Consider the following 440847-nt stretch of genomic DNA (forward strand, 5'->3'; position numbering starts at 1 on the left):
TGATAGTAACAGGTGATGTGCACCCTTCTGGCCTGCTACCATTGGCAGTTTGAAGTGTTCTATGCTGGAGGTAACAGCTGATTTAATGGGCTGAACACAGAAATACAACTTTAATGTTTAATCCCTTTATCACAAGTTCAAATCTTGATAAACCAAACAATACAATTTAAAATCTTTAATTGTACTGGATTTACGTCACTAATTAACAAAATAAATAAATAACAATAAGGAGGAATCACCACATTGGAAATGTCCTTTACAACAAACCGGATCCCGTCAGAGACAGAAGAATAAACTGCTGGAGCGTCTTTGCTTCCATTGTCTCATCGTCCTAAAAACTCCCACAATTCCTCACAGTGATCCTGCAATCTGATTGGTTTAAAGGTGTCAGGTCTGGGACCGAAAACTCCAGATTATCCAGTCGAGGTCGATTCTGATGTCACCGTGTAAAAACATGAATGTCTCTGCATGTTTCCGTTGAAAAGACGCCGTGGCCGCCGCCTGCAAACAGGAACTTGCCCCCCAGCTCATTGCCGCGGGCTGACCTCACCTAAGAGCCAGACTCCAGGTGGCGATGAACACACCACCCACAATTCCGGTGTGTCATGGGTAATTTTTCGTCCCTGCATCCGGGCTACCAGTGGTGGTTCTTGGAGAGGTAGGCGATGAGCGCCACAGCCACGCCCACATAGATACCTGTCCCGATGGTGATTGACAGCACAGCCAGGAAGAGAGCCCGCCTTGAGCTGGAGCTCGCCAGGTGGAAGTCTCCTTTAGACACTGCCTTATTGGTCTGGGGGGTGGAGAGAAAACAAAGGAAGGAGAAAGTTAGCTGCCATGTTTAAAGGAGCTGAAAATATCACGCAGAAGCCCAACAGCAGGTCTGAGAGGCTGAACTCATTCATGTGATGATGACAGAAAAACATAAAATAGGAAACAACAGATACAAACAAACACACAAAATCACAGAAGAGCAACATCATTTCCACTGCAGGATATGACATCACAACAGCAGGCCTCAACACAGCTCTGCATAATATAATAAATCATCCAATACCGGAAAAACATATGCTGCCTACACACGGAGCCAATGAGCTCATGGGTAGTTGTGCACATGATATGCTCAACGTTTAAGTAGTTGCAACGCGAAACACTGTTGCTAGGCAAAGGCAACATGGATGCCAAAAGACTCCTCGCTGTCAGTGTCTACATAGAATGCATATGCATAGATGCATAAAAAATGTATGTTGTCACCATCTTAATAAATTATATGATTATTAAATCATATAAATTGCTAAAGCACGGAAGAAAATCACAAAACTCTCTTGTAACCTTTTTTTTATTGACTTATTTACATTTGTGATGTAGGAATGTGTGTTTATCTGCAATTGTATTCTATCCATTGACGGCCTTGAAGGACACTTTATAATTGCTCGCCTGGCTCTAAAAACTGCAGCCGTCATGATCTCGCAGGGTTTTTGTTGCCGGCACTTGCATGATGTCAGAGCAAGTTGGGATCAAGTCGACACAAATTTAACTGGCATGCATTGTGCAATGAACGCTGGTGATCGATTCTGCGCTGGCCCGGATCATCCCGAACGAACCTATTCACACACTGTTGGCAGGTTGCAAACCCTGCCAACAGGAGGAAACTAACCATTCACATACATTCACACACTGATCCTATGAATCAGGAGCAATTTGGGACTAGAGATTGAACCACCGATCTTCTGATTGGTGGATGATATCGAAGCCACAGTGTTAGCATTGTGACTTGGGTTTTGCCCCTGCAGGTAAAGATGGGCGGGGCTATCTAACCTGATGTCTTGCACCTCTGCTGGCTGGGCCCAGCTTATATTTGATCTCTCTGTCCATCATTGCTAACTTTTTTGTTTGGTCTTACCTTCACAACGTCACACATGCACTCAACACTTACAGGCTACAGACTTATAGATTTATTTTGAAAAAGTATTTTTTCTCTCCAAAGGAAGTGAACCTTTGAGTTGAGATTATTTTGTTGCACAGCAGGTGTAAACAGGTGTGATGAAGTGTGGTCATCTGTCTCGACTGCCAACTGTGCTCTGTGTAAACCCTTATTCAGGGTGACTGATCGTACTCCTCTTGGTGTCTCTGTTGTCATGACAACTGCAGCTGGATGAAACCCTGAATGTGAGTCAGATGAAGATGACTCTCCTTCCTCTCTGTGTTCAGCAGCTTCAGATCATCAAACCAGCTACACAAACTGAGACATGATAACATCTGCCTGAAACTAGAACCAGACCCTGAAACCTGAAACCAGAAACCAGGTCCCATCCAAATCTTACCAGATCTTTTGACAGATCTTTCTGAGACAGAGGCAGCTAATTTTCTCCTCATCTGTCTGTCTGTGTGTCCAATGAAAACTGGGTCCAATATTATTTTAGTGATTATGGGGCACAATAACAACTCGAGAAAAGAGACCATCTGCGGAGCACCTGAATGCACCTTTCAATGTACTTGGATAGCGCCTCTCTAGCCAGCAATCGGATACAAACACATCTTTCACACTTCGGGGTTCAGTAGCTGATGATGAACAGCAGAAGTCACTTTGCTGAAACTTGTTCATTATGGCTGGTTATTGTCTCACATGCCAGTGCCAGTGCCCGTAAAGTTATACTGATACCAGTAGACTTATTCATTTGATAAAAGGAAATATTTGGCAGAACCAAAACCAGCACCTGAATCCAGAGGCAGAAACTAGAACCAAGTACCAGAACCTGAACTAGAACCAGAAAGAGCTATTATATCTCTCTCTTCAAAGCCACCAGACTCCATTAATGGAAACAGTGATTCTACCTCTCAGAACACAGGAGACTGTGTGACTTTGGTGCTTTTAAGGATTTAATCAGATCTGAACTAACTCTTTAAAATCTTCCGTCCGTCACATTCACCGTGCTCGACTTCCCCACTGCAGACTGTATGGGTTGTAGCTGCTGTGGTTGTCAGCCAATCATACATCACACTGAATCGAAAAACACTTGCGGTGATTTTTTTCTAGATCTTTGTACAAAAAGGATTGAATGCAGGTCTTGTCTGACTGGAGAAGCTTTAATACTACCTGGTACTGGGTTATTTCTGTCCGAGTACTGACACAGAGCCATATTGAACCCTATTGAAATATTAAAGTTAACAGTTAAACTCTGAGCTCAGCAGTTAATCCGCTTCACAAAGAACTCCTCAAAGGCTGGTCGAGTCTGTTTGATGGCGGAGGCTTCATGAGGTTAAAGGACAGCAGAGGAGGAAGGACAAGAAGAAGAAACAAGATTATAAAGCAGAGGAAGAGCATCAGAGAGCACACATCAGTCACTCTACTCTTTAATCAGTTTTTTAATAAAGCTGATGCGATCAAGAAGCAAAACATCCTGTTTAGTTTGAGACCTCAGGGTGCTGCCAGGACCTGACGTACAATAAATATCTGTCCCTGATCTGTGTCTCTGCTCCTGCATTGACCCAATCACAAACATGTGAAATGCCCTTAAAGCACAAATCTCCAGACTGCACTGACATGCTGTCTTCCGTAATGTCATGTCCATTAGGCCTGGGACCACAATGAACAGCCTGTAACGTCTGAATTCAGAATTCAGGACAAATCAGCTGCAGAGGTGACAATAGAAACTCAAATCATCACTAATGATGACTTTTATAGTGACATCCAGTCTGCAGGTAGAGGTCGGCCTCCCAAACGGGCTACAGTGGCTGTTTTAAAGAGTTTGTTCCTATCCTAATCCTAAAATCCTAATAAAACCTTTAAAACACCACAGTCTGGTGGCTTTGGGGAGGGCGATAAAACGGCTGTTTCTGAATGTTGTGGAGCATTTAGCACCTCAAGAGCTAGATATTTCCCTCAGGAAGTGGTGGGGACAAAAAAATAGCTAAAAGAGGGAGAATATATAGAGAATATCAGGTGACAGAAAAATGACAATAAGACAAACTATCCACACTTTGATCAGGTACAGTTGGAGGGTTTACGTTACCGGATGAAGTGATCTACTGGACCAATTCCAACACTCTTTGTACCTACCAGTAATTTAGACACCAGAACATGTACAAATAGGACCCAGGGTTAAACACACGGCAGTAGTCCTTTAATGATGCTGTCAGTGTGTCTTTGGATGTAAGCTGATGATCCTCTGTGTGCAGACAGTAAATAAATCTCTCTCTCTTAGGTGAGTCTCTTAATGAGCTGAATTAACTGTGTAAATATGATTAAATGGCTTGTTGGCAGGAAACGGCCCTCTATAATCACTGCTTCACTTCCCGTAAGATTTAATTACACTTTCAGACCAATCAGGCATCACCCATCACTCAGAGTCAGCAGGGGCGGGGCGTCCTGTGATTGGTCCAGTCCAGAACAATGAGGACTCTCTGCTGAATAAAGAACAGCATCCTTGTAGATCTGAGCAGAGTGTGTGGAGCCAGAGAGTTACGTAAAGAGCTCAATGTGTGTGTGCGTGTGTCTGTGTGTGTGTTGGGGCTGCGGTCTAAAGCACCCAATCAGATTATCCACACCGGTTTAACAAAAACAGATTGTTTCAGTCTGCCACCAGCACAGTTTACTGTCGGGACACTTCACTGTCCCCACAGTGAATCGTTGACAATTAAATGTCCTGACAGCAAACTGTCTTTTGTGAAGCTAATGTCTATTAATGATGTCTATTAATCTAACTGATGTTTTTATTAGTTTGTTTGCTTCCAGGTTTCCACTCTGCTTTGTTTTTAATCCAGTTATTTAAATCACTTGAGGCTGCATCAATGAATGATAAAGAGAGATTCAGGATTTTTTCCTGTGCATGTTCCTCCTTGTTTTCTCTTAAACATATTTTGATGTGACCAGTGGAGTCTGTTTCCTGTAAACTAAGCTCAACTTTTAATGTCGGGGACTAACAAATTGGCTGAAAACACCAGATGCTGAGCTTATTTTGTGTTTACAAATTGAACTTGATAACACTGTCAGCAGGACAGGAGGAGGAGAGATGATGTCCATGTTTTTGTGTTTCTGCTGAACTATTCCTTTAACATGACTCACCTCCTCTCTGGCACTACTAGACTCCCCCTCCTCCTCCTGCTGCTGCTGCTGCTTCAGAGCTTTCTGTTTTTCAGTGATGGATTTCAGTGTAGGAAGTGTTGCCATTGGCAACCAGCCCTGCTTCCTTTGAGCTGTAGGTGTTAAGTTACCATGGAAACCACATCCACAACACATGGAGCAGACCAGCTACAATAAAGAGACGACTGTTTACAAAAAAACTCTCATCCTGATTATTCCCACATATACAATACAAAACTCCGTTTAAAATCTAAACATTTTTGTTTAGATGACATCAAGTCTTTTCCCCCAAAGGTTCCCAAATATATAGTTATATATATAGTTTACAAAAAAGAACTATCATATACATATACATATATATATATATATATATATATATATATATATATATATATATATATATATATATATATATATATATATATATAAAGTTTTTTTTTAAAAAGGTTGCAAAAATTCCAAACAGATTCAATTCAGGAAGATATTAAATCAAAAATCTCAGTAGAGAAGCTGATACCAAAAATGTTTAAGATTTTTACTCAAAAAATAACTAAAAACTACAAATCATTATAACTCTCACTGATTGATTCTCCATTACAGTTTAGTGTTTCAGTAATTCCTAGATTTCAAGCAAGAATACTCAATATTCAGCCTTTTCTTAAAATGTAGACAATCTCAGGAAGTTGCTCTAAAATATTAGCAGATTATCTACAGGACAGACAGACGGGTGGACAGACAGAGTGATCGTCCTCCTCCGGCTGACTGCAGATCAGTTATATAAGGTGTATTGTGTCAGCATGTGTAGGAGCAGCTTTATATTAATGACCCAAAAACAGAGAGAGAAGAGGAAGAAAACTGCAGCACCAGAAAACATAATCTGCAGTCTGAGCACACAGCACTCACATTCACATTACACAACCAGCTGTAACACACAATACACCAGCTGTAACACACACTACACCAGTTGTAACACACAATACACCAGCTGTAACACACACTACACCAGTTGTAACACACAATACACCAGCTGTAACACACAATAAACCAGCTGTAACACACACTACACCAGCTGTAACACACACTACACCAGTTGTAACACACACTACACCAGCTGTAACACACACTACACCAGCTGTAACACACACTACACTAGCTGTAACACACACAACAGCTGCTATAACACACAACATTAGCTGTGACACACACTACACCAGCTGTAACACACACTACATTAGCTGTAACACATACTACACCACACGTAACACAATACATTAGCTGTAACATACACTACACCAGCTGTTACACACTACATTAGCTGTAACATTCACTACACCAGCTGTTACACACACTACATCAGCTGTAACACACAATACACCAGCTGTAACACACACTACATCAGCTGTAACACACACTACACCAGTTGTAACACACAATACACCAGCTGTAACACACAATAAACCAGCTGTAACACACACTACACCAGCTGTAACACACACTACACCAGCTGTAACACACACTACACTAGCTGTAACACACACAACAGCTGCTATAACACACAACATTAGCTGTGACACACACTACACCAGCTGTAACACACACTACACCACACGTAACACAATAAACCAGCTGTAACATACACTACACCAGCTGTTACACACTACATTAGCTGTAACATTCACTACACCAGCTGTTACACACTACATCAGCTGTAACACACACTACACCAGCTGTTACACAATACATTAGCTGTAACACACACTACACCACTTGTAACACAATATATTAGCTGTAACACACACTACACCAGCTGTTACACAATACATTAGCTGTAACACACACTACACCAGCTGTAACATACACTACACCAGCTGTAACACACACTACACCACCCGTAACACAATACATTAGCTGTAACATACACTACACCAGCTGTAACATACACTACACCAGCTGTAACACACACTACACCACCCGTAACACAATACATTAGCTGTAACACACACTACACCAGCTGTAACATACACTACATTAGCTGTAACACACACTACATCAGCTGCTGGTCCTGGTGCCACCGATTATACCTCTACTATGATACATCTGTTACAGTGTAAAAAGGAAAATGGGAACTTGTCAGTTTTTCAATCACAGATTGCTGTTTAGCAGCGGACCCCAAAATTTGTGTGAGCATCCCTGTGTAGGCCAGGTGTGTAGGCCAGGTGTGTCAGATCAGATGTGTAGGTCAGGTGTGTCAGATCAGGTGTATAGGGGCGTCAGATGCGGGTGTGTCCTCACCTCGTGCGACAGGTAGAAGGCGGCAATGCCGAGCGGCCAGAAGCAGCAGAGCATGGAGAAGACACTGAGGCCCAGGTGATCTCTGGGAGGCATCAAAAGGAAGGTATCCTCACTCTCTGATTCACTAGAGTAGTCACTCTGATGAAACACACACACGCACGTACAAACACACACACATTGGTGAGAGTCTAAACTCAGGTATCATATGTTAATGTACTGTCTATAGTGTTTTTGACAAATGGTTTTTGACCTGGTTGTTTCCTGGATCTGTTGTATCTCTAACCTTCTACCTCTGTTCACAGACATCTACACCAGTAATGTTTCTGCGTCTTTTGTCATGTGACCCGACCAGGTGAAAGGTGTTTCCTTGACGCTCAGGCCCTGAGAAAGACCAATTCCAGACCACGTAACTTACTTTATGCAGGGACATTTTTAGTAGATTTGCTCTTAAACCTCAGAATTTTTTCTGTGAATTTTGCACAGAGATCCAAACTCTCTGAACTGCATTAACTTATAACTTAATTGTTTGAAACTCTCTGTTTCCATCAAGCTTTCATCAAACCATTAGACATGGCTGAAGACTGACTTTATGTTGCTCATACGAGCTACAAAAGAACAAATCTGTTTGTGTTTGTGTGCGGTTCTTCTATGAAACCTGTTCGAAGCAGGTATGAGTCTGTCATATTAAAAATGAAAACTTAGTGTGCTGATGGATGCTGTTGTCAGTTCCAAAAAAACAAATATTTATATAGCAATATTTGGACAACCATTTTGCTTTTTCTTCATAAAGTTTGTTTGGCAGTGTTGGAGCCATTTATGTTTGTTGTTGGTATGTTACATTATGTTTTTTTGTATTATTATTTTGGACACTGGGTGGCGGTAATTAGATGCACTGGTCTGTATATGCAGGGGCAAGGGTGATTGGTTGGTTAGTGTTAATATGTTACTAAACTGTTAGTTTGGATTAGAACTAAGTGTTAGTTCATTGATTAAGGCAGTGGTAGATAAGTGAACATCTTCTGCTTGGTGAAATTGCTGTTTTCTGCCATCTATTGTAGCTAACACACTGACTATGGATAAGGACCTCATACAACCACACTTCTGATAACCTGAACTATCTCTTTAATGATCTATGTATAAACCCCATCAACATCCTTACTTCACCACATAATCAGTGTCACTCTGACAAAGCTCTTACTCTCAAAATTGTCACCTGGGCTACAATAAAAGTGACAGAAAAACAGTTTGCATGACAATAATTCATGCACATTTCACCTACGCTGATAAACTCTTACTAGTATGGAAGTAGTATAAGCAGGTTTGCATGCTACTTCAGTAATCCTCCCCTCCCCTGGTATTACAGGGACAGAGTAGATTAAAGCTGGACTTTATAGAGACGAAATCACAGCACTTCCAGCTAATCGTCTCTAAAGCGATTGGCTGTTAGGAGCCAAATGTGTCATTCAGAGAGATAAAGTTAATCTCATTCTGCTGGAAACTCACAACTGGAGTGAGGCCGAGAGGGAGGGGTGGATGGATCATGGATGTCAGAGCTGTCAATAAAATGGATTATAAAATGTGCTTGCTCTGAAAAAAGGTTAAAAATTACGACTATTAGACAGTTTCCTCCTGCTTGTTGTGCGAAGCTAGGCTAACAGTTTCCCACGGCCTCAGACTTTGTACTAAGCTAGGCTTACAGTGTCCCCAGCAACCAGTCTTCGTGCTAAGCTAAACCACAGAGGAAGAGCACAGAGGACAGGGTGGAGGACCCAGAGCTCAGTGACCTGTTGAAGGCTACATTTTTGTTCAGAAGTTGGAGATTTTTTGGTCTCAGCATCCCCTGCTGGCCCCTAGAGGAACTGCAGTTGCTACTGCTTTACCATGTATGACCTGCAGGGGGAATCTTTAACATGTCTGACCTGCAGGGCCTGAGTTTATCTGGCTTGTGTTAGGACATGGTTTTATCTGGCTTCTCTTTCTTTGCTGATGACACTGAAATGTTCATGAATAAAGATTGTCACCTCGAGCTCCTGGAATTCATCATCATCAATGTCGTATGACAGCGTGTGAATCTTTGCATCCTCTCCAGAAAAGTCCAGAAATTTCCCGTCCGCGAACAGCAGCGCCTCCTTTGTGGAGGAGGAGGCAGCTGCAGATAAGGAAGAAGAGGAGGGGTCAGGGCTGAGACCCTCGATGAAGGTGGTCTCACAGCAGTCTCCAGCCCCAGTCTCCCCCCACGCACGCAGGACGCTCTCTGGGCACAGCAGCAGGCTGGGGGTTGGTCTGAGGCGGGGGTCTGCCACCTTCTGGGAGGGAAGGAGAGCACTGGGATTCAGGAGCTGCGGAGGACCCCCTCCTCCTCCACTGCTCCTCTCATGCTGAGTGGGGGCATTTACCACCACATGACCCTGATACTGAGGAGCTGAGTACACCAACAGCAGCGCCTCCCGAGGCTCCGCCCCCAACCTGTGGGTGTTGATGAGGCCATTTTGTCTGCAGGTGTCTGCTCCTCCTCCTCCTCCTACCCCCCCACCTCCTCCTCCTCCTCTTGGTGAGGCTCTGCCCTGCTTGGAGGAGATTTCAGTCTCGCCTCCCTCCATCCCTTCTCAGTGCTCCGCTGGTTGCTTCTCCTCCTCCTCCTCCTCTTCTTCTTCCTCCCCCTGCTCTTCCTCTTTCTCTTCTTCCTCCTCAGAGGTGTCCCTCAGAAGGGTCAGGGGTCAGACATTACAGGCTGAACTTTCCTAAAGACAGAAACAGGAAGATGTAAAAAAGGTTTATAAAGCCCTAAACCACCTGTATGAACATGACTGGGTGTTATGAATCAGCTGGTGGCCAAACAGATGATGCACCAGTAAGCGATGATGATCGATATGTTTACACGATGAGTGATAAAGCTACAAAACAGCCATTGGCGGAAGCTACACTCAACCACAATTTGCCATTTAGAATGTACATTACATACATTTACGTTACATGAACGTTACTCCTGCAGTTGGCTGCCACGCTCTGCCAAGTTGCATTTAAGTTTCAGTAAATAATAATAAATAGCACAGGGAGCTTGCTAATGGCAATGGAGAAACAAAACCATGTGATTGGTTGATGCGTCATGCCATTGGAATGCTTAAAAAAGTTGAGGCCAGACCAACTTTATTTGCAGCGTGTCACACAGCGCTAAGAGTCGGGCGTCACTTTGCTGCTTGATGTTGCAGCTTCTATCAAAAATGACTCACATGATGACACTTTTGACACTTGTAGTGTGAACACAGCATGCTGAACTTCATTACCAGACACAATGACAGCTTGACCAGAAGAAATTAAGAAGAGGATGAAACACATCTGATCACTCCTCCTCTGTGGTGCATTCAGGAGAGGAGTTTTGTTATTTGAAGCAGCTGAGCCTCAAAATCCAGGTGTCAGTGTCCTTGAATGCACCAACAGGAGACTCACACACACACACGCACACATTCACACACACACACACACACACACACACACACACACACACACACACGATCACTGAAGCGTCTGATGGGGTCCAGGATGCTGCTCAGCAGGTGAATTATCTCACAAACATACACACACACACACACACACACACAGTCAAGTGTGTCTGTAAGTGTGTCTGTGTGTGTGTTGTGTTGGCTCAGGCTGTAAGGCTGAAGGTTAGACTGTTGTTAATTAGCTTGTTACAATAGATCAAGAGTAAGCACTATGTGTTTCTGTGTGTGTGTGTGTGTGTGTGTGCATTTGGAGCAGGAAGTATGAACACTGACTAACAGTTGTCTGAGCAGAGATGTTTGATCAGTTTTTACTACTCATTGATCTCAGGGAGGTCAGACTGTTGACAACATTTTGGATGGAAGCTGTTGGGACGTCCCTCGGGTGAACACAGAATCACTGGTTAGTGTGAACATGTAAAATCAATGTAACAGAAATGCTCTGAGAGGAGTGGGTGCTCTGAAGTGACGGGGACACGTGGAGGGACTGACTACTGGGAAGCAGCAAAGATTATTTCTAAAAGTGTTGTGGGAGGAAACAATTTAATTCAAATGGAATAAATGATGACGGATGATTGTTTTCTACAGAACAGGCCAATGATGGGAAACAGGCTCAGATGTTATTACGTCTTCTGTTAGAAAAGGAGACACATCGATCAAAAGGAGCAGGAGACATTTGGCTTCATCATTTATTTTCAGTTTAGAAATGTTCTGTGACAGGAGCAGAGCTCACTTACTCATGTACGCACGAGTGTTTCTCCCTCTACAATACCAAATGTCATTGAAAGTACTGTACTTTTTACTGCACTACATTTATCTGGACAGCCTGTCTCTTTCTACTGCCACTGTAAAATGAGGAAAAAATACCAAAATGAAAATTCAAAAGATTAGCTGGTTTTGAATATTTTAATATTATGGAAACAAGTGTAAAACAGGATATAGATGCAGTAAGGATGCATGAGAAAAGATAAATGATATATAAAAATACATATATACATAAATGACAAGCATTGTGAAGGATTCACTTTGGATTCTGGCTCATTATGACAACGTGTTTCACTATTTTCACCATTTTTACAAACCACACAATGGATTGATGGAGAAAATAATCAGCAGATGAATCCAGAATTAAAATAATCATCAGATGCAGTCTGATACTAAATAGTTCAAAATGAGCTCCACCTCAACCAACTCCAGCAGTAAAATCCTGCTTTTCCATCAATAATGAGGGGGGGGGGGCACTTTACTGCTTTTCTGCTTTAACTACTGTTTCCTCATTATAGGAACAGACTGGGGAAACACTTTCACTGCACCACAGCTACTGGAACACAGTATTTTGACTGTGTGCAAATAGTACTTTTAGTGCAGTACAGACTCTTAGTGCTTTCTCTACTTACTGTGTAGGTTCAGAACACAACAGTTTTCCTGCACATTTGACTTACTGGAAATTCCTATGTAATATCAAATATAATGTTTCCTACAATTAGTATGTATTTTGTAATTTCTTTTACTCACCTCCTTATCTGAATCATCTAGATAATACGCAATAGTGAAAGTATTGTTATGTGTAATTCTATTCTTTGTGATATTAACATAATATTTTAGGTGGCTGAGGGGTGCAGTTTATTCAGATATTAATATTCTGCGAATATATTTATTTTCATATTGTCTTTTATATTTATATTTATTTTGTTGTTTTGTGTTAAAGGTCTCAAACGACCTTCAGCTCAGTCGTCAAAATCAAATAATCCATGAACATTGATAATAACGCTGAGTTTAAACCCACCCGACACACACACACACGCACGCACGCACATACGACACATGCACACGCATACACGCATGCGCACATGCACAGATATTTACATTCCGTTGATTTAAATATGATCGTGTTAAAATCTCATCACGGCTGAATACCGACAGTTTCACCGGCTCTGACGTCACCCCGGTGATGCTAAACATGTCGTGTGATCACGGGAAAACAAAACACACACACACACACACACACACACACACAAATACTCACTTCCCAAGGTGAGACACGAGAGGCTGCATCCATCCATCCAATCAAAACATCCAGGCTTCACACCGATCCCTCCTCCGCCCTCCAGCCGCCCTCCGTGCGCTCTGGGCGGTTTACAGAGCCGGAGAGTCCCAGTGCGATGGTCCGGTCCTCCAAGACAGATGGACCTGAGAGAGAAGAGAGGCAGTTGGGTAGGCAGGTGTCCGTCCGATCGGAGGATGATTTTCCTGCAGAGAGAGGAGATGAGGAAGAGGAGGAGGAGAAGAGAGAGAGAGAGAGAGAGAGAGAGAGAGAGAGAAAGAGAGAGAGAGCATCAGCTTCTGTAAGTTTACTGACTGACGTTTTATACATGGAGGAGGCATGTGCGCTGCATACAGAGGAAGTGTGTGTGTGTGTGTGTGTGTGTGTGTGTGTGTGTGTGTGTGAGAGAGAGAGAGAGAGAGAGAGAGAGTGCAAGCGTGCATGGTGAATAGCAGCAGAGATTCCCTGCCCATGGTCCTAAAGCCCCTCATAGCCTCCCTGATAGAGACAACAGCCTTTCATTTCCACTAACTACATTTGGGCGACTTCCCAGTTCCCTTTTTAACTTAGAATGACTTTTCACTCACACACTCTTGCAGAATTTAGTTTGAAGAACAAACTAAAAACAAAGCTGAACAAGGACGGTCAAAATATATCAAGATCCATCATCTACATAGCAGTGAAAATAGGTGCAACTCCCTGAGCTGGTTCAGAAAGTTCAAGTTCTTCATCTGTCATGTGCCCAACAAGGAAACAACAATGAAGGCTCCTCTAGCAGTGCTCACACAGACATGCATAAAAACAGAAACTTGCAAGTACAAGTGAAAAAAGAATCTAAGATTTAAACATAAAGTTGTGCAGATGTTAAAATACAGGAAAGAAAGGTATAAATAGAATAAAATAGATTAGAATGCACTGGCAGCAGGTGTACAGTAATGATGAAATGTAATATAACATACAGCTTGTCAACAGGTAGTAAAGTAAATATATTTGTCTGTGTACTATAAAGGTCTGAACAGTACATATATGATGAATGCATACAAGTAGAGGAGCACACATCCTCTGCTGGGCCTTTATAATGATGGCGTTCATGTTGTAACATCCGACAGATCAGTGTTTTCAGCGCCTTCTATTGGACGGATTGGGACCTTCTACAAGCAAGCAAATAACTCCAGTTAACATCTGCAGTTTGGTTAGGTTTAGGCACAAAAACTACTTGGTTAGGTTTAGAAAAAGATGATGGTTTGGGTTAAAATAAGTACAAGCTGCGTTAAAAGTTATGTTAGATATGTGAAAGTTAAAAACAGTATGATTCTGAGGCCGGTTCTGCAGCCTCTGTTTTCTCTGGTTTCTGAGCTGATTTCTGGAAGTTTATTCTGGATGAATATCAGAGACAATGATGTTCTCTGTCAGTGGAAGTCAAACTGAAGGATTCAAGATGAGCTGACGCAGTTAGGAGGAGGAGGAGGAGGAGGAGGAGGAGGAGGAGGAGGAGGAGGAGGAAAGGCAGAGTTCTGATATTAACTGTCTTTGTCTTTCGTTGTTGTCCTGATAAATGTCTGCTACAGACCAGGTCCTTAACTGAAAGATGAGCTCAGTGAAGGTATCGTCCCCGTCTTCCTCCTTTGATGTCCACAATGTCTGACTGAGGCTTTAGAGGAGGCAGATCGATGGGCCACCTACCATTACAGGATGCATTTGTTTTATTCAAAGGGTGTCGACAGGACTGACAAGAAAAAGCTATCTAGTTGTCATGAGGCGGGAAACGGGACAATTTGAGAAAAGTCAAATTTGTGTTGCAGAAATACATTTTTTACTGCTCATAAAAACAAAAATATCTTCACCAAAACCAACAACAACAACAACAATAATAATAATAAACTGCAGATATACAGCACAGTTGCAGTTTGTTCTCATGACCGTGGAATCTGCATTCTATTTAAGGTCCAAAAAAACCCCATAGAAAGTTGAAGAATATCTGTTGTTTGAGCTGCGTGTGCTCACCACAGCATGCAGAGGAAGAAATGACCTGCAAACACACGTCGTCTTGTAGCTGTAAATCAGCTAAAACTGTCCATCAGGATAATGTTAAATGTTTTTAAAATATTTGGTGTCATTCGGTGATGGTTCCTCAGAACCTTCACTTGTTAATGTTCAGCATCCTCTACGTGGACTCTGGTCCGTCAGCGCCCTCTGCCGTCCAGGAGAGATGACTGCAGCAGATCTACGGACAAGATCCTCACAGGACGTCATTATGAGTTTGGAGATTGAAATATTTGAACAAGTTGATGTACCATTCAGGTAACGACTTAATGCTAATATGGTCTCATAATTCAGTACTTGTATCGTAAGGATTGATAAACTCTCTTTCCCGAGAGAGACCGGGCAGCTTTAGCATTGTTACAACAACAGACACAAACAATACAAATACAACTGCTATACTGTTATATAAATATGTATTTATGTTGTTTACTGTGACTTTGCTGTAAGCTTTAAACTTTATTGGTTATTCTGTTTTTTCTTATTTATAGTTTTATTTTTTCAACATGTTCATTTTAAAATGTTAATGCTAATTTAAAAAACCTATTTGCTATTATTATTAGTTATTTTTATCATGTTAAAAAATCTACTACCTCTAGTACTACCACTACCACTAATAATAATAACAATAATAATAATAAGGATAATAATAATCTTGACTAATCTTATCCTTACTCTCCCATCCAACAGGGGGCTCTTTGCTCTTTTTGCAGTGATATGTGATTCCCTAACAAACCCAGCGAAGAAGAAGAGGGAGCAGCACGGAGCCGTAGAAGAAGAAACCGTCCCTGGTGCTGCTCCTGTCACAGTGCGCAAATGCGCATCCAACAGCACGGAGCCCCGGTGGAAAACGGTAAAACTAACGTTACCAGGCTGGGAAACGACGCGTTAGGGCGGAAGAGAAAACAGCGCCTCAGGAGCAAGACAGAACCGAGGGGTAACGTCTGTGACACGGCAGGTAAGAGCTCACCTGGCGTGGAGCCGTTTCTTCAGGCCGGTGCGTGTGTCAGCGCAGCCTCTCTCCTGCCTGACCTGAGCGGATATGTGGGCAGGCCCGCCGCGGCTCCTCGGCGCTGTCATCCATAGTTACTAAGCACACAGCTCACTCCGGCATGTGCCTTGGTGAGAGAATGACACACTAAACTGCGTTCCCAAGCTAGCTAATTAAGCGCAGTTCTACTTGTGATTTTAACCTACAATATGTGAGGTAAACCACAACACTATAAAGCTATTTGTGATCTTTCATGGCTTAACTGGACATACATATATAAACAGATATGTATACAGACAATCAAACATCACTTAATTCAACTTAGAACTAACTTTAGAAGCCAATTTGCTCTGTCTTCAGCAATATTGCCCCACTAACACAGTACTAACGTCGTAACACAGACGATGTCAGTGGCGTCCACAAGTTGACTTTTTATCTAGTTTTGGTATCTACATGCCGAATTTTCCAAGTGCTTCCGTGGAATGGCGTAATGGAATTAAATAGTGGTCAAACTTAATTTATCTTGGCCCTTAATAGAGGCAACTTAAATCTGGGGATTTTGATATGGAATTTGGTGTGACGTTCACTGTAAGGTGTCAGTACTGGTCGCTATCAACAACGATTTAACTAGTTGACAAGTCGATTATGTGGACTAGTTAACTAACGCTATCTAGCTAAACAGATAAGGATACAGTTGTCGTGTTTAAGTGCGCAGAAGTTGTCTGATGACGTGAGCTTAAAACACAGGAGTGGAAGGAGTGCTAACGTTAGCAACTGTGGTTAGCCTGGCAGTCTGTTGCGTTCAGGTAAGGAAACGTAACAACATCAGGGTCCGAGCTATTTACTGAAATTAAATAACTTCACTACCTTCAGCAAACGGAATACACAAATAAACGACGAGTAATGTCGGCAAAGGTTAATTTAGTGTTTCATAAATAAAGCCACGCTAACGTCATTATTGGCGTGCTAACTTGTTAGCAGCACCGAGTCAGTGGTCAGTCAGTTTCATCAGTGATTAGACGGACCCCTGGTGAAGCTAACTGCTGGGAGACAACACGCCCAGCAGCACGTGTGATGTCCAGCTTTCACAGAAAAACGAAGCCGTGGCAAAGAAAGAGGAAGCGCCTGTCTGCAAACCGAAAATGAAAACCTAATTTTACATATTTTATACTCCACCAGGGTTTCTGCATCCGGCTAAATACCGCAGCTTTCAGACATTCCACAACTTAACAGGCATTTCAGTTTTGCTGGTTCCCACATCCCAGATGTTCCTTCCAGCTGTGGGTGTTTTGAGTTTCCAAACATCTACAGTCAGCAGGGGGCAAGGTTCACAGATGGTTTAAATGTGATCAAATATGAAATAACAATATTTTCCAGCAACCAGTTGAACATGACACATTTGGGTTTGTTGATAGAGTGGCTGTTAAGCTGATTGTTGGGTTGGTTGTTCGGGGGTTCTTGGGCTGGTTGCTGGGTGGTTGTTGAGGGAGGGTGACACATTAATAATGACGTTCACAAATTATATTCATTTTCATTTTGTGAACTTTAGTTTACACTGAAGGGATTTAAATAAAATGTGTGAATATCAAATTATGACCTCTCTGTGATGGTGTATTAGGGCCATCGAAGGTAAAAACAAAATATGGGGATGGGGGTAATATTGTGAGAAAAAACTCCGTGAACCACATGGCTTCACTTTGCAAGGTTGGATCGACCTCATGTCACCACAGATGCCACCTCTCACCATTTATTCTTCCTGCAGTGATGACCTCATCAAACTATACTTTGCAATCAGATTTAGCTATGAGGAAATGCTCTGGTTTTAGCCCAGCAACAGTGTGTTTCTGAGTCTATTTCTCGCAAATTTACAACTTTAATGTTGTTTTTTTAAATACCCACGATGCCCCCCTCATGCCCACCCTCAGGCCTAGCATCCAATCACCTCTTATGTTTCCACAGCAACCATGGTTGGCGAACGCCGCAATGGAAACCTGCTGGTCCAGCTCGGCCCGAGGCTGCAGGCATATCCGGAGGAGCTGATCCGCCAGCGCCGCAACCATGATGGCCAGACTGAGTACCTGATTCGCTGGTGCCTTGTCACCATCGACGATGGCTCCAGCTCTGGGGGTGGAGCCAGCGAGGCAGGCGGGACAGGCAGTGGCAGCTCTGGGGTGGGGGGGTCCGGCAGCTCCACATCAGGAGAGAGCAAACCCGAGAATATCCTGATGTGGATGTCAACGGAGGATGTGTACGCCAACTGCCCCACTCTTCTGGGGAAGAGGAAAACGGACACACAGCGCCCCCTGCAGCAGCAGGAGAAACAGCTGGGTGGTGAGACATCAGATGGAGGGCAGAGGAGTGGCAGCGAGTTTCCGGCGGATGTCACCTTTGATGAGGTGGAGCTGTCAGACATGAAGGAAGACGTGAAGAACCTGGTGCGCCGAGCCAGGAAGCAGATGGCCAAGAAGAGCGACTTCTCCATCAGCATCACACACACCATTCACGTGCTAAGCGCCTACGCCAGCATTGGCTCGCTAGTCGGCGTCTTTAAGGAGACAGGTGCCCTCAACCTGCTGATGGAGCTGCTGTGCAACAAGGAAACACAGACCAGACGCAGTGCCGGGAAGATGCTGCGAGCACTTGCATCACATGACGCAGGTAAACACCACCTGTCTTCATTCTAATGATGATAATAATTTACTTCTTTGTGTCATTTCCAGTTTCATGCTTGTTCTGATTGGTTTTTTAAGAGCAACAGTGCAAAACCCAAAGATGTTCAGTTTCCTGTCATGTGACAAACCTCATTTGAAAAGTTGGAACCACAGCGCAAAATATGACAGAATCAACCGGTCAATTGATCACGAAAAACTAATATGACACAAACTAACTAATTAACTGATGGAGGGAGCAGTAAATAAGCAACGGAATCTCCTTTGTAAAATGACTGTTTTTGTCAATGGAGTCTGGTGCCTTTGAAGAGAGTGATATAACAGCTGTTTGTAGTTAAACAAAAAGGATCTTACAGGTCTATTTTTGTAGGGATCCTTTGTTGTCAAACACTTCAAATAAAAGCCTGAGCCTGTCGGTGGCAAAACCAAGCACTTTTCGTGGACACTTTTTGTACCTACCAGTCATTTCGGCACCAGAATATGAACAAAATAGGATCCATGTTTAAAAACACTGGAGTTACCCATTAACAAAAACCCTCTTTATCCTGTGTAACATTGATCCTGATCTGCAGTGCGTTCAGGTCTGATGAAACTCCTCTCTGCAGCCTCCTGCTGAGTCCTGCTGCTGGTGTCTCTGCATTGAGGCAGTAAAGTAGCATGAAGGTTGTGTTTAGATGAATTTGTGAGGAGGGAACTGAAGCTGTGACTACATCACACCTTTTGTTTTCTGTATGTGTGTCAGGCTCGGCCACCTAGTCCAAAGGGCTCCTAGCCTGTTGTTCCTGCTGTTAACCATTGACCCAATTCAGTGTCGTCCCATCAACAACAACAACAACACACTAAACCTGTACACAGGTCTGCCCTCACATGACACAAACATGTAGCCAAACCCTCACTGTGGGGTGTCTTGTTACTAATACTGCAGCCAGCCACTGGGGGGAACCAGATGTTTTGGCTACACTTCTGAGGAGCTTATATTTCGTCCTTCTTTATACACAGTCTGTGGTTTGTTCCAGTGTGTTCTTCTTGTTTTTGTGTCCGACAGTCTAAATATTGGGTCCTGTAGCCTGGCTCTGAACAACGGGTCAGGCCCAATCTTTACTGTTTGGCTCTGCTCAGGGATGCTCAGATACATTGGCTGCTGCCTGGTTGGTGGTTTGGTTACAGGAGGTTTTGTCTGTTGGTGGTAATTTACCTCTGACCAGCACTCTCCATCTTCCTGCCCTCTCATCTGGAGCTATGCTAAGTAATGTTAGCATTAACCGACACAGAACCACTTAGTCAGTGAGCTAGACGGTCTGTCACTGGGCAGGTTTCTGATGGGAACATTTGGGTCTTCTTCAGGCAGCTTATTGGTGGTAAATGATGCTACAAGCTTAGTGAGGTCATCCAGAGCAGGTGGAGTAGATGAAGGAGAAGTATGAGCCCTCTCACACTGTTATGTTATTATAGAACAGGGCTGTCCCTACTCATTATTCTTTATAGTCACATCTGATTGGTACTCATTATTCTTTATAGTCACATCTGATTGGTCAAGTCGTCTGTAGTTGACTCATTTTTTTTCTATTTTTGCTCATTGATCCATATTTTTTTATCTTCATTTGCTTTGTTTTTTCCTCACCAGACAAGAGCTGAAGCGCTCCCACAGATCACATAGAGGTGTTCATCTGATTTAAAGAGAGAGACAGAGACTGAGGTCAGGTCATACAGAGACACCTCAAAGACTGTGTAGGTCAGGACACGGTGCTGTCCGTGGTACTGAAGGGACTTGAGACAGAAATAGATGGGGCTTTCACACCGGCAGGGCTCCGTGTCGGTTCCCGAACCTATTTTGAACCGGCCGGCGCGTTAAAACCGAAAAAAAATTGGTTTGGAACCTGAAAAGTTGGCTGTCAGCTGGAACCAAAAAATAGTTGGTTCTTCCTATCGAACCGTGACATCATCAGTGGGCATGTCAACGAAAGCTTGCAGATAATCCATTCGATTCGCCATTTTGCCGGTGTTGTGTCTACTTCCGCCCGCGAGTAACGTCCTCCCACTTTGGTTCTACTTAAATTGGTGTGAACACTGGTTCGCCAGAAAGCACCAACATTCTGAGACTCCAGAACGGAGCCAGAACCAGAACCGTGTCTGTCTGAAAGCACTGAGAGAGGACAGACAGACAGACAGACAGACTGACAGTATGTGACACCTACATATTCAGTGCACGAGTAAATGTATACAACATGAGAGAGCTGTGTATAAAGTAAATGTGAATTGTATGTAAACTGCTGTCGCAAAAACATATTTTTTGTTCATGCCATTAAAGCAAGTTTAATTGCATTGACAGAGAGACAGACAGACAGATTTCTTCTGTGTCCAGTAAAGTGTCTTCCTGCAGCTGTAAACAGCAGACTGTCCTCTGAATGTCCAGTTGAGAACTCTGTGGAGTGTTTTCTCGCTGAGACGCTGCGGTTGCTGTGATACAGATTATCTGTGGAGGTAGAAATGTGGGCTCAAGGTAGAGCAGTTACTCAGCATTAGTCTTTATATTGATGTTGTACTGGACATGGACACTCAGAGACCACAAGTGTTTAGTTTTTCTTCTTTCAATGCTGTGGTTCAGCAGTATGGAGATTTAGAGCTAATAGCACAAGATTAACAGTAGAGCACATATACACTTATGTAATGAGTAACCACAGCAGTCAGATAAATGTAGTTTAGTTAAAAAAAAAACAAACACCATGTCCGATGAGATGTCATGGAGAAGAAAAGTACAGGTACAGTAAAGTACAGGTAGATCAAAATTGTACTTAAGCACAGTACTTAGTGTTAGCATGATGATTGATGTCAGTTTAGCCATGTTAGCTTAGCCTTACTGCATGTGATGCTGTGCGATTCTCAGTGGACTGTAAATTAATTTACTCCATAAATCAGGTGAAGGTTTCTGACTTCAGCTAATTGACTAAGATGCGCATTTAAAGAAAAAATACTTCAATAAGACAGATAATTGCTGAAATATTAGATGTTGCTCATTAGTGCAACAGGTAAAGCAGCTGTGGAGGACACTGTGTAACCAATCAGGAGCTATAGTTTGGGATTTCGCAGGTCACTGAAGAGTTGCTGGTCTTCTGCTGCCTCTGTTGATTAGTCTGTTTGTGTTGTTGTGTGACTTTGTTGTTTTTAAAGGGTTAGCTCAGATCAGAACTAACTAACTAACCCTGTAAAACAGTAAAAAAATGCTGTTTTGTTAATGTAGTCTGGTGGCTTTGAAAGTGGCGATATAACTGCTCCGATTAGAAATGTGAAACATTTCATCAAATTTCTTGTTTTCATTTTATTTTTAGTTTTACTGATGTTCACACGGTGGCTTGTGTGTCTTTTAGGACTGTGTGTGTGTTTGAACACTTTCTTATACATTTTTTCTCATACATGCAGGAGTCTGTAACCTTTTTACAGTGAACTTTTTAAATTAAAGTTGTGCAATCTCCTACTCTCAGACTCCTGCATTTGTGGCTCCAGCTTTGTTTTTTTCATTCCTCTCACCATTTCAGTCACTACTGTTAGTACTTATTTGTATGTGATCGAGTCTAAGTTGGCCCACAAGTCAAGGCTGAAAGTAACACAAGTATTTGAAGGCTGTTAGCGAGCTGTGTGCAGCTGTACTGGCTGTGATCAAAGGTGGGTCACATGTTTGAAGGCAAAACTACTTTTCCGTTTTAAATAATGCAACAAAGCATCTTATTTCCTGGAGTCCCGCTCCTCCTAGCCTGCTGTGGGCCGGACAGATTTTTTTTTGTTCATATGTGGAGAAAATCCTGGGCGAGGAGCAGCTGAGAGTTTTTCCCATGAGTCATCACAGCCGTGGGGAGGAAACAAACACGCGAGCCTTGTCATAGATCTACAACACACAGAGTGCACATACACCAAAGAGGAGAGCCCTCACTCTGGCTCAGTTTCTAGAGACCACTGACACAGCAGGGTTAACTTAAAAAGCTGCTTTTTTAGCATTTGATTGATTTGTTGATTGCTTCCACCGAATGTGGGTGTCAGGGCAAAGTTTTAAACCAATGGGATGTCAGGTAGGCAGAGAGAGGCAGCATGATTGGATGGCAGAGTTGGAGCCTGCTGCTGTAAAGGGCCCCCATTAAAGACCGATGTTGCTCCCAGATTGACTTTGAATGTTGAGGCAGCTGTGATGTGACTGACAGACTACAGATCAGAGAGTTTACTGACATGGAGTGTAACATCTGTCAGAAACATACATGAGCTGTTAAAGTTGCTCGTGTAACTTAAAGGTGTACTCAGGACTGTGTGATAAACAAACATGGAGGACAGAGAAGGTGAGACTGACGCCACACAACTGACCAATCACTGTGTCAGGAGGTGGCGATGATGTTGATGATGAGCTCAGTTCTCTCAGATGATTTGAATGACGCTGGCTCTGATTTCTCATCCATGTTGGTCAGATGAGCCATATGTCCATGGGCTAACGTGAATAGCATATTTTAGCAAACAGACACCTGTCCACCTGCCACCATACAAATTAGATACAGATGTAATCAGACCATCAGGCTCATTTGAAAGTAGTTTTCTGCACAGACGGAACGGACAGGTTTAACCTCCTGCACTGTTAGCATGTAGAGAGCATTTTGCAGTGACTAACGTATGGAGGCTGATTAGTCTTCATCATCTCTGTCAGCAGTGATACACACTGGACCAAACAGGAAGTGTGTTAGATTCATACAGGGGCAGGGCAGTCTCCTCCTTACCAGGAAATAACATCATCATCCTCACCAAGGAAGCTTTGTTTTCCTTTTTGGTTTCGAAGCAACCACTTTTTTAGCAGCTTTGCCCCTGCAGTGTCTGCTCAGGGAAAACTGAAACCACGAGGCACAACTGCAGAGAGATTTACTGTGAAATGAAACAACTGATGGAATTCCTTACCAACAGCAACCACTGATACTCCAGGAGTTCTCCTATAAACTAACACAAGTTTAGTTTAGGCCTGTAGATCATTGGGATAGTGTGAAACCGTCACCAGGAATGTGGATTACATGTGTGCTATTAAATTAAAGGAGAAATCCAGTATTTTTAAACCTGGGTCCTATTTGTACATATTCTGCTGTGTAAATGACTGGTAGGTGCAAAAAGTGTTGGAATTGGTCCAGTAGATCAACTCAGCTGGCAGCCGCCAAACGGGCTGCAATGGCTGCAATGTGATCCTTTTGGGTAACTACACCTGACCAAAGTACGTCCACTAAAAGAGCTTGGGTTTGCCACTGACAGACTAAGATTGTTATTCTAAGTGTCTGACTACATAATAGAAAGGATCCCTACAGAGACAGACCTATGGTCCTTTTTGTTTAACCATAAACAGCCGTCATATCGCTCTCTTCAAACACACCAGGCCCCATTGACAAAACAGTAATTAAAAAGTAAAAAAATTAAGACAGGAGTTGCTGTTCTGCTGCTCCCTCAATCACTTAATTTGTTTCTGTTATGTCACTTGGGTGTGTTTAAATTGTTAGGTTTGTTTCATTACAATATTTATCTAACACAAGGCTCTGCAGATTTACAGTTAAGTTTATTTTACGATAAATATTTGTCTTCAAAGTTAAAAGTAGTTTATGTTTAAGGTGAACAACAAGGACAAGGATGGTATCACACGTGTCACCGTGTGATGTCGCCGCTCTTGTCTCATCTGTCCCGGTTACACAGAGGAGGAGGAAGTTCAGAGTGCTGCTTCATTGTGGTTAAGAAAGCTATGAAGACATGAACCAGCATGAGTCAACAGTTGGCCCCCTCAGCTCCTTTTACAGTTCAGCTCTGCTTCTGCGGGATGCACTCCATTTCTCTCACTGCAGAGGGAGCATGAGACCACTGTCAGGACACATTTGATCAAAGTACTTGTATTCATTACAAGTAGCTGCAGGACAGCAGAATACTCCAGTGGTGATCAGGTGTTCAGACAGGTAACGTCCTGCTCTACGTCCTCCTTGGTGCTCCAGGTGTCCAACCTCAGATCTAATGAGTTGCAGTGAGAAGGAACTGGGCCTCAGTGTTGTTTGAAATCGTTGCTGAGTTATCTTTTCGCCGGCTACTCACACCGTGCATCTGGCAGCTCATTCAGGATGAAACCACAAAATAACAGCTCCAGACTCACAGGGCACTCATAGGTCTGTTAGCTTAGCATAACATGTGACTGCAGCAGGTGTAGTGGGTGAGGCCAGAGGTCAGACACCGACCACATGACTGAAGGACTCAGGTTACAGCTCTGTGCAGGTGTCCTCAAAACCTTTTCATACTTTTCCTGGGGACTCTGGGGACAGGGAGGGTCTGAGGACAGAGACTGTATTTGGGTCCCTGTCTCTTACTGTGTCCTTCTGTCACCTGTGCAGGAAGTCGGGCCTACGTGTTGCTGTCTCTCAGTCAGCAGGATGGCATCGAGCAACACATGGACTTTGATAACCGCTACACTCTGCTGGAGCTGTTTGCTGAGACCACGTCTTCAGAGGAGCACGGCATTTCCTTCGAAGGGATCCACCTGCCTCAGGTACGCACGCACGCACGCACGCACGCACGCACGCACGCACGCACGCACGCACGCACGCACGCACGCACGCACGCACGCACGCACGCACGCACGCACGCACGCACGCACGCACGCACGCACGCACGCACGCACGCACACACTTTTTGATAGTTTTTGAACTTTACAAAACAGAAACATGACCAGGACACAACATGTTTCTGGTTTTCTCTGTCTTCTCTGACAGTAAAATACATTTGAAACAGTCAGTTGGACAAATGAAGACATTTGACATTAATTACTTGTTATCTTTAGTCTTGTTTTGTTGGTCAGAAAAATCAAGTAATTTACTTCATTTTGGCATTTTTCACAATTTTATGTTATGTTCTATTCCAAATGATCAATGATCTAAGCATAATAATCTGCTGATGAATCTATAATAAAATTATCACAAATTGGTGTTATTGTTACTCAAGATTGTTGACTGGTTCTTTGTAGGAGGTAGCTCCTGTAGAACCATATTCAGGTCACCTTGCTCCACTTCAATCAGAATAGATCAAAGAGAGAACAGTAGATTTATTTTGGTGTCTTGACGTTGACTTCCTGTCTCTGTTAGTGGTTTAGTGGCTTCTCTCCATTCATATTACTGCTGTCTCTGTGTTTGTCTTGTCTGTTCAGATTCCCGGGAAGCTGCTCTTCTCCCTGGTGAAGCGTTACCTGTGCGTCACGTCTCTGATGGACAAACTCAATACGGCGGGGGAGTCTAACTCTGATAGACAGGATGCTAGTCCTTCCCCCGCCACCTCCTCCTCCAGCACCGCCCACCAGGCAGAGCATTTACGCGTCCAGCGAGAGTTCGACTTCACCATGGCCATGGCCAACCTGATCTCGGAGCTGGTCCGTGTGATGGGCTGGGACCGGAACCGTCAGCCACCAGATGGTTCTTCCCAGCGGCCAGGAGGAGGTGGGGTCTGCGGGGAGGAGCAGGGGGAGGAGGCGTCCCGTCCTGTCCTGAGATCCATCTTCCAGCCTCGGTTCTGCGCATCCCCCGTCGTCCTCACCAGCACCTCTGCTGCAGCTGCTCCCGTTGCCACACCACCAAAGAAGAAGACGGGAAATGGATACAAAACACGCTCCGACTTTGCCAGCCGCTCGGCCTATGTAGAGTACGTTCAGGACAATCTGAAGAGCGGCATGATGGTTCGCATGCTGGAGGACTACGAGGAGGTGAGCGCCGGAGACGAAGGAGGGTTTCGCTACAGCAACGACGGCTCACCACCTCTTCAAGTAAGGAACCACTTTCACAGGAAGCAGGGGCACCAACTGGGATGTATAGAGTCCTGGATACAGTGTTGGAGGCAGGGCCCCGGTCATACCTTTTGCCATGAAGCCAAAAAAGGTCGACTTGGCTGAGCAAGCTAACTTAGCCCTCCACTAACTTGAATGGGGATAATGTGATTTAATTGTGCGGCTCTTGTTGACTTTTCAAATTTCATCGGACCAAATGGATCAAATTCTGATAGTGAAACAATTCTTTTCACAGGTTGTGACACTCAAAAAAAAATCCAGAAGGCCTGGATGAAGCTTCCAGGAATTGTGCCAAGCTTTGAAGCCAATTTGATATAGTGGCGAAACCGTGTAATTACAACAATGGTGTCTGTCACGTGATGCCATTGGGCCTAAAAAGACTTTGTCCAATAACATTTGGAAAGTCTAGAAGAGCCGCACAATTAAATCATTTTAAATCATTCAAGCTGGTGGAGGACTAACAGGAAGTAAGCTGGCTCAGCTGCCCCAAGACACTAGTACGCCATGCTCTATGGGCCCCACAATACAGAAGATCTGGGTCTTCTAATACCTAGCAAAAGTTGTGCCTCCAACGCTGTATTCAGGTCTCTGTGTACATCCATCAGTGACACAGAAAGCAGGGCAATGCTGGACAATTTGAATAGTTCATACGAGGTGAGCTTTATCTCTTGTTTTTTTTTTGTTAGAAGGAGATGGAGATGGTTTTTAAAACTTAATACACACACAGGACAGAGGATGACAACATGGCTGACCACAGTGCCCCCTGTGAGGCACACCTGCAGAAGTCCTTGTTGTTTAGCAACAGGGACTTTGTCAGACCCTGATCTTTACCTGAGTTCCCCTCCTATCTATGTGTTGTGCTCAGGTATACTGGAACTCCTTGTCAAGGACTTACTGGGTCCACTGGCACATGGTGGAGATACTGGGCAGCGGTAGCAGCAGTCAGGCTGAGAAGGAGACGCAGGAGAAGGCTTCGTCCCTGACAGAGACACTTAAACTCACTGCAGGTATCACTTAGCTGGTATCTGAGAGGACACTTGAAATATCTGCCTGTTTGAGAACAGGAGGCCAACAGGTTTCTTCTTCTTCTGCTCCCTCAGTGAGTCAGACGTTCTTCTCAAAGCCACCAGGGGGTCTGTACTCTCTGCCGTACCTGTCCGAGGGTCTGCAGGTGGAGCCAGTGTCCCTGAGCAGGGCTGAGTGGTGGGAGGTCCTCTTCTTCATCAAGAAACTTGAGCCCAAACAGCAGCAGGAGGTCAATGGCATCCTGCTGCAGAGCCTCGACGACCAGGTGAGGAACACAGAAACAAAGGAGCATGCTGGGAAACTGAGACTCACCTTTGTGTTAAATTCCAGGTTCTAGTTCCAGTCTAGACCTGGTTATTTTTTGTCCACCTGTTTGTAAACCACTTTGTCCAAGAGGGTTTCTGCAGATCTTTAAAAACACTGATTCACTTTTGGAAACTAGGTCCCTCTAATCCCTGAACCTGATCACAGAAACCAGGGTCCCTTTAATGTCTTCTGTCTGTCCATCCTCCAGGAGGCCGAGCTGGACGACTCTTCTCTGATTGGCCTGTCCGTCCCTGGAGATGTGGCGAAGAAGCTGCTTCACTACCTGAAGCAGAAGCTGCCATCGTCGTGCCTTAGCGACCTGCTCTGCTCTCACGCCTTCTGCAAACACTACCTAAGGAGAGGAGGAGGAAGCCTGGAGGATGAAGAGCTGCTTGGTGAGGACACAGACACAGAGACGACAGTCTGAGTCAGTGAGGAAGTGTGGATGAGTTTGACTCTGCTTTGTCTTCCAGCTGAAAGTTCTCTGGCTTCATCCGGAGGAGGAGGAGGAGTTGGCAGTGGGAGCGGGGGAGGACAGAACTCTTCTTCTTCGTCATCAGCTTCAGCAGCGATGGGTTCCGTCTCTAAGAAAGCAAAGAAGGAACTTCCTGCTGACTCAGGCTGTGGCAGCCCAGAGACAGAGAGCGAGCTGCCCTCAGAGGATGACAGCAAATACCCTGATGACCTAGAGGACAAGATGAAAGGTGGGACACAGGACAGATGGGGGGGGGGGTAGGTATCACTAGTGGGGACATCCGTAAACGGGCTGCAGAGTCTCTGTTTCTTACACTGAGGCTCACAGAGACAATCAGGAGTAACGCTGGTGTGCAGGAAATATACTGTGGTGCTGTATTTAAACCTGCTATCCTCTCCTGACCTCCATACAGTGTTCAACAACCCACGGGTCCAGGGGAAGAAGACGGTGCTGGAGAAGCTGGGGGAGGTGGTGGACATCCTGAAGAAGGGGGGGTCAGGCTCAGACCAGGCCCAGCAGCTGGCTGCTGTCCTCTTCATGACCAGGCTGCTGGAGGAGAAGGGGACCCAGGAGAAGAACTCCATGAGGAGCGACTCGGCACAGACCATACGGTGAGACACCCCTGCACAGATGGGCCTCCTCAAGGGTGAGCTCCAGGAAATACACACAGCCGGGGGGTAGCTCAGGGAAGGCAGGCATCATACTATAATACATTTCACCCTCTATCCTTAGACCCAGGAGTATTGTGTGTTCTAGGAAATACACAGAGCCAGAGGGCAGCTCTGGACTGTTTCCAGAAGCTTTTTTTTTTCACAATATTGAGGTGAATCCCAAATACCCTGACGGTGTGTTGGAGATGTCAGTGTCACTGTGATGTTTGTCTGTCCTTCGTCAGAGACAAGATACTGAAGCTGCTGGTGGAGCTCCTGGGCTCGTCCTCGAAAGACCTGGTGATCAGCACGCTGAGACTCACTCACTTCCTCATGCTGAAGTACGAGTGGAGGGTGTCCTTCGCCACCGAGGGTGGAGTCAAAGCTGTCCTGTCCTGCATGCAGGAGTTCTCCACGGTCACTCACGTACAGCAGTTGGCGCTCGCTGTGAGGAACACATCCACTGAAATCTACTCAAGTCCACTGAAATCTATTAAGATCTATTGAAATCTGCTGAAATCCATTAATGTCTACTAAGACTTATTAAATGTATGCTAATCAAGTGAAATCCACTGAAATCTACTAAGATCTACTCAAATCAACTGAAATGTACAAAAATTTACTGAAATCTGCTGAAATCTACTAAGATATGTTGAAAATTAGTTAAAGTGTAATCCACTGAAATCAGAAATCAATTTCGATTCACTCTGAATCAGGAATTGGCTTGTTACTAAGAAGGCTTCATATACAAGGAATCAGTTTAGGTGTATAAAAGAATATGAAAAATATATCTGTTTTACAATGAAAAGAGCTGGATAGTGTTTGAAACGTAAAATACTGACTAGACCTCCAGTTTCATGTTGCTATTGGCTGGAGGAGCAGCAGCTGAACACTGTCTGGTCTCAGGTCATATGGATTTGGTCTGAGTGGTCTACATGCTGTTTGTCTCCCTGTCAGACCCTGAAGGTGATCACTGGAGCCAGTAAACACGACCTGCGCAGCGCTGGCAGCAGCCTCCCTCTCTCCGAATCTGGTACTCAGATGATGCTGGAGATCTTTGCCAGCATCGGCTCGGCCACGCCCGAAGGCTCCAAATGCCTGTTGGGAGCCATTCCTGCCGCCATCGACCTCATGCTTAGGACTAAAGGGTAAGTGACCACTGTGGGGTTTAGGTTCTACCCTCTCTGGTGGGCTGATTCTGATGGTTGGTGGTCTTTGCAGCTGCAACTTGTCGGTGCACAACGGCCTGCTGGTCATCATCATGCTCATCTCCAACCATAAGAGCCTGGCGGAGCAGCTGGTGGCCTCAGACGTCACTGCCGTCCTCAAGAAGTGTCTCGCTCTGTCCAGAGCTGAGACCATGCTGGCCATCATTGCCCTCAACCACATCTCCATGGTGCACAAGCTGGAATGTAAAGGTAGGTGGACCCTCTGCTGGTTCGGCATTCATTGTTTTGTAAGGTTTGCACATGTTGCAGTGTCTGAAAGTGTGTGTTTACTGTTTGTGGTCAGAGAGTCGTGAGCAGCTGGACTTCAAGGACAGGGAGCTGCAGATGTTGGTGGTGAGTCTGAAGGAGTTGACGGCTACTAAAGAGGTGATCCAGACTCTGGAGCAGCTGCTGTGTGACGACACCTCCCAGCTGGAGGAGGAGCGCAGTCAGGTACACAGTAACAAGTCTGTCAACTCATTGAAGTGTCACTGAAGTGATTTTAAACCTGGGCCGTATCTTTACAAATTTAGGTACAAAGTTTGTCAGAGTTGGTTTAATGGATCACCTCAGCCGGCAGCCGCCAAACAGGCTGTAATGGCTCCAAAATGAGGGTGAGCTCTGGCTGCAGGGGTTGGTTAGTGTGCGCATAAGTCGCAGCAATCCAGCACTGACATCGTAAAGTGTTGTGCAGCTGCTGCTATGGCCACTGAAGGTACATTGTTGTCAGCACACACATCTTGTGTTGTTGGTCCTTGCTTTCCAGAAGTTAGCATCTAGCTTAATGGTGCATTACCACATATATCAGTAGCATGAGTCACATACGGTATTTGGAAAAGAACATGATGGTGGTGGTTTCTTGACGTCCACCATGGTTGGCTTGTGCGTAGCGCAGTATTGCCGTATTGCAGTTATTGCCACACTCATAGTTCAGTTTCTATGAAGCATTTTATTTGTGGGTTTTTTCTACAAAGCATGCATGAAATAAAGTTGTGATTTATCAAACGTATGTCTCTTTTAAAAGGCTGCTTTACCTCTTCACATAAAGTGCTTTCAAAATGGCAATAAAAGTGGTCAGAAACATTAATTTATGAATAAATTCGTTCTTCTCGTGATTTATGAGATGAGGCCTGTTGTGAATTGGTTCGTGATGGTTTGTCAGTTTTAAAAAGTGGATCCCCACTAAAATCACTGGCCTATGAATATAAAAATATAAAGACATATATTGCACAGTTGATAGACGATAAACCATGATGCATTGCTGCAGATTAAACCAGCCAACAGGATATAAAGGAGTTAAAATGAACTCTACTTTAAACATCTACAGCAGTAACACAAACACATAAATGAAACAGCAATATTGATCAAAAACATCTGATAGAACAGTATTGATATATACAATCTAATGTAGTTAAGCAGATGAATAATTCTCCTTTAGCAGGTAGAGTCCGGCTCCCTTATAGACCCTGTATTGATCAGTATGCCTGTGTTTGCCAATCATTGAACATTGATTTGTTTGTTTGTTAAGGTGACTCACAGTCGAGACACTTATCAAGAACTGGTTCGTCTGATGGAGCAGCTCCGAGCCGACCGGGCCGTCCAGCTTTCCATCCTCAGGTACTGACCGACTGTGACCTTTGACCCGATGATGATGATGATGTTGTTAAGGAGCTCATCTGATTTGCTGCTTGTTCCTGCAGAATCCTGAACAGGTTCCTGGACAACTACCAGGAGGACGTGCTGCCGTGGCACGAGAGCATCGAGCCCTGCCTGTCCTCCATGACAGCCTTCATCAACGACAGAGAGGTCAGTACAGACCAGGAGCAGGTGGGACTAACCTCCCTTGCTGATGTTCGCTAACCGCCTGTGATTGGTTGTTTAGGTAGTCCAGCTGTTTATCCGCTTCCTGTACCGGCTGGCGTCCCTGAACAAAGACTACGCAGTGGTGATGTGTCGTTTGGGAACCAAAGAGGCTCTGGTGAAGGCTCTGGACAAACACAGCACTAACCTGCTGCTGGTCACTGAGCTGCGAGACCTCATCACCGACTGTGAGAAGTACGCCAGCCTTTACAAGAAGATGACCACAAGCGTCCTTGCTGGGTGTATCCAGGTATATATGTATATTTTTTATTTATATTTATAGATTTATATTTTGTGCTGCTTATCTGAGTCCAGGTGAGGTTAATTGATTGAGTGATTTAAATGTATATAGACTGGGGTAAAATTGGGCCTGTTAAGTCCCAATTTGACACAAAGGTGACTGAGCCTGTGGCCACTGATGGTATTACAAACTGGGTGTCAAGTCAACATTCCCAAGTGTTGAAAAATTCCAAGCAGTGTCCATCACCCAGCAGTACTTGTTCTGTCAGAACAGGCAGAGGCAGTGTACTGTTTTCTTTGGTTTCTGCTGAGTAAACTGTTACAATGGCCAAACAAAGAAAAGATTAATGACTACACAAGATTAAACTTCAAGAACAAGTGTAAATCAAAGAAAAGAAACAAACCTGGCAATGAAGAAACAGTCCAAACTGTCAGCATGGACGCAGTTTTTAGATCTGTGTTAGAATGGGCTAAAAAAAACACTGCAACTGCTACAGCCTGTCCGTCCTTGGGAGCTGGATCTCTCCTTCATTGTGGTGCTCCCGGAGGTTTCTCTTTTCCCACTGGATTTTTTTGAGTTTTTCCTTCCTGAACAAGGAGGGTCATAAAGGGATCCATTGGCCTCATCGACTGCTGGACTCTTTATTAGATTGTTTGTTCGCTGACACTTGTTTATTTCAATGAACTTTGTAAAGAACTGTGAGACAACTCTGTTGTGATATTGGGCTATACAAATAAATTGAATTGAAATTGAATTGCAATGACCACTGATTGCTAGAGGGACCGCCTCAGAGCACTAATCAATCAAGATTGATTCTTATATTTTTCATGTAATTACTTGAGGCCTCTTCACTTTAAAGTACCAAAGAGTCGCTGGTAAATAATTGGTTGTACTCTGACCATACCACAAACTATGAAATACTTCCTGTAATGCAGTGTCTTACCTGGTCTACTTCTTGTGTCCTGTCAGATGGTGTTGGGTCAGATTGAGGAGCATCGGCGCAGCCATCAACCAATCAACATCCCCTTCTTTGATGTGTTCCTCAGGAATCTCTGCCAAGGTCTGTTCACATCAGATGACATGTCTTATGTTTCTGTCTGTGAGATCTCAGTTAAAAATGTAATAAATATAAATAAGAAAACAAACCACATATACATTTTGTAGCGTTTACCTTTCTGTTAGCGAACCGTAAATCTAACTGGTGGAGCTGCTGCTGTGCTCAGGTTCCAGTGTGGAGCTGAAGGAGGATAAATGCTGGGAGAAGGTGGAGGTTTCGTCCAATCACCATCGAGCTAACAAACTGACTGACAAGAACCCCAAAACCTACTGGGAGTCCAATGGCTGCACTGGCTCACACTTCATCAACATCTACATGCACAAAGGAGTAATCATCAGGTATATAGGATAATGTACTGGTGGCTGTTTGTTGGCTTCTTTTCGGACACCTCCGTTTTGGCAATTTGGCTGTTGCCATCTTGGCATTTTGGAGCCAGAAGTTGACCATATTTGGATGAGAGGGTGAAACTTGGTTAGCGAGGTGCACTCATAATTTACATTAGCTGTGATAGTCGTGGATATCTGGTTATAGTTAAAAGTGGAGGTGTGTGATTAGTGATGGGCAAGGGGAGGTATAGCAGGAAAATTTTCATTTAATTAACACCTGAAAATGCCATGCCAATAACCAACAAAGCTGCTCTCAAAGCGTGCATAATGCATACACCATATAATTTGCAAGTACAAATTGCAAACCTGCTTAACTCAACTGGACATACAGTACCTGTCAAAAGTATGGACACACCTTCTCATTCAATGGTTTTTCTTTATTTTCATAAAAATAAAAAAAATAAAAAATAGAACTGTGTACCAACCCTACCTCTGCACAACACAACTGATGGTCTCAAACACATTAAGACAGGAAGAAATTCCACAAGTTTAACTCTTGACAAGGCACATGTGTTTGTTGAAAACCATTAAAGGTGACAACCTCATGAAGCTGATTGAGAGAATACCAAGAGTGTGCAAAGCTGTCGTCAAAGCTATAGGTGGCTACTCTGAAACATCTGATATATAAAACATACCCTGGGTTGTTTACTACATAATTCCATGTGTTCCTTCTTAGTTTTGATGTCTTCGATATCCTGAAATATTTTTAAAAAGTAATTTTGTTTGATCATAAAAGTAATGGTGTAAAAACACGTTTGTTCCCCCAGGTCTAATGGTAGGGGCGCAGCTGCTCTGCCGGCTCCATTGCTCAGGCAATGGATGCTAATTGAGGCTAGAACAGGCTTACAAATGCACTTACTGGAAAAACTGAACACCCGGCTGTTTACACTGAAATTCCACAGGGTATGCACTTGTCACAGTCTGGTTATGGTCAGGTTTTGTTTTGTTTATTTGCAGTACACCGATACTACAAACTGTAATACACAAAAGACACATAGATCACTAATGACAATAAACAGGCAACTGTCCAAAACTTGAAAGCAACATTATTACAATTTTTGTGTGTGTGTGTGTGTGTGTAGACAACTGGCCATCCTGGTGGCCAGCGAGGACTCGAGCTACATGCCGGCCCGGATCCTGGTTCTGGGAGGGGATGAGCCCACCAACATAAACACTGAGCTTAACACGGTGAGTCTGCTGCTCCTCTCCAGAGCTGTGTGAGAGACACTGCACTGTGTCACACACTAATGTTCAGGTGTCGTCATGTGAACTGTGTGTGTGCAGGTGAACGTGACTCCCTCCGCCAGTCGGGTGGTTCTACTGGAGAACATGACCAGGTTCTGGTCCATCATCCAGATCAGGGTCAAGAGATGTCAGCAGGTCAGACTCTGAGCTCCACTCTGTTTCCATCTGTCAAATCCTGATCTGCATACACTTTCTGAACCCCCTCTCCATCTACTGACTTCCCTCCCTCTCTGACAGGGTGGTATCGACACTCGGGTCCATGGTTTCGAGGTTCTGGGTCCAAAGCCAACGTTCTGGCCAGTCTTTAAGGAGCAGCTCTGCTGTCGGACCTACCTGTTCTACAGCACCAAGGCCCACACCTGGTGTCAAGAGGTGATGGAGGACAAGACCCAGCTGCTGCAGCTCTTCAACAAGTAAGGACTGCGCTGACACTGGTAGTATTGCGCTACACTAGTGGTACTATAGACTGTATAACATATGACGTAGTGTCCATGACGTCACCCAGAGGCTTCAGAAGAGCCAAAATAAAGTTCAGTGGGTGGTTCCATAGTCGTCAGCATGACTCCAGTGAGTGACTCGGCCTACTCTCGGCTAATACTAAAATGAGCAAAGAGGGGGAGCTGAGGCGGACTGAATGAAGCCTGGTTGCTGAGACACTCCCACCTAGATCCACGCTACTGAGCTAGCTAATGTTAAAGCTGTTAAAGCTAGCGACTGCAGACTGGGGGCTTTGCTGTGCAAGCTTTCACTCTCTGCCGGTCAGGGACAGACTCCTCAGCAGCAGCCTAGGGCAGATAAGTTAAGACAAGCCATTGTAACTCTGGTTATCGAGCTTGATTAACTCCAATGAAAAAGACTAAACTGGTAGGCTAGGCTAGGTAACATTACAGTAAGAGCTACCAGCAGGCTACAGCCCCTTAGCTAACACAAAGATCAGTTCAATATAGATGTATCAAGTCCAATGTGATCTAACACTGCACTTATCGGCTTAAAGTTAGCGGCAGTAAAGTATCAGTGAAACCGTATCAGAGAATGAGCGGGTTAAAACAGACGTACGCAGAGGGAGATCCTGCCCTGCAACTAGCCATAAGTCACATCACCTGTCTGTCACTTAAAGAGGCCACGCCCTTATTTATGCATAACTTTGCTCCTCAGTATTATCTAAACATGTGAGTTATATGAAAATTCACCCCCTGTACAGTTGTCACAAATGGAGAAATTAGCTATATAGGCCAAAACCTACTTTTTGTTCCAGACTGTAAACATGTTTATTTCTGCTGTGAACTTAGACATTTAACATCGAGGTCAGTAGAGATTGACTCGCTTTTAGAGCCTCAAATGGCCAGTCAAGGAACTGTAGGTTTTGGCACTGCATTGGCTTTATTTTCCAGCTAGTCCGTTAATACCCACTGTATGTGTGTCTGTGTGCATGCGCAGACTGAACAGCGCTCTGAGACACGAGCAGATGTTTGCAGACCGGTTCCTGCCGGACGCCGAGGCAGCTGAAGCTCTGGGTCGAACCTGCTGGGAGGCTCTCATCACCCCCATCGTCCACAGCATCACACTGTCAGGTACACACACATACACACAGAGACACACATACACACATATTCTTTCTTTCTAGAGTTGTGAGGAAACTCACTGACCCGATGCATTAGGCTAAGGGTTAACCCTAGCACTAGCCCTAGTGTTAGCCCAAGCCCCTTACCCGACCCATAACGATCACAACCAAATGCCTGACCCTAACCTAAACATAATTCAAACCTTAACCTTCAAACCAAGTTTTAACCCTCAAATGGTCCTTAGAAGTTGTGAGGACCAGACAAAATGTCTAAAATGTCAAAATGATAATGATGAAAATTTGTTCTCGTAACTGTACAAAGAGGAACACATACACACGTTCACACAGCATCACACTGTGAGGACATACTGGCCAGTCCTCACAGTGCGATGATCTGTGCGTGTGTGTGTGTCTGCAGAAATGTCCTCATTACCATGGTGTCCAACTGAAATTGGTCCTCACAAAGGTAGTAATACAAGCTCACACTCTGTCCCTCTCTCTGCTCCCTCTGTGTTTACCCAGAATCCTCTGTGTCCAGCCCTCTGGCCTGGCTGCTAAGTGAGTACCTGGATAACGCTGAATCAGCTCGCCGCTGTAAGAGCCGGGCAGCCATCTTTAACTCCAGAGTGAGGCGCCTCACACACCTGCTGGTCCATGTAGACACAAGCCGAATGGACGGTGAGGAGCTCAAACCCCCCATCAAATCAAGTGAGTCTCCGTGTCTGCCCTCACACAACTCTGGGCTTACTATGATAGTTTTGTTGTCCATCATTTCTACCAGTTAAAACAACATTACACACCAATATCTGAGGTGTGACATCACAAGACAAGATGTCGTCATAATCCAGTGGAGCCAGGGCCAAATTCACAAATAAGACAATTGTTGATAACTAGAAATAACCTACAAACAATGATCTTTAAAATCCTTGAACATGCAAGGATCAGTAAAACCTCATAGTGACACCACAGGTGAACAGCGAAAAAATGTTATTAACAGATATCACAATTAAACTCCCCCATAGATAGGTATCCATCCAAGCACTAAGTCATTTGAATTACATAAAGAAAAGAAAATCTAAGGATATATTCTTGATTCTCTCTTATTTTTCTTACAGCTATAACTATATACTATTATTCACACCTTTTACAGTACATTTTGGCTTCTGTCGGAGTACAGATTCAGATACAGTAACAGAATATGTTACCAGTGGAGCAAATTAACGGACAACACAGAGGGTTCTCTTATTTGCACACTCATATAAACTCTGGCCCTTGCCAATATATAATCAAGCCAATTTTCCCAGAATCTGTTAGATTTGTCAAGTTCCAATTTTCTGATAACTTTTTTTACTTGCAAGTGGTGTAATTCTAAATGTATATTTTGTGAATTTCAGTCAAACAGTGATGCACACTGATCTGGACTCTGTGTTTGTTGATGAGGTCTCATCACAAGAGCCGACTGATGAGCTAATGCTAGCAGGGACCACGCGTATGGTCTTTCGTGTTACTGGGCTGAGTCACTAAATTTCTGACTCTACAATGTCCTCATCTGACACAGAGACAGATCCTGGAGTCTGACCTGGCATCAGTTCAACCTGGTGCTGACAGTCTGTCGCTGTAGGATCCCCCTCCACCGGGGTAGTGAGATTCTCATCTCAAACTAGTTTTCAGCAGCAAAAGATCCAGCTCTGGTTCTAGAGGGGCACCAAAAGGCCAGTGGGCGGGATTATGGTAACCAACCACGACAATGTTTGTGACGGCCGTTTTAAAAAAAAAAAAAAAAAAAAACAGAACTCAGCATGTGTGTAAAATGCAAACAACACCGGTCTGTGGAGGACAAAAAGCTTGGCGCACTCTCTCAACGCCAGGAACTAACGGCAGTTGTTGTGCTTGAAGGTGGCGCTGGTGCTCCTGGGAAAGCAGAGATGTACATAGTGACATAATGACGTGGCTCTCTAGCTCTTAGAATAGCTAATTGGTTCTGAAAACATAAACAAATTGAACCAAAAGTGAACCAGAATCCGGTCTGTGAAAGAAAGGGGGTAGCAGAACTGCATGTTCTCAGCATGCAAAACAATGACACCATTGCAGTTCAAATGTTTCAAATGAAATTTAAAAAAATGGGATGTTTCAATTACATATTGAAGTGTCCCCAGACTTGAGATATTTTTCAGCCATATGGCCAGACCTGTCCGTACAAGATGGCTGTACAGGGATCCTCCAAAGTGGTTGCCATTCCGTCATTTCTCTTATAATTAAAAATGTCAGAAGTCTTAGATACGTTTCTTGATCCCACATGCTAAACAAGAGGGTCACTTAGACCAAGAAAGAAGACAAAAAAGGAGTAAAGTGTTGTTCGAAGGCAGAATTTATCAGTTTACACAGTAAGACAATAAAACAGTAAAGTGTAATGAATTAAGGTGCCGTCACTCATTAAAAACAGTCAAATCTTGTTATGGAGAGAGGTGTACATAATGAAAATGATGATGATAATAAACTAGCTGCACAGGTAAAGAGTTCAAGGGTTAATGCTGAGTGTGTCCTGTCGTCCCCTGTGTTTAAAGAGTGTTTTTTGATTTCAGAAGGTCTCAACCGAAGCAAAGAGCTGAAGAGTAAGTAACAGCTGAGTTTAGAGGCCAGTCTGCTGTATTTTGTTTGTTTACACTGCTCTTACATTTCATATGTCCAAATGAGGACAGGAAGTGGCCACGTCGCCCCCTGCTGTTTGATCCCACAACCGTCAGTCCATTCTGACACACCGTCTCCTTCCTGTTGGTTCACAGTCTTACATGATTTGCTGACATTTAAGTTTACGGCTCTCAGCCCGTCTGTTCCTCCTGAAGACGTAGATCTGTAAAACCACCTCACAGATATATCGTTCGATTTCACTGTAGTAAACAATGCATTTATATTATATTTCCAGCGGCAGATGGAACCACCACCACCACTACTACAGTGGTGCTGTAGTGAGTGTTTGGGGCAGCAGGACAGTGTCAACTGCATCTGATCAAAGTAGTCAACTATAAGTGTTTGTTTTTGCCACTGACAGGCTCAGGTTGTTATAAATGTTTGATAACATTATGGAAAGAATCCCTACAGAGACAGACCTGTAACATCCTCCAGTGGTCTGTGAGGTAAAATTAGTGTTTTTGTCAACGGAGTCTGGTGTCTTTGAAGAGTGTGATATGAAAAGACTGTTTGCGGTTAAACAAAAAAGTCTGTCTCTGTAGGGATCCTTTCCAAAATGTTGTCTCTGAACATCAGGCTGATGAAAAGATGTTTGATTGAAATCCATCCAGCAGGGGGCGCCAGCTGACACTTTCTCCTCCTTGTCTGAACTTACTGAAACATTCAGCTTCCTTCAAACAAACCTGAAGTCATCAGGATGAGTTCACACGCCATCTTTTTCTTTCAGTTTGGACTGCTCTTATTTTGACTGCAGACTTCCTGTTCCCATTGTAGTCATGACACTGATGTGGTTTCTTTTCAGATGGAAAAGAAGGACAGAACAGAGGCACTGCTTTATCTTTATGTTTCTGGCTGCAGTTATCATTTCTGTTTCATTTTTCTGATCTAAGTTTATTCAAACTTCATAAAATTCAGAAAATCAACCTCTTTTTAATTTGTCTTCCAGATGGTAAAGAAGGTAAAAACAAAGACACCGCTGCGGCCTCTTCTTCCTCCTCCTCCTCCTCCTCCTCCTCAGCCAAGCCCAAAGTGAAGAGCAGCAGCAGCATTGCAGGCATCGCCCTCTGTTGGCAAGGAGTGGTACAGCGCCAGGTTAGACACAAGCAGCTTGAATACCAACCTCATGCATTAGTTTCATTGAATTTCAAATCAATAAACACATACATCTTTCAACATCAATATCAGAAATAGGAATATAGGAAAAACAGAAAAGTTTCACCCCAAAATAAAAAGTGTGGCAGTAGATAACATGTCTATTATATGTACATACCTAGATTGTACTGGACTATGACAGGAAAAGAATAAAAAGTGCATACTGATCGAAGCCAATGCCTTCTTGGGACAAGCGAGTTTCTGTAAGAAAGAATGTAAAGGCGTCCAGAGTCTTCAATATTTGTCTGATATATCAGTCAACTTCTCCAAAGGAAGAAGAGCTGATATTGATGATATCCACTTACTGACTGCGTGGTGGACCATCGCAGCAGGAGACATTTTTTTAGCCTAAAATGCAAGAATTATTACAGAAGAAAGTCTGTATGTGTCCAACCAAGTGGATAAGTGCACCTTTGTGTATTTTACATTCATAACTTCATAATTAAAAATGTGTTCCTGTATAGAAATTGAAGTGCATTCCTGGAAGATACCAGTGCTTGTTAGAGTTTTAAAAGCTCAGTTTTTTAAAAAGAAGTCACCTTCTAAATTGTTAAATTTACAATAAAATATGTTCTTTTTTGGACATCTTTACAGATCACACTAAAGCTAAAGCTGCTCTTAAATACCTCTGGATTGCTATCAGATTTGGTTCTTAGAGGATGAATCCTGATGATTTTAGTGACCCCTCCCCCCTCAGGTGAAGAAGTTTCTGGAGTCGAGCTGCAGTCTGCCGGACTTCGTGGAGCGTTACCGGACTCTGTACCTGCGGCTGAAGAACGCCATGGAGGAGCTGTTCGGACAGCAGACTGCCTTTGTCCTCGCCCTCCGACACGGCTTCTCTGCCGCGCTTCTGCAGCTGTCCATCCTCAGAGCCATGCACGTAGGTCCCAACCAGACCAGGAGTCTGGTTTATCTCTAACTAGCTTTAACTAACTGGTTTAACGATCTGCACACTAGATTAAAGCTTCAAAAATGTTACTGTGTAATGGTTAAGATGGTTTACATAGAGTAAGCACTTTCTGAGTTATAAAAAATGTACTGTAAATAAGAGCTGAACTGATTAAGTGATCAGTTGATCACCAGAAAATGTTGTTCATCATAAAGCAAAAATTCCCAAGAATTTGTCAAATGTTAGGATTTGCACTATTTATTTGTCTTAAGAAAAAGTAAACTGAATATCTTTAATCAAAAATTAGCAATGTTAATAAGCCACATAGATTTTAGGACATGATGACATTTTATTGACAAAGAATTGATTGAGAAAATAACTGAAAATCCAAATAATTGTTAGTTTGTAATGTGTTTACTTTCAAAATTTAATTGGAGAATAAACCCTTTGAGATGCACCATCTCATTTTAAAGCACAAAAGATGGAAGTTAACCTACATTTAGACAGGAAAATAAATAGATAAAGAATGATAATGATAATAAAATGAAGCTATATATGACATGGTTTGATCCAGATGTTGTCCAGCTTTGTCTCAGGTGTCTGTTGACCCGCACATGTACCTGTATGTGGTGTTGTGTTGTGCAGGTGAGCGAACGTTTTGCTCAGTACATAGACCAGATGATCCAGGCCAGCGGGGCGGCGTACGGCAGCGTAGAGACTCTGGAGCGGCTGCAGCAGTTTCTGGAGCCGATGCTCTTCCTGTCGGGCCTGGAGCTTGCCAACACCTTCGAGCACTTCTACAGGTGTGAGGCCACAACACCAGACTGAAAACAGACACCTGAGAGCACTATCGGGAGGTTCTGACATATCACTTCCACCACCACTATCACTACTTCCTCTCTCTCCAGGTACTATTTGGGTGACCGGCTGCTGGCTCAGGGGAACGTGTGGCTTGAGACCGCAGTGATTGATCAGATTGGCAGCTGCTTCCCGAGCCGCTTCCCTCAGCAGATGTTGAAGAACCTGAGCGAGTCAGCCGAGCTGCAGCAGGAGTTCCACCTGTACCGCCTGCAGCAGCTGGACCGATGCCTGCAGGAGCACAACCAGGTCAGCAAGAACCCACAAAACCTCCTCGAAGTTATTATTATTGATTCCACAGAATTCTGAAGAGTGTGATTCTCTCCATCTTCGTCTCCTCAAGCTTTTAACGTGTAATGAGTTATTTGCTGTTTTCCCCTTCATATCAGTTATTAATCAGAAACTCGCGTCTTCCGTCTGAAAACGTTCTGCTTTTAAAACAAACATTGTGCACAAATGGAAATACACAATACATCAGTGATGAATGTGACGTGAGAAGGACAAACATGTTTGATGCAGTTTGTCCTTTTGTTGTTGCTGTAGATGATGGAGGAGGAGTGGGTGGAGTCAGAGGAGGAGGCCGAGGTTCAGGTCCTGGTTCTGTCTCCGCGCTGCTGGGCTGTCTCCTCGCTGTGCTTCCTAGACGAACCCTCGAAACATTTTCCAGCCGAACTCTGCTCCTACTTGAATGAGTTCACCCAGTTCTACACCCACAGTCAGTACCAAGTTACCCAGTTCTAAATTATTATAAACTGTTCTTACTTTTGTTATAAGCTAGTCTTATCTGTAATGTGTGTGTATATATCTCTTATGTGTGTAACGTGTGTGTGCCTCCTTCAGGTCAGTCCATGTATGGTCTGAGTCACTCTAAGCCTCGCCGGCTGCAGTGGACGTGGCTCGGTCACGCTGAGCTGCAGTTCGGCTACTGGACACTTCACGTCTCCACGCTGCAGATGTTCATCCTGCTGCAGTTCAATAGCCAAGAGGTCACATACAAACACACAAACACTCCATTACAAATACAAGTCCTGCCGTTTAAGTAGAGGTGTTCTCAGCTTCATGTAGTTGAAGTGCAAGCAGTTAAAGTTCCCATCAGGCCTCAGCAGTCTGAGTCAGACACATCAGATCTTTTCAAAGTTCCCTGATGTGTTCACTGACTGTCGCCTCTCTATGTATCTGTGCAGGAGGTTCCAGTGGACGCTCTGCTGCAGGCAACCGGCTTGTCGGCTGCTGTCCTGCTTCACGCTCTGCTGCCGCTCATCAGCGAAGGAGGACCACTGACCTGCAGCCAGCCCACTGAGCCCAGCCAGGGTCCGACACTCACAACACACACACACTGCTGTCTGTCATCATCATCATCCTCCTCCTCTCTGACTCGTGCCTCCCTCTGTCTTCTCTCAGGTGTGTTGCGTTTGAACCAGCAGGTGGCCTCTCGCAGTCTGGAGGGCATCCCCGCGTCTGTCCAGCTTTTGCCCAGACAAACGTACCTGAATGTGGACGAGGACGCTGCCGGCACGCTGGAGAGGAAGAGGAACTACATTTACTGTCTGATCGTCCACATCATGAAGCAGGAGAAGGAGATGCACATCGACAACCTGGTCTTCAAGGTCAGAGGTCATGGAGAGCAGCTGCAGGTCTTCAGGAGGACTTCAGTGTTTTCAAACTTGGGTCCTATTTGTACATATTCTGTTGTCTAAGTGACTGGTAGGTACAAGAAGTGTTGGAATTGGTCCAGTAGATCAACCAGCAGCCGCCAAATGGGCTGTAACGGCTGCAACATAATCCTTTGGGACAACTGCACCTGATCAAAGTATGTTCACTAAAATCGTTTCTTTTTTCCACTGACAGGCTCAGATTGTTAAGGATCCCTACAGAGACAGACCTGTCCTTTTACTTTAGCCACAAACAGATGTTATATTGCTCTCTTCATCGTCATTTTACCTCACAGAACACAGGAGTCGCTGCTTCCTCAAGTAGTTAGTTTGTTTGTGCTATAAACCTCTGTGAGTTAAAATGACTGTTTTTGTCAATGGAGTCTGGGAATGATGGGGTGCAGTTGCCCCAAAGGCTCACGTTGCAGTCATTGCAGCCCATTTGGCAGCTCCTGGCTAAAGTGAGCTACTGGACCAATTCCAACACCTTTTGTACCTACCAGTCATTTAGACGCCAGAATATGTACAAATAGGGCCCAGGTTTAAAAATAGCAGTTACCATTTGTCAGGAAATTATTTCTATAAGACAAGAACTGTATTTTCGCTGTTAGTTCGTGCCATTAATTTCCCAACACACAATATAAACTCTGAGACAGAGATCTCAGTTCAAAGTTTTACTTGCAACAGGCAAAGATCTACATCTGCACTGAGCAGTCTCAGTGTCTTTCAAGCATATATGCAACATGTATAAGCAAAGTTCCTCCTCTCAGCAGTCCTCCGCCGCACCCTGCTCCCTCTCCTCCTTGCAGGGGCGGTTGGTGGGAAGCGCAGGTGTCCTGGCTTCTCACTGTTCAAGGCCTTCTCGAACTCTTCTTTATCTCAACAATGCAAGCACAGTCTGATACATCCTACACCAACACACATCTCTTTGGTCTGTGTAAAGGTCACAGCAACTATCACACAGTCCTGCATCAGGCTAAAACGTCATGATAATAAAGCATAAATGTACTAACATAAAAATGTATTAGCATAAGCGTGTCTGCACATTTTCTATTTCCTAACACCATTCAACAGACTGATGCCACACCCACACTCATGGAGATGCGCCTGAACGTGTTACTATTTCTTTACGTTAATTTTGGCAGACAAAAAAAGAGAGAAAAAGTAAAAACTCCACCCCCTCCTCTTCTTCTCCCCCTCGTTCTCTCCACTTCCAGAGGACATCAATATCTCTGATTTCCATCCAGAATAGACCTCCAGAAATCAACTTAGGAATCAGAGAAAACAGAGGCTGCAGTACCTGCCTGAGAATCTTACCATGTGACACTGAAGTTTCCTTTAGTGTCACACTAATCCAGTGATAGTTGTCTGTACATCTATCTACTGCAGACAGGAGCTGCTGACTGCTGGTGCAGTTCACTTTAGTGGTGCTTATTTTACTAAATGTGAACAAATGTAGGCTAAAAGTACAAGTAGTAGTTGTAAATGTTTCTTTTATTTTTTGCATTACTGAGGTTCAGAGTGTCAGGTTCAGATCAATTTGCCCTGCAGCACCACCCTCAGGACAAACCTTACATGTTCAGCACCACCTCTGGTGAGATAAACCATCAAGATGTTGTTCTAATACGACTCTGGTCCCTTCTAGGTTCTGGACTCGTGCCAGAAACAGGAAGCGTCTCGTTCACCGGGCGCAGGGCGTTTCAGCTGCAGCACCAGTGACGTGCTTTCCTGCATCATGCACGTCATCAGCAAAGGCTGTGTCCGACGCAATGAGGAGAACCCGCACATTGTTGAGTTCCTGCCGGAGGATCCGTCCACGCCGCAGAAAGGCCAGGCCCAGTTCTCCTTCAGCCGGGCCGAGACCAGGAAGGACGGTGCCGACAGCAGGGCAGACATCAGGTGTGAGCGTGACCTCTGACCTTCCACAAACCGCCAACTCTCTTCTGTTTATTTACTTCATTTAGTTACGAGAAGAATCTCTTTCTACTGTTTGCCCTTCATTCCTTCACTTTGTAAGTCTCATCATCACCACCCTTGTCTCCATCCATCCCCCCGTTTTCATGGTGTTTAAAAGGACTGTACGCTGTTTTCCTGATATTTTTTTTTTTTTTTTACCCTGTAACCACATATACTGTTAACTTAAATTGTTCTAATCAGTTTTTAGACTTCCCAGCCAGCATTCAGTCTCAGTTTTGTTCTGATCAGTTGTGGTTTTGTATTAAACCAGTTAAAACATTGGTAAAGCTTCGTTTTCTGGGTCTATAATATCCTCTGAAGACTTATTGATTTGGTGCTAATGGTATGGGAAAAGAAAAAGTCTTTATTTTGTTGTATTAGAAGCTTTATTTTTCATTACATTGAAATCTTTGCTCCAACAGACACATTTCCTGTTTTTTTTTTTTGTTTTTTTCTGTCGACCTACTGAGCTCTGACCAAAAGACTCTCTGTAATTGAAATTAATGCACAAGAAGTGAACCAGTCACTTTCCTTATAATTACCACCAAACGTTCCCTCCAACAAACTTAAATTAATGGGAAATTACAGATTGAGCTGTAAAATAAAGTTTTACCGAAACAATAAACTTTTAGCATCAGTTCTCTCCAATTAATAGAGATCTGAGTTCAGTGTTTTTGTTGTTCTTCAGTATGGCTGCTGCTCAGTTCAAATTCAAACAACAAAAAACAACTTGGTTAATGAATCAAACACTCTGACAACCTGTGACTCCTCTAAAACAGCCAAAATGTAAAATGTTTAATTTTCTACAAGAAGAAAATAAAGAAGACATTTAAACTTTGAACCTGCTTGTTGCCTTTTGCCTTATTTTGTAAAATTAATATTATGATTAATTGATAACTTTTTAGTATAATTTACCTTTCAAAACATCAAAACCTAAATTACCTTTTTGATTTTGATCAAACTGAGCTGCAGCACGACTTTGCACGCAAATAAACAGAAAAATAAAACTAGTAATAACAGGATTTATATTCAATGTTGTTGAACAACTGTATGAATTTCATAACTAAAACAATTTATAAAAAATGTTTAACACAATCAACAAAATATTGTGGCAACATTTCAAACTAACAAAGTGTTTAAGATATTAAAACGTGAAGTGCTGCATCTCAGCTCACTCGTGTTCCAGTAAACATAATTCAGTGTGTGGGAAGCCAGTGAGGGGTCTTTTGGGGGATTGTTTTTGTCTTCAGGCGGTGGCTCTCAAACTTTATCTATCATATCCCCCTCTGGAAGCAGTTTCAATTCAACCATTACCAATATTAAGGGAACAAATCAATCAAATCTAATTTGAATACAATCAACAACATAATGAAAGTGGAAACCAAACAGAAATAAAAAGACACATGAACAACTTCATATTTACTTCACAGTCTGCTTAGTGAGAATCACCTGCTGCCTGTCAACAGTCTGTCGGCATGAAACCAACTGATAGTAACTTAAAAGTAACAGTTAACAGCTGTTTGTCCAGTGTTTCACAAAGAAAAAGAAAACAAAGTAAACTTGAACATCATTTTGAACAAAATAATAATTAATAACATCTCCACCAACAAACGGCTCTGCAACCCCCCCCCTTCCGATCACTGCTCAGTACGAACGTTTCTCTTTGTGTGTGTTGCAGTCTGATGTCGGTTCCACGGAGGTTTGAGGACGGCGTTCTGGATGCGGTTCTGTTCTCGATGGGCCGGACGATGACGCAGGAGGAAGTTCGTCAACTCATGCAGAGGACCGTCCAACAGGTCAGACTGTTCAGTCTGTAAGGTTTGTTTGAATCCAGCGTCTGCAAAACAAAACCTCAAAGGGACACAAACAACCACAAGGACGCAAAACAGCTGAAGACACGCTAAACCACAACAAACAACTACGAAGAGGCGCAGAGTGACTGAATCCACATACAAATTGACAGCAAACGAGCACAAAGTGATACCAGTCAGGTGATCCTGTCTCTGTCCCCTCAGGTGTCGGGGACTCTGAGTCTGGACCTGGACCGGGCCGAGCACCTTCTGGTTCACTGTAAATGGAATGTGGACCTGCTGGTGCAGCGCTACACCGACGACCCTGACACCCTCATCATGGCCGCCGGCCTCAAGTGCCGAAATCCTCAGCCGCCACCAAGCCCCACCTCCACCTGCCCCGTCTGCCTGGGACCCCGCACCAGCGCCATGGAGACAGTCCCCTCACTGAGTTGCATGCACTACTGCTGCAGGGTGAGACCCTCTCCCTCTCTCTCAGTCTGACAGATCCAGGACATGGTGATGGTTTCAGGGTGGTCTCAGCTTTCTGACGGTCCTCTGGGTGTCTCTGTTTCAGTCCTGCTGGCAGGAGTACCTGACGGCAAGGATCGAGCAGAACCTGGTGATGAACTGTAACTGTCCGATCACAGACTGCCAGGCCCAGCCCACCTCACTGTTCTTTCTCAACATCCTCACCGACAAGGACACCATCGCCAAGGTAACGAACGAGTGGAAACAATCCAGGTTTTAACATCGTTGTAGATGAAATGATGTTCCAGTGTTACTCATGTGGTAGTTATTTTATTATTTATGTTTTCTTTGTATTCCTGTATTTTATAATTGTAATTATGTTTTTTTGGAGCAGTTTCCTGCAGGCGTAATAGCTTTCTGATCACATGATGCGATCCAGCCTTTTTTACTGGAATTAATCAGTTGTCAATGATGTCGGTGTGAACTTGGACCTGAACACTTCCTCCCTCCTCCTCCTTGGTGTCAGTATGAGAACGCCCTGCTCAGAGGCTACGTGGAGTGCTGCTCCAACCTGACGTGGTGCACCAACCCACAGGGCTGCGACCAGATCCTCTGTAAGGAGAACATGGGCAGCATGGGGACCTGCTCCAAGTGCTGCTGGTCCTCCTGCTTCAGCTGCAACTTCCCCGAGGTCAGAGGTCACAACACACACATACACGCACACGCGCGCACACAGCGGACAGGAGAGGGGAGGGCTGGAGAAATGTCAGCAAGACAGGTGGACTCCTTGTTAAATTCTGAAAATGTGTACTTTACTTACTAGCTTTCGGTTGTACGTTACTATGAAGCAAGTTTGCTCAAACATCAGCCCCAACTCTGTAACTGTGTTTACTGGCTCAGGTAATGCAAATATTCGCTTTGTGTGAAGACCCAGTTTAACTGTATATGTAGTTTTGTTTCATGTTTGATGGGCTAACATAGTAGCACCCCCACAGGCCCACTACCCAGCCAGCTGCAGCCACATGTCTCAGTGGATGGATGATGGAGGATATTATGAAGGGATGAGCATGGAGGCTCAGAGCAAACACCTTGCCAAGCTGATCTCCAAACGCTGCCCGAGCTGCCAGGCCCAGATTGAGAAGAATGAAGGCTGCCTGCAGTACGTACACTGATGGGGGGGTGACAGGAGGTAGGCGGAGGGGGATGGTGATGATAATGATGATGTTTATTCTTCTGTCCTTAGTATGACCTGTGCCAAGTGTAACCATGGTTTCTGCTGGCGGTGTCTGAAACCCTGGAAACCTACACACAAAGATTACTACAACTGCTCCGCCATGGTTGGTTCACACAGTCACATGATTGCAGCCAGCGATCAGTCCCTGATCATTTATCCAGTATTGTTTGTGTATTTTTTAATTTGTCATGTTGTTGCAGGTGAGTAAAGCAGCACGGCAGGAAAAGAAGTTCCAGGATTATAATGAGAGATGCACCTTTCACCACCAGGCCAAGGTACCACGCCATTAGTATTATTAGTGGTAGTAGTAGTAGTCATAGTAGTAGTAGTAGCAGCATTGTTATTAATATAATAACAATGCTGCTACTACTATGACTGCTGCTGTTTTCACTGTGGGGAGCAGTTAGTCCACAGTTAATAGTTAGTCTTACTTTAGCACGAGGTATGTTAGTAGTGATTCAGTATGACGTGTAATAGTATTTAGTATGAGAGCTTCATGACTCGACCAGTCTGGTTCTTGTTGCAGGATTTTGCCATCAACCTGGAGAATAAAGTGTCGTCTATTAATGAAGCTCTGCAGATGAAGTCTTTGACCTTCGTCATCGACGCCTGTAAAGTCCTTGCTCAGGCTCGTAAGGTAACATTGTCATCATCATTGTCATCATCATCATCATCATCATCAACAATCACAACCAGAGACTGTGATCTTGCTGACAGTAGGGAGTTATGATAATTGTGTTAACTGTGCCCTGCTCTCTGCCTGTAGGTGCTGGCCTACTCCTGCGTATACAGCTACTACAACCAGGAAACAGAGAAGATGGACGTGATGGAGCAGCAGACGGAGGCTCTGGACCTGCACACCAACGCCCTGCAGATTCTGCTGGGTGAGACTCACATTCTCATTGTCACAAACAGAGTTTCTGCTGTTTGGGCTGATCTGACCCTGTTGGCTGGTTGTGTTCTCAGAGGAGACTCTGCTGCAGTGTACTGACCTGGCCTCGTGTGTCCGGCTGCTGAAACCTGAACACCTCAACACCGGACTGGAACTGATCCGACGCATCCAGGAGCGCCTGCTGGCCATCCTGCAGCACTCCACCCAGGTAACCAGCCTTAAGTCTGTCTTATTGACATCTGGCCCAAAACCAGCAGAAACTGGTGTGGAACCAATTAACATCTAATTTAAAAATCAATCTTAAAACTGGTTCATAACCAGAAAGTAAATAAAACTGATTAAAATGGTCTCAAAATGATTGTGGACTGGTTATAGACTTATATCAACCATTGCCAATCAGTCTGATTAAACTGATTAAACACATCTGATTTAATCTTTTTTAATGATCAAATTCCCTCTCCGTTTCTGGAGTTTCTTTGCATCAACATCTTGATAGTTGAAGTTCTGAATCTATTTTTTTTTTAGTTTCATCACTTTCAGTTTCCTGTGTTTCTGTCTGATTCAGGACTTCAGGGTGGGTTATCAGTCCAAGAGCAGCCAGGAACCAGAAACCACTCAGGCCTCCAACCTGTCCAACCACACCGACACCAACAAAGTGTGAGTACAGCACCAGATAACCAGCGTTAACGCTCACAGAGGCTAACAAGCTAAAATGTGTGTCATTGTAGACAAACTGCACCAGTTTTCAACCAGACAGATTTGGAAACTCAGAAACTAAACTCCACTAGAGTTCAATAAACAGTCAGGTCAGTTTGGACAAAAACTGGACAAATAACATGAGTTTAAAAAAGACCTAATGATTGTTTTCCATAATTGTGGTCCATAATTTGGCAGAAAAATTTAAAAACAAATGCAGATTTCAGTTGCCCAAAACCCGACTTTTACACATTCAGATTGTTGGCTTTGTTCAACAAGAAGTTGAGGAAGACTAAATAACGTTCCAAAGTCAGGCTAAATATTAGCGAGGGAAAAACTAGCATAGCCACTTTCACAGGAGTCCGTTGACCTCTGACCCCGATTTTCAGTGTCTAAGAAATGACGTCACAATGAGCAAAAATACCAACGTAGGGACAGGCAGGCCATTTAAATTACAGAGTTCAAAGGGCTAATAGATAATGAATTGCTTACTGAGTTTATTATTGTTATTATGTAGGTATGTTTGCAGGTTGTGGGTTTATTGCGTGTATTGTATTGTATTTCTTTGTGATGTATATTTGTATACACATGGAGAGGGTAAGGGAGGGGTAAAAAGAATCAAATGAGCATTGATACCAATACTATATAATAAAATATTTCGAAAATGAATTACACATATGACAGCCAGAGCGTTTTTATAAAACTATCTAATCCCACTTTGCACTAGAACACATTTTTCCCATTTCATATTGTGTGATGCCACTTTGTAATAGTTTGAAGCATGTGGAATGTGTTTTCTGCTTTGTTCTCAGGTCAAAGTCGGACCGAGCGTCAGACTCAGGAGACTCGGACAACAACAACAACACGGGTGAGGAGGGTGGAGAGGAAGCGGAGGATGAGGACGACGAGTATGACGAAGAGTATGTTCCCGAGTGGCACGAGGACTACGACGAGGACGACATCGACGAGGACGACTTCTTCTCCGATGACGACGAGTCCGAGAACCTGGAGAGGGACTTCAGCCCATTCGACTGATCCAGACGGGCAGAACAAAAAACCTCCCAGAGTCGAGGGAAGAGAGAGAGGATGAGTTGGGTCCCGCCATGGCCCGCCCCCTCCTCACATCCATCCGACGCCACCTGAGAATGTCAGGAAGGACGGGAGGCGATCAGAGGGACGTCCTCCTACCTGAACCTCCCCACCCCTAACACAGCTGCACTTGCTTTTTCACTTCCTGTATTTTACCTTCTGTGTTTTCATAAAATCAAAGTATGGGAGGAGACGAGGGTCACATGAAGACAAAAGTTCTGAGTTTAATTTTTCACTTCTGAGAGAAAAAAACGAGACTTGAAAGAAAAAAAAATCCTTAGTTTAGTCTTTAAATAATGAGAGTAAATGAGAAATAAATTCAAAGTCAACTTTGACATTAAAGTCATGATACATGACTCCTTTTGTTCTTTTTCCCTTTCTTTTCCACCCTGAAACCAGTCTGAAACCAGTTTAAACCAGTCAAAAACAGTTAAGACTCAGTCTGAAAACTGTCCAAAAAAAGTTTAAAAGTCAGTCTAACAGAACTCAAAATACAGTTAAAACCATTTAAACTTTAAACTCAGTGTCAAACCTGTTTTAAGAATGTTAAATACCAGTCCAAACCCACTTTAAATCAGCCAAAATACTCAGTCTGAACCCTATTTTAAACCACAGTCTGAAACAAGTGTGAAACAGGTCAGAACCAGTTTAAACTCGGTCTGAATCCTGTGTAAAATCAACTTAAGACCAATATGCCAGCGATACCAATCGGTCACCAGTCTGAAATCAGTCTTAACCTAGTTTGAATAGGGTCAAAACAAAATTCAACAATAAGTCCGCAATCACTGTAAACCCACTGTCAAACCAGACAGAAACCAGGGTAAAACTGGTCTTAAACCAGTTTAGTTAGTTGGTTAAACCCCTTTTGTAACCGGTATAAAATCTGGTTCCAGTCAAAATGGTTTGAAACCTTATGAAACAAACTTTTGTGTTAATAAAGTTTGTTTGAGAGCGTCGACTTTCGCTCTCAGAACTAAAGTTAAATGAAAAAAATTCAGATTTCTGGTGGTGATTTCTGATTTGATGATTCTGCCTTCAATCTCAGATTTGGTTTATTAATCTCAGAACTTTTTCTTTCTCCTCTTCGTCGTGGTCTGATGCCTTCTGCGTACTGAAGCACCCAGTCTTGGCCCTGGTTCTGGATCTCGGGGGTTTTGGCGTCCGACAGCGATGAAGGATCTTTTCCTGAGGAAGTCTGTTAGTTTGTGTTCACAGAACAAAATCTTTGTGTTTGTTTCCTGCTGCTGCTTTTTGGAGTAAAAAAAAAAATAAAACAGAAAAAAGGGATTAGTAATCTGGAGTCAGACTGTTAGTCCACATCTCAGTCTCCTTCTCAGCCATTTGAAATATCTTTGTTACGTCGTCACACGTTCTGCCTTGATTTATTTTGACGCTGGAGGTTGCCTTCATGTGAGAGTAAACAAAAGAGAAATGATTAGAAATGCATCTTCCTCTGTAACAGTTTTCACATTTAGATTTTCTCACTAAAGTTTTTTTTTACATATTTGTTTGTAGAGTTGGATGTTTCTATGCATCTGAAGAGAGATTGTGGCGGGTTTAGCCCTGAGCAGAGTGTCTGCAGGAGCTGGACGTTCTGACATCAGCCTCCCAAGTGTCACTGCAATAATTGATCGATCGATTTATCGGCTCACCGTCGCGACATTTGCCGAGCAAAGACTCTGCCAGTCACCTGCTCTGTTTTCTGTCTTTAAAAAGGACGTTTGTTAGAAGACATTAGGGTTTGCTGTCAAGCAGTCTGCGATCTGCAGGAGTTGAGGGATATCTGATATTCCAGCTCCTTGTTTTGGTGTAATTTTGAGAGATCCTATATTCATATTGATGTTCTTTCTGGTTTCTTTGTTGGAGTCGGGCGACTTCAGCCAGCAAACTAAATAAAAGCTTTTTCTGCTTCTGCAGGACGACTCTGATTTCATGCTCAAATAAAACACTTTATTTTAGCCTTTAAATGTCCTTTGCTTCTCTTTTAAATCCAGATTCATTAAATTTAGCACAAGTCTGTGAGGGATTGATTCATAAGGGCTCCTGTTATTGACTGAATCATTTTTAATCCTTTTTAAATTGGCTTCAATCTGTCAGTTGAAGTATTGTTTCTCAGATTTTCCTAAAATGAATTAAAGACAGAACAGTAATAGTAGAGCCTTTAATCGGAGCCTTGTTTTTTCATGTTCTGGTGTCTAAATTACTGCTAGGTACTAAAAGTGTTGGAATTGGTCCAGTAGATCACCTCTGCCGGCAGCCACCAAACAGGCTGCAACATCATCCTTTGGGGCAACTGCACCTGATCAAAGTACGTCCACTAAAAGTGTTTGTTTTTTCCATTGACAGGCTCAGATTGTTATTCTAAGTGTCTGACAGCATTGTGGAAAGGATCCCTACAGAGACAGACCTGGAAGATCCTTTTAGTGTAATGTCAAACAGCTGTTCTGTTGCTCTCTTCAAAGACACCAGACTCCATTCACAAAAACCGTCATTTTACCTCACAGAATACAGGAGTTGCTGGTCTAGTGCTGCCCCAATCAGTTAGTTGTTTATTACATTGCGTTGGTTTGGTGCTTTAAAGGTTCCAAACTAATCTTTTAAAACACAAAGGTAACACAAAGTCCCAAATTCTGCATGGTAGAATTACTGTTTGGTGGATTTGAAGATATTGCTTCTTACCAGACTCCATTAACATTTTACCTCACAGAACAAAGTTGCTGGTCTAATGGCGCCTTAATCAGTTAGTTTGTTTGTGTCATTGTGTGTCACATAAATATTGTGTTGTATCTGAACTAATCTATCAAAGTCACACAATAACACAAACTAACTGATTGTGGCAGCAGGTGACCAGAAACTCCTGTGTCCTGTGAGGCCAAAGGACAACTTTCTGTCTCTCTCTCTCTGTCTCTCAGGTTAAATAGCAGATTACCGAACAAATTGAAGATGCACACTACCACCTGCTGTACAGGAGTGTGTGACATTGCTTCATTTCCACCATGTGTTGGTACAACCAGCTTGCAAATCAAATCAAACTTCCACAGTATGAGCTTGCACTGTGTTGCACAGCTCCGGGCATTCAGACACCAGTAGTGTCTGCTCCTCGCTCTACACTGACCCATGATTCGTCGCCTCCTTCTGTTTGATTGGCCAAAAGTTAATGCATTATATGGACTATTGTTTTCCATTAAAGGCGGCAGATGGTTGTTGCATTGATGCCTTTTGTCATGAAAGATTTCTGTAACTATTTATGTGGAAGCTTCTCTGTGGCAGTGTTTTGAGTGTAAAATGTGCGTGAAAACCGAAGCACCAAGATAACATTTCATTTTGTTTTACTTTAGGTATCAGCCATACAAAAGTGCTTTGGGTGGATTGTTGATAGTTTTGCTCAGTAGCTATAATATCAAGATCACTCTAACTGATTTTCCCAGAGGTCAGTCTATACTTGCAGTAAATGCCTTATTTTCTAGAACCAAAATAATACAAAGTGAGATAATGGGAAGCATCCAACTGTCAGACTGATCCCTCTGTTCATTTAATCATGGACTGTCATAGATATGAAACAGGAAGTTAGGAAGGCTGGAATCAAGGATTTCAATAGAAAGACAATAACAAGCATGGCAAATGTTTCATGCAGGTGAGTTTGTTAATTGTATTATCTGACTGTATCACAGAGACAGGGTGTATTGGGAGGATCTAAGCTGGCCCACATTGATGCAGAGAGATGTAGTGATGCACAACACTGAGGCTGAGAACAGGAAGGGACACAGCAGATTTACTTTTCAGAGGAAGCTTTGGTTCTTTAACGTGGACAGCAACGTGTCTGAAATGTGCCAGTCGATTATGTCCATCGCTGTAGTCTTTACTGCCATCTGCTGGATCAGCAGCATCAGATGTGGAGAAGACCAAGAGGGAGGCCAAGCATGATGCAGCTAAAATGCTCTGGAGTGAGCCAAAAGAGGTCAAGTAAAATAAGACGGACTTGGAAGAGAGCACTCGTACACCTATGAAGCATAAATATATGAAGTGTGACAGTATGATTAATACAAGCAAATGCTTAAACAGTAGGCAGTAACATCAGTCATCACAAGCATGATTATTTATCATATTTATGCTTCTGCTACTTATACTTTTACTTTGAAGTCTTCTATTCCTAAGGGGGAACTGCGTTTCTCGCATCGACGTCACGTCAGTGGAGAAATCGAAACCACCAGGGACGCAAACACGCAGGAGTGGGAGCTCAATTAGGACAGAAAAGGAAAAGAGAGACACAGTGAGCATTGTACCTTCGTCCTGAGCTCGGCCTGGTGTGATGGACTGGGACAATTTTCTGCGCTGCTGTGAGCTCCAACATGAGGACCCGGGCTCCAATGAAATGTGAGTTATAAACTGTTCTGTTACTGTGCGCATCTGGTTATACACTGTTCGGGGGTGGGGTTAGTTCATGTTATGGATGATAACTACTAAAATACCGACTTCTTAGACAGAGATAACCAACTAAATACAGAACAAAGGTGTCCGAAAATGGAACTGCGTGATGAAACAGAGGCCAGCTCACTCTTTGGACTTGTTACAAGTTGTTTTGTTTTGTTTTCTTATAACTTTTTACACCGCAAATAATCATATATCTCTATATATGTATATATATATCATCATATATATATATATCTTCAGATTAGGTTGGACAGTTGGAGTTGGCTCATTCCCTGTTTCCGGCCATCCTGTGGGCGCGACAACAGGATGGACTGATACGGTCCTTCAACTGCGGCAGGAAACATGGCAGCTAAAAGAGCCATTTAGCTGAAATGGACCTATTTACCTCTCTGTACGTTTTCAATTCAAGTCAGTTGGCTTTATTGGCATGAAAGTTTTAACTACAAATAAAAAGCAAAATACAATTTTGAACAATGTACATTAATGTGAATTAATGTACATTAATATGGTAACATTCGCAGGATGGTGGAATAACGAGCCAAGTTGTTAGTAATGTGATTTATTACTAATCTTTGGTTACTGTCGGCCATAATCACGCCAACATAAATGACAGTACCGGAACAACTGAGCTGCTCTCTCACTCTCCAAGCTCGGCGATAAGAGGAGGACACCCGCACACACCGCACTCAAGCACACACTCTCGCCCCGCCCTCCTCCTACTGTCAGCCACTCACATGCCTAGCTCAACACATTCAGGAACAGTGGGACTTTTCAGAACAGCATTTAACACAACAACAACAACAACAACAGGGATGCTACAATATGAACATTAATATGACATTAAAATTCTCCATCAGTACACAGTAACATTAAATGTATTAGTTGGATATTAATACCTACTGAGTGAATACTTGATTCTGATTGGCTGCTGGGTGTCCGTTAAAGGGTGATAATGAACACCTATGAAGTGAAACTGTCTGTTCACGTTGAATGAGTAACCATAGCAACAGGGACCCAGTCAGAGCCTCTGTTTACAATTTATTGCCGCAACCTTAACAAGCCAACTTATTTCCACGCTGGTCCTTCAGTGTCTCATCCTCCGAACAGCACAGGATGGAGACTGTAACGCACAAGCTGCACATCGTCGCTGTCTGGTCGCATCTGACACAGTCCACTTATAGGGATCACATTTTGAATCTTGCTAGCATAATGTTAGCTTTCTGGCTAACAGCTGAGCACATGTGATCTATGAGCTGAGTGGACTAGAAATATCTCCTGTCGCCACGTCGTTTCTATGATCTGTCCTATTTAGTGGAGTAGTGAACGACATTTCCATTGCATAGGAACAACAGGATGGTAATGACAGTTCCAGGTGTTAGTTAAATCTATATATTTTTTCTTTTAACAGAGGTTCTCTGCCTTCATGTCGTCCATTAATTCCTGATAATGGACACCTCATTCGACATTATCCCTTACATACATGTATATAGATAACAAAGATGTGCCTGTTCCTCCACAGATTCAACCAGAGGGCAGACTTAAATGAAAATGTCTATCCTCATGGAGTGGGGATGGCCGATATGGAAGCCCGGAACTCAGTGGACTCAGTAAGATTACTGTTCCTCTTTGCTTAACTAATGCATGTTGGATTGGAGGTATTTTAAAGGAGCATGCAGCAGAAGCTTCTGCATCAGTTCATCAGATGAGTGTGAGTAACATCAACTATATGTGCTGTCTCAATGAATACAGTCAGAAGAACAGGGTGAATACAAGGACTATGGAAGCAACAAGACCAGGACCAAGTAATGCTAATAATGTTTGTGTAATATTAGATGCTGTAGATTTGGGGTTGGTGTGATGTCACGCCAATGAGCACAGGAGACTCAAAAATATTCATCAGTTTCATCAAACTCTTTCAAGACCCAAGTGTGTTCTCTCATAATCCTGAAAAGTCTTAAGTAGGCAACAAGAATAGTCTGCAAGACTGCAGCAGAGTAGCAGCCGGATGGAAAGTAAATTTTGCTCTTTTAGGAAAAACTGAGGCCTGTAAATATCTGTAAGTACTACTACTACTGATGATCTCACCCCACCCATGGAAAGACAATATACTGCTCAGCTGTTTTAATGTTACAGCAGTCTTTAAGAATATACAAGTTTTTAACAACAACAACATTTGAAATGATTTGTATTCTTTCTATTTTTAAGAACAATGTCAAGAGATTGAGAGATTTGCAGTGGGACACATCGATCCAGTCAAGGTATGAAAAAAATGTAGTGTGCATGTTTCATACTGATATGGTCTTGAATTCATGTCCCAATACATTTCTGTGTTTTTTACCTTTTTGCCCAAATAATGTTAATCTCAACAGGTTTACTTCAGATTTTACTCCCATTGAGTGTATTGGCACGGGATCCTTTGGTTGTGTCATCAAAGCAATGGATAAAATGCTGAAGAAGTATTATGCTGTTAAGATTGTCCGCTGTCATGAGTAAGTTTGCAGTAGTGCGGTTCCAGTGTGCACGGTAGCATGTTGAGGGTTTATGCTAGCACTTCGTTAACTGATTCATTTCCTCGTTCTCGTTTGGATCAGGAAATGCCTACGAGAGGCAGAGGCATTATCAGACCTCCACCACCGAAACATCGTGAGATACTACACGTCTTGGATGGATGATTCAGAATTCCCCCTCGCTCTTGTGCGCCACCTGTAAGTCTTGTGCACTTTAAGCATGTGAAGCTGTGTTTCCACTACATGGTTCCAGCTTGATTCGACTCTACTAACTTTTGGTACTCGTACTTTTCTGGTTAGATAGCGTGCCCTCAGTGTGTGTAGGATTCTTAGCTGGTCATCCTAGCAAAGCACCATTAAACTGCTGTTACATCATCGTCAACGTGACGTAACCCCCAGGAACTATGGAGGGATTAACCTTCGTGCCTTTATTTACAAGCTGTAACCTAGTTCTAACCTATATTTACTGCTAAACTGACAACCTCATTGCTTATCTTTCCCTACGTCACTACGTCCACTACCTTCACTATACAGTCAATGCTCTTGACCACGGTGAGGTTTTGTCAGCTACCTTTTTTAAAAATATTGCTCGAGTGAATTAAAAAATGGCAATTGCTATTGATGGTAGCTTTGTGCAGGACACCCTGTGTCGCACTAGTGACCATTCTTTCTCACCACTCTCAGTGATCTGCAGTTTTTTCACCTCACCTTCTCATATCAACTCTGCTCAGTTGGATACCAAAAAAGTACAGCCTATCAGGTATTATGAACAACTTTTGCTTCTGGAAAACCAGAACAAGTGAGTAGAATCGGGTCGAGCCAGTACTAGGCGGTGGAAAAATGAAATGAGACTTTTATTTCAACTTAGAAGTGAATTATATTTCTTCATTCTTAATAATCCTCTTCCTTTTCTAGGCAACCAAGTTCATCAAGAAAGTTCCTCTATATTCAGATGGAGTTGTGTGACACCAAGACACTTCGACACTGGATCAATAAGAAAAACACTGATTCTCTGCAAGACTCCAAGAGAAGAGAAGAAAGTCTGAGCATTGCTCTACAAATACTTAGTGGAGTTGAATATATTCACCTCAAGAAACACATCCACAGGGACCTTAAGGTGAGACCAGACACTACACTCTCAAAGCTGAAATAGAGGCTACCTGGCTGTGTGTGTGTGTGTGTGTGTGTGTGTGTGTGTGAAGAGAGTATTCAAATATTCTTTGAATAGTTCACAGTGCCTATTGATTATATCTTTGCTTGAAATGCACATCCCTATAATGAACCTGTCAAAGGATGGAGGACCTAGAACCAGTATGTTGTTCTGGTGCTCACGTGTGCAGTTACAGCACCACTTACTAGATGTTTACCCCTCACGACCATTTACCAATGAACACATGGTTATTCAGCTGGCGTTCGGTATTCAGCTGGATCCTGTCGAAACAAGCTGGTGGTGAAAATGTGCTGTTTGAAGCTACTGAACATGATTTAGTAGCAACACACAGACACCAACGTTAGCTGACAAACAGACAAATTGGGCTTTGCACACATGTACATTACTTGAACGTAACACCTGCAATACGCTGTCACCGTCTGCTAAGCTGCATTTTTTTGCATTACATGAAACTTATGGTTAAATAGCAGAGGGAGCTGGCTAACGGAAATGATGAAACAAAAACAACATGACTGATGCTTACCTGTGTTGAGGCCAGCTCAGTTTTATTTGTACCGCGCCTCCCCATCACACAGCAGAAATTGCAATTAGAAATTAAGAAAGTGGTGTTCAGAGGCTAGATTTTTTTATTTAGAAATAATCATTTGGGTAAGCATGAAGCTGCTAATTGGTAATTTATCTACTCAAACTGGAACAAGACAGCTCTTTCTAGTAAAAGCCACATACTGACTTTTGGCTTTCAGCCACAGGTGCCTTTTTTAAGCTCTAAATTCACCAGCTCTTGTGTTACTGTCCAACATGTGAGGAAATACATGTTTATTTGTCTCAATTTCTGCTTTTGTTTTTCACTGGTCAGCCTGAAAACATCCTGTTTGGACTGGATGGAGAGCTGAAGATTGGGGACTTTGGTCTGGTCACTATAGATGACAAAGATGAAGATAGCCCTGAGTGGGCCACCCATAGAACTCCAAACATAGGAACCCCAATATACAGGGCTCCTGAACAAGTGAGATGGTCATTACAGACAGTTACTTTTAATTTGTCAATGTTGTGGTGATAATGGGCTTAATTAGACTGTTTAACCACCATACTTAAGAATACTCGCAGATTTCCTGAAGCCCAGCCTCATCTATCTTTACTGTTGGCAGCGAAAGCTGTAAAATCAAAAAGTTTACATCCAACATGTGACAGCTTTTATGGCAATGCTTTATTTTAAAATGAATTGCAAATTAGAAGTCGAAACTTGATTTGCATCATGAGCATTATTAGAATAACATTAGGCTACTGAATGTTCCTTTAGTCTGTACTGTGATTTTATTCTATCACAGGAGAGGGAGGAGAAGTATGACCGAAAAGTGGACATATTTCCTCTGGGGTTGATATACCTTGAACTCCTTTGGAATCTCTCTACTGATATTTTCACGAGAGTAGAGGTGAGTCTTTCATAAACAGAGCCCAACGATTATTAGAATTTGACAAATTACTTGACCACAACATTATGTAGACCTACATCTATTATATACACCTAAAAACGCTGCTAAGTTTACACCAGTAGTTTATTTCTTTTCAGTATGATATGTAGCAAAAACAATGCACTGTAGATACTGTAGCAGATTTGATGAAACTTTATTGTTCTCCTTTAAATCTGTCACATATAATTTACGTGTTAATTTGTAACGTTTGATTTGATTCATTAATGAATTTCAGTCTAACAAATTCTTTCATCTTTTCATCACCGGATGAAAACCAGGTTATGGGCGATGCCAGAAGTCAGAGGCTTCCCAAAGAGTTTTCGCAGGCTTTCCCCCAAGAGGTAGATTACCATATTCCTCAGAGTCCGAATCAGCTTTATTCTCTAAGAATGTGTATACAAACAAGGAGTCCGCCTCTGGTTTTTCTACTGCTCTCATGTACTGACAGGAACAGCCATACAGCAAAACAAGGACAACAAAGCTGAACAAAATCAATGTAAATTAAAGGCAGAGTCTGCAACGTTGGAGAAACTAGCAAGAATGATTTTGAAAGTGTCCAGCTGGAAATACCCCAGGCCAGACTTTCTCTGCCACTGTTGTGCGACTAGCTTGCTAGCTTTAGTCTTCTGCAGGACTTTCTCTTTGTGCGCAATTAGTGCACTTGCAGCGTGTATAGATGTTTTGGTATACAGGCAGGTCGGCTGTCCGGTCACTTCGCTCAGGCCAAATGAAATGACAGGAAAATTTTAATTATAGCCCAGTAACAGCAACAGACACTGGATTTTTTTTCTTTCTTTTTCTTCTGTTTTGACTATTTCATTTACTGATTGCCGTCACACTGTTATGAGAATTTCAACCAACAACAACCAACAAAAACAGCTTCTGAAATAAGTTGCAGACCCTGCCTTTTAGCATATACATGTAATTGCTATGTACAGATATATAAAAGTATAAAACAGCTAAGATGCTTGAATAAATATGGGATGATTATGCACAGGTTATTGTATATACATGAGGTAGGTGGATATGTCAAGAACTGAATGTATACAGTATGTACAGTAGATACAGAATGCTTAGATTTGTATGCGACAATGGTGGTATGTAAAAAAACTGTTTAGAAACTGCAAAAATATAATTCAAAATTTAAAAATATTCTATTATCCCAAATGACAAACTTGCCACAGAAAACAGTATTTCCCAGAGTGAGTGAAGATGGTTGCCAACAGAGAAGCAGGGAGGCTGACATAAAGGAGTTTACAAAACATTACTGTCAATGTGAATGTTGGAAATACTGCAGAGTGAAGCTTCAGCAATATTGTGCTGACTGCATAGACCATATTTATTACTGTTGATACAAAGATGTCAGTACCAGTTATTTTATTTTTTTTTTTTTTGCAGGACCAGATCATTCGGTCGATGCTGAGAAAGAAGCCAAGAGACCGACCTGAAGCAAGTACACTGAGGGCAGAGCTGGACAAGTGGACTCAGACATGCAGCGCTCAAAATCAGTGTCAGGACGATGATATTTGTCTCTTGTGATGTCTGCTCTGTGGTTTAAAGAAATGAAATGTGTTATTGTGCTGCACTTATATCGTGCTTTAACCTGAGAAGTGTACAAAATGCTTCACAAGACCACACATGCACATGCACAGCAGTGAATAGCACTTGGGGGATCACTCCCCAATATATTTGATATAAATCATACATTGTATAATCAAGTGATTTTAAGACTTTTACATTAATTCACATCTGTCTAGCTCTTGTTCTAAAGAGAATGTGTATATGTGTAATTATTATATTTATATCTTATTTTTTCATGTAATAAACCCACAGTATTATGTTCTCATATTTTTGTGCAAAGACTCACAACATTGTTGAGTCCAAGTGATTTTCCCAGATTCCAGGAGTTTTATGTCCTTTCAGGAACTGAGGAGGACTGAAAATGATAATAAAAAAAAAAAAGTTGATCAAATAACAAATGTGATGGAACATGAAACCAATGTTGTTTTAAAAACAAATGCAGTAAGAAGAAACCAGAGTCAGATGGTGTAAATTGGAGTAAGTACTTTATTTAAAAAAATGTATTGAGGAGGAAATGGAACCTAATGGTGTCAACAGGAGGTGCTGTAGGATAAAACATAATAATAATAACTGTCCAGGGGGACTTTCCCCAGGCAATCAGTCAATGTCAGGCCAAATTAAGGAGGAGCAGACTCCACCTTGAACACTGTGTAAAGTTTGGTATATTCTGACGGTGTAAAACCGGTAAGAACCGGCTGGGTGCAGATGCAAGAGGACAGGCAGATGAGATCATCCTGCTGACTCAGCAGATTTTGGGCTATAAAAGAAGGACCCTTGTGTTGTGTGTTCGAACTGTTCAGGATCTGATCGTGTTCAAGTCTCAGGCTTTTGCTGTCGACAATAAAACTCTACTGCGCTGAACTCTGAAGTCTCCTGGTGCCCATTTGATGCTGATGGTGGTTGCATAATTAATATTTCTTCATTACAGAGGTGTTCTGTAGTTATATGTGTTCATACTTCAAGTCTGAGTCACATAGAAAACATTTTTAATTCTAACCAAGGTTTCTCCATGCTGCTGTCCTCTTTAGTTTTCTCTTCCTAACATTACCAGCAGTCCTTTACAACAGCGAACCCTGCTGATCCAGTGATCAGTTTCGATTGATCAGATAAAGTGAAACCACCACACATCACCTAGATGACGTTTATTTTCGAGGAAATTGAAACTTACCGTCTCCTCAGGTCGGATGAACCGAAACAGATCGCGGATATTCGCAGAAACGCCGGCAGAGGTAAGATCTGAACGGAAAAGAGGGAAAGTATTCTGAGCTTTGGACTTTGTTCTCTCAGGTTTATGTTGACATGCGGCTTGAATTCTGACAGCTTCACGATGGACGCAGGAAACTCCATAGCTGAGCTGAATGAATACGCGCAGAAAAACTGTCTTAAGCTGCGCTATGAGGACCTCGGCTCTGCTGGCTCTGACCACAATAAAACGTGAGTCAAAACACTTGTGTTGCCCCTGGGTTGTAGCCTGCATTCCTGCGCTTCTGGGTGACAGTCTCCTCCATAGGGTGATGGTGGTCCCGTATCTAGGTAACAGGGGAGACCTGGGGCAATTAAAACAAGGGGGGACAACCAACAAACTCATCATGCTGGTCTGGGATGATCCCCCTCTGCCTGCCAAAGGACAAACTGGTGTCTCACACTTGTACATACTAGTAATACTCTTTACTTTACCCTTAGTGTCTATTAAAGGCAGGGTATGCAGCTTATCTTAGTAACAGTTGAGTCGATGTCATATGCGTTGAAATTCTCATGACAACCCGAGAGCGATCAATAAATCAAAGCTTGTAAAAACCCCATCCAGTCATTTCATTTGGCCCTACCTACCTGCTTACCTGCTTGCCTGCACACTCACTGCCAGCACTTCCACAAGTCAGCATTTGATGACTGTTAACAAGTAGAACACAGTTGCCTACATAAGAATTGTGTCCAGATAATTTAAGAGAAATGAACATCGTCATACAATATCTGTATATTAGAGACAGCCGACTAAATACATAACTAAGGTATCCAAAAACAGAACAATATGATTTTCCAGAGGTTAACTCACTCACTTGCCCACGAGAATGTGCACAACTTCTTATTTACAGCACAAAGGGATACTATTCAAATACGCTGTTTTCCAGAGCACAATGAGAGCATAAGCTGTTTTAAAGAATAAGATAATAGCAGCAGAAAACATGGCTGTAAAAAACCTGCTTGCTAGCTCAGAGTCAGTCACCCCCCTGTGGTCTCTAAAAACTTGATTTGTGAAGTAAATAGTAAATTGTTGTCAGATAAATTTGATAGAAAAGAGGCACATAGAATGGAAGTACCTCAAAACTGTACTTCACTGCAGCATTTGAATAAATATTACAGTTTCAGCCTACGAATGTAATCACTGGATCAGCTGAACAAGGCTTTAGTTTGTGAACATCCTGGTTCATAGCAGTGGATATTTACATTACACAAACCTGATTCAGAGGAATGGCTGGTTATCGGGCTCCTGCAGAGCTTCACGATGACCTAATCATCATCTGAATGAGGTGTGTTGGAGCAGAGAAACATCTAAAACACACAGCAAAGTGGGCCCCCAGGACCAGGATTGGGAGACACTGCTTTAGAAGCCAGAGCATCATTTAAAGTCAGCCTGCCTGTACAACAACGATGTGCCAATTCCTGCACAGGTTCAAACAGCGGGCAGTCCTAAATGGTAAAGTCTATCCTGATGGAGAGGGGAAGACCAAGAAGGAAGCCAAGCACAATGCAGCTGAAAATGTCCTGAAATGCTTGTTGGCGAACAAACATCAGAACTCAGAAGCTTCTTCTGCATCAGTTCATCGAACGAGTGTCACTAACATCAACTATATAGGCTGGCTTAATGAATACGGTCATAAGAACGGGGTGAAAATAAGGACTATGGAGGAAACAAGATCAGGACCAAGTAATGCTCCTCAGTAAGTTTCTCAACCGCATCCAAATTCGTAGCTTTTTTATGACAATTTAAAAGTGAACAACAATTAATACAAGTTTTGTTTGCCATTTAGATGGTGTAGATTTGTGGTTGATGATAAGGAGTATCCAGCTGCCGCTGGGAAATCAAAGAAGGAAGCCAAGGTAGAAGCAGCCAAGCTTGCATATCATGAGTTATGTGGCAGTAAAACTACAGAGGTGAGTAGCAATACACACATGGCTTTATCATAGGCCTAAAAATGTATAGTGTTGTCGCATACTCTGCACCATCTCAAAATTCTACGCTTTTGTTATTGTTATCAAGACTGCAGAGGTCATACATCATTCTGGTCATACATCAACTCAGCAAATGGAGGAAGTGAATCAAAATTTCTGGTGAGTAAGGCACAATGCAATGCACTGTTTAATTTTCATGTCTTCATCAGTGTGAAATGTTACTGGCTTATTACAGTAATAAAACAAGGTGCATGACTATTAACTCCAACAACAGCTTCACAGAGACTAATTACATCGGACTTCTCAACCACTACTGTCAGAAAACAAACATCTCCCATACATTTATTGAAGAGACGAGATGCGGCCCATCACATAACCCCCGGTGAGTATGACCCTGAACCTCTGTAACCTCAATAGATGCTGTATCCAAACTCTTAATGTTCAGTTCCAAACAATGTTACAACGTTAACACAATGATTGAAACTATTCCCTCTTTTTTCAATACACGGCACAGATTTTTGTACAGAGTAGTGATCAACCAAAAGAAATACCCTGTCGGTGAGGGTAAGACTATCAAGGAGGCCAAACAAAATGCAGCTCGTCTGGCCTGGTCTGCTCTTCAAGAACAATCAGACTGGGACAGCAAGGTATTTCATAATATATTCTCCTCCCTTTTGCAAATCATCAAATATACACTCATTTGCCAGTTCTTTAGGTACACGTAACTAAAATGTAACTGCAGTCTGCCACTAATCCCCCCTTCATGAGGGAAGTGTTTTAGAGGTGTCTCATAAAGAGTGGACAAAACATTACAAACAATTCAATACGATGGCAAACTACAAGCCTCCAAAATAATTTAAATTGAATCAACACCCAGTAATAAACTGTCAGCTAACGGTAGTTTGGCAGAAAAGCAGACATCTCATCACAGATTCTTCCTGATGCGGCCTCCAAATGTGCTGCTGACAGGGATCCTTCACCATAGCCTACATGCTTTTATTTTGAAAACCCTGTTTCATTAAACATTCAAGCAAGGCATTTTCTTTTGACTTCTTTAAAAGTTCAAGTTATTTGTCATATGTATTACATGTATTACAGTAAAGCACTCATTGGAAATTAAAATCTTGAATCTCAGACTCCCTCCAGCAATGTTACAGATGTTAATAAAAGAGAAACAGGCGAGTAAAAGTAATGTAAATTTAAGACGTAACATAAAATAGTGCAGAAGTTAAAATTCAGGAATAAAAATTTAAATATATGGAATAAGTTGTAACACTGTGGTAATGTGCTACTCTGGAAGCAGGTGTACAGTAATAAATAAAAACAATAAAATGATACGAAGTGTGTTTATATACAGAGATCTAAACAAAGGTGGAGTATTCTGCAAGTTTGACGCACTTTTACTTTTTGATTCAGTCAGCGTTTTATATTGTGGTGTTTTTTTTGTTCCCGTATGTTTAGAAAAAAATGCAGCAGGCTGTAGTTAATGATATTTCCTAATACATAATAATATAATCATGTGGCAGCACATCTCACCCCAGTTACTTTTGAAGGAAATGATTGCACTGAGCTGAAATTAATGTCCAACATTGTGACGAACACCTTTTTTTTGCATTTTAGGTATCCGTCAGATCAACAGTATCTGAAGATGGTGCACCACTGATGCCATCAGCTACACCGTAAGGCACTTATTGTTGTTGGTAGTGGAGTAAGCAATGTTGTTAAATACTGAGAGTGTTGTATGGTGTCTGTCATTGTATTTCCGCAGGGAATCCCATGAAGAAGCATCACAAAGCACGTCCATGAGCACAAGTGACTCAATAGTATTCACCAGTTCATCAAACCCTTCCAATGATCAGGTCTGTTCTCTCATTATTGTAAAATAAAAATATGTAGAAAGTAAAGTAAAGCAAAGATCTACACTTCTGATGTTTAAATGAATTATGCAATCTAACAATTTACTACTTTTGTGTCATTTGTAGATGTCTTTATGGTCAGCTGCGTCTGAAGATGATGCACCAAACGGGTTGTCATCACCACCTTCACTGTAAGGCACTTATCAACACTAGTATTCAGATTGCAGAGTCAGTGTCAATACAAAGACACAAATAGACATGCATTAGGCCTCAGTCGCAAGTCTTACGACCTAAGCGAAAAATTTGCGGAACAGAGAACCCACCCTGGGTGCTGCAGCTTCCTGGGACCCGGATCCTGTCCTGATGTCATGACACTGAACAAGAAAATGGAGGATACACTTACTGAAGGCAGAGTCTGTGGGCACCTGGCGCTCTATGATACCAGACGCACACAGACACTGGACAACAAAGGAGTCAGTTAACTAAATTAGGTTGTACTTAACTGTGACCAAGACAGCTAAACAGCAGGCTTTCCCAGTATCACTGATGTGCGTGTTCATGTTAGGGTGTGTTTACTCACGCAAGTAACAAAACCAAATGATCTGGGGATCAAACTTCTGTGAGTAAGGTGAAAATTTGCTTTGGTGTAAGCAAACAATAATACTGAAATGCTGAACTCATGTCTCATATTATATTTGTTTTTTTTGCCCTAGTGGCAATAATCTCAACAGGTTTGCTTCAGATTTTATACACATGGAGTGTCTTGGCAGGGGATCTTATGGTTGTGTCCTCAAAGCAAGGAATAAACTGCTGAAAAGATGTTATGCTGTTAAGATTGTCCGCTTTGATGAGTAAGTATGCAGTAGTGCGGTTCCAGTGTGCACTGTAGCATGTTGAGGATTTGTGCAAGTACTTTGTTTACGGATTCATGCTCTTGTTCTCGTTTGGATCAGAAAATCTCTTCGAGAGGCGGGGGCATTATCAGACCTCCAACATGATAATATTGTCAGATACTACACATCTTGGGTGGAAGATTCAGGATTCCAAACGATTCAGGATTCAACTTACGGTTCCATCTCTTTCCCGTACGTTTCGTGCATTCACCAGATCTTAACTTTTTATTTGAAGTTAAGGGAGAGTCATTCATTTTTTTCAATCTCAAACATTGTTTGTCTTTCTTTCCTTCTCTAGGTCTACAGATAGTTCACCAGGAAAGTTCCTCTATATTCAGATGGAGTTGTGTGACACCAAGACACTTCGAGACTGGATCAATAAGAAAAACACTGATTCTCTGCAAGATTCTGAGAGAAGAGAAGAAAGTCTGAGCATTGCTCTACAAATACTTAGTGGAATCGAATATGTTCACTCCGAGAAGCGCATCCACAGGGACCTTAAGGTGAGACCAGACACTACACTGTCAAAGCTGAAACAGAGGCTACTTGGCTGTAACTTAATGGTGTGTGAGTGTGTTACATGTCCTCTGGTTTACCCTGATGAGGCCCCAAGACAGATCCTTGTGCTTCCCACCCAATCAGGTGATAGCATTCTTTTAAGGCAGCATCCAGACAACAGCTCTTCAATGAAAAGCCTGGAAGACGCATCAGTCACCCCTCTTATCATACCGGGCTGGTGTGGACAGAGTACTGGGCTCATTTTGGACTGTCAAAACCTCAGTGAGAGGACACTAGAGATCTTTCTGTGTCTGTACATTAGTGACAAAGGAAATTAAAAAGAAGGGACACGTTACCACCTGATTGGTCAGTGAGTGCAAGGATTGGATTGGCAAGGATTGGTCTGACTGAGGCAGTGCAAACCAGTAGTGAAGCCGGTCAGAGGGTGAACTAGTATGTTGTTCTGGTGCTCACTTATGCAGAGCAACAGAACCACATACTAGACTTTTACCCCTCATGACCATTTACTAACGAACACATGGTTATTCTAAGTATTCTGGATCCTGTCTCACCAAACATCAACAGGTAGTGGAAATATTAAACCCATAAGGATTTGCTTCAGATACACTTTTCTGCCTAGTAAATGACTGATGTAACTTCATGGTGTGTGTGTGATGTCTAATTATTTCTCAACTTATTTTATTCCTTAATTATTCCATATAGGAAGCTTTCAACAGTATTCAGACCATCAGGTTATGAGACCCTAGCATGAGTAACACAAGCCTTTTAGATGAGCTACTCCAAATGAAAGCCACATGCTGACTGTTAAGATTTGATGCTGCCTATCATATGAAGAGATGTTTATTTGGTTCAATTTCTGTTGTTTTTCACTGGTCAGCCTGAAAACATCCTGTTTGGACGGGATCGAAAGGTGAAGATTGGCGACTTTGGTCTGGTCACTAGAGATGATTCTCTCATGGACAGAACAGTGGACACAGGAACCCCAAGGTACAGCGCTCCAGAACAGGTGAGATGACAATAACTTCCTTTACAATATTGTTTTAACAAATGTTTTTCCAGTGGTCTTAATTCAGTAGACTACACGTGTGCCCACCACACTTACAATGCTCCCAGATTTTCCTGAAGCCCAGCCTCACTTGTCTTTACTGCTGGCAGTGACAGCTAACACTAATTTCAAGTTACATTATAGTAACATTCTGGATCACTGCTGAAAACTTTCACAGATTTCATGTGGACCCCATGAGCACAACCAGTTAATCTGATGAGTAATGAAAGGGCATCATTCGGCTGCTGAAGATGCTTTTTGTCAATTCTGTGTTTTTAGGGGAAGAAGAAGTATGACCGAAAAGTGGACATATTTCCTCTGGGGTTGATATACCTTGAACTCCTTTGGATACTCTCTACTGGCCACGAAAGAGCAGAGGTGAGTCCTTTGTGAACAGAACCTGACACTTTGTGTTATTGTTAAATTTAACAAAGTTTGCTTCATTTTTGTTGTACTGATTTGTAATGTTCAACAGAACATAATATGAATTATTAGTGAATTTCAGGCTAATTAACAAGTTGTTTCATCCTTTTATTACTGCATGAACACCAGGTTTTGAATGATGCCAGAAGCCAGAGGCTCCCTGCAAAGTTTTCGCGGACTTTTCCCCAAGAGGTAGATTACCATATTTTTATTATCCGAAGTGATTAACTTATCACATGAAACAGTGTTTCCCACAGGGTGCCAGCTAGTCATGATGGTAGCAGGGAGGCTGACTGAGCGGTTTGCACTGTTACAAAAGTTGACCATCTCTAAAACCTCAAAGGGCAGCAAGTGAAAACAGGAGTGCAGCTGTTTGTGAATGTTAAATATCAAGCAGCACAGATAACAGCATCTCCAAAGTCTCAGTTTCCAAAGATTTACACTGGTCAGTTCCCTGAGCAAAGCGCACGTGTTGGAATTACTGTGGAGTGGAGCTTCAGCAGGATTTATTTATTAATGTTGGTACAAAGATCTCAGCAGCAGTTTTTGTTGTATCTTGCAGACCCAGATCATTAAGTCAATGCTGTGTGAGAAGCCAGAAGACCGACCTGAAGCGAGTACACTGAAGGCAGAGCTGAACAAGTGGGCTCAGACATTCAGCCCACAAAACAAGCCCCAGAAAAATGCAACTGTGTAATTATCACAGCGAACTATGGAAACATATGGAAATCTGTCTGTGATTTAATGAAATTATTCAACATACTGTGGGAAATTTGTTTACGTACTGCACTTTTATAACGTGTGTATGTGAGGCCGGTACAAGGTACCATTAAATCACTAAACAACCTAAAAAGTGGAAACAATATTAATGGTTTTATGTGGGAATGAAAAATGAAATCTAATTTTATCGTGATTTTAAAAAGTAACTTTTCAGATCAGTTTAATTTTTGTTCTGAACAATCATTCGTTCGTGCATGCAGCATATTTGTAATGTGGCTAATAAGTATGACAGTTACATGTAATTAAATTTTTCTGCAAAAGACTTGGTGCTTGACAGAACCATATTATAACTAAATGATAGCTGGTTGAAAGCTGCAGTTGGTCTTTATTTTGTTTCTACTATGGGGCTGTCTGAGTCTGATCCAAACCCTCCTATCACAACAGATAAAGACCACAGCCTATAGTAAATACTGTTGGAAACCATCTGGAAACCCTGAACTGTTCACATATTCATCCTCCGTTTTATCACTGCATGGATATCAGACCTCAGACAGTTGCAGCAAACAGAGACTTCTCTAAGGGTTTTCTTTGAATTTTCCCCAACAGATACATGAACATTAAATTTAGTTTAGTCGTAATATGAATCAGATGTTGCATATTGTATGTGTCCATGGTTCTCTGAATCAGGAGGACCATGAATATTGCACTTACTGTAAATAGATGAACAGATATATATTTGATATAGTGTGGATAAACATTTGGCTTTTTCCCTACTTTTGGTCTAACTGTCCCTGTATGCCCCCTACCTTTTGTAATGTCAAAGAGAATCAGGGGTGGGCGATACCATGAAAAGTGATTCTGATCTGATTCAGATGAATGAAGCGTCAGAATCATCGATGTTGATACCAGTGCTTTGTAAAAGTGCCTACTGTACCATCATGTTTTATGGCCTTCATTATTTCATTGAACGGCTTTTGTATACAATTTTACCCATATCTGTTATTGCTTTAATCACATGCATATTAAAACGTGTCTGATGGTAAATATCAAATGTTTTTTTGTGTGAATTTTGTGATCTAACAATGTGACAACTGGACACAACAGCAGCATAGAAGTGGACAGAGCATTCACCAAGATGTGATCTAATGTAAAATGGATAGGGTTTTTTTTTGTATCAATCCTATTGTCACTAGTTTTGAATTGAGTTCAGTTCCTGTGTGCAGGAGGGGACAGAGCAGACTTAACTTTCTGAGGAAGCTTAGGTTCTTTAACGTGGGCAGCAACATGTTGCAAATGTTTTAGCAGTCGATTGTTCCAGTGCTGTATGTCTGCTGGATCAGCAGCATTGGGTGTGGTGAAGACCAGGAAGGAAGCCAAGCGGGGTGCTGCTAAAAGGCCCTAAAGTGCTTGTTAGAGAACAAAACATCAGGACTCAGTGGACTTGGTAAGATTATTGTTCCTTTTTGCTTAACTAGAGCATGATAGATTGGAGATATTTCAAGGTAAAAGACTAATTCAGGGCACATGCCAGCTTGATATTATCATCTTGAAGGAAGTAGAAGCTTCTGCTGCATTTTCTGTCCATCAAGAACTGGTGCAGCAAGAAGTCCTAAGAAGGACTTCTTGCTGCACCAGTTCATCAGAAGCAGGAAGCAGCCAAGCGTGGGTTGAGTTATGGGGCAGTAAAACTACAGAGGTAGATAGTAATACACACCACTTTCTCTGGGCTTCATGCAAGTCTTAGAAAAGTGTAGCAGGAAGGAAGGAAGTGGCATGCTGTCATGCTGCATTTGACTAGAGAAGCTGCATTCCAGTCAGTGAATCACAATTAAATCATTCTTTTTTTGTTTAAGATGAGAAACACTTCTCGCCAAGTCAACCAGAGGAAGAACTGAATCAAAATGTTCCGGACATTTGGTGAGCACAACCCAAGACAACGTATTGATTCTGTTTATTTATCAAAGGTTTTAATTAGTAACTGATTTGTCTTGGTGTCACAGTGATGAGACAAAGAGCCTTAGTGTGAGAACTAATGGAAACGGTTTTACAAAGAAGACAAATTTCATAGAAAACATCAGCCAGTTAATCAATCTACTGTTAGACAGCAAAAAGCTGTCATTACATCTGAGAGAAAACATGCAGCCCACCTCATGACCCTCAGTGAGGGTCCTCCAATAAATCCTCCCATCATCAACATCAAGTAATGTTCAGTTTTGTTGAAACTGTTTTAGGGAAACTGTGAGAGAGGTGTTTCTGTAGTTTAGCCCTAATGATATTAATTAGGTGGACAAAATACTAGAAACAGCTCTTTATATAACATAATATGTTTCAGTTCAAATACATCCTACAAAATGACAATGAAGTTGAATTAACGCAACATTTTCAATAAAAACAATTATAATAACTAACTAATTATAACCTTATGGATGGTACGTTTTATTGCAGGACTTATATTAGACTGCATTAGTTTTAGCTAGCTGTACTGTGTGGGTTGTCTGGTGGATCAGTGCAGATTGTTCTTGATGCTTTTAGTTGGCCTCTAAATGTCCTGCTGACACGGAGCATGTTGACCACAGCCTACGTGCTTTCACTCCGAATTTCCATTAAACATTCAATGCATTTCCTTTTTTTTTTTTTATTTCCAGGGATTGCACACGTTATACTTGCAACTTGACTGGGTGGTGGAGGCGTACAACTGAAAGATTTATTTTCTTTTCAGTAAAGGGACTACTACTAAATTTCACAATAGGCTGTAGTTAGTGATATTTCTTAATACCAACAGATGGCAGCAGATGTTGTTGTGGGAGGGAAACCCCCAACCTCCTTAATAATTTTACTATAATAATTTACTCCAATTTCCACCATCAGATTCTGGTTTCTTCTTACTGCATTTTTAAAAACAAAGTGTAAAACAATATATTTAAAACTGAGTATGTGATATTTAGTTACATTTCTAGTTACATTGTTTCACACTCATTTTGATTGGTTACATGTTCTATCACCTTTGTTATTTGATCAACACTCTTGTACTACTACTACTACTACTAAACCACTGTGTTACATATCTTGATCAATTCATACTACATCTTTATCAACATTTACTCAATACATTATAATCATTCTGTGATATCTCAATATTTGATACCACAATGTCAGCCCCCAATAACATCTAACATTATGTCAATCGTTTCTGACATTTTTTCTCTGAATTAAGGTGTCTGTCAGATCAACCATGTCTGAGGTGGGTGCACCAACCACGCTGTAAGGCACTTTCTGACACTGGTATTGTAGATTGTAGAGTGTAGTGGTGAAATCGTGTTATTCACGTCTTTTTATATTCTCCATAGGAATCTCTTGCATCATTGTGGGCATCGTCACAAAGCATGCCAGTGGTCACATGTAGCTCGAGAGTTTTCACCTCTCAGGGATCAGGTTTGTGCTGTCAATTACAATCTAAAAACTGTGACAGTTACAAGAAAAGTTCACCTGTTTATATTATTTTCTGTGATTTCACAGACGTGGAAGAGACCCAAAACACTGCAGGACAGAGGCAGCAGGACTGATTATTAAAAACAGATCATCTGATTAAGAAAACAAATACATCTTTTTGATTTAATGTGTTATACAGGAAGATAATTTGCATTTTCTTGCAAAAAAATGTTTATTAGTCGGATTTTGCAACACTGCAGGTACATTTTGAGTCAACACACCGAAAGTCGTGCCTTTTGTGGTGTGACCTGTAGGGGGAGCTGTGGCACTGTGAAGCTCAGGCTGTTCAGAGCGTGGCTGCAGACTCCAGGCCTCCTCAGCCTGTGAGTGAGAAAGGTTTATTCACAGCGAGAGGGCCAAAACCGAGGGAGCTGTGTGACATTTAATCATGCCTCCGGCGCATGCTTGATGATTAGCATCCCTGTGGAAAACAACAGTAACAAGTGCCAAATGCAGGATCCCACACAATCACCTGGCAGTGGAGCACACGGTCACATAGGCCCCGATAATCAGCACAAATCAGCTACTGCGGCTCAGTATGTTAACCCAACAATCACTGCACTGCAAAGAGCCATAAAATTTGTTTAGTGCCCATGGCCAGGGGCCCTACTGTAGGTGGATCGACTGCTTATGAGTAGATTGTAAATGTGGCTGAAGTAAATAGTGTGCAGTTCCAGGATTATCTTATCCTCCCTGTAGAGAACAAAGGATATTTCGAACCTTTGGAAGTGTCTTCGCCAGGCCAAAGGCTCAGACAGTTCTTCTGATTTACAGTGCTACCCATCGTGCTGCCCTGTTTCAATAACATTACAAAATCATTTAAAACCTACATTGGTAAATTTTTTTGTCCAATGTCATATAGATAAATAAAATTGCCACTAGGGGGCACAACCAACAGAAAACACAACAAAAAGCTGATAGACATTTGCATGTATTGCAACTGTGTTTGTGTTTATTTGATAAATTTAAGTAGAATATTCAGAAACTTCTTAGCTGCTGAATGCTCTAGTATCTGGTTGCTAGCTGTTTTGCGGGTGTGACCAAACAGCTACCTGCTATGTTGGGACAGAAATTTCAGACGGTTTCATTGTTTTGATTAAAAATAATTTCACTTCCTTAATAATGAATGCAGGGTAATCACTGCTCCACCTGCTAGATTTTTGTCAAACATCAGAATGTGCAAACTGATCACACATCTAGATCTATGCAACGTATCACTTCATTTCTGAGCTTTTGGTCTATCAGACCTTCATCAGAGCATAGATCTTCACTTCCTCAATAATAACCAACAGTTGCCAGCTGATTTTTTTTTCTTTTTTCATTTGATTGTGTCATTTAGGTATCAACTGCATGAGAAAACGCCTTCCCTTGTCATTTACACCACCACAACAATGCACTCTCTCATTTTAGCAGCGTCCAAGATAAGAAACCTGGTAGGTTTCCAATCTTCCACAGCTGTCGTGCTTGTGCGAGCAGGGTTATTGGATGTATTGAGGTCACTTCCTCTGAGAGCTGTGTGGGCACTGAAGCAGTGCTCTAGTCAGTGGCCTGGACCATGTAGCTGGGGGTAAAATGGACTCACCAGTCAGGAGCGGAGTGTCTCACTGGAGTCCCAGGGGTCAGAGCAAACGATTACTCTACGCAGCCTCATTGCAGAAGCAGCAGCCAGAGTTTGTTCTGCTCTGTGTGTTTTAGGAATCAGCCCCGCTGCAAAGACGAAGCCAAGGCCCACCGGCAGACATCAAAATCAATATGACAGTTGAAGAGCCACGTGAGTTGTCAGATAGTGTTGTCATCTTCCCTGCCTGTCCATACATTTCAGAAGTTTCTGTTGTTAAGTTATAGCCCACTTAACCTCTGGTGAACTCCAGTTAACTGGAGCGTGACCACATGCTGTGCCTTGCCAGAGGCCCCACTTGGCTTTTACTCCGGACTTTCCACCTCTTCAGAACCACATCCTGCCACTGTCCACTCCACTTAAGCAACTCCGCCAGTGTTGTTTAAAGGGCCATACCAGTGATCTTGCATTTTTTATCCTATTTACTGCATCTCATGGAAACTTGAGATCACATCACTCCTGACCATTTCAGAGTTTCAGGTCTGCTGTTTCCTCCTTTCCAGGCAGCCCTTGGTGTCCATTAATTTTCCCACAGTATGAAATTCTTAAGAAGTCTCATAAAATTGTGTAACTCCCATTATCATTGTGTGGTAGTGCACTTTCACTCCCTGTGTGATCTCACAAAGCTAATGACAATCATAAAGCGTCTCTAATCAATATCTGTAAATGAAAAATGGATCAAATGACTACATGTTGTGTGAAAAGGCTCATTGCTTTTGGTTTTATGAGCTGCAACTTTACTGTTTTGATTCACTCTAACTGCTAATGAGGAAAGCTCTGATACACTGTACACTACTGTGTAACATCCTATATCCTAGGACCCTTAGGATTAACATTCCTGGTAATGGATTTAAGAGGTGTCCCTGTCCCTGCTTTGACTATAAGTCAAACAGGCAAGGCAAGTTTAAACAATGCACATTCAAACAACAAGGCAACCAATAGTGCTTCATATAAAACATTTAAAACATTGTGGCAAAGTGCAAAAGAAACACATTACAAAAGGACATTTAAATACAATAAAAAGCTGAGAGACATTAGAAAATGAAAAAGCCAAAACACAGTAAGACAGGTATAAATGAAATGAATAAAAGCTGCAGTGCAGTGCAAGAGATGATGATTTCTTTTTTGACTTAATGTGTGACTGTTGAAAATGGATTCAGTATTTTCACACCAAATAGTAAACCTGACTGAATAAGTAAAATACAAAAAATTTAAACAGATAAAATGTGACTTTATGTCTGGTGTCCTGTCAAAAGGACACCAAAGGGGGGGCAGTGCATTGTGGGACCGTGACTCATGAGCTTCGTATTTGTAAAATCCTGGCTGGGTTAAAATTTACACTAAGATTTACATTATAATGGCAGTCAACAGTTAGCAGTAGCAGGAAGAATGTAAATGCACAATCAAAAAATAATAAGTCGAAATAGTAAGTATTCTGTAATTTACTTCACGCTGTGCTCTTCACAGACAACACCAGGTCAAATGACAGGGGAATGTTTCACCACATACAGTTTGGGGTGCTTTTCTTTCCCCTAGAGATGATACTGTAAATAGGACAAAAAGTCCTGCTGTCGCTTTTCCTTTCAAGCCATTGCAATCAAGTTCGACTTGTGCATCTGAGCTCCTGTTTTAAAGAAAAACACCATGTGCTCACTCACATCCCCCTGATTGAGCTGCAGTCAGCAGAGGAGATCAGATCCTCTTCAAAACACCTACGGTAGGCGACATCCTCCCCCAAGCTCTTGTACTCCAGTTACATAAACCTCATTTCATGTTTGAACAACTGGTCCACATTAAACGTGCTGTAAATCAGCGACGGCAGACCTAGCAAACTTTACACAGTCAAATTTTCATCCATATAATACAAATATTCATACTCACTTCTTATATTTACTCCTCAAAAATACCACCTCGCTGTCTCCTGAGAGTAGGCCTCTCAAGATAGAAGAAATAATATTTTCACATCACAGGATTTCTTTGGTTAGCGGCTGTTGTTCATCACTGCTGGGTAGACTGTGGCAGCAGCTGCCTCTCAGCCTTTTCTTCTTACACTCCTGTCTTGGTTCGTCTTGTCAATCTAATTTTTGCGAACAAATTCCCCTCTACTGTAATGTATTTTTATTCTATTATATCTTAAATTTGTCTCTGGTGTAATTTTCATGGAACCAGGGGAGATGCACCATTTCAAACAAGAAAATGTCACTTGATTCAAGAAATAAAATGAAATGTTCCCACAACGCAGGTACAGTTTTTCATCTGATTTAAGAAGATTTTACAAGTGAGCTTGTGCTAAATTTGATAAATTACTGAGCCATTATTCCGTAAAGAAATAATCTGTTCAATTTCACAGGAAATGTCAAAGAAAATAGCCCTGGAGTTCATGTAAAATGGATCTCACCGTGTATCTCATGTGTGTTTTGTTTTATTGGCACATGTGGGTAAAAGCGTGGTACGTGTCTGAGTGTGGGTGCACTCTTCTTGGCTTGCTGAAGGAGCTGTCAGAACAACTTGACTTATGCAGCCTTGTGTCACTGCGTGTGGGTTGGTAATTGACTACAAATGATACTGCATTCTCTATGTTGACGGCCTGCCAACGCTGTCAATTGGCAAAGCCAGAAAAGTCGTTTGTCAGCGCCTTTTCCCCTTAAATTCCCCAAACGCTCCCTGCCACACGTCGCAGCTTTAAGGGTCAAGGGCACAGCAGCAGACTCACCTGGTAAATCTTTAATAAGTCAAAGAGTCAGCCCCATCTGGGGTTCAGTGGTTCATAGCAGAGCAGCAGGGGAGGAGGCAGTATGTCAGGAGGATCCTCTGCAGCCACTTATGTCCCTGTTTTCTCTTGCAAAGATGACACCCTCTGACAGCCCAGCTGTTGTGCCGATTTCATGCCCACAGGAAAGATGTGTGTGAGGTGATGCAATCATGATGTTAGCGTAGGTTTCTCAGGAAAGAAAAAAACAGAAAGAGACAATCCCCCCCCCCCTCCAAAAAAAAAAACAGTGCACTTAAACAGACACCACGGCGCTCTGTGAAGAAATATAAGCGGCACACTTGGTGTCAGAGTTTGTGTCTTTATCTGTGACAGGTGTTAGAGCTGAAGGTTACAATATGCACCCACTGCATCCTCCCACGCTAATGTTGTTTACTGCTAGACGGATTCCTTCCAAATCAAGGACGGAGACATCTGAACATCCTCCTCATTGCTGTCATAAATATATCACAACCATGGTAAATACCAGGCAACAGGCAGTTCTGAGGCAGGCAAGACTGAGAAGGTACAATTTTATTTGCTTTTAAATGATTCAGAGGGAGCTGTCTGTTTCTACACCTGCACCTGCAGACTGAAGCTATGAGACAGAGAGATGCTCTATTGCTGCTATTAAAGGCTCTATAGTGAACTGTTCATAGCATAGAAATTAGAATAATCCACACAGCAGAGCCAAGAAAGGTGACTTCATTGCATAATTTAAATGATAAGTGACAGTAAATTCAGGTAGTGTGATGGCAGTGGTAATTAACTGAGCCCAAAGCACTCTGTTTTTTTTTTTTTTTTTTAAACAAGGTTGCAGAGAAATAGACAGAAAAAGGCAAGCTCATCAAACTGGCTGATGAATTGAAAGATAGAGTCAATCGACAGGAATGAATTACTTTTGTAATGTTTGCGGATTCATGGTTGCCTCTTCCTCTTTGTGTCAGTGGTAATTACACAGGCACCTATGGGAGAGGCACGGAGGGAGATGAAAGCGCCGTGAAACCAGGACATGAACAAAGCCAGAAACAGAAAGAGGGGGCCAACGCTTGAACACCACGCCATGACAGACAGCCTTTGGGGCTGTTTTATTCAGCTGCCAGGAGCTTTTTAGGATTCGTTTTATCTGCTCTGCCTTCCAACCCACCCACACGCCCACCCCTCTGGATGGTGCTCCAGATGATTTGTGTCCAGTTTGGCTTCACTCGAGCCAACACAGCCTCTAAAAGCAGACACACTCTGCCTCCTTCTCTGCAATCAGCCCGCCTGTCTTGTATTTGAGAGCTGTTAAACCTCTTTTCTGCCTGAGTGGGTTTGCTCGCATTTAAGTGAAAGGTCACTTCAGGTTGTAGGTTTCAAAGCTGAATTTAAAAATATATATTAATACTTACAATTTGATCTTTTTATCTGGATTTTCCTTTTCTTGGAGGGGGTGTCGTTTAAAAACATCACCATCAGCTATTTCTAATTTCAGTCACATACATTTTTCATATGTTTTACTTTCTTTTTTCTTTTTTTCTTTTCCATCCTTTACTACTAAAGTTAATCCTTTTGCTTAGTGGATCTTTCTCTTTAACTCGAGCTAATTGTTCTTCATAGGGGGCTCGAGGCTCTTCTTGGCTGAGCTAAATGCTAATGCCAGCATGCTAGTAACATTAGGATTCAGCCTCTTGGGACCATGAATGTCAGTACAGCATTTCATGGCAACTCATTTTGTAGTTGTTCAGATATTTCAGTCTGGATCTAAGTGGTGAACCGACGGACCCACCTTGCCACCCCAGAGCCCTGTCACTAGCTCGACTAAAATCAGAGTGGGGGAGATGGGGTTGATCACAGCTCCATTCACAGAAGATGCTGTCCCAGACACCTGTATTGATTTTTATTGGAAAGAGGCCTATTCTGTCTGGTACCTCTGAAAAATCAATACCAGTCAAAGTCAGTGAATCCTTCGTAAGGCATAATTTAGTATGTCAGCACTAAACAATCGCGCAGTTAGTGCCTGAAACCAGATTGCACGTTGTCATTCTTAATCAGTGGTGGAGGACCTACTTTTACTTACGTAAAAATAGCAATACAACAGTGTAGTCACACAATTAAAATGTTATTCAGGTAAATGTACAAAAGAATTAACATCAAAATATACTTTAACTACCAAAAGTTTAAGTACTCATAATGTAGAACAGCCCATTTCAGAATAATTCATCACTTTCATCACTTGAATGTTGCAGCTGGTTAAGTTGGGCCTGATTTTAATTATTTTACATACTACTGTATTCTGTGATCCCATGGGAACAATAAAGTCTTATCTTCACCTCTATAATATATCTCTTGATTATTTGGTATTATTAATCTGAATGTACCAAGTAACTAAGGAAAAAGTACAATATTTGCCTCTGAAATGTAATTCTGTAGAAGCCTAAAGAAGCAGAAAATGGAAATAATAGAGTACAAGTACCTCAAAATTGTACTTAAGTGCAGTATCTGAGTAAACATCCTCAGTCCCGTTCCACCACTGTTCTTAATATATGTGATTCAATTCACTCATATTTCAACAATTCTTTGGGTGATGTGATGTGATGAGTATTTGGGTGTCTGCAAAGCATATATTCATACTGCTGGTGCATTGACACGGTGAAATCACTCCTAACATTTCTGTTGTATATAAAAGTCTCTAAATACTGAATGTAACCTGATAAGCTGTCCTTTAAAATGCCCTGTAGGGATAAACACAGTTGAATCAAATTCAATGCACGGCACATCTGGGCTCTCAGAAATCCTTTTAGGGATGGTTGAAAGGCCCCGTCGCTGGCACGTGGCTCCTGTGTTCTTCATCAGACCCAAATTTGTGGCATTACACTCAGAGAGCCGTCTCATAAATGGATTTCTTGTTGTGTGTGAAGCCTCATAGGGGAATCAGTGCACCATGTGGCCATCTGTCTTCGTACTTCCAGCCTCCTGAGCCACTTTCCCAGAAATCAACACCCTGTGGTCTGAGTCACCCTCACCATCCTGTCACTGTTTTTTTTCCCCCCTTTTTGGTCTGTAAGCACTATCAAGTGTTTTTTCCTTATGAGTGCATCATTACAGGCATGCTGCTGTGCAGAGAACATTACAGATAATGCTGTCCCTAAGAGCTTTGTCCCTGCTGTACATTATCTCCAGTGAAGGACATGTTGGCAGCACGAGTGGGGAAATGCATGTTCCTTCTTTCATTGCTGGGAAATGCTGTAATCAGTGGTAGCCTATAGATTACTAACATCACTTGCGTTTCTTTATGATATTTCAAGGAGCAGTGCATCTGTACCCTCTTGCAGCATGCTAACAGCATTGTGTATGATAAACTCAGTCTTTAGGTTTGATACTAATAATAATGATAATGATGATTATGGTCTAGATAGTGTGCAAGGAAGCCCTTCGCTTTCTTCAGTTCAGTGTTTTAGGAAACACCAGTTCATTAACCCAAATGAATAAATCTTTTAGCTGATGCAACAGCTATGCATACAAATCAGAATCCAATTAATAATGGATTTTTAAAGGAACAGTTTGATATTCTGGGAAATATGCTCATTCGCTTTCTTGCTGAGAGGTAGATGACAAGATAGGTCCCACTCTAACAAAAACTCATTAAGGTGTTGACTAATTTTAGAGATCAACTCTTATCTCGGTAACGGAGAATAACAAGGAATCAGTGAAATAATTACAAAACAAAGCAAAATTCACCTGAAGACTCCAGTAGAGGAATATTTTTTAACCTTTTGGACACAATTTACACATGTATATACATTCAGTTTAAATATATATAGAAATGTGTTATAATAGATACCAAAAAACTCTCTTTAAACTATACTATACCCTTCATATTCATATGAATATTCAAGTTGTCTGTTTTCCTTTTTTAAAACAGTTGGATGAAACTGTAAAAACATAATGAAACACACCTTTACAAAGATGAAACAAGGCAAGAGACCAAAGTCTGAAGACAGAAGATGATTTAATTTCTGATCATGGACAAATATTAATATTGATGTTATGATATTATCGCTCATCAGTCACTGTCCTTCTCAGCACCTGGCCACGTTTCTCTTCCATCTGCTGGCTGCCTGTGAGGACAATGACTGGCCTCACACACCAGTGAAGTCACTGGCCAAATTGGCCAAGTCCATTTGGAGCCACAGACCAAGTTGGCCTCCCTGTGGAGTGGCACTTGGATATTTGGTGTGCCCACTGTTCTGCTGCTAATTGTGTAGCAGCAAAGGCCGCTCTGGCACATGAGTCCCTCCATCACTCCTTTGTGTTTTCCTGTTTTGCCAGTGACAGCGCCAGCCTGGTGGGACAAGGCCGGGGCACACAAAAGCATATTTGGACAGTGTGGCTTTTGCCACTCTTTTGTGTGTGTGTGTGTGTGTGTGTGTGTGTGTGTGTGTGTGTGTATTTTTTTTTTTGGCTTGGTCATAAGCCACTTTGACACATTTAGCATTCAGCACAGCATCTGGTAATTAGACAAATGTTCAATTAAGTGTATCATAGTAATTACATAAACATTATATTCAGAATAATGTTCGCTCTGTAAAAACACCTGGATTTGCCCCACAGAGACTTTGACTGACCACAGTCTGTCCTTTAGGGGGCACTGTTGTATCAGCCTACATCCCCACCGTTGGAGCAGAGGGAGGAGGGAAGTGGCATGGCTGTCTACCACGCTACAGTAGCTGTGTTTGTGTTCTCACTTTGTAAGACAATGGCACTATATTTTTATCCAATCTAACCTCCACCTAAAGAAAGTGACAGATTGCATGGCACTTTCCCTTCTGCCGCAAATTAAAACAGAATCCTATTATAGAAAAGCAGATAACACTCCCACCGGTCAATACCACCATTGTGTGACCAAAACAGGAAATATGGTGCACGTTGACTACAGGATATATATAATTTCAGAGTGGAATACTTGAAGGATTCTCAGTGAGTCGAGTCCATTAATCGATACCATGCGCGATTTTGAATGTTAGCCGCTCTGCTAGTGGAACAGATGAGCTCATTTGAATTATGGCAGAATTAGTGGAGGAATGTTGATCCCTGCGAGAACAATAGGTCTGATCTCAGTCCAAGGAACACTGCAGTTTTATAAGCATATGTAATTAGTTAGACGTTACATATGTTGTCTATGTTTTAGAAACAGAGCTAGAAGCTTTTAGACAATACATAATGTGCTGTATAATTTCCTTGACCTTGCCCTGACTATTTTATTGCCTCGCTCACCTCAAAATCTTTGATTGGCCTGCCCCTGACATCTCACCCCCACTCCTTTCACTAACTGTTAAACCCACTCGCTCCTCAGGTATTTGAATATGGATACCATCTTTCACAGTGTTATTGGCCTGCCCCCCCGTCCTTCATTACAAATGATCTCTCAGCACTAATGAGTACATGTCTAAAAATACCCTCCTTGTCCAGAGAGCTGGATGTGTTGTGGTGCGTACTGGGCTTTAGTAGATGTTAATGGTTATGGAACATCAGAGTGGTGTAATGAATAGAGGCGCAACTACTCCGACTTCATTTAGAGAAAATATTTTAATATTCAACATGCATCCGCACCCACCCACTGAAATTCTGCCGCCACGGATTCAGCTTAGGCGGCCCCTTCACCCCTCCTGGCTACCTTTTTAACATACCGGTGGTGTTCTCTGTTGCCTTGGCAACACTGCGTGACCTTTCCTGGGAGGTCGAGCTCATGTCAGTGTGTTGCTCGAAAGATTTCATTCCAGCTCTCCACCCATTGGTGGTCTTTGCTGTTGGAAATGCTTTCCGATTTGACGGATGAGGGAAATGTTCCAACTGGACTTCTCAGACTGAAAGAAACCGTAAGGTGATGGATGGAGGCGTCACCACCCTTGTCTAATTAACTGACAGGGTCCTCTCTTTGCCCGCATGAAGTTCCAATGCCTCAATTCTCTGAGAAATGCATGGGCATGGCCATATTACCCTTCTCTACATAATAAATACACTTGAATCCAGTTTGTCTTCACAGAGATAGAAAAGCAAACCATTACTGTTGGAGAGTATTTATTCAGTAGCCTTAGCTGTGGACATTGTCATTAATTTGCATTTAACAAAAGTTAAAGCTTGACTTGTTGTGCGACCTGAAATTGCTATTTCTTAAAAAAAATGTTTAAACATTTTGTGAAATATACTTCTTCTTGTGTCAAAGTGTGTTTCCCCCAAGAATAGTTTTTCCCACCGCGGTGCTCTTCTTGATTGGTGTTCGGGCTCGGTTTAGGAAGACGTAAGGTTATGATTCAACAACATGACTGGTTAGCGATGAGGCTAAATTGGGTTCAGGCTAAGCACTACATGAAACAACAGGTTTGGTTAAGGTTTTGTGAATGAAGGCTTCAAAGTGTATCTTAGCATAAGGATTATCAGGCAGCCTGGCTCTCACCTACACCAGTCAACACACTGTATTTGTTTAACACGGACACAAAGCCCAAATCTCTGATGTGTTCGTTGATTCAAATAGGTCTGATGTTTTGCTCATTGCCAGCTTGTTCGGCCAGTTCGAGTTGTTCAATATGAGTTTTGTAGTCAGGATTGTGAATGTTGCTATGATCTTCCTGCATAGCTTGAAAAAATGTCCACAAAACTAGTGACATGAGACATGATGAGACATAGCTGTTGTAGACCAACTTGCAGAAATAAAAACTCGGCTGTTAGCAACAGCTACAAGAGCTCTGTAGATTCTCAGTCAATTTCATGGTGCGTTTTGGCGAGTGAAGTGAAGACAGAGAGAAGATTGGAGCCATTAACCAAACACCTGCTGTGGATGAACTAGTCATGTCTTTGTCTGAATCAGGCTCAGCTGATGAGTGTCCAGACTTTCCGCAGCCAGACAGCAGTAATGCCACTTTGTAAACCTGGACATTACACTGTGATGCACGATGACTGTATGGCTACGTGGGGAGAAACTCTCTGGATGATTTCATCAGACCCGTGAGTTCATTATGATCAGATCAGAAGTGCAAACCCAGCAAAATGTTTGCAGCATGAGAATCAGCTGTGAGATGGACCCCACACCCTTTCCTCCCTCCGTGAGAAACCAAGGGAAGACGTGGAGAGCAGACCTCCCCCTGTTCCTGCCCAAGGGTTCGAGTCTAATTCAGACAAGATGTTGGATGCTCAACAGCCTCCTTTTCTCATTTGCGGTGCAGATCTAGATGAAAAGGTGGTGAGCGGCAGGAGCAGACCTCTCTGGAGGGGTTTCATTAGATATAACAATCTAAGCTTCCTCCAAGGCCACGGTCAAAGATGGCTCCTATTTGCACCTTATTTCATGGCCAAGAAGATAATCGACCCACGCAGAGTCCAGCTGGTTCACATGGAGGCCTTGTGTAGGAATGGCCTTTGTAGCACGCAATGCAGAACAACTCACACAGCCACTAAACGAGAGGATGAGGACTGTAAGAAAGAAAACAAAGAGCCAGTAACTTCAGCTTCAGCATTGTAACCAGATGAAATCAGAACTCTATTTCTCTCAGCTTAGTGGGTTCAGGTTTGCAGACTGCAACATGTGACAACCTCATGAGTTATCAGGCCCCAGCTATCAGTGACTCTGTTGTCTTTGTACAGTCTTGCTGAGCATGATAATGCCAGTGTAACCTCCCCTTCTGTCCTCATGGTCTGCTTTGTGTCCTTCACAGGCGGTAATCAGATACAGTGGACTGATTGTGAAACAAACGACCCGGGGCAGTCCAGCTGCACAGGAGTACGGTTTCAACCCTTAAATGATGATGATGTCACCGCTCCCATGTGACGGGGCTCAGTTTCACTGTCAGATCAATTATTCACAGCGTTTAATTGGATCAGCTGAATCCAGATCGCTCTGGGGATCCATTTCCAGTAACAGCAGCTGCAAATAAACCCTGAGCCAGCACACAAGACATAAGGCTCCAGATCAATATCCGCAGACTACAGCACACCTCACTGACTTTATAAAACTACCCACATGACATGTAAGTTTACTTCAATGGGAGGAAATAATCCATATGTTGTATGAATTTCCCTTTTTAGATTAATCTTGGCCACTGTAACATAGGAGCAGGAGTGGAGGTGATGACCTCAGAGTGTTGGGTGAAGGCCAGTCTGGGATGTTGCTGCATTCATTAATCACACAGTCGTGTACAGTGGCGTTCGCAGCCTCTTAGTCATCAGATATTCCCCCGGCCTCTGCTCCGCTCCCGCCTCTAACTCATTACAGGCCTCCCAGTCTTTGTGCGGGGGGGTCAGAGCCGACCAAGACTGTCCTACTCCCCCCCCCCCATTAGTAGCCTACTGGGTTTCAGAGGATAGTGTAGAGAGCCCATTCCATTCACGGGGATCAAAACACAAGGCCTATATCTCTGTGGAAAAGGAGAAAGAACAGCCCATTTATCTGTGGTCTAAGGATGGTAATCACACGTGTGAAGGTCTCGGGAAAGTTGCTTTTCCAATTAAACACAGTCATCTCTGTTTTCACATGAAACCCACAGTGTTTATCTTGTCCTCTTTCAAATGTTTACCAAGTGCTACAGCATTTGTTCCATTTATTTTACACCTGACTCAATCCTATCAATACACATGAATTGAAGCAAACTTTTGCTTTGTTTAGTAATCCAGTGTACATACCACTGAATGGTCATGCTAGTGATTGAAAGCCTATAAATTGCTGATTAACAAGACTTATAAAGCCCCAGGCTCCCATGACCATGAAATTCACCTAAAGGCATGAATACATCTCTTTCATTCCCTCTATGTATGCAGTCCTATGGAAGCAGAACTCACACAGTCCTGAGTGTCTTTTGGCAGGTTTTCAGACATGTTCTTGAGTAAAAAGGTAACAAAAATGGGCCTAGCTGTGACTCCATTCATGTCATATCCTTTGACGGGAGAACATTGCCTTCTTTGAGTGTCATAGATTCTTTTTTTCCCCGTCATCAGCTCACACCTCACTGCTCAGCCTCAGGCATGCACAGAAATAGTCACAAATGGAGGCTTATTGCACTTATTGACCTTTTACAGGGTAGCAGCAAATTCTTGAAGCAACGCTCATCATAAACCTATGTTTAAGTTTACATTTTTATGGGTAGAAAACTACTGTAGGGATTCCTTCAAACATTCATGTTAGCATTGCTCCAAAAGGGAGCTAAACATGATTAAAAACCAATGGGATTTCTGCTTGGATCAGAGCGAGCACATGTGCCGATCAATGTTTCCAAGGGTCTAATTCTATTAATCATATGTGCTGAGAGGGTGAGGGCTGCCTCACTATGTACAACCGATGTCTCCACGGGGCACAATGACCTTGTGACTGCTGACCTTTCTCGTGTTTCTCCTCAACCTGAGAAGACGTTCTGTGGAGACACAATTAATCAGCTTTGGTCACCTCTCAACTGCAGCTCTAATAAGCCTATTGATCTGGATACTCATTGATCCAGTGATCAGGCTGGAATCGGGCTGGGTTAGTGTTTTGTGTAGCTAACCGGTGAGGGGAGACTGGCTTTACCAGTCAGGCGTTTTTCTTAAATTTGGTATTTTGGTTATTTTTTAGGGAGCAAAGCACAGAGACTTCTATGAGGATTAACTTTGGTCTTAGCTAGCTTGGAACAAGAAAACATTGGCTCAGTATGCGATTTAAATGCTTAACATCACAGACAGTGCTTTTATACAGTGGGGCAAAAAAGTATTTAGTCAGCCACCAATTGTGCAAGTTCTCCCACTTAAAAAGATGAGAGAGGCCTGTAATTTTCATCATAGGTACACTTCAACTATGAGAGACAGAATGGGGGGAAAGAATCCAGGAAATCACATTGTAGGATTTTTAATGAATTAATTGGTAAATTCCTCGGTAAAATAAGTATTTGGTCACCTACAAACAAGCAAGATTTCTGGCTCTCACAGACCTGTAACTTCTTCTTTAAGAGGCTCCTCTGTCCTCCACTCGTTACCTGTATTAATGGCACCTGTTTGAACTCGTTATCAGTATAAAAGACACCTGTCCACAACCTCAAACAGTCACACTCCAAACTCCACTATGGCCAAGACCAAAGAGCTGTCAAAGGACACCAGAAACAAAATTGTAGACCTGCACCAGGCTGGGAAGACTGAATCTGCAATAGGTAAGCAGCTTGGTGTGAAGAAATCAACTGTGGGAGCAATTATTAGAAAATGGAAGACATACAAGACCACTGATAATCTCCCTCGATCTGGGGCTCCACGCAAGATCTCACCCTGTGGGGTCAAAATGATCACAAGAACGGTGAGCAAAAATCCCAGAACCACACGGGGGGACCTAGCGAATGACCTGCAGAGAGCTGGGACCAAAGTAACAAAGGCTACCATCAGTAACACACTACGCCACCAGGGACTCAAATCCTGCAGTGCCAGACGTGTCCCCCTGCTTAAGCCAGTACATGTCCAGGCCCGTCTGAAGTTTGGATCATTTGGATGATCCAGAAGAGGATTGGGAGAATGTCATATGGTCAGATGAAACCAAAATAGAACTTTTTGGTAAAAACTCAACTTGTCTTGTTTGGAGGAGAAAGAATGCTGAGTTGCATCCAAAGAACACCATACCTACTGTGAAGCATGGGGGTGGAAACATCATGCTTTGGGGCTGTTTTTCTGCAAAGGGACCAGGACGACTGATCCGTGTAAAGGAAAGAATGAATGGGGCCATGTCTCGTGAGATTTTGAGTGAAAACCTCCTTCCATCAGCAAGGGCATTGAAGATGAAACGTGGCTGGGTCTTTCAGCATGACAATAATCCCAAACACACCGCCCGGGCAGCGAAGGAGTGGCTTCGTAAGAAGCATTTCAAGGTCCTGGAGTGGCCTAGCCAGTCTCCAGATCTCAACCCCATAGAAAATCTTTGGAGGGAGTTGAAAGTCCGTGTTGCCCAGCGACAGCCCCAAAACATCACTGCTCTAGAGGAGATGTGCATGGAGGAATGGGCCAAAATACCAGCAACAGTGTGTGAAAACCTTGTGAAGACTTACAGAAAACGTTTGACCTCTGTCATTGCCAACAAAGGGTATATAACAAAGTATAGATGAGCTTTTGTTATTGACCAAATACTTATTTTCCACCATAATTTGCAAATAAATTCTTTAAAAATCCTACAATGTGATTTCCTGGATTCTTTCCCCCCATTCTGTCTCTCATAGTTGAAGTGTACCTATGATGAAAATTACAGGCCTCTCTCATCTTTTTAAGTGGGAGAACTTGCACAATTGGTGGCTGACTAAATACTTTTTTGCCCCACTGTACATTAGGCCTTGTATCATTGTCTATCTGTATGCAAGTGGGGACATCCCAGTGATGAATGCAGTGTATGGCTTTTACATTATTGAAGATGCTCAGGGTGGTAAGAGCAGGGCAGTTTACATATTCAATATATGTATATGATGAAAGGGGCATTATGTTACGTCAGCAGAGACACCCCTGTGGAATTCACTGACTGGCTCTGCAATAATACAGCGGCGTCTGAAATGCTGCGTTTGTCAAAAGCTACTGTTCATTCATGTTATGAAATATGTGATTCAATTTTGTGCTTGACTGGCCGCAGTATCCAGCATAATGTTTAGTAAGTCATATGGGACATCATATATGGAATGCTGGGTTTGTGCTGATGTTGCAGGATTGCAGCATGAACATTTTCCTGGTTCCATGAGTACACACCCTCATTTGCTCACTAGCAGTGAGGGCAATCTTGGTCAGTAGTTGGAGTGAAATTTTGTTAAGACATTCATCGTCCCCAGAGGATGAATCCTACTAACTTTGGTGAACCACTGAACATTAATCTAGAGCCACCATGAGGTTGGCAAGAGTGTTTGTTGGATGGGTTGTCTTGATATTTGGTGTAAACATTCATACCCCCCTCAAGAGGAACTTGTCCTTTCCACATAGTGTCATTGTCAGGTCACGATTGACCAAGAGTGTTCATTACTTTGTTTTATTAAGAAATACCTGCCAAACTGAAAATGTTCCAATCAGCATTAGTCTACTTTGTGTTCAGTGTGAATTTGTTTGTTAAATGATCGTTGTCATTTTGAATAGGCTATGTTAGCAGGCAGCCATTAGTGCGTAGCCCAAAGCAGTAGTGTGCCTAAACACAGCATCACACAGCATGGCTGTAGACTTTTAGTCTCATTCAGAAATCAAAAAAGTCAAGGCCACACTGAATAATGGCTGGATGCTGTCTTGAGAGAGGTCTCCTGACTAACGTTAAACATGACAAAATGTGCTGCCCATTTCTGAGTACTAACATAAACATTTTCTGTTGTGCCCTGAGCCCTGACAAGACTGTTTCAAAGCATCCTGCCAGAAAAGGCTCTGGGACTGGGCTGCTGTCAGTGCTGCACACAAATCCTGGGAGAATCCTAAAAACAAAACAAAACTGAATGACTCAGAGACTGATTGGACAGGCAAATGCATTTCATCTGAAAATCATCTCCGCAGAGCCACACCTTGTTTACTCATGGTCGTTCTCTCCTCTCCTGACCAGCATTCAGAGAGAAGATGATTGCTGCCTCACATACAGTAACTCAGTCATCATAGCTCTGATGTTAACAGCGTTTCCCCAGACAAAAAAAAACAGCACTCAAGTCCTTCGTAACAAACATGACCTGACAGGAGCAAAGGCTGAGATAAGAGAGCGAGGGTAGTCACAGCTGACATTGGGTTAAATACATTTGAGTTGCTGAAGTGAATTGGGGCAAAAAGGGAGCTCAAATGGAACAGACAAGCCTCGGTTCCTCCAGGGTGATTATGAAACTAGCCTTTACAGTGAAATGATTCCCCATTCTGATGTTTTCATGAAACATTTCTATTTCTGGACTATCCTCCCCTCACCCTCACTAACCAAGCACACAAACATCAGAACATACTCAGCACATTGGACATCACTCCGAGGGTTATTGTGGATGGCAGATGTAGTCAGCCAGACATGCGAAGAGTGCACAAGAGTGTGTTCCTCCGATAAGGGGACATATACTCTCACTCATGAACATGCATGTATGCACAAAGTGAAAGTACAAAACAGTAGAGGCACTTTGTGAGTCAGTGAGACTGAGAGAAGCAGACGTTTTGTGCAAACCCCTTTATGTTTTATCTATTCATTGTATATGTACACACGCCCTGGCACACAGTACAATCCTTTTCCTGGTGTTCACATGAAGGACTGTAATCAGGGTTGGGTAACATTTGCATTGCGTAATTCTGCTTTGTTTCTCTGGGACCGATGTGGAAACTGTACTGCACAAAAAGTCATACAACAGCTATGTTTAATTCCACTCCCCCCCCCCCCACACGCACACACTCTTTCTCTCTTGGCCCCGTGGCAACAAATACTTCATGTTCGCCTTCCCTTACATAGTGAGATCATCAGTCCGTGTGTGTATGTGTTGCAAATATTCTCAGCTCCCCCAGCCAAGTCTGCCCTGCCCCCGTCAGACAGCAAAACGCTTGCATGTGTAATTTCTGGCCCGGAGGGTTGATGAACGAAAAGTAACAGTTGGTGTGCATGTGTGCGCTGTCTACTTGTGCCAACATGTTTTCTGTTTCTCTTATTTGTGGATGTGTGTGAGCCTGGAATGCTTTGTGTTTCTGGATAGCAAATCTCTGAGTGCTCTCTAGCCGCCGCCTCTGAGCAGGGTCGGAGGTCACAGCGCATATTGTCCCAATATGGAAACCACTCTTCCAGCTCTGCAGCACAAAGGCTGGCCACATTGAGCTCTTTGTCACGACTGCCATAGACCAAGTCAGGTCAACAACACTGCCTCTGAAGCAATTAATAAAGGATTTTTATTTTTTACGTGTCCCAAATATACACATATGAGCATACATTTTTGAAACTGGCTGCAGGAAAAACACATAAAAAAATACCTCTGAATCTTTCGCTCTTTTGTCTGTCTGTGATATTTAAAATAGCACTAGAGAGATCTGGCTCAGCTCCAGCTGTTATGAGAGGATGGAGAGGAAGAGATGTAGTCGCTAGGAAGAGGGTGGGGTGGGGGAGTGCATAAAAGGATGGAAATGGAGGGAGAGCCACAGAGGAGGAGGGGTATCTGCTGTAAAATCCTGTTATGCAACCCCTTTTCTGTGGCTGGCGTATTGCATCTGTTAAAAATGGAGGAGAAAAACAGCTTTGCAATTAGCGCTCAGTGTCCTGAGGGTCCTAGTCTCCCCCAATCACATCGCTCTGTCCTGCTCTCCCCAGCGTGTGTGTTGCTAAGCAGATGATGTGACTAAGGAACACACACTGCTATTCTTATAGTGTCAGCGTGGAGCAGACATACTGATAGCAATGCTCTGGCTCTGCCTGCATGCGCGGTGATGTTCGCTGGAACTGAACAGCCCTCCAAATTAAACCAAGCTGGGTTGTTGTTTTTCTCTGCCTCGGCCGCTCCCATAAGTGCTGTGAGAGTCGGAGATTTGGACAAAGCTTTACTCCACTTTTTTCTCATATTTTGGGCACATTCAAGGTTTACAGCAACTTAGGGTGTGGTCCCCATACATGGGTGCTTCCTCTGTGGTGAGTGGAGTGTTTATGGGTCTGGCCCCGTTTCCTGACTCAGATAAGGACCACCCAGCAAGGCTTCATCACTCCAAATCCGTCAGCAGCTAATGATCCCCGGGGAGACTCAAACAGTCTTATAGTGGAGCAGTGATGTAATTACTCAGCATTTATCAAAGCAACATGATTGCTAAGAAAATCATAAACAGTAATATATTATAGCAGAGAAGTGTTTCCTTTAGCTTGGCGCCTTGTTAACATACCATTTTATACACTGTGGTATCTGTTTTCAGAAATACAGCATGGGAGCATGCGTCCCCTCAGGGTATGCAGTTAAGAGGGGCAAAATACGTCAGGTTCAGACAACCTAGCTCAGGCAAGGCCTTTTATCTTTATTGTTCCACTAATTGTTATGGAGTTCTCTTCAGAGGTTAATCTGAGCTGAAACTAGGCGGATGTGTAATCAGAGCCTGAAAAGATTGGATGTTGAGGTTGTTAAATTAGGTCAGGCAGCACTAAAATGATGCCTCGCAGAAGCACTCAAGAGAAGGAAAATGCTCTATCTGCTGGTTGTATAAAAAGAAAGAGTACACAGGGGCTGTATATCATTGTTCCACATGGCCATGGCTAATGGTCTCCATCCCTAGTGTGAATGGAAGGTATTTGTGCGAGAGTGTGATGCATTATTTAAGAGTAAACATGGTGGAGACAGAGAGGCCCAGCGGTGGTGGGGTAGTATTGATTGTGACAGGCCAGAGGAGACATGCACACCTCTCTTAAGTGTCTGGGGCTTCTCACAGTGCCCCCGCAAATCAACTTTTATTGCTCCAGCTTTGGAGTCTCCACAGTCAGCAGCCTATCAGGCAAAGCAGCTTAGCAGAGATAGCCTGCGGCAGTCCCACTGTGGGCCTTAACACTATCAATCGATCATTCATCACTAGTCCCTAAGAAACAAAAACAAGCAGCCAAAAGACGACCAGGGGAGGCTGAGCTGGACTGTGTCACACAGTTCTTGGCTGGGTGGAAAAACCCTGTCAGGTTTTATTTGGGAACAGTCCACGTCCTGTTCTGTGCAGCACAAATTGAAACATTTGAGGAGGAGGAGAGGGAGAAGAAAAGTAATGAGAAAAACTTTCTGAAAGAGGTCGAATGAAATGTGGCCCCCCGGTGCCCCCCTCTCCTACCCACTCCCTCCCTCCTCCAGCCCTCCTGCACATTCCTCTCCTCTCAGCAGATCTGGCATGCCCCACAGGAGGCGGCGGCGGCAGCAGCACAGTAATCTTTTCAAAAGGGCGGATTTGAGCGGCCGCCAGGGCAGCTGGCCAACTATTTCTCATTTGGAGCTGGCCTGGAGATGACCCTCCTGTTGGAGCCCCACTCTCAGGAAAAACAAAAACGCCAGCACCGAGTAAGGGAGCGCCTTGGCAACGCTGGAGAGTCGGGAACAGACTAGCAAAAGGAAAACAGGGAAACCGCAAGCCTGCTCTCAGGAACATCTGCACCGCCTTCCTGTGTAAAAAGAAAAAAAATTAAACTTAATACTGTCTGCATGAGCCCAAGGGACTTAACAAAAACATGGGAGGGCTGTGTTTCATTCTTCTTCTTCTTTTTTTTTTTAACTCTGTCTGCATGTCTTTTTTTTTCTTTGTCCATTTTCCTCTCTGTCTAACAATTTCCCGAGCCCCCCCCCCCCCCCATCCTCTCTTCCCTCCCCGCAGCCCTCCACTGAGCCCTGGCCTCTTGTACTTTCAGTGGAAGCCCACCCTTGGCTTGGGAGGAGCTGGTCTGGGTCCCTGTTATGCTTGCTCAATGATGGATGGACAGGAAAACTAAGAATCCAAGTCCAGCATTCCTGCTTTTACAGTGGGGTGAGCGGGTGGAGGGAAATGCAGGGGAATTCCTAAGCGTCTTTGTAATCACTATATGTTTGACAGCAACTGCAGCGACCTTCATCCAAACTTGCGGTCAACCCACAGACGAGAGTGTGGAGAGTCATTATCTGGGTGTTTCTTGCAAAAGTAGGAGAAAAAACTCAACTTCAAGAAAAAGTGAAACAGAGAAAAAGAAGGACAGGACATGTGGAAATGTTTGGAGGCTTAAAGGCTTTGTGAGTCAGACCTAAGACATCAAATTCCACATGCTGGGTTCAGATATCGTGTCTATATGCAATGTTTACTGCCACACTCAGCCCTTACTTGGCCACTGGGCCAATAAGACGCCCCTGTGGCCAGCTTTAGAGAGGGAGCAGGGGACGACAACAAAGAAAGCCCTTATGTTTTCCTCTAAAAACCCGTCTCTCACCCCCACCCACCCCCCACACACATACACACCACTCCAAAAAAAAAAAAAAAAAAAAACAACGCTCCAGTAAAAACTCATCACACATCTGCCAGATCCACTGAGGCCTGCCTCCAATTATCCGCCCACCACACTGGAATCCCAGGAAGGCTCTGTCCGGCAGAGCGTTTGATGTTGCCACGCAACATTTGACAGAGAACAGGGCGGCTTTGAAAATCTGAGTGTAAACTTGCCTGCCAAGTTTGACGTGAAGAAAGAGGGGATGGTGGTGGTGGTGGTGGTGGGGGAGGAGGAGGAAGGGGGATGGCGTTCGGGGGGGTAGACAAGGAAAATGCCACTAGATGGAAAGCAGCTGCTGACGGCTGGGAAACATTGCTTTAAATGGGCCCAAATGTAGCGGAGCCCCACCAAATCTCTGCCAAGTGGTCAGCATTTACCCTTCTAGGGCCTTTTGCTGATGTGTACAGAAGAGCAAGTTGCGAAAGCACTTGTGCATACTAAAAACTTGTGCATATGAATTCTGGGGTCAAGCATCTCAAGCATAGGCTTTAGATATTAATTCTTTCTGTCACGTTTGTTAATGCTGCGGCTAAAAAGCACATAAGTGTAAAAGTGCTGTTCTCATACTTCCAAACAGGATCAATATGGCCAAATATTATGCAGCAAGTTTGATTACTTTGATTATATTACATTGGGCACAACGTAATGCTCTGCATGATTAAATAATTTCTTCTAATAAGGTTTTAGCAATAAGATCCTGATCATTTCTATTACCGAGAGGGAAGCTTGACCAGCTGCATCTGAATCATCTTTCTCACTAATTATGGTTTCAGAGCACAATGATGAATGTAAAGTGAAACCACGGCTGAGCGCTGTGAACCTCCCAAGGCAAATGAGGTCACTCCAGCTCCAGTTTGTTTGCAGTCTTTCCCCATTACAGTATCAACACGGCGATCTGGAAAGGTGACACCTGGGACTCATGGCTGTCATGAGAAGTGGTGGCTGCGCTTCACATAATGACGCTGCCACACCTCTGACACAAAGGAAAACAAGTACAGTAGAGGAGCTGCATTCTTTCCCACGATTACTGGTAGAGTGAGGTAAGGCGAGACAGATTAGTTGCAGTGCAAACAAACGCCATCATGCACACACCAACCCACACCCACCCCAACCTTTCACTGTTGTCAGGTTAAAATGTCACACCTTTAAAATGCCATTCTCTGGCTATGAAGGGACGGTAAGATTTTCCATTTGATTTTTTTTTGAGATATCAAGTAATTAGCTTGAGATTTACTGGCCCATGAAACTTGTAAGACCTCAGCTTTCCTTTCAAACTATAATAACCCAAAAGTGAAGGTCCATGCAGACGCACCTGTGATGGTAGATAATGTACGTCTCACCCTTACTGAGTTCCAGCAGCTATAAACAAATGCGCATTACTCAAGTCGACTCCCAGTCAAACAAGCTCAGCAACATTTTGCTACTGGTATAATTGCCCTCAACTGTGACTGATTAGTTCTGAAATAAAATGCGAACAAGTGAGCAACACTACTTCTGCATATCTCAGTTGTAGTTTGGTATTCACAGATAATAAGGTGAGGTTGGATCACATGGTGTAACAATATCATTCATGACTTGCACAAAACAGCAACTAGAAACTGAGCGATGACACACACAGTGGCAGTAGTGATACATGACGATCCCCTGTCTCTTTGTCTCGCTCCATTTAAGCTGCGGATAATGTTACACACTCTCTTCCGGACCAGAAAAGATCACATTGTCCTCTTTGACGTGCTGTGCCGCATTATCTGTTCAAACAGGCCCGATTCACCACACAGACATCGGCCTGTTGGACAGAGACGGCATGTATAACACACGCAACATGTGACTCACATTGCGACATGCTGAATACATTAACATGGAGTGTTACACATAGACATGGGTTTTGAAACAGAGGACCCCTTTACCCAGGAGCAAGAAGAGTAGTGATGTGGGTCAGCGCTTCAGTTAGGTCATGTTTTATCCCCAAAATATCAGAACATTGTGAAAAATGTTTTGTTTTGGCTGACCGACAGTTCAAAGCCCAAATATATTCAATTTAGGGTGATATAAAACTGTGTTCAGCAGAAAATACACATATATATGAAGCTGGAACCAGCAAATGTTTGGCATTTTTGCTTGATTCACATTATCAATTTCTTATCAGAATAGTTCTTGATTCATTTACTGGTTGGTGACTTAATGATCGATCAGCTAACTGCTGCAGCTTTCTACTGATGTATTGTATTTCTGAGTGTCACAATGATACGTTTTGATGTATTTCTTGCTGGTTAAATTCAGTGTGTGATTTCCACCTTCGTCCTCTCACTGGGTACAAAATGGCGGAAGCGATTTGTGTGCTGTGAGGGGCTTTCTCTTCGCTGAAAGAGAAATAAATAAATAAAGAGGCAAGCAAATCATGTTTGAAAGGATTTACCCAAAGGGCATCAGCTGACTGTCTACAGCTGCTTTTAGCCCCTCGAGTAGTCTCCATGGCAACAGTCCTTCCAAATCTGGCCACTGCCAGCCTCGCTCCATCATAACAACAAATCCCATTGATGTGTCTCTGGAATGCGTTGGCCTGTTTCTAGGGGAAACCTGAGGCCATTTGCGCAGCTGCTGAGTGAATGTACAGTTTGAGTGTTGATTTCAGCTCACTCTGCTGAGAGTAAACCACACTGAAAATACAAAGGTGAGCCTCTCACAGCCTTACCGGCATGTTTGAAAAGCTCAGAAAACTGTCACTTTAATGATTTTCCTGCTGCCCTTCAGTCTGCTGGTCTGAAATATTGCTCTTCAGTCGACTCTAAAATATATAACTCACTGAGCACAGGCATCAGTGCGCCAACATAAATCACAACGATAATGTCTGAAGATGAAAATGTGTATTTATGCCTGCGCATGTTGTCACTACTGGCTTTTCTGAGGGCTTAAAAGCTATTTAGCAGCAATCCAGCTGCATCTCAATCATTTGACGCTAAGCTTTTCACTCATTAAGATGTAATTGCTGTTGTCAAGCAAGTGGCACATCATTGGTCAAAAATTAATTACTTCTCTGTGTAAAGCAGCCTCTCAATAATAAGTCAATGTGTAAATAAAGACTGAAGGTGGTCTCGAAGTCAGATGAGTCAGGGTGAGGTACACACTGCGAACCCACAAAAGGATGAGCGACAAATTAATAAACCTAATGAGAGAAAACATACGCCAAAGCAATTCAGAGATTGGTTTGTTTGATGGCTGTGACAGGTAGTAATTTCTGTGCGTACAATTAATAAAACCTGCCTCAGATCTCTGGGGATCGCACATTAAACTCTGTTGCTCTGTTTCAGTGTAAGCTCTGTGATTGCAGCATGAGTCTAAGGTAAATATGTGTCACCAGGATCCCTGTTGGGAGCGATGAAGTCAATCCTACCTTTATTCATGGTGTGTGGAGCTTGGCAATGACTCTGTCTGCTTCAATGAGCGACAGACAGAGAGGGCCTGATATAGCTGCCCTCAGCTCGCTCTAAAAGCATCTCTGGAAACTTAAGTCGTAATATTGAGTTACTCTAATCAGCTACTTCATGCCATTGATCTTGTTTCCCTCACTGGCTGCTCGAGCAGTGAATGGATGTGCAAAGAACAGTATGGTCTTTGTGTGAAGTCCCCCTTCCCTCCACTCGACCTCCCTCCCTCCACCATGCCTAGTAACCCAAGCTTCGAAGTCACGAGCTCCCCTCCTTCCCCCTCCATGCAGGTAACAAGACCAACTGTCGCCATGGTTACAAGCCACAACCAGTATCCAGATGGGAGGGGAGGCTGGGTTCCAATCACAAGGACGACTCAATCACATCCAGCATCAGCTCGGCTTCACACAGGCAACCTCTTTCTCTGTGCAACATTTCTGCAACACAAGATTTAATCATCTCGCTGCCATTCTGCTAAACGCCGTATATCAAGGGAAAGGGAGCAACGCCTGACCACCGCTCAGGATAGCATGATTAACAGCCTGTAGTGGAGAGCAAAGCCTCGCTACCAGTTACTGTGAGTCAGCTGTGAATGCTCACAGGCCATCTGGCCGCTAACTCACTAGCAATGCTATCAGCCAAAAAGGGAAAATATGTAAAGGGTGTCATGACACGATGAGTGTGCAGCAGTTTCACTAGATATTGGTTCACCAATCAAGTTGATCTCTTCCTTGTGTAAAAGCAGGGTCTGTTACAGTGGAGAAACCAGGAAGAGTAGCTAGATTTTGAAAGTATCAAACCAAAAAATTGCCACCCCCTCCCCTCAGGCTTTCCCCAAAGCCACTCTACCTCAGCACATGAATGCAAGTTGCCAGACCGCTGATGGAGTTCACAATAGTGAGGAGAAGACTGGCCGCTGACTGACTGCCTCAAATAAACAACTAACGCAATAGCCTTCATGAATGTAGCGATACCTTTAGCTTGTAGCAGCTGCTCACTGTGCTCATAGGCTGTCCTTTGTGCTGTTAGCTCACTATACGACTGTCTGTCGCAGTCAGCAGTGGTTATCTCTTGTTCTTCTGCTCAGTGGATGTGAGCTTCATGTCGGTACCTCACAACAGTCTGTCGCTGAGCCACAGCTCAAATTTTGGCCTCACTTTCTTTGCCATTCTTTGGCCCTCTTATACAATTAGCTTGCTAGCTGTAGTTATGTGGAAGACTGCGGTCATGACCAGCGGATACATTTGCAGCATTCGCTCAGGTAGGCAGGTATGTAAGTAGACAGGCAGGTTGGGCTGATTATAGGCCTGTGACAGCCACAGACAAGATTTCTTTTTCTTTCTTTTATCAAGCTATTTCATTTATTGATTGCTATTATGAGAATTTCATTAAAATGACTTTTATTAGTGGCTTTAAATAAAATGCTACCAACATCTGCAGTATAGATCAGTGCTCCCTGCTTTGGATCTGTCCGTCCACCCATCCATTCATCTAAACCCAACTCTGTTAGACTGTTGCCATGGCAACTGGGAGAGTGAGGCAGCTTTGAAATGTGATCCCTCCTTAAAATTACAATGAATCCTATTTATATGGATTCCTCATCGCCTCCACAGCATGTGAGGAGAATACACATCCATCTGTATAGGTGATCTATACTGAGAGTGCCATGTAAGAGGTGGGGATGTGTGAATCCCTGTCAGCTAATTATCCAGGTGTTAGTGTTTTTCTCAGTCATCGTTGGATCCACCTACCACCTGGCCATCCACCTACAGCCAGCACTCCTCCCCCAGATGTTAGCATCTCCATAACATTTAAAAACAAAGTATCATACAACATTATGAGGCATTATGAAAAATTAATCAACTCTAAGAAGGAGCCCTTCTGATTATAATTTATGAAACCACACAATTAGCATCGGTTAATTAGCATTGGTAACATACCAATCAATTCTAACAACAATACCACAGATTCTCTTTGAAATGCAAAACCACTGGAAATGCTTTGTCCTGAACATGAAACACATTTAGACAGCAAAATAATGAATTCCCCACAATGCTTGTCTCATCAGTATTATCATTATTCTTGTGCATAAGGAGCAGTCTCTTGCCGACATGTATGAGGGATGGATCACTTCCATTCCCAACCCATGCTTCCTCATGCATAAATTCTCATTTGTTCCTGCATTAGGGTCATTCTGCAGTAATTGTTTGTTTTACTTCTGATGATTGAATAACAACCTTGCGGCGGTGCCATGCTGTGTTTACCACATGTTGCTATGGTTCATGGGCTCCTTTAATTGGATTTTGTTGTTTCCTGGGAAACAAGGTAACCCACTGTATTGCTCAGCAACCTTACCAATTTACCCTGTGTGTGTTAAGATGCACGCTGATGGGTTTGTATTTCAGATTCGTCTAGCTACTCCTAAATATAACCAAACGAGGTACTGGAGTGCAGAAAATCAAAATTCACAATGGAAACGGAGCCCGATATTTGTGACACTGAGCTGAATGTACAAGGCCGCATCCATGTATTTAAATTTAGCTGTGCAGTGGGTGAACTCAAGCAAGAGCATTGGGTGGGTGTTTGAGCGCAGTGAGACAGGAGAGTGCAGTGTCCATGTGAACCGATGGGTGAATCATTACAAAGATAACACACAAGCTGTTAGCTTTTTGCTGGCGATGGCCAGGGCAGAGAGAGAAAGCGCTGTGATGAGTGGCATGTAATTACCATGGCTCACTGCCTCAATTCGGCTGGACACTCACGCGGCCCTCCACATAAACAACTGCAACAAACAGCAACAACAACACTAAAACGTCCTTGAGTTTGTCACTCTGGCTGCAAGCGGTCCTCTATCAGAAGCTTCCAGACTCTTGGTCCACTCGATGCCTGAGTGACTAATCGCTTTAGAGGAGCGGGGACCAGCAAAGCCCAGGGGCAGTTCTGCAGTTCTCGAGTTTAAGGAGGGAAAACACAAGGATAGTGTGGAGCGTGAGTGACAGAGAGGCTCTGAGAAATGAAGGGTTGGCAGGAGAATGGGGGGGAGATGACTAGGATATGAAAGCAGGGACTGTTTGGGGTGCCGGCAGCATATCAACACCCACCTGAGTGCAGGAGAAGATATCTGCCATGTAGGCGTTCAGTTCCTCTCCACTTATACGTTTCCAATAGTGTGCAGGTGCCTCAATTTGAAATTGGTGAATTCTTCTGAAGAAAGAACAAGAGTCTGCGCACGTCGTGAATCATGCAGGATGAAGGGCATGCAAAATTGATGCTGCTGCCTGCAAACTCCTCAATTATATAAGTTGCCTGCTTGTATGAATCTATTAATGCGTCTGCAGTGCTCTGTTTACAGCTGTATGTTCATGTGTGGATGTCTCACGGCTCTGCGCAGCTGGTGTTTTGAGAGATGAAGAGGAGTCTGTCTCTCCCCTTTATCTGATATAGGAGATGATTGGAATATTAATGGCCTACGCAGAGCAGAGCAAAAGCAGTGCCCAGGCAGATTTATTCAGCAATCAAGAGGATGTGATGCAGCAAAGAGTGAATGTGAATAAAGTCAAACAGTGTTGTTAGTGATGTTCAAACTAGTAGAACTGGGTTTGGTGTTTTTATGTAAGCATCTGTCCAATGCTTTTACTCCAAGTTTGGAAAAATGCTAGAGGTAAAGGACCAAATGAGAAATCCCACTTATTCCACACGACTCTGGAAACATTTGAAGATTGCTTTTGGCCTCAGCAGAAACATGAAAATAAAAAAAGTTAATAATGAACCCTTGAGGTAGGAACAGAAATAGATTCCTTTCAAAGGCCTTGTTTCATCACCTATTCGTTTATCATATGCCACCTCCATCATCTCGCGGCACCGCCTGCTCCCTGCTCCACGCTGTACCAGAGCCACTGGCCCCGCCTGTATCAATCATCCACCCTCCCACACTCCACTCATCCCCGTGAACTGGCCCTGTATGGGAACACAGGGACAGGAGCACTGCTGTCATGACGAGCGAAATTAAATGAAGGGGGATGAAAGAGTGAAACCTTCAAAAGAACAGATGCGGACAAGCCGGACAAATGGCACTACTGACATGGATTGCAGGCTAAAGCACCACCACGCTGACAGGATTTCATTCGTTACCTCCAGTCGTGCAGCGTGGTGTGATGCTGGTGAAGATTAAACACACAACACAGTGCTAAAATGTCATCTGTGTCTAATTTTGTTTCATATGCTGCCTCACAGTCTACTCTATATTTGTCCACCTACACCTGGTGGATATACAGCACTGTATAGCTCACACGCATGCAGTGCGTCACTATGATCTATGAAGTCACTATGAGGTCACTGTGTGTTTAGCACGTGTTTATCACTTGTGTCTGCGTCTGCCTGAATTCTCTCTCAAGAAATTCTTTTCAGGTCTTTTTGTACATATTTGCACGTCTTTTATTGTTCCAAATGAGAAAATTACTGACGGCAATTATGTTACTGCACACAAAAGATTCTTACTCCTGTGTGTGAGTTTACCATGGCAACCGTCTCCTCATCGTGCTGCATCATTGCATCACTGCATCAAGTGACCACTAACAATAAGAGCTGAGGAAACAAACCACAGAACATATTCAGGCAAATTCGATAGAGGATATTAGGCAAAAATATTTTTCACAAGGGTGAGTCCCGGCCTGTTTTATATTCATAGTGCAGACTTTATCAAGTTAACATTTGAAGTGTACTTGTCCAATTTCATAGCACCAGTCTGTGAAGCAATCAGCTCATATTACTTGACAAGTTCAGCTTCACATTTGACATCAATTAGTGAGCTCTTGTCAGGGGTATTTTTAGCAATGACAGACAGTGACCGCTTCGGAACATTAACAGCTGTGAAATGATACTGAATGGCGGCATTTAACCATAACACAGTATTAAGCTGCACACAGACAGCCAAGCGTTGCTGTGTGTGTGTGTGTATGTGAGGCGCAGAGTGAGCCAGCTTCAGAGATGCTAGCCACTGCATTGGTCTTTGCTGGAGCTGGGCCAATGTCATTTCACAGCGCTAAGCCTTGTAAGATAAGATGGGGGACATCAGACCCTGACCAGCTCAAATGAATGGGATGTCACTTCTGCTTAGAACCACAAGTCCACTGTCCTCTACACCGGTGAGGCTGTGTGTGTGTGTGTGTGTGTGTGTGTGTGTGCGTGTGTGTGTGTGTGTAGAGTCTAAACAGAGAGGACATATCCAATCCTGAGGAAAGGGTTCCACTGTCCGTACCTCGCCTGGTGAGATGTAATAAGACCCCCCCCCTCCTGCTGAGAGAAAGAGCCAGGACATCTGCTCAATGATAGTTGATTTTTAATCTGGCCGGGGTAATTGCCCTGAAACAATGGTGCTGCCTGGTTCCTGCAGGATTTCTGAGTTGCCTCGGGCAGGTGCAGGAACAGGTGGGAGCGCTCTTTTGCCTTAAGAAATCGAGCACATCTAATTTTAATTTTCCACAAACAGATATTTACACATAAAATAGGTACAATGTGAACTTGGCAGAGATGTAATTAGTCATGTCGGCGGTGCCAGCACAAGCTCAGCCTGGCCACAGATCATCTAAAGGTTACCCTCCTCAGATGAGGTTGAAAGGTTGTTTATTTCAGACTGTGGGGCCGGGGGTGTTGCCATGGCAACCTTTCATGGGTCTGGCACTAGCGGGCACTAGGGTGGAGCTTGGCGTCGGCCTGGGAGGCAGCAGGCACACAGGTGCCCCGGCCCGAGCAGCTGCCTCCCCTGTCAGATAAAGAGCTGTTTGTTGTTTTCTCCCTTTTCCCCCCAACATGCACGTCAATCTCCCTCGCCCTTTTCACTTCTCTGTCTCCTGTCTCTTCTCTTTCCCTTTTTTCTCCTTGGCCTTTGATCAGGGATTGGATTTGCCGGTAGAATGACAGAGGCAGGAAATGCTCCGAGGCATAGGAGGGGCCCCAGGGCCGGGGCCAGGGCTGTCTACAGTGCTCTCTGTTTCCCCAGGCCTGCGTCATCCCTGGCCTGGCCTGGCCCCGCAGTCACAGAGCCTGGCTTTCAGCCTTGACTCTCATCATGGTCTATCTGTCAGACTGGCCCAGTCACAACAGCCCAGGCCCACTGATCACAGAGGGGGAAGGACGGCTGCAGATTGAAGTCCTGCCTGGATACAGCCCAGGGCACAATGGCATCATGTATTTATCCACAAATCACAAAGATGACCTTCCCTGTGTCCTCAGGCTGGATCATGACCTGTGACCCATCCATTATGCCCAGAGGATCTCACTTCTCTTCACTCTCTAACTTCTTGTTCAATACTTTTGACTAACTTAAAAATCAGCGACTGGTTTCTCAAAAACAACGATAAGGAGCTCTAAATTAAATACCAGCAGGGACTAGACCAACCAAAATTCAAAAAAACAGACTCAAGCTTAGAGCAAAATAAATTATTTGCGCAATGAGAGCTCAACATCCTCATGTATGGTCCCTTTAAATTCAATTTATTAAAGTAAACTGTAACAGGATTTTGAAAATGAGCAGCTATTCATCACATTATAATATTTTAAGATAACTTAAGTGAGCCAAACTAAATTGCCTACCACTATGAAGAAATACTAGCATCTACATTATTCTATAAATCCACCTGTGCAAACAGGGAAAAGATGAAATACAGGTGGACTGTGCTCCGTACCAGTGACATTACAGTGTATCTCACAACATGTACAAATATGATTCTGTAACATAATCCATGGTGCAAGATTATGTTACATGCAGACTGGCTGAGTGCTACTTCGCACATGGAAGCAAGCACATATCATGACACCAAAAAGAACAGGGACAGAGGTTAGACTTGTACTTTGCTATGTGATCAAGAAGTCATGACCAAAAAATGGCAAGGCACACTGCATTGCAAATATTAGCCTTAAATAAATGGGCTTAACACCTACACATGGGATTAAACAACATTTCCCAAAATGCCAACTTGTGTTTTTAGGTTGTAACAGTGTTTAAATGCTTTCTAAGGCTGCAGAATTTATAGTATGGAGGAGCATAATGGGAAAAAAATGTTTTTTTTATTAACAAATGTTATTTTCCCCTCTAAGAAACGTACACAGAAGTGTAACAGCATGCTTGTGTATGTTACCGTTCATGTGCACGGGGCCACTGTCAGCAGGGTGGCTGACCCACACAAACTTTCTGCCTCCATGGCATGGGTGGAGCAGCACCTGAGACGCCTGAGATCTCCTGCGGCGCCCTGCCCTCCTTCCACTGTTTACTGGGCAGCTTATCCTGTTTATTTGATTCAATTACAAAACACACTCTGTGTCTGATCTGTTTAGCATGGCTCGCTGCCAGGGAAAATAGTCATGTTCCCTGCAATTCCAAGAAACCTAGCATAGTGGTCATGGAGGCCATGATGATGACATGTCAGCACAAGGCTAACACAGCGCGGCCCTTATAGTCACAACTCAGCACAAACTGTGGCCTTGACAGTTTGCACAGGCTGTACTCACATGTGCTTTCACTGACTCAAGTCAAAAGGAGATAATTGGCAGAACATAACTGGTGGATTTAGATGAAACACATGAATGAATTTGTGACCCACACGACGGTAATGTTTGAGGTACAGCCTCACTTTATCTAATTCTTAATTCATTTGAGCCGCACAGATTCTGGCAGCAACAACGTCTCTGTTTCTCTTCCCTTCCTCTGGGAGAGGGTAAAGTTCAGTTGATCTCTCCTCAAATCGTTCCAAATATCTTTGGCGCCACTTCAAAATAAGCATGGAGAATTCCTGCTCCGACATTGTAAAAATCCAAGGCAGCTGTTTTGTGCTTCTAAGGCTTATCTTCCCCATGTAAAGACATCTCTGGGCTCCCAGCAAACACAATAGCCAGCTGTGGCCAAGTCGATATAAAAAGCAGCAATTTAAGATCATGAAATTACTTTTCTGTCTCCTGCAAAACTCTCCCCACCAGAGTGAAACACTTTGGTTTATATGAACGTAACACCATAACTACACAGTAATTTCTTTGGCAGCAGCCTGAGCTGGCGTGTTTCTGAGAGCCATCTAGCTGCTGAGGGATTACAAGCTGTTCAAAGCCTCTGTAGGTATGTGGGTTTGGACGGCTGATGTTTTTCCACAGCAGTAAATGGTATTGCAGTTAATTCTGTATTCTGGCACCGATCTGCAGCTGGAAAACAACTTCTCAGTGCCAGAAGCTGTTTATTATTGCAGAGAGCTTTTACCCAAAATGGCCATTCAGCTACTGTGGTGTCCGTGTTGTTCTGACCTGGTTGCATAGTAACCAAGCGAGAACGTGGCAGACTGGAGGATAAACTTGAGCATGAGCACAAGCCCACATATGCGCCCACACACGCACATTATTACAGAGTACAAACACGTAAGCATTTGAGAAAGTGTGAATCTTTACAAACAGGATCTGAATTCTAGTTTTATCTGACACAGCATTTTCCAGTGAAGTCATGCATGCACTACTATCCCAAGCTACACATTAAGTAGACCACAGTTATTATGTTCAGCTGTGGCGCAGCTTTTTCACCGTGGCTTATTTGGAGCAGCTGAGATTTGCTTGTATTTTTAGCTGAATCCTGTGCGCAGGTTATTTTTTTCCCCATACAATACATGAAAAGAGCCAACATGGTTACAGCCTGCCCATATAGATACGAATCATCATCAAAGCACGGAAACAGCACGGTGGAAAGCAGCAGGAATGCACAAAATAGTGGAGCAGAGTCCCAGGAATGGGTTAACAGTGGACTCTGGCTTTCATTTCCTCTTCTGTTCCATCTGAACAAACAAGGCGGGTGACCTGACAGAGCACAGAGGGGCGGGGTCGGTGGGGTGGGGAGGGGTGGGATGGAGGAAGAGAGGAGGGGAGGGGGGTGCCGTGACTGGAATATAACCAAAGAGGAGGGAGAGGAAGGGGAGGGAGAGGACAAGCAGACCACGTGATGGTGAAAAGCCTGCAGGCTGCTGTGCTGGGAAAGGCAGACAGAGACATCCCCCCATATTGACGCTGCCGTTTCACCACAACAACAGTTCTGGGAAATGGCCGCCGTCTGTACTGTAGCTACTATTTACATGGGACTGATTCAGCCCCGCTTATCGCATTTCATCATCAGCTATGGTGGCTGTGTCTGACCCTAGCACTTCACTCCTCCCATTGATCCCCTTTTGCACCAAGGCTCACAAGGCTTCTATCATGCATGAATGAAAGCAAAGGCAGAGAAATATAGAGCAAGTAATGAAAATTAGAAAGGTGAGATAAAGCACAAAAAGCAAGTTACATGGTGGAAAAAGGCGGTGGTGCTCAGGGATGAGAAGGAGAGAGAGAGTGCAGTCTGGACCAGAAGCACTGGAGACATGAGTCATGGCGAGCAATCTCCCAGGGGGCTCGTTGGTGCAGTCTATAAATGGAAATAGCAGAAAAACAGCGGCTTCCCTCGCCCACCCAGGACTAGGTTATGCCTTATTAGAATTTGATGGCTTGTGACAGCGGCTGCTTTGCTTAGCCCCAGCCTGAACTTCACTCTCTTCTGCTTTCTTGACCTGGCAAAGGCAATGGAGGAGTGAATGTATATGTGTATATATATATATATATATATATATATATATATATATATATATATATATATATATATATATATATATATATATATATATATATATAAAGTAAGCTGCTTAGTGTCAGAAAAATCATTCTGGGATGTGAGAATGTGTTACTGAAAACAGGTCATGGAGTGTTTTTAAGTAGAAACTCTTGGTGGAAGTGAGCTGCCTTATTTTTTTTCACATAAATGCAACCTATATCTGTTAAAATAAGTTGATGAGTGACATGAACCAGTTAACTTGGCTCCTTGGTTTCCCCTTGGCTACCCTGCTGTGGAGCTGGCCTAGATCAAATGTTGCCAGATATCTGGGACAACCTCCATAAAAAAAGAATGTCTCATATAGTGACCAAGAAGGAAGCATCACCTCAAAACATTCTACAGTATTTGACCTGAAATCTGCAAGAATACATGTTAAGTGGTGAAAAGTAAGTACTATAATTAAGCACAATTTTAAGGCACTTGCACTTTACTTTACTGGTTTTATTTGAATGATCGAAGTTCCAAACAAGTAAATGTATCCAATATTTCACAAAAAACAGAATTTTCCAAAAGCTGAAAAGAAGAATATGAATATATGTAAGCTAGTTTTCATTTTTCTCTTCCTTTGTTGCTTTTTTGTTTGCATGTCCCTTTATTATTTCTTTTCTCTGTAAAGGTCTGAAACATTAATCACTTTACAATCGCTCAGATTTATCATGTGACCCTTTGGAGGAAGCTCGACTGCTTGGTTGGGAGCCACTGGACTTAAAAAATCCTATGTAAGTTTATAATGTCATATATAATAATTCATTCATCACAGGGGCTGTTTTTCTGGATAATAACCTATTTTACCTTTGATACTTTGATATATTTTGCTGACTAGAGATGTTCAATGCTTTTACTTGTAGTGCAATAATTTGAGAATGTGGTATTGATATACATGGTATGTATGTTTATATATGTGTTTCTAAGGATGATCCATGAAAAAAAGCACTAGCCTGTAGCACAGAAACAGGTGGTTATAGTCAGAGTAGCTTTGAAAGGACGTATTTGGACAATGTCAACCCTCTACATTCACGGGCCATGCCTTTGTCTCTCCCGTTGAAAAGGTGACGCTATGTGTCTACGCGATTTCGTCAGCAGCAGCGTCAGCCTGGCGTTCTGTGGCACCACACCACCTGCTTTACCTCCCTCCCCTCCTTTCCACCTCTGAGTGCAATCTGCCCACCTGCTTCCATGGTGAGCAGACACACCCTGCCCACAGTTCCTCCCTCTTAGCCTGTAGCTAAAGTGGAGCTAGTCTGCACAGGAGCACAGATGCAGACAGAGCTCCAGCATGCCTGGCCACCATTCCAGAGGAGGGAGGGATCTACGTTGCTGTGGGCCTTTTGTTTAGCTGCCACCACTAAAAACTCCCCGTCAGGTCGTGTTTGCTCTTCTCTTTTTTCACCTGTCGTCACACTGCTCTCTTTCATCTGTAGGGTTCATCCTCGAGATCATCCCTCGAGGCGGTGAAGACATTATCTCAGTGGAGTAAAAACGAGAGGTAAAGTGACAGAGGTAGCTTTAAGTGCCTTCCTGAAAACACCACAGAAGCCCTTTGGCTGTTTTTTATGAGGCACACTGAAGTTTTCAGGTTGGACTAATATGAACAGAAGGGGGATGCGGGTGAGGAGCCGTGGCTCCCCGCTGAAGGCTACCCCCGTGTTTGTTGTCGGGGTTGTTGTTTTAGTCATAATACTGTGTGTTTATTTGGAGCTGATGCTGACATTCCCTTGGTGACTGATACCAGCCAGCTCTGCTGTTCCATCAGTGGCTGTTGTTATGCTTCAAGAAAGAGAAAGAATAAATGTCTGGGACAATTTGCCTTCTGTGTTTGTGTGTGGATTTCTTTTCATAAAAGCATTTAAAAGGGAACCCAACTTTACTCATGTTCTCATGGCGGGCCTCCTGATATTATTATTATATTAGGCACCAGGTAACCCTAAATATTAGTAGAACCTGTTACTACAAAACAAACTGTAGAAGTCATTCAACATCACTGCAAAAAAATATTTTAAGCAATCATTTAGTTTGAATATATTTCATAAGAGGTGCCACTAGAATAACTGATTTCAAGAAAATGACTGAAGCAAACCAAACTGCAAAAGAGTGAAATGATCTCTCCAGAAAAATTGGTCTTCAAATCTGAATATGAAATAACAACATGAATTGTTAAAATGTTTCTCTGTGGATTTTGGTGGGTTTCTGACAGATTGTTACAATAAACACAAAAAACTACAATTCTTCACATGAATACCAAAACTTCTCCTATAATTTCAACAAAGAAATTACATTAAATGCCCTGTGACTGACTGGAGGTCAGTCCAGGGTGTGACCCTGCCCTTGCCCAACGTCCGCTGGGATCAGCTCCAGCACCCCTCCGACCCACTATGGGTAAGCTTCATAGATAGTGGATGGACGGAATTACAATAAATGAGCATGTTCAATGAAATGCGTCCATTTTGCACCATATTTTGTTCTGTCAGATTGCAAAACACACTTCAAGCACTGTGACATAGTTTGTTTAGTACATGATGCAACTGACAGCAACTAGTAATAATATAGGAGGACAGCAGTAATAATGTGTTTTTTAGTTTCAGTTTATGGGCTTTATTTGTTTTTCCTCCAGCTAGATGAGCGTAATGCTGGTTCAGCACGGCGTAAACAGCCCACAGGGGCTCATTCTTAAACATAGTCCTCCTCCATAAACTGATCTCACCGCAGGGCTTTGGCTTTCCATTCCAGCAGCCCTCTGGCCCGCATGACAACGGGAGGCCTGTTTTTCCCTGCAACATAGCAACACCGCCCTGAGCTAACTCTGGCCCTTGACAGTCAAAACATATTATTGGCTCAGGTGACAGGAGCTTTACACATAAGCAACACAAATACTTCAGGGGTAGGATGCTGTGAGTGTTCACACCGGCTGTTGAACCAACATGATGTCACTGGAGGAGATTTGAATATACAAGGTGAATAGATACTACATATTTGCTTTGTTAAATGACAATGTTCCACAGAGGGATTGTACACAAAAGAGCTCGGCGTGTGAACTCAGGACCGTGGGGAGAGCAGCAGAACCACAAGTTTGAATCTCATATTTCAAAGCCACATAGACAGTTTGGGCCTCAGCTGGGCCACATCTACTGTAAGTCTGATTCATCCTGACATCTTTGCAAGGTTAAAGACTCGGGAAAACAAATCTACAGCCCCTTACTCCAGGGCGTTATCCATCCAATCTATAGCTGCGGGAAGATAGAGTTGTTCTTTTTCATTACCGCTGCAGGGGTTTGAGTCACTGTGGAAGACTTGTGGCCCACTGTGGCGCTGCTGCACCAGCATAAGTCACACAGAGACAGAAAAGAAAGCAGGATCATGTCCTTACACTTCCCTCAACAGAGTCTTGTTTGTCCTCAAAGACAATGTGCTTGTGTTTATATGCCCTCATACATATCAATTACTTTACGACTTGGGCAGCCTCATCCTCAAGGTGCTTGAAAATTAGGTTTCAATGTCAGCTGAGAGGCACATTCCAGACGAAAATAACGGCGCTTTCACCTCCAGGCTGTTCAGCCTCCTCGTCAGCACGCAGTGACTGAAACTGAAACCCTCCCATTTAAATAACAGTGAAATCCGGGCTTACACAAGCAACGTATTCCTCTTGCATCAGCAAACGAACTATTTCCACATAACAGTTCAGCTGTCAGCAACTATGGTGAGTGTTTATGAAGAAAAAAAAAAAGATGAGGAAGTGAAACCTCTCTGTGCCTCTTTGTTGCTTGAGCACATGGAGGATTGGATTCCTGAAAATTCGGACAGCAAAAATGGCATCACCCTCGCTCTGAGTCAGAGACACAGTGTGTGCCCTGGATGAACTTCCTGTTTCAGTCTGCCACAGATATAGGGTTTCTCCAGCCCAGCCACACACAGGAAGTGAGTCACACTTATTCACCAGTCGTCTGCAGACTGCAGACTCTTCGAGCCCCAGAGTGACAGGCCGTGGAGGGGGCCAAATTAGCTTCTGAAACTTTAATCTCCTGCAACTCAATTATTTAATATCTGAGCCACCCACTTCAAAGGAATACCTCAGCTCCCCTCCTCCCTGGCTGCCTTGATGGAGGCTTTCATTCCCGTCTCCTAAAGGACTCACCCATTTTATATCTCTGCCCTGCGGTTTGGATGACGCTGTGCTGAAATCTTACAGTGCTCCCTGAAATCAGAGATATGCCGCACTAATAAACCGCAGTGTATTAAGAGCTGTGTGAGCTGGAGGTGAAATTATAGTATGAAACTTCAGTTTTGTCACCATGCATTCACACATCCTAATTTTCCCCTTCCAATTGTAAAACAATCATTTGCAGCTGCAGAGCATAATCTCTTCAGACTCAAAAAGGCAAGAGGAGGAAGCAATTACTGTGATTTGGAATGGAGTGTGAATACAAAAACCTAATAGAAATATGCAAAACAAGCTTATGTAATAAATAGGAGATGAATTTTAATGCTAGCAACACAAAGAAACTTAAATATATTGGACAGCTGGATCTGAGGCAAAGGCAGGTTTTTTTGTACAATAAAATATGTCCTCTAAATATAAATGATGTCCTTGTTTACGGCAAGATTCATAATGGAGATGAGGTCATTGAAATGAATAGGCAGCAAAGGTAAAGAACAGAAATAACCTTGAGACAGGGGTCATAAATTATTTTGGAATTGGCCTTGATTTTTGTCTCACCCAGCCACATAACACATTTCCAGACCTGCATAGCTATTGGCTCTGTGGAAAAGTGGATCAGAGAAGTGGAAAGTTAATCCCCAAGACCTTCCCAGCCAGAGATGGGGGGGGGCTAGTGGGAACTGCAAAGAGGCATGGGGGCTTTGTGTCTTTGTGAATTCACATGCACGCACACATGTCCTGCTGCAGTGACACACACACACACACACACAAACTCAAAATACAGACAGTCACACAGATGACACAGACTTGGGAGATAAAAAACACTTCCCGAAACACCGACCAAACTCAATTTGACATTTGAATCTCATTTAGTATTTTTGTGAAAATACAGAATAAGCCACATATAGTTGATACACTGAAGTCAGCTGCAGAATGCTTTGCCTTTCTTATACAACACTGATATTTCAAAAGCTACAGTTAGTTATCAGTTATATGTATCTGGAGTATGGGTGTGTTATAAGACCTGGATATGACACCACAGCCTTTCTGTTGTATGAGCCATTAAGAGGCACGATGGTATATTCAGTTCACCACAAACCTGCCCAGAATTCTTATTGGACTGAATAGGTGCCATCAACTTGATAGGTTTAGCAAGTTCCTGTAATACACCCATCATCTGGAGCCAGCTGAAAGTTAGCTTGGCTTGGTATAAAGACTGGAAACAGCTAGCCTGACTATTGAGTATATGTTAATGAGTGAGCTTTAGAGGTGCTGATAGTTGGATTTTGTTAAGTTTGGACAGAGCTAGGCTAGCCTTTTCCAGTCTTTATGCTAAGCTAATCCAACCAGCTAACGTACACACGCAAGAATGGTGTTGATCTTCACATCCAACTCTCAGTTAACTCTCTGAGAGTGATTCAATCTAATCAATCTAATATTACAATTTTTTGTGGCAACAGCTTCCTTGTTTATCTACTGGGTTCCTTATTGAACCTTTTTTTTATACGATTTTTAAGACTATAGTCGAGCCTTACCACATAACAACCATCTATCAAATGGTAAACAGGAGCAACCATGGCTGCCAGCATCACATCATATCTGGCACCATCCACATGGAACAGATGGCTTTCCAGGCAGACTACATTAAATGTACCTAATGAGCCAGAGCATGCATGATCTCATGCTAGCCTACTTCCATTTTTAATCTCCCTATATCATGCACGTGTGTGCGGGTGTAAAGTGAGTGGTCCTGCCAGTATGTGTGCTAATTCGCCGGCTGCATATACAAATGCAGATGTGTCTGTGCGGGCGCAGGATGCAGGATATTCTCCGCTCTCTTAAAAGCCTTTTTCTAAATGGAATGACTCTATCAAGGGAACAATGGGTATTCTGAGCCCAGCAATGTGACAAAGGTTCACACTGACACGCTTTCCTAAATTAGGCTGTTCATGCACAGGAGGGAAGTGAGCCCTGCTCCTATTCTTCTCCTCCACTCGAAGGTCATTATGTTGACAGGAAAGGCTGCACAGACATATGACTTGACATACTCTCTAAAGTAGGTTAAGGGTACTCTACTTGCAAATGTAAAAATGCAGAGGAACACTATTTAAAACATTAATCAAAAGAAAAACGACTTAGTGGCACATTTAAGCAAGATTATTCCTTTATTATCATGGATGACATCGATCCCTTAGGGGTTTGGTTAAATTGGGGTTTATTGTTACAGATGGATGTTTTGTCACACTCAGACGCTGCCAGTTAAATTGACAGTTTAGACATTTAGTTGATGGTCTTATCCAGTGACAAAATAATAATTCCCAGATCAGCAACAATACATGAAACCTAAAGTGTGCGTGTCTTTCACAGACAAGCCATCTATCTCTGACAGATGGAGAAAGAAACCTCCCACCTCCACTTCACCTTTTCACCTCCAAACATGCCGAGTCCTTCAGCACGGGAAAGCCAAGACTTTGACTGATGTCATGATGAGATAACCTGCATTACGTCAAACCCTGTTTTTCTACAATGCTTGTTTTCCCCTTCACATAAACACAGGCTGCTGATGAAGATGTTGCAACATTGCGGTGGGGAGCTGCAGATGTGAACAGAGAGGCCTTTGAAGGAGCAGAGTTGGGGCCTCCATGAATCCACCGCCTTCCCTCCCCGGCCTGAACTCCCACCGCACAAGTCTGCTTCCAGGAAACCAGCTGTTGGACTGGGGAGAAGGGAGGAGGTGATATTCTATATCAGGGCTGTGAATCACAGTTCCATGCTCTGTATTTTTCCTATGGTGGTTTTGCTGGCTGGCTGGCTGAGTGGCTGGCAGGGTACATGAGGAAGAATGTGTTGTGGAGCTGGCCCCAGAGCTGAGGGACTGACTGGGAGACTGGGACAGGGGGTTGCTGGGTTATTACGTGGCCCCGGGGGTGCTTATTTAAACCAAAGTCCTGTCTGGACTGTTGCACTCAAACACTGTTATTGTACTGCAGCTGCATGAGAAACAAAGGCAGAGAGTTGGAAATAGGGAGGAGGAAGAAGAGAGGGAGTCAGAAAGAGAAAAGGAGTTATCATGGGAGGGGAAGAAGCGGGAGGAGAGGAGGTCTGGACTATGTCATCTCTCCTTCCCAGGAAACAGCACAAACAATCAGTAAAAATGAGAGAGCCCAGTGGAGCAGATGAAGGAACAGCACGGAGACGAGCCATAATTAGGCACTGGATGACAAAAGTGTAATATAGAGTTCAAACTGGAGCTAGAACAAACATACGCTGTAAACGTATCTGCAAGCTGAAGGTGCAGGATGTTGGAGGTAAAGACAAACACTGCAGGTTTGACTGAGTATGCATATTTAGGGGTGACACACATTCTGAATAGCATCCGGTCTGGAAAGATTTATCATTCAGATGCAGAACAAAGAGCAACAGCTAGGCAATAATTTTAATGGGAGGAGATGGGTCTGTTTTAGAGATGGAAAGTTGCACGTCATGCAAGACTGGGATGCTGCGAGCATTAGTGAGGATCTGAGCCGGGGATTCGTGCAAAGTGAGAGGACAACTCAGAGAGTCTGGCCCACGCTGTGGAATGGCGGAAATCCTGGTCTGATTGTGCAGCAGTGTTTGCTTGTATTCAGACAGCTCCTAGGAAAGGAATGTGTGGCCTACATTCTCTGTGGAGCCCCCGCCTCTGCTTCTCCAACACCAACACTCACTGTCAGCACGGCAAAGTTTAAGAGGCTGCACACCAAAACCAATAAAGGACGGAGACTTTCAAAGCACACGGCCCTGATTTACTGGCATTTTCTAGGGGGGAGGGGTGCAGTTTCTGACGAAAAAAAACGCATGAGACGACGCACTGCTATGCAATCGTTTGTGTCTGACAAAGGAGGTAGGAATGGGTTAAGTCTACTGCAGAGAGAGAAAAGGGAGAAGAGTGGAGGTATGGGGAGACAGAGGTGGGGGCAGGAGAGTGTGTGTGTGTGTGTGGGGGGGGGGGGGTCAGCACTGCATTCAGATGAAATTAAATGGAGGCTAAAGTGCTGACTCATTGCGTTCAGGCCCTTTATTACCTGCTCCGTCACCCAGGCTTTATGGGGTGGGATGCCAGAGGAGGGCTGGGGGGCTGGGCAGCAGCAGGCAGGCAAGCAGCCCTCATTTACAGGAACTCTTCTGGAGGCAATAACACTGCAGTCAGCCAGCCAGCCCCATGGCTCACCTGCACTCTGCAGAAGTACTATTTAGGAGAACCCCCACCCCCCACCCCCCTCCAAAACACACACTTACACATCCCCCACCTCTCTCAATTTTGGCTAAACAGGAGGAAGCCTGCTTTTGCTGCTAATGAGACATCAAGGGGAGCTGGGGAATCTGGGCTCGCTTTGTACAGGCTGGTCTGGTGGGCTGGTCTGTCATGCTGTGTGTGTGTGTGTGTGTGTGTGTGTGTGAGAGAGAGAGTAAGTAAAGAGCCTTTGTTTGCTTTTCTGTACTTCCTTGTGATGGAGTAGTACTGTGGTTTACCCCACAAGCAACATGACAAATAATGCGCCCAAAGCGCATTCATTTTGGACATCTAAAAAAAATGTTGCGTTACAAAAGTTGGCTGCAGCCTAATCAGTGTGCGTCATCGCCCCGAGCATCCGATCACATTCTAACGCTGCTGATGTGTAAGCTATCACGGCAGCATCATTTGCATTGCAGCTAGCACTCACCTAGCAAGGTGATAAGAGTTGGTGGTGGTGTGAAAGCAGAGGTGGTGACACAAAACACAACAGACGGCAATTGATTTTTTTCCCCAAGATCCAGGATGTTTGAGGGACTGAGGAAGAGCACGTTTTGACTTTCAGTGCAGTTATAAGCATCCAAAAAACTTTAGCATCTTCACCATTACATTTCCTGTAAGTGAATGTGTGCAAGCTTGCAGTCACAATGGATCACTGATGTTAAGACTAGATGAACAGACATAATATGAGTGGTTACACAGTGTGCATGATGTATGGTTGCGGCCAGCCTGGAGCACTCACTGGCTGTGGAAAGCGCTTATTGTTGCTGATCAGACGAAATGGACTCCAGCACTGTGTCAGGCTCCAGTTTGTCTCAAATGGTCTGGGCAATCAGAGCATACAGCCAATAAATGGATGCATTCTCTCTCTGTCCTGGCTCTGCTTCTCCATCTCCCTCATTACTCTCATTACTCTGCAGCTTGTGGGTTATCTAATGCTCTCCCCATGGCTTACGGTTTGGCTGGGGATTAGACTCATTTTTCCAAGGGCATTTTATAAACAACCCTGTGTGCCTCTCGTTCCCGTGGGCTGAGCTGATGTAGTGGCAGAATTTACGACCTCGGAGGCCTTGTGGCCTCACTCCCATTGCAATACATTATTCAAATTCATTCTCTCTCTCACACAGAGCGGAGGGCAATTATTTGAATATCCGCAGGAGTGCAGCTGGAGTGCCGCGGCTCATCTTCAACAGCAAAGACGGCGAAATTGCCTCACTCCGGTGGATCAAGGTTGTAGGCAATGAAACACTATAATTTATGACACAGTTTGATATTTCAGTGAACTCATTGATTCCCTCGTGTCAGACCTTGGCAAGGACGGCTCCAGAATTCACAGAATGTAATTCCAATTCTGCCTCGATGAGGATTTTTTTTTTCACAGCACTAATTGGACACTTGGCTGGGTGCACATGCTGTAAAATGGATTTTTCCCTGAATCAACAGAAACAGCCCTCAGAAATTCAACATCGTGCCCCTGCCCTGCAAATTATTTCCAAAGCTTCTGTACAGTGTTCAGCGAACAAGAAGCTACATTTGTGGACTTCCAGAAGAAAAAAACACAGGCTGATATCATGTATGCAGCAAGTTACTGAAGCTGTCCCACTTTCTGCAGGGAGCAGATGTAGTGTCCTCATTTATTGTGTAGAAAAGCTCTTCTCTGTCACACACCTACATCATGATGTAAGTGTTCTTCGCACCACAACAACACATGCGTTTGCACCATTCACAGATTCCATTGCAGTGCCTCACTGAGACAGACTATAAGTCACACTGGTTTACACACCTCCTCCCCCTGCATGATGACATACTAATACTGTACACTGCATGTGGCTCAATATCAACAAAGAAGGAGGTGCTATAGTCTTTTTCATTTAAAATTCCGCCTCACTCGTCACCTCGCCCTCCCAAGCCTCATTTAGTTTCCCCTCATAGCTTCAGTTAATTTGATGCATAGCTGTTCAGACTGTATATTCCTCTTTTTAACTTCTTACCAGTAAGTTTTGCAAGACAATAATGCCACGGATCACCTCATAACATGCTTGATGAACATGTTACACAGGATTTGTGTGTGCATATTTGCACATCCAGCAGACTTGGAGCATTAGCAAATGTTTTTGCTGTGTTTTGGTCTCCACCAACTCCTGGGTGAAGTATTGGCTCCTTTGTGGCTAAATATATCGTTATATTCACCAGTTAGTTGCTAACTTTCTCTCTCTGCTGTTTGATGCTGGTCGGGTAAGTTATCAGCGCTCTCTCTCTAAAAAAACAGCTGTCTGCTGATACAGAAAACAATGTTAGTGAGAGCGCTGAGAGTGAATCACAACAGTAAATAATGAGCTGAAAGACGCTAAAACGCACCTTTGTTCAGCAGAGTCCAGTGATTTGTCACTGCAAGCAATGCTGTTGACATCACACATAAACGCTTGATTCATTGTTATTGTAAAAAAAATATTGATCAGTGCAGCTTTAAAAACAGCTCTGTGGCTTTGATGTAAAGTAGGTGAAAAATCAGTAGTCTTCAGTAGGCCAGAAAATGAAAGAATTGAGATATCAATAAACATTTGGCAACACTTTTAGTCTTTTATCTCTCGGGTACATGGAAATGGGGTCATGTGTGAGAAATCTGATGGAAACAGATGTGTTATTCGTCCTGAAAGTGTCTAATTGCTAATTAATTGTTTGTAATTGTTTCGTCCCGTTTCCTGCCACACATATTGAAAGTACACAAATTAGATACAAAGTTGTATACTGTCTGTGTGTGTGTGTGTGTGTGTATGCACGCATGTGTGTGTGTGTGTGTGTGCTTGTATGTGTTGGAGGCAGGGATAACGTTTCCAGTAGCACATCTGCCTCAGAAAACCTCATGTGGCTGTATCCAGTTCCCGTCACCGATACCATGAAAGCAATCGCAGAGATAACAAAACCTCATTCAAACACTGAAAGCAGGACAAGGACAGGTAAGAGACCGCTCACCATCTTTCCCACAAGTGCACTTTTTTATACCCTTTTGGGAGAGCCTTTGGTGTTAACTGATGAAAACCACGATGATGCAACTGCGTCTTTATTCATGACAGTACGCAGTGGGAGGGTTTAGCTACCAACGCCTGCGGCTTCGTAAATAAATCATCTAAACTCACTGAAGAGAAAAAGCTCCAACAATAAAAGATTTTTCTTCCCCGACGGGTGAGTCACCATTCAAAGGAAAACGAGGCCCAGATTCTCCGCAGTCGAACATTCAGGCATCAATTTCGCTGGTGTGAAAAGCCAGCTGACAATGGAGCTAATTGATGAGGATTATCCAGCAGAAAAGGAGGAAGCCTTGTGACGTGACTCATCGTGGCCATCTGTGTGCTGTGTATTTCCACAACCATGCCTTCGAGAGCAGAATAACTTCCTCTTTGGCACCCAGCCCCAAACACACATCACTCTTCCCCGAGTGGTTCTGCCTCTGCCTGGATAATAATTTCACATGCACCTGTACTTGAAACCGCCCTCAGTGTCTGACTAGATGTTGCTGAGGGAAGCCAAGTGCACCCACTGAGTGCGATATATTGAGGGAAATTTGAGTCATACAAAGGATCAAAACACTTCCTTCAAACCGCTGAGACCTGCAGTCACACGATCTCACACACACACACACTCTGTGAAATTCCCAGTGAGTCGACTGGCTAATGACATTTCTCCGTTACCAGCTAATCCAGACACAAAGGCACGACAGAGGGCTCCCAGGAACCGTTTTTTTAATTATTAGAGAGAACCTCTGCTTCACAATTAAAACTCTGCAAGTTTACAATCATCTCAGAGGCCTGAGAAGCCAGACATCCTGGATATCTGTGACATATCAGTCAAGCGGGCATTGCTCGGCGCTGCTCTCTACTAGACAGCGATAATGAAAGCCGAACTGAACACCGAGTGTTTGGTCAAGATATGCAGCAGAGCTTAAAACTCGATCACGTCTTTGTCTTAGTGAGCTGATGCTCTTGTTCTTACATGCTTTGTTTTCTTTCTATTTTCCTTTCATTCTTTGTCGGGGCTGTACATACGATCTCCATCGTGACGCATTACCACAAACTGGTAACGTCTGTGTCACTGCGGTAAAGTCATTCGGCTTGTGAGAGTGGTGCGTCTCAGTTTTAGAAATCAGCGGGCCATTAGATTTGTGTCTGAAAAGCAGTGCGCGGGAGCTAAATGTGCCGCGGCTCCGAGTGAGACATGTAGTGACACAGCTGGCTCTCCTCACAAGGGGAAATTACAGTGTTCAGTGGGTGATTTTCTGATTCAGTCAAAGTGAAAATACCCTTTAACTTCAAAGTTATCTTATAGGAAGATCAAATTGAAACACTGGAGGAGGAGTTCATGTCTGTGTCTGAACACTTATAAACAAAAATACAGACACACACACACACACACACACACAAACTAATGTTGAATAAAGGAAAGTGATGAAATAAGAAGCATAAAGCTGCTCTGGCCTTCCCCCCAACACTCACACATATACCTCCCCTCCCCCCAGACGGTTCCCTTCTGACTCATGGGGGATTACTTGTCTGATCACTTTGATCTGCTTGCCGGTGCCAAAGCTATTTTCTCCACCCAGCAGAGCAGCGTGCAGGCTGCTTTAGCCCACAGGCAGGAGACACACATCCAGGTTGGAGTTTCATCTGCCCACTGACACCCAGACTGCACCTACTAAACCCACGCTGCACTGCTAAGAGCTAACAGGAGGCGATTCAGAGCCAATTTCAGTTAGGATGACCAAGAATCGTATCTGGTTATTTGAGGATCTTGCACAACAGTGATGATTAACAGTCACTAACCACAAACGGTTTGCTACTGATGCAACAGGATCTCCCACACATGATAAGCACTCTGATATGAGAGGAAGGTCAAAAAGCTGACACAGAGAGCTGCAATGGAAAATATAGGTTGCAATGCCACTGCCAAGCGATTGTAAAGCAAGTGGCACGAATGCAAAGTCGAGGAGGAAAGTATTCTGACACATGTCTGTTTGAAGGAGTGGATAAAAGAGTGCAGCAGATGGTGGCACATGAACCTCTCTTGGAACATTTCTCTTACCCTCACAGCCAAGGCACAAAAATTTTATAACACTTTTTTTTATGACACATGAATCAACATGAGGCATGTGAATCACGCCGGCCCTGATGTGGCTGAGAGCCGTCTCCGTTCCTGTCGCTGCCTGCTTCGGTGCCAGGTAAACCACTCCAGCTGGGAAGGAGAGGCGAGCTGTGCTGCGGTTACGTGACTCAGTTTCAGCAAGAAATAATTGTCTTTTTGCTTTCTCTCTCTACATTATTTCTCTCTGCAACCCCTCAGCCGCCCACCCACCAGCCCATCCACCCAGCCATCCTCCCTCTCGGAGACTCGGAGGAGCCAGCGTTATCAGCGGGTGTCATTTCACGAGAGCCATCATCAAAGGCAGCTGCCTGGTTTCCATGGAAACAGCCCACTTCAGGGGAGGTAGATCGGAGGAGGCATGTGTTAGAATGCTGCGGGTTACTATGGAGACTGGAGCGACAGCTTACATAAGTATTCACTGCGTGCGTCTGTTGCACCAAGGCACATTCCACCATATAATTAATGCTCAGAGTGTTTGCTCGTTGCTGTCGAAAATTACAACAATGTCATTTCAAGTGGCAGGCAGCAGCGCTCGTCGGCCGCGCCGCCGCAGTCAAGGTCAGGCTAATTTCCCCGCCAATTAAGCCCAGCTTGTGCATGGAACAGCTGTCAACTGCCATCTCCAAGGTGACACATCAAATTATTCCTTTTTACCACCCAAAAGCCACTCACGAACACTTTATCCATACTCCCAGATGTGGTCCATGTTTGCTTGAAAGAAAACTCCACAGAACCCACCCATCATGTATTCTGGCTGAACGTGGAAATTATACGTGTTCCCTGAAATGTAATGGGAGAAATGAACTATGAAAGAGCTCAGGCCGGAAAGGAAATAGGATGCAAAGGTTGACGTCAGTGTCTTATATTGGCTCTGAGCTATTCTGCCAATAACTAATGGATCCCCGCTGAAGAGAAACACTATAGTCAAATTGCTTTGAGTGCCCGGGCTCCAAATGGAAGTAGACAAATGATGTCCATCTTATCTGAGCTGTGCACAATGCATTTTCTCTATCTCTGATTTATGCGCTCATCACATCATATATTCCGCCATTTCCACTGAGCTGCAGCCTTTTAAGTCCTGATTGCAATTAGGTTCTGTATATATGCTTCACTTTCATCTCTGGAGTGTATAGCTAACCAATGTTCTGCTGCAGCTGTCATGACACACCAACAAAGCAGGAGGATTATTTGAACAGCGAGGGATCACAACATAAATAAAAATAGCTCCTTGTCTTTGTCTGAAAAAATAGAATAAGCCTTAATTGGCCTCATGTGAACTAATATTCAAGCTGTATATTCAAAATGTAATGATGTTGGTTTTGCGGGGCATGAAATTGAACAGCACATATTGAGATTAGTTTCAGTTTCAGCTAGCTGCTATCCTCACAACATGCTGTATTAAGAAAATAATGAGAGGTAATTAAAGATCTAGCACTAAATCTCACCTTTTACCCACTTCCTCTGACTCACAAAACTGTGGTCGTGTGAGTAAACACATACCCAAACACAACCGAGCATTTGCACACGCATGGAAAAAGAATCCATGTGATTGCATGCAAGACTGGTATAAAATCTGCAGGATTTTCATACCTTTCGCCCTGCTTTTGTTAATCATTTGGCCTTGAAGAAGCTGTGTACACTGCTTCTCCAAAGACAAGGCTGCAGCCTGGTTATAACCGAAACCATGTGCTCTGCGCAGCGTACCATGTGGTGCCTTCTCGACTGCTTCCGAGACTGTTGGAGGACAGAAGGGGGGGGGGGGAGTTTGAAACACATTGGTTAGGAAACCGCAACATGACAAATGTTGCACTAATAACACCAGCCAGTGCCAGGCGGGGAAGACTCAGTATGGGGTAATTGTTTGACACATAAACTGCTATATAAGGACTTCCTCTTTGTACTTTTACTGGAGCCTGGGTTACTGCTCGCTCTATGTTAATAACAAAACATATTAAACATATTCATCTAATTACGATCAAAATTGACTGTGATCATGCCGATTATTACGAGGCTGATGGTGCTGGCGCTTGTTTGTGTTTCCTATTATGACTTCCAGCTGGCATTTTTCATCATAACCACATTCAGGATGCTTAGTGAACTAAACAAAGATAATTTGGACACGTGGACAATATTCATTATTAAAAAGAAGATTGCTGTTGTTTTTGTGGCTCCAGCATAGCTCAGTAAAGCTTGCAGCCACCTCAGAGCAAAGCTTGAACCTCTGTGACGTGAATAACTATCACATGCGACTATAATGCCAGGGACAGATGGCAGGAGGGGAATGCCGTCTGACTACGGCAACCCGGAGTGTGACAGGGACACGCTCTAAGTGAGAAGAATGCGTTGTGACACTCCTCCAGGGCACCTTGTGAACTGCGTGACAGTGGCATGAAAGCGTCAACATGCCAGTTTTCACAATGCACCCCTCTCTGTGCAGGCCTGCCAAGACTACCGATACTGCAGTTCAACTTCCACACCACAGGAAAGGCCGATGCTGCAACGTTTTGCCATCAGGATGTGGATTTGTTTTGTCTTGAAAGAAACATGCCTCTGTGAGCAGTGGGATGGTAGATAAGCTCATTAGTTGCCTGAGGTTGTTGTTGTCATTGAGGGCTGTAAACGGCTTTTATAATTCAATCAGCTCCACCTTGGCTGTGCAGTGAGTCAGCGCTCTGCTCTCCATGAACTGTGTCAGAGCAGCTGTTGCACCAGGTCATATTCTGATGTTACGCAAAGGCCGCAGCAATAATGTGACTAGCATGCATTGGTATTTTTATGTTGTGCACCAGCAAAAACAAAGATGGCTGTGTTGGGTTGGCCCAAAACCACCCCACTAGCATAATTTGATGAAGTGTGTTCAGTCACTGGTAGCTTTCCAGGCCCAGCCCTCTGGAGTTCAAGGCTGCTTGTTTTGGCAGAGCGACTGTGTTTTGGCAGACTCAGACAAACCTGCCCACCTGTAATCAAACCAGAAAGGCCAACACCCTTCTTTCAAGTATCAGAGTATCAGTCTCACCATCTCTGTGTTTGCTAGTTACATAAGTACACAGATAGCACAAAACCATTTCCAGCTTTACCCACTAATCAGTCCTGCGCTGCCTATTTTAAGTACGGAAACAAAATGACCATCAATGTCATTCACAAATAATGAGACTAGTAATTTACTTGTCTTTCCTTTGAGGGGAGTCGTACATGAAATAGGCTGCATTCTCTCCAGATGAATTATTACCATTCATTCTGGTGCCCTCCAGGCGGCTTACACATCATAGAGACTCATATTTCCTGGCAGCAAACATATTAGAGTTTGAACCCCTGTCATGCCTATTCTGCAACCTTACTGATACCCTGCAACCACCTCTAGTCATAATCAGAATGTCAGACTGGTGCAGGGAGGGTGAATAATTAATGCTGTGTCTTTGGGGTTTGCTTATTTCACTAAGCAAAAAAGAAGTTTCTTGCCCTCATTGCCTGCGGCGGAATACTTAGCTTGCCTGGCGCTGCGTTCAGCTTCTAAAGGGATGATGCCTTGCTAAGAGCTTTTTTTTTGCCAAACCATCACATAAGATTCGACACAAGGAAAAAAAAAATAAAACAAACTTGTGCAGGGATAAAACTCCACATGAACTCCTGCAGCACTGAAAACAGGAGGGACACATCAAAGCAATTTTACAACTCTCGACAACACTAATATCTGCGGCGGCTAAATCATATCATTAGCATGTGAGCTGACGTTTTCTTGTCAGGAGACAGTCCAGGGCACACAGTCTAGGAGGTGGAGGTGGCTGTGAGGCTAAAGGGTGTTGGCAGAGTCGTCCATGCCGCGTCACTTGTTTATCCAGGCCACCGGACAGACAGACAGACAGCAGATAGTGGCTCGGAGCTGAGAAGAGCAGGGGTGCCCTGTTGTTTCCATGCTACCAGGAAACTCTTGAGTGTCCTGTGGTCCGTCCCTCTCACGATGTCCTGCCGTCTATCTCCTTCCACTTTGGAAAAAAAAACACCATTCACACACACTGTCTCAGAGTGGCAAGATAAAGAGGAACAATATCCATGACCTCAACCTCCCTGGAGATGGAAATTGACAATTCGCTAAGCCTCGTTGCCCTTAGTTACTGTTGCTATGCCAAGCTTTGTGCACAAATGCACCTTACAGTGACAGTGGCAGATGTACCACATGAAATATGTAGTCATTTCTAGAACAATGATTCTTTAATTTCAGACAGAAGACAAAAGCAGGCTTTTCATTTCTATTCAGCAACCATCGATTTTTTTCATTCGATGTAGCTCCCTGGATAAATAAAGCAGTATCAGCTCCACCAGTTGGTTAAAATGGTGTCTCTGGCTGACTCTTTTTAAAAAAATAATCTTTAAAACCTTGCAAAAGTGGTCTTAGATATGCACTTAGTGGCTAGTAACATTGCATATTGTGCTAAAAGACTGAGGCTACTACAGCACTATGCACACAGCTTCAACATGTGGGGAAGCTTGACAGTATTGCCATGACGAATTGCTAAGCTAGTGGGCGATCACTGTTTGAGGGAGGCCTTTAGCAATTGGTTGAATGCAAACGTACTCCCGACTTCTTGACCTCCCGTTTAAACGTACAGTATATCCGAGGAGGATAATGTTTCGGAAATCGACTCCATCTCTGCGGCCAATGTTCCAGAGCAACAGCAATCACAGCTTTTCTCTTCTCATGGCAGATGCTAAACTTAGCCTCTGTGGCCTTATCTGCACACAGCACCACACCTGACTGTCTTTAGCCAGCCCTATCTCCCTGTCTACATGATCTACAGCACCTGCTGCCTGTCACAGATAGACTTAGCCCGTCCACACTAACGCAAACACGCCACAAAGTTCAGCAGCATTATATGCTGTGGCAGGGAAATCAATGATAAATCCCAGTTTTCATAATGAAAAATGTTCAGGGAAGTACTTACTGCAGAGCAATAATACTGTGGATGCTTTATTGTATTTTCTCTATTGATCCTGCAGATTTATGCACCCACATTTGGATTTGTTGTGTGTTGCTGAAAGCAAATAAAATGTGTCTGGCATAGTGAGTGAGACATTTACACAAAGCCTCTTTAGTTCTCAGCGGGTTTGATGTTAACTCTTAGAATGAAACATAAATTCATTCACATCATCATATTGTCACTGTCCATTGGGGAAGGGGAGATATGCGTGTGTTTATCTGTGTTTGCCTTACAGTCACTGGTAAACATGAAATCACGGGCTCAGCATCAATTTGTCAGCTTGTCTGGATGGGTCTTAAAACGTGTCATTATCACAGCGGGCGCAAATCCCCCCGATTGCCTGAGGTTGCACTGCTGCGGCCACCCAGCGACTTCCAAAGCCATAAACTTATTATAAACATTCAACAGGTTCAGACTGCTGCATCAGTCAGAGGAGAGGGACGAGCTAACCAGGAATCTGTCACAGGCCAGTCACACAGGGCTTATATGCAGCTGCGGTCATATGATCTGGAGTGGCTGACTCTTTTAACCCACATGTTGAATAATCAGAATTAGGTCTGCTGTGTTTTCAGTGGCTTTAGAGATGTCAACAAGTAACTGCGGGCAAGCTGGTACAGAGGAAAAAAATAGGACAGTGAAATGTTTTATTGCCTCTTTGTTGATTTGCTGTCACTGAGATAAGAAAATTCTGCTCAGCTGTATCCTCCACCGGGAAGAGAACACTGATAGCGGCCCAAAGGTCTGGAAAAACACAGCTGAGTTAATGGAAACTAACCAATCTGTGCTTCATTGTGTAATTTCTGCTATTGCATCATCAGCTATTGTGGAGTCAGCTTGGTGTCACATGACTGGTCATCTGTTGGAGATGACGCCTGGTGCATCTTGTTCAAAACAGAAACTGAGTCATCAGGCAATGACATCCATGCCTAAAACACATCTTTAACTGAGTTTGCTTTCATATCCTGATAACTTGCGAAAATGATGGATCTGTGTTTAGAGTTCTCAGTAAAAATAGAGAAGCAGAGTTTGTGAGAGAGTGACAGAGACTGTCAGATGCTTTTAAGGTTACAGCCACTATCAAAACCGTGACATTATTTAGCAAACAAAATAACTCACAATGAACCACATTAGATGCAAAACCAACCTGATATGAAAATTTAAAAAAAAAAAGTGTTCAAACCAGTACGGCTGCAGTTGAAGCTTACTAAAAATTTAACAAGATTTTCCTAAGAGGTTATAGCTGGGAAGTAACATTGATTTTTCTCCTCAGCTAAATATTACTTTATTATGACTTTCAAAATAAAAGTTCTCTATTCTGAACTTGATTTTGTGTGATAGCACACTATAAACCTCATTAAACCTCATAAACCTATGTGTGTTTCTGACCCACCTTCTCCAAAGCATGCCTGCATTTCTGGAGGGCACTGTATGGTTCAAGACGAGGGTGGGGCGTGTAGCTTGATGTGTGTGTGTGTGTGTGTGTGTGTGTGTGTATGTTGCTGGTTTTGTGTCTGAATGAAACAGAATGGGAAAGAAGAGTGGGTGTGTGGGTGGGGGGGGGGGTGAAAAACGTGTCAGGCTTTTTAGTTGAGAGACTTCTTGTGTTGATGAATAATTGAGCTGTAGTCAGGCGTAGAGCTGTTTCATGAGCCCCTCTGTCTCCAAGTTAAAATTAGACCCTTCTCTCTATGCAGACAGTCTCTTTGAACCGCTACTGTCTCAGAGCATCACTCAGCTCTCTCTACAACCCACTTGGGTCTTTCAGTGCAATATGCCTCAGTAGATATGAGGAGACACATAAACATGCATGGCGGACAGGGGGAAGATCTATATAATCCAGGGAAGAGCACCAGCACTGAAATTTTCGATTACACTGGGCTTTGCCTTATCTGAATTTCCTTTAATCAAAACGTATAAAAACGAATATATGATAGCACTAACACTTTTGCTTGTTTTGATTGGGGACGTTCATCTGATATTCAAAGCTCCTCTCTGCAGCACATATAATGAACTTCTGTCCCTGCTCGGTCTACCTGTCATACCAAGATCCCCCAGGCTTTCCTGTCTTCGCCTGGCCTCTGAGTACCAGCAGCCCATCTCAATCTGTCACTCCTGTCAGGCCCACGACGCCACCAAAGAACCCGGAAAGTAGGACACAGAGAACTCATCACACACACATACACACACTGGGAGAAATGCTTTATAAAATGTAGTGAAAAATACACATTTTGCGACAGAGGCCTCAGAGTCCGTCATTGTAATATCTGCTGTTATCTACGGGCAGCCGGCTCTAAATGGGGCATTCAGTGACTCTTCAAAGCCCCCGTTTCTGCAGGGCAACTCAGGCAGCATTGTTACTGTTTTAATTAGAACTGCTTCTTGCCTGCTCTCTGAGATCCACCCAGCCTCAACATCAAAGCGCTGCTCTGAATAATGATGTACCCCTCCATGCCTCAGGTACAGCCTGAATCTCAGAGCCCCCGCTCGTCCTCCTCACCTCCCTCCAACCCTCCCTCCACACCTCTTTGTACCTCTCTGCTTCCCAATTTACTGCTACTTCTCTACGCGCTGACATAACACTATTTTGTCGTGTTCGGGGCAGCAAGTTGATGGTAGGCTTTCTGTGTTTTTGTGCTCGATGTGGCTCCAACAGCCTGGCGGTTACAGCAGTCTCAAAGGATGAGTTCTTTTCATTTGTACTGAGTGTGTGTCCTGTAGTTGATGGTACCAAATCACTTTTACTAGGATTCCAACATCGGGGGACTCTTCTTTCCAGATGGCATTTTTACATTTGTGAAAGGCAAGTGCTAATACACTCCCCATGTTTAGATTATAGGTGGAATATTAAGGCTGATAATAGATTTCATATTGCTGTTCTATCACAATAAATAAGGAAAGCAAGCAAAAATAAATGAATATAACTTCAGCAGTATCAACAAGCTGAAATAATAGATTATGGAAATAAAACCATAACAACAAAAATGTATATATTGTTTTATAGAACAAGTGAGTTGGGATCGTTGTATAAAACAATTCTCCTCCAGAGCTTTCAACAAAATGAAATGGTCTTCATCTGGATGGAGATGGAGATCAGATGGAGTTTGCTCAGTTGTAATGGAGATTAATCCATTGACGTGCATTTATCATGCTTTTTCCTTGTTTAAATGTTATATTAAATTCAATAGCTTTGGGTTTTGGATCAAACAAGACACTTGTTGGCATCATATTGGTCTCTAGGAAATGACTAATAGATTAGTCATTTCAAATAATCAGCGCATTACTAATAATAAGTGGACCCTGAGTTGGGATTGTTTTGTCAAAAACAAAAAAAACTTGTGGCAAATATTATATTATGACACAACTGAACTGTTTGTATTATTTAGACTGCAGGGACATTACCAGGCTCTCTTTTAATGCCTATTTTATGAATACTGTTACTTCTCACCCATTTACAGTTCATGATCAGTTTTAGCAAAGCTGCATACTAGATGCCTACAGGCCTCATGAACAGTTTCAGTAAAAACTGGCTTGAGGTACCCTTTAGGAATTTAACAGAACATGCTGAACTGATGACGTTAACTCTTTCTTTCAAACATCACCTTGTATAATCTGACCTCGCTCTCATACTGACTTTCACTGCCGTTCCTCTGTGCTGACTCACTGCTGCATTCCTCATACGCTCCCTCTGTAAACACACACAAGAATGAGGCAACACCAAAGAAGTCTCATGAAATATAGCGGTTATGCAATCTCTGGAATCATGGTGCACTCAGCTGATTACGCACAAGACGTGACGCCCATTACACCAGATTACATTTTAATGAGTTGAAAACATTGTATGAATCTAGGAAACAATTCCTTAACCTCCCTTGCATTGCATTGTGTATTGTATTCAAAGCAGGTCACAGAGCATCCTCCAGTCAGACGGCAGCTCACTGTGGGAGCTAATTTTAAAATCTGATTTACATAAAACTGGAAGGGTTACTTAAAATGGCACAGCCTGCTTCATTCAGGCCTTCGGCTGATGTGGCCCGGCTGTGCCAGACACGCTGACGTAAAGATATATTTTAGGACATGTCAGAAACAGCTGCCACTGTCATACATAGAGGTCTGGGCTAGTTTGGCCACCATTCCTCTTCTCACTTGACTGTGTCAGGTACAACTTTTTACAACACACGGTCACAATAGTTCTACTCAATAATCAAGTCATAAACAATGTTTTTCCTCACTTTCAGTCAACATCACACTCAAAAGTGGAAGTTCGTTGAGCTATGCTGGCTAGCTAGCCAGCTATCTTAGTAATGCAGTACATTCAAACAGCTGTAGTTGTGCTCAGCAGTTTATTGATCAAGAAATATACTTATTGACTTTTCTGATAAGATCTTAGATGAGGAGATTGATACCGCTTTCATATCTGTACAGTAAATATGATGCCAGACGGTTTACTTTGCTTAGCATAAAGGCTGACAGCAGGGGGAAACAGCTAGCTCTGTGCAGTAGTTTAAAACCTAGAAAGTCCCTGTTCCTGGACAAGAAATACACAAAACCTCTCGTAAAAGCACGTCCTGTTTTTTTTGGTAATTTTGGAGCTGCTGTTTTTTTCATTTTACATTTTAGGCAAAGACAGGCTACCAGTTTCCCGCTGCTTTCAGCCTTCACGTTGAGCTAAGCTAACTGTCTCCTGACTGCTTCATATCTAACATACAGACATGAGAGTGTATCGATCCTCCCATCTGACTCTCTGAAAGAAAGCAAGTAAGCATATTTCCCAAAATGTACAACTAATCCTTTAAGAAAAGAATTGTCAGTTTTATGCTTTGAACGTTATATCCGTCTTTCAGGTAGTTTTAACATCGAGTCTTATGTAAATTAAACCTGACTAGCGTGGTAATAAGGTCAACTAAAAAAAAAACATCTTTTCCAGTATAAATCTCATTACCAAGCATTGCAGAAGGGGGTGAAAATGCATGATTTCTCCAACGTTCACATTCCACCTCTTCTTTTGTTACAGCAAGCTTACCAGAGTAATCCCACTTTGATCACACTGCGTTTGAATTTTTAATCTTAGGTAAAGACGGTGTGCACCCTCGCTTATTAGGACGATAACTGCAGAGCTACAGCTAAATTAACATCTGGCCCCTGCCACTGTCATCAGGAAGTAAATTGCCAGTTTTGTTTGTTGTTCGGATAAAGGCCTGTCAACTTGTTACCAGGCAGAGATTAATTGCACCAGTTGAGGTGATCCAGAGCGTTACTTGGTCGTGTATTGATGGCGCCTGCTTTGGCCCGTTTAGCCTGCAAGGCCTTTGGGGAGTAGAACATTCAGTGCAGCCCAAGGCCAAAGCCTGACGCATCTATCATGAGGATTACATCATCAAAGGTCGGCCGCATTAGGAGTTCACACAGTTCCCTGTGTGAAAGAGTGGCTGCAGGTTTCAGCCTCGCTGCGATTTTAAGAGTTAACTGTAAAATGTCAGATTGCTTTCTTGCAGTATAATCAGTTTGATGTCACTCAGCCTGTCTTCTGCCTCAGATAATTCTGGCACACAGACAATATAGCAAATATCATAGAGTTCTGTGCAGCTCCTGCAAGCAGAGAGTCTATGTAGCACAGCCTCCTGCTGGGAAAAAGACCAGATTCAGAGAACAGTGAGCTCGCTGATCTATTTTTGAGCTATTAGATGAATACATGCATGTTTGTGTTTGCGTGTGTGTGTGTGTGTGTGTGTGTGTGTGGGGGGGGGGGGGGGGGGGGGTGTAAATACGAAAAAGAAAAAAAAAATCAATGCTCTAATTGGTGTGCACCTCCTGATGAAGCTATTTGAGAATCATCGGCCCAGAGGTCAGGGAGAGGATGAACCATGACGATGACATCACAGCCCAGAGCGCAACAACAAACGCCGTCTTGTTTTCCTGAAAACAAAGGATGTTTGTTTGCGGGCCTTTTTTCTCTGTCAAGATTCGTCCTGTGAGCTGAAAATGTGACGACACAGTACACTGACCTTTGTTTCTCTGGTAACAGACTCTCTCTGTGTCGGTCCGCAGAGGATTGGAGGGGGAGCAGGGGCCCTTTGGTGTTGAGTGCTGATCACATGAGTGGCTAAAATAACAAAGCAGTCTGATTCGGGCCTTTGTCTACACACAATCACGTGACTCAGATCTCCAAAGAACTGAACCAATGTTGACATATGATAAGCAATATTGTAACCAGAGTACTGGCTTTGAAAGCTTTGTCATCTGATTGCAGGAGAAAATTAGGCTTTATATCCCAGTGAGGTCTGCTGAAGTCACAATGCATAATGCTCTTAATGCACACGCACAAACACACACACACAGTCTATTCTACTAAACAGAATCCCATATCACTCCTTATATATGGCTCAAGTAGGGAGAGCTTGATTTTCTCTCTCAAGGTTACTATAAAATAATCAAAGACTCATTACTGCATTTTATTGGTGCAAAAATTAAATTAAAGCACTGATCAATGCATCATTTACAGGCCTGCTGTGGAAACAGTTTCAAATGACTCATTGGTATTTAGTTGGAGGCAGAAATTTGCACCATGACTTTCATTTTCAAACCAGTATAACTTCCTCCATAATGTCCCAGATGTCGCGGATAACAGCATCAGTGAGTCAGCACAGTTATCCATCCTTCTAAGGTTATTGTCAAACTCCTCTGAGGATAACGCGACAGTGAAGCCTTCATAAGTCCTCTACCTCTTCACAGAGGTGTACACTGTTATGAGGGGAACAAGATGCAAATTGCAGTGTTAGACCAACCATGAAAATGCAAACAAAAATGATTTATGGAGCAATCTTCAAGTATCCCTCTTAATTAATATAGTGTCAGATTGTACATGGACAAGGCTTCTCTGATGAAGTACAGAACAAGAAGACACTGGGAATCCTCTGCCATTTTCAGTAAGCAGCAGCCAAATAAATCAAGTAGTTTTCAAGGTGGGAGCCGTGGGGGACGTGTAATTAAGTAAATGACATGGCATCTTTCTCTCACACGCCAAGCCAAACAGGGCGTAATATTACTATCACATGTGAGTTGAATGGAAATGAGAGCGTTGTGCAGACGATAACATTCACGGGGAGAGTTTAATGCCCCAATGATGTCTGACATTAACATTTCGGGCATGAAGCAGCTGCTATTATGCAGCCGGGTTTCTAACAGATGCAGAGTGAGTCAGAATAAGTAGAGGGAGGTAAACTGAATGTATTCCTGTAATTACAAGTTAGAATACAGACTGCAACAACAACAGCATCGCAGTAATAGACTAAGTTAAAATATTGCTGTGCTGGTCAAACATTTGGATCTTATCAATCATCAAGAAATGTAAAGAGAGACAGTTCTTAAAGATATTTACAGAAGTTTGTTATGGCACTACTAACAGTATCAGTATTATAGAAAGGTATATTTTAGTACGTATAAATTGCTATTTCTAAAACTGACACGTGATTTGAGATGAACTACATTTCTGTTGTCTGACTCAGTGACAATAAAGCTCTTCTGAATCTCTTGACTCCTGAATTGAAAGGATATGTTAAGATAGATATGTCATTTAGTAGGCATGCCAGACATTACATGACTAGAAACATGAGCATAAAATTGTACTAATATTAATGTCAGTACTTGTGAACCCCCCATAAGGTTGCACAGGATCGCTCTGCTCCTCATACTACTATGACACATACTGTGAACATAGTTAGATTATATCTTGTAAATCAGCACAGTCCATCAAGTTGCTGTTTAGAAACTCTGGAGATTTTTATCGTATTGGATTATTAAACTCTTAAATGAACTCTGAAGTGAGTAACTTTGGTTTCCAATGTCAAGACGGGCTTTGAAACTCGACAGAAAGTGTTGTTTGGATCAAACAATGTGTAAAACTTAGAGCATGACAGGCCATCAGCAGCACCCCGACCCCCCCACCCCCTCTCTTCAAGTACAAAAGATAGCCAGAGATGCCGCCAATCATCAAAGACATCCATCTTTGTGCTCGTGTCTGTGCCCATCGCTCAGCCTGGTACTGTCAGCAATTCCACACCCCTTCAGGATTCCCACAGCGGCATGTGGCAATGAGGGTCACATTGCATTCTGGGAGAAACTCTCCGCTACAATTCCCTCTGGGCACAGCCCCACCCCCACATCCCCCTCCCTAACAATCTTGCCCGGTCTCCTCCAAAAATTCCTTGGCCTCCAGGGCACCGCACAACCCAAAATAACAGGACACATCAGCACTTTCATCTGCATCCCTGAGCAAGCTCAGACACTGCAGCAGCAGCTGTTAGACCACTCACAGGCACAGATAGACTTCTGAAAAGTACTAAGGTGCTATAGTTGGCACACCCCCTTTCCCCTCCAGTGATACGAGCACAGACGGAGCCAGACTTGGATAAGAGTGCCAGGCTAGGTGTGGCTGACAGAGTTGTCCTTTAGCTGTCCTTCAGCTGCACACAAATATCTAACTGAGTGAAAAAGACACCGTACTGTACGCACTGTATGTGCATATGAAAACAATTTGCAGACATTGTATTGTAATCAGGGTATCATCAGGTTATCAGATTGTATGTGAGGCATATGCTCAAACGTATTTACATTTTATCAACATATGGCCACAAGATACATAGTGCAATTCATTTGTATTCATGCATTTATTTGTAAATCATGTCCTAAGAACAAAAAGCCATCATTGGTACACACAAAGCTGCAGTGAGAAAAAGGAGTAGTGATTTCTTGCTGAGGTCACTTTAGACAGCTTGTATTACAAAGTATATGCTTTAAACCGAGTACGATACAGGCTGTTCCAGAGTGTATCACAGCACAAAGGAAGCATTGAGATATATATATATATATATATATATATATATATATATATTTTTTTTTTTTTTAAATGTATCACTATCAAATAAAAAAAAGCATTATGGCATTTACAAAGAGATACAGAGTGTAGCTCCGATCAAGGTCATAGCTTGAGACAGACTGATTAGGTTGCTGTGGCACTTTGTGGCTCAAACGCATGACTTATGTTGCAAGTTGTGACTTTGCAACAGAGCCACCGCACTGCCTGATGTATCTGAGGTCATTCTTTCACAATGCCTGATGGAGGAGTATACCCATGCCAGTAATAACTCACGGCCAAGCTGTTTGCTGCAGGGTACAATCACCAACCTGATAACATGTGCAGTGAGGACACAGAGATTCACAGCCTGCAAAGGGCATATCTTGATCATGAAAAGGCTGAATGTTTAAAAAGGAAAGCTAGATTTATTTATTCTCTCAAAGACATAACTGGATTTTATTTTTTAAAGCAAAGTATGTACACTAAGACTTAATGACCACCAAAAATAAAAAGTGTGCTAGTATTTCTTAAGTATTTCCAGCATTTCCAGCTCCTGGGTGGCTAAAAATCCTGTGTGCTACAGCACCTGTAAGTCTGAATGTATCCAAATTAAGTCTGAAACCTTACAGGCCACCACTGCCAAGACCCCAAATCAATCCCCAGCAGTGATACTTTGGGCCTGATTATGCATTCATTGAACACAATTGTCTACATCCATGGGTGGGAAGCCAGTGAGGGATCATATCTATGTTGTTGCACTAGCGGCGACTCCTACTGGTTGGTTCTGGCTCCTATGCTGGGAATGGGTGGCATCAGGGTCTGGACAAGACAGGAGAGGAGAGGAGTACAATTTTATTGAGCATTTTAAATTGGAAAGAAAAGGCTGTAACGATAAGGTTTCATGGACTGTGTTGCTGTGTGTGCTCTCCTTGTTTCCCCGGCAACGGACATATTGACATGCTGCAGTGCTTCTGCTGGAAGTTGGCAGGCAGCCAGGAAGCCCCCTGCCTGCACACAATCTCACATTCTGTCTTTTAGCTGCACTATCACCTCAGCTTCACGCTATTCCCATCTCACTTTTTTGTTCTCCATCTCGGTGGGTTTCTTAGACCAGCTGAATGCCAGTCTGAAGACTAATGACTTGGGTGGATTGAGTAGTGTGTGTGAGGGAAAGAAAGACAGCACGACGGGGAGGAAGAGCGAATACGAGCCAGAGAAAAACATGGAGGAGGGAGGGGCGAAGCCTGTGCCATGCAGTGCTCGCATGTTAAGATGAATAGAGGGAAAGGCGAGCCTCGTGTTATGTTACAAGAACATAGTAGCGGCTGGGGGGTTGGGCTCTACATCAACAGATGGATAAACCCGGGAGAAGAATGCGTGCCAAGCGCCAAATGTATCAGCGGCTTGTTGGGGCATGAAAATGTCAGGTGTCAGCGACGAGCCACGCGGTCGCTGCTATTCATACAATCCACCATGTGCTGGATGTACACATAAGGCCGTGTGGACGGGGATGATGGGGGTTAAGGCTAAGAGTATTGCCAGGCAGAGGAGGAGGAGAGCAGGATAGATGAGCGGGTGACTCATCTCTTTATCTACCATGAATACAGACAGCCTGAGAGGAGCCTCCGCGGCCCTATGTGTTCAGACAGGTTGGGCAGGGAAATGTCAACACCAGGGAGGGTTGTGCATGGCTAACAACCTCATGGACGGATAAGGGCTAGCATTATCTCATCTGCAGCGCAACACTCACACACTGCTTGGAAGGCTGTACTTAGACAAGTGTTGACTAGTCATGTTAGAAACATAGCAACCACTAGCTAGTGCGTGCCTTTTCAACTGCAGGCTTTGTTTTGCCGCCAGTCTTCACACAAGGGCATATATGACACAAGGAAAGGAAATTTGCAAAAGCTCCGTGCTGACTGAAAGCAATTTAGTGGTTCTTACTCTCCAATTAGTGACTGGCTGGTGAACAAGTAACCCCATCAAAACACATCAGTTGGCATTTTGTTAAACAGCCTTTTCCAAAGCCCTCAGGGTCTGTGTCAACTGCGTCCTTGTCCAGACAAAGCCTTCTAAACCCGGGATTTCATTTCCACATTGTGCCCCGGTGTCCCCCTCATTGTTGATTTTTCCACTATGTGCAAGGCCAGGGCATTTGTACCAGTCTGTTAGGCCCACGTCAAAAGAAAAAGTATCCGCTGTTGGCGGCTAGGCCATTCTTGTTATTCATGTCATGCCTGGTGGTTTAGTAGGGCAGGGTGCAGAATTTTCCAGAAGCAGCTGTGTGCTAGTGAAGCTGACAGTGCGCCAGCCCAAAAGGGTTTCTATCTCTCTCCTCTCTCTCTCTCTCTTTCTCTCCAAAACCCTCCCGCCCCTCCCCTCCCTTCCCTTCCCTTCCATCGGCATGCTTGGCTTGGTGCCCGGACTTACTCAAACTCACACTCAACCAGAAATATCCGCTCTCCCCCCCCTCCCTCCCCTGAACATATCCCCCTGGCTCAACAGAGAAGCTTCCATCACTCCGGATGACATTGGATCATTTTTCTCCCCCTGCACATTCCAGCCAAAGAGGAGGACAAGCGAGGGGAGTGGCTGCTGTTTCTGCTCTGTGATTATATCATTACAGAGCAGCAGACATGTATACAGTATATCAAGCACAACCTGTCATTAGCATACTTCATTTGATGATGGCTAAATACAAGTGTGCTTTTGTTGGATCCAACCAACTGGATTGCCTTTGTGCCAGTACCGCAGAATTAAAGTCGGGAATGCTTTCTCCAAGCGCTCCAAATTTGAGATCAACCTTGAGCTATAAAAACCCTCTCCCTCCCACCTGTTGTCACCTGTTGTGACATGCCTGCCCAAGTTATCAGATACTGCGAAGGCTCTAGCGTTCTAAATAAACCTGTCCAAGCGACACAGTTGTGTAATACACTCGAAGTCACCGGCTCAAATAATAGCACACACCTGTCAAACACAGGCCCTGCTTGTTCTCTCTGTTGACCTGACCTCCTCTCGCTCCTTAACTCCAACTCAAATGTTCCATGGCAGGGAGACAACGTAAACACTTCTCCAGAAAATTATTTCCAACAAACGTAGACACACGGAGAGCGAGGAACAAGAGGTGGAGGTAAAAGCAAGAGAATAAAACATTTTGACTGGCAAGGGAGAGCGAACAAAGGCGATAAAAGCTTTATTCTGCCTCTGCAGAGATTGTGCAGTGGCAGCCACTATAAAGCTTTGATTGACAACAACATTAGCACTCAGAGGAGAAATAGCTCCCACTCACGGTTATGTAACACAGCAAGATTGTGGATGAGTATTAGCGTACATGAGCTTGTGTGTGTGTGTGTGTGGGCATGAACACATGTCTTATTCCCTGATAAAAACAAAAGAGACAGAATATCTAAGAGTGTTGTTCTTATCCTCTGACAACTGTATGCCTTCAAGGACATGAAAGGCGATGTACAACACACTGAGGATCTCTCAGGAATCCTGGATTTATGCAGCACATAAAAGTTGTCTCAGACATTTTTTGTGGTGCTTTGTTGTTTGGCAAAGCGATGGTGAAAGTTTAATTGTGTGGTTGCGGTGGAGGCAGCTGATTTCGTTGCACGCGGACACCGAGCGCTGTGTCCCGGCTTGAACTGGCGATAATTGTCCGTGGCCGAGGCCCTACGGAGGAGCAAGCGAGGAACAGACAGGGACAGGAGGAGATGAGCATCCCATAATACATCACCACAGATCTGCTGACACACCCCAGAAACCGAGCCATTCGTCAGCTCACCAGCCCGTCCCCTCATCGGGCCCTTCATGAATGCAGACCAGTAAGGCAAGGACAGTTTGCACTGTCACATGGTCAGCTAGAACATTTCACTACATCACATCATTGTCACCATTTTGATCCCCCTTAATCTTAACATGCATCTCTGTGCCAGCCCATTAGGTGAAATGATCTGCTTAACCTCTGTATCGTCATTTCAGGCACATTCTGCGTTTCCCAACATGGGTTTTGTGTGGCTATTCATCTTAAAGGCTGTGCACAGATGGCCCTCACGAGACATCACAATCATTTGAATCCAGGCTCTCAGCTGACTAAACAAGCACCTCGGGGTGAGGAGGGACAAGACAGTCACCTGCTTCCCCACCCCACCCCCACCCCCATGCCTTTACACACAACAACCACCACAAAGCTGACCCATTCACCAGCCATACAGAGACATACAGCACTTCTTTGAGCAACACACAAGCAGACAGTCAATCATGGTGATTGCATCGGTGTTTTTGAAAAGGTCTGGTTCACTGTCTTTCAGAATACACGCTGCATGTTGATGAACTGTAACTCATTTGTGATTTGCCAAAGCACGGCAAGTCTACAGCAGAGCAACTGGCTGAGGATCCTTCCAGAGCAAAGCTGTGCTAGCTGCTCACATGTTTACTTTTAGCGAGGCTCATATTGACAGCTAAATCTAACTTTAGCTCCGAGTGTCAGAGGTGGCAACAAGCATCTTACTACTGTGACTGGCATGCCCCTCCCACAGGCCCAAAATATATGTCTGAAAGGTAGAGTTCAGCCAGAGAAGCAGGGAAGTCATGACTTTTGTTCAGTACAAGTGGATCTCTGTAGCTGTTAAAATCTGCAGGAGTATTTTTACATTACAAATTTCACAAATGGAGCACATTTAGAGCCCCTTACAGGCTATATTTTACAGCCATATTGTTATGTACAGAATATTCTCGATTGCAGGAGATAACACTCCCCTCTCTTGCCTCCTATTTTTCATTTGGCATAGTAGCAGCACGCCATCTTATCAGCTGATCCTGAGCCAGAAGCTAGGAGTAGTTGCTCAGCAGAAAAAGGGGGGATTGTGCTGGGCTCGGCTATAATATGAGAAAAAGCCCAAATGCTCTTGGATCAGTCCCATGCTTTGTCCTCATCTCTCACGTTGCCTCTTTCCCTTGTTCATTTTTCATCCTCTCTCCTTTCATCTTTTTGTCCTGCACCCCCCTCTCCTTCCTCTGCATTCTGCTCACTCTCTTCCTCCACCCCCCTCTCTCTCTCTCTCTCTCTCTGCTCCACTTATAAGATTTGGCAGCACTCCAAGATCTGAGAAAAACATTGGAGGCATAGCCTCGTTTTGATGTCTGGAAAGAGAGGGAGACTGAAAGTGAGAGAAAGCAAGAGAGTCCTCATTTCCATTTCACAGACTTGATTCACAGCAACACCACAGCAGAAAGAAAAGGAATACAGGAATATTGAGAGCGTGAGCGTAACCGCCAGTCCGAGGGAAAAAGACGAATGGAGAAAAAATAAAGCAGACACAGATCTGAGATTGCAAGAAAAAAATGGAAAATTAGCTTCACAAAGTATGATGACAATGTGCATAAGGAACTGCAGAGGCAAACATAGAGGACAAAGAGGGGAAAGGGAAGGAAGCGTCGATAATATATCTTAAAAGCATAATGAAGAGATGCATTTTGTTTGTGTGACACTTTTTTCACTTTTTGTTTCTAGCTGATCCTCAACGTTCAAAATAAACAGCTGTACAAAAAGAGTTCAAACTCTTTGAACTCACAGCACAGGAAAGCTCCAAAAGATTCACGGGCCCTTTGCAGTAATTAGGTCTCATACCAGTCTGAGAGAGAACAAATTTGGCACTCAGCATTGTAATCATCTTAACTTTGCAGGCATTCATGGTAAACAGGCCAGACCAGTCCGATGTAAACCCCCCTCTGTGGACCGAGCCAAGAATCAGAAGGGAAATTTTACACATCCTGCGGATTCAGCCGTGCTCCTCCTAATTGCTGGTTGGAGCTCCAGCTTCTCCCCCGGCGCTGAGAGGAGAAACTGTCATTACTAGTCTCACAGGAGCACCGAGCCCAACTCCAAAGGGAAACTTTGATTGATGAAAAGAAAAAGAGGCAGATCCGAGCGTGTCCTCGATACAACATTTGCTGTGACCTTGTTTTCCCTGACAGCTCTAAAATTAACCAAGCGGATCAGTTATACTGGGAGCGGAGAAATGTGGACCAGATTCTCCTTTTGGCGCGTCCCTGTCTCCGCTCGCTTTCAGGGGATTACAGCAGCACGAGCATGCCTTTTGATTTATTGTGCTAAACATAGGTTCATTAGTGAAACAGCTGGCTACATCCAGTGCTTCACTGTCTCGCACACAGGCCTTCCCTCCCTCCACCCACCTACTGGACCATATTCAACGTTTTAATGTCAAATAAACGCCTAAGGATTAGAATTTATGGTGCTCTGCAACGAAGATGTTGACAGTATTGGCGTGATGGTTAACTGTTCTACTTCCTCATATTACCAGTTTTAAGGCAGCGCGATTGAAGCAGAAACATCAAACACATGCTTATCTGTCAGGAAAGCGCTAGAAAAACTGCACCGCGTGCTCTAAAGACAACAAATGTGAACTCTGACCGGCCCAGTTACGGCTTTACTGTCACATCAACATCTTTGCGTAACACTGCATACCAGTCTACAGTTTAGTTAACCATTAAAAGGAGTGGCAGGGAGGCAACACACTCTCTGATTCACCTGATCTGTTATTGCCTTTCACTTAGCTTGATTAACAAGACTGTGTCAGGTAAATCAATCAAACAGCCAATGAGGGATTTTATGACCATTGATTAGCTTATGAGTTGCGGCAGCCTGATAAACAGTGTCTGGGTTGGAGAGATATTTCACAGCTGGAGCATCTCCTCCTGCAAACTACACGCCTGTGAGCTACACTGTGCTGCAGCTCTACACAAAAGCTACTACCATAAAGCAGCGGAAGGAGGAAGAATCTAAATTAATCTTTGCCCGCGGTGATATCAGTTTCACCTGGACTTCACCTGGCTCAGCCTCAGACAACATGTCTTAGTAGGTTTCCCATAAAATGGTTCCAGGGTAAGAGCACATCAAAGTCAAACAATGTTTGTCTCATAAGCAGGAGCTTAAACATTAAAAATCCCTGAAGGGTCTTATAAGTAAACAAAATGAAAGCCTGTGAGTCATTAACCACAAATGGCTCCTGCGTGATTATACTGAAAACAGAGGAGATGTTTCGCTGGAGCAGTAGTGTAAACACAAAAATATATAATCATAGAAATTAAAGATGCACTTTATGCCATCAACTCTGTGTGACCTTGTCTTCACATGCTGGTTGTTTACTGAAATCTCTCCATAATGTTCCTTCCTGCATATGAATCGGCAGGCTGCACCGGAGCATCTGCTGTGCACCGATTTCACTGGTAACTATGCAGCACCAGGGCTTTGTGCTGTGACAGAGCCACTTCCAGGGATACATTATCACTGTATTAGATACAGTGCATGCTATTTTAGTCAGCACTGAACAAACAGGTATGGGCTCTGCTGTGATAAATCTTTACAGAGAGACAGAGAGACAGAGAGAGAGAAAGTGTTCTTTTGTGTCTTGTTGCATCATGCATCACACCAGGTTACACGAACCTGGCCTTCGTCTCTGATTTCCTCAGATGTGGCAATTTCAATTTGGCTCCCAGTACGCTGTCATAAGGAACAAGTAGGTCAAAGTGCCGACTAGTAAAAGACAATCTCTGAGAACACTATGGAAGATGGAATATGGAGTGGGTGTGTTCCTGGCAAGCACAGTAAAGTGTTAACCTTTATCAAAGTGGGCTGCGATTAAAGTCCAACTGATAAGATAACTTTCCAAAGAACGGAAAAGGACCATAAACAAACAGCTGTCTTAAAAAAGCGTACCCATGAAAAACAGGTCTGTCGGTCAAAAGCTACTCAGCCTCAAATCACATCGTCAGAGCTGTTATTTGCTGTACATGTTTTGTTATGAGGGTTAATGTTGTCCATAGCAGCCTTTTAGTGTTCTCAATTAGGGGATGATAATTATCCATGCCCTTCTTAGTTGGCTAAACAGTGGGGTGCCAAGGCTATGTTTTCATTCAACATTATGAATCAATCAGTTAATCAGGACACCATGTAGCTTATTAAAGAGTGGGTAATCCCTGTTAAGTCTTTGAGGTGTCTACCAGAATACATTTAAAACAGTGCAGCGAGGACAATAAATCCCCTGTTAATTGAACAGATTCACGTGCACCAAGTGGACTGAAGCGTAATAAAGCAACAATGGCAACCTGCTTTTGGATGTGGACGTGGATCTCTTGTTGAGTTTTGGGTGCAGCACTGACAGCTCGGTTAAACACGAGCAGGAAGCAGATTATGTCTTGAATAATTACGCAACCACCTACTACGCCAAGTCTCCCTCTCCACCAGATATCAACCTCCACGTCAGTGTCCGCTTGGTGCAGTGTCAGCTCCACAGGAGTGACATTTCTTTGTCTGAGGGAGCAAAAACAGCCTCACGATTGCTTCTCTTTTGCAGACACAGTAACTGCAGTTTGTCGCCTAACAACCCCATAAGCCGCTCATTGCTCGTAGAGATGAGTCTGGCTGTCTGCTAGCCATTACGGGGACAGAATTGCTGTTTTTATGGCCGTGCTGCCATGAATCTGCAACAATCAAATTTGCATCTGAAGAGATACAGACTGAGGTTGGTATGTAAGGCGCCAGCAGCGTCATTGTTTACCCTGAAAGAGCACACATTGCACACTGAGGCAGAAATGTGTTCTTTGCATGTGAGAGAACACAGCATTTATCAGTAGCAGTGTATATTAGCGTGGCACAATGTGCTACACACAATGCTAAAATTGAAAGTAAAAGGGTTGTTGCTGCAGTGCTACGAGAGCTTATTCGTGTTTGGATGCTGATTTTATTCACAATTTGTGATTTGGGGACTACTTAGGGAACCAAAAGTAGGGTAGTTTGAAAATAGCAGGTTTGTCTAAAATAAAAACCTTTATAATGTCACACAATCTGCATGCAAGCTTGAAAATATGCTGCGGCACTATAAAAACTGAGATTATTATTCAGGGGAGACTCGTTTCAGCAAAAGCCCTAATTTGTCTTTGCACAACGTGGTTACGCTATGTTATCATGTTGACTATCATGCACTTTCTCACATTACTGACTCAACAGATTCCAGCTGACTGAACATGACTTGGCACCTATTTCTGTACGCTGCAATCGGTTACAGTGATGCACAGACTGGAGCAAATTTGGGACAATGTGTCTGTGCCCCCCCCCCCATCCATGCTTTTCCATGAATCAGGAAAGGCATGCGTTGCAGAAAAGCCTCCGTCCTTGCAGAGTGAAACAGTAGCCTATTTATGTTGTGCAGCGTAAATCAAGTCTCCTGAGCCGTCACAACAAGCCTGCGTATCAGAGCACCGAGCCCTATCTCATCATCCGTCCACAGTCCTGTGTAACTTAATCACTCAAATGAAGCAAGCTCAGACAATAAGTTCATACAAGATCAGAAATTGTATTTGGCAATTTTTAAACAAGTGCATACAAGTACAGCTAAAAGCATTTCAGTTTTGCCAAGTGCTCGTAGAGTAGCATTAGTCACATTCTACGTTAAACAGGAACTGCCACCAGACCTAGAAGTACATCAAGAATTTTGTTAAACATCAACAAAGAGGAACGTAGTCCATTATAATGAGTACATACCTTTATCTTCAAAAATATAGAAACACAATGTATTCAAAAATCAAAAATTATACAACCATGTTTACGAAGTATACTCTTCCCTTGGGTCCAATATGTACAAGTCCGTTAGTTTGTCTGAATGGTATGTACGTGATATTTATATATTTATACTCATATTTTTGCTTCCCCTCCCCAAAGAAGTGTTCAAACAAAATCAAGGGTCCCTCTCCTTTTTTACTTTGACATCTCCTGCAAGGATGGTGGCGATTTCTCCTTGCATGAAAGCCCATGGTACATTTGAGCCAACCAGGGGACATTTCTCTCCACTTGGACAGTACACTTCACCTGTGGCACCTTGCTGCTTTATGCTTTCCCTCGAGCACGGGAAGCAGAACTTGTGAGAGGGCACAGACGGGCACTGAACAAAGTGTGTGTCCTCCAAACGCTCGTGGCACAGCGTGCAGCACAGGGGTATGCTGCCGGGTACCGAGGAGTCCGGAATGCTTTGGGGGTGCACTTGGTCCATGCCTGGCACGTGGGGGGTTCCTGCACCAGACGCGTCTCTCTGCGCCAGCCGCCTCTGATTCATGGAGGACGGCGACAGGGGACTGCTGCTGTTCCTGCGGGTGGTGGAGTGGACTTGGTTGGCGTCCTTGGGGGAGCTGTTCCCACCTGCATTGTCTGCCGCCATGATGAGCGCCGCCATGGGGGACTGGCCGTTCTGGGCCGCCTCAGGTGGGGTGGTGCGGGAGTGGGGGGATATTGTGGAGGGGGGAGAGGCGAAGCTTGGCGGGGGAACTGGAGGCATTTTCAGTCCATCAGTAGGTGGTGGTAACCACTGCTGTCCTTCTCCATTGAGCTTGGCAGCTGTCCCCTCTCCCTCTGGTTCAGGCGAGGCTTTTCTCTTCATGCTCCTGGGGTGTTTTCCTCTGTCTGGAGGTGGGAAAGGGTTAAACAAAATAGTTGAGTTGCACAGCTCAGATAAGGATCAACAATTACATTGGGATGGAGACATGCATTTTTGCTGCTCCATGCTGCACCATGGGGCACAAAACAATAACAACAAACACAACATAGGAGCAAACCAACGTCGCTTATGTAACTTGGGTTTTGCAGACATGGTGCTACATTGATCATTTGTCCATTATTGGCCCAAACCTGAGCTGCAGCGGGTCAATCAAGTAAAAGTAAAAGTGAAAATTACGCAGAATGACAAAATATTGTTGAATTTAAACACTACGGGGCGCTTACCTGACTTAGAAGCCGTGGCGCTGGCCTCGTAGCCCATAACCCTTTGTTGCATGGCCGCATGGTCCTTCTTGAACCTGTTGTCGAAAGTGTGCAGAGCCATCAGGTCCCTCACCGTTTTGCCCTTGCCCATCCAGTCCGCGTCCGCCCTGTTTTTGTGGCTCTCGGAGATGTCCGGCGTGAGGCTGTCCGGTCTGTGCTTCTCCTTCACCTCTCTGTCGTGCTCGGTGCTGGAGACCGAGGCGGGTCTCTTGCCCAGGTCTGCGGGGCTGCCGCCCGCCAGTGCGGAGGGCAGCCCCATCTGGCCCGGTCTGCCATTGACGGCGTGCACCGGGGGCATGTTCCCGTTAACCAAAGGCACTAGATTCGGGGGCACCGCGTTGTTCCTGCGCGGGTTGGGGCTCTGGCGGTTCAGCTCTGGAGGCTCGTCAGGCTTAGGAAATCCATTGGGGACGGGGATGCCGTTCGCCTGCCTGCCAGACTGGTACTCTGGACCCAGCCTGGGCGGGCGGTCGGAGGACAGCGGGTAGCGGTCCAGCGGCTGCGGCGGCCGGGAGCCGGGGTCCCCCGCCGCTGCGTGGTTGATCGCCTGGATCTCTTTCCCGGAGAGCTGCGACTTCCCCGGCCCGGGAGACCTGCCCTCCTGAAACCCGTGAGCCCTCTTGAGCTGCCGGGCCGTCTCGATGACAAACTCAATTCGGTCTGCTCCTTCGTAGTTGACACATCCCCTGCAGACGGGCTCGGTAAAATCCCAGATCATGGCCCACGGCATGCGGGGCAGGTCGCATAAATAACACGACTGCCTCCTGGAAGAAGCAGCGACCGCCGCGGACGACATAGCGCTCGTCGTCGACCCCCCGAAAACAAACCCAAAATGTGTCTTCTTCTCCTGCTTTCCTTTAAAAGCCAATAAAGAGAAGTTCCCGTCGTGGAAAAAAAACACAAACTCGTGTTCTCCCGACTTTCAGAGCAACAAGGTTGAAGTTTTAGAGGGAGAAGTTCATGTCGGTGTGTACTTTACTACGGCGCTCCTCTATCTATCTCCACTGAGTCTCTACTACTGGCTCAATGTGGAGCAGTGACGTCACCACGGACCTCTAAACGCCTGCTTCCACTTCAGTTTCTATTGACTTGATTTCTTCGACAGACCCCCCCCCCCCCTCCCCCTCCCCCTCCCCCTCGGTTTACTGCAGCCTCTGTCACTCACTGCTTTTTATTTTTTCTAAATTTTAATTTAATCACTTGAACCTCAGCCAGAGCTGCACCCAGCTCAGCCTCACCGCCTCCGACTGAAGGGAATAACCCCACCGCTGCTGTTTATTGTTATTATTATTTATATTATTCTTATCAGACCTGCAAACAATAGGGCTCCGCGTCCGCCGATACCTGCCACCTGCCTGCCTGCAGCGAGAAAGAGCTGGTTTTTTAATAATAAAACGTGGCTGTAGGTTAGCAGCAGACCGCCAGGGGATTCATATAAATATATATTTTTTAAAAAAAAGAGTCGCCAGCTCCTCCAGTTGACTGCTGCTTTGTCCTAAATTCACAGCATTATCCGGTTCAGGCTGAAAAACGCTCGCTGCAGCTTGTTTTTCTCAATGCACAGCGCGTCGACGCCATGAGCTGCTGCTACTACTACTGCTGTGCAATGAATGAGGTGGGTCGACCCTTCAAAAACAACCAGGCTACTGTAATCAAATGGCGATTTTTTATTTTTTTCAAATAGAAGGAAAAAAAAGGTTGTGCAGCAACATTTTAGTTTTTTTTTTGTTATTGCAGCATTTAAAGTTAAATAGGATTTAAAGGGGGACTATTTTATGATGGTTTGAGGGATTTTACTACGCGGGTCTCTACTGCTCAGCCTCTAGATGATATTTTTCCCGATGTGTAGATATAAAAAGAAAGAAAACGAGGCGCCTCCATTAGCCAGTAACCAGGAAGCTCTGTCATGAGGTGGGGATTTCCAGCCAGTGTGTTGTAAACTTGAATGGATCGGGGTGACAGCATGAATATAGCTCTGCCCACATTTTATAGTCTAGTGCACTGAACAGTCAGTCATCCACCACTAAACGACATTACACCGGAGTGAATCAGCCAGTCAGACTCTCCTTTTAATAAGTTAGCCATCAAACTGTTGAAAAGATAAAGGAAGTGTTATTCTGAGAGCTGCAGCAAGACTGATGACTCCACTATGATGGAATATGTGTGTTTAACATGGTGTGTGTGTGTGTGTGTGTGTGTGACAAGAATCAGGTTAAACAGCAAAAACCCCCCTGAAGTAAGAGTGTAGGTTTGAACTGGAGGAGTGTCCCAGTAGTTTGGATTCCTCCCTCTCATCTGGGCTCATTCCAGCTCATTGCAGCTTAGCCCCGGGCTTTGGGTGAGGCAATGCGTCTGTAACCTGCAGACACAAAGCAGGATATGTTTGTGCAAGTCCATGTGACGTTGGAAAGAGGAAGCAAGATGTTTAGTCACGTACCCTCATCCGCCTCACCCATCTACGGGACATCAGGCTATTTGGCTCCCTGCCTGCGGCCATGATCACGCTCTGTGGCATGAGGCTTTTCTTCAAAGGGTTTCCATAAACAAAATAGCTCAGTTGTGTTGCGGATCTGTTGCCACCAGCACATATAATTGTAGTGCTGTTACATGTGCAGCACTGTGATATTCCCTTTACAACATACAGAGACGCCCTCACTTTAAACTGCCGTGTTAACACACCGTTTCCTCGTTGGGCGAACAACACTAGGAAGTGTTATTGGGCTTTATGACACAGTTAGGAAATGACTGTCATGAGGGGCAAAATAAATAAATTCTTGCCTTAAGTTTGGTGGGAAACTGTTGCCTAATGCTTTGATCCTTCAGTTTCCATTCACTGGGTGTTTGTGCAAGCAAATAGCTACACACTATTATGCAAGATGGAGGCATGCTGAGATTCAATTAAATCCTAAATGAGCTGATTCTATAATGGGAAGATCCATTGATTAAAAACAACAAAAACAAAATGCCACAGTGGCTGCAGAGCAAAGGCAGGATTGTACTGAGCAGAGGCGACAAAGGTCTGAGAGGAAGCCAGACGAGCACAGATGGCTCTGATTGGCAATATGAACAGTGTATACAGTAAAATCACCACAGTGTGACCCGGCTGACAGCAGCTCGTTTGAGTCTAGCCACTAAACCAGATGGAGTAGCTGTATAGTGCTGCTTTGAGCTTCTTTTTTTCGAGCGGTATGTAAATTGAGACATGAAGTTGCTAAATAAAGAGTGAGAGGTAGGTGACGGCCAGGGGAATACCCAGCAATGTGACAGCATCGCAGGCCTGACGAGATGACGTTATTTTTGTTCTGTCGCTTTCTGAGCCTGTTAAATTTTATATTTGCCATCTTTTATTCATGGAAGTGAATCATTACAAATTCTCTCTGAACTTTTCTGCCTAAGCAGAGCTCAGCAGTGGATGTTTTCAGCTGCCCCCCGCCCCCCCCCCCACCCCCCTCCATGATAACAACATTCATGTTATATCACCTTTTCAGCACAAGTGCTGAGGCTGGCACCGAACTCAGCTGTAACATGTTGCATAGACAGAAAAGGAGGTTTGAACAGGACAGTGTGAGGACGTATTACTGAAGTTAAACAGCTGCTGTAGTGACCTGCCATGTAGATTAATAGCTACGCAGAGTGGCAGAGGTTGGAAAATGTCAGGAGAGCGAATGTAAGGACTAATGTGGACGCTTTACAGAGCCTGTATCCTGTATCTGTAACAGGGAGAGGTAACCATGGAGATTATCACAGCACCCCAACTACCATATATATCCTGTTTACTGTGCTATTTTTAGCCACAGATTTGCACAGCAAGGATTAGAGCACAGATAAAATTTGGGGAGCTCTGGGAGATAATGTCAAAGCCTCCATCTATCATATGAGCAGCTTCCCATTTTTGTTTTTTTGTTTTTTTTCCAAATAAAATGTAAGTATGAATATGTTTTATTGATTTTCTGAATGGACTCATTAATTCTGTGGCTGCCCGATGCAGAGAAATAATGCGCAGCACGTGCACAGAGACACAAATAAAGACATAAATGAGGCATTTTAAGGAGTCTGCTTTGATATAGGTATAAAATGGTGGAATTCAAATAAAATGGAGGGTCGACGGCAAAAGGGAAAAATGTGCTGGGCGGCTGGAATCTGGGGGCTGGAGGCTGCAGAGGTGATGTCATTGGGCCAGAGCAAGAGGCGAGTGAAAAACAAGTCTCTCTCTTTATTCTGATCCTCTTTGCAGTTCCAGTGGGGGTGGGGGGGGGGGACTGGCGGTCGGCCAAGGCAAGGGCTGCTGGGAAATGGCAAAGGATGCCAAGCAGGCCCCACCGCCAACATTAGAAGCTCACATCTTTGTTCTCAGAAACCTGGTGTGCTGCCAAAGGCCTCATTTCGGCTCCATGGCATGATTACACTGGATGTAGGCCAACTACTGAGAGCTCGCTCGCCCTCTCTCTCTCTCTCTCTCTCCCTCCTTCCCTCCCTCCCTTCCTCTCTCGCTCTCCCTTTATGCTCCCTCCCTGGGCTCTCTCTCTCTCTCTTTTTCCACTGCCTTCAAAAGCTTTCTGCCAAACATGCAGCAGTTGCCATGGCTGCAAAGAATGGAACATAAAAAAGTGAGTAATGAGTCAGGCTTGGACCCAGATGTGCCACATGTGTAACCATTTAAAAAAAAAAAAGAAAAGATGGTAACATATCCCCTTAATCTGCTGGGCTTGACAGGGGACAGACGAGTCAGTAAATAGCACAGTTCTAAGATGGGAAAGTGAAAGAAATAATCCCTGCAGAAAAATGTAAATGAACATTGCTTTCACATCCATTTTTAAACAGAAGGTGGTTTCAGAATCAATTTTCACACACTGGAACAGAAAAACCTGAACTTTGCTTCTGTGATGTTGCGCTCAAGTAAGCATGCATGCACTGTGAGCTGACGCCATCATTTCCTGTCCAGTGGAAAACCCCCCCATGTATTTTCAGTCGCAACCTGACGTTGATGTAAACAGAATTTTCCTGGCCTCTTGTGGCAAAATCAGCACCCTCAATACATGCATTTGACATTAAGGTGGCCCAATTCAAAAGCCACCATTAGAATGAGTAACGTTACCTGCACATATAAATGGCTTCTTACTTATTGGCCTTAAAAGGCAGCTTCACGCCTGACTCACAGTTGTTATGTTTCGCATACTGAACTGCGCTGTGCAGTCATTCCAGCTTCGACTCAGACAAAATGTTCAAAATGTCATTCTGCTGCATTCTCGCACACACACGCACACACACATTTATAATTCCCAGAAGGACAGCACAGTCCACAGCCACTCCTACAGCGGCACTGTGCTAGTTTCTGTGCAGCTGGTTTATTCTTACACCTTGACACATCCAGCTTCATTAGAAGGATCTTTGTTCTACATACAGTAGCATAAATATGTATGTACAGCAGGTGTCTGAATGTGTGTGTGTGTGTGTGTGTGTGTGTGTTTTACAGGATCATCTTTACTCGCACACGTAGCGTCTTATCTTGACAAAGGTTATGTTTTCTGTCATTGAGCCAAGGAGAGAGAAGGAGTATTTCATGTGTTATGTAACCTCTTCCTCCGAGCCAAAATAAAACTTTCCCAAAGTAGGCTTATTTATTACCAGAGCTCCTGTCTATTTTTGAGCTGCCTTGCTAGAAAATGGACTCTGACATCCTCCGCACAGCAGTTAACACAGCACTCGGATGTCATGCACCAAAGCGGGGGCCTCATTTTCACAGTGCTGCCGTCCTTTTTTGCCATTTAGTCAGAGCACCCGAGTGATTTTTTACTAACTCTTTTGCATATATTAATTCAGCCAAACAGTTGCATAAAAACCCCTGGTGAATAATACATAAAAATATATGAGCATGCATATTTATTACACCTTTATTTAGAAGATAAGTCAGTGCTGCTACTGGAAGAGGATCAAAGCTACTCCTTTTCTAGTAACATTTGCCTTGAAAGCAAAATGGTACACATAGTAATGTCTGTGATGTATAGAATACTAAATAACAGGACTGTGAGAGGAAGGAGAACCAAGAATAGCAAACACTGACCTAATTGGAAGACCTGAAATCTCTTAATGTTGGGGGAAATTGTTCATATATAGCATGTGGCTTATTTGGATCAGGAAAGTAGGGAAGATCATGGATAAATGCAGCTGTAATGCATCGTTTACAGATGTTGTGGTTACATTTGTTAAGTGATATTTCTTCCCGCAAGTTAAACTCTGAACACATTTGCTTGGAAACAGCCCTTTTTTGGTAGTGGTCATAAATCAGCGGAGGTTCCCGTCCTGGATTCCACAGATGTTTTACTGCCCTCGCTTTGATTGTCTGGTTTATGGAGGATGTTTCATCATATGCTGCGAGCGTCTGTGCCAGAGATGTCCTTCCACCCCTTTCCATAAAAGTGCAAGTTGTCACGATGGTGTGGCATTCATTATCCGCCTGTGGTTTTGCAGGCCTGGCCCCTGAGCAGCTGGGGAGCATTGGTTGTCACATTCAGCCTCCCGCCGCGGTGAAAGATGGGAGGGCAGGAGACGAGTCCTGTCCCTCCCGTCTGTGTGATAAAGCCCCCTTAAAACCACAGTGTCTGGGCATCTGGGCACACGATGCCTCGCCTCCCTCATCTACTTCAAAGCCTTGTCTCAGAAAACAGCTCGCTGTGAGGAGCTGGAATGGAAAATGGAGCCGGAGTGACAAGTAGAGCCGCGTGTGTGTGAATTCACAAACACATCAGGAGAAGTTAAAGGATAATCGCAGTTTATTACGACCTGTGTCCTATTTTTATGGTTTGATTCTTTATGGTCTGATCTGCTACAATATTGTACTTAGAAAAGCATCTCAACATTTATATTGCATATTATATAAGATATATAATTATCAACACAAACATTGTATCTTGGGGTTTTTATGTATTACAGGCCTTATTTTTTTTTGACCAAAATGAAAGTGATGACAGCCTTTATGTAAGAACTTAAGATTACCTCAACTTGAACTTCGTCTATGACAAACTAGTTTTGCAACGAAGACAGCACAAGATGTTGTCATACATACAGTCATTATTATTCCTAACAGGCACATAGTGGATAGTTTAGTCATAGTCGCCACAATGAGCTCAACTGAAGTGGTACAGTAATACTGTGGGAAGCACACGGGATGAATAGCAGAGCCTTGACGCAACATGTAACGTCCCAAAGGGATACAAAAGGACGGAGCGGAGTGAGCGCTGTGGGAAAGTTCAGTGCCCTTGAAGGAGCCTGATAAGCTCAAGGTGATATGAACCCGCGTGGTCGTATTGTGCAAATTTGTAACAACTAAAAGCTCGCTGCTGATAGTGAGCCGTCTTACGCCATGTTGTTGCAGAAAATCTGCCCGTCCAAAGGGCACGGCGAGCAGGGAGTGGTGGATGTTATCTGTGTGATTTCAGTTTGTGATGGTAATGTGACACTGGGCGTATAGTGGGGTTGTTTTACACAGTTGACATACAGGTTTGGGCAGGTTTCAAACTGCTTTAACATATGAAAGGTTGTGATTGACCCCCCCCCCCCTCCCCCCTTATGTTAAGTGCTGGGATCCACATTGTTCAGCAGGCCCACAGATGTGTAACTTGACCTTCTTCTATGCAAATTATTAAAGAGAGCTTTCACCCAACAAAGAGGGATAAAGTTCACCTACACCACGTTGCCACACAATGGGAGGGAGGAGCCAGACGGCCTTGAAGCGGAAATGGTTTCACACTGACTGACAAGTCTGGCTACACCCAGGGTTGCCCTGAAGGACAACAACCCCCCCCATCACACTTTTATTTTCACATGAACATATCTACACTGCTCATCAAGCAACATCTTTACAGACAGATCATTTCTGTTACTCCCAGAGGCTGTGTGACGTCTCTCTGCTTCTGTCCTCGCACGATAAAATCACTCTGATCAAAAGTGCCGTTGCCTAACAACAAGACGAGCAAAGTTCACCTCCCATGTAACTGCTGAAAAAAAAAGCTCTTCAGCTCTCACATGATCCGAGCCAAGTTAACCATTTACAGGAGCAGAGAGGGGGGATTATTCTGGGCAAACACGGTGCTGTGTTTGCTGTTTCAACTAGTTAACCATGCTCATCAACACGCAACGTGCAGGAACACGAAACTCGTCAGGCTGCAAGTCAAACTACACCAAGACAAAGCTCCTTCCTCCTGCCACAGAACAATGCTTGTGGGCAGTCAGAGCAGTGCTCCCATTATGAAACCGCTCTGTCACAAGACGAGTGCCTCACAGGAATGCTGTTGTGACACATGTGTGCTGTTGACACAAGGGTTAAACATTGAACCGCTCACTCACACACACACACACACACTTCAGCTGCCAAAAGGGCGGGAGCTTTAACTGCTGCAGCACCGGTTGGTCGTCAGTTTGTATTTATCTTTCCACTTTGGCCGACCGCTTCCCCCACCACCTCCCAACGGTCGTCAGGTTTATCAAAGGAAAAGAGCTCTCTCAAATTGCAGAGAGGTGCAGCACAGTGTAATGATTCACACAGCAGATACAATACTCTGCAGCAGATCGCCTCGTATGGTTGGAGTTTTGCAGAGGTCACTGGGTGCATGAGTGTGTGTGTGTGTGTGTGTTGGGATGTCATGTGCTGATCTCTGGCTCGGTGCTGGTGCAGAAGGTTCAGCAGGAGTTCAGCACAGATTCATTATTCATGCATTTCTGTGTATCAAGTGATGGCACCGGGGAGCCGCTTTTCTCTCGGAAAAGGTCCAGTGTTCCCTCACTATTTTCCCCCCTTTGTGTTTTCTCTTTTTCACATGTGGAGTAACAGAGTCCGTGAGGAGGTTTATTTATTTTTGCGCTCAGCGGGGCTCGATTTGAAAAAGTGTTTGTTTCTCAGATTTAGACGTTGCCATGTGCGATAAGCGACGGAAATGTATCGGTGTAATTCTTTACAGAAGGGTTTCTTCAGTTTAATGTGTGTTGGCAACGCTTTGAAAAATCCCTGCTTAACAATTCGAGGAAAGCCAAGCCACCTGGAAATCTCATGACTTCCTGAATCCAATTCCAGGCCGAGCTATCAGACTGTCTGACTAGCAGCTTTCATAGAGGGGTGTAAACACTGAATGTCAGGCATGTTTGCCAGAGCCAGTGTTGAATCAGGCATTAGTACTCATGTAATGCCTGCAGTGAACTCAAATGCCCCAGCAAAGCCCTGATTATATTTTCTCCCTGTCTAACAGATTTATAGTACACTGCGAACTCCAAGAGAAAGCTGGCACGAGCTGGACTCATGAACAGGCCTCTACATAGTCTATTCTTGTTTTCAAACGCAGTCTGCACTTTACTCCAACCATGTAATAACAGACGTTAGCTAAGGCTTGCAGTTTTTGATAACCTGCAATTGTAATGTGAAACGCGCACAGAGCAAACAAGGCAACAGACAAACAGAGCAAAGGTATGACACCACCAAGGGAGAATCCAGAACAAAATCCCCTCTCATGTCACAGCGTGCTGTGTTGGCGGACCGTGACCTCATCCAAAGTTTACACGCAGCCGCCTCATGCTGCTTTGTTATCTTCAAAACTTGCAAACCAGCACATTCCACCCCTCAGCGGCAACAAAAAAATGTCAGCACGCAGATCCTGCTGCGCTGTGAGAAACACGATAAGCAAATAAATGAATACTTCACCAAGTGAGCGGCAGCACATTTCAGAAAGTAAGAAAACACACACTTTTCATGAGCAAGAAGGGCAGAGATGTATATAGGTCAGTTGTGGACTCTGATTGGAGCTTTGCGTGTCCGCTTACTCAGCAGCCTGCACCAAGCTTAGCTCGCTTTCAGTCTTTTTTTAAACAGACCACAGTGTAGTAAATAGCTACGAGGAGGATCACAGCCTTCACAGCTGATTGGCTTGATGCTCGCCTGACATAAACAGGAAGCTGGCCGTGCAAGTCAGAGAGAGGCGAGCGAACAAAGACGGAAGGACCAGAGACGAGCAGAATGCGGTGGCAAGACAAAGAGAGAATGTGTAAAAAGCCCGAGGGATTTAGATTTGAGAGGAAGAAAGAAAAAAAAAAGCTCTTTCTGTTTGTGTGTGCCATGTGACTCACAGAGGAATTCAGCCTGTGATTCAGTTCTCTGCATTGTCAGCAGGCAGTGTGCAATGATAATGGTGATGAGGTGTTTGTATTGGTTACAGTAGGGCAGGAGGCCACAAAATGATGCCACCTATTAACTGTAGCAATATTCATAGTGCGCCTGCAGTGCCTTTATATCTTTACACATCACGTGGTGAAACATAAACTAGACTGTAATAATGTGAATAATGAGATCCCAGAGAAACTGGAAATGTTACATTGCTGCTGTGACTTTTGGAACCAGGCTTCTGTATTTATTTGCACCTTTTCAGAAAAGGATTGCACCTACAGTTGCACACTACGTGTGATATGTGAGACTTCAGTTAAAGTGACAAAATTATCACCCATTTTTATTTTTATCAGACTGAACGACATGCGCGCTACGTACATGAAGCACAAGGTGACAAAAATAATGTCACTTGGCTGTAATTCATTACATGAGTTCCCATTTTACATCTGCTTAAATACAGTATATTTGTCTATTTTTTGATAATGTTAAGAAGACATTTGATTATGTTAAGAAGACTCATCTGATGGTTTAAAATCAAACAGACAGGAGTTAATGGAATAGGCCGATGGTGCTAGTGTGCTGAATTTGGTTGTCTCCTGTGATTTCTAACCATTGTGGAGCCTCTGCTGGCTCTGCGTGCAAGGCACTGGGCTGTTGCATGAGAGCTGTGACAGAGCCAAAGCACAGAGTGGAAAAAATGAGTGACATATCAGCCCTGCTACCCAAAGAGCTTTTCCTCCCCTGTCAACCTACTGTCCCCGCGCCTGGCTTTGAAGGTCAGATGAGAAACAAGAGCGAAGCACGGCCGCCACCTCCGACTGACTGGTTCAAACAGGCCCTGGGAGGAAAGGGGGTGGTGGTGTGTGAGGCGTGGCCCACTGAGCATGCCCAGTGAGGAGGAATGCCTTGTGATGGCAACACAGTGGGCTCTCCCATCTGCTGATGGAGCGTGCACTTCTCGCCCCGGGCCCTTTTCCATCCAGTCTAGTGAGCAGCCAGATCAATTTACTGTGGAATGAACACAAAGTCAGCGGCTGACACACACACACACACATGTTCACACATTCTTTATGTACAGCAGCGACGCAGAGCCCTGCACTGCAGCAGGCACACAAGCACGCATAGGAATTTACTCATGCATGCACAAAATAGTAAGACGGAGGTTGAATCGAAGGGCTGATATATTATTCAGGGAAACTCCCGCTCTACTCCAGCTGAAGTTTACAATGCCTCATCTTTTAACCTCGCTGCACGCAAACCATCAGAAACAGTACAGTCTGGCTACTTTCCTCAGTCCATATTCCTGTAACAAACTGCTGACTCATCCGATCCACACAGACTGAGACGGCTTCATTTATCATCAGGGCGGCTGGTGATGGTGTTTTTAGGACGAATGACATTTTCATTGTTAAGCTGCGCATTGTTTCATCACCTCTATTTCGCACAAATGCCAGAACAAGAAGCATCATTCCCGGGGAATGCACTCATCTGTCCCTACACACACACACACACACACACAAAGTGAGACCACATGTGTGTGTTTTCCCTCTAATGAATAATTGAGCAGCCCTGCCTTGTGTAGCAGGCGCTGACTAGGCACCCAGGGTGGCACTTTTAACTACTGTGACAAAATGGTGTAGCGTGAACAGTGACATTTAAGGCATATTGACGCTGAGCCGTATGGTCGGGCTACTTAATCGTCCCAGTGCAACAAAGCGGGCTCGAGTGAAACTTCCAAAATGCGAGCTGGTTTTGAGCTTGATTTGCTTTCAGCTAATTTCCTCAGCTGGAAGGAAATCAAGGTGTGACTCGATTCTGTTTGCTCACTCTTACGTTATATGAATAATTGAAACATATTGTGTGTGTGTGTGTGTGGGGGGGGGATCTAATGTGTTCTTCTATTTGCAGAGTCACGCCTGTGCTTTCTGATATGCTAATGAGTCTCCCCTTGAGAAATTGAGCTGTGCTTTAGAAAATCAGCCCAGGCCTAATGGTGCATTGTCTGGAGGACGATCAAAAAGCAGCCGAGATGAGACTGAGATGCTCCCCGATGATCCGCACACGACACTGATAATGAGGCCCTTGAAGGAGTTTTCAGGCGTGGCGGCCATTTCAGCCACAAAACCACCAAGGAAAGCTTTTGAATTTACCTCCCAGATTCGTCTCTCAACCCCTCAGTCGGGTGAGAATGTTTTCTAGCGAGTGAGATGTCCTTCGCGGCCACGTTCTTCGTCTCCCTCCCCCTCTGTGACCCTCAACCCCAAACCATAACAGCCCACTCCAGACTGAGCGCTGCAGCCTCTCTGCCACCCCACCCCTTCCCATCTCTGCCTCTTGCTTGAGGGTTTCTAAATCAGGAACATCAGACATACTCGCCACCTACTCATGTGTCCCTCTGCAACTCCATATGACCTCAATCCACCCTCTTACACTGGAATATTGTACACACTAATCTTCCTGTAACTCTTTATAGCAGTCCCATGTTCAAACACAACCCGTGACCACATGTACACACAAAAAGTGCCAACGGAAGACAGACAGCTGCAGTTCAAAGCTTAGCAACAGCTGTGTTTCATTGTCTAAGCGGGAGCTGACTGACATTTGAAGCCGGTGATGGCTGCCTATTCTTTCTCTCGCCCTCCCTCTTATTTGCTCCCTCCATCCGTCCCTCTTTGTCCTCCACCGGCGAACACGTCTCATTCCAGTGATGTTTTTGGTATCGCTGAGGTCTGCCTAGATACCGCAGTGTCTCCGATTCTCACACATTAACCGGGGAAGCGGAGAATATGCTCCTTATTTGCCTCCCACAGGACGCAGACACTCAATGCAACCTCTTCCCTGTCAAAAAGGCGTTGGAGATAAACTTGGCAAGCTGTGTTTTGCCCCTGTGTGTGTCTTTCAAGCCCTTCATTTCCCAGAAAGGAACCCAGGATTTATGAGTGCATGAGCTGCCGCGAGCGACATCTCCAGAGAAGGATGAGTGTTTCCTGCAAACAGTTGGGAGGGGAGGTGAGGGAGGTGCTGCTGTGTGTGTGTGGGTGGACAGCTCCCATAGAAACACTATCCAGTAACACTTGAAGCACGTCATCAAAGGGAGGTGTGTTGTGTGTGTGGTGCATGGAGGGGGCGTCTTTCTGAGAAAAATCCCATGAGGCCTGCAGACCTGTGATTGACAGTTACCTCTGCTGATTACTGCCCCTCAGGGACAGACTCTCAACGACAGCTGCTGCTTCAAGCTCACCATGAACTGTTGCTAACTTCAGGTTAACTAAATATGTCCAAGCCCGAGTTGTCAACTCAGGCATAGCATCCAAATCCATCTCTCTGTCTATGTTTCGAGGAACTCTTCGCAAAACTCTGACACAGGAGGTCCGCACATCTCCTAACAATCCCGCTGAACTGACATGTATCTGTGAAGTAACCAAGCCCTTCATCATCACTCTATCCTCCGCCGTCGGGTGCGGACGTGAGGAGTAAAAGTGACTTCATGGTGAGTTGTGTAAGAGCGTTGGGCGAGGCTTGAAAACCGAGCCATGTGAGACAAACGAAAGTGCTGATGTGCCGAAAAGAGAGCCAGTGTTTCTGGAGGCACGCAGATACAAAAAAATCCCCCCCCAGCAGAAGTCAGATGTCAGAGAGGACAGACGGGGGTCTGGATCGTCAGGGCTGTGTGGACAGTGCGTGGTAAATGGCCAGATATGGAGGGTGGGGGTGAGGTTTGGAGAGGGGGATCTATTCCAGTAGAGAGAGAAAGGTCACAGTGTAAGCTGATAAAGGCAGGAGGCAGGGCTTGGGGCTGCTTCCAGGCCAGCTAGTCAGCTGACGCCTGCAGCTGTGTTTGGAACATCAATATGAGCCTTGTTCAGCACCCCCACCCCCTCCCCTTCCTTCCCTCTAAAACTCTCTTTCTCCCTCCCTCTCCTGCTCACTCGGCATCCCCTCTTACCCCTCCTCCTCCTCCTCCTCCTCTCCCCTCACGCTGTTTCCCTTTTTTTTTCCAGCTCTGATTTATGAAAGTAGGGCATGTGCCCATAACTGCTGCATCAAGGCACATGGCTGAGCCTCCAGAGGCACTAAGGCTCTGTTTACATCAGCCCAGACAACTGCACCGCATTGCACAATCGCCACAGGCAAGCGCTGTTATATAAAGATGGGGCCACGTTGGCTCCATTGTTTTTGTTTTTCTTGTTCGCCCGGTCTGTAATTCCTGAACTGCACAAATCTGGACAGACGTGATGCCTTCTGATCTTTGACATGTCAGTCAACGCAACCTTTAGCTGAAGGTGTCAGCGAGCGTCAAATTTCACATTTCCCAGCCTGAAAATTCATCAAGCATATTTGGATCAAGGGTCTTGGGAACAGCTCCAGGGGCTTCAATAGCTGTGTTGTTCAGTGGAGTTTGTTGTTTTCAGCTATTTCGCTCACTCCTGTGCAGCATTTCGGAGGGCTTTGTGTTCGGAGGTTTATTGTTGAGAAGTACTGGAGCATGAGAATATTATAACAAAGAGAGCGACAAATACAGTGATTTCAGCAGCGAGTCTGAGTCTAAGAGCATGCGTGTTTGTTTGGGGGTGACAATTAGTCCCAAATGTAGCACCAAGGCACTTCATGATCAGTTTCCATGGCGACAAATCAGGCTGCTCAGCTGGTGCAAAGCAGAAAAATGTGTTCTTAATGAGCACGAACAAAAGCGTTTGAGCCAGAAGCCAGAGACAATACTGATACGACCGTAAAACTGCATAATCATGAGTATGAAGGAGGAAGGAGGCAGAGATGCAGATTAAATGTTGGGTAGAGATGTTTCATGGGAGTTTCTGTGTGAGCGAACGGGTCACAGGCGTATATGGATACTAAGAACATATCGTCATTCTTTGCTTCTAATTATCTGACACACAGATGTGGTTTTGTGGCTGTCTTTGAAAGAATCCTGGTGGCAAAACACGACCAGCTGCTGTTATCACAAACCATTAACTCAAACAACTTAATGGATTACAGGCCACATTTCCACAGCAGAGCCATGAAACTGAGCTCAGGAGCAAGTTCAGCGTAACCTTCCCCGTCTGTATGCTAAACCAGTGCTGACTCAACAACGGGGCCTTTCGCTGCAGCTCCGTGCCTGAGCCTCCTGGACTACAAGGACACACGATCATTTACAGCCAAGGGCTCTGGAGCTGGACTGTTTCCGATATTTCTGGCTGCTTGTGAGTCATTACAGGCTGCGTGCCCTCTGAGTACCCATGTTAGAGGCAGGGTCAGTGCAGCCAGGCCTCTGCACACACAGTACTACTCTCATTACTCCCATTTTCTGCTCACGAAATTATTAGAGTTGCTCTGCTGTTATTTAGTATGGCGCACATCACTTATGTTGCTGGCATGGCTTACATTGTTTGTATGTCTTTTTCAGAGAGCAGAGCCGCTTTGTGATGCACCCAAGTATTAATATTCTCTGGCAGGAAAACGCAGAGAGAAACGAAAAACATCTTTATGTTTTAATCCGGTGCCCTAACCCAAATAAACGCTTTCTTTTTTTTTTTTCTTCTTTTTTTTAATGTACCCACAGAGATATTTTCTCCCCTCATGCTTGCAGTCTTTGTTGCTCGTCGTCTTTGTAGAAGCCCTCGTATCCTCGGCGCTCCCTTTGCCCTCTCCCCCCTCCCAACGCCCACGCTCCTCTCCTCCACTCTCATAACTCAGCTGTTACTTGGCAACATGGTCCCAGCTGAACCCAGCATCAGCCGTGTTGCCACGGCAACAGAACGCACACACGCAGACACGGTAAACATGTTGGTTTCTGGAAGCCAGCGCTACATGCACACACACACACACAAAAAAACCCACGTGTGTTCAGTGCTATAACACCCATCGGAGGAGGACCACCCAGATAAATCGATGTGGGAATGGTTGCTAATATTATCTCATGCATTTTTGCATCTGTGCTCATGGTAAATGGAGAAAATAGAGAAAAATAGATAGAGTAGGAATTTCTATAGCATGATGTGAGGAATTTCTGATTGTGTACAGTGATTCCTCATTTGAGAAAATCCATCTGGCTGCATTAATCCACCTCTTAATATTTTCACCACCTTTATTCGTCAAGTCCTGGATCACCATACATGTAAAGCCACTTTCCACTCACAGCCTTGAGTGCACGGTTCTGGGAAACAATCCTCTTCTCCACGGTCTGGGTAACACTGCATCTGTCGTCATAGCAACCCGATCCATCATCTGCAGGGGGATCAATTGATTCATTATTAAGTGAGGCGCAGCCCTCCTTCTCTGCTTCCAGTTCACGTCTACTTACTCTGCCTTCAAGCATCCATTATTGACGTCTAAGCCTGCCCACTCACTGGGCTGAAGAATAGAGAGCTGTCAAGTCTCCCTCATAGAAATATAATTCAGATTCTCCATTTTCTCTGCAAAACAGTGTGCTTGTTTGTTGACCTGCGTGACAAGGCACAGGGCCACAGTGCGAGGCAGGTAGAGGATGCAGTCTGTGCAACATGCTGTCTTCACTCTGACACACGTCTTAACACGATCAAAATCAAAAGCGGGATAAATAATTGAGGAGGATCACTAACCTGAAATCCTCCACAGGCCATTCCTACACGTGGTAAGAATTGTAAAAGAGGTGGAGGAATGAGAGCGGGGGGGTCTTTGTTGTGCAGAAAAGATGAATTAGCATTAGCTGGGGCTCAGAAAAAGGGTGGGATAAATGTAACGCGACACACATAGCCTGTTCAAAACACTGCTTTCTGGAGCAGGGCATTCATAGCTGTAGGGGAAGACACGCTTTGATGATATCCCCCCTTATTCCTGTCTGTCCTCCGTTGTGTGGTTGCACACCTAAGTAGAGCCTGGAGGCACTGGGATGGGTGGGGAGCTCCAGCTTCTAGGAAGGAAAGCTGAGGGAAGGGAAAGAAAGGAAGACAAATTGATATTATTGGAAAATGTGTGCTAAATGGATGATGTCAGCTGCGGCACTTTGACATTTTAATGTCATCTCTCTGGGAATTACATCATTAGTCCTCTTTCCTGGCCTGGCTCAATGCTGGGAAACCTCCTAATGGATGTCAACAAGCCGTCCCTCTGGAAGAATGGAGCGAGGGGGGTTGGGGAGTGGAGAGGGTGTAGATGGTGGTGCTTTCACTGAGCTTTTCACTGAGCTATGTGAGAGAGAGGCCTCACACTAAGCATCATCTGGACTAAAAGCCTGCAGTGCATTTCTCACTACGAGATTAACTAAATCTGCGTTACCGTCCTTATCAGACAAAGTTCAACCATCCGCAGGCTCAACCAGTCCCTTGCTGCTGACCCTCAATGACCCAACGGTGTAACAGCCTCACTGCAGAGTTGTTTGCTAATCATTTCATGCATTTATAATTACAGTAGCACATTGAGTTGGCAGCATGTGAGTCTTCGCAACGATTGTGCTTCTTTCAATTTGAAAAGCTGTCAGCTGCAGCCACCCAGACATCAGATGCTGCATCCAATAATTGATTCATTAATCATCTACAAGTCCATTAAATTCAAATCAAGTCCAGGAATGTGCACATTTCTTGGTGAAACTAAACGGTAAAGAACTTATCGGTCTGACTGACTCCCCTACTCTGTGAAATCATTTACGGGGGAGAAACACCTCAAACTAGATAAGGATATCAACAAAAAAAAAAAAAAGGCCTTTTATATGCTAATGAAAGTAGTAGCGCTGTTTGAAAACAAACAGAACAAGCCGCTCATATTTTGGGTAATAATATCAAATCATCACAGTAGCTGCAAATAGACTCCAAACAAACATGGAGGGAGATCAAGGCTTTGGTGTAAAATAGGTCAGATGGATATTCATGGAGCTCAGTTGAATCTCAAAGCAAACCGGGGATACGTTACTGCGAGCTCACGCGGCACGATGCTGACATAAATCAACAGCGTGCGACCGAGCTGGCGCTGAGGGCTGAAATGTGAGAGATGAAATGTGGAGAAAATTGTGAGAACAGTCCAATGAATTACATGTGCAGCGGTCAGACAGAGAGAGCAGAATAACAACTGGTCTCCTGAGCCGCTGCTCTCATCTTATACTGATGGAGAATTCAGCTGCATGGTGGATCATCTCAGCCTTGAAGAGGATTTGGCAGGCGGGTGAAAAGCTGAAGGATAGGAAAGGAGTGGCGTGGCTCTGCAGCTTAGGTTCGCCGAACAATTGCAAGGCTATTTCAAATGGATTGGGGGCAGAGGAAAATCAAACTCCCAAACGACATAAAATGAGCTTCAGTCGCAGTGTGAGAATCAGATGTTGCGTATGACGCGTCTCTATTCCCCGCGTCACCCTCTTGAGGACTTTCATTTGAGAGCCAAAGCCCGACTCGCCGTTATTATCTCACTGACTATGAGCCTGTAATCTCCCTCCCCAGTTCATTGAGAAAAGCAGATTTCATGTGACAAATCCAGGGCCCCAGATGACAAATAAGTCAGGAATTTGCTATCATAAGTACCACTCACACCACTTTATGCTGAGGGCTCCCTCAGACTGGAAATGGGGGGATATCTTGCTCTATTTTCTGCACTCTGCTCTCCCTCCTGTTGAGACATGAATTAACATCTAAGCGTGACTCAGAAAGACCCACGACTGGCCAGGCTTGATCTGTTTTTTCTTCCTCTATGACAGCTTTGTTGCAGAACATTACAAACTGTGCCTTTAAGTATGAACAGGCCCCTCACTTTTCATCATGCATCCCACAAAAGCAACCACTGCTTTCTGCCCCTCATGTAAAGTTAAGAAGTTACTGTACGCACACACACACACACACACATGTGCAGACGGATGATGGTTACATAAACAACTATAAATGTAAAATAGCTCTGCGTGCACAGCCTGTCATAGAAATAGTGTGTATGAATGAATAACATTAAACGAGTGGGGCAGATAAGCTACCCCCGTATGTGCTCGCCTCAGATTCAAATTTAGCTTTGCGTAGGGAATTGATGAGACACAGAGCTCAAAGCCAAAGTCTTCAAAGACCGTGGTTACACAAGATGCAAGGCGTCAAACCTACTTTGTAGTTCTCGGGTGTACGAGTGGGTTGTAGCTGCCGAGCTGCGCAGGGTGATACGGCAACAGAGCTCTGCGAGCCCAAGAAAATATGATAAAATACAAGTTACACCAAGGTTACATTATGTGTAAAAGGGAGCACAAGTGATCTTTTTTCCCTTTTTTAGATGATTGTAGTTGTGGGAGTTGAGGTTGCGCTATCATGTTTCAAGGTTAAGGTCCCTTTTATCGTTGCCATAAAACATAGCAAGTGTGGGAGAAATAAAAGAGCTGGAAAGCCAAGGGAGATTGAGACGAGAACGACACGGAGAGATGAGGAGAGAAATAAAGAGCTGATGGTATAATGGTGCAAGCGGTTTCATCACACTGACGGAGGGTAACCTTAAAGAATAGTTTGACATTTCGGGAGATGACAATTATTTCATTTCTTTCCGAAAGTTAGACGAGAAGACCAATGCGACACTCACTACTCGCAGCTTAGCTTAGCATAACCGGAAACAGCGCCAGGCTGGCTGTTTCCAGTCTTTATGCTAAGCTAAGCCATCTCAGCCTCATCTTATTCTCAGAAAGAAAGAAAGCATCTTGTCAAACCATTTATTTAAAGGTGTGCCAGATTTGGAGGAACCTATAAGTAAAAATGGAATATCGTATTCATAACTATGTTTTCAGTAGTGTACAAACACCTGAAACTAAGAGTCGCTGGGTTTTTGTTACCCTACAGTGACCTCTTAACATCTACATAGGGAGAAGGTCCTCTCCCAGAGTCCACCATGTTGCATCACCATGTTTCCACAGTAGCCCAGAACAGACAAACAAAAGCCTTTTGTGTTTTTATGTTGAAGAGGAAGCTTAAATTCGGTGGTGCAAATGCACCGCTTGCAAGATGACGAACAACAAAGGGGAGGAATGCCGTTTTGTGTTGTGACACATGGAGGATCACACCTATTATTTGACTCGAGAAAAAGCAAGAGAGCGTGAATCCTTCGACCAGCGTAGCTTCTCCAATGGGAGGGGTGAGCCGAGGGGGTATTCGGTTGGTCGGCAATCCACAACCTCACTGCTAGATGCCACGAAATCCTAAACGCACGTCCTTTAAAAAGAACATTTCAGCCTAGTTGAATATGTGGAGAGCAGTCCAACATTAATCTGACTATTATCCTGTCCTGCAACTGAAGGACTGGTTTGTAGATTCCAAGTTTTGCTCCTCCTGGGAAACCATTTAATCCCTTCCAGCCCCCAGGCCTGTTGTGAAATAGCATTTCACATGACCACATCATTATTAACATTGCATTATTAATGGCAGTCTGCAGCACAAACTATTTATCTTGGTGAAACTGAGCGGAAGTAGAGGATTGCTACATTCTTGCGGAGGCCCTACATTCCCCAGAGCACCACAGCAGGGTTGTTGTAGCTCGTACGGTTCCTCCTGTGTGCCCCCACCCCCCCTCCTCCTATCCAGCTCCCCACTTCCTGTGCAGCAGCATGGCCGCTCAACCCTTCCCTTCCCTTCCCTGTTCTGAGCGCGGTCAAGCTCCAGCTCCCTCTACCCCACCGCTCCAAATACATTATTTACACTCTCCTCCCCTCCCTTCAGCTCAGCTCAAAAGAATCGGGGCAGAGGGAAATAACACCACTGTATAACCCCCCCCCCCCCATGCACTGACACACACACTGCACACACAAGCTCAACCCTCCCTCCACCAGCACCACCCCACCTGCTCGCTCTTTTCTCACTCTGCAGGATGAAAATACAGTGCAGGGCTGGGCTGCGACAATGGGAAACTCTGTGAGGCCCCAGCCCTCCCATTAATCCCCTCTGACATGCCTCCCGAGGGCAGGGATTTGCTACAAGTCAATGCAGGAGACCTACAGTATGCAAAACAAGCCTGTCTGACTCTCTCATGATTTTCAAAGCCACTGCACTGCCTGTGAGACAGGAAGGCAGACCAGAGAGGAGGGGGGGGGGGGGGTGAATAACTGTGCACACAGTCTGCTTAGTAGTTAACCCTTTCTTCACCCTCCTGTTCAGAGTACGTGTCACTTCCTTCTTCTAGTTTCACTCCCAGCCCAGATTGCACAGATGATGCTGATGACAGATGACAGGATGAGAACCGATGCTGAACGTTTTTTTTTTTTTTTTTCTACCATTTGGCTCTGCTGCCGTTATCCGCTTTGTCTCCCTTCGTGACAAATTTAGCTCCAAGACAACCTTGTCACCAGACCAAAATATGAAAAGCAGCGTAAACGTAAACAGGAATTCACAGATCATGTGATGCACTTACTCCTCTCAGCCAGAGTGGTGCTATTGAATTTCCAACTTATCAGGGATCTAGTGATGAGGAGATAGGTGGAGGCTTGGGGGCAGGGTCGGGGGCAGCATGACATTAGAGAGAGGCAGTCAGGGTGGTTAGCTCTTGGGGGAGGGGGGGGTGTCTGTCCACACCCTGCAGCTCACAGGGAATGTAAACAACAGAGCTGAATAGACACATGGAAGAGGGAAGAAACCTGCGTGGAGGAAGGGCGGCAGAAGAAGTTAAATTACCGAGGGGGGAGCAGCAGAGAAATGGAAAAACAGATGACAGCGAAGCATTGCCCCACAGAGGAAGAGAAATCCGCCAGGATTTGTAGCCTGCTTTAGATTCACGTGATTGGCTCCACTGCTGCCTTCCCTCCCACTCCACCAACCCCCCTCCACCCTTTTCTCCAGCCTTCCTCAGACCCTTCAAGATGGAAAAATGGGTCATCTGTGTGGAAGTTAATACTCTGAGCACGTACAGTGCCGCTTTATTTTAAGGACATGCCTTGGAAATTTTTCCTCCTCCCTCCCTCACTGGTGAATGACACAGAGAGTAATTAATATACCGTGTTGCTGCTGTGCACACAAGTGGCAGTGCAGGAGAGAGCAGCAGTCTTTATTATAGCTGCTGGCACAGCCTGGACACGTCTCATATTTCTCCCCAGCCTGCCCTCTCCATGACAACGTACAGTAGTCTGCAGACTCTGGCACCACAGCCATGACATCAGCAACAGGGCACAGACAGTGTGGCTCTGAGCATCATGGGGCGGTGGGAGAGCGTGTTTAAAAAACACAGGAGGGCTCCAGGCCTCTGTGGACCCTTCTCCTAACTGTCAGTGATCAGCAGCCCACAGGCAGCACATAGCTCACTGGGAGGTTAGTGTTCGGAGCGAACACCCACAGGACCTCAAATGTAGACCGGTGCAGGAGAGAGTCTGCTGCTTTGCAGAGCTACGTGAAGCTGCCATAGCAACCCCATACAACAGAGTTATTTCTGGCTGCCTTAAACTCCCAAACACAGCTGCTCCTACATAACCAGACATCTCCACCCGTCAGATACCCAATCTGTGTATGCTCGTCACTTGGTATACAGAGCAGTAATCAAGCTTTGACATTCAAACTCACAAACCGGAATAACGCAGTGAAGGTAATTACTGCTGTGGATAATTTGCTGACAGGATTTCCAGTAATGACTTGTGGAGCTCAAGTGATTATAATATTCCCAATACAACATTTGACACACGATCAGAATCAATGCAAACAAATTACAAAGGCAGTCAGACTGCGTTGGTAATAGCTGGTTAGAGCCTCTCTGTGCCTAATCCTGGGATTTTAATGTTGCCTTTAATAACAGTTTATTTCCTGCACCTGTAATGAAGGAACAGGGTGCATCCGTCATCGCGAGCACATTAGAAAAAAAGGATTACAAACTGTTAAAAATCACCCCTCCCAAGCACATGGTCTCCGTGCTGCAGGCACAGCCATTGTTATTGCTGTCAGTTGGAGCTGTTATGCTCTCAGCCTGCTCCATTCAGTTGTCCTTCAGTTGAACGCCACAGAAGTCAGCGAACACTGCCTGGAGCAACAGTTCCCCCTACTGCACAACAAGAAGTAGTTTCTCGACTTCCTCCTTTTTTTTCCCCCACTGCCTGCTTCATCAGATATGGAGAGCTGACTCATAATCCATTCATACAAACTCTAATAGAGCAGGAATTCACTCAAAGGAATGACCGTTATTTAAAAGAATTACAACAAATACCTCATATTACATTTTCTTTCTATTCAGGAGTGAGGACACTTCCTGGTAGATAAAAGCGAACAAAAGATTTGCTGTGTCATGCTGAAATTGAAGTGTCACAGCCGTATGTCAAGGCCTCTTTCAGTTGGTTTACTTTTTACGATGGCATGCTTTCAGAGCAGATAGCACCGCTGTCCTTCAGTGACCCCTCAGCTCTCTGCAGTCTGCAGGGGACGGAGTACGTGGCCAGCGGCTGAGTGTTTATTTACAGGAGAAGCAGGCCAGTCGGACCCCGTGTGCAGGGGTCTGAACCTGTTCCTACCCCCCAGCGCCAGCAGCACACCACAGCTCCACCTCCAAAACAGTCTGTTATTTCTCTCCTCTGCCTCCCCAAAGGGCACATTAACGAGTCACTTCTTCTGCACTCACACAGGCTGACCAGCAGACTCTGCAGGCGTCTTGACAGGTTTTCTCCTTTTCCACCAAATGGCAAAATAGCAGGAGTGCTGAAGAAAAGACCGCAGCGTGAGCACATGAGTTCATGGAAAATGGAACACTGTCTACCATTTAGTCTTCACTCGACATTTCTGGGCCGCCGTTCAATTTTCATTTTTCATTCCTAATGTAGAAAAACTATTTTCCCCTGCTCTTGTTTCCTGGCAACCTCAAGGCCCGAGCTGCTCTGGCCAGAACCCTTAGAAAAACAGCTGCAGACAGGGATAAAAATAATTACAGCTCTATTTGTCTTCCAAGAGACACACTTTGAACCAGACCTACTCCCTTCCCCAACGAGCTGCTCCACTTTCACTCTGCTGGACGCACAATGAAGCCATTCACAACAAAGACACCGTGGCTCAGTGTACTAACACATGCTCTTATGTTTCACCAGGCTGCTTGGAAAGAGAAATACTGTTCTCTCAAGATGGCAGTTCAGCCTTGTTCTGGCAGCATGTTTTATTGACCAGGGTCAAGGATTCATTCACACGTCGGAGTCTGCACTCATTTAACACAGCCATGGTTCCCGGCTATTTGGTCCTATTACAGCACCTTCCTCCACGTTACCAAACATACTTTTTTCCCCCCCTGTGGTATCATTTTAAAAATCCTATGTAATATCATACACGTACACACATATCAATAACACTTTCCATTCAGCAGAATGACTCCAGATAAAAAAATAAATAAATAACTGCCCACACACCTTTAATTCCAAACTGTAAATGCCTCAAATTCTCCTGTGCATTGCTACTGCCATCTACTGGTGGAATGAACCTCAGAAGCTCAAAGTGTGTTTATGATTTGTGATTTATTTTAAAGGATTTTGCACACAACCAAAAACAAAAAAAAAAAAAACCTACAGATATGAAAGACTGGAATATAAAAATAACATTTAACATTGCAACTTAAGTTTCAGACAACTTGGACAATATTCCACAAATAAATGTTCCATTCAGTGTAGACGCTCTTGGACACATTTCACATGTATATCAGCTGTGCAGCAATATGTAAAACATTTACATAGTTTTGTTTGTTTAGTACACAACATATCAGCACCCCTCTCCTCAAAAAAAAAACAAAAACTCCACAACATACCACTTAGTTACTTTTGACAGAAATACATAGAATAAACAAGAGATCTGGTGGGACCAAGATTAGAGAGGGTGGAATGTGTTTAAAATTACAGAGAAATGTAACCTTGAGGAAGTTCCTCAACCTCAGAGAGCCACAACACAGGGGGGGGGGGGGGGGGTCATCCAATGGCCAAAGGTCAAGCTTTGTCACAGTCAGACTCACAACTGCAGCCACTCGAACCAAACAGAGCAAACATCAGTGTCTAAAATCCTTTTATGAAACACTAGATTTCCATCTCACACACACATTCATTCAACGTCATCTTCTGATAAATTCTGAGAGCCGACGATCCGCTGAAAAACAGAAAAGGCATCTTTCAGACATAGCGCCAAAACATGTATGTCTTTTTTATTTTTTAAATGTCTGGGTTTCTGTCTTAGAGGTGAAATAACCGAGAGCTACTGACACTTGGCTCTCAGCTTTGGATGGTTCTAAGATTGTTCTTGCACCCTTTCTTGTCCCAGAGACCACAAAAGGTAACTGGGGGGTTTATTAAGGATGCTCCTGGCAGCAAAGCAAAGCCACCACACTGAAACTGTCAGTGGGGGGACGCAGGAAACCCTCACCTGGCTGATGCTGGGCAGTTTGGTGAGCAGCATTTGGAAGACTGGAGGGGGCAGAGTCTGCTGGAGCACCTGAAGCAGCTGCTGAGGCTGACCGCATACCGCAATGGCGTTGGTCAGGTGGTCCACGCCTTTCTGGAATTCACCTGGTTAGGAAGTTTGAAAAAGGTTAAAAGACCATCTAGAAATGAGAACACAGATCTGTAATATATGAAACACGGTGCAGGTTACTTAGAGATGGCTACAGTGTTTGGAAACCACACACTGGCCTACTGGAAACTTTATTTTAGTAGGTGTGTGTATGTATGTGTATTTATTTATTTATTTATTTATTTATTTATTACTAGCTACAGATGGGGAAAACTGCTGTCTGAGCCTTCTGTACAGTACAGTCAATACAATCAGTAGACAGAGACTTGGCTCACCTTGTGACAGGAGCTCCTCTCCCAGCTGGATTTCCTCTAGGAAGAATTTCTGAACGGCTTCCGCGTCCTTCAAATCAGGTAGCTTCAAAGTCAACAAATTAAGTGCCAAAATGGATATTTAGTCCACAGAAAAATACATCTGTAAAAACATGTGAAATTTATTACTCCCACTCTGTCCTACCCTTGCAAGTCCAGACTTCTCCTTCGAAACATTTTGCTTCCTTCTACCTGCGAGACAAAAGTGACTTTAAACTGTGTTGGTAGGTTTAGTTTGCTGCTGGTGCGCAAATCGAGAAACACGTGGTTTCAAGTTAAGCTAATAGCTGTAGCACGTTTGTTTCACGAGTTTCTGTCCTGCGACGTAACTAGCGGAGGATAATTAAGTTAGAGTAAGTGTTAGCACTCTCTATATTGTGAGAAAATAGGAAAAAAGAGTACAGCGCTTTCTCTGTTAAGACTTCTTTGGATAAACAGCGTCCTTGCGGTCTGTCTCCCCAACTTCCCCCGTGCACTCCAACTCAAACACTTACGTTCACGTAGCTTCTCCTTGAAGCGGGGGTCACTCCGTCGCTTTCTGTCGAAGTAAATACAATATGCAATGAAAAGGACTCCACACACGCCGGCGAGTACCGAGCTCGTCCTACCGCTTATCATATTTGAAACTGTTCATGGACACGGCACGCAGCACACTAGCTGGCTAGCACGCTGCTAAGGAAGTGCGGAGAGGAAGTACGTCACTAATGACGCAAGACGTAATGTAGACGGCGCAAGCCTCATATCAACTTCCTGTATTAATACACACTGAACATAAATATAAACGCAACACTTTTGTTTTTGCTCCCATTTTTCATGAGCTGAACTCAAAGATCTAAAACATTTTCTATATACAAAAAAAACAACATTTCTCTCAAATATTGTTCTCAAATCTGTCTAAATCTGTGTTAGTGAGCACTTCTCCTTCTCCGAGATAATCCATCCCACCTCCCAGGTGTGGCATATCAAGATGCTGATTAGACAGCATCATTATAGCACAGGTGTGCCTGAGGCTGGCCACAGTAAAAGGCCACTCTGAAATGTTCACCTTTATCACACAGCTAGTGATGGCTGATCGAGGGTTTGTTGAAGCTTCGACACTTCATTCAAAAAATGGTTCATTACTCAAGGCTTCAATGACACAGTGCTCGAGTAGGACATCTAGTGGTCAATAAAATTAAGTATAATCGAGACGTGTCATTTATTGGTTCATGGATTGTTTGGGATTTGATTCTCCATCCACATTCCTGTTCGACTACACTACATGGTTGTATGGTTTCAAGCTGACACAATGAAATATAAAATAAACATGAATGAATGAATAATGAATAAACATGTTGTCTTATTTGGCACGTCTGGTTGCATGAATGAATGAATGAATGTCTTGTCATTGCAACGGGTATAACGAAATTGAAAAGTAGTAGGCTGTAGCTTATATATATACTTGACATCAAGCCTAAATAGCCCATAGCTTAAAAGATGTTGAATAGTGGGCGGTCAGTAGGCTAGCTGGCAAATGTGATCTCATTTCAAATGTTTAATTAGTTTTAGTAAAGTGGGTGTGCTTGAAGAAAAGGGCAGAGGGTGCTTGTGTAACTGTTAATGAGCTTTTATTAAGAAAGAAGAGTTTATCCACCGTTTTTGGACTCAAGCGGTTTCTTTTTTGCAGCGGCTCCATCTATCTATATACACTACTCACAAAAAGTTAGGGATATTCGGCTTTCAGGTGAAATTTCAGGATGAACCTAAAATGCATTCTAACCTTTCCAGGTGAACTTAATGTGACCTTCTCTAAACCTTTGAATGCACATGTCCAACTGTTCAGTGTTTCAGTACTTTTTGCACAAGTTGCTGTTCTCTAACAAGAAGCTTAACAGCAACATTCACAACAGGTTTGATCCCTGAATCGACCAATACATTTCCTGCTTCAGTTAGAATTGGTATTTAAACAGTCCTCCTCATCATGCTGTTCACATTCTGACATCATGAGACCAAGACGACACCTAACTATTGATCAGCAGCACCTCGCCATTGCGAGGCTTCAAGTGACTGGAAGAGTCACAGAAAGGAGAGGAGTGGACGTCCTTTGGCCACATCCCAGTTTATTGAGACACTGAAAATGTTTTGTTGTGGTTTACCCACCACTGTTAGATTTTCTTTCAATAAATTGTTTAAGATGAATAAAATTACCATTGCATGCTTCTACTTAAATGCCCTACTTTCATGATATAATATCACTGTAGCATTCACTTTTTACATTTTCCATATATTTCACCTGAAAGTCGAATATCCCTAACTGTTTGTGAGTAGTGTATATAGATCTGTATACACACTGTTGCCCATCAAGTTGGAACAAAATGTTTTTTTACCTCTTCTCATGAAATGATTGTAACAATGTGATTTATTCTTGATAAATAAAGTGTATATCTTCTCAACGTTATTGATCAAACTCTTCCAAACATATCACAGTGAAACTTAAACCACAATGAACCTTTGCAAACTGTGTATTCAGGCTTTAACAAAATTGGGGGTATTGAACAATTATTCCAACTTTATGGGCAACAGTGTATCTAGCAAGATAGAATCTATCCATCTATCTATCTGTCGTTATTTAGAACTATCTAAATATATAACTATGTCTATCTAGCGTTATCTAACTATGTAACTAATGTATCTATCTATTTCTCTCTCTGTGTGTAGTTTACCATCTATTGATCTATCGACACTGATCCTCCACAAGATACGCAGTCTGATTCAACACCACTGACTCTCACAGCACTGAACAGGGACAGGCTATCCTGTGCCCGCCAAGTGAGTCACATGACAAACCGAACCAATCAGGTGATTCGTATGACGTCCGAAGCACTCAACTGCTTCGGACGTCACTAAAGTGCTTCAAACGTCACTAGTCACGTGACCAAACCACGCCTCGGCACAGTGGTTCAATACAACTGTTTCATGAGCTACCGCGCATGTGTCAGAGGAGCACAACAACACTCAGCACGACGCCACAGCTGTCGCAAGTTTTGAGGGAGCGTGTAATTGGCATGCTGACTGCAGGAATGTCCACCAGAGCCGTTGCCCGTGGACTAAATGTTCATTTCTCTACCATAAGCCGTCTCCAAAGGCGATTCAGACAGTTTGACAGTACATCCAACCGACCTCACAACCGCAGACCAAGTGTAACCACACCAGCCCAGGACCTCCACATCCAGCATGTTCACCTCCAAGATGGTCTGAGACCAGCCACCCGGACAGCCGCTGCAACAATCTGTTTGCATAACCAAAGTATTTCTGCACAAACTGTCAGAAACCGTCTCAGGGAAGCTCAACAGCATGCTGGTCGTCCTCATCGGGGTCTCGACCGGACTGCAGTTCGTCGTCATAACCGACTTGAGTGGGCAAATGCTCACATGCGATGGCGTCTGGCACGTTGGAGAGGTTCTCTCTTCACGGATGAATCCCGGTTTTCACTGTTCAGGGCAGATGGCAGACAGCGTGTGTGAGCGGTTTGCTGATGTCAACGTTGTGGATGGAGTGGGTTATGGTATAGGCAGGCGTAGGTTTGGACAACGAACACAGGTGCGTTTTATTGATGACATTTTGAATGCACAGAGATACCGTGACGAGATCCTGAGGCCCATTGTTGTACCATTCATCCATGAACATCACCTCCTGTTGCAGCATGATGATGTACGGCCCCATGTTGCAAGGATCTGTACACAATTAATGGAGGCTGAAAACATCCCAGTTCTTGCATGACCAGCATACTCACCGGACATGTCGCCCATCTAGCATGTTTGGGAAGCTCTGGATCAGCGTACACGACAGCGTGTTCCAGTTCCTGCCAATATCCAGCAACTTGGCACAGCCATTAAAGAGGAGTGGACCAACATCCCACAGGCCACAATCAACAACCTGATCAACTCTATGCGAAGGAGATGTGTTGCACTGCGTGAGACAAATGGTGGTCACACCAGATACAGGAATGTGGATGGAGAATCAAATCCCAAACAATCCATGAACCAATAAATGACACGTCTCGATTGCACTTAATTTTATTGACCACTAGATGTCCTACCCGAGCACTGTGTCATTGAAGCCTTGAGTGATGAACCATTTTTTGAATGAAGTGTCAAAGCTTCAACAAACCCTCGATCAGCCATCACTAGCTGTGTGATAAAACTTTCAGAGTGGCCTTTTATTGTGGCCAGCCTCAGGCACACCTGTGCTATAATGATGCTGTCTAATCAGCATCTTGATATGCCACACCTGGGAGGTGGGATGGATTATCTCGGAGAAGGAGAAGTGCTCACTAACACAGATTTAGACAGATTTGTGAACAATATTTGAGAGAAATGTTGTTTTTTTGTATATAGAAAATGTTTTAGATCTTTGAGTTCAGCTCATGAAAAATGGGAGCAAAAACAAAAGTGTTGCGTTTATATTTTTGTTCAGTGTAATAAAAATAATTCTCACTGGTAAATATGACCAGTAACTCTTCAAGATTTGACACTCAACACAAAATCCTACACGTTTACATTCAGAAAAACAAAAGTATTACAAGTACAATGTACTTAAAGTATCATTAGCAAATGCAGGAGCAGTTTTAATGACTTTCAGTTAACAAAGTCTAGTTTGTCTATGCTGTTGGGTAGTTAATCTTAAACAATGAATCATGTTTTATAAACTTGTCATATGTTTTGTATGTAGAAACCATCTATAGATTAACTACCTAATTTAAGAATTTCAAATAAATGTAAGGGAGTAAAATGGAAATTTTCTCTCCTGGAGTGAAAGAGAGTAAAAAAAGAGAGTATAATAAATTATAAGAATTAAAGTAAAAATATCTCAAAATTGCACAGAAGTATGGTACTTGAGCAAAAGTGTGATGGCAAGAGACACACAGAATACTTCACAAACTATGGCATTTATTTCAAACAGAGGCTTCTGCTTTGCTTACATTTTTACAATAAATTACACAATGACCATCATCAGATGAGCCTAATAAATACTATCGCGCATTTTTCAATAAGCTCCATTACTTTCTCTTAATCTATGATCCAGACTGTTTTCCATGAACAGTTCAGCCGCATCCAAAACCACCATTCTTCTCTTAAAAGCACAAGCTATAGAAAAACAAAACAGGATACAAACTAAAGCAAAACATTAAATTTAAAAAAAAAAAAGGAAGAAAGAAAAAAAAAAACCTTCTGAAACTGATGAAAGAGGCAGAACGAAACAACATAAGTGAACTCAGATAAATGTGTTCCTACGAGAGAACAAGAATGAGGACAAACGGGAGAACAAACATGCTGTAACCCTCAGTATTTACACTCAAACTACAGTTAAAACCGTAAAACTGTCTGTACAGAAAAGTACATGTTATTAACAGTGCAAGATATTAAATAGCTTGACTCAAAACACTTCTCAATATACAAATGTATAACAAAAGCATACAATTACATACAAGTGCCGAACAAAATGTAACTTCAGGTTATCGTACAGTAGAGGGTCTATACAAAGGAAACACCGGAGATGTCTTCAGAAATGTACACACATACGTCACTTGATATAAATGCACATTTACAATATCTTTACCTTTAATCTGGTCATAGTACAAGAAACTGAACCAAACATTTTTGGTAGGGATGAGTATGAGAGGAAGCTGGCATGTCATGATTGATCTGAAGTAAAATTAGAAAGAGATGCCGAAAAAGGAACGCGTTGCTTTAATGAAGCAAAAATATACGCAAGTAACTTCATGTCATTTGAAACACTGCAAATGTGGGATTGAGCTTCATTCGTGCGTCCTGCAGTACTGAGTGCATGCTGCAAATAGCTCTATATGGCTGCCTTCACGTTAACTTGATCCAGTTGCAGATGTGCATGGTGAAATCTTCAGTGAAGATGATGGGACTGGGGGGACATAATAAAATAAAGCAGATGGGCTTTTAAAAGGCTGATGAACCGAAGTAATGTGACCACTTCCATCATTGCACATTTTATACTGCCAAAGCCAACAGTTATACCCAAGCTGGATGAGTATTCAGTAGTAGATTACAGGTGATCCAGTATAAGAGTTCTGCTTTTACAATTATACTTCCTTAATATTATCATTTGTTGATAAAAGCCATCATTATGTGTCAGACTCAGCCCTTCACTGCCTGCTCGCTCATACAGCATTCTTCAGTCTTTGTAAGGGGCACATTATTCCAGCTGACCCTCTGATTTGAGAAGAGGATCAGGTAAAAAAAAGTGCTGTCCTTTCTCAAAGTGCCCCATGGTAAAGAACAAAAAGGCACTACAGTATCATTCCATATTCATCCACTGAGGCTGTCAGTGGACCTGTGATGGTCTGAAACCCTATCCAACAACACCTACATGACTCGATGCCAACGAGTACAGGACCACACGCCTGCACGTGAGAGAGAGAGAGAGAGCATCGTCAAAGCGCTCGAGGTTTAACCACGTGAAGGCCTTTTTTATTCGGGTGGACAGAAAACATGGCAGACTGACATTTCCTACACCCTTGATGCCAATGTGGCAGTGTTCCTCTGAATTCCCCGTAACATGGCCAGCACAGGCTGGACCGCGTTGAGCGATGAGGACAGAGCACAGAGGGGTCTTGGCTGGAAATCATCCCTTACAATACAACTTTATCAAATGGAAACAATTATTGCTTGCAAAAACAATTCTTATAAATGTTCAATTAAGGAGAGCGAAAAAGACAATTTTGTAGAATTTTTTTTTTTGGACAAATTTCATCCCCATACACAATCTTCAGAAAAGTGCACTTAAGTGCCATTAGCTTGCCAAGGAAACAGTTGTCAATAGAAAATAGTGCTTGTTTCTTGTATTTTTTTTTGTCTCTGGTCTGGTTTTTGTGCCCCAGTAGTTACAGTATGTAGGTTGACTTGTCCGTCCTGTTGGAAGGGAGCGGGGGCTGTGACCCCAGGGTGCTGGTTAAGTGCTTAGTGCGGTGGCTCTTCGCTGGTTCGTCCTGTCACCTGCACTCCACTGAAACCCCAGAGTTCTGAGAAGAGGAGGACGAGGATGACACTGGAGGGTCGGCCAGTGTCAGCATGACTGCCGCAGTCAGTGAGCTGGAGGACGGTGAAGAGGAGGAGGAAGAGGATGAAGAGGAAGCAGCCACCGTGCCTGATGAAGAGAGACAGGATTTATGTTATGGTCACTTCAGAGGTGGAGACTATACGCTGGACTCCGCAAGAGGGGGTTCCTCTTAAATGCAATCTTATCCGTCTCTTCATCTGTTTACATAGTTCACTGCTTCTAATTGGACAACGCTACAGATGCTTCCTGTGACCAGTTTGCACATTACTAAAGGTATTTACTTGCTTTTTTTAACGGTGCAGCCAGATTTCGTAAATCACGAGTTTGAAATGAGCTAATAGTTACCGAGAACTTAGGAAGGACTTTACACACAAACTGATGAACGGACTTAAGAGGAGCTGGTGCAACACGACCCCGGTAATCAGAGAGATCACAAAGAGGTGACTCACTTTCCCGTTCCTTCTTTTTCATGCGTTTTCGTCGTCTGTCGATAGAGGCCACCTCAGACTTGAGGGAGAGGTAGTGGTTCTTGATGTCTTGCAGCTTCTCCTGAAGAAACGAAATCCTCTCCAGACTGCTCATCTTTTCCAGGTCAGCTAAGTGGAACGCGAATTAATTTCAGAAAATAAAATGAAAAACAGTTGCTGACCCTCAGGCATAACAAATGACTCTACAGTTTGGTTTCATGACAAATTAGTTCAATGTGCGACACTTACACATCTGGAAGCTCCACTTGTACACACGTGGCGATCTTCCGTGGTTGTCTCGGTGGTGGGTGTGGTCGGTGTCGCCCTGCTTGTGGTACTTATGGCTTGAAGGGGGAGATCGCCCGTGACACTTGGGCGAAGTGGCAGCCTTCACATCTGCTGTGTTGGTCTTGGAGGCAGTCGGTTTGGCAGTGCCCTCAACAACAGACTGGTCTTCACTGTCACTGCTGTTGGCTAGAGGAGAGAAGACAGAAAAAAAAAGGATGATCATCAAGCAAAGCCATTTGTCCTCTCCCGCCTGAAATGTGTAATTTAATGTTATGAAATGAGTAAATATAGTAAATATGAAATAGAAATTCTACGGCTAATAAAAGTACTCCCGGCATGTAAAATGGGAAGCTAGCAGGGTGTCAGCCATTCTCTCTGCAGCCTCCCTACCTGTTTTCCTATTCTTTTTGGGAGGCACACTCTTGCGGTTTGGCTTGTGTTTCTTTGAGGTTCCACCTGTCTGTGATTCTTTCTGCCGCTTCTGACTCGCAGACGCTACAAAGAAAATACAAGAAGACAGTGAGGGAACAGGCAGACTGTGAAATGAGTTGTCAGCATGTATTTCTTTAGTATTCCAGCTTAAAGCAAAATAACTGAAAAGAAGATTCACAAGACCTGGTATAGCAGATGAGTGATTATTTGTACCTTTGGACTTCTGCTCACTCTCCTGTTGGCTGCTGCTACTCAGCTCTAGGCTGCAGCTGCTGCTGCTGTTGCAGGAGAGGCTGACGTCAAACACCTTTGAGGGGGAACCTGCCCCTTCATCCTGAGGGAGGTCTTGCAGCTCCCCGCCCAGACTCTCCACTTCCACCGTGCTGCTGTCCGTCTCGCTGCGCCCACCTGGCACTTCCTCCTGTATGGGTCCTGGGGGAAGCGCGTCAGAAACCGGCTCTGAAGGCAAGTCGGATGGTATGGATGGTGGCGGGGAGGAGGGCTGCGGTTGGCCAGAGTCTTCCACGGCGCTGCCTCCTCCCGAGGGGGACTCAGGCGTTGTTGGTGGTGTGTTAAGAACAGAGTTGCTGCCACTGCTTGGAAACTCCTGTAGTTTGTCGTTCTCCATCTGCTCCTCCGAGGCTTCGTCCTCAGGTCCAGCTTCCTGCTCGACACTCGGCTCCTCCAGACATGAGGGTACGGGTGGAGGAGGAGAATTGGCGGCCTCTGTGTCCGAGTCGGAGAACAGCTCTTTGAGAGTCTTCTTCGGCCACTGGGCCTGGATGCTGGACCACACGTCCTTCTGGCCTTTAGAGCGGACAGCTGGCCTCTCCTCTGCATTCCCAGACATTTTGGCCCTCTTTTCAGGAATCTCCCAGAACCCAGCTTGTCTGCCCGTTTTGGTCTTCTCCTTCATCCCGTTGTACTTCTTGGAAGGGGAACCTTTGGTTTTTGGGCGGCTTCGCTCGCTTTCCTCAGTCTGGGATTCGGCCAGTGCTGCACCTTCATCATCTGAACTGCTGCTAGACGAGCCCCCCCTCTCCTCCGCGGGACCAGCTGCTCTCTCCTCCAGCTTCCTAGGAGAGCCTCCAGGCAACCAGTCGGCGCTCCGTGTGTTCCTGGTCTTGGCTTTGGATTGGCCTTTCGCCGTCCTCTCTACTGCACTGTCAGATTTCCTCTTCCTGGTGCTCACCTCCCCCTCCAACTCTGGTTGGCTTCTCCGCTTCCCAACGTCAGCGCTCTCTGGACTGACCATGTCCTGGTTCTTTCCTGAGACGGGACATGGTTTGGATCCTTCAGGAGGGGTTCCGCTCTCCCAGCACTCTGACGTCTGCGGAGGCTCTGGTGGTGCCTTTCTGGGACTGCCTCTGCAACCTGGACGATCCTCTTCATTGTGGTCTCCCTCCTCATCCTCGTGCTCACTTTCGTCTGTGGACATCTCAGAGGCTGAGGCAAACAAGACAGAACGTCTGTGAGTTTCAGCAGGACATCAACAGGCATAAATAAACCACTTTAGAGTCAAACAGTCCTGATCTGCTGTAAGTGTGCATGAGGACTACAGGCTAATGAGTGTTGCTACCTTGCAGGCCATTGAGGATAGAAGTAATTTCTATAGACTTGACTGGAGACTGCTGAGTCCCTTTGTCCTCACCCTCGTCCATCTTGGAAAAGACATCCTGACTCAAGCCGCATTTGGAGCGCGGGACGCGGTTGGCCGAAGGGCCGAGGACTTCTCTGTCGTTGAGCCTCTCCAACCTGTCACGCTCCCTCTCAGCTTTGTTCTGTCAGAATTTAACACAGTCAGTGATTTACTTCATCACATCAAACCGGGTTGAAGTTGAAAAGTTACCACTCTCCAAACTTGTACCTTTATTTTTTTGCGGTGCTTTATTTTTGGTACGTTCTTATTGGCGGGGCGCACGATCTTGTCTGCTTTGATCCATTCATCATATCTAAAATCAAGTACAAAGACAAGAGGCAGTTTCATCATTCGGGTCTTTGAAAGGAGCCAAGAAATATCCTCTCACACCACCCACCACACAGACACCTCTACTGTCTGACCCCGACATGTTGCTGTGACACAATAAGCCCCAGCAGCAAAGGAGGAAATCCCATGGTTTTATGTGGAGAAAGACAAACCTTTACGATGAAGAAAGAAACAATATTAACACCGACCACCACACAAATCATATTCCACAAAGTTCCAACAGTACCAAGGGTGCTGCTTGGGTCGTATGAGGAAAATGAAAAGTTTCACAACATCGCACACGACAGACACAATGCAGAGAACATCCCACTGTCTTTTATAGAGTGCTAGAGGACCACACAACAACATTGAGACAATGAATTGCTGGTTGCACTAGTTAACCTCTGTGTCATGGTACCCTAACACTCTACTTAACACTGCATTAACCCTGACCCACTGGGGAGGGGGGAGAGGGTTGAGAGGTAGAGGTGAGTGTAGCAGCACTTTGGTTGGCCTTTCAGAGATCCAAACGGTGGTTCACATTAAAATATCATGCTGTAGGATCTAAAGCCACTGGTTGGCTTTATCCAGAGTAAAATCGGTTCAAATTCAGCCTGTCTGTAGATTTGGTTGAGAGACAGACAGCTGGGAGACAGACAGACAGGGGATTCAGTCAAAACTGAGTGAGGGAAGCTGAGGAATGATCCACGTCAACCCAACGCTCAGTTCTGTTTCTGCCACTAGATGGCCCAGTGTTCTCCATAATCGGAGTACTGACCATGGGACTGGATCAGGTGAAGCAGAATTGTGAGGAAGGGATGAGTCTGTAACTGCTGCGGGGATACCCATGTAGCGGTGATCCCTTGAGCTGAATTGAAGGTTAAGAGGTGTCTTTTTTTTCTTTTTTTGTCTAGGGTGGATATAGACGTTAGGTGATTTCTCCCCAGGTCCTGTCTTACCTGACGTTCCAGCCACAGTAGTGCACCAGGTAGAGCACCTCTCCCCCCTCCACGTCTGCCTCTTTCACAGTGGCCTCGTACGTCTTCAGATTGCGGCCTCGCCCATACCTCACCTGCACCTTCATCCCCGGGGGGTAACACTCAAACTCCTCCCCTTCCTCCCCCTCCTGACTGCTGTCATCCCTGCAAGAAAAACAGTTCAGCACTTCCTGGCCCTAGGCTGCCCTGTTGAACACCACAGAGCCCCACCCACGCCCACCCACCCAACTCACTGCCTGCTGCTAGGAAGCCTGTTTTCTAATTAATTTGCTCCACCTTTGCATCCCCTGTCCCATTACAACACTAGGCCCTTACCTATAAAAGAAACGTAAACTTCCCATTTCCCATTCTACTCCAGTGTAACCTACAGCAAGCTGCAATATAAACAACTGAATCATTTACAGTCAGCCAATCAAAGAACAGTACATGGAGTGTTTCAGTAAATAAAACATTCTTTCATGGCAAAAATCAATCATCTTGATAGGGAAATAACACTACTGTTAGACTATCTAACCCTTTATCCACACACAACAACATACTACATACTTGGGATCGTCACACACACACACACACACACACACACACACACACACACACACACACACACACACACACACACACACACACACACACACACACACACACACACACACACACACACACACACACACACACACACACACACACACACACACAGTAAGAAACAGAGCAGCCACAAGAAGGAGCTAGTGGGAAACAGTCAGGAGATGTTGCAGCTGAAGGGTATACGGGCAGTGCAGGAGTGCCAGTAAGTGGTTTAGGCGCAGGGGCCGCAGGGGCCACCGGGGCCACAGGGGCAGGTTAGCACGGCAAAGCACAACTTGGCAGGCAGCGCAGCAACTTAAAGCGAGACTACAGCGTTGGGAGGAAGCACGGTTACCAGATCCAATTTTGGTCTGACGCCACAAAGAACTGCTACAACACGGTGCTCCACACAATCCCTCTCATACCTGCCTGCTCCAAGCATGAGCTCTATGCTGACAGCTAATGTCGACAGACCCCTATGAAGAAGACGCGCACGTCTTTGTGCAGCAATCCTAGTGTGACAACTGAAGAAGCTGTTACTGCCCTGAGACTGGGGACACACCGCACTTCAAATATCAGTGCATTTTAAAAAACACACTGCACATAATCGATTTCATCGACCTTTTTCCCCCTCGGTGATAAATATGGCCACGAAACACAAACAAGCACAGAGAGGGTGTCAAATGCTGAGACATAACACATTTAGAGCTGCAACAATTAGTCAAAGAACCAGTGAGTTAAAACGACTGAAAACAATTTGAAACTGCTTTAATCACTGATTTATCCTCATTTTTCAAAACAAAAATAAATAAATAAATAAAAAAACATTTGTAGGTTACAAACTCTAAAATGAGAAAATGTGCGGTTTTCCTTAGTGTTACATAATAGTAAGTGAAATATTTTGGGCCGCTGACAGACGAAACCTGACGTTTTATGATATCACCTTAGGCTCTAAGAGCTTCTGATGTGCATTCTTCTGTTTCTGATGTTTTACAGGCTAAACGATTAATCAACAGAGCAGCAGATTAATCAGCAATGAAAACAATCGATAGTTGCAGCCCTAAACAAGAATTATTTACATCAGAACTTCTAATTTCCTTAAAACCTGTACAGTGTACAGTACCAAAACAGTGTTTTATTGTGCACGGAAAAAGTCACCATGAACGGCTGGTGAGGTTGTCCAAGTCCTTTTCAACAGAACAGGCGAGTAGGCTTCATCAGGAAAAACAAAAAAGGCAAAAAGTGTGACAATTACTTAACAATCACTGTAGAACAGGAGTTCCCCTCTATGTAATTAACTGCTCTCATTATCATAAATGAAAACACATTTAAGTTAACTGTCAACTAACACTCTTTGGGAATGAAAATGTGATCCACACACACACGTCCCACCCACACCCACACACACACACACACACACAAGCACACGCCCCACCAACACACACAAGCACACACGCCCCACCCACACACACACACACACGCCCCACCCAGATTACGGGTTGTTAACATTGAACAGGTTTGATATCATCTGGAAAGCTCAGATCAGATCAGCCCCTCACACTACCACATAATCTGTGAGGACTGCTGATCCTGACTAAGCCAAACGATCAGGGAACGTCCCGATTGACAGACAGTCCACATGTGATGCTACTCGGCATGATCATACTGTGGTGTGCCCGAGGCTACGGGAGATAAAGACTAGAGAGACAGGGATACTGGGAGCAGCAGTGTATGATCAGAACACCCTAAAGTTGTAATCCCTCCAACTGGAGACATGAAAAACTGCAGTAGACCAAGTGTGTGGACTGTTTTCTAAACCTGTCCCCAGTAGCCCAAGCAATCTTGACACAAGTGTCAAACTCTAAACTAGAGAGCGACAGGAAACACCAACAGCATCTAACTGAGATCAAACCATCCAACTACCCAGAACAAACATTTTTCAACACTCAAAGTTACTTTTTCAACTTAAAGGGTCACTGCCTCCAAAGCATTATTTTGCATCTAATGTGCTGACGCATCGGTGACAACACTCACACACATGGAACATTTAATAAAGCTGAACATCAAAAAGCCAAAAAAACGACAGGAAAGACAGAGAGAGGGGGCAGAGAGACAGAGATCAGGGAAGGGCAGAAATCGAGAAGAGCACAGCCATGTCGTGTGAGCTGAGTGAGCAAGGCTGGTTGCGGTCAAACAATCCCAGCCAGAGAGAGAGAGAGAGAGAGAGAGAGAGAGATGGAGAGAGGCAGAGAGAGAGAGAGAGAGAGAGAGAGAGAGAGAGCATGACATGAGAGGTAGCAGTCAGGCTTTGGTGTTCTAAGATGTCTCTGCCAGCTGATGCCGACTAAGCCACGAGAAATAATAATAGCACAGAGGGCAGTGAGTAAGAGCTTAGTTAGAAGAGAGAGGGGAGAGCTTTCCCCTCTCTGGTTAGCAGGTAGAGGTGGATTGTGGGTACACTGGGAATTAGTGTCATTAAGGTCAGAAGGGTCCTCATCTGCTAATGGTCTTTTAGGTTTTTACTGCCACCAAGGAAAGTGAATGCCTCATGTCCTTTTGTCTGGAGAGACTTTTAAAGTTCTTAGATATAGAAGGTCTGATTGAATATAAACACAGTTCCACCACGCAGGAGTCCTGCGTGGAGCTTGTGTTTGTGCCATGAGGGTATTTTTACCGCCCTGGTGGAGGGAGCATCCTTTCAGACCACCTACCCAGAGTTGTCTTTGCTCTCCTGCTCCTCGTCGCGCTCCTGCTTCATGTTCTCTGCTCCGAGGCGAGCCGTCGACGAGCCCTCGTCTGCGTCTCCCTTGAGGGGGCCGTCGCTCTCCTCATCCTCGTCGTTTCCACTGTCCTTTCCCTCTGTATTTGATGGTTCAGGCTCCATTTTGTTTCGGGTCAAATCGGGTTTCTCGTCCTGTGAGAGGAGGATGTTTTTGTTATAGTAAATTAGAAAAATGTTGGAGAAACATTTGACATAAGTAAAAAGGGCAAAGATTTTAACCAGTATTTAAAGAGTATTAAGGAGAATGCACCTTGCAGACAACAGACTGCGCACTACAAGGTTCTACATCTAGCTGGACTTTCTGCTCCTCAGAGCTGGAGGATGTGGCAGCTTTTCCTCCCGCATCCCCCTCAGACTTCACCTCCCCCTTAGGAGCCTGCTTCAGCGGGAGGTCCATCCTGAAGGTGATGGCGGTGGAGGTGCAGTATTCCTCAAATCCATACAAGTACCTGGATGAGAAAACATGGCCAGTAAATTCCTCAGGTTTGTTTTTATTGCTCCTCTCAGAGACGTACACATTCCATCACACACGGTACTGCTAAGATTTCTTTCTTCTTAAGGACTTTGCAGAAAACAGGTAAAAGTAAAATTTGTACAAAAGCCATCCTGATGGGCAGAAAAGTAAAATAGACAACAAACTGCATGCCAGGGTTGCATCTGCTCAAAAGAGTTTAAAGCTCTGAGGAGAAGTGGGAGCGCCTGTACGTACTTGCGGTAAGCACATTTGACATTGTAGCCAGCAGCTGAGTTGAGCACAGGGATTCCCAGATCCTGATAGACTTGCTTCCAAACGGAGCCACTTTCAATCTGCTCAAACATGAACACAGAGGAGGATGCATCCAGAGTCAGTCAACATCAAGCACAGACAGGTGTGGCCAAAAATGAAACTACAGGAAGAGGAGCTGCAGTTAAAGTGGCACTCACGCTGTCAAAGCCTCTCAGTTTGTGCACCAGCCTGTAGAGCTTGAACAGGTTCAGGTTCCTGTAGCCCAGAACAGGCCGTTTGTTGATGGGAGTTCCTGAGGAGGGGAAACACATCGCGGGCTCATCATCACATTTTGTTAGCTGATCACATGTTTTTGTGTAAAATCTTAATCTGAAAAGTGAGTAAAGCTGTTAAATAAATGTAGTGTAGTATAAAACACAATATTGCCTCCTGAAATGAAGTACTGTACTGGAACACTGACTTATTATTTCACTTGTTACATTCCATCACTAGTTTTCCAAACATTTTAATGACCAAATGAGCCACACATACAGAGATATTACTTGTTGTATCAGATCAAAGTTATGAAAGCACACATAAGCCATATTAGACTGGAAACTAGAAAGTTAAATGTTTAGAGACAGCCTTAAAGGCTGCAAAGTGGGTGATGAGAGTATGAGTATGGGGGGTTGTAAGAGGGTGATGACAAAAAATGTAGAAAACACATGAAATGTGTAAATTGTCTCATTTTAACTCCATCTTGAGCTCCTTTAGTGTGAAGAATATGTTACAACAGGTACAAAATGAAAAAGCAAAGTTCTAAAACTACTGAGCTATTTGTTTTGAGGAAAACCTTGTAAATGTAAATCTTATCTGTACTCTGAGCTCACCTCTGTCTTCCATGAACTTGTAGAGCTGCTGCAAAAAGTTCTCTCGCTCTTCTGGGAACGGCTCCACTTCCTCCTGCGGACAGGAAACAAGACAGTTTGAGCATCTTTTTTTTTTTACACTCTGAGGTTGTGGGGATAAGTCTGTGTGCGGCATTCTGCTCACCTCCTCCTCTTCGCCGCTAGCATCTTCTTCCTGCTCTTCCTCTTCATCATCATCGTCGTCCTCGCTGCTAGAACTTTCTTCTTTCACTTCTGTCTTCCAGGCGCTGGGCACGACGAAGTGCTGCTGGAACTCCAAGGCTGCGTCCAGTGCTGTCAAACGCACACAGAGTGAATAATGTTACCTGTTGGCCACACCCACTGAGGGCTGCCTGGCATTCCCTGCTGCTGTAATCTAACAAATGGAGCTTGCAAATATCAAGCTAAATCATTTTGTAGAGACAGAGCACGAACAGATGTTTCAATCAGATTGCTATTTGCATCTTGCACATGAAATATGAACGACCTGAATAATGAATCAATAGAAAACAAGCCAATGTTGTAAATGTAAGACTTTCCTTCTTTGATTTAGACCTCATGAGCTCTGTCCCTGGGTGTTTGGAGGATATGATGGTGCTGGGTGTGAGTGTATGTGTGTGTCTGCACATGTGCAGGTACTGAAGCGATCAAACATTGTATTACACTAAAGGAAACCAGAGCACCGTCAGGCGAAATACTATAAGTGACAATCGGCATTGATTTAAAGAAGCTGCTTTGCTAAAAAAAAAAAAAAAAATGTTGATACAACTGTTAACTCTAAAAATAATGGTAACGTATATAAAAATAGGACAGTATAAAAAGACTTTTTGACACAAACACGAGGAAAAGCAGCCACGGAAGAAAGCAGCATGGAAATCTGTCAAGAGTCTTTGCAGTGAGGCACCGCAGCAGAAGCATTCAGCCACAATGTCGCAGGTGGGTTTAAGTAGCATCTAACCACCTTGGCAGACGCTTGTTTTACGCTTTTGTAATGCAGGAAATATCACAGTTGTGAGTCTACCACCTGTGAATACCAAGACTGGGATAACACAAAGCTGTTTCCTAACTGTAATTATGACGGAGTAAGAGCTCTGCAGCAGAAAAACGGGGGCACTTTATAAAAAGGCTGGTGAGGACTTCAAATAAAAATAGACTGGAGAGTGACAGGAGCTCTTTGCTGCTGCATTCCCTTGAACAAAAACAAAACTTCTCTTTCTTCAGTCTGTCCCGCTGCAACCCACTCTGTGAGCGTTTTCACACACCAGTCCACAAATGCAGAGGACTAGGTGCTACACACGCTGTGCGTCAATTCTGTGAGATTTACCTCTTTAAGCTTTACTTTGAACTCACCTGGTTTGAGCCCTGCATCGGCTTTTGGGGGACAATCGCTGTTCAACTCGCGGACATCCTTCCGCAGCACCGTGTAACTGCAAAACACAGCGACTTAGATGAATATGTGCTCAGAAGTGACAGTGTGGACAGTAGCGAGTGTTACTACGTCAAGGTTCAGCTCTATGGTGTGACTGGAAGTAAGGCCAAACAGAATCTAAGCAGATTTTCTGTTTTCTCAAAACAAAAGTCTGACTATAAAGATTAAGTGTGAAGCAGTGAAGAGTAGGCAACCTAAAGTCTTTTTACCTTACAGCTGCAATAACAACCTTAAAACCTGAACAGACAAGACTGCACCCTGCTTTGTTACAACATCTCTGCAGCAGCTGGGCAAAGTGTTGGTTGTTTGGCAGATAGTTGGATGAGTGGAGCTTGTAAGCTGAAAGCAGTCAGAGAGACGATTTGCTGTAGTGTCAGCAGTCAGCTGAGCCGATCCAGTGACTAGATCTGTCATGAAGTAAATAAAATTAAGAAAAAAAACCAAGAGGTGATAGAAAAGACTCTTCAGTTTAATGATATTTGTCATCAATAATCTTCTTTAATTGTTATTAGTAGATTGGGTATGTTATCAGAATGCTGTGCAGCTGGATGGAGACTCAACACAAGATTCATCCTCTGGGGACCATAAACGTCTGAACAGAATCTGGACCAAAGTGTTGGACCATCTGACTGTTGCTAGAGACGTGCCGCTAGCACGGCTAAAAATAAAGTCCACACATTGAAGTGCTGCTGCCAGACATTTCTCCAGAATAAACTTTACCCTTTGTTAGTCATTCCAAATCGGATGTTCTGTGGTCCATGGCATAGTGACAAATGTGAGGCGAGCAAATTATTGAATTTGAAGTTTTCACATATACACCACATGTTACAGTATTTACACTTTATACTTCTAGTTCAGACTCTTCCTATGATATTCATCTCTCTTTTAAGAAGTAAATGTTTGCTATTTTTTTGCCATTTTGACTCAAACGATTACTCAATTATCAAAATGGGTGATTCATTTTCTGTCTACTGACTATTTGTTCAACTGACTAATTGTTTCAGCTCTAAATATGAGATGCATGAATGAATACGTCCAGCGACCAATTTTGTTTAGCTGATAGTGAGAGTCTTAGTTAGAAACTTACTCAGTGATTACACTGTCTTTTTCTGTATTCGTCAAAGGCAGCTTTCATGCCGGGCCAAACAAAAAATAACAGACATGGCTTCTGTTTCCATTGTTACTACAGTAACCAGATTTGGCTAAATGAGAGAAACCACTTCCTGGAAAGTCCCGTCTCCCCTTTGGATGTGACCTTGCTTTCCCTAAAAAAATGTTTTCCAAACCCATTGTTTTTGAAAGGCACGCTGAATGGTTATCACTAACAATACCAAATCCTCCAGAGGAAAGTGAACAGGCTGACCCCGGAGCAGTGCGGGAGAGGTCGTATGGCTTTTGGATGTGACCCCTCTTCAAACAACACATCACACAGGGAGCAGCAACTTAGAATAACTCGGTAATAATAGACGAAAAGAGGCTGGCGCAGATGATAAAAAGTACAATAACAAACAATGACAAGAGGAGTGTGTGTGCTGTGAAAGAAAAGCACCAGTGCAGTATTCTAACAACTGTAGCACTGCTGACATGAAGGTATAGAAACTAGTGTTGAAAATCAGAAGGATCAGAGGGAAACAGACCTGAAAATCTCATTAACAATGATATAGATTTTCCGACATATTTCCTGCATCTACCACTGGATACACTGAGCTGATTTCAATGAGTGAAATCAAATTGCTACAGAACAGAAAGGAAAACTGCTTCAGAGCAATTTAATTTGCAACAAAAGTCATCACAGGATGCCAGAAATAACAAGTATATGACTTCCAGCTCTTCTCTGAATCATCATCTCTTCCCTGTCTCATCACCCCCACCCTTCACCTGACTATTAGCCCAAATGCACGTGATAGGCGGGACTTGTCACATTTCTTTTGTGCAGATTAAGGTCACACTGATGAGTTACGCAGGGTATCTAATAAGAAATGTAAAGTCAAGACTGTTCTGTCATCAATTCAAACAATACCCAAAAGTAGACTTTGGAACAGCAAGCAAACACCAAATTCACTTAATGTCGAGTGCGGTGTAAGTTTCTACCCACGAATGACTGCAGTAGTAAACGGTTATACTACTACTACATCGCTTATAGCCTATGGACATATAAAATCACAACAACACACAGGCACACAGCGTCTTAGAATATAAACTCTGTTTGTAGCTATAGAAGAATAGAGATCTGAGGATATATTATTCTACTGCTACAAACAATGTATATTGGACACTTCACTTCATTTTTTAAAAACATGCACAGTTAATTAGTCAAGCAGTAGAAATGTGATGATAATAACTGAAACCACATTGTAACAGTAAATACAAATCTATAAAAGGCAAAATAATAAGAAGAAAAAAGTACAGATATTATCTGAAATATAGATAATATAGTGCAGGTTCACTCCCAATAACACACTTATTTAACGACTCCTGGTGGGGATGTTCTACACCAGCACTGAAAGATTGGTTCTCTTCTTAGTCTAAAAATTATAAGTCATGTATAATTGCAAACTAAAATGTCCAAAGTGTCGACTTTTTCAGCTATTTATACCTGGTCCAGTATGATAATTTCAAATTCAGATCAATGTGGGTGTGATGGCTGAATGAAGGCAAAAGGCGGTGTACATTAAACACAAAATATCTTCTTTGCAACATACGCCTGTCTGTGCAAAATAGTGCTGTTGACTAGTGATACCCGGGTGCAAATAGTACCTGCCTAAAATGTCAAATGGTGCAAATGTAGTTTTCAGTACATTAACAATGACTCACAATTTTCCATCCTTGAACGAGCGGACGAAGATGTTGTCCTTCTTTAAAGTCACGTCTTCATGGCAGTCCGGGGAGATGACCTTGTTGCACAGAAACAAGAGACAGTGAAGAGGTCAGATGAGGTGGTGTTTTGTGTGTGACAGTGAAGTGGAGGAGGGCAGGGGGTGTCAGAGCACGAGTCAGTGACTACAGTAATTTCAGCAAAAGGCCACACTGATGGATTACAAAGTCTGCTGTCTACGAAGTAAAGACAAACAAGCGAGTGAGATGAGGAGCGATGTGTAAGGCGTGTGCGCCCACACGCAGCACATGTGCTGCTGCTGTTTACTGGCGTTGAGAATCACAACAGTATGAGCTGTTCCATTGCCAGGGTCGAACCCGCAGGAGGCAGCACTGCTGTTATGGAGATTTGATTTTCACCAGGACTTCTGCTCTCTTTGTTTATACAGCACACACACATACACGCTTGCAGGGTGGATGCTTTTACTTGAACACTATGACTCATTGTGTTATACTGTTTTCCTCTCTGACACATATGCTGCGTTGCAGATGTGCAAATAAGCGCACCCAGCTAGCACATGAAGATCTTTTGACTTTTATTTTGCCAGGTCTTTAAGGGCAGACTCTTTGTCACAGCCATGTATCATCTGTTGCATGAGACATCTACCAGTGCACTACTCCACCCCTCTGCCACACGGTCACAGTGTAAACAATGACAGGCTACTGTGTGATGTACTTCTCTGAACTGTCACAGGGAGGCGACATGGAGCTCGGTCAACAGCAAGCCAAGAACAACCAACCCTGGAGGAGGGGCCCTGCTGACTACACAGTTAAAGGGACAGCTCTCCCCACCCTCTCTCATTCTTCCACTTGTACTTGTAACACTTACATAAACAACCAACGCCTGTCACCATTTCATTGTGCGCTGACACTGGCTGAGAGTTAACGGTGGGTGGAAAGACATGGACAGGAGAAGACTTAAAAATCAAAACAGTGTTTGTGCTGCATTGTTGCCCTGTAAAATAAGAGTAGAGCTGTTTTGCAGAGGTCAGGTAGCTGCTGCAAAAACTTTGTCTCATTTACAAAAATCAGCTATTTAACTGCAACAGCGTGCATATTTCCAACATGTCCTGGTGGGTGCAATAAGATAATCCTGCTGAGTGCTGAGGTTACACAAGCAGGCGTTTAGATGAGATGGCACAATGCTGGAAGTGTACTGGGAGACCAGAGGCAGTGGTGCCTGTTTGTTCACAGTGAAGGAAGGGAGACGATGAGCTCACCAGAGCAGGATACCACGTGGTCTTCTTTTTGTCCCCGGTGACGACCCCCTCCACACACACCACTTTGCCGAACAGATCCTCATTCTGCCGCTGATCGCTCTCCTCTTCTTCACTGGAGGATGAAGACAACTCTTCTTCTTGGCTGTGGGCCAGTTGGGAAAAGGACAGTTTACTCGATGGACCGCACCTTAGAAAGGTACAGTCAGCATGTTCTTTTACCTTCATTATGTCTGCTAAATTCAGTTCAGTTTATATGCAACTTTAACAGTGCAATGAACTTCTACTCCTGTGTGAAAGTTCGTAAGTTACAAGTAACAGTGGAAACAAGTCAATTTTTGATCAATCAAACATGTAAGCAATTTTTCAAGCAAAAACACCAATCATTTCCTTCTTCCAGCTTTGCAGTTGTGAGGACTTGCTGCTTTTTTAAAATCTTTTCTTTTTCGTTTATCGTGACTCAAAACTTTTTTGGTCGGCTGATCAGACACACCATTTTCTAACATTTTAGAGACTAAACGATCACTCACTTAATAAAAGGAATAATTGTTAGTTGCAACTGTATTAAAAATATTCACCTCCTCTATTTCAGAAGAATGTATGAAAGTGGGACACTGAATTCTGAGGTCCTGTTCAAATTGTAGACACTTTGTCATCAAAACACAATCAGGTATAATACTGTTGACATTTAGTTTTCACAACTGTATGAAAGAAAATTCACATTAAATCCATGCTGTATGTAAATTGGTTAGGAAAATGGTCTGTCTGAATACAGGCAGGCAGAGGATTTCGGCTAATCATTAATCTTCTCATTTGACCATTAAAACATCAAAACGTGTGTAACCAACAATCCGTTGCACAACAAAACTTTCTAGTCTTATCGTTATGTAGCGCAGCGAAAGACAAGGCCAGCTCTACTGATGAGCTCACTCATTAGGATCGGTGTACTGACGAGGCGGCTCGTTCTCTGCTGTCTGACAGTCATCCTGATGCCCAGGATGACGCCTTGACTGCGGCCAGCAGACAGGCAGCCATGTGATCATGCAGGCAGCACCAGCAGGCAAACAGATCCTCCATCCTCTTTATGCCTCACTGGGCCTGCTCTGAGCACAACTCTATGTACACACACATACACATACACACACACACACACACACACACACACACACACACAGAGTCTGGCACGACTCAGGAGCAGTAAATCAGACAGGCTGCTACTACTACTACTGCTACTACTACTACTACTACCACTACTACTACTACTACTACTACTACTACTACTAAGCTGTGAATCAAAGTCATAAACAAAGGATTCTAGCTTCGCAGTGAAGAATCATGTAGGAACAAGCGTGCTCCGTGCATGATGACTTTTGCAGCAGGCAATGTTACTCTTACTCTAATGACTTGTGATTTATAAAAATGTGCTTTCTTGCCGCAAGTTAGATGAGAAGATGGCTTCATATCCAACACACAGACATGAGAAAGTATCGCTCTCATCACGTAACTCTTGGCATGAACGCTAATAAGCATATGTCCCAAATTGTCGAACTACAGATTTACCATTAACAGAAGAAGAAATGACAAATGGCAAAGTAGCAGTTTTCTATCTGCAGTAATGTCAATGCGTTGTCAATCATTGTAATCCAAGAGTTAAGCCACTATTCATGCACAGGAAGACAACAGGTCTAAGGTGCTAATGTGCAGCTGGGAGTTCAAAGTCAATATTGCATCAGTGTTTACAGTAATATTGACTTTTCATTGAGTGCCATTAGCAAAGGGTGTCAGAAACTGAGATTATGTAGAAGAGTGTCGTCTCTATAACATAGAGGAGCCACAATTATATGCAGCTCCAAGAAGCCCTCAGAACTTCCCATTCCCTGATGTAAACTCTGCAGTCTCCCAGGAGTAGGCACATCAGAGCATAAAACACCCAGTGGAACATTTCAGTCAAAGGAGGGAAAGAAAGACATGATATTCAGTAGGACCTCACACTGCCTTTACAGCACGCACGCACACACGCACGCACACATGCACAGGAATCCGGCGTGATTTAGGAGCTGGAGGAGGCGAGTAGGCTCTCCTCTTCCAGGCCTCGGGGGCTGTTTATGAGCGGATGGAGATGAGAGTAATTCTTTCATTTCAACCGCTGTCAGCACACTTAGAATGAGCGAGCCTGTTGCTGATGGCTGTGGATTGCTACAGAAAATCCTTCCCCGGCAGCATCCCAGCATCCCCTCTGATATATTAAGTTTGATATGAGCCCTGCAGGACGCACAGAGGCAGAGGATGACACTCACATTGGGTTTGATCTTCGGCCGCGGTTGCCCTTCTTGCCGATGACGGGTGTGCCGAAGTGCTCAGGGTTGGTGAGAGGGAGTCTGTCGAGGGTCTGCAGAGGAGACAAACAACAACAGCTGAGAGCCTCAGTGCCACCTTCTCAGACAACAAATTGAAAGAGAGAGGATTTATCTTCTATACCTGGAAGAAATTCTCTTGGGATTTCGTCAGTTACAAATGGGAAGGATTTACCAAACACTACAGATACAGTTTAAACTTGGCAACTTTGCGTTGATATCAGTTTCCTTGAAATACTTCACAGCTGAGCATTCATAGACTTTCATTTGACCACTGTGAGTAGAGGCGTGAGACTGTTGACTAAATAAGATGATCTTTTTTCCCTAGAAAGCAGAGAGATGCAGCTGGTGTAAAACGGCAGGACAGCACAATACTTGCCTCGCTCTCTGCAAAGTGACGCGCTCCTTTCAGGCAGAGAGAGGAACGCCTCAGGGTCTTCTCATCGCCGTCGTCAAACACTGCAGATATGAGAGACAAACTATTAGACTGCTGTATGCAGGCTAGGAGTCCACCAACACATGCAAACACACACACTTAAGCGCAAATAAACTGCTGCCTCGGTAACAAAATATCTACTTGATTTGTGATATGTTAAAAAAAAATTAAGCACGTCTTTTAAGGCTTACAGAGAGATCCTTCAGCAGGCAGCTCACAGCTTTATTAAAGCTTCAAGCTGCCTCCGCCAGACAGAGTGCAGTAAATGGTAAAATAAAAGAGACGTGGGGAAGTGTCTGAGGATTTACTGATTTTATTCATGTATCCAACTTGCCTGATATCAAATCTCCAGACACTAACTTTTACAATAAACACTCATATTAAAATAACACAAATTATAATAACATGCATCATATTTAAGAACTCAGACGGATAAATCCTTAAATTCCATTATTCGTCACTCAGATGTTCTTGACGACAGCAATGAGGGGAAAACAGTCGAGGTTACTTTAACAGTGACTCATGATTTTGTTCCCTCATTGATGAATGAAAAGAATGAACATGTGCCAAGAGTGAGTGTTTCGGGATGGAGAAAAGCCCACGGGCACTCTTAAGTGACGAGCAGCTGCTGAGAGATACAGAACTATACTATACTCTGTATACTTTTCATTATCCGACACTAGAACTGTGTACTCTTGAAAGAATTGCAGTTAGAAATTGCAAAGCAAAAATTAAAAAAAAAAAAAATCATACAAACAGTAATGATTAGGATTGAAACAGAGATTTGGATTATCTGAGCATGTCAGGAACAGCAACTTTTCACCATGAGAGACCGTTTCTTGGGAATCAATTGGTGGGTTTTGCAACAACTTTGAATATACTGCAGAAAATACAAACCCTAAAAACCCCTTTCAGATTTTTCATTGTAAACAAACATGCTGTTTACAAGCTAGCTGTGGAGAGAGACAGACAGAACAAGAGTGAGGAGGGTCAGCAGACCGTTTGTTTCTGACTTACCAACAGTATATATACTAGCATCGGTCAGCTTATTGATTGTGGCCTCCTGGTAAACTCCATCCTGATTCTTCACCTCTACAACAGCACCCACCTGTGGGACGGATACACTGCTGTTATTTGGCATCCTAATATGCTACTAATGGCAAACCTAATGATGTGTTTTAAAGTAATGAGACAACCATTTTGCTGCTCCAAGAATCATAACTGACTTGAAATGAAATTGCAAAGCCAATGCCTCATTGACTGATTCTCTGGTGCATATTCTACATTCACTATGCTCTTGGAGCCTGAGCCAAAAAAGACGAAACAAAGGCAAACAAGGGAAAATAATGACAATGTGTGCGTTATGACGGTGTCCTAGCTGACTGAGGGACAACATCAGTCTCCTCCATCTTTCCTGCCTTACCTTTAGAGGTCCTTTGATGTTTTCATCATGAACCTCAGCCGTGGACAGCTCTGGTTTAAAGGTTACCTGGGGAAGGGGGAGGCAACAGGGGAGGAGAATCAGTAACGAGGATAAACAAACAATCCCCTAAAGGCCTGACATGGCCACATCAATTTTCCACTTCACAGAAGCAGCACGTCCCTTTGAACGCTGCTGGACTTTATAACCACAATGCACTGATTACAATGATGGACTTTCATGCAATACTTGGCAGTGAGATGGGTTTGTTGCTTTAAATCATTTTTGGTTCGATATAATATACTAGAGGGGGCTTCTTGGTGTCATTAGGTGAGCCGCATGTAAGTGAATCTTAATACTATGGGTCATTAATGGCGTCGTTGAGTGAGTGACCCCCAGTTGTCAACTGCGCTGCATCTGCTGGCGCCAACTGTGGTGGATTTCTGTTGCGAATGTTGGGACTACACTAACTGACCATCCCCCCATCTCTGCATCTGCAGCCTCCCCTAAGTGAGCCACGGCAGAGCATAATCTGATCACGCTGTGGTAGTCTAGCATCTGCATGGCGACCCGGCAAAACACTGAGTGACAGAAAAGACCACAAGGCAGACATAAACACACACACACACCTGCAGCCATTTACTGTCACATATTTATCAAGGAGCATGTGTGAAAAGTGTTGAAGCAGCCAGAAGCACAGAATCTGTTTTGTATTACAAATGCCCCTCCCTGCTTCATGTTTCAAAATGCTCATGTGCTTCCCTCTATTATGTTTGTAATATAATCATAATGGAAAACTGGCTTCACCTTTATTGACTGTGAATTAGTTTGGAATCAACAGCCATTCAAGGGCAGGGAAAATAAGGCAACAAATTCAAAACAATGCTCCCTCAGTCATTTTCAAATATAAAAGCAGCAGACGTGGCAATCAAAGTCTCGCTGTGAAGTCAGGATCAAGACAATGAATGAAAGAAATATGCTGTTGAATTGTCAGGTCGTAAAACAAGAGTGAGGAGAAAGGAATAAAAAGCTTCTGGAGGCAGCATTTCATCAGTTATGGAGATAATAACATTCCTGCTCGGTGGAATAAAGGAATCCCTGTCTTCACAGACAGAGGCAGGGCAACTCTCGCCATCTAAAACCTCACTAACACCCGACTCCTGACAAAGCTTGGTTCCTACATGGCTGCACAGAGCCCTGTAACTGTACACACAGACTGTGCAACCACTTAGACGAATCAACAAATATTGGAACAAAGATATGAAACCATATTTCTGACAAAATAGAGCCTAAGAGCAACAAATGGATGTGATATGAATATGTTTAGCGGGAACTCACAGTCCATAATATTACAAGACTCTTCCAATAAAACTAAAAAGGCTGCAGGATGTTTCACTATACTAAACTCAAAATGGTTAGTGAGCAAAGTAAGTTATGTCTGTTTACTTGATGTAGCAACATGAGGCAGACTCTAATATTGATTTATTGAAGCTTATTTGACTGCAGACAGGTATTCTGTCTTTTGGCAATAAACATCAAAGACGACATGAATCCTAGCTTACAAGCACAGACAGTATATGCGACAGCTCAGATACGACTTAACAGCAACTCAGGTTCTTTCAGTTATTTTTCCCCAGACCATTTCTGTCCTTTTTGCTGCTCTGATTTTACATTTTGTCTGCGTCATTGTCATTTTAATGGATAATTTAACACTTGGCCAAGGGACACCAGTTAAACAATTTGACAAACATTATGGATAACAATGAAACGAAGCCGAAAGTCAGCGACTGAAAAGAAAAATTGTGCTTAAAGGTGCTGCCTTTTGCTGCCATTTGGGAAACACAACTGACTTCAGTAACATTACCAGAACAACAAATGTTAAGTCACCTCGTAAGGCAGAGGCATTTCTTTCCATTGAAGACATTCTTGTATTTGCGTCCTGCAGTGAAATCTGTAGCAAAAACTACTTGAAAATGCAGAATGAATACATAGCACATTAATTCTGCCATGCAGCGGTAATTTGTTGAAACAGGGCTTGTTACTGTGCCATAGGGTTCGTCCTGACTGATCATATGTGTGCTGAACATGTCGCAGTGAGTGATGCCAACATGGTGCTAATTGACTTTTTACAGGTCTTCCAGAACAGATCATCATCATAAATAATAATGTCATGCAGATCTTTTTCTGGGTTTTAAAAATCACTCACAAGGCACCAGCGCCATATGCTGCAACCATTGACTTTGTTAAACAAGCAGACAGAGATTAATGAATCAAAGAGCTAAGGATGAATTCATTACAGAGGAATACTCAGGCTCACAACAACCACTGAATAATTGCCATCTTTTAGCGTTTGTGTAACAGAGCCCACATTCACATTACAGCTACCCAAAAACAAACCCCACACTCAGCCAATTAGTATGGTAATTCATTTATGAGCTAAGACTGTCCTTTTAGCTTCATTTTAGCCCTTAATATTTAATCTAAGAACATCACATGGTCTACTTTGTCATGTTGTTTGTCTCTGCCCATGAGACAAAAAGGCATGTCATTTGATGATTTCAGCTTGTGTGTCAAAATGGCAGAGCATCTCTGCTCTTTTGTCTCTACGGGGGGAACTACAGTGCATTGACACAGTGAAAAAGCCAGCATCCAATCTTTGTTCCTCCCACACACTCTAGCAGAACGAGAGACAAGCGATCCGTCTCTATTGTATTATCCAGATGCTCCAGCCCCACTGGGAAATGAGATACTGTAGTACGAGCATCATGCAATGCCTTCATCAGCAAGGCATAAACCATCGGAGATAGACCAGTCGCACTACAAAATGTGAAAGCTGTGGGTAGGGGGACGCCTGAGGGTGTGATGGGTACCTGGTGGGCTGGGTCAGACCCCGCATCTGTCACAGCTGGGGCCCTGATCAGCGTTTCAACTGCATGAGCAGTATTAACAACCTAAGCCAGCTGGTAGAGCTCTGGCATGCAAGCAACACAGCTGGATTTTTTGCAACACGAGACAAAAAAATGTATATGCACAGTCTCAGAATCAATCTAATATGAGGACGTTCAATTCATCCCAACTTTACAGGATTTAAAAAAAAAAAATGTTGAAATTGTGACCATTTTCAATCAAACCTCAGGACCTATATTGACGCTGAGCAGTGTGATCTTGATTGTAGCCCCGTTGTACAAAGACAAGAGCCTGTCACCCTGCTGCATACCACTTTACGCACACAACACAGTCAGTCAGTACACTTTTAATGTTGGCTGATGAGAACTGTGACTTACCTTGGCCTTGACCAGCCTCTTGGCAGTCTTAATCTTGGCCTCACAGAAAGCCCCTCGGTACTTGGCACTCACATCTGTCCCTACTGTCAAGTAGGGGGGCTCCTCCAGAGTCTGAGGAAATAAGAAGAAACCAGTGAATTCAAAGATTTTTTTGTATACATATAGATTACTGACACAGGTTTATCCTCACAACTAAGCCAGGGAGACACGCATACAAGCTTCACCTGGTCTACGCCAGCGAGGCAAAACCCACCCGGCTCAGTGATTCATCCATGGAAAACACATACCATCTGCTCTGGGTATTGGAAAACAAGCCTCTGAGGGAGCAAACAAAAAGGCCACTTCACTCCTGCTTTGATGACTACAAAGAAGAAGCTATCCGAAACATACAGCACCATCTTGTGTCATCATTGGATGTTTATCAAACATCCAATGATGACACCCCCCCCCCCCCCCTCCGTCTCCCAAGAACAGATTTGCAGAAGGTAGAGTACACGGAGAGAACAGACTTTCTGTGTGAGGGTGAGGGCAGGCGATGTTTGTGGCTCATGTCGTACAGAGATGAATTAACTGAGGGTGGGCTACAGAAAAGGCCCCACCTAACCCGGCATAGTCAGACACCATTCTAGGATAAGAGCTAAAGTGGGCCACACTTCCTGCAGACGGGACAAATCAAGACCAATTGCAACATGTCATATACGCACTTAGCCAATACGTCTAATGTGCAAAGCTGCAAATGTACCTTTTCTGGGCAGTGCTCTGAACAAGACAACATATCTTCTTATTTTCTGAATGAATGGATGGAGTCCATAACTGATAACTTCACATCAAGTTAGCTAGAAAATTCACAACTGAAAGATGGCTCTGAAAACATTTCTCCAAAGAAGTCATGCATATCCATTTTACTGTGCAAGTTAGTTATTTGTAAAATCACAATTTTTTCCTTTCATTTTCTCCTAGCTGCACTATAAGAGACCCGAATCAAATACATAAGTCTGAGGGACTGTGTCTAAGTTCATAACAGCTGTTCATTGTTCCCACGAGGACAACAGAGAGTGAACAGGTTGTATAACTACGGCAGCAGTCTAGGAGCTCATCACTTAAACCAGTTGCCGCAGGCCTCCGTGGCACAAACTCCTGTCGTGAACAAACCACTTTTAGGACAGAAAGTCCACTTCTGTGAGTTTGAGGTCTTACACATGTTTGAACTGTTTGCAGGTTAATATTTTTTTACGCACGAAATCTTTATCATCACATCTAAATTGTTGCTGCAAACGAAATCGCAGAAAATGACGTTGACAGAAATCTTTCACATCGACAGCAATCAATGCATATTGTCACACTGTTTATTTTACTAGCTGTTCATATTAACTTTTATTGTATGTTTGGATCATGATTATCATCTGGTTTGAGACGCCAGGAGACGACGCGACTGTTTCATTTAAGATATCATATAGATATATAGAAATAATATTAGATTTTTGGTTTACATAAGTGACTGTGTAGATGAAACACCAAATCAAGCATTTTTCAACGAGTATATTTGAATTTAAGCTTTTTCCTAACCTTGAAAACATGATAAAAAATTAAGCATTTTTCCAACTTTCAAGACTTTGTACAAGCCCTGATTAAATGACTGAGATTAGTATCTGGGTCACAAAAACATGACTGAGACATCCTTAAATTGTGTCATCATTGAACTGCTAATAATGTGTGAAATGCACCACACATGCATGAGCAAAATGTTGCCCTTCCTGACAAACACGTTAAACATCAATACGCTTAAAAATCCACTCTCCAATTATCTAAAGGGAATGAGTTTCATATCCTTTGTTAATTTATTTGCAACCTGAGGCTAAATTCTGCATTATCTTATTTGATAGACAACTAAAATATGTAGCAACTTTGGGCCACACACTCACTGAAAAAGAATCTCATCTGTGAGCCTTTGGCAGAGGTGAAGATTATCAGGATCAGCAGAGTGGTGATCTGACAAGAAAACGCTCCCTTTCCATTAATCAAACAGGTGTTGCATTAACTTTCAGCCAAGTTATCATGCAGAGCAAGCAGAGTTTGGCTGCCGTACAAATGGGACACTCTGACTGATAATCAAGGGGTGGAAGTAGATACAGTACTCAATACTAAAACTAAGAATCGTGCCTTGTTAACTGTTAATAATCCAGCCCAGTCCAATTTAAGAGTAGTGAGACATGTTATTTTTCCTGCACTGTGAAGAGATAAAACTGTTACTGATGGGGTTCTCTGTGCTCTTTGGTTCAAAGTAATGGACATGTATAACGCAATGTATAATGCAAAGAGATTATAAATATATAATGTAAAATGGTAATGAATCAACCACTGAAAATCTGTCAGAAAAAGGACAGAAACCTGTTTCTTGACAGATGAGCAAATTGCATCTTCTTTGTTAAAAAGGCCATGAGCCCGTCACAGTCAAGCCAGGACAAGTTGCCTCTTCTCCAATGTCTCTGAGATTCTGACAGATGGGATTCAGGGGCAGAGTCCAGTGCACTTCAGCCTCCCCACCTTTCAGATAAACACCTCATTAGTCCTTAGTGCAGCCTGGCCTCAGCACCAGCTGCCCTTGCCAGCACCAGGTTTGCATGACGCACTGGCTAACCGGCTCTCTTGTCAGTCATGGCTGCACCACAAAGCTGGACTGCTATTGTGTACACCATACAACAGGCTCCTCTGCTATACTAATATTGTCTCTTTTTGCTTCCCCTCCTCTAAGTCTGTTTCCCTCTTCTTCACAGTGAAAGAGTCATGCTACTGAGTCAGAGAGGGCAGCTTGGGTTATCTTGACAGCTGTGGCTGCCAAAACCTCCCCAACTAAACAAGGCAGGGGCAATAACAAACTACTGAGAACAGATTTACATTTGTCATGCTCACATGCCAACACAAATAGAGGACGGTTTGTTGTTTCCACTGGTGGCGCCCCGCCCCCCTGCATTCAGCTAAAACTATGAAAGAAAATTCCATTCCTCGGATTAGACTGCCATTTAGCCCTCAGCTGTCTGGAGGAAAACACTGACTCCTTTTTTATTTATTTTCATCCCTCCTGCCAGTGCTGAACAACAGACAACGTTTCAGAAGATCAACCAATCGAGATGACTAAGCTCAGAGAGGTGGAGTTCCTGTGCCTTTGGGAGGTGCAACATCCTCTTGCCAACTCGAAACAAACGAACACACCACACACACCTCATGAGAGCTGCTCTCATCTGATATTCTGTCCTAAAAAGAGCAGAGCTGTATTTATCATATGCCTCAAGCGCCACCTCTGCTTCTGCATGCAAAAGTCAATCAAGACCAGTTCTCTGGCTGTTCACCTAGTGCCATTGATGTGGAAAATACTCTCCAGGCACGCGTGCTTGATTAAACACATACGAAAATGATTTGGCATGGGGGGACAAAAAGCACCTGCGGCTGGCCTGGAAAGAAACAACCCTCAAGTGTTTGAAAAACTGCAGCTTAACTTTACTAAAATACATCACATCAGATAGAGAAAAAAAGGCATGCTCAGGTAGTAATTATAAGGACAATCTACTTGGGTGTCAGTCAGACGTGCACACATTACACTAGATAACATTTATTACATTTATTCACGCCATAAAAAGCTTTTTCCCCTTCAGATGTGATGGTGCACCAGCATTGTTGGCCATAGAGTACTTCTGTCCTGGCTGAACAGAGCACTAGCACCTCCCTGATTACTACTGATTCAAAGCGTACAGTGTTTAAGCCCTCCTAGTCAGGGAACAAAACAGGCGATACGGCTATATTAAGTCAGGGCTCTGAAATCATTGTAGCTTCACCAAAACAAAAATATATTGGAATGACACTGGCAACAGCAGAATGAGATCAGTTTCTGCTCAATAAAGACTCTCAGGTCATGAAAAATTTAACAGCCAACTCCACAGAGCGCCGGTTGAAAATAAGCTGCTGCTTATAGTGCAGTTCTTGGACAGGCTGAGTGACTATAGCATTTTCATCCTACAACTCAGTAAAAAAGATGCTTCCTGGCAGCTATCAAAAGGTAAAAACTGCAACAATGAAAAAAACCTAATGGAATGGGTGATATGCAAACTGTGGATTGTAAGTCACTTCATATCTGTCAGCAGGGAGGAGCTCAAGGAATCCCTGCTCATTTGCTCGACAGACCACAGGCTGTTTCTGGGAGGCTGTTCCATGGAGGCATGCGGACATCCATTGTTAATGCATTAAGCCCACCAGTCTGCAAATATTCCTTCTGCCTCTCACTCACTGCCATTTAAACCAACTCAAATATGCTGCACATTCTCAAGCAAACCTTTGCTGACCTTTTACCTATGAATTTGCACGGTCAGCTGATAGTAACTATGTTGTCACTTTGAGTCTTGTGTTAGTGGAGGAGTCATTTATTCTACCTCTATTTTGTCCACTAACATGGACAGTTGCCACGGACTGTTTACAGCATATGATTGCTCAGATCATTATTTCCAGACCCATTAAAGAGAGCAGGGAAATTCTGCTGGACTGAATCGAAGTCTGACGGACCCATATTTTTGATACAAGTCATTTGAAAATGTCATAACGAACTACTCCAATCACATCATCATAGTCATCATCAGTCTAACCAAGTATAACTCAAGTACCGTAGCCAAGTACCATTTATTTGTACCAAAGCAATACAGTTTGAGATTACACAGAGAATGCACATTACTCCCACACACAGACATCATTTCAACCCTTCTCTTTCACACAAGAGCCTTAAATGTAAGACTGATTGTCTTTGGGCAAGCCGTGAGCCTTAAAAATACTGGTTCTATGTGCTTTCTAAAATGAAATAAAAAAATATATATATTAGGTTTGGAAATGGAGAGGGATGCAGTGTCCCTCATCTTAGCCTGTCCAAGCAGATATGCAACATCAAAAAACACAACGAGATCTAACGGTATTGTTACTTATGCTGCAAAGAAGAACATTTTGTTACAGTGAATTAATGAAAACTGTAGAAAAGGCTGGCAGATGGTGTTTTTTGAGCTGGTGCTATTTGAGTATCTTATATATGTATAATAGATTCAAAAACAGATAATTTCAGACTAATTTGGAAACCCTACCTGAACTACGAAGAGCCTGGTGTCTCTGACTGCCATCACGCTGCAGGGATTTTCTTGATTGTTTTTCTTGCACAGCACCATTGTGACCTCTGGTGTTGTGTGTTTTAGTTTGTTTGTTTCTATTGTTTGGTCTTGTGTACTTTTCCCTCCTCAGTAGATTTCTACCTTCTTCAACGTCTACTTTTATCCACTGCAAAAGTGAAAACTAATACATACTGTATGTATTATTTAAAAGTACAATTTACTTGATATAAACTTGATATTTTTTCTTTTCTACTCTACTTCATTTATTTGACTAGTTACTCAGCAAATTAAATGCTCTCTGCACCCAGTCAAGTGTTTTCAAGTACTCTGGATGATTAGACCTGTAGTAAGGTGTAATTACATGCCTTCACCTGACTCTATACATTAAAACCTAAAGAGGAGTTATGGAAGATGCTAATTGAGCACAGTTTTGAGCTATAATTAACCATAGTGGACAATGGGTGTTCGTGTACATGGTTTTACATACAAAACATATGAGCCATTTATATAATATGACACATTATTATTGATTAAACCACTAAAAGTATAGTAAATTGTCAGAATGTGTTCTGCCTAGATGAATCAACAACATATGAAAATATAACAAGTACTTTGACTTTTAATATCTTAAGTATTTTTGTCTGATAACAATTACGCACTGTTGCTTAAATCATATTGTGTATCCAGGACTTAGTCATTTTACACCGTGTACTGCTATTTTTTTATCACTCTTAATAACTAACCCTTAATGTAATTCAGAGATGATGTGCAGACAGATAAGATTACCAGCCAACACATAATTGAAATCACAGGCAAATCTTGCTGTTATCTACACCTTGCTCATTTTCAGGTCACTACTGTTGTCACTGTCCAGGATTTAATCTAGATTGTGCACTAAAGCTAAGATGACATACATGCTATCGCTGGGAGGGTGGATGGATGGATGTGCCACTATTGTATGTTGGCATGTTTCAAGTTACACAACAGTACAAGACGATGTTAGGAACCTAAACTGGCTTCTACTCAGCTGTCGTACCAGGTGAGGGAGGTGGAAACAGACATGATATAACAGTTAAATGTCTAAAGTCAAGTGTAACAAATATTTTTTAAACGCACCAAACAGAGTTACTAAAACATTACAAAGAATAGTTTTTGATTGTAATTGTGCTGTAATAAATAGGCTTGTGGGTCGAACAAAAGGAACATGCAAGAGGCACGCAGGAAAGAATTAAGCTCCCTCCCAGCCTAGCTCACACGTACAATAATCCTGCTGTGAATCACCTCTTTGTCCAAACCAGAGTCACCACAATTCCAGTGACTGGTGCTTCAGCAGGAGTTGCCTTGGCAATGCCATGGCCGCTTTATGCTAGGAAAAAAAAAGATCTTAATACCTTTTGTTTACGCACTTATTCCCTAAAATTTAGGGCAGTCCAGCAAATCCACTCCTCCTGCAGTGTTCATGCAACTCAAACAGAGTACAGAACTTTATACATTTTAATCAAACTCTGCATTTAACAGCTTTTCGACAGCTTCTTATAAATCACTGATGCTTATAATTCTAAAGAACCCCATTTAGCAAACATGTGGACGGGCAACTCCAAAATGCAAATAACCTGTTTTTGCATAAGTCTTCTGAACTGAGTTGTAGTGGCCTCTTACTTTTAGTGAGGCCTCAGTAGGGGGTTTCAGTCCTTTTTGACTTGAATATATGCTGATGTTATCCAACACCCATACATTTCCCAGCAGTGTTCCCATCTTTCATGCTGTGTTGAGGAAATTTGTCTAAAAATCTATGTGTAGATTGATTGATTCAAAAAAATGTAATCGTGATGGTCTTAACACATAGTGACCCAAGGTAGGCGACTCCTCTTGTTTTTGGAAACACTGGAATAACCGTGTTGTTTCGTTGTGATGCCTTTTATTGTATTGCTTTATACTGATATGGACCTATGTGTCTAAAATAAAGTTATGAATGAATACCTACATTTCAGAGGAAATCAAAAATTCCTCTTTCCTTAACAATAACTTCCATTAATCAGACCATATGTACACTTTGTTCATCTGCAGAGTTGCAGAATATGTTTTAACAAAGTACTTGGTTCACAGGTATGAACACCTTCAACTACAGCGGCCTGCTGCACCTGACCTGCTGAGGGTCTCTTCTGAAAGTATGCATCATGTGACCACAGCACCACATGCTGTTAACTCGTCTAAATGCAGGAGTGACTTGATTAAACACATTTCACTGCCACAGCACGGCAAATTTTCTTGCAAATAGTTTCAATCAAAAGCTGTCTGAAAAGGTACTAGATGGTTATACTTTATAACTCCACTGACTGAGTTAAACTCCAGATTCAGTGCTTCAGCAGATTCAAAACAGAGAGCCCAAAGTTGAAGCAGGAGGGGCAGAGATATGGTGACTTGTAGTCTCTAGCACAGGTCAAATGCCCTCTTCTTATTAACCCCACACCCCCCGTTTGTAACACACGCTTTAGGTCAGAAATTTTACGTCTCAAACCCGGGCTCTGATGACGTCATCAGGGTTATTTCCCCATCAGAGTCACTGAAGACATTGTAAGACTGTTTTCACAAGCCGAGTAGAACTACTCATGACAAGTAAACGACACTTAATGTGTAAAAACTATTCTATTACGCTATTACACAAAAGTAGTGTAAAGTAAAGTTACATGCACAGTTATATGCATGTGGACTGCACCTTTATGCTATTAATGAGGATTGCATGGGCATTACGAGACACTGCTTCAGTCTGAAATGGTAAAATATTTAGTACGGGCTTGAACTGCTGGTATTGATGCTCGAGACATTTTTACAAATGTTGTCTAGGTTACCAAGGTCATGGACAAAGTGAAATAAGGGAGCACATCTACCAGATTAGTGAGGACCTCCTCTATTCCAGGTTAGACAAAGTCATTAACGTGACAGTTTTAGATGAATTAAAGAAAGAAATTCAAACAATTATCCAACACATTAGTCCACATTTAGGATGTCCAATGTTTAAAGCATTTTATCCAGTGTTGAAGGCAGTGTGTGATGATGGGAAAAAAAATGCTGTGGACCCTAAGCTAAAGTGACATGAAATGCAATGCGAACATAATGAAAAGTTGTCCTAGTTACACAGCAATTTACAGTTTAGGCATTGAACAGATGCTCCTACAATACAGAGCAGTAAAATAAGTAAGCACTCTCCAAGCATCAATAGAGCCACATGACTCAGAGCACTATGAAAACAACAAATGCTACAACATTAAACCAGAAATGTCAATGTGAGAGCATCAATCCTGTCAGCAGTTAGGAAAATAAGCAAGTGTAAGCATAATAACCATCTAATAAGAGCCTACTGCTATCCAGCTGGAGAGAATAATAACTGCAAAATAGTCACAGGCACTAATGGCAACAGTTAAATGGATTTTCACATATTAAGCTTTATTAAAGTAGACACTTGTAGGAAAATTAAGCAGCAGAGCTAGCCTGAGGTGTGACTTATATCTGCTAACCCCTTTTGTTTCTGTGTCATCCGTGCCTCGATGCTCTCCGTTCACTGGAGAGCATTTCTAGTCATGACAATCAAACTCCATTGTCTTCCTGTGGCACAAACACTTCATTATGTAACCGCAGATCATCATGCAGTTCAAGTCAGCACTACTAGCAGGACGAGAGCCATTTCCTCATCTGATCTCTAATGCAAGCGTTTGGACCAATGAATCATCCAAAAATATGTGTTGGCAACTACTTTATCATCACATGCTTTTGGTTGCATTTTAATTGGATGTGTGGATGCTAATTGGTAGACTGTTTACATGTATATTAGTGAATGGTGGTACAGTGTGACTAACCACAATAAGCATAACATCATTAGGACGAAAGTGTCAGACTACAAATCATTACTAGGGCAGTTTTTAATTTGTCCACCATGCAGTGAACTCTCCAATCGCAAAGCTTAGCACAGTGATCACATCGCCTGCTTTGTTTATTCTTTTCCCATGACCCTGTTGGGCTATAGACCATTTGTGCCAAATGAAGTGCAGCTTAAAATTCAGACTCTAGTCAAAGTTTCAAATGAACAGTGACAGTGAAATATCTGCAGGTTGTGACTCTGTGCACGGCAACAAATGACAAGTTAAGACACAACAGCCTGCAGGCATAACATCAGCTACAAAAATGACCCACTGAAACTATAAGAAATGAATAAATATCTTGCATCACATTTCCCAAACAATGACAGTTGTGACTTTTTTTAAATTGAATAGGGCATTAAAAAAAAAACAATGGCAGGGCTTCAGAATATTTAGTGAATTTCACAGCTCACTTACTCCGTTATTCATGTATTACTATGCACTATACTTTTAGCATGGATTTAGGTTAGTCACTCTCTATGAAAGCAGTTTTTGTAATGAATTCCACATATATCGCTACACGCCCAGGCCCCGTCTCAGTATGTAATTCAATAAAACTGCATAACAAAGCAGAACAGCAAAATAACAGTTCCCAATTTATGTTTGCAAATACAGCTGAAGCCACTGGAAACCAAACACCATGCTTATCAAATAAATGTATTACTTTGGCTGATGTCCAAGACACTTGCCTAGCTGTGTTTGAACAAGACCGAAATTGACATTTAGTAAAAGTTCACACTAGCCTTGTGAGAATAAAAAGGATGAAGCCGTGCATATAAAATGTTGACATTAAATTCAACATTTTATGTTTGATTTGCACTGTTAAGGCCTGTTTATACAGGAGTTAGATGAAATTGAGCTAAGACCGGAGATGCAGAAGTAGCAGCGATCTGATTGATTTCCCCCTTGGAGTTAAACACATGCAGGCAGAAAAAGAAAATGAATGAACATACCTTCATCTCTCTATGAGTCCTCTAGGTGACCAGTGTGACGAATCTGAGGCTGGAAACAGAGGTAGAAGAGGCTGTTAGGCATCACACACAGTGCCAACTTGAGTCTGCCACAACAAGACACGGTTATGTTATGATGACATCACTTCTGCTACACTGCTGGATGCCGAGGAAAAGCTGGGCGGCAGAGCACACTTTACACTGCTTAGAGAAACACATTGTCCGCACATGAAATGATCCTCTTAAGGACTCGCTCTGAATTGAGGCTGGAGGTGATTTAAGAAAAAGTTTTTTTTAAAAAGATCCTTTGCTTGAATAATCCTAACTAATGCAATAGGCTGGTGGTGTGCGCGCCCGGGCTCCCGAGCCACATTCACCAAAAATATCTGTGTTGCAAAGTAACACAGTGGCAGGCTGATCACTCTCATTCGCAGAGCCCTTTAAGCCGTTTATGTAATGCCCAGTGCACTGTAGTCAGTCCGTCAGCAGCCGGACTTGGCTTGTGGCTACCAGAAGGGCGAGCAAACACGAAGTAACCCGTCGCTGGTCAAAGAGACGACTGCCTCCCTCGGTGTGCACAAATGCACGGATAATGAGGTGGTGTGGGGCAAAGTGGGAGATACAGTAAGAGGCGATCGGTGCTCGGTTCTCTGAGCAGGGCAGCGTGGTGTGCCTGCTGTCTGCACTGCACTGACTACACCGACGCTACAGCAGAAGATGACGCCATTTCTGTAGCTGACAGTCGGCTCAGAAAAACGGGAACACTTCAGCGCACAAACACTGGAAATTGCGGGAACGGTGGTCGCAAGTCACCTGCCCCTGCCGGAGCCATTCCTCTCTCTCGGAGGCGATTCTCTCGGTTTTTGCAGAGGGAGAAGGAAGAGAGAGAAAAAAAAAAAAAAAAAAAAAAAAAAAAAAAAGCTGCCCCCGACACGGCTCGTTTTCGTGCTCGCTGCTCTCCCTTGTCTCGGTGCGCTGCTCTCTGCGGAGAGTGCACTCGACAGCAAAAATAGAGCGATAATAACACTGCTCATGGGCAGGCTGCACAGCCACCAAACCAGACCTTTACAGACATGGCACACGAAAGCCGTGTCGCAATAACAGCGTTAAGTTGAACAAAGTGGGAATCGGCCGTGCAGCCCCATTAAAAGTCACTTTGTTTCTTCCCAAAATGCTCTCCTTGTCGAGTGGTGTGGCATTTCGCTGACTGTTCACGGAGTAACGCTGAGTGCCTCTGACAAAGAAACAAGTCGACGAAACGGTTCGCAACAAGGTCAAGCTCGGGGAAGACTTGTAACGCTGCAACGCCGCGTTAATACCTACAACATTTTATTGTTATAACACAAGCCAAGGTCGCAGACCTCATTTGTGCCTCTTAGTCGCGGCGAATGATCGCGGAGGATACAATGTCATCCGCCCCAGACAATTTGCTAGACCAGCCGCTGCAAGTGAGTGATTGACCACCACCACCACCACCACCAATAATAATAATAATAATAATAATAATGCACACACACGGTCCGAGCCTCGGCCGCCATTCCCCCCCTGTCCTAAAACCTGATATCGTGGTTGACTAAAGCTTGGAGCCCATTTAAACCTGATTCCCCAGTCAGTTTGTCAGCGGTGATGTTGCCAGTTACGGAAATGTGCAAAATACTGGTCACGCACACACACACACACACACAGCATTGAGAATAACATGAGTCCTCTCTAGCAGAGGGAAAATAGTCCATCTCGCATCTGGTAATGTGGCCATAACTAATCAAACGGGCTCCCTGGTTCATGGTAGCCGATCTGATCCGCTAGACAAGTCAATCGGGAGAAGCTAGCGATACTGGGGGCACAATAGGAAAAAAAAAAAAGCCTGACAATGCAGTTTACCAGGTAAATTACACTATTTAGTCGCTGGTCGACAAATCACATCCTGCAGCGATGCCAAGCTTATACCAGGTCGCCAATGGTTTCGTGTACAATATCACTTTTGACGGGTATTAGGGAGCACCATGACAGGCGCAGCTCGACGACAGCCCCTCGGAGGATTCCTCCGCTCAACAACACAACACTCCGGTGCTTGAAACTATTCAACCCCGGAGCAGCACAACCCTTCACTGCGCTCATCAGCTCCATTTGGCTGGCTACACCACAACTTTGTTATCGAGCTGACCAAGTTTTTTTTCTGTATTCTCGGCCGTCAGCTTTTTGCCGCCCAGTCGCCTAATTCATTCATTCCCTAAAATCCCCCTGAACACATCACAGCATTAGTTAACAAGTTAGCTAACGCCAAGGTTGGCTTGGTAGCAGCAGGGAAGCAGGCTAGTGAAAATGTTGAAAATAGCGATGGCTTTGCCGAACAAAAGCAGGCTTACCTGCGCTGTCAAGTTGAGAAACACTTCTGTTTTTCGACGAAAGTGTATTAGTAATCCATAGGAACATTTATGTGAGATATCTGGCAGGTTTTAACGTCGTCCGTTGGCCCCCCGGTTGATGTTGGATGCGGATGGGTAAAAGTCGTTTTCGCAGAGCGCTGCTGTTTGCCTTGTTGAGTAGCTCCTCTAGCCTAGCTCTTTCTGTGATCCTCTCCCCCCGCCTCCTCAGCATGATGGACGGCCGCCATCACCCCGCCTCTCACGGACATACGCTCTCTCATTGGACGGCACAGTGAGGGGAAATGCCTCAGCAGCACGGGATTGGCTGATCCAGGAGAAAAATATCCATGGTAAGGTGTAAGAAGTAATCCTACTGGGTGGTTCTCACAATACAGAGAGGAAAAAACACTGAAAAACTACAACTCCCAGTTTTGGACCTCCCGTGTGTGTTCGATTTGTGTCACAGACTGGCCCGGTGACATAGAGGTGTGTTTTTTCTGATTTACTTGTAGGACGGAAGCTCTTGCCGGGCAATGTTGCAATGTAAGTGCAACACACAATGTGCGAGGCAGTCATGTTATATACCCCAGCCTCTCTGCGCCTGCTCTGTCACGAAACCGAAGCGTATATATGTAGCTCATCAAAACTAGCTTGACTGGAAAAGTGTCTGTGTGATGCGTAGCTGTAACGGCACTAGCTTAGCATAGCATCTGGTGAATAAGCCAGTCACACACGGACCTAAAAATGGTATGAAAGTGTGTACGTGGGGGTCATATCGTGTGCCTTAGTCGACCAGCATTGAAGTGGATGTTTTTATTTAGGAATAGAAAGAAAGAAATGTCCGACGCTCGCATAACGGCGCGTTTATGTTAGCCAGCTAACGCTAGCTAAGTAGCATTGTGGCTAACCGGAACACCGGACCCGGCAAGACAGCGAGTTGACAGACAGCAGCCAAGGTGGGTGGAGCTCAGAGTCCAGGAGGAAACTGGTGTGTCTCAGCAGCACTTCACTTTTCAAACCCTGCTGTGTCTGTGTGTGTGTGTGTGTGTGTGAGAGAGCGAGAGAACCATTTAGGTCTGTGTACTTTAAGATTCATTAATATTGTCGTTTAAGTTAACTTAAATTTGAATGGATGCACTTTGTCAACATAGTGGGAAAACTTGCAACAAAAAGTAAAACTCCTTGCTTAAAAACATGTCATTCCTGAAAAATAACCTTCATTTTCTATAGTGTACGTTGGCTTTTTGGTTGGATCTCAATATCTTAACATTTAAAAGTTTCACTATAGAATATGTGTACGTGAATAGACATATTTTGAAGCAAAATTGACAAATCTAATGGTAAATTGGCTAGAGTTTAATCATTCTAGCTAAACACATAATGTATTATATCATCAATGTGCAATCAAAGTGTGGAATTATACCGTACTGTATACTGTTAAGTGCAGGGCTATGTTGGTGGTACATTTGCAATTATTGAAGTAGTAACTTTCTGTCTACCTGCTGGGGCTCAGCTTTTCAAAAGTCACAGTGATTCTGTAAATAATATTACCTGGCAAGAGATCAGGTCTTCCTCGTACAATATTGCACTTGGAAATGGATTGCAGCATTGTGTTATTTGATAGAAAATGTCATGGCAGCCTGATTATTTAATTATAAGGAGTACGTGTGAGGCTGTGCATACACATCACAAGCAGAGCAGCAGGGAAACGGATTCCTTTTTAAACCGAATGTAATTCCCATATATTGTTTTATCAAGATGGAGGTTTCACACTTTATGGATCTATATAGTGTGACCAGATGTTCACATCGTTGTTGGGGCCTTTTTATGAAATTAAACCTAAACTGATGCCTTATGTAAGGAATAAGTGAGTTTTTTTGCCATGGTTATCACTTGCTGCCACAGACAGCCCAACCTTTCTGTTGTTATTGCTGCATCACTGTCATCTGTTTCTGTGATTCATCAGTAATGTGATTGTTTTAACTGATCCAACCATGTGACCAGTGGGTCACTGTGCACAAGAGGATGTCATTGCTCTGCTCATGTATGTAGCACACAGTGCAATACACCATGAATATAATTTATCAGATTTCTCTAAACCTTCAACCTTCTTGTTTGTTTTAGATGAGTTAGAGCATTTTAATGTAAAGCTTTACAATCAACACTTTGGTTCAGCATTCCTCTTTACATTTCCTGTGTTATCTAAAGGAAAAGTACAATAAGTGTCACAAATGTTACTCACACAGTTCCTCTGTGTTGTGCTGATTAGCGTGGAGTTGCATTTTGTAGTAATGTATCTGGTGTTAGTCGCACCAAGATGGCCTTCGCATCTGACAGCGTTCTTGTCATGTCAACACACTACTTTCTGCAATTTCTACAAGCACAGTTCTGTCTACTCAACACTGGTTCCCCAATCTGTCAGTTAAGAGGCAGCTTTAATAATGGTGCTGTCAAATGGTAACTGCGGTAGTTAGTAACCCAGCAAGAACACACTCACAGCATCACTAATTAGAATTGTACACATCTTCACCGCTGCTGTTCACTCGAGTGTAATTGTGAACGTGCACCAAGCCCTTTAAATATGAAAGCTCAGTAACATCACCATTGTATCTGTAATCATCAACAGTCTAGAGGAAAAAATGGCTTCTGTGGCGTGAATCTGCTGCTGCATGTCACCTGTAATCTCTTACATTATCTAATCTCTAAAGCAATAATCTCTTTAGGGAGCAGGGTTATCGATTGCTTGATGGCTCATATTTTTGGAAAGTAACCGTTTTCTGTTGTGAGACTATAAATAACATGGCTTGAAGATGTAAAGTCAGTTGCAAATCATTTCTTTTGAATGTTTACGTCTGTGTTGCTCTTCAATGTCTGTTTGTGCATTTGATGGCCTTTCAGGTTTCTTACATTTCCTACAATCCAGAATGAGCAGAAAACAGAGCAGTTGGCCCCTTGTAATATTTTTTGTGTCATCTTATATGAAACACATTCAAAATATTTTTGTAGTTCTAGATAGGTCAGTTTCCATTGGTGAATTGAGAAAATTATTATATTCAAAACATTTTCCTTTTCAAATTGATCAAAAGGCCATTTTAGAATATTCTATCTTATCTACATGTATCACACTCCAAACAAACTGCCTCCCAGGTCTATGAAGCTGCACAATCCAGCATATACATTTGCTGACAAACAAATTTAGAGTGCAGTACAGCCGAGGCTGCTCATTCATCTTCAGAAATGTAATCATCTTCAAAAACTCTGTTTTCCCTACATTTTTGTGCTTTTTGCCCTCCAATATAGATCTGTGTAAACCTGAAACGATGGACAGTGACTCGCAAGCCGCCTCTGAGCGAATTCTGCTGGAACCGTACAAGTACTTGTTGCAACTGCCCGGTGAGTCTTTCTCCATGTCAGACATGCAGGCAAACAGTCAAATGCCACATATACTGGAGCTGCTCTGAACCCATAACCCGCTCTCTTCTTGATAGTCACATTGGATCAGCATCAGCAAGGTGCCTAAAATGATGAATAATACATAGCACACACAATCACAACAAACATGCACCCAACATTCACCATACACTGCATGCTGCATCAGATGAAGGGGGATATTTTGCAAGTTGTTCATCGTGTCGGTCAATGCTGCTTGATTTCATGTAAGTATGTGTGCATGTTACTGCTGTGGCACAGTAGACTTGAACTTAAAGGTCCCGAAATCTGCTCATTTTCAAGTTCCTACTTATATTTGGAGGCCCTACTAGAACAGGTTTACATGGTTTAATGTTCAGAAACCACATTATCTTTCTCATAGCAGACCTGATTGCTGCAGCTGTTTTTAGCCTCTTTCTGCACACTCCGTTTAGAGGAACAAAACAATATGTGTGTTTCACTCTTACCTTCAACATCTTTGTGTTGCTGGGAGCTGGTGTTAGTGAGGAAGGAACAATGACGGACAGCAAAGTGGACTCAGCCTGCAGAAGGGCTGGAGCAGGTCTCGTGTTCAACAGATCTCCTTGTGACATCATAAAGGGAGCCGGATCTAAACGGCGTGCTTTCACACACATTCACTGAAAGATGGTGCAGGAAAAAATGAGAGGATGGGCTTTTCTTATAATCTGATGGTCTGTAGGCACACTGGGGACACATATGTTGAAAAGAAAAGAGAAATGTGCATTTTGCACAATATGGGACCTTTTTAAAGGACATTAAATCCAGCTGTACCTTATGCAGTTCGGTTTTGAACTACGTTTTGTTTTACATAGTACATGTGGAACACAATCATGACAGCTGACTGATGAAGCCTAAATGTCAAATCTGTATTATGACAGCAGCATATGGTCTCACTGTGTCTAAGATGATGTTTTGTTCTAGCAGATGATGGTTTGAACAAGAACAGATTTGTCTAATATTCATATTTGATGCTGTATTTCACACATTGCTGACTTGCTGACTCTAAATGGTCACAAAGGGGAACAGTCTGAGAAACTAGAGTATGAATACCCAGAAATAAGCAAGCTGTATGTAGTTCTAGCTTGCTGCTGTTTTTTATTTCTTCACTTTTGATTGGTCACTTCTTGTCAGTGGAGAAGTGACTGACCTAACGCCAGACATTTATTTGGGTAAATAGGACAAGTCCAAAGAGTCTCACTTAGCTGGGATGTTTCCTCTGGTGCAGCTTCACTGTCTCTTTCAGATTATTTTAAAGTCTTGCAACAGACAGTCTCATTCAAGGAAAATTCCAAGATTTTAAACATGGGTGTTTTTGTCAGTTTTGCCAAATTTTTCTACAATTTTGCATTAGATTGTACTGACCACTATCACTATTCAGACTGTGGTTGTGAGCACTCGGTTGGAAATGGCTTTACAACAGAGTCCAATGGAGGCAAAGAGAGAGAGTCACCTTAAAACATGAACAACAGCTCAATTGTCATGAACAAAATGTGCTTCCTCAAATATCTACAACATCAGGAAAAAGCAAAGCCTAAACACTAAAACACGTTTTTTTTGTACTTCATAGATGATGATTTTAACAGTAGTTATTGTGAATGATGCCGTCAAAGCTCAGCTTTTTCCTTTTCCTTTGTGTAGTACAGTACATATGTCTATTAAAATGTTTGACTTTCTTTTCAACTCTCTTCTCAGGAAAGCAGGTGAGGACAAAACTATCCCAGGCATTTAACCACTGGCTTAATGTTCCAGAGGACAAACTGCAGGTGAGACATTCGTTCAGAATCGTCTGTTTTTTGGAGCGTGTTTATTGTTGCCGACAGGTTCAGAAAGGTGAAATGATGCTGTGCTCATTCCGAATAGGCAATTTATTTACTAATGCAACCAGAGTGTTGTGTCAGCTGTGTTGTTCCTAACTGAATGGAAATGTAAAGCTTGGATGTGGAGCGTAGAGCATCCATGATTTATTACAGGAGGTTGTTAATGCAGCTGAAGATCAAGTGGACTGAAATGAAAAATGTGGAGCAATGCTTTCAAAAACAGCCTTTTCTATGTTTGTTTGATCTGTAGGTTGAAAAATGTAGTGTTCCCTTACTGCAGACTTATGAATTGTTATAGTTGAATGCATTTGCTCGTGTGTGTGTGCGTGTACACACGCAGTTTGTCTTGAGGAAAAAATTATATGGCCTAAATTAGTTTTCGTACAGTCTTCGTAGAGTCTTGAAAGTGCTTGAAAATGCTTGATTTTAACAGTCATGTTTTCAAGGTTTTGAAAAGGCTTGAACTCAAATAGTCTAAAAAATATATAGTGCTTGATTTTCATCTACATAATCACTCATGTAAACCCTAGCAAGCATTAAATAATTAAGATGCACTCAAAGTTAATATGACCAGCTGGTAAAATAAACGAAGTGACAAACTTATCGATTGCCGTGAGTATAAAGCAATTTCTGGAATTGGAAAAGTCTGGAAATTTTTGCTTGAAGTGCTTGAATTTGAAAAACTCCAGCACCAACACAGCCCCAGCTAAATGTTTAAGCTACATAAAACAATGTTTCACTAGCAGAGGACAGAAAAACTTCAAAACAAGTTGAGTAGCTAACATGTTCGCAAACTGACTAACATAATCATCCCATTTGAGATGCTTCCATGCCCACGTGACTCTAAAATGTTAACTCACTAAATGTTCAACACTCTCCATCAGCCAGTTGCATAGTTTACCTGTTCTGGGTTTATCTGAGCGAAAATGGCTACTCGCTGCCGTTGCAAAAGAGTTCAAGACTGAACCATTTAAGTAAAGCTGTGAGGCCTAAAAGCAAAACAACAAGCCTCAGAGCTGCACAGCTGGGCAATAACAGTAGCTCGTTGTAGGACTTGACACTACTAGTGACCCTGTTTACATTACATGTAGTGTTACATGATTGGGGGGTTGACTGCTTAATTAAAGGCACAGCCCTGCATCCTGTTTCCAGACCACTGAATTGCAGCCCACATCACACATTTTGTGGGGAGATTCAAAAAGGTTCGGTGCCACTCATGTGGATGGCTGTTAAGCCAGCTGGAGAAACACATCACAGGTTTTGTGGGCAAAGACAAAAGACGATGTCACACTACCAAGCCGTGTCAGATCAGGACATTGTATGTTGTGGTCACATTTCTCTCATTTTTTTACTGGACCACGACACAGTCTCCACCACCTCAACAGCACAGCGAAGCTCCCTTTAAACATGAAAAAATAACGAAGTGACAATTTACGTACAAAATGCAGATTTTAATGAATTAAATATGTGAAAGTACTTGTAGTCTAAAACCTCACCATCTTGAGGTATCATTCAAACTGGCACTGATGAAGTCCTGTCCACTGTGGATGTATTCATAACGCACTGCACTGTTTGCTCCCTATTCCTCATTTTTAAAAGGCACTCCTTGTTACGTCTACCGCTTCATATCAATGTGTCTACTCATGACTCAGGGCTTTCAAGTTGGTCAGTGGTGGCGCATTAATATTAACGTAATAATATCACAAAGAGCACTACCCTGAATCAGAAAGTATGTTGAAAAGAAAATTGAGCAAAGGAAGGTAAAATGAAGCAAAGCAAAACAGTGCCTACTAACAATGCCATCATTGCCTGCAATACAAACAAAAGTAAATACCATACAGCAGAAACATAAAACAGTTATCAAAAGCTTTTTCTTTTCATGAACCCAAGAAGATGGGAGACTACAACTGTATTTTTACCATGTAAAACAGGAGCGTTGCCACATTTACATTTTCTATACTTGCGTCAAAGTCCAGTCATGATGGTTTTTGCCTGTACTTAGTTGTGCTTTGACTGTTGTTAGTATCTCTATGTTTGGACATTCACTCCACAGCATCTGAAAAGCATAAAATCTATTAGAGTAGAGCTTCTAATGAGAGAAAGTGGTGTCTCTAGTGGGAGTGAAAGCAAGACGCCCCTGTGAGTTGAGGTGGTTTTTAAATTATATTCACTAAGCACTTTAACTTGTTGCATGTGATCTGTTGTCAAGCCAATTGCTAAGGTGTCAGTTTTATTCCAAGACTCTGAAGCACTGTTTTTATCCCCCTAGTCACATTAGAGTTGACTTAAAGTTGAATTAAAAAAGGAAGATACCAAATTGATGGCAATCACTGCATAGGAAGGTATTAGTTGCAATAGCTGTTGTTTCTTCTCCAGGCGTTTCCCTGGAATCCTTGAATTTGATGGAGTTAGTTTGCAGGATGTTTTGCTTATTGTATGCTAATACTGCAGAATACAATGCATTTCACACTGTCTATCTCTAAAGTAAGCCTTAAAATCAGTCTTAGCTTATGCTTTTTGAATGCAAATGTGCAGGTCACGGCAGCTTATTGTCATTGTAACTATACAGCATATTCCAGATGGTGCAGTAAATGACAGTGAGAAGGAAATGTTTGGCAGCACTTGGGGATTGTTTGTTTGTGTGTTATAAGACATATTGTACCCACATTAATCTCCAGTAAGAGACTACTACTGCTTTTTGAGCTTCTTGTGTTCCCGATCACCTCTTTGAGCCAAGGATTAGCATGATTGAAGTCATAGACGACTTCCCAGGCAAGCGAACGCCTCCACTCATCCTCTGAAGTGTTGTAACATGTTCTTGCTGCCTGATTAGATTGCAGCAGACATATTGAAGTGTATATAGAAACAACCAGCTGATTGGCATTCCTGCTTTTCCTCACTCAGATTAATTTCAAATTAGCCGTTAAGGATTTATTGGTTTTATTGAGCAGGGCCACTGTCCCCTTAGGTAGATCAGACCGTTGACCCTATTATGCTGATAGCATTAGCATTGTTGTGGCCAAATACTGGTTCTGTGTCCACTGATGAAGATATGGAGACTGATCTGTATTTTCTGAATCTACATGCCTTTCGCAGTGCAAAATAAGTGCTGAGGAGCCTGTCGGGTCTCATTAGGCTTGCTGTTCAACAGGTCTCCCTTAGTCCTGAATGTTTTATAAACCCTCCCCAAACAGAGGAATCCTCGTTCTGCGGTGAAGCTTTGAGGTCGCACTGTCATTTCCTGTGGTCATTTTATCTTCCAGCACACAATGAAAGTCCTCCCCAGATGTGGTGACTGGTTCCAGGCCTCAGTAAGAAAAATAGGTGCAGGGGAGTAATAAAGTTGTCTGTGTCTTCTGAGGAATTATTGAATATTTTAGATCAATCCTGTCATGGCATCCCTCCTCCTGCCACAGCAGCCATCTCACGCTTTGCATCAGATGAGATATATTTAATCAGTGCTTTCACACTACAGTGGGTTGGACGTCTTCAAATGATTGAATTCAGTTTGCAAAATTAATAAAAGGAGCGAAGTGGCATTTTTGATTATTTTCACATTATGCGCTGCTACGTTGCTCAGCCGAAGTTCTGGCATTTTCAATTCAGGAGCACACATGCTCCTTGAGGCTAAGGCCTTGAGATTTTGATGCAGATTAGTTGGCAGTTCATATGGCCTACATGCACATGCAGAATGTAACCAAATCTACATTTGCTCTCCTGATAATTCCACTTGGGACAGCAGTTCCTACAGTACAGCAGGTAGTTGAGGTTTAAATCTACCTCACATATCAAAGCACTGCCTCCCCCTATGACTCCCTCTGCCCCCCTCCCCCTCTCTTGTGTAGCAGCTCTGTAAACTCCTGCTGAACCCATCATGCAGACTCCCCTCGTCATCATTAGCACACTGCTGCCAAGAAGTCGCCGCCATGGAAACAACCGTGTCTTCAGATAGATGGAAGCAGTGACAGTGGCACACTGTCTCATTCGTTTGGCAATGAATATTTTATCAACCCTCCCCCCCCGTATGTGCTTCTCTACAGTGTAGTACAGCACAGGTTGTGGCGGTTTGGGAAATTCCCCCCGAACACATCAGTTGCATTGTGACCTTTAGCAGACTGGTGTCCTCCTGTTCTGTGACAGTGTAAAAAGGTTATCCTTTATATACAGTCTTCTGTCTCTCACTTTGAAAACAAGTGTCATTCATGAGAATGTCTGCTGCCTCGGGCTGAGAGCCTCTTGTAGCTTTTAATGTGACTGACGCAGAGTGCGACTATAATGTAGCTACCTTCTCCATGAGAAAATAACCAGGAATAGGGTTGGTTAGCATGTCAAATATGATGGGTAGCTTTGTCAGACTAGACAGTACATTTGTTATAGTTTTGTATTGCAGGGTTTTCCCTAGGAAAAGCAATAGTTAGCCAGATAGACCCTAACACATCTCATGGTCAATTTAGTTAGTCAGCCTAAACAATGGCCACTCTCATTAAATATATAACCTTTGCTGAAATAACTCCTCTCTTCTTTTCCCTAAATGTTTAATTTAAAAAATGTAAAACCATGTGTTGTAAATTAGTTATGGGCTCCATTATCCACATTGTGGAAAATTGTCTTTGGCGCCACACCACACAGCAACTACAGCAATAGAAAACAGACAGCTGATGAGGACAAGGGGACAGGAGGGACACAGTATCAACAAATAATTCAAAAATTGACAAAACATAAATCCCAGACTGAAATTATTCTGTGGATTCTTGAGCAATTAATTGAAACTATTAGGACAGCTGCCATATTTTGTTATATTTACACACTAAAACTGCTGTTCTAGATGAATGAGAGCACTTCTGAATAACACCACCCAGTAGGCATGGTGTGTGTTCACGTCAGATGACCATGTTAAAACACTTCAACAGTCCTGCAGCCTGATGCTGGTATGTTTGTGGTGGTGAGCACCGACTGTAGTCCCTGTGGGACACGTCCATATGCGCACATATCTGTCTCGTCTGTGTCAGAGTTATTTCCCATCACTATGTTGCACTCATTTGTTGTGAGGGAGTCTTTGCCAAAGCTAAAATCAGTGATCCATTAAGAATGCAAACAGTGAGTTTCTGAGGCAGTAACCTCTGGTAGTATCTCAGAAGTCTTGTGGAGCGATGAAGGCACTCAACACTTTAACTACAGCATCATATAGTGACAGCCTGACTGATAAGAATCCTTGGAGAGCCCAGGCACTGAAAGCCAACATTTTTTAAAAAATTGTTGGTGCTTGAGTTTTTGTTTGTTGGTGCTCTGAGGCTGTTGATGTGAATTTCGACTCTTTGTCTTGATTGCACCCTTGGTCCTCCTGACAGGGAGCTGTAATTCACCACAGTCTGTTTGCAGTGAACCTCTGAATTCATGAAGTTTTTAGCTACATAATATTCCATATTCACAACGAAGTGCACATTCATTGGAGCTTCACCCGCAGCCCCCCTCTCTTGTAAGTGGCTCACTGAGGTTGCAGGGTGAGCGAGTGTCGGGACCCTGTCAAGGGAAAGGTTGTGTTTGGCGCATAAACTGCTCAACTGGCCCAGCCTTGGCCATCTGCCTGACCCACTGAGCCTCTCTTTGTGCTCCCCAGCCCCATACAAACAGCTTTCATTACCAGGCCACACCACTTGTCTTTTAAATCAGCGGAGCACTCCAGCAGGCTGCACAGCCAGTTCAAGACAGCAGACACCTGATGGCAACCCTGGCTGTTTTGTGTCAGACATGGGCCTGGAACAAAGCCGTTTTTGGTTATCGCAGGACGTAAGCAAGCAAAGTATCTATGTTAACATGCAGACTGCTTCATATTGGTGAAAATGCTAAAACAACAATTTAAAGTATTATCCACATAGCCCCAGACTCAGCCCACCAGTGCATGTGTGTTAATGTTGATACACAGTCATCTTGTAATAACGTTGTTGGAGCTTGTCAGCACACTCATCTTTTATGGCTAAGGTTAATGACTGAGCGTATGTCATTTGAGAGATTCTGTGGTTTTCAAAAAAAAAGTTTACAGAATTCCCATAGGCAGGACAGACCTGGGCTATGAGACTTAATAGATTCATTAAGACTAAGACCCACCTGCTGGAGCAATAATTTTAACAGGTACAAGGCAGTCAAAAATAGCAGCAAGCGGAAAGTTAAGGCAATAGATGAGTTTTGAGTTTGGATTTAAAAGCCCCAACAGAGTCAGTAGGAAGGTTATTAAAGAGGAGAGGGGCACAATAGGAAAAAGCCCTGCAGCCATCTGACTTCCTTTTTACACGGGGGACAAACACGAGCTCTATATTCTGAGAGCATAGTGCGTGAGATGTGACACAAGGTATAATGAAATCAGACAGGTATGAAGGGTTGAGCCCATTTATAATTTTGTCAGTCATCGGAAGCACCTTAAAGTCTTATCTGACATGAATAGGGAGTCAAGAAAGGGAAATGAAAATTGGTGTGATATGGTGAAATTGTCTAGTTTTAGTCTCTAGCTGCAGCATTCTGAATCATTTGCAGACTTTGAATGCTAGCACATAGCGGGCCTGGCAAGCACCATGACAAAACGTTACAATAATCTAGTCTGGGTGAGACAAAGGCGTGATTTAGATCTCTGCATCAGGGAGAGAGAATAGATTTTAGCTGTTACTTACATGGAAAAAGGCCATTTTGGTGATTTCTTTAAAGGAGCAATGTGCAAAGCCAAACCGTCTGCTCCAAACAAACAGGGGGCAGCATTTCGCCTCCTCCTCCCCTGATGAACCTTGCAATGTCAGTGCAGGCAAGTGTTAGTTCGCCTCTCCTGTCTTACCAGAGTTCGATTTGTGTCGTTAGTTAGACTAGATGCTACAGTGACTCACTATCAGGGGTACAAAGTGGTATTACACAAAACGACAGGCTGGTTAATGTTCTAACTTCAGTAGATATCTCTTAACACTGTGGCTGTGTCCATAGTGAGTTTACGATTTTGTAGCGCTGTCCGAATGTACAATGACAATTATAATGCCCTACATAGTGGACTCTCTGTATACCACAATGCATCATGACAAATTGAACTTCCTAGACAGCGTTACATAGATATCATACATATAGATACACAGGTTATGTCCAAAATCATTCACGCACTCTCTTGCTATTTGTAATTGGTTTTTGAATATTTTAAAATTTATGGTTAGATATTACACATTGCAACAAGCTTAAGAAAAGCGAGGGTAGGATCAGACGTAACAATTCAATTCACCTTTATTGATCCCCCCAAGGGGAGAAATTCCATTTTTACAGTGGTGGGGAAAGTGGGGGGAGAAAACAGGAGGAGAGAGAGAGGGGAGGAGAAAAAACATGCGACACCAGACTGTACTCATGTGGAGTGCAGTGTGGGACCGGTAAAAAAACCTCAGCACAAATTTTTGCACATCACATGACAATAACAACACCACAATATTCTTGGCTGTCAAACTTTGAGAAGAGAGTTGTTGTGAGTTACTGTTACATGATCTATCTGGTGTCACTGGGAAGTGCGGGCAATGACCGGCATCTCAGTTTTATCAGAATTTAGGAGCAGGAAATCACATGAGATGCAGTTTTTCAAAGCAGACAAACATGCCTCTAATTTAATGATTTGGCTATGATTCTCTGCCTTTACAATAACATACAGCATACAGTATCAGCTCGTAGAGTAGTAGAAAGTAGTCAGTAGAAATCAACACCATGACCACGTATTAGAAGAGGCAAACTATAAAGAGAAGAGCAGAGGATCGAGAACAAAGCACTGAGGTACTCCATATTTCACGTCATAAAATTTTGATGTAATATTGTTCAAGGAAACACACAGTGTTCTTCCAGATAAGCAAGCTTTTTAACCATGCAAGAGCCAGGCCAGAGACACTGATTTGATTTTCCAGTCAGTCTTGGAGTAAACAGTGGCATCAAAGCTGCACTGAGATCCAGCAATAGAAGCACTGAGGTGGGATCTGAATCTATGAGTAGTTTAAGTGGAGTGACAGAGACTGAAAGCAGACTGAAACAGTTAAAAAAAAGATTACTGTTAAGTATGGTTCTGTAAGTAGAGGTTTACCCACAGCAGTATTAAAGCCAGTGTGGGCAGGGCCAGTTCTGAAAGACACATTATCAATATTCAGCATTGTATGTCCCAGAAATGTCCAAAGATCCTTAAATAGTTTAACTGATAGTGGCTCAAGGAGGCAGGTGGTTGTTTTAGGTTCTGGCTGAGTGGTGTGTTCCTTGACAAGTGTTTTGTCTGCTGATGAAGACAGTGCAGGCAAGTGTGTAGACGTGGCACCCTCTGCTGTATACAAGTAGTAATGCATAATTTACACAGAGCTCCTGAGAGCCTGTTACTGTCTGTGTTACTAGTAAAGAGAAGGAAATTTTCTCACCCTAAGCATCATTGTTCCAGGAAGTTGGTAAAGAAAAACAGAAAAACATGAAGTACCATGAAATGGAAACTACAATGCATTGTTCATTTCTGCATAATTGTCACATGAATGATGGGGGTTTGTTTGTGCCAGGTGATCATCGAGGTGACTGAGATGCTGCACAACGCCAGCTTGCTCATAGATGACATCGAGGACAGTTCCAAGCTGCGGCGAGGCTTCCCTGTGGCCCACAGCATCTATGGCATTCCCTCAGTCATCAACTCGGCCAACTACGTGTACTTCCTCGGGCTGGAGAAGGTGCTGACTCTGGAGCACCCCGAGGCTGTCCGAGTGTTTACCCGGCAGCTGCTGGAGCTGCACCGAGGTCAGGGCCTGGACATCCACTGGAGGGACACCTACACCTGTCCCACTGAGCAGGAGTACCGCAACATGGTGCTGCAGAAAACTGGGGGGCTCTTTGGCCTGGCCGTGGGCCTGATGCAGCTCTTCTCTGACTGGAAACAGGACCTGAAACCCCTCCTGGACACACTGGGCCTCTTTTTCCAGATCCGGGACGACTACGCCAACCTGAGCTCTCGGGAGTACAGTGAGAACAAGAGCTACTGCGAAGACCTGACTGAGGGCAAGTTCTCTTTCCCAACCATTCATGCCATATGGTCGCGTCCAGAGAGCACCCAGGTGCAGAACATCCTGAGGCAGCGCACAGAGAACATGGACATCAAGCGATACTGTGTGGATTACCTGGAGAAGGTTGGCTCGTTCGCCTACACCCGTCAGACTCTGCGGGATCTGGAGGTGGAGGCCTACCGCCTCATCAGGGAGTTTGGGGGAAACCCTCAACTGGAGAGCCTTGTCAATCACCTCAGCAAAATGCATTATGAGGCCGAGGCCACAGCAGAATCCAGCACTGAGTCTCACTCCAGCCACAACTACTGACGTCATCCACCTTTCACTGCTACATGACTCACACACTAGACCTGCACACTCCACTAACACATCTGCTAATACAGTGATTCAGACGTACACGTTCATGAAAAGCTCCACTTAGCAGCATGTTACGGCCACAAACCCTCTCAGAAGCCACAGCGAATCCTCAAACTTAAGCACCTGAACTCTGCCCAACAGCTTCAACTGCATTCAGCAGCTATGTAACAGCAAATCCAAATGTTGCCTCCCTGTTCTGTGTGCTAGATGCATCCTTCAAGTGTTGCTTAACAAAGTACAGCAGTTCTTGTGTCCAAGTGTGGCTGTGCAGTCGGTGGGAGAAATGAATCAAAACAGAAACTAACTTCTTATGGTTTCAGATTTGCTTTTCTGAAAATGAAAAAAATAACAAGAGTAAAAGCCTGCCTTTTGATGTGCACTACAGTGCATATAAATGTATTTTTTTAATGTTTTGCCACCAAATGAAAATAGTTTATGTAGGGCTGAGTGAATGCTGGGTGTGTCCCCCCCCTCCAAACTCCCTGTTTAAACCACGAAACGGATGTCTCCAGTGTGTGATGTGTGATTTGGGAATCCTTGCCGCCAGAGTGCCAATCCTGTAGAGAAGACCTCTGCGAGTCAACTGTCTACTTGTTATGTAACGTGCTGGCATTATATGCAAAGTAGAGCTCACTGTTTATGCACGACTGTATATGACGACTGTGTAGATGCTTTGGTTTATTGCAGACTGTGTTTCCATCTGGTTCAGATTCAACACAGCTCTTCACAGTTCTAATATTTTATTACGGTGATTCACTTATGATATTTAAGTACGGACTGTGCTCCAGTTAAGAACTTGTTTCCATCTCTTGAATTAAAAAAACCCTTTTAAAAGATAACCTGTGGGCTTTCCTGACTTCTACAACAAATTTCATATCTCCCTGTGGCACCAAGGCTAGTTTGGTTTTCAGTGTTGAACATATTTAATGTAACAGGGAAGGGAGGGACCCTTCTCCAGAGATGAGCAGCACCATCTACTGAGCACACGGGTGTAATTCAAAACCAAGAAGTGACTGAGAAAAAGTTGCCTGTATGTGCATCTCTCTGCCTTTTCCTGTACCGTTACAGCCTTCTTCCTGCACTGGACCTGATGCCTTACTAGGATCTCCCTGCGCGCACACACACACACACACACACACACCTCACACACACGGCCCCACATTACAAAACATAGCCATCATTATCCACAGTACATGTAATCATACGTCTTCCCCCGCTGCACCAGATCCATGTTTATTTTTCATTGCAGCCGGTACGTTTGAAGCTGCATGCTGAATGGCCAAGGCTGCGAAGCGAAGCGACTGATTCAAGTTAGCACAGAAATTACCTGCCATGTGCTTTGTTTTGAGGAACCTTGACTGAACAGTGATACGGGCTGGTTGCTATGGACGTGGATGGGGTTTAACTTCGAGCTTGGTCTGAAATACAAGACACCAGCCATCTAAATCCTGTATTATCTGCTGCCTCTGGTAGTACTGTTGTGAATTTACTCTGAGCTGCATCTGAAAGAAGCCCAGCCCTGCGGACAGAGGCTATCTGTCCCGCACAGCTCTGTTGACTCACTGAAGCTCCTGCTCTTGACAGCTGCAATTCACTTAATTATGTGTCTTTCAGATTGAATTGTGGCTTCTCTGAAAATACATCTATTCATCAAAATGTCAAATTCTTGAAAATCTAGGGTGAGCGGTTCCTCTCCTAATTTTCCTTCTGAGCAGCCACAAGTGCGGGAAAATGTGATGCAAATGCATTTCTGATTTGATAAACAGTATAGACGTATGAAGTGGCTTTCGCAGGGCTGACTTAAGTCCATCACAGTAATCAAAGCCTCTCACGGTTCTCATTTCTTCTCCCTCTCCCTCTCTCTCGGTTGTCTGGATTGATTTTCTCCACCCACGGTGTCTGAGTTCTGTTTGAGAGCAAAACAGAATAGCTTTTGTGTGAAGAGCGACACGGCTCACTCACTGTCTCAGTCATCCTCTGCAAGCTTTGGATTATTTATCACTGGGCTGCGTTTACACATTTGTGTTGCTTGTTAGCACTCCGATAGATGTTTCATAAATATTCTTGTGGCTACAACATTTTGAAAACCTCATTGCTGAGACTGGAAATAGATGCTGCTGTGCTCACTCTTTTCTCTCTTTAGTTAATTATGGTTTTTTAAATTACTTATGTGGGCAATGTTTTTTTCTTTTTATGATGCACCTTTACTGACGGATACAGTTACACACATTTTACACTTTGGAGTTGCCAAAACAACTGCAGTCCTTCACTGTAGCGCTGCCAGGACATTTTATTCTCAGAAGAACTCAACACAACTGCTGAATGCCTCCAATCTGACCTTAGTAGCAATTAAAAGGTGATTTGTGATTGAGTATTTCTTTTTTTCACTAACAAATTCTTATTTTTAAATGGGTCACAAAAATTTACTTTCAGTCTCAGAAAAGGCTGAGGAACATCTGAAACAGCTGGACATCTGGGGACTATTTTCAGCTGCGGGTCTGGCGGACTGACAAAACAAACCACAGCGCTCATTGCTCTGAAGAAATATATCATCCAGTACAACAGTGCAGCATTATGTTTTTTACTGAATACTTTTCGGACAACAAATGAGCTCTATGGTGCAGGAAAATAAACTTAACCAGACTCACAGGATCAGTTCTCTTGGTTTTGTTGGCTAGTCGAAAAAATATAGTATATATCACCACATTACTTAAATGTCACTTGATCCACAGGCTTAATAAAACGCTTCCTTCAGTTTACAATATTTATGCCATATTCATGTCACTGTTCCCAGAACAACACATGCTCTCATTCATAATTCTGCCTACACTCACTTGTTTGTAAAAAACCTCATTGCGCCCCCATGTCCCATAGGGGATAAAGAGGAACGCCAAAGTGCCCACTTGTTTCCACCTGCAGTCACTGTAGCGAGAAACTGTCTTCTTTGAGTTTAAAGTGACTGCATGCTAATTAAAGGGACACTTCTGCAATTTTACATGTTAAGTTTAGTTTATTCGTGGTAGAGAGCACTAGTCTGCCCCTGAAAACTACCATGTAATATCGTCTGCGGCTCTGAAGGGAGCTTCATAAAGTCTGACAAAAAGATTATCTCAGCTTGGATTTGGAGATTACAGATTTATAGCATAAATCCTGTGTTACAATCTCGGGCATGGAGTTTGAATGATGCGGCCATTTACCACGTAGAGGTGTAACGGAAGATGCTTTTAAGTTGCATTACGGGAGACGCGTTTTTGAAACTTGACCCATACTGAGAAATAAAAGTCAAGATAACAAGATAACATCTGCAAGTGCTGTAATGAATTGCAGGAATAGTCCTTTAATGCTGAACTGAGGGCAACTGGATTCATTTAGCTGACATCATGGCATTTCTTCCATATATGGTGCGGCATCAGGTTACATCAAATAATTGAGTGGTTTCCAAGAATCTCATCATCAGTCCGATGAGCTAGTTCATGATCCTCTTAAGACAGAATGACTGTCGGTAATGGTTCAGTAATGACTAAATGACTAATTATCTCTCACAAACACAATCATAGTAAATCTGCCATGTCACTGCAGCAGGGCTCAAGAGGGCTTATGAAACCCCACGATTCACTCAGTATTTTCATCAAAGGCTTGTGCAATTATGTGTACTGTCTAATAGCCGACCTTCTGGCGTGTGTATCATCTAACCGCTCCACGATGTCACACATTTCACAGCTGTGTTCTGCAAATGTTTGCAAAAAGTGACAGCCATAACCTCACCAGAGAGAGAGAGAGAGAGAGAGAGAGAGAGAGAGAGAGAGCTGTGGGTGAGATTAGAAAGTGGGAAGGAAAATGTTGCCCCATTAGGGGCATAGTTGTGTGTCTAATAATATCCCCTCATTCCCGTGAATCAGAATCAGTCAGAAATACTGGTTTTGGATGCCGGGTGTCATGAATAAATGATTTCCTCCTCATTTTAGTGCACACAGAGGAGAAAGAGGAGGAGGAGGAGGAGGGAGGGGTGTTGAAGAAAAGGAGGCTGATTGACAGCGATGTGTGATGCTCTGTGAGAGAGCATGCAGATGCACACCACCCAGCAGACTGTAAGCTCCTCTCTCTGAGATCTGGGACAGCTGTGCCTGATCTGAACGATGCCGCCGTCACTTTGACACCACAGGTAGGTTTTAGTCTGCAACATTAGACACACAGGTAGCACACACGGCTGCACTGGTGGCAACTAATCTGCAAAGTGGCATTTTGCTTAAATCATTACAAAGCAAAAGAGAGAAGCCCTACCAGGCGTACGAGTATCCCACAGGGAGCTTCTACACGTGGACTCAACTTATTAACTCGACTAAACCAATTAAAAAAACAGAACATTAAATAAACAGCCAAATAGAAGAACAGACTGGAGTGATGCTGATCTAGTAAGTGTACAATGAGCAGCTTTTATTCTGTCCTGATTAGGACGTCATTAAGGTTTAATGATTTTTAATGAATGGTTTGATTAAGTGAGAGTGCTGAGTAGTGAGCACACACTAATCTGCACTGTAATACTGATCTAATTCTAGTTTCTTTAGTTCTTGTCTTCTTTTAATGTACTGCTCTCGCTGCTCTTGTTTGTACTCTTGCACTTTTCATTCTAATTTGTTTCACTGTATTTTTTATTCTGCAGAGCCCTTCAGCTGGCCTCAGTGTATGAAATGGATGAATGGGTGGAACTTCCAGTTTTCTGCCAGTCCAAGTGGTGACACTGCCAATGCAGACATGGCTGCAAGCAACGGACACACTGACAATTCAAATGTCAGACAAAATCATTAATGTGAAATAACAAAACATAATGTGTATATCCCTTAATAACATCCGGTTTCTAATTCATTCAGAGAAACATATTTGGAGCAAGATAAAATGAAGTGTTTGCCAAAGCCGGACATCAAGAAAACAAGACTCAAATTTGTAACGTCAACACATTCTCATGTTCGGTCTGCGGCGCGAGAAGATGAGTTTTGGAAAGAGGTGAGAGTCAAGATGAAAAGGATTTTATAAATACAATTAACTCGAGCAGTTTTCTCAGAGCAGCGCTCGTCACAGGGTAAACGGATGATTGCACTTTCACGACGAAATATTAATAGAGTGAAAATAAGTCAGTGGTTCGGGGAATTGTGCTCTCGTCGTCACTTAGGAAAGATTACACACACGCTTAAGGGCAGAGACGATTGAAGACGTGTGGGGTTTGTTTCTATCAGACGTATGAATGAATCAGACACTGAGATCTTTTTATAATGCCGTGTTTTGTTGTCATGATGCTTTACTCTTTACCTGCTCAGCTCTGGGAGAAACTTTGTCTTCACAAATATTGATCTCTAAGAGAACAAAGGAATTCTTGAGTAGCGTCCCCCCTTTGACACAAACGTTATTTCACACCATCTAACCCTTGCTTATACCAATACATGAACATTTTCCCCTCCAAATATGAGGCAGTTTTACAGCATAGTTCTCTCCACGTTATGTAAACACCTCACGTTGTAAATTGGCAGGAAATAAGGTGAAATAAAACATTAAAAAGTGGTGAGAGCAGTTAAATTACAAGCCGAGGAAGCCTCATAATATAACGCACGGTTGCAGGTTGTATTGGCTTACGTCATTATAACAGAGGCTGATGGGGTCGATTTGGTCATCTGGTTGGATGGGTTCGTTTGAGAGAACAGGGCTCACACATACACACAGAACTAAAGGAGGCAGAAGATAATAATTTAAACATTTTACATCGCTGAGCGACAACATCCCCGCAGCACTCATCAAAATTTAGACAAATTCAATAACTTCAAGCTCTAAAGAGGCACCAGAGCTGAAATGAGAAGTGAGCATTTTCTTCCTCTTCTTCTTCTGTGTGTTATTTCCACGCTTCTCTCTCGCTTCACAATGAAGGGCTTTGAGCCAAATCAGCGAGAGAGGCTGATAGGGTGAAAAACGCCGTGCTTATCTACGTAGGAGAGTGGAACAGATGCGGATATGACTTTGTTATCATGCAGCTCACTGAAAGAGAGGAGGCGAGCGGATAACAGGAGGAAGAGGAGGGGGAGGGAGAGGAGAGGGTTGCCTTCAGAGGAAGAGGAATGCGTGCTCCAGTGTCAGGTTAATTGCAGGAATAGATTTCTTGGCAGGTAGGATAGGCCTAAATAAAACTAACGGCTTGTATTATCCTTCATTAGTGAAATATTCAGCACCATCTCTCATTATTTACAAAAATACACAGCGAGGCAATCTAACTGTGGTGACTCGGCATCAATCACATGGCTACACTTCAATTAACAAACAAATCACTGCAGGAACTAAAGGGGCATGCTCAGGGAAGGCTCCTAAAAAATCCTTACTTTTACTTCAGGTCAACATTTTAAAAGCTTTAGTTTGGTCCTATTGATTAACACGAAGCCACTGATCAATTTGAGGCTAAACCGCTCCACAGGCTTCCCTGTTCATCATTCCAGCGGTGTCCGGCCAACTGTACCAGGAAAACAATCACCAAGAGAGATCAAAGTGATTTCATATTCCTTTGAGGTTGGAGAAACGGACTTCTGTAACAGCGGGAGCGAGAGTGTGTTTGCTGACTGCGTCTCTGCTGCCGACCGAGCGGCACCGGCGGCAAACACAAAAGATTCAGACTGGACGTGGCCACGACAGCACCTGCGAGGTTACCGTGCAAATCAACCCCCGAAAATAAACAACAAGGAAGTCGTTAATCTCTCTTAAGTGTTCTTTATTACCTGCGAGGTCTGGGTTCATAAAACTAGCGAGTGTGTTTCACAGTCACTCGGACTGCTTCGTCAAGTTCCAAAAATTTGTGTTGCAAACACACTAATTTAAATCTGTGCTGATATCACAAGTGTTAACATACGTACAGTATGACGCTTAGCAAGAACAGTAAGGCCACATCACTATTTGCACAATGACAGTTACAGTACAAACTGTGTGTGTGTGTGTGTGTGTGTTTGTGAGAAAGCTCGTCATAAATCTACAAATAGTGAAGAGGATGAAAAGCTTAAGACAATAATTTACAAAATATAGCAATGTAAAGCAATCGTGTTTAAAATTCCATCGAATGTCCCTTTTAAACCAAAGTTTAAGTATCAGAGTACCAAATATTATAATGAAACAAAGCACTGAAGTCTACAGCAATGATTGTGTACAAGATGACCATCACATGCTGGTATTGCACATGGTTCATGTCCATCCCTGCCAGTTATCACATCGCTAAAACATCTTTTTTCAGTTTGTCTTTTTCCACTTGACAGTTCATAATACAAATACTGACAGTATGATACAGCTAAATGTGACTAACAGATTGTGAAGCCGTGAAGCTGGTTTATTATTGTTAATATTAATAACCTGAAATGGAACCTCAAAGTTTTTAAGAACACATTTCAAAAATCTAACTGTTTTGATCATTTAATAATGATGATAAAACTCTGTAACGACTCCGTTGGAGATTTGAGGGCACCACAGAAAGTGAACTGGCGCCTTGTGTTGAGTGCGTTTTACCCACAGCGCCACCCGTTGAGTGTGGTGTGAACCAGAGTTAGTGGCCCCAGGGACACCCGCAGGGGTCTGCGCAGGCCCTCTTCCTCTCCCAGAGGATGTGCAGCTCCTCGGCTGTGTGCTGGGGGGACGACAGCATGTCCAGGTAGCACTCTTTCTCACACAGCCAGCCGGGGTCCTGGTGGGGGTAAAGGGGCAGGACAGTGGCTGTGTTAACACGCTCACTCTGATTTGGTTATTAGCCGTGTAGTGCTTCAGCTCTTCATCAGGTTTCATTGTTAACATGCACCTTTGCTGCTGCTCCCCTTACGCTTCACATTCAGTCAGTTCCTACAGAGACGATGATAATGACTGAATCTCAATGTTTCACGTTTCAGCCAGAAGCTGAAGATTTAGGAGAGCGTTGTTTATCATTTCAAATCATTATATTGTATGTTTTATGGTGTATGTCAGCGTTTTGTTGAATTTTGAACGAGGCTCTGAGGGCCAAAACATTGTTAATAAAGTTAGTACAAATGATCAACAGTCATGAAAAAGTCCATAAAAGCTGAAAAACACAATGTTAGATTGATAACTCAAAGTAAACAGAGCTCATCTTCATCACTCAACATGAGCCTCAGCAGCCTGTTCAAGATGTGAGATGGAACAAACTAAAACCGGACTGCTTGAATAACTAATAGTATAATATTGGAATTTTTAGTAACAGTTTGTCTTTAAATGTATTAATGTTTGCATGTCATCTTCTATGATTGTTTTGTCCATATTTTTCACCTCATGTGCTTCCTGAAAAAAATAGCTTGAATACATTAATACATTTTCTACACTTGCTTCTAATATTTTCATTATCTCTTCTTGATAAATGTTGGTAGACAGTGAAAACACCAGGGACAGAGTCTGATAAGTTGTATTTTTATAAAAGTATTAGTATGTTTTTTTTCACCTGATATTTCTGTGGTCCAACAGCTGCCATCCATATGCCCATGCTCACATCTTCTCCCTGGAAAAGACATCCAGACATTATATTCAGAGCCGTCTGCCTCCACACCCCCGCCCCTCCGCTTCTCTCGGCTCCCCTACCTGGTAGGCCTTCAGTTTATCTGCATTGCTGGCGAGCCACTGGACCAGGTCACGGGAGACCACGTAGCCTGAGCCGCAGGCAAACGCCGGGTAGGCTGGACTAGCATACTCCAGCTCCTGCCACTTCCCGATGCGATCCACTGCCCAGCTCTGCCTGAAACTGGGTCAGGACAGTACACATCATCATCACATCCTGCCTCCCTTTCACCTGACCAATCATCATTCTGACAGGACTTTCCGGTTTCTTTCGCCTGACGGTGCATTGAAGTTTCAAACACAAGTGGATTGAAATTATGAGCAAGATTCATGTTGTCAACAGGATCGGAGACCAAATTGTACTTACTTCCCCCACCAGAAATTGCTGCGCTTGAGACCCTTGTGGTCAATCTTCATTAATACTGAGTCCACGTCGATGTAACAATCATCATCCGTCTTCAGCAGCAGATTAAAGTCAGCGTTTCCCACAGACCTGCCAGGGAAGGAATTTGCATTCATTAAAGCCCACCTTCTGATTTCTGGCAATATCCCAGAGTGGATTTACACTCAAATACCACCAGTGAAGGGCAGGATGTCTTGCAACTAAACAATATACTTGCCAAAGCTCAGAACAACTTTGTATATTTTGCTACCTGATGACTCACAACTGTACTTTTTCCCTGACAGAGAGATTGCAATCGTGATTCTAACGGAGAGACATTTTGAGGCAACGGCACACTTTCATCTCAGGTTGCTGATTTCCTCGGAGGGCCCAGGCAATTTGGAGACAGAGAATCGAGTCATTAGCACTTGGCATACCATTTATAGAACTGAAGCAGTTTAGAAGGCACGCTCCTGTAGGTGTCGACCACGTCCACGAACACCATGTCGCCGTGCCTCAGGCTCTCCTGCAGCAAGGCGGCGTCCTCCTGCCTCAGCCTGGAGGCATGGTGCTCCATCCTGGCCGGACGGCCCCGCAGCAGCCCCAACAGGCCGTCGCCATCTGACACACAGGTGGTAGGGTGGACGCAGGGAGGCATGTGATCGGGGTAATGAGGGGGAGGGGGGGGCAGGAAAACAAACATGATAAATAGGAGAATATGGTTAGATTTAACTGTGATAATTTAAATCACTGGCTGGCAAAACAATCTGAAGTTGTAAGAATGGATCATGAGTGGGTGAATTTAATTTTTGTTTTCCACAAAATGGCCACAAATCCATTCTCAGATAGACTCAAACACTAACACATGCAGAAGGTGCAATCAATAATGTAACACAACAGGGTAGAGAGGGGGGAAAAAATATGTTATTTTCATTTGGCACGTATGCAAGAGCCCTGAGGCGGAAAAGGAACTAATCTCATAACATGCCAGTGTTTTTTTATTTTATATTTTTACATGGGGACTCCTTTTTAGAGTGGGCTCATGGAAAGATTGTGATCGAACTGTTTTTATAAAAAGCTCAGAATTAATTCTGCCGCTGGACCAACCATAGATAGTAAATGTGAACCCTCCAGCCAAACCGGGAAATCCAAGCGCACTCCTATGAGGCAATATGCCCTCTGCGATCTGCAATTCAAGGAAATAGCAAAGTTTGTAACCTCTTGAAATTTTGCCCTCACCTTAAAACTTGAGAGAGAATATTATTTTTGGTGACACATCAGTACATACAGAGGAGATCTTGAGGACGCCTCCTCCATCGCTGAGCTGCACAGAGGAGGAGTTGACTATGGTCAGTCCAGCAGAGTCCAAGTTCTCCCAAACCAGTGTCCCCTCAAAACCCTGGATTAAAAAAAGACAGACACTTCAGTGTTTGCACAAGTAGCAAGGTGTTGTTTTGTCCAACAATATTGAAACTGAGCCACATTATACTGTATGGAGGGCCGTCACTAATACTGAGGACTTCATGTCCTTGGTATTATTTACTTTTTACAGTTCAGTCAATCAATCAGTCTTTATTCATATAGCACCAATTCATAACAGGTGTTATCTCAAGATGCTTTCCACACTCTTTAATTAAGAGAGACCCAACAATTCAAGAATTCAAAATTAAAGATTCAAGTTGGAGTTGTATTTGTCAGTCACAGTTCATAAACACAACATTCAAAGCCGGGCTCTCCTCCTCAGCTCAACGACACCAGAAACGCACAGCGTGACCGCTCCTGGCCGCCGTTATGAGGAGTCCCCATAGGAGGACAGGCATGAGTGAGGGTTCGGGTGATAAGAGCGAGACGTGAGTAAGAGCATCCAACCCACACTGATTATGTCCCCTCTAAACGCTGAACCGTTACCCAACCGAAATATCAATTCAACATATTAACATACACACTGGTTTATATTCTTAACCATCACTGCCACCTTTTCATGTCCCAGAAGTCTTTTGTACCAACATAAAGAAAATTAAGTTAAAGTGTGCTGAGTCACTTTGATAGCACCGGCTAACTGGACATGGGACAAAATCAACTGTGGTTTTATGGAAGTTATTCATTCACTGATTTTATGATTTTATTAGTCCGCCCACCTAGTGAGTGTAAAGTTAAAAGTTGAAACGCACAGGCTCACAAACAGACTGGGGGCCTTGATCAAGCAATGGAAATGTAATAAAAATAGACTAGAAGCAGTAAATAAAACGGGGACCTCTATGAGGTGCACGAGTGATGGACGTCGTAAATGCTTCCAACCCCAGATTCATTTTGAAACGAGCTTTGTCTGCTTGACGTTTCGCCTCACTATACTTACACTTTTCTGTGCTGTGTCTGCCATTTTGGTAGCTTCCTCTTGGATGTATTCTTATGATTTGGCACCTGCTCGCTATTGGCGGGGGACTACACTCCCACTGCCCAAGGTTTGCTGCCCAGAAACGTCCCAAACACAGCAAAATAAGAAAATACAGGCAGAGGGCCAGAGGATCTCTGCAGATACAGATAATTCTAGTCCGTCAGAAGTGATGACTGATAAGGATTATGTTTGTATGAATCTGCACATTGTTTTTTAGGAAAGTTCTACTCCTTCTACCTTCAACTTAATACCCACTGAAAATCTTCTTTTTGCTGTGGTTTAACTTGTCATTTCGCAGCAGTGATGTAGACATGTCCTTGGCACTGTCACAGTGCTGTTGGATGTGGAAGTTTGTGGAACAAGCTCGAAACTTTCAACCAGAGAGGGCAGCAAAACACTGCTTTTAACCTGGTGAAGGCTTTGAAATCACATTTAATGTTTTATTTTCTAATAGAAAACAATGTTTTACACTTCCTGGGAAAAACAACTATTATATATATTTCGCTGTAATGCTTACATGTAATTTAAAAGCTAACTATGAAAAACACTTGTTTTGCAGGGGGACTCATGACCTCAATATTTCTGACGTCTCGGCGATGGCCCTGAGTTTATGTGAAGAACTGACCTTTGGCAAGATGAACTGCTCCACTGGTTTGTACCACACCCCGTTCACCAGGGTCCCCGTGCTGATGGCACTGAAGCGAGCTGTGACCACAGCCTCCTGCAAAAACCACGAGTTTTATCCATCAGTGATTCATTTACACTCTTTAGTTTACCTTCACCCACACACAACAGCAGACTACAAACAGTGTTTGTGTAGAACAGTTAACGGTAGCAGCACTGAGTCCTCCAGCTGCCCCCAGGGCAGGGTATCACTGAAAAGCAGCATACAAGACCCACTATGCTCAGAGGTCGGGGCTCTGTTACCTCCTGGTCCAGCTGGAGGAGCTTCACTGTCACGTTGCTGTGGAGCTCCGCCCGGATCCCGCTGGGAAACACCCCCAGCCTGGTGATCACCACCGGGTGGAGCACCTTGAAATCCAGGGCGATGGCCGACACGTCAGAGAGGGTGAGCGCCGAGGGGTCAGACACCGTCACCATCTCTATCTCCGCATCCTGGCCTGCCACTGACACAGAGGGACGGCAGATATTACTGCGCAAGCACGTGAAATTTATTAGGATCCCAACGTGCTGACTGGCTGTTTTTAGTGATGAAGACCGGGTGATTTGGGGAGACGGAGAGCTCTTAGAAAAGGCAGCAGACTCTGGTAAAGCTACACCATCAGCACTTTGAGGAGCTGGTTCTTAGGACTGCTGTCTTCAAAGCAAACTTGTGCTCGTGAGTGTGGTTTCTTAATTACAAAAGAGCAGTTTATTACCCAGGAGATCAATGAAAAGATCAAGGCCATTAAAGGGAAGCAGGCTTTTTACTTTATATGCGTTCTACACAAGTTCTGCTGCTCACTTCAAATAAAGACAATTAGAAGCGAAGAATCACAGACAAGGAGAAAGCAGCACTTTATCAGGCTTGATGTTTCTCACATTGACCGAGTGGAGTTCAGCTGCAGGATTTTACCAGAGTGTGAGGATATATTTAATATTCTTGTGCTCACTAAATGCAAATGATGAATTTGCGCTCATGTGTCAGAACTACTAACAGCAGCGCTCCTCCTGACACTGGAGAGCATCTGATTTATACTTTATTCTGGCGAAAAAGAAATAAAACTCTTACTTTTTTTCCAGTATTCGGCATCAACTGAAGATTTATAACATTTTACACTGTTTTCAGTTCAACTGTCAATAATGCAATTTACAACTAGGGCTGCATCTGACAATTATTTACATTTTTGTTAATCTGCTGGGTAGTTTCTTGATCAGTGGATGAACATTAGCTCTATAAAATGTCCATCGCATTTTCCCAGGTCGCACAATGACTTCTTCAACCTGTTTGGTTTTTCAGCTCAAAAATCCTTGATATTTTAATAGAATTTAATAAGATGCTATTCACATTTAACAAGCTGGAACCAGAGAATCTTTGGCATTTTTGCTAAAACAATGACGTAAACAATCAATTAATACTGAAAATTCTATGTTGATCGATAAATCAATAAATCTTTTCGGCTCTGGTCACAACAAACTGAAATCTCAAACATTGTAAAAATGGCTTTATAATCAGCCCTTAAGTCTCAAAATCTTTCAATTCCAATAGGATTTTGACTTTTTCTCACCAAGACACAAACACCTCGTGTTGCCAACAGAATCACTAAATCGAAGCCTAGAAACGAATTAGCATTCACCTTATTGTAGTCCCGTAGAAAAATCCCTGTGATGATGATGATGAATGCAGCACACACAAACAAATTTCAGCAACGATTAATTGTCCGCTTAACGTGTGCTTTGACCTGAATCCTGAGTCAGGTAACCAACTGCGTTTAAAAGCAGCTGTTGTCTCTCTCCCTCTCTCCCAATTACACCGGGCATCTCCCGCCAAAGCCGCCTGCCTGCCTGCCTGCCTGCGATTCTGAAGCAAATCACGTCAACACGTACAACCATTAACACGGTGGCGAGCAGAGAATGGGCTGAAAAATAAAGCATCACCATGACCCTAAAGGCCGGCGCCTGAAAAAAGCCTATCCTGACGAGCAGTAATTATGCTTTCATGAAGGCAGCAAACACTGAACCAAGCGGGGAAAGTAGTGAAACGGCTGCAGTGGACAGGCTGTGTGAAGGTGAGAGACACAACAATTACTGTGGACATTCAAGCTGACAGTGAACCTGCTCAATTATTTCCTACATAGCGTCCGAGTGCTTCGTATAGCTTTACTTTTCAAGAAGCTCTAGTTAGGGCTGCAGCAGCTGAGTTGACTGTGAGAGATTTCTGCTTTGGCCTTGGGTGTGGGGAGGAAAAGAACAAAGTCCTTGAGGTGTGGGTGAACATGAATAAAAGGTGTTTTACTTCCTTTCTGAACATACATTCTTTTCATTCTTTCATCTCCTCTGCTGTTCTTCTGCCTCAGCTCCACTATTCACAATCATGAAAGCAACAGATTGGACACAGAGCATCTTACCATATTACAGCTGCAGACGCCCATTCATTAGTGCATGTGTGTGTGTGTGTGTGTGTGTTTTGTTTTTTTACCTGGCTCGGTGAAGTTCAGGAGGGTGCAGGAGTACGGATCCTCCCTGTCCTCCTCTGGAATGGGACACCCATGTCTGCCCACTATAAACTTCACCCCCACTCTGAAAAATAAGCACAAAACACTCTTGCATCTGTCTTTTTTTTGTGCAATATTAGGCTGCAAGATTTCTAAAGCTTGTCCATCTATCCACCCTCCGTTGCCATGGTTACTGAGGGTTGCTTAAAGGCCATCACACCTTATCTGTGCTCAGATCGCTGAATGAGAAGGAAATGGGCAAAAAAAAGGAAGAATGAAAGAGAGAACAATATTGGCCGCTGGTCAGGTGGAGATAAAAGGGTTGATGGGGCAGTCAGTTAGTTGCTGCCTGCTGCAGGCTTTATTTCCACTGTGCGAATGTGGCCTTGGAACAAAAGAAAAACAAAGAAACAAAGAAAAGAGAGAAGACAGAGTGGTGAAGTTGCAGCTCCACCCTACAGACCTGTGCTGGAAGTGGGGCTGATCTCGGAGGTAGCCCAGCCAGGTCTCCCTTATCGCTTGTCGCAGTTCATAATGGTGTCTCGCTGACAGCACTCCCACCAAAACTTCATAGAAAGGTAACGCGTCATCTGAAACAGCCAGCCAAGACACCTCACTGAAAAACAGCATGTCACTCCCTGCCCAGAGGTGAGGTGCTTCATGTGAGGAGGGGAGGGAAGCATGACCGCCAACAGTTGGTGACAACGGTAAGGCAGCAAGCACAGATAGAAAAAATTAAAATCACTTTGAGACATGCTTCACATCCCTGATCCTGACAGCAGCCTCCTCTGATATTTACTCTGCACTCACCATGATTCACACTCTCACACTCCATACATTAAATGTGGTTGAACTACACTCCCCTGTAAAAAAAAAACTAAACTACAGCCCTGCTAATAGGTGATAATGCACCTGAGAGCAGCACACAGCCCAGTAGTTGCACTGCAACAAGGCAGAGATGCTCAGCCTGTTTCAGTCTGCTTGCACACATTAGACTGTCCCAGCTACGCCCAGCACTCCTGAGCAGCTCACATCCACATTATTTCCCTCTAAAACACACACACACACACACACACACACCTAAATATATGGACACACGCTGCAGCGCGGACACACAGTCAAACACATAAACTACTGGTTCCCACACAAACTTACAACCATAACACACACACACACACACACACACACACACACACACACACACACACGCCGGGGCGGTAAAAGCAAAGTTAGCCAGCCGCTCGGACGTAAAGAGAGAAAAAAGTTGCGAGGCTGTGAGGAGATGAAGCCCGGGGTTGTAGCTAAAAAGTACCCGAGAGTGTCTTGTTGTCCAGCGGGGTGGAGGAGCGTCGTTGTGCCAACCACAAGTGCACCAGGACGGCGACAGCACAGGGCAGCAGAATGAGCGCTAGCCTCCGCATGGACGGAGCCCTTCACTCAGCCGGAGCAGCCTTCAGCTTTAGCGGCGCGGAGCCTCTTCCTGAGCCGCACGGCACTGCACGGTGTGAGCCGCTCCGTGTGTGCGCCTCATTTCAGCTCCGCAGCTCTCCGCCGGGCTCTCACCACCTCTCATGTCTGCCTCCGCTGCTCGGAGAGACGGACCAATGGGAGACGAGGAGCCCTGCCGCGGTGCACTTTGGGATATAGTGTACAGCGCTCTCCAGCCAATCAGAACAGTACAATCAAATATTATCATATTATTATGAATTGGTAAAGTTATAATTGACCTCTAAATACAGTTGTTATCATTATTATTATTATCATTATTATTACAGTCGTAGTAGTTTTTTTGTTGAAGTTCAATTTAATTGCCATTCTAATCAAAAGTAATGAGATGCAATTTAGCAAAGATACTGATATAAGTTGTGAATGATAATAATAATGTTGGGGTTACATGAGGATTATTATCAGCAGTAGCAGCACTATTAAGTATACCACATGAACTACACTTATACTATGATATGCAGTTTGCTGGTTTTACCTATCTATCTACACTGTTGCCCATAAAGTTGGAATAATTGTTCAATACCCCCAATTTTGTTAAAGCCTGAATACACAGTTTGCAAAGGTTAATTGTGGTTTAAGTTTCACTGTGATATGTTTGGAAGAGTTCGATCAATAAAGTTGAGAAGATATACACATTATTTATCAAGAATAAATCACATTGTCACAATCATTTCATGAGAAGAGGTAAAAAAACATTTTATTCCAACTTGATGGGCAACAGTGTATCTATCTATCTATCCATCTATCTATCCATCTATCTATCCATCTATCTATCTATCTATAATTTTGTATAAACTAAAAGATACATGCGTGCACCATGGTGGATTAAGGCTACACATTCTGTATTTTTCATATCTCTGCAAAAATACAGCAGCACCATGCACGTTTCATTTCTACTCAAACCACGTAAACGTAAACAGGCTGGGATGGTAAGCACAATAAATACTTTATCCCATGTCCTCGGAAGTAAACTAAAACACTAAAACACTGATTACTGCTGCAAACAGTGTCGCTGAGGCGAATCGTCCCATGTTTATCACAAAAAAGATGTGTTTTTGGTTTGTTTAGCTTCAGTCCACAATGTGAATTTCCAATGAAGTAAGAAAAGCCATCTAAGCAAAGCAGAAAATTAACATATGAATCATTTCATCCCTCTAACACCCAGGTGACATGTTGCGGCTTTAAGATTAGACCATAACTTTATTAAACCCGTTACTCTGCGCTGCACATAAATCATTCAAATGGAATCTATTGTGCTTGGAGAGGGATGTTTGAGGAGGATTTCTTCTCGCTCGGAGAGCACCAGTGTTTCTCCTTGAGAGGACGAGTGGGCCACACCACCAAGAGCATGCCACGCTTGTAAACATTTCATTTGTATTGATTTTAATGGAGTTCCAGTGTTGCGTAAATGTTATTTTAAACACTTCACCACCCCTACTAGAGAAAAATAATAATGTAATAGGAAACACTGGCATGCGACGCTATCTATCATAACACTAATCATAACCACTATAAGCTATCATAACACTATCGCAGTGTTGTGAGGAGAAATGAAGCTGCAAAACAACATGCTGTGACTGTAGATACATAATCATATCAGAAATTGTTACTGTTTCTCCTGTATTTTGTGTACATTTTGGGGGCTCACTGCAGAATTTGGGTGATTGTTGCATAGATTCTGGGTATTACATAACCTACCGCCCTAAGGACCATTACTTTCCTATGCAGTATATCATTCTTTTTGGAGTCGTATTCATAAATATACTCATTACAATGATTTAGTTCTCTCCCTGCAACACATTATTCATTTGAACGGAAAAAGGCTATTCATAGCATGTTCAGGGTCTCTAAAAACAACCTAACATCCCGCTCTACTGTGGATATCCAACCTTCATTTATTCAGGTTTGCGGTTTATGCTCTAAACTCTGATTTTACTTTTTTTTATTTATATGTTCAAACCTATTTGAACTCTATTTATACTCCTCCAACCCATATGTGCGCATTTCCCCCTCTTTCTCTTTTGCTTTGCAGCATTCAAAACACTCAGCACTCACTGCACTTTTCTCTGGATTTATATAGATTTCTTTTCATCCACTTAGGTCCCAGCTGAGAACCATGTGCATACCACATAATATTGAGACCTACTTCTTGAATTTTCAACTTTAGTTTTTAGTACATGATACTTAAATTCTTCTCTGTGGTACCTACATTTTTCTCCAATCAAGATTTTTGTCTTACACAAGCAATACATTTGTGATTATTGTCTATAACCTCAGCTAGTCATAAATTACCAACAATTAGATATAGAAAAATAAACCACCTTACGTGTTAATTAAACACTAAAAAAATCAGCTAATCTGCTTGATTAGGTCGGTGTCGATGTGGTTAGATCAAATTTTATCAAACAAAAACCATATTCTGACTAGAATGTTACCAAATCCTGATTGGTGCACAGACGTTTGTGACATCACATTTCTCATACTGGGCCCGCCCACTTCAAACCAGTGAGACGAGCTCAGAAAAACTAAAACAGAAAAACAGGAAAAAAAACTGGCCAAACGTGAGGTTGAAATGCTGAGGCCATGTGGGACTGCGTCTTTCATAGCGAGACTTTGATTGAGAAAAAAAGGTTTTCAGCCTTTAACTTGAAATAAATGTCGATGATAATAATTCACAACACAGCTGTACCAAGGCTTAAAAACATATCCCCCTCTGACTCTCGCTTCTCTTTAATTGCATCCTGCTCCTTTGGGATTGGTTCAGAGAAATCAATAAATGATACCTGGCTTGTCATTCATCAGTAGTGCTCATACTATTTTGTACAATCTGTTCAGTTATTGCCTGATTTTAGTACTTGAATGTGAAGCAAATCACCAGGTCGATCTCCTTGTATGCCCATGACTCTGCTATGATCACCAGACCTTCAACAGTGCAGTGAAATAGTGTCTGAGAATATAACTTAACTTGGTACAAAGCAGTAATTCCACTGTATTCCCAGGTGAGGCTGTAAATCCATGCATTGACGCATGAAAGAGCTACAACACAAAATGTGAATGTTGATGTCAGCGGCTGATATTCTGAATTTTTATTCATTCTTCATGCGACCTGCAGTGTCGGATGATTTATTGCAGTTTTTCCATCTACGGTGTAAAATCCAAACTGTCTGAGGCCGAATTAAATCATAATCCTTTAAAAAAAAAAAAATGTCACAGCACATTAACAGTGCGTGTAGATGGCCTGTGGTTCAGCTCAGCCACAGGAGGTCTCCACCACACACCAGAATATCATGTTCCTCTGCAAGACCCACAACGATTTGCAGTGGCCTTTTATGTTATCAGTGTGATCAGACAGGCTGCAGCTCAAAACGTCAGAGACACATGAGGCAGAGATATTGAAGACACAGCACATTTGGGTTGCCGTTTTCCTTTAATTCATTTGATCCATCAAAGGATTTACAAAGCCTGCTATTTAAATGCTATATTTTTTTTTTACCAAAACGATAATACCATTCATGAATACAGCTGCACATTGTTGACATATCTGGACTCCAATTATGTGCAGAGTAGCACCCAGTAAGTCAGTGAAGAGGCAATATTTCATATCATAATAGTTCTCTCTGTTATAGATAGAAATAAATCCATGCAATATTCATCTCTAGCCGTTATATTTCTTGTTTCAGATTTGGCACCGTCCTTAAAATGAGGTCAGTGAGAGCGCCCTGAGGTCAGTCTCAGGTGTTTTAGGTAGACCATATAGACCATAATTATCCTTAAAACAGTTTGAGCCCAATAGTTTGTGTTTATGACAGTCCCGTATCAGTTTCCTAATGCCATGGCTGTTCAAGTACCAAGAGGAAATTTCTTTTAATTTTACAGAAACATTGATGCAAAAAGCCTGAACCACCGAAGGGATCATATTGTGTAAACCGACCCTTTCCATTATTTTTAAAAAATACTCAGATAGTATCAATAATTGCATGATTTATAAATGTTTGTTTTTCCTAAGTATCATACAAGCTTAGTAGCACTACACGTCATGTAGCTGTCAGTGCTGTGCAACAAATATTCAATAATACTACTGATAATAACAATATTAATAACGATCGTAACAATTCATCGTAAAAATTAGCAAATGCTATTCAACTACCATGTAAAGGAAATGTTTCGACAGTGTGCTTTTTCTTCCAAAACAAACAAAACGGAAAAAGGCTGTGGGACCACAGTGTGAAGATCACACTGCTCGCACAGATATTGGCACTGTAACATACTGTACACTCTAAAAGACTGACAGTCCCTCGGAAACAGGAGGCTGTCAAAAAGGAGCAGAGAAACATGCAGGCCTCCAGTTTGGCATTAATGTCAAAGGCCTTGCCATTCACTCTAGGACAGGCAAAAAGAATCAGGCTCAGGAAACATGCCCAGAAAACAAATGAGACTGTTAAGGAAATGAGGGGGAAAGATCTCCTGCAACTTGTAAAAATATTCCAGTTGACGGCTGCAGGATTAACTGATTGTGTCTCGGATTTGAAGTGGATGAAGTGGATGAAAAGTAAATCAAACAGAGCAGCAAAGGTAGAAACGCATTAGAGCGGGCCTGGAAATGAGTTGGCAGATTCATAAATAATTTTTGACTTAAGGGTTGTTTGCACGGTGATAACCCTGAAGAACTCATCTCGCTGTTGAAACATTAGCTCTGCACCTTTCAATAAACAGAGAGTCTATTTATTCATTTGCAGCAGAACTGATGTGCAGCCACCTCCTTATTAGCGCTGCAGTTCCCACAAACCCAAAATAATTTACTGTGTGAGATAAGGTTTCTGTTTCCGCGCTCCAATCTGACTCTGACTGTGCCGCGGTGCTAAAGGGAGCGGGCTGTTGGTGACTCTGGAGGCAAATTGGAATAGAAACCACTAGTGAGGGAAGAGCCAAATTTCAGTAGTACTTTGAGTAAGCGTTGCTACAAATAGTCAAACCTGTTCACTAAAAGCTATAAAAAGTTAACTGAAATTATGTTCAAGATAATACAAAGAGTAATGCTTTTTTTTATTCAGATAAAGGGAAGGGAAATAAATATTTAAAAAAGTCGTAGATGCTGGGCAAATTTCTGTTTCCTGAGGCATGTTAAGATCTAGCACGATTAAAGAAAACCAAAAAAAAACATCTCTCATCTCATTAAGCACTGAGCAAGGCTGTTCTCTAATAACAAAGCAATAACAAACCTATTTAACAAGACATGATACGCTCACTGGGTTGCCAGTTTGGTAGACGACTCCCCCAAAACCTTCAGCCACCAGGACAGAGCTGACCAACAACAGTGTCCACCTGCCAAAACTCAACTCAACGCCTATGGCCAGTAGCTTCAGGTGTGGTGAAGACAGAGAAGCCAGGCAACGTCATGCCTGCACCCGTACAGCTCTACCGGCAGGTCATCAGAGGATGGTGCAGAAGAACTTCTTCTCCCGGAAAGGGTTCTCGGAGGCAGGGACGGGCATGATGAGGGGGTCCTCGCGTATGTGGGCGTCGCAGTACGCCATCAGGTCTGCAGCTGCTTTGGATACCTAAAATGTTGAGACGGAGGAAGACGTCATGCATTGGTGGAAAAAAAAAGTTCCTCTCACTATTACGTAAGCCTGACTCTAGGACTAGTTGCACCCTTCTCAAGCACACCATGCTTTATTTATAACGTTTCCAGCCATCCTGCCTTCATCAGGGCGGCGTCTGACATTGTTTCTGGTTTTCTGATAAATAATTCATCAGTCACGTGACTTAAAAGTTCAAATCCGACCAAGGACCTTTGCTTCATCTTTAAGCTGCCCCAAAAATATTTAAAAAAAAATACTACACACTGTTATTGCTGCTAATAAAATCTCCAATGACCACACACATTTTATGGAAATGAATCTCTTTACTCTTATATATTACATTTGGGAATTACAGGGAAATTGTGTCCGGTAAGTGTTGATGGTAAATGTAGCCAATTGAAGAAATAAATACTTCAGTGTGTGCTATGTTGACAGAGGAAACTGTGTTCTCCTGCCACAAAATCTGTTGTTCTTGTTGAGTATACGGCCAAAGAAACGTAGTGATGACAGGCCGAGGCTGTGGCTGAATTAGCCGTACAAGAGGCTGGCGGGGACCATCCACACCCTGAGCTGCCAAGAGCACACAGCGACCGGTAGTGCCTTTCCTCAAATTACCCTCCAAAGCCAACAGATACTGAACCAGTTTGCTGCAAAGGATATCAGTTTGGCCAGCTTTTGTTGGATGCTGATACCGTTGGCAACCCCGAGAGTGCCAGAAGCTCACACGCACTGCATCTTGGTTGATGTAGGCGCTGCCAGCACGGCTTCACGAGCAGAAGAGAGCCACTTTCCCAGTCAATATAGGGAAAACTTTGGTATTAATAGCTTCAAATGAATACATTTACCATCAACACTGACTGGACATCCACACAATCCATTAAAAGAAGTTGCTCAGTCAGAGGGAGGCATATTGGATTTCCAACTTGGCAATTTTAAGTTCAAGAGGATCAGATAAGGACTACATTAAAAGTGAGTTTGTGGAGTTGACTAGATTACATTTGTTCTGAAAAACTGGATTGTTTTTAAGTGTTAAAGCCTCAACCAATTTATAGTTAGGGTTATCCAAGTATTACAAAGTGGAATAGATATGAATACATTTGAATAAACTGTACATTAAAATGTTCGAAATGTTTGGCTAAGAGTACAGAGTCATAGTCACAGTCATACTAGCTACACAAATGCAAAGTACAACTGAGGTTGATGGGAATGTCACTAGATTTGCAAGAATTTGGTCATTAAGTATTGGACAAATTAAAATTTTGGTCTCATGCTGGCGCTAGAACAAATGTAACGCTATCACAAAGGTCATCACGGTTCATCCTCTGGGAAACATGAATGTCTGCACTGCATTTCATGACAACCAATCAAATTGTTGAAGAGATTTTTTTTCTGCCTGGACCAACATTGTCATTAATTTAGTTGCCAGCATGGCTAAAAATGGACATTCAACCTCTGTACCAATTCATGGTTTTAGTTATTGGGTACTGATGGTCATTTATATTTCTCTAAAGAGTAAATATTGTATTTTGTAAAATTTATTATGAAATTGATGTTCGTAATGTTGTTTTGTTGACTGGATGATGATGTATGAGTCAAATGGCTACAATCTCTGACTCCACCCTGGTGAGCAGAAAACATTTGTCAAGGTGAATAAAACATGGAGTACTGGAGTCAAGGTGTAACGTGTTTTACTGACAGACTTGAACCGAAGCTCACGCTGGTCTGCAACTCACTGTGTGTTCATTTTCTGGGAAAGTGTAGTCAGAGCACCAGATGAGATCTGTCCAGTGCTGCATGTTCTTTTTTTTCTTTAAAATTGCATATTGTCTTCATCTCCTCTTCGTCAGCGCCTGTGGCGACTGCATTGATGCCTGTTACCTCAGCCTCAAGCAATAAGAAGAGACAGCGCATTGAGTTGACTGACAGGTGTGAAGGTGGGACCTTGACCAGCTGGAGGGGGACTAACAACACACTTCCTGCCTCAAGACGAACAGTTGCATCTTGTATTTTTCAAAGTCAAACAGAGGCTATAAATTTGACAGTAGGGCAGATTGCATCTGAGTGAAGGTTTCTACTCTGGAGCCGAGTGGGAGGTTACGGGAGGGGAGGCCGCAAATGGAGAGCAGAGGAGCAGCTGCATCAGAGGGACAGCGAGGGCTCAGGGATCTACGCGGAGGACAGAGCCATCTGATCTCCTGCCTGCCACTTCACCTCACCCACGGCTGCCCTCACAAGAGAATACAATGCACCAAATCCATCTTGCTGTCTGTCAGCTTTAGTCTTAAACATGGATTTATTACAGTATTCTTTTTACAGTCTCGCAGCATAAAATAACACATCTTAAGACTTGTTGATCAATAACAGGTGCTGAGATTTCTGTACGTCATGGAACAAGACATCTGGTGTTATTCTATACTTTTTCTAATTGTCAATAAATCCAATGAAAACGCCAAACCAACAAACCAGCCTCAATTCTCTCTGACTTTCCCAGCCTGTAGCACTCAGCCACAAGCCCAATCTTTCTTACTGAAGACGTAAATCTATCAACACAGCTCACAAATAAACTGGATACTTTCACTTTAAAAAAAAGACTGGGCACTGTGTTTTTTTTTTAAACAAATGATACTCAAACAGGTGAAACTAGTACATTTGTTGGGGACTACTGTCAGCTGTGGATTAATACACATTCGGTGCACTGCAACGATGGGGCTCATTTATGTGCTTTTAATAGTTTTTGGACGACAACGGAGGAAGAGATGAATGAGGTACACTCCCCTCCAAAAGTATTGGAACAGTGAGGCCAGTTCCTTTATTTTTGCTGTAGACTGAAAACATTTGGGTTTGACATCAAAAGATGAATATGAGACAAGAGATCAACATTTCAGCTTTTATTTCCAGGTATTTACATCTGGATCTGATACACAACTTAGAAGATAGCATTATTTGTAACGGAACACCAAATTTTTAGGCGAGCAAAAGTATTGGAACAGATAGACTTAAAATAGATTAACGTGAAAAGACTTGTTATTTAGTTGCAAATCCTTTGCTTGCAATAACTGCATCAAGCCTGTGACCCATTGACATCACCAAACCTTTGCATTCTGCTTTTGTGATGCTTTTCCAGGCTTTCACCACAGCCTCTTTCAGTTGTGGTTTGTTTTGGGGGGTTTCTCCCTTCAGTCTGCTCTTTAGCAGGTAAAATGCATGCTCTACCTGAAGGATCTCCCAATCAGTTTGGTTGCATCTTTCTTTAAATTGGCAGACAAAATGTCTCTGTAGACTTCTGAGTTCATTTTGCTGCTGCCATCATGTGTTACATCATCAATGAAGATGAATGAGCCCATCCCAGAAGAAGCCATGCAAGCCCAAGCCATGACATTACCTCCACTGTGTTTCACAGATGAGCTTGTATGTTTGGGATCATGAGCAGATCCTCTCTTTCTCCAAACTTTAGCCTTTCCATCACTTTGGTAAAGGTTCATCTTTGTCTCATCAGTCCATTAAACTTGGTCCCAGAATTTTTAGGCTTGTCTCTGGACATTTTGGCAAATTCCAGCCTGGCCTTCCTATTCTTCTTGCTAATGAGTGGTTTGCATCTTCTGCTGTGGCCTCTGTACTTTTGTTCATGAAGTCTTCTGCGAACAGTAGACTGTGACACCTTCTCTCCTGCTCTCTGGAGGTTGATGCTGATGTCACCAACAGTTGTTTTAGGGTCTTTCTTTACAGCTCTCACAATGTTTCTTCATCAACTGCTGCTATTTTCCTTGGTCTACCCGTTCGACGTCTGTTACTTAGTACACCAGTGGTTTCTTTCTTCTTCAGGACATTCCAAATGGTTGTACTGGCTATGGCCAATGTTTGTGCAATGACTCTGATTGATTTTCCATCTTCTCTCAGCTTCACAATTGCTTGTTTTTCACCCATGGACAGCTCTCTGGTTTTCTTGTTGGTTACGCCTCTAACTATAAATGCAGTCTGCATAGGCAAAACCCAAATCTGAAACTGAACGTAGACATTCAGCACTATTTATTGTTTGAATAATCAATGTAACAGGACACACCAGGGCAACAAAACACACCTGTCAGTCACATGTTCCAATACTTTTGCTCACATGAAAAATGGGTGGGTTCAAACAAAAGGTGCTATCTTCTAAGTTGTGTATCAGATCCAGATGTAAATACCTGGAAATAAAAGCTGAAATGTTGATCTCTTGTCTCATATTCATCTTTTGATGTGAAACCCAAATGTTTTCAGTCTACAGCAAAAATAAAGGAATTGGCCTCACTGTTCCAATACTTTTGGAGGGGAGTGTATATCAGGCCACACAGGAAATTCATTCTTCACTTCATTGTTGGTTTTTATGGGCTTTGATGATGAGAAAAATGAGCATATCACATGCAGCCTCATCCTTTCAACTTGTTTGTCCTTGAAGCATGCCTAATGCTAACATTAGCAAGCTAGCATGCCCACAATGAAAATGTTAACATGCTGATGTATAGCAGTTATAATGTTTATCATGTTCACCATCTTAGTTTAGTATGCTGACATTTGCTAATGTGTGCTAAAGCACAGCTGACACTAAAGGGAACGTCTTTGGTTTAACAGGTATTTGGTCATAAACCACTAATGACACTGAAACACTTATTCTGATCTAACTGGTTGATTTTATTAAGGCCATATTCAGAGAGCTGTTTCATTAGTCACATTAGAAGAGTGTCACATACAAATGATCCGCTCACTCAGAAGACAAAACATATTTTAAATCATTTTAGTTGCATATTCAGTTTAAATTTCTCTCTGCTTGACCTAATTCAGACACTAATCAGAGCATTCAAGCCTGCATTAAGTGGGAACATTAAAAAAGCCTCTCTCTTGCAGTGCAAGTAAACAGCTTACTTATTTCTATAATCAAAGTAAATGCAGTCATTATATTATCATGCAATGCAGCCAAGATTTCTGCAGAGATTGAAAGCCCCACAGGACAGAAAGTGGTATTGCAGGGTGCGTGTGTCATTAAGCCCAGACTGACTGTAATTACACTGCAGCCCCATGATGGAAGGAGAGTCCTTCTAATTAGCACAGATCACATTCCTTTGGCTGATTGAGCAATTAATGAGAAGGTGGTGATCCCTCAATCAGCAGCACAGAGACTGCTCTTGTCACTGATACACACTCTCCCTCATCAGATCCCTTAATTAAATTTAAGGGATCGCCAGACACGGCCAACCAACTGTTTTCTTCTCTTTCTCTGTACTTTTCTCTGCTTTCATTTGCAGCCACATTCTACATCAGTGGCACTTTTTTGGGGGGCAGTCAATAAAGAATTACTTGGATCTCCACATCTGACGTGCCAAATGGTTTATTAAAGCACAAACATCTGCCTGCCTATTAATCATCCAACAACTGCAGAGAAAATAATACAACTGTGAAATCACGCTGCCACTAAAACTGGAGAGTTTTAGAGAATGTGCAAAGATCTTAAATAAATTCCTAAGATTTAATACTCATAAATGCCTATGGCTTAATGTTGCCCTCTTGCCAAATATTTCACCACGGTTGGCTACTTACTGTAAAGTCTTAAGTTGAAAAGGTTAAGTTTGAGGAAGCTTGTCCTGTCGAACAAACTGCTGAAAGGTTGTCACATAAGGGCAAAGATGCACCAAACAGCAGCCAAATGTGACTGCAGGAGTCAGTGATTCAGAAAGCTTAAGTATTTGTCAGACTCACTATGGAGCTGAGTGAAAGTCTCTCAGATAGAGATCAGATGTGACATTTAAGATTCATTTACATTCAAGTCTGATGCATCAGGTGACAATAAAACTGACAAGTAAAATTATTCAGACACTATGTGACCTAAACACTCCTCGGCTCATATAACATAACAGCTGAACATCATTTTCCACTTTTCACCAGTCAGTTTATCTCACATACTATTTTGGACAGCAAGTAATCAAACATGCTCTCATTTTACATTCTAGTAATAAACAGCTCATAACTCAAAATTTAGTTCAATCACAGGCTTGTTATGTTTGATGCTGATCTCATTTCTCTTGCGTAGTGACCCATACTGTGACATTATTCGATATTCTGTTAATCATGATGACTACAGATCACCACAACTTGTTACAGCACATTTCCATTCTAAACAAACTGGAAATGGAAAACGCACATTTCTAGTTCACAAAGCAATGTTTTTTTAGTACTCGTCAAAAATGTCCATGTCGACCTCCTCCACTGCTTCGGGGCGTGTCTCATCCTTGTCCGTGGAAGATTCCTCTCGATGCTTCTTGATGATGTGGAGTGAGTGAGGCGTCTAGGGTGTGTGAACAGCCACACCCTCTGACCTTCCATGGCAGGTTGGTGCCTTGGATCGCTGAAAGTTGGCTGTCTTGTCGTAGCAGTCAGAGGAACGGAGAAGAGCTGCTCTGCCTTGGGTCCAAGTCCAGCAGCAGCAGTGGATGAAGGCCTGGACAGACTGGCAGGAAACCTTTATCCAGATCGAGAAACGGTGGGGGCTGGAACTTATAGGTGCATTGGAACGGGGAGAGTCCTACTGCGGAGCTGGTCAGCATGTTGCAGACAAACTCTACCCACAGAAGCTGTTGGGACCAGGATGAGTGATGCTGAGATGCCATGCAGCGAAGGGCAGTCTCCATCTTCTAGTTCATCCTCTCTGACTGCCCATTGGATTAGGGATGGAATCCAGAAGACAGACCTCTCTCCAAAAGATGCAGATGTACCGGGGGCCCCTGTCAGAGACAATGTCAGCAGGGAGGCCATGCAGGCGAGAGATATGCAGCAATATCAGTTCAGCTGTCTCTTTGGCCAAAGAAAGCTTGGGCAGCGGCACGAAGTGAGCCACCTTACTGAAACAGTCTACCACCGTCAAGATGGTGGTGTAGCCGTGGGACGGTGTCAGACCAGTGACAAAGTCCAGGGAGATGTGGGACCAGAAACGATGAGGCATCAGCAATGGGTGCAGGAGTCCAGCGGGAGCATGTCCCAGAGAAAGTGGCTTTGGTGAGACCGAAGGCCACGACCAGATACTGATAGTGTCCGGTGGGGGTGTTGAAGGCCATCTTGCACTCATCTCCCTCCCAGATGCGGACCAAGTGATAAGCGCTGCACAGGTCCAGCTTGGTAAAGATGGTGGCATTCTCAAAGTGCTCAAAGGCGGAGGAGATGTTATTGGGCAAAAAATCCACAATAACCTTTAAGCATATCGTAATCCAAGTGGTCTGAGAGAAAAGCAGACTTTTGCTCCTCCTGTTGGCTGCCGCATGCACGTCGCATCAGATGTCGGTAAAAGTCTGATTCAATATCAAACAGAGGCTAACAGAGAGGCCGACAATGACAAGGCAAATATTGACTTTTTTGCCTTTTACAGAGAACTGCCTCCCGCAGCTTTAAAGGTTGAAATCTTCTACTGCACTAAAAAAAATATTATTTTAATAATTTCACAGACTGTTACTATCAAACCAAAATGTAAAAATTTACAAGCCTCAAGATTCGTATCAGTTTAAACGCAGTATTGAAATGGTTTACACTCACTTTACTACTTTGCAAAAAGACTTTTTACCAGTTGATGGGTTTGAATGAAACACTGTATTTTCTAAAGAATATTAAGAAAAATCGGTTGTAATGTCATAACTTTCATGTTTATCGTAATCCATATTACAAATATCTGTATCCACTAGAAGTAAAGTCAGCATGTATATGCACCCTGGGCCTGTTGGGGTCCCACAGAGGTCCCACTGCTTTATGCTTCTACTTCACTACATTTCAGAGGGAAATATTATACTTTTTACTCCACTATATTTATTTGATCATTTACTTTGCAGATTCCTAGCATTATTACAAAATATAATCAGAAAGTAAGTCATAGTGTATCATTACAGATGAATCCAATAATAGAACACACATTATTCTGACTTGCATTGTGAGTATTTACTTTACTTTAAGTACTTGTGACAGAGTATTTCCACAATGTGGTGTTGCTACTTTTACTTAAAGGCAGGGTCTGCAACGTATCCAATCACTACATGAAACAGTCTGACAAAAAAGCATGAAGCACACACCCACTGAGCCGAAGAACGAGAGAGAGGCGCTGCTGACCGTCGTTTAGTGAGCTAACAGCACAAAGCTCAGCCTCGGAGCCCAGTGAGCAGCTGCTATGAGCTGTTATGCTTGTTTTTACTTGATTGCGGCATTTAACCAAGCTGTTTATTTGTTAGAGTGAAAAACTAAGAGAGGCCGTCAGTCAGTTGTGTACAGACTGAATGAGGGTCCTCTTATCACTGTTGTGGACTTGGTAACCTCTGGTTAACAGTTACTGAAAAAGAAAAACCTTTTTGGCTGACGTGACTATTGATGATTGTGTCAAACGCGACTCTGGAACAGAGTAACTGAAATATTGAAATGAGTTGAGCTCTTGTGCCCAGAGGTCAACTTGTAGGTTGGATCAGGGGTCTCTGTGAGACATTGTCTGATCCCTGATTACACGTTGGGGATAATCAAGTTGTTTTTTAAGAAGAAGAGGTTTTCTTGTAAGCGGCCTTTGTTGTGCTGAGTAGGGATGATGGTGTATGGCAGGATTCCAGGCGCGGCTATAATGCTGAACGAACAGCCTCGGGGCTTTGGGGCAATCATTCCCTGAGCACACGAGGAGAATACCGAATGAGATGATGACACGGCCTTTTAAGTTGCACAAGAGGTGGTTCATGAACACTGTTGAGAAGAGCTGCCCGCTACAGAAACATGTCAATGTACTTTTATTGGGGTGAAAACACCATGCAGTAAGAACAATGACTTCTAGGAGTGGCTCTATCTAATCTAATGGAAGTAATATAGAAATCTCTGTTTACAGTAACAGTATTTAAAGCACGGTGACTGACCTTAAAGAGTATAAAGAATCAATAATTAACCAGCTGGTGTTTGATGAGGACACATACTGCTTATGAGGCCTTAACTGCTTCGCAATGAAAGTGTGGTGGAGCTGCAGGAGGTTATGGGTATCAGGAATCTGATTCTTACACAGAACAAGAGAATATTGGCTAATTTAACCACATTTTCTTTAGTGCGACTGGGAATTTGAACCAGAGACCTTAAGCTCACAAGAGTGCCGCACACACGGTGAAATCAAACACAGGTGAGATGAGGAGAAGCCTGCATGAGAAAGTGCTAACTAAGGGCAATCTCCTACTCAGAGAAGATGACAGAAGTGGTCAACAATCACCACAGCCCGCCATGCCCCTGGGCTCATCCCTCACAGTCACCACACTGGTGCTACTTGCTGCGCACAGTGGATTTCAAAGTGAACTGAGGCTTCTTGTGACACCCGTCAGAAGGAGTTCCACTAAACAGAGCTGAGAAACATTCATTCTGTTGCTGTCCTGCAGTCAGCTGTTGGATGAAATTATGGTAAATTATGATCGTTATATTTGTGAAGTAAGTTGTACAAAGCCCTGCGTGGCTCCAGAGGCAGCTCCAATAAAGTCTCACAAGTTGCCTTAGGTGATGTCATTTGAGTCAGGATCGGTTGGGGCTGAAGACTACAAGATTGAGCATGAAAATGATCTGGCTGTGTGGTGTCGGAAAGAAGTGAGTTTACCAGAACTGGAGACTGAATACAGCGTTGGAGGCAGGGCTTCGTTCATTCCTAAAGTTGCTCAGTGGCAGATGCAGCCAGAACATTTCCTATCCCATTAAAGTACCAGGATCTTCTGCATTGTTGGGTCAATAGAGCATGGCATACTGGTGTCTCCGCTAACTTCCAGTTAACCCTAAAAATGTCTTTTTCATGCTGCTCTTTTAGACTTTCCAAATGTTATCGGACAGAATGGATCAGATTCTGACAGTGAAACTGGTCAAAAAGTCTTTTTGGGCCCAGTGTCATCACGTGACCTACACCATTGTTGTAATTACACAGTTTGGCCACTATGAAAAATGGGCTTCACAGCCTGATGCACTTCCTGGGGGCTTGCCTGAAACTTTGTCCAAACTGTTGGTGGTCGAGTTGCACTGTGGGTAATGTAGGTGCCAGGTTTTGATAAGGAGGAGGAACGCCTTTTTTAAACTGTCCATCGCGAGTCTGACAATATTATAAGTGTGCAATGTTCAATCAGTGGAGTGAAGTTTGTCACTTAATGAGACTCCATGAAGGACAGATACAAGATGATGGTGACGGTTTACTGCTATTTTATCAGCCAATCCAATATGTGGGCTAATGCTTTTATAATGCACTGAGAGGAGTGCACAATAGTGGACTTAAGAATCAGCATAAGGACATTATCTAGAATTTGCTGACACACCGTGTTTCTGCATCTAAAAGTAAGCACTAAAGTGTGCAATGCGACATCTCGGGAAATATGCTTATTCACCTGCTGGTGGAGGGTTAGATGGGAAAAATAATACCACGCTCACAACTCTCTCTTAAGTAAATATAAAGCTGGGGCTTATCTTAGCTTAGCATAAGGACTGTAGATAAGGAAAAATAACTAGCCTGGCTGAGTGTGGAGGAGTACCTCTAGAGCTCCGAATCTTTGTTTGTTTAAATCATGCAAAAACTGACGTGTGAAAACAACTCAGTTTTCAGCATTTTTCAGGGGGTTGTGTGCCGGATTATTTGTTGGCATTTAGCAGCCACTTCCAAACATGCAAGATAAAATAAGGTATAACATGGTAATTAATGAGCTTTGGAAGTGATGGCAGGCAGATTTTGTTACCTCTGAACAAAACCATGCCAGCAGTTTTCCCGTTTTGAATCTTTGCGCTAAGTTAAGCTAACTGACTGCTGGCTAAAGCTGCATAATTACTGTAAACATATGAGATGTGCTTCGGCCTTCATCTGATTCTCAGCAAGAACGCGAATAAGCGTATTACCCAAAATGTCAAACTATTCCTTCTAATCTTGTGTTCAGAGATTTAAAGATTTCAAGAAGGCCGCACATGTATTTTGTCAGGAAACCAAAACCAAAGAGTGTGTCAGTCCGTCTCTCAAAACTTTCCCTCAAAGCCCATATATGTCGCGACTCAGAAGCAAATCTTTAAAAACAAGTCATGAACATAGACTTTAGTTCTTAAAAAACTTTTTGTAATTTCCAAAAACAGCTGGGCACTGTAGTTTTTTATCAAACATTACTCAAACAGGACTTGGTAGTGTATTAATCTGGGACTAATTTCAGCTGCGAATGAATACACATTTGGGTTGGCTCAATATAAACTACTGTGTCCATTATGATGAAGAGACATGTCAGCCAGTGCAACTGTGTGGCTCACTGATGTATTTTTAATGGTTGTTGGACAACAATAGCATCAGTGTTTCAGCCTCACTTTAAAGAATGATTACTTTCATTTAATTGCGAGAAAATATGATTCCGTGACAAGCAAGTGTGATAATGTTGCCAATTCTAAGCAAGCAAACCATTTTTCACGCTTTGTTCAGACATGAAATGAATAAAAATCATTCATTCAGAGAAGGCTATTGCACTGCTCTGTACGCTCAGTGTGTGTAAATGACTCTGTAGGTATCACATTCATATACAGACCTCAGCGTAAATATTACACACGTTCCAGCTAATAAAGTTTTAGATTCATGTGGTGTTCTCACATAACGGTTATGACAGCAGTTAATTTAAACATCTGAGGAGTGACATTTTTATGTGTATTTCTCTAAAATAACTAACAAAGCTTAGTTGATTGAAATGGCGACACACAAAGAGAGAGTTTGGGAGTGTTTTTAGAATAATAGGCCATCTATAATTCCACATATTGCATATTTGGCGAAACAGAAACACAAATATTTGCTCACACACACGCAGATAAAGATAGATAAATAAATAGAAGCCTTGTACCTTTATCCTGTCCATGCAGGCCTCCATCTTCAGCTGCTCCACAGCTTTCCTGGCTTGGGAGATGCTGGCTGTGCTGTTGTTGGCGATGCCGTCCTTCATGGTGCTCCTATGACGCCAAACGCAGGCACAAAAGAGGTGGGGGGGGGGTGGGGGGGTGGGAGGGGGCACATAGAGTCAATGAACATCACATTAAATCCACAAAGCAGCATCCCCCCTGGCGATGTCTCTGCCCCCCTTGGAGCAGCCATTCGCTACCACAGCCTTTTTATTTAAAGGACCCATTTTGTGTGGGGGAATCTGTTTTACAGCAGCTCCATTTTATCTGAAGAAAGAGCTTTGGAGGCAGCAGCTGGACAGCTGTTTGTCATTTTTCAGTCAATCATGCATGATTACTTTCTATTGTTTGGTTTTTCTTTACAACACACTGGGGCAGCATTATAGCACGCGCCTCCTTGGAGCGGCCATGGTTCACCATGGGGCTCAAGCGCTTTGCTCAAGGGCACTTCAGCAGACATTCAGGGGGTTTTACCTCACCTCATGTCCTCTGAAATATCCCTTCTTATACTCTTCACAGGGAATCAAACCTGCAGCCCCCTGCATTTACACACTTTTCAACTTTCCCCACAATGCACATCAACGCCACTGTATTTGATCTGCTCCATTTCATTCAGCCCCTCTGTGCATCTGTCTATGTAATGCAGCGATGTATTAAAAGATGCAGTGATTGAATTTTGCTCTCATTTTAGGCCCCTTGACCCCCTCGCTCCTGAAATGTCCCACTTTGGCAGCCACAGCAGAGAGAAGAGATGGCACCTGACCACAGATGAGCTTTAGAATAATGAGCACGTGAAGCATTTCTCTGAGGTGGGGTGCCGTTGAATCAATTGACTCACTGTGGATTCTTTTTTTTTTTTTTGCATCGATTTGTTTATTTCATTTTCATCGCTTCAAGACGAATTTAACTGAATTTAAACGGATGTTAAGAAGCAGGTGTTTTGAAAAAGGGGGGATGCAGACGGTGAATTCATTTTCCAATCCCAGCCTGCGTGGCTCTAAAGCCAATTTATAGCTTTTAATCACACCCTCGTAGGAAGCTATCAGGCCTTTTCCATTTAGGTTTCCCTTCGATTCGTCCATCCTGAAGCTCACACGGCTGCATTTGGAGCTTCAACGAGATCTGCACCGTCCCCAAATGTAACGATGCTAATTGTTGATGCAGATCTGTCAAACACTCTTATTTCTAAGGGGATTAAATTGTGGACACACACACACACACAGACACACACACATATATACACACACACATCGTGCGCGCTGCGGCCCTGAACACAGCAAACCACACATCATCATGGAAAAACAAATGATTTTGCATGAAGGAGGTTATATAAAGAAATCTCTTGATGCTTCGCTGCATTGCTCGGCTATGTGCAGATTAATGTAGGCTACAGGCGCCGACCTACCTGAAATGTGCCAGTGGTTTTCCAATTTGGAGAATTCCGGGTTGACTCCACCCAACACACACACACATATACACACACGCACGCACACACTCTCTCTGTCTCACACACACACACACAAAATAGCGGATCTGTCAAATATCAAATGATGGGAGGAAATCCCAGCCTCGTTTCGGCGTGGACTGAACCCGAGGAGGTAAATCCAGGCGTTTTAGTTTCGCCTCAGTGGCTCGCTCGCTGTGGGTCGTGCGTATTCCGTGTAGGAAGATGAGATCCGAGCGGTGAGGTCTTGGTGAGCACCACGGCTGGACCTGGAGAGATGTTACGCATGCAGCAGGGGGGGAAACCTCTGTGTGACGATCAGATACAGGCTGTGGGGCAGGGAGCACTCGATCAGTGGACCAGGAGCTGCAGCAGCATCGAGCCGGGATGCGTTCCTACTGTACGAACTGGCCCTAAACGCACCGAGACAGCCTGTTTGTCAAATTAGCATCTGCTGATTTTTTTTTTTTTTTTCTAATTTGCTTTTTACTGCTGCAGTAGGCACCTGAGATCTGCAGGCTTCCCCATTTCATTTTTACATCAGCTTTGACATCACCGGGTCCCCCCCATAGTAACTGATGGGCCTCATCCAGAACAACACCGCTCTTTGGGGGAATCTGCATCCACGTTATACATTTTCATTCAACCTATTTGAACCATTTTTGTGTTAATAAAATGTAATTTGATTTTTTTGCAGCATACCCCACACTTCCTTCTATCTTCAGATGCCCCTGAACGCACCTTCCTCCACAGAAAGTAAGAAATGGACACAAACGACAAGATGTAGTAATATGTCCTCAAATATTTATATATATTTATAATATACTCATCACTTGGTTTGTCCATACATACACACGCACATATATACAAAGAAAAGAAACATAAAATATGACCTTTTACAACCTCAGTCTACGATGCCAAACTGCAAAACCAGCCCAGAGGGATCAATTAAATGACACAATTTAAGCGACCTAAGACAATGATCTTAAATTATGCATAGCTTAAGTTATCAACAGAAAAATAATATTTGCTTCTGTGTCACCCATTGGCCCGTTTTCCTCCCTGCTTTTTGACATTTTCTCAAAAAAGAGGGGAGAAAAAAATTCATACAGTCTCACACACAAAAAAAGGTGATGGCTCTTATAGACGAACACTTTTCAAAGTCTCGAGGAGGAAATGTTCGTACACATGCAAGCATGACACACAGTAAACAACACAGTAACATCAGGTCTTGTGCAGGCTTGATGCTGGGCACAGAAAGGGTCCAGGGTGGGCCGAGAAGACGGGGAAAAACATCAACATAACGCAAAAAGGAATGATGTTATGATATAAGAAGTCACTCACAAGAAATATTCCCTTTCTCGTAACAAGTCAAACACCAAGTGTGAAATGTAAGACATCATTTTTCATTGCAGAAGGCTCGCTGCCAACACCACAAAGGCAGAACCTCTTTCACAGCTGAGTTAAAACAAACTCCTGGTTTCTTCCCAGATGAATCACAACAAAAAAAACAACAAAAAAAACAAAAAAACATGGCCTATTGCATGTCTGATATTGCTTTCTGTATTAGATTTATTAGTGGAAATAGTTTTCTTGAATGAAACTGGAGCTGATAAAAAGGTGCTTTGACTACCATTTCAGACATGAGAGACAAACAAAGTGCTGTAAGTGAAGTGGGAATGTTAAGAACAGCTGCATGGATCGGCGGGCAAGTTCAGGAAAGAATCTGCAGTGTAGTGTGTAAGATTCTGAAACAGGCTGTAAACCTCGTCAGTGCAGGAGATGCTAACTGCTCTAACCCCAGCCAGCTGGACATGATGCTCCTCACCACACCCTCCCACCCACTACTACAACCTTTTTGTAATGCTGCGCAGGTACTACACATGCCTCAGAGATCAGTGGGGATGAGGGCGCATTCAGGAGACTCCTCTCTGCTCCCTCTCCAGCTTTACACACCTAATGCTGTTTGGTAATTGCTTTTTCAGAATTTCAGGAAACTTTTAGTGCATTTACGTGGCAGACAGTTTGAGTCAGTAAAACGCAAGAGAAGGAAAGAAGGAAAGATGAGCCTCATGGTGATTCTAATAAATAAATGAATCTCAGTATTTCTCAATGCAAAAGGACAGGTTCACCCAAGGCAGGCCTTCATAAAGAACCATGACAGTAAATGTCACATCCACATAAATGCAGTCAAGGTCAGCATCGTTCTAGCATGCAAAAGGAGGACAGAACAACAGGCAACACAAGGAACAACTCATCACTACACCCCCAACCCCCCGTCCCTCACTGAGCTCAGATACAAAGTGATGCCGGGCCGTGACACTAGTGTTCAGTCTTGAGTGGAGCAGACAGCCCAGCCGAGCGGCGTCTCACTCCCACAGAGCGGAGACGTCTCCCGGTGACAGACGCGGGGACGCTGCTGCAGCGTCAGCAGGACACGCTCTCCCCGAGCTCTGGCAGGGATCTGTCAGACGTCGCGCTGCGGGAGATCCGAGCGCCGCCGAGGTGAGAGACGGGGGTCTTCGCGCTTTTGGGCCTGGCTGGGGCCAGGCGATAGCAGCTTACCAGGAAACGGTAATCAAAAGATCAACATCAGGTGAACTCAAGAGCGAGAAACAAAATAATAAAAGACTTAACAAACCAAACGCACTCTCAGAAAACACATTCTGTATAAAGTGTCTGTTGCAGCCTCAGCCAAATATTCGTCCATTCCCCCGACATTCCACTTCAGTATGTTTATAAATATATATATTTATATACATATAATACTATTTTCATAAACATTTCTTAATGCTGGGAGTGAATTTAGTTAAAAGCCAGGGAGGGCTCAGGGAGGTCGAGGCCATGCTGATATGTCCTCCTCCCTGTCACTGCAGGGAGGAAGAGGAGAGGGAGGAGGAGGAGGAGGAGGAAGGAGAAGAGGGGGGGCGGCTCCTCTTGCTGAGAACAGGACAGTAGTAAACATCAGACACACAGTCAGCCTGCAGCATAGCTGCTCAGGAAAGAGTAGAACATGGGCAGCTTCATGCGCTGCTGGTCCCGCCGACACCACGCCATGACCGTGCCCTCACTATTGGCTGTGTAGAGGTGGTGGCCGTCACACGAGTACGTCAGGCTGAGGGTCATAGGAGAGGGCGTTATCATCAGAATTTCACTGACTGAAGGCATCACGTAAAACAAAGAACAGCATCACTGTAGTGCTGATAAGATACCTGATGATGGGTTTATTCGACTTGGAAAACGTGATCTCTCTCACTGGCTTTAAATCCCACGTGCTCCACAACCTGAACATGAAAACATCAGTGTGAATAATTCAGGATCTTCAGAGGAAAAGCAGCATGTTAACATAAAAGAAATATTACAAAAAGACAAACAAAAGAAGAGTTTGTGCTCACCGGACGACGCCGTTCTCCAGCCCACCGGCGATGACGTTGACAGACACGCCCTCGGGCTGGTTGGAGAAGGCCACGGAGCAGATGATCTCTCTGCAGTGGACGTGACCGATGAGGTCACCGTTCACCGTCCACAGACGCAGATCGCTGCCGCCGCCCACTGGATACAGAGAATCGTGTGTCATAACTCACTTCAAGGAACACAAAACATGCGTGTGTGTCTGGGATAGTCTGAGAGGACACAGAACGGAGCACTCTTCACCTGAGTCACAAACTGTTGCGATGTCGCCTGTGGTCTCGCTGGCGGACACTGCCGTCACCGGGCTTTTGTGGCCTGTGAGGCTTTGGACGTAACAGAGCCTGAAGAAACAGAGCAGCTGTGAGACAAACTCTGCATGCTGAAAACAGACTGAAACTTTTTTTTCTTTTTTCACATCTGACGCTGACCTGTTGAGGTCCCAGATGATACAGGTGCCGTCTTTACTGACGCTGATGAGGATGCTGTAGGGTTTGCAGACAAACAGGCTGGTGACCTCCCCCGTGTGTCCGTACAGGTGAACCTGAGATTCCACCTCCATCTCGGATGGCTATGGGAAGACATTTTCAAAATCCAGACACATTTTAGAGACTACATGCAGAGGAAAAACCGCTCTGAATAGTTGCACATGGATCTTTTTTACCTAAAAGAGTCCAGTAATCAATCTCCAACAGGATTTCTGAACAGCGCATATCAGTTGCTACTGAAACACCACTCAGAGACGAAGAAAACAGGAAATCTAAGTGCTTATTGGTGGGGACGGATGAAAAGTGTGAAAGCCTCTCTGATGACTGAACTCCCAGCCCTCTAATCCCACTTGTAGGTTTGGTGGAAATGTGTTTCAAGGGTAGCTGTGATGTGGCTCCTGACGCTGAGCGTTTGAGCACGGTGAGGCGGTCTAAAGAGGGCTGCGGGGGAGGTTGGGGGTGTTGGGTAATTGGAGGTGAGTGGGTGGGTGGGTGGATTGGGTGTCGATGCGGAGGCGGAGGGTTAGAAGGGGACGTCGCTATGGAAACCCACCGTAGTGCTGGTGAAGCGGTTGCTGTAGGCGGTGATGACTCCACACTTGCTACCCGTAAATAGCTGGCAGCCATCGGGCACCCAGGCGCAGCTGGTCACCTGGAGGAGAGAGGGATACATGGTTGGATGAGGAAATGACAAACCTGGCAGCTTATTGGTTGATAATACCGTACAACACTGAAGGAACCAGCAATTCCTTCCACGAACTGGCGTTTCTTTCTGAATTCAACTCGTGGTTACCTGGTGAAGTTGTGAACACTGAATGAAGTTGATGGGTGGTTCGCTCTGTTTGCTCTTCAGCCTCAATATGTTGTCTGCGTAGCCCCAGCTCAGGATGGCCGACCACTGGATGTCTGTGCTGTGCATACTGCGCACACCTACAAAGCAGAGAGCGTTAAGTTTACAGAGTCAGAGGGACTTCCTATACATCCACACTGACTTGTGAGTGACTGGTTGCCTTCATACCCTGCTCCTTGCTGTAAATCATCATGAGGCAGAACTTGCAAGACAACCCACAGATGGCTCGCGTCGGCAGAGCCAGCAGGGATCCAAACCTCTCCCCGTGCGGCTGGCTGAAACACACCACTGGGTCTGGAGCAGAGGGCGAGCCAACATACTCGCCCCATTTCAGACCTTTGATCCACGGCAGTGGGCTCTGTGGGGGAGGAAGAGGAAATTGCCAGGTGAGCAGCACATCATTTCATGGATGATGCATTAAGTCATGTCTTCCTCGGCGCACAGCACGCCACCAGCGTCACCACAGAGTAGATTACCGGGCAGACTATTTCCTTGGCCTGTTCTCTGGTTTCTCTGAAGGCCAACTGAACCAGGAGGCCCATGGCCGCCGGCAGCTCTCCCTCCATCAAGAGTTTGGGGCCGGCCCGGCTGACGTGAGAGCCGTTGAAGAGCTGCCTGGGTGTCTGTCCGTATGTCTTGATCATCGTCTCCAGGGCCCGTCGCTGCACTGGGTCTTCCACGGCCGAAACGTCCATGCCAAAATAGGTCTGAGAAAAATTATGTGCAAAATTATCTGAGAGACTTTCCCAATAAATTCTAGCAAACGTGATGAAATTGGCAGCTGCTTACTGCTGGGTGGAAGACGTTGATGGCCTGAACAGCAGCTTTGCCTTTCTGCTTGAGCCCAAACACCAAGTCGATCCACTGGCACAACGTCTGGGAGACCTGATCTGACTCCAGCGCTTGTCGGTGGATCAGGATGAAGAGACGTGGGTCGTTGCGGGCCCAAGGAGGCAAGTTCACATGGTTCACTCTTTCACCATTTTGACGAACTCCAAAATCAAAACCTGTGAATGGAAACATTTTTTAAATTGAAAATTGATAATTGCTGGTATAAATGTTTGGTGTCAAGATTAAAAGTATGAAATGGAATAGAAAACAATAACATAATAATTACCCTCTCTGTTGACCAGGAATTCTGGGAGGTAGAAAAATTCTGGGATGAGCTCTTTAACATCAGTCATGGACTCGTAGGAGGACAGCCGCCACGTGGTGTTCATGGAGTGAAACGTCCGGTCCGGGATATCAAAGCTTTGGTCTGATTAAAGCCAAAGACAATCTAATTACAGATCCGACTCACTGATTGAAAAGATCCCCTTTCATGACCTTAGACACTGCACTCGCTGAATACATTTACGACCACATAAAAAGATGCCTCGGAGGATCAGAGGAGAGACACGGGCGAATGACAAAAAGAATTAACAAGAGAGGAAGACAGGAAAGAGAGGGGGAAGGGCGAGGAGTTGAGAAAAGTAAAAAGATGAAGTAACCTTTCATTGCTAATGCATGTGATGCAACACGGCTACTGCAGTGTGCGGCGCAGTTAGATCTGAGATCTGAGATCTGGGCGTTCCAGCATTTCAGCGCTAAAAGCCTCGGCATCAACCAAGATGGAGTGGTCAATGCAATGCAGACAGGTGGCACTCTGTGCTGCTAAAAGCTTTTTGAAGATGTATGTTAATCATCTGCTGTGAAAGAGCCCTGGACTGTGAGTCAATTAACATTTACAGTACTTGTTGAAACTATCCGTACGCAGTTGGAGGCTCCAGTGTTTTTTAAAGATTTTTTTTCTTCATTAACATCTAGCAATAAGGTTCACATGTGACTTACCCTGGTAAGCGAGGAACATCTTGGTGAAAGGAGGCATTCGGACCAGGAAGTGCAGCACGGTGCCGCTGTTGGAGTAGTGTGAGCCGTAGTGGTAAGGCTGGACGGGAGGCATGGGGTCGTCCTCACGGATGCCCTTCTTGTACTCCTCCTCAAGGTACTGCACAGCAAAGACACACACGTGATGATGTGTTTTCACTATGAAACATCCAATACACACAAGTACTGCAGGCTAAAACAGGCCTTACCCTGTAATTATCCACGTAGCGATCCTCTTTCTCTTTTGACTGGACTGCGATGGGTTTGCTTAAATTCCTGCAGGACACCAAAATATGAGCGAAACAGTAACGAACCACGATGTTCATCAGTGTCAGATGGAGAAAATTCTCCCATTATTAATGGTTTGTGTGTCACGAGTCTTGACTTCATAGACCTCATTTGTCATCCAGTCTATAAATAAATAAACAAATTAATAAATACCACGACATGTCAATTAAATGCATCTGTCTTGATTTAAAACTAATTATTTTAGGAGCTGGGACCTGATGACAGAGTAGATACATGTACAAATGTTCTATACAATGCCTAAGACTAATACTCATAGCATTACATAATACCATTTTCTAATTCAATTTCCCTCCCACAAATAATATGTGATATAGCCAAACCTAAAAAGCCTTTCCAAGCATATTAACAGCGCTGCACCAACCTGTAGATGTTTGGGTCCTGCAGGTCGAGCGTCTCGCTGGTGTAATCGCGCAGGATGAAGGGGAACACCGGGTACTGCATGAGATCATTGAAGGAGCGCCCCGCGTGCTTGTTGAGATGTGTGAGGTACTCAAAGTTAGAGATCTGACCCGAGCCCCACAGCTGAGTGAGCGCCGTGATGTTTCCATGCTCCAGCAGGTTGGGCAGATCAGAGGTCAGGATGTTGTGGTAGACGTCGTCACGGAACTAAAGCGAGAACACAGAGAACCGTGAGTCGTTTTGTGTCAAGACTGAAGTGGACCTTGTGAATGTAATCTCAATGATGAATGAGTGAAGAAAATAAACCTGGTGTCTAAAGGAACTGCTGGTTCATTATGATTCACCAAATCAAACCTGAGATTCTTGGAGAGTACTTATTTTGAGAGAGAGATAAAAGTAAAATTGAAATGATACTGAATGCTGCTATTAAATATTCAACTATTAACCTCAATAAAGAAAATACTGGTCTAAACCTTCAACAATCAGCTGAGGACACTATGGTGGCTTAGAGCAGGGGTGGCCAACTGCGGCCCGTGGTCCAATTTTCATTGGCCCGCAGGAAATTCTAAAAATGTATTAACACGGCCCACACATGGAACCTGTGCTGGACTGTGTTGTACTTCTTAGTCTCACCGCTAGGTGGAGTAACGGTCTTGAACGAGGCAGCTTCTCTATAAAATGAGTAATAGAAGAAGAAATTTGCTACAGGTGACCCAAAATGACAGAATTAAAGAAACGTAAGATAGCAAGTGAGTGTAGAAAGTTTCAGACGCGGTGTGCGATGAGAGCACAGCTAATAACTAATGACGATCACTTTTGCATTACGCAGGAGCTGCTAGATGTTAGCAGTCTAAAGAGCACCACGACGGGTGAGGATGTTTTTGAAGCTGTGCCAGATGCAGTTGGCATGATGGGACTTAAATGGGACAAGCTGTGTGGAGACGGGTGGGGCTCCAGCTGGGACAGGCGAGTGCAAAGGAATGGCCTCTACGGTGTCCGCCGAGGGGCAAGAAAGTGGAGGTAAGGCAGTTAATTCGAGCACCAGGGCTCTAGCACAGACTATTTAAAGCTTCCCTCTCTGATGCTGATGCTGGTGCTGGGGGGGGGGGGGGGGGGGGGGAATGGACCAGTTTTGAAGAGAGAAGGACCTCGGAGTGGATCTCACTGATCACCTTAACACACTGAACAAGAGCCTACAAGGCAAAGACCAGCTTGTACCACAACTAATAAATGAAAGCCCACTAATGGAAAGGCTGTTGTTTTTTTTCTTGAATCATATTCAGTTATCAAGCAGAATTTACCTACATTTGATTGATTTTGCCAACTTTAATCCACTAGAGGCGATATACATCACCTCTAGTGGATTAAAGTTAGCATTATAGTTCACTTCTAGTGAGTGGCCCAGGCCTTTGTATGTTTTTCTGTATGTGGCCCTCAGGGAAAAAAGTTTCGACACCCCTGGCTTAGAGGTTAGCCAATAATGACTCTCGTTAATGGTGCCAGAAGAAAAGTCCTCGAGGAGATAACAAATCATCCACAGGGGAACATGAATGTGGTTTCCACATTTCATTTCAATCCATCCAACAGTTGTTGAGACATAAAAACCAAAACACACAGTCAGTCTGAACTTGAAGTAAATGCACAAGGACAAAGTTTTTTTTTCTGTTTCCCGGAAAGGTTTTTTTTTTTCAACAGATGATCTGTTTGCATCCGTGTGCTCAGTAGTTATGTACTCTGATTTTCTACAATAGAAAGTATTTCACTGAAACTAGTGTAAAATAATAACCATTTTTCCCGCAGAGGATGATGGTACTGTATCTCATTATTATGATTGATCATCATGGCACAGAGCCCAGCAGGTATCGGCGATAGAATACTAAAATGATAATTCAACTGTTATTTCTCCCTGCAAACACATTTTTTTCCAAGCTGCATGATTTATAAATAGCCTCTTCTTTGAGCATCAGAATGGTCTTACATCGTCATTGTCATTTTATCCCGTGTGGCTACATGAACGATAAGTGATTGAGCACAATAAGCTAGCGCAGTTTTTTGCAGTTAAGAAATAAAACTTCACAACATGCCATCTATGAATGATGTCGACATTTATTTCAGCATTTGTTTCCTGGATAGCCGACTTTCCGGTCATTTTTAGCCCATGTGACTTGTGTCTTTGCCTCACCTTGGTGTTGTCGAATGCCAGCAGCAGGGTCCTGCCATTGGTGAGGAATATCTCCACGGCGTTGTCTCTGAGCTGCCACCAGCGCTTGTGCACCTCTTTGATCTCCTCGTACGTCCAAGAGAAAGAAGGTGCCTCGGTCTCCCCGTGAAGGCTCTGTCCAAGCACATAAACACATCCGGCGTTGAGCAGCCGGGCGGACTCACATGACATCGTGCCATCCCTCTGGCAGAGAATAATCTCGAAACAGTTCACTGGTTTTACCTGGTTGTCCTGAGCATCAGCAGCATTGTCCTCCACAAAGTACATCCCAGACTTTCCTGTGAAACAGCACAGGCTGAGTGGGATTTGATGTACCAGGAGCGAGGCAAACAAAAGCTTCCCTCACTGAATAACTAACAAACACTTGTGTGCGAGGGCAGAGAAATATTCCCTGGTGCCTCAGAGAGAGCACATTACTCCTTGTGCCTTGTGACCAGCTGACTATATTATGCATGGAGCAGCTGTGAGAGATGGTCACTGTCTTACCCAGAAGTAGCTCCCCTGCCGTCTCTCTGGAGGGGGCGACACTGATGCACCGCCTGGTGAACCTAAGGACAAAAAGACATTTCTCATAAAAGAGATACACCATGTGAGTAAAGCAGAGGCAGCTCTCAACGCAGATCCTCCCGGCTTGCCGAGAGGGTTATGATGTTTACTTAAGGTGTACAGGAAAGCAGAAAATTATACCTGATGGGCTCGCTGGTGGCTTTGTCTTTGACGGTGGAGGAGAAGGAGGAGTGGGTCTTATCCTCAAACAGGAAGGACAATGCAGGCTTCACTGTGTCTAAACAAGAGGTCAGAATACTAGAATACTAAAAGGAGACAAACACACTAGGGATAAACAGAATCTGTGTTGTTTCAAGTGAAAGGGTTTCTTCACCTTCAGGCTTGCGTCTGTCTTTGAGCAGATATTTGTTAGGAATGGTGAGGTAGCATCTCTGTAGCCGCCGTCGCTCCCGGTTCGGCCCTTCAGTGGGGTCCAGCTGCCAGGACGTTGGGTAGGATGTCTGGTCGTACCAAACCGCACTGAAACAGACAATTACAGCTTCGAACACTTTGTCTAGTACGGAAGCAACCTCCGTGCGGGGCCGAAGCTACCACTGAGGACACCGAGGGCATGTCCTCAATTATTGTTTTAGGAAATAGGGGATCTGACATCTCGAAAAGTTTATATTCTACAATTTCAGATATCTTCAGTTAAACCATTTAAGGCTACAAACATAATCATATTTCTGACATTGTGGGAAAGGATTTGATGCAGAATTTAGGTACTTTAACTTATTGCAGAAATTTCTGAAAATTTGTTGAAGGTTTTACAGATAATTTTTGGTGGCAAGTCAAACATTTCTTCGTGTAGATGGGGTTTGAACACTGGGACTCAGGTTTTAGCATTTAACTCGAAGCTGTGCATTAGAACAGCTGCCCCACTGGATATAGATGTATAGATCAAAATGTTTGCTTGACTTAATTGTTTTACAAATTGACCTCAGGTATTCTGGTTCTCTACACATCTGAGATAAATATTTTATTTCATTCAAATTAATTCATTCAGACAAGCTGCAAACAAATTGTTTCACATTAAAATGTAATTTTCTCTACAGCTTTTTTGCAAAAGTAAATGACCAGAAATATAATGGCCATTAAAAAACAAACAATCATCATTATCGTAACGACTTTGTTCAAATATTGCGTCAGAGACACATTTCGATGCCCACCGGTCATGCGTGAGTTGTTGCACCAGCTCTTGCCAGTGGCGGCTGGCGCTGAGGTCAGTCTTGTAGAGTCCCCTGATGTGCTGGATGACTTTCTTTCTCTCCATGCCTTGCCGCAGAGACACATTCTGAGTGATATCAGCTGCAATCTTGGAAATGTCCTTGGACTTTCCATCCAGTCTCTGGATAAGACTGCAGAGGAGTTCAGAAAGAATGGAGTGAATAGAAGAGTGGAACAAAGACTTGATTTTTACTAATATCTTCTGAACATCACTCTCACATGAGAAAAAAAGTCTGTGCTTACTTCCTCTGAGTGTTGGCCATTTTCTTTTCCCACGCCACTTTGCTTGTTTTCTCCTCTGCTTCATACTTGAATTTTTCCTGTATGAACAAAATTACTTGTAAACAAGTTCTAAAGACACATTTGCTTTATTTTCTGGTAAAAAAGACACTTGACAGGCTGCACTGAGCATTCATAGATAATCAAGCTTTTTTTTTTTTTCACTACGATTGTGTCTTTGTAGGACTTACCTCTTTTATGGCCTTGAGCAAGTCTTGTTTGTGTGGAGCGTTGGGTGGGATGCAGCGGTGGCCACAAAGCTTGAGCGAGGTCATGAATACACCCACAGTGTTCTGCTCATCTTTGGTGAGGCTGTCCTTGTGATCATGCAGCATCTCATACAGGTACAATGACAACTTCGGTCCATGCTGAGTGAAAGAGAGAAAGGAAAAGAGGAGCACAGATTAAAATTTCATTTGTGTCTGAATACAGTGATTGACAGCAGACCAAGCCTTATCCAGCTAGCTGACTCTGAGAAAAGCCTGACAGGAGGATGGCGAGTCCCATGGCAATGCAAGGGAGAAGAGCAGGAAAACATCTATCAGAGTTATTTTAGAGCCAAGGCCTGACAGCTCCAGGGAAACTTGTCTGTAAGAGTGAAAATGACAAACAAAGCTACTCTAATATACACTCACTCACACTTTCCCCTGAAATATAAGCAAACAAAAAATAAGAATTGCTGCTTTGGGTAGGTAAGAATGACTACAAATTTATGATTTTGGGGTCTGTTATTTGCCATGTGAGGTAGTGAATAGGAGTTGATGGTGCATTTCCTTCACGCTCACCTCTAGACCCGGGCTGAGGCTCTCCTTGAGGATATCCAAATGTCTGGGATCAAACACAAACTCCAGCGCCTCCTTCCTGTCAGACAGGGGAAGCGAAGGGCTCAGCGTGTGCACAAGCAGGCGGCCGATTTGGACCCGAAAAGTGTCCCGACACGACCAAAGGATCCTCCGCCACTGCTGATGTGGGGCTCCTCCTCGACCAGTGCTGCCCTGTGAGATCACAGTCATCAACACAAGCTCTCACAATGTAACAGTTGGCTCTTAGCAGCTTAAAGAAATAAAACCTCTCAGCGACTGCTGACTGGTTGTCATACCAGGCTGATTTTGATTCCATCCATCATGAGCTTGAGGATGTCTTTCTGAAAGCTCTTCTTGCTGGCAGGTGGTAAGGTGAAGGGAATAGGAGAGTGTGGGACAGAGGCTGAGCCGCTGTCATCTTGCGGTTGATCTCCTGGATCTGGTGTGTAAAGCTGCTGGTCCGGAGAGTCGGGAATATTCAGCAGGTCGAATAAGTCCTGACTCACATCTGAAGAGAGAGGCACACATTCAAAACAGAACCACGATTAGACATCGAGTTCAGATTACGCTCATGTTCAACCAAGCAGAAAATAGAGAGGATTAGAGCCGACAAATGGGAGAGAAGAAAGATTTTCACCGTGGTAAATGAGTCTGTTGACAGCGAGGACCACGAGCCTCTGCAGCCGCTGGACGAACTCGGTCTCACTGGCACGAATGGGGTTTTCCTGGCTCATCCTCCTCTGCATCATCTGGTTGAGCTCATCGCTGGCTACAGAGCGCATCCTCATCAGGAGAGAGTCCGTCTGGGCCAGAGAGAACCGGCGCCGGCCTACAAGCACAATATTGGTATGCGCTCAGTTGTGAGAACACAAATTGGGCGCAGATGATGGTGCGCCACTTGTAAGTATAAGCACACTTGCTTTTTTCCTTCCAAGTTCAGAGTAACATTATGCAAATAGCTCATAAATCTTTGAAAACCAAGAAGATGAAAACCAAAACGCACTGATCAAAATGCCATCAGTGATAAAATGCTTCACTTTGATTTAGTGAAGCATTCAGACATGCACACACAAAAGCACCAGTAGCGCATGAGGGTACTGGGCAAATTAACCCCCGGGGGTGGGTCCCGGGAAAGGTGAGTTCACAGCAATAATGGGAGACATGCCCCGTGACAGGGAGGATGTCCGCCGCTGCGGACCACAGTCCGAGCTACCTGCGTCACAGTGGAGCATGTAGGATGGCGCTCCTGTGGGGGAAGGGAGGGGGGAGTCCTGGGACAGGAAGCTGAAGGGAGGGGACAGGGGGATCTGGCCATAGGAGCAGTAGTGCTGCCTGGGGATGCGGGGAATAATGGAGTCTTTCATGGCAATGGAACCTTCAGAGCGGGGATGAGGAGAGGATCAATGAACAGATAGGTGAGGAAGTGAAGTGAAATGCCTGAAAATGGTGGTCAATTCTACCTTCACACTGGGGACCAGTAAAACTGTGGACCAGATTTGTACTGTTGCGTTAGTGTGAAATACTCACCCGCGATGCTCCTGCGCTTCTGATAGATGGCGTGATGTGGAGAGCTTGTTGCATTAACAGAGCTGCTCAGCTTCTGAGGCTCCTGATTGGCTGTCGTCTTTATGAACTCAATGGCTGACTGAAGAACGCGGAACTGCAAAGCCACTGCCATCTCTGGGAGAAAAAAAAGACGCAATAGCCTTTGTCATTTTCACCAAACCAGTGTTTGTATTTGTCTTTCTTTCTATGATGGTTAAAACTAACACTTTTCTTTTTTCCCCCTCAATTGTTTCGCTTACTTTTAGTAGTTAGATTTAAATTGTTACACCTTAATTATTTTCAAGATGTCTGCAATGTATAGTGAATATTTTTGTATTGTCAGTGTGAGGGTGTTTGGTTTGTGTGCCATTGAAAAAAACAAAATAAAATACTTATGGCACATTATAAAGTTATTTAAGAAAACAGAACGTTCTCATGTACAAACGTAATTCACGAAGGGAGGAGAAAAAAAACACAAAATTATTTTACCAGAATCATCAGACAATCCCTCTTAATGTCTCTGTGTGTCTCAGAAACATCTGTGATGTTTCTGTGTTCAGAGCAGAAAAGGTAGCCTTACATGTGCTTAGCGATTTGGGGTAATCAAGTATGCTAATGTTCAAATCTCACACACAGTCGCCTTCTGATGAACAAGTGGCATCCATCAAGCAGATACAAGTCACTTATGACGAGATTGTGTCGATAAGACAGTCTGAATGACAAGACTACAAAAATGTTCTTGCATGAGGCCCAATGAGGGCAGTAATACATTAATACAATTCAGTGACACAATAAAATGACAAACAACCAAAAAAAAGGGTGCCATGTACACAATGCCATTATAATGTCTCTGCAATCATACAATGAGTATATCAGATAAAAAATGCAAAGAAATAAGTGCTAATGGGGAAGAGATGTTTTTCAGGGAGCACGTTTATGGAGAAATTAGAGAAAACCATTTAGTGGGAAGATGGAGATGAGAGATATTTCTCAAATTACATTTTTTTCCCAAATGAGTTTCCACTCTGCAGTTGTAGATAATGAAATGACGGCACAATTTCTTTCTGCAGCAGCACTTGACAGCTTGATATCATCCAGAACTGCAGAGCATAGTAGATGACAACGTTGATGTATTTTGCATGCTTATTGAATTTCAGTCCTCACCCTGCGTGCGACGCATCTTGCTGGTCTGCATGAAACCCAGCAAGGTAATGAGGTCTTCGATGATGCGGAAGTACTGGGACCCCGACGAGCTGCAGGAGTGGATAGTCACAGCTACTAACAGCTGTTGGATGTCACACACCAGGAGCTTGTAGTCATTCAGGGGAATACTGCAGAGGACAAGAAAAGAAGGAATCTATGAGGCACAGGAAGAGAGTCTGCCACTCGTATATGCAAGATCAATGAAGAGCGAGAGGATTAATGATTTAAATCATGGCTCAAAGGTTCAAGACAAAACCCATGAGCCCATGGAGGTGTTCGAATGAGTCATCCTCTATTCTGGCAGCTGTACCCGTTCTCCATGCCATTGAGGGTGGAGAGAGTGTTGAAGAGCACATAGAGCAGTCCGTGGTCTAGCAGGATGTCTGCCAGCTTGGGGCAGGCATTGAGGAGTTGCAGCAGCATACACAGGATGTTGTGCACCAAGGAGTTCTCGTACAGGGAGTTCTCAATAAGTCCCAACACTGGGATGATACAGCGCTTCCTGAAGGGCGAGATATTTTCCATTTCTTCCAGGTCCAGACTAGGAAGCAACAGAAAAGAAAGATATTTGTATAACGTGCCTAAATATGTGTGCACCAAACACATTTATTCATACAATTGCATGATAATATAATAAATGAAACACTCTATGGCGCACTAGACGGTATGACTTGACAAGTGTTTTGTCCCTGGACTCACTCTTCCTCCAGGCCCACCGGCCGGCCAAAAAGCATCTCCAGGAAGCATTCGAGGAGCCCCTGGCTGCCCTGGTGGATGTACAGCTGATTGGCCAACAGTGAAAAGCCGTGGTTCTTCAGGAATTTCTCCTTCTGCTCCTTGAGGGCTCTGCTGAAATAGGCATCCAGCAGCTGCAGGAGAGAGAGAGGCAGAATGATATGAGGTAACTTCAGAGGGTACAGTCAAAAGAATAATGTGACATTTTTGGGACACTGATTAGCTTTCATGTCGAGAAGATTCGATACTCGAATGTCTGTTTGATAAATATGTGGCTACCACCAGCAGCCGGTTAGCTTAGCTTAGCACATGGATGGAGAGGGGCGGGGGGGGGAGTGAGCCTGGTTATGTCCAAAGGAAACAATCTGCCTTCCTGCACCTCTAAAATGTTAAAAGTTTGACTTTTGGAAATGTTAATGAGCAAAACATTCATCACTGTGATCCTGTATCCAAAGTGCAGTAAACCAGATCAGCCTTTCTTACTGTATGTGATGCTCGTCCCAAAGAGGATACTGAACCCACCTTCATGACTCCTTGCTGGATGAGAGGTGACGAGTGGTTGACCAGGACAATGAGGGCCTCGGGTTGGATGAGCTTGTCCATCACCTCCTCCAACATGAGGTCAGGCAACAGCAGCAAGATGCCCCTCAAGAGATCATAGAGTCCACAGCAGATCAGCACCAGGCAGTCCTCAGTGCTGGACCTGAGAAACACAGCTTTGACTTTAGTTACTGTGCATGAACAACGACTCTATTCTATTATAATATTATGTTATACCAAGGGTTAATCTTATTTAACAATATTTCATTGTCTTGGAAATGTAGACAAATGTCTCGATTTTCTCAGGTAGCAAATGCTGCACACAGCAAGTGCTGCAGAAATTGTGAATATTTTGCACCCCAGTGCTTTAACATTTGCATCAGTCAGAGGTGAAACTATTCATGAATGAGCACAATAACAACCTGTTGTGCTAATCAATCGAGACAATGTTGAAATCATATTTTCATTAACACTTCCAGAGCTGTTAAAGCGTAAAATCAGAATATAAAGCAAACACCTGCCATGAATTTAGGCCATTATTTTTTCTGGAAAGAAACAAATCAAAGCACATGTCTTGATGTCACACAGCCCTCACAGCGTTGGTGAGAAAAACAGGATAACAATGAACAATGAAATCTTTTTTTAATTTCCCATCAGCTTAAGTCAGCGGCTGGCTGGCAGGTAGAAATAAATTGAGAATGTCCCTGCAGTACAAATCATTTAAGGATTATTACCATAACCACACATTGTATTTAGATTAATCCCTTCATGTCTTGTTGTCGAGGTATTTATCTCTTTTGGAGATACACGCCAAAACAAAACTCACATGGAAATGCAATTAAATGAAATGCTGAAAGGGAAAGTGAGCACTAGCTCACTTAAAGTCATTTATAGGCTGGCCAACATTTGGGATGGGCTGACTTAATTAATACAACAATTGATAGTGATATTTAGTATTTAGTTAAAACACCCTAAAAGACTTTTCTTGAGATACAGTGATACCGCACACTGTATTATGGCAGCATACCTGTCGTTGGACTCAGCCTTGCTGTGGGCCCTGTCGTAGCCAGGAGAGTAGGTGTAGCTCTCCCACTCTTCGGGCATGGCGCCTCGGTCAGGATTGCTGGGCCAGCGTGCGATTGCCAACGAGCCATTAGGAGCTGGGAAGGCCAGGCCCAGACTGGCCAGGTTGCTGTGGCTCCTCTGGAAGGACTGGATGCCTTTTAGGCTGTCAGGGCGGCGCGGCGCCTCGTCACTGGCCCAGTCGAACCTGTCCTCAGACTCCGCCACTCCCACGCTGCCCTCTGCTAGGCTGTCCACCTCTGCCGCCTCATCCCGCTCCTCCTCCACACTAATGGAAGGGGTGCGCAAGGCTCCTCCCTCCCCTATGTCCTTGGAGTCACAGATTGTCTTGGCTGATTCACAGCTGCTCAGGAGCTGCTCCTCACCTCCGCCCTTCTTTAGTGTCTCTGTGCTGCCAAGAGCCTGCTGAGTGGCAAGCGAGACCTCGTCACCCTCACCTGCCTCGTTTGAGCTACCGTGCCCGAGTCGAGGTGTCAGTAGAGGGGAGGAGTATGGAGATGGTGCCAGACTAGGAGGGCGTAACGACTGATCATCACCTCCGTGTTCAGGGGAAGGAGCGTGACGATGTCCTGGAAAAAAGAAGAAAATGATTCAGCACTTTTTTTATTATGAGACTTTAGAACTTAAGGCCACAAAGGGCCCTATTTGTATGCTGGTGCATCATACAACAATTGAAAATCACCATATTTATAGATGCGTGGCTCTGATGAATGAATTATGGCTGTTGTGTGAACAGAGTCACTTAACACAATGTATTGTCACAAGTAACACAGCCAAATCTATTTTATTTTTACAGCTCTTTCCTAAAGTTATAAGGTGCTTTACAAGAAATAAAATTCAAAAAGAAAGGTTATGATGACAAAAGAGGGTTAGAATTGTAAAACTGAGTAGAACAATAAAAGCTCAAATAAAAAGGAGGTAAAATGGCATGGTTGGGAAGATGTATAAGATGAATAATAAAGACGGGCTGTACGAGAACTACTGTTTAAAGTGGCAGTAGAAATAAATCCTTCCTAAGCAGCTTTACCCTCATGGGGAGCATCAGTGAAGACAGTCGGGGACAGCGACAGCACAGAGCTGCTGGCGGACTTTCCTCCACTGTTGGAGTGTCTCAGGTACATAATGGACTGCACCTTCTCCTGGTACAGCTTCCCATCTGACAAACAGAAGACAACAAAAGAACTCAGTGCATTAAATACTCGCACTTTGATACAGAGGTGCTGCTTTCAAATAATTGGTAAATGGCCTGTATTTGTATAGCGCCTTTCAAGTAATTTCGGCTACTCAAAGCACTTTTACATCACATCCTCATTCACCCATTCACCCATCAGTCATCTACGTTGGAGGAGACTGTTCTTTCACACACATTCAGGAGCAAGTTGGAGCTCAGTGTCTTGCCCAAGCACACTTCGACATGCTGACTTAAAACCGCCCACCTCCCGATTGATGGACAATCCACTCTACCCTCTGAGCCACAGCCGCCCACATACACTACTCCCTCACCTATGTGTAGTGAAAAGTAGAAGCTGGATGGGGTGTGGCAGACATAGGTGTTGGTAGGTGGGTGCACAGCCAGCAGAAAGTTGTAGATCAGTTTTAGCAGTTCCATGTCCGGAGGAGACCCGAGTACCTCCTGGATAATTTTGACGAAGGAGAGACAGACTTCCTGTGGGATGGCGGTCAGATGCTCGTCCCGATGCTCCTTAAGACAAATGCACTGCCATTAGAAACAGTCTCTGAGGTGGTAAAGTTTATTGCTGCAGCAGTTTTGTGACAATAACCTACCTGTAACACCTGGCAGGTGAGCAGGAAGCGATGCACTACTTCAGCCTTGAGGAACTGACGGATGTTGAAGACCTGATGAGGGTGGTGCACCCTGATGAGGATCTCTAAGGCAGCAAGCAGTGTTTCCCACACTCCACACTAACAGAAACACCACAGTGAATGTGAGTGGAGAGGCAGACACATCAACATCTAGCTTGAGAGCAGCATTTACTCCTCAGCAAAGTAAAGCAGTGCTGCACAGGATGTAAACCCTCATTATTTTTGCTTATTTGATTCAATTAATTAATTAAATGTATTAATTCATTCAATTTTAAAAATAATATTATACATTCACTGAATGTTAATAATTGTTCACCTATACAGATTGCATGACTAGCAGTCCATTGGCGTTTCCTCCCAAAGTTTGACAGAACATGATAATCAAGATGAAAATTAGTTTAAGCCAATTAACTCCTGCGTATCTTTTTGGAGAAACGTGCTAAAAACTGACATGGATGAGCCTGTGACCTCAGAGTTTCTCCTGAGGTCTATGAATTTATTAGCAGCTCATCGTTAGATGATGATGTTTTCTAGCCTTCTTGCCCTCATCAGGAATGAATGTTAATAAATTAACAGACCTTGGGAGAAACTAGAAATGTGCAGTTTGTGTAAAGCCATTCAACATTCACAACTATCTCTTTTCCTACTTTTCTGATTAGAACCAGCAAAATATCAGATCTAGAACAAAAAATATTTCGATTTTAGCTCCTTTACAGTTTCAGATATGAAGTAAAACTACAGTGTGGATAAAATGTCTTTGTCTTTATTTTTATCTTAGTTAGTTGTCTGAATTTGACGATGACACTCAGCTAGTTGTAAACATGAATGTTTGTCTTCGAGTACATTTTGTCATATTTTGTCTACTTCCTTTCACTGCTAAAATATGACTGATCCTGATACTTGTGTTTACCTCGGCCTTGGCCCAGATCTTCCAGTCCAGCAGGATGTCTGAGAGAAGCCTGATATCCTGCACCACAGCGACGGACTCTGTGTCCAACCGGAACTGGCCATCGTCCCCCAGGACGAGGATGGGTCCACTGCAACATCCATCAAGTAAAGTCTAGGAAGATAGAAAATGGCCACCACATCAGAAATACAGCCACGTCTACAGTGTTTCTAGAGTATAGAGCTGGTCACTCTCACCAGACACATCCTCAAGGTACTGATAATCGCTGTCTCTCCAGAAAAAAACCTTACAGTGAAGAACCCCAGACAGGAGCAGAATCAATAAATTCACCAAGACATTTTTTGGAGTGCTTATCACTCTGTCAAAACCAATGCCATTTACTCCAAGAGCAGCCCGGTCTGTATTGATCAGAGTCTATCATTTGTGACCAGCCTCACTGCAGTGGGTATAAATTTAAGAGACCTTTGGGTCCCTACACTGAGATAAAATGGAAGCTCGGAGTCTTATACACAGTTAGTTACATTATTAATCTGTCTGACAAGTGAATTCAGTCGTAGACCTATAAAAGGTTAAACATATGGGTTTTTAAAAGACATACAATCATTTTTTTAAGCATAAATAGCAAAGTAAAAGAGAAAGAAAAGAACTGTAACAGCACTCTCCTTTTCATATGGAAATGAGTGTTTAATATCGCTAATCAGTGCAGTTCTGTGCTATACGATATTGTACGTGGAAGCCTAAAGTGACAAAGGCAAGCAGAGGCGCTGTGTGACTCTGCAGGAGCTCAGTGTTTCATCAAGTCAGACAGAATCCATTTCAGTGCACAGCCATCAGACAGCTCAGTTACAGACACAGCCAGAGGGTCAAGTAACAGCAGGGTCACCAACACTGGCTCACAGAGGCGCCGGTGCGCCGAGCTGGATCGGGTTCTGGTGAATATGTTTTACTGCGCAGATCGACAGAGGCTGTGGGTACAGGAGACGGCAAAGAGTTCAAGGTGTGACTCACTTTCAGCACATGATAGCCCACGATGCATTTGGACTTGATGAGGACCTGGTGGATCATAGAGTAACCATGGTAACAGTCCATTTCATGGATGCGGTGCTGGTTAAACTTGGATAGAGACAGCAGCACCTGCAGGGCCAGAGCCTGGGTCTTCTCACAGTCACTCAGCTCCACCGTCTGGAGATGAGGGACGGAAGAACACAAAAGAAAGATATAAACAACATGTAGGGAATGTATGAATGTGAACAACTATTATAACAGTCTGCATTTCACAATGTTCCTACAGTCCTACAAACATGAGCCTACTGTCCAACTTTGTCTTTAGAAGTGACATTAAGCAAGTGGTAACAAGTCTCTGACATGACTTCACTCATCCTACACAGGTACTGCAGGTAGCCTCTAACTGACATAATTCATTAGCTCACATTGAAAAATCAGACTTAATAACAGAGACCAAACATGAGTTATTTGATTTAGTTTTACTTTCACAAACACAAAAAATTCTAACAAAGAGATAAATAAAGTAGAATATTAAGTTTGAATTTTAGGGAAACAAAACAGTGAGATAATGAGACAATAATGTGGTTCAGGGAACAGAAAACAATATAATCAGTGTATAATAATATATGCAATATAAGGGGCGGTGATGACACCAGTATAACAGGTGAATAAATTCTGAATTATGGATTATAAATTATGTGCAAAACTCCTGTACAGTCACTGGTTCAGGACCCAAATGGCCTGAGGGAAGAAACTCCTTCTCATCCTCTCTGTTTTGGCCTTCAGGCAGCAGTAACACTTTCCTGACCGCACTGAGAAAAGAGTCTGTTGTCAGGGTGGTTTAGGTCTTTTATGATCCTATACAGTACTTAAAAAAAATAATACAGCTTTGTTATTTATCTTTTGGGCGTAGAAATTAATTTTCTTATTCAGAGTGTTCTTACATATTCATTTTATTTATACACCTATAGACTTTTAAGACAATGAAAAGCAGCAAATTGTTAGATTTGAGAAGCTGGACTCACCAAATGTTTGGCATTTTTGTTTGAAAAGCCTGATTTTTTATCAAGACAGACGCAAAATTTCTATCAAACAGTTTTCTTCATATTATGACATAAGATCACTGAGATTTTATGACTTTAAAATTGAATCCCTTCTTTCTATGTAAATGTTGTTCGTTGTCTAACAACAAGTTTCAAAACCTAATAGAGGAACAATCAATATGTTAAGTTATGATAAACATTCTTAAATAAACCAAAACCCACCAAACGTTTCTGGTTTATTACATAAAACTTTTTCTCTCTACAGTACATCCGTCTAAATGACCTCTTCGACTCAGCTAGAGCTGGTGCTCCATTAAACACATGGATCATCCCACCTGTGCGAAGAGGAAGACAAAATTTCCTGTTCCTCCGATCTTGTGCATGACACTCTGCAGGCCTTGAGTTTCGGTGGGGAGCAGAGCCCTGAGAGAGTTCGGCTCCAGGGAAACACTCTGCACTTCCTTCGAGCTGAACGGCCGCTGAGTAACCACCGTCTTGGCCTGGCCCTTCAGTCTGATTACAGGCTCATAGATGGTATAGACTCTGGGACTGCTGGGAGCATACACTACGGCAAGGCTCTCCTGTACACAAACACAGTCCACACAGTTAGCATTTTCAGGCAAAACCTTCACCCTGTGACTTAATCACATGCAGTTTTGAATATTGACTGCGGGAGATCTTTTTGTTCAAATTTAATTAGAGCCCAGCAAGGAGCCCAGCGAGCTTGGGGCTACAATTTCAAGCATGGATTTAAACCTGGGTTAGACTTGGTTAGAGCATAACAGAAGTTATAAAGATGTGGAGGGGAAGCCATTCGTTCTTCTTGTCTAACTCCCTTCTTTTTTAATTAGCAGAGCTATTATCAACAAAGCCATTAGCATTTAATGGGAGAAAAACTATTTTCAGTCTCACTGAAATAGCTTCAGCTTAACTGTAATAGCTTTTTCCATTGGGGGAAAAATTACTTCCTACCGTGCAGTATCATTAATGACAGCTAATTGGAACAGCACATTACTCATACACCGTGAAATGAAACAATAAATGAGACAGAGGGGGGATTTGCTATGCTTACAGTCAGAGCACTTGAATCAGAGTTTACCAGCAGTGCCAATCTGCATTTTGACACAACTGACATGCAGAGATTGTGTAACAGATGAAACAACCGTGGTGATAAAACAAATCTTTGTCTATTTCACATTCAAGAAGAGTTTGTTTTGTGTTGTGACGAGGATGCTGATTTAATGGCTCACTTACAACCAAAGCAGTTGTGTCCACATCCTTGCTCTTCATCAGAAGCTCTCGTACATGCTCACACTTCAGGCCTTCCTCCGTGACAAACTTGGAGAATGTCCCACTGGGCTTGCCATACTTGCAGGGCATGATCGAGGTGAGGTCAGGCCCACTGGTGTACAGGTAGAGAGCCTCCTCAGATCCTATTCTAGATCCTGAATGGAGACAAACAGAGTGACTGTCCTAATGACACAAACACTGCGAGAAATCCAACACTGATGCTAAATCAACACCACGAGTAAATGATTTATATGCATAAATAACACATGATGTAAAAACACGTGATGCAAAAGCAGACTCTTGAGGACCCATGATGCGCTTTGATGTTTTATTTCTTATATTCATCAAACTTTGGTGAATCTCGCAGTACTTCTCTTCCAAGAGGAAACTGCTACCTATGATGAATTCCAACGACAGCGGAGAGGCTAAAGCTTGTCTTAAGACATCAGTGGGGTTCACAGGTTGAGAACGCCTAGGGGTAAGCCATTCACTGCCAATTAGATGTTACAAGAGAAGTACTCAGTAAGCCTCCCCAGAGAAGGCTGAGAATCTACAGCCTGCCACACATCACAACGGCCTTTTAGAGCTACCAGACCGGATATGCTTTTAAAATGTAACCACAAACCATGAATATACATTCATGTTTTGTATATACTGCTCATAGGAGAGACACTGGTGATCAGTGTACCACTAGGGAGCAGCACTGAGGTAGAACAGATAAAATCAAGGATTAAGAGTTTATAGACTCATGATTCCAGTCATATAAAGAGGACAGGAGTTCACAGGAGCCCTACCATTGAAGAGAAGCACGGTGCCCATAGTCCAGCTTCCACCTTGCTTTAACAGCTCTCCAGTGGATGACGTACAGTGGCCCAGCATGCAGAAGGTTTTGTTGCTGTCAGATGATAAACTGGACTTTCTGGGTAGGGTGTAGTCCAAAGAAACCTCACATTTCCTGACACGGAAAGCAGAGGGTTAGTGTTTACTTATTTTCCAGATTTAAAACCACATCAACTTACTGTTGCTATTACACGTTTCCTAACCTGATGCCACACACCCAGACAACCACCCGGCCGTGGATGTTCTTCTTGCCCTCTGGCTGCTGGGTGTAAGTGAGGCTGACGTGCTGCCATTGGCCCGCTCTGAGTAGCTCCTCACCGGAGTCTGCCTGTGCCAGCAGCCCTGCTTTTATCTCATCATTAGGGTCTATGCAAATCCTGGGGGAACAGTGCGTTACAATACTTCAAAGTGCATAAGCTATTAATACTTAAGAAAATAGTCACCCATTCTTCACATGCATCTTTGAGAGTGTGGTCTACGCTGGAGCTCACCTGAATGTCAGAGAGCCTGTGGAGAAGTCTGCCCACACTTGAAGCATCAGTGCCTTGGAGCCCATGGACAGAATATGAATGAGGCCTTCCTCTACTAATCTCGTCCCAGCCTGAGAGGAACCATGGTGGGACTCAGCTGCAGGAGTGTTGCTTTCTTCTGGAAAACAATGACTAAAGAATCTCAGAACCAAAAGTTCATGTTTATGGACTTCAGGCATGTAAGAGTCTTTGTGAAGGATCTGCATCTCACCCTCATCTTTGTTCATGTCCTCCTCCTCCTCCTGCTCTGCCACCCTCAGCCACAAAGAGGCGCTGAAACCGCTGGCCATGTGGGGCCAGCAGTTCTGCCCTACCAGGGGCAAGTGGAGAGGAGCAATCTGCCAGGGAGAGGAATGGAGGTGGCTTGGTCGGTGCTCGGTGTCCCCCTCCCTGCGCCCAGGAGACAGTTTGCCTTTCCAGAGCAGACCAACACTTTTCCCTCCTGCAGCACCGTTCTGTCTGGAGATGGTGGACACCCCTCCTGGCGTCGCAGCCCCAAGGATTATTGGAAAGGTCAGAAAGTGAAGAGGCTCCATATTCATGTTGGCTTCGACGATTTGTAGGATGCCTTTCAGTAAAATCTCCTGGCACGTAACAAATTACACAAGAAGAAGCAAAGTAAATAAGAAGTGTCTCAATTTAGATTAGATTAAGAAGTTAAATTGCTCTAACAGTGTGATGGATTTTAAAATAGCTCAGCATCAAACCTGTGGTAACCCTGTGAGCCAAACAAGTCATAAATAATACGGAAATATGTAACAAAACAGAACATAGGTAACAGTACGAAAAGTGCAACACAATTATATGTGGCAACTGCACTCACTGAAGTGTCTCATTTTCATAGACCGAAAACACGGGTCACATGTCATTACGCTCACATGGTTAAAAATAAGCCCCTCTCTTCCTTTTTGGGGGCCTATTTCTTGGAGACAGGTTATTAGTGATGTCTGCTGCTGGATTCCAATTAAACACAGACCTGTGGTAATAAGTTGTAGCATCACATCTGTTCCGCACACATTGGTGTTAATTGGATATAGACTGAAGAGGGCCCAGGGGAGCATTATGTGTCGAAGACTTTTAAAGAACCGACACGTGAAAAGAGTGTGTGATGGGAAGCATGTCTTACAAATAAGTTGTTTGTTCCTGCTGAAAAATTGAATGTGTAGACGCTGTGAGCATACGTTATCAGTGTCGACACCCTGAATGTAAGCTAGCAGTGTATTGTTGAGTGATGAGGTTTATTATTTACAGTTGGTGGGGTCTTCTCCAGGAAGAGCCGAATCAATAGAGCCAGTTCCTCCGCTGTGATTCGCTGGCTCACCATGGCAACCAGCAGCTCCACAAGCACAGTCTGGCAATCTGAATGTAGACCAACGAAGAGGAGATTACGTAAACAGTTTGCGATTACTTTGGCATGCTCCTGAACACCACAGGCAATAAGACAAAAGAGCATTACTGCCTGCTTTGTTCTCAGCAAAAAAAAAATATATAAATGATAAGAAAAACAAAAAGGCCACAGAGTCTGAGGACTGTGTTGTCATGAGACTTTGACACATACCATGTGGATGATACTAAAAGTCCGAAGCAGTATAAAAAAAAAAGAAGCTGCAACCAACACTGCAAATAGAGTAAAAACTATTTTCTTTCCTTTTTTCCTTATCTTCTAACATCAAATAAGATAAAAATGAACACATAACAATAACAGCAATAATAATAATAACAATAATTACAATGTTAAATCATATACGTAAACTCATTGGGTACAGATTTTCCCAAGAATTACTAACATTACTCATAATGAGTATGACAGTTGATCCCTGAGGACCCAGTCAAAATGTCAACAGCAGCAGCAGCAAAAAGAAGAAAGAAAAAAATCTGACTTTTTTTGCTTTCATGTCAAACATGAAAAATATCCTACAGTGTCAGATAAAGCAAAAACAAGACAGGAGAAATGACAAACCTGTAAAGGAGGGGTCTGATTGGCTGAGGATGTTGTGAAAGCCAGACAGGATGGTTTTGACTCCTCCCTGTGAGAAACAGAATAAGGGTCCAGTCAATAATCAGAGCAGAGATGAGGGGAAAAGTAAGACAACTACAGACTGCCACGGTGGTTAAGAGGATTACAAAGATGAAGAAGTGGTCTGACCTGGTCATAGAGCAAGGCAGCATTGCGGCGGTTGCCGTGCACTGCACCCAGCAGGCTGTGAAATACGTGACTCAGAACCTCCAGGTCTGGGGAGCCAGTGGCGAGAAGCTGTAGCTCCATTGTGCAGATCTCCGGGAACAGCAGCACGCCACGCCCGGGCCCATCCACCACCACCACAAACTCACGCAGCACAGAAGACTCCACCTTCACTCCTATGAGAACAGCCACACACACACGAAATCATGGAAACAGCAAGAGACTCGCACACAGACATGGAGAGATGATAAACATCACACCAACTGCGGTAACACAGTAACACGCGCTGGCAGGCTGTGCTGCTGAAACTAGCTTCATGATCCACAGGCAGCCTCTGATTCAGCTCCAACCTGCCATCTTGGAGGCAGCGCATAAAAATGAATTAGCCTCAGTCCTGTGCTCAGCCTCAGAGAAGCATGGGAGTCCCCTCATGATTTACAGGAGAGCAGCCCAGCAGGCTCTCACGCAGATTCTGGGACCTCCTTTCATTAATGAATCGCGCTCTCTCTCCCTACGCACAGCTACACAGTTTGCCTCCATCTAACAGTCACACGTCCAGATACATACTGCTTTCAGTCAATATAAACTTAAAGGTGTATAACACCATTTTGTGGAAAATTTAGATGCCTATGTTTGGTCTGAGGTTGAATTTAATTACAGTATTTCATGACATATTTTTGCTGCTGCTTTAGGAAAAGAAATGTCATCTTTAATTCAGAAATCATTTCTATTATCCTCTTCTCATAGGTCGTATAACTGAAGAAGCTGGTAAAGTGTAAACAGTAATTTGCTGCAAAAGTACCTTTCAATAAAGCAACACACACACACACCAAAATACTTCATAGTGGAACATTTAAAAGAAAAAAAAAAAAAAAAAAGCACTATGACTAAACCAAACATTACTGACCATAAATTTAGCAACTGTAATTTTTGGGGGGCATTTTGAATAGATGTTGATGATGCATTTCCTATTGAACCAGGATGTTCAATGTTAACATTGAGCTGAAAGACAGAGCGGTGTAATTACTAAAAAAATAATGAAACTGTGTGCATTGGAGTTCATTTATTTATCTGTCTAGCATGAGGTCAGCGGTAAAGATTCACTGTTTTCCAGGACGTAAGAGTTTTCCAGGAAGTCTCCATTTGATGGGGACTGGTAGTCACAAGGTCCAACTCATGAGTCTACATAGTGTAGCTGCCTGCAGTTGTAAAATATAACACAATGGCTCTATTATGAGGGGATGAAAAAGTAAAAAAGGTTGTAATCAGGCCACGCTCTTAACCTGGGAGACCAGAATGGAGACACACACACAAGAGGCCGTTGTGAGGAAAAGCGCTCAAGTCTGTTTTTGCCATGTCATATGTACGCAATAAAAGCCAGTCACTTGTTATTGCCAAATATCCTCCATAGCAAACCGAAGGAGGATGTGGTGTTTTACTCAGCAAATTGCTTAAAAACCATGAATGTGTTTAACACAACACCATGCTGTGAACGCAAGGAAAAGCAATGACGCATAATAACTCAACAAATGCCTTGAATGATTAATTCAGTAGTAGAAAAAGCAAGACCTCCCAAGGCTAAAAATCAGCATGTTTAGAGGTTGAGACCAATACATGACCTCTGAATCCATCAAGGCTAGTCTGCTGACATTTATTACCAACGAAAGCAAATGGTGGAGAAGACGGAGTGCATGGATGAGTGATATACAGTGTTCTTAAAATAATCCCAGGGAAGTATAAAGCAGAAAAATTAATCTGCAGTCGACAGTTAAAGTATGGCAAGTAACGCAAGCTGCTATTATTTGCTGCAGTCAGGTGTGTGTGAAGTAGCTGTAGATTCCTGAGGAGAAGAAAATGGGAGTAAGAGAGAGAGAGTGCGTGTGTGTGTGTGTGTGTGTGTGTGTGGCAGTAAGTGTGGACCTACCCTCTTCCTGCTTGGCCATGTCCTCAGGGTTGCTTTCGCTGTCAGCGTCGTAGCCCTCCTCCTCCCCAGGGGGCTTGACGCCACAGCTCTGCGCCTCGTCCACCTCCTCAGACAGATCGCCTGCTGGGGCCTCCCCCTCAGCCAACACCTGGAGCTTCTGGCATAAAAGAAAGTGTGAGAGAGCGAGAGACAGAGAGAGACAGAGAGAGAGAGAGAGAGAGAGAGAGGGAGAGAAAGAGGAGGGTAGGCCAGAAGAAGTCGGGAATTTCAATCCAATTTAGTCTGAAAACAACCAAACCAAGCTCATGGCCTGGTTAACTGTCAGGTGGCTGGTAAGATAAGATCCATTTCGCAAGAGCTTACCCAATCCTGACGAGCAGCAGCCCTACCACTAATACAGCAAATAAATTGCCAACTAAATGTTTTTTCAAGTGATGAGGGGGAAAAAAATACAAGAAATTTGGTCATAAGACAAATATCAGCTGACTTGCACTGCACACACACAGCCCAGTTCTTCCTGTGTGAATGTAGACACACACACACACACACACACACACACACACACACACACACACACACACACACACACACACACACACACACACACACAGCTTTGATATTGAATTGTGAACATTTCAAAGAAAAGTCCTTCAGTGGGCAAACTTTGTGGTGGAAGACTAATCTTGGAGCTTCATAGCACATGCTTGTAATGGTTAAATGAGCATCACACTCTGTCGGGCTCACTGAGAAAGAACTAAGCTCTGAGGAAATAGGTAAATCTATTATATAAAAAGCTAAATCCTCCTGTGTTGGAACAGGCTTAGTCAGACAGGCATTTTAAGACTTGAGAAAAACACATCTAATGCTGTGACACCCACTACCAGGAGGGAAGTCAGCCAGAAAAAAAATTATTGGACAGTGGTTTTTCTATATTTGTCTCACTTCCCAGAACAAGAAAAAAACTGTTGCATGTGTGGTCCTAAGCACACGATTGTACAGGCCTTGAGAATCATTCATTAGTGTACCCAACAGTGACAGTGACACTGTTGAGGAGATGGGGGTTGCTGTGGCTGAGGGATTTTTTCTTTGACAGACAGATAGAAGGACAACAAGAAGAATAGAGTGGCACTGAATAGAGTAACCCTAAACCCTAATTACAGAGGAGAACAACAATAATAATTTAGTAGTAACAATAATAACAATATAATAACAACAATATCAGAAATATCAGTAATAATAAAGTAAAATAATAATGTTTGAGAACTTAACAGAATATTAGAGACCTATTTGGGTTTCAAAATGAGGCAGTGGTTGTTCATGTTCATGCAGTGGATATCGCTGCTTAGTCTAAACAAGGGCTATCATAATTTATGTGTGCTGTTTTGTTGTAAATCAGGCAGATAACGGCTGCTAAGCGACATAGTGTGAGTGGCCATACACAGCTGCCTTGACGCTTGACAACGCTTTGCTAGAAAATGGTTTTCCTGTCATTGTATGATTGCCTCCAAAATAAACACCACTGCTCTTTATATTTTGCTGCTGGTGTTCAGCTGTAGAAGCAGTGTGTGGTGACTTTACACAATGTGCTTCATTCTACAGGGAAAAAAGCAGCAAAAACAACTGTAATAGAAACTATTTATAATTTTAATAGAAACTTTTAATTAAACTTTTAACTTTTAACAGAAACTGTAAATGAAATATGTTTTTATTGTGTTTGAGTGAATTTTATCAAGTAAAGATTCCCTATACATCTGATTAGTTAACACCTGTGATGATCCATAGCCTTGACAGCTGCTCATTGGGAACATCGGATGTTAATTTAATATGATTGGGTAGCACATAACCAGATGCTGTTTCTTCCTGGTCATCTCTCTCATTTGCCACCTTGCTGAAACTATTGATTAGAATTGGGCAAGATAAAGAAAGTAAATAGGACCTCACTGCTATAAAATAATAATAGTTTCACTTCTTTGCTTGGATTTTTTTAAGTATCTTTTGGTGTTTTATGTCCCGATCAGAGAGCTCACAGTATAGACACTCAACGGGTATTTAGCAGAGAGAGATAGTAATGACATGCAACAATGGTGAATGTTCAGCACCTTAAACTCAGAGACATAATGTGTAACCAAAAACAAGTTTAGTTTAACTTAGAAATTTTAAAGAAGCTGAATTTTAGTGAGTAGAGGCTGTCCCGCCAAACAGTAAAAGATGGATAGAATAATATTTTGCTTTATAGAGCTTTATCCTTTGGTGAACACTGGTGGCCTGCACTGAAGCTGTAGAGGAGTCAAATGAACGTACTTCTTGATGCACAGAAAGTTGAGAATATAAAAAAGGTGCATTGACTTCACTCACAGTTTCTCCCAAGGCAGGACTCACCCTGTCTGACTTCTCCTCAGGGGGATCAGGGCTGGATGACACCTCGGCCAAGGCCACTCTCAGGAGAGAGTCAAACAGAGGAACAGCGAGGTCGGAGTTCACCACCCCTGAGCGAGACAGCTGGTCTCTCACCTCAAACAGGGTCTCTTCGACTGACTGGAGCTACAGACAAGAGGAGACAGATAAATTTAAACCAGGGTCAAAGTGGTTTTGTGTGGCTGGTGAGGAAGTAGCCGATCAATATGATATCAAGCTACATACCTGATAAGAAAGCTCGGGCTCTATCCTCTGCAGGGCTGAGTTAGCACTGTGCAGACAAATGGCCAGCAAGGCCTCAAGGAGACGAATACTTTGTAGTTGCCACTCTTCCTCCAGCTTCTTTGCTGGATCTTTGGTCTTTCCCTCAGCTGTACCAGAGCCGAGGGTGTCGGCTGAATCGTGAGTTGTCTCATCCAGTCCTGGTAAAGAAGCAGGGGCTGTGGATTCAGGGCTGCCTTTGCCCTTACCATCCCTCTTCTTCTTTGCTTTTCCATCCTTGGTCTTACAGGAAAGTTTCTGAATAACCATCGCCATGAGGCGCAAGCAGACATCCAGTCCTCCGAGCCTGAAGAACTGCCTCTGAAACAAGGGGCTGGCTAGGTAGATCCACCGACACACTGACCAAACATCTGCAGCACGACGTACCTGCTCTTTGGAGGGCAGAGCCACGCTGTCTGGAGACAGGTAAGGCAGTCGCCCGCCAAGAGGTTCACTGGCTGTACTGTCATAACCTGAAGTGTCCTCAGAGTCATTGGCTGAGTCCCGGTCCGAATCAGCCTCCTTGCTGACACAGAGAAAGGCCACACACAAGAAGAGGTTGATAACATGGAGGTGGGTCTCTGCTCGGCTGCGCCCCGGCCCCCGGCCCTGCCCACTCCGACCCTTATGACGTGGATACGCCTCCTTTAGGCCTTCATAGAACTTGCTGAGGCTCTGTGGGCCTTCTCCTGCCACACGGGACCCCAGTTCCTCAGCCAGGCCCAAGACGGCCTCACGTTCTTCCACATCAGCGCTCTCCAGCTCCTGAAGCACCCCTTCAGCCTGCTGGTGTCCAATGCCTATTATCAGAGTCTCAAACACCTTTAAAGCCATAGAGCGTGTCTGGTCTAGGTAGACGAGCTCGGTCACCTGATTGAGCCCATTACAACTGACAAAAAGGTCTCTGATCACCCTGTAACACAAAAATGACATAGAAATTACACACAATTTATATACGGGCAGTTACCATGACTTACAATTTATCTTTAACATTTAAATGCACTTAAATGCCATTCATTTACTTAAAAATTACCCTTAGGAGCGATATCTGTAGCTATACATTCGCCCCTCCTTGGATTAATATGATGACACAAAGGGTAGATGTGAAGTGCACTCATTTAAATTAGAACCTAGATCTTCAAGCAATTACAAAAAATAGCACAACTCGGTCTAATCTAACAAACTACACCTAGTGCATCAGAGGAAAAGCCACCGCCATCACAGAGCACTCTTCACACTCCTTCCATCACTTATTTCATTTCCTCCCATCAGGTTGCAGATATAATTTCCCCAAGGCACAACAACTCCTTTAAATAAATTAGTCAACTTCCATTAACATGATAAATTAGCTGTGAAGGACACTATGCCCTAACTTTGCACATGAACACACCTGGAACATTTGTTAGTTGCTTCTTTATATACTCCATCTGCTTTGTTATCTAATGTGTTTTTTTGTTGTGCGTTTATTTTTACTGACAAATTTCTGTCGCATTGTGTCACGCTGAATGTGAATCATATGTTTAGTTAGCAAAACAAAGCTGACATTTTACCCTTTTAAATTTGTTTACTACTGGTATCAAACTGTTGAGGCAGTAATACATAATAAATTACCCTAATATGATGCAGGGTAAATTAGTGCAGAAGAGAAACGTGTCACCTCTGAGATAAGGTTAAATCAACATTTGGTAAGAGAAAACAACACTTTTAACAGATGTGCTGGCATAAACTGGCTAGAATAAAATACACTTTAATCTCAGCATGGGTTGTCAACAAAGTATGTTAAGGAACTGAAACAGATGTTCAGTTGAAGCTTTGATCTCAGTGCATGAAATAGATAAATTTAATAGATTATAAACTTGCTGATTTTCCCCCTAATTCAAAGTGGTCCTCCAGCCCTCCTCTGAATTAATGTTGATTAATTCTGCTTTTTCAGAACATTTCCTCTTTTCATTAGTGGTGTGCAAGTCCATCAGGATGCCTCTTCATTAGCCTGAATATTTAATGCACTCGTCTGAAAAATATGGAGTTCTGTTATGCAGAAAGCATAAGGTGAAGGGCAAGATGATGACGAGGCAGGCGAGATGTCGAATGATGTACAGCTTCGAGAAGATTACTTGGCTTTGAGGTTATCTTGCAACAGCTTTTCTTGTTGGCATGCTTCTCTCAATCGATGAGATGTAAAATAGCCAAACACTTAACAATTCAAAACAGTGTCTGAGTCTCCTACACTACCAAAATTCAAACAGTGTTTCTTACACTATGAATACAATGTGGGTACAAGTGGTTATTTAACTCCTGATCTTCTTTCCTTGTCCTCACTGACAAAAAATACTAATAGAGAGATTGTTTCTACAGCCTGGATAAAGTCATATTAGGTAAACTATATCTACGATTCTCAGTCACCTAATGTTGTCCAAATGTTTCAAAAGAAAAAAAAAACCTCAGATCTGTGATTGGCCCAGCAGATGGAGCTGTGTAATCTAACCTAATGAGACTGACCATATGCGGTAGTGTGTGCAGGGATGGGTGTTTTTGTTCTGTTTAGAAGCAGTAGTTCAGTAGTTCATTCTGATCTTGCTGTACAGTAACCTTTGCCATTGTACCAGCCCATACTGAGAAATGTTTTTTGTTAATTCATCAGCCCAGTGCTGCAATCTAAAGTTTCAATAATGTTGTAATACTGTTATAAAACAGACTAAATGTTATAAGCTGCATAATGTGCAATTGTTTAGACCAACAAAGAATAACGAGATATCACATAGTAAGTTCACTGCGTGGCCCAAATTTAACAGCTGATACGGTTTTGTGTCCTCACACAACAGGAGATATTTTAGCCAATGTGCGTTTAGTATGGGTGAAAACTCATTATTCAAAACTTGTTTGACTCACAGTTTTATTGGTATGTACATCACTTGTAGAACCAATTATATTAATGAGTTTCCTTGTGTATGCAAATTACAAACATTTACTGAGCATTGCTATAATGGTGTAACAAAAATGCATTAAAGGTAGATGAAGGGAAAAAACAAGGTTATTCTTAAAGTGAAATTTATCTGACTATGAGACTAATGATGCCCCTTACATAATCACAAGGACCTAAAAATGTCTCTAAAGTGTGCTCTGAAAACATCACAGCTGTAGAGACTTTGAACACCAGTCAAACCTGCAGAGAGCAAAACAACACACTCTGAATTTTAATAAGGAAACCTATCAGCCCACTGCTGACAGACCACCTCAAAGCATCCATCCATCCATTTTCTATACCCACTGATCTTGTTTTGGGTCGCAAGGGGATTCAACCTATCCCAGCATGCATTGGGCAGGAGCCGGTGTACAACCTAGACAAGTTACCTGGGTTAACACACAGACAGAAACACGTTCACACTCGCATTCACACATTTGGGTTATTCAGGGTTTGCTTCACCTGCTTGTCTCTGGATCGTCTCAAAGCTGAGAACTCAACTGCCAGCTGATAATATCCAAATCAAAAGTAAAACCTGATGAATACGGCATTATACTAATTCAATTTTGGAAGCATTTTGTCAGAGTATCCGTGCAAACACCACAAGCACCTGCTTTTGCCAGACGTCTGCCAGACTCGTATTAATGTTACATAAGCGGTCAATCTTCCATCTCTCACTAAGTCGACAAAGCTGTTATAAATTATTGATTAGCATCAATTAGCAACAACCTGGAGAGGCTCTAATTACATACAATATACAAGTAGGTATTGGATGACTTGTTATAAGCTGGCTGATTACATTTGCTTTATGTGACAGTATGAAAGGAGCAGAATCCTTTACTTGAGAAAATTAGCTAAAATTCAAAACAATCATCTGCATCACTTCAATGTAACAGGAGGTGAGTTTAAACACAGATTGTTGATCCTTCTGCATTTACTTAACCCACAAGCAGCTTGCAGATACACATCTACCTAAAAAAAATTTCTCACACATCTTTGGCAGAACAATGAAATGCTGTCCAGTACTAAAGGAAAAACTCAGAGAGACTGATTCAACTATTGAAAAAAAAGAAAATCACATCTTAAATTGATGAAGAAAAAAAAAGGCTCACCTTGATTTGAGGAGGGTAGGTAACGTTTGCAGGTAAATGAGTAGTACCTCCACAGGCAGGCACTGCGTGTGATAGCTGCAGGCCTGAGTACAGACTGTGGAGACCCCCAGCTGTTGGGCATGATGGGCCAGCTCGACCCCTCTCTGCAGCACTGGGTTGAAGATGTGCGTGTAGAGCTGCCATTGCACTACAGCATTGCCCCGCAGAGTCACATGACACACATGGCCAGCTATCTGCTGGCTCAGCTGCCAGTCTTCACCAAACACTAGCTCTTGGTAGGCCTCCAGAGCATCCCACTTCCACAGCATGTCTTCTGCGCCCCCTCCACTTGGCAGAATACCCTGGGAGCGGTAACACAGACTGGTAGAAACGGTTGAAGGATCTCCGTGCTGCAGTGTCTCCTCCAGGCCGGGCAGCTGGCTGCTGTCTAGAGTGCAGATGTTACAGGAGGCCAACTTGGCTTTCTCTGAAGGCTGCCCTCCGCCAAGCTGGTCTAGGATCAGTCTGCCCAGGACACTGAGAACATGAGACTGGTAACTACGCAGACCTGGAGCTTGGAACGCATGTAGCAGGGGTCCTACGACTGAGCGGGGGTCCATACAACAGCAGATTCCAACAGCCTGCACCCCAGCCAGTACCTGCAACACGGCTGGCCCACTGGGAGAGAGTCGCTGCAAGAGCCGCAGACACTGGTGAGAACAGGTGGCCAGGCAGCAGCAGCGCTCTGGGTAACGCACTGCGTCACCCTCCATCCCTTCCTTGCCCTCTCCATCTTCTTCAAAGGGGTTACGTCTAGCAGCCTGCTTGAAGGCAGAGACGGGCAAACCTGACAGGTCTCTGTGGTGATGCAGAAAGTGGGAATATTCACAGCGGCGGTGGCGGCGGCGGGCGCACACAGACTGATGCAGCTGCTCTGACTTTGCCTTCTTCACAGCACTGATGATCTTAAAGACCCCTGCAATGAGACCTCGCAGTCTCTCTGAAGCTTCACCTACTACTTCAGAATCCCTGGCCCTGCTAAGTCCCTCCAGTCGCAGCACTGTGGCTTCAAACAGCTCAAGGCCACGGTGCTGGACAAACTCATGGATGAGCTCCAATGCCTGGCTAAAGAAAAAGGGGTTGGGTGTGGAGGCCTGCAGGCAACCCAGCAGCACTTGCAGTACTCCCTCTAGAAGCTCTGGCAGCAGTAGCGCCCTGTGGCGGTAGCGGGAGAATGAAAAGTCATCCTGGACCTCTTGCAGGGTCTTCTTGGGTCGAGGAGCAAAGGGGTTAGTCTGTCTGTCCAAGCAGCTCCGGATTTTGAGGGTGGCTCGCAGCAGGTCTGTCAGGCTGCGTCTAAGGCTATCTGGGAGGGTTTCACTCTGACTCACATCCACTGACATCAGATGCAGGATGGTGCGTAGAAGCATCCTCTGGACCAGTGCAATAGGCTCTTCTGTCCAGCCTCCAGCAAGCTCCTCTGCCCCCGTTATGCCTCCACCCCCTCCCCCTGGACCACAGCAGTCTCCAAACTCAGTCAGGATCTCTGTGAGCGTGGGCACGACGCTGACTGCCAGGCCAGGGTTGTGGTTGATACTCATGTCAAATTTACAAACTTTCTCCAGCAGAGAAAGTAACACATGGCAGAGATCAAAGGGGGAGTTTTCCATACGGTTGAAAATTGATATTGCAGCTGGGTCTGTCAGGGTCTCGGTGTCCGCCATCTGGGATCCAGGGGCTCGGGGGTGTGGGTATGGTGCGCTCATGGTTTCTGTGGTGGTGGTGGTTGATGTCAACTGTGAGGCCTCTGAACGGTGATGCTGACAGCTTACCCGAATGGTGGAGCCATGTGACCTTCGGCTCCTTGCACTACCAGGCCCTGGGACAGCTTTGTCTTCAGGATTGGCTTCCGAATCTGAGGTAGAAACCTGGGACTTCCGAGCATCCTTTACAGAGTATCTCTGTGCTGTCCTGCGTGACCTCCGTGGCTTCCAGGTGCCACTGCTGACCCGGGGCCTCTTCCCAGAGTTCTGTTCATCTGCTGCAGCCTTCTGTCCTGCTCTGAGAGGGGTGGCCTTCACCTCCCGGCTTAGGAATACCTCCAGTAAGGACGGCAGGGTGAAATCTGTCAACACACAGAAACGTCTGGGGGTTTCATTCTGGACTTAAATGCCATACTGTTATTTTGATACACTCTAAACTTAAATTATATACTGCGGATTCATGCCAGTTTGTCACATTTCAGGAATTGAGACTTAAAATCAACCTTAAAATATCAGCCATTTTGAAATTTCAATGTCCCAAAAACTCAAAAAGGTCTACCATGGCTAACATGAAGCTCAGCTGCATATCAGCAGCCATTGTGTATTTGTTAAAACACACTCACTGAGTAAGAGGTAATTAAAGTAAAAATGTCTAGGGTCCATGTTAGAGAGGATTAGCAGTCCTGTACTAAATGCCGGTGTCATCCTGAGGTCACAGGCCTCAGCAGCCACTAGTCTTCTCCTCATGTGTGGCTGCTTATGTTCAACATAATGGAGACATTGACTACAATGATTCACAACTGATTCATCCATCTCAAAATGAGGACAGCGCGCAGTTTGCAGTGTTAAACAAGTTAAATGCTACATTAAAAATAAAACTGAGTCATTTGATAAGAACATCACAGGCATTATTTACAGTCAAAAGCAATGTGCACACATTCCACTGCCTTCACATAAACCCACCAAAGCTAATGCTGAAACATTGCTTAACCTTAACATTTGGTAAAGTATTATGTAAAAGATGAAAGGTGAAACAAATATATAAACTAGAGAACATTTCTGGCCCATGAAATGCAGTCTGCACACTTTACAAATCACAGATAACTGTTGTGCAAATTTTACCCTCATAAAATGAAGCATGTAAATTTAAATAACTGGTTACAGGCCAGAATAAGAGGCAGTTGCATGCCATTACAACTGGGCAGCGTGAGCTATGTGCTGTTAACATCAACGTTAACATGAGCGAGTAATACAGTAAGTACTTGTGGGTACTGACCTGGGGCTTTTTCCTCCTGCACGGGGATCTTCCAGACCAGCGGTAGCAGAGACAGCAGCAGAGTGAGCAGCTCCTCCCGGCAGGTCAGTTCCTGAGAGTGCAACGAAACACAGTGAGGCTACCTAGAAAGTTTCCCTGCCCCTCTCCCTTTGGTCACACTCTGATATCACGCCCACCAAGACGAACCCGTGGCAATACTCAGTGCAAATGTCCCCTTGGATTTCACTGCTTTCAACAGAGAGAACTTAGCTACTTCAAGATTTGCTTTGAATCTGAATTCAATTCCAAAAATGCCTTCGTTCCAGAGGCTAGCTATTCATTTGTGTGCATGCAGTTAGCTGGCTATTTAGTTAGTCTTCAGTGAAAGTGTGTCAGCGAGCAATGTAACATCTACATGATGGCCATACTTCCAAGACCTTGGGGATCTCATATCTATCCAGAGCATTCTTCACAGCAGAGAGAGAACCAGCTCCTTCCATGTGTTAATTAAAAGCAATCTACCTACTCTTTCATGTGTGAATTAAAAATGATCAGCTTGCTGATTTTACAAGAGTGTCAAAATATAAAGTATTTTCTTTTCACTGTACTGTCTAATAAACACTACAGTCAACTGGTGCATTTTGTGTGATCAGTTTCACTCCACGTTCATTTCGACCATTTCAAATACTCAGCTACTTCTTTGCGGTTTGATCTCATAACTAAAAGTGGTACTGCTAAGGGTGTGCGGCTCCATTAATCACTGAATGGTCCTTTTGGACACATTGAAGGAGGAGAGTAAGGAAATGAACAGTTTCGGGGTGTTGGATACTCTCTTACTATTACTCTGGTTATTTTTAGGAATACTATTACTTTTATTTTATTGTAATTAAAGTTTTTAGAAACTAACAATAGCCCTGCCAGTATTGCATTTGTGAGGCTGATGCTGTAATTGCAATTTGATGCAATTTTTATAACATGTTAAACCTTTTTTTAATGACGCTGTTTATTAAATAACTTCAAACCTAGTTTGTCATTTCTCTACTTATCAGCCCTAATGTACACTGATTGATGTATCAGCAATACGGTTGATATATCAGACTATATCGATGCAGCTCAGGCTCCGACCACCTCTGACTATAAATTCTACAGCTTTTTATGTGGTTGTAGCGGATCCTTTTCCATCTAAATTATTCAGCTGATGATGTACTCAGAGATGACAGCAGCCTGACATTTAACACTTGGTCAGTTGGAAAAAAAAAATAAAAAAGAGTAGTGTACCATTAAACGAGCACAGATCGGAGTCATCTACACTGTGTCAGAACAAGCAGATAAAGACGGTGTGGCACAGGGTGGGTTTTCAATCAGATTCATGATGGAAACCATGTTTTTATATATCACAAATGCATAAATGTTTATGAAGTGTCTGGGCGTGAGTGTCACTAAGGGCTCGACTCAATCCAGGCCACAGCTGACGCACACAGCTGGAGCTTGTGATAACACACTTGCACATGAATGCATCAAATCTGTACTGAAAGCCCCCATTAACAGATAAAATGTAATGAATGCGTGTAAAATGAGCTAAAAGAGACAAACAATAGGAAGCCACAGAGACGCTGACACACATTCATACATTACAATAATTCATTCAATAATGGTTTTGTTTCAAGTCAGAGCATTACAAACTTTTTCTTTAAAATACTGTTTGGCATGAAAATAGCATCTTTCTCCCCGGAGCTTACAGACCCTTTTAAGAACAGATCAGTATTTAATGAATGCCCAAAGGCAAATATTCCTACTTTATCAGTCTACCTCGATGGCTATGATGCACTGTGGCACACTGTATTTAACGAGCATTTAGCCTGTTTATTCACTGATGTACTGTCTCTAAAGCTAAAGCAAATTTTCACATAATGAGAATAAAAGCTCTCCATTATGTTTTATGTAGCTTAAAACGCGACCCAGCAGAGATGCCATGTTTGACACCGAGAACCGTTGAAGAAAAGCAGTGTTTCTTGTCTGGACGCCAACGCTAAGAAGTCATATCATTTTCAACTTTCTCCTGATTTGACTCCTTTTTTGTGCAGCGCTCGTCTTGCCATGTCAAAGTCACATCATTCACTCAGGACAGGAGCGTCTCCTTAATTGTTACTTAACCCAAAAGCCCCAAGTACAGTGTAGCCTGGGCTCTGCTGGCGAAGTCTGCAGACCTGTACATCAATGTGCATGCAGAAAAAACACTGGGCACTGTCGGAGCCAGTTCAAAAAGCAAAGAATACCTGAATAGAGTGTCATTAGGTGCCAACAGGCAGAGTGGCTACATTTGCCTTTCATTGTGCTGTATTTTCACCAAATTTGTGCCCAATCGGAGAGTGGTACTCACATATTTTGTCTATTGTAAGATAAAAATACATAAAACTGTACAGTTGACACCCTATTCTGAAAGGTATGTGACACTACTCAACTGGATTTGCATATCAGCATCGACATCTTGCATGCAGCAGAAAGAGAACGAAGAGACCAGCTTTCTGCAATCAATAAGAAAAACAAACAACGTGCTTGCACTGCAGAGCTTGTTTCCTCTTTCGATATGACCACCCTGAAAGCTATGGTAACACCGGCCATGGATGTAGAGAGGCAGCCTACTGCAAATGACCACTAAACAAACACAGAGACAATACTGGCCATGTGATAGTAGAACAACTGGGTACAGTGTCTATATTTGAACTCCGACAAGAAAAACTGAATGCCCAATTTGATTTCGAGTCATGGAAATGTCAGCATCTCTTAGAAAAGGGAAATAATGCTAGAAAAGCATTACAATTAATATTAGCATTAAAAATAATATTAAGCATTCTAACTTTCATTTAAAACTTAAAACATACATTATGTGTCAGCGAATGCGTTCTTGTTTGTACATGACTTTATAAAGCATCTTATCATTACATAACTTCTCACTGATGGGTTTTATTGCACTGTGGTCATTAAATACCCTTTTAATCTTACCAACTGATGTCTGTCTGATGTTTGCACAATCTTTGGTGCTTTTATCATCTGCTTTCATTATTCTGTTTCTCTACTGCAAACTCTGCAGCAACTAATCTCTTTTCATCAAAATGAAACTACAGACAGAGGTTACAAAGGCTTATGTGCAGAAATTTGAATAAGTCATGCTGATAATGAACAGCAGCATGAAAAAAAGTTTGACAGATTAATTAAAAATGTGAGGCAGAATTTGAAACTAAAAGCAGTAGTCTATAGCGTAGGGTGACTATTACTGAATTTAACTACAGTGTTAGCATTTGTATAAAATTGTGGTTGTTTTTTCATGATGATGAATTTATGGCGTTGAACATCCTCACCTGGTCAATGATGGAGTCCAGGGTGCTGAGCAACAGGAAGCCCCGGCCCCTGACCAGGTACTCTCCCAGTGCCACCATGTGACTCTCCTCCTCATCTTCCTCCCGTGCCTCCGCCCTCTGGGCCACCGCACTGCATAGCTGATGGACGTCAGTCAGGAACTCCCTCGCCAGAGTGTTACTGGCCCCACTCATGTCTGAGCTGCAACAGAAGAAATAAAATCCCATATCAATTCCATTCAAACATACAATGCAGGATTGTGAGGTTGTCCATCATGAGAGGAAAATCAAACCAATAAGTTGTCATTTCAGGGTAGCTGCTTAATTCTTAATTTTATACTATAAATGAAATGAAGTTAGAAATCATTGTCATAGACTTTAATGGCAAAGTCACATACACACATTGCACGTTTGTGAACGAAGTGAAACTAAACCCAAATAGATTCATATAAAAAGGTAGATGATGTTATGGACATAATTTTAAGGAAAAGGAGCAAGTTCCTTTCTCAAATAAAACATAATAATCACACATCTGCTGTGATACTTTAATACATTGCATTATTGCCATGAAAGCAAAGAAAATGAAAGTTCAAAGTGAGTCACACGCTTACAAAAATGACAGTGTCATGATTACCATGCACAAGTCTGTTTGATATTCAATCTGTAATTGTACTAAAGTGACAAAGCTGCAGTTTAAACACATTAGTCATTCTGTTCAGGTCAATGCAATGGAAATGTCTGGATACTAAAATAGATACAAGTACAGTGAGTTAAAGGCCAAGAAAAAGCCAAAGCCAAGTCCCTCAAAAAGCCTAAGCTCAGACTATGGTGAAACTTAGACAATCAGGTTGTTTCAATTATATCCTTCTCAATAAGCAAAGCCAGTTATGCATGCTGTGGTCACACCTTAAAATCCTAACTCATGTGGTGCCAACAAAGGGCGCTCATACTGTACAGCACCCCCAAGCTAGCATGCATGTGTCTGCCACATCCACGTGTTCCTCTAAACGTAACGGACAATAGCTGTCTCAACACAAGACACACACCCCCTTTCACGGGACAATCACACAGCTCAACGTGGACCCAAGACGTGCCCTCAGGTCTGAGCCGTAACCAATTCCATCAGACGGTGACCAAATAACTTTGTGTTCACTTTTATACCTTTACATGTCTGCTGTTAGGTGCTGCTCTGATCCAAACCCCCTTACAACATGATAATATAACACACAAGGGAGTGCTGGGTTAATAAAATGTACAAGGATTTAAGTTAAAAAAACCACAAAAACCAGCCTCTGTAACATACACGATTAGTCGTTCTCTTCTTACCAAATGTTACTGGGCCAGTTTGCCTCCACTCATCTTGTGTTTGCTCCAAGCATGACTGCAGCTCTGCTGGCTGTATCTGCATACCTCCTCACACGACTGCTGACTGAATTTTCTGTTCTGCAGCACAAATTCCATTAAATTGGAATTTCAAATGGAAGCTTTCCAGATTCGCAGCAGATCAGCGTATCACATGAAAGCATGTGATGTCACATGGCGAGGGGACTGGCCTTGGGAATACTGCCATGCCTGCAGTGCCCCGCAGAAGACCTCCGTGGTCAACCGTCATTCACAACAACTGCCTTTGTGTTCATTTTTTTTTTTCCTTCATGCACGGAAAGAAACAACTAACAAAACTAAAAAAGTGTTGGGCTTGATAAAGCAAAAAGTGCTCCACCTCACAAGAGTAGACCCACAGAGGAAACACATGGTGATTTATTTTACCTCTAGTCTTCTATTATTTCTAGCTCGTTTCTTGTGTCTTAACAAGATTTTAAGCTTTCTGAAAAAAAAACACCCAAAATCTGTCAACACTAATTCCATAAAGATGTGGACAAAATTATGCGCAAATGGTGTTTTATTTACATTTGCAGATAATTCAATTGCTTTATTTATTGCAGCTCTATTCTTAGTTTTAACTGAGAGGTTTCCAAAAAAATAGTTGGCTATAAACACATTATGTTAAATGGTCTCTACTCTTTTGAAGAGATCATTTTTCATTAGATTTTCACTACAGTAAAACCTGAATTCTACTTTTATTCAGGAGTCACTGAATGGTTTCTATGGACAAAGCACAACAATCACAGCACTTATGGAGACAACTTACCCTGCAAAGACTCAGCGTGTAGAGGCTGCAAATTAGAACCATTTACATTATTGATTAGTCTGTCGATTATATTGATTTGTTGTTTGGTCCATCAAGTATGAGAACATGGAGAACAGTGTTTAGCACCGTTTCCCAAAGCCTAAGGTGACCTCCTCAAAGGTCTTGTTTTGTCTACAACCAAAAGATATTTAGCTCACTGTGTGTGAGTGAGTGAAGAAACCAGAAAATACTGACGTTTGAAAAGGTGAAATCAGAGAATTTGTCTTCAATTATCATAAAGTATTAATTTAATAGGTGACAACTTAGCGTAATCTCTTTACATCACCAGAGGCACCTACAGAGCGGCTCACACAGTACTACACATCAGTACAGCATATATTTCAAGCTTTGTAGCTTTCCCTCTGTGGACAGCTAACTGGACAAAACTGTTGCCCAAATGAATGATTCCAAGTAAACTGGAATTAAAACTAACAAAATAAGTAATTATGGTTTTTGTTTCACATGTGAAAATTTTGCCTGATGTATTATCATCAATACAGTTGCATTGATCAACAATTTGGTATTTCATACATGATTTTACAGACATTTTCTGTGTTATTATGATATGTTGACATTGCAAAGGTAGTCTCATTAACATCCAGGTGTTTAAAAATTGAAACCACATCGACCTGCCCTAGAGTGTGTCAGTATTTAGTGACACACTCTCACCTCAGTTAAGGTATAAAGATCACCGTGATAATTTTGCTTTAGTCCGGGTGAAACATACCTGCCCACTGAGCGGAGCTTATTTAGGTCACAGGTCACTCTCAGACGGGCCAGACGCACATCTGAGAGTCTCCGACATGCTATCAGCACATCTGACCGCATCCCTGCTCAAACTGGCACAGTAATGAGCAAAAATGGAAAATCAACTGTCTGAGTTACGGAGTGTCAGTGAACCGTAGACAATGTGACCTTGCTCAGTCAGATTTGACTTCTCGCTGTGTAATTGCTTCTGTGATTTACAATAAAGATGGTGTTTGTAGTGTATAATCTAAAGACACACATGCAGCACAAGCCTCAAACAGACCAGACGGCATCTTCATCTGGAAAGGCACACAAGCGCATTCAACTCAGGGCTGGAAAAGTGTATAATGTGTATCAATATATTAGATACAATGCCACAGCTAAGATATTAACAGCTGAGGCTATATCACTAACACTTTTTGAAAAACTCAATTCAGGATAACACAATTTTTTTTCTTTCTTGTTTTAAAACAGAGCATTTACGTGTTTATAATTGTTAAAACTTTTATTCCCACTCCTTTCTTCACCAGCTTTGTGCCATCATCAGCTCAGTCATTTTATTATTACCACATGACAGTGATTAGAGACTTCGTAAACAGAGATAATGGCTTCCATGATATTACCCCACTGCACAGGAAATCTCTCTCTTGCAGATAGCACATTTTTGCATTTCCCCTCTGGCCAATTATTATTGTAATGTTCTTCACTGCGGCTGAGGTGATTATACAGTAGAGGCTGTACTCAGTTCTGTCCTTTTCAATCTAAAATGAAGATTTTTCTGATTATGGGCTCTGATTAATGCCAATAGAAGCGCTTTGATTAACACAGGTTTCAGAGATTCATATATATTCTGTTCAGACAATCAACACTGCTTTTAAAAGGCTTTACAAAACACCGATCACATTAACAGGAAGCAAGTGTGAGGTTAATCTGTGGACATGTCCCTCTGACTTTACCAAAACTGAAAGCTTCCTCATTCTCAGGGTAAATCATACATTTGCAAATGTGCAATCCAGTCTGGGGAGTCAAACTTAAAGACAGCTCCGGACATTATAATGACGTTATAATATAAATTCATAATCATTGTAGAAAAATCTGCAAAAATGTAAAAAAAAACAGACCATTCAAAGGTTGGTGTCACAGAGTGAAATATGAACCTCCCTTAAGCTTGTCTTTGAACAAGTATTTTATTTCAGGCATTTTAACCAAAACCCCACTTAAACTAATCACGTCTCAGCTGAGGGAACAGGTATCTCACGGTTGCTAATGCTCTCACTTAATTCCAGTGTGTGTGTGTGAGACTTATTTACACTGAGCAGAACACAAACAAGAGGCACTTGAGGTGCCTAATTACCTACAATCCCCCCCCCCCATCAGTATGTAAATCTATACAAGTGAGCATGCGCTGTGATAACACAATGTCTGCGGCCTCACCTCTAGTATAATCTGTTACTTTACTTTGGTAAAGACCACAAGCGCACCAGCAGGTGTCTTTTTGTTATTACATCCAGTCCATATCAGTTGCCACCTTTCATTAAAAACTGACCAATACTATTTGATCACTATTGATTTCTCACTCACTCACTCACTCACAATCTTGAATTTGGAGCATTATTCACTGTACTGTTTGTTCACTAAACCACTGATCACATCTAGCTTTGTCATTCAGGTATTGATTTTCCACCATGTCCTCTCTGAAGCTGCAGTTTGTGATGCTGCTGTGCTGAGAGTCCAACACTAAGGTGTTTCCCCACTCGTAGCGAGTCAAAGCCTCCACCAGAGTACAGTTAAAATGCTAAAATAATAATGACACCTACCAGAATTTCAGTGCATCTTTGGTGCTGTGGTTGGTTTGGTGCTGCACGTAGTGGAAGAGACAGAGGAAGTTCTCCAGACCCTGAAGGCTGACCTGATAAGACACAGACAGACAGAGATACTGTAAGAGACAACAGTGGCAACATGAATCAAACCCAGATTATTACTTGCACTCACACAAAGAGGAATACCCTTTCACTTGATAACCCATTACGACATTCCTCTGAATGATTGTGTTTTGTAATTGTTGTACATGATAGACAGTGATGTAACAGTCACTAATGTTGTGGAACTATTACTCCAATGTTGATCTATCGGGTTAGATGCAATACTGAAAGTCAGTTTATTTTATTTCTAAATTATTAATATTATTATTATTATTTATTATTAATAAAAGCAAGTGGAACCAAAAATTTAAAAAAACATTTATACTTTTATCCAATCCCCAGAACCACAAGTCGTATCTTACGTTTTATTGTTGAACAAACTCCCCTTATTTACATTTCAAAGTAAAGGCTCATTACTGTGAAAAATATTCTGGTGGACAGGCAGCACAGCATTTCACAATTTGACATCCCACTCTGAATATGGAGAAACACAGACCATGTAAAGATGAAGCCAACCTCGTCACTGTGCCGCAGTCTGCTACAGAGCAGAATCTGGTCTGAGCACCCGACATAACAAGGCAATAGGGGCTTTCTTAACAGCGAGACGAGCCACTGACCACTTTTAACTGCCTTACTAGCTCCAGGGTAGTGTGTTAATACCTTTCCCTGCAGACGTGTGATTTTCTAAGCCGGCCTCCTGCCGTCCCTTGCGCCACACAGGAGCTAGCTTTACACCTCTGCTAATCTGACACCACTGACTGGATTCATTCAGGCAACACTGATCCTGGACTGATGTGGCTGTGCTCAGTGTCTGGGTCACAAAACCAGAGAGTAGACACCACACAGTACCAATCACATTACACACAGTCTGGCCTACCATGCCATTGACAGGATGGGAAGAAAACACTAGATAAATAAAATGAATTGATATTAGAAGAGTATACCTTTTTTTGTTTGTTTTTTTGGAATTATTAGTATTATAAAGGGATGCTTATAATGAAGTCTGTGGGTTGACCATAAATCTGGTAAACTCCTGATTGTCCCGACTTCTACAGTTTGGCCCTTTAACGACCAACAACACTTGGATCTTTTCATTCAACAGATATTTAGCTGATTTACAACAAACCTGTTTGCTGATCATCCATGAAAATTTAAAAAATTAACCAATCAATACCTTCAATAATCCTCAAATGAAGAAGTCCAATCATATTGTTTTACTCCTCACTTGAAACTGCACTAAAATGTGACCTCAACTCACCATTAGTTTAGTATGAAAGTAAAATGACTACTAAGCATATAAATGCGTAGTCTACCATTATTGACACCATTGAAATAAACAGCACTGCCTTCTTATACATGTTTTTACAAGTGGGTCTCTATTTTGTTCATATCATTCACACAAGAACGCACATGCATGCATGCACATGCATTGGCTACACACTCTTGCCAATCGTTTCACGCTATCCTACTGATCCACAGTTGGCGTGTCCAAAAAAGCGCAGCAAAGGCTGTGAAGAAGACTGCCAGGCAGCAAATCGGGATGTAAACATTGTAGGATTTTAAATATCTCAAATGGTGTTTTATGAGGAACAAAACACATTCAATATAACCCTCAAGAATAACGTGAATGTAATATCTGTTTGTTTCCAAGAAAACTCAGAGGAAAATATGTGTCAACTAGCACCGACACAAATTTACAGGTAGCCTATAACCAGCACAAGTCATCGACAAAGATTGGAATGTATTTCAATTCAAGCATACTTGCACCTCAGTGCTGGTGCTTGGATTCCTCACACAAAAGCAAACCAGTGGTATAACTCCAGAATAATTTGGATACAGTGATATCTTTGTACAACCACATTATGTCACAGTGAAACCGCAGAAAATCCTTTAGCTGCACAGACACAGATTTCTACTGAGGTTCGATTCTGAAATGTATTAACCTTACATATGACAAAAACTGAAAGTAAGTGATGCAAAGCAGCCCTTTAAGGACTAAATATGAAATAATTTACAGTTATAGTGTATTGACCATTTCTTGTGTCTATTTCACACGCACTAATGCAGTGAAGACAGCTATGCATGTCTGTAAAACTGATTTTCTCACCCTCTATGACTGAGCTTTCACATCAGTTATTCAGGTGCCTGCAGTTTTGTCACACCTCAGCTTTTGCTGCTGTCACGGTGAGCACAGGGACCGAAGCTCTTCTGGCAAAAACGCAGCTCTGTAACACAGTGAGTCAACTTCCTTCCTGTGTTTGGACTGTCAAGGCAAGTTTTGTTTTTACGTTGCTTGTTACCCTTATAAATGAAGTGGAAAGAGAAGTAACTTCATAAAAAACAAAGAAAATACGTGATATTGAATATTTGTTGTCACATGCTAAAAGACAAACACATTTATAGCAAGTGTCCTAAAATTAAGTTGCAGGTGATGGAGGTGAAGAGTTGACCACACTCACCGGGGTCAAGGAGGGGCAGAGAGGGAGACACTTCAACAGCTGAGGTAACGACCCACCCAAGCAGTGAGGGGATGGGTGGGTAGGAGGGTAGGTGGGTAGGGGTCACTGCACGCCAGGGGGCTGGACAACGTCACAGATGGGAGACAGGAAGAGGAAGAGAAAGAAATGCATGGATGATGAGAGAGACAGGAGAGGACAGGGGTAAAACATGAAAACTGACAAGAACATAAAGGTGAGGGAAATAAACGCAGCGGCAGATGAGAGCAAAGATAAACGGGGAAGGGGGGGGGGGGGGGGGGGGGGGGTGACTGGCAGGAAATCAAAGCTTCAAGGTTGCCAAAACTATTATTAGTCTAATAAATAAGCCTTGGACGTAGCCTAGAGCTGTGCACTCAGTCTATTAAAATTAATCTCCCAAAATGAGCATCTAAAATGACTTGGTTTGTCCTTGTGTTATCAATGTACCTGTTGTGGCCGCATTCCTCATATGGGAAAGGGAAACTGAGTGGTTCACGATAACACTAATTTCCCGGCAACATGGTTGTTTTTTTCCTCTGAGGCTCTAATCCAATATTAAAATGCACTCAGCACAAACCAGCCAGGGTGATTTGATAATGGAGAGACTGCCAATACTGATTAATACAGCTTGGAGGGGAAATCAACAGTTCACAAAGCTCCGAGAGCCCATTTCTGTAAACAAAAAGAAAGCTCTGACCTTTCCTCTGCAGTGATGAACTTCTTTATTTGCTCGTTTGTGAAGTTGAGACAAACACCGGGTGGTTGAGACACACAGCTACGGACTTCACTTATTGCCACTTGTATATTAAGTGTATATTTTTCTAGCTATTTTATGATATGTTGAGTAAAAATCATGTTGGTAGAAACCTTTTCAAATGTGTCTCCCTAATAAGGCAGTGTAGTATAAGTGTAAGTCTGAATGAAAGTGCTGTAATTGCTCGAACACAGTGGCTGTGATCTGTGTCTTTTAAACTGCCTCTACTCTCAACATGGGAATCATGGGAGGCCGAGTCATGGGAGTCTGACTACTGAGTCACCCACACTGGTACAGACTTTCCTCTCAAGCTCTCTTTGGATAATTGGGTAGACTGCAACTTGGCAGAGGCAGTGAAAGAGATGTGATCGTGTCCTCGTGAGAGAGGACGTGGGGCGTTGGTTATGTAATGTTTTTTTCCCGATTTGAGATCCCTACAGATCTAATTTGACATTTGGGTGATGAGACTCATGAGGAGCCCCTAACGTTTCGCATTTCCTCACAAACTACGAGTCAGAGTGCAGAGCCGCTTCGCACAACACCACAAATGACTTTTTCTTTCCCATTAAGACACACAACAAAATGTCAAGAGGTTACCGTCAAACAGCATGTTTGTGTTTCTGTCAGTGTCAGGTCCACACTGTCACAGGCTGTGGCCTTTACTTGAACATAGCCACTGCGGAGGAAATGAAAATTTGTTGCACTCTGCTTCATTGTTTTCATTGCAGCGAGATACTGAGCAAGCTGGTGTTTGTCAGAAAATACCATCGGAACAGCCTGCTCTGGCCTTTCTCTTTCTTAGTGGACTGAGAGGCTGTGTTTTTGAGGGAGAGATCTGACTTAATAAGTTGCCACTGGGTGGAAAAAGTTGAGACAGAGCAATGGTTGGAGTCTGACTCAACACACAACGAGAGGGATGAATTATTCATTCACTCAGCCAATCGTTTGGAACAGCCCTGGACACCACAGCGAGGAGGTGTGAGGCTGAAAACTAAGGACGGAAGAATAAATGCAGATGTGAAAGAGGTCCTGTGGTTAACCAGCAAGTCAAAGAGAGCAACTTCACTAACTATAAACAATGACAGAACACACTAGCAATTGTGATCAGAGCCTGACTGCATGCTTTTTGCGTCTGGATCGTAGCACTTGAATTTCACTCAAAGTGCAGTGACTTCAGTTACTGTCAATTAACTGAAAAGTGTAGAGTATTAATGGCAAATTAATGAAGATTACATGGAATAGACTTGCCGTACATGTGTGTTGCCAGAGATGTTTTAATGATCAGTAGGCCTATTACTTCTGCTTCTCTCAGGACTGAAACCTGCACAGTGGTACGTGTTGTTTTGACACAGTATAGAGATTATGACTTTGGGTTTGGGTCAACAAGTTAGGAAAGACGGGCTTTGGTGTGAAACTCCTAGACATTAGGTGTTACTAAGCCTGAAGATGTGACAGATGAGAAAACCCCCGTCTGACCACGGTATGGTTGGTAGGTTCTGGGTTACTTCAGAGCGAGCGAACAACTTCACTGTGCTCTTTGTTGCTCAGATGTGAAATATGATCCATACTCATTATCCTATAGCTACAGTAGTTTTATATACACATTAGAGCTGATCTTATTGCCAGACAAAGTACACAGTATAATGCCTCTAACAATGGACATAATATGCACGGTACAAGCTGTTAATGACATTTCACAGAAATAAAGGATGGTGCATGTCACATTGTGCATTCAAGCCAAATAAGTACGTTTGAGGATGAAGGTGAACCAGCGCCGCCATCTTTGCTCCCTCTTTAGTATTCACCACATTTGGCCTCATGCTTTGCTTCACATGTTTAATCTTCTTTAGACAAGGATTCAGGGCTTTACCACAGAAGGAATGTAAAGCACAGAACTGAGCTTGGAAAGCTAATGACAAGTAATGTGGGTGGAATGTGTGACCAGGGTTGTCTTAATTCAGAAAATCACTATATTCAAGCAGCTTTACACACTAGTATCTGATGCTAGAGATTAAGTGACAGCGTACAGACAATGGGCATTCCCATTACAGCCCAACATGATTCTAATCAGTCAAAAACATGATGCTAGAGTAACTACTGGCTACTAACAAAACAATACTTACAAGATGAGTCTGATCACCCTGCAGCAAAGTGTCTCTTCAAGTGCAGGTCATCCATTTTTAATACAAAAAACTAAATTCAACCAAATTAACATGACAACAAATTCCAAGGTTTTAACAGAGTTAGAAATTACATAAGAATGAAGCAGAGCAATAAGATTAATAAAATTGAGTCCCTCTGTATGAGAAGAACAAAAAAAGTGAAGTTCTGGTGAAGTTTTGGTGTTTTGAAACATCCTGTTAGCTCATAATGAAACTCAACAATCCACAAGCAACTAAAGCTGGTCTCCTGCTCAGCTCCTGGCCAGGTAGCCATTCTACTAAATTGCCTTGGCTCATCAGAATTCAGAGAGATTGGAGGGAATGGAAAGTGTCCCCACAGATACTCTGATCCAAGTGTGCCTAAGGCAAATTTCCTTTGTAGCAGAACACACTAATACGGTAGTTTTGGCTCCATAAAGGGAGAAATTCTACAGCATGGAAAGAAAAGGCTTAATGCCAGTAATCCCCTTAAACTGAGGCTACAATGTGAATGCGCTGATTTAAAGTAAAGGCTGCAAAATAAGTGCAAAAAGATATTTTGATTATAATGAATACCATACATATACACGACTCTCAGGTGAAATATATGGAAAATGTAAAAAGTGAATGCTACAGTGATATTATATCATGAAAGTAGGGCATTTAAGTAGAAGCATGCAATGGTAATTTTATTCATCTTAAACAATTTATTGAAAGAAAATCTAACACCAGTGGTAGGTATACCACAACAAAACATTTTCAGTGTCTCAATAAACTGGGATGTGGCCAAAGGACGTCCACTCCTCTCCTTTCTGTGACTCTTCCAGTCTCTGTATCACTGTTCCAACCTCCTGATGACACTCTGTGACCCTCTAAGCTCAGTGAACACCTCCGTCTGAGGACTTCCTGTTTGAAGCCTCCAGTGTTGAGGTGCTGCTGATCAATAGTTAGGTGTCGTCTTGGTCTCATGATGTCAGAATGTGAACAGCAGGATGAGGAGGACTGTTTAAATACCAATTCTAACTGAAGCAGGAAATTTATTGGTCGATTCAGGGATCAAACCTGTTGTGAATGTTGCTGTTAAGCTTCTTGTTAGAGAACAGCAACTTGTGCAAAAAGTACTGAAACACTGAACAGTTGGACATGTGCATTCAAAAGTTTAGAGAAGGTCACATTAAGTTCACCTGGAAAGGTTAGAATGCATTTTAGGTTCATCCTGAAATTTCACCTGAAAGCCGAATATCCCTAACTTTTTGTGAGTAGTGTGTGTGTGTGTGTGTGTGTATATATATACACACACACATATATACACATATATATATACATATACATATACATACACACACACACACACACACACACACACATATATATATATATATATATACACACATACACACACATACATATATATACACATATACACACACACACACACACACACACACATATATATATGTATATATATATATGTATACATATACACATACATACTAGAGGCGGTAAGCAAAATAATATAATCTTTTTATGACAATTGTGCTTTCTCAGAAAAGTATTTATTGAGAATGAACAAAAAGAGCACCCTCAACCATTAGGTCAATGAGCCATCAAGGCATCCCAGTTCCTCTGTTACTGTCCTCGGTCAATGTGCTGTGAATAAGTGACAAAAACACCAGCCAGAGATTGATCCTAGTAGAAATGCAGATGAAAAGCAGAGTGTGGAGAGGCTAAAGTGCAAAGAGAGAGGTAGAGAAAAAGAGCAGGGCTGCAGCACCGGAACTTTGTCGTACCTTATTGATTACTGCAGGAGAAAATGTTTTTTGCCCTCCACATCTCAATGTAAAGTGTGATCACAGGACTGGATACAGAGCAGCAGGCCAGAGTCTTGCTGGGTGACAAAACTAGATCCATTCAGCCGTTGGACAGTGTCCATGATCACTCTGCCATGTTTACCTGTATACTGGCTGCAATGACTCACAGGAGCCACGTTAGGCGAGATGGTAGGAATTTTTCAGCATGCACTTGTGCACTGATGGGATTGGCAGAATGAACTGGAGAAAAATATGGGCAGTGCAACATTATCCATATGAGTGCTACAGCCTGCTGCTGTGTGTCTCCATCAATCTCAACGGAGAGGGAGAGCTACGGTACCAGCAAAGAGTACAGTTGTGCTCACTTAACCATCTTTCTGCATCTCTCACACACACACACACACACACACACACACACACACACACACACAGGTGGAGGAGGAAACGTAATCGTCCCATGATAATCATCACAACGCAAAGTGACATGAAAAGTTACCGCTAATAGAAAGGCAGAGCCTCAGCCTGCTCGGTGCAGTCTAAGCGTCAGTATCACAGTGACTACTGAGAAGAAGCCAACACCGTTTCTACAGCTGATATGCTAATGCACACCGACATAATTAACAACGCAATGAAACATAACACGCCACCGCAGGCACGATGACGATAGAGGAAGGAAGCCATTATTTCCAAGAACAAAAAACCTACAGGCTTTCTCAGCACTCATTAGCTTTAAGAATGATAGCAGGTCTGTCTTTTATGGACAACTTGTGCATAATAAGTCATAAAAATAATGGAATGCATGAATCGGGGGGCAGATCACTCTCAGCCTGCAGTCCTATCCTAATCCAAGTCTCGTGATCTGGCTGCTGTTAGTTATCTGACAGCAGGAGAGGAGGGGGGGGGCAGCGAAAAGAGCTGCAGCGGCCTGAAAGAGGTCTCAGAATCACCGCCATTCTCTCCTGTGATACACCAACACAGGAACAAAAGTGCACTTGTGCAACACTCCTAATCAGCAATCTGTGGTTTACACCTGCCTCCACCTCCACCTGTGAAGTGACTCACTGATTGTGCTTTATGACATTTATCAGATCGATTTCTGGCTCTAAACATGGACTCTGGGGATCCAAAAGAGGATTCAAGGCATATCACAAGCACTGCGGAGAATCAGTTTCTTTTTTTACTGCTTACTCCCACAACAATGACAGAATGACTCTCCAACCTGTGGTTACCGCTCATAGAAATAAGTCATATCTGAGGATTGATTGCTGATTGAAGAAATCTTATAAGAACTGTTCTGTTCTTTTGATTTTCTCTATACAGATGTTTCTTCTCAGGGGTCTGAATTAGTTTACGGCAGAGCAGATTTAACATTGGCTATGTTACTGTATAATTTTCTACAACCGCTGCACAACATTTTGCAACAGCCTCTTGTGTGGAACTGCCACAACATGAACAGGAAAGTAATTTAAGTAAGCTTGATGAACAATGATGAACAATGTTTGGTATCGTGGGACGACGTTGTATTGGTGAAATCTCATACTACACCAGCAACCTACAAGTGTTTAGGTGCTGGAAATAATCAATATCTATAATGTGTCAAATTCTTAATACACAAGAAAGTCTCATTATTCCAGAGTGAGCAATGATAAACGGACTTCTGCTGTATTTGAAAGTTATATCAAGTTTAATTTCCACTTTTCTAAGTCTAGGTTTGCATCTTCAAACATAATGAAAACAAATGCTTTGTCTCCATCAGGATGAGCCAGATGTGCCTGAATGTATCTTGGACTTTGCAGATAAAACACTGAGCTGAGCCTGTATGATCACACAGTCTCCATCCAGCAGTGCCTACCTGCAGATCCGCTCCTTGCAGTCTACAATCCATGTACTTTTCCCACGCGTATGCCAGCTCAGTCTGCTGTGGACTGGCCATGTCGTCCACAGCTCCCGGTACTACACCAGTCAGGGCGTTGAGGAACTCAGAGATGACAAAATCCTCCTTTTGGTTTCCTTCCTGATCATCCAGGTGGCTGAAAGTGCCCCGGACAGCACCGAACGAAGCCCCAAACGTCCTCCTGATTCATTCATAGCAGATTCATGATTGCCTGCGTTGCTTTGCCACTTTTAAATTGTGCTTCTGCAGAAAAACACACAGGGTCGAGGGTTAGCAGACATAATTAGCTATCAAGGCCACCGCCGCTTTCATTCACACACTCAGAGATAAAGGCGGCTGTATATGACGCACTTGAACCCGGAACTTCGGCCGTACGAGCTTGACAAACTGGAGCATAACCAAAACAAAACGGACTGGGCTAGCATGCTTGCTAGTTAGCTAGCTAGCTAACACAACCTGCGTCAACGCTTCAGGCAGGTCGGAGCACCTCATTTCCGGTGAGGGATTATATTTTCAAAATAAAAGGACGCTACTTGGTACTGTGGGCACTTCACTCCGTTACAATAATCTTAAAATATAATAGTATAAAGCATTTAGCCCCATCCTTCAAAATGTTGTGGCAGTAGTGAGTGATTCTCACCATTCCGTACACCTGGACTGGCCAATTTCTTACAATGACTGACCCACATAGACACAGATATGAATACATTTATCCTCTCTGCTTTGAAATGACAACATCACGTACATTTTACAGGCATGGGCAAACCATGAAATCAAATAACATCTCAAATGTTGCAGGCTTCTCGAATATTTTCTTCATTTTCATACCAAAGCCAAGCTAATGTGTTTGGGGGATAAAATGCATTTAAGTCTTTTACAGTATCAATCAAAGCAATCAAAGTGCCTTTTTTATACGACTGATTCTACTAAAATGTCATATGCATTTCTAATTTAAATTTTATTAGATGTATTCTATACGTCAAAACGGTGTAATTTCTATTCTGGTGTTATTTTGAAAGCTGTGCTCGATAGTAGTGTTTTAGCTCTAGCTAGCTTGACCACAAGAGGCAGCAAGAAAGCTCGATAATTTTTAGCATAATATTTGTATAAATGCCACATTAGCCTCAGAGCCGCTACACCCAATTAATTCTCCAACCATTTTAATAATTTAAGCATAAATATTCCGATATTTTAGGTATTTTTCCAACCATAATAACGTTAGTTCTTGCATCGCATCGCACTGTGTATGGCAGCTGTCAAAACTGTAGCGTTAGCACAGAAATACGAACACACCGTGAACCGCCTTTACCTAAATGAGAGGCCGGTTTCTGGCGTCTATAAAGTCCTGGTCCGGGTGGGAAGGATTCATGTCACGCATACCTCCGTTTGCCATGAATAGGAGCAGCTAGTGTTAGCCTCCGTCCAGCAGACTCAGCGCTGTGCGGCTCTGCCCTCGGCGCTGCCTGTCAGGCCGCACCGCCCTCCTGCCCTGACAGCCTGCCAGGAAGAAGACGGCTCACAGGGACCGAGAATAATGTTAAAATGACCGGCAGTCACTAAACATCTCACCTTTATTTCCTGGCTAATATTTATTATTTCTATCTGTCTAGACTATATAAATTCGGCCTGTAATTTTCAGTTGTTTGAGGTAGAGAAAAAGAGTTTCTTTAATCTGTCATGACTAAATATTCCTCGCAGACAAGTTTGAGGGAAGGATAAAACAATATGTAAATGTCCACTGACTCCTGTTTGCTCTCCCATTGGATAAAAAAAATCAATCAATCGATCGATCATTCCAAAGTGTGTCGCTGATGAACGGCGCTGCGTTCGATGGATCTCTGGAAACCTGCCAATGCACCACGGTAAAGGTAGCCCACCACACACAGACTGGTACACTGGTCACCAAGTCTGTTTTTACATGTATGTGTCAAACTTGTTTGCATGTTGTTTAATGAGACATGAACATTTCAGGGATTTAATTAGTGAGCTTGTGATAATGTGTAATGTAATAATAATGGGGTAATAAAAATGCTTTTATTTGTCTGAGTAAACTAAATGACATCACTTTCAGCCTGATAAAATTAGTTAAAAACTTTTCTCTGACATTTTCTAGGCGATAATAATCAGCAGATAAATCAATAATGGACATTTAGTCGAAGCCCTAATGTGAGTGTTGTGGTTTCAAGAAGGCTGCAGCTCCTGTAGTTTCTTGATTACAATATCCCGAGTTTATCATGAGCCCCTGAACGCACCACTGACGTCAGTGAGTGTCTCCCTTTTTGCGGGGGCGCCAGACACGCGGAGGAGGGAGGGCAGCGATTAGCGTCCTTTACATTAACAAAGCAGAGACGATGCACCACTGACACTGCATTTTGGAAAAGAGCTGCAGTGAGAACAACAAACCAGAAGCTTCTCTTCCAGCCGAGCTGCAGTTTACAGGAGACATTAATGAGAAACATGAGAGGGCTGCTCATCAGACCAGAGTCCTGGGAAATTAAATCCACCCCGTGTAATGTTTCCTCACTACTTGTGGTGGCTCAGTCAGTTAATCAGGTACATTTCTGTTTAAAAGAAAATACAGATGTATGATAATGTGGGGGGATCCTTTATGAATATATAATATGATATAAAAAAGGAGATGATAATTACCATAGTTTAAAAAGACATTCATAATAAATCAAAGGAGCACACTTGTTAAGAATAGTAGGGACTATAAATGTGCCCTTTAAACACAGATATTCTACATTTCTAGATATTAATGTGGTCATTTGTTCAGCCATGGTGGAGGCTGTGTACGACAGGCATTGAACCCTGTCCGACACACGATGTCGCTGTTCTCACACTAAAGCCACAGACACAGCAGACCAGCATGTTAGAAAAACGTTTATTCTTTTGCTGCCCAGCATGTAAACTCATCCCACCAGCTTGCACAGACACTGGTCGCTCTCCACAATAATACTTCCATGAGATAAGCTTCTCCAAACATGCCACAGTGTAACGCAACTGACATGAGATGAGGCCACGCAGTGCTGTGATGAAGTTCACATTAAATTATGTCGTCCCTTGAGCTTTATTCTCAGTTTATGTGCACTCAGGAAATAATGGTGTTTATATTTACAATTCTCAATGGCGGTTGTGATTTTTATCAAGGCAATGGGAAATGTAAAAATGTAGATACGCTTGATTTTGAGAAATAAAAGGCACAGTAAGTTCACCTCTGGATTTCAGTGGCATTTTCAGCAGCTATATTTTAGTAATGCTGAGTGGCTCCTAATTTGCGGTCAAACAATCCAAACAGTGTCAGCTGTCAGAGCACCGCCGCCTCCTCTCAGTACCCGCTGTCTCTCTCCACGCAGCCCACTCCTACCGCGTTGCTGGGACACTTGCAGGAGCGGCCGGTAGGGGTGGCTAAACAGAGGTGGGTGCAGCCCCCGTTGTTCACAGAACAGTAGTTTTGTCCTGGCAGAAGAAAAAAAAACAACTTATTAATGAAGTGCATTCCAGGACACTTCAAATCATAAGCCCCCGTGGTGGGGAGCAGCAGGAAACAGTCTCTTCACCGCTTGCTTTACAGATATATACATACTTAAAGGAAACACATAGCAAACTCCAGATGTTGGAGGCCCCCTTCTCCCTCAGCTTCACATTCCCTGGCCTCGTGCATGCAGCCTTATCTAGAAGGGAGGACGGAGCCTGGAGCTGCACGGTAACATCAGTCATTGAATCATTTAATGATGAACACTAGCTGCAGAGTTCCTCCTGTTGCTTTCAGGCTCAGGAGCGAAGCTGCAATTTTTCTTGTTCGCAGTCTGCACTCAGCGTTCTTTGCAGAGGGCATAAACCTGAGCTGCTAGGTCCTGAGGAGGAATGGATCATAAAAACAACAAAGCATGGAGAGGCAGTTTTTTTTTTTTGTTTTCATGCCCCTCATGCCTGGAATAAACTTCCAGAAAATCTGCCTCCGTGTTACAGTCCTTTAAATCAGGGCTTAAACTGTTGCTGTTTGCCAGGGTTTTTAATAAATCCAGGGCAGCACTGGTCTGCTCTGTAACACCTACCTTATTCTATTCTCTACATTTCTTTTACATATGACTTTAACATACTTTTCACTTTTCCAGTCCTTTTGAATTGTCTCTTGATCGTTTTATCCTGTAAATGTCTTCTTTGTACTCCTGTACTAACCCTAACCCTCCGTTATAACCTGTTTTACCTCGACTGTACCACTTTTTTATTCTGTGAAGCACTCTGAATTGTTGCCTTGCCTAATAGGTATGACTCAAAGGTAGCCCCCAATTGGAGAAGGGTCAAGCTTTTTCTAGGAAGGGCTCCTCAGTGGGGCTGCACATCAGTGCTACAGGCAATACAAAGAGTTTTCTCTAGTGATTAATGCTATATATAAATAAAAGAGCTTTGTTTCACCCTCACATCTGGGATTTTTACCTGAAGGACACTGGGCATATGCTGTGGCGATCCCATATAACTTGGTCCGCTTCTGAGGCTGGAACTCGTCTGACTCCCTGCCGGCATGGCGGTCCACAGCAACCACGGCATCCCTGTTGTAAACACAATCAGCACAAGAGTTCAGCAACCCGGGACTGTCCCAGCATGAGAAATGTTAGCATCCTGCCTCCTTGTGTTTTGTTTAAAGTCTGTCAAGAATGAGTAAGGGTTAGGGTGGGTTGCTTCACCATAACCGACATAGTTTTGTGCGTCTCCCCCACCACCAGCACCACCTCTCAACCCTCCTCAGCAAGGCTACAGGCCTGGCGAGATCAGAGGGAGGCCCTGGGCAGGTCACTCGCAGACGCTGAGGCTGAGAAATTGCAAGCAGCTGCCACTTTTTAAGACGCTTCCTCACCCCACACACACACACACACACACACACACGCACATAAATAGACACCCCATCCCCCATCTTTTTGTAGTGGCTAACATACAGAATCAGCCGCATGGGAAGAAAGCTCCACAGTCTTCAGAGCGTGGAGGGCCAGTGCTTGAAGTGTGGGGAGCTTTTTGACCTCTGACCTCCCCTCCCCTTCCTCTGCCTTGACAGGTTATAGCACAGTGGACCATGGATAAAACCTGAGTTATGTCCGTCATGCTAGTAATCCCAAAGTGTGGTCATTTAAAACTATCCAAATCACATCAAAGTACACACAAACTCTAGCTAAACCCCTACCAATATGTAACACACATAATAAATAAGTCAAACCTCCTCCAGTCGGTGTAGTAGATGTTCTTCCCAAAAGATGCGATTCCAAAAGGGTACTGAATCCCCTCTATGATCTTACTGCGGTCACCCCGGCCGGGATGCATGCACTCCATTTTATGTGTGCCTGCAGGCAAGAGATTACATTTATTGCGGATCAAAAGGCAGACATCATTATATAGTGAGTCATCTGTCTGAAATCTACAGTACCTGCATCTGCCCAACAAAGCAGGGAGCTCTGAGAGTCGTAAGTCAAGCCGTTTGGCAGGCCGAGGTCGTCTTTAACCAGTACCCTTCTGTTGGACCCATCCATGTACGAGGTCTCAATCTTGGGGGCGTCGCGGTTCCAGTCGGTCCAGTATATGTTTCTGTGAGAAGGACATAGACTTATAAATCAGAAATTACAAGTAGATTACAGTATTAATAGTAGTTAACAAACTGTTATGCTATCCAGGTGTATATTTACAAAGATTTAAAGGAATAGTTAGTTATTTTCGTACACACCCATTGGGAGGGTCAGTGATAATAGCACGGGGGTTGACGAGGTCAGAGTCTATAATGACGCGCCGCTGAGACCCGTCCAAAGAGGCCACCTCGATGCGGTCCTTCACCGAGTCCGTCCAGAACATGGTTCGTCCCAGGTAGTCGATGGCGATACCTTCTGGGCTGTCCAGATCTGTCGAGAGGTTTTTGTGTCATGAAGACGGTCACAAATGAAACGGGGCCAGTAGAGCGAAGGATAAAAGTGAACAGGAAGGCTACCTGATCTAATGACTGCAATGGGATCTCCCCCCTGGATGCTGGCCCTGCTGATTGAGGGTGATGTGATTTCAGTCCAGTAGACCATCTTCTCCACACAGTCATAGGCCACTCCGATGATTACCTTCTCCTGCGGAGGGGTCAGTGAGCAACAATCTTTGAAGTGCACTTTGTTCAAACAAGAGCGGCAAGAGACAAAACACGGAGCAGATGTGTTTTTTTGACATTAATGTCTAGACGTAAATCCAAACAAACACAGCCACACACTGACACACACACACACACACACACACACACACACACACACACACACACACAGACTTCAGACCAGCCGCTTTGGTAATAAGCCTAACAAGAAATGCAGATCGCAATTCCAAAGATGTCAGACTGATGTTAGTAATTAGCGTGAGTGTCACCATGTGCCTCCAATAAAGTGCAGGCCTAGAATGCATGAAGCAGATGGGGCAATAGCAGAGCTAGAATGGAATATAAGTGTTTTTACCAGGGAACGACTTGTGTAAGAGGATGAGCTGACGTGCGCACAAATGAGAAATCCAACCATACTGAGGTTTTTTCTGATTGTTTTCTCTGGTGCAGTCAGAGTGATCACACATACTGAAATGTTGACTTTACATGTGCCTGAGATGAAATTAGAGTCTTCTTAAGTCTGCACGGTGAAAGATTTCTTTACTTGAAGGTGCTTGTTGTAGCTCTAAGATCTTATTAGCATTTTGTCTGTCATGAGCAGACATAAAAAATGCAGTATAATATTACCTGTTATAAGGTCATAACACAGATTTAACCTCATAAGCAGGAAAGCCTATTAAGATATCTTAGAAAATGTTATTAAGAGATAAGATAAGATATTCCTTTATTAGTCCCACGACGGGGAAATTTACAAGAGAGGAAACAGTGATTGTTAGATAACATCACTTTAACGTTCCTGGCAAGTGCTTTAGACCAAAAAATAACTCTGCAACTAAAAATGGGTCACATGAATCCACTCAGCCAAATGATTCCTCTGTACAAGACAAGTTCACTTGGAGAGACTCACAGGGAGATGGAGGACAGCCTTGGCCTCGTCCTTTTTCATATCGTAACCTTCTAGTGGGACGTGCTCTATCCTGCCGCTCTGGGCAAACAGCAGGTGCGTTCCTGGAGGCAGGGGGTGGATGTCGGGTCGGGGGGTGGGTCCCACGGGTGGCGGCACACCACCGTGGTCGATACCTACCGGAGACAAACACTGAAAAATCAGGGGGTCCTGTGGAGGGGAAATAGCTCCTTAAGAGTTTAGCAACAGAAAAGCTTCCTGAGAGCCTCCACTGGTGGTGCGTATTTTAACGTACAGTGAGAGACACTGCGTTTCTCTTGTTGTCCACACATGATTTACTCACACATCGGTCTGCTGCCAGGCCCGGAGCGAGTCCCAGGGATCTCCTGCCCGTTTCGGTCCACGCACCAGCAGTGTCCCGTGCCGCCGTGGCACTGCATGGGTTCATAGGCGCCGTTCTCGTCACACGTAGGGACGTACTGTCCAACGGAAGGTCGGGGGCCCCGTGGACCAAACTCCGTCACCTCCAGGAGGCTGTCTCTGTGGGCTTCACATTGTGTTTTTGTCCTCTCTGGAGACAAATGACCAATAAATGAGCTCCAGGAGGGACACAGACACCTTGCAACAATGGCACAAACTTATTCCTAAGCTCATTTATATCTCTTTTCACATTCTGCTTTAAATTCAGCAACGCAAAAAACTCCCACATCTCTCATAAGACATGACAGATTCCTTTTGCTATCCAGAAGAAAATGAAAAACAGGTTCCAGCTGGCACCAATATACTCTGGCGAGGAACTCATTTCCAAACACTCCTCTTGTCCAAATGGGTGGAATAAACAATGCTGAGAAAGAAAATGACCCGTTTTTCATTATTCTAGTATTGAGTCTGTAACTAAATGGGAACCAAAGCCGTCTGAACTCCCACAGAAGATACCTAAAATAAACATGTAGCAGCACTGACAGCAGACTGAATAGAAAATCAAGTGGACCGACAACGATGCCCTGTGTAAGTGAGATGTCGGGTGTGCTTGTCAAAAAGAGATAGCATTCCAAAGACTCACCTTGAGAGCAGTAGAAACCGTCGCCATAGTAACCTGGCCTGCACTGGCAGGTAAATGATCCCTGGGTGTTATAGCACACAGCGTCCTGATGGCACCTGCCCGGCTGGCACTCATCTATGTCTTCAGGCAGGATAGATAGAAGAGGGTGAGTGAGGACGGGGAACAACCAGTCGCCCACTGTATGAGCTAAGATGTTTTTCTGCATGTCCGATTTGTCGCGTCCTTTTACGGTCTGGGATCTACACTATGAGCCAGGTCAGCTCATGACTAAAACTGTCCTCAGAGTGCAGAAGATCAAGCAAAGGCACGGAAAGAATGGAAACTATCAACAAGTGCTACTGCGGACCAGCCAAAATATACACCGCACGCCGACTCATGTCCATCTGCTTTTCATGTTTCACTGTACAGTCACTGCAGATGTATTATGCAATCTCACCTCCCCCAGTCCTGAGCACATGGTCTGACAATTATTGCCTAAAGGTGCATGTAATGGTTCTGAAATCTGGTCTGCTTGTATTAAAGGACTATCCCGCTGATTTTTCATTTAGTTGACTGGAAATACTTCACATTACTGCTGTTACACTGTTTACAAAAACGCCATGCAGACAGCCATTAGTATCAGCAGATTTGTGTTTTCGTTGGTCTTCGTCATCACATGATGAAGGCAACTGAAGAAGGAACTGTTTTGTCCTGTATGTGTAACAAAGCACTGCTATGACACTCTATATTGCAACTTTTTCATTTCCAGAAGGTACTAAAATCATTTTCACAATGTCGGTGTCAACCGACAACACATTTACCCATCAATGTGAAGCTTTTTGGCAGCAGTTCTTTCTCAGATTTCAAACTCTTGCAAACATGAACAAGTATAAAACCTGGAGTGTGCCACACATATAATTATAGATATATTGTAGACTTTTACAGTGTTTAATTATAATCATTTAATATTTTGATTAATTTAAAATATATTAAAATGAATTATGACATTTACATTTAAATTATATTATATATAGAATATTTTATAGATACATATTTGACACCAGACTGAAAACCTTACTGTTCAGAAATGTTTTCAACTAAATGTTTACGACACACATTATTATGGTATTAGTAATATTATTCTAAAGCTTTTTTATTCTTGCTCTTTCAAATTGTGTTGATTTAGCTTTGTATTGTGTTGTTGTAAATTCTCTGTACTTCCCCTTGAATCTACCCCTGTGTATGAAACGTGCTGCCAAAACCGCCTGAATGGAGTACCACAAAATAACATCTTTACCACTTAAAAGCCTTTTTTAAATTACTTTTTTGCGATTCCACTTTAACACTCAACCACTAATTCATTATAGGAAATCAAAACTGATTACGCATTAACTAATTACGAGTAATAGCGTGAAAATCTAAAAAGTCAGTACCTTGGCAGACTCTACCATCTCCTATGAACCCTGGCAGGCAGGAGCAGATGTAGGATGAGCCTCCGGTGTAGCTACACTGAGCGCGCTCAGGAATGTCACAGGTGTGGGTGCCTTCTTCACAGGCGTCCACAACTCGATCAACCTCTGAGGACGAAAAGACCAGGGAAGTGCTGTTAATTCATTTTGGCACACAGCGATTAAAATGAGGTCCAGATATGTTAGAGCATGTCAAAATAACCAGACATCACAGTTTAACATTTTCTACAATGCTGTTTGTCATTGATTATCTTAAAGAAATAGTTCAACATTTACATACATCTATTCGCTTTCTTGCCAAGAGCGAAAAGATCAACACCACGAAGCTACAACCAGCAGCCCATTAGCTTAGCTTAGCATAAAGACTGGGAACAGGGGGAACAGCTAGCTTCGGTGTTAGTATAGATTAAACAAACAAGCTATAAAGTGACATTTCAGAAAATATTGAACTACTCCTTTAATATATTGGGTTACAGCTGGTGATTAGCAGCAGGACAGGCTAATCTTGGGCTTTTTCAAGACTGAACTTTCCCAATGTGGTGTGATGGTGTAGTGTTTGACCTAGGCCTGATGAATACACCCAGACACACACACGCACACACACACCTAAAGCACACACCTAAAACCTAAATCACACTTTCGACTATGTAATCTCTATATATATATATTATACTGGTCAGTTCAAAGCTGTATGTGTGTACTTATGCTTAGCAGCATGTGTTTTATCTTTAGCTCACTGTGGTCTACTTAATATTTTAATGCATTTTATTACAGTTTATGTCCGAACCCGTTCATCCCAACTACCAGGTGACATTTCTGAAATATGTAATTGACCTGAGCAGCGCGCAAACACCACTCACCAACGCAGGTCTGCCCATCGCCGCCGAACTGATATCCATCTTCACATTCACAGCGGTAGGTCCCAGGCTGGTTGTTGCAGATAGCGTGGGAGCTACAGGTCTGGGGATTCTCTCTGCACTCGTCAATGTCTGATAAAGAGAGAAGCCAATTATCATATGCTAATAACTAGGTCCGAGTTGAGTTCGGAGCTCTGAAGTCTGGATCTGTCAAATCAGCGTCCTTCATTATCAGATGTCAGGAGATCAGAGGAGAAGGGCCTAATTAGATTGCTGTTAATTACAAATGTTTCAAGATACCATCTGTCTGAAATGCTTCCTTCCTTTTTTTTTCCTACTGTATGCGCCTCAGACCTCTTCCTGTCTGGTCTCAAACGCAAAAAAGACTCTTACACTCCCTTTAGAGCAAAGGCTGTGTATGAGGGCCACGCTGGTCATGTTAACCTTGTCCGGGCAGTATGGGAAACTTTGCTCACCATGTGGGACTCCCTCTGCTAATTGGCAAGATTGCCCAGTTCCCCAGGAAGGAAGGCTTTAGAAAGTCTGATGTAATTAAACAGCTGAGGAAGCAGTTTGACTTACTTGAAAGCAGAAAATACATTAGCGGTGACAATCAAGAGGCTACTACACCCTCTTCGTTTCCACAAACAATGGAAGCAAAGGATTTCTTTTGTATCACATCATTCTTACCATAACATGTGCGGCCATCACCGTTGAAGCCAGCAGCACACTGGCAGATGAACTGAGTTCCTTCTCCAGGTCGGCACACGGCGTTGGTGTCACAGTTGTGTCTTCCAATGAAGCATGGGTTCTCCTCTGGCTGCCCCCCTGGGAAAAAAAAAAGTGTGTTTTTAAAAATATAAAAAAAGTAATTCCTGTAAAACAGTCCTTGGCCAGGATGTTATATGTTGCACTCCAGGAAGGAAGCGAGCGCAGACCAAAACAGGAAGACAAAAAATAATCACCGTTGACATCCCTGATCTTGTTGCTCATGGCGAAGCGGATGAGCTCATTATTAGCGTCGTACATGACAAACACCTGGTCCACGCTGAGCATCTGAGTCGGTTTTACGTCTCTGGAAGACTCATCATGCTGGCAGCTCTGGAAGCTGATGGTCTGACGCCACTGATATGTCCTGGTGTCAGTGGAGCCATCGGGCAAGTTCACTACGTAGTCCCGAGTGGAGGATGAGGTGATCACTGGAAGGTATGACAGGCAGGTGAGAACAAGTAGATTATGATGTTCTCAGTCTTAAGAATTTCGTTTTCTTTTGGATAGACAGTTTTGTGCAAAAAGCAGGAGAAACTGACTTTCTGCGTTCAAGCTGTGTCTTACAGTTGTTGCTGTACTGGTAGATCTCAGAGTAAGGGTCAATCTGCACGGTGGCGCCACGCGGCACCTCGGGGACCCGGCCTTCCAGGGCCGTGCTCACCACCAGGTGGTCATGCTCATCGATGCCTTTGAACTCCTGTCTGATGGTCAGCTTCTCATTCCCTGGCAGAAAGGTCACCTCAGCCTGACGTGTGAACTCCCCCCCTGAAGCGGACAGAGAAGACAAGGTTCACTTTAAGACCCTGGCGCTGCATGAACTTTGGCTTTCCTTCTTCTGTCTCAGCTGAGGTAATGTGAGGGGAATTCAGCTGGACAGAGTGAATAAAACCACAGCTGGTTGGCAGACCAGCATTCACATTTGTTTTTGTACAAAGATGCATGCCTCCCGAATCTTTTACCATTTTCTAACTGAGCAAAGTGTGAGAAAATCACACAAGAAGCTGCCAGGTGTCAGATACTCTTAGTGCAGTTGTAGAAATCTCTTCCTCACCAATAAGACTGAAGCCATTCTTGAAGCCAGGCTGCTCCAGAGCAAACGCCCACCCAATCACCCCACCCAGGGCCGACAGGGGCTGCAGCGAGGGCCCAACGGTGTGAGGGATGTCACTGATGGCCACATAGGAGCGGCCATCATTTACCACAACATATGAGTGGAGATCGTTGCTGGAGAACTCCACGGGCGAAGGAGAGTTGCCCACATACACTTTTCCGTTCAATTTACCGTTCATCCTCTGTGGCTTTCCTGCAAAAACAAACCAAAACCACAGAGATGATCTACCAGACTCCAGAGCAGAACGCATACATTTATTGTTAAACATCTCCACATCTGGCAGCTACCCAAAAGAACAATTAACACAAATGTATTCTGGATAATTAAATCCTCAGTTTTTCAACAGTTTTTGCAAGCTAACCTGAAAGTTAGCTCTAATATATCGTGTTTTGCCAAAGATGTTTCAATAGTAACAATTCAGAAACTGTTTAATGTGTAATGATATTATTTAAAAAGCTAGCAAGCAAAGCTAAACCGTTTGGCATTTACCTAACATTTATAGCTACATTAGCTGTTTTTGCCCTTTTATCATCCGACCACTTTCTTTTGCTATGATAAGCTGCAATTTAGCAAAACAGGGAAACTCTTACTGGCAAATTGCTAAATCAACAGTCGAAAAACTGCAGCATTACACTTTTTGACGTCCTACTTTGGAGGCTTTTGTTTTTATTGTTTTTATTGTATCATAAAAGCTCAAAAAATTCATAACATTGGCTCAGATCTCACAGAATGTAACAGGAAACTGCCTAAAGACACATATTTCAAGTAAAAAGAAAAGTGACCACTCAAAGCAAAAGTGTGACGTTACCCTCTGCCACACACTGTTTCCCATTTCCATAGAAGCCAGGTCTGCAGTGGCAGCAGTATCCACTGGAGTAGTCCTTGCAGTCGGCAAACTGGGAGCACTTATTTCTATTGTTCGAACATGTCCCAAGGTTATATGAGAACACTGGAAACACAGGAAAGCCCAGTAAGAATATGACAGGAACAGCTGAGATAATAACTATAAACTACTAATAATGTACTGAGCTTTTCTCCTGTGGACTCACCATCTACATTTATGACTGGGTCGTCCACCACCACCACTTCTGGGTTCCCAGGGTGATGTGGCTGGTACTGAACTGAGTGGATTTCAATCTGCCCCCCATCAAACGGAGGGTACTCCACTTGCTGTCCGTCGGTATACACCGGCCTCCTCGCATCAGCTGCCTCCTCGTGGCCCTCGGGGGCCCCCTGTGGTGTGGCCTCAGTGGGCAGCTCGGTGACCTCGCCTGGAGCCACGTTGGTAAAATATGGAGAGGTTCCAATCTCGTACACCCATACACCCCGCAGGCCGGAGTTGGTCTCCCTATGAGGAGAAGCAGTGTTTTACAGTCACTGTTCTTGAAGCGTTAACCAAAGAGTAACTCTGGTCAGGAAACGGTGCTCTGCGCTGACGGCCATTGGTTGACTTACTCTGCTAAAGCCCTGACGGATGCTTCGTCATCCGTGGTGGTGCGATAGTATGGTCCCTGAGTGGAAAACAGGAAACCCCGGACCAAACCCTTACTGAAGCCAGCGTGCATGACAACACTGCTGCCTTCTGCAGGCGTGGAGGAAAACTGTATCCCATCCCTTGCATACAGGACAATAGCATAGGAGGCGGTCTCCAGGGACGCAATGACCAGCTGGAAGGTGTTCCTCTGTGTAATAAAACATTAGAGAGCATGTGAATGATCAGCCCCACCACAGATCACTCGAATAACAACGTGAGGCTCACCTTCTTGCCAATGCCATCTCCTCTGCTTTGAGGTTCATGGGTGGCGACATCAACCCAGGTGATCACCACAACATGGGTGGGACTGACTTCATCGTCCTCGGGGAAGGCCCTGTTGATGTGCTCGGCTGCCCTGCGCAGAGCGTCGGGGCTGGAGTCCTGACGGAGGAAAACTTTCCCCACACCGTCACTCGTGTCCAGGTCTCCTTGCAGAGCTGCAATCATGCCGAATTTTGGAGGCATTTTGCCAAGATATGTCGACTCGCTTGTTGGCTCTGTTGTGGCAACAAAACCATTGGTGTTGATCTGAAATTAAAAGTGCAGGTTTGTAATGGGGATAACAAGAAATGAGATGATTGCAACCCCAAATTACTGTCTTTATAGTAACTAGGAACAACACATGAAGAACTGTTCCACAGCAGAGGCAAACCCAGTCCAGTCTGACCCACTTTGATCTTTATTCCAAACTCATTAGACTAATGATCCGAGTCAGCTGCCATGTCCTACAAAAGCGCTAATGAACAAACAAGATGCCATTTAACGCACATTTTACACACTTAAGGTTCAATGTGAACACATGCGGAGCTTGTAAAAAAAGGAAAGCTGGGCTCATGTCAAAAACACACACTGCACATGGGGCTCCCTCACTTCCTGACCAGAGGAAAACTAGAGCACTATTCCTGGCCCCAGTCGCACTGTTTCCTGTCCATGCCCCCGACGAGCAGCCCCAGAGACCCAGAAGATTGCTCACTAATCTTCATTACAGAAACTTCCTGCCAAAATGGAAGATAGAGCTGGGAAAATGATCAGCGATCCTGATCTAGCAGAGAGAGATCTTTAAGATTAGTGGATATCTGAACATACCGGAGATGTGTGGAATATAAATCACACTCAGGAGGAGACAATAAAACCCCCTGATCATCAGAGAAAATGTTTTTTTTTTATAACCATGTCTGGTGTGAAAAGCATTACCGTCGGCCTACAGGGCACAGACGGTTCAGGGTAGACTGTCTCATAAATTGAAACCAAAAATCTTTAGGCCATCTTGACTGCATCAGAGAAATATGTTTGTGGTGAGTGATGCAGGTATTCAGCAGCAACAAGGATTTAAATAATTATACTCAACCTCAGGCTAATGTATTCACCATGACTTTTTGCCTCAGTACATCTCAAACAGATCTGCTTTCTACCACTACTGACTTTTCCTTAATAAGATATGGACGAAGCTGAATGTTAAGTTAATGCTTTTCAAGGGGAAAACACCTTTTGTATGTAATCACTCTCTGTTGGCAACATGCAGCACAATTCAAACAGACATGCAACACTCTTCCTTCACAAGGAGAGTCACAGGGAATAAAGGGCTGTTTGTCTGCCCCATACAACAGTGCAGCTTTCAGCTACATGATGCTTATGTCGTTTAAAAAACTCTCCAAAGCCTCCAAAGTCACTTCTGTACAGTTTCCATACTGTATGTTATGGGCAGGATGTGGACATTTTAATCATATATATAAAATCCTTTCTTATTGACCCCACAGTCATGTGACAAGGACTCCTCAGTAGAGTTTTTGGGATGGATTGCAAAATAAGGTTCCTGGAGTACTCTGGTCTTTGTGTCAACAGTAAAATGATAACCTCAGGGGAAGCTGTAAGAATGCGTGAACACATGCATTCCTGCAGCCCTTTATGATAAGTGAATCAATATTTACAGATATTCCAGGGCGACAGCAAAAAAAAAGTCATACCCTGCCCCACATATATTTTGCAACTTCCAGACATTGTTAAAAGATTGTAACTACTAATCCCTTTTCGTGTAGAACTGCCCGGGGTTTCTTGGGTGTGCGCAATTGCGCAAGATCGATGGACAGTCCACTCTGACCCATAACTCCTTATACTAAAATGACTATGATAGCGGACAAAGTTATGGCTTAACTTACAAACACGCTGTCGAAGGTGCCATCATAAAACAGCACTGGCTTGTCCAAATCGAGGCGGTGCGTCTGGTCATTCCCTGCTTCCAGTAACTGGTCTCTTGCGCTCGGACCGAAAGGAAAAAGCTCTCCCCTCCTTATGCTCTGCACCGACGCCACAAATCCGAGAAAACTCGCACAGACGAGCCAGCCTTGCTCCTGCCAACCCATTATTCGCGTTTCAGGAGCGGTCGAGCAGCCCTGTGGTTTGTCCGAGCCAGGTTACTGGAGAGTGACGCACGGGCTCCACCGAAGAAAGTTCAGTCAGAGTTTGGGAGACGTGGGGCGGAGTTGAGGGGGGGGAGCGCTGAGGACCGCTTTCGTAAAACCAACAACACTGGAAAGAGAAATGAGAGGTAGTCTGTGCTTTTCTGTTCATGCCGGTCCTGAAACAATTCCTAAAGGGATGTGGTACCAGACATGTGCAGTTTGGCCCACTTTGAAAAAAGTTCTAAGGTTTGGACAGAGGGAGTCACTGAGCAGCACTGAGGTCAGTTTCACATCATACCCCTTGAGTTCAATCCTGACTTGACACACATTGTTCCAGTATTGCCAATACAGTAGAAAGCAGCCATCTCTGTTGGCGTGATGAGGTAGTTTAATGCAGGGGCCACGGTGTGGGAGGTCGAAGTGTCTCCACAGGGACAACACTGGAGCTGTATTGGCAGATCTGGATACAGGCCAAGGGGCCATCAGAGCATAGTCATCAGAGCATGGACCAGTTACCAGCAACAGAGCCCCATGGCCGGTTTGATTGAAACATTATGTAAAGGACAATATCACAGAGCAGTGTACCATACACTAATCATTTGAGGCATGTGGCTATCAGACTCCTCTCCAGCTGGGATAATGAGGGGCATGCTGGTAATATGGTTCAACTTGGAGCTGTTTGTGCACCGCCAACGGATGGTCAGTCATCCGTCCAACACTTCGGTCCACTTATCTGAGCAACCACATCGCCCTGACATTTTAATACGGGCATTCACGGTCCCCATGGTTCCTAATGATTTTTCAGCGACCTCTGACCTTGTGTGTAGTGCTGACATCAGCCCAAACACTGTCTGATAACATTGTGTTTTGACAATAAGATAACAAATGGCCCCCAGAATTTGGTATCCCAAGATGATTAATAGTAATGTTTTGGCGACCCTGTGATCTTTACCCATATCCACCAGCAGGCCTGGATTTCATTACAAGAGATATCGAAACTGAAAGAAGAAACTATGAATTATGGACCCTACATTGTCCCAGTGGTGGATTATAACTAAGTACATTTACTCAAGTGCTGTACTTAAGTTCAAATTCATGGGTCTTGTACATTAAGTATCTCTATTTTATGCATTTTTACACATGTGCTCCACCACACAAAGTTGTTCTTCTTTACCACATTTATCTGAACGCTTTAGTTACTTTTCAGATTACAATTTTTCATACCCTTCCTGTCCAGTGAAAATCACGCACCTCCACGTTCAGAGATTATGAATTTGAATGTTTGTGACAAATTATTTAGCGTTCCTTTATGGGCTGAGAAAATTCTCCCTCATTCCTTCATGATGAATAAACTGATCTTCATGTGTAAAATCACTGGAAGTCCCCTTCAATTTATAGCCAAGGTCCGGACAGAGTAGCAGGACTTGGTTTATGGTCCATGGAGAAACGTATCTAATCTGCACACAAACCCCAGTGATGTTTGTTGGGGAAAATTAACTGAAGTGATATGGTGTCCTCACAAAACTAGCTAAAATAAAATAAAGATATACAGGAAATGTCTTTAGTTTTAGTTTGTGTTAATTTGTCAATCATGAGGAGACGGTGGTGGATTTGTTCGTTGAGACAGTGATGTCTACGTCTACACTTGACAAATATACCGCATATTATAATAAAAAGCTAAGACTGATCCTGAAACTAATGAAAACTAAACATCTTCAACAATACAAACTAAGCTAAAACGAGCAAACGCACTCAGGAAACAGAAACTGAACTGAAAACAAACATTTTAAAAAAGAAATAAAAAGAAAAACTAATGAAGAGAACAAAACTATCATGAATCTGTTACAAACATGCTGATTTCATACAATATGATGCACAACTGTAGATTAAACCAACTGACTACCCAATAGTATATAAAGTAGCTAAAATCAGTGCATTTTAAACAGCTACAGCAGTAAAATGCAGGATTCTACTTTATTAATTCATTTAAAGGACCTTAATAATTCTTCAACAGTTGCATTTTCCATGTTGCACCTCCATAATGTCTTTTTTCAGACTGTCCCTGAGCGGTAAACACCCACATGACACCATTCCTCGTGAACCATAAACCAGTCCTCATGTGTGAAATTAGTGGATTGCTCCTTTAAAGGTGGAAGAATGGAGAAAAAAAATAGTTTCACAAAACATGTCTATTTTTTTTCTGAAGTTTCTCTCACACTTAGTTGTGATTTACTCTAAGATGACCGCTCTGTTGGATGAGCACTCAAAGAGTCTCCCTCAGGCCAAAACTTCAGTTTTTGTTACACAAGACACAACGGCCAGAAAGCTGTGAAAGTTAAAGAGCACATTTATGCTTCCAAGTGGATAAATCTCTGTGATCCTAATGATTCAGTGGCCTTTTATTTAGCTTCTCCTTCAGGGCAAACTCTCCATTTTTAGCCTCTCCACTGCTCGGGCTTGAAGATGACTTTTTCCCCAACAGTAGTGTGGTATAAAGAACATTTATACGACTAAGAGGGGCTTTATCTCGCTGCTACATGTTCTGATAAAACACAGAACACAAACAGTGTTTGTAATATGATGTAAGATTTGTCTCAGTCACCTTCTGAAAAGATTATTTTTCATTGCAGATTTTGTACCGTACTAGTGAATTAGTTGACATGATGTCTGTACTGAGGCTGGAGACGAGGAGTTTTACATATCTATGGTTGTAAAATCAGGAAAGCTACCACTTCAGACACTATCTCCAAAGGCTGAAATCAGAAGTCATCAGAATGTACTGGGCATCGACACTTTTCTGCACAGCTTAAATGGGTTTTAAATATGTAACTTGATACCTTACATTTTGGAATGAGAGCATTCATAAGTGAACTCATAAATTAAACATGTATTTCTTTATTTGTTTTGTATGTTTTACTGTTTTAATCATCTCATCTGGGTTTAGCACCTTATGGTGTGTGAACATTATTTCTTCCCCTCTTTATCCCTCCATATTTATACAGCTCAACGGTGCCACCCTCTGGTCATTTTAGAAGCTTACATTTACAGTTTTCTCCAACAAAAAGGTTTTCAGTGATAAATATTGTTTGATGTAACTGATTTTCAGTGGAGTTCAATAGTCTGAAACCGCTTTGTAAAATCTCTAATATTTTCACGTCAACCTGGAAATCATGAGAAAGTTTGAGGATTCAGACTTTATGACGTGAAATGATGAAGTTATATAGAAGATTCTGCACTATTTCTACCCATCAAATGTAAATAAAGCACGGCAAGACCAACTGAACTACTTTGTTCGAAAGGGGAAGAAGATCAAATCACATGGATACATCTCAAGGAAATCTGACCTTTTGCACAAAGGACTTAAATTGGTAAATACGTGTAAATGTGTTTAAATTTGATCTTAAATATTTCTTCTTCATTTTACGCGTCATAATGTCTTGTGTTTTAAGTGTTTCTGAAACCTCAAACTTTATCATAATTTCCAGATCTAAATGAAAATATTAGAGATTGTCAAATTAGTCTCAGACTTATGTTGTATGTTCATTTTATTATATTTTTCAAGGGCTAATTTATGTGAAATTCTATCAGAACAGAAAATATGATATTCATGGTCTCAGGACTTGATGATATTGCTTCTATTCATGAATTTAAAGGCCCTTTATTATGCAAAATGCACTTTTTAATGTCTTTTAAATATAAATATGCGTGCTTGAAGACATCCAAACTATGAGAAAAAAACATCGTCTCCGTTTCTCCACCTTTCAGTAAATGTACATAAAGATGCAACGTTTAGATTTGGCTCCCTTTATGATGTCATAAGGGGATCTGTTGATCGTGACCCCCACTTCACTGCCCGCCATTGTGTTTTCCTCACTTAACACCAGCTCCTCCTGAGGATGTTGAAAGCGAGACCGAAGCAGCAGATTGTTCTGTTCTTCTAAAAATGGAGCGTTCAGACAGGGGCTGAAAACAGCTGCAGCAGCCATGTCTGCTGTGAGAAAAATTATTTTTTTTTTAACATTAATCCGTGTAAACCTGTTCTACAAGAACCTCCAGATACAAGTATGAACTTGAAAATGAGCTTTGGGGACTTTTAAAAGTAGTTCACCCAGTAACAGTGCTCGTCTTTGTATCCTAAACACACCATCTATTTTATAACATTGTCCATATTCACTGCACTTTAATAGTTATCACACTGGGCCCTTGTTGGACTCCCAGTGGCTGATGGGATATTTACCCTGGGATTGATGCTTTTTGCTGTGACTTGTTCAGTGTTTGAGTGAGTCTGTTTTCTCTGACCGTGTTGCCTTGCAACCAATCAGACTGAGGCGTCACCAGATCACCACTTTATTAATATCAGTTTTTATTCCACAGATGAAACCGGAGACGGCGGCCTAAGCCGAGGTTTAGGGAACTCTGGGAATAAAATGATGTAGTATTGTGCATCACATGTATTCATAAACTATTTGACCATATGTTTTGCTTTTATTTCAGCTAGTTCTCCGTCATTTGGTCAAGCTTTATTCATCTGTTCATTTTATTACATATTACGCATCAGAGGCCATTTCTTAAACAAAAGTCTTGGTTTTCATACTGAGGTTTGACAGCCAAGAGGGCAGCACCTTAGCCTGTTTGGTGTGGTGCCTGGGTGGTGTGGTGGTGCCCCCGCCTGAGGACAGATTAATGTATCACAGCAGTCAAAGGTGAGCAGGAGTGACCTCCATCCTCGGCCTCCCTCATGTTCACACGCCCCACAACAAACCCCAACAAACATCACTGGGGTTTGTGTGCAGATTAGATACGTTTCTCCATGGACCATAAACCAAGTCCTGCTACTCTGTCCGGACCTTGGCTATAAATTGAGGGGGACTTCCAGTGATTTTACACATGAAGATCAGTTGTATGATGTCTTCCTTGGCCCTGAGAGCACAAAGTCTGTGTTACAAACTGTGGGTGTGCGGGTTTAAAAGACGCTTCTGATTTGAATTTTTAAGGATCCGGCATTTTTGGAGCTTGACTGATATTTGGGACTGCATTCATTTAACCATTTATTTGATTTTTTAACATCTTAGTAATTTAAGTGCAATACTCAGTAGGTGCAGTACTCTTTTTAACATGTTATAATCTGTGATCATGACTTACAGTTGTAGGTTAGACCTTCTGAGATGATGCAGAACATCTGTTGGAGTGATATTATCATGATGTTTGTACTTATTTTATTTAATTTTATTTAATTTGTTAGGCACCATTTCTCTGCATTTTCACTTAAGACACTTTACACACCTAGAGACAAAATAATTTCCTTCGGGATCAATAAAGTTGATCTTATCTTATCTAATCTTAAAGCACTCACTGCAGGCCCACCTGCAGACATGCGCTGTGTTGATGTGCTCAGCTTCCCAGGGTGATGAGCGATGACTTTCCTCCAAACTGAAAGTGAAGAGCTGCTCCCCCGGGATCAGTGCGGTGGTGGGAAGCCCCATCACAGGGTTAAAGGTACAGTAGCGTGCGTCAGCTGATGCGTAGCGTCACGTAATGAGGGGGGAGGAGGGTGAGGCTGGAGCTCGCACTGAGCCTCCGGCTGCAGCTTCCTGCTGCTGCTGCGGACAAACGGCTCTTTCTCATCACTGATCATGTGCCTCGCTCCCCGGCTGTCTCCGGCCCTGCAGCAGGAAGTCCGCCTGGTTTTCCTCCCCCTGCCTTCCTCCCCTCTCCGCTCTTGACAGCCCGCATTCACGGCCTCGTTCTCCCCTTAGTTTTCCCGCGGATCTGCGGGGCGTGAGAGCTGGAGAGGCCGGCAGCGTGAAGCCGGAGACCGGCGGCCGAACACCGGCAGAGGCCCCGCCGCTCCGCCGCTGCCTCCTCCCTCCGGCCGGGGAGAGCAGGTCATGGAGGCCCCGCTGGAGGAGAAGGAGCCGCCGCCGATGGACAAGCCCCTGCCTCTGCCTACGTTGAGCCCGGCCGTGCCCCCGTACGTCACTCTGGGCCTGACCGTGGTCTACACCGTCTTCTACTCCCTCCTCTTCATCTTCATCTACGTCCAGCTCTGGCTGGTCCTGCGGTACCGACACAAGCGCTTCAGCTACCAGACGGTGTTCCTGTCCCTGTGCCTGCTGTGGTCGGCCCTGCGCACCGTGCTCTTCTCCTTCTACTTCAGAAACTTTGTCACAGCCAACACTCTGGGGCCCTTTCCCTTCTGGCTGCTCTACTGCTTCCCTGTGTGCCTGCAGTTCTTCACCCTCAGCCTCATGAACCTCTACTTCGCACAGGTGAGTCTGCAGCTCAGTGCAGTAACATCACTACAGGGATGTTTGGGATAGAAGGGTAACATTTTGGTTCCTGAGTGGAAAGAGGTTTGATTTCACTGTACAGAGCAGCTGATGTGCAGATTTAGTTTTTCACACTTCTACAAGAAGATCACACACAGCAAGTGAACTGTGAGCAGAGCAGGATTTTGAACTACTAAGGAGCCGATCCAGGTCCAACATGCAGCTTCTTGGACCAACAAGAGATTCTGGATTCTTCTAGGAGGCCATAAAAAGATGTGACGTTAATAGCTTTTAACAAGTTACCAGATTTGTGTGTGTGTGTGTGTGTGTGTGTGTGTGTGTGTGTGTGTGTGTGTGAGGAAGCAGCAGCAGCATTAGACAGAAGTTATTCATTATATCCTGGACGTGTCTGGAGGGCATCTTTAAACACACACTGTCCTCTGGTGAACTGGCTGATGACACCTTTCATCACTGAGCAGCCAAATGACAAAATATAAAATGGCTTCCAGTCATATATGAAATATAGTTTAATAATAAGTCTAATAAGATCATTTAGAGAGAAAAACCTAATGATTAACTCCCATTGTTGATTAATCTGTCATATTTTCATAAATCAATGAATTATCATATATTAATAATTAAAAACCATCACAAATAGCTGATTTTGCCCAAACAACAGTCCATTCAGTGATTGTTTGGAGAGATTACTTGATTATCAGAATTTTTTTTGTTAATCATTTAATTCTTTCAGCTGTAAACAGTACTGGATAGTAAGGACAGCCCACTAAATATTACCTGCTGCCTCATTCAGAACAGAACAGTGAATCAGTCCCTCGTCTGTGTGCTTATTCCACATATCAAATCATAACTTCTCTGCCTAAAGCTTATTTCTAGCATAATCCTCTTGTGCTGCTTTGAGTCATAGTTTTGAGATGACGGTGAGGTGTTACGAAGCGTGGCTCTGTGTGTGTGTGTGTGTGTGAGAGAGAGACCACTGTGTTACTTAAGTTCAAAACTGTGAGGTTCCTGTTTTTAAAGATTGTCTTGGGTTTTTTTTTTTCCACTGAGTGAGAATACAGAAGTGAAAATGGGCAGTTTAAAGCAGCGTGATGCATTTGCATGATGCAGGATTTGTTTTCTTCTCACAGGTTGTTTTCAAGGCAAAGTCGAAGTATGCTCCAGAGCTGCTGAGGTACAGGTGAGCTCAGGCAGTGACCTTTGGGAGAGGGCAGCCACGAGTCATATGCATTTACTAGATTACAGTATTTTGGCACAATGCAGGGACTGTCTTTGCTAAAGTGATAAACTAAAACGTGTGCAATGTAAATATGCTTGTCGTTTCCCACAGGCTGCCGCTGTACCTGCTCTTCCTCTTCATCAGCCTGGTGTTCTTAGTGGTGAATTTAGTGTGCGCCCTGCTGGTGAGGATGTCCTCTGCAGAAGCCCACACCGTCGTACTAGTGAGGGTCGCGATCAACGACACGCTCTTCGTCCTGTGTGCCGTCTCGCTCTCCGTGTGTCTTTACAAGATCGCCAAGATGTCACTGGCCAACATCTACCTGGAGTCCAAGGTAGATGTTGCCCCCCCCCCCACTTGTGCTGCTGTAGTTTCACCTTCTGGGTGAAAAGTTTCATGGTGATTTGCGTCATGACTGACATGAGAAGGCGTCGTGCACCCTTATGTGAAGATGCACTTCTCCGCGCAATTTATGCTCTGTACATAGCGACTGTTTCCTAGCAACACAGTCTGGTTCTTGTGCATGAGCGGCTGGTGGCTGCAGCACAGTTGGGTCGTGTGTTCTCTCACAAAACGACCGGTGCTGTTTGAAGAAAAGACGTCGTACCTGATGCTCTGAATGAATTGTTTTAAAGGAGCCCACAGCTCTTCTTGCCTTCAGTCTCCACAAATGTATCTTCACTCTGTGCAGGGGACGTCGGTGTGCCAGGTGACGGTTATAGGAGTCATCGTCATCCTCCTGTACTCTTCCAGGGCCTGCTACAACCTGGTCGTCCTGGGGCTCTCAAACAAGAGTATAAACTCCTTTGACTATGACTGGTACAACGTTTCAGACCAGGTGAACCACCAGAGGCCATAGTGCCTTCAGATTTATCATTTAACATGAAAAGAACATGATGTCATGTCTTAAACCTAAAACCTCACAGTAAAGAGTTTCTAATTTATTCGTATATGTTCGTGTTTCAGGCAGATTTACAGTCGACTCTGGGCGACACCGGCTACATCGTCTTCGGAGTGATCTTGTTCGTGTGGGAGCTGCTCCCCACATCCCTCGTGGTTTTCTTTTTCAGAGTTCGGCAGCCCAACCAAGACCGGGTGAGCCAGCGATTACCCTCAGTTACTGTTTAAAGTTTGGGGTCACAACATAATATAAACCTATAATTATTTAAACATAGTGGAGTTCAGCTACTCAAAATGTAATTTTCCTTATGAATTATTGGAAATCGCCTTTTAGGAAAAGGAAAAGCACTCTTTGGTGAAACTGCTCACACAGCATGAGAGGAGATGTTGCTTTATTTTAAGGGACCTTCCGCCTATTTTGTCCTGTTTATCGTCTCGTCTGATTGTCCTGCAGAGCGGCTCTGGGCTTCCTGGTCACGTCTTCTCCTCCAGGTCTTATTTCTTCGACAACCCACGGCGTTATGACAGCGACGATGACCTGGCGTGGAGCGTCATGCCTCAGAACATCCAAGCCAGGTACAAACAACCACGACTGTAGTCTCTAAAACGGAGTGCGCGCAGTAGGAACGTGGCAGGTGGGAAATGGGTCGTTTTAATGTGCGTTTGCTTATTTGGATGTGCAGTCTGGCCGCTGACAGCTACGAGTGGGGGAGCCAAAGCAGCAGCAGCATCGGCGCCTACATCGGGGGGGACGACAGCTACCACCTCCCTCCTCCTCCAGAGGAGCTCAGCCATTACTGACCAGAGTTCACAGGGACTCCTGCTGACCTGTGGATTGTTTTTATTATTTGTATATTTTTGCACAGTCTCTCTTGGTGGCACATGGGGCTGAAAGTCGGCCTCTGCTCAACACGTTCTATTTTGTCTAGAAGAAGAAGAACTAACAGACTTTTTCTCTCTGCCAGTATACGAAGGTCCACTGACGGGACGTTAGTTTTGCACACTCCTTGTACAAAGCATGATCGAATTTTAACTGCTCTTAAACATTTTCATTGTATAGTTTATATTGAATACTGCCTAATATATATTTCCTGACTTTTGTAATATGTATTGTACTTACTATCGTTTGTAGTGTCGATGCTCTTTTTCATACAGATGTGTTTCTATAGAGGTTAATTCATATTAAAAAAAAGTTTAAATGCTGTGAAAAATGCAGTTTTTATATCATTTATTAATTTAGAGATAACTTAACAGAATGGGGCTCATGTTTTAGGAACTTTTCTAAGAGGTTAATTGACAGTTTTGCTAAATTTAGTGAAGTTATTAGAGTTCTCCATCATAGATCAAAGGTGACGGTGTCCAAAGGGGCATCTGAGCACAGCACACTGCAGCGCCCTCAACTGTGGGTTCAGTTAGACAGTTTATTAAACACATGGTACCATCACGTTTTTGATGAATTCATAAGTATAAATCTCATATTCTGAGGAATACAGTTAAAATGGTTAATACCACCGAGGAAAATACAACAGTTCAAGTTCAGTTTTCATTGAGTTTCTCCTGCATGTATCTATCTTTAATTCTTAATTTTCTCCCCTTCTTCTCCCACACTAGTCTGGTAATAGAACTTTAAGATCACTTATGTGACAAATCTTTGAATCCTGAATCACAGGACAAACAGGTTTACATAAACCAATAGTAGATAAATACTATATAATAAAATGCTTACGGACTAGTAATTATGACTAGTGCATAATAAACACACAGGTCCTGCGGCCCAGAGGCATTTGGAGCTGGACGGTAACATCTGAGCACACAGCAGCTGACAAATATATTCTTTCCACTTCAGTAAGGAGCTGTGTGGTTACTATTTTCCAGCTTGACTTGCTCCAGTTAGAAAGGAAACAAGTTAAATCCTTCTAATGAAGGAACAGAGACCATAAAGTCTAGTAGGCTTGGCATGTTTTGCAATCTGATGGTATAGATACTTGATTCTTTTCCTCATCGTATATTGATGTTGCTGTTAAACATGGTTGCTTTCTAAACACTAAATGCATAACGTAGCATGGAGCTTTACATTAGTTATTACAATTAGTTAATAGAAGTAGCTGAGCATTTACAAAGTAGGAACATCCTCCTGAAGTGCATGTGAGGCTCATGTTTAGAGTCTTGGAAAAGGTCTGTGTGGGGTTTAAAATGCTTCAGATGAGATTAGTGACTCATTTTATTAGAGCACTGATTAGACTGAAGATGTTCACATTAAGCAATAAGTGAGATTCACTGACATGGGCTGTATTTTGGAGAGCAGTTAAGACAATGCTATAGATAATGATATAAGACTATATGCCAAAGACGATGGCTGATCGAGGGGGAGAATTCTTAATTTGCTGATGGTTGACCTAAAGTTGCGTATGTTATTTCTTCCTAAATGTGAAGAATTAGAATCAATTATCCGCTGATAAAGAAAATGAGAAAAAAAAGAGCAGGCACAATACACTGTGAGCCTGCAGAGGGCAGCATGAAGCTGCATATAGTGGAGACAGGACAGCAGGGGAGAGGTGAACATACCGCACGGTCTCTAAACCAGTCTACTGTGTGCACGCTACTCTTTACATCAGTGCCATTCAAACTAAGAGTATCATTTACTGAAAGTAGGAGGAACAAGGCCACCGTGCTGCACATTAGTTCATTCAAAGTCAGACCAATGAATCTGTCAGAAAAAGGGTGTTTTTAATTCAGATCATTCCTTGTATTATTGCAAACTCGAGCACATTTTGCCATTCAGTAGCTTATAACAGCTGATTCCATGTGAAAAGCATAACACATTAAGCATATGCAGAACACTGTACCTTTAAGGAATTAACTGCAAAAACCAATATGCGAAAGATGTAGATTCTCTCTGAGCTTAATTCCGGTTTGAAGTGATTTTCTGAAAATGTCTGCTGTAACGTAAGCGTTTTCCACCGAAGAGGTGAAAGGAAAAAAAAAAAAAATCCACACAATCCCTTTCAGTACAATGTCATGACATTCAAGGTCCGCCGGGTTGCCCCAGTTTGCTGAAAATGAACAGAAACATGTGTATTTGCTTGTTTTTTCTCCGTAGGAATGGATCTTCCACCCACTCAAGCAGATATCTGTTGTTTTGCCATGTAAAACACACACACATGCTCTCTATAGGCCACTTTCTTAGGACAGAGCACTTAATGGCTGTTTGTAAAGGACGCAGGCTTCCCACTAGCTTGGCTCTGATGGTTTGTCGAGTTCAACCTTTACTCCTTTTTCTCCTGCACCTGCACACAAAGGTAAAGCACATGAGAGGTGATGTAAAAGAGCTTAAAACCACCTGAACCAACAGAAACGGGTCTGTGTAGTTCTTGTGCAATGAATCCTACCCGTTAGGTACTTCTCTTTAGCTCTGGCCCGCTCATCTGCGTCAAAATACCACACTGTGATGGCATACCTGCGGAGACACAATTAGAGGCTTGAGTCACCGCAAAACACGCCGGATCATGTGAGCACGTGCAGCGGACACGCTTGGATGCTGACCTGGTGGCGAAGGCGGGCTGAACCTCGTGAGGGTTCCGCCTGTCTGACCAGAACAGAAGCAGGCGGTCAAATTTGGGCTCTATGTCGGCAAACTGGGCCTTTCCTTCTGGGAAGATTCGAAGAAGGCCACCGTGTTCCTGGAAGAGCAGAGCAAGAAGGAACAACCCCGTTATGTACACAAATGAGGACAAAGCAATAGCAGGAAGGTAAAGAGAGACTGCAGGGGGCAAACACTAAGAGAAGCCTCTGCAGTGATCACATTTGGTCCCCGTTGTGTTCATCCACATTTAGGGAAAGGAGATCAAGTCCTCCTAAAAACTGCATTTATAACCACTGTAAAAGATCCACTTGAATATATCTGATATGTGAGGCTTTTTAAATTATCAACACCGGACGACAATGTTAAGGAAAAGGGTTGTCCGACTCCAAGGGCTAGGGGGAGACCTCAGGATCGGAAGCAGCAGCGGGGGGCGGCTTTCCTGTGGAGGGATAGGAAGAATAACTCACAGGAAAACTGCTCTGGCTGGATAAAGGACCTGGAGAGTGAAAAAGCAGATTGCTGCAAGCGTGCCGCTTAAACTCTCACACAGCTGATATGATAGGCCCTTCTCTTCACACGCAAACCAGCAGAGCAAAAAGGTTCACACCCTTTGCCGGAGGAGTAATGCTATTCCCATTTAAACTACTTTGAATGAGGGGGAATGCCAGTGGTGTGACAAAACTAAATAAAGCACAATAGGGTCAAAGACGACAGGAGAAATGTTTTTTCTTCTCTGCTAAGCGAGCAGCTCTGGGACCATTGATGCTAACAGTTGTTTGCCTGCACGTATAACCACATTGGAGGTGACATCCAGTGGGCAGGCCCGCAGGTCATAAATGGATTAGAGTGAACGTAGGATGAACCTCTCCTGCAGGACATGACCTTCTGACCTACAGCGCTAGTGAGTGGAACTCAGTACCTGAGGAGGTTAAACTGCTTCCAACATACAAGGTCTTCACAAAAAAATTGAAAATGTGGCTTATCAACACCTACAGCTGCCAACACTAAAAGACAAGCCTGTTGTGATGTTTTGATGTTGTGATCAAATGTTATGTTGTGATGTCTTATTTTCTCTTAATTGTATAGTAAGTGTTTGAATATGTATCTTGTATTAGATTGTACAGGTATTGTGTGCTCTGTGCTTTCTTAACAGTTTGTTATGTAGATGTTATTTGTTACATTAGTGCCCTATCAAGTGTCTAACCATGTTTTTCTCTTGTAGATGTATTTTACTGCTTTTTTACATCATGGCCAGGGGACTACAGATGAAAACTAGCCTTCTGGCTAATTCTGGCTTTTTTAACCATGTGTAATCATGTGTTTTATGAAATTGTATTGTCCCCTTTCAAATAAACTAAACTGAAACTGAAACATCAAGCTGATGAGTCAAACTATACGGTCAACCAAAATGGACACTGACAGACCTTTGAGTGTTCATTCAAAGTCTGAGAAATTGTAATAAAATTAAATAGAGTAAAAAATAACTTGGAATCCAATAATTATTTTGATCTGTAGTGTGTTGCAGTCATTTAGGAGGGTCCTGTTTTGGACTGCTGTGCACTGGATAACAATCACATCAATATTAACCTCTAAAATGTACAATATATCCCAGTTAACCAAAATCCACTTTGTGGGTGCTCATGGAGAAATGTGTCCCCTTTTAACCCTTGAAAGTTATAGTCCTTTAGATTTTTGTGAACTCAAACTTAAGATACTATTCATGGTCGTCTTTTTTTCTGTGATAGCTATTCAGCTTATTCACATCTATTAATTAACTCTAGTATTCATTGTGAACGTACAGTCCTCCATTCCTGCACTGGATTCAAATGATCTACCGACAAATGAGGGATTCACAGGAAACGAGGCATACATATTTCTAATTTTTCCATTTTGTCTTATTGATATCAGCCTCGGTGTTCACCCACCTACAGCAGGATCAGAGCCAAAGTTACAGCTAATGCAAACCCAACATTTCCTATTGCTACAGGTATTACAGGTAAACCACAAAATACATCTACAAAACAAGATGTGGTCAGCTTTGTCAGCGGCTCCGTTCTAAATATTTCAGGGAGTAATGACACAAGACGGAGCAGCCGCAGTGAGCCGATACCTCCTAAAGGGGGACGGCATCATTTTAAGGTTTCAGCTGTAAACTAAATGACAGGCTGACCTTTTTGAGGCTGTGTTGTGTAATTTGGGGAAACATAAATAAAAGTGACAAATGTAATGTGTTGAGACTTGAATGTTTTAACTGTTGGTGAATTACGATGAACCACAATCAGTACAACTGTCTCACACTGCTGAATACGGTAATCATCATCACTGAATACGCTAATGATGAGTCTGCATGTCTCTACAGTATGCGTCAGCTGTGAAAGACTGGTGACCTGTCCTTGCTTCTTGTCCAGTGCATGCTGGGAAATGCCTCCACCCCATGCGTCCCTGAACAAGGTGAGCATTATAGAAAGTGGATGGATGGATATTGTACATTTGGGTGCAGCAAAATGTTACACCTTACAGCACTTCTGCACCGTTACAGTATTTGATTCCAACTTTTCCAGCGCAATGTTTCTCAAAATGGCAACAGCCACAGAGCCACTATCTCATCAGGGTCCACATTTACACAGTTAAATACTGAATAGTTTTCCTTTATTTAGGGGGGCAGTTTAAACCCTAAAGCACTCTGCACACAATCCGTGCTGGCAACAGAAAGCAAAGTATTTCCAGTGGCTGGTTCATTTCCTCCCACTTTTTTTTGCTTGCCTGTATCTATTTCCTCCCACCAGAGTGGCTTGTTTCTTGGATTTCTGTCACATGGGTGCACGGGGAACGTTCAATCGTTGTGACTGGTCAGGGATACGTACATGATGGACCACACTGGGACGTTAGAATATAACAAATGCTTATTAACTTACTTAGTATGAAAGCACTTAAACGATTATACAAAATGAACTGTACTATTGATTTGCACTGCACATTCAGTTAATGCGGCACCCACACTGTGCAGGATCCTACCGACTCCATGCAGAAGTGAAGCTGAAGAGACAGGATGTCGAAAATTGGGGGTAAATAACTGGAACAACTGAACCTGAACATTCCAAAGTCTTGTCATTCTCTCGTGGAGCCCCAGTATCCAGGCAACCGCATTCTATAAAAGACACACGCCTAATAAAACAGCCAATCAGAGCCCAGTTTGGTATTATTCACATGTCCGACAGGGTTCTAGAACGCAGCTCATTTGAATAATTGAAGCCTGTGCATGAACATAACAGAAATTATCCAAACAGTGTAGCTGATTGTCATAAGGGCAATATGACCCACCTGATGCACATTGTCACAAGCATCGACAGGGTGTATTTAGTATACACATAAATACACAGTAACAAGCAAGAACTGTGACAATATGTAATACAGCTACAAAAGTGGGTCACACAGTCTGAATGCCACTCATCAGCATCTGTTAAATAAGAAGGGGTGGTGTGGTAACTCAACTTTGATGCAATGTGAGACACACAATATGCGCCAGACAATTTGCAGTTCAGAATGGTCATCCTATGTTTAGCAGCAGTCATAGCAGGAAGACAGACTCATGCACAATCTGCATTCAACCACAAACTAGCATCCAGAGGCAAAATAGAGTTTCCTGCAATTATGTCATTTTCATATGCAGGTCAAGTATGTGAGGAAATCTCGTCTACTACTGTCTCGTCATGTAACCAGCAGCCCCCTCAGAGAAGCACGAAAGCCATCCTTCCACCTCACACCACCTCACACCGCTTTCAATTAAGAGACTGTCGTTACTTCCTGGCATGCAGCATCCTGTTTATCTGTCTCATACTCAGGAGGCGAGTTCCTTAACTGCATGTCCAATAACACTGCTTAACACTTAAGAGAACGTTCCGGTGTAGCCTGCATTTTCTCCTATCTGTGCGCACTGAAACACAATGTGGAGCCTGACAGGTGTCGTGGGGAAAAAACTAATTGGTTGATTTGTGTTTTCAAATTTATGTGAACTTACTGTGGCAGTGGGAGTTGAGGTTACAGGTCATTATAGCTACTCCAGTCAGTTAGGGAGGAGCACCCAGTGTGTAAGCAGTGAGTTTGTAGCCGTGTTATGAAACTGAGGTGCCTTCAAACATGAAATTCATTCCTTCACATTAACATCATTGGCTTGATTTTTGGCAGAGATACGACTGAAATATGTTTAAATGCTACATATACACTATTGTACAAAAACTGAATTATGTTGTCTTCCATTAATTTGTATGCATGACTTGTTAATAAGAATTAAGTATTTTGAGAGCACAAATTTGTATAGGCCTGTATTCAACAGGAGTCTCTGCCACACACAGGACAATCCCGTCAGTGAAAGAACTTTGTCAAAGTTAATATACTTGACCTTTATATGAATATTCCTTCAGCAAAACACAAACAAATAATACTCTGAGTTCATCAAAACACAATGATTCGAAATGTTAATTTGACTCATACATAAAGAAATTATGTGAGTAATTAACCACAGTAGTAAGAGCTCAGTCTCTCTCTGCTGTCTGCCTGTGAATCCACTCTCCTGCAGGAGGAATAATGGATGTGTGGAAGGTAGCATGGGGGCGCTCTTCTCCCTGACTGGGTGTGGCTGGATTAGCAGGATCTCTGCGTTTTAATGGGATTACAAATGGGGAGAGCAGCACGTACTGGAACGCAACCTTTACAAATGACTCTGCTCGGGTGAGGAGTGTGGAGTTAAGCAGGATGGAGGGTGACGACCCCGGCATGGAGACGAGAGCCACGCTAACTTGTCACATGCTCATGGCAGGAAGTCCAGTTACATTATGACAACCAGACTCATGGCCTTTTTTTTTTGCAAATTATGTTGTTTTGATGGTTATTTCAGTGATAATGCCAAATCCAAATTGAATCAAATGTTCATGACCAATAAACCAAATTAAGGATAAGAGAATATAATATAAGTTCAAACTGGGAAAAAAATCATCTAGTTCTCATCAATATTGTTTCCTCCACACATCACTCACATACCTTGGCAGTCCAATCTTTATTAAGGTAGTATATGCATGTGACACATCGTCCGTCACCGTTGGGGTTATCCACGTGGCGCACGTATCCAGTCCCGTTTCCAGGGTAACATGCCACCATTGCCTGAAGGCAGGAAGATGAAAAAGCATGATTAGTAAAGACAGATACAATGTCCAGTTCTCACATGTGTCATGAGCCAAGTCAATAGAAGTGCTGCACATAAAGCAGGAACAGTCTAGGCTGCATTAAAATGGTGTGTGTCGGTGCAAATGCGGCTGCCAGCATGGATGTAGTCGGACAGAACCAGGGCTGTGGAAGCAGCTCGGATGGCCTTTGTTGGCCCGTGATGTGGATGTGGCAGACCGTCTTGGCACAGTCAGACCACATTGTCCTTGCCTCACCTGCATCCAGACTGATACAAGCCGTGGCCGCTCACAACACAGCTGCCTCATTATAAACTTTAAACTAGCGAGAAAATAAACCGGAGATATCGTGCTGCACGTCAACTTCCCCTTGCCTTTTCCTGCTCTATTAAGACTCGCATGATCTGCTTGGGTGTTGGCAGTGAACCCCTATGAGCTCTTGTAAACTTCTTGGTGTAAACAGCGAGAAACGCACTCATAGAGTGCAGAAAGCCCCTCGGGAATAAGACACACACACACACAAGTGGTGACTCGCACACTGCCGGGAGGTCTGTGACAGAAACACGTTTTTTCTTCAGAAATAAGGCAGACATGATTTCAGTTCTGAAGAGTACAAAAATCCATTTGTCTTCATCATCTTAAATCACTGCAAAATCAGCCTGCATATAGCATATCAGATATTGGCCCATAAGCCCGAGACACTACTGTGTGTGTTAACTGACTTGAAAGAGGAGCTGAGACGAGCAGTGAATGTGCACAAATGCGGAGGGCAGATTCAGCCCTCATACACCGTGTCTAAGCAGTGATAGGACAAACAAAAGGCAAGTTCCTCCACATTCTTCCTTGCACTTGGATCTTGCTATGAACCATAGCAACATTATTATAAACACTCGCAGCAGACTAAACTCCTTCACTTGGTCTCGTGCCAAGTCACACTTGTCACACTTTATGTTACTTTACGTTTTAGTCTTGAAAGTCCATCCTGGCTGCCAAAGAATAACGGGATATATTATGCTTCAAAATAATACACCATAATCTCACTGTATTGCAAAATCTTTATGTGCAACTTCTTTGCTTAGTCAGTCCACATTGTGCTCCCATCTTTTGACTGATGCAGGTTACCACTGGAATGCACTGTATCAGGGCCTTCAAAGCCAAAAAACAACAAAACTCCAACAAAGATGAGGGGGATGGGGTGTTTCACTTTGGCTGCACTAACTGACAGACCAATATCGATTTTGAAAAAAAAAAAAAAAAGGCGTGGGTCTCAGAAGAAACGGCTGCTGAGAATCAAAGTGGGTGAGGGGCAAGCAAAGTGTCAAAAGGCTTCCTGTAAGTAAGCCGCAATCCAGAAAGCCGTTCTGTGTCTGTAAAAGAGAGGGGGAGAGAAAGAGGGAGAGGGGCACATACAGAGAAAGCAGAGGGGTGGGGCCGGAGTCGAAGAGAGGAGTGAACTGCTGTAAACTTTGACTCCTGGCCTCCCTCCAGAGGGAGCAGTATTTTAATGGTTGTGCTACGTGCAGAGCGTGAGGAAGGTTGGCTGATCCTCGGCTATGTCACCCCTCCCACCCTTAACTGCTCAGCTCATGCTGCAAGGCTGGAGATGAGTAAACAGTCTCTGCTAGGAAAAGTGTGTTTGTGCGGATTCAGATGTGTGAGGGTGGAGTGTGTGTGTGTGTGTGTGTGTGTGTGTGTGTGTGTGTGTGTGTGGAGGGACTGACTGAAGGTGTGCAAAAAGTTGGACACAGCAGTTTCGCCTATCATTTCCTCAAACTGGGCAGTTTGAAACTCTATAGAGCTTCAACTACTGCAGCAAAGCTTAACTTCAGCACAAGCTCAATTATGCACCTGTGTGTATGCGCTAGGTAAGCTCATGCTGCTAAAAGGGCAAGTTTGGTTTCTTGATGAATATGCCATTTGGCTCATTAATGAGCAATTCATATCACACTGATGGTGTACACAAAAAAGGGGTGCGCATAAGTTATCCACAAAAAACACATCCAAGTGGAACGCGAATGAGCCACTATCTGCAAACGTCTATTTTGTATGAAGTGCTGTTGAACTCCAGTCTGGCTTTCATGTGATCTGGTCATGAGGACCCTGCAAGTCACAATGGAAGAGACAAAACTTTCGATCAAGCCCTCAGTCAGAGAATCACACATACCTTGGAGCCAAATCCTGGATGAAAAAAACATCCAGCGGCAATACAGACAGCATCGACAGCAGTTCAGCAGCTTGTACCAGCAAAATGTGGAGGAAAACCACAGATTCTCCACAATAAAAAGACATGTATTACTACGGTACATACTCATGAAAATGAATCCCTAATATTCCCTTTGTATGACTGCGCCACTACAAGACTTAACAACCAGTATCAAAAACTTGACAACTTAAAAACACTGTAGGGGGGTTTTCTTCCTTGCCATCATCACCTCTGACCTTTGTCCCTATTTAAGCTTCCTTCCTTCTCTGCCATTAGTACTCTACTTTCCTCTGTGACCTTCATTAGGAGGATCACCTCGCTCGCCATGCCGTTTATTTACATTCCACAGGCACAGTTTCAGAGGCAGAGTGGCATTTACAGGCAAAGAGTGAGCAGCAGGCAGAGGTCACTGAACCACATCACAGAGACCCTCAGTAAGGCCAAATGGAGGGCACACTGTAACATCATAAACACCAACAATCTAATGCATCATTTAAGTCCATCTAAAGCGACAATAAATGTGTTCCGAGTTAGTCACACCATAGAAAATGTGCTGTTAACCACCAAGCCAAATGCCAAGAGAGGCTGCTCTAGCTTACACCTCTTTAGAGGAGACGCCCTGTCGGTTACAGCGCAGCAGTTAACATAAGCCTGTGTGGCGCTGAGTATCGAGGAAGGGTTGACTGCAGTGAAAAGGCTAAACTGGTAAAGCTACGCTAGCATCGTCAGCCAGTGTTCACTGCCATCCCTGTGCACCATTGAGCCACCGTTTCCTCACACCAAAAATAATGAACAGTTTAACTATCTACCTTCACAATTCAGTACCACATAAAACAGTTTTCACTTTTTCTGCAGTTATTTTCTACACTACAAAGTGTTTAGAAACAAATCTCTGAATTTGCTTTACATGGACTTTAAAGAGCCAATTCAGTGTCATTAGTGTAGGTAATAAAAGGAAATACATGGTAAATGGTCTGTATTTGTATAGCACCTTTCTAGTCATTTCGACTACTTAAAGTGCTTTAACATTACATCCTCATTCACCCTTTCAGACATCATTCATTCAGGAGGAATCTAAGTTGGGCACAGAGTCACATCTCTACTTTAAGTCAAGGTCTGACTGTTTTACTGAAGGTGCTGGTGTTAATTTCAGGCTTTGGTTGTTACAAGACAACATCACTGCTGATAGAGGAGAAGTCACCGTTCTGTCTCTACTCATACATACTTTTTGTTGGCCAGCAAGAATAACTGAATAATTGAAAAATAGCTGCCGTAATCCCTTTATATCCTGTGTGTGGGGGAGACAGATCTGTTCCATGCAAGTCATGCGCGGCTGTTTATTTTTCTTTTTCATTCTCAGTTTGTCTCAGACAACTGCAACCTAAATAAATCGAGCTTGAACTGGATGGGCTGTGACAACAACAAGCAAGACTGTATGTGAGTTTAGACCCCCAGGTTTACTTTTAACTATAACACATGCCGTTGCTCCTCTAAATGTATTTTTCTTCATTTATTCTTCTTCAGTTCAAGGTTATGATGACCAAATGTGAGCCAAAAGCTTAGAATTAATTGAATGTATTAATGAAAGTTGCTAAGGAGGCTTTAAGCTACAATATAAGCACTACAGTGTTGTCTCTATGCCTCCAATGTTACCATGTTAAGCCCAAACTGTGACTAAGTTCAGCTGCTGGCAGTGAACACACTTCATTGACTAATACCAATTTAAATCAGTGGACTTGCCAGTCCATTTATCTTAATAACCAGTTGTAACAGAATAACTTAGAAAGCAATAAACAGAGGGAACACAGTGACCACTGTGTATGTTACAGCACCACACCTTGTTATATTTAGAAAAGCTTGAACTGACACTTCAGCCGAAGTAGAAAAAGCAGCAGAAAAAACACAGCATGCACAATAACTCTGGGCTAAATGCCATCGAATAATGATGCTTTTTACACAATTAGGGTTTTGGATGCCAACTAGGGCTATTGGCTGAGAATTTCCACCCCTATCCAAAAGTGCAAACCTCTACCATGTATTTAAACTTTTATGTAGAACAGAAATGTGTATCGATATGGAAAAATTATTCTGTGGAGCCAGGAGAGAACATCAGCAATTCTGGTACGCCTGCAGTTTTGTCACGACCACCGCAGAATCATAAATAATACAAATTCCATTATGAAGCCAAATGGATTTATAAAGCTGTGCCAAGTGGTGAAACAGGCCTGTTGTCGCTGTTGGGTGAAGAGAAATGTGACCAAACAGAAAGGAAAAGCTTCAAATCCTTTTTCTTTAAAAAAAAACAAAAAAAAGGAAGAAAACAAGAACATGGACATTGTATCCCAACATCTTCCCTGGTGTTCACCAGAAAGTCATGGTCAATAAGCACTACAGAATCTCCCTTTACTGTATTCATCTTGTCACTCTGCCACCTCCATCAGCCATACAATAAATGGTAAACAGACTGAACTTACATACAGCTTTTGACCTGAGAGTGTTTCACAATGTGGAACAGTTTGGGGCTGAGCTCAAGGACACTGTGGCATGCAGACAGGAGGAGGGAAAGGATCAAACTACCAACCCTGTGGATAGCTCCCTTCAACACCTGAGCTGCTCACACCCACAGGTTCCAGCCAGTTGATGCTGATGCTAGCAAATGTTTACCACCTGTGTTAGTTTTTTGTGCTACCAAAAGGTCTGACTGCCATTAAGTAGAAATAAACAAACCTTTACACACTATTAGGCTTGAAGGTGCCCTGTGGACGAACAAACAAATGTTTATATTCAGCGTTTCCCACCAGAATCCAACAAACATGTTGATTGGATTTCCTTCCTAATAAACATGTGCATGTAAAATTTAATAACATAATGTGTGGAACAGCAGAAAACTGGTAACAGGAGTGTGTATTGTACTACCCACAACCTCCTGTGCGTGCATGACACAAACTGTCCTTGCAGATTAATTTGATCCTGTATTACTACAAAGAAATTATTTGTCTGGTTGAGTTCTAACACACATTGTAATATCTGGAGGCATGAAAATTTAGGTAGATATATGAGAACATTTCCTGCGAAGCTGTGCTATAAAATAATATTTCATATAAAAACACTTTAGGAATTTGCAAGTCTTTGTTGAGACAGCCTGGTAACTGAAATACTTACGTAGACATTTGTGGGGATGCAATTAACAACTATTGAAATTATTGATTTGTCTGTTGATCCTTTTTAAAAAAAAATTTAAATTATCTACTCAATAAAATGCTAGAAAATGAGTTTTGTTTGACCACCCGTGAAACTCAAAGGCATTCAATCTTACATTTGTTTTGTTTGAGAAACAGCTTAAATGTGTAGCTGATTATCTTGAGTGTTGATACATTTTCTGCTGATTGACTAATTGAATAGTTGTTTCAGCAGCACTGCATATCTGATCAGGCGTTCTCCTCAAACTGCTCATTACGTCTAGGTTGAAGTTTAGAGGGAGGGAGGAGTTGCCCCCAAAAAACGACTCGATTCCAACAGAACTTGAGACGATTCTCACCTTGTGTTGACCTGATCACTGTGATACTATCAGTACATCTCTGGTTCACGCACTGATGTGAGCCATGAACTGGGGTGGAGCAAAAATGAAAAGCTGCAAGGGGTCTGCTCACTTCACAGAAGAGATGCTTATCCAAACACAAGTACAAACAGTTGGGATGGAGACCTTGTAGCGCAGGGGAGTGTGGGAACCAAGATGGTTTGGGCCCCAGCCCGGGATAGTTCGCTGTTTTATCTGTCAGACAGTGGTGCTGCCTCCAGAGGAAATCCCTGTTTAAAGTAATGACCTAGTTTACTCTTTTCTTCTTTGCTGTAAGCTTCGAACAATAGAGGGACGTATACATCAGCTGCGCTACCCTTCACCCTCAACATGTTGCAGCGGAAACACAAGCACAATTTCTGGTATCATTACGCAAATACTCTGAAGGGGATTGTGTAAAGTCGACGGCCTTGTGGATTTCGCCAAACACTATGCTGGTGTCGCCCATTGACAAACAAAAGATAAAGACGTCGGCTGAACTTAGTGAGCTGCTTAAAGCATCATCTAGAGTGAATTCAATGCTGGGATCCACTCACATGAACAGGCCTGTTTCTACTCTTTAAGAGTCATAAAACCACGTAGGATAAGCTGTTGTGTTTCACAGGATCAGAGAACATCAGCTCATCTTCGAGACTGTCCTGCAATCAGTCAGGTGGTGTTATATTCACATACAACAACAGATCAGAGATCAGATATCTACAGGACTGCCTGTGTTGTGCAGAGACTTCTTAGCGACAGCTCAGTCTGACTGAACGGCTCTATTGTGCCTGTGTGTGAGCCAAGTGAGCTCATTCTGTAATTGGATCAGTCACTGATACTTTCTTGTTGCCAGTGGTAGATGATTGAGCAAAGTAATAAGTTATCACTTGAAAATCTGAATACGTAAAAGTTGACATTTTGAGATCAAAAAGAGGTGTTGTTTTGGCCGCTTTGAATAAAGTATTCCAAACAGGTAATAAAAGCTCAGCATACAGCCGTACAAAGGCACAGCAACAAATATATTTATTAAAGTGGCTAATTATGATAAACTTCTTTTGACTTTTATCTTCCAAATCATTTTGCACTGTATTGATGCAAAAGAAACCACCCCAACGACTTGAAAATGCCCAATTATTTTGATGTCATGCTCCACCCATCAAAAAATCCTGCCTGTCAGTGACTCTACAGCTGCAAACAGTCCAAAACAGAGGACCTCTTTCTCACAGCGACACTTGGGTGACGGCCAGGTCCTGCTTAGACTGTCACGGCATGGTAAACAGAGACATAAACATTTGTTCAAAGTTAGAATCAAATGCATCTGGCTTTAAAGCTTAACTCTTGCTGGTGAGCACCTGTTCAGATTATATAAATAACTTGAAGCATAGATTATACAACATTAGATTATAATAACAAAAGGTATCATGGGCATCATCAGGTGGATTACAGAGGAGCTCGAAGTAACGACTGGCTGCAGGTCGTCTCATACTTGACAATGGGTGGAGAGCCTGTGCTCTCCCAAGCCATTCCATTTATTGTTTACTGTATGACGGTAAAACAATAAGCAGGAAAAAGGTGGCATGCAAGGTGCTGTCTCGGGCATGCTGGTACTGTAGGCGGAAGGAACGAGCGGCTCGCTCAGCCTATAGCATAATGTACAGCTGGCTCCAGCACTCAGAGGACCACCACCGCATGACTTCCTCTAGCCTACTTACTGTATAGGGCTTTAAGATTTAGGTCAACGGTCAACTTCCTTATGAAAGCACACATGTCCGGAGTCGCTCTGTGACTTTAGAAATGATGCAACAAAGAACTCGACATAAAGCAAAATAAAAACTCCACAACCTGGATTTTGTCCAGATTTGTCCTGTTATTTTGAAGTGCTTCTTAGCATCTGTCAGCAGTTTCCACTGAAAGTGAGAGGGCTTGGCTAGCTGTGAGGTTGAGCTCAATGACATGACAATATACTCGTATACCTTGGGACAATAGGGTTTTGTTACACCGATCGCAAGACCGGATTGCTTCATGGCTGTAGAGGATTTACAGATTTTTTTTTCATTAATGTGATGAAGTGCCTTGATTTGTCAGGTATTTAATTAACTGAAGTAATCAATGACAGTCTTACATTGGTATCAAATATAATTTTCAGAACACCTACCTTTTCTTAATATACATCTCATTATTGCAACGTAGTTGCATCTCTTTTATCCACTGTCTGTTGTGTTTAGGGCTGCGGCAAACAGTCATTTCCATTTCAGATTAATCTTTACATTAATTCTATACTGAGCTGCAAAATGCTACAGAGTCATCATGTTTCATTTACAAGGACATAGCTGTATTATGCCAGCTTTGTACACTGGCAGTATGGATGTTTATAGTGCAGCCTTGGCTTAGTAAGCTACAGTTCTAACATGCTGGACATACCAACGTTCAGTGTGCAGCAGTGAGTCTGTGACAGGACAATCCCGTTGCTGCTACAAACTTCTTTATATGTTCCCTAATAATGTTGTAATGGCTTGAGCGAGCATTCAGCATTGAGGAGCTGCGGAGAAACAAACACGTCCTGCTGCCTGCGACTTCCCACAATGTTATCGAGTGAAAAAGGGGAAATGGAAACAATGACATTAAATAACTATTTGGGCAAAATCTTTTCCCTCTAGCTTCACCGATGCGAACTGGGCTTACATTGTGTTGGATCCCTTTGAGCCATTGATACTGGCAGCCTTCCATTTGTGCAAGTCATGCTGATTTTCGCTGGTCACAGTCCAGGCGTGTGTTTGCCAAGGCAACTAGGGCAGTAGGTGAGGAAGTCATGTTCTCTACAGAGCTGGAGTCAGTGGTCAGTGGCGTGGATCTACTGCACAAGCTGACCACCCACCGTAATAACGGGCTTTCTGAGAAATGTTTCACTCCCTGTAAGAACCAGCCAGGGGAAAAACACAACTGGACAGGGGACACAGCCTAAAAATAACAGCGGGCAGCAATCAGAGCTCCGTGCCAGCAGAGAAAACCAAGTACCTGAAGTGAGCAAGGCCACAGGCTTCGATCCAAAGCTCTGTCACAACTGGATCCCTTAAATGTCAAGCACTGTGATAACAGAACATGATAGAGTAAGGTGGCAAACATAAAACAGTGACTACCCTCAGTGAGGTAGCCTTAGCGATTCGGAAGAGTCGCTTTTTTATGTGCTAATCCTAATCCTTTTAGGATCTGGCTTTTAACTCTCTCTACACAGACGATGTCCCAGGGTCAAAATCTACAAAGACCATCCCATATCCCAGAGTGGCTACAAATGTTCTACTTTATAACATTTTTACAGGCCGAATTAAATGTAGGTGGTTAAGCAAATAAAACTCATGTGAAAACAAAAACTGTAGAGAAAGTGAAGTGCACAAACAAGCGCAGAAATCACCAGTTTTTTAATGAATCTAAAATTGAAAGAAAAGACCTTGTTGGACAATAAGCTTATTTAGACGATTACATTACTAACATCAACAGTCCTGCAATCATCCTACCTTAATGAAGGCTATAATGTTCAGTTTTTGTTCAAACTATTCTGAAGAGGTGTTGATTCAACTTTACGATCATTTTGGAAGCTGTAGTTTATGGTCTTGTCAATTTGTGTTGTATTTTACAGAGGAGAGGTTTTTCTAATATTTAGTCAGCCCCACCCCTCATATATGTGGTTTGGACAAAATATTACAACAAAATCCCCTCTCAAACTACAGCCTCCCAAATGACCATAACGTTGATTTAACACCTTTCTAAAAGGTTTCTACAAAACCTGATCACTACAACCGTCATGACGGTAGGATATAATGCAGGACTGTTGTATTAGACTACATTAGCTTTATCTAAATGATAAACTTTTATTTACTTTAAAAAGAGCACTGGAAAAGTGATTCAGCCAAACTTCTATTCAGTGTAATAGTGACATGGTCTACTTCAGAGTGCTTCCACCAGGAGAAGTGTTAGAGGCGGGAGAGCTGAGAGCAGCTCATCTCCTCCGGGTGAGTCTCATGTCACAATGTCATGGTGACCAGATCTGGTTAAAAGAAGAGTCGCAGGTCACACACAATCCAACGGGTGTGCTGGAGCGAGGCTGACATTGCTGTGGGCTGACGCAGGCTGCCATTTAAAAAAACAAAACAAAACAAAAAAAGAAATGAAAAAAACAGCACGCAGCAGTCAGGAAAGAGTAAAAAGGTAGAAAGGACTACAAAGGTGCAGCTAAAAGCACACTTACTGCTCATTGTCTCAGAGGAGCCAATAAGAACATGTCTTATTGTTCAACACGTCTCAGTGAAACAGTGTTGACTTTATCACTGCAGCAACTCTGTTAGTGAGCCGCCTCTCTACAGAAGGGTCAGAGGTTGCAGTCAGCTGCAGATACAGAACGGCATCTCTGTATATGATTCAGCAGCACTAGATAGGCTTCATGCTGCCCACCATGGTCATATTCATGTGTTCGCCCCACCGTTGGCTGCAGCTCCTCCACACACATCAGGTTATCTCACTATAACAAAGACGAAAGCTTAAATGTGTCATGTAACATGCACAATTTCTGTGTGAGCGGGATGTGTTCCTCATCTCTTTAGCAGCAGCGGGCGTCTATTAGAGCTGTATGATATGGAGAACATCTGCAGCGTCATACAGTTTCTAGGTCAATCAGTAGATCATCAAAAACCCAACCAGCGAGTGTTTTGCTAAATGTCATTTTTCCAAGACAAAATGCCACAGGCTACCGAGCTCCAGTTTCTCAGTTGTGGTGATTTGCTGTTTTTTCTTGTTACTTGTGCCAGTGAGTGTCTGGATTTTGTGCTGTTGATGGGACAGGGACATGGAGGACACTTGGGATTTGGGAAATTGCGATGGGTGTTTTTCAGTAATTTACATTTCATAGGCCGGCCAAATTAACTGAAAACATCATCTGTGGTTCCAGCCCAAAAGTTGTACAATAAATTCTACCTTCACGAGCATTATGACGTTCAGATTTGGTTGCAAATGTCAGAGATGTATCGATTCGATTATGTTTGTAATATTTCGTTACCGTTCTGCCTCGTTCAATCGAGGGTGGACTAAATATTAGAATCTCCTCTCAAACCAAACCTTTTAAAATGAACATACAGTTAAACCAACACCTCTCTGAAACACAAAATCTTAACCTTATAGCCTTAAATGAAGGTAGGATTTACTGCAGGGCCGTTGCACTGGACTGATATAGCTGAACTATTGTATTAGAATAGTTATGTCCTCGATGTGCATTCAGTGTTCTGATCTGAGCAGAGAAGGTGGCTACAAATGTACAAATACTGACTTAGCTTAAACACTTTCATCAAGCAATGACTCATATATACCAGATGAAACACCTCTGTGTGTTTCACATGTCTGCAGCTGCTTACGGCAAAGACCTTAGTGAGGAGCTGCTCTCTGCTTTATGACTGGCTTTCATTGGATTTTGAGCTGGTGAAATGTTTTCACTGTGAAGCTGCTGCAGAAACACAATCGAACACAACTATAGATTGTTGCCTTATCATTTAGGTGTATATTTAAAGTAATGCGCCAGGCTTTATTACAGAAGGCTTCATTCTACATTAACATGAAAAAATCATGAAAATTTAAGTAGCCCTGGGGTGTTACTGCACATGAAATAATCCACCTTGCTGACTCAGGGCATTAGCCACGCTGTAACCTGGAGTTAGAGAGGACTCACTAGCCTCTAACACCTAAAGTCGGGTCTAATTAACAAACTGGACCAGATAATGAAGGTAGTGGTGCCTTGATGGCAGAATGAATGAATATATGTTATTATACATGTCTATCGAATATCCATTCATGTCTCATTGTGACTTCTCCTTAGTGCTGCCACACTGCAAAAACTACCTTTCATTTGGCCCCATGCAGTCCCACTGGGGTTTAAACCCACGTCGATGCGTGGCAGGTGTACTTTAGCAGGGATCTAGAGAATCACTGCACCCCCACTGGCTCTATAGCACGAGCACCACCCTACATTCAAAGTGCGTGACTCCACCTGCGGCAATACTTACTTTTGTCCTTCCATTTATCGTGTAGTTTCCCAGATTGCCGTTACAGTGTCTTATCAGGTCGTCCATGCGACTCATTAGGAAGCGGATCTTCTCGCAGCCGGGCTCCCTCCCCTCTATCCACGTGATTTTGTCCCCTCGGATGTCCTTAGTGGAGTCGCTTTTTTGACTGACCAGCTGTCCATCTGTGAACTTGCCCGTCCTGTGCAGAGCTTTGACATTCTCCAAGATGCCCAGGCCGGTGTCTGCTCCTAAAAAGTTGTCCACCACGCAGATCCCGTGCTTGTTCATGCACGGGACTATGTACTCCACGGCTAGTTTCTGAGGGGATGAGCTAGTTTGTCCGTTAGGTGTGGCGGTGTTGTTGGACCCGTCCTCTGCCGGGTCGTCTCCGACCCCTGGTAGTCCTGTGACTGCCGTCTGTGGCACAGCTGCGCCGTCCACCTGCTCGGGGTTCATCTTTTCTCGACATTTCTCCGGTGCCTCGTTGTCCCCCACCGGCGGAGCCTGCTCGGGCTTCTGTTTGGGGAGCTGCGCCTTGTCCGCCTCCTTACAGATGAGCTTGTGTTTCTTCCAGTGCTGTTTCTGGTGCTCCTTGCTGCAGTAGAAGGAGCTCCGGCACCTACCACACTTGAGGAGGTTCTCCATTTTCCCACAAAGTTCACAGTACTGTCGGTCTCGGTCCAAGTCGCTCTGCTGCCTCTCCATGTTTGCGGCCACAGCGGGTGCGCTGTGCCTTTAATTCCGATCCTTCACACGCGCCCTGCTAACCGACAACTTTGGAAACGATCCGCTGCCTCTGCCACGCTACACCGAGCGAGACGGAAAAGTACGGCTCAAAACCTCGCCATTTTACCACGCCTACTCCCTCTTCACATCTTGTATCAGTGAGATATTGCGACAACTTGTACCCCGGGCCGAGCATTTCGCGCTGGGTCGAGGTCTTCGGGAGGCATCTCGGCTGGCTAGCCGTCGGTCGGAGGGCTGTGCATGGCGCCGCTCGCGGTGAGCTCAGCCTGTCTGAGGGCCAGCCTGCTCTGACGTCAGCGCACACGCCCCGCCCCCCCAGCGCTGCCTTCACGGGCCGCCGGGCAGGGGGGCAGTCCTTAACACGGCTCGAAGCACGTGGAACCGACTCGTTGATGCCATGTTAGGGAGCGTGTCTGATAAAAGTCCACAGTCCGCCTCTTCAGTCACTCAGAAAGTGATGCACTTTGTGTTGTGTTTGCCCCAGTCCTGCAACCTTTCCTAATTACCTCTATAATCATATACATGGACACACAGGCAGTGTCGGAAAGAAGCCCACTACACTTTCGTTCCAATTTGTACTTGAGCCTTTCCCATTTTACGCTACTTTTATTATACTTTAATTAATTCTGATTCGTTGCTAGAGATTAAACTACCCAACAGCAGAAAATTTATTCAAAATAGCTCCACCAGCTTGCTCATTACAGGACTACTTACATATGAATATGTAACTATATATATATAGTTACATATTCATATTTAAGTAGTTTCTGAAAGGGAATATTGTGCATGATGACTACTTTAGTATTTGATACATAAGAACATTTTGCGATCTTTTGAATGCATCAATACTTGCAATTAAGTATTCTTATCTACCACCGCAAAGGCTACAGGTTTGTAGAGATAAAAGGACTGATTTAGTAAACCAACATATTACAGCCGAGTCAACAGTGAATATGAAAAGTCAGATGCTAAGAGGCAAGTGGTGTCATAGCAGGTCGACAAATCAAATGTAGGAGCTTCAAGAGAGCACTTGAAGGCAGCAGCAGTCTACGTCAGCGGCGGTGTGTTTTGCCCTAGCTCCTGGCCTGCATGTGTGAAATTCCTTTCACACAACAAAGGAATACTGTGTTTAAAGATGTTGCTGCTGCTGTGATAGACTGATTTGTTAGTCATTGGGCGGTTTATGAGGCTCATCATTGTCATTGTGAGGGACTTTAGTCGACCATCGGAATGCATTGTATAATACATTTTAATATGATTTTTGTAAAACATAAACATGTGTTCGGATAAATATTGCATTATTTACATGACTGTGGTACATCAATCAAAACAGTAATAAGTGAAACGGGTGTTTGAATGACAGGGAGTGTGCTGTGCAGAGGCAAAGCACAGGCTCAAGTTGGCACCGGTCGTGTGGCACGTACACAGTCTGCACAAGTCCCTGGAGGAGGAGTTACTGGAGAGAAGCGGGTAATCTGATGAAGAAAGGTCGGATGAAACATGTTTTAATAGCAGTAAATGAAACCGGCCATTCTAGGCTGGCAGACTGGAGATGATTATTTGTTCAATCTGGGTATTGACTGGAAACAAAAAGTGGTTTGCCTGCAATGCTGGGTCTGTATCACGCCATACCGCATGCATTTAACACAGGAATGTGTCTACAATTGGCAGATGCAACAATCATTCATTCTTGACTTTGGTTGCTTCATGACAATATTAAGATAAGATAAGAGATAGTTTATTTATCCCACACCGAGGAAATTTACTTGTTATAGCAACAGAGGAGACAGAAAAGGTGCAGCAATAGAAAAAAGTGTTAGTAAAAGAATGAATGCAAAAACAAGGGATGTAACAAAATGTGAAAATCGATGCAAATAGATAGAATATATATATATATATATATATATATATATATATATATATATATATATATATATATATATATATATATATATATATATAAGATATATACGTGTGTATTGTATATATTTATATTATAAATCACACAAGTGGTTATATTCCAGGACATCATAAAATAAACTATTAATTCTGGCCTGCCTGTAGTTTAAATTATTCTCAAATGTTTCGAATCGTCTGAAAATAAATTATGACTTTAATAAGTTTGAAAAATGATACAATAGAACAGAAGAGCATATTTTGCAATGTTACTACATCTCCCGTGATGCACTTCTCTTCATTTCCTTTTACGCGTGTAAATAGCGCAAAGGCCCCGCGGTGAGTGGGGACCACATTGATGCCTGTTATAAAAAAACAACAACAACCAAGCAAATAGCGTTTCTCCTGCATTGTAGGATATTTAGACTTTATTCGGTCTGTTTTTAACTGGTCAGAGATCGTTACTTTTATGTGTAAACGGAGCTGTATTGTGTGGTGACCTTGGTTCTCCCGGACACATGCAAAGTACTCTGCCTCGCTACATTTGGGCTACAGCACGGGCTTTACTGACTAAAACAGTTGAACTATAACCTTAACCGGACTTAAACTGTCTAAATTCGCTACAAGAAGAAACTGCAACACCGAAGGCATGAATAAACGAGAAGGCAAGTGCAGCATTTGAGAGCTAACTGAGAATAACGACGTTTTAATGCAACTTGTCATCGACCAGTTAACGCTAGCTAGCAAAGAAGATATTCAAACCAACACGCTGTACGATAAGAATGAACTGTGGTGAAATGATTCGCTCACTGATGTTTAAAGTGCCAGTCTGCTTTACTTATATTACTGCGCAGTCTGCCAAGATCCTAATGTAGTTTATTAAACTGAATTAGTGGTGGACTCCTACCAGTCCCCTTCCAAATATAGTTCACACCAGGGCTGCAAGCCTGCAGCGATCAGTTCTTTGTATTATTGACCAATCGGGGCATTTATTTATCCATTCACCTATTAAGAATTATACCTGTAAAATGAGAAAATAGAAAATAATGCCAGCATGTGTATGACCAGCGCTCCAAAACTCTCTTAGAAGACTGAGGAAATAGGTAAAAATACATTGCATTTTTGCTTCTTTGATTCAAACCTGCCTCAGATCATTTCTATTTCTGTTTCCACCTATTTGCTAATCTTCTCAGATGTACTCCAGTGTTTTAGCATTGCATTTCCATGAAGTCTGTGGACTAGAGAGAGACAGTTTTTTTTAAAGTGGTCAAAGTCAATCCAGCAAAGGATTCTGATTTTTAGTCCCTAAAAATGGGTGAAGCCTTAAAAGAAATTTTGTATCGTAATTGTCTTTTGTTAGTACCCCATGCCATATAAACACCCTTGTCTGTGAGGGTCCATGCTCACTGTTTGCGACCCAGACTTTCCATTTAAAAGCCCAAATCAATATAACCCCGATGACATGAGAGAAAATGACTAAACTGATCTTCATATGCAAGATCTTTGGAGTTCCTCTTTCATTTGAGACCGTGAGCAACCAGGGGGATCTGTTACTGCAGCAGCGCCTGACTTTCTCTGCCTCACTCAGGTGAAGGATGTCTCCGGAAAAATGCGGATGTATTGCAGGATCGTGACAACCCATCCTCACCTGTCACCGCTGCTTTCAAAGGTAACTGCGTCGCACGGCTGCTGTATTTTATCTGTGTTAAGACACATGTCCTCAAACTAACCATTTTTCCCATCTTTTCAGTTTTCCAACAGGAACTTGACACCAAACATGACAAATATGAACGTCTTGTTAAGATCAGTCGAGACATCACCATAGAAAGCAAGAGGACCATTTTTCTTTTACATAGAGTGACCAGGTATGTGTTACTGTAGGTAGACATGTTAATTGGTGCAGTTTGGTTTATTTTTTTTCACCATATTCAAATTTTATTCAATTCAAGCCTTTCTGCTTTGGTTTCCAGTTTCAGGAGCCTGTTGTTTGTGTCCAAAAGCATTAGAACAACACAATGTATCTGTTGTTTTAAAGAGGGTTTCAAAGTAATGTGTCACTTGCATTTCTAACTTTTTTCCGTGTGTTTGTTCTGCATGTGAAGTGTACCAAATGCAGAGGAAATTCTAAACGATGCAGACGCGAAGCTGGACGCAGTCAGGCAGAAGATTGGACAAATTGCTGAAGAGCTCAGAGGAGAGGACATCTTTCAGTTTCACAGAGCTTTCACGCCAGGTGAGTTTCTGTTGACCTTTGTTTTGGAGGTAATATATTTCAAAAACAAGTTGCAAAGTGCTTTACAAAGACATAAAAGCAAGAGCAATAACCAGATAAATAGTAAATGCGCACAGGAGTTTAGTTCTGACTGGGCCTGAACTCTGCGCTGTGAAGCTGGTGTTAATGGGAGAGGGGACATCCTGTGATTTCTAAAAACAATAAAGCTGTTTTATGTGTAGAAAAGACTTAAAAAATGCTGAATTACAACATTGCAGTGTACTTTTACTTCATGTCCAGCCTCCTGCAGCCCCCGGCTAAACCAAACAGAGTATTTCAGTAGGTTGTAACACGTCTGACAAACAGTCTCCTGTTGTGTACATAGACTGTGTGGGGGTGAGCTGTATATGTGAAAGGGCAACTCCGGATGCCCAGACCTGATTCTCTAGGAATTGTTCTGAACTTATATGAGAAAATGGCTTAGGTAAGAACAATGTAGCGTAAATGTAATTCACACACTACATATGACGCGGCCAGATATAACTCATTTTGATCCAAACTTGCTAAAATGCTTTAAAATAGCAAAGATTATTGATCAAAAAGTGGGAATGCAAAAACATACATTTGCTCCCCTTGGTCTTACAGTGGGGGTGCAGCTGCTCCATCTGCTCCATTGCTCAGACGCACGCCTAAGACCATACCATAGAATACCATAGATGACTGTAGAATACCATACCAATACCATAGTTTACCAAACCACACCATAGAATAGTAACTATAGAATACCATAGATTAGCGTACCATACCATAGGATACCGTGCAATACTATTGAATGTCATGATCAATACTATAGATTATAATAGATACCATATGTTTCCATACAGTACCGTATAATACCATACATTACTGTAGAATACTGTACCATACCATTGAATGGTATAGATTACAATAGTTACCATAGATTATCATAAATACCATAAACTTGGAAAGTAAACCCTAAACAGTACGTTCCACATCCTAACCCCTCACACAAGGTGTGTGTGTGTGTGTGTGTGTGTGTGTGTGTGAATTATCAACATCGCCTCTTTACATAAACACCGAGCTATAATTTTAACCCATTCACCCATCAGGACGTCATCTCATGTGATGACTTTGCTAGATTTTAAACTGCAACACCCCCCCGAAGTCTAACAGTAGGGATGCAGCTGCTCCGCCTGCTGCATGGCTCAGGCATACTTGCACACATATTCCTATATAGATTAAGACACGCATACAGTACACGTGGACCCACATATTTGCTCATAAGTCTATTATGTTTTCCACAAAGCTGTCTGTCATATATTATTAAGTCAGTGTAGTTCACAAAGAGTCCTTATTGCCCTCCATTCCAATGTCTTCAAATCATTACATCAAGCATTCAGATGGAGATATCGACCATATCTCTCCTTCTGAATGAGATTTTTCTCAAATGAGGCCACCTTGCCCAGGTGGATGTTCTGATCATGAACAGATGGTTCCACTGGGGTCTGCCAGACCCTTTATTAAATAGCCTTGGTCAAATCTGATACTCTACACTGTGCCTCAATGAGCGGGGCTTCATTTCTTTCAATATAATTGCAAATTCCTGCTATGAGAAACAAGCTCCAGCAGAGTTAAAAAAACATAATAACACTGAAGCTTTCACAAGATCTCATCTTTGCTGCGCTGCCGCCAATCTTCAGTCTCCCCATTTGCGCTTCCGATTTATTGTATAGTCACTGATAGTGTGAGAGCGTGACCTCGATGCAGGCCTGGATATGATACACACACCCTCTGATAAACTTGTTTTCCCACTAGCATCAATATCAGTTTTTGTTAGCGTAGCCAAAATGTCTGCGGAGTTTGGAGAAAAACATTACTGGGAGCAGGGCTGAGCTGTTATCTAGCAGCTGGGGAAGTCATTTTTAGATTGTGGTCACTCAGGAATCACCGCTGCATCCTCCGCGACGTGACCAGTGGCAGTTCCCACCAATTAGACGCTTCATTTTTTCCGCCATTTTTATGGTCTTTATTAGATTGAGACTGGCTGGAGGAGAAGTCTCCAGGCATGTGTAATGGCTCTGCTTTTGTGATATAAGGACCATTAAAGATATTGTGGGCTAAATCTGAACGTAATTGCCACCAGTCAGGCTGTGCACACACTCAACTTTTCCAGCTGCTGTGCCAGTAACATCTCTCTAATTTCCAGCTTGTTTTCTTTGAGACATTGCTTGGACATCTTCTGCAGTAATATTTTGGTTGTTTTTTTTCTGGGTCTCCGTGACCAGAGGTAAGTGCTGCTGCAGAGTGAATAACACGAGCAGCTCCTGGCAGTAAACTCAGGAACTGAACTGGGCCTGCCTGCCTCAAAGCCTGCGTAACCTTTTCATGTCACATCCTGTCCGCCTCAGATTGTGTTGTATTCTCTCTGAGCCAGTGTAACAGCTGGGGGGCCACTGGCAATGTTTAGATGTTTGTAGTGTAGTGTTATAAAAAAAAAATGTGCTAAATAAAATATATGACAACTGGGGCAGGAGATGGTCACTCTAATAAGCACTTCATTCTAAGCATTTCTCTATAAACATAAGATATTTGTTAAATAAGCAAAGAGCATCCTTATGGTGTTATTTGGTGTTTAGGCTTTGATTCAAACACGGCACCATCCTGACTGGTGCACAGAAGAACATGCACTTTGTAATGGGTGCATCCATTTTGTTCCTCTGGCATCATTCGCTTTTTATTTTCACTTTTCTATTCTTTATTGCAAGAGTGCAAATGTTTCTGTGAATTTAGACTTGCTTACATATGATGTTCATACTTATTTGCAATATTTATATATTTTATAGTAAGAAATGATCATTTAAAAAAAAAAAGGAATTGAAAATAATAACATTCAAAAGATAAAGTCACCCTCATGGGTGAATGGGTTAAAATGATAGCTTTTAACACACACACACACACACACACACACACACACACACACACACACACACACACACTACACACATGTTTACATGCTCATGTATACATTCCTGCACACAAACAAAAAAAGAAAAAAGACTTCTTCAAACTCTGCAAGGCTTAATCCCTCAATATTGTTTAAGTGTAATCTGCATATTTAATCCATTTATTCCGCCGTTTCAAGTATTCCTGATCTTAATTTATGATTCTATAAATTGAAAAAGTAACCCAAAAAGCTGCTCATTCTTCACAAGTTATAGACAGGCATCGACTGTAAGCATTTACATGCATCCTTAAATGACTTGAATGAGCAATAGATCATTTAGGGATTTAGTCATTTAGTTTAATTTGACCATTTTCCATCTTGAAGCTTCCTTACAGCTTGTACACAGAACCGAAAATTACGGGAAGCGCCTCATTCTGCTCACAGAGGCTTCGGTGCTGTGGATACTTGGTGAACACGCTTCTCTCTCTCTCTCTCTCTCTCTGAGCTAAAAATAGCCCAGTGATGCAGCGAATGTAAAACCAAGTCAGCGCACAAACAGCTGGGAAGAATGTAAACACACATCTACATAATCTCTCATCTGAAATAACCAAACTGTGGCAGAAACAACTAAATGTGTTTATGCAGGACTCCGTCGCTCAGAGTAAGAAGCCGACAGAGTTTAAAAAAACAAAAATGTCAGGTGATGGTTAAAGGTAAATAACATGAACAATATGGGACAGGCATCTCTCCAGACATGACGGTACTTTTAGAAAATGTGAAGTTGCATGGGGCGTCAGGAAAGCTGTGATATCTGAGCTCTAATATTTTCCCGCACCAGCTGGCCTGACTGCTGTGCAGCTGCTCTGTGGTGCGTGGAAATGCTGGTGCGATTTGGGCCAAAACCCCAACACGAGCGGTGAAAGTTACTCAGAGTGTATCGGAGATGAACCACGCTCTCTTCCCCCGCCCGCTGTGGCTCTCTGTGGTTAACTGCAGGGAGATAGGAGGCCCTTTGTAGTTCAATTGCCGCTCCAAAAGTAAACTTCAGACACAAAGTCTTCCGTCCTGTGATTATTTGATTGTTGTTTATACAGGGCCAGAAAACAAATGAGGGATCATCACAGCCCGCCGCAAAAAAATGGCCACTGTTGTTAAATCAAAAGACAGCGACAGGAAACAGGTTTTATTTGACTCATTATCTCCATCTGTGATCTATACTGTGGAGAAACCATGTAGTGTTTACACACACTACGTGCTGTGCTCATTTGATACATAGTGCACCTTCTTTTTAGCAATAATAGTCATTTTAAATGGATAAAAGACACCCACGCTTCCCTGATCACAGTTAGATCCAACAGCTGGAGCAGTGAAACATTTGGATGCACCTCCCAAAGTCCTGCGCTGATCCATTTGACTGTAATTTCCTGCATTAGGGCTCCAGGAGTACGTGGAGGCCGTCTCTTTCCTGCACTACATCCGCCATCGCAGCCTTATCAGCCTGGAGGAGATCAACGCCAGGCTAGTGTTCATGAGAACAGAGAAGGTAGATCCCAAGGTACATCTTCCACTTCATTAACAAAATCATAGTGTTATGTTACATTTCCTTTCAAAGGAATGTGCTGCATTTCTAAGCATTATGCAGGGTTCAGTGTCCTAACGGGTCGTTGCAACCGTTCAGATATACTCCTTGAAAACTGCTCCATTTTCAGCATGATTTTAAACACGATGGTGTTTCATCAGGCCAGTCTCTTGTGTAAACCAAACACCTTCTTTGACACCCCTAAAGATTCCAAAAGAAGAAAGATCTTTTCTTGTGTTCATTCTTCATTCATAATTAGATGAATCCTCAGTTAATCCCTTACTCTGGAAATGATCTGCATTGAATAATCATGATGATCGAGACATAGAATTAGCTGGTAAAATAAACAAAAAGACAATATACATCAATTACTGTGGGAATAATGGAATTCTGTAAACTTGAATTTTTTTGCGAGTGCATTTCTAGAGACAATTTAGATGGGATGAATCTGGAAATGTTAGGTTTAAGTTTTTGACAATGCTTGAAAAGTGCTTGAACTTTACTCCTAAAAAGCTGCACAAACCCTGACTATTTGTTACTGTGTCATTTTATATCTTCTGCCTGTGGGTTTCAAAAGTGAAGGGTGCTCGATGACGCAGACAAAATAGCTTGAACCTCAACCTTTTGTACTGAAAGCATCATTCTTTCTCATGGTGTCGTCCTCCCAGGGCTCAGCCGATGCCCTGCCAGCAGGAGCTCAGGTCCTGACCTTCCAGGTGACGCCCTCCGACTACCTGCTCGGCGTGGCCGACCTCACCGGAGAGCTGATGCGCATGTGCATCAGCAGCGTGGGCAACGGCGACATCGACACGCCCTTCCAGCTGAGCCAGTTCCTGCGGCAGATCCACGACGGCTTCTCCTACATCGGGAACACGGGCCCGTACGAGGTGTCCAAGAAGCTGCACACGCTGCGGCAGAGCCTGGGCAAAGTGGAGGACGCCTGCTACACCCTGCGTGTCCGCGGCTCAGAGATCCCCAAACACATGCTGGCCGACGTGTTCTCCAGCAGGACCGCACTCATCGACCCCGAGGAAGGAGTGGTTTAAAGCCTACTCAGCTTCAACAACATTCTGCTCCTTACGGTGTCATTGTCTGCTCTAGGTTTGCTCCAGTTCGATGATTGTATTTTTAATGGGATTTGACAGATGTTTGATATGTTTGGTGACAGTGTTACAATAGACAATGGATTTTTTTTTTTCCTTTGAAAGGAATCTGATGCCCTCACTTGTTTTGCATGAATAAAAGTTCTGTGCCAAATATGCCATACTCTCCCCGTTTTTAAGCTGCTTTGATAATGTGTGTGTTTATTTTATTTTCCTCTCTCTGCCCTCCCCTCTCTGTCTCTATCACACACAGATAATCTAAGGTAGAACCACAGACTGCCTGCTGTGTGGAGGAGGAACATGTGACCTTTATACATTGTACGTGCCTATTCTCCGGCAGGCCTGCTGGCACACACACACACACACACACACACACACACACACACACACACACACACACACACACACACACACACACACACACACACACACACACACACACACACACACACACACACACACACACACACACACCCTTTGCCTCCTCAGTCTACCATCTTTAAACAATCCTCACCACACTGCAGTGACATCAAGTAAAACAAAAAGGTTTGGAGCACTGAGAAATATTCCCGATATCCTCCTGCTGTTTCCCCAACATCTGATATCAGTTATGACCATCCAGATTAATGTTTTAGGCAGTGAGAAACAATTCAGCTGATTCATGGGTGGCCACAGAGAAATGTCAGACTAATCTGTAATCCCTAACAGAGGCTCGTGCTCATGTTTGAGGAAACAGGATTTTATTTCTTAGCGTCTGTGGAGGTTTTCCAGTTCCTTTCCGGGCTGGACATCATCTGGTGCTTTAGGATGAAATATGTAAAAAATATATATCTTATATAGGAAAATATTAGACACTGAGTATTTTGTTGGCTAATAATATTGTATTTATCCACATACAAGCTCTCGTGTTTAGACTGAGAGGTGTGAATGTGATTAAAGTCTGCCACTTGGTGGCCAATATCAGCGCTACACGCTATGAGAGCGAATGCTTCGCTATGAAACTGTAAACCACTTCTAATAAGATCTGATTTAATGAAACACAATACTGAGAGTTATGATTATTTACTGCTGTTGAAGCAGTGAGGGGGTGTTGAACTTCGTCGTACATTTGATAAGTAATTGCAATAATGCATAAGGCACTGCAATCAACAAACGTATAAATCTAATGTTATCTACTGAACGTATGTAGTGTTATATTTAAATACTATCTAAATGGATCAAATGAAAGCCTGGCCAGTGTTGTAGAAAGGATCTGTGCTTCAAAATGGTCCGTGTAGCAGGAGAGAGCTGCCAGTGTTTTAACACAGACTGTAAGTAAAAAAAATAATAATACAATGTTCTAAACAGCAAATGAGAGGTTCTCATGAACTACATGGAAGTTAAATCACAGTAGAGCTCGTGCAGTATAGGGGGCTGCAACATGTGCATGTGGAAATCAAATTATCACAACAAAATGTATCGAAGCTAAAGAAAACTGCATTTTCTCCTTTAAATAGATATTTGCAGCCAGTGGTGTCTCCTACAGGTCAAAAATAAGATCATCTCAGCAGGAATCATGTAAATGGGACAGTTAAACCCAAAGAATGCAGTGTGTGTGAAGCCTGACATCTACTGGTGAAAGGCAGGTGCACTCTGTGTGAAGCACAGGAACGCTGCAGATGTATTAAACAACAGATGACAGAATACAGTCATTACACTGCTACCTGCTCTGCTAGTGTACGCCCCAATATGTCATAAGCACTTTTTCATTCGAGTGGGTACAAGCTTAAAACAGGCTGTCATACGTCATACACTAATGAGGGCTGTGTTACACTGAGGTGTTGCTCTTTTAGGAGCCTGCTGCCTTGTTTGCAGGACTTACTGTCACGCCTACACTGAATTTAGCCATTGTTAATGTTCAGTAGTTACACCTCTGCATCTCATGGTCTGTAGCATCAGACAACCTGAGGCATAGGGTGGCGTATATTTCACTATTATTGGTGCTTAAGGTTTGTCCTCTGTTGTCTTCTTGTTAGATCACGAAAATGTATACTTGCGTCTATGCAATATAATGTATACTAATGTATCTGCCTCAGAAATCCCAAGCAGTCCTACCTCGGCCAATAGGGTGCCCACTTATCTGAGAAATCCCCTATTTATTGATCCCATTCCTGACATTTTTCCAAAACTGACGTGGAAAATGTTTCATCACACAAAAACAAACCAAAAACAAAACATTCAAGTCAGATTGTACACACAAACACAGGTAGACTGTTCATTATCTGTCCCGGGTTTCTCTGTAAAGCCTGAACATGTCACTACGAGGCTGTTTTAATGCTTTAAAGGTAAATGTCACGGTTACAGTGGTGCAACCACCGGCCTCCATCACCACCACTCTATTTCTAACACTTTATTTAAGACAGAAGCATTTGCAATACATATCCAAAGCCACAAAAACAGTATCAGTATTACACAGCTCAAGGGTGCTGATAAAAACATCTGGACAACACAGCTGTATGAACATCTGACCCAACAATATAAATACTGTTAAATAAATATGTAAGCAGAGTTCTCAATAAATGTTATTCTGATGCCTCTCATATGCATCATAGAATAAAAAGAGGCATTTATAGAAAGGATTTATAAAAAGGACATTAAGTGCTTCTAATCTTAAACACAGGTGATGTCACTCTGCAGTACATGTGTAGCTCTCCTGCCCTCCTGCACCTCCCAGAGTAGCCTCACCGAAGGCCGCACTCTGTGAGACTGAGCTCTTTTCCATCAGCCAGCCGAGCTGAATGAAAGGAGCATTTGGACGCGTGGGAAGGAGGATGAAAAGACTCCGCTCTCTGTGGGGTCTCGTCTCATTCAGTCCCTCGGTGCATAAACAAAGGAAGACTTTTGTATTTACACCAGGATGTGTTGGTGGTGTCCAAATTTATGCAAAAATAACATACATTTTTGCACACAGACAATTATTCACCCCACATATTTAAAGGCCAAAACACCCAAAGATAACCTGCCAACATGCAGAATGGATGGTGCAGGGATATACGTGTCCAAATGTTTACTCAGATCAGGAAAAAACAAATGACAGCATATATTTGACATGACAAAATAGAACACATTTTATTTCAACTTTCAAACTATTGCTCTTTTTGTAAAAAATAAAGTAAAATAAAATGAAAATAAATAAATAAATTGCATAATTAATGTCATATCTACTGTGATTACAGTTGTTTTTTAGCCATTCTTCCTGTTTTTATGCTAAATGTTGATTTAACTTAAATGTGAAAGACATAGGCTGGAAGTTGCCTTCACACTTTCAGGCAAAACACAATGGCTAACCAAAGAGTAAAGAGTTTGGAGATGAGTAGAGGTGGTGACAGCACGTCCCCCCCCCCCTTTACTCCTCTTTTCCTCCTCCAGCTGCAGCCCCAGCTGTAGTAATACATGGTGCATACATGCAAACAGCAGCAGAGTTCCATGTGTCCGCTGCAGCGCTCATAGGCTGCAGCCTGCTGCGGTCATGAGGCGGTCTGAAAGTGTGTGGAGTCAAATTCCTGAACACGTTGAAGCTCCTCACGTCGCTCCAACACGACGCACGACGCAGCGGCGCAGCGGCTAACGGATTACTGATCCACCGATCGATGAGGCACAGATTTATCCCGGCCATTAGTCCTGCCATTACAGCACACCATCGGATGTTTCCTCTTTGTTTTTTTTCTTCCTCCCGTCAAGCAACATGACATGAAGGAGCCCATCTCTGCTCTCCAGACCGCCTGTTCGTGCGCAACAGGAGCCACTTGTTTGCCGCAGAGGAGAAATGTAAGAATCAGGAGCACAGGCGTCGATACTTGTGTCAGGAAATGTTCATTATGGACAAAGAAGCCGGTTTCTCACGTTAGTCCTACAGTCAGGGGGGAAAATAACTGGGGCCGCGCTCACTTTTCCACAACGGAAATGAGATCAGTCCCGCTGCTTGGCTCCGCTTCTTCTCAAACATGGTCGATGTAACTCCATGAAGTGCCGGGATCTGACAGTGTTTGACTTGTGGCCTCAGACAGCTTGCTGTTAATGGAAAGATGTTTGCTGGACTGATGGGGCTGGACTGCCACAGTAACTCTCTGCTTCACCACTGCGAAGTCACGGAAGGTAAAGATGCAGCTTTCTTTTTATTCTTTTAAACTGTAACAAACAATAATCAGTAGATCTTCTGCAGAAGGGACGACAGTCTCTGTTTTGAATCCCCATCAGGGGCTTCACATCACTTTCAAAGTAATAAGCGAATATGATAAGCAGGCAAGATGATAAGGGGTAGAATAAAGTGAAGAAGTCGAATACAGTGGCAGCAGTAGAGGGTCCTAAATGTTGGGTTCACTGCTCTAAACAGTGCTGGTCCTGCTCAAGGCTACAAAACAAGAGAATAATCAGTGTCAGACTGAAGGAGGAGGAGGATCTGAGTGCTTTTGAGTCCACACTGACAGCCACTCACTGCTTCGTCTGTCACATGAACCGTCTCTGCATCACTCAGGTCAAACAGGTCAGACTCCCCACCATGAGTGATGATAGGTGATTGGCTCGTGTTGATTTTCCTCTGACTTTATAGACAGAGTTGACACATATGATGCCACCCTCTTACATAATATCTATCTTTTGCATGCAAATGTGTCTGTAGCATGTTAATTACTTCTCCTATTTACATTTGGGCAAACTGAAGCTCTTTGTAATCAGGTCACTACCTATAATGTGTTGGGTGTTTCAAGTCGTCCAAAGGTGAGGATGTGTGCCACATTTTTGGTCATTTTTTAGAACAATTGTTCTTATCAAACAGGTTACCAGTTTTTACTAAAGTAGAGCTCACTGTAAACCTGTGCCTGCTGGTAAGATTTATTATTGATTAGTTGTCAACCATTGAATTAATCTAGTATTAAACTAGTAATTTTTTAAAGAAAAATAGACTAAATGTGGTTGTGTTCTTTGGTTTCTTTACTCCTCTGTCACAGTAAACTGAATATATTTGGCTTGTGGACAAAACAAGACATTTGAGGATGTCATCTTGGGTTATTGGGTAACAGTGATCGATTGGATACTTTTTATAGAGCAGACAACTAATCAAACAATCAAGAATATAATTGACAGATTAATGGACAATGAAAATAATCAGCCCTAGTGTGGCGTCACTTTCAGCTGGTTTATGATCCTCATGCGACTATACAGGAAGTGCTGTTTTCTTATAAAAAGTCTCACCAGAGCTGAGCAGAGATTTCTTTCAGATAGATAGATTCACTTCTAGGTCACCATTTGTCACCAACACTTTTTGAGAGCGGCTGACTTTCACTTCCCTATTTATGTCGGTCACAAGTGATGAGGTGTCGCACATCTGCCGGGCAGTGCTGCTTCTCAGGAGGCTGCTGACATGCAGATCTGCTGGTATGTGTGTGCGTCTGAGAGTGCTGTGCTTGTTCCTCAAACGTTTGTGTTTTCACGAGATCCTCTGCATTCCTCTGCTCTTTGGCCGAAGCACTTTCAGCAGCCAATAGGGATGAAGTGTTTAACCTAAGGGGCCTCTTAAATCTCCAAAGGTAAATAATCATGCCTCCCGTAGCTGAGACGTGTCGTTTTCTCAGACTCTGTGCGGAGTTTCTTGAACAATAGCAGTAAGTTGCGATGAGAGAGCTGCTGTAGTTGCAGTGGGATCCTTTGGCCCTCGGCGCCCTTTTAGGTTGGTTTTTTTTTGCTGTTTCTGCCGGAATTCCTGGCAAACTATTTTAGCACAAAGCCTGGCAGGAAGCAGCAAATGACATACCTCTGAAGGGCTTCAACTGAGATGCAGATGCCCCCCAGCCCAACACACACGGCCACACACAATGGGCCCTGAGGCATTTCCTTCCCCTTTACCGAGAAGAGCCGTCTTTGTGTAATCGAAGCATGAGAGGATACAATAACACCGGCTATCAACAAGTCCTTCTCGTCTCCACTCCTGAGCTCTTTGACTCTCTGCAGTGGGCTCTGTAGTATATCTTGACCACACCAGATGGTGGATGGTGTGCGGTTGTATTTGGTACCTACAGCGAGTGTTGGGTTTCTGGTATTGGTTATGGAAGAGCGGCCACGTCTGCAAAGAAACGCTAATGGAGCTGCATGTAAGCTGAGCTTCAGTGCGGTGGTCCCAGGGGACAGAGGCCTCTTATTGTTGACCTAGGTACAATGGGAACACCCCCATGTTACTCTCACTATAAATCCTGCCTTCCCATCAGTCTAACATCCCAACTCTCCCTTAAGTGGTTGTTTTTTGTGCTTCTTCCTGTCCAGTCACATGGGATGCTTTAGGAGTGACATCACTGGAGGTCACGGGGGGTTGAGCAGGGACCTGTGGTTGCATTATAGTGGTCATGGTTTGGTCTAACCGCTTCATTCCTGTCTTGAAATACAGCCACAGACACTGAATTTGTATAAGATCGTGGAAGAAAATAAAGAAAATATCACTATCATTCAACAGATAACAGTAAACCAATATGATGTCCCCACTAGCTACTAGATTTCCTTTTAATGACAGTCGAGTTGTTAAACTTTTTTTGTTAAAGTCCTATAGGGTTTTGCAATGACAGTAGTATGAATGTTCCCACTGTTTCCATACAAATGTGTCCGTGTGTCTGTGTGTGTTGAGTGTGTGTGTGAGTGGGAAGAGAAAATTGAGAGGCAGAAGTGAAAGAGAGAGCAGCGCAGCTGTACACAAAGGGGCTGTTGATTCCCAGCACATCAGCCCGTCTCCCTCTTTGACTCCTACACATTACATGTATTAATCATGTGAAGCCGCTGCAGGTGTCCAGCGCTCAACACAAACTGGTCTTTATCGTGCTGCTCCGCTTCCACACCAAATACTGTTGACACTGAAGTTTTATCACTTCTCATTGCTTGGGTTGGCCACGTCTGTCTGCAATGGTTCTCTTTCTGTCACGGACCCCATCCCCATATAAAGCTATTCAGTCTTATTCATCTAGTAACAACATGGGGGAAACTAGTAACCTTATTTAAAATGTTTTCTGTGTCAGTTTTGCAAATTTTAAATGCAACTAAAACTGCCCCTTTTTTTTTTGCAAACAAAAGATAAGGACCTCCCCATTTGTCAATACTATGAATCATATCAATTAACAATGACTCCATGCACATATGTGACAGATCACTAAAAGTCATAATTATTTATTATTTAAGTCATAATTATATATTATTGCTTCAATTCTGCAGTTTTTGTTTTTTCATTTTATTCACTATTTACAGGTGGCAGCTTTACTGTTTCGGTTGACTCACACAGCTGTTTTAGCAGCTGTTAAAGCAAAAAACAAAAGCTATGATGGACCCACAGTGTGCTACCTGCTTAACACCGCACAACAGTCAGACAAAGTGAGCAACTAGCTGCTGAACTTCACAAAGCATTTAGCCAGATAGAGGTCAGGAGGTGGTGGACATCAGACTACAGATAAAAGAGAGTGAATATTGGATTATAATATCAATGTTGCTTCATCTCTGCTGAATGTGTGAAACTGATACACTAATATGTCAATGCTGCATTTAAAGTTTTATCCATTGTTCTAAGCAAAAGCATCAAATAATGCTGCTTTAGTCATGTTGATTTTAGGTGATGTGCTCTTGATGCATGTTTTTCTCGCCTTTCTGCTGCTGCTTGAGAGCCTCTGGTTTAGTGTAACACGGCTGTAGTTTCAAAGATAAACTAATTCAAATGTAACTTCAGGAAGTGTTCATGTAGTCCACTCTTCTGCTGAGAGGCGTGTCTTAACTCAAAATGACTGTGTGGCTCTGGTATTTCCCAACAGCTGGAGCAGAACTCTGGGAACTGTCACACAGCTGCCCCAGTTGTTTTTCATTCAGTGAGCGATGCTAGCTCTAAAGGCAGTGGGGGTGGGAGACATTTTGGTTAAATAATGCTCACAGTCAACAGTATGATGCTTTATATTCTTGTGTAATTGGCACACTTAGCATCACGTTTTCCTGACGTACTCCATGATTGCACAGATAATCCTGCCAGTTCTATGAGCTCACTCTTTATCTTCCTCATGACCACGTTGCGCAGCTTAATGGTTAATCTCTGTCTGCATCGACAGGTGGCAGAGCATCAGGGACAGCTGGCAGCTCCGGTCGTAAGAGGCTCCACCGAAGACCAGGGTACATGAGAGGGGAGCAGGCCAGACTGCAGAGCACTACTCATGGACAAGAGGAGGAGGAAGAGGAGGAGGAAGAAGAAGGCAGGACCACTTGCATAAGGAACGGAAAGTCTGGACGTCACACTGACATCACCGAGGCAACCGGCGCTCAGGGGATGAGTCTAACGCCTGCTGTCGGAGTGTCTTCAATGAAACAGCAACCGCCTGAGAAACTCACGTGTAGCTCATGGAAGAGTGAGAGTTTTCTCTGTTCTGTGACCCGTCCTCTTCCCCCTGTGGACTGCAGTGCCGTTAACGGTGCATTCAGCCACCAGTGTCCGTCCTCTCTGCCACAGAATGAACCCAGCTTAAGCCCAAGCCCGGCTCTCCAGTCCTCGCCACAGGACTCCTTTAACTCCAGCTTCAGTTTCATCCAACAGTCTCTCAACTCCAGCCAGAGGACGGACACAACCACTGCCACACCATCCCGGGAACTGCAATCACCACATCAGCCAACTAAAGCAACTGGTTTGCAGTCAACTCCTGTCCAATCACTGGCCTCCTCCTCCTCCCCAGGCAGCCAGGCAGAGAGAGAGGAGCTGCCGCTGGGTGGGAGGGTTTGGCAGGAGCGTGCGTGGGGCGGCAGGGAGGTTACGTCTGACCTGCCCGACTGCGACTCCCTCTCTCTGGACATAGAGATCACCTCCTCGCTGTCTGTGGACTCAGACACTGCCTCCGCCTCCTCTGTCACCTCCGGCTATGAGAGCGCCACGCCCGCCCCCGACCAAGGCTGGGACAACCTGGTGAAGAAGTATGAGGGTGTGCTGCAAGACTGCCTCCAAAACAACCGCACTCACACTAAGGTGGGCACGATACGCAGGGTCCAAGTCCAAGTCGATTCCAAAACCTGTTTCCTTGTGCTGTGCTCAGTTAAGCTAATCACTTGCTGACTCTATCTTCATCTTCAGTGGATGGTCGTGAGAGTGTTATCAATCTCATCATCTATTGAGAAAGCAGCTAACTTCCCAAAAAGTCAAACTAAAACTATTTCTTTAAGAGCAACAAGGAGCAAACTAGGACAACAGTGTGTGTGGTTTTACTGAGGGTGAGCACACACTTAATCTTAATGAGTCACACACATGCAGCCCTGCACTATACTGTATGCTTCCACATTCAACTCCTTACCTTTGTCAAAAGTCACATAGCAAAGAGTTTTGCCCTCATTTGATATTTTTACAGGCTAGAAGAGGTAAAACTACCCAGAATTTCTAAAGAAAAAAGCAAATATTGGAGACATGTACTGAGAAGGAAGTACATTTTGAGGTTTTGAACTTCAAACCCAGCCCTCAACTTGCTGACTCACTGTCACTTTGAAACGACGGCCACTGCACCCACACATCTTTTTTTTTCTTTCTTTTTTTTGGTCCGTGGCGACTGCTCTGTTTTAAGAGCGTTGCCCTCTGGACTGTTGGGTAACCTGTTCTGTCTTCTGTGCCTCCCCCTCAGATTGAGTCCATGATGTTGAAGTTGCAGAGACTCCAGCAGAAAGCCATTTTGGAGGATGACTATGACGCAGGTGAACTAAGACTTTCAGCTGAGCCGTGGCTTTAATAACTAGGTCATTTCAGCTTTTGTGGATGAGACACTGTAGTTGTGAATGGGGATGTAGAGAGCTCACCGTGGAGTACCTTGAATTTCTGACATGTTCTTTTTCCTCTTTTATAGTTTTACATTCTAACATTTTGATTAAACTATTAAATTATTTTACTCCTTCTTAACAACATTTATTTATTTTTCACTGATGTGTTCAGTCATTTCAGTCATTTATCAGTTTGACGTTTGCATTTGAGATGAGGGACAGGGATAGAGATATGGGAAGTCAGTTTCCTTTATTGGATTTCTCACTAACTGAATTAGTTGTGGATCATGCTGATATGTTTGATGAAGCACGTGAGGGCAGAAGGCTACAAAATAATTAAAACTGAAGAAATGGTTCATTGTGTACTGACTGTGACATATATTTCATGTTAACCTTAGTGGAGAGTTTAGTGAGTTTTACTGAAGCTGTATTTAACAATGTTGCCCTTACACATAGTGTCTTTTACTGGAAGATCAGTACAAAAAAAGTAGCAGTGAGAGAAGGTAAAGTGAATTCAATTCCACATCTATTTACAAGATAAACCTGGGGCCTTTGGATCTCTGTCACCCACATTTAGCCTTTGATGTTTTAACTTTGAGGAACCAGCCATTCCTCAAACCCAACAAATTGAATTTCTATATTCTTGTAAAAAAAAACTGCACTCATTTCAGACTCCGTCTGACCTGAATATTTTTTCTCACCGGCCTGAGGAAAGTTTATTTTCAAAAGAAGACTGTTTTCTGACCCATTTCTTGAACCTTGTGACAGAAATAAATACCAACAGCTGCTGTCGGTGTCCTGCAGACCTTGGACTATTTAAGGAGAGCGATTATTTGGGTCGGTGTGTCTTATCTAGTTTTCTGTTTGCCTTTGGATGTTGGGCATCTCAGACCTCTCTCTGACATTTTAAAACTGTGCAAGGGAAGTTCTTTCCCACCCCTTTTAACATCCATGTGTGCTTGTCTGCCAGCAGGATGCCTGATGGGCTGGAGAACAGCTTTCAATGAACAAAAAGAAAGATGCTCGATTAGATTTTCTTGCAGATGATTGTCTGGATGATGATCAGATGATTATCATTATTAACCATAACCATTAACCCAATAAATAAGGGTGACTCCAATTCTTACACATGGGTCAAAAAATGAAGGATTCTTCAGATATGTGTTGTCTTGGAAACTGAGAACTTTACTCTTTTGAGGTGCCTTTAAGCTTAAGGGATAATTGGGTAATTGAATAAGAACAGAAGCATGTGCAGTCATATTGTTTCAGTGAATGTAATCTGCTTCATCACACAGCACAACCTGCATGAAGATCCTGCGTTTCCTTTGTTTAGAACCGGACCTTTTCGTGCATGCTGTTCAGTAGGTGTGTTTGTGTGTTTTGTAGCTGAGCGTTTTGGGAAAAAGCTGGAGGAGCTGTGCAGGGAGCGAGGTGCTCTGAAGCTGGGTTTACCCTCCAGGCAGCCCAGCGTGGCTCTGTTCCTGGAGCGGCTCAGGCAGGTGGTGCACAGCGCCCTCCAGAGGGCAGATTGCAGCCAGTGCAGGTCAGTCACACAACAATAGCAACATCGATCCCATGCTGCATTACTAGTCTACACACAATTCTTACCCTGCTGTGGTCACAGCCGGCAGAGATGACCATCGTGTTTGTGAATTGTTTATTGAAATAGCCTTATATTGTAATTTAAACACCATTTAATATGAAACAGTGATTAACAATAGCATATCCCTACTGGGCTTGCAGTATTGAAGCTGACAGATTGTTCAGCTCTTGGTAAAATTTGTGTCTTCACAGCTTTATGTGGTGAAATTGAGCTCATTAGCTTTGTCTCATGCTCTATCTTCCATTCTAATGTTGTAGGGCAGAGCGGTCAGGGAGGGATGTCAAAAATAGCTCCTGTTAACAGGAAGGAAATCAGGTGGAGCCTCTCTCACCAGAGGGGATCCTGCGCTAATGTAACCTAAAGCTCATGCAGCACTGTGTTTTACATACATACCTGCATCTCACAGTGTCAGTTTTTAAACCTTAGTGGTAATGGGTCCATTTACGGCCCTGCGCATGATGCATATGTATTGCCCATTTCAACTCACTTTTACTGCCCCTGACAGAGACCAACGTGACCCTGGAATGTGGTTATAAAAGTAATTGCTGAGGATTTTGTTGGGACTGTGTTTGTCAGGGAGGGTGTAGAGCCTGATGCAGGGGAGCGGAGCGACTCACTGCAGGGTCCACTGCATCGGAGGGATCGTCTGATCCAAGAGAAGCGGCTGGTGGAGGTAACCTATGCCCTACGTTTGAATGACACTGTTGCATTTTCTTGCCTGGCTCATTGACAAATGGGGGAAATTTCTGTTGTGCTCGATATTTAATTTAGAATGGAAATAGTGGAGTAACTAATGTCACCATTATTATATGAAACTCCTAATACTAGATAACAATACTGATACATGCAAATCATTTATAAAAAAAGGCCTAGACCTTATATATATAACTATTCCAATCATAGCTACTGTAAGAACAACGTCATGCCCAACACACATAGAGACCAGAATAGTAGCTAAAGTGATGAGTGATGCAAGCATCATAAAGCAAACTCCTGTGCAGGAGGAGATAGCAGAGCTGCAGCAGAGGCTGACGGAGCTGAGGGACCGCAGTCGGCGCCTGGAGCAGCTGACCCGGCAGGAGGAGCAGCAGATGGAGGCCGAGGAGCTGGAGGGCTCTGTGCTGAGGAGCTGCACCGTGGCCCAGCTCCGCGACATGAACAGGATCCTGCAGGACCTTGTCACCTCTGAAAACCGCACGCAGATATCCGTCTCTCCCCCACCCTCCATGCTCAGGTCAGCGTCACACACATGTAGTTCCTTCTTTAGCCAAAGCTTACAGTGTACAATCTGACAACATGTTGAAAGACTGTTTCTTTTATGTGATCAGGACATGTGGAGAATCAAATCATAGGCACAGGCACCGAGACACCTCAGTGTGATGGGTTCCTATTGGTTAGTGATGTCAAAAAAATATTTGTTGAGTCTGAACCTTGCTAAACACCATAACTGTGAACATAATTAGCTGACTGGTCCATCACATGCGTTGCCTATTAGTCCTATTTACTATTTATGTAGTTCTATATATTATATACATCATATGAGACACACAAAATAAGCCTCAGATATCTTATATACAGCATCAGAGAGCTGCAGGTGTAGAATAATGACGACAAAGAAGAAGAATATTCTGAATTCTTTGACACTTTTTTTGTGAACACGTGCACTTCTCTATCTATTCAACATAAAAAAGTAGGTTAGCTTAAGTTTCAATGGAGTGGAGTCAGTCAGTGCAGTCAGTGACCAGCTGGGGCTGCTAGAGAGCCGTGAGCAGTGGTGACACCTCATCAGCCTGTGAATGTTTGCCCTGTATTATGTCATGTATTTTCTTATCACTAAATGAGCTCGTTTGGACGAGGATGTGTCAGCGCAGATACATCATTTCACTAAATCTCTGCCTCCCAGCTTCATTCATCCTCTGACAAACAGAGCTGCCTTTTGAATAAATCTTGCAGCAGGGTTGTCTCATCTTGTGCCAACAAAGTACAACCAGAGTCAAAATCACACCATCATGTTTCAACCCAAACAACATCTCAGATAACTGGCATCTGAACTGGAGATCTTGACAACTGAAGAAGTACATACAGATTTAGCATTTTCAAAAAGCAGCTGAAATGGCAGCAGCTTTTGGATGTTTGGGAGGGACAAACATGCAATTTTTTATGACACCAAGCTCCTGTGCCTGTGGATGCTGAATCCTAAATTGCTTAGGACAAAAGTGCCTGCTAAACGAGCATAATGTAATGCAGTAATTTGTAAGACTTTACGAGGAATGATTTGTTTATTTTCAGGCTCAGCGAAGATATATCGAGCCGCCACAACTAGTTTTTCTTTATTCTGCGCATCCCCTGTGCCCTCAATCCTCTTCTCTCACACCTGCTTGAACCTGCTTTGAATTTTAATGGCTTTTCTCAGATGCAAATGATTACTTTGCATCATATCCTCTGAAGTTAATAGCTTGCAAGGGAGCGCTGTGGAAAGCCTCTCTGTCTTGCCACCCGTTAGAAAGACATGTAAATTGTACTTATCGCCTTCTCGGTGGTGTGACCCACCATCACTGGCATAATTTGATATCTGACATATTCTCACCCCAACTGGAACACATTTATTCTCGCGACTGATTGAAATTGCGACCTCAGATTGGATATTCAGCTGCACATCTCCGGGTGGTGGGCTTTGGGTCCTCATGATGATTGTGTCGCAGTTCCCTTACCAAATAACACAGGACATGTCTGTCTCATATCAGGAGTTATTTCCTTGTGGGTACTGGATTAAAGAAATCTATCCAGCTGCAGCCCCACAAAAAAAAGGGTATTCTGTAACGCAGATGCTCAGAAGCGACATTTTACTCTGACTCACCCTGAACATTAGCTTGAATAACATGGAAAGGGCATACTGATTTTTGTGATATGAGACGACTGGGACTATCTCAAGGTGACTGTGTTGTGCAGAATGGATTTTATGCTGCTTTTCCCCATCTACTAATTGATTTATATCCCTGTCAACAAATAATGTGACCTTAATGGTTTTGTCCTATTTGCTTGTTTGTATACATGCACAGAAATAACATTACTGATGTGATGTTCTTCCTCAATGTCTGAATTGATCATCCAGACAGTTAAATGTAATGGACCAGCACGTTTCCAGAAAACACATACATTTGTTGATGTTTTCTTTTCAGGTTGCCGTTACTGTAAGAACATTAGAAATGTCAGCCTACTTGATGCTGTGTATCACAGGTCAACTTGAAATGAGTGATTTTAGTGGTAACTAAGAACACATTAACACTTTATTTATTGCGCAATGTCTTGTTTGTTTAATTGCAAATATTTAGGGTTTCCACTCTTTAGAAGTAAAAGTCCTTCAAATTTCCCCCGAGGTGAATGTAGACTAAGATTAACATGAAACCAGTATTTTAATGCTGTACCTGGTCCAGGTGGCACTAAAGTCAAAATATTTATTCTTCACTGCAATGGAATGACTAATTACTGCTGTTTAAGCTGCATGCAATATCAATCCATTATCATTTTGGTGGAAATTTGACCATTGCATGTCACTAACAATATTCAGTTGTTGGGTTCCCTTGAAAAAATGTGTCTGTAAGCGTACGCCTGTTTTTATTTAGTTTTTTAATAAACTGGACCTGGTCTGAATGGAACAACCAATCAGGGTCAGCGTGCATGTAACTTGCTAATCACAGTGACTCTGAACAAACAAGGGCTTCCAGTCCACAGAAGGAACAGGCAAGCCATGAAAAACATATGAAGAGAGAGGTAAAGTGACGAATAAACGAAAACAGATATAGAGAACTTAGAGATCAGGTCGAGCCCAGTAAAAAAGACGTAGACAAGAGGCTCGCCCAGGAGGGGGAGGGAGTGGAAAAACATGACAGGATAGTTAAAGACCAGGAGGAAAAACGCCAGTGCAAGCTGGGAAGAATTGATAGAAAATGTCCAGTACTTTTACTACAGACTAAAACAGGTGAACTGTGAAGGTTACCTCTTTTTTCTACAGCTAAAACGATTAGTTGATTAAAGTAATGCTTCAAAATTTTGGGAAAATAAGTTTATTCACATTATTCTAGAGAGTTAAATGAGATGATCAATACCACTTTTCTATATGTCCACTTGATACATAACAACAGCCAGCAGCCAGTAGGAAGTCACTGCACCCGGCCAAGACATAGTCACACAACCCTCATTAAAACCTCATAGAGCATTTTCACTCTCCAGTGTTCGTATGGATAAAACAATATTTATTAATTACCGAGGATTTAGAGATGCTGGCAGAGAGGTTGTTAGAGACAGAGCCAGGCTAGCTGGTTCCACTCTTTATGCTAAACTAAACTAGGCTTACCAGCTGCTGTCTGTGTGACATGAGAGGGGAGGCAACTTTTTCATCGAACCCTCTGCAAGAAATTGAGTAATCATATTATCCGATGATATTTAACTTTTCCTTCTCTCAGAAAATTAATCTTTAACAAATTTGATAGTCGATCAATTGTTTGTAATTTTTCTAAAGCAAAAATGGCACAAGTTATGAATTTTTAAGCATTAGGTCTTAAAATACTCTTATGTTTGCACGCAGTCTAAATCAACAGTTTCCATCCTAATAGATGGTATGTAAACCTCTTAGTCTGGTTGTTTATATCTGCAGGTTTCTGCTTGAAGTTTTTGCTGTTTATGTCGAGTGTTAATGCGAGGATGTAGACTTCTCAGTGAATAATTAATGCCTGCATGTTTGCTCTTATCCACTGGAGAGGATCTTTTAAGGCATTCCTTTATAAAAACGATAAAAGATTTGGTAAGTCTCTTGATAGTTGATAAACCAGATCAGTAGACAGCCACAGTAAACTGGTGGTGCAATCCCCCCATTTACATCTATTGATTTCACTTGGATTCCACAAAAGAAAGAAATCTTTTAGTACTCAACTGTAGTATCTTTGTTTCCTTTTTGCAGACTCCAGGAGCAGGAGCAGGCATTGAATCTGTCCATCAAGGAAGCCACTGCTAAAGTAAGCCACTGTTCCTCTGACCCTTCAGCCTGCCTATGATGGCTCAGTGCGCATGAAGATCAAATAAATATTAGAACATAGAACATTGATGAATATACATATTGAATGTCAGTCTCTCCGTTTGTGTGCTGTGAACTTTACAACACTTATAAGTTACTTCTACTACAGCTGTTAGAAATACTCCTGGCACACTTTTCTTTTGCCGTTTTATCAGCTATGACCAGCAGCCTGTTTCATGTAGGTGTAGACTGTATATGTTATGTGAAATACCTGTTGAGTTGGCTTGGATTTGTTGGGTTTTCTATGTGTGTCAGTGATGTATTCCTGTGTGAATGGCTTTGCCTGCTTCCCTTTTATTCTCTTCTATATGCTGTGTCTCTGGAGCTCCCTCCTGCTCTCGGGGGTTTGCTTCTCCTTCTCGCTGATCTCTGTACACAGATCTCTGCAGCTCTGACAAGACAGAAGCAGCAGAAATGTGTAAGGACAGGTTGGTTTTAGGATAGAAAGAGAGAGGCACAGCGGGGGGCAGAGGGCTCGGCAACCTGTTCACTGCTACTGTGTCCTTTAGAAACCCATCATCAAATGGCCGGTTGTGGCTGCACTTCAGTAGAATTTAAAGGCTTTCCACGAAGAAGCACTCCGGCAGAATCACAAGATTATCCATTGTTGTGTTTAAATGAAAAGTGTTGTTCCTAAGTGAGATATCCACCATGTAGAAAGTGGCACACCTGCTGTGACAAAATGATTTCTGGCACGAAAGAAACTTTTGCTTTTGACTTTTTCAAAACCGACAAATAGCCTGATGTTTTGAAATCAAATCAGCAGTGTCTGAACTTCTATAGTCTGAAATGCACTCCAGAGCGATTTCCAGTTAATGCAACGTGTGAATTAAAATTATGCAAGCCTGTTAGAAAAAATGTTTTTCTATGTCTGTGGGGGAAAAAAAACTCCCCGTTGATGTTCTGCCTCGACAGCCTTTTCAAAGTGTTGCACATAACTGTGTCAGATTCAAGAAGAATATCAACAGAAAATCCGTCTCCTCGTCTCTTTGAGTGGTGGAAACAGTTCCGTAAAAGGAGGAAGTGCATCATGGGGATTGTATGTGGCTGTAATTCAAAGTGAATACATTGGAAAGAACAGAGGTATATAGGGCAGAGTGAGGGCAGATGGGGGCCAGACAGGCTGTATCAGAAGCCATCAGCTCTTCTGTGAATACTGCAGAGCTTAGGTACTGCATCCCCATCAGGCTAGTGACATTCAGGGCCTTTTTTCCCTCTCTGACATTCTAATGGCATCTTTCATGGAGATTTCACATTTCCCTGTCTATCCACGTGAAAGGAGACACACACACTTCCTTTCTAAAGGTTACAGACAAGGTAACACATTGCCGCTGATGCTCTGCTGTGTATTCAAAGCAGGGCAAGCACAGAAGGACGGAAATGAATCTGTAAGGTCTTGTAAGAATGAGTGTCAAAAAGAAAATGAAAGTGGAATTGGAAATGAGCTTTGCACCCTGTGGGATCCATGTGTCTGCAAAGGTTTTGTTAGTCACTCCCCCACCCACCCCCTCGCTCCCCCACCACTCGTCCTCCACCTCTTCTTCTCCTCCCTCTTTTTCCCAGGTGGTCATGAGTCAGAGGCTGGGCAGCAGCCTGAGGAGGAAAGTCAGCGAGACTGAAACTCAGCTTTTGGCACTGCATGAGGCCAAGCTGGCGGCCATCTCAGGTAACTATCCACTCAACCACACCCCAGTTAAACCCTATATTTATCTCATTTACTTGAATTGCCCACCATTATCCTCACTTAATTAAGCTATTAATGATCGAGGCACTCGTTAATGGACGGTGTGAGCTTAATGTCCTCCTGTGGTGCACCGGTGCAGGTAATGACTTCAGCAGTGCCAAGGAGCTGAAGGCTGAGATGAAGGCGGTGTACCTGGAGCGGGACCGGTTGGAGGCTCTGGCCAAGAGGCTGCACAGCCTCAGCTCTGGAAGCAGCCAGGAGCTGGCCAGGATGAAGGAGCAGAGGCATCAGCACAGGCAGGAACTGGAGCAGAAGGAGGCCAAGCACGGTGAGTCACTGAGGACAGTCTACATCAAGATAAATTAACGTTTTTAATCCCAACGGAGAAACTTTCTGGAGTGTTGTTGTCAGCCTGAGGTTGCCGGGCAACCAGTTTAGCTTTCAGGAAGTTGCTGCTTCCATCCAAGAAATAGTCCAGCACATAAAACCACAACTTTTTCTTTTACACCTTTTATCCTTGTTTACATGATGAGATTCACTGATGACATCATTTGGATTAATTTGGTCATTTCATTAATTCTTCCATTGTTACTATAAAAATTAAAAATTGGATTATAGCAGGTTTAAATAACAATAAAAAGAATACTGAATTAAAAATGCACCATTATGAAAAAGAACACTCAACAAATGTTTTTGTTGCCCACAGAGACACAAACACGTTTGTTGTGTTTTTGAAAGGCACCTCGCTGTCTTTGAAAACACCTTTTAAATATCAATTCAAATGTGAATCAGGAGAGCTCTTTGAAAGCTAAGTCCCCTCTTGATGTTGCTCCACACTGAGGGGACATCAGTGCACGATGACTTTTCTCCCAAATGAAGGAGAAGTGATCTGCTGTCAGTGGGGGCTCTGCTTCAAATGAGTTACTGGTGGGATTGGCAGTTGTTAAAGCAGGGGGGGGAGGAGGGTGGGGGTGCAGGGGAAATGAGCTTTAGATTGTGTGAAGTAGCCAATTACCTCCAAGCCACCCAGTGCACTCATGATGTATCAGTGCTCGCACACTCTCCAACTAGAGGAGATCTGAATGCTGTTTAAAGAAGGGTGTTTTTTTTTTTTGAGGGGGGGGGTGGCTGTTAGAATTGGTTTGGCCTCCTGGCACGAGCAGAGAGATAAATGGATTTTGACGGCACCACCTGCAGTGCTTCTCTCTCTAGTCCATCAGTCACAGGAAGATTTCTAAAAAAGGTCACTTTACTGTCTGAGGCACTGAGACGGGAGGGGGGCAGAGAGGGGAGGGGAACGGTGATGGGATGAGGCCAGAGCAACTAGTAAGAGAGCAGAGACCGGAGTCCCGGATGAATCGGGCTCCTGCTGCAACCCCAAAGGTGTGCACTCAGCCATCTAACAAACGATGTTATCTAGATCATTACGGCCCGTCCCTGCAGTGTCACCATCAGTGCCAAGCCATTGTCTTGTCTTGAGAGTACACTCTGCTGTCACTAGGGGGCAGCCTTTCATTGTTTCAGTTGGGCTGAGATACAGTGAGTTTTTATGGGATATATGGTAATGCAATGGACTTGGTATTTTTGTTCATAAAAAGTGAATTTTGTTATATTATTCTAATAGAAAATTCTTTGTACTTGCAAAAGAAATCATATTTCTTATCCTTCCACCTGTGTGCATTACTCTCAGTCACCTGCCTGATTTTTGTTGCTGAAATACAGTCCAGAACACCTTGATTTGCTAAACAGCCATGGGTGGCCTTAATCTCTCCCCTGACAACCCCCAAAGACACGTCCAAGTTCACCTCAGTTCCCTAAATGCGCTGCGTGCTGCGAGTAATGCTGCTCTCGAGGACACGGAGACTGGGAAACCAGTGACATGCAAACAAAGGAACAGGAATCAGGTGAGTAGCGCGTCACTAATGTGGGAAGAGACGGCAAGTTAATGATTGGTTGTGCGGCTTGCTCAGATGCTCAAGTGGGTGCACACAATATGGCAGCAGGCGCAATTTCACAATGTGTTGCTGACACCAAGTAAGGGGCTCATTAAACTGTCATCCTATTTGGTAATAAGGGGCTGGCACACTCTAGCGGGAAACTGATAGCCCACAAACAGCACATTACCATTTCTTTAGCTGGAAGGGATTAGAAATTACAGTCTACTTCAGAGTCAAGATGGCCTTCCTTTTGGTTTCTGAGGCATTTGTTGCACATGCTAATGACCCTAGTGTCATCTTATAACAGGAAAACCATACACCCAAAGGCCTATTGTCATGGCACAAGCTCTTACGCACACAGTTCAGCTGATACCTTGACGACAATCCATACACATATGTTCAATTAAATTACATATCTTCAGCTTGTTGAGCATCTCCACCCAGCTTACTTTGTGGTGTGGGGGTTTTTGGCCTGGGAGCCATTACGCCCCTAATTGCCATTGGCGCGAGTGCTGATGAATACCAAACCCATTATAGGCGGAGGTTTGATTCCCCACTGAGAGTATAATTTTGTCCCCAAGAGAGATCTGGAGTGGTACTAAATTTACAAATAAATAATTGAAGAGCTGAATAACACGAGTAAATGACCCCCAGGAGTGAGGACATTGAAATGTGGAGGCCGTGTCAGTGTGTGTTCCTCTTGATTTATCAGAGTATTCTGGTAATTCTTATTCAATACTATTGTTAGTATGCAGGCGGTATATTCTGTAGCAGTCAGGTAATTTGGCTATCTGTGATAAAGACAGTAGGTTCTCCACATGGCTCCACTGGAACACATTTAATTAGGGTGTTTTTTTTTTATCTTCTGCTACATCTCCACCCTCTATTCTTTGCTTCAACTGCAGTGTCACCTTTGTTCTTTTTTCGGTCCTTGGCAGAAACTCTTCTGTGCGTACCGGTCCATGTGTACATCAAAAATACTGCCACTCTATATGTTATTAAACAAATGCCATTTTCTCTTAATGGAGTGCCAATAGTAAATGAGAGGACATATATGATTTATTCATGACTCTGCCTCTTTCAGGGTGCTTCTGTTGAGAACATGATGGAACATATGACAGCTCCTCTCCTAAAGAGTGTCTGAATGATTGAGAGCAGTGTAATGGTTAAGTGGACCCGGGAGAATGTTTCCTGGTTTTTGTCTCTGAAGTTTTGGCAGCGTTCATTTTTCCTGTGATTCAGTAGTGGATGTCATTCCATTGTGAATTTGTCAGCAGCACTGGAGCGTCCATACCCATAAGAATTACTGCAAAAACAAAGGGAAGTTGATTGAGGTATTTCTACAATAGCTCACACCACTGCATCAATCAGTTTCTTTTCTTGAAATCCATACCACTCCAATGGAGGTTGAGTTTCATAGTGTTTTACCACCTCTGGCTGCACTGCAAACAAAGAAGGGCTCAAACATGTGTGTGCTGCTGTTGTAGACTCTCGGTCTTGTTTAGACAAAACTCATCCGTGGAGGGAGAAACATGTTTTCATGGCAAATGTATTAGCCTGGTGCTAATGGAGTATCCCAAAGGATAGAAACATTAAGATGCCAGTTTAATGGAGCAGGTGAGCTGCTGAGAGAGTGGCGTGGCGCTTTTATGGTCGCACATTCAGGGAGGGTTTCTCTTTGTTTGGCCCTCTTAGTGCTTCCCAGATTCAGTTATCAAAAAATATTTTATTTTGCAGCCCACAGCAAAGTCGCCTCAGTATAGAGTCTCCTCTAACTCAGTTTACTGTTTGACTTGAGCTATAATGACAGAGAGCATGTCTAACATTTCAGTCAGAGCGATTCAGCACCCAGAACTGAAATATATATACCCACCCAATCACAGATTTTGAACACAAAGCCAATTTTTTTGTCAAATGACTGCTTTTGTTGTGCATTCTTGCGTCGCGCCACAATATGTTACGCCTTGCCAGCTGCAATCTGTGTACTGCTATGCTTGGCGATCCCACAGACTTAAAGCATCATGGGTTATTGGGTGTCTGTCTGAGGTATCAGCCTTGTCCCTCTTCCTTCGTTAGCCGTGCTGCAGGACTGCCGTTAAGTCCAGATACATTCATACAGTGGGAGTGTGTCTTCACATGCTGACTGAGTGTTTGTGTTACCTGCAGCGTTGTCGCGCTCAAACAGCCCGACTCGTGCTTAAACACATTAATCACAGTCAGTGCCTTCAGCTCAATTACAAAGACACACAATTTCTCTTCTGCCTTACCATGCGCAGGCTTTTAGAACGCGCGTATCGGTGGTGTTGCGTTAGCACGGAGCCACTTCTAATTTGTTTGACAACACGAAGGCCTCAAAGATGTTGAGTGCTTTTATTGTTACAAGGCAGCGAAGAAATTACTGCATTATTCACTATCAATTAGAGAGCTGTTCAAATGCTCATAATGCGGCAGCAAATCCAAACACCTCGCCATCGTTAACTTCTGCAGGCTCATTAAAGCTCATAACTTCATCGGGAATTGTGCATGGCTGTTATGTGCCCGCTCTATTTGCTTTGTCTGTCTACACTAGTGATTATTATCATCAGATTCAGCAATTTTTATCAACTTTAGATCTATTAAGCTGAAGTAATTATTCCTTCATCAGTCTCATGAACGAGTATTGTGACCTATATGAAGCAAACAGCCTCTTTGCAACATCCAGTAACACACTCTCATCTTTCAGTAGTGTCTCAGTTCTGTTTGTATTATGAATGAATGGCCTCTTTTCCATTTTGGCCGGGGCCCTTGGCAGCACTCAGAGATGTTTAGCGCCTGCTGAGATCACTGGTGTGACGGGAGGCTGAGCTCACGATTTTTCCCAATTCATCTGTGAAGGCGGCTCTGTGAACGCCTTTGTGAGGTTCCTTCAACACCAAATATACTGCTGCATGTATCAGGGACTAACAGAGTGGCTCTCTTCTTTATTGGCTTTTTTAGGGCCGATTTTATTCGCATGGCCTGCCAGTGACAGCAGCCTCCCGCAGACTATACAGGAAGCAGGAATATCACCCGGTGCTCTCGTTCCACTCAGCGCAGGAGGAGGCTCTGCTGCTTGATGTCTTGTCCAATTCTATAAAGAAAAGATTATTTTCATCTGTCACGCCTGAAAAGGCTCACTAGTTTTGCCACCGGTTGGCATGGTGACAGGATGGCACACTGACTCTCTGCATCTAACTGTATCAGCGTAGAAAGAAATATGAAGTTAACAGTTAATACACTCATGTCTGTATCTCCCATCTTCATATGCCTTTCATATTGACTGTTTCTATTCCTCTCTGTATATCATATCTAAATCTGGCTCTTGCTCTAGCTGGAACCGCAGACTACTTTGTCATCTCGCATCTGTAGATGCTCTGTGCCGTCCAAAGTCAGGCTTAATGCCCCCATGTATAATTCAGTGGCTATCTCCTTGCACGCTGCTTAACGGAGCCGGCATCAATGAAAGTTGACAAGAGAAACTCTGTCAGGTAGGATAGGATCTCACATAGCAATTAGAGGGGTGGTAAGTGAGCTGTCTGGTCCACGTGCACCAGATTAGCTCACCAGATATGTGATAGCTACTCCCTTTTCTCTCTGATTGAGCACATTTGACCACTTTGAATGAAAGCGGGCTCACAGGCAAGATCTCTCTTTCTATGGCACACACGCAACCCCATAAATAGCCTTACTTTCACCATCTCATTACTTCCCTAAAGTATGGACAGGAATATGTGTGTGTTTGTAACTGTGTGTAAGTGTGTGTGTGTGTGTGTGTGTGTGTGTGTGTGTCACAGCCACTTAGTCCCAGACATTTTCCTTTTCTCCCCGCTGTGCCAGCTCCCAGCTTGTCTCATCCTGGAGCTGATGCTGTCTAATAACCACCATCAAGACAATGATACAAATTATATTCCCAAACTTCACTGTGAGTCAGAACACCCAATTAGGTGGCTTTCTCTCTGTGTGAGCTCTAGTCAGTGTGAGTGAGCTAAGTGTCATTACATTAGAGTAGTTTCTAACCATTTTTTGGCCTGCTTTTTCTAACAATGAAGCAACGTCTACTTGTTCCCCTGTGTCACAGTTTTTCAACATGTATTCTTTTAATGTCTTTTAAATTCTGCATAACGTCCCGTAAAACCACAATGTATAATTTTTACACTTACTTAGCACAGTATATATATAATATAATGTATAATATAATAATGTGTTAATTAGGGAGTTTTAAAGGTGCTGGTTGGTGGAATTTGTTCAGACAGAGCCAGGCTAGCTGTTTCCCCCTGTTATCAGTCTTTACGCTAAGCTACGCTAAGCAGCTGCTGGCAGTAGCTCCATATTCAGTGTAAAATGTGAGCGTGGCATTTATCTTCTCAGCTCAACTCTCACCAAGAAAGTAAATAAGTGTATTTCCCAACTGTGGAACTACTTCTTTCACCAACTGAGTTAGTTTTTCCTCTCAGATTGTTCAATATTAATATTTTAACCCCAGTGTTTCGCAAGATAGTAGCAAGGACAAGTCAGAAGAAAATATGCAGAATTTTGTTTAGCAGAATACATTATGTTTTTTGACTTCCTTCCTATCGCGTTAATCATTTCATGACATCTCTGATTTATTTGGTGACCTCTTTCGGGGATCTCGGCCCCAAGCTGGAAACCACGGCACCAGAGTGTGGGAAAGCACTGATTCTGACTGGATGTTTAGATTTATGAGGCCTCCTCTCCACTGGGGCTGTGTGCTTCAGTGAAGAGGAGGAGGGTCGTATTATAACGCTATAGGTTGTGTGTGCACATACATATATATATGCGGCGCAATTTGATATAAGTGCATCCTATTGTGTTCAAAGATCTGCTGCTGCGGGGGGGCATATTCTCATGTTTCATACATGAGCTCATTAACGGCGCTCAGATTGCCCTCCTCTCCATCCTGACTAACACTCAGCCAGCCTGCGTCTGGCTCCTCAGGCACAGCTCACTGCTGGCAGAAGGGCACAGGAAGCAACATAAGCTACCCATCCAACTTTATGCCCCACAGACAAACTGGCACAATATAAGGATCTATTCCATGATAAAATCCCCTTTTATCCTCAGGCCGTCTCCAATTTGATCCTGTCTAAGAGCGGTGGGAATGATCTTTCTTCAATTGTGTGTTTGTCTTAAGAGAAAGCCAGCTGGGCATTTGCACCGAACTGTACTGTTGCAGTTTCTCAGCACAATGCCATCACCAACTGCTGTGGCTACTGCCTTTCACAACAGAGCCCATGTACAATATAGTAAATGACAAGTCAGCTTTAATGGCATTAGAGCTGTGATTTGTTGCTAGGATACCTTGCCATGGCTAATAAAAGTACTAGATTAAGTACAAGTAACAAGCTGTTATTCTCTCCTCTCTCTCCGCTTCTCTGTCCATACAGAAAGCCGGCTCAAAGACAACACGACCAAGTATGTGAAGCTGTTGGAGGACAGACTGCACAGGTAAGATTGCTTTGTACAGTCTTTCTCAGGATTGTGTTTAATACAGAAGCATAGACATAAACAGAGCAACTGTCTCCCAGGAGTTTCCTCTCACCTCTGTCGTCCTCTAACCAGAGCAGCATCTTCCCAGCACATCACCTCTCCCACGACATCATGCACTCACACCTTTTTTCTCATCCAGTTGTCCCCCAGAGCCCCTTACGCACATTTCACTCCATCTCTCACCTGAACAATTTGTCTTCCTCTTCCCACCTTCTCACGTATTCTCTATACGTTTATCTTTTGATATGCCTCTACATCAGCTCAGTCCTCCCCTACTCTGTGCAAACCATTTTAGACAAAACAATACATTTTTCTGTCTGTTTTACTGTTTGTATCTGCGTCTTGGACCTCCTAAATCACAGAGGACAGGTCTGTTGTGTTGCCTGACAGTTATACAACAGGACTGTGACGTGCTGACTGGATGACTTTTTCCGAGCAGAGCGTGTGGAACCCAGTCAACTGGTGACACAATACGTGTGTTTATGCTTCCTTATGGAGATTAGAGCCGTTTAGCTTGTCTCTCCAGCAGACAGAGCAGCCAAGCAGCTGCGATCGACTCTTATTCTGCCGCCTTTTGGACCCATCTCTGTTTTACAGATGGATGAATACAGCTGGTAATGTTATTGTGTACACTGCATGAGCTGAGCTTTCCACTCACTCTCTTTTTTAAGTGTTCAGAGGAGGAAGGTTAGGCCGCCTGGGCTTACTTTGAGCCAGGAAAAGCCTATATTGTCAGAGTTACCATGAGCCTGTCTGACCCATGCCTTGTGTGTTGTGTGTGAGAGGGGGTAGCTATCTGTGCTATATCCTTGGAGAGGCAGGGTCACCTCTCTGGATGGGAGCCAGGAGTCAGTCACACACTGTAGGGCTGTTTGTTGTTGAAGGATGCACAGGTTGGGGTTCTGCATGGTCAAGGGGCAACATGGCTGCGATCTCAGAGCCCAGCAGGGAGGCACGCCTCTGGACCTTTTCTGTCAATAGGGCAGATGGCTGCTTTGTGTATTTTTTTTTCTTTGATTTTTCAGAGAGAGTGAGAGAGAGAGAGAAAGAACCTGTCTGTGCCATACATCTGATATGTATTTATAATTGTATATAGATAAATGTGTATGTAAATGTAGACACTTTATTGCATGTGTAGATCAAGAGTATCTAACCGCATCACCATTGAAAGAAAATCACATTAAAAGGACACCTTAGTGGGTGCTGTGAGCTACTTTTCTTGCTCATCACAGTCTATATTAATTGAGTGGCTCTCCAGTCTTGGATCAGCTTCCATAACCAGAGGGGGGGTCCTGATCAAGTCACAAGCACAGCTTTGGATTTAGGCGAGGACTAGCGGCTTCCACCAGCTCCAGTATGGCACAGTGACACATATTTGCCTTGATTGAACGGACAGTTGTCCCCACATGCACATGTACACACTCACACACTCACACACTCACCCATGCACCCATCATCCACTGTACATTCTATCAGTCAGCTCTAATGTACATTACTGTTGATGGAGTTCGGTGGTGATGGGAGGTGAGGAGGGATCGGGGGGGGAGGGGAGGAGAGAGGCAGATTAGTACTGGTGAGATGTCTGGTCTCCGTGGAGACGGATGGTGTTGAGAAAACCAATTATCTCTTCCTTGCTAAAGACTAGAGCAGGATGTTAGAGCAGCGCAGATGCTGTAAGTGTGTCACCGGAACAAAAACATTTTATTCAGATTAGCAGCACCACACAGTTGTTTAATACATTATGCAGATGTTTCATCAGAAAATGCCTCTTGTATTTTTCCTACATTTATGCAGTCATTTATCATATTTAATGGATACAATACAGCTAGTGTAGTCATTAAAATGCTCAGACAAGAGATTTTCTTAGAGGACATGCTGACAGCATCCAAGCAGGAAAGCTGAGTTAAAAAAAAGACTTTATTATCACCTGCCACTATGTACAAAATCTTGAATGTACATAAGAGAAATGTAAAGTGTTTGAAACAAAGGGACCTTGGTTGCTCAGCTGTCTGCTGCTCCCCAGACATCAAGCCACCCACCTTGCAAACAGTTCAGTTCATCCATCACACCTCATCTAACAGTCACCACCTTGTATTTCACCATATTATTAGCACTTCTCCTCAGCTGGTGTTGCTGCATATTTAAGATGAAACATAACCAGCTCCTTTTTCCTTTTGCAATGTGTGAATTGTGTTTATGGCTATAAGGTATCCTAAACCGTACAGGCACTGATATAAGACTATAGCTAAAAGTGGCATTTTATTATATTCAGCATAGTAATTTTGGGGCGCTTATTTCTACCCCAAATATAGCCCTCTCATAGCTCCATCTTTAGATGGCCAAAAACTCCAGCTTTAACTGAGGGGAGGAGCTGTTTTTCACAGTCTGTCATTCTTGTGTGAAGATGCAGCTGAACATATGGCCTGACGCTGAGTGGAGTTTAGAATAATAGCTAGACACTGTGTGAATCCTCTTTGTGCCTTTTCAGTCTGGAGACTGAAACAGAACTTACTGGCACCAGCAGGACCAGACCGCTGCTCCTTCATTCAACAGTTACATCTAGCCCTTTCTCCATAGCGGTCTGTGTGTGCGTACATAATGCCTTGAGGAGAAAGAGCAGACCTGTCAGTCAGTAGTCCCGCAGGGGGGCTCTTGAGACTGTAGGAGGAGTGTGCCTGACTGTCTCTCCTTCTTATTACTGGGCCATCAGAGGAGCAGCACACCCACACCCTGCCACTGTCAAATGGCAGGCCAAGCCGCTGCCACCAATTAACCCCTGGGCACGGAGTTTATACTGACGGGCACCAGGACGCCACCATCACAGGGATGCTTAGGCGCTGACACGTGTGTGAATTTCCAGCACTTACAACCCCAGTGCAGATGCCAGTTATTTGTAAAGAATTGTGGTCGTCACTGAAGAGAAGCTTTTGTGATAGATGAGGCTAGCTTTGACATTTTTAGAGGAATTTATGCTAGTACAACACCGAATCCCCGCAGAGAATGATTTATGGGTATGTGTGTGTGTGTGTAAGTTAACACATGTGTACCCACCCATATCTGTGTGTGTGTGTCCCTCTACACTTCAGAAGAGACAAATAACAATGGCATGGCTCACTGGGTGCGTCCCCACTATAACAGAATTCAGAAACAGTGGCGTTGAGTGGTGAATTGGCGAGGGCAGGGGGGGGGGTGGGTCGAGCAATTTTTCTATTGTCTGTGCGCCAAATGAAGGTTACAGAACGGCTGAGAGGCGTGCGTTGGCAGGGTACAGAGGTTGGCAGCCTTTTCAGGCAGGAGATGGGCTGGAAAACAAGTGGCATTCAATTTTCAGGGGGCCTCATCAATGAGAGAGAGGAAGGAACAGAGGGAGAGATTAAACAATATTGTCCGGGTGCTTTTTGCTTTTGAGTTTGTTTACACATGATGGAGGAAGAGCAATTTCTCAAATGTAGCTGCACAGCAGGGAGGCACTCTTGGTGAAAATACTGAATATCTATGTCAGATTCTATATAAGTATATTTGTGCTGAAATTAATGTGCTTTTATCATTCTGAGTCGGTCACTGTGAAAATTAATGTTTGTGACAGAGAATCTCTTCCTCGGGTGGAAATCAGCACAAGCAGAGAAATTGAGGACATTTCTTCCTTTAAAGATGTTTGATGCGTCTCACACTGTACATACAAAACCCACATCTTTGTTCCCACATCCTGTCAGCGTCAGTTTGCTTTCTACACAAGATGGATTCCTGGAAACAAGGCTGTTATTGCGGAGTTAAGTAGAGGCAGTTTGCTTTTCTCACACTGAAGAATTTAACACTCTTTAGTGTGGAGCATCTGCATTTTTGTGTATCTCTTAAAAGCATTCCTAACAAGATAAATTGAATTTGGTTCAGAAAGTGTCGTTTGGGACCACAATTATTTGTTATCTAAAGGTCGCTGAAAGAAGAAAGGGAATAAATATGAATATTTGTAAAGTTCAGAGGTCTCAAATGTGAGTCAGAGGAGGCGATTTCATTTAAGGGAAATGGAAAACCTATTTTTGGTAATCGAAAAAGACTTATTCAACTATACTATCCTCCCATCCTCTTAGAGGTACCGTCACCACAGTGGACCACCAAATGCTGTTGTGTCACTGTGGGACACAACTGTGTGCTTTCACACGGTGACCAGCTTAGCCTAAAGAGAACAGGGAACTCCGCTGCTACTTCTCTGAATAATCAGTCAAATGTGTCTGCTTTAATTGTTCTCTTTTGTTTTTACACTGGAAACTTACATCTGGGATGCCACTGAGGTCAGGGTGAGGGAGAGTGAAAAGGGATGGCCGATTGTAACTCAGTGAGCAAATAAACAAAAAGCAATCTTCTTGTCCTCCCCTTGAACTCCTGCTCAGTGACCCCAGAAGAGACGAGCACTTCTAGGCTCTCTTTTCTCTCTCTCTGCTGCGGCTCTTTGAAGAAAAGGGCAACGTACCAGGAGGACATTCGCTCTCATTACATTTTGTCAATGGAATTACATTCTTTGAATGATTCATTTCTCCCCTGTCACTCTTTTGTCAGTGCTTTATTATAGAGATGGTATTAAAGATGTCCTTTACTGTGCCTGTACAAGCACTGTGCTCAGTTAGCATGCGGCAACCCATAGTCATGACGGGCGCGCTGAGCCTCAGAGTATCTTTAGTTTGTTAATATTTTGTACGTGGTGTTGTACTGATATTAGTGTGATCATACTATGTTTAGCATCTTATAGTCTTGTGTATTCGATCTCGCAACATAATACATACAGTATGTTAATATTTAGTAATATACTCTACCATATAATTCATGTACTGTATTGTACCATATGGCACGGCATTGTGTTGTATTCTACAGCATGGTGTTGTTCTCCTAATGGTTATCACACCATATATGGCATGTTATATTACACTGCATGTCAGGTAGTTTATCATATCACATTGTATCTTGTATTGCATGGTATTGCATCATATGCGGTATGCTGTGGTTAGTGTGACACACTGCTCTGGTCCTCTGTGTAGCTGTGGCTGTCCAGGCTTGGAGAGGATCTGGGAGGCCGACCTGGAGGCATGTCACCTGTTCCTGCGGGGCCTCCAGCTGCGGACTCCCAGCTGCAGTGGCGCAGACATAGACGACATCTCCGCTGCGACAGTTTGTCCTCCGACCCAGCCGTGCACCAAAGAAGAGGAAGACTGCGCCATGCTGACTGCGTTAGGAGGGCGCTGGTGTCCCGAGGCCAACTTACAGAACTCAGAGTTCGCTAAGGTAACAGAACAGCCACTTGTTAAGAGCACACAATGTATTATTCATCTAAATGCCCGTGCATTCACCCATGAGTACACACCGAGATTTAGAGTATCTAGATTATAAGAGATGCCCTTTTGAGGCTTTCCATTGCTGAAGTCTTACATATTTTGAACACATCTTTATCACTAAAAGGTCAAATGAGAACAGCCTGTTTTCAGACCAACTGGCTTTTTGTTTTTTTTTTTAAATCATTGTGGTGTGCATTTTGACCTCCACTAAAGAGTAACTGCTCGGTCAGTCTTACCGCTTGACATGAGAGGACATTCTCTGTCCATACATGGAGCGGTTGTCAGAATATGACAACAACTACAGTGAGCTGAGCATCAGTCTATTAGCATGTTTGCTTGAAGGTATTTCTAAATGAGGAAAATGTGGGCGTGAGGGAGGCAACCATTTGGAGATGCTTTCCTTGAAGAGTTCCATTCTACAGAGCGCAGATTTAAGAGTCTGTTTCTGCACGATTACATGCATTTAGTGGGAATGCATGTGTGCGGCGTGCATGCGTTTGCACGAGTGTGTGTTTATGTGAGTGCTCTGTACTGGTCTATCCCACAGTGAATTGAGGTCTACTGCCTCGGGGCAGAGTCCAACTCATTCTCTCCTCTTCTCACACTTTCCTCCACCCACGTAGTCTGACAGACTCGTCTGAGATAGGAACAAAGCCAGCAGAGCAGCCAGCATTAATAAAAAAAAATAGCACACTTGCCAGACGTGTTCTTGTGAGACTATATTTTGTGTGTTTGTCTCACAGACTGTGATTTAACATAATGAGTTTCAACAGTAGTTGTTTAAGTATGGATTTACTGGACTGTGGCTATAAGCAGATATCTGTCAATAATCTTTACCGGTGCTGTTGGCAGAATTTCCACTTGCAAGTATTAATACGGAAAGCTGATTTTCATTTTCATGTTTAATAACTCCCACTGTTGCACCCCTCTTTCACAGTCTTTTCTCTGTGCAACCATAAATACACACTTTGCACTGATGTCTTTTTTCCCTGCCCTGCTTGACCGCATTTTACAAACTGCATGGATCTATTTTCTGCTTTCCCTTTGTTTCTCTCTGCTTTTCTTTCTCCTCCTAAAGCCCGGCCCCTCCTAACATTTCTCCACGAACTAAAAGGTGAGACAGCTAACCATTTCTCTCTTTTGTCTGCGTCCTATGCGCTCTATTTTCTGTGTCCTCTAAGCTAGAAACCCTGGAGCTTAATGTAGCAAAATGTTCTCTGAATTCACTGTACGATGCAAAAATACATTTTATAAACTTTAGATTTTAGAATGTCTGAATGCCAGTGCAAGTCCTCTCACTTTAGAAATGCTCCTAGGAAATGAGTTGCAATTTTGCTTTGAATTTATCTCAGCAAAATGCAATTAAAAGAAACGACGTTCTTGGACAAATAAGCAAAAATGTGCTAAAAATTACAAGGCAAAATAGATTATATGTTGCTGTGAGATGAATGTAATTGGGTAGAGCAAAGGCAATCCAGGTCGTGCAACTGGTTTAAAACTGTAGCTTTTAAAATGATCTAATCTCTGTAGGTCCTGTATGAAAAGTTATAGATGTTCATCTGTGTGTTTACTGAGGGAAGCAGAGCGATGAAGGCTGTTACAACAAAAACAGAATTAGAAAATAATAGTTAAAATTTGCTGATTATTATTTGTTGTTACTCTGCTTTTTAAATAATGCACTTCCCCTAAAGCCACAAACAATATGTTAGCATCCAATAGGTTCAGTAATTACATCCTTCCTTAGTGAAGAATGTACAATTACACACTTTGACTACTAACAAAGGAAACCTGCAGTACAGATGAGCCTGTTAATCTATTTTCCCCTTGTCAGTTTTGGTGATGAATAATTACAACCTCTTCTCATTATGATGATGCTGCACACATACAACACATAGCCAACATAATTGCATTTTCAATAATTCATGAGTAGGTTTATGACTGTGTGGCCTCAACAAACGTTTTCCTTTTTGTTGCAGAAATTGGAAGAGTTTTTGTTCTGCATGGAGGACAATCACCCAGAGGTTGGTACCGCTAACACTGTCACTGCATGGTTGAATGTTATCAGTGTAATTAAAGTGTCAGTTACATTGATGGCGGGCTTACAGGGACACAGAGGAATCAATTAGTTGACCTAAACGTAAACATGACCTCTGTCGCCTTTCTGACCGTCTGATCAATACTGATCTACATGAGAAGACTCAGCCACTGTCTGACAAGGCCTTTTACCAGACCTTTATTTACAGGGGCGAGGCTTTTTCTGAGCACGTACTCTCCTTTCGGCACCTTCCCGCTGCAAATTCATACATTTATACTCATTCACATCAACAACTGGTGAGGATGCTGACTTTTTGCCAGGGGCTTGTAGCTTCATCCTCACTCTATGTCATGTAGAGCATATCAAATGTATTTAAGAGCCTCTCACAGGACTCTTCTTTGCTTTCTCTTTAGTTAGTATATGACCCCTGTTTATGCTCATGCACAAGGTGAGGACAGTGACTGTATTCATGTGTATGTCTTCATCTGAACTATGCAACTGAATCACACTGAGTTATTGAAAAGCTAGCTGGCATAAAATGCCCCAATCACAATTAAGTATGATGCATCACTGAGTCAAATGATATGATGACTCTTGAGTGGTATTGATATCTTTGTCTTGATGGTGTTGTGATAGCAATGTGAGGAAGCCGGATTCTCAGCCTCGCAGAGCGCCTGACCTCTTTCTCCTTTCCATAATGACTTTAAGTAAATGATTTACACTTAGCTGCTGCCAAGCTGCTGCCCTGCTGCCACAATGGAGATTGATTGGTGTGTGCGCGTGTGTGTACAAGTGTGTGCTTTAGCACTACCTTTTTTTTCTTCTAATCTCCACTAATTGTTCTTTTGCCCTCCCAAGGTCCTTACATTCCCTTCTTCGTACTGACCGACAGTGCCACACAAGAATAGAGACGTTAAATTTAAACGCTGACAGCTTTAGATTAGATTTGTTAATCAGGTAGGTTTTGTTTACACCAGCCCTATTAGGACTGTGCTGACAAGAGATGCTTACTGCATACTAATTGTTTATAGTCACAATTCTCATTAAATTTTTCACTTTGTATTAGCAGGAAATTATACAAAATGAACAGATAATGGTCAAAAATGTGACTCATAAATACTACCCCCAGTTAAAAACCTTATCTAAGAAAGAATGGGTGGGTATTTTTCCAAAACTTGTGGACAATTGTGCATTTTGGGACAGAAATGTGCGCCAACAACACACTCAAAAACCTTAGCTGCATCCCAATTCCACTTCCACAAAATCAAGTATACTCAAAACTGTCAGTATGCAGACTAACAAAACAGTTGATTAGCGGTGAGTGCACTGTTGATGGACTCTATTGATGGACTATTGTTCCACAGTGAAATGAAAAACAATAAAGTAAATTGTGAACAGAGGGGAGACAGTTCCAGGAAGATCTTGGAGAACGAAAAATGTATTAAATGTCTGAGGGCACACATATTGTATCATTTTCTGTTAGTATAAAATATCTATGTATGTTGATTTATTATACACTAACTACTGCACTACAACAGTATACTGTAGAGACAGTTAGTATGTGTGGTACAAAATTGGAACATAAATCAAAAACCAAGGTGGTGGTCAGACCTCAGGAGGATATTGGAAAGTGTTTTTTAGTGTGCATACTGTACTTTTTCAAGTAATTTTGTCGCTTTTCCAGTGTGAAAACACTACGCCGGTACAGAACTGGGACATCACCTCATACTGTCGCTGCACACATTTCACATATTTGTCATTTATAGCTGATAGTGTTTGTAAATGTGGACCCTGTAACTTACTGGCAATTCAGTGACGACAAAGGCACTACTTAATCATGAGCTAGTTAGTTTCCTTTTGAGTTTGAAATGGATTCAGCTACTTTGTTAATTTGTAAAAGCAATTATGACCTTGAGTGTAACACCAGTGCAATATTATCGCTCTTATTGCCCGCCTGTTGCAAAGTGTCGGGCCTAACAGCACCCATGGGAACATACACAATTACCTGCTGCCTCTCACTCATTATTGTTTAAATAACCATACCAGTGCATACATGAGTCTGAATATTACATTTCTCAATTTGCTTAAAAGTTCATGCATCTGCAGTCTGCATTCTCTTAGTTTGGTTTAATAACATCAGCACACATGTGCTACAGGAATCGACATGTTGAAGCATGTTGAAGTCTCATTTCTGATGTTTTCTTGTTTGTCTAACGCAGAGGTAGCAGATTAGATTACCACCAGGAATAAAATAACAGCTTTTTAATATTTGGACAGTTTTTTTTTTGTTTTTTTTTTTAAAGGTTTGTATGCAGACATCCAACATTGCTAACAAACTGCAAGCAATGTTTTCAACAGTGTCACTCTGCATGGTGAGCTTTTGTTTTCTATCCTGAGGTTCTATTGACTTTACAAATGCTGACTGGAGGCAATGAAGTGGAGAATCAATCAGCTACACAAACACGGAGCTCTTATCTGCTAAAGACGCTCCTAACCTTGACAAACAAACAGCTCAGTGAATCTATACGTTGACTGTCTACCTTCTTGGTTTAGAAGGATAGGTCCTGTTAGTGCTTGTTTGTCCATTTAAGTGCCTCACACACTCAAATTAAGTGTGGAGGAGGGGATGGGCGCTCCCATTAGGCCATTAGGCCATCCCTTCCGTTTAGTGTGCCACCCCAAGATTGTGGCAGTGGCCCCTTATAACCAATTTCTAGGGCCACCACTATTAATTGCACCAGGGATGACTTGTACATATCGTCATACCTCAGGGCAGTTGTTGTTGTACTCTTCTTTTGGGGTGTTACATCATCCGGAGACGGAGTGCTATTCCAGGACAGAGACAGAGACCAGAGACATGACTTTACAGTGATTGTTTTGACACCCCTGAGCTGCAGGGAGTTGATATTTTCTACCTGCAGCTATGACTCAGATTAGACTTTCTATGTGTTGTTTGACGAGAACACTGGGTCTGCGTGCTTGTGTCTGTGTGTCTATTTGCTTGAAGTGCGCCTGTGTACTCTGGCGTGTGTGTTTGTGTTCTCTGTGCTTGATAAGTGTGAAGAAACTAGGACACGATGTCTGCAAAGGGGCCTGTTCTAATTATGGCCAACTCTGCTCTCTGAATGCTCTGCCCTACTGCACTCCTGTACTCCTCCACCAGCCTGACATCCCCAAGCATCCTCCAATACACACACACACACACACACACACACACACACACTGTCAGCCTCGCAGCATCCTCAGGTGATCTGATACACCACTCGATGTTGTGCATACAGCCCCCTGGTGTGTATAGTGTACATTATGACCTTGGCACTTTACCAAACAAACATCTTGGCAGCCTCCTATTTTTTTTCTCTTTGTGTCCACTTGAGACTTGTATCTGGTTGAAACAGTTTCAGGGATTTAGTGTGAAACAGATGAAATGAGCCTGGGAAAACTCTGATGAGCTCCATGTTGAGCTCTGACTCATGATTATAAAGCGGTCACAGCTCATATAAAGAGGTGTTTTATAATGCTTGAATCACAGCAATTATTTAAAGTGGGTCTCCATACCATTATTTCAATCAATGAACCCATATATACAACTATATTTACACACATTCACTCATTGTTCTTTGGTGTAAAAGTGGCGTAATATAAGTATACAGTACCTACTTTATTTGTTTGATGGTATATATAAAAAATTAACACAGCAAATAACACTAACGCTACAGGTGTTGTCGCACAGGTGTCCCCTGCTGCACAGTGTGTTATGGTTTTGATTATTTTTTACTAATATATTGCAAAACAAGGGCTGTAACAATATTTTACTGTGTGCATCATTGCTGACTGTGTACTTATGGCGACTAATGAAGCTCATTTTGAATCACAAGATGCTGTATCTTAATAGATCAATAGACTTGTTGCGGAGCCCCTGTGAAAAATACAAGCAAGATACAAAAAAAGGTAAAACAGCAATAGCTATTGTGCCTTACAGCTACAGTCAACACTATCCAGATGCATTATGGGGATTGTTGGAGCAGGATCTATACTAGAGACTAAAGGCTGTGGTATCTTTTCTTCTGCTGCTTCGATTTTGGACATTTTAAAGTCTGTCTCCTGTGCCATAAATAGTCCACCTTCAGATTTATCTCTGGCATTAATAAACAACTAAACTACTGTTCTTTATTCTACATACATGCTTGAATCACTGCAGCTTCAATTGTCCTTTCCTAATACATGATTTCATTCCTCGTTTCCTTTTCCCCCCAGGACGGGTGCAGTGAGGCTGAGGCTGCAGACCTGACAGAGCGCTGTGAGCTGATCAGTGACAGACTAATGACCTTGGAAGATGAATTGCAGACAGCCATACTGAACCAGGATCAGGCCCTCACCCATATCCTTTCACTGCTCTCTAAATATACGTGCATCATATAAACTGTATCTGTGTGTGTGTGTGTGTGTGTGTGTGTGTGTGTGTGTTTTGGTCTCGGCCCATTCATCTTAAGGACCTAGTTTCTTCGAGGCCCTCAGACTCCAACCAAAGTTCACATCCAAGCTACCTCTAGGCTGACTGATGTTAGCATTCTGTGACTTTACCTTTCCAGGAAAAAAATCAACCTGTCTTATCTGACATTATGGGTCCATTCAGAGAGGGAATTGAAGATAAACTGGGATCAGAGGATTTTTCTTGACAGGCTGGACTTGCCTATTGGAAAATGAAATGGTTAAAGTCCAAGCGAGGTTATTAGAGGGTCCTTGATGTGAGCTGCCAGTCACCACGGGTTGAAATTAAAGTCGGCCGACAGGGGCAGTGCCGCGGCAGATAGAGGAATGTCACTGCAATGACTCCGCACCCATCATATCTTAATGTCCATCCTCCTGCTGACCCTCCCTTCCTCTCCTCACCCCTCCTCCCCTCCCCTCCTCTGTCTGCCCACTTCCACTTGCTGGCTCGGAGGAAATTACAATATCCATGATAATGACTCAAATGAAAGTGTTGGAGCTGATTACAGGTCACAATACATCATTTTCCGCGCTAATTAGAAAGCTGATTGGAAATAGATTAGGGTGTTTTTCTCGCTCCACTTTTCCCCTCTACACTGTGTGCTTATTAAGACAGATAGAGAAAGGTAATATTTCACCACAGGGTTGAAGAAAATTTGCCACCTAACCCGATGGTTTTTTTGTTTATTAATTTTGTGTCGTGCCTCATTTCTCTTCTTTGAACATGGGCTGCCAGAAATAATTTCCTAATCCTTTGAAGATGTTTATTTAGTTTTAGGATCTCTAAAAGCTGCCTGTTACACAGTACGTCCTTCACTCTCTGCAGGACTCTTTTCACATCTGATTAGAGATTCATGTCTCCTGCTGTGCTGTCAGAGGTCAGTACCAGCTCCTCCACTGTTTGCGTGATATCAGTGCAGTCTGGAAGTCGGAGATAGACACGCGGTGGGCAGCTCCTCTCCACCTCTCCGTTTTTGTGTCCTAACATGTCATTCATCTCAGCTGTTTGAAGTCAATGCACTTGTCACGGACACTTGTGGTCCCTGAAGAAAACATAAGGGTAATATTATTGTTGGTTTGCAGAAATTGAAAAGAAACTGAACTGGGGATGATGCTACTGTTGCCATAGTGACTGGAAGATCAAACCTCCAGTTTCTAAGGGTCTTAATTGAAGTCCTGCTCTTAATTCAAGGAGGTTTGATGGCCAACTGCAGAGACTGGAAGAGAAAGACGGGTGAAAAGGCAAAATGATGTCAATCTTTGTGGTTTGTCTTAAAAGGTCTTGCAACATAATTCTGGCCTCCGTCGTCCCATTTGGACCACGTTGCCTTAGAAGTCTCGTCGAACCTTCTGCAGTATGCATGAAAAGCTCTTTAACGGCTGGTTAATTATGAATGAGGACAATCTGTGTCCATTCAGACAGTAAAACGAGCCATCAGGCCCCATCTGCCATCGAAGCCGTCCCTTTGATTTGCCACTTAAGCTGGACACTCACACGATTAATTCGAGTTTCTAAGCAGGTTAAACAATCCCCCAACTGTTGACAGCCTCTAACCCGTTTCATTGATGGTTTATGAATAATTTAGCTGGGCAGTCTGTTTGCTTGGGTCCCCACACTGCCACCCAGACTAGATGAGCTCATGAATAGTGTATTGGATGGGGTTAAATTGGGTATGACTTGATGATCTGTCCCAGTAATCCGCTTGGTGGCCAAATTGAAGATTGATGACTTCATCAGGTTATGGCTGTCCTGTGCTATTGCCATTAACCATTGAGGCCCACAAGTGTCACATTTGCCCTGATATTTGTCTGCTGGCATGCTTTTTATTTACATATTGATGTGTGACTCAGTTTGTGTCTGTAGCATCAGATTCCTCCTTAACTCACACTGCACAGTCGTTAGAAAAGGAGGTTCAGGAAGTAAAAGCCACTTTACAGGCCATGCTCGCACAGCTCAAAGAGGAAGAGGAAGAAGAGGAAGTGAGTGAGTTACATGATGATGACCTAATGAAAAATGGGACCGAGGAAGAAGAAGAGGAAGAAGAGGAGGAGGAGGAGGAGGAGGAGGAGGAGGAGGACCAGTACTTCAGTGACAGCTGGGACATTTGAAATGGATGCTTGTAGTGTTTTATGACCACTCACACACAGAATGGCTCTCTGAGAGCCTGACCTCAGCTTTGCAGTAGGAGTCACCTCATATCCATTTCCTGTAAAGCCTCACTCGAAGGGCTGCGCAACCCGCCTCTGTGGTACTGCTGAAATTCTCTTGTCCAAAGCCGTAGAAAGTCTGTAACATTTTATCCATCTACCAATGGGAAAACACATGAAGGATTTTGATGTAAATGCAAAATATAAGGCACTTTAAAGCAAACGTACTTCACATCTTACCAGCGTAACTTTAACCAGGTAAAGAGTGCCTTAAGCCACTGAGCAGACATGTTGATTACTTTTTAATTAAGATATTTATACAGGTTGTCTTGTCATGTTGTACTAGTGCTAAACAATTAGCTGATTTTTTTTTTACAGTTACTGTAAACACATGACACATTTTGTGCAATTATTTGGTTATATGAAGGTTTTTGATTGTTGTTAATTTTATTAATATGTTGGCCGACTTGTTGCCATTTTAGTCTGAGAAGTTAGAAAACATTAGCCACCATGAGTCACAGTAACGCTGTATCACCAGAATCTATTGAATTAAGCAGATGTGCTTTTCTTACGAATATCCATTTTGCTTTGTAAGAGTAAGAATGTGTTATTTCTTCTCTCAAAAGATGCCCAGTCTTGCTTTAACCCTTTAACGTCCTCACCAAGAAAAAAACAATGAAAAAATTTATTCTTTATATATCTTATTTCCTTGGGGCATTAATTACAAAATAGACCCCACATTTTTTTAAATATTGGTCTCTACCAAACGGTTGAGATGTCATAAGTAAAGCATGTTTTCAATAAGATATAGTGAGTCAAAATGTGCTCTACCATATGGTTGAGCAGAAGGTTAAAGGGTTAAAATCCTTTGGCAAAAACATAAAACAACAAACATGAACCGAACTGAAGCCGAAAAATATCACAAATCGCTCACCACAACCATTTGTTTGAATTCTGTCCGAGGACAGAGTGAGCAATCTGTTACGGTCTTGCACATGAACTAAAATGTATGCTTCATTTTTAGGCCAGCCAGCCACCTTTGTGTTTTCCGTACGATTGGACTTCAATTACATGTAATTTTGTCCATGATATAACTCATTTGTGGTGCTACAGAATGTGAGCTAACTTGAACACTTTATTATTTTCTTTGTGTTGAAAATGCAATGTTTAGACCGTGTTGCTCCCCGTTTTAAAGCAGTGTATACTTTGAGAGATGCTCTGTATTTTAAATCCATGTCTCAATAGTCTTATGCATGTGGTAATATTGGAGGATAAAATAAGATAGTAAGTATTTGCAACTGCTGTTTGTTTTTTTTCTAAAAAACAATGTCTGCCACTGATTGTGTTTTTATTTTATTTTATATCAGCTCAGAATATTTCTTGTCCATTCCACTGAGTGTCACTTGACTTTTTGCTCGAATTTTTTGTACTTTCACCTATTAATCAGTGTTTTAATTTACTGTGCAGCGTTAAGTTGTTACGTCATATTTCATATTTATTCCTGACAGCATCTCACTAATTACAGCATGTACCATTCTGCCTAATGTTGTGTCCTGCTGTTTTCTTCTTGTGTTGAGTTACAGCCCCTCTGGTGATTTTTTCCTCGTATAAGATGTGCGGGCATGCTGCCAGGCAAGTGAGGGCAGCGGTGATATGTAGGAGACATCAAGACAGTAATAAAGGTCCTCTAGTGAGGTCTTTAGGGAATACATGAGCTTCTATTGTTATCTTGCCTCAGCAGAGGCGGTGTGGCTAATTGGGAGGCTGCCTCACATAGGACACGATGGGGAAAAAGGATGGTGTTGCTTTGTCTCCATCTGATTCTGCCTGTGTTTTTAGAGCAGGGGGCTGTTGAGGGATCCTCAGAGGCGGGTCTGCAGTCCTGCGTTCTGGGCTGTAAACACAGCTGAGTGCTCAGGGTTTTTCTGCAGCAGCACAATGGGCCTTTCTCACATTACAGACAGGTTGCAAACCACTTGCCAGGCCAGAAGTCTCCACATCTGTCAACTCCAGGCAGCATGCAGACAGAGCCTGGCACACACACACCTCCCTGCCACACAGCCCCACCTCATAATTGAATCTGTGCTTGCTCCATACTGTGCCCCATGTGGCAGCTCTGCCATAAAATGGCCACAAAGAAAAACCCAGATGGTTTCCAGCAGGCACATATAGCAGGGTGAGATGTTTCCTGGTGTAAAAAGGAAGCACCATGCAGTTTAAGGTCCTTTGTTTCAGCATATATATTGATATATATACACACGCTATTATTATGTAGTATTATATATTTTATTATTCTAGATTCATGAGTTGATTCAGAACGTTGTATCCTTTTAGTGTTTCCAGCTGATTTAAAATGAGAACCTTTTAAAATGACTTAGATAAATTATGCAATTATGGCTACAGACATCATATCATGCTATAAGTCTAAAGCTCCTTGTCCAAAAAGTCTTTGCTGTGCAGGAGAAGAAATACTGCACAGAGGAGGTGCTCGTCATGAACAGGCTTTTTTGCAGCATAACCTTTAACCCTACAAAACAATGTAGTATGAAATGCCCCTGGCCTTGGATTGTTTAACCCATTTCTTACACTTGTATTCTTGTTTATGGACCAGGTAAAAAAAAAAAACCATCAGGGTATTACTCTTACTGCAGCTCCATGCAAACCACTTCAACATGTGGAGAAATCTAATCCTTGACGGATGTGTCGTGCCTAGTTACGGTTGCTAAGCTGTGATTGGACAACTGCTGTTCGGCAGAGGGGTTTTGGTAAATGGTCAATTGCATAGTCTCTTGGCAGTTTTTGTTCAGGCTGCATGGGACTTCTCTACATTGAATAAATTAATCAATCAATAAATGCAGTGATTGGAAATTTGCTAGCGAGGTGAGACAAATTGGTTTGTTTCCAAAACAAATTGATTCATTTCAAGAATTTGCATGTAAAAATGCACTCCTGTGTGTTTTTGCTCTGTGGTCCTGCCTTCAAAAGTAATGAAGAGAAAATAAACAATAAAAGAAAAATTCATTAAGCATCTGAAAATGACATGCAAATGCGAGTGATGTGATTCCAACTTTTGTTGAAATCTCATGATTTCTCTTGATTTATGATTCTTTCATGACTGAATATGAATGAATGACAGACTGTAGGAGTGTGTCTGTATCGGGATCAGGATTCATTTATTTGATCCCTCCTGAGTTGTTCTGTTGTCTGACAGGTACATGTACAAACTCTCTGAACCATGGGAGAATCATAGATCGTGCTGCAGATTTTCGTCTCGCACCGCTTCTACCAGCGTCACAGACACCACTAATGAATGCAAATTGAGATTTTTTTTCTTTTTTTCTCGAGTTCATGCCTTTGACATCCTCAGAGATTTCTGTAAGCTCCTCTGAAACTGACACCTTTGTTATGTGTGAGCAACTGCATGTCTGTTCTGGTTATTGAGTCAGTGAAGTTGACTCTCCAGAGATGTGTTTGTATGGGGCAAAAATGGACATTACCCATGTCTGTAAGTAACCTTTTATTCAACTCTTTCCAGTGGTTTTAACAGCTCATTGAAATTCACTCTGCACTTTACTCAACTGTTGAATAAATGCAACTTAGCAATTAAACAGGCGGGAAATTCCAGTATAATTTATAAGCATTTTAAAATCATTTAATTACAAGTCTTCCCAACTCAAAATCTGCATAATTCTCTGCCAAACTAGCAAAGGAAGTACGACCCGAATGAAAAACAGAACAGGCTGTGCAGAGACAACAGGAAATAGCCTGCATTACTCTTTTCGTGTGGTCTTATCTTGATGTTGAAAATCATTATAAACACTGGGCCAATGGGAGCTGCAGTCTCCTCAGAAACAAGCCTATTTCCATCACTTAAGGCTGTATGAGAAATCACAGGATTGGAGGAAATGCACTCAGACGCAAGCACGTCTTTTTCCATCTTCATTTTGACACATCCAATTTGCACGCTGCCCCTTTTCAGAAATTATACATGAAATACTGTGAGCCTTTGTGAAGACACACAGGGGCTTCACAGAACAGAAGTGGAGAGTGTGTGTGCAACACGTGTCTGCGCAAGTACAGGGAGAGATTTACTGATCCTGCAGGGACCCAATCAAAAGTCTTACTCATTTACATATTTAATCATTCAGACTGAACTTGGAATAATTAACCTGCATGTGATCTATCTGAGCAGCAATGCCCTGAGGAAAAAATAACAGAAAGCCACATTAAAAGATATTTAAATCTCTGATGATTCAAGCCCACGATATCTGATATGCCTTGATAATCTAAGACTGTGAACTGGGGCCGGACTAATGGTGGGAGCTATATGATGACCGATGTACCGAATAGAAGACCACTGAAGAACGGGACTGTTTAATAATACCTCAGTGACAATAATAAGTTCTGACAGCCACACACGGACTTAAACATAATTGTCATAGAAGAAGAGCATACATCATAACACTGATTTAATAGATCCATGTTTTATCTCCCATTTACTTGCAGCTTTTTCCCAGAACATTTCTGACACACATGGAATACATCAAAGAAGTACTGCAGATTTAGCATGAAAATTGACACACAAACACACTAACCGCCCCCGCAAAAAAAAAAAAAAAATCACCACACCCGTAGCTATCACTGAGGACACCAAGGCCATATCCCGGATGCTTATCCTGTTGAGTTTGATCCTTTAATTATATTCCCCATACTAATTGTGTTTACATTCTTTTATTTGCTTGGTGATATAGAGTGGCTGGAGGCTACAAATGTACTTACAGAACAGGAATAACACCAAGGCAGCTTTCAGTTTGCATTTTGGCTGAATAGGAGACTCCTGCTGGGTTTACATTCTTCCATTCACTGTGATAAAGAATGCTGAGACATTTTGTAATGAAGGCTGCTTTGCTGGATGAAGGAAAATCATAATGGAGTCTATCTTCAAATGCCTAAATGTTGTCTTCACCTGCATCAGAAACTTCAAGAGAAAAGCAGCCCTAGCTTATTACAGTTATTGCGTTCCCTTGTGTGATAACCCTGTAGCCTGAACAGTAGGGCTGTGCATATCTTCCTTATGTGACAATCTGGTACAAATCTCGATACATGGGCTACGATACGATTCAGGGACAAACCCTTTTAATACAAAACGATACGATTCGATGTAATCTGAATCCATTTGTATGGAAAAAATGGAAAAATCATGTCAGAATAATTAGAATATAATAATCAGAATATTTATTGTTAATTTTTCAAATAGACAAACAAAATAGATTATTGTTTCCACACAATGCAGTGAACTAAATAGTTCTTGTTTATCTTTGTCCTTTACTTTAGTATAAAACTCAGGTACACTTTTGTCGGTGAAGTGCTGTCTACTTGGTATCTTATACTTTGGCTCTAATGTATTTATCATGTCACAAAAGTCATCGCTTTCAACTACACTGTAAGGTCTGAAGTCCTTAACAATATCACAGGCTATAGATTCCATGATTACCCTAGACCTCACCAATTTGTAGCTTAATTTTATAGGTTTTAAGAACCGTGTCTTTGTGTTGTGTGTACTTTCTTGTGCTAGCACTAGCATCCACAGATTCCTCGTCGACCGCATAGGTGTCACTGCCCCATAAACTGAGTGTTCATATTTTTTGTGCAACCGCTGTACTTAATCACTGTTCTACATGCTTTACAAATAGCCAGACTTTTGTCCAATTTTCCATCCTTCTTCTGAAATCTGAATGCCTTCCAAACTTTAGATTTTAGATTTGATGGTGCATTGTAAACTTTGTTTATTGTGTTGTTGCCGCCTCTGAAATGATGTCAAGCTAACATTAGTCTCAGTGGATGTTTTGCGAAGTTGGAGTGGCCATATTTAGCAGCAAAGACCCAGTCAACCGGTTAGTCGCTTCAGAACCAGCAATCGACCAGTTCATGTTACGTTTAGATCAATTCAGAAGCCCGCCAATCAATGTAGTCATACCTTTGAAGTTAAAATCGATTTGTAGGTCGTACCGGTGAACCTTTACACCCCTACCGAACATGCAGTTAGTGAAGAGGCACACGTCAGCTACATAGAAATGTGAAAAGGTTTACAAATCTTTTCTTAGATCAAGCATGCAATTCTGAGGCCCTCCAAGGAACATACTGATCACATTTTGAATTAATTTGATTAGATGACAAATGTTTCTGGGTATCATCACATACTGTGCATCTATTCCCAGTAAGAAGTATAACAAGTGCTCATGTCAGACTGCTGTAAAATGGTTTTCTCAAAGGCAATCGCTTTAAAAGCTTAAGCTTGCTTCTCTGCCCAAAAACCATCAGAGTAATAAGATCAAAGCCAAGAGGAACTCTGTGTGACACACCATCAAATCTCTTTAAGAAGATTTACAGTATCCATGCTCCTTTGTGCAACATCACTGTCGAATCTTAATCAACAGTTATGACAGCGTTTTTGGGGCAAAGAGATGTTTGTGCTGCTTTCTCATGTGTGATATCAAGAGGAATGGCCCAGTCTTTTTTTCCCAGAAAGCAGAGTAACCAGCAGCAGTTGCTACAGAGAATTGATTATTACTTTGATGTCCGAGCAGCAAAAAAACAATAGTTAATAATTCCTCCAAGGAAAGCTCCTCCATTTAGATATATAGTGGAGCACTTCCTCCCACTGGTTCACCTTGTAACATCCCTTGGGGACGTAGCTGTCACTGGAAAGCTGAAATATCATGCCAGCTCTGCCATCCTTCCCACTTAGTCTCAAAAACAGGCAGGTACCACACCAGGGGGAGACAGGATCGATAGATCTGATGGATGGAGCTGGCTGCCTTTAGGAGAGGGGCTGAAAGACGGAGGGAAGGAGAGAGAAGTAATGAGAGCTCCTGTGAGCGATGGGGAGGTATTTGCCATGGGAGGCTGGGCGTCATGTTCTCCTTCCTCTCACTTGAGCTGCCAGTTTGGCCTAATGAGACTGAGAGGAACTCCTGTCCTGGGGAGGGAGGTTATGATGTGAGACGCTGCTTTGTAGCAGCTGTCCGTCTATCAGTCTGTCTAGACCAGCCTGTGGAAGAGGATCACGAGATCTGACACACCAACACAGTATGTGTTGACTTTTTGGGTGTGGTTCTGAATGCAGGTCTGCTGGCCGGTTTTAACTTTGAGCTCGATAACTCCACGTCCGTTGTGAATATCAATAGTTTTACCAGGGTTTGTTCGTAGTCATGAAGCCAAAGAGTTTCATAGATTCTGCAGAGTTTTGTAGAACCTTTCAGCGTATCGTTTGGGTTTTATTGCTCACTGCTTTACTGTTTTGGTGCATAATAATAGCTGTCATCAAACCCATGTCTAGGTGCACCAGGTAGCTGTTTTTAGCTAATAAAAAAAACCCAGCAACAAACACCAAACAAAGTTAGCGACTAGCTAATGAACATAGTGAACCATTTAGCTGCTAAAGAGCCAAATATTAGTTGGTGGAGACCAAAACCGGGTGTGAATGTTGGGATAGTTACTTGGTATTAGGTTGAATAGGCAACTGTTTCCTGGTCTGTTAGCTATGGCAACATCACTTGGTGATAATATGCCAATGTTGTGTTTGCAACTTGTTGCTTTGCCCCCAAGTGGTCAAAAAACCCACAAATGCAGGTTTAAGGATTTTGAACCACTGTATTGTGGTGTGAGATGTGACCCATGTGGGTTTTTGAAGGGCAATGCTAAAGCTACTACTTTTTATGCTGCAATTGCAAATTGAAAGCGAAAGAGTGTCCCTACTGTCCCCACAGAGTTTTACTCAGACTTTGTAGTGAAACCCTTTTAGGTTAGGTCGCAGCTCTTTAAAGTGACACTCCAAAAATCTGTTGTTGCTGTCACACAGGCTTTAAGGTGTTTCACTATTGTCTTCCTCAAGGCTCTAAAGCACCACTATAAGTAGATTTTGACCAAAAGTAATTCAACGCATTGTGTAAAAACACTGAGCTACGGTATATTACTGCCTTTAAAAATAGTGCATTTACAACTAGACGTGCCAATTTGAACTAAATAAGATGCCATTGCAGATTTCACAGACTGACTTGATGTATGAAAGTGTCAATACTGACCCAGTAATCACCAGTGTGACTATGTTGCTGCATTGTGGTTGATTTTACCTTCAGCAAAACTCAGATGTCCCAATTCTGCCATATTTTTCAAATATCTTCCCTGCTGACCTCTGTGACCTGAGCTTAATATTTTTAATGTGAGGTGGTTTTATATAGTAGATCACTGTGTTGACCCCCAGTTAACACATAACTTATGCAGCCAGCCAAAAGGGGTCAGTGCCCGAGGCATGCTGATCTGACACTGGGGAATTAAAACTGCTTCGTAGAAACATTAAATCCTCTTGGTGTGAATGAGAGTACTCAGTTAAATTTTTACCAACCAATTTGAGTTTTAAGTTTGTGTGATAAAACACTCATCACACAAAATCAAGACTCACAAGACACACAAAACTCAGAATATCTGACCCGTGAGAGCCCAACACCCTATTTATAGCAAGTTAGTTTTGAGACGTGCAACATTTTAATAAAATGTGTCAAGAGCAGCTATATGGGCTCCCTTAAACATTCCCACATCCTTTTCAGTGGAAACACACTAAGTCAAACAAATGATGAAGAGCAGCCCAAGGATATTAGTGCCATTTAGAATTTAAAATGAAACCAGGGTGAAAAAGAGAGGAAGAAATAGAGAATGACAGAGAAAACAGATAGCAATGTGAGTGTTCCTGTAGGGCAGGATGTATATCTATAAAGGATGCAGACTGTAACACACCACTGAGAGCAGATGCCTGTTGGAATATGAGGCGCTTCTCCACCAACAACACAAAGTAGTCCTGAAATGTTGTTCTTTGATGTATTATTAAATCACATTGTAAAACTACAAATGTCTGGAATTACAGCCTACATCTGCGTGACAATCACCCGCCATGAATTATCCAAATGAAATGGAAATGGTAAACCTAGATAAGCAGACTTAGAGCTACAGGAGACAAGATAAATTTAAATGGAAACATGAATATTCATCACAGAGGTTCAGGGTGGATTAAAGCCACATATTGTGTCATGACACCAAGAAAAGTGTAGCAGTCATGTTAACGATAGTGGATTTCTTTGGAGATTTGTGCTCACTAACACATGGGTTCACTATAACTTTAACAAGGTGATGTCGAGCATTGAATTTTGTTTACAGGTTTCTCTTTTCCCTGTGTGGGACGCAAAAAGAACTTGTAAATGTAATTTTGCGTTTCTTAACCAGGTTTATTTGCCTAATTCACTCCAGTTTAATTAAATCATCCTGACAGTGTTATTTTGTCCTGCAGTGGTTCCTCTTCATATATTATTCTGCTCCAATGAATTTCACAACTGTATAAATAGCTACAGGGACACTAAAATGCAAGAAACAGTCACTGTTAACGTGATCTGTTCAAAAGCCTCCTCAGCTAACATGCTTATGCATATCAATTGATTAGAGTGGTGCTGAACATTTATAGATTAAGTCCAGTACATATATTCCCACCCATCTCAAATACCCTAATGCATATCCACACCATCCTAATCTGAATTAACCTTAGTTTAACCTCTTGGACATCAGATCCTAAACTGGTTGCATGTCACACGTACATATTAATCCAGGTGTTTAAGATACTTCGTTGTATCACCAAGGCCTTTATCACCCATCTATTGATCGTTTTAATCTAGTTTTAATCTACGCATAAAGAAGACAAAATCATGTAATACATGTGACATTCAAGAGAGACATTTGACATTAACAAATGAACATGCCATTCCAAATATGCCCTTTTAGTAAAAGTGATCCTACAATACATTCATGACAGTAGATAGCTTATGATCACATGACACTCCTTTAACATTAAATGACATCTGAAAATACAGAGTTTCTTCAAAACCATAGAATTAGCACGGGCATGAATTTGGAAGCACTTAGTTCTGTTTTGACACATCACTTAATTCACTTTGGTGGGTGTCCAATAAGATTCGATAAGCCTATTAAATAATACGCTTTCCCTTTGCATGTTTTCCTGTATTCAATGGGATCTCTAACACGTTATGGGGGTTATTATATATGTTCTTCAGAAATTAATCATTTTATGCTTCATGATTGATATGAAAAAATTACCCGCAAAAGGTTCACTTGGTTCCTACTGTGTCATCATTGAAATTAAATGGGCCTTTAATGATACATTCTTTAATTTGCAAGTGGAAGCTCAGCATTGATCTCAACACATTAACATTAATAAGCTGCTTTGCATCATTGCATGCATGTCAGAGCCAGTGTGTATATCCATATACCAGTATGCATGTCTAGATGTTCAGTAATTCTTTAGCCCAGCTAGCTCTATGGCTTGTAATATCACTCTGCCAGCTGGTGGTCCACCACTGTGGCCCAGACTGAAATATGTAACAATTTTGTTTCAGACAGACACCCATGTTCTGCTCAGAGTTATCATCTCACACTGGGTTAAAAGTTTGAATTGTCCAGTTCTAGGTTTGTACATGCAAAACTAGTTTTCACAACTCTTTTCAGAATCCTGATAGGAAAGAACACAGGGGCTAGAGGACAAACAACATTACACACATAGCAACTGAAACAATATGGCAGAGAAGAACGGAAGTGAACAGGTATAAGTAGTGTGTGGCTGATGAGGAAATGAGGTGCAGGTGTGGAGATGGGAAGGGGGGGTCAGGTAACTGCAGAGCAGACGAGGGAAGTGGGAACAGGTGGGCGAGGCAGTCAGATGAATGGGAAAGGATGGAAAGTCTGACAGCAGGCGGTGGATTGGTGGAGAATGGCAGGTCTGGAGAATTAGAGGAAGGGACGTGGTTTAGGAGATGTGAACACGGGGCTGGAGAGAAGACAGAATCAGATTGTGTCAGTCATAACGTGCCTGTTAGTTGGCACTGCTAAAGTATGACGGTGAACATGGTAAACACTACACCTGCTAAACATCACCATGCTTGCATTGTCATTGTGCTCATGTTTGCATACAGAAATTAACATTTAGCATCATGGAGCTGGTGGTGTGGTTGTAGAAACCTGTGTGTCTCAATTACAAAAAGCAACACCAGAAAACAAGACATGACATGTGTCTAATAAATGAAAATATGAACAAAATTAATGGCATCATTTTGTTTGGTAATTTATTAAAAAACTATTAAAAAAGAATGGCAACATTACATCAGATGGCTGCTTCTTGTCCTTTGTTTTAACACATTGCAAATAAATATGTTCATACAGGAAGATAGAACAGAGGTAATTGGATCATGTTCATCCTTTTGACTAATGGTCTATTGATGCAGCTAGTGAAGTTTTTAGGAACTCCTCATGGCAGAAAACTAAATCTCTTTAAAATGTCCTCAGTCTGACCCCTTTGAAATATCTGCAGCATCATGAAAAAATACAAACTGCATTTTGTCCTCCTGCCTCGGTGCCCTTGTCCAGTTGCCCTTGTCCTTGTGTCAGTTGCATCACATAACATTATGAATTTAGACCGCAGCAGTTTCAAGGGCAAAACAAGCAAACAGCAAACATGCAGCGGCACAACAAGTTGAGGTCCTCGAGGTTTATTAATATACAGTTGGGAGATTAAAAATATACAGCTGGTAGAGGAACAGTAGAGGGAGCTGCCATATCCCGCAGCCGCTGCACTGCAGAGCCATGAGGTCACTTTGCTGTGTCTCCCCAGGAGGTTTCCAAAAGCAGCCCTTCTTCCTGCAGTGTAGGAAGTGAACTTGAGGAGCCCTTTGTAAACACCCAGGGGAATCTGTCTGTGTGTGACCCTGGGGTCATGGACACAGTGAGAACGGTCATAGGCACCTGAGCAATGGAGCCGGTGGAGCAGCTGCACCCCCACCTTTTGATCAGACAACTTTGCTATTTTTAAACTTTTTAGCAAGTTTGGATCAAAATTAGTTACATCTGCCTGCGTCATATGTAGTATGTGAATTAAGAATGACATTTCCTGTCTGTATCTAAACCATTTTCTCATATAAACTCAAGACAATTCCTGTAGAATCACATCCGGACATCCTGTGTCCTGCCCTTTCACACATGTAGCACACAACTACACAGTCTATGCACACAACAGGAGACTGTTCCTTGTTAGACGTGAAACAACCTACTGAAACACTCTGTTTGGTTTAGATGAGGGATGCAGGAGGCAGGAAATGATGTGAAAGTACACTGCAGTTGTAAGTCTGCGTTTTTAAGTGTTTACCAGAAACAGATTCCACAGGAAGTCCTCTCTGCCATTAGCAATGACTTCACAATGGAGCGTTTAAGTCCAGTCAGGACTAAAACACTGGAGAACTACGTAAGATTCGAAAACTAACTACTTTACTGCGCCCTGAATATCTGTAAGGTGTGGAGCATGAAGAAGTTTACCTTCAGGGATTTCTACATTGTAGATTTATATTAAAGACATCAAAACTATGCAGGAACACATCTGGAATTATGTTGTAAACTGTAAATTGTTAAACAAACCAGAGTATGTTTTATATAACAGATGTTTCAGAGTCAGGAGGTCTCATGAGGTCGTCACCTCTAATGGTTTTCAATTAACACATGTGCCTTGTCAAGAGGTAATTTGTGGAATTTCTTGCCTTCTTAATGTGTTTGAGACCATCAGCTGTGTTGTGCAGAGGTAGGGTTGGTACACAGTTCTATACAGTGAAGCATGGAGGAGGAGGTGTGATGGTATGGGGGGACTCCACTGGTGATACAGCATTCTGCAGCGACATGCCATCCTATTTGGTTTGCGCTCAGTGGGACCATAATTTGCTTTTCAACAGGACAATGATCCCAAACACACCTCCAGGAAGTGTGAGGGCTATTTGACCAAGAGGGAGAGAGATGGAGTGATGAGTCAGATGACCTGGCCTCAATCAGCCAACCTAAACCCAACAGAGATGGTTTGGGATGAGTTTGGACTGCAGAGTGAAGGAAAAGTGGCCAACAAGTGCTCAGCATCTCTGGGAACTCCTTGAAGACTGTTTGAAAACCATTTTAGGTGACAACCTCATGAAGCTGACTGAGAGAATGACAAGAGTGTTCAAAGCTGTCATCAAAGCAAAAGGTGGTCACTTTGAAGAATCTAAAATATAAAAACTATATTCTACTTTTTTGTTTACTACATAATCCTGTGTGTTCCTTCATAGTTTTGATGTCTTCAATATTCATCTACAAAATGCAGAAAATAATGAAAATAAAGAAAAACCATTGAATGAGACAGTGTGTCCAAACTTTTGACTGGTACTGTATGTCCAGCTGAGTTAAGAAGCTTTGCAATTTGTCTTGGCAAACTATGAAATATATGCATTGTGCTCACCTTGAGAGCAGCTTTGTTGGTCATCTCTGAAGGCTCTGTATTGTAGGAAATGGCATTTTCAGGCGTTATTGTATTTTTTCCCCATTTATTTCAAAATATTTTGTATGTATATCCTCCACTTCATTTAGGACAAAATGAGAAAGGAAGGGGCATTTTTTAAATTGAGAAAGTAAAATGAAAAAGTATTTCAGGCGAGTGCGCACACACACACACACACACACACACACACACACACACACACACACACACGTGGTTCATTATTCTGGCAGAATCTAATTAATTTTGCATCCAAAGTTGTATCTGATTTAGGAATTATGTGCATTGGAAAAAATGGTCAAATTGCAGCCTCTGTGTTAGTTTTCTCATTTATTTTTGCAGCGTATGTACAAATGTTGTATAGAAATCAACTGAACCCTCCAGCGTTCATGAACTGTCAGCCCCAGTGAACATCTTGTTATTGGTGATAAGGGAAATCCAGGAAAAGAGCATGAACAGTCGCCTTAGGAGTCTTAGCTATGCTGCCTTTCCTTTGTTTTTGTTGCCATGGCGCTGGCTCATCCATTCCTCACATTTCTCACTGGCATTTCACAGTCCAGATAGTGTTACTATCACTCACACGCTTTGTAAGACCTCCCCCTCTGCATGCCCCTGTGCAGTCTCCAGTACACTAGAGTGCCCCATCAGCACCACCAAGCCATCTGCAGGCACCAGACTCAGTGCAAACCCACTGGGTTTATCTGTCATTGAGCAGACTGCAGGACAGGTGAGGTGGCGAGGTGAAAAATAACCTTCTGGCTGGTTGCTCTGAGGAGCCAGAAAAAGAGGAACCCCCATGAGTAAAGAGAATAAATTGAAATAGAGAGGTGCAGCGCTCCTCTTTTTGATGGGTGCTCTCATTTCAATGGCCTGCTGCTCATGTGTGTAATATTTCTGACAAAACAATCAGGGAAGCTATAATAGCTCATTGTGTGGAGGCTCCCTGGCTGGGTCAACAATAAGACTCAATGATCTCTGATATTGATGCATCCTGAGGAAATGACACAGTGAAACAGTACATCTTTCAGTTCTATCTATTTTTTCTCTCTATTCATGCATAAATGCATTAAATGCTACTATGAGGAAATTAGATTTGAGGTTTGGCAGCACCTGTAAGCTACTGCCTTTCACAGCCATGGCAGCGTTGCCAAAAATAGTTTTGTCGTCTCCTTCCATCCATCAGTGATGTGGTTGACTGCCTCGCTATAAGCAATTACCGCTCCAATTGGGCTTAATGACACTGAGAGGGAGGCAGATCTGCAGCTTGGGGAGCAGCTATGTGCTATTTATAAACCTTTTGAAAAGACACCTGACACTGCTCCATCAAAGCTGTAGGGCTGTAGAGTACCTTGGTCCTGCTTGCCTGCCACAGGTGTTTCTCTGCCACACCATGACCTACTTCTGCAGTGGATGGACCTGAACGTGCATGGAAGCAACCAGCAGGAGAGCAGTCATCATTTTCATCTGCAGCATCATTCTGGAAACCATTTCTTTGTCATACTGATGAAACAGCTCAGAGTTGGACATTCACCTCTCGTTCCTCCTGGTTTCATCACGTTTTTTCACAGTATCCAATGCAAAGCGGTTTTAAATCCATCCAGAATTGAGTCTCCCTTGAATTGCATTCAGCTAATTAATGTCTTGTCGGGGATATTCCCCATGTCAGGATGCCTCATCCATCTTTGTCTGTCACAGCTCAGCCCGCATGGCGGCGCCTGACAGCTTCTGCATGAGTATCCACAGACTGATTGATATCTCCATTGGCGCTCCCACTCAGGGATGATGGATATGAATGAAAGCACGCGCAGAGCATCTCTCAGGCTCCACATGCTACATTAGCTGCTATCAGTGGAGGTTTTGCCAGAAGCACACGTCCACTTCCTTTCCATGCTCACGTCCAGCAGGATGCATTTTGACAGCTTCACTACCTTTAACATGACCACACTTGCACGTTTTTATGAAATTTGTGGAGACGGTTAGCCAGCTTCAGTCTAAACAACGTTCTTGTCGTTCTCTTTCCTCTTTCATGGTATTAGACTGCATTCAGTAATGGAGAAACTGTGTGACTGAGAGCAGCTGATTCAGCTCTTTTAAGTATCAGAATTATTTTGTTGTAATGGTTTGCAATACTGAAGCTGCTACAACAATATTTTGTATTAACAACTCAATATTACTACTAAAACTACTACTACAAAACTGTGTAATGGAAAAGCGTCATATGTGTATATAGAAGAGGTCGCTCCAAGGGCATAAGTGCATAATAAGCAGATGTTTGCCAACAAGTTTATCATAAAGTGCTAATATGTCAGTTTTATGTCTACAGTTTGAATCTGCTGCCCTGAATTCAATGTATGCAGTTTTAAATGGGAGGGAATATGTATATGATATTACAATAATATTTTGTACAACCATGCATGAAATGTAACGCATACAATTAAGGCAAAGATGGTCTTTTCTAACGTAGATGCACATCTCTGCAATAATATTATAGCTATATGACTTTTGTACTTGTACAGTCAATCATCAAATCCAGTAAACTATCAGTCATGACTTCCAATTTACATGGAAACAATAAATACAATAATTCACTGAGAATTAATCTTTTAAAACAGGCTGTAAATTTTACAGCCATTTCCCAGAGGCCTGGAACAAGTGACCGCCCTCCAATTTGGAAAAGCTAAGCTGTCAATAGTCTATGATCCCCCAAATATCTATAATTAGCTTCTAAGTGTGAAAAACAAGAGAAATGCTTGCAGGAAAGGGCTGCATCATCTATCATCATCATCATGGTACTGATCAAAGACGCATGTCCTAACAAACCGGCTCCCTATGAGCACAGTTTCTTGCACATGTGAATCGTTATAATATTTGGTAAATTCAGATTCTTGTCTGACCATTAAAACCACAACAGACTGCAGATTTTCCAATATGCTCAGAGTACTGTTGCTTGTCTTTCACACCTCCAGTTCACACACTCCAATTCTCTCTGCCAATTGCACATTGCATTTCACCCACACACGTTATCTGGATTCAACTGCCAACCAGTCGCATTGCTATGTTTTTATCAGTCCAGTGTATTTCGTCTAAATCCAGTCACATTTAGTGGAGTGGCACGAGACACATTCAGTGAAAATACCAGCACGATGACACTTTGGCATTTAGGTATAAAGACGAGTGCAGCTCTGGAAGGCTTCTGGCTGGCTGCAGCGCCGGCTATCAGGAGAACAGGAGTCGTATCTGATTGGTCATAAAGACATTGAATCGAAGGAATAGGAAGTAAAGAGACTGTTTACAAATGTCAGGCTGGTCCTGCTACACTTGTAAAAGATAACATTACAGAGCTCAATGAACACCCGACTCCCACAATTGGAAGATAATGGAAGGTGACTTTTACAAATGTGAAGAGGTGGCCTTTTCAGAAGGAATTTCATCAAGTGCGACCGTGGCTGCGCTGATTGCCCATGCCTCTAGTGCATGGTAGATGTAATTTTTACTATCTGGAGGCCAAATGCTTCTGCTAGTAATCAATCCTGATATACAAATGACTGATGTTTATCATGTGGTGATGCTGCCCGCATGACAAAAGGCTTGAAAATACGCTTCTTTTTGTGAATGAACTAAAAATACACTCTAAGAAGGTGTCCAAATGCAACATAGACATTATTTTGCTCATGTAGTCCCGATTTCACTGTAGTACATTTATACTGAGAACAGGCAATGAAATGTTATTGGCAGGCGTGCATGTGGAGTTGCTAGGAGGAATATCAAAAACAACTTTGATAATAATAAGTCCACGATGCATTTTTGCAGAGAAACAATCACCATTACTTCTATAGCAATTATCTACCATTGGTTGTGTTCAGACTGCAGGCAATATTGGCCCAAATCAGATTTTTATGCTTATATGTTTTATGCAGATATGTTTTTTTCAGAACAGTGTCAACAGCACGATCTAAACTTTTCCATTCTGATTTGGACCTCTTTCATATTTGGTCCTAAATCTCATTATTTGCATTGAGAATTCAGTTAAAACAGTCATTACGGAATTTGTGCAATTTTTAGGCTGCCAGCCAATACGACAAAACTCCTCCATGTTTTATAATCAATAAATTAATTTATAAATTTGAATTGAGGCTTGCAGTGTGAACATGACCTTAGAATGATTGCCTGACAGGGCGTCTGTCCTGATGGCTGAAAACTAGCCTGACTCGGACCAGTCTGGAGTCTGACAGCAATGTTATGAAACAGAATTACCTGAAAATACTAACTAACACAGTCAGATACACTGTCACATTGAACAAGCGATGCTATTCGCATTACACGTTGCGTTTAGCTACTACGGAGCATCAGTTGAAAATTATCTGTTTCTCCTGTAAGACTTTTGCATGTTTTTTTAAAAATCTGTGGGTTACTTTCTGCAGGTGTATCAATGGGTACATTGCATTATTTTATCATAAATTATTGTGAGTAAGGAATCAGATAAAATCCTGTTAGTTGTGAGGGTGTTATAATTGAAAACAGCTGCCTGCTGTGGGTGAAAATGAAAGCTGTGGTATGTTTCTTACTCATCCTACCATAATCACTCAAAAATGTAGTGCACCGTACAAAACATTCTAAAATAAAGTGTACTGAGACAATCCAAACAGTATGTTGCCTCCAACATGCCTCCATCTAGCTTTATCCTTGTCTCTCTCTTTGTTGTGGACTTGAAGAGTAATAGCTACTAATGCACTGACCTCTCAACCTGCGTCCCTGCACAGAGAGTGAGGCTGATGCCCCCGGATAGAGCGCCGGATAGAACAAACCTCCGAACAGCTCAACAAAAAGCCTTTTCTCTCAGTGGACGGCCATGACTACGCATAAGAGAGCTGAGTGAATCATTTTCTATTTCCTGTGGGAGATGGTCATTCTGGTGAGTGTGCAGTCTGGAGTCGACTGAACCAAGATTAAATGAGTTTTAACATAAATAGGGAGTCAGTGCAATGCCAGGTGCTAAAAGCTGCTGTAAGTGGCGAAAAGGCAATTTGTTTGATTGACATGAATGCTCGGTATGTTCTTTCCTTCTCCTCTCGTCATGCTGTCGGTGGATTAGTCCTCAGGCAAACACTGTACTCCCTGTGACCTGTTAGCACTGCAGAAGGTCAATGCACCACTGGTGGCGGTGGCAACACTCATGTATTGTTGCTTGACACTCTCCCTGGGGCAGAGAGCAGCCTGTATGATATATAGGCTATCCTGGTTCTGCTGATAACTCTGAATGTTTGTCCCATAATACAGAAGATTCTATATCTATGTTTGGTCCCACAAGGCTGTGTGTCTCGCATTTATTACAGTGTATTCTCTGGAGTGAGCTGCACCGTGTGGATTTAAAGCTGCCAAGTACAAAAACTATCTATGTCAAGTACCCTCAGTGCTATAAGTCTTTAATTCTACAGACAGTGGCTAAATAAGCACACATACCAGCCAATCATAGTCTGACTTTTACCAACTAAAGCACATTATAATTAATATAATCCGTTCTCCCAACAGTAACTAACCGACATTTTGACAGTAAAAGAAAAATGTAAGTGATTTAAGATTCCAGCAGATGGTCTCTTAATGTTCAGCATGTGCACGCTCACTGTGACTTCCTTTTTGCTCAGTGGTTTCCATCCAGAGCAAAATGTACTTGATTGTTACATCAGGAAGCACGTGTGCTGCATTCACATTCAAAAATCAATGGAAATGGTGGTTTGGAGACAAGGTCAGCTCAACACCAATTTAATCCAATCAAGAAGTCAAATTTTGCCATTTAAAGAAAGACATTTTGGTCTTTCTTTAAAGACATATTGAAGAAGTGTTTTTTACTGTGTTGGACGCTGCTATAATTTAGAATTTGAATTGAATGAAATAATGGAAAGCCACTTAACCTCAGCCTCATCATAATTACAACAGTTAGTATGTGAGTGTTACTGGTGGCAAAGATGCCAAGCAGACAAGAAAAACCTCTCAGAAGTTACATATTATTGAAATGCCTTTGTTAATACTTTGCTGAATTTTCTTTAACATCCAGCACATGTATGAATTTATTGATTTGGAATGTTGAGGGACACTTTGACTTTGATAATATCTACTCCAACCTGAACCTCACATCATTGCACCCACAAATACCAAAAACATTGGGTAAATAATTATAGCAGTCCGATGTGTGAGGAAGGAACATCAACTGAAATTAACTAGCTTGTGCCACAGATATAGTCCAAAAACGGACATAGATGCTTCTGTGTATACTACACTGGGTGTCTGCATATATGAACATGTTTGCATGTATTTGAGACTGTATGGTCACTGGTGAGATGATGACAGTAACGTTTCAATGGCCAAATGCAAAATCGGGGTAAAAAATCTGCAGACGCAGAGGTGGATCAGATGTGACAATTGTTTAAATATTCATGCATGCTGTGGTTGGATGTTATGATGCTATTTGTGGTGAGATTTATGATACCAGCAACTTGATGGGGACAGTATGTTTACAACAGCAGTGGGGCCAAAAAATATTTGTGTCTATTCTGCACTATTTATTCCCAGAGTGCACATACAACTACTATTATCCTAGACGCCCATGGCTCAGTTGTTCTGGAAGGTGAATAAGAGTGTTGAAATGGAGAGGAAAGCACAGGGGGGGGAAACCTGAAAGGAAGCAGATGCAGGTGAAGAAAACGGAACAAAAAGTGTTTGAGTGCAATTAAAAGGAAAAACAGCTGACAGGGTTTATTTAGTTTCACCGTGCTCTGTCAGGGTTTTTCTTGCTACGGTAGCTGCCCGGTCTTCTGGGTTTGGGGGGCAGCCTCGTTCCTGGCTGAGGTGTGGGGATGGAGCAAAGCAGATGGAGGATTATAGCTGGCCTAATTGCCTCTGTCCTGCTAACACACCCCCATCTGCTGAAAGGGGATCCTTGAGGCTTTCTCCTTCTCAGCAGAAGCCAGCGCTCTCCGGTACTGCCATTGTCTGGGTATGACTGATGCGGCCATCTCTGACCTTCACCTCTCACAGATCCAGCCAGTGTCTCTTGATTCTAAACCATAGATCTGCTCTCTATGGCAGAGTAATTCATTGTGATATCATAACAGAGCACAAGGCACACAGTCACCATAAATCTTTTCACATGAAACTCTGCTGCTGTGTAATAAGACACGTTATTAAAGGTAGATTGAGACGCTGAAATTTTGGGGTATCTTCTATCTTCACTTTGATTTTATTGGCTTCCTGAACTGTCGGGATAAGACATTTAGAGTGAAAACACAGCCCCTCTGCTATAACTGTCAGAACACATCACCGTATTCACTCACTGTTGCTGAATGGCTTATCCTGCAGAGAGTTGCTGATGCTGCATCTTGGTTCAAATCCTGCACCTTTTGTATTCTTAAAGTAGAAGTTCAACATTTTGGGGGAAAAAAACACTTATTTCTTCTCAAAGGGTAGATGACAAGATGGATACCACTCACATGTCAGGAGGATAAATGTGTAGCTACAGTCAGCAGTTAGCCTAGCTTAGTGTAATGACAGGGAAATGGCTAATGTAGCAACCAGCACCCCTAAAGCTCACAAATCAACATGTTATATCTCTTTTGTCTGTTGGGCACAGTCAGCCTTAGCAGCAGAGAACATAACTTTCAGGTAAGTGGTGCAGCTTAAGCACACCTCCACGATTTAACAGTTACACTGGATATACACTACTCACAAAAAGTTAGGGATATTCGGCTTTCAGGTGAAATTTCAGGATGAACCTAAAATGCATTCTAACCTTTCCAGGTGAACTTAATGTGACCTTCTCTAAACCTTTGAATGCACATGTCCAACTGTTCAGTGTTTCAGTACTTTTTGCACAAGTTGCTGTTCTCTAACAAGAAGCTTAACAGCAACATTCACAACAGGTTTGATCCATGAATCCAATACATTTCTTGCTTCAGTTAGAATTGGTATTTAAACAGTCCTCCTCATCATGCTGTTCACATTCTGACATCATGAGACCAAGACGACACCTAACTATTGATCAGCAGCACCTCAACACTGGAGGCTTCAAACAGGAAGTCCTCAGACGGAGGTGTTCACTGAGCTTAGAGGGTCACAGAGTGTCATCAGGAGGTTGGAACAGTGATACAGAGAGACTGGAAGAGTCACAGAAAGGAGAGGAGTGGACGTCCTTTGGCCACATCCCAGTTTATTGAGACACTGAAAATGTTTTGTTGTGGTATACCCACCACTGTTGTTAGATTTTCTTTCAATAAATTGTTTAAGATGAATAAAATTACCATTGCATGCTTCTACTTAAATGCCCTACTTTCATGATATAATATCACTGTAGCATTCACTTTGTACATTTTCCATATATTTCACCTGAAAGTCGAATATCCCTAACTTTTTGTGAGTAGTGTATGTTGTCTTGCAGGCTTTGCTACATTAATGTTAAAGCCCCTCTCCACTTAAAGATTTTGCTGAAAGGGGAAATGTTGTTTGTGTTTATCTTAAATATGAGTTTAAGTCGTGTATGTACAAGCATGATTTTGTGACATCACAACATAAGAGGGTGATGTAGGACACCTGTTGTGTCTAGTAGTTAAACCTCTCAAAAAAAACCAACAATATTCATGCATCCATAGATTGTTTTTTTCAGTACTGATATTCAATTACGTAATTTAGCTTTTTTGTGCAAAAGTCATCATAAAACATGCCTGGGTGGGATCTTTAAAGAATTCTTTAGAAGAATGGGTATCAATGATAAAGACCCACATCTTAAGTTGCTTGTCATTTAGTGTAGCTTCAGAGAGAAGACCAAGCCCTCTACTGTGAGCAGTGGTCTGTCGATGCTGGCCGAGGTTTCGTCAGTAAAGCCTGTCTGGTGGGCAAATCTAGGGCTTTCCTCCTCCCTGAGCCTTTTGGGCTCCTGCCTCTCTTTTCTCTCTTTTGTGTGTGTGTGTGTGTGTGTGTGTGTGTGTGTGTGTGTGTGTGTGTGTCCATATCAGGGAAAACTATTATCAAAAAACCCTTTGAGAAACATATGGTGCTCCAATTTTGCTACAGATACCTCCTGTTCCTATTCCGTATGGTGATTTGCCTCCGGGTTTAACAGTAGCAACACTATTGTCCTGTGAAATTGCTAAAGGCATCTGATTTAGAGGTGATTAGTGGTGCCCAGGGAGAGGAGGATTGCATGGTGTTCTACCCTGTGGACATACAGGTTTCATGGGGAAAAACAGCCTCGGGGGAGGATTTGGAACCACAATTCATTCAGTTTGAGATAAAGCCAACTGTGACCAAGACAGACAATTTTGTAGCCCTAAAGCATCCCGAGGTGCAAAATTTAAACACAAAGGCTGTTTTAAATGATTTACTTTATTGAATTAACTGATCATTGACATATTAGGCTCAACTTTACTGCTGCTGAAATTGTGGACAGTAGATTTCCTGGGGGGCACAGAGGGCTCGTAAGCTCATAGACGGATGCACAATGGACCACTTCACTAAAGGCCAAACCATAAAGAAGCACTCGGGTGTGGATGATGACAAACGAGGAGAGGAGAGGAGGGACAAGGGAGCTGAAAGCGTCCCTCTGCGACTCACTTGTGGCCCTGGAGTCCTCCTGCTGCTGCATTTTTACATGAGACAGCGCTCTGACAAAACTGCAACTAGTCACAGGCTGACCTACATACATGATCCATCATCGTCTCAATAAACACTGTTCTTCTCAACGAGGATGGATTTTAATCAAGTCTGGTAAAGCAAACGGGCTCTGGTCCCACTGATTGCGTCGCAGTGCTATGAATGACAATGGAAGATTTGAATAAAATGGCCGTCATGTCCATGTGAGCTCCACATGCGACGCTGATTCTGAGCCCTGGAGCCTTCAACAATTTATCCATCAGCTCCATTCAGTTTGTCTGTCCATGTGGATCACTAATGGGGCCAAGGTGGACTACAAGTGGGTCCATGAGAGCAGTTATCCTCAATGCCTGTCTGTGTTTACTTACTCAAGCTGTGATTAGTACCTGGGAGTTTTAGTTTAAGGAACTAAAATGCTCCTTCAGCCTGTTGTTGCCTGGATTTCCACCACAGTCTAAATATCCATGAAGATTAGGAAAATCAGTCCACTGACAGCAGTTTTTACTCATTTTGTGTTTTTTTCTCTAACTCCATACTTCGTACTTAAGTGATGCGTGGATTGGCAGTTATATCTGTTGTTATCAAGGTCAACGTGCAGATTGGATGGATTCTGATTAATAGTGGATAGGTTGCTGAAGGTTGAAATAAATCATTATTCAGGTGTTGTAACGGTTTGCCAGACAGGGATATGTAACTTCATGATATCTCTGTAATGGGTGTATGAAGTGACTTTTAAAACTGCCTTATAGAGCGCCATTCAGCCATTACTACGACCCGTCACTGATTACCATCCAAGGGCCTGGTAATCCATCAAGAAACCGCTGTGTCAGTTTTGTCTTATCGCCAATTGACAAACATGATGGGAGAGATCTATGCCGAGTCCTGAGTATTTATAAATCTACTGCAGTGGAATGTTCCTCCAAAGAGTCAGAGTTCCTGAGGAAAGAAAACACGGCTTAAGTCTTTAATAGCAACTAGCTAAATTCAAACTGGTGATTTGCTAAAGTGGGAGGCATGATTTAAAACTTAGTGCTGTCTCATCAAAAGCAATTAACTATGTAAACACGAAGTCACTGTAGCATTAATAGCTCTCACATAGCTTCCCAAAATCACAAAATCAATCATGTTATGTCTACATTTAGGTAGTTGTTTTATTTATATGTGCATACAAGAAGGATCAGTATCAGTAAATTAGAGTTTCAGAGTTGGCAGGAATAATATATTTTGAGTGGGAAATGGTCAACGATGATAACACGATGCTAACCTCACTGACACTATTTTGTCAATTATGAAAGTTATGTCTGTGAAATCACTTTTTAGTCCTCGCTCTACTGTAAAGGGGCTCATATATTGATGAGCTAACATTAGCTTTGTCAGTTAATTCATTTATCTACATATGAAACAAATGCATGTGAATACTCTGAATTGACCAACTCCAGTAATTTACTGGACTGCATGTGGACTGATAATTGAGCAAAGGGGTGGAGGGGGGACCTTTTTGGACAAATATGATTCACAAACAGGCTGATTTGTTGGTTACTACATAGGTTAAACATGAATTGCCACAGGCTAGAGTGTGTTTTTCCCCTTAATCCCACCTCCTGACATTTATGCAATAACCTGGGCTCCTTACGTTTGCCAAAATGTCAGGGTGGTTGTCCACTATCAGCCCATCTCTATCCAGTGTAGGCCCGCATACGCAAACAATGTTGGCTGAGACAACAATGG

At 43.1% G+C, this 440847-nt stretch overlaps 16 protein-coding genes and 1 non-coding gene across 26 annotated transcripts; 7 read left to right on the forward strand and 10 right to left on the reverse strand.

The window, feature by feature from the left end:
- Positions 1 to 200: 200 nt before the first annotated feature.
- Positions 201 to 9975, reverse strand: LOC139211316 (synapse differentiation-inducing gene protein 1). The gene is made up of 3 exons (XM_070841605.1): positions 9397 to 9975; positions 7376 to 7513; positions 201 to 793 (listed from the first exon to the last, which is right to left on the reverse strand). The coding sequence occupies exons 1-3, from the start codon at positions 9973 to 9975 to the stop codon at positions 635 to 637; spliced, it is 876 nt and encodes a 291-aa protein (XP_070697706.1). The 3' UTR covers positions 201 to 634.
- Positions 9976 to 15772: 5797 nt separating this feature from the next.
- Positions 15773 to 53775, forward strand: LOC139210494 (cullin-9). Of its 2 annotated transcripts, XM_070840491.1 has the most exons (45): positions 15773 to 15914; positions 17907 to 18605; positions 24997 to 25151; positions 25806 to 26414; positions 27301 to 27442; positions 27536 to 27726; positions 27976 to 28162; positions 28241 to 28471; positions 28655 to 28853; positions 29138 to 29339; positions 29850 to 30040; positions 30114 to 30310; positions 30405 to 30553; positions 31629 to 31717; positions 31801 to 31906; positions 31983 to 32210; positions 33171 to 33261; positions 33425 to 33596; positions 34727 to 34832; positions 34929 to 35024; positions 35127 to 35302; positions 36327 to 36460; positions 36973 to 37158; positions 39033 to 39062; positions 40085 to 40230; positions 40988 to 41170; positions 41825 to 41982; positions 42088 to 42286; positions 42581 to 42752; positions 42878 to 43023; positions 43222 to 43348; positions 43439 to 43644; positions 45335 to 45588; positions 47324 to 47441; positions 47661 to 47909; positions 48013 to 48153; positions 48433 to 48597; positions 48902 to 49065; positions 49150 to 49243; positions 49341 to 49415; positions 49667 to 49777; positions 49907 to 50024; positions 50107 to 50240; positions 50598 to 50689; positions 51541 to 53775. In XM_070840491.1, exons 1-45 carry the CDS (start codon positions 15773 to 15775, stop codon positions 51761 to 51763), a joined length of 7983 nt encoding a protein of 2660 aa, XP_070696592.1. In that variant the 3' UTR covers positions 51764 to 53775. The 2 variants fall into 2 exon arrangements, with proteins under 2 accessions (XP_070696592.1, XP_070696593.1); XM_070840492.1 differs by lacking the exon at positions 39033 to 39062.
- Positions 53776 to 56035: 2260 nt separating this feature from the next.
- Positions 56036 to 63246, forward strand: LOC139210749 (interferon-induced, double-stranded RNA-activated protein kinase-like). 2 transcript variants are annotated; one of them, XM_070840891.1, is made up of 10 exons: positions 56036 to 56191; positions 57768 to 57855; positions 58454 to 58506; positions 58618 to 58737; positions 58840 to 58953; positions 59671 to 59872; positions 60783 to 60932; positions 61255 to 61359; positions 61677 to 61739; positions 62797 to 63246. In XM_070840891.1, exons 1-10 carry the CDS (start codon positions 56127 to 56129, stop codon positions 62935 to 62937), a joined length of 1101 nt encoding a protein of 366 aa, XP_070696992.1. In that variant the 5' UTR covers positions 56036 to 56126; the 3' UTR covers positions 62938 to 63246. The 2 variants fall into 2 exon arrangements, with proteins under 2 accessions (XP_070696992.1, XP_070696993.1); XM_070840892.1 differs by having other exon boundaries at positions 61258 to 61359.
- A 1057-nt stretch (positions 63247 to 64303) lies between these two features.
- LOC139210728 (interferon-induced, double-stranded RNA-activated protein kinase-like) lies at positions 64304 to 72657 on the forward strand. The gene is made up of 16 exons (XM_070840860.1): positions 64304 to 64413; positions 65649 to 65918; positions 66009 to 66132; positions 66239 to 66309; positions 66425 to 66532; positions 66665 to 66797; positions 67771 to 67829; positions 67919 to 68009; positions 68133 to 68197; positions 68720 to 68857; positions 68960 to 69091; positions 69198 to 69402; positions 70296 to 70424; positions 70743 to 70841; positions 71016 to 71078; positions 71449 to 72657. The coding sequence occupies exons 1-16, from the start codon at positions 64307 to 64309 to the stop codon at positions 71581 to 71583; spliced, it is 1929 nt and encodes a 642-aa protein (XP_070696961.1). The 5' UTR covers positions 64304 to 64306; the 3' UTR covers positions 71584 to 72657.
- Positions 72658 to 146200: 73543 nt separating this feature from the next.
- On the reverse strand, positions 146201 to 148738 carry irf2bp2a (interferon regulatory factor 2 binding protein 2a). Its single transcript, XM_070841126.1, has 2 exons — positions 147639 to 148738; positions 146201 to 147320 (listed from the first exon to the last, which is right to left on the reverse strand). The coding sequence occupies exons 1-2, from the start codon at positions 148471 to 148473 to the stop codon at positions 146602 to 146604; spliced, it is 1554 nt and encodes a 517-aa protein (XP_070697227.1). The 5' UTR covers positions 148474 to 148738; the 3' UTR covers positions 146201 to 146601.
- A 23450-nt stretch (positions 148739 to 172188) lies between these two features.
- Positions 172189 to 174232, reverse strand: tomm20a (translocase of outer mitochondrial membrane 20). The gene is made up of 5 exons (XM_070840937.1): positions 174052 to 174232; positions 173703 to 173749; positions 173522 to 173603; positions 173100 to 173242; positions 172189 to 172826 (listed from the first exon to the last, which is right to left on the reverse strand). The coding sequence occupies exons 1-5, from the start codon at positions 174173 to 174175 to the stop codon at positions 172782 to 172784; spliced, it is 441 nt and encodes a 146-aa protein (XP_070697038.1). The 5' UTR covers positions 174176 to 174232; the 3' UTR covers positions 172189 to 172781.
- Positions 172903 to 173037, reverse strand: LOC139211361 (small nucleolar RNA SNORA14). Its single transcript, XR_011585282.1, has one exon. It is a non-coding gene; the product is annotated as a small nucleolar RNA SNORA14 (small nucleolar RNA).
- Positions 174233 to 178476: 4244 nt separating the features above from the next.
- On the reverse strand, positions 178477 to 215279 carry arid4b (AT-rich interaction domain 4B). 4 transcript variants are annotated; one of them, XM_070840719.1, is made up of 24 exons: positions 215122 to 215279; positions 212759 to 212807; positions 202754 to 202864; positions 199473 to 199538; positions 199067 to 199157; positions 197993 to 198072; positions 197557 to 197648; positions 195263 to 195404; positions 193983 to 194062; positions 191090 to 191166; positions 189885 to 190033; positions 189722 to 189794; positions 189050 to 189144; positions 188835 to 188932; positions 188376 to 188574; positions 188055 to 188257; positions 184741 to 184923; positions 183683 to 183767; positions 183467 to 183596; positions 182029 to 183261; positions 181774 to 181878; positions 181345 to 181569; positions 181078 to 181224; positions 178477 to 180715 (listed from the first exon to the last, which is right to left on the reverse strand). In XM_070840719.1, exons 2-24 carry the CDS (start codon positions 212762 to 212764, stop codon positions 180561 to 180563), a joined length of 3825 nt encoding a protein of 1274 aa, XP_070696820.1. In that variant the 5' UTR covers positions 212765 to 212807; positions 215122 to 215279; the 3' UTR covers positions 178477 to 180560. The 4 variants fall into 4 exon arrangements, with proteins under 4 accessions (XP_070696820.1, XP_070696819.1, XP_070696821.1 ...); XM_070840718.1 differs by having other exon boundaries at positions 183395 to 183596; XM_070840720.1 differs by lacking the exon at positions 184741 to 184923 and having other exon boundaries at positions 183395 to 183596.
- A 323-nt stretch (positions 215280 to 215602) lies between these two features.
- On the forward strand, positions 215603 to 230592 carry ggps1 (geranylgeranyl diphosphate synthase 1). Of its 2 annotated transcripts, none has more exons than XM_070840967.1 (4): positions 215603 to 215664; positions 218422 to 218514; positions 220264 to 220334; positions 228926 to 230592. In XM_070840967.1, exons 1-4 carry the CDS (start codon positions 215655 to 215657, stop codon positions 229727 to 229729), a joined length of 978 nt encoding a protein of 325 aa, XP_070697068.1. In that variant the 5' UTR covers positions 215603 to 215654; the 3' UTR covers positions 229730 to 230592. The 2 variants fall into 2 exon arrangements, with proteins under 2 accessions (XP_070697068.1, XP_070697069.1); XM_070840968.1 differs by lacking the exon at positions 215603 to 215664 and adding an exon at positions 215706 to 216077.
- A 6650-nt stretch (positions 230593 to 237242) lies between these two features.
- On the reverse strand, positions 237243 to 245828 carry b3galnt2 (beta-1,3-N-acetylgalactosaminyltransferase 2). Its single transcript, XM_070841388.1, has 12 exons — positions 245596 to 245828; positions 244747 to 244873; positions 244268 to 244368; positions 242056 to 242255; positions 241754 to 241849; positions 240022 to 240132; positions 239841 to 239919; positions 239171 to 239354; positions 238719 to 238844; positions 238376 to 238535; positions 238239 to 238295; positions 237243 to 237476 (listed from the first exon to the last, which is right to left on the reverse strand). Exons 1-12 carry the CDS (start codon positions 245702 to 245704, stop codon positions 237339 to 237341), a joined length of 1488 nt encoding a protein of 495 aa, XP_070697489.1. The 5' UTR covers positions 245705 to 245828; the 3' UTR covers positions 237243 to 237338.
- A 5390-nt stretch (positions 245829 to 251218) lies between these two features.
- On the reverse strand, positions 251219 to 264753 carry LOC139211011 (guanine nucleotide-binding protein G(I)/G(S)/G(O) subunit gamma-4). The gene is made up of 3 exons (XM_070841250.1): positions 264684 to 264753; positions 263224 to 263329; positions 251219 to 251347 (listed from the first exon to the last, which is right to left on the reverse strand). Exons 1-3 carry the CDS (start codon positions 264749 to 264751, stop codon positions 251219 to 251221), a joined length of 303 nt encoding a protein of 100 aa, XP_070697351.1. The 5' UTR covers positions 264752 to 264753.
- A 751-nt stretch (positions 264754 to 265504) lies between these two features.
- On the reverse strand, positions 265505 to 322197 carry lyst (lysosomal trafficking regulator). 3 transcript variants are annotated; one of them, XM_070840463.1, is made up of 55 exons: positions 322116 to 322197; positions 320765 to 321049; positions 311625 to 311716; positions 306876 to 307074; positions 303538 to 303628; positions 300520 to 302623; positions 296410 to 297358; positions 296149 to 296310; positions 293770 to 293926; positions 291810 to 292021; positions 291624 to 291690; positions 290913 to 291022; positions 289875 to 290247; positions 289625 to 289781; positions 289337 to 289510; positions 289088 to 289248; positions 288258 to 288448; positions 287339 to 287584; positions 285964 to 286137; positions 284959 to 285108; positions 284010 to 284147; positions 283728 to 283926; positions 283252 to 283380; positions 282169 to 282793; positions 281124 to 281304; positions 280566 to 280735; positions 280177 to 280407; positions 279828 to 279994; positions 278646 to 278798; positions 278332 to 278493; positions 277756 to 277947; positions 277415 to 277626; positions 277101 to 277310; positions 276507 to 276683; positions 276280 to 276356; positions 275979 to 276167; positions 275144 to 275289; positions 274951 to 275047; positions 274750 to 274811; positions 274486 to 274541; positions 274225 to 274377; positions 272005 to 272249; positions 271544 to 271610; positions 271299 to 271455; positions 270586 to 270726; positions 270258 to 270475; positions 269945 to 270175; positions 269637 to 269826; positions 269412 to 269548; positions 269172 to 269270; positions 268562 to 268701; positions 268377 to 268474; positions 268118 to 268274; positions 267935 to 268006; positions 265505 to 267837 (listed from the first exon to the last, which is right to left on the reverse strand). In XM_070840463.1, the coding sequence occupies exons 2-55, from the start codon at positions 320843 to 320845 to the stop codon at positions 267699 to 267701; spliced, it is 11667 nt and encodes a 3888-aa protein (XP_070696564.1). In that variant the 5' UTR covers positions 320846 to 321049; positions 322116 to 322197; the 3' UTR covers positions 265505 to 267698. The 3 variants fall into 3 exon arrangements, with proteins under 3 accessions (XP_070696564.1, XP_070696566.1, XP_070696565.1); XM_070840465.1 differs by lacking the exon at positions 278332 to 278493; XM_070840464.1 differs by lacking the exon at positions 278332 to 278493 and having other exon boundaries at positions 289625 to 290247.
- A 1479-nt stretch (positions 322198 to 323676) lies between these two features.
- Positions 323677 to 337055, reverse strand: nid1a (nidogen 1a). Its single transcript, XM_070841023.1, has 20 exons — positions 336766 to 337055; positions 334835 to 335137; positions 334531 to 334757; positions 334125 to 334423; positions 333884 to 334024; positions 333016 to 333267; positions 332529 to 332729; positions 332159 to 332392; positions 331884 to 332021; positions 331197 to 331325; positions 330301 to 330444; positions 328889 to 329008; positions 328169 to 328396; positions 327829 to 328001; positions 326778 to 326904; positions 326520 to 326691; positions 326226 to 326383; positions 326019 to 326142; positions 325247 to 325359; positions 323677 to 324265 (listed from the first exon to the last, which is right to left on the reverse strand). Exons 1-20 carry the CDS (start codon positions 336967 to 336969, stop codon positions 324135 to 324137), a joined length of 3618 nt encoding a protein of 1205 aa, XP_070697124.1. The 5' UTR covers positions 336970 to 337055; the 3' UTR covers positions 323677 to 324134.
- A 5525-nt stretch (positions 337056 to 342580) lies between these two features.
- gpr137ba (G protein-coupled receptor 137Ba) lies at positions 342581 to 346612 on the forward strand. Its single transcript, XM_070840868.1, has 7 exons — positions 342581 to 343277; positions 344426 to 344475; positions 344626 to 344848; positions 345206 to 345352; positions 345481 to 345609; positions 345869 to 345990; positions 346098 to 346612. The coding sequence occupies exons 1-7, from the start codon at positions 342897 to 342899 to the stop codon at positions 346213 to 346215; spliced, it is 1170 nt and encodes a 389-aa protein (XP_070696969.1). The 5' UTR covers positions 342581 to 342896; the 3' UTR covers positions 346216 to 346612.
- Positions 346613 to 348129: 1517 nt separating this feature from the next.
- On the reverse strand, positions 348130 to 366978 carry egln1a (egl-9 family hypoxia-inducible factor 1a). The gene is made up of 5 exons (XM_070840879.1): positions 365978 to 366978; positions 354035 to 354154; positions 348958 to 349094; positions 348804 to 348871; positions 348130 to 348701 (listed from the first exon to the last, which is right to left on the reverse strand). Exons 1-5 carry the CDS (start codon positions 366680 to 366682, stop codon positions 348646 to 348648), a joined length of 1086 nt encoding a protein of 361 aa, XP_070696980.1. The 5' UTR covers positions 366683 to 366978; the 3' UTR covers positions 348130 to 348645.
- A 1985-nt stretch (positions 366979 to 368963) lies between these two features.
- tsnax (translin-associated factor X) lies at positions 368964 to 376620 on the forward strand. 2 transcript variants are annotated; one of them, XM_070840881.1, is made up of 6 exons: positions 368964 to 369285; positions 370209 to 370289; positions 370371 to 370485; positions 370723 to 370853; positions 375231 to 375340; positions 376045 to 376620. In XM_070840881.1, the coding sequence occupies exons 1-6, from the start codon at positions 369270 to 369272 to the stop codon at positions 376420 to 376422; spliced, it is 831 nt and encodes a 276-aa protein (XP_070696982.1). In that variant the 5' UTR covers positions 368964 to 369269; the 3' UTR covers positions 376423 to 376620. The 2 variants fall into 2 exon arrangements, with proteins under 2 accessions (XP_070696982.1, XP_070696981.1); XM_070840880.1 differs by having other exon boundaries at positions 368966 to 369285; positions 375231 to 375352.
- A 3564-nt stretch (positions 376621 to 380184) lies between these two features.
- On the forward strand, positions 380185 to 417611 carry disc1 (DISC1 scaffold protein). Its single transcript, XM_070840710.1, has 14 exons — positions 380185 to 380613; positions 384582 to 385483; positions 386127 to 386196; positions 387646 to 387802; positions 388439 to 388535; positions 388864 to 389096; positions 392820 to 392874; positions 394497 to 394599; positions 394757 to 394945; positions 401978 to 402038; positions 407111 to 407354; positions 409381 to 409425; positions 413697 to 413819; positions 415824 to 417611. Exons 1-14 carry the CDS (start codon positions 380544 to 380546, stop codon positions 416037 to 416039), a joined length of 2565 nt encoding a protein of 854 aa, XP_070696811.1. The 5' UTR covers positions 380185 to 380543; the 3' UTR covers positions 416040 to 417611.
- The last annotated feature ends 23236 nt before the right edge of the window (positions 417612 to 440847 follow it).

This window comes from Pempheris klunzingeri, chromosome 12 (genome assembly GCF_042242105.1).
Source record: "Pempheris klunzingeri isolate RE-2024b chromosome 12, fPemKlu1.hap1, whole genome shotgun sequence".
Classification (NCBI taxonomy): Eukaryota; Metazoa; Chordata; class Actinopteri; order Acropomatiformes; family Pempheridae; genus Pempheris; species Pempheris klunzingeri.

Bases quoted from the DNA above. Each gene is read 5' to 3' on its own strand.
- nid1a (XM_070841023.1), bottom strand. From the start codon at position 336,969: ATGGGTTGGCAGGAGCAAGGCTGGCTCGTCTGTGCGAGTTTTCTCGGA. The intron at 332,730-333,015 runs GTGAGGAAGAGA...TGTCCGCTTCAG, and splicing joins GAATGGCTTCAGTCTTATTG to GGGGGGAGTTCACACGTCAG. The intron at 326,905-327,828 runs GTGAGTCTCTCC...ACCCCTCCGCAG, and splicing joins AGGCTGTCCTCCATCTCCCT to GAGAAGGTAATCATCGGAGT.
- LOC139211011 (XM_070841250.1), bottom strand. From the start codon at position 264,751: ATGTGTGTGTGTGTTGGGTGGAGTCAACCCGGAATTCTCCAAATTGGA. The intron at 263,330-264,683 runs GTAGGTCGGCGC...TTGGCGTCATAG, and splicing joins AAACCACTGGCACATTTCAG to GAGCACCATGAAGGACGGCA. The intron at 251,348-263,223 runs GTACAAGGCTTC...TCAACATTTTAG, and splicing joins CCTGCATGGACAGGATAAAG to GTATCCAAAGCAGCTGCAGA.
- disc1 (XM_070840710.1), top strand. From the start codon at position 380,544: ATGTTTGCTGGACTGATGGGGCTGGACTGCCACAGTAACTCTCTGCTT. The intron at 386,197-387,645 runs GTGAACTAAGAC...TGTGTTTTGTAG, and splicing joins GGAGGATGACTATGACGCAG to CTGAGCGTTTTGGGAAAAAG. The intron at 394,946-401,977 runs GTGAGTCACTGA...CTGTCCATACAG, and splicing joins GCAGAAGGAGGCCAAGCACG to AAAGCCGGCTCAAAGACAAC.
- LOC139211316 (XM_070841605.1), bottom strand. From the start codon at position 9,975: ATGGAGGGAGGCGAGACTGAAATCTCCTCCAAGCAGGGCAGAGCCTCA. The intron at 7,514-9,396 runs GTGACAATCTTT...GTGTTTCATCAG, and splicing joins ATGAATTCCAGGAGCTCGAG to AGTGACTACTCTAGTGAATC. The intron at 794-7,375 runs GTGAGGACACAC...TCCACCCCCCAG, and splicing joins CCTTCTACCTGTCGCACGAG to ACCAATAAGGCAGTGTCTAA.
- egln1a (XM_070840879.1), bottom strand. From the start codon at position 366,682: ATGGAGAGGCAGCAGAGCGACTTGGACCGAGACCGACAGTACTGTGAA. The intron at 354,155-365,977 runs GTAAGTATTGCC...TCCTGCCTTCAG, and splicing joins CGATAAATGGAAGGACAAAA to GCAATGGTGGCATGTTACCC. The intron at 349,095-354,034 runs GTATGTGAGTGA...CTGCTCTTCCAG, and splicing joins ATAAAGATTGGACTGCCAAG to GAACACGGTGGCCTTCTTCG.
- tsnax (XM_070840880.1), top strand. The intron at 370,290-370,370 runs GTAACTGCGTCG...CCATCTTTTCAG, and splicing joins TGTCACCGCTGCTTTCAAAG to TTTTCCAACAGGAACTTGAC. The intron at 370,486-370,722 runs GTATGTGTTACT...CTGCATGTGAAG, and splicing joins CTTTTACATAGAGTGACCAG to TGTACCAAATGCAGAGGAAA.
- arid4b (XM_070840717.1), bottom strand. The intron at 197,649-197,992 runs GCAAGTATTGTG...TCTCCTCTGCAG, and splicing joins GTCACTTTGCAGAGAGCGAG to ACCCTCGACAGACTCCCTCT. The intron at 188,258-188,375 runs GTGCATTCTCCT...CTCCTCTCACAG, and splicing joins CGCAGTCTGTTGTCTGCAAG to GACGAGAAACCCGATTTGAC.
- irf2bp2a (XM_070841126.1), bottom strand. From the start codon at position 148,473: ATGTCGTCCGCGGCGGTCGCTGCTTCTTCCAGGAGGCAGTCGTGTTAT. The intron at 147,321-147,638 runs GTAAGCGCCCCG...TCCCACCTCCAG, and splicing joins CGCCACGGCTTCTAAGTCAG to ACAGAGGAAAACACCCCAGG.
- LOC139210494 (XM_070840491.1), top strand. From the start codon at position 15,773: ATGCGCATCCAACAGCACGGAGCCCCGGTGGAAAACGGTAAAACTAAC. The intron at 41,171-41,824 runs GTAGGTCCCAAC...TGTGTTGTGCAG, and splicing joins CCATCCTCAGAGCCATGCAC to GTGAGCGAACGTTTTGCTCA. The intron at 41,983-42,087 runs GTGTGAGGCCAC...CTCTCTCTCCAG, and splicing joins ACCTTCGAGCACTTCTACAG to GTACTATTTGGGTGACCGGC.
- gpr137ba (XM_070840868.1), top strand. From the start codon at position 342,897: ATGGAGGCCCCGCTGGAGGAGAAGGAGCCGCCGCCGATGGACAAGCCC. The intron at 345,610-345,868 runs GTGAGCCAGCGA...ATTGTCCTGCAG, and splicing joins GGCAGCCCAACCAAGACCGG to AGCGGCTCTGGGCTTCCTGG. The intron at 345,991-346,097 runs GTACAAACAACC...TTGGATGTGCAG, and splicing joins CCTCAGAACATCCAAGCCAG to TCTGGCCGCTGACAGCTACG.
- b3galnt2 (XM_070841388.1), bottom strand. From the start codon at position 245,704: ATGCGGAGGCTAGCGCTCATTCTGCTGCCCTGTGCTGTCGCCGTCCTG. The intron at 239,920-240,021 runs GTATGTACTGAT...CTTGAATTGCAG, and splicing joins GCGTCCTCAAGATCTCCTCT to ATCGCAGAGGGCATATTGCC. The intron at 238,536-238,718 runs GTAAGTACAATT...GTCCTGACCCAG, and splicing joins AGCAATTTCTGGTGGGGGAA to TTTCAGGCAGAGCTGGGCAG.
- ggps1 (XM_070840967.1), top strand. The intron at 218,515-220,263 runs GTGAGTCTTTCT...CTCTCTTCTCAG, and splicing joins GTACTTGTTGCAACTGCCCG to GAAAGCAGGTGAGGACAAAA. The intron at 220,335-228,925 runs GTGAGACATTCG...TGTTTGTGCCAG, and splicing joins TTCCAGAGGACAAACTGCAG to GTGATCATCGAGGTGACTGA.
- LOC139210749 (XM_070840891.1), top strand. From the start codon at position 56,127: ATGGACTGGGACAATTTTCTGCGCTGCTGTGAGCTCCAACATGAGGAC. The intron at 59,873-60,782 runs GTGAGACCAGAC...TTCACTGGTCAG, and splicing joins ACATCCACAGGGACCTTAAG to CCTGAAAACATCCTGTTTGG. The intron at 61,360-61,676 runs GTGAGTCTTTCA...GATGAAAACCAG, and splicing joins ATATTTTCACGAGAGTAGAG to GTTATGGGCGATGCCAGAAG.
- tomm20a (XM_070840937.1), bottom strand. From the start codon at position 174,175: ATGATAAGCGGTAGGACGAGCTCGGTACTCGCCGGCGTGTGTGGAGTC. The intron at 173,750-174,051 runs GTAAGTGTTTGA...TTTGTCTCGCAG, and splicing joins CAAGGAGAAGCTACGTGAAC to GTAGAAGGAAGCAAAATGTT. The intron at 173,604-173,702 runs GTAGGACAGAGT...TTGACTTTGAAG, and splicing joins AGAAGTCTGGACTTGCAAGG to CTACCTGATTTGAAGGACGC.
- lyst (XM_070840463.1), bottom strand. From the start codon at position 320,845: ATGGCCAGTCCACAGCAGACTGAGCTGGCATACGCGTGGGAAAAGTAC. The intron at 296,311-296,409 runs GTATGTAGCTTG...TCTTGTCTGTAG, and splicing joins AGCCCGAGCTTTCTTATCAG to CTCCAGTCAGTCGAAGAGAC. The intron at 268,475-268,561 runs GTCAGCGTCAGA...CTGTTTCTTCAG, and splicing joins ATCATCTGGGACCTCAACAG to GCTCTGTTACGTCCAAAGCC.
- LOC139210728 (XM_070840860.1), top strand. From the start codon at position 64,307: ATGGACGCAGGAAACTCCATAGCTGAGCTGAATGAATACGCGCAGAAA. The intron at 66,133-66,238 runs GTGAGTAGCAAT...ATTGTTATCAAG, and splicing joins GTGGCAGTAAAACTACAGAG to ACTGCAGAGGTCATACATCA. The intron at 67,830-67,918 runs GTAAGGCACTTA...GTATTTCCGCAG, and splicing joins CTGATGCCATCAGCTACACC to GGAATCCCATGAAGAAGCAT.